Source organism: Tympanuchus pallidicinctus, unplaced genomic scaffold (assembly GCF_026119805.1).
Source record: "Tympanuchus pallidicinctus isolate F22 unplaced genomic scaffold, pur_lepc_1.0 scaffold19, whole genome shotgun sequence".
NCBI lineage: Eukaryota > Metazoa > Chordata > Aves > Galliformes > Phasianidae > Tympanuchus > Tympanuchus pallidicinctus.
Genome location: NW_026294710.1, coordinates 682,224 through 1,225,624, shown reverse-complemented (window position 1 = coordinate 1,225,624; position 543,401 = coordinate 682,224). Strand labels below are relative to the sequence as shown.

General features: G+C 52.5%; 27 protein-coding genes across 69 annotated transcripts; 10 read left to right on the top strand and 17 right to left on the bottom strand.

The window, feature by feature from the left end:
- Positions 1 to 2,913: 2,913 nt before the first annotated feature.
- On the bottom strand, positions 2,914 to 5,900 carry LOC128079797 (extracellular fatty acid-binding protein-like). 2 transcript variants are annotated; one of them, XM_052681347.1, is made up of 7 exons: positions 5,765 to 5,900; positions 5,413 to 5,552; positions 4,983 to 5,053; positions 4,331 to 4,441; positions 3,892 to 3,993; positions 3,628 to 3,653; positions 2,914 to 3,068 (listed from the first exon to the last, which is right to left on the bottom strand). In XM_052681347.1, the coding sequence occupies exons 1-6, from the start codon at positions 5,852 to 5,854 to the stop codon at positions 3,628 to 3,630; spliced, it is 540 nt and encodes a 179-aa protein (XP_052537307.1). In that variant the 5' UTR covers positions 5,855 to 5,900; the 3' UTR covers positions 2,914 to 3,068. The 2 variants fall into 2 exon arrangements, with proteins under 2 accessions (XP_052537307.1, XP_052537308.1); XM_052681348.1 differs by lacking the exon at positions 2,914 to 3,068 and adding an exon at positions 3,100 to 3,209.
- An 881-nt stretch (positions 5,901 to 6,781) lies between these two features.
- LOC128079486 (lipocalin-15-like) lies at positions 6,782 to 9,657 on the bottom strand. Its single transcript, XM_052680754.1, has 7 exons — positions 9,653 to 9,657; positions 9,016 to 9,181; positions 8,147 to 8,286; positions 7,939 to 8,009; positions 7,630 to 7,743; positions 7,128 to 7,229; positions 6,782 to 7,020 (listed from the first exon to the last, which is right to left on the bottom strand). Exons 1-7 carry the CDS (start codon positions 9,655 to 9,657, stop codon positions 6,995 to 6,997), a joined length of 624 nt encoding a protein of 207 aa, XP_052536714.1. The 3' UTR covers positions 6,782 to 6,994.
- Positions 9,658 to 9,954: 297 nt separating this feature from the next.
- LOC128079796 (lipocalin-like) lies at positions 9,955 to 11,982 on the bottom strand. The gene is made up of 7 exons (XM_052681345.1): positions 11,825 to 11,982; positions 11,167 to 11,306; positions 10,956 to 11,032; positions 10,738 to 10,851; positions 10,494 to 10,595; positions 10,316 to 10,341; positions 9,955 to 10,093 (listed from the first exon to the last, which is right to left on the bottom strand). Exons 1-6 carry the CDS (start codon positions 11,921 to 11,923, stop codon positions 10,316 to 10,318), a joined length of 558 nt encoding a protein of 185 aa, XP_052537305.1. The 5' UTR covers positions 11,924 to 11,982; the 3' UTR covers positions 9,955 to 10,093.
- A 2,026-nt stretch (positions 11,983 to 14,008) lies between these two features.
- Positions 14,009 to 16,887, bottom strand: C8G (complement C8 gamma chain). Its single transcript, XM_052681342.1, has 7 exons — positions 16,705 to 16,887; positions 16,005 to 16,144; positions 15,369 to 15,439; positions 15,004 to 15,111; positions 14,796 to 14,897; positions 14,601 to 14,639; positions 14,009 to 14,252 (listed from the first exon to the last, which is right to left on the bottom strand). Exons 1-7 carry the CDS (start codon positions 16,834 to 16,836, stop codon positions 14,239 to 14,241), a joined length of 606 nt encoding a protein of 201 aa, XP_052537302.1. The 5' UTR covers positions 16,837 to 16,887; the 3' UTR covers positions 14,009 to 14,238.
- Positions 16,888 to 17,273: 386 nt separating this feature from the next.
- Positions 17,274 to 29,478, top strand: FBXW5 (F-box and WD repeat domain containing 5). Of its 2 annotated transcripts, XR_008206315.1 has the most exons (9): positions 17,274 to 17,560; positions 19,648 to 19,805; positions 20,392 to 20,566; positions 21,453 to 21,601; positions 22,917 to 23,403; positions 25,660 to 25,807; positions 26,706 to 26,918; positions 27,553 to 28,858; positions 28,889 to 29,478. XR_008206315.1 is itself a non-coding variant. In XM_052681307.1 (8 exons), the coding sequence occupies exons 1-8, from the start codon at positions 17,371 to 17,373 to the stop codon at positions 27,797 to 27,799; spliced, it is 1,767 nt and encodes a 588-aa protein (XP_052537267.1). In that variant the 5' UTR covers positions 17,274 to 17,370; the 3' UTR covers positions 27,800 to 29,478. The 2 variants fall into 2 exon arrangements, 1 of the variants encoding a protein (XP_052537267.1); XM_052681307.1 differs by having other exon boundaries at positions 27,553 to 29,478.
- Positions 29,479 to 29,819: 341 nt separating this feature from the next.
- TRAF2 (TNF receptor associated factor 2) lies at positions 29,820 to 48,563 on the bottom strand. 3 transcript variants are annotated; one of them, XM_052681313.1, is made up of 11 exons: positions 48,439 to 48,563; positions 47,278 to 47,498; positions 46,754 to 46,832; positions 46,281 to 46,379; positions 39,712 to 39,873; positions 37,589 to 37,663; positions 36,760 to 36,834; positions 35,717 to 36,076; positions 34,775 to 34,952; positions 33,116 to 33,264; positions 29,820 to 32,574 (listed from the first exon to the last, which is right to left on the bottom strand). In XM_052681313.1, the coding sequence occupies exons 1-11, from the start codon at positions 48,454 to 48,456 to the stop codon at positions 32,356 to 32,358; spliced, it is 1,635 nt and encodes a 544-aa protein (XP_052537273.1). In that variant the 5' UTR covers positions 48,457 to 48,563; the 3' UTR covers positions 29,820 to 32,355. The 3 variants fall into 3 exon arrangements, with proteins under 3 accessions (XP_052537273.1, XP_052537274.1, XP_052537275.1); XM_052681314.1 differs by lacking the exon at positions 48,439 to 48,563 and adding an exon at positions 47,907 to 47,925; XM_052681315.1 differs by lacking the exon at positions 39,712 to 39,873 and having other exon boundaries at positions 48,439 to 48,561.
- Positions 48,564 to 49,609: 1,046 nt separating this feature from the next.
- On the top strand, positions 49,610 to 52,729 carry EDF1 (endothelial differentiation related factor 1). The gene is made up of 5 exons (XM_052681349.1): positions 49,610 to 49,746; positions 49,924 to 49,975; positions 50,724 to 50,884; positions 51,491 to 51,584; positions 52,140 to 52,729. Exons 1-5 carry the CDS (start codon positions 49,669 to 49,671, stop codon positions 52,199 to 52,201), a joined length of 447 nt encoding a protein of 148 aa, XP_052537309.1. The 5' UTR covers positions 49,610 to 49,668; the 3' UTR covers positions 52,202 to 52,729.
- Positions 52,730 to 53,845: 1,116 nt separating this feature from the next.
- MAMDC4 (MAM domain containing 4) lies at positions 53,846 to 64,687 on the bottom strand. Its single transcript, XM_052681275.1, has 29 exons — positions 63,278 to 64,687; positions 62,506 to 62,619; positions 62,245 to 62,418; positions 61,949 to 62,074; positions 61,591 to 61,736; positions 61,429 to 61,513; positions 61,082 to 61,204; positions 60,716 to 60,862; positions 60,525 to 60,610; positions 60,094 to 60,252; positions 59,430 to 59,514; positions 59,153 to 59,302; positions 58,925 to 59,038; positions 58,599 to 58,730; positions 58,370 to 58,500; positions 58,195 to 58,300; positions 57,884 to 58,000; positions 57,524 to 57,658; positions 57,296 to 57,426; positions 56,994 to 57,204; positions 56,695 to 56,832; positions 56,449 to 56,570; positions 56,234 to 56,324; positions 55,971 to 56,117; positions 55,520 to 55,654; positions 55,162 to 55,289; positions 54,978 to 55,092; positions 54,717 to 54,892; positions 53,846 to 54,135 (listed from the first exon to the last, which is right to left on the bottom strand). Exons 1-29 carry the CDS (start codon positions 63,381 to 63,383, stop codon positions 54,088 to 54,090), a joined length of 3,678 nt encoding a protein of 1,225 aa, XP_052537235.1. The 5' UTR covers positions 63,384 to 64,687; the 3' UTR covers positions 53,846 to 54,087.
- A 133-nt stretch (positions 64,688 to 64,820) lies between these two features.
- PHPT1 (phosphohistidine phosphatase 1) lies at positions 64,821 to 66,472 on the bottom strand. Its single transcript, XM_052681352.1, has 3 exons — positions 66,283 to 66,472; positions 65,951 to 66,075; positions 64,821 to 65,254 (listed from the first exon to the last, which is right to left on the bottom strand). Exons 1-3 carry the CDS (start codon positions 66,434 to 66,436, stop codon positions 65,162 to 65,164), a joined length of 372 nt encoding a protein of 123 aa, XP_052537312.1. The 5' UTR covers positions 66,437 to 66,472; the 3' UTR covers positions 64,821 to 65,161.
- A 121-nt stretch (positions 66,473 to 66,593) lies between these two features.
- AJM1 (apical junction component 1 homolog) lies at positions 66,594 to 74,623 on the bottom strand. Of its 2 annotated transcripts, XM_052681276.1 has the most exons (3): positions 74,334 to 74,623; positions 72,179 to 72,252; positions 66,594 to 70,538 (listed from the first exon to the last, which is right to left on the bottom strand). In XM_052681276.1, exon 3 carries the CDS (start codon positions 70,474 to 70,476, stop codon positions 67,219 to 67,221), a length of 3,258 nt encoding a protein of 1,085 aa, XP_052537236.1. In that variant the 5' UTR covers positions 70,477 to 70,538; positions 72,179 to 72,252; positions 74,334 to 74,623; the 3' UTR covers positions 66,594 to 67,218. The 2 variants fall into 2 exon arrangements, with proteins under 2 accessions (XP_052537236.1, XP_052537237.1); XM_052681277.1 differs by lacking the exon at positions 72,179 to 72,252.
- A 3,661-nt stretch (positions 74,624 to 78,284) lies between these two features.
- On the bottom strand, positions 78,285 to 130,226 carry RABL6 (RAB, member RAS oncogene family like 6). Of its 3 annotated transcripts, XM_052681298.1 has the most exons (15): positions 129,858 to 130,222; positions 123,936 to 124,070; positions 118,512 to 118,559; positions 110,352 to 110,404; positions 108,680 to 108,771; positions 107,681 to 107,821; positions 106,512 to 106,617; positions 102,258 to 102,361; positions 93,535 to 93,893; positions 91,212 to 91,374; positions 85,826 to 86,044; positions 84,773 to 85,121; positions 82,790 to 82,961; positions 80,907 to 80,956; positions 78,285 to 80,315 (listed from the first exon to the last, which is right to left on the bottom strand). In XM_052681298.1, the coding sequence occupies exons 1-15, from the start codon at positions 129,985 to 129,987 to the stop codon at positions 80,112 to 80,114; spliced, it is 2,325 nt and encodes a 774-aa protein (XP_052537258.1). In that variant the 5' UTR covers positions 129,988 to 130,222; the 3' UTR covers positions 78,285 to 80,111. The 3 variants fall into 3 exon arrangements, with proteins under 3 accessions (XP_052537258.1, XP_052537259.1, XP_052537260.1); XM_052681299.1 differs by lacking the exon at positions 118,512 to 118,559 and having other exon boundaries at positions 129,858 to 130,226; XM_052681300.1 differs by lacking the exons at positions 123,936 to 124,070; positions 129,858 to 130,222 and having other exon boundaries at positions 108,680 to 108,767.
- A 944-nt stretch (positions 130,227 to 131,170) lies between these two features.
- AMBP (alpha-1-microglobulin/bikunin precursor) lies at positions 131,171 to 136,543 on the bottom strand. Its single transcript, XM_052681326.1, is given in 11 exon segments — positions 131,171 to 131,300; positions 132,171 to 132,347; positions 132,489 to 132,656; positions 132,734 to 132,812; positions 133,478 to 133,515; positions 134,108 to 134,209; positions 134,466 to 134,579; positions 135,122 to 135,198; positions 135,347 to 135,489; positions 136,249 to 136,410; positions 136,412 to 136,543. Coding segments are annotated over 11 exon segments (1,209 nt in total). The 5' UTR covers positions 136,529 to 136,543; the 3' UTR covers positions 131,171 to 131,268.
- Positions 136,544 to 146,639: 10,096 nt separating this feature from the next.
- On the bottom strand, positions 146,640 to 148,997 carry NRARP (NOTCH regulated ankyrin repeat protein). Its single transcript, XM_052681353.1, has one exon. The coding sequence runs from the start codon at positions 148,878 to 148,880 to the stop codon at positions 148,536 to 148,538; it is 345 nt and encodes a 114-aa protein (XP_052537313.1). The 5' UTR covers positions 148,881 to 148,997; the 3' UTR covers positions 146,640 to 148,535.
- Positions 148,998 to 152,908: 3,911 nt separating this feature from the next.
- On the bottom strand, positions 152,909 to 396,461 carry EXD3 (exonuclease 3'-5' domain containing 3). Of its 14 annotated transcripts, XM_052681286.1 has the most exons (23): positions 396,434 to 396,461; positions 391,171 to 391,233; positions 339,942 to 340,056; positions 336,479 to 336,716; positions 317,112 to 317,176; positions 312,904 to 313,071; positions 311,488 to 311,655; positions 301,211 to 301,264; positions 300,584 to 300,723; positions 299,702 to 299,802; positions 292,469 to 292,542; positions 289,466 to 289,504; positions 271,992 to 272,158; positions 267,372 to 267,510; positions 266,790 to 267,003; positions 265,975 to 266,084; positions 264,761 to 264,971; positions 263,559 to 263,725; positions 258,770 to 258,940; positions 252,965 to 253,018; positions 251,311 to 251,442; positions 160,963 to 161,056; positions 152,909 to 155,492 (listed from the first exon to the last, which is right to left on the bottom strand). In XM_052681286.1, the coding sequence occupies exons 5-23, from the start codon at positions 317,118 to 317,120 to the stop codon at positions 155,179 to 155,181; spliced, it is 2,526 nt and encodes an 841-aa protein (XP_052537246.1). In that variant the 5' UTR covers positions 317,121 to 317,176; positions 336,479 to 336,716; positions 339,942 to 340,056; positions 391,171 to 391,233; positions 396,434 to 396,461; the 3' UTR covers positions 152,909 to 155,178. The 14 variants fall into 14 exon arrangements, with proteins under 14 accessions (XP_052537246.1, XP_052537239.1, XP_052537243.1 ...); XM_052681279.1 differs by lacking the exon at positions 336,479 to 336,716; XM_052681283.1 differs by lacking the exon at positions 336,479 to 336,716 and having other exon boundaries at positions 263,580 to 263,725.
- Positions 222,865 to 458,591, top strand: NDOR1 (NADPH dependent diflavin oxidoreductase 1). 5 transcript variants are annotated; one of them, XM_052681311.1, is made up of 15 exons: positions 222,865 to 222,874; positions 445,592 to 445,726; positions 446,191 to 446,268; positions 446,746 to 446,843; positions 447,561 to 447,659; positions 448,094 to 448,195; positions 448,576 to 448,782; positions 449,112 to 449,233; positions 450,995 to 451,215; positions 451,590 to 451,697; positions 452,306 to 452,420; positions 452,761 to 452,907; positions 453,479 to 453,597; positions 456,121 to 456,215; positions 458,401 to 458,591. In XM_052681311.1, the coding sequence occupies exons 2-15, from the start codon at positions 445,592 to 445,594 to the stop codon at positions 458,543 to 458,545; spliced, it is 1,791 nt and encodes a 596-aa protein (XP_052537271.1). In that variant the 5' UTR covers positions 222,865 to 222,874; the 3' UTR covers positions 458,546 to 458,591. The 5 variants fall into 5 exon arrangements, with proteins under 5 accessions (XP_052537271.1, XP_052537269.1, XP_052537270.1 ...); XM_052681309.1 differs by lacking the exon at positions 222,865 to 222,874 and adding an exon at positions 444,689 to 444,778; XM_052681310.1 differs by lacking the exon at positions 222,865 to 222,874 and adding an exon at positions 444,782 to 444,886.
- NOXA1 (NADPH oxidase activator 1) lies at positions 396,953 to 411,150 on the top strand. The gene is made up of 15 exons (XM_052681318.1): positions 396,953 to 397,276; positions 398,474 to 398,556; positions 399,944 to 400,052; positions 402,180 to 402,314; positions 403,327 to 403,434; positions 404,147 to 404,206; positions 404,797 to 404,834; positions 405,346 to 405,487; positions 406,779 to 406,832; positions 407,704 to 407,776; positions 407,964 to 408,022; positions 408,935 to 409,104; positions 409,697 to 409,802; positions 409,895 to 410,018; positions 410,216 to 411,150. The coding sequence occupies exons 1-15, from the start codon at positions 397,103 to 397,105 to the stop codon at positions 410,305 to 410,307; spliced, it is 1,527 nt and encodes a 508-aa protein (XP_052537278.1). The 5' UTR covers positions 396,953 to 397,102; the 3' UTR covers positions 410,308 to 411,150.
- Positions 411,146 to 421,119, bottom strand: LOC128079782 (ectonucleoside triphosphate diphosphohydrolase 8). The gene is made up of 10 exons (XM_052681324.1): positions 420,346 to 421,119; positions 417,901 to 419,173; positions 417,366 to 417,483; positions 416,418 to 416,568; positions 415,573 to 415,732; positions 414,831 to 415,061; positions 413,471 to 413,734; positions 412,805 to 412,915; positions 412,529 to 412,663; positions 411,146 to 411,919 (listed from the first exon to the last, which is right to left on the bottom strand). Exons 2-10 carry the CDS (start codon positions 418,018 to 418,020, stop codon positions 411,728 to 411,730), a joined length of 1,482 nt encoding a protein of 493 aa, XP_052537284.1. The 5' UTR covers positions 418,021 to 419,173; positions 420,346 to 421,119; the 3' UTR covers positions 411,146 to 411,727.
- Positions 421,269 to 426,576, top strand: LOC128079779 (ectonucleoside triphosphate diphosphohydrolase 8-like). Its single transcript, XM_052681320.1, has 9 exons — positions 421,269 to 421,453; positions 421,612 to 421,729; positions 422,336 to 422,486; positions 422,746 to 422,905; positions 423,214 to 423,444; positions 424,812 to 425,075; positions 425,431 to 425,541; positions 425,823 to 425,960; positions 426,134 to 426,576. Exons 1-9 carry the CDS (start codon positions 421,334 to 421,336, stop codon positions 426,341 to 426,343), a joined length of 1,503 nt encoding a protein of 500 aa, XP_052537280.1. The 5' UTR covers positions 421,269 to 421,333; the 3' UTR covers positions 426,344 to 426,576.
- On the bottom strand, positions 427,661 to 435,868 carry LOC128079781 (ectonucleoside triphosphate diphosphohydrolase 8-like). 2 transcript variants are annotated; one of them, XM_052681322.1, is made up of 11 exons: positions 435,415 to 435,867; positions 434,849 to 434,984; positions 433,913 to 434,030; positions 433,035 to 433,185; positions 432,085 to 432,244; positions 431,334 to 431,567; positions 430,098 to 430,370; positions 429,623 to 429,733; positions 428,738 to 428,875; positions 428,476 to 428,663; positions 427,661 to 427,975 (listed from the first exon to the last, which is right to left on the bottom strand). In XM_052681322.1, exons 2-10 carry the CDS (start codon positions 434,969 to 434,971, stop codon positions 428,481 to 428,483), a joined length of 1,491 nt encoding a protein of 496 aa, XP_052537282.1. In that variant the 5' UTR covers positions 434,972 to 434,984; positions 435,415 to 435,867; the 3' UTR covers positions 427,661 to 427,975; positions 428,476 to 428,480. The 2 variants fall into 2 exon arrangements, with proteins under 2 accessions (XP_052537282.1, XP_052537283.1); XM_052681323.1 differs by lacking the exon at positions 430,098 to 430,370 and having other exon boundaries at positions 435,415 to 435,868.
- Positions 443,964 to 444,704, bottom strand: TMEM203 (transmembrane protein 203). Its single transcript, XM_052681351.1, has one exon. The coding sequence runs from the start codon at positions 444,590 to 444,592 to the stop codon at positions 444,182 to 444,184; it is 411 nt and encodes a 136-aa protein (XP_052537311.1). The 5' UTR covers positions 444,593 to 444,704; the 3' UTR covers positions 443,964 to 444,181.
- Positions 458,592 to 460,250: 1,659 nt separating the features above from the next.
- Positions 460,251 to 461,849, top strand: LOC128079789 (uncharacterized). The gene has a single exon (XM_052681332.1). The coding sequence runs from the start codon at positions 460,586 to 460,588 to the stop codon at positions 461,549 to 461,551; it is 966 nt and encodes a 321-aa protein (XP_052537292.1). The 5' UTR covers positions 460,251 to 460,585; the 3' UTR covers positions 461,552 to 461,849.
- A 2,928-nt stretch (positions 461,850 to 464,777) lies between these two features.
- On the bottom strand, positions 464,778 to 468,998 carry RNF208 (ring finger protein 208). 2 transcript variants are annotated; one of them, XM_052681131.1, is made up of 2 exons: positions 468,500 to 468,998; positions 464,778 to 467,334 (listed from the first exon to the last, which is right to left on the bottom strand). In XM_052681131.1, exon 2 carries the CDS (start codon positions 466,738 to 466,740, stop codon positions 465,919 to 465,921), a length of 822 nt encoding a protein of 273 aa, XP_052537091.1. In that variant the 5' UTR covers positions 466,741 to 467,334; positions 468,500 to 468,998; the 3' UTR covers positions 464,778 to 465,918. The 2 variants fall into 2 exon arrangements, with proteins under 2 accessions (XP_052537091.1, XP_052537092.1); XM_052681132.1 differs by lacking the exon at positions 468,500 to 468,998 and adding an exon at positions 468,157 to 468,196.
- A 10,461-nt stretch (positions 468,999 to 479,459) lies between these two features.
- Positions 479,460 to 481,177, top strand: CYSRT1 (cysteine rich tail 1). 2 transcript variants are annotated; one of them, XM_052681012.1, is made up of 2 exons: positions 479,460 to 479,536; positions 479,912 to 481,173. In XM_052681012.1, exon 2 carries the CDS (start codon positions 479,953 to 479,955, stop codon positions 480,334 to 480,336), a length of 384 nt encoding a protein of 127 aa, XP_052536972.1. In that variant the 5' UTR covers positions 479,460 to 479,536; positions 479,912 to 479,952; the 3' UTR covers positions 480,337 to 481,173. The 2 variants fall into 2 exon arrangements, with proteins under 2 accessions (XP_052536972.1, XP_052536974.1); XM_052681014.1 differs by lacking the exon at positions 479,460 to 479,536 and adding an exon at positions 479,735 to 479,752 and having other exon boundaries at positions 479,912 to 481,177.
- On the top strand, positions 481,080 to 487,409 carry RNF224 (ring finger protein 224). Of its 4 annotated transcripts, none has more exons than XM_052681009.1 (3): positions 481,080 to 481,174; positions 484,861 to 485,311; positions 486,213 to 487,409. In XM_052681009.1, exons 2-3 carry the CDS (start codon positions 485,049 to 485,051, stop codon positions 486,718 to 486,720), a joined length of 771 nt encoding a protein of 256 aa, XP_052536969.1. In that variant the 5' UTR covers positions 481,080 to 481,174; positions 484,861 to 485,048; the 3' UTR covers positions 486,721 to 487,409. The 4 variants fall into 4 exon arrangements, with proteins under 4 accessions (XP_052536969.1, XP_052536970.1, XP_052536971.1 ...); XM_052681010.1 differs by having other exon boundaries at positions 481,081 to 481,174; positions 485,224 to 485,311; XM_052681011.1 differs by lacking the exon at positions 484,861 to 485,311 and having other exon boundaries at positions 481,100 to 481,174.
- A 1,867-nt stretch (positions 487,410 to 489,276) lies between these two features.
- On the top strand, positions 489,277 to 491,749 carry LRRC26 (leucine rich repeat containing 26). The gene is made up of 2 exons (XM_052681161.1): positions 489,277 to 489,998; positions 490,715 to 491,749. Exons 1-2 carry the CDS (start codon positions 489,347 to 489,349, stop codon positions 490,972 to 490,974), a joined length of 912 nt encoding a protein of 303 aa, XP_052537121.1. The 5' UTR covers positions 489,277 to 489,346; the 3' UTR covers positions 490,975 to 491,749.
- Positions 491,750 to 492,526: 777 nt separating this feature from the next.
- GRIN1 (glutamate ionotropic receptor NMDA type subunit 1) lies at positions 492,527 to 523,918 on the bottom strand. Of its 13 annotated transcripts, none has more exons than XM_052681060.1 (22): positions 523,600 to 523,918; positions 521,069 to 521,203; positions 515,979 to 516,155; positions 511,941 to 512,003; positions 511,058 to 511,158; positions 510,457 to 510,578; positions 509,825 to 509,999; positions 508,300 to 508,444; positions 508,121 to 508,204; positions 506,814 to 506,949; positions 506,393 to 506,520; positions 506,102 to 506,266; positions 505,892 to 506,010; positions 505,436 to 505,548; positions 504,838 to 504,986; positions 503,982 to 504,139; positions 503,646 to 503,807; positions 502,926 to 503,035; positions 501,825 to 501,970; positions 500,020 to 500,271; positions 499,130 to 499,240; positions 492,527 to 493,708 (listed from the first exon to the last, which is right to left on the bottom strand). In XM_052681060.1, the coding sequence occupies exons 1-22, from the start codon at positions 523,855 to 523,857 to the stop codon at positions 493,640 to 493,642; spliced, it is 3,078 nt and encodes a 1,025-aa protein (XP_052537020.1). In that variant the 5' UTR covers positions 523,858 to 523,918; the 3' UTR covers positions 492,527 to 493,639. The 13 variants fall into 13 exon arrangements, with proteins under 13 accessions (XP_052537020.1, XP_052537029.1, XP_052537021.1 ...); XM_052681058.1 differs by lacking the exon at positions 492,527 to 493,708 and adding an exon at positions 496,381 to 496,665; XM_052681069.1 differs by lacking the exons at positions 499,130 to 499,240; positions 500,020 to 500,271 and adding an exon at positions 500,433 to 500,474.
- A 13,986-nt stretch (positions 523,919 to 537,904) lies between these two features.
- Positions 537,905 to 540,806, top strand: LOC128079608 (cholesterol 7-desaturase nvd-like). The gene is made up of 3 exons (XM_052680960.1): positions 537,905 to 537,986; positions 538,127 to 538,303; positions 539,588 to 540,806. The coding sequence occupies exons 1-3, from the start codon at positions 537,912 to 537,914 to the stop codon at positions 539,747 to 539,749; spliced, it is 414 nt and encodes a 137-aa protein (XP_052536920.1). The 5' UTR covers positions 537,905 to 537,911; the 3' UTR covers positions 539,750 to 540,806.
- The last annotated feature ends 2,595 nt before the right edge of the window (positions 540,807 to 543,401 follow it).

Here is a 543,401-nt window from a genome sequence, read left to right as displayed (position 1 = left end):
CCAGGAGCTGGTCAGATTCAGGTTGAATATTCAAGGAAAAGATGGAAAAGTGAAAAAAAAACACCACTGCAACTGCCTTAGCTGAGAAGAAGCTTTGTTAGATCCCCAGCCTGGAAGATCCCTTCTACAAACACTTGAGAGGCTCTGTCCTGCCAAAACAGAGGAGCAAAACTGCAGTGAAACAGAGGAGATGGCATTTCCAGTCCAAATAAACTAAGTATGAAACTCAAACGTCTCACTGTACCAAGTCATCTGCTGCTCATCCTTGGTAGCTCTAATTTGCATCAGAAAGCTACAGGAAGCAAATGTTGTGCTGGATTTTGAAGAGGTTGTCAGCGGTAAAGAGACAACATAGAAGTCAGTGCACTTTGCAGAGCAGGCAGGTGCTTGCAAGAGATGTAACTAATGGGAGAAATGGTTGGTGCACGGATGAACTATGTCACAAGGCAGGCAAAATCCAACTTTTGCCTGGAAAGTCACACCTCAAAAACAGAATCTGTGGAGGAGTCAACAAGACAGGAATGTTGGACATTATCTCGTAATCTTGGAAGGGTTTTAAAGCTTGCAGAGGACACTTTGCCACTGATGGGGAAGAAGATCCTCACTCGAGAGAGAAAAAAACGCAATCAGTTTTCCAGGGTGTGAAGATCACTCGTATCACAGGCAAGCACTGCAGCCCTTGACTGCGAAGTCTCCAAAAGAGTTAATAAATAAGGAGTGCAGCACCTCCCAGCTGCTAAGGACCTCCCTTGCCCCATCACCACTCTGCTCTCTCCCCTGCGAGCCGTCCCTACCAGCGAGGTGCCTGGTTGTGCTCAGCTGCACCCATCTGCTCCTCTCTGCACGATGCTGCCAAGGCCCCGGGAAACCGACCTCAGCAGACTTGAAAGGTGGGCCTGGGTGAATCTAATGAGGTTCAAGACAGCAAAGTGTAGAGGGCCAGAGGAATTCCGGGCATCTGTACAGACTGGGAGGATTCCTTGCGAGCAGCCCTGCAAAGAAGGACCTGGGGGTCCTGGTGGGTGAAAAACTGGATGTGAGCCAGCAGTAGCATTGCAGCTCAGAAAGCAAATGGGATCCTGGGCTCCATCAGCAGAGGGGTGGCCAGCAGGGCAGGGAGGTGATCGTCCCCCTCTCCTCTGCTCTTGTGAGGCCCCATCTGCAGCACTGCGTCCAGGTCTGGAGCCCCCAGTACAAGAAAGACAGGGAGCTGTTGGAGAGGGTCCAGAGCAGCCCCAAAGATGAGCAGGGGGCTGCAGCACCTCCCCTATGAAGACAGGCTGAGGGAGCTGGGCTTGTTCAGCCTGGAGAAAAGAAGCTGCAGGGTGACCTCATTGCAGCCTTTCAGTGCCTAAAGGGAGCCTACAGACAGGAGGGGAGTCAGCTCTTTGAAAGGGGAGATAACAGCAGGACAAGGGGAAATGGTTTTAAGTTGAGGAAGGGAAGATTGAGGTTGGATGTCAGGGGTAAGATCTTAACAGAGAGAGTGGTGAGGAGCTGGAACAGCTGCCCAGAGAGGCTGTGATGCCTCGTCCATCCCTGGAGGTGTTCAAGGCCAGGTTGGATGGGGCCCTGGGCAGCCTGGGCTGCTGTGAAATGTTGAGGTTGGCGGCAGGGGGTTGGAGATTCATGATCCTTGAGGTCCCTTCCAACCCTGGCCATTGTGTGATTGATTCTGTGAAAACTTTTGCACAAATTCAGGGTGAAAGTCCCTTGGAAATCACTGACTATACCATGATATCTGGACAGGCTTGCTGGGAGGTTCAAGTATTGCAGATATCATCTCCTTTCTTCTTGTCCCACTTGCTCCTCTTTGCCCTCTATCTACTATCTGAAGGCACAGTCTGCAAGGAGACGTGCAGTGCAACATGGCACAGCAGCCGGGCAGGGCAGGAGCTGTGCCCTGGCACCCAGCACCCTGGCACCCAGACCCACAGCACCCTGCGCTGGACTCCCAGGATGGCACTTGGCTACCAAGAACATTGTGGTGAAAGCTCCCTTGGTTTTGGGTGAACGCCAGCTACAGCAACATGCTCAGTGTGGATGGTGAGGCCTGCAGTAAGGACCGTTCCCCTCTCTGCAGGGAGGGGTGCTGCACGCAGAAATGGGTCAGAAATGATGGCGAAGCAGAAACTGCTGTGCAGAATTGGTCTGGGCAGCCAGTTGGGCATGGGGAGAAAGCAGATGGGCAACAGGAGTGGGAAATGCAAGCGGCAGAGAGGAACGATTTCACTGCCGCCGGGCTGGGTGATGCCCACACATGGCAAAGGAAATATTTGGCTGGAACACAGTGTGGAGGCACTGGGACTGCCTGTCATAGAGAGCTCTTAGAAGAGGGCGTTACTGGCAGCAGGATGTTGTGATCCACATCAACAAGCGTACCGAAAACAAGCCTCGAGGCGAAGCCACGCATGGGCCCAGCATCCTCGGGAGCACTGCAGGTTCTGAGCTGTTCCTGAGCCGTCCAGGTTGAGCAGCAGGACAAATTCCTGCTGGAGGCACTGGGCTTCTTCCCAAGGAAGGCGGAAGAGGTGCTGGCTCTGGAAGTCCCACCGGGTTCCCCTGCCCAACCACTGTCGGGCCGTGTCCAGCTCCCACTTCTGCTCAGCGCCAAGACAGGGAGGGGAAATTTCTCAAGCGTATTTTCCCAGTGCCTGTGATGGGGAAGGAGCAGCTGGGAAAATCCCGATGAGCTCAGCGCTGGGACGGACCGTGCCAATGTCCTTGCCAGCAGAGAGCAGCAGGGAGGCAGATCCGCCGGGGTGAGCAGGACCAGCCCGGTTGTTTTCCTTCCGTCCGCAAACCCCAGGAGGACAGCAGGCGGCAGCACCTGCCCAGACCCCGCAGATTCCGCCCAGACCCCGCAGATTCCGCCCAGACCCCGCAGATTCCGCCCAGACGGTTACACCAGGCTGTTGGGAAAGTTTCTGTTTATTTGGGCAAAAAGGAGGGACCGTGTGCTGGTGAAGCGGGAGATGCCTCAGAGCCATGATAGGGGGGCAGAGCAGCAGCCTGGAGCTTTGGCACATTAGTCTTGCTCTTTTAGGAAGAAGCATTCATCAGTTGTCCTGTGGAGAACAGCCAGGAGAGGTGTGCTGAGTATTTGAGGTGGGAGGCCAGCAGAGCGGGCAGGGCCTTCCTCTGCTCTCTGGGCTTCAGCCGTCCCAAGGATGAGTTTCTGGTCTCCCCTTACAACTAAATGTGCTCTGCTGTGAGGGGGAAATGAATGCCAGGGCTGCCCAGTGGGCTGACAGCCAGCATGTTTTGCATGGTGAGACACCAACCCTGATTTACCAGCTTTACTGGTTCATTTTATTGCAGTCCCTTCGGCAAGATCCAGTCCTGGCTCTTGCCACTGGATGAACTCAGCAGCCATTTCTCCACTGAGCAGGTTTTGATTCAGGTGTTGCTGCCCACCATTGGGCAGCTGTACTTCCACTGCATCCCTGTGCTCCCCACGGCAGGGAAGAATCCATCCTACCCGGATGTGTGCTCCAGCACATCTTCAAACAACTCAGCCCCCAGAGTAATTTGAGGAACTCATGGTGGCCCCGTGTTCGGGTACCAAGGGAGAAATTTTCAGGTGAGGATACACTACAAATACTGCACTGCACTGCAGCAACTTACCTACACTTCATCAACGCTGCATTCGTCTGTGAAAATAAAGAGAAAGGCTGAGAGCAGGGCTTTGGTCTTGCCAGTCCCATTTAGCACCCGCAGCAGGGGGCAGACAATCCAGGAACACGAGCGAGACAGAAGTCACCGCGTGCCAAGCCCCTCATCACCTCCTGGCTGCCCACACCACCAACCAGTCCCTGCCAGCCCAATCAGGCTCCCCGTGAGGACTGAGCCAGCCAGGTGGCTCTGAACACAGCACTTGGCCTCACTCACCCTGGCTGGGCAGCATGGTGACCATCTCGTCCGTGTAGCCGCGCTCCCTAGCAAGCTTCCTGAAGGTCGCTGCGACTGCGGGGCTCACCTCACGGCTCCTGCCTGAAGGAAGGAGTTAGCTGCTGGCTGGTGGGACAGGCGATGGATGCCCTGGCACCAGGGTCCCTGGGCAGCCCGGTGTCTCCAGGATCCCACCCCCACCCTTTCTGACCACTCCTTGCAGCTCTTAGCTTCGTTTCACCAAATGACTTACCGAGGCCACGGATACCTGGCACAGTGCAGAAACCCGAGACCCAGCCCCAAAATGCTGCTCCTTCCACTTCCCCTTCCACTGCCTTGATCCATCAAACTAGAACGGTGGGCAGTTGCAGCACAAGGTGTCTCCATGTCCCATCCTCCCCTTGCCCCTCATGCCCACAGCCCCAGCTTGGCTACGCACTGTAGAGCCTCATCATGTGCAAAGTCCTCCCATCCTTCACTCTAGTTGCAAAGATCACTGCATAGCTCTTGTAGTCCGTGTCCAGCACTTCCACCGTTTTCTTGGCTTCCTCTGAAAAAGGACATGGAGCAAAGTGAAAAATTTGCTACATGCCCCTGAGAGCTCCCATGCTGCAAAAGGACTATAAGAGTGTGAATGCCCATCCATTGATCCACCCTGCCCGTATTTCTACTGCATCCCTTTTCCTGCCTTTCCCTCTTGATAAGGCTCCGCCAGAAGCCTGGAGAGCCCACAGATCATGGCACAGATCAGCAGAGTGACTGGGACCTCGAGTGTAGGAGTGTCTGGGGGTGGCTGCTGTGGGCAGCAGAGCATCCTGGCCAATCTGGGACTAGCACTTGGGTGGGGATGGGGGAAAGCACTGCTGTTTTGTCCTGTTGCAAAATGACTCTGCTTCACCCACAGTTAGGCTCATGTGGTACGAGGCTGTCCTCCTGCAAGCAGCTTCCCAGAAGGAGCCACTGCTGGTGGGCCATGGCCCCAGCATGGAGTGGTGTTGAGCAGGTGGTTGGGACCAGTGCTGGGGGATGTCCCTGGTCCCAGGGACAGCTGGTGTGCCTCTGACTCTGCCCATAACTCTGTCCCCACTCACCTGAGTAGTAGACTTCACCGCTGTCACTGGTCTTCTTGAAGGTAGTCTCCCATTTTCTGCACCCCGTTGGCCTGCAAGGCAAGGAACACATTCTCAAGGTGTGCCCAGAGCCACCTGGTTTTGGCCCTGCTGGGTGAGGTTCCCTCCCCAGGACACAAGCTTTGGAGTCGGGGTCACACCTCCAACACAGGAGGTGCTGATAGAGGATGGTGTGTCCAGGGGAGAGCTGCCGCTCGTGCAGCGATGGCTGCCAGAGCAGGACAGGGAGAACAGAACCTGGCACTTATACTGGGCAGCAGAGGGGACCTTCGGCTGCTGACAGCTGGTGCCCCAATTCAGTCTCCCACCAGGTTTGTGGGTGTACTGGGTAGGGGCACCTGGATGGGCACCCGCTGACCAAAGCCAAGGGAGAGAAGCACCTGGCACTTACTTGGGGACAGCATAGGAGACCTCCAGCTCGTCCTCTCTTGGGAAATTGATCCTGACCATTGCCATCTTCATGTTGCCTTTCTCACGCAGGAAGAACTCGGTGTTGGAGGCCAGAGCAACAACGTACCATTTCCCTGCAATCTGGCGGTGGGAATGGGCTGTGAGCCTGGCAGGACATCACCTGCATCCCATACAGACACCCAAACCCCTGCTGCATCACTGTGCTGAGCTGGGCATGCAGCGCTTCCAGCGTTAGCCGTGGTGTCCAGCTGACCCCAGCCACCCAAAGGTCCTCCCACCCCCATATTAGTGAGCAGAGCCCACAGTCCCTTCCCCGGCGTCCCGCAGGTCACCTCGCTCCTGTCCGGCACTGCGGCTGCAGCCCCCGCGCGCAGCAAGCAGAGCAGGGCCAGCGCCAGGCTCAGGGCCAGCGCCATCCTCATGTCGCGCAGCCTCCGGCGTCACCGCAGGACGGGGAGCGCTGGGCGCTGTCGGCTTTATAGGGCTGCGCTCAGCCCCCCCGCCCGCGTGCTGCGCCGCACGGAGAGCGCTGCTATTGTTGGCGTGGGGCGAGGTGCTGCTGTGGGAGCTGAAACCGTCCCAGGGTAAACAGAGGCTTACGGAAAGAGGAAAGTGTTGCAAGCCCCGAGGAGGGGTCTGAGCGGTGGGGTTGCAGGACTGCTATTGCACCACAGCTGAAAATGAAGAGTTTCTTGTTTTCTTGAAGCCTCTTGTGAAAGAACAAAAGTACTTCTTGTTCCCCGGCTGAGAACTGCCGGGAGAAGCGGGGAGGTCGTTCCCGGCACAGCGTCCATGGGCAGCCCCGGCACAGCTGTGACTGGCACCCGCCCCGAGGCCGCTCCCATCGGCAACCCCACGCCTGGATGGCAGCGCAGCGTCCTGCTGATACGCGTGCCTTCCTGGCCAGGGTGTGCTGTCCCTCTGCCCTGGCTCTTAGGGGCTACAGGGTTCCAAAGGCTCGTGTTGCATCCTCACAAACACACCCAGGTGTGTGCTGAGGGGCCCCCCTTTCTCGGCCACCACTTGTTGGGGAATACAGAGGGGATGGGGGCACAGCCCCACTTCCCCCACGGCTCTTTGCCAGCAGGCAGATGGGGCGGTGGGTGGCAGGTGGATGTGGGGGCCCTGATTAGACATGGGGCAGCCCTTTGCCTAGGTGTGCAGGGAGCTGGGTGTCCTAGGGGCTGCCTGCTTCCATTCTGCCCAGCTGGGCTCCCCTCGCAGGGTGGGCTCTGCAAACTGCACAGCAAAGGAGCCCCCAGACTGCCGTGTGGTTCTGGAGGGATGGGTTTGGTGCAGGGCTGCAGTCAGCATCCCCAGCTCTAACAACAAAAGCACTGAGCTCAGGGGCAGCTTCTGCATCTGTTTATTTCAAGCGGAGAGGTGTGCTCCCAGGATGGAGCAGCAGGGCTGGGAAGGGGCCGCACGGAGTGGCCACTGAGCCAGGTCCTGAGGACGCACAGCCCTGTGTCAGCCCCTCAGCTGCAGGGAGGCAGGATGGATGGACAGATGGACGTGGGGTCAGCAGGCACTTGGAGGGGCTGTGCATCCTCAGCCTGTGCTCACTTGCGAGTCTTGGTGCACCGATCTGTTCAGTGTGAGAAGAGGGATGAGCCCCTCACTGCGAGTGCTGAGTCCCAGCAGAGCGCCCCCACACAGAGGGGACATGAATGCCACCTCCCTTCTGGCACTCACCCGAGTGCGGCAGCACGACCAGCATGTCCTCAGTCAGGCCCACGGAGTGGAAGAGCTTCTTGAACTTCTGCAGGAGCTGTGGGCTCACGTCCTGATTCCTTGCTGCAAGTGGAGACCAAAGCGGGAGCTGTGAGTGAGGGGTCCTACAGCCAGCACCGCACCTGGGGGTGGTCCCACAGTGGGACCCCTGGGATGGGCAGAGCAGTAGGGGACGGGGTGTGGGACGGCCACCAGGCACCTCTGTGGCCACTCCCTGGGGGCTGTGCACCCCATACAGCCCCAGCAGCCATGGGGGTCTGCAGCTTGAGTGGCATGCTGCAGGTGGGGATTTAGTTCAAAACGGTGCAAAATGGGGTCAGTGGTAACTGGGGATATCGCCAAAGTCGTGTTTTGTTCACTCCAAAAGGGACTCTGGGCACGGGAAGGTGCTGGGTGCTGACGCAGTGGCCTTGGGTGGCAATGGGAGTCCCAGCCCTGCCCCCCCCACAGGATGGGCACCTACTATAGAGCTGCAGCATGGTGCTGGGCTCCTGGCTGTCTTTCTTCTGAGTGTACACGACGGCGTAGTGCTCGTAGTCTGTGTCCATCACGCGCAGATCCCTCTTCTCTCCTTTTTCTGAAAGACCCCAGAGAGCACCCAGTCAGGCCGTGGCTGCAATGTGCCCAGCGGGGTCTGAGAAGGGAGGTGCTGCGCAGAGCCGGCAGCTGTGTGCAGCCACGGGTGGAGGCAGAGGAGCCGACCCACCTCCTTCTGGGTGCAGCAGGACAGGCGCTGCCCACCCTGCATTTCAGGGCCCCTGCCCACACGTACCTGTGCCGATGTAGTGCCCTGCCTGCCCACCGTGCTGGAACAGCATCAGAATCTTTTTGCATTCTTCTGGCCTGGAAGGGGAAAAATGAAACAGCAAATGAGGCTTGGAGCCAGGGGGCGGCACGCCAGGCGGCAGCACATGTGGGGCCGTGCAGCCCACAGCTTGGGCAGTGCCCGGCCCAGGAGGTACCACTGCAATGGGACTCACAGCGGGAGGACCGTTTCCATGGCCATGTGTCCCTCTGGCGTGAAGCTGATGGTGGTGACAGATGATGTCATCTTGTCCTTCATGCTCAGGAACACAGGGCAGTTGGAAACAGCAGCCATGATGTGCCACATCCCTGCAAACTGCAGCGAGCCATCACTGCCAGGGTTTGGGGAAGATCTGGGGAGCTACCACCCACCAGGGGGACCTTTACCCACTGTGGGTCCTGTCAGCCAGTGATGGAAGACCTGCCACCCCAAGGTAGCGACCTGCCACCCACCACTGGGTCCTGCCACTCACCTGGGGGACCTGTAGCTACCATGGGGCCCATTCAGCTTGTGGAAGGGGACTTGTCAGCTGCTATAGGGACTTTCCACCCCCTCGCAGGGACTTGTCGTAGGGACCTGCCACCTGCCCTGGGGGACCTGCCACCCCGTGGCAGGCACCTGTCACACTGTCACCCCACAGCAGGAACCTGCCATCTCCAATGGGGACCTGCCTTTCTGCACAAGGACCTGTCACATGCCATGGGGACCTGCTGTTCTCTGTGGGGACCTGCCTCCTGCTGTAGGGACCAGCCAAACCTATCATGGGGACCTGCCACCTCCCTGCACACAGCGCTCCTGCCTTGTGCCGCAGGGGTGAGCATGGCATTCTGCCCACGTTCCCTGGGGCAGCTCTGCGTTCCCTGGGCCACCATAGCCCCAGGGTGTTGTATTCCCACAGCACAGCGGTCCAGCACTGGTCTGGTTGTGTGTTGGTACCCACAGCCTCACAGCAGAGGCTCTGGAGAAGACTCAGAGCTGAGATCAGGGGGTACCTGGGGATGCCACCCTGCCCAGCCCAGGCAGGCTGGCACCCTATGCCATTACCTTCTTGGTGTCGAAGTCCAGCTGCACAGGGACCTCAGCCCCTGCCCGCAGCAGGCAGAGCAGGGTCAGCACCAGGCTCGGCAGCACCGCTGTCATCCTCGCTTTGGGGTCTGGATGCTGTCTGGATGCTGCAGGAGAGGCTGCGTGGTGCTGCCTTTTCCTGCACCTACCTTTATAGCCCCCACTGCTGGCAGCACCCCCCACCCGCCCCACTTTATGCAACAGGTTACACAAGAGCAGTGATAAGTTGTCCCCGTGTTAGGTGACAACTTTGGCCCCTTCCCAGTCTAATTGCTCTGTCCCAAATGAATGTGGCATTGTGTCAGACCCAGCACAGAGCATGTTGGGGACTGGCACCATCTGTGCCAAAGTGGGTCCAGGGAAGGGGCTGTGGGTGTAGAGGTGTCCCCTGGCTTCCCTCCCAGGATCCGGCTGTGTCAGGATGGGGAGAGCAGTGGGATGGGGCTTAAGTCTGGGGTCAGTTTGCAGCCTGCTGCCAGTGGGTGCAGACCCAGCTCCAGGGCAGGACTGGGGCACGGCCCGGGGAGAACTGGGGCAGCTGGGACTGAGCATCAATCTGGTTTGTGTCCATCCTCTTGCTGTGGTTTTGGAGATCCCCTCTGTGATCGCTCATTACCACATGCCCACACAACCAGCCTATTCTCCAGAGGGGAAATTGAGGCAGGGAGGCTGGTGTGGCCAATGTGGCAGACGGGATCTGATCCCCATAGCTGGTCTCAGCCCTTCTCAGCCCTGGCACCCCTTTGTCCCAGATGAGGCAGGTTTCGTGACCAGGCAGCACCGTGTGTGTGCATACAGGGTACAAACCCATCACCTTCCCTGCACTGCAGTGCCTTCCAACCTCAACTGAGCAGGACCCCAAGAACGCCCACTGGGCCCCACTCCACAACAACCCAACAGACACGAGCAGGGGAACAGTGGTTTATATGGGCTTTAATAAGGACAGGGGCAGATATGCGGGGTGCAAAGCCAGGAAGCAAAGGTAGATTATGGCACTGGGGTCAGGATGGAGAGGTTGTCGGCTCATGGCACTCTTGGAGCTCCATCCAGCAGCAGCCTGCATGGGAGAGAGGAGAAGTGAGCACTGCTGAGCTGGTGGGGGTTGGCGTGGGGTGGCAGTACCTCTGCCAGCCCCACACCCCCCATGCAGGGCCACCCCAAAGGGAGATGAGTGATGCCCCAGTGAGAGCTGAGCAGCTCCAAAGGCTGACGGCACCAGGGCTCTGCAGGGTGGAGGCAATGCTGGGAAGCCCCAGCCACCATCGGGGGCGGGACTCACCTAGGCAGCGTCTGCCATGCACTTGTCTGCAGAAAGAAGAAAAGCAGAGATCATCTTCTGGTGGTTAGGGGCACTGCTGCCCCGGGATCTGGTACAACCCTCCAAGCACCTCCACCTCCTCCCTCCATCCCTATGGGCTGAGCGTGGCCAGGAGCCACTGTGAGCTGCCCACCCGTACCTGTCTTTGGCAGGATGAGGATCTCCTCGTCCTTCAGGCCCTGCTCCCTGGAGAACTGCATGAACCTTTCCAGGCGCTGGGGTGCGAGCTCCTTGGTGCGGCCTGCGGTGAGAGCAGGGTGAGGGCAGCCCCAGGGAGCCAGGGGAGGGGACCCGGCGCTGGGCTGCCGTCCCATCACCCGCCCTGCAGGACAGATCCCCTCTGAGGAAAGCCCAGGGGTCTCAGCAGCGGCGTGGGGACGTACTGTAGAGCAGCACCATGTTGGAGGAGCCGGTGCTCTTGGAGATCTGGGTGGCCACCAGGGCGTACTCGTCATAGTTGGTCTCCACCACACGAATGTCGTGGTTGCTGCCCCAGCCTGTGGGAAAGGAGAGGGCACCATTCAGCCCAGCGCTGAGCCCGGGCCCCCCACCTCCAAGGGCCACATCGCTGCAGGGTTCAGACGAGGGCCCAGAGGCTCACGTGGGCTGGTGTAGCTGAACCGCCCGGGCTGCTCCGTCCGGATATAGAGGCTGTTCCTCTTCTCGCACTGATCACCCCTGGGGAGCAGCACAGGGCCGTCAGAAGGATCACGGGGGGGAGGGGGGGGGAAGGGTGGAGCTCAGCACCCCCAGCGCCCACCCAGCAGCCCCCAGCGCTGCGCTGTGCCCCCCCAGCTCCCCGCCACCCGTACTTGGGATAGGTGGAGGTGACCTCCATGTTGCCATCTGCAGTGACAGTGATGTCTGTGGTACACATCTTCATGAGGTGCTTCTTGTCCTTGAACCAGTTGGAGTTGGAGGCCAGGCCGATGCTGTACCATCTCCCTGCGAGCTGTACACAAACTCTGCTCAGCGTGGGCAGGAGGGCTGTGCCATGCTGCAGCCCTCACGGCCGGCAGAGCCATGGCTAACTGAGCATATTGCTGCCCTCCCCATCCTCCCATCCAGGCAGGGCCACCCAGGACAGGGCCAAGCAGAGCAGAAGTGCCATTTGCGTCCATTCACAGCACAAGGAATGGGCCAGGACTCTGAGACAAACAGCGGCCAAGACCACGGACCAGCCCAGGCTGGGGTCAGCATGGATCTGCGCCCTTCCCCATCACCTCTTTGGGGCAGCTGTGCCACCCAGACTCTCCCAGGGGCTCCTTGTAGGACCCAGCAGCACAGCCCGTGCCCCCGCTTGGTGGGACTCCAGTGCTGGGCTGAGGATGCAACGGGTGCCCCCTTCTCCTTGTTCCCAGGGCAGTAGGGCCCCCAGCCCACCAGTACCCCCCTCGCTGCACATCTTTGGGGAGAGGAGCATCCCACACACCCCGGCCCCACGCAGCAAGGCTGGCTGGGCTGGATCACCTTGTCCTGCTGGAAGTCAGCTTGCACAGGAATGCTGTTCTGCGCGTGCAGAGCCCCAAGCAGGGCCAGCCCCAGGATGCTGAGCAGCGTGGCTTGCATGTCCGCAGCTGAGCAGAGCTGAGCCGAGTGGAAGCTGCAGGCAGTGCTGGACGCAGCACTGAGCCCCTATTTATGGACAGGCAGCGCAGCCGCCCCAGGGGGCTGGTGAGGCGGGCGGGCCAGCCCTGTCTCCCCCCCGTGCCGTTATGCAAGCAGGAGCAGGGGCAAGAGCTGAATCCAAAGGGCAGGCTGGGAACCTGTGAATTTTTCCTTCCTGTTGATATTACATGTTTGCCTCGGGGTGCCAAACTGCTCTGCAGCACAAACACAGCTGGCGGCCAGTTCACTGGCTATCCTTGCCCCAGGGCTGCACAGCACAGGGTGTGGGGGAAGAGGGGCTGCCGTGGGCAGAGCATGGGGACGCCAGGTTCAGGTTTTGCTGCCTGCCCCTGCCTTGCAGAAAAACATCGTTCAGACCCAGAGAGGGGACTCAGCACAGCACAAGTGCCTGCCAGGTCCTGATCTGATCCATGGGATCTGTGGGTACCTTTGGGAACCCCCTGCCTTGTGCTGACCCCAATCCCTGCACAGCTCCCGGACAACAGCATGCAGTCAGACAGACCCCATCTCACCCCGCACCCTTCTCCAGGAGCAGCTGTCCCTGTCGGATTGGGGCTGCAGCAGGGCGAGGGCTGGGGGTGATCACTGCTGTTACTGGTGGCCCTGTGGAGCTGGGCAGGACTGCACGGAACAGAGCACAGGCAGGTCGTGCTGCCCTGGGCTGTGGCTCTGGCAAGTGCCCACTGCCAGCCTGCGGCTCTCTGTGCAGCACAGCCCTTCCAAGGCTCTTTACATAAGGAGCATGTTTTCATAGCAGCTGTTTTTTTCCTCTCGGCAGCCCACCCTGCCTGGCCGCCTGAGTACATTCCCTTCTCCACATCCAGCTGCGAGCCAAGCCTGTGCAGCACAGCATGTGCCGGGGGCTGGGCTGGCCCTGCTGCTGCGGATTTATTAAAACAAAACAAAAGCTGAGCTGGGCAGGATCGAGCATCATGAGAGCACCCTGGGCCCCCGCATGCCACTTTCAGCCCTGGGCTGAGCCCACCCTTGGTTGGTGTGGGTGCACTCCGTGGGCCCCTCGGGGTGCGGGATGCTGGGGAAAGCTCTCTCCATTGGGAAATGGAGGCGTGCAGCACCCCGTGTGCCTGGCAGAGACGCTGAGGAGCGCACAGGGTCCCAGCGGGTTGATGCCAGGTGGCTGCAGGCCAGGCTGGAAGAGCCCACGGCTCCCATCGCCACACCGTGCTTCCACCAGGATACTGCCGCTTCTGGGGAGCAGCTCCATGCTGGGTGAAGCAAGCTGTACGGGGTGGCTCGGGCCCATAGCGCCCTGACTCCAAGGCAATGTGCTCAGCAGGTGGCCTGGCAGCTCTGTGAGCGTGGCCAGACATGGCTGCCCCAGACGTGGGCAGCAGGACAGCGGCTGGCTTAGGACGGGTCACGTGGCGGATCCTTACATAAGGCCCTGATAAACAACACGTGTTACCAGTTTCCGCTAAGATTGCAAAACGTCAGTGCTGGGGGCAGAGGGCTGCTCACACCCCAGGGGCTGCAGACCAGCCTGCTGTGGGGCAACTGTGGGGAAGGGGCTTTCCAGCCTGCTGCTGCCTCAGCAGAAACGGCTCGGGGCTCCTCTCAGGGTGTTGCCCATTCCTCTCCAACTCCAGCCTGCATTGGGAGGTTGGAACCAAAGCAGCCCTGCCAGGTTGGACGTGTATCAGGCTGCTGGGGGCCCTGAGCCCCTAGGGGTAACCCTGCAGTCCGTGCAGAGGACTCCAGGCATGTCCTCTGCCTGGCTGTCAGCTGGGTGCTCTCAGGGGTATGGCCCAGGTGGCAACAGCCTCTTGGAGACCATGGTCCACAGGACCCAGGCAGGGTCACAGCTGCTTTACCAGCCCTGAAGACAGAAAGCAGGAGAGCTACAAGGCTGCATTTTCCTCTCCTGAGGTCCCTGGGGGAAGAGCTGACCCAATGCAGGCTCCCAGGACCCCCAAGCCCACCAGCCCCAAGGCACCAAGTGAGCTGTGAGCTCCCCATGCCATGCTTCCGCAGGCTGCCAGGCACTCTGCCTTGCCTAGACACAGAGCTTTTCCTTGTGTTTATTGGGGTGTTGCCGGTTGCTGAAGGGCATGGGGCAAAGGGCATGAAGCCGTCAGGTGACACAGCCAGGCTGGAGGAACAGGGGAGCCCAGAGCACTGCAGAGCAGCAGCAGGCTCTGGCCAAGCCCCAGCTCATCCCTATGTGGTTGTGTCCACAGGCAGCCGCACGAGATGAGAGATCAGCGCTGGGCACATCCTGGAAACACTGCTTCCATCTACAGCTCTGTTTCTGGAAGGGAAGGAGAGGTGCTGAGGAGTTGGGGCAGAGCCCAGTGCCAGGGTTGGGACTCACCTCTTCCTCCCCAAGCACCAATGACAAACGGTGGAGTCACCTTTGAGAACAGCCATGTTGTCTCCATCCCAGACGCCCCACCCCAGACCCTCATCCCGGTACAGACACTGCCAAGCCCAGCCGGACCCACACAGGGGCCAAACAGGGCCTTCCTCTGCCAACGCGAGGCTGCGCTGGGTGATGCTCTGCCATCTCCCAGCCCCACACCAGGGCACCGAGGGACTCCTGCCCCGTGCTGTGGCAGCACTGCAAGGCAGGGTGGCGGCAGCGTGGAGCCGTGCTCACCGTCAAGGATGTGGAAATCATCCGCAGAGTCGCAGAACCCTGTGACAGAGAGAGCCTGGGACGGTCAGCTGCCCTGTGCGGGGATTCCCAAACCCACGTGGATGTTCCCCCTCCCCTCCGCCCTGCTGGTACCAGATCCAACCAGTGCTGGCCCCCTTCAGCTGTCCCCGCTCCCGGCAGCTGCGTGGCACCCACCGTACGTGGGGAAGTAGTAGCTCACATCCTCACTCAGGCCCACGGCCCTGGCGCGCTGCTCAAACCTGTCCACTATGGCGTCGCTGAGCTGGCTGCTGCGGCCTGCGGGGAAACCCACCATCACAGCCCTGCTGCCGGCCCTGCGCCCCATAGCATAGTGTGGGGCACGGCGTGTGGCACAGGCATCCACTGCCCTATGCCAACCCACCATAGAGCTTGACTGAGAGGCCTTGGCTGTCCTGGTAGTAGATGATGGCATAGCTGCGGGGGTCCGCCTCTCCCACCACCACCTCCATCTTGCTGTCGTAGCCACGGCCTGTGGGGGACACGGGGGCAGGTGTGGCACTGGGCACCGTCCCGGGGCCTCGCGTCACCACCAGAGGGCACGAGGGGTGTGATGGGCACCAAGGGCGCGCACATCTCCATGGCCTTGCCGATGGCGGCACTCGGCACAGGGACACAATGGGACGGCAGAGGTGGCACAGTGGGAAGCGCTGGGGGAAACCACTTGCGCCAAAGCCCCGTGGGAGCAGGAGGGGCCACTCCATGGCGCCCACCCAGCCCCGTGCTCACCTCTCACGGAAAAGCGCCCGTGGGCTCCTGCAGGGACGTAACGCTGCCTGATCTCCCAGCACTGCCCATCTCTGTGCAGGGAGAGAAGCACAGTGCAGGGCAGGCTGCACTTGGCCCCCAGCTTTGCCCTTCCAGCTTCTACATGGGATGTGTTTTCTCAGGAGGTTTTCTCCACTGGGCACCAATGTAAGGGAAGCCCAGTAACTGCTGAGCACCACATGTCAGCCACCCCTATCCCTCCTTGCAGCTCCTACCCCTGACACCCCACACAGCTGTGTCACCCACGGCCACCCACAGACAGCCAAACATCAGCTGTGCTGCTGCTGTGGGAGCCCTTGGGAAGCGATCCCTGAGCAAGCAGCTGTGGAGCAGCCACACACCTGCTTCGTGCCCCAGGCTCCCCAGGCTGCCTGTCCCATATCCCACCTGGGCACCCCAACTCCACCCTGTGATGGCAGCCCTGTGGATTGCAGGGTGTCGGGTTCACCACAATCAAGACTGCTAGTACAAAACATCCCAGAGATCCCTTCGCACTGCTCCAGGGCAGCTCTTCCCCCTTGCAGCCCACAGCCAGGTGCTGGCCCTGCTCCAGCCCATCTGCAGCATCCCATCCCATCAGCAGCCAGCATCACTCACAGCTTCCTGAAGGTGCTGATGGCCAGGCTCTGCCCATCCGGGACAGCCACTGTCATTGCTGTGGCCTCCAGTCGGTGGCTGTTCTCTGCCAGGTAGCTGCAGTGGGATGCCATGCCGACCAGGAACCACCTCCCCACCAGCTGCACAGCGCCAGGTGGGCACTGGTCATCGAGGCCCGGGCCCTGGGTTTACCCCTGCCCAAGGTTGCTGCCACTTCGTTGTGCTGAGCACCCACTCCCACATTTCGTGCTCTCCCCGCTTGCTCGGCACTGTTGCCTGCAGCCTGGCCCCGTGCTTGGAGTGCTGCTCACTGTGGACCCTCATTCAGGAGCAGCAGCACAATGGGGTGCCCAGGACGTCGTCCCACAACACACACCAACTGCATGCAGCACTGAGTATGTGGCAGACAAGCATCCCACAGACTGCTCCCACCCCGTAGCTCCGGTTGGGACCCTGCAGCCCAGCCCCATGCTCCCCATGAGCCCCCAGACCCCCATGGGGCAGCTCCACAAGCACCCGGAGGCCTGATGGCAGTGCCTGGAGCAGAGCTGTGTGGGCAGCACGCCGGGACATGCTGCGGAGCCAGGCGGGGGCTGGAGGTGTGCTATGGGGCCGGATCGGAAAGGGGAGCAGCAGGGGCCACACCGCAGCCCCGGCGCTGCTCCCAGTGCCCCTACCCGCGGGGGACGCCTGGCCTCACCTCACCGAGGCCGAGGTTCCCCTCGGTCACCACTTTCTCAAGAGGGCTGCGGGGAGGGGGCGGCCGCTGTCCCCGTCCCTGCAGCGCGGCGAGGAGCAGGGAAAGGAGCAGGAGGGAGCGCGGGGCGGCCATGGCGCAGCGGAGCCCCGTGCCGGGAAGCGGCGCGGCCGGGCACAGCCGGGCGGGCACGGGGTCACGGCACACGGGGTCAGGGGCACAGAGCCGGGGGCCGGGCTGGGGCTGCGCGGGCCTCCACTGAGAGCAGCCGGGGCGGGGCGGTGGCGGTGGGGGCTCTCAGGGCCCCGCGGCGCGGCAGGCAGCTATGACAGCACCACGCCCGCCGGCCGCGAGCTCACTGCCTGGGAGACCTGGAGCCACGAAGCGGCGGGCGGAGCCCGAACACTGAGGGCGCGGTCCGACCGCACGGGGCGGGGAGACCGAGAGCGATGGCGCTACTCGATGCGTCCGGAGCGGCGAGCGTCGCCGCGGGCGGAAAGGCAAAACCACCGAGAGGGCGGCCTAGAGCGGCCCGTGGAGCCGGAGCGGAAGTGCGGGGCGGGGAGGCCGGAAGTGTGGGGCAGGGAGGCGGGCGCAGGGCGAGCGCCGTCTCCGGGCCGGGCCCGAGCTGAGCGCCGCTCGCTCGCGGTGCGGCGGCAGGATGACACGATGGCCGCGGGCGGCCCCCTGCTCCCGGACAGCGTGCTCTTCGAGATCTTCCTGTACCTGGACCACGCCGACGTGCTCGCGGTGGGCCTCGTGTGCCGGCAGTGGCGCGCCGTGGCCCGCGACGAGTTCCTGTGGAAGGAGCTCTTCTACCGCTACTACCGCGTGTCCCGGGACGTGCCCCGGCACCCAGGTGCGCCGCTCGGGGCTCCGCGGGCGGGCGGGCGCGGCCGGGCCGTGATGTGCCCGAAAGGGGCTCGGGAGTCGCCCCGCGCCCTGCGGAGGGCCGTCAGAAGGCCCGGGCGCTTCGGCTCTCCCTGCCGGCCCTGCGGTGAGTCACGGCGTGCCGTGGTGATCGCTGCTGGCTTTTCCTGATCGCGGCCTTCCGGCTCCGCTCCGGGCTCCGTCCCTTTCTCATCTGCCCTAGGAAGGGCTGCGGGCGCGCGTTAGTTGCTCAGACTATTTCCATAAGGTGTGGGCAGCGGCTGCAGCCTGACTGACAGAGGAGAGCCTTGCAATGGATGAATGTGCAGCAGCCTAATTGTACAGAGGGCAAATGCTAACGCGGCGCCTGACCCACTTTGCTGGGGCATGTCAGACTTGATCTTAGGACCTGCAATAGGGAAATGACCCATTAACAGCGTTGGCTGGCTGTCCTGCACGGCCCTCCCTGAGGAGAGTTGTCAGCAGCCTCTGTGAGGGCAGCCCATGGTGCACTGCTGCTGTCTTGCTGAGGAATGGGCATGCAAAGCCTTGTCTAGAGGGGTAACCCAGTGCTGTGCCCTGAGCCGTTCTGGGAACAGGGCCCCTTGTCTCCAGGGGCCTCTCTGAGAGGCAGAAACGCGGTGGCCCAGGAGGGCTGTGCTCAGTGCTGTCCCCAGGTTGTGCGCGGTGCTCCCAGCATCGGCTGTGGCACAGAACCGAGTTCCTGCTCGCTAGCTGTGATCTGTGATGGCTACAGGAGGATGGGAAGAAGCAAGGAGAATCAAGCAGTGGGAAACCCTCTGCAGCAGGAAACATTAGCACACAAGGGCTTCGAGAAAGGAGATGTGGATGTGACAGCGCAGGCTGCTTGGTTTCACTTGCATGGTCTGTAGAGCTCCTTTAGATTAAAGATGCTATCATTGAGTTTTATTTGAGACACATTGGGCAGGCTCGGTCACTTCATGTCTCCTGAATGTAAGCTGGCATGTAAGCTGGCAGCCCTGTTCTTCAGACCATGGGGATGCCAGAGTAGCTCAGTAACAGATGAGGCTCTTCCCAGGCTGCAGGGATCGTCCCCCTTGGTGATGGCAGGTGGGCCTTCCTGGGAGCTGGGGAGTGCCCTGCCAGCCCTGAACAGCACTGTCTGAGCATTCAGGGAGCTGTAAGGGGAAGCATTGGGAGTGTTTGGCAGATGGAAACCAAGGACTTGGAGGGGGGGTGCCAAAGCAGTCTGCCCACTGAGCAGTGCTGGGATTCCCTGGCAGCAAGCTGTGCCCTGTCCCAGGGGAGGGTGCCTCCCAGGCTACAGTGAGTTCCAGGAATCTTCTGTCCTGCTCAGTGTAACTAGGAAAGTTGGCCGTTATCCATACAGATGTCTAATCCTCTTTACTTTCTTGGGACTTGCTGCCACAACTCTATAGGCACTTTGTTAGAAATCCTTTTTATTTATCTCTTTACTTGGCAGTCGGTGTAACCTTCTCGCAGTGTGCTCCAGGCTTTCCTCCTTGCAGGGCTCCTTGTTTGCCTTGATGCCTCGCATCCAGCTCCAGCTCTTCTCTTCAGTTTCCCCTCTTTCTTGACTGATGCAGGTGCTTTGTCCTGATCTCAGTGCCCCTTCTGGAACCTTCTTAGTTCTGTGTCAGACAAGACAGAGTGGAGCCCAGTACCCCGAGGAGCAGCTTCTCTTTCATTACGAGGCAGATGTGCTTGCAGTGTGCTGGAGCACGTCTGCAGTTCCGACTTCTGGTTTGTCCTGAGCAAAGTTTTTGTTAGAGAGCTAATAGCTGTTAGGTGTTTCTTATCGTGGCTGCAGTGCCTTAGAAAGTAGTGATGTGGTGAGAAGTTGTGTTCCTTGGAAGAAAAGATATTTTTTGTGTGCGTGTAGGAGTGGGAAAACTACTGAGAAAAATGTAAAGTCCCGCTAACACGGGTGAAGCTGCAGGAATTGTGGCCACAGCAGAGCTCCTGCAAGCACTGTGCGTTGCGAGAGCCTGATTCTGTGCTGCAGTGTTCACCTCAGGGCTGTCACTGCCCTCCCATGTGCATTCTTGTCATGCGGCCCTGCTTGTGTTCCAGCTGCCGTCTCCTGGTACGATGAGTTCCAGAGGCTCTACGACACCATCCCTTGCATTGAAGTGCAGGCCCTGAAGGAGCACAACGACCAGGTTTTGCACCTCAGCTTCTCTCACTCCGGCTGTTTGTTTGCATCGTGCTCCAAAGACTGTACAGTTAAGGTAAGGCGGTGGTGTTCCCTGCACAGAGCTTTGATTTTGTCGGGCTCATCTGTGAGAGCAGCGTTCAGGAAACCTGTGGAGAGGTGAGGCTTGACCGGGTGACTGGGCTTTTCATCTGTAGCTGCTGAGTTGTTCTCAGAGCCACAAAAACTGATGGCTTTTTGCCACCTTGAGAGCAGCACATTCCAGCTTCAGCCCATCTGAAGGTGGTAGAGATGCCTACCTGGCTCTGGCTGCTTCCAGGTGCAAGCCAGTCCCTCATTATGACTAACAGTGATAATGACCTGCTGCAGAAGCTGTCTTGCATGGGTGGTTGTCTTGGGAGAAATCTCTGTCAACATGCTTAAAAATCCAGCTGCATTGCTAGCTTTTACTGCCTGGCTGATGGAGAAGTTCTCCACAGTTCTCTGGAAGTTCGCTGTTCCCTGTCAGTGGGGTTGGCAGGGAATTTGGGCCTTGAAGGTGCTTAAATAAGGCTTTCAGTAACTTTTTTTTCCTTTGACTGGTGAGTGCTGACAGGACAGGTGAAGCAGGACAGCCTTCGGGCTTCTTGCAGCTTCCTAACTGTTTGTCCATCTGCCTGTAGATCTGGAGCAATGAACTGGACATCTCCCTGCAGCACAGCTCCAACATGAGGCCGTACAACTGGAGCTACACACAATTCTCCCAGTTCAACTCCGATGACTCCCTCCTTCTGGTATCAGGTGTCTTTGTGGGGCCTCACAACTCCTCATCAGGAGAGATTGCCGTAATCAGCATGGGTAAATTATGCCTCTGCCTTCACCGAGCCTTCCTGAGAGGTGTAAAGTGATGGGAAATGGGGTTCTCTTCTGCCCCTCGCCTTTTGCATGCTGTGGGCTTGACCTCTGCTTGTCCTTCTTTCCACCACCTGCACGGAGGGGTCCTGGTTGTGGTTTGTTTGGACAGGCCTTCTGGATACCCTCAGGGATAACGCATGTCGTCACCTGAAAGTGCGGTGTGCCATGGGTGTTCTCATTTCTTGTCTCTAAGTGAGAGTCTGGGCAAGGTGTGAGGTGCCCGTGTCCCCAGCTGTCCTGAAGCCACCATTTCTGCCTCAAGCAGAGTTGGTCCTGCCCTGAGGTCTCACGTGCCTTTGAGATGCAGTCACCCTGCCCAGCTCGAGCTTTTCTGCTGCAGTTCTGTGAAACCTGCTGTGAAAGCTGCGCTGTCTCTTGCCACCTCTGTGCCACGACCAAGGGGTGCTGCTAAATGCTTTCCTGCTTGGAATGGTTCCCATGGGGTGGGAGGCTGGGACTGTGTGAAGAAGATCTGTGTGTGTTTGACTTGTTCTTGTCCTTGGGGCAGCTGCTTTGGGCCATGCTTGGGGGAAGGCTGTGTAGCTAGGCTGCACTCTGGTCTGGTTCTATCTGGCCGCCCTTGTGTTTTGCTTTCCCTCTGCGTGTACTTCACACAGATCTCTGTAACAGGGAGAAATGATCTGTGTCTGCAGCCGTGCCTTGGGGCTGGTCTGTGGCTGGGCAGCGTCTGCTCAGCTTGCAGTGATGTTCAGTGCCTCCCCTGCCGTGGGCTGAGACCTGACTGCGTTTCCCATTCCTTCTGCAGTGGTTTCTCCAGATCCCCTGTCTGGAGCCATCGTCTCACATTCTTGGTTCCCTTCTCTTCCAGAGAACTTCACGTTGCTTTCCAGGGTGAGGAATAAACCTTATGATGTGTTTGGCTGTTGGCTGAATGAAACCAACTTGATATCTGGCAATCTGCATCGGATTGGGCGTATAACCTCCTGTTCTGTGCTGTGGCTGAACAACGCTTTCCAGGTGAGGTGCCTCTGTTCCAGCTCCTCAGGCAGTGCAGCTTCCTGCTGGTTCCTGTGGGAGGAAAAGCTGCGGGGGAGATGTGAGAGGGAAGCAGTGGCTCAGACCCTTGTCTGCCCTGTTTATCTCCTCTGACTCACCTTCTGGATTTTGAGCTTGAGGCAACCCTGGCATGGAGTTTCCCATCCTTGGTGTTATGGGACTCATTGCAATAGCCTTATTCTACCCTCTGCTCCCATTATTTCCTGCCTTATTAATTGGGATGAGGAGTTGGGTGCAGAGTTGTGGAGCAAGTGTTGCTGAACAGGAGGGCAGATGAACCACAGCAGGGTTACTAAGGCTTGGTGTGAGGCTGGGTGGGATGGCTGCAGCCTGGCAGGTGTTGAGCAGTGGCCACTGTCCCACTTGGCAGCTCGTTGTGATGTTCCTGGAGGTGGCTGGGAGGCTGGCTCTGTCCTGCCTGCACTGCTGAGATGTGTGGGCCAGGTGCTGTCTGCTACGCTGTGACGAGACCTACAGATGGAGTGTGTGCTGGCCTCAGCCTGTGTGCTGCTCGTTTGTTCTCTGCTGCTTGTGCTTCTCAGACACGTTGCTCTTCCATGTCTTGCCTCTGTCCTGTTGTCACAGCTGCACATCCTGGTGTTTTGTGTCTTTGACTCAAAGCTTTGATGCTGGCTCTGGATGGAATTCCCTGTGGTGGCAGGGACCTTTCCAACAATCACATCTCTGTGTTGCACCTGGCGCTGCAGCATTAACTCGTGCATCTCCAGGAGGCCTGGAAGGACCTTGACTGGTTTGTCAGAAATGTTGAAGTGTGGCTGCAGACAGCCAAAGCAGTTAGGTGGGGAGAGACTTGCAGCTTGTTTCTGGGAGCTGACAATCCAGCTGATTCTGCTGAGGGGCACATGCAAGCTCCAGGAGCACCTTTCCCTTTGCTTCACGTAGGCTGGAGGAATGGTGCTTTGCATTTCACCTGTTTATCACGGCAGCCTGTTCCTAAAATTCTCAGCAGTGCCAGCTGATGACCTCAGGCAGGGAGGTGGGAGCAAGGCTGCCTGGCCTCTGTTCCCAGCTCAGATGTTTTCCTGCAAAAGCCTGGCCCTGGCTTTTTGTCTCATCTCCCCCACCTCCAGGATGGGAAGGAGCGTTACAAAGCTGGCTGGCATCTCAGGCAAGTCCTGATGGTAATGCTTAGAGATGCCCGTAGAGCAGTGCTGGGAGGTCGGCGTGTGACCCAGCCTGCAGGGTGGGCTCAGGCTGTGGGCAGTGGCTGTGCAGAGGCTGTAGGATTCCCGCTTATTCTCTTTTCTGCTCCCAGGGCATAGAGTCTGAGAATGTGAACGTAGTGAAGAGACTGTTCAAAATCCAGAATCTGAATGCCAGCACCATCCGGACCGTGATGGTGGCTGACTGCAGCCGGTACGATTCCCCAGACCTGCTCCTGGACTACGAGGAGCAGCTGGCTGCCTCTTCCTCCTCCACCTGCCCGGTCTTTGATCTCGGCAGCGACAGCGAAGAAGAGGAGGCCAGGCCCAGGCAGACTCCAGAGCCAGCAGTACAGGAATTGCCGGATGATGGGGGCGTGCCAGCGGAGGATGAGCTGCAGCAGTTCTTTGATGATATCATGGGGGGCTGCGTGAGGCCTGCCATGACCGAGGCTGAGCTGGAGAACAAAGTGGCTGAGCTGTTCATACGCAACAGAACTAAACCGCCTGAGGTGAACCTGCTTCCCACGGACAGCAACAGCAAGACAAAATACTTAATTTTCACCACAGGGTGCCTCACCTACTCCCCGCACCAGATAGGTAAGGCTGTGGTTGAGCTCCAGGGCACATCGGCCTTCTTAGGGGTGCGGGCTGCAGCTGCAGTCTGGATGTTAATCTGGAAAAGACCTGTGTTGTTTGCTGCTTGTTTGTGGCCAGTTGCAGTTTTGCTCGGGCCGGGTTCTCTGTACAGGACCAGAGGGTTTTGAGACTCCTCCACTTTCTGGAGGTGGTTTGCCCCAGGCGCTTGCCTCGTGGTTTTATTGCTGCCAGGCTTGACGCTTGGCCACGTGTCACGGCAAGGGCTAAGAGGGAGACCAAGAGTGAGCTCCTGACTTAACATCAGCCGTGAGCCATGCACAAATGAGAGGCTAGGAGGGCAGAGGTTGCCCTGGCAAGGGCTTGTGGGAGAGCCAGTTGCACGGTGTGGAGAGGGTGTCAGGACGAGGCACGTCTAAGCTGCTTGGAGTTTGTGATTGTGTTGCTCGTGCAGCGCCCCATCCCTGTGGGACGGAGCCCTCGTGCCACCCAGCCTGGTGGGATGTGGGTGCTTAGAGCTGAACAGCTGGCCTGGTGCAGGAGGGGATTGGCTGGCAAGCTGCTGGTGACAGCTTGCTGGTTCTTAGTTGGGTACGAGGGGTTGTAACTGCAGCATAGGCCAAGCATGGGCACTGCTGGGGGTCTCTGTCTGGCTTAGAACTTCACCAGTTCATTCCGGGCACACCTGGTGAGGAGCTGGAACTAGATGAGACTGAAGGTATAGGAAATCAATGCAGTGATGAGCAGAGGTAGATAGTCTGGCTGCTTCTCCAAAAACTCCTGAAAGTAGTCTACGTGTTCAGTGGGAAGGACCAGACATAGGTAAAAATGTGAGGAGGAACGGAGAGCTGCCTCCAGGCGAGAAGACTTCTGTAAAGCCAGACAACTTCTGTTCCTTTCGGTACGTCCTCTTTCCTGCTGCAGCCTCTTCTCACTTTCCTGGCCTGCACCACTGCAGTAAGGCAGGGAAGGGCTGTTTCCAGATGTGCCTGGAGAAGAGCCACTCTGTACACCAAAGATAGGAGCGCAGCCTGGGCTGCACGGAACTGTGACACGGTGCTCTTGTTCTCAGCTGCCAACGGGAGCTGCGTGGCTGCAGTGTCTCAGCTCCTTGCCCAGCCCTGAGCTGCTGCCAAATGCTTCACTGGCCCATGGTGTGTGAACTGAGTCAGTCTCTGTGCGGTGGCTGCCTGTACCTGGGAGCTGATGCTGCTGGGTGTCTCTTGGAAGTTGCTGGGAGCCGTGCTCCTGGTGCAGCAGGGCCTGCTTATGAGCATCACAGCTTTGTTGCCGATTTGTTGCCAGAAGTGCAAGCACTTCTGCAGGAGTTCCCTTGGAGCTCCTCTTTCCCCCAGTGCTACCTGAGGGAGAAAGAATCTGCTGGGGAGCAGCAAGTTGGGTAGGAAGAGAAGGGCCTGGGTTTCTCAGCTCAGCTGCAGAGATGTGCAGGGCTTGGGCTGCAGGCACGGTGTGGGGGAGTCCTGGCCTTCCTCTGTGAGAGGTAGCTATGTCAAGGGTGGCATTACAGCTCCCTTGGGCAGGGGGCAGGATCTTCCCATTTGGACATGTGGAGGGTGCTGAGTACACGTGTGCCCAAGAACTGCTGAGGCCTACAGGTCCCTCCAGGAGGCCATCACAGGGGGCTGTGTTTGAGACCTCTGTCTGGAGCTTTTGGGGGAGAGAGCCTGACCCACAGCGTGCAGTTTGGAAACTGTAAACCACTGAGTCTGGTCCTGGCCTCAGCCCTTGTGCCTAGAGCTTCCTGGGCTGACCCACGGCTGTGCATCACAGCAGCTGGAGGAAACACCACATGGTGTGTGCCTGCTGGGCTCCCTGAGTCTGAGGGCTGCAGGAGGTGGGCCCAGCCCTGGGGCTCCACAGGAAGAGCCCTTCTGCAAGCAGAGAGCCTCTGTGGCCAGCACAGCTCCCTTGTGCTGCAGAGGCATGTAGCCAGGTGAGGCTGTAACGGGTGGGTTGGCAGCTAGGCTCTAGGCTTCTTAGCACTTGGGCTCAGTGTGCCAGTGTGTCGCTTATAGGCACTGTTCCAGCTCAAGGTACTGCTAGTGGGAGCCTGGAAGCAGCTGGCAGGGATAGGAGCTCTGTGCCAGCCCTTCCCTCAGCCCCTGGCTGGAAACAATCCAGTCATCCTTTCTTAGCAGTGCTGAGGGAAGTCCCTTCTTGAAGCCAATGTGCTTCCATCAGCCCTGCTGGTCTGTGGCAGAAGCCCAGGCTGGTATGATCCTCCTTTCTGTTCCCAAGGGATTAAAAGGATCCTGCCCCATCAGATGACGACTGCTGGGCCGGTGCTTGGGGAGGAGAGGCGTTCGGATGAGTTCTTTGACTCGCTGGATCACGTCATTGACATCCACGGGCACATCATTGGCATGGGTCTCTCCCCTGACCACCGGTGAGTGACGGGGGGGGAGGAAGCTGCTTGCTGCTCTGCTGGCCTGGGCACCAGAGGGTTTGGGTTACAGCTGTGTGGGGGCTTTAGAGTGAATGGGAGGAGAAATGACATTCTGCCCCAAGGGCAAACCTCTGTGACTCAGGCTGGGGGAGGCACTGCATTAGGGCACATGGCTGCCACTTACTGACTGCACAATGTGGTAAAAGAGAGAACATGAAGCAGTTGGGCCACCTCAGTCAAATGCCCTTTGGCTGGTTAACCACGGGGACCCATTTGCATACCTGCGTGTGGCTGTCACAACAGTGGTCACTTGTCTTTCCTTGAGTGCTAGCAGTAAACTTCACCTTCTGGAAAACGCAGTCACCCGTGGCCCTGCTGCCTTTATCCAGAGCTGGGAGCAGTTTCAGACCTGTGCTGCTGGCAGAAGAAGGGCCCTGTGTTGGCCTGGGACGGGGATCCTGTCCTGGCCACCTCAGACACTTGCATCCCATGCTGACGAAAGGTGAACATCTGAGTGTCTCTCCCAGTCCTGTCAGGAAACCTTTTGTCCCTCTGTGTCTCTGAGCCCAGTTCAGCTTGGAGTCATGGCAGAGTGAAGGAGCTTCCTGCAGCACTGCATTTCATTCCTGAGGCAGTGGGATAGGCTGCTGTCTTTAGTATTGATTTTAATGAGACAAAAGAGGCTCAGCCCGGTCTGTAGCTCTCCAACTCTAACCCCTTCCTTTAAAGGGAGGCAGGGAGCAGCTCAGCACTGTGCTGTTTCTGCCCGTGTTTCAGAGCTGCAGGCCTGCTAAGGACCAGGGTAACTGCGCGGTCCCTGCCCTGCCTGTCTGTGCGAGGGGAGAGGATTTATGGTGTGGCTGTGAGTGTGGGGTAACCCTCTGCTCCCCTCCCCAAGATACCTGTACGTGAACAGCCGTGCCTGGCCTCGGGACTGCGTCATCTCCGACCCCATGCAGCCGCCTCCCATCGCTGAGGAGATCGATCTGCACGTGTTTGACTTGAAGACAATGAAAGAAGTGAAACGAGCCCTGCGTGCGCATCGGGCCTACACCCCCAACGAGGAGTGCTTCTTCATCTTCCTGGATGTCAGCAGGGACTTTGTGGCAAGGTGTGTGGCACTGGGGGTGGGCAGGATCCGGCCCCGGGTACGGGATGGCCTGTGGTGTTGCACTGGGGGCTGGTGTGCTGCAGGCAGGGCTGGTCTGGGAGCTGGAGGCTGATGTGAGCAGAGCGGGAAGAGAGGCTTGTGAGGAGCAGTCAGAGGGCGCTGCTGGAGGATGTCTGCTTTGGTCCCGTTGTGAAATCAGCAAGGAAAGAGGAAATGTGGGGCTGTGGCGTGTTTGTCAGTGGGTGGCAGGTGCCCCTCCTGAGGGATGCACGCAGCAGGTGTAAGAGGGCAGGTTGGGATGGCTGGAGCAGCCTCACTGCAGCCCAGAACAGAGCTGGCTTGCTGCAGGTGCCACAGCGTGAGTGTGGCTGCAGGCCCAGGCGCACAGCCCGTGTGCTCGTGCTGCTCTGAAGGGCTTTAATCGCTGCTGCTGTGAGACCTCATTTCAGGCTCCACTTCTGGAAACCCACCTGTGTCTGTGGCAGGGCCTGGGTCACAAAGGGGATCTGCCCCCCTAGGGCGAGTGCCCGTGGGTGACAGCAGTGCAGACAAAGGCTGGGGCCTCTGGCTGGGCCAGGGCGCTCAGTGTGGCAGGCAGAGCGTGCCTGTCCTCACCGCTGTCTGTCTGCTGCAGCGGGGCAGAGGATCGCCACGGCTACATCTGGGACCGGCACTACAACATCTGCCTGGCCAAGCTGCAGCACGACAACGTGGTCAACTCGGTGGCCTTCAGCCCGGTGGAGCAGGAGCTGCTCCTGACAGCCAGCGATGACACAACCATCAAGGTGTGGCGATCCCCTCGCACCGTGCGAATCCAGCAGGCCAGGAAGCCCAGGCCCAGGAAGCTGCTCTTTTCCTGGCTCATGAACCAGAAAAGCTGAACCCAGGTACACTGCTCCTGCGGCTTCCTCACTGCAGCCACCTCTGGAGCTTGCAGAGCTTTGAGCCCTGCACAACGGAGACGAGCTCTGGGCGCACCAATCCCATCAGCGGAGGTAGGAGGGACCCAGCAGTGGTAATGGCTTCCTCCTCGGGGCGTCTGCTTCAAAGACAGAACTGAGGGCTGAGGACCTGTGCCTGGGTCCGGAGGGCAGCAGCCCGAGCTGGTCGCTGCAGGGTAGCCTCCCCACAGCTTATCACACGCTGCTACTTGGTCACGGCTCTCTCTGGGTGAGCTTTGGTCTCTGAGAACAGACTGAGGCACGTCTCCAGGGTTTGTACTGTGTGGGCCTGGGACGTGACTGACTTTGCTGAGAGCTACCGGCTACAGAGCACCTGCAGAAGCAGTGGTACAGTGCTGTGCTGCCCTACTGCGGGGCTCTTTTAATATAGTAGTTTTATTATTGTTTGTCCCAACCTCTGTGGGCAACTTGTCTGGATGCTGGGTGTGCCCAGTGCTGCCCCACACAGTGTTTGGGCCAGGAAGGGAGGGCAGGAAGGATCAGAGGGCTGAAAAGGTGGTGGGGGAGGCAGTGCTGGGATGGAGCTGGAGGGGCAGGGCTGCCCAGCCATTGGTTTCTCTTACAACTAAGTCCTGATACCATCAGTTTACAAATCTGAGAGTGGGGAGGGCTGGGGTAACACGAATCTAGCTTTGCCCTGGTCTTCCTCTGTTCTGTAGCACCTAAATAAAGCATGGCATTGGTAACATATTTATTCCAGGGGATCTGCTGTCCCTACCAAGGGATAAGCTGTGATGATGGGTTCCACGGTCAGCTCCCTCCTATGCTACTCAAATTGTGGCACTTTAGGTTCTCTTGGTATGTTCTCTGTGAGCAGGTGAACAGGTGGAGGTGCAGCCTTCCTGCCTGAAGGAATGAGTATGAATAAGCCTCCTTCCACGTGGGCTGACTCACCTTGGGGTTGGTGATCAGCTCCCTCTGAGGGCTCCTCTGATGGGGGAAGCTGGCTCACTTTATGAACTCAGTGTTGTTTATTCCGTATTTGTCCCTGAAGCTTTTTCTCTCCAGCCGTTAGCCAACTGTTAGTCTAAAATTAAGCTTCTAATCTTCACTTGGCCCGGACAGCAGGGGCTGAAGCTCCCAGGCCAGCATTGATCCCAGGAGCTGCACCTGCTGCTGGGCTCCCCCCCAGCTCAGGAGCACCAGGGCAGGTGTCTGTGCCACTCACAGCCTCAGGTTGCAAACGGTCTTCGTGGAGGCAGTGGCTGCTGTCATAATATGCACTGATGGCTTTAACAGCTCCTCCAGCCCTCAGCGAGAGGATTTTGCACCCTTCTTTTGCTCTGCCCCAGCAGGTGCCCATGGCTTTATCCAGAACCCCTGTACTCAGGTCTTCTGTCATCACAGGACTTCTAGAAACAAGGGAGTCCTTCGTGTGTGTGTGTATGGGTGTGCACTCAAGATCTAAACCCAGCTCTCGTCCCCTTACACAGCAAAGGAACAGTCTCCACCTTTCTACACCTTCCCTCCTGACCCAGGATAGCAAATCCTGTTTTTCTCCCTTGGCACAGCGTAGTGGTGAGCAAGGCACTGAGGGTTTATGTTTGTACCAAGTTTTGCTCTTCACCATGGCGTTGAATAAATACTCTGCTAAAGCATCTCGACGATGTAAGTTTGTTTTTCTTTGTACTATTTTTTTCTACAGAAGCAAAACTGAAGCCAGACGTACAGCACTGCTCTGTGTGCTGCAGTCCTTGCAGAAGCAGCTGCAGGACAGGATTGGGGCAGTGCTGCCTTCTTCGTGTCCTTCCTTACCCTGTCTGCAGCAAAGCAGCTGAGCTGGGGGTCAGCTCAGCCCAGGGGGCTCTGGGTGTGGGGCAGAGCGTGAGGACTGTGCTATGGCAGCAGGAGCCCACAGCACAGCCCTGCTGCTCCCCTGGCCCAGCACTGCCTCTTCAGCCCCACGCAGGGATGGAGCCTCCCACGAGTTACACAGCACTGCAGCTCCTCACACTGCTTTTATTGGAGGTTTTCACCACACACCATCCTCGAGGAAAAACTACTTCACAGTGACAGGCTGAGGCGGGTGTCCCCTCACAGCTGTGGTCAAATAGGGGGAAAACAAGAAACAAAGGAAAAAAAAGAATCAACACTCCAGCTGTGCTTTGTGCCAAACGTCCATCTTACAGCGCGGTTCAGCGCTGCATCCAGGGCAGCCCCTCACCCCCAGCCTGCAGTGTGCAGCTGCAAGGAACGCATGCTGCATTGACCCTCAACCACAGGAGATGCTAAAAGGGAAAGGAGCAGGCAGCCATGTCAGCACCAGCGCTCCGCCGCCGCGGCGCAGGGAAGCAGCAGCAGGGAACAGCACTGGGCTGCCGTGCCGCATCCTCCCCATCGCCCCGCTGCCACCCACAGCTCCCGACAGCCTCCCTGACACCCAGCTGAGCAGTGCCAGCACCACAGAGCCAGACTGCAGCCCCCTGGCAAAGGGTGCTCAGCGCACCACGTCGCTGCGCTGCAATACGTGTAATTCCCACTCATCCCCCCCACTACACCATTCCCAATCTAAACTAGCAGAGCTGACTCAGGACAGATGTTGGCTCCTTGGCAACTATTTCCACAGAATGGTCTGCAGAGCACGGCCTTTGCCAGGCTACGTCCCCTCCTAAGGCACTGAGGTGAAGTGGTTCTGCTGGGCCCGGCAGAGCCTGGAGACAGGCGGGGAGAGAGAGGGTCTGCGCAGAGCGGCAAGGCTGCAGGCAGGGTGCAAAGAGCAAGGAGCATCCCAGTCCCACTCCACAGCCACCCCCTGCACTGCCCAGCCTGGAAAAAACACACGGCCCCCAAGCGAGCTGCAGCCTTTGCCTTTGCACAAAGCAGGACTGCAGCGAGGAACTGGGCACAGGGCCCACGCAGTACCCAGCGCTGCTCCAAAGGAGAAGGGATGCTGCGGGCACAGCCCCGGCCCCTTGCTGGGCTTTAATACATGCCTGCAGAGCTGCAGAGCAGCCTGGGGTCATTTTTCACTTCCAAATCCCAGCTGCTCTCTCTCTGTTCCAGGCAGGGGGGCTGCGGAACCCAGGGCCTCCTCCACGGAGAGCACAGCAGCACAGCACTCTCAGGGCTGGTGGCAGCGACCGCTGCCCCGAACCGAGGGAGATGCACTCCCCTCACAGAGGCAGCAATCGCAGCCCGAGCACCGGGAGGGTGAGGGGGGGTCACTGCTCTCCAAGCGGCGGCAGCCGCCTCTCTGCCTGTCCTCCAGGGCAAAGGAGCAGTGCCGGGGCTGGAGAGGACCTAGGCAGGGATAAGGGCTCAGCTCTCCCACCTCACCAGTCCCACAGCTCCTGGGGCAGTGAGAAGGGGGAGGAAAAGCGCGAGGAGAAAAGGAAGAAAGCTGAGGGGGGCCAGCACGGCCAGCGGCCAGTCTGGTGTTACACGTGGCCACCACAGAACAACTCCAGAGGGACACACGGGCCGTGATGGAGGGATGTGACAGCAGGCTCTTCTCCACGAAACAGAGACCTTCTCTGGGGTACAGGTGCAGGGCACTTGCCCAGAAGGGCGCAGTGCAAGCAATCCAGAAACAGCAAGGGCGACAGCAAGCTTCCCTCAGGGCCCACTCCAGCCCCGGTACCAAAGGCTCTCCAGGAGGATGAGGGCTGGGCCTGGGGAGGGAGTGACGACCAGGTGATGCCGAAGAGCATGGGGCTGGGCATGTTGGGGTGCCCGCAGTGCTGCAGCCATCCCACGACCAGGGTTAAAGCACAGGAGCATGAGGGTGCACACCTCAGGCTTGCTGCCAGCACTGCCCCTGCTCTCCCACCACTGCCAGAGTCCGCTGCTCTGGCTACGCAGCTCCCCTACAGCACATGAGCCCAGGTTTCAGGGGACAGGCATTTCCATCTTCCACCACAGACAGCCCTGCTGTGGTCCTGTGTGTCCCAGGCAGCCAGCACTGCCAGCCCAACCTGCCCTGAGCACACCTGACCAAAACACAGTCAGGGACGCAGGGCTCCCCTGTGCCTCCTCTCTGCAGACAGTAGAGGCAGCAGTCCTGCAGCACGCAGCGCAGCCCCGCCAACAGCTGAGCACAGCAGCCTCCCAGCTGTGAGGCAGCGTGTGGCCCAGCGGTGCTCCTCAGGACAGCCCTGCTCCCAGGACACACAGCTGCCCGCAGTGCTGGGGCCAAAGCCCTGCCTCTCTCCAGAGCTCTGAGGCCACGCGCTGAAGCAGCTGGGTGAGCTGTGCTCACTGCCCCTGGGAAACTGGAGCACGGTGGTTCAGACAACCGAGTCCCTGCAGGAATCCCTGCACCACACAGCCTGCCAGCGTCCACCCGTCTTCTCCAGAAAGGTCTCTCTGATGCCAGGGAAGAGGGCCCCCCTCAGACACCTTGTTTCCATTCAGCAGTAAGAAGGTCCCTTTTGGGGAAGGGCCAGGTCCATGCTTCCGCCCCTCCTTGCTCTGAGACCTGCCTGCAGGGCAGTGCCCAGGGCTGGCTCTGCATTCCCCGCTCCGTGCTGAGAGGGTTAAAGGCCTGAGAGGTCAACGATGGCTTTAATGAAGATGGCATCATCGCGGACGTAGGAGTTCTTGGCTTCCATCACGGAGACGGGGCAGAACAGCGGGCAGCCGCTGGCAATGTTCATCTCTGTGACCGGGCGCTGGAAGGAGGAGGAGGTCACGTCGGGTCGGAACGCATCGATGATGTGCTCCCGGTTGTTCTGATCCAAGAGCATCAGGGTCACCTGTGGGAGGTGTGAGAACACACGAGAGCAGCTGAAGGAAAAGGACAGAGGAGCCCATCTTGGCGGCTCAGTCACTTGGCTGCGAAACACACACACAGAAATGTAACACTGCACATCCACAGATCAGAGAGACACCAACAGCCAGGGCAGCACAGAACGTCAGCCCAGTCACTGGAAACCCCTGGGTGGCAGAACAGCCACAGACTGAGCAATCCTACAGCAGGCACGGAGCTCCTGCCTCCCACACGGCTATCTGCGTAGGTCCCAGAAGGCTCCCATCCCACCAAGAACAGGGGCAGAACGCTCAGCCTGAGGCGTTTCGCAAAGCCCAGAAGCTGCAATCTGAACAGGTGATGCTGTGCAAGCACCAACTGCAGGCAGCACAGCACAGAGGCGGGTCGGCCCCGTGGCAGCTCTGCTCTCTCCAGCACGCCGTCCCGCAGCCCTCGCTGTTCCCCAATTCCTGCCCACGTGATGGGATGCTTTCAGCCCCACAGCAGCTGTGGCCGCAGGCCATGCAGGGGCTCCGACCCAAACCCACCTTCTGGTTGAAGGGCCAGCGCAGCAGCGCGTCGTTGGGTCCTTTCATCACCACGAAGAACAGGGACAGGTGGGTCCCACGCCCGGTGCCGTCCCCATTCAGGTAAACGCGCAGACACATCTTGTAGCCATACTTGCTTGTGTAGAAAGCTGCAAACAAACACAGCGTGCGTCAGAAAGTGCGAAGCCCGGCACCAAGCATCCTCCAAAGACCCTACAGGTGGGACTCCAGAAGAATCCAGGCTGCGGTTTTACAGGGCAGAGGGGGAGGAGGGACAGCAACACTGAACGCCCCTCATTCCCCAGGGCTGCAGGGAGGGGTGCAGCCCCACACGGCCCCAGCAGAGCAGCCCAGCGGCCGCCTCCTGACAAAGCCACGGGGCGGTAACTTCCTTCTATTTGCTCTACAATGGATTTTATCTGCTCTCTGCTCCTGCATTTTAATACAAACCCAACAATTGTACTCATTTTCCTTTCCCAGCCTAGCCCTCTCTGCTCCCAGCTGTCTCCTTCCCAATCTGAACAACACCCATCTGCCCATTTTGCTTTGCAAGAGGGAAAACCACCTCCTAACGACTTTTTTCTAAACCAAACAGCATTTGCTTCTCAGCCCAGTTCCTCAGCACGTGGAATGGAAACTTCTCATCTAAGCAGCACAATCAACTACTGCAGGAAGAAAGGTGTGCAACCCTACTCTTGCAAAAGGAAAAGACAGCCCTGCCCCTTGCACAGACATCCCGCTGTGCCAGGCAGAGGCAATCTTCCCTTCCCTGCAGCTGCCTGCTCGTGCCCCTCCAGGAGCTGACTTGGTCTTGGCTTCAGACACAAGCTGGGTCCCCCAGTGAGGGCACTGCAGTGGAGCTCCTTTATGGCAAGGGAGCAGCAGGGCCCAGGAGCCGCCACCTCGCTCTGGGCTCTAACCCAAAACTGCAGCCTGAGGAGCTGCTGAGGTCAATAAACTCCTGAGTGCTGGGCAGGAAATGGGGCACAGGGGTTACGGTCTGATCTCTGAGCCAAACAGATCTGAACCCGATTTAGTTGCTCTGAGAAGGAAGGAAGTGTCGCCTTTCTAGAATAGGACAGAGACCAGGGGTTTTCCACAGCTGTCACTGACTTTTTGAAGGAAATGCTAATTGCATGCACAGTTTCAGTGGCAGTTTAGCTCTCTTCAAGAAGGGGGAATCCTTTTTGCTTTCAGGTTTTCATTACCAAAAGGACTCCAGACAGCCTTCTCCCAGGAGACAGTTAACAGTAGTTTTAAAAGTGCCACTGCTTTTATTTCCTGGCCCAGCAACGATCTGGTTTTTCATTACACCAGGAAGCAGTGCAGCATCTGTGCCCCCGGCTCACACGCAGCTCTGGCCAGTTTCAAAAAGTGCCGTGAAGAGCAATTCCCAAGCCAAGACAGCTGCATCTTCCACTGAGAAATTAAAACGCCCTCTGCGATGCAGGAAGCACCTCCTCCAGCAGAGCACTTCCACTCAGCCCAATCCTCCTTATGAACACAAAACAAACCGGAAGATGGCTCAGATTTCCCTGGGAAAGAGAGAAGACCAGAAGCGCAGCAGGGCGGCCACGCATTCCACACGCCAAGGCCACCAGTACAAACCCCACAGCCAGATGAGGCACAAAAAGGCTTTTTCTATTTTGGGGCAGTAACCTGGAGAGAAGATGGCAGGAGAGCGGCCTGTGATCGCCTCCTGGCGCTTCCTGGCAAACTCTGTTATCTTCCAGATGAAAACGCCGTCGTAGGTGGAAGCCTCCATGTTGCGGATCTTTTCCTCCATCTCAGCCATGGCCAGGTCTTTCAGCCCAATGCTCCTTTCCAGCTGCCGGACCTGCTCAGTGCGACAGACGGCGCAGCCTGGTCAGACACAGCGCAGCGAGCAAAGGGCCAGGGCTAAAAGGGCAGGAGTGTGAGGCAATCCACCACCACCTCCTCTGGAACCCCCTCGTTCTGGAGAACACAAACACAACTCAGTGTCTGAGCCGAAACCCGCCTGCTGAGAATGGAAAACCTCCCCCCGTGAGCACTTTGTGGTGTTGCAGAACAAGGGGTGAGGCTGGGGGAAAACAACGAAAGTCACCTTTGCGACAAAAGCAGATTGAGAAACAGGAGGACCTGTACACAGCCAACCAAGTTTGTCACTGTGAGGCAGCAGGGTTACGTCTGCATTGGCAGATCCTACACTGAGAGAGCACAGAAACGACAAGCCCACAATTCCCAGGGCCCCAGTGTAAGGGCACCGTGCTGGAGCACAGAGCTGGGAGAGCTCCTGCTCTCAGGCTGAGCCCCCGCCATCACACTTCTGCCACGAGTGGCTGGGAATGCAAAGAGATTGAGTGCAACGCCAGCTCCTCCCTGTCCAGCTGGAGGACTTCACCTCACTTAATTACTAAGAGACCCTACAGCATTTGCTTCGGGTCAATTCAATTCCCATCTTTTCCGGGAAGCTCTCCAGGCTGGGCACAGTCACACATGGTATCTTAGCGCTATCTTCAGATTTAGGGAGAGACGGGATGCAGGTGGAGCTCTGCTAACAACACGGAAGGGAGCTGGCAGAAGGCTCTGCTCAGCGCAGGGAGCCCAGGCACTGCACACCTTGTTACTCAGCGTCTCGATCTGCTCCTGGTCCAGTCGGTGCTGCCGGCTGTACGCCTCTGCTGTCAGAGACACCCTTTCCACCTCTCTATTGAGCACGCAGACAATGTTCTCAAAGGTCACTGTTTTCTTCTCCAGGGCGTCGCACCTTCCCAAGAGCTCCAGGGACTTGAAGAGCTCCGACTCTGGGCACAGGGAGTTTGCTGCCAGCAGCGGGGAGCCGCTCTGCGATGAGGGAAGGGCAGGAAGGTGCTTCAGGCCTGCGGATCCACTCTTGAGGCTGAGCACAAAACTCAGCAGCATGTACAGATGCTCTGCCAGACACTTGCTTTCGTGTTCTGGTAGCTTTTCATTTTCCACCTACATGAAGAGAAATATATCCCGTTCAGCAAGCTCAAGCTGTCACCATCCACAGAAAAATGTCCTCTTCTCGAGGCCACAATGTTAGCTTCAAATTATAAAAGGAAAAAAAAATCAAAGAAAAATGGTTTAAAAAACGTGGATTTTGTTGGTATTTTTGTTTTATTACAGAAAAGCTGTGATCATAAGCAGTAACGGATGCTTAATGTTCCCTCAGCTGCACAAACTGTCCTATCCTGCCCTCCTCCAGCCCTTTGCAGAAGGGCTCTGTCAGACTGACTTAACAGCACCAAAGGACAAAGCCTCACATAATCCTCCTGAGAAGGGATTTACGCTGACATCACCAGTAGGAGCCAAGAAAACCACATCACATACAAATACTGCCCTGCCCAAGCTCCAGCAGTGGAACAAGCTGTGGGATGCCCAGGTCCATGCTGCCAGCACTGTAACCACTTGGAGCCTCAAAGCATTTGGTGCAGGTCTCAAAATGTCCTTCTGCATTGCTCATTCTCTGGTACCCCAAATCTGAGCAGTAGATAATGTGAAGTGGCATTTACAAAGGGTCTAAAACACCACTCTGCAGTAATAGCTGAGCACCAGCACCTGCAACAGGTCGGGCTGAGCCGTCTGCAGCTCATAGCTAACACTGGAACTGAACACAAGACAGACAAGAGCACCCTTACCATCTCAGCACAGCCGACAACCTCGAATCTGCAAGGCACTTTACATTTGCCACAATTCTTCACGTGGTCCTGAAACTAGAAGAGAACGAAGATAACGTTAAACAGGTCTTATGTCACACAGGTCACTCCCTCTCCAGCTCACTGCAGGTCTGGGAACCCAAAGACAAATGGAAGAACAGCCTCAAACCAATGCTGATCGCTGGCAGCCGCGCTGCACCTCAGCCTGCTCACAGCTGGCAGCTGCCCTGAAGCACGGAGGCCAAGGCTGGAGCTCTGCAAGCAGTGCCAATAACCCACCACTCTGAGATGGCTCGTCTGGATTCCCAGGCAGTGTGTGACCGGTGCCAAGCAGCACTGGCACGCTGCTATCTTGTTTCTGCCATGTCTCCCACTGTCAGCTATCTGTGGTCTGTTGTGAGCAGCCCACTGAACACCCACATCTGCTGCAACAGATGTCAAAACAGTTTTTAAACCACTTTCTGAAAAGCTTCCAGGCGCAGCCCCAGGTTGCTCAGTCCCACACTGCAGGGGAGAGATCCGAGCAGCAGCCGATGGACGGAGCAGCCACCGGAATCCCAGCAGTGTGAGCTATGAGCCCATTGCTGGGCTCCAGCAGGCCCAGAGCTCACAGCACAAAGTCCCTCCTTATGCTGGATGTTTCCCCATCCTTTTGACGAGAAAACATCCTTGTCTCTGATTTCCCACCACTGTGCTCAGCCTCATGGAAAAGCCACACGTGCACAGCGGGCTGCCACCTCCCTGCTCCCCCACTCTGCTCATGGATGGTCTCAGCTCCCCCCAGCTCTGCTGCCCCCCGGCAGCCGCATACCTTCTCTCTGGGGATCTTCTTCTTCCCGCAGCCATCACAAGTCAGTGGAAATTTTGGGCAGACCTCATCGTGAGCCTGTAAAAGAACAGACAGGAGGCTTTGGTGTGCTCAGAACTCTCTGTGCTGGCTCAGCTCTGTGATCTCCAGGCTGCCAGCGCTTAGGGTGCATACGCAGCTGAGCGAGCCTCAGCCTCCATTTAAAGAGCTGCTATAACATTTTAAAGGAAAAAAAAAGAGATAACAGCTTTGATCAATAACCAAGAGGAAGCTCCATGCATGGCTCTGCACAGAAAGGCGCACTGGGGCAGCATCTCAGCAAGGTCACAGCTGTAAGTTTTTGGGATCAGCTCAACAGAAATGCATTTTTCAGCCAGAAAGGGAAATCATTTTAAAGCACCCCATGTATCCCATGTCATGACAAGGATCACAGCAGCGCCACGCTCTGCCCACAGCACACACTGCTCCATGGGCACTGCTGGAGCACCGCTGTGCCCCGTGCCGCTTCCACACAGCTCCAACCCATCTCCTTGTGCACAGCCCACTGCAACAACCCATATTTGGCTTCTGTAATGAGGGATCCAGAAATCACCTCTCGCTTTTCTGTCCGAGCTTACGTGAGCTTCCACCAATGCAAATTCCACTAACGGGCAGATCGGAACTGAGGCTAGAAGAGCAGCGTGTTTAACAACACCCTTCTGGCAGTAACAGAAAAAAATGATGACGTATTTACAAAGCAGCTGTCTGAAACCAGATGCCTTGAAAACCTGCTCACGTTTACCTGTATTAAAACAAGTCACCGCCTCCAGGAGGGGGGACACGTGCAAGCTGTTCTCTTACCACATCACAAACTGGAAAGTGAAACCCACAATGGCTCAGGCTTGGCATGCTGGGAACTCTCTCCTTTTCATACTTGAGATGAGCAGGCAGAGCCAAAGGCTCACAGTGCTGTCCCTGAACAGTCACCCCCTGGTTCCCTTGGTGGGCAGAGGAAGGCAGAGGCAGCCTGCAGAGGGGCTGAGCCCTTTCCCCCAGCTGCTCCTGCTCTCTGGTTCTACAGCATCAGACAACAACTTCTTCACGACCCGCAGAGTGCTGGCACAGCAACAGATGCTGCACTCTGGCTGAAGCAGGAGCCACTGCAGATACAGCCACTTGAAAGAGGGCATTTTGCACTTCTGCACCAACAGTGATGTGTGAAATCACCGCCCGGTCGTTTGCAGCCTCCCACCTGGCAGCGCTCCTCTCTGTGCTGGCAGCTCCCCACAACACGCAGCCCTGCGATGGTTTGCTGAGCTCACAGCCAAAGTGCTGCAAACAGCTCTGCACGGCTCCAAAGTGCCGCTCAGCAACGTGAGCTCCGACCGGCACAGACCCAAACCTCCTGCTTCATAGGACATTTGAGTATCAACAGTGCAGGGCTCCTCCAGAACCCCTACTTCTGCCCCTGCCCACTCTGTGTGGGTGCTGCATCACGCAGGAATGCCGTCTGCCGAAACTCACCCTGCCCAGCAGCTGGGGGAGGCACATGAGCCTGAGCTGCAGCACCCAGGGATGAGGCAATCCCCCTGCCACAGCTCTCCCAAACCCACAGCTGCACACAGGCAGCTCTGATGCCCTGCACCAGCTGCAAGCAGCACTGGAAAACCACTGATGCCACTGTGCCAGGTAAGAGAGAGTCACTCCTGCTGTGAACTAGTTCAGAGTTAGATGGGGGAGGAGGGAGGAGACAGCAATAAAGGAATTAGAGCCGAGCTGGAAGAGCACAGCCCAAGTCAGACCGTCCTCTGCTACCTCAGCACCAACTGCAGTGGCTCAGCTGCTTGCAGCAGGAGAAAAACAAACGTGGGCAGAACTCAGCCTCCACACCAACACGTCCTCCTTCCTGCTCAACAGCACCAAAGCCCTCGGCTGATCTCACAGATCGACCTCCCTCCCTAAAAACAAAGCACATCGGCTGCACCCTGCAAGGACGGGCAATTCTGCAGGAGCTGAGCGGCTGGGAACGCGGCCTCCAGCAGCCTCCCAGGGCCAGGACAGCCCCACGCTCACGGACAACCACTGCAGCACAGCACTCCTCCCCTCACCTCCAGTCCCGCAGGATGCGCAGGATATGGCTCTCGTACCTTAATATCTGGGAAGTAGAAAAGTGATTTGCAGTATTTGCAGTTGAGGGTTCTCTCGGGGCACTCCCGCTCAGAGTGGCGCTCCTTCTCATTCAGAGGGATCACAGCCCTGCATGCCTGGCACTCAATCAGCAGGAACGGGCAGTTCCCCTCATGGCAGCTCTGTGACAGGGAGAGCAGCACAGTTCAGTACAGCCGGACAGAAAAGCAGACACACACAGGGCAGAGAAGCTGGGCTTAGCAACAGCAGCTGACCCCAGAGCCGGAATGATCGTCTGCTAAGGAATGCCAGGAGGAGCTGCTTTGCTGGGCCTGCGTAAATGAGACAAAAAGGAAAACTGCAGTTTAAGCCGACTGCTGCTCCAGGTATCAAAAGCTCTGCTGAACTCGACTTGAACTACTGCTGAAAGTCACCAACCCCACGTCGTGGTGGTGGAATAGGATGCGTCCTTGCCCCCAGCTGCCCTGCTCCAAACATGGCACAAATGCACCTCTATTCCAAGAAGGTTTCTCAGTTGTATTGGGAAATCCATCAGCACGACACAATGCTGGGCACGAGGCAGGCAGCTGAGAACAGCCAGCAGCACTTTGCTGCGAGCCCCTGGTTATCTGCACACAGCATAGGCCGGGCTGCACCCTGCAGTGCTCCACACAGCATCCCAGGATTGTGCAGGCTGCTCCGGGAAAGTGCTCCGAGCATGGAAACAGCAAGATGTGCACAAAGCCAAAGGCAGCAAGGAGGGAGCAGCTGAGAGGAAGGAAAACTTGTAGGAAAGCAGAGGAGAAACAGCTGGAAGGGGACTGGCATACAGAAGATGGCCAGAGCTGCGGCACTGCCAGCCCAGACAGCGCAGCAGAACTAATTCAGCCTCAAAAACTGCTGAACCTACAGCTGGTGTGCAGATCAGCCACCACTCACAGCTCAGAGCTGTGGCCAGGTGCACCCAGGGCATGGAAACCATGGCTGCCCACACGGTGCTTGCTGGATTGCAGCACCAAAGTTGGCAGAGGTGATGTTATGGCTTCCACAGGGCCTCCCCCAAATTCTGCTTGCAAAATGAGGACCTCTGCTGCAGAACTTCTGCTTCTATGGTTTTATTAATCAGCTTTTAGGACTGATGAGACAGGTGTTTGATTTGGTATCCAGAGGTAGAAAGAATTCGAGGCGGTGTTTCTGACAACGAAGCAGCTCAAGGGGCAGCAGTGGGGTCTGGGCAGGGCCAGCACCACAGAAACACTGAAAGCAGCAGCAGCACGTCTACCATTTCCTGGGATGGACTCTGCCTTTCCTACTGCTTGAGTAACACAACGCCGTGGGGCATCCAAGGATGCTTTCCCCAGTTTCTTCTTTCGCAATCCCCACCAGCCCAGAGGATGGGTTTTGCCAGGAGGACTCAGCTCTCAGTTGGAGCAGCCCGAGCTCCTGCTGGGTGGGAGCTGCTCCATCCGCACAGACAACCAAACCTGCCTGCCAAGGAGATTCAGCGTTACCATAGCGGGCTCTAATGAGTCGTGGTAAACTGCTGCTCGATAAGAAGGAGGTTCAAAGGAACTGCAAACAGAGATAACAACACAGCCTGCTCCCAGTTACCAAGCAGCCACTTGGCAAAGCCCCAAGAGGTGCTGCCAGCATCAGCCAAGGTCAGGGCCTCAGAACAAGCTGCCACTGGGCACACAGCCCTATCACGCTGTCCTGCCCGGCACTGCACGTTTCATAGCACACACCTGAACTCACCACTGCTGTGTGATCCTGACAGCCAAACCCTGCCAGGCGCCAGCAGCAGGAAAGCCTGCCCTGTTCCATGCACACCACCCAACACCCCAAGCAGCCCTCAGGGCTCCGCTGCTCTGCAGAGCTCTCCCCTCCTCTGACAGGGCGCATCCAGCCCACGGCATGGCTTTGTTGCTCTCTTTTTTATGTTTTAATGACAAATATATTAAAAATTAAAACGCTTTGTTACTCACATTACCTATATTATGCACTTTGCAGGGGCTGCTCTGAAAGTACTGCCTTCTGTTTTATGGTGTTGGCTCACAACACCAGAAACAGACATTGGTGGGATGGCAGCAGAGGCCAAACCTTCCCATCAACATCCTGTTGTGTTGTTGCTGTGTGACAGAATGGTGCATGACGTGGGAGTGTGTATGGAGCAAACATGTGGAACTGAATTCCTCCGTGCAGCAAAAATGCCAGTGAGTGCCATTCATTGATGCTTGTGAACATTGATGGAGACCAAAGAGGGGATGTGAGCACAGCGAGGGGTGGTGGTGCATTTCAGCAGTGGTGACAGCAGCAGTGGTCACCTCTGCTGGTGTGGGTTTGTTCATCACTGACAAAAATGCAGAGAGCTGATGTAGTGAATAGATTGCTGGAAAACAGCATTTCGTAGCTGAGAATTCGATCCACCAAACAGCTTTACTGTGCTCACTGTCTTTGTTGCAGCTTCCATGGAAACACAGAGGAGGCATTACTTTCAGAGCCACCTGTTTATGTGCTGCTGCTGCCTAAGACAACATCTCCTCACCCAGCACAGCCCAGCCACGCCAACAGGTCGCACACCATCGCTCCAGCAGCACACAGCTGGATCTCCTGCACCAAAATGAGCACCTGGCTGAAACCTCAGTGACACCAAGCACGCAGCAAAGGCGATGGATGCAGAGGCAGGGCAGGGCAGGCTGCGCTGTGCCCTCAGCTGAGGCTGTGCCCAGCAAAAGGGTGGCTGCAGCACGAGGCCAAGAACTGCACAGGCATGTGGAGAAGGGCAGATTTCACAAAATGGAAAAGGCAAACCAGTGGTGAGCGGCTTGATCTCAAGCCCTCTCGCTTTGCTTTGTGCAAAGAGCTGACAGAATCTCTTTATCTTTTAAAGAAGGGTGTGTGTGATTGGGGCTCTGGCAGTCGCCTGATCTCTGGAATCCAAGGAATTCTTAGCTGGCAGTGAAGTGCTGCCCCAAAACACCAACAGCCGTGCATAGAGGCTTCCAAGGGTTTTCACACAGGCGTTAATGGGACGCATCACTCCCTCCCAGCTTCAAGTCAGCCAGGTGCAGCTCTTGGTCTTCAAAGGCTCGAGCTAAGCCTCGAACAAGGTGGGCCACCGCAATGAGGCTCAGCAGCTCCCAGCAGTGTGCTGTGAGCACATGGTGGCTGGCGGGGCTTTCCAGCCCCTCCCATGTGCCTGGTGCTCCCCATGCTCACCTCCCACCACACAGCCTGGATGGAGCTGCCAGCCACTGCTGCTCCCCACAGGCAGACACTGTTTGTGGGCTTCAGCTCCTGCGAGCAAAGGCACATCTCGTCCCTTCTGCTGCAACAGGAGGCCCTTCTGGACACCCCTACGTGCTGCCATGGGGTACTGCAGCACATGAGTCCTCCTGGGAAGAAGCAGTCGGATCCTCATCAGCCACCTGCAAACAACACTGAACCCCATGTTGCAACCTGGAGCCAAAATCTTCCAATCTCTGATTCTATAAGGAACTCTGGTTGCTCTGGTACAGAGTCATCAAGTGCTCTTGCCACAGCTCTAAGAAAGCTGCATCTATGCTGGCGGTGCTGCTATAAAATATCTAACAGCACATTTCAGAGCCATTAGGAACCAGGTGAGTATTTCCAAGACCAGCAGCTCTGCTCCAAACCACAGCGTGAGGCTGAAAGCCACCACCAAGAGCTACCAGGGCACTCTCAGGGACACAGCTGATGCCACCTGGTAGTGAAGCACTGCTCAGAGTCCCAACCACATCCTGGAGAGGAGCAGCTCTTTCTACACAGAGGGCAGTGGAGATGCCTCACCACCTCCCACGCTGCTGCAGAGCCCAGGGCAGAAGGATCACGCAGAACCAAAGTGCCCTCTCTGACTTGGATTAGGACAGGTTATCAGCACGGCTGAAGCAAATCAGCTTAAATCCTGCCATCGCGATTAAGCTTAAAACAGAGCTCCCCTTCAGAACTTGTTGGGCAGACCCAGCCCATATTTGCATTGCTCCCCCAAGTTCCTGGACACCACAGGACATGCTTTCTTAGTCTTTTCTTTTGCTCTCAGGGGATTGTTTTAGTTTCTCTGCCCCTGCTCAGATTTTCCGCCTGCACCTAAAGGCCCCTGCCCACAGCTCGCCTTCCTGTACGCACATTCAGACCGATTATCAGGAAACCTAGATCTGAAAAGGGGGTGCAGATTAAAAGGAAAACCCCCGCCAGCCCCACCACAAAACACTTCAGCTGAACGCCGCTAAATATTTACAACCGCATCCAACAGTCAGAAAAATGCGTTTATAACCCAGGCGTGTTCTGAGTGCTTACACATTCTGTACGCTTTGCACAACTTCAAGCAGAACTGCAAGTCATGTCTGAGCAGATTTCACTCTTTCGGTTCTGCATGTCCCTGTGAGATGTGATCAGGGGCTTGAACAGAAAGCAAAACTGAGCTTAACTTTGTCCTTGTTTTTTTGTAGAGCTGTGCAGCTGCAGGACATTTTTTTCTCGCTCGTGCCCTGATAACTTTAGCAAACCAGAAGTGACGGTATCTCTTGATTTGTAAGTGGAGAGCAGCCAAATCAGCCTCTCAGTATCAACACTGCACAAGTCTTAAATGAACAAACAATGAATTAGCTTGGAGGGACTTTCCATGTCCTGTCGGAAATAGCACAGCAAGGGACTTTCCATCACAGGAGCACTGCTGCCGCAGGACGTTACGCACGCCGGCACACACTGCTGCCTGCAGCGCAACAGCAGAGGGCAAACTGCAGAGCTGAGCTGTGCCACCACCATCACACTGAGCTATGAGCCCGAGGGGCACTGCTGACAGCCAAACACACGCACAGAGCACTGGCTTAACACTCAGCCCGCCTCTCCTTCCCTCACGTGGGCCCTCAGCCCCACGCATTGCCTCCCAGCACCTCATCACTCCAGGAGCTCTGGAAGCCGTGCACAAGAACCCAAAGCGCCACAGCACGCACCCAAGGGAAGGGAGATCCATTGCTGGGCAGCCTGCTGCCCCGAGAGGCTTCTCAGACACACTGAGTGGATCTTTGGCACATGACAACTTGTGCCGAGCCCTGCAGGAGCCATTTATCAGCACTTCTTTAATCCAGGAGAAAGAGTTCAAAAGAGTCCTCAGCAACAGCACCCTGACATGAGCATGGTAAGCTGCTGACAAACCTCATTTGGTTCAGGCTGATGGAGATAAGCTTGCTCACTGCAATTGGCATTCAGAACACTGCAGCAGGCACGAGACCTGTGTGCCATACGGAGCAGGTCACCAGCACAACCACAGCACAGGACAAGACCTGCACACACACCAGCACAACAGCTTGGGTCACGAATCTCAGCAAAACACTGCACCCTGCAGTGAGGCTCCTCGGCGATCTGTGCTGTATTGGCATCAAGCTTTTAACTTCAGATTTGTCCAGGCACATGCATCCACCCCACGTGCTACTTAGAGATCTAAGAAGAGGTTTGAAGCAGGAGAAGCTTTTAGCATCCTATACCCACTTATCTTTCAGAATGTGCCAGTGCAAAGAAGCTGGAAGCTCCAGGCAGGAGGGCAGGGAAGCACAGCAGCAGCACAGCTGTGGGCAGGAGCTCAGAGCAACCCACAGCCACGCTGCCTCTTCATGCCATCCTGCAGTGGCATTGCCAAGGGAATCCACAGCTGAAACTCCTTCCTGATACGCATCTCAGCCTGGTGAACAACCAGGCAACAGCCTCTATCTAGGGACAGTGCTGGGGGAAAGAAGGTTTATTACTTTTATTTGGGGCCTTTGCGTAACGGTTCATCCATTCCATTATGGATGACAACACGATCCTTCAGGTGCAGCACAACTTCACAGGTGGGCAAACATGGCTCCCAACTGCCAACAGAGTTTAACGATGCTTTCTGCACAGCAGAGCTGACCTGTAGGAAGGCACAGGGAAGCAAGTGGCTCACTGCAGTCCCCAGAACACTTTGCATGAACAATAGTAGCCGTATGCATGCTAAAGTCCAAAGGCCTGGAGCAGGAAGGGCAGATGAAAACCTTTCTAAAGATGAGCAGAAAACATCCTGGTGGCACGGAACTATTTGGGGCGGCGTGTGCTGAGCCAGCAAATGACACCCAAACCTCCTGCCCTCTTTCTGCAGGAGCTACTCGGCCCTGCAGCTGGCTGGAAACAGGACTGCAGATGGCCAGGCTGCCTCACAGCTCAGTAACACACTGCAGGTTCACACAGCACAGCAAACTTAACAACAATCTCGCTGTAAGGCACAGTTCCTTGACAGTTTCCTCATCTCTTTGCGCAGAAAGCAATTAGAGGTAGAACAAGTGGTTCTCGTTGTGGAAGTGAAGGATTCAGAGCCTGAGATGATAAGCAAACTCTTCCAGTTCAACCCATGCCCTCAGCAGGACGCACAAACCCGGCTCCGTGAGGAAATCTCTGCAGCTCCCAGAGGGCTTTGCTCACAGCGAAGCAGAGGTGAAAGCTCCCACCATCACTGCCAGCTTCAGAAGAAAGCAAACCCCCCCAGACCTCTCCTGTCGGCACACAGAGGAAAGAAAGAGTGTGCAGATCCCAAAAGCCCTCCTCCGAGATTTACCTCATATTCCTTAATAGTCCCCTTCCACGTGCAGCCCTCGTTAATACAGACTGCAGGCAGACTTTCCACCTCCCGGCGAGCTGCGTTGTCTGGGAAAGCCTGCAGTGGAAAAGGTAGAAGAGCACAGAGATCACTGAGGGGTACAGACACGGTCCGGCCTCTCCATTCTTCATTAGCCATTCTTAACAAAAATGTAAAACAAATAAAGAAAGGACTCCTCCCCGCGTCAGTTGCCACATCCTCAGAGGCGTGCTAATGGCAAACAGATCTTTATTATCGTACTTAAGTAGGTCATTGCTATATTCCCATGACCTGGATTTTACCAGCTGGGGAGTTCACCTCACTAATTGTAACTCTCACTGCTCAACAGAACGCTTCCAAAGAGCACAAGGATCCCAAAAGTCTTGAGTTTTAAAGGAAAGCTACAAGCAGCATTAACAACAGGGATTTTTTTCTTTTCCACTTTTACTTACAGAGCTGGTTTCCAAAATAGAAACTCCTTCTTCATATATTCCTTCTTGAATGCAGCTTGCACACTTTTGAGGCCCAGAACTAGCAGACACAAAAACAATAATCAAACACCCAATTTATGGTATAATTGGCTTCTAATAACTTAGTACAGCAATTTCCTTATCCTTTAGACAATCCGCCGAGCCTCTGCTCAGCTGTAGTTTGGGCGCCCATTTCTGCTATTAGGGGCTTTTTATTCGCCTCGTGAGTCACTGCTCTCCTCAGCTCCACTCGAAGACAACAGTGAGAGGGAAGAGAAGCAAATCCTCTGAACCGTGCGCCTCACGTTTGGGCACAAAAGGCACCCATCAGTCCAGGAGCAAACGGAGGGAGCCCACAGAGAAATAAAGGCACATCGGACATCACACATCCCTGACGGTGAATCTCAGAGGTTACACACAGCTCCTTCCCTCGACGGTCCTTCAGCTCCTTCATCTCCTCCACTCGCTCCTAAGCCTTCACTTTAAGGCCGAAGGCACAAATTTACCTTATAATTTTCTTCAAGCAATAGGAGCAGTAGCGATGCCCGCACTGAGCCTGGAAGGGCCGCCTCAGTATGTTCCTGCAGTCCGAGCAGAGGTACTTCACCTCCAGTTTCGTTCCCAGGATCTCCTTCGCAAACCCGGGCTGGTTCAGTTCCAGAGAGCCGGGCGGAGTCGAATTTGCTGCTGCCATGGGAACAAAAAATTCCGGCTGTACACCCAGAGCCTGGAAATAAAAATACGTTCCCTGTTTGGTTATACCTGGAGGACGGCAACGCCTCGCTATCGCGGAGCACCGGCAAACCGCGCCGCGAGGCACGGGACGAAGCCGGCCCGGCTCAGCGCCCGCAGCTCCGCGCGGGGAACGCCGCGACCCGGAGCCCCGCGCCGCCGGCAGCTCCGGGGAACGACCCGAAGGCGCCGACCCGGCCCCGCGGCCCGGCCGCTCGAGGGCGGCGGCGATCTCCGAGGCGGCCGGGCCGGGCGGGGGGGCGGAGCGCGTTCCCACGGGGCAGAGCGGGGCAGAGCCCGCCTCCCGCGGCCCGCTCCGCCCCGCCGGAGCCCCACGGCCCGCCCCGAGCCCCCGCCGCGCCCCCGCCCCCCGAGGGCAGCCCGGCGGCGGCGCCGTACTCACCGGCCCCGTCCGTCCGCGCTCCGCACCGGAAACGCGCGCAGGCCCCGCCCGCCGGACACGTGGAGCGCGGCCCGCCCCGCACTGCGCAACCGCCCGGCAACGGATCCGGCGACGGCCGCGCCCGTGGCGACGGGCGGCTGGAGGCGGGGCAGCGCGGCCACGCCCGGTACGGCCGCACCCCGCCGCTCCTCCCGTGGAGATACCGTGCCCCCCTTCCCCTCTTTCCCACCCCAAGTCGCCCCCCCACGCGTCACCCCTGCAGTCACCTGCCCCCCCTCCCCGCTGTCACCCAACCCCGGCCCCACCCACACCTGCACCCCACTGCCCAGGTTCTCGGCACTGTCCCCTGGGCCCGGGCAGCACCGCGCCAGGACCGAGCTCCCTGGGGACAGCAGCGGCCGGCACCGCCCCACAGCCCCTACGCTGCACTCAGGAGCTTCCCGGCTCAGCCGCCGTCCCGCGCCCACCCCGCTACCCCCTCACCGCGGCTCCGCACCGCTCAGGCGAGTCCCGGCAGCGAGCGCAGCCCTACCTGCACGCACAGCGCCATGGCTCGCGGCCCCGCACCGAAACGGCGCGGCGGCAGCCGGAGGCCGAGCGGGTTTCCGCGTCCCAGGAGGCGACGGGGAAACACGAGCGCCCGCCGCGTGGCGGTGAGGTCACGCCGAGGTGCTTTCTGCAGGGGAACTCGGCGCTGCCGGAGCTCACGCAGCAGCCGCCTCCGCAGCGCCCAGCCCCGCGGCGGTGCCCCGCCTGCACCCCGCGGGAAGCCGCGGCCGGCCCGAAGGCCCGGAGCTGGGGGCGCTGGGGCTTCGCTGCCCCGCGGTGCGGGCAGGGCACCGGGTCTCGTTCTCACCCCGAGGGGAATTCGCTCAGGGCTGGGGAATCCCGCTGGGCCGCAGCCGGGAGGGGCAGATCGACGATGCCCGAGCCGGGCCCTCGGGTGTGAGCTGGGAGCTGCGGGGCGACGCGGGTGCTGCCGCGGACCTGATGGAGGGCCGGGTGCCACCGCCGCCCACAGACATCAGCGGGGCCGCAGCGGGAGCGGGGAGGAGATCCGGGCACGGAGGCTTCCGGAGCAACAGGAGCCGCTTTGCAGGGCCGAGGCCCAAACAGCCACGTGTGTCCCCCAGCTGGGCACAGCGTTACACGAAGGCCGTGAGACGCCGCCCAGAAGGGACCGCGGCTGTCGGGCTTTCCGCACCGAGGTCGCGGGACAAAGAGGAACGGAACGGCGCCGGCAGTGGGCAGCAGCTGCAGCGCCTCAACGCGCTGGCAGAGCGCTTCGCGCATGCGCGACCCTTACGCGGAACACCGTTCCGTCCACCTGGGTGCGGCTATTGGTCAGCGATCCTGACATCCTCCGCGGTTTAGACCAATCGCTTCTTGGCGTAGACTTATTGGCAGTTACAGTAGCCTATCAGAACGCAAAGATGTGTGCGCCCGTCTCCAGCACGCCGCGCACACTAGCCAATGAGAGCCGGAGGCAGGTTGATTGTCAGTGCGCCGTACCTATGAAGAGAAAGAGCGTCACACCTGCCAAGGAATTTCTCGTTCTGCCAAAGTCCAGCAAGGAGCCCCTAGTCCCGCCCCCCGCTCCGGAGAGGTCGCCTTCCCTGACGGGCGTGAGCACAAACCTATCGAAGAGCGAGGCTGCCGGTGGGAGGGCGGCAGGGCCCGTCCCGCGCCCAATCAGCGGGCGGCGCTGCCGGAGCGGCGGGCGCGGCACCGAGGCAGGGGCGGGGCGAGCGGCGGCGGCGTCATGGCGGAGAGCGACTGGGACACGGTGACGGTGCTGCGCAAGAAAGGCCCCAGCGCGGCCCAGGCCAAGTCCAAGCAGGTCAGCGGGGCGGCGGCGGGGCGGCCCGGCCGGGGCTGAGGCGCGGAGGGAAGCGCGGTCGAGGCCCGGGGGGCGCCGCGGCTCGGCTGATGCAAGGGCCGGGGCGGGGCCGGGCCTCGGCTGCCCGCGGGCGGCTCCCGAGCGGCGACGGCTGAGCACGGCCCTTCGCTCCCGCAGGCGGTGCTGGCGGCGCAGCGGCGGGGCGAGGACGTGGAGACCTCCAAGAAGTGTGAGTACGGCGCGGCCCGGGATCCCCGAGATGGGCGGGCGGCGGCCGTGCCTCCTGCTGATCGCGCACGCTGGAGAAGTCCCGTGGCTGCGCCGCCTTACGCCCTTAAAGAGAGGGGCAGCTCTTTAAAATGCCCCGTTTCCCGGCTGGTGCGAGTCGTGAAGCTGTGCCCCGCGCTGCTGTAAAGGCACACGCGGCAGGGACGGCCCGGCGCTGAGCGTCAGACTCTGACGTTAGGGATTCAAACTGACCACGGTGTTCTGCTTAAGTAACAAGGCAAGCAGCATACTTCTGAACCTGCTGCTTCCAGCAAAGCTGCGCAGTGTTACTGCTTGCTTCTCAATAGCATCAGAAACTTGGGTGGAAGCGGCCCTGTAAGTAAGCGAATGAGTCCTGAGTTCAAATATTAAATCCCCTGTGCCGTAGCAAAAACGTGCATGCATGGAATGAAACCAGAACATAAAATCCCCAAGTAGTAGCAAAAATTTGCATATATGGAATGAAGTTCAGATGTTGCAGTAAAGAAAAGGGAGGGCTTGGAATGACTGTGTTTAGATGTCAGCGTTTAACAGGAGTGAGATAACATTCCCTGACCTTCGGCAGGCAGGATACTGTTGAGGTCACTGCTGATGTTGGCATGAATCCTTGAAAGCTCCCTGGGCAGCTGAGTGTTTTGATTCCTCTTGGTGCAGCTCTGAGCCTTGTTTTGTTTGTTCTTGTGTTTTTTTGTTCTTGCTTTGAATGATAGGGGCAGCAGGCCAAAACAAACAACACTTCATCACAAAGAACACAGCCAAGCTCGACCGAGAGACAGAAGAGCTGCACCATGACAGAGTTCCCCTAGAGGTGGGCAAAGTAATCCAGCAGGGTCGGCAGAGCAAGGGCATGACACAGAAGGACTTGGCCACAGTAAGTATTGCCCAGCACGCTCTGGCCTCTGCTCTCACAGTCTGGAGATGAATACAGTCACCTCGAGGCAGCTGAAGTTAGACCCTGTTTCCACATGGGTGCTATGAAGTTTGGTGAACATAACATGTCTGATGTCTAATCTCCAGGAGAATTAGTTTTGTAGACTTAGGGGATCATTCCTGCAGCCTTTGAACATCTGCTTAGAGCCCAGGCAGTGTCACTGCCGATGAGCTGGAGGTTTCTCCCTGCTCCTCCTCCCATGGGCTGAGCACCAGTGAGTTTTTTGTCTACTCTCTGTGCCTGATACCGTGTTCAGAAGCTCACTGCTTTACTAATGAGCTTTAGTACTTGGTGGTTTTGCTCCTGAGATGCTCAGAGAAGTCTGTCCAGGATGTGTCACTGTCACTGTGACACCCAGTTTGTGGAGGGAGGTGATAGACTGACCGCACTGCAAGCCTAGAAGTAGGTGCTGTGTCCTCTGATCCTAATCTAATTATCCTCTGGCACAATTAGAGGCTGTTACTTATCTGTGTGAGTATTGGGAGTTTGGTTCTGAGTGTTTACTTTGTATGGAGCCAATGTTTGAGGCATTTAATCTCTTTTTAGAAAATCAATGAAAAACCACAAGTCATTGCTGACTACGAATCAGGAAGAGCAATCCCCAATAACCAGGTTATGGGCAAGATTGAAAGAGCCATTGGTAAGTTGAGAAAGTAGGCTTCACAAACAGTGCTTCCAGTGTGTAAGCAGTGCTTTTAGATTATTCATACTTCCGTGTTAGCACCTGCTCCTGACTGGAGGTTATTGAGGCTGTGGTGTCATTAAGCTGTGTGCTGATAAAAAGCTTGTATCTGCTGACTGAAACAATGCAAAGCTCTTATTCCCCTTTGCTCTCCAATATTATGTGCAGATATGAGCCCCTGGGACATACCACACATGGCATATGGCCCCTCTAAAAATTCATGATATGCTGTGGTGCTTGAAGGTCTCATGTTAACTCAGGAGAGTATCTTGCATCCTGTAGTGTTGATGTTGCTCTGCTGCTCCTGTTCAGATACCATTTTTTAGAAACACAGTCAATACATGAGCAAACCGGAGCCTTTCTGGTAACTTCTCACGCTCCTATGAGCTGAAATATGAATTTGATTTCCTTGCCTTCTTTTCTGGACACTCTCTTCCTTTGTAGCAAAGATTTTAAAGCTGTGAATGATCGAGTGCACAACAGCTGATGGTTGTCTCCTCTGTTTTACTGCAGGCCTTAAACTGCGTGGGAAGGATATTGGAAAACCCCTCGAAACTGGCCCCAAAGGGAAATGACAACAAAGCCTCGAAATCAGTTTGCTCAGACTGATCTCGTCTGGCTGGTTCTCCTTAGCCACCGGAATCTCTCTTCGTATTGCCAAGCTGAACAAGAGGGTTTCAGACTTGCTTTGGGGGGGAAATCTGCAGAATCTGTACCTGCTGTAAAAAGGCAACCTTAAAGAAGCGATTGTCCTGATTTTGTTTTTTCCTTCCTCCTTTTCAGAGATTGATGAACTAAACCTCTTCCCTCTTCCCACTCCCCCTCCAAAAAAAATACTGCATCTAATTTGCCAGAAAACATGTACGTCTTGGTGTTTAGAAGCAGCTCATGTTAAGACTCTTGGGGTTGTCTGAAATGTGATCATTTGATTGGAGCAGTTTTGGGGAAGGGTGGGATATATTATAAATAACTTGGGAGAGTTGGGGTTTGATCAGTGTCCGCATTTGAAATGATGACTAAGTCACTGCATTGCAATGACATTTTTGTTCCTTCCAGCCTGTTTTAAAGAGATCTATAATAAAGTTTGATACCCTTCAGTTGCACCCTTCAGGTGGTTGCTTCGTGTTTACCAGCTGGCTGTAAATGTCTGTGGTTGGATGTTACTGGTGCTCTTAGCACCCTGGCTCTTCTGGGAGCATTACGGATCCACCTGAAGCGTGCAGGGTAACAGCTGGTGTTGTCACAGCATCTTCACTGCTCTGCTTCTTCCCCTGCCTATTAGCACTGCAGCTTTGGCTTACAGCCCAGAGATGAAATCAATACTGTTTTTATCTTGTGCAGAGCTGAGTGGAGTCTCTGGCATTGCACAAATCAAGGCTGATGCAGAGGTAATGGGGCGTTCATGTGAAGCCAAAGCCCTCCTTATGTCCTTGTTAACCTTCCTGTTGTGCACTGCCAGAGTGGGAGCAGGAGTGGAGCTTTAATATCTGTGCTCGATGGGACTCTGTGGCATGTCCTAAGTGGAAAAGAGCTGAAGGGAGAGCTGTCTGCAGCAGGATGAGAGGAAACGCAGGCTTCTGCTGCAAACCACACCAGTGGCATGCCGTGTTCCCTTCAGCCAAGCACTGGGAGTTTTAGGAGAGCAGGCTTGCCTCCTTGCAGACGTTTGCCTCCCTAGAGGCTGAACGAGTTTGTCTGCTGTTGCAGTTACATGGCAGGCTTGCCAATGGCAAGGGGATGAAATTGCTTTTAGAGCTGTGGGGAAAAAATGAGTGATCCCGGGCTTAAGAGCGTGCCAGGGCCTGGCTGCAGCAGTGAATGATGTGGCCCTGAGCCCATCCTGTGCCTTGAGAGAGCTTTTCATTTCCCAGTGAAACTGAAATGTGAAGTCTGAAGAGTCCTTGAAACAAGGGTGGGCTGTCCTGTGCGCCTGGGCTGTTGGCTGCCAGCAGCTGTGCTGCACGGTGCTTCCTGCCCCACCACCTCCACCCTCCCCAGTCCTACCTGGCTGCCCGGGACCTCCTGTGCCCTGGGAGCTCCTAGGTTGCTTCCTGGAGCTTAATCCTGGGACTGGGAAACCCTGGAGGCTGCACGATGGCACTCTTTACCCTTCCACCTGACAGTGGGCAGCCAGGAGGACCCTGCTCATCTGGGATGGCAGTTCTGCAAGAAGCCCCCCTCCCTGACTGTCAATGCACGCACACATCACGCCATCTCCATGTGGTGTGGAAAGTTCATGTTGTAAAAAACAGCAGTGCTGTTCCCACGTGTGGGGAGGTAGTGGTGGAAACGGCAGCACTGTGCCCCCAGGGCTGCTGCTCTGCCGTGTGAGACGTGGGGCAGTGAGCGTGCTGTGGGGCTGCAGCTGTGAGCTGGATGGAGTGCGAGGTTCTGCGGGAGGGATGCTCTGCCCTGGGCACACCTCACGGGGCGAGGAGGTGGAGGGTGGTGCTGGCTTAGTTCAGTCTTCATCCCGCTCTTTTGGCACTTGTGATATGATGACCTTGTCCTGTAAAGAAAGGTCAGTGTGAATTGGTTGCAGTAAGCATAATCCGACAGGAAATGTAAGGTTCTGACCCCTGTGCCAGCATGGGGGGCCCAGCAGCCATGCTGCATTGCGAGGCCAGAAGGGCTGCATCCTTTGGGATCGGCCCCGGCACAGCTGTGGGAAGTGGTGGCTCTGCTGGGGGCTGTGGGGCACAATCTCCTCAAAGGAAACTGAATGTAGTTTCAGCTGCCTCTGCAGGTCTGGAGGTGCTGGCTCGAGGAGAAGGAACAATGTTTGCACGACCCGCTCCCAGCGGGGCTGTGGGGAGCAGGAGCGCAGCCTCAGCTGTTTCTGGAACAAATGCCTGATCACAGCAGCAAAGTATCCAGCTCAGTCCCACAGCCTTGGGGTCACTCATTTGCCAGTGCTCAGATAAGGGGCAGAGCCCTTTGCCCCTCTCTGACGTGTTGGCAGGCCGTGGGCTCACCGAATGCCTTCTGGGATTTGCTGAGCTTTTAGAAAGCATTGTTATGGCACTGCTGGGGGCAGCTGAGCCAACAGGAGAGTCCTGCACATCCCCCAGCACCAGAGCTGCTGCTTACATCTCGAAAAGTGATGTTGTCGAAGCCCTGAGGGGTGTTGCTCTCCACGGCCATCCCGCTCCCCTGCGCTCTCCTCTTCAGCCAGTACCGGCAACCAACTGCCGCCAGTGCCAGCACGATGGCAGCCAGCAGCAGGCCAAGCACCACTTCTGCCACAAAGCCACTGGAAGACTTCACTGCAGAGGAAGAAAGATGCTGCCAGGTTTGCGGGGACCACGATCACAAAGAATTTGTGTTACTGTTGTTGGGGATGACCCGCACCTTTCCCTGGCGCCTCTGTGTTGGAGTCACAGCCTCCAGTGGCACTGTACTCGATATCATCCAGTGCCACGGTCCCCTCCATTGGCCACATCCGCGAGGTGATCTCAAAGACAATCTGCATGGGAAGGTGAGATGCTGGGTGTGCAGGGAGGGCACCCAGCGTCCTGGGAGGGCACCCGCTCACCTGGAACTCACTGGAACTCTCCAAAGGCACCGTGCTGCCTTGCCAGCCTTGGCTCCTCTGCCCTGCCACGCTCCATGCTGTGTGCTGCCCCGTCACACTCTGCAGCTTCACCTGCAGCTCCCCGCCAGCTGCAGCATAGGGTCACAGTTGTCCCTGTATCAGCAGCAGCTCGGAGCCCACAGGAGCAGCCCAGGCCCTCTGCGGGACTGCAGTGCTTGGCAGAACCCCACTGCCCTGCAAGAGCTGTGCCAGGCTGCCCCCACACAGCCCCCAGCCGTCCCCTGGCTCCTGCTATAGGCTAAAGCCCCCTCCCCAGGGGCAGCACCCTCCCTTGCCCAGCCCCTGGCAATGCTCTCACAGAGGTGCTCCGGGATGTCCATGTGGTACCAGAAGTGCAGGCAGCCGGCAGTGGTGGCGGGGAGGTGCTGGCTCTCCAGCCGGGCAGCGGTGCCCCCTGCGCCCAGCACACGGGTGTCGAAGTGCACGTAGTGACCTGGAGGACAGGGCGGCATGCAGGATGGCCCCTGCCCCACAGCCCTCCTGCTTCTCACTGCCTTTGGGCACTGGCTGTGGGCCACCGTACAGCCAGCTGACACAGCGCGTGCAGGGCTGTGCTGCTGACTGGGGGGCAACAGCCCTCGTGAGGTCTGTCCCTTATGTACCAGCCCATGCCTGGAGCCAGGACAGAGCTGATGATCTGCATCCCAGCCCTTTTAGGCAGTGGAGGGAACGTTCACTGGTAATCCCATCCCTCCACAGCTCCTGTTGCTTCCCCCAAACCACACCAGGTCACCCTGAGGGTCCCCTACCATCCTCTGTGCCCAGGGTGTGGTCCTGCTCGGGGCCGGGGTACTTGGCCAGGGGGACCCCACTCTTCCAGCCCCAGGCGAAGCCATGCAGGCGCTCATCTGAAGGACTGCTCCAGCCACACGTGTCCCACTCAAAGTCACAGGATGCTGGGGGGAAACAGGGGTTAAGACACGCTCTGCTTGGTGCTGGTGGTGGATGGAAGGGCTGTCCCCATCCCTGTGCCCATGTGTGTCCATAGGGTGCCCAGCACACATGCTTCCACCTGGCTCAGGGCAGGCTCCATCTGACACGTGCAAGTCATCCAGTGCCATGTAGCTGTGCTCATTCCCAGCTCCCACTGCCTCAAACACCACCTGCAGGGAGGGCACACTGAGGCTGGCAGCCACGAATTGTAGGGGGGACACCCATTTTACTCACTGTCAGCATGGCCCCTCCTGCAGCCTCCATCCCACCGGGAGCTGCTGGGACCTTCCTCACCTTCCAATCTGTGTCTGCCTCAACAGTGACGTGCCCACGGTGCCACGTATCACCCTCCATCGCACTGATGCTGAACAGCTTCCTCTGCTCACCATTCTCCTCCACGAGGACGCGGAGAGTCCCTGCCCGGGGCAAGGAGATGCTGAATGGCACCACACTGCATGTCCATGGCACAAGGAAGCACTCAGCCCATGGCACCCAACCTGTGCTGAGTGGGGGACATGGCTCGGAGCACGCAGAGCTCACCTGGGTCTGCATCACTCAGCTGGTACCAGAAAGCCAGGCACTGGGCAGGCACAGAGCGCTGGTACAGCGCAGAGCTGAGTGTGGCCACGTGCCCCGTGGGCAGCGAGTGCTTGCTGGTGTTCACCACCATATAATGTCCTGGCGATAAAGAAGCCCGGTGCTGTGACTGCCCCATGCCTGGCTCTCCCGGGGGCACTGATCTGCGTGGGCAGCCCCCACGTGGCTGGAGCCGTGGGCTGACAGCTGCAGCCACACGGGCAGGGCAGACAGCAGTGCGCCCCGAGCCCCAGCCCCGGTACCTGTGGTATCACCAGTGGTGTGGTCAGCCACAGGGCCAATGGTGACGCCGGTGCCGCCGCTCTGCCACCACCACTGCCCACTGCCCGCCAGCCCGCAGGCACCCGCCTCAAAGGAGCAGGAGAGCTCGGCCCCGCAGGCACCCGCCGTCAGCGTCACGTCGTCCAGCGCCATGTCACCCACAAAGCCGTCCCGCAGCGCCTCGAAGGCCAGCTGCCTCCGGGAGACAGCGGCTTCAGAGCAGCCTGGTCTGTGCCCCCCGGCCCAGCACAGCCCCATGCCACCTCACACCCCTTGCCCTCACCTGGTAGTGCTGCTGCCCCGTGGCAGGGAGCGTCGCCAGCCCGCGGTGCCACACGCTGCCCCGGCTGCCCCGCTGGGTCCACAGCACCGTCTCCTCCGCTCCCTGCAGCTGCAGCTTGAGGCTCAGAGTGCCTGGAAGGAGGGCAGAGGTGGGAGCCGGTGTTGCATCCGGCCTCAATGTGGCACCACAGAGCCTGGGGCGTGCTGGTGAGGACAGAGGGCTGCATACCGATCTGCGGGCCAGCCAGGCGGTACCAGAAGGTGAGGCAGCGCGGGGCAGCAGCTGGCTCCTGGCTGTAGGTGGTGAGCTGTGCGCGCTGCCCACGGCTCCACGGTGCCGAGGGGTCCGCAGCAAGGAAGTATCCTGATCAGTGGGAACAACCGAGCTGCACTCACCGAGCTGCACTCACCCATCCTCTCACTACCACGTCCCCAGTGCATGGACTGAGTGCCCCTGTGCTGCTCAGCTGAGCTTACTCCCCTCGCTCCCGGGGCTGCCACAACACACAAGGCACATCCAACCCTGGGGACTGGAGCAGCAGGGCCACTCCAGCTGCCCAGGATGTCACGAGAGGAGCCAGGCTCTTACCCGATCCGGTGGTGTGGTCAGAGCCCTCCCCCTTTCCTGTGCTGCGGATCCACTGGAAGTCACTGCCCCGGTCCTGGTACCAGCCGCACAGGTCCACTTCAAAGTTGCAGGACAGTTCTGCCCAGAGCGAGGTGGTGAGGGCAGTGCAGATAAGGCACCCGGCGCATCTCCCTGCCACCTGCTCCAGGCAGCAGTGAGTGCTGGGGACAGGAGGTGTGCTCAGCCCGGCCCAGAGCCCAGCTGCAGGGCTGGGGACACTGAGGGCACCCGGCAGCCCCTGCAGCTCAGGACACCCATGTGCCCCCACACACCTGCAGCCCCCAGGGGCACCGTGGCAGGGTCGCACTGCACGAACGTCACGTTGTCGATGGCGATTTCCACTGTGTCCTGCAGCTCCGCCATCCCCAGCAGCTCGACCTGCGGGTGGTGGTGGTGAGCCCTGGGGGCCACGGCCCTGCACCCAGCCAGGCCATCCCTTGGCAATACCTGGAAGGGCCGGGTCCTCTCCCCCAGTGGGACATGGACGCGCTCCCAGGTTGTGCTGCTGTCCCCCCGCGTGTGCCAGGCCAGGTGCGTCATGTCCGTGGAGTGCTCCGTGACAGCAACAGCAAGGAAACCTGAGCATAAGAGACGGTGCTGGGGACAAGGGCAGCACTGCCCAGCACCACCCAGCCTGCAGCCACAGGGCTGGCAGGGCTTGGCCAGGCAGGGATACCTTGAGGGCCACTGTGCAGGATGTAGCTCATCTCCATGGCGCAGGCCAGGCCGGAGGGACCCAGCAGAGGTGTGCGGACCTTGGCGGGAGCCACCATTTGTCCTTCTCCTCTCTGAAGGGCCAAGAAAGCTCCTGGGCAAGGAAACAGCCTGAGAGGTGGGGGCAGAGCCCCGCACAGCACCCCCAGGAGAAGCACCCTGTTCCCATCACCTCTATCCCTCCCATGAGGGCATCCTTCCACCCAAGCAGGAGCAGGCTCTGCGCCTCCCGGCCTCCTGTAGTCCTGGGCACCAGGGAGCATTGTCTGTGTGGTGGAATGGCCTCACCTGTTCCCACAAGGGCAGTGGCTGTGGGCTCGGTGACCCTCTGCACAGCCCAGCGCAGCTGGCCCACGCTGGTGTCGTGCCAACCCCCGGCCCCTTCCTCGAAGGTGGTCGCTCCTGCAACACTCATAGCTCAGCACAACCACGCCACGGTGCTTCCAGGACCCCCCGGCACTGCGAGGGCTGCAGGCAGGGTGAGCTGGGTGCCCCACATGCACTGCTGGCTCTCACCACAGTTGTTCTCATCTGAGCCATCAGCACACGCCTGGGCGAAGTCACAGACCAGCTCGGCACTGACACAGCCCCCATCATCGCAGGAGAATTCCTCGGCCGTGCAGGGGCTGGCACGGGGCCGGGCCGGCAGTTCCATGGGAGCTGGCTCTGATGGCAAAAGCACCGGACTAGAGTGTGGCACTGGCAGGGTGTGAGGCTGAGCCTGGCTCCAGGCATCGCCCTAGCACTGCCCTTCCAGCCGCAGCCCCACCACGTGCTCCCCACCCCAGCTCACCCTGCTGCTGCACACAGCCTGGAGACAGGATCAGGTCATCCACAGCCACGGTGCCCCCGCTGCCTGCCTCCCCTGTGATCAGCACCTGTAGGAAGCGCAGCGGTGGTGGTCAACACACCCCTGGGGAAGGGTCTGTGTGGGGTTAGGATGATGCTGCGGCTGCAAGCAGTGGGTTTGGGGTGGTGGTTCTTCCCTTGTGCATGTCCCACATCCTGCAGCTGCCCAGCGTGCCACCGGGTGCTGCTGGGGTGCCAATATGGGTGCCCCTGCAGCTGGGAGGTGTTGGGCAGGTGAGTGGCCATAGGGGAGGGCAGATGGGCTGGGGAAAGTTGTGGGGTGACATGGTGCGTGTGAGGACTGCTCCCCACTCCAGCAGGGTGGTTTTTGGGCTCTGGGCAGATTTGTAAATAAGGGATATGGGGACGCATCAGGAGGCTCAGCCCTGGCCTCTGGTTCCCAGCCCAGCCATTATCACTGGTCCCATGAGAGCACATTGAGGGTGCACAGACCAGAGACATGGCATGGGGGAGCCCCTTGTCTTGGGGCAGTGCTGGTGGAGGCTGCTGTAGGGGCAAGGCTTTGGGGCCAGGGCAGTGCCCCTGCCAGGTCCCCAGTTTGAGAGGGGCCGTGGGTACCCCAACCACCCAGCACAGTCCCAGCCCACCTTGAAGCTCTCTGTCAAATTGAAGTCCACTCGCTCACGGACCCAAAAGCTGCCTGTGTCCCCTGTTCTCTCTCTCACCAGGTACTCGGTGGAGTTGATCACATAGGAGATGCTGAGGCTGCTGGTGGCTGAGCCGTGGAGATGGCAGTACAACACGAGCTGGGGCCGGGTGGTGGCAGTGAGGGCTGAGCAGGGGCACAAAGTCCTCACACCCCATGGGGCACTCATGGGGCTGGAGAAGCTCAGTGCTCCCACCAGGTACTGGAGATGCCACCAACCACCCTAGACCCATCGTCCTCCCCAGGCAAAGAGCCATGGCAGCCCTGACCCCATGCAGGGGTCCCTGCAAATGGGGATCCTGTCCCTCACCACCACCATTCCCGCGGGGCTGCTGTCCCCTGCCCTGCACACAAGTGCCCGTAGTGACTCACAGAGCAGGAGTTGGTGGCCTGGAAAGTGGGGCTGCTCAGCCTGGCCACGCTGCTGTCACCTCCAGTGATGGTGTGGAGGAAATAGCCTGAGGAGACACCAAGATGGCTCTGAGCAGGGCTGGGCACACGGTCAGAAAGGCAGAAGGAAGAAGGATGGTGGGAGGCATGGGGGACCCACTGCCAGCACACACCTGTAGCGCTGTTGTTGCTGTGATCCCGGGTGGGAACACCAGAGGTGGTCCCCAGGTCCATGCTTGTGTTCCTCCCCCATGCCGGCAGCCCAGCCTCTACTTCCCAGCTGCAAAGATCTTCCTCGAAGGAGCAGAAGGTGAAGAGTTCTGTGGGACAGTGAGAGCAGTGACACACGGACGAAGGCCAGCCCTCCCCAGGCAAGGGGCTGCGCAATAGGTGGTGCAAAACCTGGTGGGTGGTTTTGTCCCTGCAGCTCTGGGACAGAGCTGGAATAACTCATGCCATCTACATGCCAACCCATGGTGCCATGGGCTCAGGCCCTCTGCCCATCTGCCTCCCCCAGCCCCAGGGCTGGAGATGCTCACGGCACTGCTCTTCATCAGAGCCGTCCCCGCAGTCATCGGTGCCATCACAGAAGCGGTCCAGGGCCAGGCAGGATCCTCTGCTGCAGTTGCTCTCCTCTGCCCCGCAGGTCTGCTGCCCAGCCGCTGGGCCGTGGGACACAGCGTCAGCACCGCCCTGTGCCGGGCTCCCCGCTCTGTCCCCCAGGCTGCTCCCCACACCCAAGGGATGGACTCTCTCTGCCCACTACATGTCCTGGCCAGGACAGTTGACCCCAGGGCATCACGGGCAGTGGGAGAGCTTGCACAGAACACCAAGGCCAACCACCTCCCTGGGGTCCCAGCACCATCCCAGCAGCCACAGCACTCACCTGGCAAGCCGCAGTTCCTGAAGACGATGTCATCGAGTGCCAGCACTGCCCCACACGTGGGCGGCTGTGTCAGGGCGAAGGTGAGCTGCAGAGAGAGGTGAGGGCTGGGTGAGCCTCCCCGACAGCCTCAGCTCCTGGTGCAGCCCAGCATCCCCATCTCACCTGGAACTGCCCCTTGATCCGGCCAGGGTACGCCACCAGCTGGTGCCAGCCCTCAGCCCTGTTCTCGGGGCTCCGCCACAGCTCCACCACTGTGTTCCCAAATGCCACAGCCAGGCGCAACAGCGGGCACGCAGTCTCGCTGAGCCCTGCAGAGAACTCACAGGTGGCCACTGAAATGGGCCTGTGCTATGGGGTGACTTGGGCTGGGGACACTTAGGTCCTGCCACCTCCATGTATTGGGCACGGAAGAGGTGAGCGAGATGGCGGAGACCTATCTTGAGGTGTTCTGTCCCTCCCCATTGCCCCCATGGTCGCCTCCTTGCCCCGGTACCCTCTGCAGGATCCTGGATGCACTCACCACTTCCTGAGAGGTGGTACGAAGCCCAGATCTCGCACGTGGCAGTCGCCTCCTGCATGACTGGTGACTGGAGCCAGGCGGTGGCTGTGGCCTTTGCCGGCGGGGACATCGTCATCATGAACCACCCTGAGGAGGGCAGAGCAGAGCGGGGGCCGCACCCATGGAGCAGCACCGGCACTGTGGCCAGCACTGCTCCTGCAGGCTTTGCCCCGGCAGCCTGCCAGGACAGGAGATCCAGTGCTCCCAAAGCACCCTGGATCAGAGGAGCGAGAGCCCACGCTGCAGCCTCTGCTTACCCCGGTCCGTGCCCACAGTGTGGTCTGAGTGCGGCCCTGTGCCCCATGAGTCCAGGCTGGCCCGGCCCCGCACCCATCTGTAGGTGGAGGTGCTCACATCCCGCCAGCCACAGTCATCATCCTCGAAATCACAGGTGAAGGGGGAGCCGAGCACAGCCGAGATCCCCAGGTACCCTGGGGTAAGGGAAGGGATCAGGGCACAGCTGGGTCAGCCTGGGGAGCCGTGGTGCCCGTGCTCCATCACCCTGTCACGGCACTCACCACATTGGTTCTCGTCGGAGCAGTCACCGCAGTGGCAAACGAAGTCGCAGAGCTGCTCAGCCACACTGCCACAGCTGTTGACAGCAGCAGCCCTGCTGGAGGGGATGGACCCGGCTGCCAGAGAGAGGAAGGGACTGAAAACCCCATGGAGGTGCTGGGCAAGGGGCCACCGTGGGTAACAGAGGGTACATGCATCCATGCAGCTGTGCAACCCCATTTGGGACCCTGCGTGGGAGAGCACTGGGCTCTCAGCAGCATCATCCCTTGGATAAGACCTCCACCTCTGCCAATAGGCTGGTAGCCATGGTAGAGCCTGCAGTGAGGCCAAATCCTGCTGGCCTGGGTTCCTGCTCCCCCCTGCCCTCATGGATTGGCATCTCCCACCACCAGCACTCAGCACCAGAGACCACCAGGGCAGCAGCACCAACCCTGCTGCTGTCACCCCATTAAATCACACTCCTAGTCCAGGCCCCAGCCACCATCTAGGAGAGAGCTGGGAAAGTTTGGGCATTTCCTGCCCATGCTGAGCAAAGTCATCAATGTTGCACAGCCTGACTGGGACAGTCCCTGGTGTTTCCAGGGAATCCCCCTTGTGTCTACATGAGGAGAGACCTGGTGGGGGGGTGTTTCTGCCCCCCAAGTTGGGAAAGCTTCCACAGAGCTGCGAGGTGCAAGCCCCCAGTGGGGTTGGCATAGGTGGGCCCTGTAGAACTACAGCCCCTCTCACCCCCAGCACAACCCGAGGCACTGGCCCAGCACAGCATCAACTCACCCAGCAGCAGCAGGGCCAGGAGGAGTGTGAGCCCTGACATCACAGGCAGAAGGGATGCGAGGAGAGCAGAAGAGAGTCGGGAGAGGCAGCAGCTGGGAGAAGCCATGCCACAAGCCCCAGGCTGGAATCTGCTCCCCAGGACCTGCTCCTCTCTGGACTTCAGCCCCTCTGTTATCTGTGCTGCTGCGCAGTGCGATTGCAACAGGCGTAGTAAAAGATGGGGCCCAATTCCTGAGTGTGAAAGGGGACACGTGGAGATGAGGAACCCTGTGCCCTCCCACAGAGGAGTCACTCCATCTGGGGCACCCCATTGCCACCCAGGGGGCACTGAGCCACACTGCAGAGCATTCCCTGTGGGGCTTTTCCCACAGATCCACAACACTTCTCTCTTTCCTGAGTTTGATGCCTGATGTCTGTTTGGATTCAGGGAATGGGACTCCAGATACCAGGAAGCAGCTGCTTTACCACGGCACTAGGCTGCAATGCTCTCTCTGTTAGACGACTTCCTTGCTTGCAGACACGAGCTCTGTGCCTTGTCTCTCCTTGGGGTAGTTTGATCCCTCCCCAGTGAAGGTGACAAGATGCTGCCTCAGGGGGACATTTTATCAGGGAGTGCAAGTGAAAGGGTAAGTGCTCTGTACTGAAAGAGAGATTTAGGATGTGAGGAATTCTTCACTTCTTCAGTGGTGAGGCCCAGGCACTGAGGTCCAGAGAAACTGTGGGTGCCCCATCCCTGGAGGTGCCCAAGACAAGGGTGGATGGGGCCCTGGGCAGCCTGAGCTGCGCCCAGCCCACAGCAGGGAGTCAGAACAGTGATCTTTAACATCCCTTCCAGCCCAAACCACTCTCATCCATGTCAAATAACTTCCCTGCCCTCATAGGAGGCAGCAATGGAGCAACCTACGCAGCCAGCCTGACCTGCAGCACTCAGCTCTCCTGACACCCAAACTTCTGCAGCTTCCTCTGCTGCTTCACCCAGCCTCTCATTCCCAATATCTCCCTCACCATGGAAGTGTAAGCAGAAAGTTCCCCTGGAGAGCAAACTGGGAAATACCAAGGCAGAGAAGCAAGTACTAGCTGTCCAGAGGGTTAAATTCAAGGAGGACTGAGGTGTGATCAATCTGCCCACGCTCCCTGGAAGCTCTGTGGTTTCCCAGTGGCTGGGGGCAGAAGATGAAGACACACATTCTGCAGGCTACTGTCACTGATCTGCTCCTTCTGCCCGAGAAGACTGAGCACACTTTGCCCTCCCCTTTGTCAGGCAATGGGGACCCATCCCTCTCTTGCAGTCGTCTCCCAGCTCTGCTTGGTGCTCTCAGTGCTGCAGGACAGGCACTATTTTCAGAGCCCACACCGCTGACTGCAGCTGCTCCCAAGGGTAATCCTGACACGCACTTTGCTGTCAGTCCCAAAGCACTGCCTCCAACAGATGCCTGCAGAGCTGGAAGCCTGGGGACTCGCTCCTCACATGCTCCCACTGGTAGGAAGCACCAGACATGCAGGAAGGAGCTGTGCCATTAACACAGAACCAAGCAGGGCCAGCGGCGCTCCCCAACATGTTTAATTCTCACATATACATGGACAAATCCTTGCCACAGGGGAAGCCGAGCGCCCACCAGCTTCACCCAGGTAAGGACTTTGCCCGCAGGCTTTGCGGCTCCGTGGCAGGGAGATGGGAATAGTCCATGGCACATGGGAAGTGTGGTGACAGCAGAGATGGGCGAGTTCCCCCAGAGGATGGAAGCTCATCAGTGCAGCGAGTTCAAGAGGGAAGCCCAGCAGAGCTCAGGGCATTGCTGAGCATGGAGACCCCGCTGCCATTTTGTGAGTGCTGGAAGCGATCCCACCAGCTGCGGGCTGGTGCTGCTGCCTTGCCAGGTCACATCAGTAGCCTTCATCTGCCCAGGTGATCTCATAGTCTGGATACTTGGCTTTCAGCTTCTCTGTAGTTACAGAGTGATTTGCTCGCCCAAAGCCCTGCAAGACGAAAGGGAATTCAGGAGTAAAGCACATGCAGTTACCACCTGCAGAAGAGCTGAGAGAGCCACTGAGTCAGTCAAAGCAATCCGATGCCCTGGGAGAAAGGACAGGTCCTACGTTTGTGCAAGCTGAATAGCTGCAACTGAAGCACAGCACTGGCTCAGGCCATGCACAACTCAGCCTGGAGGAGGCTGCCAGGCAGCACAGCTCCCATCTGAGTGCAGTGCCACCCACCAGCAAAAGTAAGCCCTGGAGATGGGAACTGGGAGCAGAACTGGGGTGTCACTGCCACCTTCAGACTGCATTCTGAGCTCCCTGGGGAGCAGGTGACAGCTTCAGCAGAGAAGGGGAACAGTGACAGACAAAGGGAAGCAGGCGAGCACTGATTAATGGGGGTGGAGGGAAAGCAGTAGTGTGGAATTGCAGCTCCTGCAGGCACCCCCAGCACAGCACAGCGGTCATTCAGCTGCGGTCTGCACTCAGCCTCCCACCACCGCCCTGCGCTGGGCTGCAGGACACGCACGGGCACAGCCACAGCTACCAAAGCAGGAGCCGCACTCTGATCCAACACAGCCAGCAGGGCACGAGGCCTCAGGACTGCCAGCCACCCCGCGAAGGAGCAGCCCGAACCCAGCCCACCTCACAGCGGCGCCGCACACGGGGCCGCTTCCGCGGTACCGCAGCGCCACTCACCACCGAGTACCCGTAGACGTGGATCTTCTTCTCCTGGCTCTGGTGGGAGATGCGGCCGCCGCCCAGGCACTCGCAGTCGAAACCCTGCGGCTCCAGCTCGGCCGCCGCCTTGTCGTAGATATCGGCTGCGGGAGAGCGCACCGCGGGGTCAGGCGGCCCCGGGACGGCGCCGGGGGCGGCGGGGGGACCGCGCCCGCCGTAATCCCCGCAGCCCCGTCCCGCGGCGCCCCGAAGCCCCGGCGATACGGGAAGGAAGGGGCGCCGAGCCCGGGAGACCCGCAGCCGCTCCGCAGGAACCGCGCCCGGCCGCCGCCCCGCCGCCCGGCTCTCACCGTGGTACTCGGCCCAGCCGTGCCCGCGCACCACCTCCTTCCCAGGCTCCGAGGCGCCGGCAGCGCGGAGCCGCACACGCAGCAGGACGTACTTGAACACGCCGCCATCGTCGATATCCACGTCCGCCACCCGCTGCAGCGCCGCCGCCGCCATCGCTCCCGCCCCGACGGCGACCCCGCCCCTTCCGGGGCGTGCGGCGCAGCGCGGCCAATCAGCGCCGGGGCACGCCCCGCGGCAGGTGTGTTGGCCCCGCCCCTTCCGGCCGCGCCCAGCCCAGGGGCGGTGCGCGCGGGGCTGCGAGCTGTGGGTGCGCGGCGTGGGGCAGCGCCGGTCCCGCGGTGCGGTGCGGCAGGCCGCGCCCCGAGCCCTGAGACCCGCGGCGGTACCGGAGCTGCAACCGGCCGCGCGGAACGGGGCAGCGGTGCCGGTCGGAGGGCGGGGCCCTGCTCCAAGTAGGGCCCGGCACGGGGCCGGGCTCTGTCCCCGCTCTGTCCCCCCCCAGCCCTGTCCCTGCCCCGGCTCTGGGCCGCCCCTGCGGCTCGCACACGGTGCCACGCTCAGGACGCGGCACTGCACAGCACAGAGATCTGACGCAGCCCCGCTCCCACCCGGCCCCACGGAGCCTCGCCGTCCCCCAGGCAGCATCTGCTGTAGCCCAGCAGCGCTCTGCGGGGCCCCGCCAGGGGAGGGTGCCGGCCGGGGGATTCGCCGCGCCGGGCCCCGGGTGTGAGCGGGGTGCGGGGTGCTGCGGTGCGGCACGTGGAGACCCGCGGGATGCTGCTGGCGCCGCGCCCCGGCACCCGGCGGCTCCGGTAATCCCCCCCACCACCCTCGGCCTCCTCCCCGGGGAGCAGAGGGTGCCCATCCCACCGCCCCGCCGGGAAAACGCCTATCTACAGAGGGACCGCGCGGCTGCTGGGGTCCGAGTGCCACGTTCACATGATGTCGTCCAGGAGGTTGGGGCTGGCCACCCAGTCCAGCGTGCGGGGCTCGGAGGCGGCCATGATCATGCACATGAACTGTTTGCCTGTCCTTTTGTCGATGGGGTAAATGGTGGTGGGGGTGAAGCGCTTGTTGCTCTCCACAAAATCGCAGAGCTGCTCGTAGACGGCCGGGAACTCGTGCCGCAGGAAGACGCCGCGGATGCGCAGCTCCCGCTGGATGTTGATGAAGCAAACCTCCCGCGCCTTGCGGCCCTCCTCGCCCTCCTTGTCGATGTCCGCCGTGCCGGGTGGCGGTGTCAGGATCAACGTCTCCATATCCCTCTCCTTCTTTGGGATCTTCTTCTCGGGGCTGGAGGAGGCTAAGGCCACCTTGGCGTATTTTCTGACCGTCGGCACCTGCACCTTTGGAGACGGCCTCTCGGGCACTTTTTGAGCCACGGCCACGGTTACATTCAAGAGGAAACATTCGTCGGGGTCGTACTGGTTGCCGGTCTCCCGCAGCTCCCGGGCGTACTCCCCCAGGTTGTCCGAATAGCTCTCCAGCTCCCGCAGGGACAGGTAGGTGGGGGACATCAGCAGGCTCTCCAGCCCGAACTGCAGGAAGTTCTCAGCTGAGCCCGAGTTGGGGAAGCCCAGGAAGAGCACACCGCGGCCGCGGGACAGGTAACCCACCTTGGCGATGCGCGAGAAGGCCTTGTGCACCTCGGCGTTCTCCCGGCAGAACTGCAGCACGTGGCGGCAGACGCTGCCCACGCGGCCGTAGACGCAGCTCTCCTTGTGCGTGTCCCAGTCCTCGCGGCGGCAGTGCCGGGAACAGTAATATGTGTAGCAGCTGTGGCACGACTTGAAGTAGAGGCAGGCGTTGAACATGGTCTCCGTCCGCCGGCACTTGGCGTTGGAGCACATCATCATGTCATCCTCCTCCGCGCTCAGGTCAGGCGAGCAGTTCTCCAGAGGCTTCTCAAAAGTGCTGCTGGCTGGTGGGGAAGGCTGTGGGCGCGGGGCGCCGCCAAAAGAGCTGGGACCCGGCTGCTCCTTCGTGGGCCGGAAACTCTCAGGCACGCTGGGGGGAACCTTCCTCCCCTCACCCCGTCGAGGTGGTCCTGGCGCGCTGCTGCTCAGGAGCTTCTTGAGCTGCTCAGCCAAACTGTCTCTGTCCCCTGCACGGTGGCCCGGTGCCGGCTTGTAGTCGATGACGAGATCGGTGATGAGCTCATCCAGCTGCTCCAGGCTGCGCTGGCGCGCTGAGCCACTCTCCTTGGGGACGGGCTGCGGGGCGTAGGGCGCAGCGTAGGGCGTCTGCTCCCGTCCTGCATCCAGCACGTCCCAGCTGGCCGAGCGCCGCTCACTGCGGCCCACCCCATTGGCGCGGATGTCGTTGTCGGTGATGGTGATCTCTGGTGTGACGTACCAGGAACGGCCCAGGGGGCCGCGGCCGCTGTCGCTGTGCACCCGCTCGAGGATGGAGCTCTCCGACAGGGACAGGGCAGCGTAGCGCTTGGGCGAGCTCGACAGGTTGATCACCACTGGCTGCCGGCGCTCGTCAGGGGATAAGGCACGGTGCTGCTCCTGGACGAGCAGGTTCTCGTAGCTGCGCCCGCGCTGCAGGGCCTCCTCCCTGCGTGCCGCGGGTGCCAGGATGTTATCCCAGGACTTGGAGTAGTGCTGGCTGTCCCGGCCCAGCCGCGGTGGGTTTGTGCTGTAGCTGGCGTGCCAGGAGGAGAGCATGGCCTCGCGCCCGGCCGGCTGTGGGGCGAAGCGTGACACCTGCAAGCTCTGGTAGGGCAGCGCGCTCCGCTCGGGGCAGTACCAGTCGCTGAAGTGCAAGGGCTGGGTGCTGCGGGGAGGGGGGCACGTTCGAGAGAGCACCTCCCGCTCACGGTACTTCCCGTAGTCCTCAGCATAGAAGACCCTGGCTGAGGAGCCGAGTGCTGGGTATGTCCGGGCATCCTCCGCGTACAGGGCCTTGACGGGGGTGCTGCGCGGGGTGTAGAAGCGGGGCTCCTCTCTGTAGAAGGCGTGGGCAGGTGCCTCCTGCATGGGGAAGCCCCGTGCCTCCTCCACGTACAACGTCCGCGGTGGCACGGTCTGCACGCCCGCCCTGGCCGGGTCCTCCACGTAGAAGTGCTGCGGGGGGCCGTGGCGCACAGGGTAGGGGTAGCTGGCGTAGCCCGCGCTCCGCAGCGGCACGGCGGGGCTGGGGCACCTCATCGGCTCCTCCGCATAGAAGAACTTGGTGGGGACGCCGGCCGCCGAGAAGGTCATGCAGCCCCTCTCGGGGTACTCCCTGAATTCCCGTGAGGCCGGCACCGGCACCGTCTGGTACGCCAGCGCCCGTGGATCCGCCTCAAAGTACTCAGCGGGGTAGGGCAGGAGCGGGGGGTCCCCGCTGTAGGAGTCGCTGGGGGTGGGCGTGCGGGACACGGACACCTGCCTGCTGCCCGGTACTGCCAGGCTGCGGGCGGCCCCAGGGGCGCGGGGCCATTGCGGCGGCTCCGGCCGGCTCTGCGCGGCCCGCAGGCTGCGCGCGGTGTGCACCAACACCGCCTCATCCGGTTTGATGTCCATGCGGCACTTGACGTGGGGGCTGGCGCCCACCTTGGCGCCCGGCCCCTCCTCAAAGCAGTTGCTGCCCACGCAGAGCGGGGAGATGCGGCTGACGCTGCTGCGCTGCGGCTGCAGCTTGATGGGATGCACCTCGTTGGCCAGCGCCCGCAGCGGCACGTGGCTCTCGCGGCGCGGTGACGGCTCGGCGCGTGGCGGCCCCCGCTCCACCCGCAGCGCTTCGCGTCCGCGCCGGGCCGGGGGTGGCGACGCCGAGACGGCGATGGGCACCGGCGTGAAGGAGGGCTTCATCCGCGGCGCGCTCTTGGAGCGGGCCCGCCGCTTCGGCTCGCCCCGCGGAGCGTCCCTGGCCGGTGGCGGGGCCCTGCTGCCGTACGGGTCCGGCTTGGGGGGCACGCGCCGGCCTGGCGGCCCCGGGGTGGACTCGGGGTTGCCGGGCTGCGGGCACGGCCGCTCCATGGCTGGAGGAGCGCCCAGCGGCTCGTCCAGCGACTCGAGGAAGTCGAAGCTCCGGCAGTGGCGTTTGTTGAAGGGCTGCGGGTCGCGGGGCAGGGAGGAGGACATGGAGGCGTCACATCGCGCCAGGGGCTGGCGGACAATGGAATCCCCGGGGGCTGCGGAGGCCACCTTTATGTCTTGGTACACCGTAGACACCAGGATGTCAGGTGGGTCCGTTCGTGTCATCTTAAAAGAGACGCTTCTGTCGCCAGCTTCCTTCAGATGGCCTCAGGGGAAGGCGGCTGGCCCTGCAAGAGAACAGAAAGGTCCCTAAATCCCGGCGAGGAGCTCGGGGCCACGGCAGCGGCAGCGTGGGACCAAACCCCACACCCTCGGCTCAGGGGGGCTCGGCCACCTCTTCAGAGCAGGGAGGTTGGGGGTGTCTCTGCCCTGCCGCTGCTGTTAGCGCACTGCTCCTGCTGGGGAGAACCATCGAAACGCCGTTCAGAGAGGTTGGCTGTCCGGAGGGCACACAAATGCCATGGCACCTGCAGGTGCCTGCTCACCAAGGGCAGAAGGCCACTACCTGCCGCACCGAGCTGCTGGAGACAGGCCTGGGACACGGAGACCCTCCTGCAGCATCATCAGCTCTGAGCAGGGCTTGGGGGACTCAGCAAGGGAGTTTCTGTAGCAGGTGGGGATGTTTCTGGCAGTGCACTGCGACCATCCAAGCAGCCATGTGGGCTCCCAGGACCACGTGCGCCCTCATGCCACGTGGGCACCACTGGGAGCATCACCTGAAGATGGGTACTGTGGGCACCCACTGCAATGGGCAGGAAAGCTCCGCACACCCACAGCCCATGAGTGCCCTGAAGTGGCAGCAGTTCTGGCTGCTCGCAGCCACAGCACTCCCCGGGGCTCATGAAGACCGGCACAGGGGCAGCAGGGCTGCTGTGGCCATGCCCCCACCCAGAAGGCAGCAGCAGCTCCTCAGCTGCTCCCTCATCACCTGTGGCTCCGGTGACCCAGCTCCAGAGAGGCTGTGCTCACTCAGCGCCGTCCAGCTTTGTCCTCTCCCACATCCTGTGCTGCTCTGCACCAGGACGGGTCTCCCTGGCTGAAGGAGCGGGATGGGGGTCAGCGAGGGGACGGGCACAGAGCAGGCACAGAGCCACCACCGCACCGATCCAGTGCAGGGATCAGAGCCCCTGGCTGCATGTGGGATAGTTGTGTGGCGAAGGGACGCTGTGTGCTGCTGGCGTGCCAAGATGAGCAGGAGAGAAGGCAGGGTGGCTCAGCCAGGCGCCTGGTGGGTTCTGCAGTCATCTTCAGTGAAAGTGCATGGGGGGAACAGCTGCGGCCCGCAGGCAGCACTGAGCGCAGCCCGTCTGCTAGTGGGTACGGCCGCCCGGCCCTAACACTCAGAACGTGGACCACCTGGCTGGGGGGCCTGGGAGCATGGGGCTGTGCAGGCTGCTGCAGGAGACAAAAAGGTGCATTTCAAGGGGAGTCAGAATGCATTTTGTTTTAAACAAGAAGCAGAGGACCACAGGGAATGCATTTCAGGGAGAAACGGAACAGACTTTATTTGGCAAGGTGCAGTGTTGACTATGCGTGGATGTGGCAGGGGGTCCTGTAGCCCTCATTTCCCATCTGGATAAAGCCCTGTCTTGTCCTTAAGCTGGGGGCTGGGAGTGGACATAGGTGCTGGGGAGGGGGTGAGGCAGTGGGAGGCGGCAGGATCCTCTGCCCAAGGGAACGGGGAGCCTGGTGTCCAGGGAGTGCTTGGTGCCAGTCTGGAAAGGTCGGGAGGTGCCTTTGGAGCACCTTGGGCACAGGAGGGCAGCACCCCTGCACAGCGATGCCAGCAGCGGCACCGGGCAGCCCATCCCCACGGCGTCGGGCTGCTCGCAGGCAGGGAACCGTGGCTCATTGGCCAGGGTCCTACCTGGTCCAGCAGCAGCAGGGATGGGGCGGGTGGGCTGAGCTGGCCGAGGGCCCCGCGGCGGCTCCATCCCAGCGCTGCAAAATAAAAGAGGTGTGTGAGGGTCCTGGCCATGAGAGCAGGTGGCTGCCGGGGCCACGGGGCACAGAGAGCTCCAGGGATGTGGGCTCTGCATCACACGGACACCACGCCGCCCGCTGAGCTGTGCGAGGTCGCGCTGCCGGGGGAACCCGGGGACAGCGTGGTGCATCCCTGGGTTGCCATGGTTTCCCCAAATTATTCCTCCTCTGCGAGGATGGCGTGGGTGCGTGGGGAGGCTGCGCGGCAGGGGGCCGGGGGGGGCTCTGCAGCAGTGCACGGGGAGCAGCCACATGGGCATCCACTGCGCATCTGGGGCACGGCAGGGACGGTCCTGCTGTGGCTGTCTATGGTGGGACGGACACCGGTGTGACACAGCAGCCCCATGTGGGCGCTCAGGCAGAACTCAGCAGGGCCCCCAGGAGTGGCCTGAGCCCCGGGGGCAGCGAGGTGTGGGACTGTGTCTGTAAGCAGACAGGTGCACTGCCACGCTCCCACTGCCCACGGGTCCTGAGCGCTACTGGTCGCTGCTCCCTTCTGCATGGAGAGGATTTTGCCCCCGCCCACTCTCCTGCCTCCCGCTGGTAGGTGCCGGCAGCCCCGTTCTGCCCCCAGCCCCGCTGGGTTCCTCCTGTATCCCCCGGAGGATGCCGCCACCGGCTGGCAGCGTTTCGGGACTGCAGATGCTCTCTGCATGGGGCCTGTATGGGATCCATGGCACCCTCTGGGGCACGGCAAACCCACCACCCGCGTTCCACTGCATCCTCTCCCGGGGAGGGCCCCTGTGGTTTGTCGCAGCTCCCCACACCTCTGCTGCTGGGGGACGCCTCTGCCCTGCGTGTGCCAGCAGCGCTGCCCACAGCTGTGACCCCACAGTGCACCGGGGGACCCAGCACTGCGTTTCCAGCAGCGTGCAGGGAGCAGCACGAGGGCATTTGGGGCCAGCAGAGACCCCGGGCCGAAGGAGGCTCCGAGAATTGGGTCGCTCCCTGCACGCGGCACGGGCAGGCGGCACGAGGGCTGTGCAGTGCCGCTGCCCCCAGCCCGCTCTGCTCCCAGCCTGTCCCGAGCCCACGGCGGGCTCAGCACTGAGCACTGCCCTTCAGCCCACCCGGCTCAGCCGCACGCCGCCCCAAGCGCGCTGCCAGCCCCTGGGCATTGCTGCACCCTTGTGCCCATCGCACAGAACGCCCTGGGCGTGCTGCTCACGGTGTGCTGCCAGCTCAGCCCCCGCCTGTACCGCCAACACGCTGCCTACACGCACCGCAACGAGCAGCTGCTGCAGCAGCACCGCACTCACAGCACAATCATGCTGCCACTGCACGGCCCTGTGGCCCCGGGCACGCTGTGTGTGTGCTCCTGCGCCGTGCAAGGCATGCTGCACGCGTGACCAGTGCACTGTGCCTGCTGCACTTGCAGCCCAGGCCTGGGTGCTCCGTGCAAGGACCCCCCCGGTTGCGCTGATGCCCCCTCCCTGTGTGCCCCGGCCCGTTCTCCTCTTTAGGGCCGGGCCTGGGGCTCCCCGCCCCGAGGGGCACCCGCAGATGGACACAGATGGGGCAGCCTGGTGCAGGGGGCACAGTGCCGGGTGGCATCGCCAGGCCCACTGTCATCCCCGCATTGTCTTTCCCCATTACCTGCCCGGAATGCGGTGCCCGGCTGGGCGAGGGGACGCGGCCGGGGAAAGCAGAGCTGCCGGTCCTGGGGCGGTGGCCCCGCACTGCGCACCGGCACCGGGTGACGCTGGGCCGCGCCGGGTGCTGAGCCGGGCCCCGGGGACAGACGGCACTGCAGCGCGGTGATGGAGGCACGGGGGTGGGATGGGGATGGGAATGAGACGAGGATGAAGATGGGGATGGCCTGAGAGGGCGCAGGCGATACGATGGGATGAGGAGGGCAGGGCGCTGGGCCATGGGGGGAAGGGATGGAGATGTGCGGAATGGAGGAAGCAGAGCGGGCATGCGACGGGAAGAGATGCGATGGGATTGGTAGGAATGGCCCGGGGGGCCGCGGGGGGATGCCCTGCCGGGGTCCCGGAGGTGCAGAAGGCCCCGACCACCCGCCCCATTCCCCCCCTTACCTGCTCCACGCCCGCCGCCCCGGCGGACCCCCCGCTGCATTCCCGCCGCTGCCGCTTTAGGCTCGGCCCGCTGCCGCCCCGATGCCCATAGCGCGGCCCGGCTCCGCCCGATACGGTGCGGAACGGAACGGCGCGGCGCGGCGCGGCACGGCGCTTCTTCCGCGGCCACCCGGCTCTGCCGCCGCTTGTTTTCTCATAAATACAGCAGGCGGAGTTACCAGCCGGGGCCGGGCCGGGCCGGACCGGGCCACCACCCCCGGCACCGCCTCCCGCTCCCCACCCGGCCCCGGTTCGGCTCCGTTCGGCTCCAGCCCGGCCCCCACCGGTTCTCCCCCGCCCCCCCGCTCCGTGACGACGCGGACGCAGCGACTCCGTGTCCCCGGGCTGCCGCGCAGAGCTGCTGGCGCTGAGCCCCGGGAGCGCAGTACGGGAGGGGACCGCACAGCCCCATCTCGCCGCGGGCGGCCCCCGGAGTGCCCGGTGCTCGATCCCCACCCCGGCGCTTCCATTTTCCTCCCTGCGGGACGCAACGCTCGTTTTCGGCCGCCCCCGACCCCTCCGCGCTGCTCCATCTGCTCCCCGTCTGCTGCCGGCCCCGCGCCAGCGCCGAGTCCCGACGCGGCTCATCGCATCGCTCGGGGCAGCGCTCTCACGGACTCAGCACGGGCACGGGGCGGGGGGCAGAGCTCCGGGCAGCGCGGCTGGGAGCCGGGCACGAAGCAAAGCGAAATCCGCGGGAGCCGCCCAAACGATGCGGGACCCGGGGAAGCGCCCTGCGGCCGCCGCAGAGGGACGAAACCCGGAACGCGTCAGGCGGGTTTGGGGCCGAGACACCGCCAAGGGCTGCCCTCGCAACCCCGGGCCCAGGCGGCACGAACCGCCCCCGAGGGTTCGGGACCGCCCGTGGCAGCGAGAGCGGCACCGTACGGCCGCGGGATGGGGAGCGGCAGAGCCGTGAGCGCCGCCCGGGGCCGCAGCCGCTGTCACCGCGGTCGTGCCGCGGGGTGACGGAACGGGGACGCGGGGCGCGACGGCTCCAGCGGGGTTGGTCAGGGGGCGCCGCCGCCTCACGCTGCAGAAGCTCTCGGGTCAGCTTCGTGCCGAGCTCCCGGCGGGGTTCGCGCTGCTGCCGCGGCCCCGCACCGCTGCCTTTATTTCAGCACATCGTTCCCCGATGCCAGGGCCCGTGGCGCTGCCGGCTCAGCACCGCTGCCGGGTGCCCTGCGGAGCGGGACCGAAGAGCAAACCATCGCTCCGGGGCTGCGTTCTGCTCCGGCTGCTCCTCTGCACGTTTCATGGCCCGTGTTTCTCCGGAGGTCTCCGCGAGCCCCGGGATGCTCCGGGAGCCGCGATTCGGGCACACGTGGGCACAGATAACAGCTCCCGGCTGAACCCCGAGCGCTGTCCTGGCCTCTTCTGCGCCGCACCAACCCGGGCATCAGCCAGCGGCCCCCAGCGCTCCTTGGGCCGAGCTGCGGCTGTGGGTGCAGCGCTGGGTTGGAGCTCCGCGCTCAGCAGCCGCCCTGGGAAGGGCTGAGCGCAGCTCGGGGCGCTGGCTGTGCCCGGCACACATCTGCAGCCTGCGGTGCGGCAGGACGGCTTTGGAGGCAAAGCCGCAAGTTAAAAAGGCTCAGCCACGTGTCCCGGTGTCTTCAAGCAGCAGACGGAGCCAACTCCGGATTAATGACATTATACCGCGATGGAGGCTGTTGCTAGGTTACAGCAACCGGTCCCTAAGCCCATCCTACTGCGGGATTTCCCCCGGACCCGCATTGGTGAACGCAGAAGGTTGGGTGAGCAGCAGGGGCTGGCGAGGAACAGAGCCCCACCGCAGGCAGCACCCGAGCTTCAGTAACCATTTCACACTCACTGCTGGGGGGAAGGAAGCAAATTCCCACCCCAGGCCTTGGCAAACCAGGCGAAAATCTTACAACCTTACAAGAACAAGAGAAATAGAGTGAAACTGAGCGCCCCGAAGCACGGCAGCACCACACTCCTCACACTTGGCCCTTTTCATGTCTCTTGGGGAATGACCAAGTGCCACCTGCGAGCCTGCAGCAAGGTACGGCTGTGAACAAGGCCAGCACCACGCAGGATGCTGCAGGAGATGCATTAGATGGGAAGCAGTCAGTACGAGCCCTGGCACGACCTGATCTGGACTGACAGCCTCAGAAAGATGAACTCAAAGCAGAAGCGGTGCCAAGGCCAGCTGGAAGCACAGCAAGGATGGCACACGTAGCACTGCCACACAGGGCTGGGGCAGCAGCACCCAACAGCAGTGCTGGCAAAGGAACAAATAAGCATAAACTGGCCAAGAATAAAAGCGGACAGCAATTATCAGAGAGCTCCTCAGTTTGGAGGCAGCAGCACAGTTTCCTGCAAGGACGTTGGTAGTGGAGCTGGCCTGCAGGCATGGGAGCTGCCAGGAGCAGTCCGTCTGTCCTGTGCTATTTTTCTACCTGGTATTTTGGCAAGGAGATGGAGCAAAGCACAGGTCAGGCAAGGAGCCGGGCCTTCAGCAGCACTAAGCAGCTCGGTTCTCTCGCAGGGATGAGTTCTGTGACAGCCACCAACAGATTAACACCAGCGAGAGCTTTGGCAAGCAGGGCTGGGCACCTGCACCAAGACTCGGGCCTAAGAAGGACCATGCAGGCTTTGCCCAGGGCTGCAGGGTGGGCGCAGCCACCCATGGCCGCGCGGCTGCACTGCGGCACTGCCGGCACACGGGCAGACCGACAGACCGACAGCCGTCTGCCTGCTCTGAGCACGACTTCACCTTGGTCCCATCCCAAGAGCTGCAGCACATCACACACATGGGCTGCCAACAGTGACAGCAGCTGCTGACCGTCCTGCTGTGCCTCCCCAGGGAGGAGGTGCCCACGAATGCTCCCCCAAATAAATGCGGGGCACGCAGCCCCCCCCCACCCCAGGGCAGCAGCTGTACCAGCTGCCCGCCGGCCTTCAGCAGCAGCAGGCCACAGACAGCGATGATTTGCACTTCTCCCTCCTCTCAGTACCAACTGAGACATTGTAAGATGTCTCTTCAGCCTCAAGGTCTTTTTTTTTTTTTTTTTTTTTTTTTTCAATACAGACCCCAAAGCAAATCCACTGGCACCTCTAGAGATGCTCAGAGGAACCATATTCATCAGTGTGATCCTGCAGAAGCTTTGCAGGCACGTACACACACTCCTTATATTTAGCTTATTCCAAAGGCTGGGTATGGGTAAGACCAACTCAGACAAGGCCTATTTCTTTCTCCCTTCACTCCTGATGCCAGAACTGGATTACACCACACTGTAGCCCAAACAGTTCAGCATTTCTTGAAAAAGGGAGAAGCAGAAGTCTAAGAAGTGCCTTCTTGCTCCTGTTCCCTTCCGCTTTCCCACTTTGCCCACGTCAGGGGGAGGGATGGCTCTGGCCTTGCTCCCAAAGCCAAGACGTGCCACATCCCCTGCCTGGCTCTAATGTGAGGAGAGCTCCCGCCTCTGCTTCTCTTTTAGAAGAGGATTTTAGAACACAGTGACTCATCCCTGCTTGCTGTTGTCGCAGCTCCCTGTGCTGACACTGAGCCCGAGCTGCAGGGAGCAGAGAGGCTCCTGCTGGCAGACAAATCTGGCCCAGGTGAGAGAGAAACTCGTGCCAAGAGGAACGCGGCGCCTGCGCTGCCTTCTGCTGAGCCCCGAGCTGCACGCAGCAGGTGGAGCTGAGCAGCACTGCCGTCCCCCTAACGCTGCGTGCAACAGCAGCTCCCTCAGGACAGACCTCCACCTGGGGGCAAAAGCTCGCGGTTGTTCAGTTCAACTCTTCCTCAATGATTTTTAATTCAGCGCCCATTTCCTCCACGTCTGAGAATGCGACAGAACTGCGCCTCGCCTCCCGTGAAACAGTCCTGGAGGGGACACAGCTCACAGCCAGGCAGGCACACGAGCAGCGGAGAAGACGACGTACAGAGGCGGTTGTACAACAGAGCTTTATAGTCAAATGGATTGTACCAGATTCTTGGATGCAGAATGGAACACGACCCAAATCTTTACAGAACAGAAGCGCTTTCAGGAATGCAGGCAGCTGAAGCTCCGATGCCCGCCCGCCTTCTCCCAGGTGAGGCCACAGAATGGTTGCATCCCCGCCAACATTCCTCCCCACACGTGCAAAGGTTGAACTGCCCCATGCAATTTCCTTACAGTGTTGCAAGAAATGCAGCAATGCTCAGAGAATTAGCAAGTGCTAAAGGAAAACAGATCTGAACAGAATGCTGCTCATGCAGAAAAACCCAGCTATTTTTGTAAGGAAACAGTTACAAGAGCATTTTGGGGGCCGGGGGAAAAAAAGAGCGCCGCTAATTGCCTGCTAATCTGAAAAGCTCTGAAGTGGACAAGGAATCAAAAGAACGCCTTGCCTTATGAGGACGCAGCAGGAAATCCCCACTTGGATCTCATGGTTGACAGTTTACAACAAAAATGGGAGAGGAAGAACAAAACCAAACCTCAGATCAACCCAGGTGCAATGGGGCAATGTAATGCACCGCACGCGCAGGGAGCTGCAGAAGGGACAGCAGAACCAAAAGAGAAGGGGATGAGGAGAACTGACAAGCTCCACCAAACACAGCGGCAGCTCTGCAGCGCCCACCCAGCTGCAGCCCACGTTACTGAGCAGGCACTCATCCACGGGTCCACGTTCAAAGCAAAAAATGAAACGGCTTCCCCAGCTCACGGGGCAGGAGGAAGCTCCCTGCCTGGGGAGGGAAGGGCGGCGCTGTGGGGGGCTCTCGACACCCACTGGTCGGGCTGGGAAGGGCTCTCAGAGCCACGGCTGCTGTCCCTCTGCGCAGAGGCAGCCGGAGCTTTAAAGCGTGGTTGTAAATGGCCTGAGAAGCAAACGCCTTGCCATGCTAACGCTGCCCTGCAGACAGTCCTGAAGCTCTGGGTATCTTCATTTCATGAGTCATGTCCCTGAGAGGTACCCAAAGGAGGGGATTCTACTGTATGCAAATTCAAGGGTGGGAAATGCAGAAAAGCACTGATTTTTTTCCTCTTTCTTTTTCAGGTTTGCTTTGCACTTTGCATTGTTTTCCCAAACTGCATAGCAGCTTACATGTAGTGTCTGAGACACTGGGGCCACGGAAATCAATGGGGTTTCATGAATTCCAACAGCAGCACCAGTGAGTGCTAATTAAGCTGCTGTGCAGAAAGGTCCCTTTCGAAGGACTCCACAGTCACACGCGCTCTCTTTCACTCTGGTCCTGCAGCTGCTGTACCATCACACGATCTGCTCGATTTAAAGCATCGACTGCTGATCGGAGCAATGGCCAACACACCTCTCTCATTAAAAAATAGGAAGGATAAAAAGTTAAAGACTTGAGACAGGCGAGCACGATGCATTCATGCAGCACGGTTTGTTGTACTCCTCTTAACAAGACAGGAGCTTCAGGTGTGCAGGAGTGGCATTAGCAGGGGCGGAGCTGGGAGAGGTTCCCTTCACCTCCTACACCCTGCCAGCAACCCGAAGGGGCATCTCTGGAAGGAGAAATCACAGCCTGGAAACGGGCCTGAGAACCATGCCCTGAACCTTCCCCGTACTCACACACATCTCTGCTGGATTTTCTCTGTGTAACGAACCACCAGAACAGCAGTGCAGATGTAAAGCTTTTGTTCTGCCAGCTCCGTTTAGAGTGAATATACGGCAAAAAGCTTTCCACATCTGCACCCATCCTGGTGTGACCTGTACAGAAAGATGAAGACAGCCACGACAGAAGAGTCCGCTGCTGTAACTGTGGGCAGCCTACAGCTCCTCGTAGTCCCCACCTCCTCGTGGCTTGCTCGTGCCGGCTCCTCCTCCTCCAAGAAAAGCCTCCAGTTCATCTATCTCACTGTTCTTCTCCTTGCTCCTCTTCTTCTTTTTCTTTTTGTCTTTCTCCTCTTTGCTCTCCTCTTTCTCTTTGCCCTTCTTGTGTTTGCTCTTCTTTTTCACAGACTTCTCTTCTTCCTGCAGAATGAGAAAATGTTCATTAATAAATCCTCTGAGCATGCCAGTAACCCAGCACAAATCGCCCTGAGACCTGGCTCTGATGGGAGCCTTACAGAGGGAGAGGCATGGAGCACTGAGGCTGGCTGGGCACTAATTCCAGAAGACCCCCCTGCGAGTTTGGACAGAAGAGAGGAAAGACCATCTGGTTTCCACACAGCAAGGGTCTGTCAGGCAGTTTGTGCCCAATGACAGCACTGTACTGGACAAGAAGAAATGTCAGAGATGATGCCTCCTACAGGCTTCTCTTGCTGTCTCTGAGATTAGCTCTGTCTGAGACGTCCCTCTGCCTGGAAAAAGCCAGGTTGCTATCATCAGATTCCACTCAGAAGACATGCACTGCTCTGCTTCACTTCACAAACTCAGACATTTTCAAAATTCAGTGGTTCTTAAAGTTTGCTTTTAGACTGAGGAGTGGTTAATGGTCTGCAGACCCTGAGGAGCACAGGAAGCCAGAATGGAAGGCAGTCCACCAGGAACACTGTGGGCAGCCACCCTGTTCCCTGGCTGCCAGATAATACAGCAGATCAGCTCTGATGAATTATATAGTACCTCTTTGCTTTTCTTCTTTTTCTTCTTTTTCTCCTTAGAAGCATGTTTATCTGTTCAAACAAACAAACAGAAAAAAAAACACCATTTAAACAGCAATCCATGCAATTCTGCCCTGCCTCTATTCCTCAGAACAAAATGCTCTGTCCTGAAGCCACATGCAAAGGTATTTGTAGAATCACAGCACAGTTGGGTTGAAGGGCCCTCACAGCCCCCATCCCCACCCCTGCCATGGGCTGGCTGCCCCCCAGCTCAGGCTGCCCTGGGCCCATCCATGGCCTGGGGCACCTCCAGGGATGGGCACCCACAGCTCTGGGCACAGTGCTGGGGCCTCACCGCCCCCTGCACAACAGGCTCTCATTTAACTATATACATCCAGTTTAATTGTAAGTATTACATTGTCTGCATTATTTGTGCCATGAAAACTGACCTGGGTGCTCATTGTACAACAGCCAAAGAAATAAAGACAGACATCAGCTCTACAAACTGGTCCAAAGACTTGAACAGGGCACCAGGCTATTAATTCCAGAACTAAAGAAGAACCACAGATTTGCCTCTGACTGCTAAACATCTGAAGGCAGATGGAAATTCCACAGGCACGGCTTGTGTTTCTTTTGGTCCAGCTAGTAATGGAAGACTCAAGACACCATGCTGGAAGATAGGAGCCCTGGCAAGCCAGCACTCACTGCAGTTAAAGCTGCATGTGGAAATGATGTCACCGTGAGCCAAAGCGCCCATGCTGCAGCCCTGCTGGACAGCAGCAGCTGTTTTCACTGCACTGAATGAGGCCCGAGTCCATCGCTGTCAGTGTTTGTCCCACACGGCTGTGCTGGCAGCTCAGCTGCTGCTGCGAGTGCTGAACGTGCAATGGTTTGCACAAAGACTCCCTGAATGGGGGAGGATCTGTCTGGCTGTTACACGGGACGCTTCGTAACTGCACTGCATTTCACACTGTGGTACCTGACACCCACACGCTCAAACTGCTGTTTAAACTCCAACCAACTGATCACTGACACGCTGTTATATTTATCCCAGAAAGAGGAGACAGGAGGAACACACGTTGGATTATTAAGAGTGCCTGATGGATGTTTAGTTACCAACCTGGGCCTCTGCACATAGACTTGTATGTACTGCAAGCTGTGCTGCTCAGCAGCAGGAAGTGCCGAGGCAATGAAGCCATCACGAGCTTCCTTACTTTGATAGAATAACCATTCAAGGAAGCCATCACGAGCTTCCTTACATTGATAGAGTAACCATTCAAGGATAAATCTCACTTGTACTGCTTACAGCTTTTTCTCCCCTTAGAAAGGTTCTAATTTCCATCTTTCTGGGTGACGTTAGAGGCAGATCTATAAGGAGATGCTTTGTAGAAATGCCAAAACAGCAGGAATTACTTGCACAACTAAGATTTGTTCCCTCAGTGGGTGGTGGAGAGGGGGAAAGGAACGCTCAGGTTAGAACAAGAACCTCACCCCACGTTTCCCAAAGGTAGAACAAACTGGCAAAGTACATCCAAGCATTTTGCTCACATTGAGCTGAACTGTCAAGGGAGTGGACACTGCAGTGCTGAGCCTCAGAGCTCCCAGGCATGTAAACCTAAGCAGGAAGCCTGACAGAAGCAGCTGGTGAAAGATGTGAGCCTGCTTCCAGCTGGGACAGAAATAATATATGGCTGATGCCTCAGATGAGCCAAGTTCCCCCAGCCCCCAGGAGGAAAAACTTTAGTTCTTCATGCTGTGTTAGACCACATGAAAGACTCACGCAGGGCACTGTGTGAAATTACAGGGTGTTTCATTTAGTGCAAATGGGTTTGCTTACACCATTTTGGAAAAAAACTGGTGCCTGACAAATGACACCAGCAAGAGGGGAAACACTGTGACCTTTACCTTCTTCGCTGCTCTCCTTGGGACCAGTTTCTTCCAAACCCAAACCAAAGAGGTCCGAGTCATTTTTCATTCTAAAGGAGTGGACTGTTGATTTCACAGGCTGTGGTGGCTTTGCCAATGAGGTTTCATCATCAGATATTTCAGAGAGATCTTCCCGGACAGGGAACTCATCCTAGAGAAAGAAAGGCAAAGCGTTCAACCAAAATCTACAGACAACCAGTGCAGGGAGATGTGAGGTGGCAGCAGGTGGGGAAGAAGGAAGGAAAGGGCAGCTGAACTGAGCTGGTGTTAGCTGGAAATCAATGACTGTGATCCTACAAGCTCTCTGTATTTCTCACTGTGGTAAAGGAGCTAAAGCAGCATCGGTCCTGGAAATCACATGCGGATGACTCAACATCCATGGTACCAAAATCAAATTCCTGATGTAAAGGGATTGAATGAGACCTTCAACTGTTTTAGCTCAACAGCAACAGCCTTTAATTGCCCTGGAGATGCACCTCTGTTTTGAGGAAAATCAAATCTAACAAGCTGAAAACGCTTCCATATCTGACAGACAAAACCTCTCCTGCTCTGAGGTCCAGCACAGCAGAGGCAACGTGCAGCAGGGCCAAGAAAGCAGCCTGCGTTTGCAGAATAAATCCCTTCATCAACTCGAAAGGGAATGTGCTCCCCGTGCAAATTTTCCCCTTTAATGTGGGCTAAAAACAGGATGCTGCACAGACTGGCTATCCCCCAAAATCCCCTGTCTCTCTGCACAATGGGAATGAAAGTGAAGTTTAATAATCTTCTCTGTGTGCCAACTGATCCTCTTCAGAATTTGTTAACCTCTTTTTCTTTACACCCTCCATTCTGACCTCACTCTGCTGCTGATTTAGGCAACATCCCTCTCCTTCTTGCAAATGGTTTTACTGCTTTACCTGACCAGTAAACCTGGTACTTGAAAAGCACTCATAAGTGGCTGGGCATTTCCCTGACACGGCTGCATCAGCTGGTGCCCTCGCAAACCTCATTTCCCATCATCATTTACCTCACAGTTACCAGAAGCAAACTCTCTCCAAATACCATCGCTTTTATATTCAGGTGCCAGGAAAAGCAGGTACTGTAATGCTAAATGAATGGAAAACTACTTAATAAACAACAGCAGGACACACAGCCAAGGTCAGAGAAACTGTGACAACCATCCTCCTGCAGGTTTCTGGAATGAGGCAAACATAAAACACTCCTGAGCAATAGCTGACCCAGACACTGGGAGTACATCTGAAAAGCAACTTCACCACAAACAATGATGTGCAGTTTCTTCAGAGATTATTCTGCTGGCTACCAGTGCGGATCACCGGAGTCAGGGATACCCAGATGCAGAGCAGCAACTTCCTATGAGCCCAGAGAAGATGCCTGTGTTTTCTACATCTTTAATACACGACAGGTCCAGAAGGGACTCTGCTGCACCTCGTGTTTGGGTAGAGCCCTGCAGCCGGCACCGGGCAGCCGCCCACATCCTGAACATCACAGATACATTACAACTAGCCCAGCTACAGACAGGCTTTCTCAGACAGATTTTCCTGCTTCAGTAAGAAATTGCCACGTGAATTTGTTATGGCCTTTTGATTGCTGGATTGGCTGCAAGGAGCTCACTTGCTCTCTCTCTCATGTGTGCATGCTTCTACATATTAAACTTTGGGTGAAATGATCTACCGGCTTTGCACTTCACACCTTCCATGCTGCTGGACTGAACACTGCAAATTCACTAAGAATAAACAACACATCGAAGTCTGCAAGCACAAACCTTGCTGCCACATGGCTTCAACAATCACAGTGTTAGTGGGCTCGTGCTTAAATCAGCCTCTTCAGGTTGCTTAGCACCTGACTTGCTGTGACTCCTGCTGAGAGACCACGAAAGCAGATGAAAGCCCTGCTCACTGAGGTGCCTCAACACTTCAAGCTCAGCTCTGCAGCAGTGCGCAGCAATCCATGCATGCTATTTACCATTTTCTTCCTCTGGCTGTCAGACTCCTCACTTTCAAAGTCTGGATCATCCATAACAAATGAGAGCATTTGAGTAGCTATTGGTCCCTCTTGGTCACTGTCAGACTCCTCAGGCTTTTCATCTTTGACCACTTTCTGTTTAAGAGCATGTCCTTTGCTTTGGGAAGTGGTTTTTGGGGCCTGAACTGCCGGCGTGGTGGCAGCAGCTGGCAGACCAGCACTGAGCTTGCTGCTGCTGCTGCTGCTTCTTTCAGACCCAGAATGTGGAGGTAAACTGTCGGGAGGCTTCGAGTCAGTTGCTTTGGTCAGAACTGCTTCGCTTTGTGGTTTCACAGAATTTCTGGAAGACCTGGAAAGAAAAAAAGGAAAAAAAAAAAAAAGTTGTCAGAGCCTGTGTACATCCCCACTCTGCTTCTGTGAAACAGAGCACAGCCACCAATTAACAGCTGAACTTGCCTCAAGGGCTTCAATGTGCATCTCAACAGGAGACTCGGAGACATAGCTCATCCCGGGGAAACGTGTGTGTTCTCACAGAAACCACTCAGTATTTCTAGCAGGAAGTCAAAGGCTGAAAGTTCTTGCATCCCTAAGGATGTTGGTGCAGAGGTGCCCACATCAGTTGGCCAAATCCAATCATGTTACCCACAGGATATGATATGCAGAGAATGTGATTCAATTCACTGTTCTCCAGCACAGGGTGTGGAGAATGACTTCCATGGCAAGACCTGACTCCTCTGTCCTCCTCACACACCTTCAGCAGCTGTTAGAATCTCTTGTGCAAACATAAATGTGCCAGCAACCACAGAAGCACAGTTCTCAGAAGTAACCTACTGAGGAGTGGTGCAGCTTATCGTAAAGACTGCTAGAAGTACCTCTACCCTCAGAAAATACTGCATAAAGTAGTTCCAGCTCAAGCAAATGCAGCTCCAACTTGCAGCGGAAGGAATGGGCTCAGAGAGACACCAGGTTTTCCCTGAGCTGAGCAGAAGGGGAGGAGTGAGAAGAGACTCGAGTTTCCCAGCACAATCCCACTCCTCAGGCTGTGCCTCATACCTTTTTATTTCACGTTCCATGTCAATGCTTTCGTCAGGTATGAGTGTGACCCTGGAGTCCTTAGCCTCTTCCTCCTCCTCCTCCTCACTGGACAGGGTGATGTTCTTGCTGGGCACCCGCTCTGTTGCCAGCACAGCTCTGCTGGGGATTTTGTCATCCAGGTCAAGGTCGTCTTGGAAACCCGCCACCATGGGGTTCCCCCCAGGTGCCTCTCCATCACTGCAAAGTGGACAATGATTAGACAACAGCCTCAGGACATTCTAGGACAGACATGCCTCCCCTTGGAAGCAGAGTGCCACTCACAGGCATTCAGGGCTAAGGTCAGGCTCATCTTCCCCCTACGCGGGGCAGCCACACCGTTGGTCTCACTGCTACAGAGCAGCCTGTGACCTCAGCAGGGCCTCAACCACAACATATCTGGTCCAACACGCAAGGATGACACAATTACGGAGTGGGAACTGTCTGCCTTGATCTCCTCATCCTGTAATTAAGCTTGATCATATACTGCCACTTCTGTGGGGATTCATTTGCAACTATCAGTGTCTGAGAATTATTTCTGTTTCTCTGGTGCTCCCTGGAGCAGGCAGATACTCAGGCACCATAACTATCCTTTAGCATTCCCCAAATTGAATTAACCTAAGGACACAGCTAAGAGTCTGCCAGGATCCTTGAATGTAATACAGTTATGCCTTCCGAGTATCTTTAGATAGAGAGCTTCACAGCTGAAATCACCAGCTGAAGGATTCTTGTCTGCATTTCTGCAGGACTCAACAATTTTAATACCCTCTGATGGATTTGCTCATGCCAGGGATACAGACATTTTTCATGGTCTCATGAACCTTTGAGTTACCTTCCCTGACTCTATTTCCTTTCTCTGCAACAGACACTTGGTTGCTTCCTGGTAACCTGCCGTGTATCATCCCCACATCCTTTAACAAATCAATCCAGGCTGTACAAACAGCACTTGTTCTTAGGCAGAGACAACAGAAAAAAAAAAAACAAAAAAACACTATAGCTTGGAACAGATCAGATCTGAGAGGCACAAAAGAAACCAGCAAAATCTACAATCCTTAATCTGGAAGGAAACTGTTCCAGCAGACAGCCTGCACAGGACTGTGCAGTGGAAATGCTGAGGCACTAACCTGGTGCAGCTGACTGTACAACTCACTGGCTCTTCTTATGGCTAGTTAGTGCTTTACAAGTCAAGGACCTAATATATTTGCCAACAGACAGCAGAACATTTGTGTTACAAGGGACACTGTGCTGACAGGGGCTGCCACAGCACATTAAGAGCTACTACAATTAATGCCTGTCTGGGTTATAGCAGGAGTAACATCTGTTCCGTGCTCCTTCCATGCGGAATCCTGAAAGACTCCTCTGCTCTCAGGACTCAGAGCTCAGCTCCCAGCTCAGCAGGAGCAGGCTGCTCAAGAGCCCCTTCATCACAAACACTGCCGCTCTCAAACCGAGCCAGAAGTGCCTGGCCCACACAAAGGAGAAGAGAACTGTGGCCCAAAGCAGCTCCAAGTGCCACGCTGGCTGGAGGAATTACAAGGGAGGGATTTCTGAGTTATGTGCTTCCTCTTGAATTGTGCTGAAAAGAAAATGGAGTTGCATCCTAAAAAAAGTGGCAGCATATTATCCTGACACTGCATTTCTTCACCATCTTACTGCTCTGCTAAGCATGGGAACTCTTCAGAGTGCTGCTAATGCCACTGTCCTTCCACCACACACATTAGACTTACAGCCTCTAAGGCATTCCCAGTCTAAAGAGAACATCCACGTGTGTAACACACACAAAGTGGGTCAGCTCTCTTTGCAGTGAATGCACCACTTCCCTCTCTAACTTCCACTCAAATTGCTGAATGACAGTTTAAAAGCAAAGCAAATAAGTCAATATACAGCAGGAAAATCACTGCTGCAGTATAAACAAGCTCTGACGATGCAAAATTAGTATCAGATCGTGGTCCTGAAATTCCAGCAGGATGGAATTCAGAGCATGCAGCAACAAGCACATTGCAGCACTCTTGCCAACACCTGACACGCAGCCAAGAGTGCATCAGTGTTGAGCCAACATGACTGCAGGCACAGGTACCCACCAGAAACAAGTGTGCCCAAGGGTTACTGGCCAAAGAGCACAGCGGGGTTTCCTCAGAGTAACCCACTGTTGTGTGCAAGGAACAGCTTCTGATAGTGAAAAAATCCTGCTGCAGTCTGAGCATACGCTCTCAGACCTGGCTTGACATCATCCCAGCAGCCCTGCCAAACAGCCAGGGGAGCCAGCCACAGCAGGAGCCAGCAGAATGCTCTTGCCACATCAGTTTTTGGGACTAAGGAAAGAGGAAAATCCCGAACTCTAATAAAGCAGCTAAGCTGAAGGAATCTCATGCCACAAGATGGGCCTGCAAGGCTATATTCTAGGAGATGGGAGTCTTCTAGCATGCACCAAACGATGCCCTCAGGGTCTCTTGCTTCATCTAGCATGGCTGCAGATCACTATATAAATAACACAGGTGACAAGGCAAAGAACCAGTTAGAAGCCCGCCAGGTAGAAGGATGTGGAAATCTAACCAACGTTTATGATGGATGTCTAGAGACGTGGAGAAAACTCAACAAGAATCCCGTTAACTTTACTGTAAGCCCACCTCCAAACAGACACCTGCAGCCCATCCAGGCAGCCTGGGCCAGCAGCAGGGACCAGGGGAGTCCGGAGCCAGGCTGGCTGCTCTGGCATGGACACACACACACTGCCCCTGGGCACCAGGCTAAAGAGCAGCACAGTGAGGTCAGAAACAGCAAACTGGAATAAATGGACTGTCAACTGGTAAGGAAACTGATTTGGGGAGCTCTCTGTTGCAGGCTGGAGAACCGTAATACACCATGAAACAAAGGGTAGAACGTCATTAATCTCTTTAACTTCATTAATCTGTGCTGCAACACCAAGAGATGTCAGCAAGTGCTGAAAGTCTCAGCAGCTGTCTGATCTTTGGGGAAGAAGTGCCACCATTCCTTCCTCGTGGTTGGCTTCATGCTTCAGAAACAAACATTTTTTTTCCGACTGTACTCCTCATGTCAACTGTTGTTCCACTGCTCAATGAGATGTTATGGAAAACAGAAAGGGAGATGTTTGCAGGACATCACAGGGAAAAACAACCCAGTGTTACTAAAACACGTGATAGCAGACTTTACAGCCTCTTTCCGAAGCTCAAAACAAATTCTTTCAAATGGAAGCAAATGGTGCTGAGTCCAGGATGCAGGCTGGTTACACAGCATCCTGCTTCCAGGAAGTAACTACCTCTGCTTCACGTAGGAAACACGCTGTGCACTGATGTAAGGGGTAAGCAGCTTCCCATTTTTCTGTTTTTTAAAACAAATATAATCTCTATAATAGTCAGAGGTCAGGTCAGAGATAAATTTCTGCAGCAGTAGATTTTGTTGCCATCTACATGCAGTCATCTACATGCTACATGGAGTAGAGGCTGATTGTTAGGGATGGGGCTTACAGAACCCTTACACTGCTCCTGGGCACCACAGGGCTGTAGCAGGCATCCTTAAGGAGATCAGTGATTGCAGGTGATGGACAGAACAACACACCGCACCTCCAAATTTCAGTACGCCTGGTTCATAGCAGCTTTTTGGCAAGAAATGGAAGGTAAAACTGCCATAGAACTGAGAACATGGTGTGAGCTATACAAGAAACCAGATGAAGACAACAGATGCCAAGCTGCAGAGAGGTGAGGAGCACCTGAATTCTCAAGGATGTGCTGCAAGGTCTTCTCTCAGTGAAGCAGCATTGCTCCAGCTGTACATAATTATCGCTGTCATCAGAAGACAAAGCTGTGAACAACTGCCCTCTCTGTACCCTGGGAAAGCCCAAAGGTGTTTCTTTTCTGCCCCCATCAGTTGTGCACACTGGAAGGCCACCAAGATTGGGCACAATGCACAGAAGGGCATCACTGCAGCCAAGAATGCAGCAACTTTACAGCCAAGAAGCATGGCATCACCGTTTGGGATGCTTGGCTTTTTTTTACAGTTTAACACCAATTTGCTTCCAACAACAATTGTCTGGTAGAAGAGAAGCCTGTGCTAAAGATCCAGTGTCCTTCCTACAGCAAGAGGGGCAGCTAAAGAGCTCTAAGGGCACCCAGCAAACCCCAGGAAGGTTGGATCTCCTGACATCTCTCTGTTAAACACAGAATAATAATCCAGCTTGTCCACAGCCACAAACAAGACGCTTTGTAGGCCAGCACACCTCTAGCAACTGCTACCTTTTTCTTCCTTTCCTTCCTTTTTCTTTCTTTCTTTCTTTTTTTTTTTTTTTGTAACAAAAACCATCCACGTATTCTGCTGCCACAAGGGACGATGATTCAGGCTGACCTGCATTAGACAGGCATTGAGCCTTGCATACAACATTGATTTTAAGTTGTCGTGGTTAAACTAGAGAACACTGAATCATGACAAAGCCGTCAAAAGATGCAGAATGCATGACGTTCACAGACAAGCTGTATCAGTGTTTAATTACTCTCCTAGTTAATACAGTGGTGATGACAAGAAACAATCGGTGTGGACTATTCCAAGCAGATGGATGCAAAGCCTGTGAGTGCACTTAGGTCACCTCTCAAATGACAGCATGCTTTCAGACAGCCTTGCTGCACATCCTCTTGTGTGAGCAGCTCAATACACCACAATCTTTTGTTCTTTCTTTCTTTATTTATTTTTTGATAAAAAAGCCAAAGTCAGGAGGGAAAAAAAAGAAGAACATAAGCTCAGCTCTCCTCCATTCTGAGAACGCTGGGAAGGGACAGTAGAAATAGACAGAGGAAAAGAAAGTCTCTCCCTAAGATTTTCTGGAATCCGCAGGCAAGCATGCAAAGATATTTCCAAAGGAGTACAACCATCTCCAGCCTTCCTTCCAATAAACCATGGAGGGCTCCCAGCAGTTACGTTTCTACAATGGCTGCAGAGGCCATGCAGGAACATGCCTGGTCTTTGGGCAGTGGCACTGTATTCATAAGGCAAAATACAGTAATACTGCAAAGTGCATTGTATGCTAGAAGGAAAGTACCTCTAATGTTTCATCACACTTAGAAGAAAAATGTCTTCCTGGCACAAAGCAAACCAGTGTTAAATGTTAAACACTGAGCATGGAAGGGAGACGTCAAAACCAAGAAGGTGGTAATGAGCTTCTACTGCCATTCCTTGATTCCCAATAGCAGTGTGCATCATTAAGGAGGAGTCAGCAGAAGACAGAAAAGTAGGGGAGAACGAGTTGCTCTGCAGTCATCTTCTGAACAACTGCAATAGGTTGGCAAGGCCTGAGCAATTCTTCAGACTGTGCATCATGGTAAGCCCCCATCTCACCTTCCTTCCATCCTCCTTCCCTTACCTTTCACTATCAACATGGTGCTTTGTCTGTGGTTTCCCTTTATCCTTCTGTGGGGCTGAGTCTTCTAAAAAGCTGTGATCCAGGCTGTCCTCAGGAACAAAGTCCTCCACGCTCTGTACTTTTGCAGGGGCTGCAGGGTGGGGAGGAGCAGCAGCAGCAGCATCTGCGTCAGCAACAGCAGTTGTAAAACACAGCTCACCACAAATGAGACAGAAATTTGCTTTTTACAGATCTATCCTGCTCAGGGCACCTTCAGCACGCAGGTAACAGCCACCTCATCTACACAGCAAAGGAAGAGGAAAGCCATATAACAGGATGCCGAAGGCAGCCCAGAACCTCACAGGATGGCACTCATAGACCACACACAGTCACTGTGGTTTACAAAGCTCCAGGCAGATTCAGGCTCCCAAACCAGTCTGAAAAGCCCTCGAGCACGGTAGCTCATTCTGCTCTACAGTGAGTACTGGCACTGATTGACTAGATCACAACCAGATTTTTATACCTGTGCTGTGAGCATCACTCCAATGTGATATCCCTTCAGTATTCTTTCACCCTTTCCAGACTGTTCAGCTCGCTCATTCACTGAACTGTATCTGTGAAAAGCAGCATCGTTCACACTGCTCTCAGGTGTCTCGTGTAACCAAAAGCTCAAGTGCTGCTGCAAATAGACTCACTTTAAAATAGGTTATTTGTAGAGACATCCTTGCCCATCAAGGAATCAAGATGAATGCTGGAAGCCTGAACAGATTAACCTTCGCAGAATCTATGATGTTAAGCCTTTTTCTCCTGCCTGGATTTCACTTCACATCTAGGCTATTTTCTTTTGGGTGAGCAAGCCTTCACTATGAATACAGATTTTGCCCCACTAGCCCTACTAGCACAGCTTACAGTTACTGCATAGAATAGCACTATTGCTAACATTACACTATAACTTCAGTGTAAGAAAAAACACAGCTAAAAGAATTACTGCTGCAAGGCATCAAGAAAAATGCAGCATAGCAGCTCCCACAGAAAATGTCTGTGATAGTGATTTTCAGCTGCCTTCCAATTTGCTAGTCCTGAGGCAGGTTCCAGTAGAGATGCAAATCCTTGGCACACTGTATAAACCTCAGTGACTGATCAGCTTTCCCCTGCTGCCTTTTGCAGCCCTCTTAGAAAGCAATCTTGAAATCCCAGGGCTGCAGGCCACAAACCTGAACAGTTCTTGAGCTCAGTGACAGATTAAAAAAAAAAATCCAAAGCCAGAAAAACCCAAAGTTGTGACACTTGTGGTAATTGCTTATCTTTTTTGTACTTAACAATATGACCAAGTCTTTTGTTGATGAAGGATTTTCTCCTCTTTTATTGTTTGTTTCTGTGTGGGAAGAATCACAGATAAACCAAAATGAGAGTACTGTGTCACACCTGGTAACAGATCCAGCAACATTGTGTGCAAGCCTAAAAGTGAAAGATGTCAACATCTGAAACTACAAAGCCCTGTCCCAGAACCCCTCCTTCCTCTGTGCCCTTGTTTCAAGAACACTGCGAGCTCTGAGGCCTGACAGTTTGAGAGGGAAGGTATTTCCAAAGGCTGATTCAAACCACGTCGTGCTTATGATTTTAGGCAGTGCCAGCTCTGCAGCTCCAGCAGGCTTCATAAACAAAGTGAATACAGGCAAATTAAGGTCCAGATCAGTAAAAATGAATGCAACAAACCCCTCAGTGCCTCTGCCCTGCAACTTCATCCAGCTGAGGTTCGGACTGAACGCCGCGCTGCTCTGCTCCATTGTTCACTGGCGTTATGGAAGAAGTGAAGACATGCTGCCCTCCTCAGAGCATCTCGGAAGGAGTACATTTCCCCAGAGGGGAATCCGTTACAGAGCCTGGACTTACATGATCATTTATGGTTGAATAACCTTTAAAACTAGCACTCTGCTATTCTCTGCTAACAAACAGGAGCCCCTTTGAGCTGTAAGACTTTTGTGAAGACAGCACTTCAAATAGCTTCTCTAATGATTTTTCTTGCTTTTCCAGAGGCATGTGTGCTCCCACTAAGCAGATGACAGTTATTTTCTTAGTGTCCCCTGTGTGCCTCTGTCACAAAGCACACTACAGCTCCAGCCAGCTGGACGGACAGAGCCCCCGTCCAAGTCCTGCACAGAGACAAACCAAAACGCCAACTGGGACAACAGAAGAGGGTGAGCATGCAGCTTTACTGGACACGTGCCGCACACACACAGAACAAACATTTGTTGGCCACCTGTCTGCCTAGCCTCTCACGAGGATTAAAAAAAAAACAACAAACAAGAGAAAGGAAAATAGAGAAATATATGCCTAGACCCACCTGGCTGGGGAGGAGAGGGGTCCGGTGCAGGAGACGTCCCGAAGAGCCGTGAAATGATGCTGCGCTTCGGCGGCGGGGCTGCTGCTGGAGGGGCTGGGGAAGCAGCAGCTGGTGGAGGCGCGTGAGGTGGCTGGGCCTCAGGTGCAGGCACTGGTGAGAAGGATGAGGGGGGTTCAGGAGAGACGGTGGAGCTCGTGGAAGGCGGCTGTGGGGGCTGCGGGGTGCCAGGGCTGGAGCTGCCTGTTGATGTGGAGCTCGGAGGTACTATGGGTGACTGGGAGCCAGAGGAAGGGCTTTGCCCATTAGTTGTCAGTGGTGATGCGTGCCCTCGACTGCGGGCTTCCATCATTTCAAGGAAGCTGCAAGGAAGAGAAAATGCAAATATAATCAGTAGAGAGAATATGCCCAGAGCAGGGGGCTGTGCTGCTTTGGCTACATGCTGAGCCACGAGGGTACGGGCCTGTGACATCCCTGGGCTGTGCTCAGTATGGTTCACCCACGAGAGCTAAACTCACACCATCTACACTGAAGTGTGGAGAACCCCAACCTGCCTTGTGCTGCAGGATGAAATCAGCATTTGCAGCACTGCTGGGAACTCCCTGGGCAGACAGATTGTAACAGTGTGCCAGGGCTTGAAACTCAACGTTATGTCAGTTCTTGGACGTGTGTCTCTAGGGGAGTAAGTGCTTCAGGGCTGGCACATTTCCATATTCTGCAGAAGAGATCAAAGTATTCAGGAAAATTTGAACACTATAAAAACCTCTTATTTCAGCCAAGAATGGATTTGCGAGGAGAATCCTTGAATGTCAAAAGAAAAGAGCTATCCACAGGCTCACACAGGGCTGACTGCAATTACCCTTACAACAAGCAGACATAAGTGCAGTCTCTCCCCCTGCACACACACACACCATGTGTGGGAGCTGAGGGAGCCAAGCAGCAGAAACTCAGGAACACGCTGCGGTGCTGGCTGGATCCCTGACTCAGAGCACTAAAGCCTGCATTGTCCAAAAGGACAAAATGCTCTGTCCTTCTGAACAACACCACCAAGCCAGAGCCTGCTGGTTAGCAGCTGGTTAGCCCCTTCGGTTAGCAGCCGTTTCACAAGCTTTTTGAAATGAAAAGGCTTTTACTAGGAAGTGGCCTCAAAATAAGATCTGCTACACATCGGGCACGTGAGAGATACAAAAAGGATAGCCAAAATATATTGTGTATAAAGTCTAGCCATCATCTCATGGGGTTTCATCAAGCCCCATGAACTCACGTGCACAACAGCTGTGGGTTCAACTGCATCTGCTGTGCTGCAGGCAATGCACTGGTTGTGGTGGAGAGCACTTTTCAATACTGAGCACCACCCTGGCCTGCACGGAGTTCAGGCAACACCGTAGTGGGAATGATTTCAAAGCAGAAAGCTAAAAGTAAGGGCTAAGTGACTCTACAACCTCCTTGAGATATCATTTCCTACTGAGCAGCAACCCAATACACTTAACAAAAAAAATCAACACACTCGGTGACCACAGATGCTTGCAGTCCTGGCAAACAACACCCCCAGGATGCTGCTAGATAACCTGGAAAAATGGGAATCCTAAGTAAAGGATGGACTAAAAGGAAGACTAACTATTGCACAAAAAGCAGTATTAGATAGAAGCCCTTGACAGAATTACTCAAGGATTAGCCTTGAAATTATTTGAGTACTTAAGGACCATGAAATTGCAAGTCAAGAGACAGCATCAACACACGGGATAGGGACAGGGTACAGAAAGAACAGGATGATTATGAACAGCAGAAACGCGAAGACGTTCAACAATGCAGAGGAAACAGTCGTCTGCTTGAGGGCTGGGGAACAAATCTTGCTCCAAGTCCACCACGTCTGAGCTTGTCTCGCTCATGCCAGAAGACCAGGCTCGAGGGTTGTAAACGCAGCACTGCCTGCGAGGAGCAGAGAGGAGCCAGGCTGCCACTGCTATCCCCTGAGGCTGCTCTGCCAGCCTCACTGATGCTCCCACCAGGACCTAGAGCACGGCTGCACGTCTATTCTACCCAGGCTGACCACAACTCTACACGCTCCCAGCAGAGCTGCAATCCCAGCACTCTCCCTACCATTGGACTCACAGCTGAGGTGAGCTGTGTGACACCACGCTCCACTGAAAACGATGCATGGATTTCTCACGCACCAAAGAGAAAACATGAGAGATCTTAACTCCTGCACACACAAACACAGAGCTGTGTGGAGAGGCATCAGGCTGGTTTGGAAGGTGTGTGATGCATCACATGCACTACCACACCGCAAGGCTCTACCAGTGTATTTTCAGCGCAACGCTTTCACTGTGCTGTGGGACTGAGCAATTACACATTGTTCCTCTCCTGACAAACAGGTCACAGCACACAAAACTCAGCATCCTGCAGGGCAGGCCGTGCATCACGTCCACGGTGAAGCAAAGATAAGCCAAGGGTATCTGCAACGCAGCTCTGCTCAATAAAGTGAATGCTCTGAAACCACCAAACAGCTATGGCCTGAAAAGCCCTCTGAGACACTTGTCTCAGCTCAGGTCATGCAGCTCTGCAGCTCTACACCAAAAGCAGCCAGGGCCGAATTCTACCAGCCCACACCTCCAGGCTCTGCACCAGCAAGCTGAAGGCAGGGATGGTGGGCAGCTCCGTTTTGTAGGAGCGATTCCTCCTCCTGAGTCTTGCTCAGGGTTAAAGACTCCAGCTTTCTAACTGTGAGGGAAAATTAATCCCAGCTGATCTGTATGCATCCCTATTCCTGTTTATAGCAACAGTGCTTCTGGCTGGAAGGCCTGCAAGCTTGGTCACTGCTTCATCCAGCATTCTAATGCCAGCTCTGCTCTCTCTGGCTGGGCTTTCTGGCTGAGGGCAGCTCTGTGGGCACCCAACTCACCAGTGCTACATGAACAGAGAGCCAAACAACTCCCGAGTTGCTGACTGGGAGGCAGCTGGGTGACCCAGGTAGAAAAGACCACTGCATACTGAAGACTAAGGGAGCAGATCCTATACAAATTACATACAAAGAACATCCAGAATCAGTTGAGGACAAAGCCTAAATCTTGAAGAGTACTTAAAGCTGGTACCAAAGCAGCGCAGGACACTTTATAATATCAGGATATTAGAAGACTTACTGCCCATTTTGGAAACAACCTGCTTTGTTCTGGGCAAGTGGCCAGCTCCAGAAGGAAGGAGGGCTGTGACTACCACCTGTTTCTCCTGAAGAAAAACACGAATTTTAAGAGCTGGAGGGTAAAAATGCTACATGATTGAAGCGTAAAGAGTGTCATTCCTCCCAGCAGCTCTGCTAGTCTGGAGAGCAGCACACACGCTGGCTCCCTTCTGCACCTGCTCCTATGCCTTGCTCATCTACATTAAATGAAGGGCACAAGAATAAGACACAGCAAGTTATTTTTAGCAGAAAGGTACCAGTGGTTATCTGGGGACAGCGTGACACAGGCTCTTACTTCAGCACAGCACTGAGGAGAGCTCTGGCACGTGTGCTTCATGTGACCTTCCTCATCCCCAGCTACGCACGTGGACCAAACTGTTGTGAGCCACGATGCTGGAGAAACAGGAACGTTCTGCTGCTGGCTTTACATGGGCTGGCTGCATAGGCTGTGCTCAGCTTTCATATTCATATCTTCTTCCTTGGAAGAGGTGGGTGGAAAAACAGCATACGTGAAAATGCTGCCAGCAAGCTCTCAGTAATTTCCAGGGTGGAGGTGTCTAAGCATCCTCCACACTTGAAAAATACTACATAATGCATGAATGCTTTCTCTGGCTTTACACACTTCTGAAGCACCAGTGAGGCTGTTTTAGGAACACACTGGGTCAAACCTGCCACGTGCCTGTTTTTTTCTCATATTCAATACAATCTGGCCACTGTGTTCCTTGTTCATTTTTAAATTTTTGGCAGGCCTTCGTAAAAGGACTCACTCAAAATCTTACTGCCAAACAAGCTGTTTCACATCCACATTAGGTTTGGTAGACAGCTGATGCACAAGATGAACTCACGCCGTGACCTGGGTGCATTTGTTCTTGTTTTAGAGACAGCAAACATGCCACGTAAGCCCAGATGGGTTTCTGTCCACATCCCCATGGGCAACTTGTTTGCATTTTAATCCTTCAGTTTCAGGCTGAATAACAAGTTTGTATCCTCAAAACTCCTGGGTATCTCACCGCGTGCTGGGCAGGAGACTTTTATGCAATTTTAAAGATGAACATGCTCCATGGGAATAAAACTTTACCAGGGCCTGAGGTGGCTATTGTTCTTTGCACAGAACAAACCTAAGAAGAATGAAAGGATTCATTAGCTTCACAGCCCTAAAATTAACAGTGCTGTGTTCATTTGCTATCGAAGATGGCAGCAGCCTGAAGCTTTTGGCTGCTGGCTCTAATGCACTGTGATCAATTTTTCAAACGTATTTCTTTTGGCAAGAAATACAACAGGTTATTTTATTAATAGTGAAAAGAGGATTAACAGACCTGGTGACACCAATTTCACTGGGGTTATGGCACAGAGGGCTACATTTCCATGTTTGTTTTGGCCTCCTGAACTTGATACCCCCTCGAGCCCACGCTCCTGGATGTGAAATCAATTCACTGCCAGCAGAAGCTGGGCTGAAGCTGGCTGCCAGGCCTCAGAGGGGTTGACTCTGCCCAGCTGTTCCTCAGGTTTTCCATCTGACACAAAACCAACGCACAGGACAACAGCCCTCCACACCAGTCTGTATACATCCCATGTCTCCCACTTCTCCAGCAAGATCAATGAGAGAATCAGTCACTGATTTGTCACCTTCTCTATCTGGGCAGCAGCACCTGGCTACCCAGGATGAGCTGGCAATGCAGATGCCAGCTGTGTGGCAGCACTGAGGAAGTGCCTAGGACTTCTAACACACAGCAAACCTGGAGCAGACTCTGCTGCTGCTGAAGTTGTAGCCAGCATCATACAGCATGCTCAGATAATCTGAAGACCAACTGCTTTGAATATATTTTTGCAAAGTCTGACTAACACTTTGCTTAAGAGCTCTTCAACACACAGAGTTCATGACGTGACAATTTGTTTCTAATGAACAATTCATGTGAAAAGGTTGGACTTCACATGCTTACAAATCAAACAATGTGGTTTAAAAAAAAAAGTGGTTCATAGATGACAAGTTCCTGGCTTTCTCAAAAGTGACTGTCAAAGAAAACGAGATTTCTTATTAAAAAAAAAAAAAAGTATTGAGCAATTTTTATTACCATCGAGGTAGGGGGGAAGGTAATTGAAAAAGAATCGTCTCCTTAAAATTTAATTCCACCTTTTGATAACAAAAGGCAGAAAAATGCACCAAAACAATATGAGCGTATCAAAAACACACATTAGATTAGCTTCTTACAATATCTGCAAAGGAGCACCTCCCTCCTGGAAAAAGAGGAGAAAGAGCTGCCATCATTCCCTAAAAGCACTGCTCCAAGAGTACCACTCAGTGAGGGAGAATGCATGCTGTAACTCAACAAGCACAGTACATAAAAAGTTTTCTTTGTGACATGAGCTAAGATGGACACAGGAAAACTGAATAAATCACAAATTCAGAACAGTCAGAAAAGCAATTCTTAATAACAATTCTGCAACTGAAGAAGGGCTGAGACGTTTTTAGCAGCACTGAAAACACAAAACCTGAGACAGGACAGAGAAAGTGTCAGAGCAAGAGGTGCAGCAGGCAGAGACCAGGCACAAAGAAAGAGCTGGAAGCCTCCAAACACGTCTTACACAGGCAAAGCCTGGCCAGCAGCTGCCAAGGGACTGCTTACATAAGCCAGATGAGGCAGAGTTGTGTGCCACCTCGTGTTTTCTTTGGGATGCACAATTTAGAGCAATGACGCTTTGTCCTCAGGTACCCAGCCACAGCAGGATGAAGAGTTCTTGTGCTCCTTCTGTTCTCACTGATCCAAATTTAGCATCAGTCATTTTGCCAGCAGCCAGCAGCCAGACACAGAGGTGAATGAAATAAGAGAGCTGTCCCAGCATAGCCATCCTGCCTTGTTCCACTGCCTGACTGATGGCACTGCGAGCTGGAGAACAAGGACAGCAGGAACTCAGAGCAGGTGATGCAGCACGCAGGCCTGCAGACACCTCTCCATGCTGAGCAGTCACGGAGACCAACAGCAAGGCTCCAAGTACCACCTAAACCCAAGCAACCAACCCTAGGGTTTCCCATCTGCCAAGGGACAACAGCTTACACTGCAGCACCCATGTGTACAACACATCAGGTGTTCACTTTGGCCAGGAGCGCAGTAGCTGTTAAAAACGATATCTCAAGACAAGAGGATGGGAAGCTGTCAAGCAAGGATGCAAGGATCTTCCCAAGCTCTATTAAGGAGTATGAAATCCTGCTTCAACTGCAAGTTCTGACCCCTGCCTGGTACTGCTGGTGTGCCTCTGAAGCACTCTTCATTTCAAGCCGGGGTGCAGACAAAATCTCAGCAGCTCTAAAATAATGCTCTATTTTAGTCAGTGCGGTCAAGGTGCTCGGCCACGACAGAGCCTGGTGTTTTTCTTCTGGGATCAGTGGCTCAAGACAGGAAGCATCCACTGATATTTTAAAGACATTTCTCTAAAAAAAAAAACAAAAAAAAAACCACATTCCCTTCTGAAAGCAAAGAACACTGCCCAAGTGTGCAGACCAACTTGCTGTTGCTGAAATCAAAGCAGGATTTGGCCAGTTGCATAAAAAGGTCATTTCAGCTACTAAACCAGAACTCTAGAATTTTTTTTTTTAATATTTTAGCAACTCCTCCCAGCTATCATTGCCAGGACACTTCCTGTGCCATGTGCAGCCAGTTACACAGCCCAGCAGTGCAGTCAGTCACCCACAGTGCAAGCTCTCCCCAGCAGGTGAGCTGCAGCCCCTTGCTACAGCAGATCTCTGCAGCACAGAAGGGCAGTCCTCTGCCCAGCCTGGCCATGGCTATCTTTGTAGTACTTCAGGTGCACAGATGTCACCTTCCTGTGCTCTGTGTGTTGTTGGGAAACAACAGAGAGCTGACACAGGCTAAGTGATTGTCTGGCTTTAGAGTTTCTGCAGATGATCCTGAGGACTCTATGGAAGTGCTATTTTCCACTACACGCTGCATGAAAGGTATTCTGAGGTTGCAAAAGGCAAGCACACACCTCTTGACTTACTGTGCATACTGCCTGCACCATTGAGGCCTGCTTGGCCTTAGGATTCTGGACACTGACACACTGTAAACCATGTTCCTTAGTAACTGCAGTATTTCTGCAGGAAGGTGCTGCAGGAAGAGTACTCTCTTGCAGTGGAAGCACCCAAGGTTACAAAACGTCCAATGGTGCAGTTAGACAGGGTGGAAGGATCCAGTAAAACATCCAAGGCTGGAATTAGAAGGTCCTGCCATCCTACTAGATCAGCCCCATCCCATCCCCTGCTGCTTCCTTTGAGCAGATGCTTCTCAGAGAAGTCCCACTCACTCGTATGGAAAAAAAAAAAATAAAAAATCCAACCAAACAAAGAAGAATCCAGAAGTGGATATTGGTAGAAAATAGTTTTCAGCAGCATCTGTGAGCCGAGTTGGTTCATGAGAGGGTCCAGCAAATGCTAAAGCAAAAGACATAAGGTATAGGAGAACAATGACTAAGCAGCAAGATCTCCTGGTGTAAGTTTGGAACAGCTCTGCCAAGTCTCCATTCTTTTAACTATCTTCCTTTTACTGATGCAGAAAGAAAAAAGACTGAAAATCAAGCTGACAATACAGCTCTTGCAGTCCAGCCCTCTGAGAAGGGACACCAAGAGAAGTGCTGCAGGCAGGAGGCGATGATTCCCTAAAGCATGGAGTGAGGTGACTGCTCTGGAAACAAATGCTTTGTGTTTATATGGGCAGTTTCAGTGCTCTCGCAAAGGAAAACACACTGACCAAGGTTACAGAATTTGACACTTGGTCTAAAAGTGCCTGTCAAATGGCTGTGCATGAATATTTCATAATCCTCGATTCCAACTTCCAGCGAAAGCTGCCTGTAAAGAATCTTCTTCCAAACCATTCTGGGTTGACTCACCTTGCACGTTAGTGAAATAAAGACCTTGCAGTAGGACTTCATGGAACCCATTTGTCAACAACATACAAATCTGAAGAGCATCAGATGCACTGGCTTTGCAGGACTAACACTGGCAGATGCTCATTTCAAGCAGCAAGCAAACAGATGAGGTGCTGAACAAACAAGGCAGCAGGAAACCAGTCGCTGCTTGGAACCAGAAAGACTCAGAGGAGACTAAGTATTCAAAGAGAACAAAAGACAACCATGCTGCAGCTGCCTTTCACAAGACACACCATACTCAGGAATGCCACAGCTAGAAGAAAAGGAATCAACTTGCATGCTGAACACTACAGAGATGGAAAATATCCCCTTTCAGCATCAGAGGCTACAACATACTTATCTATAACCCCATTACCATGTACTGCTTCCAGGTGTACTGCTCAGCTCCACCTCCACTGCCCTCCCACAGGTCACATGCTTGTAGCTTGTAGGTAACAGACCCTTTGACAGGGATCCCAAAGTGCTTCATGCTTTATTTTGGGAGACATCACTTAAAGTGATGTTTTACAACTTCCAAAGAAATCCTAAATGTCACTCACTGGCTACAAGCCATAGCTGGGGCTGTACAACACCTGTATGATACCCAGGCTGCAACAAAACAGTTAGAAAAGATTGCTCAATGACATACAGTTCGTAGTTTTGATCTTCTGTCTCTTGCTGCACTGACAGCTCCTCCAAAGTCGCATCAATATCCAGCTGATTCGTCTCCAGCTGCCGTAGCAACGTCTCCCTCTAAAGAAAGGAAAACAAGCTTGGTTGAGTGGGAAGGGTCATCGTAACAGATCTCTGTGCACTCTCAGGGTGCACCAAGATCTGGTGTCATCACTCTACCCACAGCAATTAATTAAACAGGAGCTTTGGTCCACCTCATGGTGTTCAGTTTAAATACTTCTGCATGATAGGAAGCAGAAGTGGTAGAGAAAAAAGCACATCAGTCCAAACAGTCTGGTTGTATGAAAGCAATCTGTTCTGAGAACCACGCAGGATCAGGTCATCAACCAATAATGAGTGATTTCCAGAAGCAGGATCACTAGTCGCATTTGGAGAGCAGCATCCACCCCTGTGGAGAGCAGTTGTGCAACCAGTTCATTCTGATCTTTTTTTTTCTTTGCAATAAAAAAAGCCTTCCTGTGAGTAGGACTCAACTGGTGCCAAACCTCACATTTTTTCCTTCTACTGTTGGGACAGATGAGGGATCACAGCCTGCCAGCAAAGAGGAATTTTAGAAGTCACTGCCCCTCTGTCTTCAGTTGCTGCCTCACAGGTGAGAGACAGACACTGCAGTCCACGTGAAACTGAAATAAAGAGCGTTTCACTGACCTAAAATGGGGCGAGTTATTTTAATTTGGTTCTCTTTGCTCATTCCCAAGATGGCAAGCAGAAGCCTCAGCTGAGGGGAAGCGACATCTTAAAGGACTCCAGAGCAGCTGCAAAAGGCCCTGGCACAACTCTCCTGATCGCCTGAAAGGCACCACGAACAGCTCAACACCCACACGCTGTGCTGAGCCGCACTCCCAGCTTGAGGGCTGCACTGCAGCAGCTGCTCAGACAGAGCTGCAAGGCAGCAGCACCAGCAGCTGCAGCACCCCAAGGATGTGGCTGACCTCCAGCTGCAGGGCCGGCACGGGGCCCACGGCAGCAGCCAAAGCTCCAGCATCTCCTGGCCAGGTGATTCACATGGACTGAGAACTGCAAAACGTGTTAATCTGCTGGAAGACAAGGCCTTCCTCAGCACTTCCATGATCATTAATTCACTACTTAGCAGACACTGACATTCTTAATTTTTATGCTTTCTTATTGTGTTAATCCACTTTTCCTTCACTAGGTACTTCTTATTCTTCATATTCACAAGTGCTACGCAGACAGAAACGCGAACTCAATTAAAACGTATACAAAGAATTGTGAAGCCAGTTGTTAACTTGAATTCCCCTCATTGTGTTATACAAGGAAGTTTCAGCAAAACATGCTATACATTTAAACTTGCTGCACTGAACAGAAGCACTGATTTGTACTAAGTGACTTCAAATGCTTGCTCCATGGTGCCTGCATCCAACATTTCAGAAGTAACAATTTCATCCTTTTTTATTATTCTAGATTGAAAAAAAAAAAAAAAAAAAAAAAAAAAACCATACAGGAAATATCCCTGCTTCTTTGTCCTCTGTTTTCCCTAAACAAGAATGAAATGTTGATCAAATTAGCTGAATAAACAGAGACAAAGGGGACATGCTCTCCAATGCTTACTTAGGCACTTTGATAATGGCTTTCATTAAACAAGGGGAATGCCTTCAGCAATATGACATGCACCTGAGGTTTTATTTATTTCTATTTTCCCAAGTTGCAGTAAACTCAGAACTTGGATTTAATCAAGAAAAACTCATTACTAATAGCGGACTTGTAAATACATAAAAATAAATTCTATTTTACTGTGCTGGCATTAAAATATTAAAGCAGCAGCTTATTTTTAGCAGTGACCCAAAAGAAGGGCATAAAGCAGGTGCTGCAGACCAGCGCTTCGGCTGAATGCCACTTTCAAGTGCTTTCTGGGAGAAGGCAGCTTCAGAACCTGCAGGACTCTGCAGCGCTGAAGGCCCGGCTGACCCGACCCCACCATGGCTGCACCAGGGCTAAGCCACATCCTCAGAGCTGAGGCTCCTTCCCCTGCAAAGGAGCTGATAAATAATTGAAGAGGCCAGGCTGCTGGGGAGCTTGCTCTATACCGGGGGTATGGATTTCACCGCTGCTTCCTTCATGAAAGATGCATGGGGAAGCTGAACACAAAGACGTGCAACCCGAAAGCAGGGCGCTGAACAGCGGCTCCGTGAAGGACACAGCGGAGCCTCGAGTGCTGCCCAGCAGCTCCTCTGCCCCCAGGGAGCTGTGGGAGAGCAGGCAGGCAGCACACAAACCTCAGAAACAACTGAGGCCAACGAAATCCTGCCTGCATTTAGTGTGCGGCAGGACCTCTTCTTTAACCCTTTGCAACCATTGCTTCCCCCATTACTGCTTTCCAACTGCCAAGTCTCTCTGAATTAAAACCAAACCAAAACACAGGATCTGACAGTCCAATAACTGAGCTCAACCCACACACAGCACGTGCACCTGGTGCTCTGGATGGTCCCCAGTGCCACCCCACGCCCACTGCACAGGAGAGCAATGGAGGACTGGTCACCCCTTCCCCTCGCCTTATCTTGGACAGCTGCCCCTGACACCTCACCACATGCTGAAGGCCATACCAGGTTTATTTCTCCTACTTCCCTGAAGACTGAGATCTGTTCAAGAAGTTCCCTGGCTTTGCAGCCAACTACCTTGTTCAAGTGTCCTTCCAGTCTTAGGCCAATAGATAACGCCTATTTATATTCATTTAAATATACATTTAAACGAAACATCCCTAAGACTCTCACCCTAAAGCTCCTCCCATGCAAGACCTTCCTGCTTACATCCATATTTAGGAACACCACTGCATGTAGTGGCCATTAAGAACATCATACTAGCAGCTTTCAGACAAATGCGGCTGGAAGCCCATGCTGATATCTCAGCTTCTCATCAACACCTATTTGAGAAGAGGGGAGATCTACAAAAACAAAAAATGCAACCTAGAAGCAAAATATTCCACCTGATTTCCAAAAGACGTCATTTTATTACAGGAACCAAAGCTATACACAAGCAGGTATCTCACCAGCAGCATGCTGGAAGACTTCAGTCTTCTCAAGTGAGCTGCAAGTTATTTTTACAACTTTTTCCTCAAAAACGTGACTTGTTTTACTAGGTTTTCATACATTCAGTTTTCTTGATTCTTTTCAGTGCGCCTGCTGTGCTGACTTGGGATGTGGTAACATTCACTAACACATCTGAACTTACTCTGAATTAGCATTTCGGTTTGGATTATGTATAAAAATGCAAACAGACGTTTCACTTACCAGCAAATGAAATCAAGAAAAAAAAAATCTGAATTTTTTCATTAAAAAAATAAACCAAAAAAGCACCAACATAACATCATTTGCACCCCTAAAGGCATTGAGGACCCCCTAAGATGGATGACACCTTAAGGTCCTCTTCTGAAGGACCACAGCTGAGAATTTCACCCTGCCATGCCCATTCAGCCCTCACCTTTTCTCTCAGTCGAGCCAAGATGGCTCAGTTATGACAGAAATCAGAGAGTTGGGTCGGCTCCTACAGGATCCAAGCAGATCAGACACCATTCAGATTAGGACAAGGATTTTCAGAAATCAGTTGTCTTTGAACTATTCAGTCCATACTATTTTCTCATCTGAGTTTTAACTGATTGACAAAACAGAATTTAAATAGAAAGTTAAAAAATACGTGCAGTATTTCTGACTTGACACCGGTCGCTGTTATCTTGATAGCGATACTCATCACCCTGGAGCCTTCCTACACAAGCACTTTCAAACACGGCAAGGAAGAATCCTTTCACAAGCAGAGACTCGTATAATGGCTTAGGTTAGAAGGGGCCCCAAAGATCACTCAGTTCTGACCCCTGCCATGGGTTGGCTGCCCCACACCAGGTCAGGCTGCCAGAGCCCCATGCAGCCACGGCCTGGGCACCTCCAGGGATGGGCACCCACAGCTTCTTTGGGTAACCTGTTTCAACACCTCACCACTCACTGAGTAAAGAATTTCTTCCTAACATCTAACCTAAATTTCCCCTCTTTTCATTTAAAGCCATTCCCCCTTGTCCTGTCACCAGCTGCACATGTTACAAATTGGTTTCCCCTCTGCTTATAAGCTCCCTTCAACTTCTGGAAGGTCTCTTTTATGAAAACAAAAATCTGCTCAGGATCCTTGATCAACCATAACAAAAAATCCCACAAATAAAGCCAAATGCCATGAACCCTGCACACGCCACAGAAGCAGCGTCTCTTACCTGCAGCTGCAAGAAGGGGATGTTGAAGAACTTATGCAGGTACTTGAGGCCAAAGCTGTTCTTCATGGAAGACTCAGCATAGCGAAAATATGAGGACCCAGGAGGCCTGTCTCAACCAGAAAGGCAAAGAGAAAGAAAAAACGTACAAAGGACATGCATATACACAGGACACTTGTTGAATTACGCCCCATGAACCATCCTCCAGAAGCAATGTCTCCTATGTACTTCCATGGAAACTACAACATATACAAAGAACACAATAACATTATTTGATAGAGCAAATGCTCAGCTACAAAATGATATTTTTCAAAAGTTACCACCATTAGCTAACTTGCATGGATGAGCTGATTGAGACGCTCTTCATTTTGTGGTGCAACAGCTGTCTGTGGCCAAATGGAACATGGCTTCTTTTCAAGCTGCTGTCGCCACTGCTGAAATGCACCCCCTCACCTCACTGTGCTCACACCACTGTCTGATCTCCATAAACACTCAGCAAACACCAATAAATGTTTACAGGTACAGTTTTTTCCACACGGAGGAATTCAACTCCACACTTGTACTCAGACTCTGTCCCTCCTGAAGGGCAGCAGAAAAGGCTGGAATGCAGCTGTTGTGGGGCTGCAGTGTCATGGTAGACAGAGAGATACTGTGTCAGGACATTGGGTCATTGGTTTACTGATCTGGAGGGGGTTCACAGAAATGTAACCTATTTGAAATAGAACCTTAACTGAGAAATGAAAACAAGAAGCAGATCCACGTTAAGTCACCTACTTACGCATCTGCACTATGCATTAAACTCAGCTGAGTCACATATAAGGGAATATTTGTAAAGAAATGATCAAGCCCCGATACTGATACCATTGCTGTATGCATAACAGTCATAAAGACTGAGAAAATGAAAAATTGCCTTAAAAACATAAACCCGCACTGAAAGGTACTATCTATTGATCAGTAATATCTTAGGATATTACTTAGAGAGCCTCGGAGACCTCCAAGATGAAAAATCTTGCCTGGCTGGCAAAGGAAGAGTATGTTTTGGCTGTAACCAGGAAACATTCTCCAGAGATGCTGTAGATTTGAAGCACAGCAGCAACAGTTCCCCATGGATGATGACAGAGTACAGTGGAAGCCTGCTGCCCTGTCTGCTGAGCACGGTGCCACCCCTTTACCTGTTCAGATTGTCAATGAAGTCCCGCACGTCACCAGGCAGAATGACCCGGTGCTCCCCCATGTCCCGGTAGTTCCCCAGCACGCACACTGGAACGTGGGTCGGCACTTTAGGAAGCTCCCTCAGAATATAGTTGAATGTCCTTCACCAAAGGAGAGACAGACACAGGCAAATGAGAGCGAACCATCACTCTGTAAGCAGTCGCATGCACAAACCACAGAAAAAAGACACAAAGCGAGAATTTTACCCAACATCCCTTCAACGCTGCGGCCTCCCCCTTCCCCCTCACCCCCAATACATTAACTGTAAGTACATGCGTGTCGTTCTTTATTCAAAAACGACAAGTTCAATAATGCACTTTAGCAGAGACCTCACAGCTCTTGCTGCAATCTTTCCCTCAGTTCTACAAAATTCTATGAGGTAAGCAGAAGAGTTCCCCCACTCATGCAAGCTCACTGAACCATACCAAACCTGCATAACACAAGCTTAAGTATAAAGCAGGAATTCATACCATCTCCTCCTTCAATTCTTGCTCCCACATGACTCTTCCCCTCCTCCTCGTATGTGCAAAATTAACAGCTTGTTATTTCTGTGTATTAATGCAGCCCAGGGCATCTAAATAATCCTTACCAACACCTGCCTTCCTGGGACTTTCTAGCTTTCCCTTTCCCCTTGTGGTCTGTACAGCAAGGCATATTGTGCCCACCATACACTGCACCTGTGACAGTGCTAATTACCAAGCCTCAGACAGCAGTATGGCAGAAACTGCAGCCCACAAGTCCACAGGGAGACTGCTGGTTTGAAACCCAGGAGAGGAGCATATTAAAAGACATGCCAGAAGATAAAGCTATTATTTCAAGGGATACAAGCTAGCTTTGACTCATTAGGCTGCTTATCAGCATCAGAGGCCACGTGGGAATCAAGAGGTCCAGAAGCCACTTGCTTTCACCAGACAAGTGAGAATCACATGATGTAGTGCATGCTGCTGAAGATGTCTTACCACTGTTTGGTGATGTCAAACATCATCACTACACCATTGCAATTTTTATACACGTCCAGAAACTCTGCATCCAGAGCCATTTCTGACTCTGCCTGAGGAAAAAAAAAAAAAAAAAGAAGAAAAGCAAAAAGAGCAGTAAATAATTCAACTTCAGGTTCATGCAGAATACAACAGATACAGCACTGAATAGGCCAACTGCCAAAAGTGCCAGCCACTGTAAGAAGTACCTATGGAGTTCACATTATCATCATTTAGAAAAGGTGCCTGGTGGGTCACAGCTCGCAGTGCCCACAGGACCAGGACGTGCATCACCTGGCAGCCTCTGAAAAAAAAGAAACCACGACTGACAGGAAGCCCTGAAATGCACTCCTTCCTCTCTCCCTGTGCCCCCAGATCCTGCATTAGCAAGGTAAGTCTGAATAATCTACAAAGCAGAGTGCAGAGAACTTGCCTCCTATATTCTATCTCTTTGCCAACCCAAATATTGACCTTATTTCTAATGCTTCTGAGGCGTACAGCTAGAATGTAGTTTCTACTGATTTCTTCCACACAGAGTTCAAAATTATGTACTAGCAGTCAGTTTGGTTTTCATATTGCTTGGACTCTGCATAAAATACAACGCTGGTCACAACTGAACCTGCAAGGCTCCTGCTGCAGTTTGGTACCAATAGAACAACTCTGACTCATTTTCCAAGAGTAAAAAATGTAGACAGAACTGGGAAGGAAGAAGCAGCTGCTGCAACTGCTCTCATAGAGGCCTTTTCCCATAAGGAGAGAACATTTCTAAAGAAAATCTTTCAGATCTGATCACATGGATTGAGGAGGACTGCCACCCTCAATGCCAGAAAACTACTGCCTTGACTCATCCCCATAACTGAGTGCTCAGCAACGTGCCTATCAGTAACACCAGATTTTGCATCAATTTCTAGTGGTTTTCAAGAGGTTTCTGAGCAAGTACCAGAACTCTGCCCATGCACTGCACCCCAAAATGCAGCGATGTACGAGCAGGAGGGATAAAGCTCTTTAAGATCTGCAGTAGAGATCACGCAATCAAACGCCTTTAAACTGACTTTTCCTGAGGATAAGATAGTACAGCTTTTGGAAAAGATACCACAGAAATGCACTGGTAGCCCAAATGCAGTTTGGGGAATGTGAGATTACACTCTCCCATATGGCACTTCATTCTACAGCAGCAGATCCAAGGACACGCATCTGTGCAGGAGACTGGAGGAAGCCACTATTTGCGTTTACACACTAGTGGCACTTCTACTGCCGCTGCCTCCTCTACATTTCAAAGGCTGTTAAGAGGTAATTGCTAGACCAGTTTTAAGGAGCAGCAAGGTGGCATTCAGCCATTTCTTCGTTTTTCTCAGGAAGCCCATTACAAAAGGGCTTCCTGACACTCCCTGTGTACAAACAGGTACAAACCTACAGAGTAAACAGCCGGGGTCGTCCCAAAAGGCAAACAGCGAACAGCAGGAAAGCTGTGATGGGGCACAAACAGGGATAAAAAGCACAGGCAAAAGAGTGAAGAGCATCAAGGATCACACCGTCCCTTATTCACCCTCTGGGTCAGCCTTACAGTAGAAACAAATACAGAACTTACTCTCCACCAAAGGTGGACCAGAGGCCTCCTGCTGAGAGGCAGATATCGACATTCAAGGTCACTCACCTCCTGAGGGTCATTTTCCAGTTTCAAGCCATCTCCTCGTTTTTTGCATTTTCCTTAAAAAGAATTATAAAAAACAAATGCATTACACTGTGCAGAGAACTCCAAGATGGATCTGTGAATCCTTGGTCAGGACCACAGCATTTGGACCATGGCCTGAAAGCAGATCCAAATTCTATTATAAGCCCTGGGAAAAGGGGGGGTGGGGCAGGCATGCCTCGCAAAAGAAAACCAACCACCAACCAACCATCAGCTAAGCCTAATTCAAAGATGAACACGAAGGAAGTCTGCAGCAGCTTAAACCATGCTCTTCACAACATTAAATCCCAATGACTCAATGATAACAGTTTTGGCATATCCTCAGACCACAAAAGAAGATGTCCTGTCATACTTGCATTAGTGTTGAAGAAGCAGAAGACCATAAGGCTGTTAAAAATGAGCTGCACAATCACCATACACAGCCTTACAAGACATGCTGTGATGCTGCTGTACTGCTGTACTGACCTGACACTGGCCTTGTGACACGCACACAAGAATAAGCTAGAATCACAGAATAGCTTGGGTTGGAAGAGATCACCAAGTTCCAATCCCCTGCCACAAGCAGGGCCACCAACCTCCAGATCTGGGACCAGCCCAGGCTGCCCAGGGCTCCATCCAACCTGGCTCTGAACACCTCCAGGGATGGAGCATCCACAGCCCCTTTGGGCAGCTGTTCCAGCACCTCAGCACTCTCTCTGTAAAGAACTTCCCCTTCACATCTAAACCTTCCCTCCTTGAGCTTAAAACCATTGCCCCCTCTCCTATCACTATCTGCCCTTGTAGAGAGATGATTCCCCTCCTATTTATAGTCGCCTTTTAAGTACTGGAAAGCTTCAATGAAGTCTCCTTGCAGCCTTCTCTTCTCCAAGGCTAAAAAAGCCCAGCTCCCTCAGCCTGTCTTCGTAAGGGAGGAGCTCCAGCCCTCTCCAACAGCTCCACATCTTTCCTGTACTGGGGAGCCCAGACCTAGGGATAGTTAAAGTTCCCATCAACCTCATAGGAAAGTGCAAAAGGCAACAGACTACACAACTGGAGAAGACACTAGAAAAGTAGCATAAAGACTTCTGTTACCTCATGGCCATAATCCCATCTAGATAAATCTTCACATTTCTCCCCAACTCACCTGCTTCTGCTAAGGTATATGCTAAAATGCAGCCGTTATTCCTAAAGGTGAGATCCTCTATGACTTCTCCCTTTTCTTACAGCCTCAGTAAGTTCTGATTAAGCTCACAGATTGACATTTTAAAGTACCACTGGTATTTCATAGAATCACAGAGTTGGAAGGGACCTTAAAGACCACCCAACTCCTACTACCTACCACAGGCAAGGATACCAACCACCAGATCAGGATGCCCCAATCCACACCCAATTTGGCCTTAACGGCTCCAGGGATGAAGACAAGATGCACAGCTTCTCTGGGCAATTTGTCTCAGTGCTTCACCACTATTACTGTGGAGAATTTCTTCCTTATATCTACTCTAAATCTCTCCTCTTTTAGTTTAAAGCCATTACTCCTTGTCTTATCACTACTTGTCCCTGTAAGAAGTTCCTCCACAGCTTTCTTTTAGGATCTGGAAGGTTGTTTAAGGTCTTCCCAGAACCTTTGCTGCCCTAGGCTGAACAACCCCAGTTCTCTCAGCCTCATCTCCATAGCAAAGATGCTCCAGTCCTCTGAGCATCTTCACAGCATCCTCCACACTCACTCCAACAGCCCCACATCTTTCTCGTGCTGGGTGCCCAGAGCTGAAGCAGCACTGTAGGTTGAGTCTCACAAGGGCAGAACAGAGGGGGACAATCATCTCCCTTGCCCTGCTGCCCCCACTCCCAATACAGTACCAATACAGACCCTGAGGAACACCACTCATTCTTGGTCCCCGCCTGGACATGAAGCTGTTGGCCATGCCTCTTTGGACACAAGCATCCAGCCAATCCCTTACCCACTGAAGTCCATCCACTACATGCCTGTCTCTTTAGGGATGAGGACGTTGTGCAAAGCAGTGCCAAATGCTCTGCTCAAGTCAAGGAAGATGATGCCAGTCGCTCCCCCCTTATCCACCAACCCTTATCCCATTGTGGAAGCCCACCAAATTTGTTAGGCATGATCTGCCCTTAGCGAAACCACGCTTTATGTCATCAACCACTTCTCTTTTCCACGTGACTTAACATAGTTTCCAGGAGGATCTGCTCCATGATCTTACTCAGCACAGAGGTGAGACTGACTGGCCTTTACTTCCCCAGGTCTTTTTTGTTTTGTTTTGTTTTCCCTTTTTTTTTTTTTTTTTTAATATGGAGGTTGCATTTCCCATTTTATGGTCTCTGGGAACTTCATCTGACTGCCACAACTTCTCAAATACGACATTTCATCTACCAGTTTCCTTGGGACCTTTGCATGCATCTCAGCAGGTCCCATTGACTTGTGCACCTTCAGATCCCTTAGCTGGTCTTGAACCTTATCTTTTCCTACAGCATGCAGTCCTTTGTTCTCCTAGCCCCTGTCTTTGCCTTTTGTGACTTGGGCACCATGTCTACAGGACTCAGTGAAGACTGAGACAAAAAAGTTGTAGAGTGCCTCAGTCTTGAGATGCGTCGCCATAAGGGAATTGATCCTTGAACGCTAATCAAATTCTCTGGGGCCCCTGTTCCCTCCAGGACTTTATCCCATGGTGCTCTACCAAGCAGACCCTTAAGAGACCAAAGGCTGCTCTCCTGAAGTCCAGGGTACTGAGCTTGCTATGCATCCTCCTCACTCCTGACTGCATCCCTTGTGACTCAGCATCACCAGAAAACAAGTCAGGGTTTAACTCAAAGCTTCCTGTAACATCAGTAACACTGTAATCACAATTCCAAACCTTAGAGCCCAGGACCAAGGTGAGCACCATGAACCAGTAACCAGCATCAGCACAGTGGCCATCAGCAATCACCACTTCTCAGTGCAGGCACTCATCACCACCTGTTGCTACGAATCCCAGTATGCAAGAGCACACATTTTTTCACCCAGCGCTGAAGAAATGTAGTGTGGACATACCATGAACAAACCTGCCCTTGCCCCCAGGGATTGTTTAAACTCTAGCTATGTACAGTAGTTTCCAGAGCTTTATCAAATGAGCAGCACTGTGCAGTAAACAGACCTGCAAGGTCTAGAGACATGCTTTGCAGATATCGAATATCCTCCAGATGTTATGGAGAGCAATCAAGAGCTGTACTTCTAAATCAACTTTATTCCAGTCTGAACAGCGGTGAGTTAACTAAACAATAACGGCATCACAGAGACTTGGAATTCCTTCCCATAATTTCTAGAAAGTCACCCTGTTACTGACAATGCAAGATGTCTGGCAGCTCAGAGGTGCCCACAAAGCCACCCCTGCTGACTCTTCTAAGAGTCAGCAACACAGGACAAAACCAGCTGATGAACATCAAGTGATTACTTGTGAAATCTGTGGTTCTGCACATGACACTGGGGAAAACTAAGAGTTTTATTCTTCTGGCATGCAGGTCAAGGTTAGTTATGAAATACAAAGTTATTTCTGAAAGATTTCTTTCTGAGGTGCTTCCCTACTTAAGCGAAGAAAAATTGCATTAGAGAAATCACCCATCCAACGCTCTATTATAGGAAATGTGCACAGATATCACATACATCCCCTGTGAATTCAGCCGTAGGCTGCTGAAGGCTGTTTTGGCTGGTAGCCCTAATTAAGAAGTTTGCAACGCTTCTCTTGCACAACTTTGCAAGTTACATTTAGTAAATTTCTGTCAACTGTACCACCTGTTAGCTGCCAAGCAATCAGTGTCAGCTATGGAAACAAGAGTTTGGGGCACCTTCTGAATGGAAGGAGCTGTGGAATAACAGTCAGCAGGCCTTGCAAATCAGCTCTGCAAGTGCTCCTGGACACAGAAGCAGTCTCAACACCTTGACAGCACATCTGGCAATGCTTCTGTACATCACTGCAAAATGTAGGTATTTCTGAAATATTCAGAGCCCTGGTGTCATTTATTTTGTCACCTGAAAACAGTAGAAATATTAATTCTGATCCTTCTCTATTCTTGCAATCTATCTCCCTCAACGCGCCCTGATTTTACCCAATGCAACTGAAGTGGTGGGATGTCTAGGATGTGCACACCTGTCCCCACTTGAATCAATTTCAGGTCAGTGGAAACGACGTGGCTCTTCTCAATGTCAAAACAACACCATTTCTCTAATTACTGCTCGGTTTTGCTGGCCTGAATTTCTAATGGTAAAACAGAAACCCAAGTAGCTACAAACAATAATCCAAAACTCTCCACAGTTCACAAACGTCTCTTGTCCTTCTGTCTTTCTAACCTGCACATATTTACAACTACTGCATGAGACTGAATACAACGTGCACACCTCTCCCTGCCGATGGCTTTAACTGCGGACCAAGAGCAAACACCAGCACTCCGATGCGACGCTCCTCATGGCTACAGAGGAGGTCACCTACACTGCAGTAACAGCTGAAGAGCCCACGTGTGTACATACTCACGTGCAACGCCTATTTCTGGAACAAAAACTGCAAGATGAGCCAGAGAAAGACGTATGTAGTGAAAAGGTGCAGGTCAGGCTGTAAAGGCAAGTGTGCAAAGATAACTGTGTGACTGCACAAAGTCCTGTGGGTTAGGTTGCAGTGCTGTGTGATTTCGGAGCCTTGATTAAAAAACAAAGGTGAAACACAGAACCAAATAACCTCCTTGCAGCATCCCAAGGACTACAGGACAGTTCCTCCAGACACCCAAAGACAGCATTCATGGCCAGCACCTGACGGCCTCTGCACTACCGTGTGCGTTGCGGGATAGCAAGGATTCAGTAAAGCTTGCCAGCAAATGCTGTCCACAGCTTGAGAGAAACACTTCTGCACATCCTATCAAACTGCACAGTTCTCAACTGTCTCCCCTGAGTCCTCTAACTTTTGATGTTAGAAAATAACAGAAGTGTTCATTCTGATCCTTCCCTACTCTTACAACAAATCTCTGAGAGGGAGAAGAGTGACAGGAAAAGAAATTAATTTCCAATACAGTGGAAAGGGCTTACGTGATTCCAGGGGCCACAGAAAATCAATCTATGACTTGATCCGTTCAGTTTGTGTATGAAAAAGATGCAGGAACCTAACTAGCAAAAGATAGGAGATCATCTGAATTTCAAGCAGCTTCTTTGCATTCAGGATCTGTTACAGCTCCACAACCTGCAGCAGTTACACAACATGCTGCAAAGCCAGAAAGATGAGTCAGGACTATGACTTCTGCTGACAGACATCTCTTCTATGTTCTTTTAGTTCAAGGGCAGCAAAGGAGGCTGTACTTAATAAAGTATTGGATACAATTCAATACAATCCATAGCTGGGAGCAAGCTTTACTTGCTAAGCATTTAACAAATGGCATCATTACACAAAGGAGCTCCCCCAGTAGGCCCAGGGAAAACCCAGCAGGCTGCAGATAAGCCCAGTCCAGTGAGTCTATAGGTAAAAAAAAAGGTAAGAGGAGCAGCGCAGTGTAACAATTGCATTCCCTCCTGCTCCCATGCACTAACCTGCCTCACACCTCCAAGCTCACCCAACAGCCCTTTCCCCCTTACTTCCCAATTAACGTCTTTATGCCAAACAAATGGCACCGATTCACCATTCATCAGTCAGGCAGGGCCAACGGTGCTGTTTCCTGTCTTCCTAACAGTCTGGAGAGCAAAATCCAAGCACGCTGCTGAGCCAACAAGGATAGGGAGGCACAATGCTAAGAGCTAGGCAAAACACAACCAAACCACATTTAACTCCGTGCAAAAATGTACACGCAGCTTTTCAGGGTGCAGATTACTGAGGTTCCCCATACTCTCCTATGCATTTTCACACTGAGATACAAAGAATGGCAGTGCTGCATGACACAGAAACGGCTGAAGCCGCTCTACAAGACTGAAGTTGAACACTGCAGTTCAACTGTACGTCCTTCAGCAGCAACATACCCACAAGTGGGTTCATTTCCAAGATGGGTTTTCTAAATTTAAACAGGTGTCTCTTAATTTTCTCTAACAAGGAACAATTGTTCCACAATGGGGAAACACTCACTGAAGAAATTTAGCCTGGAAAACAGTGTACATCAAAGTGCACATTCAGAACACGCATTTCTGGCAGGTCCAAACCCAGCCTGATAAAAGCAGCATTCTGCACAAAACGGGCACACCAGCCAGGATCTTGTAAGGGCAGGGGAAAAAATGGGGGAGGATCAGGTCTCATCAGCACTCTGCTCTAGCAGCACTGAATACTTCACTACTTGAAGCCTACTGCCTACATTGGTGCCACTCTCACCAAAAACATCACGCAGGAGGATTTTTTGTCCTAAACATACAGAAGGAAGAACAAAAATTAAATAATGTTAACTTTAAAGATGATCCAGCTATTTGATCAACACATTTTCCTAAAGTTGCATTTATCAAGAACCTGCAATGCTATGGCAATGGGAAAGGATTTGATTTTGTTACATCGTGGCAAAGTAAATTTTTACACTACACAGATCGAATACATTCAACTATGTAAAAATACACATTCGTGGTCCATAAGTAGGGATCTCAACAGAATGAGTTCCATCTTGAATATAAAGTGGAGGTAAAGCATCCCTTCAGATTTCTAATACATGTTCCACTGCCAGAAATGAAGGCGGTGTCAGAAGTGCTGTTAGCAACATCTGCTCATATCAAATCCAATCCATTTTGCCAAAAAAATGACAAGTCTCTAGTTTAGAAGATGATTGTGCTCAGAGAAGCTGTTCACAGAAATAAATGCTGGAATCACACGATTCCCAAATTAAATGTCTATCTATACATACCAAAGTTGCAAGGAGGAGAGAAAACAGATGTTTTGCTCAGATTCTGTCCCTGTGCACATTATCCCACGGCCTGAAAGTCACACTGTGACCAGTCTGACTTCAGCAGTACCTCTGAAACCTAAAAACCTAAGCAAGGTTTTGCCTACACTGCATAAAACAGTTTAAAACAGTGAAAAGATAAAGTGCCCAGGATTGTCACCTGAAGTTACTGGTTCAAGTTTAACATCAAGGCTTCCTTGTCTGAACCACAGGTGCTATCTTTACTTAGCATTCCAATTTCATTCTTTCAGACATGTCATAGCTGATCTGAAAAATTCTCCTCCCTTTGCCCCACTCTACCTTTGCCATCTTCTTATTTGGCATTTACGCCTGTGTAAGCAGCGCACGGGGAGCACTGGAGGAGTGTGCTTCAGAGGCAACGTGTCAACAGGCAAACCATGAAAGGTTATGTTTCACTCACATTTGTGGTCAACAAACCTGAGTGAGAGAAGCACACACACCTGCAGAGCGTAACACATCCACTTGCAGAACTGCTCTCCTGGCCATACTCACACTTTGAACCAGAAGCCCGCCTGGTACAGCACACCTCTTAAAAGCCAAAGAACGCGCATGTGGGGCTATGGAATAGGTGGTTACAAGCCCTCCACCTGTTCTAGTAACCCACTGGATGGCATTCAGATCGTACCTTCAAGTATGTCTATCTTACTTATTTAACAAAATAGAACTTTACATCCTGGCAAAACCTGAAAATTACTGAAACATGTATTTACACATCTTAACGATTCTGTTGTAAGCACTTAGGAAAGATGGAAGTAATTGGCTGCTCTTTCATCCTTCCCTCCTGCATACCTTACTCACAGCAGGTAACATTTTATCATTTACCAATGTCTCTTCTTTGAAAAGCAGCTTGGCAAATATTTCATAAGCAGAACGCAGAGCGCAGTACCTGGCTAAAAGTATAAAGGAGAGAAGATGAAGTTTATTCAGCTTCTCTGAACTCTACTGTAACCCTGTAGCAGGCTCTCATCTACTGCACAGGACATCAAACATCTGCTTCCAAATACTGGGTTTGATCTGAAGTTCAGACTGCAAACAGCGGGCTCCAGCACGAGACTCTGCTCTCCCTTCTATATTTTCTGAGGAAGTAACAGCCACGTAGCCAAATAAAATAAATACATGCCTTTTTCTACAGAAAACAGAAGTAAACAGGTACATCTGATTCCAGGTAAGTTCTTAATTAAAACTACAAGAAAAACAACAACAACAATGAACGTCCAATAGGAAGGAACTTATAAAGCTTACCTTTGTCAACTACATCCCACACTTCAACTTTAACAATATCGTCAGTGGCTAAAAGCACAAAAAGAAGAGTGTCAGCAAAAGGGTGTCAGCAAAATGAACAGTGCCCGCCCCCCCATGGAGCCCAGCCTGGACCCACAGCAGCAGGTCAAAGCCAAAAGCAAAGCAGTGATGCTCAAGTTGGGGAAAACCTACACATCACTGAAGGAATGGGCGCTGCGGAGGGAACAGGCTGTACTCCAGCACTGCCTTATCTACAGAACTTCTTCAGGATTCTCAGCTATGTGGTATTTTTCTTTGCATTTATCAACAATTTGAAATGTGTTACAAATACTGCATGCAGATTCTTTTCTTAACACACAGAGGTTCTCGTTCTCTTTCAGAAAAGATATACATTTAATTTTGGAAAATAGTGCCTGGTCTAAAAGCCAGGCGTTCAGCTGAAAGCCAAGGGAACACACATCTAAGGAAAATCAATCCCACTAGTGACAAGTTCATGTAAACACGACAAACACTGCAGGCAGCCCTGCAGCCACAGAAATCCATTATGCTTACACACATTTCAAGACAAACTCTATGAAATACAAGCAATTTTGCCTCTCTATGAGCTACAAAGTCAGTAAATAACAGGCAGCAAGGTAGATTTCGGCTGCTAAAATCTGAAACAGGACAAACAAAACAATCACTGGAAGAATACTACAGCAAGGACTGGCAGCTAGCAGGTGGACTTTCAGAGGGCACGAAGATGGGCAGCTCTGCATGGGTGCCTTCACTGCACTGGAATAAGCAGTCTGATCTTCACAAGGCTGTGCTGAGACACAGCTGCTCCTCAGAGATGCTGAGGTATGAATATGATGATGGTATGAAAATGATACAGGGTATGAAGCAAAAGCTTCCACGTGGAGCAGCTCTGAACATAAAGCAGTGGAACGGAGAGAGAACGTCTGAAAGTAGAAAACAATCTCTTAGCATGACATGAGAATTTAGCTAAGTGCCATTCTCAAGCCAGGAAAATATTTTCTCTCCAGAATTCATTATTGCTCAAATGCTTCAAAATGTTGCAAAGACAGGCTCTAAATAAACAAAAAGCTTCTGATCCCCTGCTTCTGGTGAAACACCTTCTCTTAGGTTCATGCACAAGACAAAATCAGCCCGTTTTCCCTTGCAGCAGCTCCCACTGACGTCCCTCCCAGCAGCAGAGGCACGGGGTGAGGAGCCGTGCCAGGGCTGACAGCACTGCAGCACCTGCACTGCCGCGGCCTCTGCTCAGACCTGCACACCACGTCTGTCCCACAGAGCACCGCAGCCAGCAGGGCTCCGGCACCACGCTGCCCATCACCCACCCGGCTGCTGCTGGTACTGGGGTGTTGTTCCCAAGCTCCAGCAGCCGCCAGCTCCTTATCCTAACACCAAATGCACTCTCCTGGTCAGTAATTTCCCCACCACTGACTTTCTACTGAGCAGCAGCGCTGCTGGATCGCTGAGGAGCTGAACTGCTTGCCCTCTCCATGCCCTTTTCTCTGAGGGACAGCACAGAACTTTGCTAAGAAACCTATACGAGATCCTAGAAAACCACTTTGCACGTGCTGTTCTTCTTCCCTTTCAGCACCAGTGCTCCTGTTTGTCAGTAGCCAGTAAGTTCTTCCTCTTTACCACCAGCTTCATTCCTGATTGCCCTGAGCACAGGGGAGGTAAGCACAGCACTGCTGCGTTGGCTTCCATATGACTCACAGCAGCACGAGCGGAGTCTCACCCTGCCAGCTCTGAAGATGTACTGCAGCAAAGAGAGCACCACAGCATCATTTTAATTCAATAACTTGCATTCATAGATCAAACCACTCAAACCCCTCCACTGTTTGGCTCAGTACTCTGTAGCCAATGGTACTGTAAGACACTGTTCACCCAAAACATGGTGATGAGGTGAGAATCACAATCACCAAGGTTGGAAAAGACCTCCAAGACCACCCAGCCCAACCACTCACCTACATTTCCCCTCTAAACCTAAAATGCTGTGGGAAGAGATTTCCGCTGAGAACGACAGCTCTTTTCAGCAAACGTTCCATCTTCAGCAACCAAAGACTACCAATTTCTAGCAAGCATGTTACCAGAACCTTTTCCTTCCTCCCTCTGGTTACAATTACTTTGAGAAGACTCCAACTGCAAGAAACCTTATTTAAAAATAAGAGTCACTGCTTTATGGGAGGGATCATACTTGCTCTCATTGCTCTCAGGCAGTTACGTGACTCGCCTCTTACCCTTCGGATTGCAGAGCACAGAATGCCACACAGCAATCTATAAAGCACTCAAAGCGTTGGAACAAAAGCATTTGCTATTTTTTCTTTTGTTCTAAGACCACTAAAAGAAGAATAAAATTGATGACAACTGAAAACTAAAAAAGCGTACATTAAAGTCAGAAATGGTAATTCCTTACTTGGGTAGAAAAATTTCCATAATAAAGACAACTGGCACTGAAAAGCAATTTGGTTCGTTCTGAGGAGGAAGAAATAACTTCAGTGCTGCTCTCATTAATTCCTCCAGTATAAAACTTCTGAAGTTGTGACAAGGCGATGTGCTCCCTGCCTAAAAGGCAAATCTAATACCAAGCAACGTAAGAATCCTTGAATATTTGACAACAATATAATTAACATCTGTAAATATTCGCTGCCAGCTACCTCATAATGTTTATTTAAGGTGGCATGAGAGCACAATCAGAGGAAAAACAAACTTAATTCTTCCTCTACAGATTAACTCAGCGAACAGGGCAGTAATCAGCTCGGAGGCCATTTCTCACATTGCCTGTGGTAGATGGAAGGTTTACTCAGCAGGACACACACCTGGTAAGATCTGTAAAAAGGGAGTTATTTCTGCAAGCTTTTAGGTCGGTGTAGAATTTCCTACTGCAGATTATTAGTAAGGAAATAATAGGATTTGATCAAGTGAAAGAAACACCAAGGGAAACACTTCTCCCAGCAGCTTGGCAGTGAAGGGAGACGCTGTCCCTAAAACGTGCAGAAACCTGTGAGATGAGCACATCTTTCTAAAGCAGGAACAGCCTTCAAACGCCTTTTTGCTTGTAACTGTTCACGTACACAGCAACAGGCATGGACAAGCCTCTCAGAAATCAAAATCTGTATTTACAAACAGTGCCTTTATTACTGACAAAGATTAGAGAAGAAAGAAAACAGGTTTTTACCTGCGATATTGCAGAAAACCACAATTAGCAGTTCACAATTAATGCAGTCTATCCTTTCAACTTAAGACAACTGAAAAATGAATTAACCTGTGCCTTACTCTGATCTGTCTGCTTAGGCTGAGGCATTCAAGTTTGATTCTGGAGATTCAGGGGTCTCCACCCTTCAAACACCTTCTAAGCACTACATCCACGTCCCAGAACGGGACCACATTCTGAGAGAGAAGAGCAAGGGCGTGGAGGGAAGGTGCCACAGCTCCAACACAGCGGCAGCCGCTTCGCTGCAGCTGGACACCACCGCTGTGTGAACGCTGCAGACGCCAACACCTTGTGAGAGCTGAGGCAGAACTCCCATGAGATGGTGCCCAACACCAAGGCACCTAATGAAGATGTGCAGAAGGTAACCAGCACACCTTTGCAGCACTGCCACACAGAGACTCCCAGAGAAAGAATCTAAAAAGTTGTGACATCAGACTCAGCTCATCACCAGATCCAGGACGCGAGAGAAAACCACTAGCTGGACTGAGCAAAGCTGACCTGCACTCCTCCCCTAACCAAGGCAATTCACAGCTCTCCATCCTTACCAATCTCTTCAACCTCTATCAAGAGACAGATGGCTCAGGTGGAAGCCTGCCTGCAGAAGGGCACAAGAGCCCCAAAACTGTGCTTACCTGCACACTGCAAACACACAATGGCAGTATCTGCTCCCTCTCCTTGCGATGAAGCCTACGAAGCCAAGGGATGCTAAGTGCTGTACCCCTGGTGGCACACTGCCCGCCAACACACGCTGGGGTTCTGCCATCATTAACGCAAGACTTGGGCATCGTGGCATCATTTAAACACAGCTTCATCGATAAATTAGACAGAGCATTCAATTCAGTGTTTACCCCAGCTGTAAGCTTTTGTTTCAGGCATAAGGAAGCAGAGTACATGCTTCAGCAACACTTGGTAATGACAAACTAAGTGCTGACCTTTTTTCCTTTTTTAAAAGCAAAATGAGTCTCACAGAGCAAGCTCATGCTGAGTCAGTGCAGCCTGCAAGGCTGTGGCATTTTTTGTTCAGGAGCCCAAGAGCTGGACTTAATGTACTGCTTATACAACCACTGTGCCTGCAGTGTCTTCTCCAGGCTAGATTCAGGCTTTCAGAGCCACTTACTTTACAGTGCCAGAGCAGATGGGAAAAATCACACCTCATCTCTCAAATTCAAACAAGCACTTAAAAAAGCTACTTCTGTGCTTCAGTAACTCAGCCTGGAATTATCAGTGCTACAACCATTTTAAAACATCCTCACCACTAGTTTAATCTTAATCAGTGAAAGAATAGTTTGCACCAAGGCCTTCACCTGCACACAGTACTGCGACACCAACCAGGGTCAGCATCAGAGACAGACTCTCACCACAAACCTGTTGTCATTAGCAAGTCAAGCACATCACGCATATTTTTCAAAATCTTTTGGATCATGAATTAAAAACCTTCCTTGAATTGACATCAACAAAAGCTTATTTTTTAGCTCTTACAGCATATATGTAGGTCACTTGGAAAGTAACACCTCCTTTTTATTTCCAAGGAAACTACAACAGATACAAAGAGCACAATAACGCTGTTGGACAGAGCAAATTCTCAGCTACAAAACACTATTTTTCAGTCACCACTGTTAGCCCTGCGTTTTCACCAGCAATGAACAAGAGCCTGCATGTTACCTGGAAAAACCTGCACCAGTAGAGGTGACCACTGTCACTGTGGGCGCTGCTGAAACCAGCCCTCGCCGCATCCACATCCATCTTTGGTCTCCATCAACGTTACAAGTGCGGATGAACACCGGCGGGAGCCCTTTTCTCCACACGGAGGAACTCACTTCCATCCCTTTCTCCATGGCAGGTGCCATCCTACCAGAGTGCCCTCTGCTGCCGTCGGTCACAGCAACAACATAACGGGATGCTGGTGGGAAGGTTTGGCCTCTGCTGCCATCCCACCAACGCCTGCTCCTGGTGTTGCAGGCCAAAATCATCAAACAGGATGCAGTGCTTTCAGAGCAGCCCTCATCATTTCTGAGAAATACTGCTACCAAAAACACAGCTGAGGAACTGTGAATAATACATTAAAGTGACGATAGCCCACTTTATCTCCCAAGCAGACATGGAAGAAGCAAATAAGGCTGCAGTGCCAGTTCCACCTCCAGGCACAGAGATGCGCTGTCCCACGAATGTCACCCCCTCCACCCTCTCCTCCCTCTTACTTTTATAATTCCAGTGGATGCTGGTGACTTGGATCTCCTGAGTTGGAATGTATTCCTCAATAAATTTCTTTCCCTGTAGCCGGTGCCAGAGTGTGGTTTTCCCAGTGTTCCTGTCCCCTCGGATAACAATTTTCACTGCAGAAAAGAGCAAGCAGATCAACAGAACTCATTAAAAACAAACGAAAGAACGCTGTGAAAAGCATGTTAACTTTTTGCAAGCGTTATTCAGACGCAGTTTGTTCTCCCATATTACCAGGCATTATGGGTTCTGTTAGAAAACACAAGCCTCAGTCATTACAATCAGTGCTCATTCAGCAGCTCACACCAGCTCAGCAAAAAGAACCCACAAGAAGATTGGAAATTCAGAACATGTGTGAGAGCAGCCAGCTGTGCCTCTGCTTCTCTCACCCCGCTGCCTTCTGCCACGCACAGCCAGCAGCGTGCAGGGAAAGGCGCATTCAAACCCATCCCGAGGAAAGAAGTGTCCAAAACATCCTCGTGAGGGTAAAACACCACATTGGCTGTACTGCTGCCATTAGCCATACACAGCTCAGCAGAGTTCTGCAGCAAATAACAACACAAGCATCCCATTAGTCTTACTTTGTTCTTTCTGAATACGGTACGTGTTGTTTTCAAAACCTTCTGATGCATTATGGCATTTTTGTTTCTCGTGGTAACCACAAGGCTACTGGGAGCCATAAGCTGACTTGCACAGGACCAGAATGTTTACGCTTGCATTTGATCCCCACGAGCTGCAATAATGCACTAGGAAATGGGCCGCTCAGAGAATCTAATGGCAGCATCAGGTGATCAGCATTAGGCTGTGTGTCATCGGCCAGGCAGGAAATGGCAGACCGAAGGCTGCCTTCTGATGAAATGAGGAGTTATTGCAGTCAGTTCAGAGAAAAGTGTAAGAGCAGCACATCTGCAGGAACAGCCAGCAGACACCATGCCTGAGAAGGGCTCTGTGCTGCAGTTCTGCTGGGCAACCATCGTGGCTGTTCTGCTCTCGCCCACTAGGAGGTATTGCTGTTTACTCTTTTACACAGTTCCTCATTAAAAGGGTCATAAAGGCACAAATTAATTTAGTATTTATAGGCTGCCTTCATTTACAGGTACCAGAGCATCTCTGCAAAGACAGCAAACCATTTCCTATTGCCCTGCATGAGATCCTGTTTCCTGCTTACAGAAGGAAAAAAAAAAAAAAAAAAAATCAAAGGTGGATTGTCTTCATTTCTCTTAATGAACACGGCAGATCCGTGATGGAGGAAGAACAAGATCCTGATTGTCCCTTTTAGAACTTGAATCTCTTGAAATGCTCTCACAGGTCAGACTAGAGAGACATTTTAAAGTCCAGATTCCCTCACAAAACACTACATGAGATACCAAAGCAGAGAGTGCTGTGCGACCAGCAGACCCTGCAGTGGTCAGACTGCTCTTGGGGTGCAGCTTCAGGATCACTCCAGGATGACTCAGCTGCAAGCTTTTCTCCAGAAGGAACGACCTCACCTCCCCCAGGTTTCCTGCTGCCAACACCATCACTCACGCAGTCGCTGCTGAGCTGCACCAAGGAACGGAACCAGCTGGAACTCTCCCCTATGTCACTCATTCTCAGCACACTCCATTTTCTCCTCTAGCTCAAGCGCCTGCCTGCATGAGCAGTGGGAGCAGCATGTGGAGGCATTAACATGGCAAGGAGAGCCCTGGGCAGCCAGCAGCTCACACTGAGATCAGCTGAGGGTGCTGATGGCACCACGTGCTCCTGCTGGATGTGTTTACTGGCCCTCGTCAGCTGCTGCAGTCTCTGTGTCAGGATCTTTCATCCTACATAATGCATTCATTTTCACTGACTTATTCCAGCAGGTAGGAAAAGCCCTTACTAATCAAGCAGGAAGGCAGCAGATCACATAAACAATTCCCAGCGTAGCAGTTTCCGTATTTGGGACTTCAGATGGGGCAGGTCTACCCAATGACAGACATCTGCAAGAGAGGGAGAGCCGTGAGCTCAGCGCACGGGCAGCCAGGTAGCAGTGCTGGGCTGTGAGAATGAGAGCAGCCGTCGGGGCGAGGCCAGCGCTGCTCCCTGCGGGACACGCTCTGCTGCTGCCCTGCTTCAGTTCCCAGTTAAATTGGCACTTAATGCCAACAGCCACAGGTTTGTAGCAAAGACAGCAGAACTATCTGTAGGAAGAAAGGGTAGGGATAAGAAATAGATAAAAATGTGAGGAAGAGAACTAAGCAGATCACTTCTCTTTCATATTGGCATTGTGTCAGGAAAAATGCAGTCGTTTCCATTGGGGAAATGGAAGCAGAGCCCTGAGAACAGGCCTGCGACCAACTCAGAACCAGACACCCAGAATGCCCAGCACTGCTGAGGATGCTGACCAGCTGAGAAGCATAGATTCCACAGCAAAGATTTCTGAACATCTCTGCTAATAATCCCGTATCACAGCATTATCCTCATTAAAGTGTTTGAGACTGGGACTACAAGGCCATTCAAACACCAAAAGCTGGTGCTGCTGCAAGAAGCAAGATGTGATGTGCAGAAGTGCTCAAGCACAATTCCATGGGGAACAGTCCAACCACCAGCAAAGCAGTGTGCCACACAGTGCACAACACCGGGCACCTGCAGGTGGAGGTGGGAGAGGAGGTGGGATGTGGCGGGAAGGGGAAGGTGCTTCCTTGGGAAGCAGTGCAGAACGTAAATATTTAACAAAGCTACAATCAGAAGCCAGGAAGTAACACTTAAAACAACACAAAGGAAGGACTGCGATGCTCACAAAAAGAACATGCACTATTCCTTAAGTTTGTTTTTTTTCTTGAAGCACATTTTAGGAAGAAAAGCAGTAAGAATTCCTGGAACTATTCACTTCAGCAGTAGTAGCAGTTCAGCTGTGCTGCATGTTTGGAGCGGGCTGATGCACACCAAGGCATGGCAGCCTGAGCCCCAGGCACACACAGCGTGGTTCTGCTGGGTGCACACGGGACACAGCTTCCAGAGTAAAGCTCAGTGCTGAAGGCACGCTGTGTTCTGGGGAACGGGAGCACTGGATCTGAAACTTCTGCACTTCCACATCTTTTGCTCCCATCACTGAGCAGTGGTAGCTCCCAGGAAACCCTCTTATCTGTGTCACCCAGCCAGAGCCGTTCATTTCACCTTGGCCATCACTGACCTTCACATTTGAATAACCTGCTACTGGTAACTCTGCCTATAATTTGTCCTGTAAGATGCTTAAGCCACCATCTCTTCCTCTCCCCACCAAACCCACCTGCTGAACAGTGATGCAGCTGATTCAAGTTTTTACAAAAGCAGCGAGTTTTTACAAAGACACAAACACCTGAGTTACAGAGATTGGTTCAGACCCAGACAGCGTTCGTGGTTTCTCTGTACCTTCCACAGTGCTTTGGGAACTGTGGTGTTATTTGGGCCACGGTGAATAAAAGAGAAGAGCTCCATCCGAATGATAATGAGAAGGAATAAGGAGTGTGTGATCTGTGAACGAAAGCACCTACGTTTCAAAACACCACGTTTGTGAAGCGGCTGCTGCCAAAGCTGTTAGCAGCCTTTGCTCTTACCAGAAATCTAAAACCTTCTATCCTGCAACTTTCTTCCTTTTGAAAACTTGCTCGAGTGGGAGGGACACCAGCGACACAAACCTGTTGATGGGCTGTCCAGTTATGATACGTACCTGACACGCTGCCACTTTCATCAGCAAGCAACCTGAAGCATTCTCAGCACATTACATATATTTCTATATAGAGATGTTTACAAATATCTTAAGAGCGAGACAAAGGGACACGGCCAGCCTCTTTTCAGTGGTCTGTGGGGACAGCACTAGGGGAAACAGCCATAAACCAGAGCACAGGAAGCTCTGCACCAATACACGAAGGAATTTCTTCACAGTGAGGTGACAAAGCACTGGAACAGGCTGCACGGGGAGGTTGTGGAGTTTCCTTCTCTGGAGATATTCAATACCCATCTGGATGCTGAGCTGTGCAGCCTGCTGTAGGAGGCCTGCTTGCAATGGGGGTGGACTCAATGATCTCCACAGGGTCCCTTCTTACCCCTACAGTTCTGCAAAACAGGCTTCAGTTCACAATAATGGACTGTAAAAGCACAGAAACATTTCTGTAGAACCACTCATGATAGCATCCTTTGGATTAGAGTTATGGGGAAAAGGAAGAGTTATAAAGATCTGTGTTGAAGACTACAAAATGCATTCCACAACCCTCTGTTCATTTTCATGTATTTCCTAATGAAGGCACACTGATAGCACTGGGATATGCAGCTCTGCCCTTCCCTTAGCAATGGCTTGTCATGCCAACATCTGCCAGCCTAAGCTCAGCTCAGAACCCTCCCTATTTCCCAGTGCTATGGCTAGGAGGGTGCTTCAAAACTCTTTCATAACCCTGCCTGTATCTCCTACAACCGTTATATAACAGTGATACTGGGAAGAGTTACTATGGAGATTGGAAAGCTTCCCTTACGGCAGGACAGAAAGATGCAGCTTTATTCCTGATATAACAGCAATAATTAGAACACAGATCCTGACAAGGCAGTGCTCAAAACAGAAAGCTTCTCCAAAGGCTTTTGCTAATGAGACAAAAAACAACAAAGCTCAGCTGTTTGCAATTTTGGTCCTGCTCTACAAATGACAAGCAGGTAGGCATGCACACAGGTTAGGTGACGACACAGTTAGTCACCACCCAGCAAAGGGCTGTCCCCTTCTGCTGCTGTGCCAGCAGGATGCAGCTGATCTGCACGGCACGCTCACTCACTGTCTGGAACACCAGCTCCCTTCTCTTACATAATTCACAAGCGGATAGAAGCTACCCGAGCTCACCCATGTAACACTGAAGCACATGGCTGCGCTCTGCTCTGTGGGCACTGCTACAACTCTGCAGAGATGGACGGACCTCAGGCAGGAGATCTCCAGGTATGTGTCTGATGGTGCAGTGCTGTGTGTCAAGGTACAACAGTTGCAGCCTCACCACTCATCTGTCAGCAGAAACAACATGCTTCTGCTCATATTTATGACTGCTTGCTAAGTTGCTACTTTCCTAAATTAAAATACTGTCGGCATATGTAACAAACGAGCTCTGGTTAAATGCGCCAAATGCTCTCCACAGTAAAGCTGCAAGCTCCTAAAATCTCTCAGTTCAGAAAAACACTCAAGGGTGATAACACTAAAAAAAGAAGGAAAAAAAAACAAAAAAACTCAAGCCAGGCCCTGCCCTGCTAACCTCTGCCTTCACATCTGTTCCTCCAAAGTGTCTGCGGGCACAGGAATGCTCAGCACTGTGCTCAGAGTGGCCCTGTTCTGAGCTGCCAATCTCAGCTGCCTGCAGCTGCTGCTGTGTGCCTGATCCCACACAAGCGAGCCGATCCTCACAGTGTTCTTGCTCACAGCTCTATCTTCAGCTGGGATGGTGTAACTACTGACCCTGTCTCGCTACTGTTACTTGAAGATGGATTCACATATTTGCAGCGCCTTCCTGAAATGTATTAGGAATAGTTTACTTTACTTTTTTCATACTTTACTGAGCCTCAGGGAGAAAAACACAACTCTGAGCCAGCTGTATCAGGTACAGAGACAGATAACTAGAATGGCACTACCTGCCAAAGACGCATAAAGGCACACAGCACTCACCTGCTGCTAAGCCGTGGCAGGGCACAGACCCTTATCACACAACCACCGGAGCAAGGACACCGTGCTGCGGGAAGGGCACTCACCCGCCCTGGGCAGTTATTCCCCCACACCCGAAGTGACATCAATCCATTCACAAAGAACTCTGCCCGGTGCCACAGCGACGCGGCCGCACCGCAACCCCCCGCACACAGCTCGCAGCCCCCGGCCCGCCCCAGCGCGGAGCCGCACGGCAATAACGGCAGCGGAGGCGGCGCCCCGGGCCGGGACTCACTGTTGTACTGGACTCCTTTGGCGAACCTCCTCTGCAGAGCCTGGTTCATGGACTGCAGCCCCGCGGGGATGTTCTTGTCCCGGACCGCCGCCTGGTCCGAGCCCACCAGCTTCTTCAGCGCCGAGAACATCGTTCCACTCCCGCGCCTTCGCCGCCGCTACAGGAAAAGGGCCGCCGCCGCCGCGGGCTCAGGGGCAGCGCGGCCCCGCGGGGACCATAGGGCCGGGCGGCGCTCAGAGCCGGGGCAGGGCCATGAGGTGCCAACGAGGCGCGGGGCGGCGCGGCGGGGAAGGGGCTCGGCCGAGCCCCGCCGTGTACCGGGACGGGGCGCTAACCGGGCATGGCCCGTGGCGTGCGGCTTCTGCGGGCGGCGGTGGCGCGGAGGGTCGGGGAGCGGCTCAGCCTCGCCGGACGCCGCTCAGGGCCGGGCGCGGAGCTCCCGCCGCCGCCGCCATCTTGCCTCTTCCGCTTCGCCGCGAGAGACGGAGCGCGCGCGGCGCCGCTACGGAAACCGCCAGGGGCCAAAAGACGGCGGGACGCGGAGCGGCGGCGGGGGGCGGGCCTCGAGCACCACATCCCGCAGAGCCATCGCAGCCCCTTTAGCCCTCTCTTCTGACCCCAGGGCCTCGCTGTCACACCCACATGCCTCCGAAGTTCCGTTTTGTGACCCCCCCCGGCAGCCTGTGGCCCCAAGCCTTCAGTCCCGTGCCCCCCTCATCCCGCAGCTTGCTCCGACCCCCAAATCCGCTCCCATCACCCCTTTGGGATGCTCCTCCCTCCCCACACCCCTCGTTGTCTCTCCCGCCCCGCGACCCCTCAGCCCCTGTGCCCCCCACCTCCGTTTCCCAGCTGGCACCGTGGGCTCCAAATGAGGCCCGAGGTGCTGTGGGGGCTCTGAGCCCTGCATTGCTGGGCTCCCCGTCAGAGCTCCAGGGGAGCCCGTATTGTCTGGGGGAGCAGGACTGGAAGGCAGTGAGGCACTCACACCTGTGGGATGGGCCTGAGGCCGTGTGGCACTGAGCCTCGATGCAGAGCTCCACGGTCCCACTGTGCCCTGCCCAATGTGACAGTGGTGCAGCACGGATTATTCACCCTCAAAGAGAAGCGGATGCCTGTCTCCCTTCACTGCCCCTTCCCAGCTGACCCAGGACGCACATCCAGCGGGATGGTTGAGTCTGAGACATGGGCAGGAGCTCAGGACAGGAGGGACCCCCACCAGGGAGGCCAGCAGTGACTCAACAGCATCTCCTGCCTCTCCTGGAGCCCCCTGCCCAGCTCCTTGCCAGCTCTGGGATGGACAGTGGGCTCATTGGTCACTTCAGAGACATTTATTGTTGGAGATAATTCCTGTACAGGCAGGAGCTCCTGTGAGACCCCAGCTCCTGTGCTCAGTGTTCGTCCTTCACCCTTGTCAGTTTGACAGACGCAGAAACTCCTCATCCTCTGCAAGCAGAACAGTGTGCAGTGTGACAGACAGACCCACAGACACCACCCTCACCCCCACTCATACCCCATGAACAGGTGATGGCTGATGCTTCCTGCTTTGTCCTGATTGGCAGTGATAGGGAAAGTGATTCAGACCCTCTGCACATCCCCTTGCTGTCCTGAGATGTCACTTCATGTCCCACCATAGTGGCATTATTGCACTTCAAACTGGCAGCAGGATAATAGAAAACAGATTCTGCTCCATGACCCCTTACTTTGCCCCCATCTCCCACCTCTTGGGCTACCAGCTCCACTTGCCACATCAAGACCAGGTTCACCCAGGGCTGTAGCTAATCACTCTCTGCAGAAAAATCTTCCCTGCTACATTGCTGAAAATGAGATTGCTTGTCCATCCATCCTGGGGGCAGAGCAGTGCCGTTGAACCTCACAAAGAGGAAACTTCTGTGCTGACTAAAGCTGGAGGGTGATCATACAATCATGGAGAGTTCATCCCAAGCGGGTTCCCCTGTTCGGTCCCTATCCAGTGTCAGGATTCCTAATGCCTCCAAATCTTTCAGCTGCTGTTCCTGTGGACACCTCCTGTTGACACCTCCACTGCTCCCTGCTGTGCTCTGCCCTGCTTACAGCCTTCCCCCCTGTTATCGTGAGCATTTTGAAGTACAGTCCTGGCCTTGGTGCATTTGTAGCTCACACAGTCCCTATATGTAATGTTGCTGTAGATTAACCATCTTTTTTTCTCAGTCCATCAAAGTCTCTGGCCCAGGATGGACCAACCACAGCTGCAGGAATGCCCAGCACAGGGACACAGCCTCAAGCAGGATGGGATGCACAAGCAGCGCCTGCCTGGTCCCCAGCAATAAGCCATACCTGCCTGTGGAGGAGCCCCGCAGTACTCCTTGCACTCCTTCTCTGAGTAGAACTTGTTCCCATTGCCTCTGCAGCCTCCATAGCTGAACCTGATGCACTTGCCCTGAGCAGCATCAAAAGCCCAGCGTATCACTGGTTTCTGGCAGGGCCCCTGGGCAATGGGCAGCCTGCAGGCAGCTGTGGGGAGAGGAGACTGTAGAAGGCTGGCAGAACCGGGATCCTGTGCTGCACACACAGGGCTCGGGGCCAGCCGCAGTTCCTTCTGCAGTGTCCCCTCTCTGTGTCCCCTTGCCCTGGTGTGGCCCCATTCCCACTCACCTTCGGTCCGGCAGGCCTGCAGGCACTCCTTCTCTGAGTAGAAGTTGTTGCCGTTGCCCAGGCAGCCGCCATAGAGGAAAGTCTCGCAGGCCATGGAGGAGGTGTTGTAGAAGAAGCGGGAGAGCATCCCGCTGCAGGGCCCCGGGTCCCGGTTCAGCCGGCACGCGTCTGCAGGTGAGCGCAACGCAGGTTGGAGTGGGCGATGGGGGCATGGGACCCACCGCAGCCCCAACACCAGGACCCACCTTCTTTGTTGCCAACATACGTGGGCAGAGGGCCTGCAGCTGAGCCCTCCTCGGGTGGCAGCACTGCTCTCCGTGTTCTCTGCTCCAGGAGGAAACAGACAGCTGCCATCAGCCATGCCAACCCCACTTCCCTGGTACCCCCACGTGTCTCCAGACATCTGCCTGGGGTCAGCAGGCCATGGTCACTCCACGCCTCATGGCATTCCCAGCCCTGCATTGATCCCAGGCGGGGACTAGAATCAAACATTTTGGATGATGACACTCAAAGTGCAACAGCCATGCCCTGTGCTGGGCTCAGCATGCATCTCTCCTCACACTGATACATAGTGTGCATCCTCCACGTATTATATCTGCCCTGAACTGTGCTGTTTCTCTTACAAAGTTCCGTCTCCTCTTGAAAATCCTTCTAAACTCAACACAATGAGACTGGGACATGCTGGGTGATAGCAGCCAGAGCATCAGCAGGGCAATGAGCTGCCTCCCCCACCACAGGGGGGAATCCCCAGCCCAGCTGCAGCACTCATGGGCAGGCAAGGGGTAAGGAGACACCAGGCTCCCTGTACAGGAATCTACCCAGTGAAAGAATCAGAACAGGAAAGAGACATTGCCTTCCACTTGGAAGTGAGCCTTGGTGCCACCTGAAGCACTCAGGACTCTCATCCCTGCAGCCTGTGTTCCATCCTCTCTGGCAAACCCCATCCCCAGTCTTGATCCATCTCAGAAGGTTCTAGCTGGATCACTCACCTCAGGGGCAGTGACAGTCTCCTGTGGGACACATTCACCTAGCCCAGATGACAAGAGAGAAGGTCAGAAGCTGAGAGTGGTGGCTTTTCAACAAAGTCCTCTCACCATGGCCCTACACTGTGCTCTTACAGGTCCTTCAGGAAGGGGTTCCCTCCTGGCTTCACCCTAACACCCACTCTTGCAGTTCTCTACCTCCTGCTCTCAGAAGTACTACCCTAAAATCCTCATGCCTATCTGCATCAAGCATTTGCTGTCACTCCCTGTTGAGCAAGGAGTGACACATCCTAGGAGTCCACAGCCACGGGGAGAAGCTGTGGGTGTTCCTGCAGTGTCCTGCTCCAGATATATGAATGGCTCCAGAACAGCCATGTTGGGTTGCATCAACCTGACAGCCTAGAAAGAATCCCACCAACTACCCTGGATATTGCAGAAAACTGGGTGCTAGTGGAAGCCTGGCTGATTCTTAGCCTCATCCCCTTCCTACCCCGACCCAGCAAAGCCCTCGTTTGCGCTCCCTCCATCCTGGCTGTCTCTTCTCCTCATCCCTGTGTACCAAGAAGGAACAGCCTCAGCACACTGTCCCACTGAGGACACAGGCAGCAGGAGAGGTGCACACCGCACACAGGTTACCTTTGTTGGCCAGGATGAAGATGGAATCTGCAGGGATGCCCATCTCCAGAGCCAGCTGCTGGAAAGCCTCGGTGAGCTCTTCCCGCAGCTCTGGGCTTCTCCCTGGGTGACGGCAAGGAAAGGACTGTCAGCTGGTGTCTGCTGCTTCTAGATCTGAGTTTTTCCCACACAAATCGTGTTCATCTCAAACAACAGTCTGCTCTCAATGTTCATTGTATGATATGTCTCTAAGCTGAGCCGTAAAACTCCACCTCATTTGATGCCAGAGTTGACTGAAGGCACCAGCTCCAGAGCCATAGAGCAGTGTTACTGAGTCCACCCCAGAGTTTGCTTGCCCACAGTGCCACAGCAGACATACCATACAGCTTCAGTGTGGTGGTTGGGCCAAAATTACTTGTCTTCTTCATCAGAATGACCGCGTATTCTTCATAGTTGGTGCGAAGCACGTAGGACTTGATAGACACATCCCACTCTGGATGAGAAAGGGATACAAAGGACATCATTGCTACCCTTAGGGAGGAACAGGGGTGTAGAAGGCAGTCCCAGAACTGGGGAGTGAAATCAGGCAGCTAATTCAAGAAACTGTCAGATTACTGGGAGGCAGCTACTGACCTGGGCACAACCCTGACCCTGACCTCACCATCCTCTTGTTAGTCAAGGAGACTCGAATCCTAGGGTTGCAGATAATGGGATACCACCAACGCTCCTGAAACATGGCTGGGGAGTGCTTATCCCATCTTGGAACCCTGGGGATGGGAGGGATCTGCTGGAATACCTCATAATCCTGTACCTGCAAAGGCAGCTCTGAAGCAGCCCCCCGAGACCTTGCTCCCTGCTTTCTTGGTTGGAAATGACCTGAACTATGGAGAGTCTTCCTCTTCATTGAGCCCTGCTGCCCTGAACCACTCTCCCAGCCACCAGCTGTGTCATCTTCTGAGGTCCAGACCTGGTTCACACCCCCTGACTGCACAGTGGCTCTCGGGACCCAGCAGGCCAGCAGCAAGCCCAACTTACTGGGGCTGTAGTAGGTGTATTTGCCAGGGGTGCCGGTTTTCTGGTACTCTCCTGAGACGCGTTTGCAGTCACCTTGCCTGGAGGGAGGAGGAAAACAACCATCTGATTGGAATGACCTCTTTTTTGCTTATCTTATGATAAACAAAAACACGATTTGCTGGAGCACCAAAACTGGCCATGGCGTAGGATCCCTGAAACCCCTGAGCACCCACAGCAATGCCATACCGCAGCCTGGTGCTGATGGTACTGATCTGGTCAGTGCTGGGGCCAGGGCCCAGCACCAGTGTGCCCATGCTGAACTTCTCCTTGTAATTCTTCATCCACTTGCAGGTGGTGGCAACAGCTACATCATACCATTTCCCATACATCTGTGGGGAAAAAAAGAGATGACTCCACCACGGGATCCCTCCACTGAGGTAGGGCATCCCATAGCTTTCTGCAGAGCCGACATTCTCGTGGCCAGGAAGTTGGTGAGCTATGGTGCAGGGTGTGGTGGCAAGAGCTGCTGAAGGAAAGTGATCAGCACTCAGTAGGATTTCCAACTCCATGGTCACCCATCTCACATGGCTTCCCAGGCTTTTGAGCTTGGATCTAAGCAGTCTGAGGAGCAAGCTGGACACTTGTTCCCATGGATGCTCACACTAGCAGAGCTCTTTCTCCTGCTCTCTGCCTTGGTTTCTTGTATAGGGGCTAGGCAGTCCTTTGGGAACTGAGAGGGGTCTCCAAGCTCAAGACAGTGTCCCTGTGTCCTCCGCCCACCAGGCAGGGTCTCATGCCTGCTGTGTGCCCCAGGAGAGCCCAGACCCTTGCTGCTGGGTGTGCACAGCCAGGCAGGGTGCCTGCTGGAGACCCACAGGCCTGCTCCCAGGCAGAATGCATCCCGTAAACACTCTGCATCTCCCCACAGCTCAGGCTGGGCTGATGAACAGGCTGGGACTTGTTTGCCCTGTCCTTGTGTTTGCTGGGGTGAGGCCATCCCAAGGGCTGGGTCCCCATGACTGGCATCAAGGGAGGCCTGCCCCACACAGCCCATTATGGGAAATCATCTTCCTTTTGGGAGGAAAGTGAAACAAAACTTCCCCCATCCCTTCTGCCCCCAAATTCCAGGGACCGCCAAGCCACTTTACCCGCTCAGGCTCAAAATTCTCCTGCACTTGGATGTCCTCATCCTGGTCACCAATGGGCGTCCCGCTGGCCACAGCAAAGAGGAGGAGGGAAAGAAGACCCCAAAACATCATGCCTGGAAATTTCAGAGCGCTACTGAGCAGGATCGGGGACTCTGCACTGTCCCCAGTGCGCAGCAGCGTGACCTTCAGACCACGGAGAGCAGGGCTGCTGGAGCGGCCAACCTGGGGAGGGCCAGGCTGGGAGGCGTGGGCACAGCTCTTGGTCCCGCATGCCCGCCATATGGCCTGGGTTCACCATGGCCTGTGGAGCACAGGGGCGAGCATCCTTCTGAGCTCCTTTCTTCACCTGTTCCAGATCTGGGCCAGCACCTGCCAGTCTGCCTTATACAATGCTGTGATTCACACTCCTGCCCCGGGATCCTGCAGAGAGCCCTGTGCAGGTACAGCATTATCTGCAGGCAGCAGAGCATCAAGAAGCCCCCAGCATGTATTGGGGCAGGGGCTGAACAGGGCAGAGCCCACCTGCCAGCTCCCTCTTGGCGGCGGGGTGAGACCCTCACAGAGGTCCCAGGCACCTGGGCGAGCCGGTGTCACCCACCCTGAGGGGCAAGCGTGGGTAGCGAGGACACGCCATCCCTCCCCGCTGCTGTTTGCCTTCTCAAGATGATTAACTGAAACCAAACAGCCGGAGGAAATGGCAAACAGAGCAAAGGGCAGGAGCCTCTTTTCCAGCTGGCCCGTAACCCAATATTTGCAGAGCCGGCCCAGGCTCCGGGCACGCTGGCAGAAGCCGGACGGACTTTCACCTCGCAGCGCCGCTGTGCCGACGCGCTGCCCGGGGGCCGGCGGGCCCGGCGGGGCGCTCCGGGCCGTATCGGCTCCGGCCTCGGGCCCTCGGGGCGGGGCAGGGCCGGGTGCCCTCGCGGCTCTCGGAGCCCTCCAGCTCCGGCTGCTGCCCGCACCGCGCCCCGTCCCCGCCCGGCGACGCTAGGTGGCAGCCGGCGGCCAGGAATGCCCCGCTGCGGAGCGGAGCGGAGCCGGGCGGCGCCGTGCGGGCAGCGTCACCGCCGTGGAGCTGTGGAGCTCCGCTCCTCGACCGCCCGCCCCGTGCCGGGAGAGATCGGGGAGCGGTGCGGCCGCCAAACGAGCGCTGCTGAGAACGCGCCCGCCGGCCCCATCCCTGAACCCGCGGCTGCGGTCGCTCCGGGACCGCCAGGGACGGCGGTGGCAGCCCCTATCGGCTCGCCGTGCCGCGGGTTGGGGCAGCGGGACGCGGGGCGCTCCGGCAGCGCTCGGGACCGCGGGGCTCCTGCGGGAGCTGCGGGCGGCAGCCGGCCGGCAGGAGGGGCGGCCAGAGCCTCGGTTTGGACAGAAACCAAATGCGGGGAGAAGCCGCCACGAAATTCCTGCGGACCGAACCCCCGGGCGCTGCCGCTCTGCCTCCGGCCTTCCTTCCGCTCCGCTCGGCTCCGGCTGCTCTCCTGCAGGCCCTGCCGGCGTCTCGCAGTGCCGGCGGTTCCTGGCATCAGGCGGGCCCTGCAGGAGAGCGGCTGCTGGGATCCGGCGTACAACTGTGTGTCTGCAGGGACTGCGTGCGCTGCCCTCCTCTCCCGCTCCCAGCAGACCCTGTGAATCTCAGCACTGAGGAGGCCTCATCCTTTCAGTGTCCCTTTGCAAAACTGCTGTCCCTAGGCTCATCCTGTCTTTTTCTGGTCCTGCCAGCAACAAGCTGTGCAAGCTCAAAACTCTCCATGTAAAGAAGTTATATCTTTTTTTCTCTGTTTTCAGCCCATCTCCTTACTCCAAGGACTATTGGAGTATTACAGTCAGCGTTACAACCTCACGCTCCGCTTTGTCCACCACTCCTGATCACTCATGATTTTGCAGTCATATCTGCCTATGGCCTTCCCATGTCCTAATAGGATGCTCTCGGCCTCTCTAGGCTCCTCTCACCCATCAGGCTCTTCATCTCATCAGTTATCTCAGAGCAAGTCTGAAGAAAGTTGACTCCTCATCTCTTCCTTCAGCTGTGTGAACAGGAACTCAAGCCCACAGCAGCCATGGTTTCCTACATATCAAAACTCTTTCCATCTTGTTCCCTTTCTGATCACACAGCATTTTGATGATTGTTTTTGGCTGTTCTGCCCATTAACAGTCATCTGAAATCAGACCAGTGGTGGCTCCCAGTTCTCCTGAGGCTAACCACCTTCTGACTCGGTGCTTTAAAGGATATCCTTCAACCATCTTCTGTTGTACATTTGGTTTTAGCTTTTTAGTCTCCGGTTTCCAGCTGACCTGACAGTTCTCATGAGCTTCCCTGTTCTCTCCTAGGCAAGATTTCTCTTTCCAAAACATTGGTGTTTTCTGTAGCGCCTCCATTTAACTCTCCAGGAAAGGGTTGTTGAACCACTTCATTTTTCCCTTTTGAATGGTGGCATTTTACCCAAGCTCCTCACACCCCGTGTAACACCCTGTAGCCCATCTTTAGGGCCTTCAGAGTTGTGCTTTTTGGGGGTAGCGTTCCTGGATTTTACAGCCCTCCCTGTCCTCCCAAACTGTTAAACCCAGCCGTGCTGTGCTTTTTAGTACTGCGCAGTTCCCCAAGCACTCAAGATCCAGAGCAGATCTTTTGCTGTGGACTACAGACCCAGGAGACATTTCCTGCATCCACATTTCCTGCAGCCGACCCGGCCGTGCTGGAGTGCTGTCCATCCCACTTGGCGTGAGCTCTGATCTCGCTTTGTGTTTCTACACAACTTCCTCTTCTCATCATGTGCAATCTCAATTTTACGTTTTTGTTATCAGTCTGGGGTTTTCACCTACGAGGATTCCTTGATGCACTTTTCCCTGCTACCTTTCGTGGTTTCACCCTACATAACCCACCTCCCTTCTGTACCCCTCTGTCACTCCTATGCAGCTGGTAGCAGCTCTCTGCTGTTTCACTCATCCCTCAGCCTCCTTCTGCCAGGCCCCATCCCTGTGCATGATGCTGCTATGTGATACCAAGCTCTCCATTTCCCCTTGCGCATCCAGCATCAATCTGGAAGCATTTGCATTTGTGCCCTGCGTTGTGGACCAGGGAGGGAAGTGACTCATCTGACTGGGGTGGCAACGGAGCAAGGTCTCAGGATGGCGGTGGCAAGGCTGGAAGGTGTTTCAGCATCCTTGGGTCAGGGTGCCCGGATTCCAGGCTGTTTGTCTCCAGCCAGAACCATCAACCCAGGCATCTCCACGCCCAGCAACGTGAGGACATCTGTCCATCCGCCTGCATGCATCTGCAGGTCATTCTCCTGGGGCTGTCCCCTCCCCCCCCCCAGTCCCGAGGGTCTTCCACAGGCGAGCTGGCAGCGAAGCATCGCTGTCCCCATCGCTGTCCCCATCGCTGTCCCCGCCGCGCCGTGGCCCCAGCCGTGCAGATGGCTCCGGCACCGCGCCGGGTCGCAGCCTCCACCCTCACGTGCGGTGCTTTTTGTGTCCCCCTCTCTGCGTGCCGCCCTCACCCCACCCGTCCCTCCCCGCCACCGCTCGCGCCCCCCTCGCAGCCCCCACCAGAGCCAGCCACACACACAAGTGAACTTTTCTGCGTTTTCCAGCAATTAAAAAGAATAAAGCAACAGTTGTCTCCAGGCAGGGCATGGATCCTGGTGACCCTGATTTTCTGTGTGGCTGGGCAGGGTGAATGGGGCTATTGAGACCCCGATGACTGGCATCTCCACTCCAGGATTGTCTCCCCGTCCAAGTCCCCCTCCCCGCGCACTCCTCCTCCCCACCTCCTCCCCGCTTTTAATTTCCTTCCTGGAGAGAGCTGCTCATCCCCTTCCCATTGGCCAAGGGCCTGAAAGGGAATGGAGGAGACAAGGGAAGGATTAAAGACACTCTGCTTAGGAGCGGGCAGCCTGAATACGAGATGCACCAGGCTGGGAAAGAATGGGGGCTTAGTGGGGCACCAGATCAGACCCGCCCCGCCGCATTCAGCCCGCTGCATTCCTGCATCTCTAAGCAGGGTCCTTTCTCCCTAGCCAGCCCGAGGAGACCACCGGCCCCCGCCCTACCTGCCCTGCAGGTGAGCCCTGTCCCACCCGACTACCTGGGCCCATCCCACTGGACCACCCTCAAGCAAAGGTGCCCAAGACCAAGCTGAATGGGGCGCTGGGCAGCCTGAGCTGGTGGGGGGCATCCAGCCCATGGCAGGGGGTGGTGCTGAGGGGGGCTTTCAGGACCCTTCCAAACCAACCGTGCTGTGATTCTGTCATTCTCCTGCGCTGTGCCACCCGTGTGCGGGTGATGAAGGGCTTGTGTCAGGCAAGGAGCAGAGAGCAGCAGCTCCATGCAAGTCACCTGGTCAGAGAGTTGCGGACTGGTGCACGCTGCCTATGCCCAAGGCTGATGCCCTGATCGCAAAGCTGCAGCAGTACGTCCTGCTCTGTGTTGCCACTGGGTTGGATTGCTGCTTCGTGCTTGCACACAGAGATTTCCAACAGAAGGGGTGGAAACATCCCTCTCCTCTGTTAATTGGAGTTTGAGGCTGACACTTTCTGTTTGGAACTGTTTCCTTTGCAGGATGGGGGAGGCTGTTCTTGGAATCCTCTCGAGGTCCCTGCTGGCGTTCATCCCAGAGAACTCTGTTTCTTGGGGGAACACATCCCCGGTGGAGCCCAGCAAGGGTTTTCCAGGCCAAGAATCTGGAGGCCTGCAGTGCAGGGCAGGGACACGGTGGGTCAGCAAAGCTCAACAGCCCGAAAGCATCAGCTCTGAAAGCATGCAGGGATCCGGTGCTGTTAGGAGCACCCTGGGAGCCCAGGTTCCCATGCAAGGACACAGTTTGCTATGCTACACACACAGATTTGTGGCCTTTCACTGTGAGGACAGAGTTCTGAGCTCTCTTGTCCCATGTCCCTTACAGAAGCTGGTGCCATTCTCTGTTCTGTTTTCCAAGGCCTGTCCCACCTGTCACCACCTCCCACCCTAGATCTCTTGCTGACCTATGCTATCTGACAGCTCCATCTCAGTGCCCTGTGCAGCCCGGAGCCACGCAGTGCTGTGATGGGCAGCATGGAGCCCTGGTGACCACACAACCACAGCTGCAGGACCCGTGCTGGGGCACGGCCCAGTCCATGGAGAAGGCGCATCACTGTGATCTCAGTCGCCTTCCAGACTCTTGACTGTATTGATTCAAGCACTGAACTTGTGTCCTCTTGAGGTGTCCTAGTGTGCACATGACATCCATGGAAGGAAATGAGATGTCCTCTAGAGCCTGGGCAAAGACCAGCTGGGACGTGACGGGATACCTCAGGCAGCAGAAGGAGCTTGGGTGTGAGCACCTCCATCACTTCCTGTCCTCACGGCCATGAGGAAGACCAGCACCACCTCAGAGGCTTCCCCAGGGTTTGGGTTGGAGATTCTTGAGGTCCTTTGACCTCAGTGATCCTTGAGGTCCTTTCCAACCCTGGCCATTCTGTGATTCTGTGAGCTGAATCCCACGCCTTTGATCAAGCTGCATAGGCTGTGCTTGGTTATTGCTGCCACCCATAACCACACTTTTCAGTATTACCAATAGCCCCAGCTGCTGGAGCCTTAGGACTCCATCAAAAACTTGTTACCGTGTAAGAACATGACATATTTCTAGAGCTGCATCTCATTTCCATCGTGGAAGGTACAAGAAGAAAATGTCCATGCTCATCCATTCTCCTTCCCAGAGAACAGCCTCATGCCCATAGGTGTCTCACCACCTGCCACAGTGGGACCTGCAACCCCCAGTGAGGGGTTCCTCACCCCTGCTGCATGCTGTGGGACTGCCCCATCTGATCACTCTGGGTGCTACGTACAGGCCATGCCATATGGAGAGCAGTGGGGTCCCGTCCTGCACTGTGATGGGAGCACCAGGAATGGCCTCCCCTTCCTCATCCATCCTCCAAGACCGGCTGCCCTGCCCGTTGGGATCAGACACAGGGTGTCCCCAGCCCCATCCCTGCTGTCACACCACAGACACTGGGGGTCCTCACCTCCTTATGCCCCAAAGCTCCCAGTTCCACCACCCAGGGTGAGCACAGCCCTGACAGAGGAGCCCAGCAGACCCAGGGACAAAAGACATGGCCCAGGTGGAAGGACAGCCTCTCCTTGTGCGGTACTGGGGCCCTTTTGTCCCACGGCACCTCCCTGGTGCCCAGGCAGCACAACGGGTGCAGCCCTTCCCTCCATGGCTGCATGGAGAGGGACCACGGGGCTTTCTCTTTAATGCAATGCTATGAATACTCGGGGTCTTTCTGCTCGCTGTTTAATAGATTTGAATGTGAAAAGGTGGTGGAATTGGGAAGAGGGAAGGGGGGGGAGGCCAGGCCTCTTTGTTCGGGGATGCTGCTCCAGCCCGGGATTTATTTGGCATTTGGAGGGCTCGGGGTCTTTCTCTCCTCCCCAGCCACTGCAAAGGCTCTCTCCCTTTTCTGCCTCATGCTTATTAGCATAGCAGCTGCTCCCTGAGAGGGGCTAGTCAAGAGAAAAGGATAGAGGCGTCCGGGAAATGAATAGGAGGGAAAAAAATAGCTTAAAAGGACGGAGCTTTGAATGGGGGGGGAGTTGTGAGTGGACGGGGGGAGGCTCGGCGTTGTCACCATCACTGTGAATGTGAGCAGGGTGAAATGCAGGGAGCTGCTGGGGACGGCAGCACGGCTGGGTGCTGTGCTGGGGATGAGGACACGCTCCTGGTGCCACATGCAGGGTGCTGGGTGCTGCTCACTGCTCCTCCTGTGGACACTGGGGACTCCGAGCCCTGACCCTACTGATGCTGCACAGAGCAGACAGGGCTGTTGGATCCTCTGGCCTGGGGGGTTTCCCAGCGCATGCTCCAAAGTGCTGAGGTTGCTGCAAGATCCCACTGCTCACCATGGGGCACTCAGCACGCCTGCAGCGTCAGCCCCTCTGCCAGCTCCCCAGCTTTAGATGTCACTACGAGAAATCAGGGAGCTGCCACTCCGTTCTCGTGGCTTTGCTGTAGGAGAGCCTGACACGCTGCAGCATCCAGTGAGAGCTCCTGTGCATGTGGGGGTGAACTGCCAGGGGTCTGGTCTTGTGCAGAGAACCTGGGAGGATTCTGGGCACGTTTGGAGCCCATCTTTGCAATTGCATCATATGTGATAACATTACTTTTGGCTGGGGATAGGTGAGACGTGTTTTGCTAGCTGGAGAAAACAAGAAATGAGGTTGCAGTGCACTCCCAGAGGTGAATGGTGCTGTTTCCAGGCACTCTCCTCCTCTGCACCTCTCATTTCCAGCCAGAGCTGCATAGTTCCTTTAGGCCTTGTGCAAAGGCTCAGCACACCATCCAGCTCCCAGCAATGCTCTGCAGATCTGCCAGCTGCTGCAGCATTCCCCAGAGCAGGGCACTCATTCAGCAGAGCTGGGTGCACCTACAGTGGGGCTGGTGAGTGTTGGGTTGGGCAGAGGCAAGAATGGACTTGGCGGATCTGCAGCAAACAGCCAACGCTGTGTCTGGGTGTCTGTGACTCTGTGAGCTACTGTGTGCTGCCAGAGCTGCTGCCCAGGTCAGGTGTGGTGCAGAAAGGAGAGCGCCTTCCTTGAAAGCAGCAGCCCCCTGAGCAGCACCAAGCATGTGTTGGATTCAGGCTCAGCAAAGAGTTTCCAGCCCATGCAGTTGTCCCAGCACCCCTTCCTGTCACCCACACCGCTGCCCAGCGTCCCCTCTGTCCGCCCATCCCTCTCTGCCTCCCTGGCCACACTCCCATTCCCCTTTCTTCCAACCCCTTCCATCCTCATTCTCTCCTTCCATTCCCATCAATCCTTTCATCCATCCCCATCTCACCTGCTGGCCTCAGATCCCCTCTGTAACCCCATCCCTCCATCCACGCAGCCTCCCCCACCTCCGCTGCCCTCCCCAGAGAAAACCAAACCAGGACAGTGCTGTGGTCGGCAAGAGCAAGCTGATAACAGAAGAACTGCCTTACATCCCTATCTCTGCCTCCCACTCTTTGTGAGCTCCACTGGGGGACAGCGATCGTGGGAGCACTGCAGGAATGGGACGGCAGCCTCCAACCCCAGCAGAGGAGGGATCTGAACCTTCACAACCAGGTGCGGCTCAGTCCCACATCCTACATCACAGTGGGTTTGGGCCACGGCAAAATGGGATGATATCAGAGGGCCCTGTGGGATGTGTCTGCAGGGCCTCATGTGCTCCGGCCCTGAGGTGCTGCTACAGGCAGTGCGCTGCGGCCACCCCACCAGCCCCGCTGTGCTCACATCAAGGGTTGTCACCCCAGCAGCGGGCGACTGGTGACTGAGAAGTGGCAAAGTGCTGATGCTGGGAAGGAGGAGAGCTGGGCCAGGCAGATTGAGCTGCTGCCTCCTCCCCAGCACCCAATTGTGGTTTTCAAAAAGGTAACTCCCATTCGGATCTCCGCGCTGTGGCATTATCATAGTCATACAAATGCCCAACAAAGCATCTATTTAAAATGTACTGAATTTTGATTACGGCCCGTCCCCTCTCGCTCACTCGCTGTCTTTCTTTCTCATTCATTACTTACTGTGTTAAGCTCCCCAAAATTCAAATAAAATCCCACCTCCTCCCCCCCCAACCCATATGCGCTGTTTGATTCAGCTCTGATGTCTGGGCTTGACAAATGAAGGCGAATATAAGAGAAGACAAAGCTGTCAAACTTCTCGGGGCTCTGTTGACTTCCCATCACCCCTGCGGACGGACAGGAGACCGATCCATCTGTTTTGGAGTCAGTAGCACAAACAAAAGCAAAAGACAATGGCAGGAAGCACTTGAAAGTTCAAATTCTTTCTTTGGTTTCTCTTGGAACAACAGAACCTACGTAATGTGGCCAGCGGACAATAACACGCAGCCAGGGACACACAAAAATGCCAGAAGAATGTGCTTACGACACAAAACGTTCCAATATTTTTGTTTTGTTGGAACAGAAATAGAAAGGGAAAAAAAAAAAAGAAAAGAAAAGCAAAGAGTGAGCCTTTGGAGTTCCTAGATTTCTTGGACTGGGTTTCTTTAGAGACGAGCGCTGCAAAGCGGGGCGGTGCAGGCAGTGCAGTGGGGCCGGGGGAGCTGAGGGCTGAGCACCACACCATCCCCACGCACAACCCCCAGCCTCACTGCTGGAGATGTGAGATTGGCACCCGAAATGCCTGCAAAGGGGCTCCTGGGCACCCAGACCTGCTTCTCCTTGGGAAACCTGTCCTCGAGCTCGTGCCCCGCGCAGCCCCAGCAGGGCGAGGCGTGTGATGGAAAGCCGTAGGGTGAGCTGAGCTCAGCCCCGGGTTTCTCCCTGCAGCAACAAGGGCAGCTGGGTGTGCAGTGCTTTGAGCAGAGCTGGGTGCTGCTGTGAGATGAGCGCCGTGCCTCGCATGGGGGCCCACTGCAGCCCGGCACCGGGACCGGGGCAGCTGGGTTGTGCTGCTCCCCTGCCCTCCAGGGCCCTGAACCCCAGACGCCGTGGGGCTGCGCCCTCAGCCACACACCAAGGGACAGGGACACCCACAGACCAACCCCGGCACCCTTAGGGACACGCGCAGCCCAGAGGAGCTCTGGGGACTCCAAGCAGAGCGCGGTGACCCAGATGGGGACACGGGAAGCCGTGGGCCGTCGCCCTGGCAAAGAACAACGCAGCAGCCATTTGTTGTTATTTTTTTTTTTTATAAAAAGATCAATGAAAAATTTATTTATAAATTTCGCACTCTGGGGCTACACGTCTATATCATACACTCAGGAATATGCTGTACTGTACAGACTTTATCCAGTTAGAAATGATCATATAGTGACCCACATACAGCTTCAATATAAGCCTAAAAATTCTTAACATTAATTAACATAATTAAAAAAGGTATTCGCATCTAAAGAAAAACCTACAGAAAAACTCCTTTCTGGAGCAATCTGTGCATCAGCTTCAATGTCTGCTTATTCCACTGACATTATCAATATATTCTTCTTACAAAAATAATAATAATAATTAAGAAGACGACCGCCATCAGGTGAGCAGCCACGCACGGAGGGCCCCCCCGCCTGCCTGTCGTGTGCCCCCCATTTTGGCACGAGGGTCAGCAGCACTATGAGCCAACGCGGGGGGTGGGGAGCGGGGGGGCCCTCGTTTCTATCTCTGAATCGATCTGCATCCCTTTCACTTCTCAGGATGGAGAGAGGTGGGGGGCGCGGGGTTGCATAGAACATTGGAACTGGAGGGACGAGGGAGGGCAGCAGCTTTTCATTAAAATACACAGGGATGTAAAAATACATCAACTCACAATTTCAGAGCAACCCCCCCCCCCCCCCGGCGTACAGTTTCCAAAATCTCAGCGCGTCCACAGCTCCAGGAAGCTGGAAAGGAACAATACTTTTCTTCACCTCACTCAGCGATTCACACAGGAGATTCACAGTCTCAATAGGTATTTTATAAAAATATAAATATGGGTTACATCACGTTGTCTTTACAACACTGGACAGAGCTCCCTTTAGACCGGGTTTATAACCAAGATTTCTTTTTAAAAATCCATCTAGAACTTGGCTTTAAAGTACACTTTTCTTTCTTTTTTTTTTTTTTAATATCATGTCATAAATGTTATGACATTTCCATCGTGGCAAATCCGTTTAGGAAAAAAAAAAAAAAAAAAGAAAACAATTAAAAAATAAAATAAGATGTGCAACCATCCGGTAACGACAACACAGCCTCACTGGGAAAGGTTTTGTTCCCACCCCGGGAGCGGAGCCGGCGCTGCGCGGACCCGGAGCTCCTCCGCTTCCCCGGGTCTGCAGCGCTGCGCCTCCAACAGCACGGACTGCAGGTGGAACCGCGAGCCAAAGCAGAACGCTCAGTGCAACGGGAAATCACGGCAGAGTCGAGTTGTAGATACGGTAAAACTGGGGGGGGGAAGGAAGGGGGGAAAAGGCGTGCTTCCCCTACATTTGAAACACTCACCGCCAGCATCCGACAAGAGCAGGCTCACAAGCGTCACCCACCAATATACAGACATGATAAATAGTTTCAAGACGGCCCCAAAAACCAGCAGGTAAATATTTTCTTTCTTTTTTTTTTTTTTCCTTTTTCCTTTTTAATCGTAACGGTTCGGGGGAGGGGAGCGAGGGCGGGGCGGCAGTGGTTGCTTTAGTGCAGACGGGCAGAAGAGGGATGAGGGGGTTCTGAAACGTTCCGCATTTTCCAAATGGACGCTTCTGTGCCACAGCAATAAAAGCAGCATTGCCATTAGACGTGCAGTCACTTCGAAATGCGATCGGGGCGGCTCGCTCCTCCCCCTCCCTTTCCTTTATAAATATATATATCTCGGTTCGGGCACATATATATATATATATGTATACATATATATATATATATACACACACACACCATATAAAAGGCGGGCGGGCTCTACGCACAAAGGGGCCGTTCTGCATTGAGAAGCGTTATCCAAGTTTCACCAAAAGAACAACCAAAGTTCCCAAACTATTTCTCAGTAGTTTTCAGGCACCTCTCGAGGCAGCAGAGAGCGCTCGCGCCCCTCTTCTGTGCAAAGCAAATCCTCTGCCTCTTACAGTTTATTTCACCTATTTTTTTTTTCCTTTTTAATTTTTTTTTTTAATTAAAAAATAAGTTCAGGATTTGCTGATCTCTCCCCCCCTCCCCTCTCACACACACACGCACGCACGACGCCGGGAGGAAGGATTCAATGTCTTTTCCTGTGGTCTCACGTGTGCTAAATGGATTCAAGGACCAGCTGAGGATGCAGCCTTTCTTCGGACACCCCCAAAAGAAAAAAAAAAAGAAAAAAGAAAAAACCAACTTAAAAAGGGGAAAAAAAAAAAAAAAAAAAAAAAAGAACCAGGCAGGGCATGTCTGTCATATCCAATGGAGTTGCCTCCGAAAAAAAATAAAAACCAAAAAACCTCGCAGGAGGAGATCAGCCCGGAGCCGCCGGGCCGGGGCACCTGCAGTGCTACAGCGCCGGGGGGACGGGAGGGGCGGAGTGTTGAAATGAACTCGTTCTGCGGCAGAGTGCTTTAAAACCGAGGGACGGGTGAGGGGTCGGGGGGGAGGATTAAATATCACCGGGGGGCGGGAGAGTTTTAAAGCATCTGAGCAGACGTCAAACTGAAACCGTGAATACTGTGAGTGCAGCCGAGGTAGACGGAAAAAAAAATTACAGTAGGAAAACAACCCTCGGAAGGAAAACCAAACCGAACCAAACAACGAACTCGGAAGCGGCTGAGCGGCGGGGCGGAAGCACGGAGCGCGCGGTCCGAGCGGCTTCGACGCGTCGGGGGCGGCCCGGCATCACCGCGCGCCGGCGGAGTATTTGGCCTTGGTGATCAGGTAGAGCACGATGTCCTGGTGGCCCCCGAAGGCGGCGATGTGCAGCGCGCTCCAGCCGTCGCGGTTGGCCAGGCGGATGTCGGCGCCGAACTTGACGAGCAGCTTGACGAGCTCCAGGTTGCCGTCGATGACGGACTGGTGCAGCGCCGTCTGCCCCTCGGGCCCGAAGGAGTTCACGTTGAACTCGCAGTTCGTCATGTTCTGCAGCAGCGACTGCAGCTCCTTGGTGTTGCCGCGCCGCACGGCCTCCTGGAAGACGCGCTGGCTGGGCGGCGCCGCGCACGGCGACACGTCGCTCTGGCTCATGCTGCCGCGGCCCCGCCGAGCCTCTCGCCCCGCATCGACGGCGCTCCCGCCGCCGCTACCCCGCGCGGCCGGGCATGCGCTGCGGGCTGCGGGCGCACAGCGGCTCCGCGCCGCCCCCTCCGCCGCGCTCCGCCGCCGCGCCGCGCCCGGGCCTCTCTGGAGCGGAGCCGGCCCCGCGGCGCGCCTTTTAGCCCGCTTTTATTTGCATAACAATGGCACGGCGTGACGGACGCCGCGGGGCGGGGCGAGACGCCGCGCGCCCATTGGAAAGCCCTCCCCTCTGTGGGCGGGGCAGAGAGAAGTCCCGCCCCGTTCGCGCGCCCTGGCTCCGCCCCCGGCTGAGGGGGGAGGGGCGGCCCGGCGCAGAACGGTGCGAGACGGCTCTGCCGGGGGCGGCCGGGCTTCGCCGGCTCGGCTCGGCTCGGCTCGGCTCGGCTCGGCACGGCGTAGCCCTGCACGGCGCCACCGGCTTTCTCCCGGCTCGGCCGGGCCCCGCACCACGGTGTTTCACCCGGCTCGCCTCGGCGCAGTCTGGTGCCACCGAGCTGCCCCTCGGCACTGCCCAGGGTTCGGTGACCGAGCGCTGGGAGCGCTGCCCCGGGGCGGATGCGGTGCGCCGGCTCTGCGGGGCGGAGGGGGCCGTAACAGCGCAGCCAAGGGCGCGCGGCGACCGAACGTGCTGGGAAAGCCGAGGTGCCGCGGCACGCAGTGCCCGTTTGGTCGGGGGCAGAGCGAATGGCAGAGGGCGGCGGAAAGCGGGGACCCCCGGCCCGAGCGGGGAGGGGTGCAGGGAGGGGAAGGAGAGGCCCGTAAAACTGGGGGGTGCTGCCAGGACCCCGCAACTGTCACCTCGGACAACCGCCTCCGGCCGTGTGCCCCGTCGGTCTGGGGATGGAACGGCACCGATCAGCCAAGAGCTGAGTTCTGCTGACATAGAGCAACCGGCCTTGGGTGCGAGCTCGGGGCGTGGGCTTCCCCGAGCTCGCACCCAAGGGTTCCCGCAGGGTTTTCCCGTGGCTTTTCCCCATGGTGAGGGAAGGCTGAGCCCCACCGCTATCCTCATCCATTCCCCACCCATCCCATCCCGGTCTCCATCACCCATCTCCATCCACATCCCCGTGCACACCATCCCTATCCCTATCCCTATCCCTATCCCTATCCCTATCCCTATCCCTATCCCTATCCCTATCCCTATCCCTATCCCTATCCCTATCCCTATCCCTATCCCTATCCCTATCCCTATCCCATTCCCATCTCAACCAAATCCTCATTCCCAATCTCATCCCATCTCTTCCTATGCCATCCATCTCCCAATCCACATCGTGTCCCCACATCATCCCCAACCCAGTCCCTATTCCATTTCCATTTCCATCCTCATCTCATTCCCATCTTCATTCCATTCCCATGCCCATGCCCATCCCAGTCCCCATCTCGCCTCCATCTCCATCCCATCCTCATTCTCATTCCCACCCAGTTTGGTTTCCCCAAACGGGAGCTCTCCCCTGCCAACACGACTGTACCAAAGTTCTAACGGAGATGATGCGATGTGATGTGATGTGATGTGATGTGATGTGATGTGATGTGATGTGATGTGATGGTGGTGCAGCACGGTGGCTGCGGGCACTGCGCTCCCGTTGGGACACCGGGTTGGAGTGCCCTGGGATGTCCCCGTGACATCCCCCGTAACGCTGACACACGGCGCGCAGCGCACTTTGCTCACACTTCCAGACCGTCCTCACCCCACGGGGTCCCTCCTCACCACGAGCAGGAGCAGCTCACTGCGGGACCGCGCTCGGCCCGTCTGCTCCCGAACGACCCCCCAGGGCACCGCTTTGGGGCAGGAAGGCAGAACCCTGCGGGGTGTCAGCAGCGAGTGGGAGAGCAGCAGAGCGGGAGCTGCCCGCACCCCCGGCTGGGGCCGGACTGGGGCAGCATGATCCCAGCCATGCAAGTGTCACTCGCTGGCAGGTGGGGGCGGGACCCCTCCCGGGAACGGGGCCGGAGGGGCAGGAAAAATAGAGAAGAAAAACAGAACAGTTTTGAAAGCGCGCATTTCAGCTCCGATTCGCGTTTCTGTTTTGTAAACAGAGGCGCTCCGACGACGGACGGGCGAACCGCAGACGGGCAGGGCCAGCTCCGCTCCGGTGTTAGCGGGGCTCGGGGCCGGGCCGTGCCGGAGCTCCGCCCGGGAGCAGAGCGGGCAGCGGTCGGTCCGGGCACCGCAGCGCTCGGGCGGCAGCGCCGGGGGCTCCGCGCAGGGAGCGGGAGCGGCGGGGGACGGAGCGGAGCGGGCGGCGAGGGGGCGTGCCCCCATTTAATTCATTAAAATGTGTCGGAGAGCGTGGGAAAGGCGGCGGCTTTTCTTCCCAGCGCACGGACCCGGCCGAGGGCGCGCACGCGCGCTCCCGCAGGGAACGGCCGCAGATCGAGGCGGGCCGGGGGGCGTCTTCGTCCCGGGGGGCCGCAGGGGGGCGATCACAGTGGGGGGGCCGCGGGGCGGCGGGCGCACCTCAGGGCACGGTGCCCGCGGGCGGAGCGGGTCCCGCCGTCCTGCCGCAGCCCACCCCGCGCGTTCACCCCGCTCGGTCCCGGCCCCGTCCAGCCGGCGATGCTGCGGCGCTGCCGCCGTCCTGTCCCGAGCGCACGGCCCGTGCGTGACAGCGGGAAAACGCCGTCCAGGCGGACAGCCGCCGGATTTGACGCGCTCGGAGATGGAGAGCTGCTCGCTGCTTCAGCCCTCGGCTGCGTGCGGGGCTCTCCGGCTGCGGCCCCGTGGGGCGGCTCTCTGCCGTTCCCGAGCTGGGTTTGAGGCCGCGTGTGTCGGGTGGGCTCGGGAGTGACGCAGCCGTGATTCTGCAGGACGTGCAGTGAGGAGTGATGCGAGAGGATGGGAGCGCGCTGGCCTGGAAGTCGTGCCCAGGTGTTGGCAGGCTGATGGAAAAGGAGCGGTCCCAGCGTGCAGATCCTCTGGGCCAAATGTCCCCTCGTGTGGCACTGACACCTCTCTGCTGCCCCTGGCCCACGGAGCACTGCACGGGGCCTGCAGCTCACAGCCAACCTCGGGCTCTCCAGGACTGGGCCCGTACCCAGAAACGTGCCGGATTGTTTGGAAATGGTGACCGAGAAACAGGGAGCTCACGTGGAGCATCCGTAGTTTGCGGGGAGCCTCGGCCCCCGGTCTGCTCTGCGCCCGCCGGCCCCATGTGAGCCACAAAGGCACGGGGAGCCGAGCCGCTTTCCTTGAGCCGGTCAAGTATGCGGCACGGCTTCCGATCCAGATTGCACAAGGAAGGAAGTTTGCTCGGAAGGGGATGGGGATAAGGTGGGGGAGAAGGGAGGGAAGCGCATTCCTGCCTGATGAGGAACAGTGTTGATAGATTCATTTGTAAACTAAAGCTGGCCCCGGTGCCAAACACCTTGTCCCCATCAAACTGCGAAGGATATGCAAGAAATACACAAGGCGAGGAGAGGAACTGCCCGATATCCGATGCGGTGTGTGAGTTCTCAGGGCTCCGCAGGGCAAACCGGAGCCACCCCAGAGCTGCACAGCAAAGCACGCAGTGCGTGGGGAGCCGGAGGTGCTGCGCTCCTGCTGCAGCAGGTGCAGAGTGAGCAGGACGTCCCCGGGAACAGCTGCACGCCACCCAGGAAACAGCTTTTTTTGCACCGTTTTCATCCAGCCCAGACTCTGCTCCCCCACCTTACCCCCATCCCTTCCCGAGCTCTCAGCTCAGGGTCCAAAGGTGAAGCCACGTCGTGAGACTGAAGGGACCGGATCCATTCCCTTCCCCTCCCTGCAGCCCCCGCCGGCTGCTTTCCTTCTCCTCCGGCGCTGTCCTACGGCAGCGTCCCCCAGCAGCAGGCGGAGGCAGAGCGGCGCACTCATGTGGCATCGCGGGGACCGGGCGGCTCTGCAGGAGCTGCCCCCGCTGCCCTGTGAACGCACCATCAAACAGCCCCATAAAAGCACAAAAGGCCCCTTACTGCCCCGATAAACGTTAAATATTACTACAGCACAGGCAGCGAGGTAGGTTTGCTTATTTATTTGTTTTTTCAAAAGAAGCCAGATAGGGAAACAATATTGCAGGCTGATTAAAAAGCCGGCTTAATTCTCTTTGATCCGTCTCCACCATTGAAAACCGGACGATTTATTGCTTCCTGGATGCTGCTCAAGGCCGGCCCGGCTCGGCAGTTTGATGCTGACTGTGGCCCGGCCTGGGGACGACCTCTCTGCACCTCCACGTCCTCTGCTCCGGGGCACAGCGGCACCACTCCACACCCACCCACATCGCGCCGTGCCCCCACGCTGCCCATGGGCAAACGCAGTGCTGCAGAGCTGCCTGTGCTCAGCCCGTGGTGCCCGGCCTGGTGGAGCGGCTGCTGCACCACAACTGCTGCAAAAGTGACCCTGGGGTAAAAGAGGAGAGGAAATTCCGATTCCAGCTGAAGAGAGAATTAAGAAAAATGAGTTAGCACCTAGAAAGAGTGCAGGTCTGGAAAACCAGGAAATGAAACACAATTCCTTAAGGTTATGCTCAAAAAAAAATTAAAAAAAAAAAAAATGCGGACAACAGAGTGGGAAGCTGTAAGGATCAATAGAAAAATGATGATGGCTAAGGGCAAGATCAGAAGAAGGCATTTTAATCCTATTAGGAGAGATAATCCCCAGCACACCACACAACTTGAGGTGGCACTGCCTGTGTGTGGACGGTCCTTTGTGGCAGTGTCCAGCAGCCAGCCTGCCTGGCACAGCACAGGGGAAGCCACCAAACCTCACGCAGGGCTGTGCAGGTGCCTGGGAGAACTGCTGCTAAAACAGAGCAGTTTCAGTCGGTGAGCTCCAGGTGAGAGCGGCCAGCAGCTCCCAGGTGGCCATGGGGCACGGCAGGGCTACAGGACCGTAGGGACACCTGGGGACACCTGGGGACAGGGAATTAAAGGAAACCAATGTGGCTGTGCAGGATGTGACCCCGTGGGGAGCACAGCATTGTCCTCCTTCGCAGCTGGGAGAAGAGGCAAAGTGGTGATGGCAGCCAGGCATGGGCAGCTCTGGCTGTGCATCAGCAGTGCGGCTTTGCTTTGCGACCCCCCAGAGACAGACTGGGAGGTGAGTAGAAGTGCGCTTAGATCTTAGAGCCGGCGTGTATGCAGCCAGCACCAAAACCCAACTGCTGCACCAGCTCACATGGTAGCGAGCGGTGAGCGAGGCTGGCTGGTCCATGGGCACAGTCCTGCAGGTGCTGCACTGCTGGTGGTGGGGTCAGAGGGGAGGCACAGGCTGCGGTGGGGGTATCCCAAATCCTCTCTGCTGTCATTTGCTTGAAAATGATGTGAAACATTTGCACTGCAACAGTGCAAAGTAGGGACAGCCAGGTAGGGCTGATGGACATTAACAGCATGGAGGAGAGGAAGGGAGCACAGTGTCTGAGAGACTGCGGGGAGCTGCCTCGATGCCCTTCTGACTCGGGAGGTGAGAAGCGTTGGGTGCAACATCCCCAGGGGAAGGAGCCCTCAGCATTGCATCGCCAGGAGCGTTTGGAGAGGGAGAGCACATCGGCTCTGCTGTGTAAGCTGCCCGGGCAGGCTTTTTGCTGGCCCGTAAATGTCGCACTTAAGCCAAGAGCCCCTCGGGCCCTGTTAGCAATAACATCAGTGCCTGGCAGTTAACCGGGATTAGGGGAGGAATTTTGCAAATGCTCCTCTCTTACAGGGTGGAGTGCTTTCAGCCCATCCGCGGGCTGGGATGCAGCAGCCGGCAGTGCCCAGAGCTGTGGGACCAGGGTGGCACGCAGACACGTGTCCCATAGTCACAGAGCACACTGGGCACTGGAGGCGCTTTCTTGATCTTGGGGGCAGCAGCTGGAAGGGGGCACAGAGCAGAGACCTCCCTCAGTGATCCTCCCATGGAGAGCAGAGGGGCTTTGCTGGACAGGGACCTCTCCGGGGTGACATGCTGGGCACCGACGGGTGCCATGGGGGCGGCAGCACCTGGTGACATTTGGGAGAGCTCTGCAATCCTCTTGCCGTGCCCAGCCTGGAGAGAGGCAGAAATAAAGCAACAGATCCATTCCCCAGGTGCCTCTGATTTAATGCTCCCACGGAGGCCGTGTTGCCAACCGTCACCACATCAGTGCAAACATGAGAGCCCCCTACCTCGCAGACCCCAAAACACGAGCCTGCTGTCCAGCCTTACACCGCAAACCCAAGCCCACTCCCCGCAGACCTGCCCAGTTCACAGGGGAGCGCGTCCCTGCAGTCCCCATCCCGCCGCTGAGCCATCCCACGCCCCCTGCTGCCCTCAGCTCAGCTCATAGACACGCTGCTCATCCCCCGTGGTGACCAGAATGTCCTGAAACTGTGAGACGACGCGTCCAAAATGAGAGCCTTCCCAGAACACCTTCCCGCAGCGCGTGCAGCAGTAGAAGTCAGTGAGCTCGGCTTTGTCCAGCACCCCGGGGGGGATGGCAGCCACCTGCAGGGCTGTGCCCCCCACCAGCCCCACATCTGCTCCACACGACCCCGTGCTCTCCAGTCGCTCTCCCGCTGTGGTGCCGGTGGGCTGAGCAGCGCTGCGGGTCCGGCCGGGCTTCTCCTCGCACGACGTCGGGCAGCCTGCAGGGATGGGAAACAACAGAGAAACAGTCAGCCGCCAGTGTGATGAGCGAGGTCTGTGCTCAGCCATGGGAACGGCCCACCTTGCCGGGCTGCACCTCCTTGAGGAGCACCGCACGCGTTTGGGAGGCGACTGCGGGGCACTGCGGGGGGGACGCGTCCCAAGCGCTGTCCCTGCACGACCCGGCTGTGTCCCCGCCGCGCCGGCGGATCGCTGCCATCGCAACCAAAGCACCGCAAAACCCACGGCATTTTTGGCAGCTCGGTGCGGGCTCTCGCTGCTCGCGTCCCCGCGGCGCGGGCACAGCGGGTTGTTGGATCCGGGCAGCGGAAGCGAGGGCTGAGCTGACTCTCATCCATCAGGATGCCTGGCAGCCGGGGACACGGGGCGGGCTGCGCTGGCTGCTACGGGATGACTCATTTCGGCAGGGGGGACTCATCCTGCCCAGCGTCAATTAAGGCGACAAAAGGCATCTTGCGGCTCTCCAGCGGCATCTCTGGGGCTTCCAACCGGCCCCTTGCGAGGATCGGTGGGAGCTTTGTGGGGAGCCAACCGTGCCGGAGGGGGCACCAGCGCTCCTGGCTGGCTCGTCCCTGCATCGGCACACCGGGAATTTCAGTGGGGAAAGCAAGACTGAGGGCTGCTCTGCGTTCTGCATCTGTCTGGGACACCAACATTCATTCCTTCAGGGAACAAAAAAAGTTCGGTTTCCCTTTATCTCCAATTTTTGGTATCTGGTGCAGAATTGGGGTTCTCCTCAGATCCCCTGGGCTGCCTGGAGTGGAACAGCAGAGGGGAAGCTCTGATTCTGGGGGTTTGTCCAGGACAGAGCCCACCAGTGGGAGGACCCTAACCCCAACCCCAGCCCCAGCCCTAGCCTTAACCCAACACGGCATCAGACACCCGCAGCCTGGTGCACAGGGACGGGCTCTGTGCTGCAGCTCCAAGCACACTGACTGGGCTGCCTGCCTCTCCCCAGGCCAGGCACTTGCTTTCCTTCAGTCTCAGTTCATAACACGCAGACAAAAATATGGCTTTGCCCCCCTTTTCTATTCATGGTGCCTGCTCTCAGGACCCCATTGTGATGGATTCAATCATCACCACAATGACAGCAAAGACGTTTCCTCACCATGAAACCCCCTAAAAGCTCCTCAGCATCCCATCCCTGTAGCATCCCAGTCCTGCAGTATCACAGCCCCACAGCAGGGCACTCACAGCCCCATACCCCCAGCAATCTGCTCTCCCTTTAGGCAAGCTCCATCCATCCCCCCAGCGCCAACCTGGCTCTTGCCAAACAGGACCCCCCCCCTTCTTCCCTGCCACACTTCTGACTCCCAAACACCCCGATCCCATCCCCCTGGTCGGTGTCTCGTGAGAAAGAGGCAGGCAGGGAGGAAAAGTTCATCCCTTAAAAGCCTGGGGAGAGAAAGGCAGTGATAGTCACCCAGTGTTATGCCTTTGGCCTGCACCAGCCCCCTCCCTAATTGTGGCGCTTCAAAGGGTTGAAAATGCTACATCACTTCAAAGTAACCATTTTTGAATGGGAGATTGTAAAACCCCCTCTCCCCCTCCCACCAAATTCTTTGCGGGGCTTTTGAAGATGGGCACAGGGTGCTGGCTGGGAGCTTCTGCGGGGAAAACCAGGCTGGGAAAAGGTCAGAGCCCCGGAACAGCAATGGCTTTCCTGGGGGAAAAAACTTTGGGAAGGAGGGAATTTTTCCTCCTCTTGTCAATTTGCTCCAGTTGGGGGGGGAGGGGGGTGGTACCCTGTGACAGCCCCACGGGTGCTGGGCACACTGGGATGCAGCACTCAGTGTGTTGGGGCTGGGGGTGAGGCTTTCTGGCACACCGTGGTTCTGAGATCTACAGTTTCAAGAGGTCTGTGACGCTTTGCACCAAAGGCTGCATTCCCACCGCAGCTCTGCAGAGGAGAAATGAAAGCAATTCCTTACCGAATCAATTCGAAACACCTCTTGGGAACTAATAATCCCATTATAAAACATCATGAAAATAAAAAGCCCTTTGGCCTCTCGCTCACCTCTCCCACTCTTGCCTGGGTCACCCAGGGACGATGGAAGCAGGCAGGCTGTGCAGGGCTTACAGAGCGATGGGGTCAGGGCTGGGCACGGCTCTGCTCCCAGGGCAGTGGGCACGGCCCCGAGCTGCTGGAGCTCAGGGAGCATTGGGACACTGCTCTCAGCTTTAGGGTTAGGGTTCGGGTGGTGCTGCATGGGGCTGGGTTGGGCTCGTGATCCCAACGAGGGTCTGTTCCAGCTCGGGATGATGTGTGGGTCTATGATTCTGATGACACTATCACCACGGGGGATGCATAGCCAGCAGCTCTGAGGAGGGGACACCATGCAGGGACCCTGCTCAGGTGCTGCAGGGTGGGGTGGCAGCAGTCTTGTCCCAGAGACCCCAGGAGAAGCGTGGGCCAGGAGCTGCAGCCGTGAGGTTCTGTCTGCAGTGGGCAGGGATGATGTTCACCCTGCAGCCCCGGCACTGCAGGGCCACTCAAAGCACGTCGTGAAGGTGAGCGGCGCTGGTGAACTGCAGCCCCCACCCCCTGTTTATTCTGCAGAGCATTGGGTCGGCTGAACAGCTCTGGGAGCCCTCACTGCAGGACAGGGGCATGGGACGGCCTGGGGAGCAGGGACAGACATGTTCCTATTCCTTTTCTCAGAACAAACAACACCTCCCCCACCCTGGGCACCCTGGAGGTTCAGCGCCAGGACATCGGTGAGAACCCCAACGTCCCCGAGCTGCCCTTTGTTCCCACACCACATCCTGCCCCACTTCCAGCCCGGGTCTCCCTGTGCTCCCCAAGTCGATCCTGTGCCGCACTCTCCTGCCTGGCCCCAGAGGCTTTGGCAGCCCTTGTGCAAGCTGAGCCCTTCCCACAGCCCCGCAGCCGCACCCAGCTGTCATCGCAAACACACGGGAGACTCGTCCGTAATTAGGCAATTAAGGATTGGGTGTTTTGGAGAAAGCGCGCATCGTAAAGACTTTGCACAAGTCTGAAAGCAGACCTGGGAGCATTCTTGGAGTACAAAGGTGCATGGGAAACCTCACCGTGGTGAAAGATTGAACTTGATAAGAGGAGTTACAAGCCTGAGAAACACACTGGATTGCAGGGCGCTGAAGATGCCTGGTTATCTTTTCCTCCTCTCTAAGTCAGATAAGCCGAGGACAAAGGACTTGTGATTGTGCAACCCGGGCTGCAGCGGCCAGGCCACGTTCTTGAGACGTTCCCAGGGTGGTGCTGGGCGGAGGAGCTCAAGGCAAAGGGGCACCTTCAGCAGCTCCAATCGCTGTGCAGCTGTGGGAACAAAGCTCACCGGTTCTTGCACCCAAAGTTGGCAGCCGGGCAGGAGCAAAGCTTGTGTAGCCCCTGTGTTTGCTCCTGCCATAATGCCTGCTCCCAGTCCTGCACAGTAGGTCCTCAGTCCCATCCCTGACCCATGTGGAAGCCCCCAGTACCCCGCTGCACCCCATGGGGTAGGAGACTTGTTGCTTGGTTTGGGCCTGAAGGAGTTGCACCCCAGCTCTTTGGGTGCAGCCTCCTGGGGACTGATGCAGGTCCAGTCCCCTTCCCTGCTTGCAGAGCAGCCCGACGTGTGCAGGGCTGTTGGCTGCTCCTGCATACTGGGGCTGTGCTCCAGCTGAGGTGGGGAGGAGGCCCAGGATGCTCCACGGGTGTGAGAGCAGTTGTGGGATGGCACAGGGACCATGCACCCTTCCCATGTGCCAGTCAGACTGGTCTGACGCTCAGAGCAAAGCCACTTGCTGCAGATCCTGGAAGCAGGGTAAGAAAATACGCATCCATCCTCAAGGTTTTGGACATGAGGGAGCAGAGCCCCTGGCTGAGGAAAAGGCTCTGGACCCCAATGCCCTGCCTGGGAACTGCTGTGCCCCCTGCCTACTCGCTGCCGTCCTGCAGTTTTTCCTTTGCCTGCCTGCATTTGCAGAGCATCTCCAAGCACCAGGGCGCCGTGCCAGGTGGTTTTACCACACTGACTAAGCAAGAAGCTTCCCTTGGCCAGACAAGAGCCTGTGACACAACCCATCCACCTGGGTCATCCAGGAGCATGCATGCTGCCAACGGCCTCCAGCCACATCACACCTTGCCTGTGCCACGTGGGGACCCACAGCAGCGTCACCTCTCACTGCTCTGTCCCCAGCCTGCTTCGGGCAAACAGCCCACCAGGAAAGCTGCTCTGAGCACCACAATGGGACAAAGGCATCATGAGGCAAAGCCGTCTGGGCTTGAAGTGACTTTCAGCACTTCCATCAAAGCCTCATGCAAGGAAAATGCAGCTGTGTCAGGGAAAACAACAACCTAGGTGTGAGGCTTCTTGCCAAGGTTGTGTGCTGGATGAGTGTCTGCCCACGGTCCCGGAGATAAATCTGAGCTGATGAATTGCCCATGTGGGTGAGCAGCGGGGTGCCAAACCCCCATGCTGTGTGTGGGGCAGAACTGCTCCCCTCTGCCCATCCTACTTCAGCTCACACGGATGCTCTGAATCCCAGCAACACCCAGAGAACTCTAAATAGGGTCAGAAATCCAAGCGTGGCTGAGCACAGGGTCACAAGGGACTGCCTGGCAGCTCCCTGGCATCCGCAGCTCAGGCAGAGCCCAGCTGGCACAAGTCAGCATTAATTTCATGTTTCTGTGGCAGCAGAACACCAACACCATGAGGATGCTGAGATGTTTGCTGCTGCTGGCTGCCCTGAGGGATGCTCCCTCACATGGCCATGGCCTGTGTGGGGCTCCAGCAGCCCTGGATCCTTCCTCACTGACCCCATCCCTCTGCAACAGGGGGAGAAGGGATGTGGGTGATGTTTGCCATTGCACAAGAGGGTGTGGAGGGTGCAGCAGCTGAGGGTCCTCAGAGAGGCCACGTAGAGAAATAATGGTGCCATGTTAGCCCCCCCAGCTCCATCACCCCTCCTGATGGGGGAAGGGGAAACTGCTCACAGGGCTTAATGCAAACCACAGCATTGCTATTTCCCATACTCCAGAACTGGAGGAACAGGCCGGGCTGGTCCCTGGGTACACACAAACAGTGAGTGCCCTCACCAGAGAAACCACCAGGAGGATGCCCCAGCCTTTCTGGAAGCGCAGTGCTCCCAGGCTGCTGGCACCATGGGAAAAGTCACCACGTTCACTGTCCCTGAGCCACACGTGTGGCTCCCAGCAAAGCCACAGCTGGCCAGGAGCACACAGCAGCCCGTGCCTTGCACTGCAAGCTCAGGCAGACGGGCAAACTGAGGCTGTGCTGGGATGTGTATGAGTGTAACGGAATGGAGCGGGTGGGGGGGGCTCTGCAAGGCTCAGCAGGTCCACACCCCGCTGCAGCCTGGTGCTGAGGGTCTCCATCCTTCATCGGGGAGAGATCTGGTGCACACAGCCCCGGGGCGGCAGTGGGACACAAATCTCTGCCTGCACTCCCCCCACTGCCCTCTCACCTGTGCTGTTGTCCCCCAGCGAGTTCTTGCTGCCCTCTACCAGCTGCCTCATCCTCTCCTTTGGGACTTTCAGGTATTTGTCACAGTTGCACACCTGGGAAAAGAGCGGGGGGAGATGGTGAGGTGGTGGCTGGGATGTCTGTAACCTCGAGCACTGGCTTCATCCCTGGGCTTCCCAACTGCACACGTGGGGACATTGAGGCACGTCCCACCGAGCTCAGGGCGCTGCCAGCAGCCTGGCATGCTCAGCCTCCCTTTGCCCTCCCTGAGAGCACTGTAAGGTACTGGAAAGCAGCAGGTTGATTGCCAGGATGTTCCACGATGCCTTTTGTTCGCTATTTGTTTTGAGGGGCTGTTTTTTGCTTGCAGAGCAATTTGGGCATGCTGCATCGAAGGAAAGCAGTGAGACAGGTGCATAACTTCACCAACCAGAACAAGTTTCCTGCCTGGGGGTTTGCTCCAAAGCCTGTTGAAACCAGAAAGGTTTCCACTGCCCAAGCGGGCACCATGTGGGCCCTCAGCATGTTTGCAGCGTGCCGGTTGGAACGGCACCAGGGTCACAGCGAGGTGCAAAGATGCCCCTTCTTCCCACACAGCTGCCTCAGCAAGGATCATCTGTTTGAAAGCAAGCTCTGCCCCACAGCAGGAAGACTGATTTCCATCTGCAGCCTCACAACATCTGCAAGAGCATTGCTTGATCCCAGAAGACACCAGGCTCCAGTCCCTGAAGGCAGAGACTGAGGCAGGCAGAGCCGTGCCACCACAGCCAGGTGTCCCAGCCACATCCTTGGCACTTCCACAGCAGCGTCACCTCCATGCCCTTCAGGATGGAGAGCAGCACACAGCCCCAGCTCAGCCCCCAGGCTTTCCCATTCAAACCCAAAGCCAGGAGCACAGAGGAGATGAAACTACAAAACCCCAGGACAGCAGAAGAAAGATCTCTCTCCTGTGAGAACCTCAATTTTCTGAGGGGCCACATCAGCACTTTGAGTTATCAGATCATGAAGGAGATGTCACTTTCTAATTTCACTGCCGACATGACAATAACTGGCGGAGGCTGCCTGATCCCATCTGATCTGATCTCAGGCTTTGAGTGCTCAGAGGAGGCAGAGCTGGAGATCTCACAGCCCGTGTTCCCTCTGCCTCTCACCTTCCCTCTCCCTTCTTCAGCTCTGCCCCAGCTCAGCTGTGCCTGTGAGCAGCTCCTGGGAAGGCGGGGGGCCGGATCTATGCTGGAAGATGGCAGAGAAGAAAAAAGGAGCATGAAGGGATTCAGAGGTGGGCATAGAAGACGGGCAGACCTGGTCCTGTGTATAGGGCAGGTGTCACCTGCTGCTCTGGGACTGCACAATCCTGGAGCTGCTGTGCAGCGGAGCCGGATTCTGCAGCTCAAGGATGTCCCAGCCCCCACAGCCCAGCCCCACGGCTGCCCTGACACCACAGCTGTCCTGCAGCCCTCACATTGGGGTGTTCTGGCCACAGCTCCCCCCTGCTCAATGCCCTGCTCTTCCCTACCTCAGGAAAATTCCTCTGCTTTGCTGAAATCCAGCATTGCTGTGACCCAGGGACAGTGCAGCCCCTGGGGCCACATACACGGCGGCCATGCGTTTCCTATTGCCTGGGGCTCCCAAACACAGCTGGGAGGTTCTGTGCCCCCACCACCTCCACAGCCCCTGGGCCTTCCCCATCCTCAGCTCCAAGCACAGGGCACACTCCAGAGCCAGACAAGCCACTTAGCAGCAGCGCCAATTAGCTGTAATAAAAATTGCAATTCATTTTTTCTTGTAACGCCCTGCCAAAAGGAGACAGAAGAAACGAGGTGAGCAGGGCAGCCTGCCACCTCAGTAAGGCACGGGGGCCAGCGGTGGCCTTGGGCCGGATGCTCCACTCCTGCATCCCGGGGGCTGGGAGCAGTTTTGGTACGACCGTTTGCGAGTGAGGGCAGGGGAGAGCCTCACCGACGGGAGCGGGACGGGGCAGCTCCCCGCGGGCTCCGGCAGCCCCGCGCTGCGCGGCACGGATGCTGCCTGTCCCCGCAGGTGCCCGGGGCCGTGCGTCCCGGCGCAGCCCGCAGCACACCTCCGAGGAGGAGCAGCTCGTTCTTTCTCACGCTAGGGCAGCCCTTTGCCAGCACACGCTTAGTCACTGGTAAATCCCAGCCGAGATCTGCTCTGCCCGCTGTGAAACGGATCTTGGCTGCACCCCCGCTGAAGCAATCCCAGCGCTCGGGAGCCATGGCGGGTGCGCTTTCCCACGGCAGCCCGGCTTCCAGCGCCCCGTGTGAATCAGCCCCGGCGCGGGCAGCGGGAGCGGGGCCGGCGCTGAGCGCCCGGCGTGGCACACGTGCAGGCGCACGGGCACCGGTGCTGCTGGCAGCCGGCCGGGCACAGCCAGGTGAGTGCACCCCGGCTCCCATCACCGTGCCGGGTGTGCTGGGCGCTGAGATCTGTGTGTTCTCTTGGTCTCTGCTCACCACGTCTGCGTCAAGGGTAAGGAATGAATCTGGTCCGTGCCGGCCCGACCTGCTGTCCCTGCTATGGCCTTTTTCTGTTGTTTTCTGCTCCCTTCTGCCCTCCAGTTCTGTACCGCAGTGCAGGAACCGGCAGCTCTGCAGCTGCTGTCCCACTGCCCAGCACCCACCACACACACAGAAACTTGCAGGTGTTCTGCAATGCCACCACTGAGACTTATTCGAAGGGGATTAGAAGGGATGACACCGTCAGCCCCAGACCATGACACCACAGCGAGTCAGCACAGCCAGCACCCCATGCTGGGACATCCCCAGCCCGAGCAGCCCGAGCAGTCCCAGCTCTGCCTGCACAGCACAAGGAGTGCAAGGCCCCCAGATGCCTTTTGCAATGCTGGGCTGTCCAGTGGCTTTTTTGTTTCGGACAGTGATCCTTGCCTCTCCCAGCCCCCCAGGGGGAACTGCACCGCAGTGACGCATGAACCTCCCAGGACTCGAGGGACTGGATGTACCGGCCTGGAGCTCCTGGGCCATCTCAGCATCCTCATCCTGTCCCAGGTTCAACAGATCACAGAAGCCAAAGGTTCTGGGTCTTTAGAAGGGCCCTGGGAGCTGCCCTGAGCCCAGGTGGAGGCTCAGAGGTTGATGCCTGGCACCTGGTGCCGGCTGGAGAGGGGCCAGTCCTGTCCTTCCTCTGCTCCAACAAAGTGCTCTGGAGTCACTTTGGTGGTAGAAGAGTTGGCCCCATAATGGTGTCCAGAAGCGTGGGTTTCTCCCATTCGCTCTGCATACACACGACATCAGGCCAGCATCACTCACCAGCGCCGAGGCTCTTCTTGGCACTGGTTTTGCTGGTGATGCGCAACTCTCTGCCTGGAGAGATTCTGGCTTAGGAAATCCTCAGTGTACCAACACTGGCTGTAAAGGGCAACATCAGTAGTGCCCGGAGTGAACTCTCCGGGGCAATTCAGGGCAGCTCATGTCAGGACAATTCCCTGCGCGTCTTCTGCTCGCCATATCACAGGGCCATCCAACCGCCACCTGCAGTGATATCTCTTTTCCTACTCACCGCCTACCCTCTTCCCTTCCTTTCTTTCCCTCTCTCCAAGATGGATATCATGTGGTGAAAGGGCCACTCCTCCGGATAGAGCTTGCAACTCTCATCCTGGTTGTGAAACCACAGCCCTTGAGCATCCAGGAGTTTCTTTCGGGGACATTCTGAGATGGAACGCTCAGCACACTGGGCATGGAGGATGCTCTGGCCCAGCAAAGGTTGCCCACGTTGCTGTCCCATTGCACAGACAGGCCTGCCTTTGTGAACCCCAGAGCAGGGGCTGCCCAGGAGGGAGGGGGATTGTGAGAATGTCATTGACAAGAAAATCAGGTAACCGTCACTGGCAAATTCCAATCACAAGTCAGGGTTTGATGCCTCATGCTCATCTTCCTCCATGTGTGTATTTTCTCATGCTTTTTCCCAACTCTCTAGCTCCTTCTTGCTGCAGTTACAGCTTTCATCTTCAAATGCTCTTTTCCTTCTCTAACAAATGTGGGGCTGAATTCCCCTCAGCATCTCTGAGCCCCATGCACAAAGTGTAGACACTGTGGGTACAAAGGCCACCTCCAAGCACAGCCCCTGGGACAGCCACACGTCTAAGGGGGGGTCAGAAAGCAGAGGGCTTACTGCTCCCCTTCCCTGGAGAGCCAAGGGCTTGACTCATGCAGCGTCATGTCATCAGTATGCTGCTGCTGCACGTGGCACTCCTGCCTTGGGTGCCAGCAGAAGCCATGCTGGGACATGGGTCGCCATACGGGATGGCAACCTGGGTACCGTCTGCTGTGCAAGGAGCACCGGTGTGAGTATGGCCACGAGAGGCAGGTAACGTGGAAACACGGGGCTGCTGGTGGGTTCCTGGGATCACGCAGGGGCATTCTGGTTCACAAAGAGGGAAGGGCTCTGTTTATTGACTCATTAACATCACTTCCCTCATCACCAGCCAGGTACTCTGAGAGGTCTCTTAGGCAAGTGCTGACCTAGCCCAACCCTGCTAAGCTGGTAAGATGACATGGGATCCCATGCCAGCCCGGTATGGCGTTCCCACTGCTTTCTCTGCTCCCGCTTTGCTGTTAGTCATCTGTTTCTGGAAGGTTTCTCATGCATAATAAAGTGTTTCAACACTTGCATAAGCCAGCTCTTCTCATGAGTGACCTGCTGCATTTCCCAACGCTTTCCCTAGGCAGTCCTTCCGATTGCCACGAAATACGGAGTTAAAACATGAAGTTTTCTATCCCCCTCGGAGGCAAAAGGTGTGGGAAATTGAACAGATAAGAATGCCTTTAATTAGTATCATTTGCATAAGCTCTGGGAAAGGCTCACCTGACAGCTAGAAGGGCCTCATTTGTCTGGGAGCATGAAACAAGAACCACGGGCACTGAAACAGGCAGATTAGTGGAGCTGACAAGATTGGGGAGATAGAGCCAGCGGAGGTCAGCCCCGGGGAGCAGAAAAGTGGCCAGGGCTGCTGCAACCCGCGGCGGGCAGCGCTCTGGCTCCAGGCCTCCCTTCTTTGCGACAACCAACTCTCAGCTGCCACGTGCCAGCACACGGCCGCTCTGGGGAAGGAGAGGGGAAGGGAAACACACACAAGTCCTCAGGTGGCTTGGGAAGGCTGCCAGAGTGGGCTCAGCATCCAGCAGGGCTGGGGTTTGCCTTCCACCTCTGCCCTGAGCTCCCAGGCATCCCGGCCTTCACTTCTCCCCGCGCACGCTCACTCATTCCTCCACATCAGCACGTGCTCCTCTTGGGACCCCGGCAGGTGGGTGCCCACTGGGGAGCACCCGTGGGGCTGCCCTCCTGGTGGTGGCAGCTGTGCCACGCAGTGCCGTGTAGCGCCGCACCACGTGTGCTGTGTGATGCCACGCCATTCGGTGCCATGCCAGCTGCAGCAGCTGACTACTGAAGGCGCTCACCCCTCTCCACACACACGTGCTCACAGCAGCAGGTCCCTGACCACAAACCCCATCCCGCTGCCGCCTCGCCATCGCTCTGCCTGGGGTAGTCGGCTGCACTGAGGGCGACTTAATTGCCAGTGACACCAAAAACTCTTTTCCGTACCTCAAGGCCTTTGCAGTGATGAGAATCTCACCCGACATTGCACCTAAACCCACATGCAAAACTGAATTTCCCAGGGGAAAAAAAGTAAGATGCTCAACCCCCCGCTCCCGCTGCGTACGCTCACATGCACCCCCCACATCCCTCCATTTCCCACAGCTGTGTCTCAGCCATCTCAAGCCTCACTTGCTTGGTTTCTCCTACAGACTAGCAGAGCTGGGCTGCAAGCTGCAGATGTGGGGGCTGAGCCCCTCTGGAAGACTCGGTCTGCTGCAGCACCCTTGACCCAACCTTAACCGTAGCCTCAAGCCCTGTTTGTACAGCACCCAGCACAACAGGGTGCTGCTCCGGGACAGGATCCTAGGGGTCACAACAAGTTTAATAACAAAGCCAGAACAATAATAACCACCTTATAATGAGCCATCCCCAATGCCTTTATTTCAGGGTGAGTTCCATGCCAGGAGCTCCAGGGCTGGCCCCTTCCCTTCCCCTGCCTGACCACCTCTGCCTCGGCTCCTCCAGCCCTATGCTGACACTTTGCTTTTTGCCTGCATAAATCAACCTCCCTGCTTTATATCCACCCTCTAAGCAAGGGTGAAACCCTCCCAGGTGTGCATATGGGCATCCTGCAGCCATCGGCTCCAAGGAACACACCTCCTGTGGGGCTGGTCCTGAGCCATGCCATAAGAGTCTGCACCACGGCAGGAGCAGGAATATCTTGTCCAGCTCTTCTTTCTACAAGGAAATCCACCCCTCAGATTGCTAGCAGTTCCACACAGCACTGCTGGGCATCACCACAATGCACACCGGCCCTACTGAAAGTTGTTTTCTGCCTGATTCAGGTGCCACACGCTGCTGCAGGCAGAGCGAGGACTCTCCCTCTGCACCAGCTCATGCAGTTTCAAGTGAAACTACTCTCGGGGCTCTGCTCTCTGCTGCAGGTGCTAGGAAAGCATTAGGAAATTACGTTTACAGTGTACTAAGCCAAATGCTACCCTTATTCTGGCTTCCCCTGGCTTCCTCTGGCAGCTGTCCCTCAGGACAGTTGGGGTCAAGGGCCATCTGTATAACATATGCCGGAGGGTTTCTCCCCTTGCCCCGCACTGAGCCCTCCAAGTTTTCCCAGCTACCATCCTTGCCCAGGAAGGGCTCTGATTTTCCCCAGAGCAGCCTGCAGCCTTGTGCAAAGGGCCCAGGACACCGTGTGCCAGCTGCTCCATACGCCCTCCAGCCAGCTCATGTCTTCGGCACCCCAACCCGCTCCCTGCTGCCTCCTGCAGAGCCCTGGGCAGGGGCACGTGAGCGGGGGCTGAGCTGGGTGGCGATGGCGGTGGCCGGGGAAGCCGGGCTCACGTTTCAGCTTCTATTTTTATCTGGGAACCAAAGCCTGCCCATGGTGCAATCCAGAGGCCCCCAGAGGCCCCCGGGGGATGCGCTGCCTCCCCAGCTGGAGCCAGATAGCATCAGCTCGCTACCTGCCTTCCTTGTCAGCGTGCCAGACCTCCTGCGAGAGGGCAGCATCTTCCGAGGCACCCAGGCATCCCTGCCTGAGGTGTGCAGGGCAGGGGAGTGTGGATTTCCTACTCCTCATCACGCCCAACTGTCTGGCACCCAGCCCGCCACCAACAGTGCTGGCAGTCCCTGTTCAAGCCCGGTCCCAAACCCATGCCATGTACAACCCCAGGATGGCCAGGATTCACCTCTGGCCCCTGCGGTTGGAAGGCAGCAGGGTGAGTTTGGGCTGGTAAGGGAAGAGGGCATGCGAGTGGTGGCAGCATCACGGTGAGGAGCCAGGCAGGCTGCGACAGCAGCACCCGAGCAGCCCGGCTGGTCACTGGCTCGGCGCCCATGGGTGGCTCCTGCCATCCCCCTGCACAGCTCGGAATATTGGTATGGAGCCAGGACCTGTGACGGTGGCACTGTGTTGGATCTGTGGGATTTTGTTTAGAAAGTGACAAAATAGATTTAGTTGATAGGGTTACAATAAAATGGAAGCATCTAAAGCCCAAGGTGCTTGCTTGGCTTGCAGGCTGCGCTGGGCAGGGACTCAAACCAGGACCTGGTCACCCTAACCTGGCAGTGCTCTCCCAGACCCAGGAACACCATTTTGGAACAGCAACATCATGGGCAGCATCAGAGCACAGCCCAGAGCCTCTGTGATGGGCACCAGGGCAGCTGAGCCCCCTTGGTCCCCCGGCCGGCAGCAGGCCTGCTCCTTTAATTGGGGCGAGACCAGAAGCTGCAGCAGAAAACGGGAATTTAAAAAAAAAAAAAAAAAAAAAAAAAAAAAAGCGTGAGAAAGGAAATCTGAGCAAGGCCTGGAGCGATCTAACCAATCCAGCGGAAACAATAGCCCAGGAAGAAAAACCAGTTCCTACACATAAGGTAGAATAGGCTGGGAACGGCTGAAGGAGGGGACGGGAAGGCCAACCCTGAGCTCACAGCCTGCAAAACAACCCTGCAGCAGGGCCGGGCTGCCGCCCCGCCGTGCCCTTCCCGCAGTGCCTGGGCAGCGCAGCAGCCCCACAGGGCAACGCGCAGCTCGGCTCCACCGGCTGGAGCTCGGCTCCCATCAGTAACTTGGCTGAGGTTAGCGTCCAGGCTGCAGTTAGCCCTGAGGATGGGATTAGCCCCGAGGAAGGTTGCTCCAAAGGCGGGTCTGGGGTACCTCCAGGAGGGGGGAAGTGTTGGTGATGGCACAGACCTGCCTGGGCACCAATGCAGCCCTGTGCGTCAGGAGCACAGACGCAGCTCCACAGCTCCTTCCCTTCACCCCGCATCCCACAGTGGAGAGTGCCTTAAAACCTGCAGGGGTGCAGAGGAGTGATGCAGGCACATCAGTGCGAGGGCAGCCCGCCAGTCTGTCCCTCCCAGACACATCCTTGCTACCAGCCTGGTGCACGCAGCAGGGCAGGTAAAGCAACTCCAGCACTGTGCAGCCCCACACTTTGCACCTCCATGTGCCAAGCTGTCCCCGGCCCCCTGGCATCCCCCACCTCGCTCTGGCGGCGCGCTCCCCGCCTGCCCCAGGACTTGGCCTCGCCTGGCGTGTGCAGGAGGAGCCAAAGAGAGCAAGGGCAAAGCCGTTCCCAGCACATTTTTCTGCTTTGACACACTCGCCAGCCCTCTCAGGCTGCAGCTGGGTTCCCAGCACGCCGCCTGGCCTTCCCAGCCCGCTCCACTCAGCGAGCAGCGCGTGGGGCCCCGGATTCCCCAGTTATCTGGCAGGGAGCAGCACAGGACAACTGTGGCAGGCGGGCGGGGGCTCTGGGTTCAGGCCCCAGGCATTGTCTGCGTGGCCTGAAGCCGCTTTGGGTCCCCGAGCTGAACCTGAGCCCACAGCTGGTTCAGGACCGCGGGTCAGGAACCTGCACGGATCAGCTGTGGTGTTCCCTGAGTGCCTGGGACACGCATCGAGACGAGCCCCGGACAGCCGACAGGCAAAGCCAGCCTGCAGTTCAATAATGAAATAAAGATCCTAAGGCAGAGATACCGCATTTGCAACACTGTGGGGCCCCTTGGGCAGCTCGCCAGCAGCCCGGTGGAGGCACGCACTTGGCTTCTCTTTGGCATGTTCTCACTCACAATGTCCGGGCGAGGAACAACCCCTGCCCAGCTCTCTGCTCAGGCAGCCCGGAGCCGTGTGGGGCTGTGCGACCCACGGGCAGTGATGCTGGGGCTCCTCTCCCACACACAGCTCTGCCACACAAGTGGCACCATGGGCGGAAGCGGCACCCCTCAACGCGGCCTTTGCTTCCCATCACAGCACCTCCCAGCTGAGTTCCACAGCCCGGACCCCCCCCCGCCCCCCAGCACCCCTGCAGCGCTCACCTCCTGTCTCACTTCACTCCGGTGCTTCCATGCTGGCTGCCCCCATCCTATCACCTCTGTGCCAATTTCCCCCCGTGCCAACCAAATTTATTTAATGCTAAGCTCTTCCTTGCTCTTTTTCCCATCCCTGTAATCTCCGAGGCCTTTCTAACCAGATGCACTTCAGCTCCTTCTTGTCTTGCTGACATGCCCGCTCCAGGTTGTGGCACCTGGCACCCAGCCCACGTGTGCAGCTGGGGCAGCCCCAGCTATGAGCCCCTCTATGGGGGTGACACCAGGGTCCTACTGCTAGAAATCCCAGCAGCTTTCTTGTCTTAGGTTTAGCAAAGCCCATCCAGTCCTTTTGTGTTTTTCTCTTTCTTTTTCTTTCTTTTTTTTTTAAGAACAAAATAGAACGGAATAGAACAGAACAGCTCAGTTCAGTTGGAAGGGACCTTCCGGTCCAACCATCTGACCCCCTCAGTTCTAACCAGAACTTAAAGCACCTTATTCAAGGCATCATCCAAATGCCTCTTGAACACTGACCAGCCTAAGGAACCGACCACCTCTCTCAGAACCCTGCTCCAGCATTTGACCACCATCACAGAAAAGAAATTATTACCAATGCCCAGTTTGAACCACAGTCCCCACAGCCCAGGGCTCTGCATGAGGTGCCCTCACAGCCAGCTCCAGCCCTGCAGAGCACAGCAGGTCCTGGCAGCACAGCAGAAAGGATACCCACATATGGGTGGAAAATGGTTAGAAGAGAAGCAAACAGATGAAAGCAGATTTGACATTTTGCAGAACAGAAGGGGAAGGAGTGATGCTGGGGAATGAAGAGGAAATAACCTCACACAGGCCTCCTACTGAAGGTTTCTATTCCAACTGTCAGCTCTGTGAGACATCTGACAGCTCAGCCTGGGGGTGTTTGCCACCACCATGCACCCCTGGTCCCACCGCAGCAGGGGTGCAGCTCTGTGGGGAGGTGGTGGCACACACTGCTGAGGGCTGGCGGATGTGTGCAGCCACCAACACGGCCAGATGTCCCCCCAGCTGTCACCCATGGGTGAGGGTGGTGGCACCCTGGGGAGCTGGAGCTGCTCGGTACCTCTGGAAGATTAAACCGTGACCCCATCCTGTACACAGCCTGCCACAATGGCTGGCTTTCCTGGGTCAGCAGGTGGGAAGAAGGAGCAAATATTTGCCTTTGCAAATGCGATTGTTGCCATTACAGATATTGTGAAGCAGGAACGTGCTATCTCTCACGTAATCTTTCAGAGCCCAAGCAGGGACATGGGCTGGCCAAGCGGATCCACTTCTCCCAAGGTTGCCATTTGTCACCACATTGTCCTTTGGGTCTCTCCTGATGACTTCTCTGTTTCCTGAGCCAGAATCTTCCACCAGCCAGGAGCTCAGGGCAAAGAAATGGATTCCCCAAGACAGGTTTTACATCCTGTTTTATCCTGGCTGCCCTTTTCTCTCTGATGGCTGCACGTCCCTATCCCAGCCCCAGTGACCCTGCAGCACCAGTCTGACCACATGGACTCAGCAGTGCCCACCCCATTCTGCCCACCAGCATCCCAGCCTGACCCTCATGGCGTCAGGGCTGCTCTCTGCCCAGGCCTCCTTTCTGTGGTCCCAGCCCAGATACGGCCCTGGCAATGCAGCAGCTGTCCAGGTGTTCCAGATGGGGAGGGCCACTGTGTCACCAGAGGCTCTCAGTGAGGACCAGAACTACCCCTCTGCCTCCATCATGTCTAACAACCTCTGCTGATGGAGATGCCCAACGTCTGTAGGCTTTGCTCTCCTTACAGCTAAAGAACTAGCATGAATCTTCCCTGCTGTGAGTCAGGATTTGTCCCCATCTCCATGGAGGGTACAGGAATCCCACACTCTGGACTGTATTTGCTCTGATAGATCAAAATCAGCCACGCTTGTAGGGGAGAAAGTCATTCTCAGTACAATCCTCTTGCAAGGCAGTGGCTCTGGGTCAGATTCCTGACAAATACCTTGCTGTGGGATGGGGCTTCAGGCACGTGGATGGGGTGGGAGCTCCAGAAGCTGTTCCAGGGCAGGGGAAGCTGCCAGCACTCTGAGTGGCTCTGGGGAGTAATTGCAGCATCCAGACCAACGTTCCTGATCCATCTAGGCAGCTCTGGGGGAAGGCAGCCAGCCCCACACCATGGCCCCCGGCATGGTCCCATGGTCCTTTTGGTTTCCTGCAGCTGCACCCAGTTAGGAAAGTCAGAAGCTGTGTGAGGATATTTTGGTTTGGTTCACCAAACCTGATACTACTGATAGGACAGCCAGAGCATCCCCAGGGATGGTAATTTATTCCCTGGCAGGGACGTATTTTACTGGGACAGGCCTTCTGCCTTTGTAACACATCTTCATTGGCTGAGTGCCGATGGGCCTCCAGGTCTAAACCTGGATTGACATGGCTGCAGGACAGGAATAAACCTGTATAGGACGTGCTGCCTAAGGAAAAGCCTTTGGCAGAACAAGAGTGGAAGAAGGGGGTCCAGTGAGAAGCAGGCTGGTGCCAGAAACCTTTGGAAGGTTTGAGTGATGTGATGCAATGGCTGCAGATGGGCTCTGGCAACACTTTCAACACAGAGGATCTGAGGGGCAGCACCACCTTTGTAGGGAATGAGCACGTGCATCTTAGCTACAGGGGCACCGGCAGCTCTTGTGGGTCTTCTCCAAGAGGATGTCCCAGAAACAGTTTCAGAAAGAAGCCCACGCAAGGTGGGAACTGGGACCTACAGGGGGAAAATGCATGCGAGACATGAGGGGTGAGCAGCTACAGCACTGAGTCCGTGCCAGAAGACCCCAGGAAATCTCTGCAAGGAGATGCCACACTGATTCCCACCATCTCCAGCCTTCAGATGTGGTGCCGTGATCCCATCAGATGCACATCAGTGCTGTGAGAGCACACCCAGCACACAGACGGGCTCCCAGGAGCTCACACACACAGAAGGGTAAAAGAAAGGCAATAACACATCAACTAGTGGCAGAGTTTAGGCTTTTTCTGGTCCCAGGGGTTTTGCTGTCTATGCTTTCAGATGCAAACTGGAGAAGAGAGAGTCTGGAGAGGGAGACAGACGGAGAGAGGAGTGAAGCAGCCCCACTGCAGCGCCTGTTTCTGCTCTTTCACGGAGCAGCGTGGCATCAGCCAGCATGTGCAAAACCTGAATCTCAAAAAACCCCAACACCTGTGAATGGAAAGTGCTGCTGGGCTCTTGGAGGTTGTGCTGGGTGGTGTGCACCCATTCCTTGCATTCCTCCCCACTCCTGTGGGATGGTGGCAGGGTCACTGTGGCCAGGATGGCGGCTGGGCTGGGAGGTGGGAGCCTTGCTGGCTCCAGGCAGGGCTGGGGCTCTGCTCCTCGCCGTGGGGCTGTGTCCCCACTGGGGGCTGTGCTAACACACGAAACCTCACATCTATTTGAGCTGCTCTCAGCATTGTTCAGATGTAGATCTCTCACCAACCAGCACTGCATCCCTGGGTGCCATCGCTCTGTCTGCAGTGCCCCACGTCCTCCATCATGCACGGCTACAGCCTTGTGTCCCCACGGCGACCAACTTGCCCACACACTGGGAATCCTCGGGCTCACCTGCCCACCCAAGCACAGCTGGAGGCACACTCCTCCAGCACCAAAAGACCCGAATGGAAATTGGGGTGCAGGGTGAGGCTGTAGGAGCTCCGGCCGCTCCGTGCTCCCATCCCCGTGCCGGCTCCCTCCCGGGCACATGAGCGAGGGCACAGTGCCAGCAGCTGATGGGAAAGTTCAGGGTCGGGGCGAGCTGCAGGGAGAGGCACATAAAGGACTTATTGTGCCGCGGGTCTCCCTCGGCTGTGCGTGTAGAAGGCAAGCAGTTAAAAAACAAAACGCAGCCCAGAAATATGACAAGACACCTTTTTCCCAGGCTGCTGTTAAACTCTAATTAAACATTTCAGCACACTCAACCAAGGGAATGTCTGCTTCTCAGGCCCAGGCGATCTCAGCTGGAAAACATCTCCTCTGGTGTGAACAGCCTCGCACAGTGTGACCCAGAAAGACTCCCCTCAGCCTGCAGCGATGCGAACGCACACGGCAGGGTGGGAGACCTGCCTTCACTGCCTGGAGCTGAGGGCCGGGGCTGCGTCCTGGGGACGTGGGGCATTGCAAACTGAACGTCCTGAGTGTGCGGCTGCCCCGGGTGCAATGCGGAGCCAGGCTCGGGGCCACCCTGAGCACGGCCTCTAAGACCCTCAGATTGCCCACTGCTGAAAGGCTGTGAATCTGCCTCACTGCCATCAGCTGTGTGTGAGCTCTGAGCTGAGACATGGGAACCCTTCAAGCAGCGCTGCCGTAAAACCAGGCAAGGCCAGAGCTGGCATGGTGCTGTTTCAAAGAGCGAAGAACAAACAAAACAGCATAAAAGAGCAGAGAAACAAAGCCAAGCACTGCAGGGAGTGCCGGGACTCCTCAACCACAGCAAATGAACAGAGGGGCACAGGGTTCGATCTGCCCCTCTGCAGGTCCCCTCAATACCCAGCACTGCGATGCCTGATGCCATGTGAGCACCACCACAGGGGCCCTTCTTGGCAGCACCCAGCCACCAGCCCTCTGCACTTTATCAGACACACAGTCTCAAAAATCCCTCAGCACCTCGTTTCCATGCACAGACCACATAAAGTGCATGGGATGTGCTGTCTCAGGGGCTGCAAACCTACAGAGAAGCCTTCGGTGGAACAAGAGTGGAAAAAGAAGGGAATCTGGTGAGAAACAGGCTGGTGCCAGAAACCTTTGGAAGGTTTGAGTGATGTGATGCAATGGCTGCAGATGGGCTCTGGCAACACTTTCAACACAGAGGATCTGAGGGGGAGCACCACCTTTGTAGGGAATGAGCACGTGCATCTTAGCTACAGGGGCACCAGCAGCTCTTCTGGCTCTTCTCCAAGAGGATGTCCCAGAAACAGTTTCAGAAAGAAGCCCACGCAAGGTGGGAACTGGGACCTACTCACCCCACCTGACATGAGGCCAGAGGAGCAAACCACGCTTGGTTTTGCTGGAGCCTCAGGAGCTGGTTGCTTCCACATGAGAAATTTCCTCAGCACGAGAAATTAGCCAAACCAAGGAAACCCTCCTGAGCTGCTGCATGATACAGCAAAGTGGCTGTTGTTCACCGGGCCTGCAGTCGGGTCAGCATCACAGAACAGTGCTGGGCATGAGCTGCAGTTCCACCCCTGCCACAAATTGTGCCTCTTGCTGACGCTCTTGACACCCAAGAAAGGGTTACCATGAAAATCTGCAATTTCTGAAATTGCTGGGTAGTGGGAAAGTGCTGTGCCCTTCAAGGCTGGGATCGCAGGGACAGCCCGTGTGAGGACACTGTAATTTGGCATCCCGTGGGGGTGGAATTTGGCAGAACTGGTCTCTCCTGCTCCGAGGACATTCCAACGCCCTGTGCGGGCAGTCTGAATTAAACTAACTGGATAAACACAGCAGCTGGGGGTTATCCATCTCGAGCCCCTTCACTTGGAAAGCACCAAGGCTGTTCTGTGCCCTGCAGGGAAAGGCCAGCCTGGCACAGCAGGATGCTGAGCAGCACCCGCAGTGTGCTGGGATGGCACATGAGTGCCTAGGGCTCGCAGCCCCACAGCAGGAGCCATCCTGGGATGGGGACATCTACAGGGCTCATCCCCTGCCTGACCATGCTGCTGCAGCAGGACAGTTGGATTTTAGGCAGAAATCTTGATTTTTCAAGAGCTACCAAGCTCTGGTAGCGACGACCTTGCATGCTCTTAGCCAGACAAGCAGGCTGTACTGTGGTGGGCTGTGCAAGACACATCCATCCCCAGCTCCAGGTCTCCCCTGAGCTGTTCTGAGAGCCCCAGCTCTGCTTTGCGTCCCGAGACACAGCAGGAGGTGACGGCTATGGGGACCGCAGTGCCACGGGGCGCATCCAGCAGCCTTCCTGCTCTCCCCGGGGTGCTCATGACTGGGCAGCGCAGAGCACTGGGACACCAGCAGCCGGTGGTGCGGCTCGGACCCTGACCTGTCGGCCACTTGTTTCCCAGGCTTCTCCCTCCGGAAGGAAGCGCGTGCCGCCGGGATGGAGCGCGGCGGGGATAAAGGCACCGCGATGCGCTCCTCCTCCCCTCTCTGGGCAAGGCAGGGGGACGCCAGCTGCAGAGGGAAAAGGTTCCCAGGATGAAGGTGTTAAATGCCCTTCTCCCGTGCTGCTGTCACCTCGCAGTCCCCGGGGTGTGAGAATCAGACTCTATTATCCCCTCATTAGGAACTAACATACTGTACTAACCTTTTCACATGAAAGCTACAGTCTGTTCGCCAACAAAAGCTGACAGTTTGTTCCCAGGAGTGGAAAAAAAAAACAACCCAACAAGCACTTAGCAGGGGCTTCGGGGCCAGCCGTCCTCTTGGTACTGTGGGGACATGGTGAGCCCCCACCAGTGCTACGAGGGGGATGGGGCTTTCGAGCAAGGGCAGCTCCTGGACTCCCTTTGCTTGTTCCCCCATTGTGGGACCGATGGAGCTGTGGGATGGGTGCACTGCAGAGAGCAGCCTGGGCACACTGCCTGGCCGTCCCCAAGGGAGGGGATGCCCAGCTGGCAGAGCCCTTCTCACCACCAGTGCCACCATGGCTGCTCCAGGCTTCCCCTGAGCACCCTGCAGGGTCCGGTGCTGCTGAGCAAAGCACAATGCAGCCTGCGTGGCCCGGAATCCCCACTCCCCTTCAGGTTCCTTTCTGGGAGCTGCCATGCTGCTCTCCCCACCCACTCCCAGCAGCTGCTCAGCGGGGCTGGGAGAGCATCACAGGTCTGTGAGACCTATGGGAAAATCATCAGCAGGGTGAGTGAGACTGCAGGCCAGCAGGATGAGCACAGGGGACGGCTCCTATGCCTTCCTTGGATGCCAGCAGGCACTGCTTGAGAATATGAACAGTTGGAGTAATGTCCTCCTTTCCCAGGCTGTTAATTAAAGGAGACCTGCCAAAGGCAGAAACCTGAGCTTCTGCCCATTGCAGCTTCTTGAAGCTGAGATAACACAGACTGTAGAGCAGAGATCTGGAATGGAAAGGAGTTTCCCTGGTTTCTTTACCTGATCATCTGTCCCATTTTGGGCTGGAGACCTTTGTTAGCTGGAGAAATTGGTCTTGGGAGGTGCCCACAACAAGTGCTGAATCCTTGACCAGCTTTCAGAAGCACAACCCACGAGGGTTTCACACCCCTGGACACACATCTGTTTTCCTGCATTGCTGGGAAACCCCCTGAGGCTCCTGGTTCATTCGTAGCCCTGCAGCCTCAACCAGATCATTGTGTCTGATGAGGAGAGCAGGAGGAAGGAGGGACACAGGCCTATTTTTACACCATATTTCCCCCCCTTATTGCTTCCTTCCCTGCTTGCTTCCCCCTGCACCCACTCTGCAGCCAGCTGTGAAGGCAGCTCCCCCCCGGATGTGCACCACTGCAGACAGGCAGGTGGGTTTGGCATCACACATTTATTAGATCCTGGCCAAGACCACAAAATCATTTCTCACAGGCTGTGGGCAAAACTCTTCCAGAGGCTTCGCTGCCTCCTTGTGATGCAGTGAAGGAGCTGCTGGTGTATGCTACTTGGCACAGGAGTTGAACTAAACCCAGTGGGATGTCTCCATGTGGCCTGGCTGCTCTCCCTGCACTGAGCCACCTGTAGCTGCTCTCCTGCATTGGTTGAGCTGCGCTTTTAAGGAAGTCTCTTTTCTTTTCGATTGCTGCAAGTCTGACTTGGGTCATCGGGTTTGGCCTGAAGGTGCCAGAGGATTGAAATTCAGAGGGAAGCAAAAGCATGATAAACACAGGCTGTCCCCCACTGCATTTCTGCACTGGTTTCAAGGAGCCCTTGGTTCACTCCGGAGCAAAGTGTGTGCGTTGCAGGCAGGCAGAGCTGTGCTGTGGGATGTTGGCTTACACGTTCCCATGGCAGGGAACTTGTACAAAGCATACTTGTACAGAACATGGCAGCGTCATGTCCAGGGAGCAGAGGTCAGCACGCAGGCCACCCCGTGGATGCAGTTCAGGAACACTTTTGAGCCATAACTCGAAGCCAGTTCATAGGAGGGAAGTTTTGTGTGAGATGAAATGCAATCCTTAACCAGCAGCTGGCACGGATGTGGCAGGAACTGGTGCAGAGGGGAGGTGCAGAGCTGAGCCGGGGGCATGGCCAGGAGCCCAGTCCTCCCAGCCCTCGTCCCTGGCCTTCCCACCGCTGGCCAAACTGCAAAGGCCCTGAAACCACTGGTGCTCTCCAGGGAGGCAGAGCAGAGGTGATCACACTGCTGCGACGAGTGAGGATGGGCCAGGAGGGCTCACACAGTGCCTTCGCCTCAGCTGGGCTCCCTGCTGCTCGTCCCCAGCACTGTGCTTGGGGCCTGCATGGGTCCAGCGTGGAAAATGCATGGTGGCATCCATGAAAGCACACTTGTTCCTGGGCAATGCAGTGGCCCCAAACCTGCTGGGAGACCTGGACTCCAGCCAGGAGACACAAATGGGAAATCATTTTAGAGGTTGGCCCCAAATCGTCTGCCTGAGGTCTGCCTGAATGTGGTTTCAAACAGGCTAAGAAACAACCAAGCAATGAAAATTAACTCCATATGCAACATTTTAAGTTTAAAAAACTCAAGTGAAAACTTAGTGAATGCCTCCCTGCCCCCCCCCAACTTTTTCAGTTCAGTCCATGCAACAACGAGCACATTACAGCTGTGGGCTTGCAAATCCCAATTCAGAGACTTCTTTGGCTCCATCGTTATCACTACCAAGCACTCTCTGCTGGTCCCCAACGCCTTGCTGACCCCCACCTGCAATGCCAGAGGGCTCAGATGCCTTCCTTGGATGCTGGCAGCCATCCCCAGAGCATCAGCCCAAAAGCACTTACATGTAGAGATGATGCACAAAAATGAAAAACGCAATGTAATCAGGTACCTAGGTGGAGTCTTAGGGGAAAGCAATACGCAGTTTGGTCTTCAAGGCTAAACCTCAGAGTGCAAAGCAAGTCAAAATCCAGTCCTGAAGGTCCCAGTCCTTCTGGGACTGTGAACACCTGCCAGCGCAGTGGCCTCTGGTCCCAGTGCTCTGTATGAGGCACTGGGGAAAACCTCACAAAAGCAGGAGGTTACCAGGACCTTTGAAGTGTCCCCAACAGCCTCGGAGACACCCACTAGGTTTGTGTTGAGCCTGATTGCTGCTCCCCCCCCAAAAGCTGATTGCAGCTTTTGTCCAGGCCCAAGGATTGCACAAAGAGGACCCACATTGGTCCTTTCTGTGCCCTGCCAGAACACAGAGTCAGAGTCAGATGGCAGAAGAGGCATTGAAAAATCAATCTGAAAAGCTGGACTGATGCAAGTAGCCCCTATGGCCAATACAGGGACAGCACAGCCCTGACACTATGTGCTGCACAGTGTTGCCTGACTCCTGCTTTGGGCTGGGAATGACAGGGGGCAACAAGACACACTCATCCCAGGAGCATATGTATGTGGCACACGGGGTTTGACTGTGCGGCTCCCGGGCAATGCAGGCAGAGATGGATCATGCTGTCCTGTCCTCCACAGCACCAAGCAGTCCCAGAAGAATCAGAGATTTCCTGATCTCCTCTAGGGATCTGCTGCCAGGACTTCAGCACAGAGTGTGACTCTGGTGCTCCCAAACTCAGCACATACTGCTGCAAACGGGCAGTCTCACCCCATAATGCTGGCTCCACATCTCCGGCCAGTTCTGAATGCTGCAGAGGCACGTGTGAAATTTTGGGGAGTCTTGGAGGGGATGGGGGAGTGTCAGGGCTGCTGGGCCCCCCATGGCTCAAATCCCACGTTTCCTGCTGGCATCCCATCCAAAGTAGCACTCAGCCCCCCTGCCAAGTGTTGCCTGCTCTTTGGGAAAAGCAGCAAGATTTTCTCACCGTCAGCACAGAACCATAAATCACTACAAATTGCCCAGAAAACTCCACCCCACCAAGGCTGGCTCGATGCATGGGGTGGCACACACTGCTTGGAGCCTGGGGGCTGTCACCCTCTCCCACAGGTGGGTAGGAATCAAAGGACCCAAGACCAAGCTGATGCCTTCCCCTTCCCACTTCCAGCCTAATTTCAGCCTTCGGAAACAGACTTCCTAGAGCCACTGGCAGTGCTGTAGATATTCAGGATTCACACACTCTCACTTTCCTGGGCTTCACCGTGAAGGCAAACAGAATTATGGAAAAAAATACTCCAGCAGAAGGCTCGAGCCTTTGTTTGGCAGCTGCCAGTCGATCTTGGAGCTGCAGGAGCCACAGCTGCATCCCAAAGCCCGGAGTGGAGCTGATGGGAGCACAGCTCGGCATAGCACTGCATGGCACGGCACGGCACGGCACAGCTATGAGCGCTGCTTGGTGCCGCTCTTCCCTTTGCTCTGCTGCCCGCAGGCATGCCAGCAGAGCAGCAGCTCTTCCTGCTCCACGCACATGCGGGTTAGCAAGAGCTGGGTGCAAACTGGGGAGAACAAGAGGGACTAAGTAGAAAAATCAAGTTTTTCTGCTGAAGGCAAAACGCAGGGCTGAGTTGTGCGCACTCCCGAGGGCAGCAGCCCTGTTCTGGCCGCTGCCCAGGGACAGAGCTGTGCCCATCACATCAGCGGGGCGGTGGATGGTGTGGATGAAATGGGAGGGGAGCAGCACGGGGTGCCACGACGCAGGGCCTCTGCACAACGATGGGAGCCACAGGGGCTGGGAGCAGCAGTGCCAATGTGCCACCGCGCTCCTCCCAGGCTGACGCCAAGCCCCAGCGCTCGGGCCTCACCGCAGCTAAAGCCCCAACATGGCCACGCGGCTCTGCCTGGGAAAGCTCAGCAGCGGAGATGACAGGGAAGCCAACTGCTGGGCTGCCCTCCCCTCCCGGCCCCTCCCTGCCGGCTCTTTCATCTCCAGACGTGCGGCTCTTTCATCTCGGCCAGCCTGTGGAGGTGTGAACAGCGTGGGGTCCACCAGCACTGCGCCCAAATGGCCGCGGCCTGCGGGGCCTGGCTGCAGCCTGCCTGCCATCGCTGCCTGCCGACACGGTGATGGCAGACCCAGGAGGTGGCTGTTAAACCTACATGTCCCCATCATGGTGCCCACTGGGGCGTCTGGGGACGGGGGCATGGCTGGAGGACTGTGAATCCTTACAGGCGGCGTTAAATAGTGTGCTGACGGGTACCAGGTGCAAGGAGAATGCAGCTGGGTAATGGGAGAAACTGGAAGAGAATGAGACCAAGAAAGAGGAAGAGAAGGAGAAGGAAAAAAATGGAAAAAAAGAGGAGAAAAAGAGAGAGAAGGGAGAAAAGGAGGAGGAGGAAGAGAGAAGAAGGGGAAGGAAAAGGGAGAGGAAAAGGGAGAGGAAAAGAAAAAGGGGAAGAAAAGGAAAAGATTCACCCAAGCACCCAGAACCAGAACTCCTGTGTGACACCAGCAGCATCTCTGAGCTACATATGGTGCCTCCAGCAGCCCAGGGCTGGGAGCTGCCCTGCGGGCACCACGCACCAGCAGTGACAAGGAGCAGGGCCAGCGCTGGCAGCGAGCACAAGAAATGCTTTTGCTTCACGCTTGCTTCAGCCACAGAAGCAAGCAGGAGCAGCGGAGCATTGTCACTCAGCCCCTGCTCAGTCATGCTTATCCCTGCAAGGTCCAGGCCCAAGGACATGTGGGCTCTTGGTGGCTCCCACCCTACAGAGGTGAGAGAGCAGAAAAGCAAATGAAGAAACTGCTGTTGGTGTAGCTGTCTGCCCGGGGTCAGTGGTGCTGCATGCAGTGGGGTTTGCACAGTGCCAGGATGGGCACAGCACTGGCACTCGGTGTTGAGAAGCTCCACATCACCTTTGCTATGTCACATAACTGCACCCAAAAAGGCTGTAACTAACACTCGAGAGTTCACACTCCACCAAATGTTTCTTCTGCTAAGAGCAAAAGTGATGAGTTGTGTGAATGGTTGATGTCTGTGGGGGGTGGGGGGGGAAGATGCTCTAAAGCAGAACAGGAATGGTCTAAAGAGCAACTACAGCTCCCAGCTGCATCCTGAGTCACAGAAAGAGGGACAGAGAAGCAGTGGTGAAACAGCAGGGAAAGCCAGCACCCACCTTGCCCTTCCCATCCAACACCCCTTACACCCAGCCACAGTGTGAGGATTTGGGGAAGTTTGCACTGCACATCACAAATCCTTTTGGGGCACCACAGATCCCATCCTCAAGCCTGTTTTCTGCCTGATCAAATGCTGAACAGCAGTGAAAAGGAAGCAATTAATATCAGTTGCCTATTGAATTGTTTTATAGCCTTGCTGAACCCAGAAGTTTGAAGTCCACACAAATTTAAATTCACCTTGTAGAAAGGGTCCCTGGACTCAAAGAAATGCAGTCTGTTGGGACATGGGGACATTTGCCCTCGGTGCATGTGTGCTTTAATCCAGCAGAAGAGCTCAGGCAGGTGCATGCAGCACTTCCTGCTCTGTCCTGGTGACAGAGGAGATCTTGCAGAGGTGGCAGAGGCAGCGCTGGGCAGGGGGGCTGCAGGGCTGTGCCACCCTGCGCTGTTTGTTTCTCTCTGGAAATCTGGATCTCACCTATTTAAATAAACCCTCCGGGAGGTGCAGCAACAGGCCTGTTGTTGAGTGCACAGGAAACAGCTGCATTCGATTAGGCAGAGCTAATTTGGTGGCTCCGATAGCCTGGGAATAACAATAAAAAAATCCCCTCCTGTTGCAGCACTATTTATTTTCTACAGGAAAATCAAACAGAAAGTAAACAGCCTATCAGACAGCGGGAGGAGGCAGGCAGGGTCCTTTCAGCAGATCTGCAGGGGTGGGAGAGCCAACGATAACACACGTGGATGGCCTATCCCAGCTCCGCAGAGGTACCACACGGGCTGCGGTGTGTGGTGCTGAGCGCATGGTGCAGGTCAGCGTGTGCAGAAAATGCTTCTGCAGCAGATGGGGTCCCCGAGAGGCAGCGGCTGGAGGGAGCTGCTGGTATCCTCACCCAGAGCACCATCCCCAGGCGTAGCGGGGACTGCCTCTCCATGCCTGTGCACCGGTGGGGCAGGATGCGGTTCCCTCTGGCCCTATGTGCCAGGGAATGCGAGGAGGTGGGGTCCACAGCATCAGCAGCAGCCCAGGGAGCACAGCTGCTTTGGCTTGGGGCAAGTATGAGCTGACCCCGGGGGGCGTTGTGTCTGAAAGCATCCGCCTGCTCCAAGCAGTAGAGAAGTACCACTGTCCCCATGCCGTCCCCGTCCTCATCCTCGCCCCGCAGCCACACGCGCTCCCCAGCGCACTGGGAACACCCCGCGCTCACCAGGTGCTGACTTGGCACCTGGGCACAAACCAACAGTGCTGTGGCACGTGCTGGGACTCGGCCTCGGGCACACACAGGGCTGCGGTGGCATTTTGGGAAAGGGCACACAGATGCAGACAGGTGGCGACTCACTTCTTCGCCCCCAAGAGAACCAAAGCAGCGTGCACTGCAATCCAGCTTCTCAGAAGCTGTTTTCCATTTTTTTCACGTCTCTTTGAAAAAAATTGGCCGTTGCCCAGCCCTAACTGAGCTAAGCTGCCCCTCCAGCTCCTAGACTCCCAAGCGGCCGCCAGGACTATTTATGCTGCTGCCCACACAGATTTCCCAGGGAGGGCAACGTGCAGTCCTGGAGAGGAGCTGCAGCCGAGCAGCTCGGGCTTTCGGTAACGGCCCCGCTCTCCTCTGTCCCACTCGTGCTGCCTCATTTCTCCAGGGTAATTCCAGTTCACAGAGCAGGCTTTTGTTTTTCATTCCTGAGATCTCCAACGTGGCAGAGTGCGGCTGGAGCACGGGCAAGCAGCAAGCGCGGTCATTGCTCCCCCCTTCTGCCTCCCTGCTGGAAGCCTCGGCACAAAGCCTCAGGGTTGTGCTGGGACGTGGCTATTCAGCCTGTTTGGCTGCAGCACTGTGGAGATTTGGGGTGGCTTTGGAGCCACATGTCCCCAATGGGGACCCTAAAGGACGAGAGGACAAAAGCCACAGCCGACCACGCTGGTACAGCACAAGTCCCAGGCACCCTGGGGGGACTCTTGGAGCTCAGCTTATTTTTGGACATGAGAGATGTGCAAAACCCTGACAGAAAAAGGCAACTTGCAGGGTTTGAGGTCATCTGTAGGCCCTCACTGCCAGGTCACAGGGGAAAGCTGGAGGAGGGATGGAGGGATTTTCCCAGCAGGCTCCCACCCTGGCATGCTGCGTAGCTCCAGATGCTCCGCGATGCTGTAGCAAGCCTGGGCACCAGATGCAAAGCAGCTGAGCTTCATTAAGCCTCTCAGGGCAGCTTTACTGTACACTACACAGTGTTTCATCAGGGAAATTCCCCACCCGTTCTTTTCCCAAAAAGAGGCCGGAGCAGGAGGCTCTGTGGGGTGGGCTGGACCCAGCTCTGTGCTGCCCCAGGCCCTTCTCCCATCTCTGCTGGGGTGCTTGCATGGCGACTGGAACTGGCTGGAGATCAATGGAAATGCTCAGACACCCAGAGAGCAGCGCAGGGCCACTGCTGGATCTACAGGGGGACATGGCTGGTGGTGGGCAGCGCACTCACCTCCAGCACCAGTTTCCTGGCGTGACTTTTGGCACGGCCCTGCCTCGTCTGCTCCAGCTGGGAAATATACCGATAACACTGAGGCTGAGATAAAGCAAAACACCTCCAAGCTCCCTCCCCACACCCAGTGAGCCCTGTGTAAGGCAAACCCAGTAAGTGTGGGGAAAAGCACGCCGCCAGCCCCTCCACCAGCTCCAGGGCTACAAACGCAGGGCACCCCGGTGTGCCCCGAGCACCGGGCCGGCACCACAGCACTGCAATTCCCACATAACCCGAGAGCATGGCAGTGAGCGGGGGGCCCTCGCACGCCTGACAATAGCGCTTTCCTTCCCCATCAATAGCGGCGAGATGCACGCTGGGCTGACACGGAACTGTGCACAACAAAAGCCAGTGTCCGAACAAATCTTCTCAGGCGCTGGGTCCCCCCGGTGACCCGGGGTTAGCCCGGACTTTTGCTCCTGCCCGGCCCTCCGGAGCAGGAATGTCCCTCTGCGCTGCGCCATGGCTGGTTCCCACGCTTCCAACCTGCTTTGCTATTTATCAGCACCGAGCCTCTAATCCCCTTTGTGAAGGTCTGATTCAAGCTCAGCACAATGTGGCAAAAAGGGGGGGTGGGGGGGAGGGAGGGGAGAGTGGGAGAGAGGGAGGGGAAACAGTCCCAAAGAATGAAAATCAAACCTTCTACCTTTCCCCCGCTGATTCCCCAGGGACTCCCCAGCCCCTGACTGCAGCACAGGCAGCACGCACGCAGCGAGCACTGCTGTCCTCTGGGAAGATGGGCTCCAGGGTTTGCTGCTCTGCTCCCATGCTTCCACTGCAGCTGCATCTGATGTGGGATGGAGGCATGTGGGAGTGCTGCTGTGGGCACGCGTGGGAGCAGGCGATGTGAGTCCCCATCCCTCACCCTGCAGCACCCCCTGCCAGACAGCCCTCCTGGGCACGTCCTGTCAGGGCGCTGAGTGACACAGCTCCCTGCCGCCACGGCCACAGCAGAAGACCCGTGTGGTCCCTGTTCCATCCTCGCGTGGCCTGTCCCCCTGCTTGCTCTGCTGGAGGATTCGTGAGCCCCTTCCAAGATAACTCAGGAACAAAACAGTTTCCAAAGGCTTCCCTACTTACAAATGAGGGTTTTCAAGCTTTTGTCCCAAATCCAATGCTGTTTTCTTTGCGAACGGCAGGGAAAAAAAGTAAAAGAAGAAGAGACGACCTCCAATGCTAATCTTGTTAGGTTAAACTGTTCTCTAAACAGATGGAGGTGCAAGGCAATGGGATTTTTGTCTTTTCAAGGAAGGGGTTAGATCTGTAGGGCACCGGGGGTCACTCCGGGCAAACTGGCAGCTTTGGTCTTTGTGTCCCAGAAGCGAGCAGAAAGTGAAGCAGTAACAACTGTTCAGGGCTGAGCGGCCGAGGTGGGAGCAGGGAGCTGGGGGCTTTCCCCTCGCAGGGCACAGCCTTGCTCCACGCACTGGTATCACTGAGGGCTGGCGTGAGTCCTGGCACCGCGAGCAGGGCATGCAGAGTGGGCAGGGACCTGAAGGCTGCTCCCTGCTGCAGCCCATTGTGTCCCCAGGGAAGAACTCGCAAAGCTGCCCTGTGGCTCTGCTAGGACTCGTCTCATCTGGGAAGGACGCAGACCCGGGCTGGACATGCAGCATCCAATGGGCCCCGCTCCAAGCCTGACTTCATACAAGCACTGCATGGCCTTGGTCTGCCAGGAGGTGCTGAGCGTGCAGCTGTGAAGGGGAGCAGTGGAGAAGGGGAGAAGGGGAGCAGTGCCCCACACCCTCTGGGGATGTGATCCTCAGCACTCAGCTGGAGGCCCCCAGGCTGAAGGATCAGCAGCGGAGAGCAGCACTTCTGCCTGGGGTTGGAGATGGGAATGAGCTGCACGAGCCTTGCTGAGCTCAGGGGACATGTTTAGGATTAACCCAAGTTGTGTCCACATTGGCATCATCTCAGCTGTGGGCAAGGCCTGGCAGAGCCCAGGGAGCCACTATCATGGCTGCTGTCCCCTTGCAGCCCTGTCTCCTCCTAACACACTGTGTGCCAGAAAATGCCCCAGGTCACAGGCAGCCTCAGATTTAAAGCCATGGCTGCATGGTTTGGGAATTTCTGACCCTTCCCACTACAGCATTATATTTTTCTGTAGCAAAAAAGGACTTTCCCTTCCACTCCTCTGGTTCCCTAAAATCAGGGCTGCTCCTGCAGGGCTATGTGCTGTAGGGCTGCCATTGCACCGCTCAGTCAGGAGGGATTGTGATGGGAGAACCTTCCCCAGGATCCCTTTCCCAGGCTGGGGGACAACAGGGCCAAGCTGGGGATACTGGGATACAGCAGGTGCATGTGCAGCCATGGGACAGCAGTGGGAATTCCAGTCCTGTGCCAGTTCCAGTCGTTGGGAACCATCAGCTCTGAGTAAAAACACCCTAGAGAGCAGTGAGACTTACGGACTTAAATAAAGAAGGTAGATTTGAAGCCCACACTGAAATGCTAATGTTAGCATGTCGAGTGTTTTGCTTAATTCGGGTGCAGATCTTCCAGGCCAGTGGTGTTCTGGTTTCCCAGGGCAGCTCTGGTGCTGTGCAGGCAGGAGGATGGGGGAATCCCTCAGAGCTGCAGCAGAGCCGGGCTCCTGGACATCCCCAGTAGCAGAAGAGCTGCATCACACAGCCTTGGATGTGCCGTGCTGCTCATCCACGCACATCTTTGTCAGCAGGAACTTCAGCAACACCCCAGGAAACACTGGTGCTCACAGTGGGACAGCACTGGCACGGCCCAGCCTCATCTAAGGGGAGCTGGTGGAACTGGGAAGAAACCTCAGCCCAACCCACATGGCCTCAGTGTTTGTGTCGTCCTGGTAAGCACAGCCTGCTCTCACCTTCCTCTTCCTCATCCCCTGTGGAGCAGAGCAGACCAAATGCCTGATTCCTCCTTCTGGCTGCAGACACATCCTTCCCAAAGGGCACAGCGCTGCCCTTCACCCTCCCACTGCAGCTGCACGAGGAGCTCGGGGCTGCAAACATGCGGTCACTGCACGACAGTGCTCAGAGCGGGTGCCTTCACACCCCCATGTCTGAAGGCGGCCAGCACAGCGTGCTCCAGGCTGGGAACTCACCATCATCGCTCCTTCCCTCCCCCAACCCCAGCACTTAAAACAAACAGGAGACATGAAAACACAGCGTCCAGAAAAATGTGTGAACAAGGAAACGAAAAGGCGCAGCGGCCGCAGTGCTCAGGAGTTCAGCTGGGAGCCCATGGGGCTGCAGCAAGGCATAAGCAGCAGCCAGTGCGTGCATGGGTTTGCTGCCCTGCTGCCAGGCTCAGGGCTGTGCAGGATGAGGTGCTGAGCAGGATGGTTCCCGTGGTGCTCAGCACACAGGACCCCTTCTTCACCCTGGGCAGGAGCAGCCACAGGCATGAGGGCACCGGTCCTGATGGGCCTGGATCACTGCGCACAGCTCTCCCACCCGATGGCCCCGGTGTTCTTCCAACTCACACCCATACCCACCGCCAACCCATATCCATACCCACACCTATATCCAATGCATACCCGTACCTACGCCCACCCCACACCCATACCTTTACCAAATACATACCCATACCCCAATGCAATTCATGCACAGACCCACACCCATAGCTATACCCAATGCACACCCATACTCACAGCCATATCTCTACCAGCACATACCCATACCCACACCCATACCCATATCCTACCCATACCCACACCCACACCTGTACCTCATGCCTGCCCATACCCATACCCCAGTGCACACGTTTCCTGTACTCTGCTGCCTTTATTCCTGAGCATATTTTCCCAGCCACAGGCATTCTATAGCCACTCTGAAGATGGAACACATGTTCAGGTGGCAGAGGGGACAGCTCTGCAGCCTTCAAAGCTCCCTGCGTTTAGAGATGGTCCAGCCGAAGGACCGGGGTTTGACCACGGCAAGTGGCAGCCAGGCAGACGTTGAGAGGCACTGCAGCCCATGTCTGCCCTGAAGGCAGCGCCGGGAGTTCCAAACTCCATCTGTGTGAGCTGTCAGAGGCTGTGCAGGTGACAGACTGGTGAGCAAATCAGGTGTGGCTGCTTCCATGCATTAAACATCCATCCAATCCATTATCTTTAACAAACACAGCACCGACTTCTTTGCTGACTCAAAAAAAAAAAAAGAAAATATTGTGTCCTTTAAAATTTATTAGTTTCTGGTTTATGAACACTTTCCCAGAGGAGAAAGCAGAAGTGACAAACCTCCCATGCCAGCCCACACCATAAACACCTTCTGCTCCTTTGCACCTCCAAAGAGGAAAATGCCATCACACGAACCATTGGGAACACAGTTCCTTGGCACCAGTGCCAGCCCAGCTCCTCAGCCTGTCTTTGCAGCAGAGGTGCTGCACCCTCTGAGTGTCCTCGTGGCCTCCTCTGGACCCGCTCCAGCAGCCCCACGTCTTTCCTGCGCCGGGGGCCCCAGGCCTGGACGCAGTACTGCAGATGGGGCCTCACGAGGGCAGAGCAGAGGGGGACAATCCCCTCCCTGCCCGCTGCCAGCCCTCTGTTGGTGCAGCCCAGGGTGCTGCTGGCCTCCCGGGCTGCGGGCGCACACTGCTGCTCGTGTGCAGCTCTGTGCCCTCCAGGACCCACATGGGATGCCCTGCCTGCCAGCCGTGCTTGCTTCCACACACACCTATCAGCCCTCAGTTACAGCTGTCAGGTAGGAGGAAGCTGTATGGGTGGGAAAGTGTTCCACTGTCAGAAGAGGAGAGACACAGTGGCCAGAGCCTCCTGAAACCAGAAATCAACTGCTGACAACCACAAACGTCTCAGCTGGGTTAACAAACAGAACAGCCACGCTCTCTGCTCAGTCCGCACAAAAAGAAGCCCCAGATGCACAGCGTCCTTCTGAGCAGGAGGAAGGTCCCTTCTCCCGTGTCTGTGCTGGATGCCACCAGTCCCCATGCTCCCCAGTCCCAGCAAAGGTCCCCGAACTCTGTAATTCTCAGCCTCCACAGGGGAGGCCCAATGCAAAACAGAACAAACAAGAGCCCCAATCAGCCATACGTGCGCTACGCTTCTGCCGCTGTCATCGGGCGCAGCTGAGCTGTTGGGGTGGCAGCCCCGTGCTGGGATCAGGGCACCGCGGAGCCAAAAACAAACAAACAGTTCGAGTTAATGGGGCGGCAGTTATTTTTGGCCTGGAGGGAGTTCACACAGTGCGTGTTGTTGTAGTAAATAACTGCGAACGGAGCCGGCGGCGCGGGGAGCGGGATGGGACGGACCGCGCCTCACCGCCTCGGTGCCAGCAGGAAGCAGCGCCGCGGGGACATCGCCGTTGTCACCTCCTCCTCCAGCACCCACAGCGGAGGGATGCGGGAGGCCGTGGGAGGTGCCGCAGCCGGCAGCGCGGGCACTGTGGCCGTACCTGGCGCAGGACGGACGCACCGCACTGCAGCTGCACCCAGCACGGATCCGTGCTTGCTGCTCCGCTGCACCCCCAGTGCCACCGCAGCTCCGCACGGCGCCCAGCTGACACTGCAGCGAGGCGGGACAGCGGTGCGAACGCAGCCACAGGAGCCTACCTACGTGTGCTGAGATGAACACGTCCTTCACTTTTCCTTTTTTTTTGGAAGGAATGATGACGCTATTGCGTATCTGGGACACGGAGCCCCGCTGCCTGCAGAGGATTTCAGCAGCCTGGCCTGGCTCTGTGAAAGATTGAAGGCTTGGCACAGGCAGTGACACACCATCTCAGCACAAGGAGGATGGTTACCAGCAGCCCCCTGCACTGTCTGTAATCTTTAGAGCCATAAAACCAAGGAACAGAATGAAGCCTGCAGCCGCCCTCGCTGTGCCACACAGCTGGGAAAAACACACAGCCAGAGGCTGCTGGGGGGCACTGGGATTGGACGAGAAATAAAAGCAGGTGCTGAACCCATGGCCATCTGAAGAAGGAGAGGGGAAAAGCAACCAGGATGTGCAGACCTGTTGTGTCCCACAGCCCCACAGTGCCCACCAGTTCGTGGGGGTGAGCACCGCCGGGGGGTGCAGCGCCCTGTGATCGCTGCTGGGGGATGGGGCTCCCTGCTGGGACGGTCCCACCAGCCTCGGGTTGCGTTTGTGATAGATATCTCACAAGCACTGTGTTTGTAGACCCATAAAAGGCTTCCCCAGGGGGAGATAAGAATTGAAGACAACTGGCCTTAATGATGTTGGAGAGATTTATGGGATCACCTTAAAAGGATTTATTGGAAGGCTTTTATAATGAGCAAATAATTAGCGGATTTATCTGCTTTTAGCTGCCTTGCTGTTTTACAGCCTTCGTGAAACCCTTTTCCAGCGTTTTCAATAAAGAATGATTCTGCATTACTGAGCTCTGAAGTAAAACATTCCACTTTCCAGCAATCACCAGTGGGGCTCCAAGGCAGCGTGGGGTCTTCAACCTCCAGCAGCCTGCAGCAGGGCAGTGAGGCAGTGTGTCCTCCCTGGCCCTGCCCAGGGCCTGTGGGAACCACCCCGATACTGAGGGCATAGAAACACAGAATCCTTCGAGTTGGAAGGGATCCCTACAGGCCATCTGGCCCAACTTCTCTGCAAGGAAGAGGGACACCCATGAATCCATCAGGTGCTCAGAGCCCCGTCCTGCTAGGGTTACCGTGCTACAGGGCAAGAAAGCTCCTGGCTGTTCAGAAAGCACCCTGGGATGTCTGCCCGTGCCATGGGATGGATGGCAACAGTGCAGGGATGTGCATCTAAGAACAGGGGTGTGGATCACAGCAGAAATGTGGGGCTACTCTTGGTTTTAGGGTCAAATCATTCAGTAAAGAAGCACAAAAGGAGGAGTGAGCCAGGGGGAGCAGGCAGCAAATGGCACCACCACGCACAGCTCACAGCCCTGCAGGGACCCAGAACAACAGGGGGATGTGGCTGTTAGTGAGGAGGGTGCTGGTGATTCATCGTCCCTGAAAAGGGCTAAAGAAGTACAGAGCTATGGGAAGAGCCAAATCCTGAGCAGCCGGTGCTGAAAGGAAACAGGCCCAGTTTCCCCTTGCACAGTGGCGCCTGATGTGCACAACCAACCTGGATGAGAAGCCCGTTCTGGGGCCCAGCATCCTCCTGCAGACTCAGGAGCTGCTGGGAAAGCAGGCATTGATGGGTCCTCCCTGCACAGTGGGAATCAGCCGGGCTGGCTCTGCGTTGGCTATGTGCAGGGCTGCAGATAAGAGGCCCGGGGCGCTGTGGGAAACAGGAAGAGCTTATCTCCCATCCCGAGCTGCTCCTCCCACCTCAGCTTTGCTTTCTTCTCTCTGCTTTCCCAATCCTAGGCAATGTGGGGATGCAGAATGGACTTCGTGCTCTGCTCTGTGCATGAGCCCAGAGCCTGGATCTCATCAGGAGATGAAGTTTAGCACCAGGACAAACCCATGGACATGTCCATCAGGGTGTCAGGGCCATGCCACGTGCATACGTATCAGGGCAGGAAACCCTGAGAAAGGCTGATCTGTAGGTGACTTCCACAGAACAGCTTCTGCCCTGGAATGCAACTCGAGGTGCAGACACATCGCTTATCCCCCAGTCTTCGGGTCCCTGGCACAACCCTGGACATGAGGCTGGGAGCTTTCCACTACCAATGTAACTACTGTAAATGAAAACTGCTTCAGTTCCTCTGCTGCTGAGTACTGACTAGCTGCAGTGCTGACTGGAAATCAACTGCATGGGACAGATTAATAAAGAACACTTGGGAGTGTTGGTGTTGGAGCCCAAGATTCCCCAAACAGGACCAAAAGTCAGAGTGAGGCTGAGCGCAGCTCCCAGGCACCCCATGGTCCTCCAACTGCAATTGACCCATAGCATTCGTTATTCACCTCATGGCTGCACCTAGCAGCGCTGAGGGCTGTGTGAGGAGTACACATGGGACAAAGCTTTGCCTTGGGGCCGAGGGTCAGCTTGTCCTCCCGCTGCCCCACAGCTCTTTGGGATGCTCCACACGGGCTCTGATAACCGATGGCAGCACCAAGCGGCAGCTCTGAGATGCCAGAAAGCAGCAGGACATCATGGTGTGGTGTGTGGGGTGGATCCAGCACCAACTCCAGGATGGAGCTGCTGGGGGACACGAGAAAATGCCCCGATCCTGGCAAGGAGAGGTGAAGGGGATTAAAGGGAGGGATTAGCAGAGAAAACTGAAGGTCGTCCGCAGTGAGAAAGAAAGGCGGCAGCGGCAGCAGGGCCGGCTCTGCCCCACAGCCCGGCTCCCAGCAGCTCCTTTGTGCCTCCGCTGACCCAGGGATTATGAGTGTGGGAACGGGGTCTGCCAGGGTACCCAGTGTGCTCACAAAGGCGAGAGCAGGACTGGGGTGGGGGAGAGGATTGGGGAGACGTGCTGCTGCTGTGGCTCCGCCAGCGGTGCTATGGGGAGGGCAGGAGCACAGGGCGACACTCCCAGCCCTGTGTCTGCATTGAAGCACGCAGGAGAGGCTCCAGCCCCAAAAGCAGAGCCTGTGAGCCTTCAGTGGGAAAACTTGGGAGATTAGACATCAATGGGTCTGCCAACCAGTGGGAGCTTTGATATCGGTCAGGTGGGTGTATTTAGGTTCCTGTCCACTGGAAACCTCAAAGACACTCAGTGTCCTCCCCGACATCCTCCTTTCCTCCTCTTATCCTCACATCTGACCGAGGAGCACCGCCAGCCGTTGCTGTCCATGAGGATGCGCCCAACTGGAATTCCCACCGCCCTCAGCTCTCCAGCCCAACAAAAAACCACCAGAAACCTCCCAACTAAAAAAGCACAATCCAAAATGCAGCCACTTGACAGGACTCGACCCTTCTGTGAGGTGATTTTAACGCTTCTTGGACATTAATTTATTGTGAAATGGGAATCAGAGATGAGACCAGCACTGGAATCAATGCCCAAGTGGATATTTGTTGGGTATAATTTTACAAATGGGATCAAAGCTTATCAGTTATGAGCACATCGGAGAAACGTGGAGCAGATACCATGCTTAAGAAACAAAATTTCAAATGCATCAGAATTTGCCTAAAAAAAGATTCCCAGGAAGCACAGTGCCACTGTGACAAACGGGCATTACTACCATCCAGCTCCAAAGCCCACTTTGCACACTTCAGCTTTCAAATAACTCCCATTAACTCCAGGAGATCAGTCTGCAGGATTAGCAAATAGATTAGCTGATGTTGGGCTGCGTTCTGCAAGATGGAAAGCACTCTTAACGGCTCTGCATTGTTACAGGATAATTGCAGCATGTCCTCTCCAGTTACGCTGCCAAGCACCTCCCAGCTGTGATATCAACCAGAGCACCTTCTCTTTTTTATTTTTTCTTCAGGAAATTGGTGCACACAGACACAGCCTTGCAAGTGAAAATGGAAGAAGTTGGTATTGCCCTTTGCTGTGTGTACAGGGAGATGGAACAGGCAGAAAGAACGCGCGCGGTGCAGCTGGCACAGGCAGAGGCTGCCATTAGTGTGCGACAGCCCCTGCAGCCCCCACAGCCCGTGGGTCCAGGACCTGGTGCCCAGGGAAAACCCAGTTTTGCATTTGCTGGCACTGGCCTCGGTGCTCAGCTCCTCTTCCTCCCCTCGCCCGCCCACAGGAGCACATCAAGCCCATAGGGGGTGATGCTCTCAGCTGGGTGGGTGATGGCATTGAGCTCCTCGGGTTCACTGAAACCAAAGCAGATCAGCGCAGCGAGCGAGGAGCACCGGCCTGCCTTCCCTCTTCCTGACCCCACGGATGATGCTGTACCCGGTGACCACGGGGCGCCCCGCCGTCCCACCGTCGGCCCTTCCCAGCGCGGGGCTCCGCGGCCCCGCCGGCGCTGTCCCTGGTGCCGCCAGCCCCGCAGCGCGGCTCCCACCTCCGCCGGGCTCCCTGGGAAACCTGGTGCTCCGCTGACTTCATCTGGCGCACGGTGACGAATTCCAGCATCCAGCGCCTTGCCGACGACGAAAACAAGCGGAACGATCAGGAAGTAAATTAAAAATAGCCCTCGTGTGGCACTGTGTCAAACGCTCATGTTTAGATTTTAATTTTATTTTTTGATTCCCAGTTTCTTTGATAAAATATTTTCCCATGCTGACTCCGCGATGAACGTCCCCTCCGTTCCTAATGGATGAGCCGGGCTGCATTGCTCCCATGTCGGGAGCTCTGCGGTTCTCCCACATCCCCACCTATGGGACCAAGAGGTCGCTCAGCATCACACACCAGCCTGGAGGTCAGCGCTTCACCTTTTGTCACCAATCCCAAAGCAACCCTGTCCAACAGCAGCACTTGGGCAGGGGCAGCACCCAGGCTGCCAAAGTCCCCTGGTCACCAGGCAGGAATGCCCCCAACAAACTTTCCTGCTTTTCCAAGTTCTGTATTTCTTGTTTGAAACAAGATGAAAGTCTCAATTTTCAAAATCTGTGGACCAATGTATTTTATGTATTTTTTCCTTCTCCTCTCCTCTCCTCTCCTCTCCTCTCCTCTCCTCTCCTCTCCTCTCCTCTCCTCTCCTCTCCTCTCCTCTCCTCTCCTCTCCTCTCCTCTCCTCTCCTCTCCTCTCCTCTCCTCTCCTCTCCTCTCCTCTCCTCTCCTCCCCTCCTCTCCCCTCCTCTCCCCTCCTCTCCTCTCCTCCTTCCATTTTCACTCCACTCCTCTCTCCACTTCTCTCCTATTTTTTCAAACCTCAAATCTAAATTAAAGATACACTTTGCCTTTCCCATCAGGAGCAGCTACTTGCATTTGGGTTTTAATTCAATTGTTATTCTGTATTTTTTCCTTTTCACCACCTTACCACAGGAGCAGGCACTAAGCATGAACTGCCCACGTTTCATTATGAAGAATCACTGAGTTGCAAAAATAGGAAATGACACTCCTTCCCTGGGCTCCCACCATTCATTCACCAGCAAGGAAACACAAACAGGTACAGCCTCTCCGTTTAGGAGGATGTACTGAAATGCAGAGTGTTGAACATGTGGTGACCGTGCTGGGGGTTGGGGTCGGGTGGGCACACTGCATGGAGTAGAGATGTTTTGTTCCCAGTGGAATGAGGGCTCTGGTGGCCACATACACCAAAGGCAGCTTAAATGTTCTCGTAGAATCATAGGATATGTACAAATGGAAGGAACTCACAAGGATCATAGAATCCAACTTGTGCTTCCACACAGGAGCCCCCACAGCCCAAACCGTAACAGAATATCTTGAGTTGGAAGGGAATGTCCTGAGTCACAAGGGAAGTGGTACACTGAGTGCTGACAGCAGTACTGGGAGAAAGCCCATGCTGGAAGCACTGCCAGTGGGGTAAGGCCTTGGATTTGGGTACAGCTGATGTTCAGGCTCCATCTTGGACGCGGGAAGCTTTGGCTGCTGTACTCCAGATCTGGGGCACCAGGGATGGGCTCATGCATGGTGAGAGGGGTTCCCTTGGACGCTTCCACGGACACTTCTTGTAACCAAACTTGGCCAGTTGCTTGGGCTGATCAGGTCTGTCCTTACACATGGGCCTACCATGTCTTCATTTTAGTTTGGAATTAAAAATAACTCTCCTATCACTACTCCTACATACCGCAGAAGCGTGCATTCTGAGTCCCCAGTTGAGTGTGGATGTTGACATTGGAGTGCCAGGAGGGGACTCTATTCTCTCTTTGGGTTACAGAGGAGCACAAGCAACCCATTCTCATGGAGACTTCTCCACCAAGAATAGCTGAAGTGAAGCCAGAAGACCTCCAGCCCAGCTATTTGGGCCATACCATTGATCCCCCTTCAAAACCATCTCCATACTCATAGCCAATTCTCATATCCGTACCCAGCTGCAGGCTGCCCAGAGCTGTGGGTGTCCCAGTGCAGGAGGTGCTCAAGGCCCTGGGCATCCTGAGCTAGAGGGGTGCAGCAGCCCATGGCAGGGGTGGGGCTGGGGGACTGTAAGGTCCCTTCCAACTCAGTGACGCTGCAATTCTATGACACTGCCCACCTACAAGACCTATTTCCTCCCACCAGACATCGTGTCTTGGCCTGGGCTGCTTCCTGCACAAATTAAGTCAGCTTTGCCCTTCCTTCCATCTGAAGGGTACCTCTGAATGATGGCAGCTTGGCCCCAGGCACCAGCCCTGGAGAAGGACTCTCCCTTTAAGGAGAAAGGCAAAGCATTTTGTGCATGGATTTGTGCTTGTTTTGTCATGGGACGCATTACCATGAACCCAAAAGAGGAAGGAAAAAGGGGGGGGGGGAGCTTTTGCCTTTCTGGTGGGAACAGCATTTGAGCTAACTTTGTTTCCCTAGGGGAAAGGCACCAAAATAACAGAGGAAGGGGGGTGTGTTGGGGGGGAATGAAGCTAAAACGGCGACGTAATCTGCCTGGGAAAAAAAGCACTCCCAGCATTGCTGGTGAGCCCAGCCGCCAGCCTGCCGCTGCACAGGGACACATGGGAGGAGGCAGGGCATTGCCACTGCATGGTGCTGGTGGCACCCAGCCTGCACGTGGGGACAGCCACCTGCTCCAGCACTGTGCCTCACATCTCTCCTGCACAGCTCGAAGTCGGCTCCGTGCAGCAGCCCCCCCAGTGACCTCACCATTTATTCTCGCTGTGCTCTGACTTTCCTTGAGCAACGCGGGCCACGAGCCCACAGGAAGCGTGCCAAACAGGGCCGTGTCTGATATGCCCATGTAGGATGGAGGTTCCCACCTCTTGATACTGATCCCAGCATCCTGAAGCCCACAGGCAGCAGCTGAATGCTGCTGAGTGTTCCCAACAGAAACCTGCAGCCTGCGGGCACACAGCAAAACCCAGCTGGAAAATGCACTACCTGCCCCTGAGATGAGCATAGCAAAGATGAGCCGACAGCACAACAAGGCCAGGGAGCAGAGCAGCCATCACCTTGGGGCACGCAACCTCCTCCACGTGTGGATGAAGTCTCCTTGTCAGAATGGACTGCATTTTTGCCATGTGCTCCATTGGCTGCGGGGGTCGGATCCCATTTGTTTTTGAGCAATGTCCCTATCTTCCTATTCTACCTCTCCACGGGGGCTGCTTTTTCAGGCTGTCTGCTCAGGTGCCAGCACTCTGATCAGGAGCTCCTGTCTTCCAAAGCCTCAACGTACATTATGTTTGCTCAACTTATCTGCACTGGCTTTCCTAAGGCTGCAGCTCTATTTCCCAAAGAACCACACTTGACTTAAACCATCTGTGTGGATCTGTGTGTTCTGCCTGCAGAGTGCTGTGCTGGATAAGTGCAGAGGGGCAGCAGGGGACTTGCAAAGGCACTCTCGTTGTCTCTGAGCGTAACCAGACCAATTTTATTATTAACATGAAATTTAATAACAATTACAGCAATGAAAGTAAACACAAAACCAAACAGCTTCAGGACGCAACGCTCTCTGCCTCTGCCCTGTAGGGAGCTCAGGAGCCTCTCTGTGAATTCAGGTGAGGAGCAGTCCTGGCCTGCAGATCAGCTCCTCTTCAGAACTGAAATGAGACACACAAACCAAGGGGTCACTGCAGAACCCAGAGCGCTGGTGCTTCTGCCTTCCTTCCTCCCCTTACCCAGCAGGGCTCTTCGGACACTGGGAAACAGGCGTTTGCTTTTGGCCAGCCTCTAGTGCCTGGTTTCTATCAGTGTTGATTTTCTTACTTACAAATGAATTTTTTACTGACCAAACCAATCTCATTCTGGGTACCAAATTAGGACTCCATGTTTCGCCACAAAGCTTTGCATGAATTGACTGCTGAGATTTGACTTCTGCCCTTGATGGAGTCCTCAAGTGGATGCTTCAAAATGGTTAAAAAGCAAATAAAATATCTGCCCAATTGCCTCTTTGTGCACGTGCTCATGCAAGCTGGCTGACTTTTGTTCCTGCTCACATCCTGTAGCCCAACCCACAATCACAGGGCCATGCAGGTGTGTGGTTATGGCTGGAGAACAACGCAGCTGGACGTTGGCACCTAAATGGCAATAGGGAGGAAGCACCCTCCGGCTTTAGGAGGTGCTGGGAGGCAGCAGGAGAGACGGAGCCTGACTGTGCAATGGGGAGAGCCCTCAGCCCTGCAGGACTGCAGCAGCACAGCCCAGCGCTGCTCTCCCTCTGCTTCCAGCAGTGAGCACAGCACAGCTCAGAAGCGACAGGCTGGGGATGGACGGGGAACGGCTGCACACATCCCTGCCCTGTGCTCTGCACTGCCCACTGCCACGTGTCAAAGGAACTCGAGCAGAGCCGGATGCACCCTGCACACCCCTCTGCCCGCAGGAGCCCCCCCAGCACAGCCCCACGCTGGGCTATGGAGTTCAGGCGCTCTCGGAGGCGGTTCTGTGAGAACATTTCTCAGAGGGCAGTGCACTTTTATCCGAAATAATTTTCCATTCCATTTATATCTATATAATAGGAGGTGGCGCTGGGGTCCGAGTTTTCCATGGCCCCAGCCCTCATTTCCCTGGCCGGGCTGACCCCAGGAACAACAGAGAAAAGTTCAATGGGACAGAAGGAGCTGCAGCTCTGCGCTCCCACTGCTGCTGTGGGCACACGGACAGGGCGGCTCATGGACTGGAATCCATAGACTGCCACACCTAAGGGAAGAGCTGCACCTGGGAAGGGGGTGCAGAGTGAACAGAGCTGAGGAACTCCAGGGGCTGCTGCAGCTCCAGAGCAGCCCTGCAGCACCGCGCTGCTCAGTGCTTGGATGCTGGGGAAACTGTGGTCTGACTCCTTATGAAAGGAGAAGTTATTCTTCCTGTTCAAAATAGTTTGATTAAAAAATACATACTTTTCCTTGAACAAACGTGTCATTGGAAAGCATTTTGTCACCTGGCTTGCTATTCAGAGAACACCATTTTGGACAAAAAGTGCATTTCACAGAGCAAGGAGCAGTGGCTGCATTGGAAGCGTCTTCTGCACAACAAAGCACTGCCTGGCCCTCCATGAGGGCTGCCAGGGACCGCCCCTGCCCTGCGGGCTGTCACTCTGCAAGTAAGGAAACCTGCAGCAGGGACACAGAGAGACAAAGAAACCACGTGGAAAGAGTACAAGGAACACAGCAGAAATGAGGAAAGAGAAAGAGCTAATGGCTGCTGCAGCAATGCCTATAGCCCTGTGTGATGGGGAGGACTCCACTGTCCTCATCCTTAGAAAGAAAACATTAACACTGATAAGGAAAATATAAAGACTGGAGTTTCACAAAGCTGCTGGCTCCACAAGCGTTTCCATCACTCACTGGAATATGCTGAAAGGGAAGGACCTGCAGGAGACAGACATGGGATTCTGGTTGACCAGTGGTTGACCAGTGGTTGGCCACGAGGCAGCAGCATGTCCAGGTGGCAAAGAATGCAAATGGAACCCCTGGATGCATTACAAAAAGCCTGGCCAGCAGCGTGGGACAGGTGATCCCCCCACCCTGCTCTGCACTGGGGAGGGCACTGCTGGAGCACTGTGTGCAGTGCTGGGCTCCCCAGCTCCAGGCAGAGCAAACTGCTGCACAGAGCCCAGCACAGGGTGCAGAGATGGTGGGGGCCTGGAGCACCTGGGCAGCCTGGTCTGGTGGTTGGTGACCCTGCACTTGGCAGGGAGTAGAAACTTGATGATCATTGTGGTCCTTTTCAACCCAGGCCATTCTGTGATTCTAAGACCAACGCTTATGAATATCTAAAGGGAGTGAGGAGCGCCCCGAGCCCACCTCTGAGCCCTCTGAAGCAAACCAGTGATCCCTGAGCCCAGAGCTGCACTGTTCTGAGGCCGCCTGCACGCCTCCTGCGCTCCCCATGCCACGATCCTCAAATTGGCAGCAACATAATAAGCACTCCTCCTAACTTCCTAAATGTCAAGAAAATATTTACAGGGCCCACTTCTGCGAAGCGTGTACGCCAGCCCAAAGGGCACGCATGCACACTTTGCTGGGTGCTGCCTGGCATGCTTTTCACAGCGATATTTATTAAACATTTGCGGTTTTCCTGCTGAAAAACCCAGTAAGAGATGAATGCCAAAAAGTGGCTCCTCTGGGGCCGGAGCTGTCTGGGAGCCAGGACACAGAGCGGCTGCTCCGTCCACAGCACGGGAGCATTGCTGGGGAACCCGTGCCCTGCTGAGCCAGAGCAGGCTCTAACCCTAACCCCAGCCCTAACTCTAACCCCAGTGTTAACCATGATAGGGGTACTGATGGAGATTCTAACCATAACCCCGACCCTAATCCTACACCTAGCCTTAACCCCAACCCCAACTCTAACCCAAACCATAACCCTAACCCAAAACCAAAGAGGGGTTTTGATGGAGAACCTCACACTAACCCTAACCCCAATCCTCACCCCGATCCTAAATCTAACCCTAACCCCACCCCTCACCCCAAGCACAGACCCTCGCCGCCAAATCCATTCACATCCCGTGCTTCTCAGCCCACAGCTCCGGGCCCAGCACACAGCCCTGCTCTGGGGGCGCACGGCCGGGCAGAGGCGCTGGGCTCAGTGCCCCCGGTGTGCCCTGAGGGCAGTGCTGCACCGCAGTGTGACCCCACACTGATCTGCAGCTTCCACCACAGCACTTAATTGAAAGGTTTCTAATGAGCTGTTTAAATAGTAATTAGAGGCCAGTGCTGAACGGGGAGATAAGTCTTGTGGGTATCTCACCCTGCAAGAAAGGACCTGATAAGAAAGAACTGAATGATTTTCTTCTGGGATCAATTCCAAAGAGCAATTATCCCCTTGATACCACGCTGCTTAAACAGGAATGGATTGAAAAAACACTTTGCCAGAGCTGGTGGTGAATGGGCCGCGTTCCCAGCGCCGCACAGGGGAGGGCTGGAGGCTCCTTGCCAGCACCTGAGATAGGAGATGATCCCAGCCGTGCCGGTGCCGCCTCGTGTTTACATCAATAATCACCAAATGTTTTAAAAGCTTCCTGCAGATGGGAGCACGAGCAGCAGGACGAGCTCTGTTCCCGGATGGGTTCCCAACTCAGTCGTTCACTTCTAGGCTCAGGTGCTGCACCCTGGCAACGTGCCGCCGTGCGACTGCAGGCCTGGTGGAACACTCAGCAGTCGTCCCCCAGTGCTGTCTGAGTATTAAGCGAGCTCAGACTTTGTAACAGGTTTATTTTCTTCCCCTTTACCGCCTCTGGTGTTTCAGTGCACAGCACTGTTCCATGGGGCTATTGGAAAAAGACAGGGCTGCACTCAGATCGTTTTTTGGCACGCTCCAGCAGCACCAACATCTGGAAGGGACTCTGCAGTCAATGGCACAAGAAGTAACAGGCCTGTGGAAGTGGTGGAAAGCAAATCCAGGAGGGACATTTTAGACTGCAGTACTTCTCTTATCCTGAAGGGCATCTGGCTCTTTATGCACAATTTCCCCCAACTCCTTTGTTTTGATGATGATTCCCAATTATGGTAATTACTGAATTTCATTAGCGATTTCTATGGCTTGTGCCAAAGCCATTAAGAAAAATATGAAACATCATTTCCACAGCTGATTTTGAGAAACCCACCCAGCAGAGCCCTCACAGCCCAGCACCTTCTTGCTCTTGTGCTGAAGCCCAGACCTGGGCAGCTCCCATCTGCTTTGTCGAGAAGATCAGGTTTTTTATCTACCCTGGCATCACTTACTTTCAGAAAATCCGTATCTCATCTTATCCATTTTCCATGTTCTTAATTATTCTCTATTTTAATGTTCATTCTAAAGCTTTGCATACTACAAGATTCAGACTAATAGACTCCTACGTGCCGAGCACACATTCTCCCTGCCCCAATAAATGGACCTATTTGCTGTTCTCCATCCAAACCACCAGCCCCTGTGCTTTGACAGATTTGCTGCAAACTCTTCTTCCGTGACTCCAGCTTGCTGCTGGTACTTTCCTATTTCTGGAGAAGCTGGCCGGTCCTACCTGCCTGCAAGGAGGACTCAAATGCTGCTTCCCTTTTGGTTCTGGTGTTTCCCCTTCCCAAGTACATGAGTCACCTCCTCCCAGCCTACATCTCCATCGCTACCGAAAACCAGGGCAAAGTGTTCGTTTTGTTTCAGGACTATACTTAGCTTACCTTTCATCTCCATCCCATCCTCGGCACACACCAGCCCCACTTCTTCTTCCCGGCTTCCCTTCTCATTTATATGGCTGGACGCCTTCCAGGAGTTTCACAACCCACCATTTGCCATTTCCTTTAATAACCCTGACAAGGTTGTGCTCAGCCTTGCTTTCAGCCCCGCAGCCCCCAGCCCTGCCCAGCACCACGGGAAGCTGGCAGGGCTTTCTATCAGCAGGAGGGAGCTGCTGTTGACTCACAGCCTTCCTGGCTGCAAGGCCAGGGGCCATCCTGTTCGCATTCGGCCAGGGGACGGGGCAGTTAACCCTGCCATGGGCCTGCTGGGTGGGGATGTCCAGAAGCAACACCTGAATTGCGTTGCTTACCTCCAGCCTTGTGCCCTGCTGGCCCACACCAGGCACGAGAGGAGCGATGTGGACAGGTGCTTGCACTCATTGCAGCCCAAGGGGCCAGGGGAAATTCTTGGAATCATGCAGAGCTTGCTCACAACAGCTTTTCTTTTTAAATCTCTCCTTTCAGAACTCTCCAAAACCATTAAAGGCTTTGCTGAGCCATGCAGCACAGAGTGCCTTTAGTGCAAACCCACAAAATATCCACAAAATTGGAGGAGAGAGGTAGGTGGGAGGAGGGAAGCACTAGGAACTTGCCTTGGGAAACAGCTCTGCATGAGCACACCTTGCTGTGGGAAGGAGGACCACGCACTGCAGTCCTGCCAGAGGGTCCTGATACACACCCAGCTCACAGATGCACAAACCCCAGGAGCAGGACTCCAACCCTGCAGCCCCGCATGGAGCCCTGCTGCCAGGTGCTCTGCCCCAGCCAGGTCTGCCCTGTGGCAGGAGGAGACGTGGGAGCCTGACTGTCAGCTGCATGCCCTGCCTGCGGGCTGCTCCTGCACCAGCCCTGGGGCACTGCCACCTTGCAGCGTTTGTACCGAGAGGAGCAAAGCTCTTCAAAAGAGAACGAGAAACACTGCAGCTCTTGGAAGGGCTCCAGCCTTGGCTGGGACGTTGAGACATGCCTTGTGCCTTGGAGGGGATGGGAGTCCCCTTGGAAGATAATCAGAGATTTCAAGTTTCTCCTACTTCCTTCTATTTACAAAGTCAGTGAAGACAGAAAGCTGGTTCTCCACCCCTCATGCAACAACCTTTGCTCACAGCAGCATGGGGACACCTCCAAGCCAGATGACCATGAAGTCCTGGCAGCCTCAGTGATCAACAGCCACAGGGAAGGTGGTGTTGGGCTGTGGGATGGGTACCAAGCCCCAGGAGCAGGGCAATGAGATGAATGCTGGAGGGACTGCACTTCCTGCAGGCTTGTCCCCAGAGGCAAGCACACGTCCCAGCAGCCCGAGGTCCTGGGGCACTGCCAGCCCTTGCAGCATGAGCAAGTACTGCTCTGCCCACCTCTGTTCAAACAGGAACGTGAACAGAGCCAGTCCAACACAGACCTCTGCACCCAGACACAGAAGAGCTGAGTGATGTGCATGGCCTTGCACCATCTGTGCTGACGCGCAGACAGAGCAACGTCCTCTGCAACATGCACAGGGATGCCAGGAAGGGCTGCTGGATGGAGAACCTGTGGCAAAACCTCCAAAGCATCTGGGGGACCCGTGGCGTTCGGATGGAGGCTGCTCCTGGGTTAACCTCATGCCTTAACCTGAAGCTCACCCTACTGCTGCAGGAAGCTGAATTCCTCTGCTCAGAAAGTCCTGTGGCCCCTGGGCTATCCTGGCGCTGGGAAGAAAAGCAGAACCAGATTCCTCAGCTGTTCCACAGCACTGAGGAGATGTCGGACACGTGTTGAGGGAATAACGGAGCCTGGTGATACATTATAATCACGGTGATGTTTATACAAAGCAGGAAAGGTCACGCACTGACTAAACAGCTTGGCTTTAATGGTTAGGGGCAGCCAAGAGACACAGATTGTATTCTTGGCTCCTCAGGAGACACTTCCATGTGCCGTGGGTTCCCCTGCTCTACCAGCAGATAGACTTGGCCTCGGGGCAGGGCTGGGGAACCTGAGGTCAACTGTGCCATGCATGGGGAACCCGAAGGGAAGAACTGCTCACCAACATGCAGAGCTGGGCTGAGAGATAATCCTCAATACACAAACGGGAGGAGCTGAAAGGGCTGACTGTGACTGTGGAATGAGGACGGAGTGTCGGGCATGGGAAGGGAACACAGTGCTCAGGTTAGGGTTAGGGTCAGGGTTAGGCGGACACCACCGCTCCCTTCAGGAGCATCAATCTGGAGGGGGACTCTCAGATACATGGCTACTCCTGAAGGACAAGGAGATACTGATAGGGCAGCTGTCAGCACACACCAATGGCAAAGCCCAAATCTTTAGTCCTGCTAGAGTGAGCAAAGAGCTCAGCAGGACAATCAGACAAGCCCAGCCCCACCATGATGGCAATGGAGATGCAGCACCCAGCAGCAGCACATTGCAGCACTGGGCAGGATGGGGGTTTCTAGAGAGCCAGGGGCACCGTGTGACAACCACAGCCAATGCCATTGGGATGGTCCCGCAGCCGCTCAGATCAGGGCAGCCCCTTCACTTCCAGGCTGCCAGGATGCTCTCACAAGAATGTGACGCGGATCTTCCTGCACCTTGCAGATGGCTGAAAGAGCAGCGACACGAAAGAAATGGGAAAACGGCAGGTTGAGCTCTCCTTCCAGGGAAAATCCAGGAAAGCTCACAGATACAAGCAGAGAAGAGCAGAGACAGTGGAACATGGAATCAGCCAACTGCCCTTCTGCACTGAGACATCACATTCAAATGAGGCCCCAGCGGGAATCGCAGGCAGACTCAACGCCAGGATGAAGGCTGTCGTTCCCAAGGCCGCCAGCGACCGCATTGCAGACCAATGAAGTCACGATGGATTCCCATTCACAGCTACAGAACAAACGTGAGACGTGGAAAATGCTGTGAGTGGGATCCCCCTGCCCTCCGGTCTGGTGCACATTGTGATTGCTGAACTTGTGGCAGACGGTTCAGGTTGAGGAAAGAGCCTTTTTCTTCTGCGTCTTCATGAGAAAGGAAGGGTATTTGTGTTGGATTGCCCAGGTGGGTGCCGTCCTCTGCACGGATCAGAGCAGAGTCGAGATGCTGAACCTCAGCCACAGCTCCATGGGATGGAGCCAAACACAAGGTACAGCACTCAAAACAGAGCCATAAAGAAAATCCTAAAACCTTCCCTTTTTTTTTGCACAGGATAAAGAACAGCAGAAACAGGCGAATGTTTTCATTATTTGGGAAATCCTCCTGGCAGACGTGCTCAGCGCAGTGGACTCAAACAACCTCTCATTCTTTTGTCTGTGTTGGCCATTCCTGTAGCCGTCTCATTTATGGAAGAAAATCTGTGACCTCCTGTCAACCCTGGACTTTGTATGCTTCTATATGCCCAAACCAGGGAGAAGTCATGAGAAAAATTGCTTTTCATTAGCAATCAGAAAAGAGGAAAACCTGGAAGAGGTGAAGGGACTGCAGGGAAGTGCAGAGCACTGTGACCACCGTCTGTCAAAGTCAAATGTGAACACCTCTGCATGGGCAGCTGAGCTGCTGCTGTCCTGAACCAAGCACTCGAGGGACGGAGCCCTGCTCTCACTGCTGAACAGCCATGGGAGAGTCACGTCCTACTATGACTCAGCCTTATGCTGTTCAGAAAGATGATGTCTTCCTATCCGACCCCAGGGATCTAGAAATGCATTTCTTCCTTTCACTCTAGGAAACCTCAGGCCTGGTTCAAAGGAGAAAAGTGAAAGCCCAGAAATTAGGAATTTAGCAGCCCCAAATGGCACTGCCATCCTGCCACAAGGCAACTGTACGTCCAGGGTGAACAGCTCGAGCACGAGGACAGGCTGTGAGGACAGGCTGAGGCAGCAGGTCCCCCCGCCCCAGCTCTGCAGGATGGTGAGAACAACAGACCCAAGGCAGACCCATCTTTATTATTAAGTTAATACAGCCTGGGATTTTCCATGTGGCCACTTAGAGTTGGCACACAAAGCCCACTGACGCCTCCAGCCCCTGATGCATTCGCCTCACTGGAAGCCCCATGAGAGGCAGAGCTGGGGATGGGTTGGTGGCTGCGGAGCCGAGCGCCGTGCCCTGCAGGAAGCCATTTGTCTGCAAGGCGAGGAAGCAAGGAGGTTCTGGAGACGGCAATCCCATGCAGCTTCTCGCTGGTTTTCCCAGCTACTGATCCAAAAGTGCCTGTGTTTACTTCCAGCCTTCCTCTCTGCTCGGCTGCCAAGCAGCCCTAACGACCGGACGCAAAGCGCTCCACCAGGAAACGCTCTGGATCGCAGCAGACAAAAAGCCCACTGCAGAGGGACGCTCCCCACGTTAACCCTGCCCTACCTGGGTCGCAGCAAGGTGGCCAAGGTTACTGGTGGGCAAGTGAGCCCCAGCATCCCAGCCCCGCAGAGCCCTGCTCCACTGGCTCTGCTGCCGGATCTGAGTTTTGCACCATGGGCTGCTCTGCGATGCCACGCAGTGTCACACCCAGGCGATGCTGAGGAGCCGGCAGGAGGAGGGACATGCTGAGCAACCCAGATACAGCTCTACGTTCAAACCCACATGCAGCGAAGGCAGAGCAGCAAGCTGCTGAGCACCAGGAGTTGTACCAGGCACAGTCCTGGCTTCCCACTAAATGCTGCCAGGACAAGAGGCAGAGCCCTCAGCCAAACCATGAGACTCGGATTCTGCATCGGGGCTCAGAAGACCAGGCCTGGCGCTGCCCCAGCTTCTCCTGTCACCCTGGACATGTCACATACTGTTTCATCGCCCCACTTCCAGCCTGTGAAGTTACCGCACTGCCAGGTTTTGCTGCGGCACAACCCTGTCATCACTGTGTGCCAGGGCATGGCCACTCTGTGGGTACCCAGCTCACTTGGCAGAGGAGGAGAGGCAGGAAAGCAGGCAACAATGAAAACAAAAATCCATCCAAGCACTTGACGTGCTTGTCCCCAGCTCCACTCCAAATCCACCTCCATTCAAAGGACAGACGCTCATCTTTTACCACTGCAGGAAGAGAGAAGTCTTGCCGTGCCTCAGCCCTTGGCAGTGATGTTTGCAGCATGTGGCCACAGAGCAGGGTGAGCCTGACAAGCAGCCACTGATAAATAACTCTGCACACAGTAAGATCTGCTCCATCTCCCCTGTATTCAAAGATGCGTTAAAGCAGTTACCAACTGATCCTAAATAAGACATGGCACTGTTATTACGCTGCCTTGCCAGTGCAGCAGCTGATGTGATTTTGCTCCAATTTCTTACCAAGGATCAAACATTGCTTCAAGCAATGCATCCAACAGGCAAACACTGACTGGGCTCAAGGACACGGACAGAACAGGTCCTCACCATTTGGCTGCCCGTAACACAGGCTGAGCAGAGGCCCCAGCCTCCCTTTTGCCTCCTTGGTTAAATCAAGCTGCTTCTCCCCCTACCCTCCCCACACCCCACGAGCAGCTGGACTCCTGGCAGGGCAGAACCCAGCACCCGGTGTGACAGGGATGGGGCTGGCATGGTGCTGGGCTGCAGTGCTGCGTGACACAGTGCTGGGCTGCGTCCGGCGGCTCTCACGCACGCTGGCCTGGGGCCAGGCGGCAGAAAGACGCAACCTTGGGCCAGCTGAGCCCTGCCTTTCCCAGCCATTGAAACGGGACAGGGGCCGAGGCAGGAAGAGCAAGGAGGCAGCTTTTCCCTTTCTTCCTGCAGCAGCTCCCCGCCCTGCCAGGCCTGCCTGGTGCACGCATTCCTCACCCAGTGCCAGGATGGATGTGGAACCTTACCTTACTCATTACCTTACTGAAATAAGAATGATAAGGGTGTCTAAACTAGAATGTATACAAAGAAGCAGTATTTCATTTTTGCAGCAATGCTTTTCCTACCAAGCGGTCCAGCTGCTGAATCCTGAACTGAACATTAGCTGTTATCTCTCAACACCTAGCTGGAAATTAGTGCAATTTCACAAACAATGGTCAGGGGATGCTTGGGGGGCAGACAGCCGGCCCCAAAGGAGTTACCTGAGAATGAGAGAGCAATGCCAAGACATTGAATGAAGTGCCTTGCAGAGGCCTGCTGGTTTGTGATCAGCCTTTGCTGGCAGCTCCTCAGCACCCCAGCCCCCTGAGCACGACCCCAGGATGGGAGATACCACCTGCACCGCTGCTCCAGGGCAGGGGCTGTGCCCACCTGCCAGACTGGAGACAGACCTGCAAGAAAATGCCAAAGGTTTCACTGGGATTTCAGCTCTCCTAGCCCCGTGCTGCTCAGGAACAGATGTGCAGGGGGACCTGACCCGGGCCCCCCAGAGCCACTCATGTCCCTGTGGCACGTGGCATGGGGCTATTGGGACCTTATAACGCTCATTCTCCAGGCCGTGGTTTAGGATTTCACCTGTTAATAAGAACCTCAGGCGCTGTGTGCAGGGGTGGTGGGGGCTGAGAAGGGGCTGGAGACAGTGACACAGTCCCTTCCAGCCATCTGTGGACGTGGGCCCCTGCATCAGCAGCGCACACAACTTGCTGCTCATTCCATATCAGAGTAGTGGAAAAGCAGCAGGCAGGACTCCACCAGGCTGGCTTTGTCCCTGGCCAGGGCAGTCCCTGGGAAATCCGGTGCTGCCCCCCAGGGCGGCTGCTGTGTTCGCTCAGGGGAGCGGAAGCGGGTGGGAACGGGGGTCCCGGGAGCGGCAATGGGGGAAGGAAGCAGCAGGGCCGGGATGCTCGCAGATGAGACAGGAAGGGATTACACACATCCCACCGCTCCGAGCCTGCGGCCCCTTCAACAAAGCCATTCCTGCCTCTGTGCGCATGGGCTCTGGGAACTCCACGGATCACTTTCCTTTCCCACTGTCAGCACCTGCTTAGAGGTTACTGCCTATGACCTCCAGGGTAACCCCGTACCGAGGTTTTACTGCCCTGAGAAAGAGATGGGGATGATAAACCAGGGCGAAGATGCCGACCCCTCACCCCCCCGTGATCCTCCGGCCCCAGCGGAGGCGCAGCTCAGCGCCGGGTATTTGCAGCGGAGCCGGGTCCCCTGAGGGCAGCCTGCGTGCACTCTCTCCCATCGAGCTGGAGACCAAGGCAGGAATAATATGAACATATATTTTTAGCAGCAGCAAATTATTTCTCTTACAGAAGGAATATTTCCATGCTGGGCTCTTTCCCTTCCCTTATCACAGATTGTATATTTAGAGCGTGAGAACTCTACCTCTCACAAACAAACGCTGCCAGGCCACCACGCTCAGCAACCGAGCTGCTCCGGCCTCCCCAGCAGGCCCCTTTTTCGGACAAACCCCAGTCTTTGCTCCACAAGTGGGAAATGTGAAAGGGAGAGCCAAGCTTGGGACAAACGTGGACAGGAAAGGGAAAACGCACTCCAGAGAGTTATCAATCAGTGAGTTAGTGAAACTGACTGCACAGAGAGGAGCTGTACGGAACCCAGGGCAGACCCTGAGCCCTGCTGCAGTGACAAGCAGCTCCTCTGGCACGGCACAGCAGACTTCACTGCTTCCCCCTTAGCTGCAGGTGCAAGTAGGAATCCCATGGGGTGCACGGAACGAGCGGGGACATCCCTGAGGCTGTCTGGCTGCTAAACCACTGCATACTTGCCAGCGGAGACTCTCATCCAGAGAGTACTGCTCATGTCAGAACCGCTAGAACTCCTTTCCACCAAGCATGCAATGCCAGGTTAACAGAGAAGTGGTCAGACTGCTGAAGCCTCTTAGTTTCACTCTGCTTTTCTATCTCTCTTGCATGGTAGAAACTGCAGTACTGTGTGCAGTGCTGGGCTCCCCAGCTCCAGGCAGAGCAAACTGCTGCACGGAGCCCAGCACAGGGTGCAGAGATGGTGGGGGCCTGGAGCACCTCCTGATGGGGAAAGACTGAGAGCCCCAGGGCTGTTCAGCTGCAGGAGGGGAGAGGGGATCTGATCAGTGACTGTACGTATTTAATGGGCAGGAGTCAAGTGGATGGGGCCAGGCTCTGCTGAGTGCAGCAACAGGACGGGGGTCAGTGGGCACAAATTGGAGCACAGGAAGCTCCATACGAACATGAAAAAAAGCCTTTGTACTTTAATGGTGGCAGAGCCCTGGGAAGAAGTTATCCAGAGAGCTGGTGGAATCTCCTCCTGTGGACGTACTCAGAACACACCTGAACACTTTCCTGAGTAACCCGAGCCTAGAGCAGGAGGACAGATGACCTCCAGAGGTCCTTTCCAACCCTTACAATTCTGTTATTCTGCACACAAGCAAACCCTGACACATTGCTCCATCACCCAGCTCACACTAACCGTCCCACTCCCCATCCAATCTCCTAGCTCCATCACTCTGTCCCATCCCACCACCTTGCTCCAGCACCCACCTCCATCATCCTTGTTCCATCACCCATCTCTGCTGTGCTGCCCCATCCCTCAGCTCCTAGGTGCTGCTCTCCAGCAGGGAATCCACAGCAGGCAGAGCAGCCCAGGCTCACAACTACAGAGGCCTCTCATTCCTAGAGAGGAGGCTGATTTCACAGGCTGGCCGTGGCAAACATCCCTACAATTTTAACAGTTTTGTCATGGATGAGCTGGGGAGAAAACATTACACATGGTGGTGAATACAGGGGGAGAAGTGAGAGGCTTGCTGCTGGCTGACGGGGCCCAGAGCACTCCCCATGCCATCTCTAACTCAGATTTTACGCATTTCAAACAAAAATGCATCAAATGCTGTATTTCAACATCGAACGTGGGGATTTCATGGCCTGTGTGACTTTCATGACATTGAGATTGATACGGACTCTTAATCATAGGTAACAGTTGTGAGATGAAGCTGTGGGGAGAGGCTTCAGTGTGTCAGAGGCCAGCCCGCATTTTCTGCTCTCAGATTTGCTCTGTTTATTTTCCCCACACCTCTGATGGGCTATCAGCCCTCCCAACAAGAACAGCACGCCAAGCCACTGGGCTCTGCACATCACGGCACTGTGCCTTTTGACCTGCACCAAGCTATCTACAACAGCAGCATGGGAACGGAAACGAATTTGACTGCCTAAATACTTGCAATTTGTGGTCAGAGGCAGTGTCTCATAGCAGCAAGCTGCTTACACACGCGTGAGATCCCACACTGCTAAGTGCACAGACTCTTCAGAGGAGAAGCAGGGGTGCACTGAGGAAGGGTCCTGCAGTCAGCACTCAGTATCCGGGCTCTGGCTGCTGCCACTGCTGCTTTCTGCCCTGCTGGGCCCAGGGTGAGGCGCATCTCAGGGGCACCACGGGCAGCAGGAGGTGGAAACAGGCACGTTGTCTCACACGCAAAGTTGGAAGGCTTTATGGTTCCTCACCTGTCAACTGCTCTCAACTGCTTCCCATACTGAGTGCTTCTTAGCTCAATGCATACTTTAAGTTCAGGAGAGGAATGACGTGCCTTGGCCCATTACCATTCCCTTTCTTAATCCTCTTGACCCAACTTCCCACCAATTAGCAGGGATTTTCCCACCCGTGAGTTACAAAATTGCAATCAGGAGCAGCTGCAGATGTGTCACATCCAAACTCAGACCCTGACCCTGCATGTCCTCCACTGCCCATCTGGCCGCCGAGCATCCCACCCTCCTGCAGGTCCAGTGGAGCAGCACAGGGCTCCGGACTGTCCCCCGCATTGCAGTTCTCAAACTTGCTCTCCTACCAGCTGTTTTGTTACTGTTAATGGCACACAGGTGCAGCTGAGAGGTTGTTTAGAGCAGTTTCCAGGCTTGGCAGATGGGCTTGAGCTATGGAAAGGCTCAGATTCCCAATAAAGACCTGGAGCAGGGGAAAAGAAAGCAGAGGCAGCAGAGCTGGGCTGTGCCCTACAAAGAGGAGACTCAGACCATGCTCAGTCATCTCCAAGGGGTTAAAACAGGGTCATCCAGAGACCATATGGACTCCTCTCTTGGTTTTCTCTCAGTAATGCCATTGTTTCAAATCGTGGCAGAGGCACAGGAGCACAAGCAAGCAAAGGTGGGCTGGAGCCATTCCCCTGATTGGACTTCATCCTGTGTCCCGACCTCCACTACCATGCAGGACTAGGGCCAGCTATGTGCTCCCCTCACCATGCCCAACACCTGGAGGCATCTCTGCTCTCCTGGTGTGGAAGAGTTCTGATGAGGAAAACCTCCCTGAAGAGCGTGGTGTTACCTCACCCACCCAGTGCCTTTCCAGAGCCGTGGCACTGGGCTGGAGGAGACCAGCAGATCTGCTCTGAAGCTCTCAGTGCATACTGACAGCTGATGAAGACAGGAAGGAAGCTGCCACCTCTGAGCTGGGATCAGCCTTCCCCAGTTACCTCTTCCTCCTCTCCTGGCTGCAGGCAGAGGTTTGCACTGCACCTCCCAGTAGCATCCTCCTGCACTGCCCCAGAGCCTGGGCCAAATTTTGGAAGCCAGTCCCCATCCTTCCCCAAAAAGGCCTCCCCTTGCTTGTGCATGGGCACTGTTGGTGAGCTCTGGGTGCTCACATGAGGCCTACATTAACTTATCAGTTAAAGGGCTGCAGTGGGGACCAGGGACAGATGTGGGGGTGCTCCGGAATCAACATGGAGTGGGAGTGGGTCCCTGGTGCCGCCCCGCAGGAGCACATTGCAGGCGGGAGTGAAACAGCAGAGCAGAGCACAGCACTCTGCCAAGGCTCATTTCTCCCATGCATGGGGCCAAGATTGGTTGCAATGATATCAGCCCCACATGCAGCTCACAGTTGGCTGGTTTCTCCAGGACACAACTTCCCTGGCAGGGAATGAGGCTGAACCCAGAAGCTACACCATGCGAACTGCTACTGATACAAACGAAATCCCATTGAATATTGGAGAGCACTCAACACAGTGTGAAGAGCACAGACCCCCCGGACCAAGCTGGCAGCTAGAGAACAAGCACTGGTGTCTCCCACCCACTCACCAAGAAAAGAAGGAAGGCCATGAGGGGCTCTTCCATGGGAAATCCCACTGCCAAGGAGCCCACGGCATGCGGGGCGGGCAGATGGAGGCTGCTGAGAGTCTGAGGTCAATGAGGGAAATAAAAGCCAGGAAAATTGGAAAGGATTCGCACACATTTCTCACGACCTAGATTTCTGAGAAAAGTGCTGTGGAAAGGAGTAACCAGCTAAAATCCTGCGCTCATCCTGGCAGAGAGGTGATATGGTTTGGGAACTGTGGGCCAGTTGGGAGTGGGGCCTGGTGGAGCAGAGCATGCAAACAGCAACCGTGGGACCTCGGCTACTCCTTCCTGCCCACCTTAATCCTGAAAAATGCTTCAAATAGGGGGAAAAAGCACAAAATAAAAGCCAAAAAAAAAAAGAAACGAAAGGAGATGCGTGTTTGGGGCAGAATCTGAATTGAAAACACAGACAGTGGGAGTGTGAAAATGAGATTTCCAGACAGACGCCTTCTCTTCTGTGTGACCTGATGACTGGCTGCAGGAACAAGCCATCTGATACTGGGAGATGCATGGCCACGCACATCTCTCACTGGGTATTTCCAAAACTGCTTTCTGCTCAGTCCCTGCATGAGGGGACAGTCCATTTCACAGCTCTTCCCTTACTGCCTTCTTATCATGCTGCTGCCAACCCAAATACAACCTAGGCCTGGTGGAAGGCAATCTCTGGACATGTGCTCTAAGACCCAGCAGGAACAAAGAGTTCACCATAGGGGTCATGCAGAGGTGCAGCAGCAGTCACTGCAAAGAGGCATGCAAGGAAGTGACCTGAAACACAGCAAAACCACTGAGAGGTTAAACCTGAGGGTTGGAGTGAAGACTTCACTCACTCAGCAACAAAGGGACTTCTTAAGCATGCCCATGAGCTGCTGACTCACTTGAGCAGGTTCTAAAATTGTCAAAGAATGGTCAAAAAAAACTGCAAAAGGGAGAAGTGTGATCCAGCCTATCGCTGCTGTCTGTGAGCTGCCCAGAGCCCATCACTGTGCATGAGCATGCTGGGGATGGGGCAGGAGTGGGCTGGGTGCAGCACAGAGTGAGCAGGCTGCGGGGAGCTGCAGTTGGGCTTCCTGAGTGCAGCAGCACAGCTGCGGTGCGACAGCTGCCACAGGAACCATCTGCCTGCACTGCACAGGACAGCAGGAGGAGAGCAGAAAGGATTTCCACAATGAGAGGAGCCAAAGGAGAGCCAGGGACTCCCGTGAGACAGAGCTGAGCCTCATGAGGACCTTCTTGGCACAACCACTGCAGGGCTGGGCGCCCCACAGAGCATGGGGAGATGGGAAGGAAGGGTTGAGTCCTCTGTGCTGTGAGTACTCTGTGCTGTGAGTCCTCTGTGCTGTGAGTCCTCTGTGCTGGAGGCTCAGAAGGGATTGAGACAGAGAAGTGCAGGCAGAAGTGTTAGGAGATAAGTGCTCCAGCCTCCCATGATGTCAGCCTCTGCCACCCAGTCTGCAGGGGGCTGTTCAAGCTTAATTCAACCCGAAGCAAACAGCTGCATTCAGAAGCACCTCTGGATTTGCATGGAACTGGGGATCATTCATACACTGAGCAATAGCTCTGCATGCAGATGATCTTTCCATGCTTGGTGTCTGTTGTTTCACCTGTCCCATGATGGCAGCAGTTTGACAGATGAATTTAAGGGCCATATCCAGTAGATTCACTGCGGGGTCTCCCTGCTGCACTGCTCGATCCTCCACTTTCATGCAAGTTAGCAAAATCCCATGCAGCCCTCAGCACGGGGAAGGCCACCAAGGGACTATTCTCTTTCTTAAAGGATGAGAAACTCATTACCACCACAGATGGCCTGGCTCTTCCAGGCTTCTTGCCTAAAATGCGAGTCCAGCAAAGGCCGCAGACTTTACAAGCTTACTGCTACGTAGTTTATGAGGTCACACACAACATTCACGGTGGAGGCATTATTAACACAGAGGACTACATTTACGGCCGGTGCCTGCCCGCTGCAAAGCAGGGGTTGCCCCACGGCTGAGCTTCAGCCCATGTGCTGGTATTTGGATCCCGTCCACCAGTGTTAGCAGCTGGGCTCCAAGGAGGGGCTGAGGGCAGCTCAGATGTCACCTCCCTGCTCCAACACCCACCCACGGGCTGTGGCAGTGTGCCAAAGGGCCTCTGCACCCCAGCTCCTGGCCAGCACGGCCACCACGTCTGTGCTTCCCCACAGGAGCTGAGACCAAGCTGTTAAGGGCAGCCCATGGCAGAGCAAAGCGCTCCCTTCTAACCACAGAGCCCAGCACTGTGCTTCTCTCCTCCATCACCTCACATTCACATGGCACTCATTTAAGCAGAAGCAAAACTGAAGATTAAGGAGAGCCAACTGAGAAGGCGAGGACTGGCTGACACAACTGGGAGAGGGAGCAGAGCCTGCGCTGGCTGGAGAGTCCCCTGCACACAGAGGGGGACGGGTGTCTGCGGGGCTCCCCCCGATGCTCAGGAAGAAGGAACAACAACAGGAAGAGAACTCGCTCAGACCAAAGATAAACAAAACAGCTAGACAGTGAAGCCAGAAGTTGCTAATTAACCTCGAATTGCTTTGTAAAGGACTGTGAGCGGAGTATTCCCTTCTGAAGAGTGAGCAGACGGAGCGGTCCCAAGACAGCTGCTGCTGCTGCAGCTCCACTGCACGGCCCCAGCCGGGTTCCTGCTGCGGTCTGGCTGTCCTAGGTGTGAAAGCAGAAGCAAACAACCTGGAAAGGAATCACACTTTGCTCTTCACTCTAAGCCTAAATCTTGCTTTGGTTCAACAGCAGTGGGCTCCTGCAGAAACTGTGCAGAGCAAGGAGGGTGCATGCAAGCAAAGCCTGGAACTGCAAAGTACCCAGAGCAAACCTGTGCTGCAGCATCGTGGAACCTAGCAGCAATACAGCTCGTAAATAAAGCTCCTGCCCTTGCTGAGTGCATTTGGCATGCTGTATGATAAGGAGATTTACAGGAGGGGGCTGAGGCACAGCTCCCTTAGGCAAATAAATAAATGAGAGAGAAAAATTAAACTGATTGCTCAAACCCAAGGGCCAGTCAGGAACAATCTGGGCTCCTCAGAGCAGGAAATGACACTCAACTGAGCATCTGTGTGCATGTCAGGACGGATTAGGAGCCTGTCAGGAACTCGACATCAGCTTTACAAGATGATTATGTGAGAGAGGGCTGCGGGGGCTCTGGACACCAGAAGCACGAGTAGCAGCACTGCAGCCCCACAGCATCTCAGAGCAGCCACTCTCTTGCAATGTACTACTTTGTCTCCCTCTCCTTTGAACAGCCTCAAAAAATGACACCTGTCTGAGATGCAGAACTGAGAAATGGAGTTGTTAGCAAGGGCAGGATGCAGTGGCATTCAACACCCCACTCTGCCCATGCGGTGCTTGAGGGGTGCAGGGCAATTCCAGGCCTGCATTAGTCAAAGAGAGGTTTTCACATCAGTTTGAAAGGACGTAAGCCTGGTTCTGTCTAACACATCCAGGTGGCCAAGATGTGCAAAAGTCAATATTCTGCATTGTCTCAACATTTTTGCTTAGAAAAGGCTGTGAATAAAGCCTTCATGCACAGATAGGTAGCTCAGCCCTCAGATTTCACCTTGCACACACGGTGGGCTGATAACACTTTCACATCCATAAACACTGCCATGAGACACCCTGTGCTGCAACCACGTGGGCTCCTGCATGGAATCTCCTGCAGGGAACAGGCAGGAGCAATGGTAGGAGGCAGCTCAGCTCAGGCCACACGTTTGGTCACAAAGCTCACCAGCACATCACTGCCACGGAGAGCCTGCACCTTTCTGCTCTACATTTGCTTCACAGTTCCCAGCATTTGTGGTGGGGGCTGAATTCCACCTGCAAAATGACTGCAGCTTTTTTAACTGCTGATTTTCTTTGAAGGAAGAAGGAGCCCTAGAAAGTTAAATCCAGCTGCTTTCCACTGCTGCAGTCTCATGGCACGGTGTGTCACAGATGCTGCTCTTCTGTTGTGGGCTTTTTTTGGGTGGATTTCCTGGAAACTCCCAAGTTCTTGTCTCTTAACATATTTTGAGGGCAAGTAAGCCCACATAATGGTAGCAGCCTAATGCTTTCAGCTTCTGGGCTTAAGTCCTGCTGGCCGAGCCCTCCTCTGCTCACAGTCGAGCCGTGCAGCAGAAGCATCAGAACCCTCCATAAAACAGCACTCGGGCTCTGAGCTGCAGCAAACCCTGAAGAGATGTGATGAACTCACAGGTCGTTTGTTTTATCACAGACTGAAATCTCCCTCAACAAACGCTTTTTTTTCTGAAACGAGGAAGAAAACAAGAACTCGTTTCAGTTTGTATTTCATCTCAGGCACCTTAAGCTCCTTGCCGAGTTGAAGGCTCCTCACAGCACCGGGCAGATCACAGAGGGGATCACAAAGGCTGGTAGACTGAGATGGGATCTGCAGCTCGCTTACATCCTCAGGTGCCCCTCAGGACTGGTGAAAGAGGCCCTGGAGGGGGCCGTGTCCCTACCAGGAGCTTACAGCAGCTGCCCAGTTGTCAGGAGTTCAAGGTTAGGAACGTCCACTGGGACCCCAGATCTGCCACTCAGTGTTTAAAGCAGTTTCTGTGCTGATTTCAGAAGGACCTGACACGGGTCCCGAGAAACAGTTCCTGTCAGCACTCACAGTCCTTTTCTGCACTAAAATCAATCTACCTGTCAGTCCCAGAGGGACCACAGGGATCCCCAGAGGCCCCTTCCAATCTCAGTTATTGTAGGAATCCACGCCATGTTTCTCTTTTTTTGTGGCAATACGCTTTGGGGGACAAACCCACCAACTTCGGCGGCAGCAAAACAGTTCTCCATCTCGATGGGGCTGAAGTGCTGTAGGGGTGGGATGCTCTGCTGGGATGGCTGGCAGGCTACGAAGTCTGCAGAGGAGATGTGCAACTGGCTGTCCCACCCGTGGAACAAGACTTGGGCACTTTTGGTGGCCACTGAGCTGTCAGCACAACTTGCATACAAACATGACTGAACGCCAGAACCATTCTCATTTATATAATAGAAACAGATTTTAAGCCCATCAGATTCTAAATGCTCTAAAGACATTGTGGAAGCTTTCTGCAATAAACATTCACCACAAAACACCCACATCCTATGCCAACTTCCCCTTCCCACTGAGGAGATGGCACCCATAAACCATTCTCAGTGACTGAGTCGCAGGCACATGATTTTAAGGATTTATTGTGATAGGTTTCTAAAAATTCCCCATCCCTTTCTCATGGGACGCACCACAGCACTGCTGAAACATGATCCAACATTTTATAATCTCGCAATTAAAAAAAAAGTGCTAACTGACTGATAAGAAAGGATCGCAGCATCTGTCATGCAGCAGTAATTGGTTGTGCAATCCATGGATGAAGGCTGGGCACGAGGATTTGGGTATTTGACAGCTACAGAAGAGAGCAATCTGGATGGGAACAGTCCCACGTGCTGAGAGAATTCTCACGACTAAGCAAGGATGGGAAATAGACCCAGTGCAACACACAACTGTGATTGCTGCTTTTATTGCTAAATTCTACTAAGAAAAAGAACTCAGAAATTACAGCAAACAAACAAAGCAAGCAAACAACCGTTGTCTAAGAAAAATCAAAACCTCGTGATAAACTGAGATAAGAAATGGTGGAAAAGTTGTTTTGTTGCTGTTGATGAGGGCCCACATGTGCTAAACTGCAAGAAAAACAAGTGCCTCCCCCTCAGATTGAAGAAAATGTTTCTTTTCAGTTGGAGAAAGGAAAACACGAAGCGGCTGAACTGCATCCCTGAGATTGTGCAATTTACTTTGCATATTTGGCAGCAAAAGTAGAAGAAGCAGTTTATAATCCAGGGTTTTCACGCAAATGACAGGTTCTCAGTTCTCCTAGCAGCAGTTCATTTTGGTATGCTTTTTTAATTAACACTCTAATTGTGTGTTAGAATTAAAGGAACACCAGCAACTTAAAAATCATACAGCTGCTTGAGCACTCGTAGTGATCAGTGCCACGGCCATGACTGCAATTGAAGCAGCGAGCCTGTTCCTCCCTATCCATCTTGAGATGTATGTGTACAATCAAAGCATTTTCTAGCAGTGATTTTCTCTGCATGTTTGCTGTGCCCTTCATGCAGCAGAGGAGCAAAGACTCACAGAGAGATGCAAGAGCTGTGGCTGTGTAAGCAGTGCGTGCAGGGGTTTGCCCTTCTGTAAGCATCTCACTATAAAGATACAAACTGCTGTACGTTTCACTGCTTTTACACGTTGACCTGAACAGGTGGGCGCTCACCGAGGCGAGAGCTGCGCACACAACGATCTGCAAGCTCTTTTTTTTCACTCCAAAAGTTGGTTCTGTATCTTAAGACACTGATCAGCTGATGTGAAACACACCTGGAGGGAGCGAGAAGGGCACCATGTGCCTGCAGGAACTGCCCCAAACCGCAGAGAATCCTCTGATGACAGTCCTGTCTCGGAAGGGAGCCCAACCGCGCAGATCCCCAGGCAGCTATCACAGCAGCAGAGAGAACCAACAGCGCTGCTGCCTCCAAAAAGGAAGGAAAAGAACACCAGGGAAGTGAAACTGTGACAATTCATTGGGTTCTACTGACTGAGTCCTATGACTGGGCACAGTCCCGTCACATGAAAGGTGTGGGAAAATGCTGATGACTTGGTTACACTTGTATTTCTAGCTTCAGAAATAGCCTGAGAACCACATCACAACCACAGCTGTGGCAGCTCGCAGCACGGCTGCCCATTCCAGCCCAGCTGAGCGGGCACTGGCCCTCCCTGCACCCGGGCAGGGCAAGAAAACTAGAATCTCTTTGATAGATGGATGTCCTCCAGATTGTGGTGTGCACAGCTCCTCCTGCTTGTGCTAAGCAGCCCGGGCCTCAAAGGGCTGCAGGCCTGGGGCACCACTGGGACTGCTCCTTCTCAACTGCCTCTGCACGCGACAACAGCTTGTTGCTCTCCTTGGCTGCTCTCCACTGCGTCTGACAGCAGAAGCCCAGGTCCTGCAGCTGTGCAGGGCACGCAGTGCTGGTGGCACAGGCAATCAGATGCAGGGCAGCAAGGTTCTCGCTGTGCATCCTCCTTGAAGGCTCAGCCCCATCTGTGAGCTCTGAGAGCTCCACACTCCTGCAGCCACGCAGACAGCTTTGCTCAGATGCTCATGTGCTCACAGCAGGCCCTGGGCACAGCCCCGCTCAGCTGCCTGCCCCACACTCCAACTTCCCACTCCCCTCCTTGCCCCTCACAAGTTAATTTAAAGCAGAGCAAGGAGCAGCAGGCAGCACCATCACCGCCATGGGGGGAAGCCAGCTGTGCAGGGGGCCGAGGCAGGCAGGGCCACGTCCTGCTGCCCCAGGAGCAGCTGGTCGGCAGGGGCTGTGCAGGGCAGGGGAGGACAGCACGGCTCCTGAAGGCCATGTGGGTGCCTTCCTCTGCCCAGCCAAACCCCGAGGGATGGAGTGCAGCTTGGAGGCAGAGCGTGTGGGGGGACTTCAACACCTCTGTTTTGTCACGGTGCCCCACTTGGCACTGACACCTACAGGGAACCGAAAGTGGATGGGGACTTAAGGCAGCAGAAGCATCCATAAATGGGTGAAAAGATTCAAGACAAAATATAAAAGTGAGAAATAATGCACAGCTGTACCATCACATTCATTGTGCCCAGGCACCTGCAGCACAGCCTACTTTCTCAGGGTTATGGGTCACACTCAGCATCCCCAACATTCTTCTATGACAGCAAAGTAACAAGGAAAAAGGGGATGCTGGGGAAGTAACAGCTGTGCCCCAAGGTTACGCTGCTCTCTGCAGGCACACGTCCATGTCAGCCCTCGTCCCTTTTCTTCTCAGCTCGGGGTGTTGCACCCAGCCCTGCACGCACTGTGCCCAAGTATATGCTGACACAGTTATTTGTTGGCTGATGCGGTAAACCAAGCCTGTGAACTCCTTTGTGCTGCATGTAACCCTGCAAGAAGACAAATCGTTTGCGTTCCATGTCTTTTTTTTAATTATTATTTTAAATTTTTTCCCCAGAATGTTTTGCACGCATTACGTCACTAAACATAGTTTGCCCTCGTTCCATTGCTTCAGTTGTCCGGTGGCAGTGAGCATATGCTAATCAAACACCATTTTCCAAACTGCATTTCTAAAAGACACTTTGAAAAAAAAGAGTCTTTAAAAGCTCCAAAAAAGGAAACAGCATTTCCTCTTCAGCACAGCACAGTAATAACAGAAACGACTGCTGCTACAGTGGAGCTGAGGAGCACGGGCAGCACTGATGCTACCCAGGAGCCCAAACAACAGCTGAGCTGGAAATGCTCAGCAAGCAGCAGGCTCTCATCTGGTCTCAGACTGCACATGCTTGTGGCCAAGTCCAGGTATTTGTAAACCACATTTAGAAGTGGCAGAGCAGACAGCATTAAGCACAGTAAGCACGGTAATGGACAGGTTTGCAGCTCCAGGCTGGCTGCAGGTCGGGGCGCCCCAGGGGTCAGAGTCCTTTCTTGCCCTCTGTCTGAGGAAAGTGCACGAGGAAGGGCGCACGTACGATACAGCAAAAAATGCAACAGCCCTGAAAGAAGAATCTCTGGCACAGACCCCCAGGGATGGAGCAGCCAGGGGTCGGCAAGCAGAGATCCCTGCAGCGTTGTGCTGCTTTAGGCTCCATCCTGCTGCTGTTCATGGCAGTGACAAAGGATGGGTGGCTTGGAGAGGGCACCGAGGTCCTTCCCAGACTGGCTGCCTCTCCCCCCCCCCAAAAGCTGTGGGCTCCTGGAGCTCAGGAGCTGGATTCTGTATGTTTTCCATCTCTTTGCAGTGCACATGCAGGGAACCATCCTCCTGCTCCCAATGCAGCTCTGCAGTTTAGGGGTCCCCTCATCCTTCCTTCTTCATTTCTGGATCTTGTTTTCCCTAGACAGCCAAGCTCTGATCTAATCACTGCATGATGTTTAACACAGACAAAATGAGGAAGGATGATGAGCAGTGGGTAACTCTTTTTCCAGTGATCTCATCACTGTGGTTAAAAAGGGGAACTCAGATAAGCTTTGTGGTCTAATACATAGAAATACCTACATTCCTCAGAAACAGTTTCAAAATCTGTGTGCAGTGGTGCACATAATTTACACAAACAGATGCCACGACGTGTTGCTCAAATCAGGTCTCTGCATTCAGTTCTCTGCTCATCTAGATGTCTGTTCATTCGTGTATTCAAATTCCTACCGCATGTTTGCACTTGTTACGGTAACTACATGCAGGAATCAGGCACACCTTGTTTGCACATTTTTACCCAGACAGTTGCATACTTGGCACGGCAGGGCAGCCCAGACAGTGCATTTATGAATGAATACAGTCACAGACTCCTGGGGAGAGCACAGAGAAGCAGCAGCTCTGCTTTCTATTACTTCGCACTGAAAATGGGAAGGACTGACATCTGCCCACTTTGCCTCAGCACACACTGCTCAGCCTTTGCCCTTAAAGAAGCCAAAGGTGCTCCCAGCACCTGGCAGCTGCCAGAACACAGCGCTGCAGTGCAGGAATCAACTGGGGAACCATCTGCATGCACTGATTGAACTGGCCCCGTTTATACTGTCTTCACAAGCCTTGAAACTAATCGCTGCCATAATTGTTTCTGTGCCTTTACCTCCTTCCAATAGGCTGCTACTTTCCTTTACCCAATGATGCTGCTCAGAGTCACTCACTGATACTCCAGATCATTTAATTTCAAAACCAATTGTATGTAGTTAGAGGAAGTTCTATAACCATTGCCCTTGTTGGGTGCAGAGGAATGGTCTGCAATTCATCTCTATTGATGGTGCCTCTGAAGAGGCTTTGAAGGACTTCCTAAGGGGAAGAATGCTTCATCACAGACAACTTTGCCTCTTTTTCTCCCTCTTCTAATCCAGAGAAGATGCTGTCATGGTTTTATGAACACATGACCTTCAGTTGTGAGCGTAGGCGAATTCAGAGTTTATTTCCAGCTTCACATCAGATTGGAGGCTTGCGACATTTCAGTTAACTGCTGGTGAAACTTCCCGTGGTGATGCAGCAACCGTGGCTGAAGAGCTGCAGGTGAAAGAGGATGAGTGCAGGCTGTGTTTCAGCTCAGTGGAAACCAGGGACCCATTCACTGTCCCACTAAGGGCAGCAGCAAATCTGATGTGACCTCAGAGAGAGCAGGACTCTCCACAAAATACTTCTATCAACCCAGCCCCGGCTCGCCCTATTTCCTAAACACTCCCACTGAGTTCACCTCAACTCCCCCAAGTCTCAGTGCCAGTAGGAATGCTGGGCCAAACCCTGCGGAATCCAAACCCAATGAATTCAGCGCATGGACCTTCTGTAAAGGTGAGCATCCACATGAGCCGGGTTTTCAGAAGCACCCAGGAAAGCTTTATGATCCAGGGAGAGCTGGGCTGAACCTGCCGTCCTGCAGCTCGTTGCCCTGCCACATCTCTTCCAAATGAGTGGATTGATTTGGGCAAGTGCAAGGGCAGAGCTGAGGTGCGTTGCTGCAGTGGCAGTGGCTTCCATCTCCTCACCTGCAGAAGAGCAGCACTGTCAGAGCAGCTTTGCTGGAAGGTGCAAAGCTGCAGGCAGCAGGTTTCTGGGCAGCAGCTTCTTCCTCAGCACCAGCATCCCTGTCTGAAAGCTCTGCGTAATGCAGCCGAGTCTCAATTCTGAATTCTCTGGGTGTGCCGGCAATTTTACCACTTGGGATGGTGTCTGAGGATGTCTGAGGATTATTTAACTCAGATGATCAAATACATCTCACAGAGTATTTTCCTTCATTCCCCATGTGAATCCTCTTGCTTTGCAATTTGGCAATCGCCAGCAGACAACTTCTGGGAAAAAGATTTTAAGTCTGAAGTTAAAAAACAAGGTAATTTGGATTAGCACTGAAATCAGAGCTTTGCAATCTAGCAGGTCAGATATTTATTTCACCCTGTTTTCATATTAGCACAGCAGCAAGCTCTGCTGCAGAGCCGTCCCTGAGTTGTGCTGTAAGAGCGTAAGCCCAACACTTGCACATGTAGGCCATGGAATCTGATTCTGCTACGTACAACAGCACTGCTGTCACATGCCTTAGCCTGCATGCTGATTTTTTTCTGAATGATTTGCAGTCCTCTCTCCTATTTCGATAAAAGAAAGTTACATTCAAAAAGTAAAGGCTTATCATTTCTGGTGATCTAAACAGATGTGACTCCACAAAGGGGGCCATTGTAGGGCCATGTTAGTGCTTTATTTTTAACGATGAAGGCTTTGGTTGTTTGTTATGGTGAGAAATAGTTTCCCCTCCAGATAGCCCCTTGAGAAATTCATGAGAGAAAATCCAGACTGTGAAAAGTATGGCTTGTCAGGAATTTGAAACAACATGACAGGGGAGGCAAACCATCATGAAAATCCTATTACAGCAGCGCCCACAAGCACCTCCAGTCCCGGTGCGTCGCCCCAGCCCCAGGTGAGCTGTGTGCACACGAACGCCCGCTGCCATCCGAAGCCGCCCTCAGTCCCTGCGCGGGCTGCAGCTGGGGCACAGCGTCCTGCCATGCAGCACACCTGGGAACGGCAGTTTCCAGCCAAAGACAAAGCGCACGAGGGAGCGAAGCCATGGGTCAAGGTGAGGAGGAAAGAACTGGCAAGGAGAAAGCTTGCAGTTTCACAATTCTAGCTAATCAGGCACAGACACAGATGCGAGCCTCCCGTGAACACTTAAGAGAAGTTTACATTTCAGCTGGGTTTCACAGCTGCGCTGCGATCGCCTCGCATGCAAAGCTGATTTCTCCAGGGTGCAGCTCCAGAGAGGGGTAAGCGATGCAGTGCTTCAGTTTCGGAGCAGAGCTCCAGTTTCAGAGATGTTTTCAGTTTTTTTCCCCTTCCTCCCAGGCATGTTTCCATGCACATGTTAAAGTGCTCTGCTATACTGTCATTGAAATATAGTTCAATAAGTTTCAGTTCTCATTTAAGACTTCATTTTTTAAGGTAGCAGCGTAGCTCGGGTTCATGTCAGAACAGTTTTACGGCCTCCAGCCGTAAATCTAAAAATACCAGCTTTTCAGAAAGGAGATGTGAGATGCCAAGAGATTTCACACACGCACAATTGGGAGATTGGGCTTCAAGTTCAGCTTGCATTTTTTCCATGGTTACCTAATGCTGGATGCGGCCGTTTAATCCGAATCACTTCTAGGTTCTCCTCCAGTGCTCTCTACAGAGCGTGGTCTCAGCATCACTCAGCAGAGCACACGTTTCCTTTCCTGCTGAAGGAAGCGATTACAACTGCACGCTGCCAGCACACTGCATTCCAAGCTCTGGCTTTTGCACAGCTCTTTCCAAGAGCTGACCCGTGGGCACAGCTACTGCTCTTCTCCAGTAGAGACGACCTCGACGCACAGCAATGGAGATGAGTGTCAGCACAAGGAGTGCACAAAACAGCATGCAGGAAATGGGTCAATTATCCAGCCCTGACTTTTAGCAGGAACTGTACAAAGGGATCTTTATAAAGGAGATGATAGCTGGAAAGGAAGGAGAGAGGCGAAGATCAGGGGAAACGAACGGCACTGTGAAGCGTGATCGAATATTTATGGCCATCCTTGGAGAGGTTGTTCCTAGTCCAGCTTAGGACTGGTGATTATTCTAGTAATAATTATTCAGAAAAGCTTGCTAAAATAAGCAGAAGGTAGCTGATGCAAAAAAAGCTATGCTAAATCACAGCAAGCAGTATTGTCAGAAGATTCCCTTAGGGGAAGAACGTCCAGGGACACCTCATTGCATCCGTCCAGTACTTGTAAGGAATGGGTAAACAGGAGGGAGAGTGACTTGTTATGCAGTCTGATAATCACAGGTCAAAGAGGAATGACTTTAAACTAAAGGAGAGGAGATTCAGGTTGGATGTTGGGAAGAAACTCTTTCCTCAGAGGGCGGTGAGGCCCCAGCACTGCTGCCCAGAGCTGTGGGTGCCCATCCCTGGAGGTGCCCAAAGCCAAGGAGGGGCCCTGGGCAAACTGAGCTGGGGGGCAGCCAGTCTATGGCAGGGGGGGGCTGGGGGCTGTAAGGGCCCCTCAACCCAACCATACCGTGAGTCTGTGGTACCGTGTGATCAGAACCTGCATCCTTCCCAGCTGTCCCTCGTACTCAGCCCTGTACCACAGGATAAGGAGCAGCAGCGGTGTGCTCATCACCTGAGCAACAGCTTGTCCTGCGGGCCAATGGCAACCAAAGAATGGGATGCTCAGAGTCCACCAAACTTCAGCGGAATAATTTAAACTGGAGCAAAATGTGTCAAAACAGTAAGAAATGGATGGAGAGGAGGCTGCCAAACCTCCACAGCCAGCAAAGACAGCCTGGCCTCACGCAGAGAGGCCCGAATTACACTGCTGCTTGGCTAAAAAGTTATCAGACAATATCCACTGAAAAATTCCTTTTTCTGTCCGATATTGTAAACAAAAGTTCAGCATAGGAGACTCCATGGGATAAGATGGTTTTGATGACTTCCAGCAACTTACACAGTACGCAGAGCTGCTTTCCAAGCAGGCTATTATCACCGCGCAGGCAGCTCATTTATTTGCCGAGAATTCTAATTTAAAAAACTAATCAGTCAAGATTTATTGCCCTCTGATAAGGCACAGGAGGGCACCGCTAAGGTTCTGGCTCCTGCCACTTGTCAGGCCTCTTGGCTAGTGGTTAACATCAAGCCAACACCACGGCACGGCTCTGACGCATCCCCTCTGGCCCCGGTGTGTCCTGGGCTGTCTCTGGGAAGTGGGGCTTTGCCACGATGCTCCCACAGGCCACTTAATTGTCTCACCGCCTCAGTTCACCCAGGAGCAAAACTGGGAGCTGTCAGCCACTGTTCATAAGCTTGCAAAGGCGGCTGCCTGCAGAAGTGCTGAGAACTGCCTGAGCCCTTACGGAATGCAGCACCAGGTGTGCCCTGAGCACCTGAAGCTGCTGGACAAAGGGGAGGTGAGGACAGACGTGCATCCAGCCCAAAGCTGCTCTTTTCCCATCCAGGTGCCACTGTGGGCCCAGGCTCAGCCCCGATCCCTGCTGGGTGAGCAGACACAGAGGCCCCCCCGCCACCCCCCCATTGCTCCCGGCTTCCCAAAGCGCTGAGATTATCATTGGCAGATGTACCTTCCCTAGGGCTCCAAAAGCTCTGTCAGCAAGCAGAAAGCAACTGGAAGGGGGAAAAAAGAAGAAAAGAATGCCTGTATTTGAAATATGCTTTGTTTTCTTTTAAAAAATCCAGGATCCCGTCCAGTTTGAAAATGGAGGCAAGCACTGAAACAAGCTCTTTGTTTTTTGCATTAGTTCGAGAAGAAAACACATTTTTTCCCCCCTCAAATATTCCTCTGAGGTTTGAATATGCCTCTGGCCCCCACGTTGGGCATGCGGGGAGCACAATCACAGGTAGTGCTCCCAGACCTCTGGCATCATCAGAGCAGCCTCCAACCCCACAGCCCCCTTGACCCACAGGCAGGGCACTGGGCACCACATGCAGGGGCACTTCGCCTCACACAGCAACACTGCCATCTGCACACCACCCAGGGCTGCTCTGCCCAGAGCAGAAAGATGCTGTCGGAGCCCCGTCTGCTCTCCAGACCTGCATTCAGCACAGGGGCTGCACCCAGCACCCAACAGGCAGTGCTGGCGCTGGCTGGAGGCACGGCTGTGCTCCCTGTTTTCTCTTGGCAGCACCAAACACATAAGCTGCACCATTGGCCACTGAGTGCCAAGTGCTTCGGGTGTGGAGATGTTTGTCGTGGAGAGCTCTAGTTTTTTTTTTTTTGCTTAGAAGCTAACAGCCACCTTCCCCGTGTCCTTTGGGTTGAGATTTGTCATGCCCGTTCTTAACCCAGTGGAGAATTTCTTCTGGAAAGTTCAATAGTATAAGTAGCAGCAATTATTCATCTGGCTTTCATCGTGGAAGATAACAAATGTTTGCACGATGCTGCAGTCTCTGTGAAGGAAAGAGCTCCTGCCCCACAGCACTGGGGATCCTCCAGTACGACCCACACTCAGAGTTGGAGGCTCAGTTCTTCAGGAGTGAACTGGGCAACAATTCCCACAGCTAGACACTGACAAACACCCCGCTGAGCAAAAGCATTTCATGCAGTCCCATACGGCTGGTTTTCAGAGAGCTGAGCATGAAAACGTGATGTTTATCACTGGTTAATTAAGACATTTTCCAGATGCATCCCGTGTGCATCTATAAAGTCTGAAACCTGCTTATAAAAACAATGTGACCTAAACCTTCAGACTTGAGGACAGTGCTCAGTGAGACACTCATCTCTGCGACTGCACAAGGAAACACAACGTGCAGACAGGGATGGAACAAGGCGGAATGCTTCTAAACTCCAAGATGGGAGACTGGAGTTAGATGTGAGAAGGAGACCTTTTACTAAGAGGGCTCTGCAGGGGCATCACTGTCCCTTCCAACCACACCACGCTGTGGTTCTATGACCACATCACCTCCCGTCTCCACACTGAATGCTGCCAGGAGCACCCGCTCCCCGGCACTTACCGATGCCCATCCTCAAACTGGTTGAGTGAAAAAGAAATGAAAACTTTGCTCCTAATTAAAAAAAAAAAAGTTAGGAATCCAAACCCATGCAATCCAGTGAGACTTTATGACAACATTTCAGTGCCCAGTGTGCCAAGGCAGTGTCTCACTCTGTCCCATCCACGTCCCACACACGATATGCCACGAGCCCACTGCACAGACCACCTTGAGCTGAAGCAGAAGGGGGTTTCATCAGCTGCTATGGAAAACACAGCTTAAACACCCTAATTTTGTTTAGTTTAAATCTTAACCATAATATTTGTATTAATGCTATTTATTATAATTTATTTTCACTTAAAAGTGCACATCACAGAAAACATCTTTCATGCAGAGAGATGGCAGTGGGTTGGTACACTGACACCAGGAACAGCGATTTGCTCCTATACCAAGGGAATAAAAAATGCACTTAAACACATAGAGGAGGAACGGTCCTCCACATGAGTACAACAAAACAATGGAAATGAGCAATTTGGGGCAGAGGTCCTTCCCAGGTGCTGGCTGTGCTCAGCCACACAGCTGCTCCCTGCGCCGTGCTGTAGTGGCTGCACGTTTCCTGCCACAAACACATTCCTGCCTTGAAATAAAATGGCTCTTGTCTCACAAAGCAGAAAAAATAGAGAGAAATGCCAGTATCTCTTAATAGTGAATGCTTACTGCTTGCAAGGGTTCTGTCATCCCTACTTGTAGCTCACAGGGAGGAAAGCAGGAGATCCTTCCAGCAGCAGGAAAAACACGGCACAGTTAGGGGAAATGCTCTTACACAGCTCAGGTAAAGAATGGGAAATGGCCAATGTGGGGTAGGGTGGTCCTTTTCAAAAGCAAATATAAACTCATTGTAAGGAGGCAAATTCCACTTTGTGTCCTCTTATGCCAAGCTCCCACCACCTCGATGCTCCTCCCTACAGCCAGCACCTGGCCTCCAGCTGCCACGGACACAGCTCCATGCACTGAGCAATGCCAGACATGCAGTGGGGAAAAGAATGTGGCCGGAAGGGATGGAGTGTGCAGGCTGGGCTGAGCTGCAGCATCAGGGCAGAGCACTGCTGTGACAGCTTCACCACGGCTTCTCCAGCTTTGTATGCTGAAGAAAGTCTCCAGGTTACCAAAGCTAAGTGAGGAATGCTTTTAAAACATTGTTACGCTTGTTCCACAGCAGCATCCTAAGAAAAGAAAGAGCACGGAGTAAACGGGACTGGAAAATCGTGTTGGCAAAGGAAAACGTGAGCATTTAACAACTAAAAATGCATGTCCACATGCTGCAGGGGAGCAGTTCAGCCTGGTGGTCAGCAGCACAGCCGTGTGCAGGAGGCTGAGGGCAAGCAGCCCAGGCCTGCAGGGATGGTCCCCATACCCAGACACGGCCCGGAGTTTGAACTCTGAGCTCCGGGTGGTTCTTTGTATGCCGCACACGGCAGCGTCCTGCACGACATCACCAGGAGAGACGCCAGCACTGCAGCAGCGCAGTGATCAGGCACGGGCAGAGCCAGCTTGGGAACACCTGCCTTGTGCTATCTCTGCAGAGATAACATCTCTCAGCTCACTCTCAGTACCGTCCTGGAAATCTTCACGCAGTGCCGTTCTCAGCACACACACACACACTCCATCACCATGTTTAAGGCACTACGAGGGGCTGAGGGATCCCATCCCTGCCACCCCCAGCACGCCCTCCCTCTCTGCCCTTGGGCCCTACTTTCCCCATCCCCTTCCCGTGGGCTCCTCCCACCCGCCTGCTGCCTGCCCTGGGAAGCAGAAGCTGCCCCACAGACCGGACGAGCCCTGCAGCACGGCACCCTGCCCGGTCCCCTTGCACTCTCCCTTCTGTCCCCATATTTCTGTATCTACAAAATGAATTCTGTGGGGTAGGGTGGGTTCTCTTTTTGCCCCGTGTTTGTACTGCACTTACTGTATCACTACCACAATGCTAGCAGCGTTACTCAAGAAAGCAGTACCAACCCATCACATTTGACACCAGAAGACACAGCAGGCTGATTAAGTTGGTTTCTCATGGCCTCTCTAAGGACAACATCAGAAAGAAAGCAAACGGGACTCAGAGATACACCTGAGCCCCACTGGCCTAAAAGAAGATCAGCAATACGCAATGGCCACTGAGCCACAACGTTCCCAGCCTGGCTGCAGGCAAACCAAAGATTTCATAGCACTTAGAAGAAGCCAAAGCTGCTCTCTCTCCTCAATGGAGGTCACCACATTTTTCACTTTTCCTCTCTGTTTTTCACTGCTTAGCGTTAACTGCTGGGACAGCTTTTCAGAGATAACTCTCACAAGCAGAGCAGAATGAAGTGCACCGTGTGTGAGAGGAAACAAAACGGACAGTTAACTCTCTAGATAAAAAAGGGATGCTTTGATTGGAGTGGCCTTTCTATAGATCACGTCCAAACCACATCAAATACGAACAAATACCGCGTGCAGGAAATTAAAGTTGGAGAGTTAAAAATACGAATAAATCAAGGAATTCTCATGCTTAAATTTGTCCTCTGACTCCCAAGGTCTCCTTTCCTGAGCCACTTTCCTAACACAAACACAAAGTCAGTCTGTCTGCCACAGCTGGCTCTGTTCTCACCTCCGCATGCCCGCATGGCTCTGCCTTCTACCTCCCTGCCCGCTGGGATGTGTGGGTGCTTTTTCCCCAGCCACAACAGACCCAACCAGTGCTATTCCACAGGGTTTGGCTCACTGGTTGCTTTGCTTCATCTTGCAGGGGTTTGGGGTGAACGACTCCTCTCCCATCTCTGTGGGCATCTCAGCATCCTCCTGTGCAGCAGCTGCAGGGATGCCCTGAACATGGTCTGCTGAGCTGGGGCAAGAGCAGTGCTTCCTCCCTGCAGGAGCTGTATAAAATATCCAGGGATAAAGAACAGCTCAGAACAAACCAAACAATGTGAGCAAACCAAATAGTTCTGGCTTGGGCAAATAATCCATCTATACCCGTGCTAGAAAAGCAGCACTTCAGCTGGAGCATCAGTCACTGATATGGTCAGATGGCATTTCCAGGTAGAAGAGGCAAAGGGTGAAAATGGGAAGGATGTCAAGTGAAAGCCAGGCAGGATCACACGGCTTGGGGCAATAACTGCGTGTTTCATAAGCCAGATACCAACAGCCTGCCTTCTTATCTCTGTGCCACAAAGGAGAGGTGCTGGCCTAGCTGATGATCATAGACTTGCTTCCACACAATAGAACAGGCACTGCTGGCTCTTCCAAGGGTGAGATAAACTGTCAAGTGAATTGGAGATTAACTATCCAGATGTAAATGAATTCATTGCTATGCAACTGATAGGGCTCAGGCCCGGTTTAGTGCAGGATGGAGTCAGGTTTGGAGAGCTCTCTCAATGGCCAAAGAATTTATAACCTGTATTCATGGCACTCTGTAAAAGGCCGCCTAACAATGCAGAAGCCTGCAAGCATTGTTCCTTTTGAAGGGCTCACCACTCCACCCCCACTCCTCTGCCCCCAATTTATTCCCCTCCTCCCTGGATTCCCCAATAGACCCACTCAGCACCCTTCCACCCTGCCCGTCCTCTGATCACACAGGAAGAAAGCCGGGGGGAGGTGACCTCCGCAGCAGAATTTGCTATTCATGTTCCGTTCCCCCTCACAAATCCTTAACTTCTTGTCTCTTTTTAATCTTTTTTCTCTTGAGAAAGAAAAGATCAAAGGGCTCGGGGCTGATGCTTTCTGAACTAGGCACTTCTTGCCATGGGAAAACAGCGACAGAGAAGGGCTACACAAAGATGCTTGTGACTGGGGGTAGGGGAGGAGATGATGGGACAGGACTTTCTTCCATGGAAATGCTTTACCAAGCATCCCTGCGAGCAGGATGCATCCACCCGGCACCCACCCCGGCCTGCTGGGATGCCACAGCAGTAGCAATGAGAGCACGCTGTGTTCCACGGGCCACACATGAATGGCGCTGACATCTTCCAGCGCCGGAGGGAAACCCAGAGTCCAGGTGCGTGCTGGACCACAGGGCGAATGGCCACCACCAGCAGGTCTGCCTGCAGCACGGCCCAGAGGCTTGGGGATGCATTTTAAGAGAAGGAACAGATGCACTCACACGGCTGCTCCCAACACATCATCGTTTCTTTTTACACGCTCACTGCTGCAGAGGACAGACAACCAAAGCAGAGCAGTCCCGCACGCCCTGAGCTTGCCATGTGCACACAGCAGAGCTTTTTCCCTTCACAACCACAACTGCATCCTGATTCGGAGCTCCCAAGCCTGTGCAGGGCTAAACTAGAGGGCTGCAGTTCAAAGCTTTATTTAAAATACTCCCTAATTGCAAAAGGACAAAGGATTTCTGACACATGTTACTATGTTATCTGTCTCCGAATGACCCATATTTCACATGAAGGAGAGTTAAAAGTTTCTACATTTTTCTACATTCAAACAGAAGAAAAGGGAAGAATCGTAGATGTGCACCAAAGCACTGATATCAAACATTTCAGGGGGAAAAAAACAGCTCTTGGCCCAAAGGTTTGTGCAAGTTTCCAGCTGGAGACGGAACTTCAAAGCGGCGGCTCAAATCTCTAACGAGGGAGCAGGCCTGCTGAGAAACGTTTCATCATTGTCACTTGGACAAGCAACACACAAATAATCCCCCTGCCAGAGGTCTTCTGCTCCTGGGAAGTGGCTGTTTTGCACTTTTATGTATTGGGAAAGATGTTACCTAGTCTTGAAGGACTTATCTGAATCACATTTTTTACCTTAAACCCGAAATCAAAGCTTGCTGGTACAGACGGGAGGTCTGTGAAGCTGAAGAAGCTGGTCTATGTTCAGTCCCACCATCTCCTTTCCTCCCCAACAAACCGCTCCCCGGAGCCCTCCAGCCCATCAGCATCAAGCAGCTCAGTGACAACTGTCTCGCTGTTTTTCCAGCACCGGGACGCACAGGAGAGGGGAGGAGCTGTGCTTTACTTCACACATTTCATGCTCAAATACCTTAGGAACAATCTCATTTGTATTGCCTTGGAAAAAGCCCCACTTTGCCAGGCAGCGCAAGCTCGGAGCCACGGGCTGTGCTCAGGTCAGGCCAGCTCTGTGCACCAGCAGCCACCCGGCACTGCAGTGCCTCCTCATGCAGCAGCTTCTGATTCAGCCCCGTCACAGCAGAGTAAAATCTGCTCCAAGTGTTGCGGCGTAAATCCCACGGGGCCTCACTAACGAACACCGCAAACGAACTGCAGCACCCGCAGTGCTGTAACAAATTATAGGTCGCACAGGAACACTGAAAATTCACACGACTTTTCTGCCTTAGGAGCTGGTTTCCTGACACAGACTTTAAGAATGTGTTTCCTCTGTAGGCTCAACAAATGCCTGAGACGTGCTGGAGAGCCAAGGAGAACAGCTGCCTCCCTTCAGATTTGAACTACTTTCACCACCACCCCCAAACCCAAGCACAGGAGCGTTCTCATTTCTGGGCAGGGTAAGTGTTTCTGCTGAAAGAAAAATGTAAATTGCTCTAAAAGAGATGCCAAATTAGCACAAGTGACCCACGACCAGAAACACAAGTTCTCTAGAGGAGATCTCAAGGCAGCTGAATGCCTCAGCAAATTTGCTCCAAGGCTGCCACGATGACAAACCTCCTCCTGCACTCCTGCTATGATAACCATAACACAGTTGGCCTTCCACTGCATTTCTGATTAATTTTTGCTCTACCACTGGGGGAAAAAAATGCAAAATGTCACCACCATAAAACTGACAGATGGTAAATCACACTGAACCTTCGGGTGACAAATTTCTCCCCTGTCCCCCCAGCTTTGCCAAATGCATTTCAAAACTTTGCATTTACTTCTGTCAAGTCCTCTGTTTCTTTGGAGCCAGAATAATCCTGCTGAACTCAGGTGTGGGTGTTTTTTCAAGATGCACTGTTGCCCACGGGAAGTGAGTGAGCACCGGGCTGCAGTGTGACAATACAGCAAATCCAGCCTCAATGCTTCTGGTATGGGATCAAAGGCACATGAGACAGCACTAACAACACAAAAATTAGGGAGCCTGTTCATATTCCCACAAAGAACTAAAAAAAAACACAAAACAAACAAAAAACCCAAACTACCTTGTGCTGGCTGGCCTTCTGTGGAGGGGCACTGCTGCATGTCACAGTAGTCACCTCTGTCCCCTCCTGGCTGGCACAGGGGTAAGTGGCCCTGGGCACAACTCAGGGCAATGAACCGCTCCTTTTTCACAATCACCTGGACGAGGTTTGCTCTCATACCTTCTGTGGAGAAGATGTCATTTTCATACTGGTCTGTATGCCATCATAAGAACCCATTCAGGCACCAGGTCCTCCCATCTCTGCTCAGTGAAGACTTGCTGTTGCTTTTTTTCCCAGGAAAGAAAGCCAGCAGGTCAGAAGCGCTTCTGAAAGAATACCACAGACCTAAAGCACTTGAACAGTCGTTTGTCTTGGGAGTTGAGCACAAAAAGCATGCTGTAAGCACATTAAGAAACACTGTGCCTATGAGATGCAGAAAGCTATATAACATAGAATCACAGAACCACAGAATGGTTTGGGTTGGAAGGAACCTTTCAGATCACCCGTTCCAACCCCCTGCTATAGGATGGACACCTCCCACCACACCAGGCTGCTCACAGCCCCATCCAGCCTGGCCTTCCATGGAGGGGGCATTCACAGCCTCGCTGGGCAACCTGCTGCAGTACCTCACAGCCCTCACAACAAAGAATTTCTTCCTAATATCTAACTCTGCCCTCTTCCAGTTTAGAGCCATTCCCCTTGTCACATCACTATACACCATACAACAACACAGGATGCACAAAGACAATGTTGCTCTACGTCTCTTTCAGCTTATGGAGCTGAAGAACCACAGTGTTGCCATTATTAAATAGTCCCTATAAGGAGAAAAGCAGGGCCAGTGCTCCAAGGAGACATGCACAGAGGCTTGTTCCCTTTCTAAAAATGAATCCTGATGAATACACGACCTTTTCGTGACTCCTTCCCCACTAACAAACCAGGCTAACAGAGAGAATGCGAATATACATTTTAAGCACATTCTAGTAAAATCTGAATTGTGAAGATATCCTCACCAGAACAGAAGACTGAGATAAAACAAATGATGAATTCAACCTTTCAGACTCCCAAAGTCTCCACTGAACATCCTGAGTAAACCCGAATGGACACGGAGATAAAGATTTGTCAGCAGAGCTGAGCTCTTGTCAGCAGCCCAGAGGAGGAGGATCCACCAATGCCATTAAACATGGTGGGAGCTGGGCTCCTCGGGTCCACAGCCAACTATTAAGCATTCATGTCTGGGGTTCCTCAGCAAGCACTCTTAAAAACAACATAATAAACAAGTGTAACAAAGCTGCAAGCCATCTTCAGATAACTTGCAGGCTGAAATGAAGTCTGCATCCGAACAAGGTTTCTAGCTCCCAGCTCTCAGGGGCAAACTCCTGGGGCCGTGCAGGTCTGCACGCCTTGAGGCTGCCCCACACAGCCTGCAAATGGGAAGGGTGCTGTGGCCCTCGGAGGAAAGCCAGTCCCCATTTGGCTTACCCAGCGCCCGGAGCCCCAGCCTGCAGCAAAGGACATCATTTCCTCCAGGTTTTTCTCCCTATCTCATCTTCACTTTCTCACTACCTGTTGAGAGATGCTTTTATAGCAGCATCCATCAGCACCGCATCTCAGCATGCTGCAAGAAGACAGAAAGCCCCCAAAGGCCTGATTTGCTCCCCAGCTTTGTCATTTTGCTTTTGAATTTCAATTATTTGTATAAAAACAAGGCTGCAGAGTCACCGAGATTGTTGCAGCCGGCAATGAGCAAGGAAAAGAGCTGCTGCTACAAGCACATGCTTTTCTCTAATGGCAACTTGGAAAAGTACTGAACCACATTTCTTGTCCAAATGTGCTCTGCTCTGCAGTCTTCCATTAAGTGGTGAGTAAATAGTTTCCCATAAAGGCCCAAGGGCCCGTGAAAGAGTCTAACAGAATCTGATTCCACCTTTAACTTTCAAAACCCATTCATTTCTCCTTCTTTACAGCTGCCCTGGCTGGTAGGGGGCTCTGGAAGCGCCCCTTGGCAGCAGAGCTGCTCGTGCTGGTGCTGCACAGTGCGGCGTGGGGACCCAAAGCAGGTGGGAGCAGGGCTGACCTGCTGAGCTGGATGTGCTGCACTGCAGGACTCCCACCCCTTGGCTGCAATTCCTCCATCTCACAGCACCTCCAGAAAATAACGTCATGAAAACAGTCCTTTTCCACCCCCTCCCCCTCTTTTTTTTTTTTTTTCTTTTCTTTCCTTTTTTTTTTTTTCCACTGCTCATTTTATTTTACTGAGCTACTGCATACGGAGCCGAATCTTTATTTTGGCTCATGTCCTCTTGCAATATCATTACCCTCGCGCAAAGGAAAAGCCCTCTGGAGATTTCCAATCCAAACAGGCCCTTGTTTTATCTACAACTATTTGAGTACATGACCTCAGATAACCCCACGGCCAACTGTGTGCCAAATTCAAACTGCAGCCATGGGAACTTTAAACACAAGGATGATTTTCCAGCTTCCCTCCGAAGGGAAGACACCGGGCTCCTGGCTGCTCCGGGCTCTGCCATGGCAGCACGGCCCCAGCCGGGACGGCACTGCTGCCACCAAGGCAGCTCTGCAGCTCCACCGAGGGCACCGCCGGCCTCCTGGCCGTCCCTGCTGTCACCTCCCCTCTGCTGCTCAGGGCACCGCTCCGGCTTCGGATTACTGAAAAGACAAACAGCTGCACTTGGGCCAACAGACTAATATGTAAGGCTGTGTTTGGATTACTCCGGACAGGGGAGGTTTTTCATCTTCATTAGCCTGCTGTTCAGAGCCACATCCGCAGTTTCTCACTGGGTCAGAGCCTCCCGCTCTCCACTGCTGTTTATGAATCTAAGTAAATCAATTAATCTGGTATTTCGAATGAAGCTCAGGAGACTTCAGCAGCCGGCGTTTCACAGATGTTCAGTGCATCTGGGCACCTCACTGTGCAAACGCTGCAAAATAGCAGCGCGGAGAAGCCGAGAGCTTAGGGATCAGACTGGTGATAAGCAGCTGACAGTACACGACCACGCTGTCACAAATCCATCAGTACAACAGGAGAACGCATCCAGGAGCTGAACGCAAGCACAGAGGACAAAATCTCAAGCTCTCGAAATAGCACAGGAATTTGGTCTTGACAGTCTCTGCATCAGTTTCTGACACTGTCACACTGAACATATGCCCACACGGCCTCGCGTCGGGAACCAGCCTCAGTGAGAAGGGCACAGCTTGGTGACCCCTCCTGCTGCTCTGCTTCTGCTCATGGTATTGCTGTCCCCGTGCAGCAGGACAGCTGCCTCAAGGAGCCAGGCAGTGCTCCTTACACGTGGCCGTGTGCGGGTCTGCGCGCTGCCAGCATCTGAGGGCACCCCGAGCAGAAACACATTGGCTTCTACTTAAACGTAGGGGCAGCTCTGGCACAGGGATGGAGGCGGGGGCCCTGGGCACTGGGCACGAGGAGGAGCAGCACCTGTGTGCTGGGCCGGTCATGCAGGGCTGGGGTGGCTTTCAGCCCTGTGTAACATTACACTCATCTGCATTATCTAGAGGCCTTTGCATTTCTAGGCTGGTGTTATTTTGATCTTCACCCCTCCTGACAGAATGAGTCAAGTCTCGTTGTTAGGAATTTCCACGAGGTCACCCCAAGGCTTCGTGCATTTCCTCTGGTTCAGGTCTCAGAACTCTCAGTGTTCCCCCGCTTCATTTAATACCCTCCTTGCTGCAGGGCATGCCAAGTAAATAATCCACTACCAGTTTCCTCTCTTCAGCAACACACATTACGTTTTTCATTCAGGCTAAATGAAGCTTCAGCCATTCTGTGTAACAGCAGCCCAGTTAAAGGCACAGAATCACTGAGAGATGGGAGCTGCCCCTCAAGTGAAAAAACCCAAAGATTGTTTTAATGCAAAACAGAAAGTATTGATTTTGATTACTTTAGAAAGAGAAAAGGTTTCATTGCACTTGGTAGCACAAGTGCAAGGAAAGAACCAATTCTAGCAAACTCTCCAGGGAATTCATTTGCTAATCTCTGAGAAGAGCCTTTTGCACTATGGATAAATGGGGAAGCTTGGTGTTGTCTGCTCTGTGCCAGCCTGCACCCACCCGAAACTCCTGAGATCAAGGGCAGAGGGGTCTGTGATGTGTTTCCAACAGGCCCTCACTGCTCCTCAAGTGTTCTCCTGTCCCTTCAGAAAACAGCATGCAGGAGCCCAGCACATTTAGACACCATTCCCATTCCCACTTTTCTCCCATCAAGACCCCCGTCTCACACACCGGGGAAGAACGGGGCCTCTGACAGAAACTGGGACAAACTTCTCAGCCTTTTGGCCCAGGCTGCGAGCACTGATGGAGCTGAGGATGTCCCCGTTCACTGCATCCACAGACTGGATGGCCTTTAAGGTCCCTTCCAACTCAAATGACTCATTCTATAATTCCAGATTTTTCTGTTACTTTCAAGCAAAGATATTTCCAATGCTAAAATGCAGTAACACCTCTACCAGCGGGCTCTTTTTCCTTGGAGGTTTGGCCTTTTTGTTCCACGTCCTCTACTGACACAGCCATCTCTCCTCTGCTAAGCAACCGGCTCTGTACGCATGGATGAGTCTTTGCAACTGCAAAAAATAAGCAGGCTGATGCAGCTTAGGTAGGAGAATCTGACGGCGTGCATTCCTCCTGCGCCGGCCCCAGGGAAAGGACACCCTGCCACTGCCAAACCTGGGAGGTCTTTGAGAGTCTGGCAGAACTCCCCCGGGAGGTCCGTCATTAGCCATTTAAAACTGTCTATAGCGGAGGGCTGAATTGCAGGGTTTGACAAAGCCCCCGCGGAGATATCTGTCAGGAAAGGCTCCCGGTACTGGCAGGGGCTGTTAACAGTAACAATGATGACAATATAGTGGGGATTTTCAGGGGTGGGGACTTCAAAGAAACCCTAAAGAGGTACTTTTCATTAAGAAATAAGAAAGCAGCCGAGTATTGCTTTTGGCACTACGGCTGAATATGAATGACACCGCGCTAAGCCACAGAGCAGCAGCAGCATAAATTGATGCCGATTTCAATATGCATGTGCTGCTGGCCCGCATGGCAGGGTTACACAGCATCTGCAGCACCTGGGCAAGGCAGCAGCCCACAGACCGTCCCTCGTGCTTACAGCGTGCTCGGGGACATCACCCCATCACCCACCAGCCCAAATCTGGGGCCACTGCATTCCTCTGGGCAGCACTGCCTGCAGTTGGGATGCACGGGGAGGGGCTGTTCATGGGGACTTTCCTGCTTCTGTTCTCGCATTGCAACCCCAAATACGTGGAGTGCTGGGCAGACAAGGAATGTGATGATGCAAAGAGTCGGACATCACAAAACATTCCTGCTGCAGGAAGGCCTCCTCCTAGTGATGAGAACTCCCTAAGCACGCTGCCGATTAACGCACTGACGATGGGTCAGTGAAGCAGAGCACCCAGCATGCTGCGGACCGCCAGGCTGCACACCTCCACCCCTCATGGATACAGCCCACCACCTGCAGGCCCCACGGCCCCACGGCTCGTGCCATCCCCACAGCTCAGCCCCAACCACCTGCACTCCTTCGAACGGAACTCGGGGCTGGCGTTTCTCTTACGACAGCTGAACCCAGAGGGATCCTACAGAATCAGCGCACAGAAAGTGCCCTCAGGGTTTGCAGAATAGATTGACTTTCACACCTCGCTGGCCACACAGAAGAAACCCAATCTAAACAGCGTAACTTTGCATAACCGATTATTTTCACTGGGGTAATCTGAGCCCTCCAGTAAATGCCACGAAATGTTGCTGATCCCAGACAGCCCTGCTCCAGAGAAGGCAGCCGGGGTGAGCAGAGCCCAGGGATGGGTTCACCCCTGAGAGCAGGGGCTCAGCCCCGTGTCAGCTCAGAGGGACCCACGATCACCATCAAGTGCCCAACTCACATATCCACATGCTGGAGTGTGCAAAGTAAGCCAAGAGAAGTGAGCTAACTAGAACTGCAAGCCAGGCTGGTGTACAAGAAGTGCTTTGGCTTTACTTGATGTCTTTTTAACTTTCTTCTCTACTGTGTCCTATACATTCCGTGAGGCTTCAGCTTTCATGCTGACTCCCCAGTGACCTATTATCCTTGCACATCGATCACTCTGTCCTGTCACCAAGCAGCCATTCACATGACCCTGTTAGTAGGGAACCATGTTCCTCATCTGACTCCTCTGTCACCAGCTTCCTCTTTCCAACCACCAGCTCATTTCCTCCTGCATGACCCAGCCCCACGATCTCCCCTTCTTCAAACTCCATGAATTTAGACAGCTAAATTAAAAATCTAATAGCTGCAGAGATTATGGTCTGTCCATGTCACTTCATTGCCATGCCCCAGGCTATACCAGGGGCACAGCACCAGGAAATGGCTACCAGAGACGGAGGGATCCATGCTGGTGGTACACCAGAGCCAGAACTTGCTCCTTGTGCCTAACCTAGCTTCAGATGGATCCTCAGTCCCATTTCAGCTGGACTGCTTTCAGCACCTGGCTCCCCACATGCTTCCTTCCCAAGCAGGAGCTGCAAACACAAAAGAAGAAGTGCACAAGGACCACGAGATGCTGGGCCACTCTCCTGGCAGCAAGACAGCCTGGGGCTGGGCTCACCTGGTTATCACCACATCGCTGTAAGGGGAATAAACCCATCTGTGCTCACCATCAGACATTCCCCTACATCACTAAGGAGTCCACTGGGTCTCCTGGAGACATAGGTCCACGGGGACCCGCAAAGGGGAAAGCCAGGGGAGAGAGGGCTGGGAACACAGAGGATGCTGAGGATGAGTGAAAAACAAGTTTTCACTTGCATCTCACCCCAGCCCTTCCTGGATCAAATGGATGACCAACTCAGACTGCATATCTCGAATTAAGAGAGGTAAATCATCTAAATCCACTTCTCCAGAAGAAGCACAATGACTCACAAGAATCGTGCCCTGAATGTTCTATGTTCCACCTTTGCCAAAACTCCTATGCTGTCATTCTCCCCCTGAGCTACCACTCCCATTGCCAGGAAGTCAGAGGGTACTGGGGCTCTATTTGTGCTGTAAGGAGGCCTTTTTCCAGATCAGCACCCACTCAGGTACGCTCACTACAAAGCCCTTGGTGCTATCAGATGTCTTCTATTGCTTTCCTGGGGGAAGATTAAGATAAATGTACCCTGAGCTTCTTATAAATGACTGAATGAAAAACAGCATCTGCTAAGCAAAATCCTAGGCTGGCTTTGGCACACAATATGGTTGTGTTTCCTTAATGTAACTGCAAAATATCATCCTCTTCAAGTCTGACACAAGGTAAGAATTGCAAAAATCATGTGAAAGCTTTCTGTTTCTCTTTCTACATTTCACCAGCATCTGCTGTACCTGCCTGTTTCTGAAACGGTGTATTAACATGGATGAAGGAGTTCATATGAACACAAAGTGGTCTCCATTTACATTATGTAAGTCATTTAGACCATGTGCAGCTTTGGGGACAAGGTCCTGAAGAGCCCCAACCCCACTTTCATCGCTTCCCATCCTCATAATTAGCTGCTTCTGGCTGAAAATAGCTTCAGAGCAGCAGATGAAACAGGAAATCATGAAGCATATCCCACAGGGCTCCACAGCCATAAGATTTTCTTTGCTGTGGGGTGTCTTCTCACATCAGTAATACCACGAAGGAGCGATATGTTTCAATTGATGCCAATAGGAAGTTACAGCGTTTAACGCCTAAAGGTCTTCAGATAAACGCCGTCAAGTAATTACAGATCTGGCAAATTTTGCAGTGAGGTCAAGTATGTGCACCTCAGTGTGCAGTGCTGACTCAAATGAAAGCTCTGAAAATGCCTCGAGATCACACATTCTTCCGGAGAAAAGAAAGGTCTGCAGCCAGTGTCAGCGGCTGCCCAGGCAAAATAAAACTGTGACGACTGCAAAGCCATTCACTCCCCCTGAAGGGCACAGGAGTTCTTCTATTGCATTTGAAACTGTGGGGCAAGAGTTTGTGCAGCATCCTCAGCGGGCACTGGAAACCATTAGTGTGATACTGCACACGCTGTAAGATGGTCCACATCAAAACACTTCCAAGAAAGGCTCCCGTCCACCTCCATTCGATCATCTTGATCGACAAGGTGAAAATAAAGCCCTGGAGGCCTTCTGGCTGAGTTCAAACCAATCCGCTTCACCCAAACGACTAACGAAGCTGGATACTCCACCATAAAAACAAGAACTTTGACATTATTTCCCTTTTAAGGTATGAGATATCTCAAATCACGAGGCCCATTAACTGTACTGCTGGTCTATGTGTAGGATCATTATCCTGAGAACCCAGCAGTATAAATATACAGCCATCCAAACACCAAGAGCTGGACACCCAATCCTTACCACGACACACAAACAACGAGCATGATAAGGGCACCCATGTCAGAAAGGAGGAGAAACTCCACAGTGTATAAAACATGGGAATTTTGACTTCTTGACACAGTCAATACACTGAACTCTGACCTCAGGAGGCACAGGGGACTGGAAACCAACAGAACTTAAATCTCTTGTTTTCTCATGACATTTGAGAGAAAACATGGGGACGGTTTCTTTGGGACGCCTGGGAGTTATGGCTGTGTCAGTGCCTTCTCCAGAGACTGCTCTCCCTGCAGTCACTCCATCACTGTCACCCGCTGACCTCCCATTACTTTCTCCCAGTGACACCAGCAGCACTGCTGACCGATGCACTTCCTGATCCATCCAAATCCACGCGAGGAAGAAAAAGCCCTGCACAGAACTGCAGAAAGGGACGTTTACTCTGCACTGCATTGTTCCTTCTTTTCTATGCTAGTCTAAATACCAGTGCTGTTTTCACTGCCAATCGTTGTTTGCTTGTTCTGTTTCTGCTGGCTAAAACCAGCATTTTTCCTGCTAGTGTTGCCCTCCAGGAAAAAACACACACTCATACCTTTCTTGCATTTAGCACAGGAGAACAAAGCCAGGTTCCCAGGAATAAGGCTGATTTCCTCAAAAGAAAACATTCACTGTCAGCTGAGGTTTGACCTCTAATAGCTCGCCTGCCATCATCGCTCTGAGCAGTGTAATACATAACAGCGTGAAAAATTAACAGCTCTCTTCCCCCTGAAGTTCAGTATTTGCCTGCAGCTTTACAAGCAAAAGGAGAGAAAGGAAATAAACACACAAACCAAAACCTTGGTACAGTCTCACACGCGTCCACAAAAAGCCTACAGACAAAGATCTGTAAAGGAAATTTCACTGGAAATCAAGCCTTTGCAGACACTGAGAAAGCAAGTCTGCAACATGAGACCGTCTTCCTTGAAGAAACACAGCTGATCTGCTGCATTCCCATATCTGACTTCCACTGGTCTGTGTAAAACATAAACTTTCACGCTAACCCTATGAAAACAGTCAACATGCGAGAGAGACAACAGTCTGCTCCTAGCTGCTGAAAGGGGAAAAAAGTCTCAGGCTGTCATTCTTCCCTCGCTGTGACCTTCATGCTCCGCTGAATTTCTGAAGATACTGAAATCTTGGCAGGGAAGTGTACAGTCTGTGGGAACCAGGCACTACTGTCCAGGCTCGCTGCTGAGAATTAGGCCCAGCCGAGCCTTGCTTTCAGGGAGCTCTGAGCTTTACACATGACAAGGCAGAGCTAGGCAAGTTACAGGCTGGGAGCTGTGCACGACTTGTGCTGCTGCTGTGTGCTGTGCTGTGCTCCTTGCTGTCTCAGGGGAGTGCTGGCTCATCACCCTGCCTTGCACATAGGGGTCATCCCCAGCAGCTTGCTCTGCACAACCCTTCCATCGTCAGCACAGCACAGCTACACCCATCCTTCCCACTGAAGATACATAAATCCTGGCAGTGAAGGCTGGGAGGGCTGCTGGCTATCTGCAGCTTGGGGGCACGCAGGGTGAGCAGCTGGCCCTGTTGAGCCCACCTTGCCCTGCCTGCAATGTGCTTGCTGCACCTCTCACTATCAGTTATAAAGCCCCACAGGTCAGCAAATAAAAATCTCAAGGCTCGGAAGGAGCGCAGTTTGTTATGACAAATTATCACCAGCCCCAGTGTGATTGAACAACCGTCACGTAGAGCCTCTCCAAACAGAAAGAGCCACATCCTCTGAATGCAGCACTGCTGTCGCAGGGCAAGGTGCTTTCACCACTGAATGCTCACACTCAGACAGGCCCACGGACAAGCACCTTTTGAGATCAATTCACTCCTTCAACAATGTCTGTAGAGGCAGAATAATACCAGCTGTGCTTCCCGGACAGAATGTAAGCAGCACAAGTTGCAGATTACATCTAAATTGCCAAGTCCAGGATAAACAAAAAGATTAAGAGGGCCTTACTCTTTGTGCTGAACAATCACACTCTGAACCAAGAAATCACAGCCCATGTTGTGGGTAGCACAGGGCTGAGCTTTCGTTTCAGCCTAAGGGCTGGTGAGCAGCTCTCACATCTGGGGAACCCACAGGTGCTGTAAATCACGAGTTCTCCTGACCTGTAGGCGCTGACAAATTGTGTCTCAGGGATGAAGCTTTTATTAAACCACAGAGGGTTTAGGAACGATATTCTCTTTCTCAGCGTTCCCAAGTCTACAGAATCCAGTGCATGGAGTTCTTCATTCCAGTGGCAACACGTCCCTCTCTAAGGAGATGCTGGGGTGGACAGGAAGCCAAGAGGGACACCATGTTCTGTCAGCAAAGGACATCTCAAAGCTGAAAGGTGGGATCTGAGCACAGGCATCTTCAAAATTCTTTGATGATCTCTCAGTCTCATTTCAGCTGCAGACACTCTTTGTCCTGAGCAACTCCTGAGACAAATCTCCTGCTGTCTTTTAGGGCAGAAGCAGCTCATGAAATACGTAGCCTTTACATTCTATTCCCCTGGAGCATGGGGAAGCACAACTGCTACATTTAGAAGAATGAAATGACTGTTGTCCGGGCCAAGAAAGGTGACCACAAAACAAAATTGCCCTGGTCCCACTTCCACGACATGACAGAGCAGGGAGATGGCTGCGTGGCTCACAAGTAAGTGAGAAAGATGATGTCTGGGAGTTCTCATCATCATCTGGACAGACAGAACAACCCACATAAAAGGAACGAAAAAGCCTGCTGATCAGATTGGTGTGACAGAGGCTCATGAGAGACACGCACATTTTCAACCTAAACAACAGCTTGGGGATCTATATTACTAATTATCAACTAATATTGCCAGAGTTCCCAGGCCGGCTTCAAAGGTTCTCGCAAAGTGCCCCAAGCACTGAGTTTTTCATCTCATCATAAGGACTTTCTCTTTGTCCCTGCTAAATGGATTGCTCTGTACGAGGCTTGCTGCGTAAATCAGTTTGCACATGATGAGCTTTGCAGCACTGAAATTCGTTACCTTAACCACAAAAACCAGCAACCTTTGCTGTAACTGTTATAACACTTTTGCACCTCATTTGAAAAAAATAAATGGTGGTTTCCTCTCCTCCCACCCCCTCCAGCCCCCCACCTACTCCTGATCCCATGCAAACACCTCTCCAAAGGGATGGGGAGAGCGGAACTGAAAGAGCAGGGAAGGGGGGAGAGAGAAAACGTATCAGATCTCCAGACAATGAAATAAAGCAGTTATCTCTCACATCCTGCGGGGCTCGGGCTGAGGTCATAAGTTAAACAGGACATCAGAATAGGTGATGTCATTTGCTTATTTAGGATCAGAGTGTTCAGTGAAGTGAAAGAGACGACCTATTTGAATTTGCAGATAATCCCGTAACAAATGCAGGGCTGCCCAGTTGCAGAAACTGCACTTGGAGCCTGAGGTGTTTTGCTCCCTGCACGCTTGTTTTCACAGGGGATGTAATGGCAGTCGTTTTTGTTCACAGGAAAGCTTCAAAACTTTGTAGAAGGTGCAGACCCCACTGCACTGTAGGTGCAGATCCCATTGGGTATCACTGCTCAGAGGGGTCCCTGCTCTGCAGCAGGAGCAGCCATAGGATCAGCCCAAAGACAACCCTGCTGTTCTCATGCCCAGCGCAAGGGATGAGCTCAGCAGAATCCCCCTAAACCTCAGTGCTCAGCTGGGTAGCTTTTACACCCTCAGGTCAATGGGAAGACAGATGCGCCCTCCTGACTCAGAATCTCCCTTTGGCACAGCAAACCAGCAAGGTCTGCAGCAGTTACAAACCTTTCATGATGGGTTCTTCTGTACCAGGAAGGATTTACCAGCCTTTCTACCACCACACACACTGTTTTCCCTTTGAACCTCTGTGATAAACACTGGTTTAAAAGCAACAACTCACACTGTTCATCTCCTCCTGAGATAAACAGTTCCAATCTGATTTCAGTCTGCACCAAGCCCTGCTCACTGCCAGGGGCTCCCAGCCCCTCCAGATCTGTGCTGTTCTTGCAGAAGTAGAGTCTCAGTGGCACCGGCAGCCAGTCCTGTGCCAAACCTCAGCCTGAGGAAAGAAATCCTTTGGTGGCTGAGGCTCACTTGAGATGAGGCAGCAAACAGAGGCACTGCCCACACTCGGGGTCATCAGATGCAGCCTGCCCCACTCAGTGAGACAGCACAGAAAGCAAGATGGGAGAAGGCGAGTCAGTCATCCAGGCCATGTCTGCCAGCAGCACATTTGTTTCCAAGAGTCCGTGCACAGACAGACCGGTGAGAGTGCCAAATGTCAAACGCCAGGTAAAACAACCCAGCTGTCCCCCATCTGCACCCAGAACACAGCTGTCCTGGTGGACACCTTCATTAGCAGACACTGATTTTTCTCAAAGGCAGGGTGCCTGAAAGCCTCCTCTGTGCCGCAGGGGCTGAGCCTCCACTCGAGGCCATTTGGCAGATGCCCTAATGCTGCTTACAGCCTCCGACGGCTCCATGCAGCCCTGCTGGGCACCAAAGGCACCGCAGTGCTGAGCTCCGCTTCACATCGTCGCTCCCAAAAGGGTGACCTCTGACTATTGGGAAAGAAGAAAAGGTGGATATGAGATAATCAAATGAGCACATCTGCATTTCTGATAGATGGAGGAAAGAGGTTTATTTCACAGATTTTGGAGCTAAAGAAGCACATAATGTCTTGAGGCCTTTTGGCATCAAAAGACAAATTTCATTTTATTTCTGCTCAAGTAATCTAGTGTGTTCCTCACTGAGGATAACAGGAGCCCTGGCTCAGGCTGCTGGGCACAGGCGGCTCTCCAATAGCACCACCAAGCCCCAGGATGCAGCACACAAGGGATGTGTGTGATGGGCACACCAGGAAGGATGTGTCCAGCCCTGCTGGTGGCTCCTCTGTTCCTGGGGCTTTTGAGCAGAGCAATCGTGCTGCAGAAGGCAGAGATGGTGAGAAGCATGTAGGTAAAGTTCTCCTTGCACTTGCTGAGAGAGGTCAGACAGAGGTAACTGGTGTTTGCCATTGTTCTAGCTGAAAGTGGTGGTGCTCTGGCAGAGTTACAAAGCTCTCTATATCTGCAAAATGGACACTGTCCATCCCCACTGAGGGACCCGACGTAGGAAATATATTTTACCGCAATCCTGGCTACAGCATTGAATTGAGCCCCATTTTTACCATCTGCTCCACACTACACGCATTGTTACTGCAACAACATTTGCTGATGCATTCACTCCAATCATTTGCAAGAGAAGCTCAAGAGACAAAACAAACCCTTGCTCCATGAGACAGTGCGAGGCAGGCAGGATGCCACGCTGCTTCCTGTGACATGCAGCAAACCCTTATCTATGTGAGGCGACTGCAGCTGATAAGGGACTTCCAGTGCTGGTGAGCAGAGCTGTGCTGTGCCTTGGCCGTGAGCTGCTGTGGCCTGGGCACCTCCTGCTCTTGGTGTTCCTGCAAGGCAGGCCTGCCTGCTGCCCTCCCCTGCTCCAGGGACAGTCCCAGGTCCCAGCCAGCCATCAGCAATGCACATTTCTGGGAGGAGGTGGCAAAACTCAAGCCCTGAGATCTGTAACCTGGTTAGAGACCAGAACAGGGACCGTGGGGGGGAACAGGAGCCTCCATCCCAATTAAGTGCTAGGTTTGCAGAGAATTAGGATGCTTTAGAGAGAATCTGAAGATGAAGCACTGAGGCCTCTGTTGGCCACAGCCAGCCTTGAGGACCCTTTAAAATGCAGAAATCTGCCATTTCTTCGGGAAGCAATTAGGCAGCACCACCCTGATCCCACTCAACCCTCTGACCCCAGCTCTCCCCACACGCTGCACAGGGCCGTGTCTGCATGGAGACAGCTGTGCACTGCAGGATTCACCCCCAGGGCAACAGCATCACAGCAATGAAACTTGCATAGGCTGCAGAGGACAGCTGAACAAAATCAGCTCCGAAATGCCTTAAATGCAGGCAAATACATGATTCAGAACACAGAGCAGTTTGACAAATAATAGCATCTTCCCATGCCTAGCAGTATAAAACATGCAGCTGTTCTACCACCACAATTTACAAGGAAGGCATTTCTCCTAGAAGTGAGAGAACACTCCATATATATTCCTAGCCAGATTGATTACCCCTATTTATACTGTAAATTAAGACAGCACATACTAAAAATGCTGCACAGCTAAGCAGTTTCAGACCCCAGACCGTGAGCAAGGGGCTGGATTCAGACTGAATGCTTCACAGCCTTCTGCATTTATGACAGACGCTGCAGTTTCCTGCAGGGCTTTTTTGTGTGTGCTCCTTCAGGTGGCATTTCAGCAACCACCAGGAAGAGCACTCACACGTTATGGGAACTCAGAGAATCACTGAATCCGTACGTTGTCTTTTCTAAACAGCAAAAAAGCCAGCAGGTCACTACGTAACAACTGAGATCCGTTCTTGGAGCAATAAAAACACGAGACTGAACACACTATCTGACAGCTGAGCACACACGTTTATCTTGCAGTAGGATCAGCCCATCAGCCCACGTTGCACTGATCCCATCTACGTGCTGTTACATCATTCTCATCTTACAGACAACCTGCACAGATGGACAACTCTCACTTTTGCTACAGGGTACAGACATGGTTTCGGCAACCAGCATCAGGTACACGCAGAGTTCTAGATATTGCTCTCTGCCCAGGAGTCACTGCTGCTTCTACAGAACATGTGCATTGCACTGGGCCAGCAGACTCTGCTAAGATTGACTGAAAGGCACAGAGTCAGCATTTACTGGCTTATTTACTCTTAGCAGAGAGCTTTACAGTTTCTTCTTTTTCTCTCTGTGTGAACGCTGATAAGGTGAGAGATGGTGAAGCTGCCATTTGGTTTATATAACAGGTTTTGAAGGGATGGGCTGTGGCGTGTCACTGTAACAAATACAAGAGAGAAATTGGAAAGGATGGAGATTTGAACTAACGCAATTAAAATTTCTTCTTAAAAACAACCTGCAGACATTTGGTGCCAAACGCAATCTGGAGTCATCAACTAGCATGGACATGAATTATCCTAATCGCTACTGAAATGAAACGGTCCTAAAAAAAAGTCCTTCTATTAAAGTAATTAAGTGTTATCAGAGTCACAGAGCCATAATTAAACACGGTTTATAATTAAAACAGCATGTGTCCTAGACAGAGAACGCAGGAACAAAGAGAATGTAACTGAAACAGCCAATGCCAAAACACGTGCCAAGTACCGAACACTGGAACCCCGCAGTTTGGAGCGAGGCGCAGGAGCAGTGCCTCCGCAATTCTGACCTCATCAGCACCTCTGCTGGATGTCAGCAGGCCCCAAACTCACGGCTTCGCACAGAGTTCGAGCAGAAACCTTGGAAACCAAGCAGAGTGCAAAACCCCAAGAGCAGCGGCTGCTGGGGCGTCAGGACAGCGAGAAGGCGTGCGATGGCCAGCACTCGTCCTACCTGGCAGCGGCTGAAGATGTCCGCCAGCGTCACGCGAACGTTGAAGTGCTTCAGCACCTGCAGCGCCTGCTCCTTGGCCTTTTCCGAGCAGTTCACAGAGAAGCACCTTCCTTCCCCCACCTGGGACTGCAGCTGGAAGAGACAAGGCACAAAAAGAAATGAGGCACTCCGTGCATCCCGATTTGTTTTTTCTTTCCCCTTCTTTTTCCCCTGCTTAGTTTGGTTTTAATTACAAATAACACTGGAAGCTGAGTTTGATCACACGTGAAACGCGGCTGGATCTCACGCTGCAGGTAAAGGCACCGCCGAGGTGGTGTCTGATGACAGCTTTGTCACTTCACCCCTTATCCACCTTTACCTGGAGCTCACTGATGGCCAAAGAGTTGGAAGAGATTGATGTGGACACTCCCTTGATGTTTGGTTCACACTTGGCAGAAAAGTGTGAAGAAAAAAAAGGACTGGGAAGGGTTCCGACACATCTTTATCAACATGATGAGCACTGACAGCAAGCTGGGCCCAGCCACGTCTTATGCTTGTGAGAAGGAGCCCAGCACAGCCATCCTGTCTGAGCGCAGCACACACAGAGGCAAGGAGCAAAGGGACCAGATACTTCCCAGGGCAGTCCTGTACACTGCAAAGCAGTTATTTCCCTTTTGCACTTTCTACATGGTGCTTTGAAACTGAAGTTTGGCCAAATAAGATCATGCTGTCCTCTGAATTACCTGCTGCATCAGCTGTAGGCTCTGGGAACTGCCTACATCAGGAACCTGCAGCAGAGCACAGCTGCAGTCACCTCACAGCATCATGTCGTGGGGAGAGCTTTCCTCGGTGCCCAGCTGCTATCTAGGAAATTAACCACCTAAGCTCAGCAAATACTCTAAGAAACTATTTGAGTTATTGGGAAGTATTGTATCAGTATTTTGTAGCAAAAAAAGCCCTGCACTCTGGCTCATGTGTGTAATACAGAGAAATTTCCTAATGAATGTTTGAGTAATAACAAACTGCAACAGACTTGCAGCAGGCATTACAGCATTGCAACCAGTGATACAACAGGTTCAATATATTCCCATCAACGCTGTTTTGAAGTATGTCTCACAAAGGGCTCTGAACATCTGGTGCTGAGGGCAAGGTTTGGTTTCACTCTGCTGGCTTTTTTTTGTGTGTGTGTTTAGAAACAGTAAGCCTTCACAGCTTCCACCTGGACTCACGCTTGGTGGCTTCCAGTCTCTCCCTTCCAAACCCAAAGAAAAGTTTCTAAGTGTTGAAACTGTGTCAGTGAGGAGCCAGTCAGCAAACAAGGATCTCTGCGATAAAAGGCATGGGAACCGAGCTGCTTCTCACCTGCCTGTGAGGCCAAACAGAAACACTTCATTCTGAGATTGCTGAGCTTGATTTTGTATTTTTTTAGTTCCCTTAATGGAAGTCAATTGCACTCCCCTCTGATGAAGTGCTGTGTGTAGAAGACTTTTCACCCCAACCTTCGGCCATTCAGAAACAACAGCCAGCCTCTCAGGACCCTACATAGTTCTTAGTGCAGGAAACATCCAAAAGCCAAAACAGCAGCTGCCTTCTCATCAGATTGGTCCTCTTCTCTACTCTGCTCATTCCACATAATGCAATGGTACAACACCAGGAAAATGCCCTGAATACTTACAGTCTGATATGGGAGTCCAGAGGTTAAAATGACCCTTCCCTCCTGTCTGGCAATCTGGAAAAAAAGCCAACAAAACAACAGTACAAATCGTAAGGAATGTGGACTGAAGCTGACACTGGACTCAGTCAAAACAGAGAGAACATGAACTGGTGACATGGGCTTTTTCTCTGCATGTGGATGTGCACTTGCCAAGAGGATCTGGGTCCGGTTCAGCAAGATGTTTCTGACAGCAACAGCAGCTTAAGGTATGGCTCGCTCAGCACACATCGCCTCCCTGCCAACCCCCGCCTGTCTCACATGTGCTGGAACAGCTACTTGTGCATCTGCACTGCAGATGGTGCAGGGAACGATCCACCTTGAAATAATCCTATCAGAAAGTGTTCTTTCTTCTTTTTTTCTTTCTTTCTTTTTCTTGTTTACTGCCGTAACCCAGACCACCTCTGTTTCCCCAGTGTGGTTCACAATGAAGCAAGCAGTTCTGCTCCCATAGAAATACACAGGTGAGAAAGGAAAAACACTCTCTGCATGCAATCCCAGCAAAAACACCAAAGTACCATTGTATGCCACTGTGATCTTCACAGACAGTCACAGAACTACGCTCACTCCACCCCTCAGAGATAAGATGGTGCTATTTTCCCAGCAGCCCACAGGCAGACACACAGCAATTCTGCATCCTTTTGAGGCTATGAAGAACACCTCCGTGAGAGCCTGTCCCTTCCTGGTTGCGACCCTGTGCTTTTATCAGAGGCCTGGTCCTCAGGGGAAAGCTCTGCACTGCACGAGCAGGGGTCTCATCATCCACACTCGCAACCTTTGCAATGGAGTAAGAGAAACGTTCAGAAGGTTTGGTGCCAAAAGAACATACTAAATCTGGAACTGCAGTTCTTCACAGAGATGAAAGTGTGGCTGATCCTCGTATGATGAAATGACGTTGCTCCCTCCCACCCCTTCGTCCTCTCCTCTAACAGAGGAACCTCTTCGCCTCCATAGGAATGGAAGGGTTCCCATGTGAACCAGCACTTCTGCTCTGCTGGTGCTGACAAGAGATTGGCACTTGGAGTAGGCATCACGTTTTCTCTTTTCTGGCTTCCATTCTGCTGGAAGCCCTCGTGTTTTTCACTGTTTCCAGATGTGTGTCACAGGGGTCTCTCGTCTGGATCTGCCTCAGAAGCTCTCTCTGGATCACTGTGTAACCCTGGCAGTGGGATACATTGGGGATCTGAGCCTTGATGCACTTCCCAGGCAGTCTGACAGCACCAAGTACAGCCAGGGAACACCGACGAATTACAGACTGAGATGTTACAAACTTTGCCTTGGACTGCTCTTCTCTTAAGACCCACCTGACTCACAGCAACATGAAACAAGGCTGAGAATGCTCCCAAGGCACCAACTGCCCTTGCAGTAAAAGCAGTGATCATTTTGTTCCTATCGTGACCTTTCAGGTAGCCTCTTTCCTCCTTCTTTATATGAAGTCACTGCTTTGGCTGCCAATTCAGCATTGAGAAAGCAATTGGCAACAACTTCTAAAGCATCATCCTGCAGGCAAAATCAACCCTCTCTCACAAGTAAAGGAAAAAAAACTCTAGGCACAGGAACCTTGGAGCAGAGACAGCCCTTGCTGCACATGATGCCACTACAAGCAGCCTGGCTTACAGAATGGACCTGCCAACAAATCACCCTCAAGGCACATCAGCAAGAGAAGTCCATTAAGGCAAAGGCAAAACTCCACCACAGTGATTCGCCGACATGGGAAGGGAGATAGGAAATTCCTTCAGACCCATGTGTGCTTCAGGATAAGCCTGAGGATTTCACAGCTGAACGCTCCATTCTGACTTCCTGCATTCAGGGTTAATTAGTTCAAGCTTGATAAATCCCCTTATCTAAATGTCTCTGCAGAGTACCAGCAAAGAACATCAAATAAAAAGGAGAAAAGCAGTGACTCTTCCAGCATGTTTTTCTGCTTCTGGAACAATCACTGGGAGAAGCAGGCAGAGCCAGAAAATGCATGTGATAGCACACATCTGACTGCAACCCGCAGAAGATACATGATGGAGGAAAGAGAACAGCTCCTTCTCTTCCCTTGAGAGAAGTCATAAAGTTCAGCACTGGCACCATCTGGGAGATGTATGATTGGTGCTCACATCCACTGCTTGCTTTCCATCACTGCTCACAAGCTTGGATGAATGTCAACGGGTGCCATTTTTTCCACATGGAGGAACTCAATTCCACACCTTTGCTCCATACATGCCTCTATATTAGACAGCAATTTTTCAGACTACCCCTCCGCTGTCAGCTATCACACGGCAACAGAATTTAATGGAACATCAGTGGGAAGGTTCAACCTCTGCTGTCATCCCACCCACATGCGCCTCCGACATCATGGGCCAGCACAGTAAAAGAGGAGGCATTACTTTCAGAGCAGCTGTTGTATGAAGAAAGACAGCATCAGCTCAGACGGTGGGGATGAAGAGCACTCCCTAATAACTTGGAATTATTACCTAGTTCTGTCTGTTCAGCTCACTTTCACCTGGCAGGGGTGAATGAGCACAGTGAATTACTACAAGACAGATCTGGAAGGGCAACAACAAACAGAAGAGGGCAGAGACAGATCCCACGTTTCGAAGCCAGCACCAGCAACAAAAAGATTCGTGATAACCTGAAGGATCCTGAACTAAGGCCAAAGAAGGTTTCAAAAACCAGCAGAGCAAAGCCATAGATTTGTAATTTAAAGGTAAGAGAAACTGCTTGAAATTGCTGCCAAGCCTTTGCATGACACGTATTGGACAAAGTGATGCGTCCTAGAAGAGGCAAACTGCAAGCACTCCCACTGCAAGGTAGCAGTGCAGGAAAAGCTGTGACCCCCTGCAGTGGCAGAGGCCCAGCAGTGCCAAGGATCTACTGGAAAGTGGCTCACAAACCTCAACCCAACCCTGACATCCCTGACCTGCAGTGTGAGGCTCTCAAAATACCCCAGTTAACTTAATAATTATGAATGCTCAGCCCAGTGCTGCAGGACACTTGCTGTACTGCTGGTGTTCTAAGCCTAGACTTCTCCTCAGCATTCCTGAAAGTCACAAATTGCAAAGAGCAAGCTATGATTTTGTAACATGGCCTTAAGCAGGAGATTAAACCATAAAGCTAGCTTTGTTTCTTACTGCAGACAACATTTGTATCTACGTCTCCAAAGAAATTCTCTTTCTGCTGACCCAACATCAAAAGCTAAGTCTTGATCTCCAAAGCAGAACAGAAGTCTGAAAGCTTTGTTGGTTCCCCATCTGCCCTCAGTGAATTCAATTTGCATGCTGGTGGGGATGCAGAAGACCAGCACAGCACACCCCAACAACGTGATTACATCAAAACCATGGAGAAAGATGTTCAAAATGAGACAGGATGAGAGATTAGATTCCATCATCACACGAAGCTCTGCTAATGGCAGTGTTAGAGGTCCCTTTGTGTCTCCAAACCAGACCAGGCACATGTTGCTCTCCCTGCTCCACGTAGGAGTCTCCTCTTTGACTTGTCGTCTCACCACGAGTTTTGGGGACTACACATAATGTTGTAAAGGAACTTTCTGCCCCTGGCAATTCTACCAGCCTTTGGAAAACTATTGCATCTCAAAAGATACCAAGTTTGCCTCAGTGTGTGGGTTATACTTAGAGATGAAGATGGTTTTAAGGACGTCAATTAAAAAAAACGAACAAAACTCACAACTCAGATGAAGGGGCTTTGAGATTCCATCAAGCCTCCTGTTGCTATTGGGTGCATTAATCTAAAAAAATAAAAATCTAAAAAATAAAAATAAAAAATAAAAATTAGCTGCCTAAGCACACATTGACAAGCCCCAGCACAATCTACAAAGCTATTGGGCTTTCAAGTTTGATCTCAGATAATAGAAGGTGAAGGACAAGACGCATCTGTCTACCAATACTGGAAGTCACTTTGATGCTCATAATGCCTCACTTATGAGAACAACATGGAGCAAACGTCAGGCTGCTCAGGAGTGTTTGGAGCAAGATGTGTAACATGGCTGACAAATCATTTTCATGAAATGACTTTAATGAAGAACAAAAACCAACTCTATGCACACCTGTGTTCCCTATGGCACAGTTTGAGACTGCGTGGAACAATACCCAAACTGCATATCTTGTGTTTGGTGACCAGGAACCAAGCCTTTATCCCAGTCTTTGCAAAAACATTTGCTGCCTTTTGAGTGTACAGTGGTCAACATGCACCATTTATTAAACCAAGACTGCTAGATATAAAGCAGGATGGGAGGAGCCTATTTTTATCTTTGATTATCCAAGCACAGATCAAAGGCTCTGCAAGACGGTAACACTCCAAGGGCTTTTGATAGTGACAGGATGTTTGTGTGGTCACCATAGAGAAAGCAATGTAAAACATCCTGTCCATAGCACGATAAGGTATCAGGATGAGAAGTGGAGACGGGGCTCTGGGGGGAGGCAGTGAGAACCAGTTTGTTTAAACTTTTGCAATTTTGGCAGAGACGAGATATTAATTATTTCTGCAGAAGTTGAGCTTGCCCAGTATTCAGGCCAAAAAGACATCTGAAGAGGAAACATCCTGTGCACCAGGCCGGGTGATCAGCGTGCATTTGATAGCAGCACACTGTGTGGGCTGGATATCTCCATTTCTGGCATAGTAGAAATATGCCTGAAATGAAGAAGCGTGAGTCTCTCCTCTGAAAGGCAGAGGGTCAAAGTAGTTATGGGAGTCCAGATCAATGTTTGTTGTCCCCACGCATGTTAGAGACTTCTTCCTTACCCAAACACGTCAGTGCAATTTGTGGCTGATCACCTCTAAGACATTTCACAACTGGCAGCCAGCTAGAAGTCACACTGCACTTTATTATGGAAATGTTTCCGTTCATAATGAACACTCATCTTTTGATTATGTTTCTCCTTGATTGACCCAGGCACAAGGCAGGCAAATACCTTCCCTGTAAGTCCAATCTGGAGTCCATTAGAAACCGAAGTGAATTTTGGCTTCTGTTCTCTGATCGCTGACAAGTTGCTAAAGAACCACCCCTGTCAAAGTCACTTGAGACTGAGGTCACACCTCTGTACTGTTCATATTCCTCCAATGACTTGAAGCATCCCAGCTGTCAACAACTTGGATGCCCAGAGGAGGGCAAGAAAGCTGGCAAGGTGTGTGCTGAGACACCTCAATCTTCTGGTCTGAGAAAGAGGCCAAGAGATGAGCTCACTGCTCTCTACAATGTCCCAAGGAGAGGAAGTGCAAAAGGAGGCTCCGGTCTCTTCTCTGAATAACCACTGACAAGATGCACAGGAACAGCACAAATCTGTACCAGGAAGGTTCAGACTGGAGATCAGAAAAATTTCTTTACTGTGAACACTGGGACAGGCTTCCTAGACAGGTGGTTGGTGCCCCAGGCCTGTCAGTGTTCAAGAAGCATTTGGATGATGTCCTCGTTGATATGCTTTACCTCTTGGTCAGCCCCAAAGTTGTTGGATAGTTGGGCTTAATGATCTCTGAACTTCCAACTGAACTGTTCCATTCCATTCCATCAAACACACAGACTTGTAAGAGATTTGAGTTCACAGCACACTCTGCTCACTTCCTTCCTCCTGGAAATGGGGCACCAAGCCCACACACTGTTGCAGGGACTACCAAATTCCAGTTGCCACACAGCACAGCTTCTTGGGCTGAACCAGAGAGCTGGGACTCAGCCATGTGCTTGCAGCTCCTGAGAGTGACTTATTGGTAATTCAGTCAGCTGCTCCAAGGAGTGCAGATGGGAGTTATAAACACACACACACCACTGACCTCAGCTGCTTTCCTATGGTCATCCTCATTCTCCAGCATCCGGACGTCCACACCAAGGCAGCGGAGATAGCGCCCAAGGCCCTGCAGCATGTTATCACAGACCACGCTGAACTCTTTTGGGGAGATGGGAGCAGGGGGACGTGAGATCTCTTTATCAGATCCTCTGCATTGCTACGGAAAAGCAAGAGATCTGTAAGCAGCAGAGAAGAAGGTTGACCGTCACCATGCCTGTTCTGCCTCCCTGCATCTTCCCACCGTGACAAACCCAGCTGTCCCCTATCATGTGTTACAGCTGCCCCCACATCCTGCAGCACCCCCAGCTCCTCCTTCACGTCCTTTCTTCAACTCTTCAACAACCACCTACAGCCTGAGCAGAAGGCAGCACACGGTGGGGCTAATCTGGAACTGCCATCTACCTGCGGACACCCGGTCACCCAAAGCAAGGATCTGCAGCCTTTCCCTTGAGAAATGCCACCTTGGCCTCTATGCTTTACACAGACAGAAATATATCTTACACACTGCTATCCCCCTATGAAATTAGACTGCAATCAATATAGATATTCCAAGGTTATTCTGTGGGAAGGGGATCTGACAGACAGGGAGAAACAGGTAGACAAAGCAGTCATGTTGGCCTTGTTATCTTCGGAAGTTTAAAAATAGGCAGTGCCTGAATTGTGTTTATTTTATTTCAAATTGCTGCTGGGGGAGTTCCTGCAGTTGGAGACTTTGTCTCTGGGAGGCTCCCACTACAACGCATGGAGAAGGGAAGTTAATAAGGAGCCTCCAGGGCTCAGCACTGCCTTCAGGAACTTGAATCTGCTGGGATGACAGAAGGGAACAGCCACCATCTATGCAGGGCTATGATTCTGTGATTCTATGCTATCCTTGCAGCACTTCATTTTATGCAGGAGCTGATTCAGCCTTGGAAACACAGCAGAGCACCATTCAGACACACCTGGGCTGACTCTTAAAACCAGCTCAGACTCCAGGGCTCAATTTGTGAGATGCTGCACTCCCAGAAGCTGCTACATGCAATGAAGGCTCTGCAGCACTGCGTGGAGAGGCTGGGCTGTCCCCAGCTCCTGGAAGGACCCTGGTGAACAACAGACATGTCCTGAAGCGTCAGGGTGCTGTGATAACAGATCAAGTTGGCCCTTCAGCGTTGAGGTAGTCGGAAAATACTTAAGCATGTGGTGCTGCCTCCCTTCCAACAGATGTAGAGGAGCAGCAGCTGGCTCTTAGTTGTGTTTATTCAGTGGCTAACTGTGCCATATGTAGCTTTTTTCTCATGTTTCATCCTAGCAGAATGCAAAAGGCTTCTAAAGGAGAACAGTGTCATTAGCCCCACTTTGGATAGTGGATAAAGAAACACTGAGAGCTTGGAGTCAGGCAGGATGCAGGCAGGCAAAGTCTGCTTTTCTGAGTCCCAGTCCGGGTTTTACCAACTACCTCGTGGTTAATGAATCTGACTGTACAGAATACAAAGATGACCCAGGAGTTCACAAGGTAATTCAAGCCTGAAGTACTCACTTTTCCCATCCCTGCAGCAGCCAGTCAGGTATGTTGCAATGCACAATACTCCCATGAACACAGAGCCCAAGGAATTAGGAAACTACTGAGCGGCTTTGCACATCACCATCTGAATAATGGGATACTGCAGATGTACATGTTTGATAAGGAGGATACTGGGAAGATAGCTGTGATCAAGAGTATCTCTGTCCAACCATGGACAGCAAGCCTCTCTAGAGTCTGCTGACTGCCATGAGCCAACATTTGTGACATCAGGAAGAGGACACCATGTATGATAAAGCTGGAGGACTACTGTCCACTCCTGATATTTCAAGCTGAGTCACATGAGGCTCTGACTGGGAAATCAAAAAACATCAAAAAAGACTTTAAGTCCCTTGGGAATACATTGAAGGGATCGGGAGCACAGGTAGCATTCTGCTCAGTCCTCCTAGATGGAGACTGGGATCTGGGCAGAAGGAGGAGAACAGACCAGCTGAAAGAATGGCTGTGTGGATGGCGTTATGTCCAGGGCTTTGGGTTCCATGACCTAGGATGTACCTTCAAATGACTGTGAATGCTGACATTGGATGAGATGCAGCTCACCAGGAGGGGCAAGAACACGCTGGGCAGCAAGCTGGCTGGACTTATCACCAGAGCTTGAAGCTAGATTTGACAAGGGAAGGGGATGAACTGCTGAGTGACAAAGAAAAGCCAGGGAATACAGTCACCTTAGGAAGAAACTGGGGAAAACCTCAGATTTGTCCCAGAGGATTCTGGGGGGGGTTTCTTCAGATATGGAGAAGGCTGAGGTACTTAATGAGTTCTTTGCCTCAGTCTTAACTGGCAGCCAGGCTTCCCATGCCTCTCATGCCCCTGAATCTCTAGGCAGGGGTCAGGGAAGCAAAATCCCAAAGAACAGAGGAAGTCTGAGATCACCTCATGAGGCAGAACAAGTCTATGGGGCTGGATAACATGCATCCCAGGATCCTGAAGGAACTGGCTGAAGTGGCTGCTGAGCCACTCTGTCATATCTGAAAAGTCATGGCTGTCAGGTGAAGTTCCCAGGGACTGGAAGAGAAAAAGGGAAACATCACTCCCATTTATAAGAAACGAAGAAAGGAAGACCTGGGGAACTACAGGCTGGAGCGCCTTGCCTCCGTGCCTGAAAAGATGATGGATCAGATCCTCCTGGAAGAGATGTTAAGGCACATGAATGGTGGGGAGGTGATCTGAGACAGTCAGCATGGCTTCACCGACAGCACACTGTGCCCGACCCATCTGGTGGCCTTCTATGATGGAGAGATGGCATCAGTGGACAAAGGGAGGACAACTGATGCCAACCACCTGGATTCACAAAGCCTTCGCTATGGTCTCACACCACATCCGTATCTCTAAACTGGAGAGAGATGGATTTGAATGGTGGAATAAGGAACTGGTTGGATGGTCACAGACAGAGGGTTGTGGCCAGCAGCTCTAGGTCCAGGTGGAGGTTGGTGACAAGTGATGTCCCCTGGGGGTCCACCTTTGGACCAGGGCTCTTGTACATTTTTATCAGTGACACAGACACTGGGATTGAGTGCACTCTCAGCAAGTTTGCAGATGACACAAAGCTGAGTGATGCAGCTGATGTAACAGATGGAAGGGATGCCATCCAGATAGACCTGGATAAGCTTGACAAGTGGCCCCATGTAAACTGAGTGAGGTTCAACAAGGCCAAGCGCGAGGTATTGCACTTGAGTTGGGGCAATGCCAGATATGAGTACAGATGGAAGAACTTAAGAGCAGCCGTGCAGAGAAGGACGTGGGGGTCCTGGAGGGCACAGAGCTGCACACGAGCAGCAGTGTGCGCCCGCAGCCCGGGAGGCCAGCAGCACCCTGGGCTGCACCAACAGAGGGCTGGCAGCGGGCAGGGAGGGGATTGTCCCCCTCTGCTCTGCCCTCGTGAGGCCCCATCTGCAGTACTGCGTCCAGGCCTGGGGCCCCCGGCGCAGGAAAGACGTGGGGCTGCTGGAGCGGGTCCAGAGGAGGCCACGAGGACACTCAGAAGGTGCAGCACCTCTGCTGCAAAGACAGGCTGAGGAGCTGGGGGTGCTCAGCCTGGAGGAGAGCAGGCTGCAGGGAGACTGCATTGTGATCTTCGCGTGTTGAAGGGGGATTATAATCAGGAAGGAGAACTTTTTACACAGTCTGACACTGACAGGACAGGGGGAGAATGGCTTTAAATGAGGAGGGAAAATCTAGATGAGATGTTAGGAAGAAATTGTTATCCAGAGGGCAATGAGGCCCTGGCAGTGCTGCCCACAGAAGCTGTGGATGCCCATCCCTGGACACATTCAATGCCAGGCTGGACGGGGCCCTGGACAGCCTGATACAGTGTTTGACAACCAGACCATGGCAGAGGTGTTCGAACTGTATAGGCTTTAAGGTTCCTTCCAAAATAAGCCATTCAATGATTCTATGAGTCTACAGAAGGTAGCACTGCATTCACATTTGAGAATATTTGGAAAATATTGGTCTGGACTCACAGACCAGTGAGTCTTGTCTGCTAATAAACAAATCTTGCTTCCTGCAAATGTTCTCATAGGTGCATAAACAATCAGATGTCCGCATTTTGAAAGTAAAACTTTGTTACCAAGAGAGAAGGACAAGTCATGTTCCAAAATAGCTCAGCATTCACACAGCTACAAGTTGCCAACTGAGTTTTGAAGTTCGGCCCCAAGGTACGATGCAGGGGGGAGGACAGATCCAGAGTGTGCAATGGTGGGCTGGGGGCCAGACACAAACCATCAGCAGAAAGACTTTTTGATGAATTGTTTTTAATTTAGCAGACTTTTACTGCAGATGCAATAAAAGGGGCATTCCCATTATGAAACCAAAGTGTAGAAGTTCAGTTAAAAGCAAAAGGAAGCCAGAGTTTTGAAACCTGATTAATGCAACACCTAGGCTACAGAATTCAAGCCCACACCAATGAGGAAACAGAGAAGAAGCATTTCTACCAGCAAAGTCAGCTGAATTATGCCACACAGATCTGCACCAAGGACAAATTTGCAAGGACAAATAAAGCTAAAACTGCAGGGAAAGCTAAACTGAGGTATGCAAAGGAGGAAATACATCTTAGTCGTGAAGGGGAGGAGCAAGGAAGATATTTGCTGCAATAGTCCTGAGAACAGACTACAACCAGGCATGCCAGGCATAGCTAATATTATGACTGAGAGACAAAGCAACATATGATTTACAGGGGTCTTGAGCAACATGCAGCTCTTTGAAGCTGTTTACAAACCTGTCCAGAAGGTGACGGTACCTCTTGTTTATTCAGCTGCTTCTTTGCCCTGGGTTTTACACTTGCTTTTCCCACCAGACTTTCAGTCAGGTCTGAACTCAGACCAAAGCTTTCTGGATCCTTACACAGTTTCTCGTAGACCTCCAACAAGCAGTATGCATCTGAAGCTGAAAAAAAGCAAAACATGAGCATGAGCTGGATTCACTCAAAAGTCAAAACAGACTTCCCAGTGCAAGGAAGAATCTTCATCTTTGTAAATTCCACTTACTAACATTATACCCTGTACTCTTTTACTGCACAATCACAAAATAGATGCAGAGCAACTGGAAAAGTGACAGCCCTCTGTTACCTCTGCTCTAACGTAATGCAAATTGCAGCGTGCCTGCTTCAGCACCAGGTAGGACAGCTTCAGCCAAATCATTTTACTCTCCATTGTTCCTGAGAAGTGGTTTGCCCATGGTTTATTACGGCATCTCAGCTATGGGAAGGCAGCTTCCCCATTAGATGCAATATCTTAAAAAGCAATAAGTAAGTGAGCTGTTTGCAATCACCTGCCCACACGCACTGCCATGCGGCCTCTGCTCCGCGCAATGGGAGCCAAGTCTCCAAGCCAGTTTTACAAGTCTTAGTGATTAACTTTTGTGGGAACTGTGTCAACTTCAAGGATAACCGAGCGAACAAAGGGCTGGTTCGCTTCAGCAGGCTGTCCTCTGATGCCTCAGGAAAAGATTTAGACTCAGACTTCTGACTCTGGGGTAATCGGCACTAAATGCCACCGTTGCCTCCACAGCACAGATCCTGTGCTACAGTCTCTGACACCACGTCTACCCACTTTTAACTCTAACAAGCGCTTCACTGTGACAAATGAACACAGCATTTGTTTCCCAGAAAGGCTGTGAAATGAGGCAGAAGGAAGTGGACTTTCTTCCTTTCATTTACTGAGAGGAGTTTCCACTGGGATGTTTCATCAGACAGAATCTGCAAAGCACAGGAATTCCTTCATAAGGGAAATAATGAATCACTGGGCAGTTTAAACTTCAACCATTAAAACCACGTCCACAAAAGGACAAACAGAACATGTGCTGGCTGCTCCACACAGGAGTGAATCGCCATTTGCCGCTTAATGATTTTACTGGTGACAGACATCACACAAACACGGCCTCCAAGGGAGAAATGCACCTTGAGGCAGTCAGTGAGCAGACCTGCATAGAGGATCTGTTCCTCCCGCAGTGGTCGTTTCTCCCAGTTAGACATCTGCTCTGTTTTATCTAGTGGTTTTCCCAGGACGTGTTGCACCAGGAGGCTGAGCCCTTTTTCTGGCTGCCTGAGTCCTTCATCCTCACAGCTCTGCTCTGGGGGCAGCGCATCGACCTTCAGGCTGCCCTTCTTCCAGTCAATGGAGCTCTTTTGCAGCTGATGGAAGGAGAAGGATACAAAACATGTGGTTATAAAACAAATCCTACAACACCTCCTGTTTCGGTGGGTGGGGACTCACAGCAACCCTATCATGTTTAGATCTTGCCTGGCACACTGAATCCCATTGTCACAGACAAGGGCTGGGGTGGCATTAGATACATAAAGCTTCTGATTATTTGCTTAACAAATGCTTTTGCTGGAAAGAAATCCTTCCTTCCTGAGAAGGAAAAGATGTTCACTGTCTGACAACATCGCATCCCAGCAGCAGGGTTGTGACTGAGGCTCTCTGGAGGTTTGCAGGGGTACTCAGCCAAACTAAAGGCTGCTGAACACCACCTCAATAAAAGCACAGCAGAGGTTCGGCACCTTTCTCCTCTTGGATCCAGAGGAAAGATCTTCCTGCAACACAGTGGGCAACAGCCCTTCTGAAGTTGTCACTACTCAGATAAAAATGAGCCAATGCTTTTGCAGGTACTTCACACACCACTGCACTTCCCAGGTTAAGCTCTCCATCCCAAATATCTGGGTCCTCCCAGCCTGAAGCCTGAAATGTCCTCTGCAAATTTGACCCATTAAAGCGGCTGTCCTCAAGAACTCTGCAGATCGCTGAGCTGCTGTGTGCTAACTGCAGACATCTGCATCTCAGCTGAACAGACACTGCTGTGCTGAACTCACCTGCAGCGCTGTGTTCAAAACCTTCCCCTAGTTGAACAGAGCTATGTCTCCACTTGGTTCCATTTTTCCACAGCTCACACAAAGCCTGTGAAAGGTTATTAGTATACCAAGCACTAACTTTTTAGTTGATGAAAACTGAATGCTTCTGTTTTGCTACAAAATCAGATTTCCCTTGAAGGTCAGAAACAGAAAAGGTCTGTTCACTCACTCAGCCATCTCCCTGCCAGTGCAGGATACAAGAACACAAAGCTGTGAAATCATGCCAGTTATCTACCAGCGCAGGCAGAAGACACAATTTGCCATGTTTTCAAGTGTTAATCCTTACTAGTTTGTCTATTGTGAGTAGGTCCACTACGCTTTGTGACTGCTTATCCATGCCTTTCAAAGTGGAGCATGTGGCTGCAAGACTGCTAAGGTCTCCAGACATCCCATAACCTGGAAAGGAAAAAATAATCACATGATTAGCAAAACCCAAATTATGGCTAACATGCTGCAGCTTTTTCTAGTTTGAAGACAAAATGTTAATGATATATATATAAACTTTGGTAGAAAGTCTGTTTGGATAGAGAACATTGCAGACTTCCAATCTTTCCTGATCCTGAGACAGAACAAGTGGATGAAAAGCGCTGAGTTTAAGCTCAGTTTTGTTAAAATCTGCTAGATCAGGGAAAGGTGAACAGAATAAACTCCACAAGCCTTTAGCCTCTGTGAACTTCAGAGGATGGATAATGAAATAGCCCTTGAACTCCTCTGCAAAGGCTTCCAAACAGGGCCTAAAACCAGTGTGGTAAGCTGCAGAATGTTGGTGTCCAGCAAGTCTGCTTTGGGACAGGCTCAAACAATCCAGAAAACACAGCTTCCCCACACATCTGAAGGACAGGGTTTGGTATGGAACTAACCAAGACAATCCCAAGCCTGAGTGGGGAGGCTAACTTGGAAATCTAGCTCAAAAAAGGGAGATATCTACCATTACCAGCCATCCTGTTCACCCTGCTTATTCATATAGGCAGTCTTTGAATACTCAGGATACAAAAGTCATCCCATGCTAACTGGACTGAGAATGACAACCCCAGCAGGACCCAGGCACTTCACACAAGCTGAGCTGCCTTCAACACCTGAGGCAGGGGAGAAGCACGTTACCTAGTTTAGTGATGGCTGCATCTGAGTAGAGCCTCTGGATGATATGGGGAACCTTCTCTTTCTCACCCTTGACTTCAGCTTGCTCAAGGAGCCGTGGCAAATCGAGCAGGAACACCTCATCCCTCACAGCGAGTTGAAGGAGGGAGACGCGGGGCTTCCCGACCATGCCGAACGAAGGCCTCCACTCCATGTCAATGCCAACAATCTGCCCAGGCTGCAACACAGACAAAAGCTTTCTGCACTTGCAGACTGTCCACGCTTAAAAATTGCCTGAACCAGCTTGAAAAACAGTTACTACCCAGGATACACGTATTGCTTTTTCAACAACTGTGCCTCTTTGCACGGGTGCAAAGGACACCAATCTCAAGTGACATTCACAGTTCACTCAAAGTACACCTGTGGGGTCTCCCTGCCACAGCAATTCCCAGCATGCTACCCAGGCTGACAAGCCTACAGGCCTCACTGCAGTCCTTGACTTGAGGAGGGAGGTGTTAATGGCACCCATAAGCACTCCCATGTACCAGCCTGTGGTGCATTTTCTGCTCCCTTATCTTCCGGCTTAAACACCACAGTAATGCTCACCTGCAGCACCTTTTCACAGCATTGCATCATATCTTCCCAATTCTGCAGTAAGTGAATATTCGCACGTCGAATAGGAAGCTGGTAATAATCCTTCTTCTTAACCTCTTTGTAATTCTCTTCTTTGGTTGTCTCTTCTACCCTGCACAGAAGCAGATACAACAGCTTTAAAGTATTCAATGAGGGGAAATGCTGGTTTGGAGGAACCTTGGAGAGCTTTAAGCCCCTTATTTCGCCCTGGCCCTGCATTTCCCCCCTGACACTCCACTCTTTCTCTTACCTCTTCTTTCCTCCACTTCCCTATAACTTCAGTCTCCTTCATCCTGACTCACCTCCTCGTTTTATTTCCATAAACCATCACTGAAATGGCACTGTCTGAGATCTCGCCGTGCTCATGTACTGTATCCACAGCAGAGAACAATTAAATCAAAGCACCTGTGACAGTCTCAGTCCCTGTCCCCAGTGCTCTGCTCTCTCCCAGAACTGATGAAGTGTGGATGACAACATTGGGCAGTCGTTTCCAAGTTGACAGAGATAACACATTTTAGAGATACAGCCACTGGCCCCTGAGGTTAACACAGAAGTCCATTAGCTCCTGTGGTGTGATGCATAACAAAGTCAGCACAGACCAGCAATGCGTTCGGACAGGAGCTTCTCGCTTCCCCACAGCATAAACTGGCTCAGAACAAGAACCTCAGGCTGCTCCACGCTAGGATCGCTCCCAGAGGGAACGGGTGAGTCTGTCTCACTGTTTTTGTAGCAAAGGATTCACGCGTTGCCGGCTGCCATCCAGCTTCTTCCTTCTCCATTCCCTTCCTTGTAAAATGACCACATGAGCAGAACAAGAACACGCTGCCAGCGGACCCACAGAACACGTGCCTTGGTGTTCAGATGTGCCACACAGAGATTTGGTGTCTGCATCAACACTGTGGGCCTGTTGGGAAGATGCCTGCAAGAACGAGCTTACTGACTGCCCACAGCAGATCTCAGACAGCATTCTGTCCTTACAAAACACAGCAAAGACTCCTGGAATGGCCTCATAGCTGAAAGTCAGTGTATTGCTGCATCTCAGCCAGATGATGCAATCAGAGGAAAGAAGCTAATAAAAATATCCAGCTATTTTGGACATGTCACAAATTTCTGGATAGTCTCTTTCCCATAGAGACTTGAAATGGGTTATTATTTGAGAAAATATTGACTAAGCTTATGTTTAGGGGACTGTGTGACTAATTTTGCATCAGTGCAGCTTTCACTGTACAAACACTCCTTTCCATGCATTTGTGTGCACGGGGAAGTCAATATTTGTGTAAAATATTTGATGAAGGTGTGCAGTCTCAGGTCTCCAGGAATATTCTCATCTGCAGAGCTCAGGAGGGACATGAGCTGCGGCCAGTGGAGAGATAATATTATTTATGTGCAGGTATCACCTTGTCCTCTACAGTGTGAACATCCTCTCTGGCAACCTGCTGCACTGTTAGCTCAACAAATAATAAGGCAGACAGACTGTTTTATTAGGTTCCATGGCTCCACTAATCTTACAGTAGCTATCGCAACCGGATGAGCAAAATTGCAGCAACAAAGGATTTTGCTTGTCTGCTACAGCTCCACATGGATGGCAGAGCACCTGCTGATCAGTGTGCCTTCACTCCACCCGCACAATACTGAGGCTTCCTGGAGCAGAGGTTCCCAACCTCTTTGGTTTTTATCTCCTGAGATGCACAGTTTGTGGATAGGTCACACTCCTGTTAACCACCCCTCTGTGTTCTGAGGGATTACACCTCATCAAAAACCTCCTGGCTCCCAGCAGGCAGTCGTTCAGCTTCAGTAAGGGGGAGAAAGCAGCTCCACAATGCATCAGATCTAAGCAGAACATGTCCTTGACAGACAAGTTTCCTGTGCTCCAAGAAAGCCAGTGAAAGACAGTGCTTTCAGTGTGAGTACATCTGGGTCACACCGGGCCTGAACACCAACCCGTGCAGCTCCGCACTGGGAGAAAGATCAGATCCATGAACTTCAGCACGTGAATTGTTAAAGGCCATCAGTGATCTCCTCCCCAGTTCATTACCATTAAAAATAGTGATACATTATGTACTCATTCATCTTCTAATTAAAGCAAGTTAATCCAAACTATACTCCTAAACTATGACTTTTTAGCCAAGAAAAGCTATGGCTTTTTGGCTTCTTTTTTTTCAGAATCACCTCTTCCGAGGATGGAAATCTGCCCCAGTGCTCTAGTGCTGAAAACAAGACACCTGACACTGAACTTGTTAGAGCAGGTAACCTTGCCCAGTCTCAGGCTTGCTCTGTTTAATACGGTCCCCTTGGCGAGGGGTCAGCATTAACCAGGCACCCCAGAACAGATCCTAACTGTTGGAGGGAGTTCATACATCTGACATACAACATCAGTAGGAGAGTTCAATGCTAAGAATGTAAGGTAAGAGGAAGAACCCAAATCGTGTGGATGGAACTGCACATTCTGCAGCAGCATGTGAGAGCCTCAGACAATGTGGAGGAGCAGAGGAGGAAGGGAATGCAGCCCCTGCCTCTGATTGTTGCACCAAGCAGCTTGTGCTGAATTGGGGCTGAAAGCTTCCAATTTGCTACCAAAAGAGCAGTGATGGTTGATCTTCTGCTGGCTTTAATCCTTCCCAAACGGGCAATGTGTGATGCCAACTTCTCCAAAAGGCCCCACAACCCATTTCCAATCTCAGATTTCCATCACGTGCACTGCAAAGTTCAGCCCCATACATGAACTTATTCCCTCATGTTACTGGTTCCAAGGGTTATGTTTGAAGGATGCTAAAGATATGAGCTATCAGCTTGTACAAAAATGTAAATAGTTACCTCTTGGGAGTGGTCAAGATTTTCTCACAAACTCTCCTCTAATCTCACCATGTTTTTGAACTAGAAACACCAATCTCCACGTTAAAAAATAACAATCTCAAACCTAACGCCACATTTCACAATTGAGGACAGAAAGGTAAAACAGAGGCACCAAGTAAGAGGGGCTGAGTCCCAGCACCCTGCAGTAAGGTGACTGCCTATAAGAGTGGAGTCCTAAGGGACATAATGCACTGTGGTTCTGCTGCTTCTTTTGTTTTCTGACAAAAGCCCTGACTCTACCTGGAAATATGCGACTGCTCCTCGAACGTCAGCAAGGCTTTGAGCTATGCTCCACCAAAACCACACAGCCACAGCTGTCCTGCATTTGCATTGAGTGTTCAGGGATTGGTGCTCTTCTGCGCACAGAATCCAATTAGATAAATTCCTGCCCTTCAACAAGTAGAGAAAATGCTGCTTGCAACAGCCAGCAAAGCGACAGTAAATTACTCTGACCCCAAGGGCTGTGGTAGCCTGCAGCCTTGCAGGAGTTTGGTGGTGAACACGCATGGGCACAGAGGCTGCCAGCCTGGGTTCACAGGACCAGACCTCACCCAGCCCGAGGTTCCAGATTCCCTTGGTGAGATCCTGAGAAGAGCCCACATGCACCACCTGCAGTCTTTGCAGTTCCTCAGGACTTGCAGGAGCCAGCAGCAGTGTGCAGATCCTTCTGCAGGAAAAAAATGCTTTAAGAAATAGTGCCGAACACGACACTACCTTAGAGATCTGCTTTAAAATGCTTGTGGGCAGAGCCATTGAAGTGTGGCAGAAACACCCTCACTCATGAGCAGAAAGCAAGCAACTGAGACTCAGCACATTATACCCTTCTTCCTCCACACAGCACAACTAAGCGACTGGAGGACGCTGCTGCACAAGGAGGATGACGTGGGGCTGTTAACTCCAAAGTACACAGCACAGAACATCCAGAAGACACAGAACCAGGACTGCAAAGCTTTGGTACACCTTCACGTGGAGCGCACTGTGGAGATCAGACAGCCTCCGTTGGCTCACCTGCTGCATGGAACATGGGGTTCCAAAGCAGGAGGGGAACTGTGGCACTGCACTGTGGGGACTGCATTTGAGGAAGGAAGGGGGACAGAAACTAACCAAAGGGCTGAGGGCATCTGAACATCACTGGGTAGATTTGTGCCTGAGAGTCTGGTTTCATCAAATTCTATTAACACGACTCCTCTAGGATCATCAAAAATCCCCATTACTTCTCACAGTGTTGGATAAAGCAAAACCTCCAGACTGGGTTAACAGCTGTCAAAGGAGGAAGCAAACAAATATAATTAGGAAATTTTGAGGAATTTTAAAACTACTTTGTTGTCCACAAGTCTCCCAAAAGACATTAAACCAGGTTAGAGTGCAATGGGGGATGCAGAGTATATGGAAAACATGCAATCAACTCAATAAGGTAAATGCATGTTCAGATCCTGCACACACCATTTCATTTGTGCTGGTGATCCGGCAGAGAGTCTGAAGACCCCTCCACAGCAGAAACAACCTCATACAGCTTCTAAATTCTCACGAGTGAGCTTTAAGTGCACCTTTCCAGACAATTCCAGGCATATGAAAAGCAAATGTGCCATGTTTATCACCAAGATGTGATCTCACTAAATGGAGGAAGTTTTTGCAAAACTATCTCACCAAGGAAGCACTACAGCAGATTATTTTAAGCAAATACACAGTCCTTGAGTGATAAGTAATCTACACTGAAGAGGCACAAAACAGCGTGTTTACCTCTCTTGGATCTCAAGCTTTTGAAGCTCATCAGCCACTTCAGAAGGCAGCATCTCCTCAGGCAAATTGCAGTGTTGTGCCCATCTTGCTGCTGCGTTCAGATCACAGTACCTGAGCAGCAACTGTATCAGGTGCCCCTGAAGCCATCGATTCTCTCCAACTGTGCTCTGGAAGGAATCAGAGGTGAAGAGATGTCACTGCAACATCCATTGTGGTGTATCTCACCCCTCTAAGGAGAAACTATCCTACCAGGGGCCCTGAATTAGTGCAGAGAGGAGCAGGAATGCCTGCAATGCAGGACTCGCACTATTCAAGCCCAGCAAGTGCTGCACCTCTTTCTGCCAGGAGATAGAGCACCTCTGGATGCCAAGAGCTTAACAGGCTCTTCGGATTCTTCAATAGCAAGGCAGCTCTGAACTGTATTTGTATATTGTATTCAGGAAATATCTGTCTGAAAGCCATGGGTGCAGCAGAGATAAGTGAGGGTAAAGCAACGCCATGTAGCCAGGCCAGTGGCTAGCATATTGTTTGGTTGATCTCAGACACTAATTAGATTCAGCACCATCAGAGGCAGTGACTGAGCAGTGAGTACAGCTCTATGGGCTCATCAGCCAGCTAACTGCATGGCTTCTGGGTTGATTTACATGCTGTGTGCACACATGGGTCTAAAGGGATGCTGATGTGCTGGCAAAGGCCATAGGATGGCTGCAGATAAGACAGCAGCATTGGGCTTCTCCCAGCTTTGGGATTACCTGCGTGGATAAACAGGACTCTACAATTTGTCAGTCACATGTGGGTTCAAAGCAGGACACAGCAAAGCTTTCTTGAGCAGCACACTCTGACGTTCACTGTGAGGATAATGCTCATTGCTCAGTTTGCACACCACTGCTGTGAAAACAGGGCCACCAGGTCCCTTCTGCAGCAAAATGCAGCAGATGTTAAGCAGACATCCTGCAACACCAGCACAGACCCAGCCAGCACAGCCAGTGGGTCCAGGCAGGCAGTGGTCCCCTCCTGGACTGGAAATCGTTTGCTCTGGAAATCCGACTTTAACCCCACTGATAACAAGAGGTATCCAGAGCAGATATTTCTCCTTTAGTATCTATTCCAGGTCTCTGTGGACATGATGACTGGCTTATTGCTTACACAGACAAACACAATCTCAAGTGTCACTGCAGGAGCCTGAGTTATGCACACCTGCAAATGGGGAAGGCTGCTTGAGATGTTCCCTGTCCCCAGATGTTTTCTGGTGGGAGTGAACACAGTGTGCATGTGCCTGAGCGCATTTCAGAGCTCAGAAGAGCACAAGCACAAACTCACTGCTGCCTATGGCTTAATCCAGTGGGGAAGCACAGCTCGTTGCTCACGCTGGCACCACGGAGCTGCCATGAGCAGATGAATAGGGCCCACAATAGTCTCCACTTTGACACTCAGATCCACCAAAGCTCTGTTCTCTTGTTCACCACCCTGCTGGATGCTCTTCAGGGTGCCGCGACGCAGCAGCTGTAATAGGAAGTTAGGGTATGGTGATCCGACAGCCAGGAGAGCTGCAGGGGGTGGCAGCAACCCCTCCTGCCCAGCCAGCCCACCTGTGCTCACACATGGCTCAGAGCCACCGCAGCCAGACCCACATTCCTCCAGACAGCCCTGCTGACTGATTTACTCACCCATCTCCCTTAGAAGTTAATATTGTCAAGGAAACTTAATTGCTACAACAAGTTGAAACTCTACACGGCGGATCAGGTTCTGCAGATACACAGCTACACTGCTGCTAGCACTACCAACAGGTATTTTTTAGGGTAGCAAAAGGCCACAGGAATGAAGTACCCAGGTGTGCACATTACTGCTATCCCTCCTTTGCTGCCCCACCAAGCTCCCGCAGGTCAGAGGCTGTTCCCAGGTGTGGGCACCTTGCTTTTCCTCCCCTGCATGTGCCAGCAGTGCTGGGTGGTAACGCAGGGGCCACGGGGCCTCATTCCTCACATTCCTTCAGTAACTAAAAGGTGAGAAGTTTTCTTCAAAGCAGACAGCCCTGAGCAGAGATCAGGAAACAAACCTGGCGACGACGGCCTCGAGGTAAAGGAAGGAAGGAAAATAAAGAAACAAACAAACAAACAAACAAAAACGCCCCAAACCAAAAACCCCAGAGAGGTGTTGGAGGGGGCACAGGCCTGGAAGAAGAGCCACGGCCATCTGGCATCCCAGGTAGTGCTCACAGGAAGCCAACCTGCCCCTAAAAACGGCCACCTCAGCACCGTGTCTGTGCCCTGCCACTTCACCAGCTGCCACAACGCAGCTCTTCCCATGGGTACAAGGAGGACTTTCACTGCTGCTCCTCGGAGGCACAGCAGGAGCAGTGCCAGCAGGATGGGGGGAGCACAGGGAGCCCAGAGCTCAGCTGCAGGGGGGAAGCAGGAAAGGGAGACACAGCGATGGGCAGTGCAGGAAAGGATCAGCTGCCACACTGCAGCTTTTGCACTCCACGTTTCCTCCCCCCTGAGCCCTCCCTCGGCCATGCCAGCCCACACTGCATCTCACATCTCTGCTCCATGCAGCTGAGCTCAGCCAAGCACCTTGGACAAGAAGGGCGCTGGGAGAACTCCTGCCTGCTCTGCCAAGCCGCTTCTCACAGTCCTCCCCAAAAGAACATATTTTCTTATTAACATTACAGAGCAATTCCCTCTTCTAGGTTCCCCTGTGTCCATCCCATTGTCTTTCTGTCTTTTTTCCTACAACACAAAGTCTTTGGGGGTGGATCTCTCTTCAGTTCAATTGTTAATAAATCTCCTCGTGTCAGCTTTATTTCTGGAAATAATGAGGTGCAGATCTTTCTCTTTTTTTAATGATAACAGATTTATTCTTTCAACCACAAAAACAACTCTGGAAAGAAGGTTAACGTCTCCAGAGATATTACATCTTGCACTCTGAAATGGAAAATAGCTGTGTTTGTTATTTGTTGTTTCTTTGAATGAAAAGAAATAACATTGCTCTAAAGAGGAAAGGCTTCCACCGCAACAGCTCAGCAAGGAGCAAGAATGTGGAAAGCGGTCCCACAAGACGTGGGTCCGGATGGAGGGACAAACACTGCACTTGGGGTGACATTTCATGCCTTTTGTTTTTAGGACACATGGAGAGGAAAGCGGCGCAGTGGTTTGATGAGCATCAGCCACACATCCTAGTGAGAGAAGACGACTGTACCAGGAGGCTTGGTTACTTCTGTGGGTTCTAGATGTATCATACATTCTTTAATCCACACAAAATGCCTGACACCACCAACAACCCATGATTAAAGCTTTCCAAAATGACTGCTGCAGATTGCCTACTTGTAAATCCAGTTCTTCCCCAGCCAAACGCCTCATACAGATCCTAGCAGTCAGTACAGAGCAAGGCCAGCAATGCCACAGAATCATGGAATGCCCTGATCTTAATCCATGGCACAGCAATTCCTCTACTGCTATTGGTAATGTGGAATTCAAATACACAATATCTATTCTGGAAGTCACCCTCAGCAGCCCTGGGTTACTTTTATCTGTGTGAGTTGAGCTGCATTTCTGCCTGATACGATTCTCCACTTTCCCCCAGTATCTTTAACCAGTGAAGTTATTCATGCTGCAGTGACACCAATATTTGCAGCTAGATTTTAATTTAACTTTTGAATGTGTTGGCCAATTTCCTCTGCTATTCAGTGCTGCTAGAAACAGCAGAAAAACGTCCTGCTAACACAGAGAAAATGTCACGTAGGATATTTTAGAGCCCGACACTGTAAGGGAGGGGAAAGTGAAACCTGAGCTCGGAAGGACAGAACTGCTGTAAGCCACGGAGGAGGTGAGGAGCACTCCTGGGGTCACTGCGATGCTGCAGGTGCCTCCAGGTTCCCCACAGCATCCTACCGTGCTGTCACTGTTGCTTCATTTGTGATGGAGGTTTCTGCATTGCAGTGGCACCGTTAGTAACTCATTTACGGAAAGGATTTACAGCTGGGAGCGGAGCGGGGACCCCGAGCGGCACCGCGGCCTGTTCCCCGGGCGAAGAGCATCCTGACCTGCAGGCGCCCCGCACCGACGGCTTTCGGCTGGGAGGTGCCAGCATCGCTCGCACTGCAGTGCAAGGCTCCGTGCGAGAGCAGCCGGCCGCTCACCCGCGGGCAGCGCACAAAGGCGGCAGCATGAGAAAGACGGACTTTCTCACCACTTGAGCTGCGCTCTCTCTCCCAGCGCTGGCTGCTCAGATGCACTAATTTAGGAACCGAAGAAGAACAAAATAGCCTCCATTCATATCCCCGAAGACTGACTTTCAGATAGCGATCAGTGCGTCATTGACAGAGCCACACTTCAGTGTTCTGGAGGCCATTACCACATCAATGGCGGGGAAGTGGTCTTTCTTCTCTCTTTCAACACAGCTTTGGCAATGGGCTCCCTGGGGCATGTTCACACTACCTTTGTGTATCGGGAGCCCCGGCTTCCCAGCCTCCCCGCCATCAGCTGGGGGAGACGGCTCTTTGAGAGGCCATTCAGAGGAGCCTAACTCACCATATCGCTCGGATCAAGGCGAAAGCAACGACGGAAGACAACGTGCCGGGCTCCCCTGGGGGAGCTGCGTGCTCCTGGGACACCTGGGAGGAGCGCTCGGTTGTGAGCCCTGGCCGGGGCTGCGCTCGGACTGCTTCCCCTCTGCAGCCCTTACGATCTCACCCGTGCAGCTTGTTGCTCCGAAGTCCAGACGCCGCATCAGACGGTGGCCAGAAGAAATGCGAACGTCTAGCTTGTCTGTTAAAATCCACCGGGAGACCTGCAAGCCCATCCGTGGCACAGCCAGGGGCTGAGGGAAAGGCTCCTGCCCTCTGCTCTGTGCGTGGAGACCACATCGGGACACTGGGCGTTGTAATGGGACACGGAGCCCGGTTTTGGGATTCAGGGCATGGCTTTGGGACTTGGGGTTTGGCTCTGGGACCCGGGGCTTGGTTTTGGCACCCAGTGCAAACAAGAAGCAGATAAATAGGAGAGAGGTCAGCAGGGAGCCCTGAGCTGCTGCTGGGCTGCAGCACTGCACGAGGAGCTCGGCTCGGTCAGCCCAAGGAAGGCTGAGCTGGCGCTATGCAGGAATATAACTGTGCTTTTCTGCTGTACCACGGGCTGCCAGGGAGAAAAACAGAGGCGGAGCCTTTCAGAAATGACAAGTAGGCACTTAAGGGAGCTTGCAAGAAGGAAGGGGTCCAACTTTTTACACTGTGTGGTAGTGATAGGGGGAATGGCGTTAAGCTATAAGAGGAGACTTAGTTGAGATGTGAAGGGAAAATCCTTTCCTCAGAGGGCGGTGAGGCCCTGGCACTGCTGCCCAGAGCTGTGGGCCCCCATCCCTGGAGGCACTCGAGGCTGGGTTGGATGGGATCCTGAGCAGCTGAGCTGGTGGGAGGTTGGAACTGGATGATCTTTAAGGTCCCTTCCAATTTAAGCCATTCTATGATTTTATACAGGAAAAAAAAAGTGAGCGTGCCAAAGCGCTGAAACAAATCCAGGGGGGCTGTGGAGCCAGGCAGGGCCCCCACCTTCAAGCTGAAACTACTCTGTTTCTGTGATCAGTGCTGCCCTGCCCTGCATCGCAGCTGTTCTCTTCACAAAGACACGCAGCTTCTTGCAGCAACGGCTGCTTTCAAGTCCCCAGCACCTCCCCAGCTGAGAACACCCAAGATCTCGTCTAACCAGAGTACAGGATGGCCCTGATCGCGCTCAACAATATGACATGGAGATCCAAAATACATTTCCTGCATTGGGATTCTTTCCAAACTCGTAGCAGGCAGCCCCTGAGGGAAGTTCTTCATCCTCGCCAAATGAAATCATCATGTCTCCAAAATCTGTTCGTCCTGCCACGGGCGAGAGAAGGTACAGAGGTAAAAAAATGAACTGTGCTTTCAAAGTTGGAACTGAAGAGTGAGCATTTTCAACAAATGTTACGCAAGAACTTGAGACTTAAACAAACCAACAAAAAACACAACTCTGAGCAACTGAGCAGCTCTTCACAGCAACCATCAGCAAGCTCAGAGCTGTGACAGATGAGCCGACTGCTGCTCACAGCTCCACGTTGTAGGGCACATGAAACTTCCCACTTCAGAGAGAAAAAAGTTCTCCATACAAAATTTCACTTCCCTGAATCTGACCCAAACATCGCAGCTCTAGTAGCCAACCAGAACACAGGTATACAGCAAAAGGGCAATACTCTACAAAGTGCTCCCAGTATGCCCAAGGAAAGGTCTGCCCCACAATCCCCCGGCTGTTTCAGGATGCCAGGAGATTTGGGAAAGAGAGCATCATGATACATGCGTAAGACTAACACACAGCACTGGGGCAGAATCCTCACTGATGCCCTCCAGCATATGGACACAGCCTCTTCAGTGCTGCTCTGAAAAATCTGCTCTTACTGTCTGACCAGCCGCCACTGCTGGGCCTGCAGAATGACATTAGCAAACGATTCCACTCCTCCATGCTTATGCATCTGTCCGTCCATTCATGTCACTGTCTGTGTCAGCCAGACCCCGCAGGAGGGAAGGCAGCCCAAGCCAGGTGGATGTGTTGGCCAGTGACTCCTGGGCTGGGCCAGGGATCACTTCATGGTCCTCTTCTGTTCAGTAGCGTAGGTACAGCCTGACACTTTGAGGGACTTTCATAGAGGGAACATCAGAACTTCTGTCTTTTTAACCCATAATTAACTCACATTCCTTATCGACATCCCACAACAGTTCCAGGTATATGGATGCACAGAGTCTGGATGCGTTCACCTGCAGTACTTATCCTCCCCTCCACTACTTGCTCAGGGAATGCTGCAGACATATGTCCTTATGCGCTGTAGAGCCAAACTAACCCTATTCAGACAGGGTCAGTTATTTGAAGAAAGAAATAATTACATGGCATCCTTAAAAATCCAAAATGAATACAATTTCTTAACAAATGGACTGAAAATTCTTTTTCACTACTGCTGCAGAGGCATATTCTGAATTCTAATCTAACCCTGGCCCCCAGATTGCTGAATATTATTCATCACAGGGATCAGCAAAGGACCATGGACTTGCTCCGAATAAATAAGCTGCTCAGTTTTTATATGCTTCCAGATTTCTCACACCTCTTGGTCCCACGATGGCAGGCTGGAGATATTTTCTGGGAAGATTCCAGCACTTGGCAAGACTGAAGATGAATGAGGATGGGGAAATGGGCCAAGCTCTTTCAGAGTGCAAAGTAATATGTTACTTATCACAGTAGATGCTTTGTCTGAGACCAATAACAGCGCATTGAAGACAAACTGGCATCCCTTATCTTCCCAGTGTATTCTGAAGTAGCGTTTATCTATCAGACTTTTGTCATCCTGTCACACACACACGAACAAAGTGTCACGGTGGCAAACAGCCAATTGCTCCCCAGTTTAAGAAAGCGAGGGCTCCCACCATACATTGCACACTGTGACCTACGCTGCTACTGGAGTTCACCCAGCCTGATCTTCTTACGATCCAACAACACTCCCCTGTTCCCTCAAGCCTAACAGGGTTCATATACTTGCCAAGCGCTTTCATAAACTTTCTACAAATGTCACCATAACATAACTCTATTTTATTTTGTGTCTTGAAGCATGAAATCCTGCGCAAGGAAAATATGGCGCTTCCTGTTAAACTATGACCTAGCAGAAGTCTGAGGCCGCCTGAAGGATCGCTATCAGAACGTGATTATTTCAAAATGCAACTTAGCAGAAGTGTCTGACATCCACTCACACCACAGGATCTGTCTGCAGGAGCTCCACTCCAGCTACAAAAGCACAGCAAGGACTGCAGCGACAGCCACACACTGCCAGAGAACAACGGTGTTGTGGGGATGAGAACAGAGAGTAAAGCACTGCTTCACTGCGGGACTGCGAGAGCTGCAGATGTGCCAAGAGGAAGAGCCTGCAGGAACAAAACCACTGTCGCTGTGTCTCCTCTGCTGTGAGGCTCAGCATTACACTTAATCAGTTTATCAGGATGCAGAGCAACTGAAGCCACCACGACGCCTTCCCATTTGTCTTGGAAAACCATAATATTAACCCTAACAAGCTAAACCAGTATACCAATTAACCTAACCAATCGCTCAATTAAGTGTTCCCATGCACAGTCACATGCGTAATGAGAATTCATAAACTCCTTTGTAAGGAGAGGTGGAATTCTGTTGGTTCCCAGCAGGGCAGGAGGATTCATTGCTGGTGCCCAGGTCAGCTCCACACAGCCAACGCGGACTCAGCAGAACCTGTTGGTAAGGGAAGAGCCTTGCAAACCTCTTTCTCCTTCTCTTGCTACTCCACTCTCTCTGCTCAGGTCCAAATGCTGTTACGAAGGCAAACAACAAAACAGGAATCCCCCAATACTTTGTCCTGCCTCAGCCTCCCATAGGGCTCCTTCCATACTACGCTGTCTGGATGCAGCCCTAATGCCTGGCAATGCCCCTCTGAGCTGCACTTCTCGTGTGGAAACAGCTCCATGAAAGACAGGTCATCAAAGAGCTGCATGGTCTCAGCTGCATCACTGCCTCAGTGAGAAGGCCTGTAACAGGGGGCATTTTCTATTGAGGAAATCCAGGCGAATAAGGGAAAAGTTGGCGATGGAAATATTTGTTTGGGAGCCCTCACTCCTGCCATCCTTGGCCGATGATAAATAGACACCCGCAAGAAAAACGTGGGTTACCACTTATTTTACCCATCGCAAACCCCACCTGGCTCAGAGCCAACGCAATAAAGGTATCTCTGTGGGATCTTCACCAAAAGGAAAGCTTGGCAGAGGCTTTTCCTCTCCTTTAATCTCTTTTGGTGCATTTGCACTCCCAGTGATTTTTTGTTCTGAAGGAGAAATACTTGAGAGGGTTGACTGAATGAACTCTGAAATTCACACCCCGGCAAATTGGACTGATTTCCTAAATCCATAATTACAACATTCCTCAGAGATACACATTCTTTCAGAGAGAACAAGGGAAGATTAGTTTCCTGTTTCTTCCTATTTACATGACTTCTCCATCCAGAGGAGCCTTTTTCCTTCTCAAACAATCCTCTGTTTATGTGGTTCCCCTCTTGGCAGGGAACTGGTGAACTAATCTTGCCTAGAAGTGCAAGACAGCCACACTATCAATTGCAAATGGCCCAGCCATCTTTGTGAGAGGCAGCTGATTTGCACAGGCCTTTACAGCCTGGTATCTACCTGTGGGAGCACTCAGGCAGGCACAGATTGATTACAGGGTTTTCTAAATAAGCTGGGATGATTATTGAATGACCAGGTAGCTTTACTGTTGGCCGGATAAGGACATGGGAGTGGACCTGTGCTGTGTATGAATATGTGCAAAGCTTTGGCAAATGGGCGGTCTGTCTTCCTGTGCTACCATAGGAAGCAGAAAGCTCAATGTCTCGTCCTCTTCTTTGCCTGTTTCTGCTGGAGGAGCCACTGTTAGCACTCCTCATAAAATTCCCTTTGCATTAGAGCAGCAAGAACAAGGATATTTGTTTGCTTGAAGCTCTACACAGTGACACTGTCCTTACTTTTTCTTTGTGGCACAAATCCCTACATCTGATGCAGTTTGGAGTCAGTAAAAGGCATCCAGGAAACTACCACCACAGACTCCTGACGTAGCTTTCAAGCACCTCGATGTCCCACACGTTCCTATAAAGTTCTGAATGACAGTACTTCCTGCATTACCCACAAAAGCAATGTTTTTCCAATTTGGTTGAATTAAGCATCCCACCAGGGCCTATCGGTTGAGTCTAACAGCTTGCTGAAGGTCTCACTCTTTAATGTAGCGCTGACCTTTCAACCTACAGCCATAAGCCAATTACCCTCTTTTTTATACCATACCAAATCTCTTTCTGATGAAGCTGTGCTTTTGAATGAATGCATGCCAGTGACAGAAATGTTATTATGCTGCTTAGCAGCAAGCTAGTGCTGTCTGGCTGCAGGAGTTTTAAGGTCAGAAAGCATCTCTAACATACTGAACCAGTTCTAAGAGTAATTTTTTTCCCCAGGGTTCTCTCCAGTTCCCTTCTCTTCAGTCTCTGGTGCTGTGTGTGTACATAAAGGCTATTTGGACACACTTTTTACAACGGAGGTGCTGGGCTCTCAGAATAATTCCTTACCAACAGCTCACTGAAGCAGGAGATGGACACTCAGATCCCACAAGCCTCTGCTGAATTCCCAGAGCTTGGCCCTTGTAGACTCTTATTTAAGCAAATGTGAGCTGATTTTCCAAGGTTATTGAACAAACACATCTCCCACCCCTCCAGAAAAACTTGCAGCGGACTGTCTTATCTTTTTGACACTTTCATGGACACCATGGAAAAAAAACTGTATTAATCCACGGCTCATTTGCACCTAACATAAAATTCCACATAAAATTCACATAAAATACATCTGTATGATTGTGCTTGACCACAATTTATCTAGAAATAGCTGGATTATAAATAAAACGATGATAAGGGTTATTAGGCACAGCTGCCCTCCAGGTCTGACACATAGCAATCCTCTCTGAGATGTGCAGGAGGTAACACACAGGTCTTTATTTTCAAGCATATATATATCGAACTTTGCTAACTTTCCTCTAGATAGGAAGGCACGGAAGGCACAGCATCTTTGGCCTTTCCCATGTATTTCCCCCATAACAGCTGTAGTTTGTTAAATGAGAAGTTCCCATTTCTTTTAGATCAACAGTGCTAACTTCATTAGTAGAGACACATATTTTACTGCTCTCCATGCAGAAAGCAGAATGTAACTGAAGAATCACGCTGTGCTTTTCCAGACACATCCACGGATGTCCCTGTTTTCTGCATCAGCCCTGCTGGTGTTTCAGCTGTCAATAAGTGCACAGCACCACTTACAAACTGAACTGAAAAATAGAAGGAAATCCTTACATTGCCTGCTACTTGCACTGCCCAATTTCTCCATGCTTTACTATCCCCCCAGGTACAATATTCTCTTACATCATGTTGTGGCTCTATGGTCTCTCCACAGACCTCTGATAAGAGCAGTAAACGTACAGAAAAAGGGCTGGGGCAGAAGCAGAGGAGTTGGTTGCCAGGATCAAGAATGGAAACATTCCCACCATCACTGAGCTGGTGACTGTCCTCTGTGCAGGGGACAAATTGCAGGAAGAGGAATGGGAACAGCAATGAGAGCAGCATGTGGGAAGGTTTCAACAGATAGAAAGCTTCACTCCAGGGACCCCAGGGACAGCACCTGAGCCCAGCACAGGGCAGAGCTCTGAGCAGTTCCTGAGCACTGATTCCCCCCACGCTGTAGGGCCAGGAGCCAAACCAATCACCCACCAGCTCTGTGCCCGCAGGCAAAGAGGCCATACGCACTACTGAGGGCCGCCACAGCGCCTGGCTCAACTCCTTCTGGTTTCTACCTTCCAGGAAAACAGCCAGTGTAGATTCAACGTCTGAGTGATGAAATCCATTACATCCCTGAATAAACAGTCCGCTCAAAGAGAGTGAAAGGTAATTTGACAGGCAGACTTACACTGCAAAACACATCGTTTATTAATCACCTCCTGAATATAATTCCCGTTTGCACTGCAGAGATTGCCGAATTCCCTACAGATATTAAGTTACTTACACTACGGGGACACTGCAGTACTCAAAACAATCTCCAGCCAATTTAAAAGTTTGCCTCAGCTCAGGGCTCCTAGGGAAAGACACCAGATATGGCTATTTGCAAAGAGGCCTTTCTGACCTCTTGTTCTTATTAAAGATTCCCCAGAGAAGGATTATTGGCCAGGTGTTCTGGCCACAAGAACTTAAAAAAAAAAAGAGTAATTGCATTCTGCTATTTAAATACCCCTCAAAATCACTTTCCTGAGCATAATAGCTCTTACATTTTATTCCATAGGTGGTTACATTTTAATCAGGGTCAAAATGGTCCTGTCGAGAGACACTGCATTAGATCTTGGTGTCACTGAGGATGTTTGCCATTTAGATTTTTCTCTTTATTTAACTTCCAAAATAAGTAAGACTCCATCAATTCCTTGCTGTAGTGTAAGATAACTTATACCTACTAAGGACCAGGAATTGCAAAAGCTTTTCAAATGTATCATGCATAAAGGAAGGCGCTTTACTTTTACGTCTGCTGCTTGGCAGATCTCTACATACTGGCTGTAATGTAGAATAACATCCCTAGAATGTTAGTGGAACTCAGGTTATACATTTGCTCTGAATTACCAGCATCTCACCCCCAGCCACCCAGACAACGAGACTTATGAGCTCACAGGGTTTGATTTGCATGGTCAGAAATTTGAAAATAAATAAGTTATCTCATTGTCACAGCTGGAGAAGGAGATTTGCTGCAGCCTCTCCCAGCGCCGCACACGGGGAACAGCTGCACAGCTCATCTGCTCTGATCTCATGCAAGACCAGAGCACGATGGAGACTGCACTACAGGGGCTGCTTTTCCAGGTGCCCTTCTCCCAATTCACACGTGCCACGTGAAGGACAGATTGGTGCCAACAACTTGCTGGCAAAAGGGTTGGAAAGACGGATGGACGGGCAGATGGATGAACGGATGAACGCTGAGCCACGCTCACAATGAATGCCTGAAGAACATGGAGCGTTGTTTCAAACACCAGCATTTTTTCTGAGTGCTCCTTTTGGAACGGGTTAGGATTTAAAATATGAGGAATAAATGGACAGTTTCCCCTGTGCAAACAGTAGCACAGAAACGACCGTGGGAAGCTTTTTGATTTAGCCACCAAAAGACCTTTGGCTCAACATCACCATATCTACCACTTCACTGTCCCAGAGATCTTGCAAAATAAGTAATTATACTCTCACAGTCCTAAATAAACAAACTGGTTTTAACTTTGTTCAACACCATATTCTAGTTATTGCCCCAAATTAAGAGTCATTTTGCTGTTCTCTGTCACCCCGCTCTGCTCCATGGGAAAAGGAATTTCACAGCAGAAGTCCACGCAAACATACATATAGTTCCCAGATTAAAGTACCTTGAAATAACATTTCAAACTGTTCTAACTGGTTAGTTCTGCTGCAGTTGAATGATTTCCTGCAAAAATACTCCAGATGTTAGAACTGCCAAGCGTGCATGTGCTTTCTGGGATCTAATTGTTCAGAAAACACCCACAGTATTCCATCATTCCCCTGCACCCAACTCGGATATCCCAGCCTTTCCTTGCCAATACAAGAGTGTCACCTGTGGGTGTATCAGGACCTGAGCTTCCCTGGCAGCTCTCAGTTCCTGCTCCACAGACCAGACTGGATCTGAAGGGTCGTGGGTGACTTTACACGAAAGGAGCACAGTGGCACTGGATGGGCACAACTGCAAGATCACCCCAGAAGCATCCCTGGGAACACTGCATCCTGAGAGGTGCAGCAAAGTACCCAACCCTCCCGCTCCTGCTTTAACCAGAGATCTTCAGAGCACCAAAGCCAGGTGATGGGTGCAGTGTGAGATGACCTCGGCCCCCAGCAGCCACTCAGAACGGACAGAGTGCTCTCCAGTAGGTGCCCTGCTGTGTCACCAGCATTGCATTAGTCAGATTCTGTCTGACAGCTAAACTAGTGAGATGTGCCATTAGCAAGCTGAGTTGCTTCCCTACGTCCCTCACCCACGTTACTGGTCTATGTGTGCTCACTTTTTAAAAGCTTGGCAGATGATAAAAAAAGCAAGACTTAGTGTCCAGATGGAGCTCAGAGATAAGTGGTGTCCCGCAGGGGTCAGTGGTGGGACCGGTGCTCCTTAACATCTTCATCAGTGGGTTGATGCACCATCAGCAGTTTGCAGATGACACCAAGCTGTGAGGTGCGTTCTACACCCCCGAGGGATGGGATGCCATCCAGAGGGACCCATTCAGGCTGAGCCGTGGGCCCAGGAGAACCTCATGGGGTTCTAAGTACAAGGGCTGGCACCTCAGCTACCAGTGCAAGCGCAAGTGCAAGTGTAAGGACACAGCACAGTCCTGCCAAAAAAGACCTGGTGATACTGCTGGACAGCAGCTGGACATGAGCCAGCAATGTGCCCTCACAGCCCACAGAGCCAGCCGTAGCCTGGGCTGCATCCAAAGCCACGTGCCAGCAGGGCAGGGAGGGGATCTGCCCCTCTGCTCTGTGCTGTGACACCTCACCTGGAGCACTGCGTCCCGGTGGGGAGTGCTCAGTGCAGGAGAGACACAGAGCTGTTGGAGAGCCACAAAAATGATGGCAGGGATGGAACACCTCCCTGTGAGGACAAGCTGAGAGTTGGGGCTGCGCAGCCTGGAGAAGAGAAAGCTGTGGGGAGAGCTGAGGGCAGCCTATCAGTACCTACAGGGCTGTGAGAAGGGAGGGGACAGACACTTCAGCAGGGGCTGTTATGATAGGAAAAGGGGAAATGGCTTCAAACTAAAGGAGGGGAGATTGCGACTGAACATAAGGGAGAAGCTTTTTTTACGCTCAGGGCAGTGAGGCACTGCACAGGTTGCACAGAGAGGCGGTGGTGCCCCGTCCCTGCAGACAGCCACGGTCAGGCTGTTGGGGCTCTGAGCACTGCTGGAGCTGTGGGTGTCCCTGTGCACTGCAGGGAGTGGGACCTGATGGCTGTAAGGGTCCCTTCCAACTCAGTAATTCCACAAAAAATGCCTACCACCCTTTTTAGTCTCCAAGTGGTTCTTTCTGGCAGGATTTCCCTGGCAGGCAGACTGCTCCTCAACATCAGCATCGCACCGGTTGGTCTGCAGTTTTTGTACCCAATTCTATTAACCTTATGCAGCTGGCTAAGGCTATGAAAAACATTAAACATGCAAAAATGGGAGCAGAAGGGCACGCAGCAAAGCAGACAGCTGGCTCATGCCCTGCCTGTTTTTCTCCTGCATATCTACCATCAGTACCCTACACACCTTCCTCTGTGCTTGTGAGGACAGGCACTCTCCCTGCGTGTTTCCACGCAGCTCACAGGCTCAGTTAGGCAGCTAATGCAGAGCAGCACAGCTGGCACTGTGCAAGAAGAGTGCTCTTCTCCTCCCTGTGCCCCGAGGTATCTGTGCTTGGAGAAGACACACAAAGCGTAGCTCTCCTCCTGGGCTGGCAGGGCTTGCCAACAGGCGGTTGATGAGGGCACTTTCCCTACGGGACGAAGACGTTTTGATTCCTTTGCTTTCCCTCCAGCCCCTGCCTGCCCACGGCTGCCATCCCTGCCTGCTCAGCCGCAGCCTGGCCAGCACGGCAGGCAGGAGAGGGCAAAACCAGTTTCCTACAGGGCTGAGAACAGGTTCTGTTGGCCCCATGATTAACTACAGGGCTTCTGCCTTTTGTAGGAACAGTCAGCTTTACACCTTTGTTCATCCTACAGGGTAGGAACAGGAAAATTCTGCACTTGTACTGCTTTGGGTGAACAGAAAGAAACACCACACTCACCATACCGAATGTGGTCAGCCCCAGTGAATAAGGGGGGCTGCACCAGGGCTCCTGATATCTGTATAATGTAAGACTTTTGTTATGGATGCAGCACAGAATTTAACCAAAAAAAGGGGGATTTAAACCCATAGAAACTTTCAGAGTCTTTTGACTTAAAACAGAAAAAATATACTATACAAAGGTTCTGGCTGTTGTCAGTCATGGAGTTTTCTGGGAGTTTTGGTTCCCACTGCCCCAGAGGACCCAGAAGTCACTCTGCATCCCTCCCCCTGCTTCCCACTCAGCGCTGCATCACCAGGCAGGGCTCCAAACACCAAAACTTGCAGTGAGCCTGAACTACATGCACAGATGGAACACACAACACCAACCGCAGCTATTTCCAGCCCTACAAGGCACTGCCTAACAGACTTTTGTTGTTGTTGTTGTTTGGTCAAAACATGCCAAGTCATTAGTGAAATTCCGAGTGAGAAGTACACTTTTTCCCTCAGGTAAAGCCCAATTTTGCAAAAAAACCAGTTACAGTCAGCCTTGAGTTTTGCACTGGTAAACAAAGCATGTCCAGAGATTTTCCTTTTCTTCTCCTTGAAGCAGCCATGCTGCTAGCAGCGTGGAGCAGCAGCTTAGCTGCACATGCAGTTATTTCAGTTTCCTCCAGATGCACAGGTACAGGTTCTGATTGCTTTAATGTGATGCCAAAGACAGTAATCTCTGATAGCAAGAAGAGCTAGGACTGATAACAGGCAAGTTTAAGCACTACCCATGTGATAATTACACAGCTATCAAAACTGGGTAAGCTGTAGCAGTCAGGAAACACAGTGTTTGCATTGGTTGGAGAAAGCAAAGATGATCTCCTGCCATAGTCCATCATCCAGCTGAGCTCCCACCAGCCACCAAACTTTCCTGAGCATCTATTGCCATGCGTCCCATCGCTACAGATGACTGACATGGCCTGTAACTGTGTATGTTAATTAGAGGTTTTTCCCACTATCCACACCATGGCACTGGCAGAAACTCCTTCGCTGCATGCACCAAAGCTGTGACACGAAGTCTGCTACACCCTCATGTCCAATCCCATCTCAGGTCCTGATCCAGCAAGAAGCCAGCACTTGTGTTGGCCTTCAAGCCTTTGGGAATCAAAGGAAAACCACAAATATGCTGAAAAGATCACTGAGATCAAGAACCAAGACCAAATCTTCCCTCACAAAGTCTGGCCTCTTGCAAGGGTACAATATGCTACACGTGGAAGTTAAATATCTTGCTCAGAAAGACACAGAGTAGGTTTCACAATTACCACGAAGGGATGCTGGCCATCTTATCAACCATCTGTCTGAAGAAACCCTTCCTCATGAATTGGCACTGTCCCTTTTCCTTCTACCTCACAGAAGGGAGAAGAAACATCTCATACTGAAAGTGCACCCAAATCTGGTGTGTACAGATACTGCACAACATCTCACATGCCTGGGTGTATACACTGTCACTAATGGTGTATCACCATAGAATTTCCCAGTATCTCATTGTCCTATTATGCATTTATTGCAGTTTCAGGCCAAAACGCAGTTGCCTGAGCTCTCCCGTTGTACACTAAGAAAAAACAAAATACTTTTTCCTGCGTTATTAAAACTGCTCATGTCCGAGAGCACAAGATGTAGAAGTCACAGTGCCTAACAGCCACGCGTGAACCTGCTGGGAGTTATTCCAAGTGGGCTGTTCAGGGGCCAGTCTGACATTTGTTTGGTTTTACTCACACAGTTTTCCAGCTGCCTGAAGAAAATTTCTTCTCTTCCTCCTCATAATTAAGCATCCTCATTATTTGTACAAATAAGCACCAGGAAGCAAAAGAATGCATTTGATAACATCATCCAAAAGCTAAAGTTAAACCAGGATTGTTTAAAGTCTCACAGGAATTCAAATATAGTTTTTCTTCCTTGCTCTTCCCTGCACCCTCTATTTTGCTGTCTGAGGTTTTACACAAAGTGTAAAACTCTAATAGTTGGGCTCCAATATTTGGTTGTCTATTCTGAACCCCTTAAAATAGCCCCCAACCAAATAGCCTGAGAAAATGGGAGAGAGAAATCCATACTCACCTGGACGTGATCTGTCCAATTCTCCTGAGTCATGGTTTTCTGAAAAGACAAAATGATTCCTGAGCTATCGTACAAAGAGGAGAATGCTACATACAACAAGATGAAATTTAACACACCATCCTAAACACTGCCATCAATTGAGGAATGCGTACAGGAATGCATGGGAAACCTGTGCTTCTCATATGTCACCAGCCGGAGAATGGCAGAAAAACACAGCCCAGACCGTGTAATTTGGGCAGCTACATCACAAAAGACAAAAGCCCCAATCTGATCAAAGCACATGGGCAACACAGCTCCTCACCCAGCAGTGCCTCAAGCACTCCTCACTACCCAGAGCTGGGACTCACTTATAAAAGCAATCACTTTACTCGAGTGGTGCTCCTGCAACGACCAAAGCATCACTGAGCAAAGCTGAAACGGGCCATAGTGTGGTGGAAACGTGGATTGTTGCTGCTGCCTTCTCCTCAGGAGGTGTGCAGTGTGTCCATAGAATGTTCCCCTCTGTGGCACAGCCTGACAGAAAGCGTCCCCATGGGCTGCAGTACGGAAATGATCTCAGGGATTATCTGCAATGCTGAGCCTCCAGAATACGAAAGGACAAACTCTTCTCCACAGCCAAGTCATGAAAAATCCTCTGAAATCATGAGGCCTGGGAAAGGAAACCGATAAGCTAAAATTCCCATTCAAGTGTAATTCAGAGCCAACTTTGGGAGAAACTTGGGACAGGAGCTGTTCTCCACTCTGCCAAGAAAGCAGGCTGCAAGAGACTGATCTGCCATGGATGCCAGAGCCTCACCCCCAGCTTCTGGCAGAGTAACAGTGACTACTAGTGCCACTTCTATGGAAAGGTAGAGAGCAAACAGGGAGTAAGAGCCTCACAGAAAACATCTTGGAGATATACAAGCATGTAATCTAAATACTAGTGAGATGAAGGAGCCATTTGACCAGACCTCGTACACAGCTGAGAATGGTAAACAGAACACCGAAGAGCTCTCAGAAGGGATGGTGTCCAGAAACAGCTGCCAAATGTACCTTAATTGAAGTCACTGGCCAGCTTGGATACTTTAAATCAAGCACATACTGCAAAACAAAGGAAATGGAAGGCCAGGGAGAGCAGAACACCAGATAAAGAATCCATTTCACTCTGCTAAATAAATACACCTGGACAAATGCTTTCGTCTCTTTCACAGTGAATGCTCCCTAGAATGACATTGTCCAACACCACAGCCTTGTGATGAAGGATGCAGAATGGCCCACGCCTCCCCAGGTCTGTGTCAGTTCTTCTGCTAGGCAGGAATCACAGCCTTACTTCTGGATCAGGAGGGCCTGAAGCAGAACTGCCTGTGCCAGAGCAGTGTCATCAGACGACCACCACTTGACTACACCTTCCCTTTCAAAGCAAACTTCAAACGAATCCTCTTTTGAAAAAAAGACAAAGCACTTCTGGAGAAGGTGTCTCATTTCCTGCAAAGTGGATCTGTGAAGACTGGATCAATTGGGAACAACATGCAGGGCCGCTAAAATCGCTGCTGAAGAGCTTCCTGCAACCACAGGGAAGAAGTCCTCTATGAACTGCAACTGGTGAAATACCACGCCATGAAAGAAGAAGAAGCAAACAAAACTGATTCTCAGCTGAGACAATCTGCCAGGCCCAGGGTGATGGGGAATGCCAGAAAATCGAGAAAAGCACCAAAACAGTTAACAAGAAGGGAAATGAGCTTCCCTCTGCAGTGTGCTCAAGAGCATCCAAAGAAAGACAGGGAGCTGTCGGAGAGGGTGCAGAGGAGGGCCACAAAGATGATCAGACAGGATGAGGGAGCTGGGCTTGTTCAGCCTGGAGAAAAGAAGTCTGTGGGATGACCTCACTGCAGCCTTCCAGTGCCTAAAGGGAGCCTATAAACTCTTGGAAAGGGTGGATAACAGCAGGACAAGGGGAAATGGTTTTAAGTTGAGGGAGGGAAGATTGAGGTTGGATGTCAGGGGGAAGTTCTTGACAGAGAGAGTGGTGAGGTGCTGGAACAGCTGCCCAGAGAGGCTGTGATGCCCCGTCCATCCCTGGAGGTGTGCAAGGCCAGGTTGGATGGGGCCCTGGGCAGCCTGGGCTGGTGTGAAATGTGGAGGTTGGTGGCCCTGCGTGTGGCAGGGGGTTGGAGATTCATTATGGTCCCTTCCAACCCGGGCCATTCTGTGTGTGATTCTGTGATTCAAAGGGCAGTGACTTGGCTCAGCACACTCATGAGAGGGGAGAAGAAAGCACTGTCAAGCAATTCTGCAATTAACTGCAAGTCAAACTCCAGGCTGTCTCCTGGAAAATGCTCCTCAGAAAGAATTAATGGCATCTTCCTGTTTTTAGGAGCCCTCAGTGCCAGGACATGTTAACAGTGTGCTTGCAAAGAGGACTCGGAAGTTGGGCAATAGTACAGTTAGTTCAGACAGTCGTTCAGGAGCTGAAAGCACTCCCATTTGGCTCAGTAGTAACAGGGCTGCTAGCACAAAAACTGTCTGTGGCAGGCTTGGGACTGAACCTATCACAGGCGGGCCACCAGTAACAAAGAAGTGACTACAAGGAACAGAGCAATGCAGAGTGCTTACACAGCGGTGCTCTTAAATTCAGAAAATAAAAGATGAAGTCTTCTCTATGCAGTATTTCTCCAGTCTGTTTGTGATGGTTGAGAGAAACCAGACCAGTGGAGAGTCCCCCCTTACCAGCTATGTGCTGATGTACACGTGTCCCAGGGCACCGCTGAGGACACAGGTGAACAAGGACCCAGATCTGTGTAATTACCACTACTGCTCATTGGAATATGAATGGACACAGCAGCTTTTCTCTAACAGAACGCACAGGTCCAGCAGCACACCCAGCACACCTACATGGTAACTACCACAGGAGCTTGTTCACATACAGTATGTATATGTATATACACGTATTTCTGTGATACCAGTCATTCAGAATGCGGAAACAAAGACTCATCCACAGCCATGCCACACAATACAGAAACATACCTCCACAAACCTCTTGTAAAAGAGATAATTCAGAGTTCTCAAGTGCCGCTGATTTATGACATTAGGACAGAGAGCTAAAAGGAAAAAAAGGCATGTGAGTATGCAACATAACTGAACTTCCAATAAGCTTTACTGTCTTGCCATCAGATTTTTTCTTCCCCAGCTTCAAACTAAGTAAGAGAAAGGCAGGATGCCATCAAACTCAGAACAATGAGGGACAGACACACACAGTCAGCTTATCTCAACTATAAACTGTTATTTACACTTTCAACCATGATTACCAATGCTAATCCTTGGCTACTGATATCTCTGGTTGCACCACCCCTGACTGATAAGATCACCTGCTGGTTCAATATCCTTCACAGTCAATGACTTCACACCTTTAATTACATTGCATCCTCTCAGAAGTACCACCTCCAGTGTCTAAAGGTTGTATTAATTTTGATTTGAATGGAAGCTGTGCTGTTGGATCATTTGAGCAGTTTTGAACACATTGCTCAGGATTTACACTTGTGGCTAAAGTTCATCCAATAAAATACATACACAGGAAAGAGACTCCGTATCCATACAAAAGAGGGAAGTGACTACCATGTCGCTGAGCTAGCAAGCAACGGTTGTTTTTGTTTTTATTACTGTCATCTTCATTAGATACGCTGCATTACAACTGCAAAAAATCAGATCTTCACACAGCACGTTGTTTTGAAATCCAGTGCAGTGAGAGATAAATGCAGAAGATAAAACAGATTGAATAGGATTGGCATACATATCTGTCAGTTCTCGCAGGATGCTGGGATGTGTGTGCATGGAAAGGTGGAACCAAACCCTCCGTTGGTTTCAGTGGCTAAAGCCATCCTGGGAGCCGGAAGGAGAAGGACCAGCAATCGGAAATGCTATCAGGCAGCAGTACAGAGAAAACGCTCCGCAGCCTCCCTGCAATGAGCTGACAGCAGGAGGAAGCAGTGCTGCTGTCCAGAGGGTGCTCTGCACAGGATGCTCCGTGTCACACGCGGTGTGCCCAGAGGACTGAAAGCAGAGTGAACAGAGATCTCTGACCACCAGTCCCTGCAAGCAGAAGGATGCGGAACAGTGCAGCTTTCAGAGCCCGGTGAATCACTGATAGCCTGAGCACTGCCATCTCAAACACCAATGTTTAAAGCTGTTATGTTTAAGTTCGTCTTCGAGTGTGACCACATAACCTCAAAGCAAGGTTGTACCTCCTACCCTAAAGATTTCAAAGCACTTCAGAGAAAAATATAGCGGGACTGCTTCAGATCACCAAAGAGAATCTGTTAAAGGCTTTTTTTTTTCTTTTTTCTTTTTTCTGAGAGACCCCAGAGGAAATTTCCAAAGGATGGGACTTGGTTGAACCAAGGGATTTCACCTGTCAGGATAGAGGGACACAGACACTCTGTACAATTTTAAAGACACCAGTGATGTTTTCCACTCTGATATGGAAGAACTGAACTTGAATCCATTTTCAGTATCTTATTACAAACAACAGAAAATGGAAAACGTGAGGATGAAAAGTAACTTGGTGGAACAAAGATGGGTTTAATGGAAAAACAGCAAAATAAAACCAAAATGGACCTCAGTGAACTGGCAGGTAAGATTTCATATCGCTGGGAAGGGAAAAAGAGGTTCAGAAGAGCTGGAAATGGAAAACTGGAAGTGAAGTAAGAGAATAACTGCTATATCAGAAGATCTATGACACTGAGGCAGAGAGCTAGAAATGGGCTGAGTCTCACTGAAAGGCCTCAGATACAACAAGGAAGTGCACAGAAAGTGGAACTGAATTAGACGCAGGCCAAGGAAGAATGCAAACACGTAAAGTCAGAAAGCTTAAAGTTAAACATGAGATGCATCCACCAAGAACCATAAAGGCAGAAAAAATCTTGCTAAAAATAAATTTGTAAAAAGAGGAAGACCAGGGAAAGTGCCAGCAAGTCCCTGCACAGAGGAGGAAAGCTGTGTATGGGCCAGGTATTGCTCATCTTTGTTACAGTAAGGTTCTCTGTACTATTAAATGCAGCATTTTGTGAGTTTTCAAGACTCCCACATTTACAGGGGACAAAGCTGCTGGTAATGGACTTGTTTTGCAGCAAGAGAAACTTCAGTTAGCATTTTGGAAGAAAAAAAAAACACTTAATGGAATGGCTAGAGAAGAACACCATAGGTTGCATGGGATGCTGCAAGCTTTCCACCTTGGAGGTCAGTAAGAATAGGTTACAGACTTTATACAGAAGCAGCAGAAGGGGAGCCCTGTGGCTGTGGGCACTGAGCGTGATGAGGGCAGCACTGCAGAATCTTTGCTGAGCCTTTTCACTGCAGTTTCATGACTGCAGAAACCAATTCACTTCAGGGAAGAGCAACTTCTCCAAGGCCACGTACTGATTAGGACCAAGCACGAATCTGAACTCGGATCTGAGTCAAAACAGGTGTTTTGTTTGCAGAATAATAACCATCTACCTATTCTGCAGCTGTACTTGGGGAGCTTGGGGATCATCGCTGGGCTGTGAAGCACGAGTGGAACACAAACAGTATAACACAGAAACACAGAATCACAGAATGGCCAGGGTTGGAAGGGACCTCAAGGATCACGAAGCTCCAACCCCCTGCCACACGCAGGGCCACCAACCTCCACATTTCAGAGCAGCCCAGGCTGCCCAGGGCCCCATCCAGCCTGGCCTTGAACACCTCCAGGGATGGACGGGGCATCACAGCCTCTCTGGGCAGCTGTTCCAGCTCCTCACCACTCTCTCTGTCAAGAACTTCCCCCTGACATCCAACCTCAATCTTCCCTCCCTCAACTTCAAACCATTTCCTACCCTTTCAACATAACAACAGGGCTGCACCTCCACAACAGCTCCACAACAGTGCTGCACAGAGGTACACATCTGGGACTGACTCAGAAGCAAAAATTCCACTCTGCTCTCAGCCATTAGCAGGGAGTTAATGACTATTAGCAACGGAGAGGAAGTAAAAATGAAATCTGTTTGTCACATCGGATGTGAAACCACTAATACACACCTGTTTCATTCATGTAACACCGGTACATGGTGCAATGCATTTCTGGGTGTGTGACTGTTGCTTTCAGGTCACAGATGACTCCTCCTGAGCTGGGATGAGGACGGGGCCCTCTCGTTACACGGAGTGCCTGACTCCATTCACAATGGGACTCCTTTACTCTGCCCTGGCAGAACAGGAGGGCCCACACAAAGCAGACTTTGTTGTGGGACAAAGTAAAGCAGCCTTGGTTTAATAAAATCAGAGAACCTGAAATCCTAGAGGCTTTTACCCCGGTACTGCTAAGGACTGCTGGGGAACCTGATGAGGAGCGAGCTGTGCATTAATCGCAGTATATTATGATGAGAGTATTCCCTGAGTGCAAATCAGTGGAGGGTAAGGCAAGACTCAAGAAAACTTCTTTTTGTTGTAAACTCAAAGATGCATTGTCTCTCACAGTGCTCTGAGCCACTGCAGGTTGGGCTGAGCAGTCCTCGGAAGGGAAGGGGAGCAGAAGCCCAAGTCTGGCCCCAAACCCTCGAGCTCCCTGCTGGTTTTGCTGCCAGGAGTGCTGGCTGACCCTGTGCAGGGAGAGCGTAGCACGTGGCTTTCAATTAGTGCCTACAGGAAAAATTGCTCTGGTGTGGTCTCTCCACAAGTATAGATAGGATGTATTCACAGCCAGAACACCAGGACTGGTGTGACGTTTGCAATGGACAGCGTGGAGCTGCTGGGCGCCTTGGCTTGCCTACAGCAGGTCATGCACCCTTTGTGTTTCAGCACAGGCAAACACGTTGGAGAAGGTAAGGACCAAGGATGGAGCTGACACGTTCCCTTCTCCAGCAGCCCAAGTGCAGCCCAGGTCAGGATGCTCGGACCCAGTGTGGAAGCCTACAGTGCCATACAGGAACGAGCTGGCATGCACCACGAGGGCTAACAAACCTGGAGGAACGCCAGGGCGCACAGCCACTGCAAAGCAACTGCAAAGGAAAAGAACCACCTCCTGCTCTTAACAAGCAAAAGGTGAAAACGTTTGAAATCTCCCCCAGCCAGGAGCCGGCCCAGCCCCTCCTTCCTCCAGCGCATCTCCTCCGGGCTGTGCCCGCTGCCGGGCGGCCCTCGTCCGCCCCCTGCTGCCCCGGGACACCGCGCCGGGCACGGCGGCACTGCGGGCAGCGCTCCTTGCTGAGACCCGTAAGGCAGCAAAGCTTCAGCTTTCAGGGAACAACCAACCTGCTGATCAAACCAGGAGCGTTTCGCTCGGTTTATGCCAAAAAACCACTTTCCAAAGACATTCAGAGTGCCCGGGCATCGAGGTGCTCAGGCGGCTCACGGTGCTGCTGCAGGACTTTTTCGCCATGCCTTCAATTCCCATCCCTTCTATCACTGCTTTACTGTCACATGAAAGCTGAGCCCGAGAGGTGACGGCTCTGATTCCCTTCCTATCTCACAAATGATGAACTGTCACATCTAAAGCCAACGCTGAGCTGCTGGGGGTAAATTGGCTGTGTAAATATACAGGCAAATAAACAAAACCATTCCAAACTCAGGGTCTGCTCCCCCATCTCAGAGATCTGCTTTGGACTAACAATTGTTTTGCAAATCTAAGTCGACCTCTGAGAGTCTCCAAAGAGCATTAAGCAATTAGGCAGCAATAGCTACAAGGCTCGTTAAAACAGAGCACACTGACCCAGGTGTGAGAAAAGACTCTGTAAAACGCCATTTCCTCAATCACACGCCATTTCTGCCAGACTTCTTCCTTCCCCAATAAAGATAATTATATGGAATCCACACACAGTTTCTGAGGACGCCCCTGGGACTCAGCAGAAAATCTCCCACTTACCATGCCCTGCTTTGTGTTTAGCAGGGATGCTGGGATGCAGTTCAGAAAAAGATGAGGTGGACTAACCTAAGCCGATGGTTTATTTGCTCTGAGGCTCCAGGCCTATTATTTTTATTGGGCCACCTCCTGTCAGGCTCTGAAAGGTAAAACTGGCAGTTCCAAGAGGTGTTTCAAGTCTTAGAGGCTGAACACACCAAAGTTCTGCTTAGGTTCACTGACATTTTCTGAGAGGATAGCGGAGAGCTCTTGGGTAGAGGAAGAATGAAAGTGGATTTGGAACTACAGTAACTGAGTCACGTACAAGCTTGCCTTCTCATACCAAGAAACCCTGTCCTCCAGCCTTTCTCACCAAAAGCCACTTCCCTCTGCTGCTGCTGCTCTCAGCCTCTCTCAGCAAGTGGGAGTCATGAAAGGAGACAGCAAGCAGCCGAAGGCTGCGGCATCGAGCAAGCCCACAATCAGGTTAGGTAACACCAAGTGTGAGTTTCACCTCACTGCTTGCTTTTGATGGAGCTGTTCAGGACAAGAGGAGATCTCAGAAGAAGGTTTTTAGAATCTGTCCATTCTACCAAGTCTGTTTCCTTCTTGCACTCTTTTCTCACAGTTAAGATCTACGTGCACTAAACAAGGGAAAGAGGAGCAGAGAAGAGGAAAGTCACGTTATTCCAGCTGCCACCACTTTCAGTTCAGTTCCAGAAGATCGAAAACAAAATTTCACATGCTTGAAAAATTTCCAAAGTATTTCAAAAGAGACTACGAGGCCCCTGGTTTAGCAAAGTGTCAAGTGCTGCTCTGAATTACATGTGATATTGGACTTGATGATCTCTGGAGGTCCCTTCCAACCCCTACAATTCTGTGATTCTGTGATATGAGGTAAAAAAATGAATATCCACTTTCACATCCACATCTATGAGTGAGAGTCAGCCAACCTTGGCTGTAGCTGGGCCAAGTATGACGTTGTTTCAAAATCAGAAGGACCACAGGCCATCTCACTCAGTAGGTGAGTCAGTTCCCTCTAGCCTGTGGCTCACCCTGCATTGTAGTGTGGGACAAGTCACCCTCTGGAACTGCTGGCAGGAATAATGTCTGTAGGATAGACTCTTGTTCTGCATCTCAGGGAAACTCCTCACCTGTGGATCCACTGTGGAGGTCCAGTTAGAGACTGCCATTACTCATGGCAGTGCAATTCCTGGGACGCTCTCACCAGGCTGACACACTACCAGCCAATAGAGAGCAACGGAGATCAACAGCTCCATATTCTTCTTTCTCCTAATTTTTATTATTATCGTCCTACTACCTCAGGACTTTGCAGGGATTATGGCATTTCACATTTATAGCTGAAGGTATATCTGTGGTGCATCTTTCATAACGAAAGGGCAACAGCTCAATGCCCTTTACAGATCATGAAGGACAATACAGCCTAGTGAATGATTAACCTCACAAAGAAGGAAAAATTACTGAAGACTAGTAAACTCCAAGGAATGTTTTAAATGTTAAATAAATCACCCCCTTGTGCCTCAGATTCCACACCAGAGTGCTAAGCTTAATTGTATTTACTTATCCTCCAGTGAGGGTCTGCAAGGATTATCTTATTAACTTCTAAGCTGCAGGTTGAAAACGTGAAGATTAATATGCAATACAGCGTTGCTGCCAGGCATAATAAGCCCACAGTTTGTGGTTAGAAACCACTTTTCAGTCCAAGAAAAGAGAACTTGTGTAACACGTATCTTGTGGAGATGATGGAAAGCTTTGTAGGGTGAAACCTAACAGTGCACCTAAAGGTTTCCAACGTATGGTCCCAAAGGGTGGCAAAAATCAACAGCGCTCACTAACAACAAAAAGCAGGATGAAGCAGATTTGATTAGACAACTGGTAGTGTAGCAGATCTATTCAGTGATGCAAAGTGCTTTACTTCTCTCAGGAAACTGCAAGTCTTCAAGTTCCCTGCTGCCAACCCTATTTTACAAAAAGAATACAAAGGACTGCAAGGCTTCTGCTTCCAAAGGGTTATCTCTTCACAACTGGTGGACTCATAACTCAAGAAAACAGATCCCGAGATGAGTAATGACTTGCTTCTTACGAGAGCGGAATGGAGTCGTAACTCAAAGCTGGCCATCATGTGTTTATGTAGAGCCATTCTGAGGTCAAGATTTATTTCATATCATGGAAGAAGCAGCCTATTAGTCACAAGCACTTCATTCTCCGACAGCACAAAGTGGTAATTCCCATAACTTACCAGCCTTGTTTTGGAATACCATTAATTAAACTCTGAAACTACCCATGATAAATTACAGCAGAGATTCCTTGCTAAACACGGAAGAAGACAACTGACTTCATCTGTTCTGTGTTACTGAGGTGGCTCCAGAGTATGCTGCAGCATCGCATACCTGGATCTACGTTAAATCGCTCCAGGAGTCTGAAGATCAGCTTGCTCAGCATTTTGCGGTTCAGTTTGTCTGGCTTGTACCTGGACAGACCTTGATATTGTCTGTAAGCAAACAAACAAACAAATTCCGTACTTGTGGAATTGCTTACGGTTTTGCAAACAGCAGATACTTAGCAGTAGAGGTACCAGGGTTTGGTAGGTGTTGGCAAGAACAGACCCCTACCTTTCCTGAGTTATAGGAAAAAGCCAGCAATACAGCCACACAAATTTCCCAGTCAGTGACCGGGAAAGAGAAAGACAGCAATTCCCTCTCATCTTCTCTCAAAACTATGACTGCAACCATTGCATCTGCATTGTGACTTTTATTGTACTGCTGGCTTTGTGACTGACAGGAGCTATTCTAGTGAGAGGCAATTTATAAATTAAAACACACACAACTATTTCACAACAACACGAAGATTAACCACTAGTATCTCTAGTTTTTCTGCCCCTTCATCACAGTGTTATCTTCCTGCCAAACCTGTACAACCGATACTGAAACTCAGCTTTGTCTCCAGCAAAGCACAGCAGTGCGATTAGCACAACCTCCTGGAGGGAGCTTTCATATTTTCATATTGCTGAGATCTGCTGCACACTTCTCATTTTGCACTCCTCTCTCCTGACAGGATGAAGCACCTGTCAATAGGAAAGATATCTCTGCCTTAACAGCAAAGGGTTTGAAACGACTCTGGCACAGATACCAGAATGTCCCCATCCTCAGCTGAAAAGCAGATACATTGCAGTCCGTTATGCTGAGAAAATGATCTCAGGTAGGCAAGCAGAGAACACGCTGTCCTCTGACAGGCAGTCAGCCCAGCTGTTTATAAGTTTCAAATATTTCTACCTTGCCATATCTCTGATATTAAAATCAGGTTCACACCAGGTGTCCAGGATCTGTAAAAGCCTGCACTGGAGCTCAGGATGTTCTCCCACATAATCTTCAACCAGGTTAATTTTGTCTTGAAACAGTAGCGGTGCACACATCTAGGAAAAGAAATTCGAGGTTATTTGTGCTGGATGTTAAGAATTATGCCCTGCCTTTGATCAGAATGGTCAGTGCTGCAGCAAACAGGAGGCGTGGAATAGCTCTAAATCGCCAAACCCTTACTTAACCAACTTGTGCTGTCTAAAAGACAGATGTTGCATTTTCAACACAACTATTAGAGAAAGTGGCAAAGCTTCAAAGCAGTAAAACCAATAAACTTTACCAAAATGATTATTTGCCAAGAACACAGCTAGAATTTTTGATTGTAGTGGCTCTAAGTAGGAAAACAGTCTAGTAAAGGGCCTAACAAAATATACTCTGTCACTCCTCTAGAGGTAAAGGTACTTTAGCCATGGAGCAGTGACTTCTTGCAAACGAGATAAAGCCTCAAGTGAAACACATCACAACTTAGAGGGCTTTGATGGAATTCCTGCTTAGCAAAAGGTGGATCTGAAGACAGAGAAATTTGCAGAGGAAATGACTCACCTTCTCCACATCTTGATCTGACTGTAGTTTTAGCTTAATACTCAGGATGGCTGCCTAGAAAATAATTAAAAAAACGTGTATTTAGGAAAAGAATAACACAGTGGGTAAACAGGCACTATTTCACACTGAAGTATATATGCTATTACAGAAAGTGTCTGTCAGATAATTACTTCTGTTAGGTTTTCAAGTACAAACATCTGTCCACGTACAGTCCACTTCAAAATGTACCAAAGCACCCGTGGCAACAATGCATGCTGTGAGCAGTGTAAAACCAAAGATCAGGCTGTCTGGCAGAAAGAGGGAGAAAGCAAAGTGCTTGGAGAAGCCTAGCCAAGGAGGATATTTTGTAACAATATCCAATATCAAACAATTATTCTATAATATCAAAAAACTTGATCCGCCATAACTTCCTAAGTCCAATCTTAGAGGCACAGAATCACAGAATGCCTTGGGTTGGAGGGGACCCCAAGGATCATCAAGTTCCAGCCCTTCTGCCATGCAGGGCTACCAGCCTCTAGATCTAGGCTGCATCCAACCTGGCCTTGAACGCTTCCAGGGATGGAGCATCCACAGCCTCTCTGGGCAGCTGTTCCAGCACCGCACCGCTCTCTCTGTGAAGAAATTCCCTATTTTCCAAGCTGGTTGTAAATGTACATGTTTGATGGTGCTGCACCTCTGAGCCTCCTGCAGCATGCTTTACACTAAGCAGCAGCCACAGGAAAAGAGTCTTTTATCAGCAGAGGTCACAAATGCCAATTTATTCAGATGAGGATAAAAACAGTAAGGTGGGACTTACAGACCAAGCTATGCTCTTAGACGGGTTTCTATTCTGTCATTCATTTTGCTTTGAGAGAAAGAGATAATGAATATTATGGATTCCTTTTTTCATGGATGGCCTTCTTGATCTGCTACTTGTTAGAATACATAAACAAAGGTATAACAGTAGAAGTGCAAATGCAAACCTCACATTTACACCTCACTTTCACAAAACATGTACAGAAAAATTTAACAAGAAAAACTACCGGAGTGGAGTAGGAACACACCTTTATACCTTTTTCTGGGACCTCTCCTACCATTCAAGTGACACCTCGTGTAATCGCTGGATTCACAAGTCCTGCAGACTCAGCCCAGCACTGCAGAGCCAGCACTGCTCACAACAAAGCTGTGGGTTGCATTTCCTCCAGGGAAATCCACGTGTTCCACATCCCCTGCACTGAGGACTGTGTACAAAAGCAAATAAACAACACATACCACCTGAGTTGGTCTGTCTGACTGGCCAGAACCACAGAGATGCCCCACTGTCAGTGGGAAAACATTTTTCTATTTTTTTTAAGCAAACAAACACTGCATCACTGACTGCCCAGGATTGATATCCAAAAAAGAAATCAACCAAAGAACTTTAGGAATTAACATTAATACAGTGACTGTATGCTACAAATCAGGTACTGAACAGAAAGTCACATTACAGCATCCCAGCCCACATAACTGCAACAAATTCTCAACTCTTTGAAAGGGTTGATAACTGCAGGACAAGGGGAAATGGTTCGAAGTTGTGGGAGGGAAGATTGAGGTTGATGTCAGGGGGAAGTTCTTTGCTATGAGAGTGGTGAGGAGCTGGAACAGCTGCCCAGAGAGGCTGTGATGCCCCGTCCATCCCTGGAGGTGTTCAAGGCCAGGTTGGATGGGGCCCTGGGCAGCCTGGGCTGCTGTGAAATGTGGAGGTTGGTGGCCCTGTGTGTGGCAGGGGGTTGGAAATTCATGATGGTTGAGGTCCCTTCCAACCCCGGCCATTCTGTGAAATTCTCACTCCAGATCTGATAACTAAAATCCCACCCCAGTTTAGGGCCTAAACTGCTCTGCTTCATCATGTGCATAAGTCTCTTTTCTTTGAAATTACCAGACTGATATCACAAAGTGCAAGCACAGAGATCGTTCTCAGGTTGTATACAGGCTGAGCATTGCTACGTCTGCTTTGGATGCACAGAAGAGCTTTGTGTCTCCAAAACCCCTTCCCCTCCCTTCCCCTCCCTTCCCCTCCCTTCCCCTCCCTTCCCTTCCCCTCCCTTCCCTTCCCTTCCCTTCCCTTCCCTTCCCCTCCCTTCCCTTCCCTTCCCTTCCCTTCCCTTCCCTTCCCTTCCCTTCCCTTCCCTTCCCTTCCCTTCCCTTCCCTTCCCTTCCCTTCCCTTCCCTTCCCTTCCCTTCCCTTCCCTTCCCTTCCCTTCCCTTCCCTTCCCTTCCCTTCCCTTCCCTTCCCTTCCCTTCCCTTCCCTTCCCTTCCCTTCCCTTCCCTTCTATCTCCACTAGCTGAATAACAAAAAAAGGAGACCTGAACCTCTAAAAGTCTCCTTTCACCATTTGTTATGAAACAAGTAATCTGTGAGCCTCAGCATGCAAGCGTGCAGTGGTTTCCACAATAGCTTTTTAATGCTGACACGCACGTTCACATTAACCTAATTGCAGAACCGTTATCTAACTGGAGTGGTGTTACCTGCACCTCCACTATGAGTACAGGTGCCCTAATGAGGTCAGCACGCACTGTGTTAGCATGGCTTCACCTCTTTCATGCAGGGCACAGTGATGACACTCAGCCAACATGGGAGACGCCAATCTTCAAACGCTGCTGCAGCACAGCCTGCTCCTGGCACTCAGAGGACACTCACCCACCTGGGGCAGTTCCACGCCTCAGCCCTGCACACTGCTGTGCTGGATGGGGACGTGCAGCCCAGGCCTTAGGAACAAGCAGCTGGGCTGCGGGGTGCACTGACATGGGCTGGCTGGCTGAATAGGGAGGAAAACTTAGATAAAATCAGTGTGTTTACAATGGGAATAATAAGAGAAGAGATATGAGTAGCTGTAATAAAGATGAAAGTGCTTGGCAGCTGTGCCTGTGGTCTCAACTTTAGGCTATTTTAAGATTCTGTTTTGTTATTATCGTGTTTTGAATCGTTTCACTCCACAAACAAGTTTTGTGTAAAACGACCCTATTTTTAACAGTCTGTTTAGAGATGATAAGATCTCCAGAAAAGCTCACACCTCACTCGCAGATTCATTTTGTAGTTAGAAAACAAACACATTAATGAGGCAGACAGCATGCTGCAACTGAAATGGTGAGAATCCCCCTCCCCATCCAAGAACCAAGTGTTTCCCCATATGTGGCACCCGGCAAGCTGTGTGAGCAGACCAGCCGCAGGGCTGGAAGCTAACAGTCATGTCTGTCTGCCTACAGATCCCCAGAGTCGGGTTGGATCTGCAAGGCAACGGAAATCCTAAGCAGCAGATGTCTTCCCCAAATCACCAGCTGAGTAACAAGAGCAAAAAGACAACTTCTGCATGGGAACACCAGAAAGCTCTGCTGAATTCTAGTATGCTACAACTTATCATAGACTCACAGAATCCTAGAATGGCCTGTGTTGCAAAGGAGCACAGCGCTCATCCAGTCCCAACCCCCTGCTGTGTGCAGGTCACCAACCAGCAGCCCAGGCTGCCCAGAGCCACATCCAGCCTGGCCTTGAATGCCTGCAGGGATGGGGCATCCACAGCCTCCTTGGGCAACCTGTGCCAGTGCCTCACCACCCTCTGGGGGAAAAACTTCCTCCTAACATCCAACCTAAACCTCCCCTGTCTCAGTGTAAGACCATTCCCCTTGTCCTATCACCATCCACCTCGTAAACAGTTGTAAAGCGTCTGACCTGCACTAAAACCCCAACTGCCCCAGCACTGCATCCCACTCTTGCCATTTGTTCCCAAGCATACAGGAAATGAGATGAAGCCACTGCTTAGTACAGGACAAAAAGGTGATGAAGCATAATCTGACTCAGATCTCATCTGAGTTTTTGAGACTTCTGATTGTTTTCAAGGAGCTTTGGGTCATTCTTTAAATAAGGATGGAGAAAGCAAAAATCCTGTTTTGAAAATTAGTTGCTGTTTTGCTTACTGAAGGTGAGCACTTCAAAATACAGCGGAGAAGGGCTGGATGAAGATGGAGAAGAATTTGAAGAATTTGAATACTGCTTTAATTTTTATCTAGAAAGTGTGGAGGTGCAATAGACCACAGCATGGGGGGAAGGGACACTGATTTGATGCATTCAGGCCAAGCACGAGGCGCTGCTGCTGCACAACCTCCACTCTTCGAGTCATGCGACTGCAAGAACAAGATCATGAGAAAATGGTGACAGTTTCTAAGTGAACACACACACATCAATACCTGATCCTCTCCGCTTGTTTTGAATGCGTTTGGCTCTGTCTCATCTAAAAATGACTGTTCTTTCCACATACAGTACGAAGCGCAGGAAGCCACACAAGATCTTATCTGCAAGGCTATGCGCACTTGGGTGGTGTCTATGCTGACAATTTAGGCAATTTTCCCACGGTGGGGTTAGCATCAGAGGAATAACCTCTTGCTAGTAACACTGCTTGGAGTGATGATGAAGGACAGACACAAACAGTTTGTGATGACTGCTGCATTACTTGGTCCTGTTGTAAGCAAGTTGAGACAACACAAAGGTAAATATGCCTGTGCTTCACTTACTGAAGTGTTTCTGAACAAATAGTGAAGGAATTTCTGACAAGCCATCGAACAAACCAAAGAACAGACTGAGATTTGCAGAGGAGGACTCAGCGCCAGCTCTAGGAAGAATCACGGTGATCAAAGCAGAGATACATACAACGGTAGAAATAACTGAGTAAAAGGCACACACTTATTAATCATTGGGAACATCTGTTTTGTGTTTTCACAATCGCTCTTTTCAAACTTGTGGCTAATCAGCTCTGCACAAACTCTCAGAAAGCATTGCTGCACAGTGCATGACATCAAGTTATATGTTTAATTACTTCCTGCTAAAAGAGTATACGATATACACAGCTGTCCATACGAAGATCTTCAGAAACACGAAAAGCATGAGATTTACCAGGTCCACTCTCAAGAGAGCATGGCCACGTTTTATAAAGGGTGAGACAGTCAAAAGCAAGCAGTGATGGGTTAGTCATAGACAAAGAATTTGAGGTAGAGAGGCAGAAGTCGAGGTTGGAATACAGGTGTATACAGGTAAAGGGAGGAGGGAACTGAAACAAACACTGATTTCCTCAGGTCACTCAAAGCATTTTTAACCTTGGTTTAACTGCTCAGTGCACACTTACAACTCAGTGAACCTCTCCCACTGCTCAGGTTTCCTGTGCTCACAGGCCGCTCACCTTCACCAGGTTCTCCAGACCCAGACTCTCTGCGTTTAGATCTTCTGCACTTTCACACCTTTTCTCAGAAGCCCTCTCTTTGCTTGCCAAGATCCCAGTGTCACAGCAAAGGCAGCACAGTGTCATCTGAATTATTACTTCTCACCAACATACAAGCTCCTTCCCAAGCACCTCAGCAGAAGATGCTGCAGTGTTTGGAACAGGCCTGGAGCAGAGCGTGGCTCTGCATCTTGCAGGTAATGTGCCACAACAGTAGGTTGACAGGAAGAAAAGATTGAGACCAGCTCTATCATCTTTACAGGAGAAATACCTCCTGTTACATTTTCCTTGGTTTCCTCACCATACTGTTTAATTTAAAAGAAACAAGAAGATCAAGTGTGTACATTTTATATCCTAAAGTGCACAGAAATACCACATGAAATGAACAATTAAGGTGGGGAACTGGAGAACAAAGCAATATCAGAGACATTTTCACAGACCTGAGAATAGCTCAAAAAGTTCAGAGTGAAGAAATCCAAAATCTGAACATCCATTAAGGTGTCCAATGAATTTTAACACTGACTTATACTGCTAGATTTACACACATACACAGTGTATACTCCAGCACCACTACGACGAGGACTACAAGGACACCATCTCTGAAACAGTGTTCAAAACATCCCTGCAGACAAGCACTTAAGGACACGCTGCTGATTGAATTATGCTTGTCCAGACTTAGCATATTTGTATTCCTTCAAGTTCAGCTGATCTTTGGTCAAATTCTCTTCCTGCTGAACTATCAAACAACTTGTGTATTACAGTGTGCTGCTGACAGAAACTTTGTATTTTGCGCCTGTGAAGCCTTTTCAGCAGCTATTCTAACTTCTTTTACAACACATTGTAATGACTGAATTTCAATAGGGTAACCCACACTATTCTAACTGAAATAGCAAATATTAAAGGATCTTAATGTATAGAATCAACCTCCCCTTTCTGTATAAACTAACAGACAAAGCATCCGTAGAAAAATACACTCAGCTTTAGAAAACAGAGAAATCCGAACAGACAACAGCAATTTGCTGAAAAGCAAATAGTGCCCACTGCACTGACAGCTCCGACCTGCGTTCCTGTTTAAGAGACCAACGGACGGCGGGGCGAAGAAGCACGGCCAGGCACGGCGGGGCAGTCGGACTGGGAGCTCTCGGGCCCAGGAATATTTCTGCTTGTCAGAGGCTAAAAAGATTATTTATTGTTTCCTTCCTAAACCCAGCTCCGCTGCCACCTGTTCAGAATTTACTATAAAGCTGTTAAACAAGATGAGAACTTTGATGCTGACTGTGAAAACAAGTTTCACTGTATCTGACCCGAGCAGCACTTACTACTGATCCAGAAGCAAAGGAATTTGATTTTTTTTTTTAAGCACAGCTATCTTTTTACCTTTATAAGCTGTTTAAAAAAATGTAAATAAAATAACTCTGCGGACAATAGAGGGCATTCATTCCACAGAAAGACAGCCGCCACCCTTAGACATGAAATATCGCAGCACATTAAGTCATGAGACCCCGCTAATCAAAGCTGACAGGGCCCTGAATGTGATTTCTGCTGAGACTTAGCGATATCATGGGGCACTGAAGCATGCACAGCCTGCCAGACTGCCCCTGTTCATGTGACAATGGCTTTTATTCCCGAAAGGGGCCTGCGAGTGACAAGAGTCTCCTTTGTCTTTAGCCTCCCGCATTCGCAGTGCAAGAGAGGTTCATTCAACCAGCCCCAGACACTCTTTGAAAGGCTGAAGTGTAACATAAGATGATCATGAAACACTAGCTTGCCTTCTGCCTACCCCTCATTCTTCTCAAGCACAGCCTGGCCTATTCAGGGCCTCTTACAGACTCGCTCGCACTGCATTACCCCCGGTCTGCTGAATCCCCGCATTGTCCCGGCCCCACCAGCAGCCATCGGCCTTCCCACAAAGCCGTCCACCGGCACCGGGGCCACGCGCCCGAGGAGCTGCCGATGAAAGGCTGCGGTGCCGCCAGCCGCCCGGTCCTGCCTGATGTGCAGTGCCTCCTGGGCATCCCATCCCATGGGCACACGGTGCCTCCTGGGCATCCCATCCCATGGGCACACGGTGCCTCCTGGGCATCCCATCCCATGGGCACACGGTGCCTCCTGGGCATCCCATCCCATGGGCACACGGTGCCTCCTGGGCATCCCATCCCATGGACACACAGCGCCTCATGGGCGCCCCATCCCATGGACACACGGTGCCTCCTGGGCGCCCCATCCCATGGGCACACGGTGCCTCCTGGGCGCCCCATCCCATGGGCACACGGTGCCTCATGGCCGTCCAGGTCCCAGGGACACAGGGTGCCTCAAAGCAGGCCCAGGAGGGTTTGCAGCTGGAGACATCTCAGCCGGAGCCACCAGGGAGGGATGTCACAACCCATCCATCCAGATCTTCCTCTAAAAGAGGAGTTTCAATCTTCTACAGGCCATGAGGAGCGAGCTTGGAAACCCTCTTCCCTGCTCTTCCCCACAGGTAGCCATGCAAGGCCTCAGACTGTCTTCCTCCAGCAGCTGCAAACCTCATTCACAAAAGAATGGATAAAAACCCCAAATGTGCCAGACGACTCCAAAGCACACTTTTATGTCCGTTTTTTTACTTCAGCTATCACTTATCAGCTGGCTCTTGGAGTCACGGGAGCAATAGTGCCATCCACTGGCGGCTCACCTGATCCTGCATTTCCATCAGGTGCCTCCCAACTACAGCTGCTGTTCTGCACTGCTACACTGGAATAAATGTTTCCTCACCTGCACCACCTCCCAACAAATGTACCGTCTCTTCTCATGGCTGATGATTTTTCTTCCTGTTATGAACCACACAATAGCTGCACCTTGAAAGGTCAGGGCCTACTGCTACAGCAGGCTGCTCCAAGGAGCTGCTCATCTCAACTGCAAAACTTCAGGCTGGTGTATTCAACAAATTGGTTCAGCTTCTGACCCGATCTGCTACTAATAGGAAACAGTGCAGGGAGGTTCGGATGTGCTTCAGATCCAAATAACTGCCGTGTCATCCCCAGCAGTCTCTGGGGTCTCATTTTCTAAAGAGGTTCTTCACCTTAAATCTCTGTGAAGGAAAGGAACCTCAACCAGCAGAGCAAAGCTGCGGACCTCTAAGAGTGCACACAGAGAACAAAATGCATCAGAACAGGTAAACGGAATTATGTGATCTAGAATAAAAGTCTGGTGCCTTATTGTAGAACAGCAAGTGGGCCTGAAAATAAATAATGAAAGTAAGGATTTATAAGAACATCTGTCCTTTCAGGTGAGACACACAATTGCCAGAAAACTTGCATTTGAATCTGCTTTACTATCCCATGTGAAAGATGGGGAAGCACAGGATGAAAACACAAGACACAGCCTGCCATAGGTGTTCAGAGCTAGGTTCTTTCAGCACAGCTGCTGTGAAAGCTGCTTACTGAGAGGGGACCTGATCCAGGTCTACAAATATCTGAGGTGTGGGGGGCAGAATGGCGAGGCCGGACTCTTTTCAGTGGTGAGTGGAGACAGGACGAGGGGAAACGGCCGGAAACTGCAGCATAGGAAGTTCTGCACCAATGTGCGAAGGAACTTCTGTGCAGTGAGGTGACAGAGCACTGGAACAGGCTGCAAGGAGGTGGTGGAGTCTCCTTCTCTGGAGATGTTCAAGACCTGCCTGGATGCCGACCTGTGCGACCTGCTGTAGGGAACCTGCTTTGGCAGGGGGTTGGACTCCATGAGCTCTGGAGGTCCCTTCCAACCCCTACAATTCTGTGATTCTGTGAAATTAGGTACAATCAATCTCCAAGGAGAACAAAAGATTTCCTGTTATTCTTGAAGATAATTCTATTCATCCTTCTGGCAGTAAAACAGAACTAGAAGAAAGTTATGGCTGAGAATAATCACCAGTTGAGGTTTCCTGTTCTTCACACTTGGAATAACTAGCAAGTAAGCTTCTCTGAGGAAGAAAGAACAGAACAAATAATTCCACCAAAAAAAACAGAGCTTTCCAAAAAACTGATCTAAAAAGATTTGCAATTCTAAAAGAAAACAATAGCTATCTTTGAAGTCACAAGTTTAAAAATCACACTCAAATATACTCAAATAATACGCTCTTGTTAAGATTTTCAAACACTCGTGTTCAAAGAGTTACTGAACAAAAGAGTAAGCTTCAAGTAACTACCTGCAGACCTGTAATCAAATATGAAATAGCCTTCTTTCTGTATTCACAAAACCAGCAAGGATGGAATTCCATGATCACAAGGGAGTTAGGCTTTACTGAAGAACAGGGCATAAAAATGCTCTTTCACTTTTCTATTCTATGCAAGATCAGGATGCTTTACACAGTCAAAGCAAACAACTTCCCTGTGAAAAGAAACGAACTTATACTTTTTTGTCAAAAAAAAAGAAAAAGAAATCATGAACAGTACTGCATTTTGCCCCTGAAAACACTCCAAGGATATCAAGACATCACTGTGATACCAGAGATGCAGCAAGAACTCAAAAATACAAGGTAAAACACATCAAATTCTGGTTTTTCTGAACTCCTGCCAGTCACTCAAATGAAAATACAGGAGCAATAACACACACTTAGAAGATATTATTAACACTCGGAATCTCCTCAAGCTCAGAGCCCTTTGGCTCGGGCAGTCAGGGAGCACAGGCTGTCCACCCCCTTGTAGCTGCAAGCAGACAGGAGATAGCATAGCAGATCTATGACCAGCTACTAAAATCCCTTCTTCTCCTGCCAAGGACAAGAAAAACAAAAAAGAATACAATCATCCTCTTAAATTCTCCAAATTAGACCCTATTAACCCCTTGCTTTCAAAGGTCAGAAAAGCTCCAGGAGAAAGACTCCCGGTCATTCTGTACTCAGCTATTATAAAAACTAAGGTTGAGCACAGTCTGCTCATGTACACGAGAAGACCATGCTAAGCTGCACCATTCACAGCGTGCAGCTGCTGTGATGAAATGGAATTCACATTGAAATGCATCCAAAAAAAAGACACAGACCTTAACAGAGCACCAGAGAGCTGGGAAGGTGAATTTATTTGAAAGACATGACCCACCTCTTTGTAATCGCCCCTGTGATAAAGATGACTGACGTGTCCAAGCAAATAGTTCCGGTCTGCTGTATGGAGCTGGTAAATGCTAATCAGAGGGTCAAGAAGATTAGCTGGGCACTGGTCTAGTATTCTGAATACACGGGCCTGCAGCTTCTTCAGCTTCATGCCAGACTGTTAAAAAAAAAATCAGACACAGATTTAGTAAAGATGGCTACAGTTCAATGGCACTTAAAAATTCAGCTTGTTTAAACAGGGGAAGAAGCCAATTCCTTGGGAAGGGATTCTCCAATTTCCCCATGGAGTCTGCAAACAGAAATCAGAACAAGATGATATGCAGTTTTTTTCACAGCATCCAATTTAAAAACATTAAATGTTTGCAGGGTAATTCTGCAAGAATTGCAAAAGCAAAGCATGAAACTGGAAAAATGCTCTCTTTTTCTAACACAGCTATTTTTTTCTAACACAGCTATTCTAACACTCCATTCCCAGCAGAAAATCTTTCACACAGCAATGCCTCTCAAGGGAAATCTCACCTATCAGGCATAGGAATTCAATCTGGGTGCAAGAAGGGCAGGAAAAGCAGAAGCACTGCAGCAAGACGCACAGACACAAGCATTAACCCTTGTGGTCTTATACGACCATTCTCTTATGACACAGGATTTTCAGTGCCAGTAGCACTTCTCTGCATTTTGCAATACTGGAATGGCAATTCTCTCAGAGAATCTAAACAGAGATGAAAGTCTAAAAAGAGCCATTCGGAAAAATAAGGAGTCAAACAAAACAGATATGAAAGCATTTCACAGTTCAAAGGTAAAAGCACAGAAAACAGGGAAAATCTTGGGAGGTCAGAATACACGATGGCATAAGGAATGGTAAACATTAGGACGTATAATCTGACGACCCAACATTACAAAGTTAATCATTCATCTGAAAAGCCATACTGTTACCATTTTCTGCATTCCTAATGATAAAAGCTCCCCACCAGATGGTAGGAGTTAAGCAATCGTACAGTAACTGGCTTCTATTTGCAGAACTGGAAGAATATGCAGAGTAGATTGCTGCAATTGGGTTTATCCTGACAGCAGAGATGTGAGCTCCAGTGGGAATGCCTCCAGCCAGCAAAGGCTATCAGATCCATGCTTGATCAGAACAGTTTGATCTGGAAAGATGGGAATCCCAACTTGGAAGGGGAAAACAGGGCTCTCACATCATAGCTTCTGCTGTTACTCCATTTGCAGAGCAGCATCACCAGATCACAACATCTCAGTAGGAGTTTTACACCTTGTCACACCGTGTGCTTATGCGGCCACAGAGAAGACACAAGACTATGGAATGAGGTGAAACTGGGGCCATTTGAGGGACATTAACATCAGCTGCCTTGTCCTCTGCCCGAGGTCTCTCGCTCTCTCCTTTTCTAACCTGTTGAACAGCAGGATGCTCTTTCATCCAAAGCTGCAGCTCACTGCTGATGCAATACCCGAGGGAATGCCCTTTCCCCTTCCAATCACCGCTGCTCTCCAGCATGTCCAGCAGCCCTGCCAGTGGGTCCTCCAGTCCCGCAAAGCCCCGCCTGATTTCTTCCTTGAGCTGCAGAGATACAAAACCACATTGTCATGTACAAAAAGATTAGTGAATCCTCCCTTCCCCCAGCTCAACACAAAGCTTTATTTTTTTTTTTTATTTAATCTATTCAGAGAGGTAACTGTTGCTATTCAGCCACCATCCGCGCCTCCAGTGACTTTTCATGTCATTACAGATTCCTTCATGGCTCACTGCACCTCAAACCCAATGGGAAAAGCAGCAATTGTCCACACTAATTATCCCATAAAGACAGAGAAGTTGTTCTGTGGGGCAGACAAAGGGGCTTGGGATTTGGGGGAGGGGGAGAAGTGAGCAGGAGAAAGGGGCGTTATTAGGAAATGGCAGTAGGGAAGGTAGATAATTGGGCTCACCAACCTACTCATCTTCTGATAGACCTACAGGTAACGAAGCACATGAGCTCCTCCTCCCGTGCCACAAATTTTGTGTTTGACTTTATACTGACTTGAGCCACGATGGCATAACTCAGCTCCTCAACATGTGGGAGCATTGAAATGGTTTGGATTTTACATATAGGAATGAAAAGAAAGATCCAAGTTCACATCCTGTCATACTCTGCCACCCAAGAAACGAAATCTGTCCTCCTGTGCTCCAAGGCCACCCGAGCAAGGTAACTGCTGCAGGCACTCACGCTGCAGCACAGCTAAAGGCTGTAGGAAGGGGCCTGGAACATGGGAAAATGCTGCACCATAAATCTTAGGGATCCCAGGGTGATGTGCTTAGAAATGTGAAGGAATTGGACACTCACTTTGTGAATGTTAATAGGCTACTTACTACCCATCTGGTAGAAGTGATAAATTAGCAGTACCGAGCAATATCTTTATAATGTTTACATTAGAAGTAGTTTCCAAGGAGCTCGGAGGGTTGGCAGGGTGCAGAAGTGGCATCCTTCAGTACCCACACAGGACCTTTCACCGCGTGGTACTGGCGTGGAGCGAGGCAAAAGCAGAGACAGAAAACAAGAAGTCACTACGAGCAGCTGCTCTTTCTTTTCTGGCTAAAAAGCAAAACCCAAAAGATGCTCATTCCCGCCTGCAGTCACCAATTGTAATTTACTGTATATGATGGCCCCAGTCATAGCTTCCAACGGAAACAACATAAAGTCTGAAGAATGGTATGAAAAGCAACAGCAAATCTACAGAAAATTTGCCAGTGAATTTGTTCTTTTTTGTTCATCAACAATATTTACTGGAAGGCAGTTATTTTCCATAGCGTCTTTCATGTTGGGAAAAGCCACAAAACCTATCGTTTACGACAGAAACTGTTTCCTTCTCACTAGATTATTAGATGCAGCAAGAAAAAGCCGATGACTAACAAAGATGTGACTTGAGATAACAGCTTTCTCCCTGTGGTAAGAATTTGCAATGTTAAACACAGGGCTTCGCTGCAAGATTCAGCAGAAGGAGCAGGCAAACTCTTATCCGACCACAAATATCCAGCACAACAGCCAAAGGAAAACAAAGCGACCGGCCAACTCAACTGCGCTGTTTATAGATGGCCTCTTTTTTCCCCCAAAGCTCCACTTCAGCACATTTAGACCGAACTAGAGCTTTCAGCACACCACTCAGCTCCTCCTTCAGCTGCATCCTGAGCCTGGCCTTTGGCAGGACCGTCGCCAGCAGACACCACGTCCTGCGAGAGCACAAGCCTGCTTTCACACGCAGCGCATCTCCAGACACCTACACAGCTGGCAAGAGTGCTAACAGCACGGCCAGACTGAGCCTCACACTCCTATTGGCTCCACTTTTAAAAAGGGGCAAAGCCTACCCCCAAACCTCTTGGCAGTCTGAAGACTTCAACTATGGTATGTGTGGTTTGGGATGAAAAGATAAAAAACAAAAAACCAAAAAGCACCTAAATCAGAGAGGAAAGAGTGCTGTGCTGCCTGGCTCCTCTCTGTGCCAGAGAAGGATTCCTCTCAAACATGTAATTGCCATTTCCATTTCAATGGATTCCCATGGCAGGGAATGCTCCTTGGGGGATTTCTACAGCCTGACAGATCATGGGAATTGGAAAACTTTGCTGGTGCTCCAAGCGCACAGTCCTTCGTTCAGTTTTGGTCCCTTATTTCTCAGCTCAGGGCACTCTGCTGATGTATCCTTGTTACTGCAAAACTGTCTTTATGTAGGAAATGGTCATGTTCTTTAACCATGTCCCAGGATTGACGTCACTCCAAGGACAGGTACACTCCTTCTGTTGATCTTCACTGCTTTGAGACTGATGGGCATCGTCTCATAGAGAGGTCATTCACACATAGAGCTCATTCACACATCAGCTAATTGCCAGTATTGACTTACACCCACACAGAGCATAAGGCAAAGAAGCTCCCTGCCATTTAAATGTCAGCGCAGCAAGCTGTGTTCTACTTAAGCCAACTTCCCTCATTTATTTTAACTGGAATGTTGGATAGTGGTGTGCTTAGGACACGAGCAGCGCTGTGTGCTGAGCTGCACGCAGAGGCAGGGCAGCAGGTGCCCCTGGAAAAACTGCCTTGCTGTGGGCGCCTTGCTGAGGCTGGTAATGTTATGAGAACCTACTGGGGCATCCCGGTAGCACTGTGATGGGCACGTGTTGGATACCGCTGAGGCCATCCATTCTGCACTTCCCCCCTTTGAGGCATCTCCTGAGCCTGTCTCCAGCAACCACGCTCCACACCTTCCCAGAACGACCTTGTCCTGGCTCAGAAATGCAGTGCCCAAGCTTAGAGCTGTGGTTGTGCAGCCAGTACTGCACTGCAGGGTGGGCGCTGGGAGGCCAGACCTGCCCCGCCGTGAAGCTGCAGCGCGGACGCTCTGCACCACCGTGCACCTTATTGGAGAGACTGGTCCAGAAGCAAGCAAACGGAGCTGCCAGCACGGCTCATGGGGATCCTCGTGCTTTTCCATCCTCAGCAGAAAAGCTGTGGTGCTCTGTGCCCAAGGACACGCCGGTGGGAGGCTTTGTCTTTTTCAGAGTATTTTTCTTCACAGTCCACACGTATCCCAGGGTACACAGAACAGAGACTTTGATGATTATTCTTTCTTACTGTTGTTCTGTGGGATTAGCTGCCCTCAAAACCTAACAAACAATATTTTTTTTCCTGCAACTCTAACAAAACTTGACAGAAAGCTCAAAGCTTCACAGTTGCTGAGCTCAAGTCTACAGCGGTGACGGGCCGTTTGGAAAGGCACATCTCATGCCGGGTTTCCAGTGGTTTAATTACTCAGGCTGGAAACCACAGGAAGGGAACAGGCAAGAAGAGTGACCCAACACTGGTTCCTAGGATGCAGTGTGTACCCCAGTGTGCTGAGCCACAGCTGCCACTTCACACAACCCACATTCCACAGCTCTGCGGTGAGCTGCTGGCTTTGGAGTTCTTTAGAAAAGAACATTTCAGCTCTGGACCTGTCTGAGCAGCACAGAGTTTGATATGGGAAACTAACCATGAAGGGCATACATCTACTGTTTTTGTTAGCTTTTAAGCTCCCAAATTTAGATGAAGTATATTTTACTCCTTCTGAGAAATCTCCACGTAGAGCCCATAGGGTGCTGTATAAAAATATAGCACTAATTTTAGAGAAGCAGTGTAAATTGCATTCACCACTCTAAAAGGCAAAACCAAATCAAACAAAACAAAAGGGTAAAAATATCTCGAACACAAAGGATTTGATATCATTCCACTTGGCAAAAAGCACTTTTCTATTGACTTCAACTCTCATTTTTTCGGCTTCTCAAAACATTCTTCACACTCTTCCTAAGACACTCAGTGTAATGGACAAAAAAGAAAACAAAAGCAACTTTGAGGGTTTTTTTTTTCTGCTTGCAACTCAGCCCTGCACACTTCAGCTCTTTCACAGGAGCCCCTTTGCTGCACACAGAGCTACCTTTTCTTTGCGCTCCTCGCTGCAGACGCGCAGGCTTCACTCCCTGTGTGCTGGGACTGAAAGCAGGCATGAAGAATTGCAGGCTGACCCACGTTCTGTGCCTGGACATGCTCTGCATGCAGCCACCATCGGCAGCGAGGAGGGGAGGCCGCTACACAGCCTTACCTTCTTCATCTCTTTCTTTGTCCAGAGAAGCTGGAGGGTTTTCAGCAGTAGCAGCGGGTCTTGGCCTGGATTGGGGGGAAGAAAGGGCGAGAGGGAGAGAGAGAGAAGGGGGGGAAAAACAAAACAAAACAGATTTATTGGCTCTGTGAGGCAGCCTAGACACACTGGTGCATTGTTTCAGCGAGGCGAAATCAGCCACTCCGTGCCACTGTGTTTGAAACCACCAACCTTCCAACTGCCAGTCAGGATTAAAGTGCTAAAACCCCTCGCTCTGAGACCCTAACAAAATAACAGGCATCATCCATGCATGGCTTTAACTCAACACCCACGCGGGCTCACAGGCTGAAAGGCCCCATCGCTGCATTTACAACCAAATCACACAACCACAGCGGTGCTCCCCCGCTCCCCCTTCTCAGTATTAATTCAAAACTCTCCTGGAAGAGTTGGGCAGCCTGGAAAGGAGTTCTCAACACAGACTTCAAGGAAACGGCTCTGAAGCTCTCATCTCACCCACTCCAGGCTGCCACGGGATGGGGGTGAGAGGTGTGGGAGGATGGAGAGCTGGAACGCTCCCATGGGTGCTGCTGAGCCCATGGAGAGAAGGTGATCTATCATCTCAAAAGGAGGATATTTGCAGTGATTCTTTTACTGTTCACTCAGTTACTTGCAAACTCGCGTCCAGCTGTAATGCAGTACCTCGCATTGCTAATCACACCATTCATCACACCGTTATTTCTGAATGATATGTTCAGGAGCATTCAGTTTTAAAAGCAGCAACATTTTTAATATCTGGTTCTATTTAATCTGTAGACATTCCCTTACAAAACTTGGATTCAGAATGCTCTGAATGGAAATCTGCGGGGAGCAACATGAAAAAATCTGAGCTAGCTGTCGCAAAATGTTCCTCGTCCATTCACTGCATCTCTTCTGCTTCCAGAAACGGCAAAGAAAAATGTTCAGAAAAAAGCTGAAAAGGAAACATCCTTTTAAATCACCTTCTGCCTTCCACAGCCCCATGCAAGCAGTCTCAGGGCGCTCAGCTCGGTGTGCTGGCTCACTTCATATTTCAGGTTGCAAGAGTCAGTCCAGCTGTGAGGAGCTCAGCCTCATCCAGCTCAGCTCCCAGGCACTGCACTCACAAAGCCTGCGAAGCTGTGAGCTGATGGCTGCTTGGGCTCTGATGGCTTTCCCATTATCTGCCAACCTCGGGGGCACAGCAGTCAAATTTAAAACGCCACATTTACAGTTCATAACGTAACATTTTCTCTCATCTCTACTCTGAAATCTTGAGCTCTCCAAACAGTTCCAAGCTACTGCTTCTCATCTGGAAAAAGAGAAGTCTCTTCTTATAACAAAATGGGAAAAGACCTGGATCCCCATTCATTCCCCACAGCATTAGCAGCTAACAGTCAAACTCAGCCCATGTGTGCGTGCTGCTGCTCCTGCCCAGCTCCCAAAGAAACCATCTCTGGTCAATTTTAAACAACTCAGTGTGGTGCCAGCACGCTGCTGTGTGAGCACAGGTGAGGAGGAAACAGCATTCCCCCCCCTCTGAGCACTGGAGTGAAAACACCCAGTGGGGTGACTTCCACGCAATGCAGCAGGATGCAGTGGGACACACTGGGATGCAGCGGGGTGCAGTGGGATGCAGTAGGGCCAACCCCTGGTAGAAGGAGGGCTCAAGGTGCAGTGCAGCCACTCATCTTCAGGCACGGCCTGGCAGAAGGTCATGCTCTCCCTGTTCAGTGTGGAAGGAGATGGCTCTCCAGAACAGGGACGAAGGAGCAGAGGAAGTACAGCTGGTAACTGTGGCATGCTGATGTGGGAGCAGTTAGTGTCTTACCTCACTGGGCAAAACCTTGGGACTACCTAAGGGTGAAACACAGCCAGCGAAACACAGCCAAACACCCATCAAACAGATACTCCTAGAGCCAAACACAAATGGGAAATGGAGCAGCACTCTTCTTTTGCCTGGTCTCAGAAGGTGGTGCAGCTCATGCTGGGCCTTGGGATGCTGCCCATAGCTACGCAGTGGCTAGAAAAGATGTAGATGGGAAAGTCCAAAGAGACAATGGAGCAGAAACAGCACTACTAAGTCCCCATCAGAATAGCAGACATGATCCTGATCACCCGCATTTAGGAGGAACCAGCATAGCAGCAGGAAATTAATGGCAGGATACCCAAGGAGAAAGAACAAGGACCTTGCAAGGGGCTTTATAAGGCTTCCAGAGCAAATCTGGAGGGAGATGTTGCTCAGTGCAAAAAGGAGAGGGGCAGAAACAGAAGGTAAGAAAGAACAAAGCGCCTGAGAACCAAATGGCCACAGCTGAACCACAGGCACATCTGGGCTCGACTCAGAGGAGCAAGCAGCAGCAATTACTAGGATAAAGTTTGATAAACATTTTTAAACAATTACAGAGCAGCGTCAGCAAAAGCAAGGATAGATCCTGGAGGCCAGAAAAACACCTTTACATGGTATGAGTCACGACCATGCAGAATCTTCCCTTTTAAAGAAAAGCCACATTCTGCAGACTCTCGCATATCGGAAAGATACCCAACTATCAGCAAGAGAGTCACTTAATGAGCAGACAAGAAAATAGCATTAAAAACCCCACAGTGTGGTGAGTCGGGGGGACCAGCTCTCTGCTCCTAGCCATGAGCTGCCAGCTCTGGCCGGGTCCCACCCGGCTCCCGGGCTGGAGAGGCTGGAGAGGCTGGGATGTGCCCCGCACAGCCGATCCCATTCAGATCCTAAATCAAGCTCAAAGCCAAAGCCCGTGTTCTGACAGTGATCCTTTCTGCTCCAAGAAAGGGAGCTGCAGACCACCATGTGCCAGCAAAGCTTCCCCACAGCAAGCTGACAGCACCTCGCTGCAGGCAGCAGAGGACACATCTGCACCCGCCCCTCCAAGGCACAGGTGACCCAGGTTCCTTTGTTGCAGAGTTTCTCCAAATATGACCCTATTAGAAAAACTTAGACAGGAATGCATTTCCTGTCAGTATTTTTCTTTACAAAAAAAAATTCCCGTGCCCTGAATCTGGTACCAAAACTGGAGAAGATGGTAAATGAAATCTTTTCCAGTTCTCAATAGCTGCGGTTACATTTCAAAACCATATAAACCACAAGGCTTGTATTTTTGAGTTAGAAAAGTGTCTTTGAGGAAAGCCATAAACTACTTTCTGTTCATTCTCTCCTTTTCCCTTGTGCACTCAGACCTGCTGTGATCACAACACCAGTGGTGCCCGCGGGCTGCTGAGGTAAGAGTGCTGGTTTTGCCATTGCGTCCTTGCACAGTTCTGCTGCATTATTCACCGATTCTGCTGAAATGCCCTGGCAGGAGAAACCCTCCTTTGTGACTGAGGCTGCTTGTGCGTCTCCAATAGGGAAAGTGAGACATCAAACCCCAGAGGAGGAATTTACCAATGAAAAATCTCTCAACACTTTTTCTTTGTGTCAAAAGCCATTGAACGCCCCGCGGCCGGAGACCTGGGAGAATTACAGTCAACTCATTAAAAGACACAGAATGCAATAAGAAGAAAAAAGAAAAACAAAAAGGAAAAGAAAAAATGAAAAAGGAAAAGGAAAAGGGGATAATGTGACTGAAATGCAAGAGCACGCCAAGCAGCCAAGGGCAGCCAGCACTCCTGGACAGAAAGGGTCAGATGGTGAGAGAGCTTAAAACTTCTTTAGGCAGCCAGCTTACATCTCTGCCTCCCAAATTAACTTATTACATTTAATGCAATATACAACAAAACGTTCAAAATACTCCCCACACTAAAGAATCAGTAAATTTTTACTATACAGAATGTGCTGTTCTTGAGTCCTTCCAATCAGTGCCTGAAATCTGCCCTCTGAAAAACCTCCTGCCAACCTGAACAAGCATTTGAGATACTCTTGAGAAGGGAAAACAAAGCTCCTAAGCCGTTCCATGCCAGCAAAGTGTCCTTTTGCACTGGAGAATCAAAACCTGGAGGCAATGCAGGCGATCTGTGATGGGGATGGTGGGGAGCAGCTCCATTCTGCAGCCAGCAGCCCCAGCCCGGCAGCAGCACGGCTGCACCAGCACTGTGTAATTTAAATGCCATGATTACATCTGAAAACGAACAAACACTACGTTATGTGGACTAAGAATCAATCAAGGTCTCTCACAAAAACCTACTTTGCTGGATTTCTGCTCTGAATGGTGTGTGCAGCTCACAGCGAGCGCGGCACGTTTGTAGAAGAGAAGGCCGACACGGGATGGGAACATCCTTGGATGGAGCACAGAATGAAAAGATACATTCTCTGAGACACATTTTCAATCTCTAAGAACCAGCTGACTTAGCTGAAAAGAAACCAAATCATTGTTCTCCATAGGAAATCACAGATTTTTACACCTATGTGTTTTTGTCCCTGCTTCTAATCAATGCACACAACACAAACCTTCCAATCCGGTTCACATATTTTTGAGCTTGAGGAAATTATTCCAGATATAATTTCCCTTTCCACTGCAAAACGGCATTTAAAATACACCAAAACAGTTTTAGGATATACAAGTACAATGGCAGATATTAGCTGGTGGGGCGTGGGAGCGCTCTGCTCCTCCTGCAGGAGACTTTTTCAGTGATTTGTTCTCACTTGGACTTATCACAGGATATGGGATGGGGAAAGATACTTAACGTGCTGTGTAACCAGCAGCAAGCGTAAAGATATACAGCTGGAACTTACATTCACCAGTCAGAGCTGCTGTGGTCACTTACAGAAGAGAGAAGAGGTGAAAGGGGAAAATGAAAAGGGGAATGGAGAAAAGCAGAAAGAGAAAGGAAGAAAGAGGAAGGAGGAAAGGGGAGAGAGGAAAGCAGAGAGGAAGGAGGGGAAAGGGGAAGAGGGAAAAGGAGAAGGAGAAATAGAAGGGAAAAAGAGAAAGGAAGCGTGCTCCCAAGGGTTGGGAACCTGGGGCAGCTTCCTGCTTTTTACTGCTCCTTTTGGGGGAACTGCTGTACTCCAGCCCCTGGAGCACCCAGCTTGGGCACAGCCTGGTGCTGGGGGAGGCAGCCCAGCTCTGTGCTCAGCCATGGCAGCACCTGGCCCTGTATGGACAGACCTGAGCTCAGCAGGTGCCCCATCCCAGCAGTGGGTTTGTCAGTGCTGCCCAGCCATCCGCCTTGCACCAAACTATTTTCCATCTCTTATTGAGAACACGTGTTCCAAATGACTTCTAATGGCACAGCTGTAATTTGCCTGTATTCTTCCAAGCCGTGCCAAGGACTGTATCTCCTTCTTCATGCACAGTGAAAGGAAACCTTTGCTTCCATCGCAGAGAGCACAGGTGAGACAAGCTCCATTTTCTACACACCCAAGGCCTATCAGTGACAGATGGACTGTTGGACTGGATCATCTTGGAGGTCTTTTCCAGCTTTGGTGATTCTGTGATTCTATGATTTTGTCTTTCCAACCTCACTGATTCTATGATTCTATGTGCAAACAGCCATGTGTTGGGATCAAGCACGAGATGAGGAATAGGGCAGGGTCCAGGGAGTGTATGAGCTCTGAAATAATGAGCAATGATGCTCATTAATGCAATGAGCATCAACCTATGCAATGTTGACGTGTTACAGTGAGTTTGTTCCTAGGAGCTGGCTATGGGGTTTGATGGCCCTATGGTGTTTGTGGGAGGGCTGTGGCATGGTGTTGGCGTGGTGGTGGCAGATATTTAGGGTAAGCAGACAGTGTGCATTGAGTCTGAGCCTATTGCAGGCAGCTTAAATGCTTGGGGACATAGTTCAGTGGGAATGGTGCTAATAGGCTGATGGTTGGACTTGATATTAGAGGTCTTTTCCAACCTTCGTGGTTCTGTGGCTTTTCACTGTTCTCATTCAGTTCAGTTTTTGGTTATAAAAGTCACAATTTGCTCAATAGACACCATATTGTATGAAGGAAGGTCTAAGTGCAGATGGGGGGAGGGAAATAGAGCTGTTGTTTTCCCCAGTACGAACTCTCCTCACAAAGAATGATAAACCAAACAACCGGCACGCAATCAAAACTGGCAGAGCTCCGAAGCCATGCTAGCAGAGCTGGTTCCAAAGCAGGCAGTGCCACTGCACAAGGGTTGCATCTGCCCTCTTCCTGAAGCAGACGATCTGCAGTGAGGCTGGCGATTGCTCCCCAGCTGAAGCTGCCCTGCCTGGAACCGCAGCCTCCATCACCAAGGCAGCACAGAATCCCCAGCAGCACTGCCCACACCGTCTCCAGCAAAATGACCTGCAAAATGTAACTACGCATTATCTTGTGGGCAAGGGAGGTTTTGCAGAAGATCACCCACTCCTGTTCCAGATGCACCTGCACCAAAGGGTTCAAAGGCTTTTCAAATCTTCCTCAGGGCAGAGGCTCCAGCTTAGCAGAAACAGCTACTTCCAGGAACGAGAGCAGATCCAAGAGCACTGTGACTGAGGGATAATCATGCGGTGATTCCTCAGGATCCCACCGGCTGCCACCTCTGGATTCCCATCAGAATGGAAGTGCCTCAGACTCCCTGCTTGCAGGGAAAGGCTGCACTGTGCCTGCAGACGGGCGGAGCGGCACTGCCGGCATCCCGACCCATTTCAATGCTAATTATGCCCCACCACCGAATTCTCCAGTGCAAAATTTACAAGAGGATCAGATGTCACAAAACTATTTCATTTCAGAAGCAATAAATTGCGCTGCTTTAGCACAATTTCCAGAGCTCCCAAACTCACTCAGCACGCCCAGCCACCATTCCTTAAATGCTTCTCCCGCAAAAGACAAATATGCTTTTAAAATGTCTGACTGTGTTGGTTTAGCTGAATTCGAACAATAAGGCAATGAGGCCCTTCCCAACAAGGTACGTTTGGCTCGCTCCGGTCTCAGGCTCGGTTTCCAGCTCTAGCTATGGCTTTCTGACCAACAGGGCTTTGAACGCACCACACAGAAGGCTTCAGATCTTGGAAGGGAAGCAACCACACGCAGCTCCCACAGTCCTAAAAACTGCACACCCCACACAGCTCCCCTGTAATTTTAGCATTGAAGATTGAAACGCTTGGGAGGTCTCTGAAGCTCAACATAGGAGAATTTTCCCCAGTATCTCTGCAAACGCTCATCACAAACCAGCGAAGCATTCAAAGCAACGTCACGTTTCCCATATGGTTCTCCTAGAGGAAAGCTGGAATTCCCCAGGTGCCATTAGTGAGTCCCCCTCTTCTTAGGGTTGCTGGGATAAACCCCACCTCGGTCTTTGCTGCTGACTGCATCGTTGTGGAAAAGTCAACATTAAGAGATGAAACAGAAATGCGGTCGCCGGAGGAGCTGCCCTGGCAGAACACCCTCAGAGAGAGAAACTTGCATGCTGGAGAGAAGAAAAAGGGAAATGAAGAATAATGAGTTGAGTAGAAGTTATTAAATGCAATACAAGTTTTTTCTAGAAGAAGAATCCGTTCTTTCTCAATGGCAGTAAAAGTCATTCTTTCACTAAAGGCAGAAAAGATTGCTTCCATTCTGAGAAATGTGAGTTATGAAAACATCATAGGAAACCTCACGATTTTGCTAATACAGGCTCTATTTCTCAGTGAGTCAGAAGTTCACATTCTTCTAATGCAACCTCCCAACTGAAAACAATCCCCACACTTCAAGCAGAAGAATAATAAAGCACACATATGCTTCTTATAAAGCAATTCTTACAAATAACCATGGCTTTTGTTTTCATAATGGCTAAAATTCATCATACCCCCCAAAAAACACAGATCAAACAAAATGCACTCTCATTAAAATAAAAGGCTTGCTTGCCCAAGCTGAACAGCCAGCTATGTTTGCCTCTTATTTCATTTGTGCCTTCTGTCAATGAGAAGAGCAGCCTGCTCACCAGCAGTGCCCCCCATCCCCATCCCCATTCCCAACCCCATCCCAAACCAGGCCACAGCTGGGCACCGTCCTCCACACTGCTGCACAGCCACCTGAACAGCAGCAACATGCAGGCACTGCAGGCATGCAGCACACGAGCAGAAGGTGCCCAGCACAGCATCTCAGCCATCAGCTCCCAGCACACAGCTTCACACTGCCTCATTTTGCACAGGACAGTGCATCACCTTTCAGTGAATGGCACTGCTAAGAGGAATGCTTTCTAGGCAGGTAATGAAATCCAAATTAATGAAAGCCTAAAAATACAGCAAGTGTTAATCTTGTGCAGTCGGCAATGCTTTCCTCATCTGTTACATGGGCTATGACCTCAATACCAAGGGTTATTAGGCACAAAGATAGCAAAACGGACCCTGGCCCGGGAGAATGCAGAGCTGCTGAGCGGTGGGAGCTGGGGCACACGCAGGATGGAGGCACTCCCTCATCCCATTCGGATTCTTTCCCCCCTTATTGGAAGAAGAAAACAAATACTGCCCAGGATAACAGGGAGGGATTCTTCCATCTCCTCACTTCTTGGCTAGTCGGTGTCTGCTGGAGCAGCAGCAGACTGAACGACAATTTAGGAAGGAAGCACTGGAGGCAAAGCGCTATCATCAAGCTAAAAAAATAACATTTTTTCACTTCCAGACATATCTGGAAATCCCCAAGTTCTAAAGCTAATCAGCCCAAAAGCCTTTAACCATCTCTTCCAAATCCGTTTCCATGAAAAAAAAACAACTGTTAGTATCAGGAAACACCAGGACAAGTTTTGAAGCCCTCCGGTTTTCTTTATAAAGCAGCAACCTCCACTCTGCCACAGGGGAGGAACGGGCTGCCATTTTCAGTTGTGAAGGCTAACACTAAGGAAGATGTTAATTGTGTTAATTACTGACAGATACCACTTTTATGGTCCAGGAGAACTGAGAAACACCTGTGCCCGCTGCTGAGCTCAGCCTGCCCTTAGAGAAGGGATGGGTGAGTTACACACCGACCCAGCTGATGAAAGACTCAACATGAGCAGCTGCGTGTGTGTGCAGCCCAGAAGGCCAACCAGGTCTGTGGGAAGTGTCCCTGCCTACAGCAGGGGGTGGAAACTGATGATTTTAGAGCTTCCTTCCAACCCAACCCATTCTATGGTTCTGTGATTCCATGACTCGTGCAGCCAAGACAAGCAAGCAAGCCGATGAACCACGTCTTCTAACCAAAACGCTCACCTGCAGCATATCAGGCCATCTCTGAGATTAAACGCGAGGATGCTGCCATAATGATACTCTTCAGCTTCCAGAGGTTTAGGTGAAGGCAAATGAGCCTGGAAGAGACACGTCCCATGGACACGGGATGATGAGTCACGACCCCACAGCCTGCATGTTCCCAGTCCTCCGTACGGAGGCTTTTCCTGGGAAACCCAGCACAGCTCGATGACTCGCTGATGAGCTGCTGGTTCAGTCTGAAGTGAAAATCAATGACCCACAGCCGGTATTTAAGATCCATCACAAAATCTGTTTTCATCTCTGGCTGGACAATGCGATCACCCCAAACAATCTAGCAGTTACACCTGAGAGACCCAACCCGAGCACGAAGAACACATCAGCTTTTACACTGGCATTTCAGAAGCATATGGAAACAGAGAGGCACTTTGTTGATGCCTGTTACTAGCTGAAACCATTTAGATCACCGAAAAAGAAGTAACTGGTTTTAAGGAAGCTTTGCTCTAAAAGCATCCCAAGGAGATTTAATTGTTTTTAAAACTAGAAATAGGCAGTTTGGCGTGTTGAGAGCTGATGTTAGCACAGTACTTAGGTTGTGTGGTTAGTGCATAGGTAGGAATACGCAGTACATTTGGTGCCCAAACACAAAGGCTCAGCTCTTAACTGAAAAAGTCAGAGTGTCTGAATCTGTCCCAGCCAAATGGCACCGACGTATTTCAGCTACAGCCTGAAACCTAAACATCTTGAGGCTTAGGAATTTAAGAACACATCACATTTTGCCAGTTATTGCTTCTATTGAATGTGAATCTCAGAGATTTCCAATATCAGTACAGCAGCTCCTCTTCAATGCTCCATCCAGCAAGCATTACAACACAAACCTTCCCCATGAGTTGAGAAATGAAACAAAGTGAAGAGAAGCTTAAATCTGCAACAGATCCTAATGTCTTCTCCCCAAACGCATGTGTTCTGCTACCTTTGACAAACCTGCTGAGAGGAAAAGATACGGAAAAGTGAAACAAATGTCTCTCCAGCTTTTACCTTCAATCACTTTTTGTAGATGCATGAGAATTTCAGCCTGCGCTGCCTCCCACATCTGCAAGCTGAACAGCACCTTCTGGGAGCTTCACCTTGCTCCATGCTGCTCTCAGACCTCACAACTGCCCCTGATCCGGAGCCAGTGCCTGGAGGGAGGCTGGAAAGCAGCAGCACAGGGACAGGGACCTGAGGGCTCTGAGGACGGCAAGGTGAGTGCGAGCAGCTGTGTGCCCTGGAGCCCTAAGGGCCAAATGAGCCCTGGGTTGCCTCACCTTGGGCACTGTGTGCAGCTCTGAGTGCTGGATATCAGAAGGACATGAAGCCATCGCAGGGACTCCGAAGGAGAGCTGCAGACATGGGGAAGAGTCTGGAGGGCAATTGCATGAGCAGCAGCAGAGGTCCCTTGGCTTGTTTGAGCCTGGGTTTGGGTGGTCCTGTGTGGAAACGGGTTGGACTCGATGATCCCCGCGGGTCCCAACTCAAGATACGATTCTGTTGTTCTGTGATTCCAGCCCAGCAGGTCCTAGCTCTGCCCTCCCCTCACGCTGTGTTTCTCCAGGCAAAAGCCCAGGCACCAGCACTGTGCTCCTCCAGCCCTGCCTGGCTGTGGGGATGGGCTGTGATCAGCAGTTGGATGGGTCAGGAGTGGGCATCTCTGATCCAGGCTCCAGATTTGCTTTAGATACTAATCTGAAATAGCTTTTTAACTTTCCTTCACATTAAATATCATGTAATTAAATTGGAGGAGGAGAAGACGTGTTTGTCCAGGCTGAATCAGGCTCTCTGTATGCAGAATGCAATTAATCTTTCACTTATTCTGAAGAAAATAATGGTAAAAGTACTTCCTCTTTTTCTAGCTAATTAGATCTCAGGGTGTTACATTAGAACACCTCCAGCACTAACAGTTACTGCCAGAAAAGCAAAGACATTCAGATGATGTGTTCTTCAAGTGCATATTTGTTCCCTTTGCTGCTTTCAGAAACGTCACCCTAAGGTGCCAGGCGCTCTTCCCATTCCTCTGCAAGGTCCCCTTGCTGTGGGATCTGTTCCCTACATGCACCAAGCTCTCCTCCATGAGACTGCCATACGCATTTCAGTAACCCACAGCTAGTCTTGGGTTTGCAGTGTTTCTAACAATAGGTACAAGGCAGAACAAAAGACATCATGGCTACTTCAGATAAAAGCAGGGATGGGCATTCATCTGCAAAATTTCTAAGTGTTCCCTCTTCAGTTAAAATAAAATCATTGAGAGGTCCCAATATACACAGCTTGCAAAGCTGCAGCTCTTGGGAGGTTAAGCAGAAAAGAAAGGATACCTGACAGCCACCACCAGCATGTTTGAAGAGATCTGCTGGTTTCCATGGTAAACGGGGAGGGCAGCGTGACTGCCTGGTTACAATGATGACTGACGCACATCTCAAACAATCGTTCTCTTCCTGTTCGTATGACATAAGAAAAACAGGATGCTGAGAGGTGTTTATCTGAATGCACAAGATAAGCTCGCTCACAGACATTTCTAAAAGTATCAGATTTAACTAACTAGATGCTAAAGATTTTCTATGGGAAAAAGAATAAATCCAAACGCTGAACTGCTGAATGGGATTAAATTATGCATGGAAAGATCCTCTCCCTCCTTACCCGCAGGAAACAGTGCAGGAGCTGTTATATGAGCCCTGCATACCAATGGAAAGTCCTTTTAGAGCGAGATACTGAGTTACACTGCTGAATCAAAACTGAGAAAAACAGCTTAGTCTGCAATGTCCTGCAGCTTCCAAAGGTCTGTGCTCACTGCAGGCACTGCTGACGGTGGGGCACTGTCAAGTGGGGCACTGTGAGGTGCTGCTGCTACCCAGGGAAGCCAGGCTGGATTGTACAGCAATCTGTGGCTCTGGGCACTATTTTGAAGGATTTCTCAGGCCCGTGGGCTTTCAGTCCACCTGCATAACCATCACAGGCACTACGGAGCACTTCAGAAGTCCATCAGTGCCTCCGCATGTCTTATTGCCATTCCAAGAGTTGAGGAACTCACACGTCAGAATGGCAGAGCAGAGCACGGGGCTGCAGGCACTGCTGCCCACTGATCAGGACAAGCTGCGGCCCATGGCATAAAACAAGAGCATGTCCAAAACACACAGTGATGTCCTACAGGCTCTGGAGCAGTAGGCAGGTTCTGGTCGTCACATCCACGCTCCAGTCACCTGCATGCATGGGCAACATGCTGGGCTAGAAGCCTGCAGCTCCAGGGCAAATGAATAATACCGAAAGCAAGAACTGATTGAGCAATTCTGCTGGGTTACCAAGTGTCAGCCCACAGTTTGTTTAACACACCGTTCCTCTTCAGCTGGGAAAAGAGGAAAACTCCCAGTGGGCAGTGAGAGAGGATGAGGTACACACAGACACCGGTATGTGAGAAACACCCACAAGAATTCCAGCCCAGAATGTTATTTGTCAGCTGCCATCTTGCTGTGGTATCACAAAGAATGGGGTGCTCAGCAAGGAAGATGGAGGAGTTAAGTGAGCAGCTGGGAGTGGGACATCCCTCTGTTTTAGGAGGCATTTGGCATATGTAAACCACTCAGAATGGTTTACATGGAGCCAAACAGAAACTTAAAGAGATGCACAGCTTGATCCAGCCTGACTTCCTGAGGGTTCATTCCTCTTCAGGAATGACTAGAGTTCAAGTCTCCTCAGTCTTTAGCCTCACTCATTTATACTGCCAAGTTTTCGGGTTAGGGGTGTCCAAAAATTAGCTAAAGCAGGGAAGTTCGACAGTCCTTCCCACATTCATTTATTCATAGCTTTGTCTATTTAGGATGCACATTTAATGTAAAACATAATATTCATTAAGGCCTTTTGCATATTCCATGGCAGAACCAAACTGTACACTGCACTTCTGCATCCCTTCAAAAGCAGTTATGTCATTGTACACTGTTAGAGGCTGACACTAAAGATCTGCTTTTAACAACAGTTTGCCTTGCCCTGCATCAGCCACCACAGACATTTTGGAGCATAAGAAAAATGATGATGCGATAAAGTATAAAAAATCTTAAAATAAAAATGAGTTCAATCACATTCTGAAGGATGAGAAATATATAGGCTGTAACAGTGAGCAGTGGAGAGGAGGAGGTAGACTGGGACAGCTCTCCAAGGAGACCACAGTGCAGTTGGCCAGGGATTAACACAACCAAGTGCCTGCACTACAACTTGATCTTGAAAAGGGTGAACACAGTGTGAGATGTGGCTGAACGTAACGCTTAGCTGCAGTAGTTCTTTGCATTCTCTAGAGCATCTTCCATCCAGGAGTTGCAGCAGAACTTATGAACCACGATGGCTTGTGGCTCGGCCAGGAGGGAAGGCGATGGCTCTGAGCCCCTGGGAGCACCAAAGCCAATGCATCAGGATGTCTGCACTGGCTTCCTTGGCAATGCAGAAACAACACCAAGCCCTATTTGAGCAACCTACCACACTGTGCGTGAGTTTGTGGGCTGCAGTCACCTAAAATATTTTCCATCTGGTCGACCTCTTCCACTGCTATTTCTTTAAAAGACATTTGAAATAAAGAGATTTGAAACCTCCCTGTAAGATTTGCAGGCAGCCAAGAATTTATGTCCCTACTAATATCCTTTGCAGTGCTTTCTGCGATCGCTTGATCACTCTCTTGCAAGGCCTGCAACAGGCAGGCTGGAACTGGATGCCCTCCGAGGTCCTCTCCAACTGAAGCTGTTCTCTGACGCTACCAAGACACACCGCACAGCAGCAGTGCTCAGTGAAGCAGCATCGCAATGACTGCCCAGAGATGTGTATTGCTTGGGAGATGCTGAGCCCTCAATGTTTGTATTTTTCCTTTTCTACCTCGAGCAAGTGTCAGCCTCCTTAACCAGCTGCCCTCCAGGCCATACATTGCTGTTTACAGTGCTGGTAGATGCTGGGTGTCCTGCACACACTCCTGGCTGCCCAGCTCCAGTCCCCCACGGAAGGCTCAGACCCGGGCAGGGGCCACAGGGGCTCCACGTCCCCCAGCAGCCATGCCTGGAGCCGCCACACCGCTGTGTCTCCTCCTGCCCACTGGGATTCCAGCTGCAGCAGCACCATCTCCTCACAGCTACCAAAAAAACAAAACCAGAAAGCAACACCACCATCAGGAATTCAATTCCAGGACAAATCAGTTCTCTCTGAGCAGGGGAAGTCCTTCAGGAAAAAGCAGATGAGTTTTACTACCTGTGAGAAGACGCAGTGCAGAACACTTCTGTGAGAAAGCAGACTCCTACTTACTTTTATGTAAATGCTGTTTGCCCATTTGGTGCGCATATTTAAGTCAGTATCAAAGGAACAGAATGGGAACCCAATCATTGTCTCCGGCTTGGCTGGCTTACAGATCAGCTCCCAGCCTTTAATTCTAGGAAGTGAGTGACCACGAAGACTGCTGACAACCAAAGGCCCCCTCCTGCACTCCGATGTGCTGTTTGTCTTGGAAGTAGCCAGGTTAACGCTGCCCCATTCAGCCTGCAAGGGAATGTGGGGCAGACAGAAAGACGGACAAAGACACACAGAGAGACACTGCACAGCGCTGAGGGACAAAGACGGGCGGCGGGATGAAAGCGTGGAACGAAGGCAGGACCCAGCCAAGCCAAACAACGTTTTCCTTGAGTGATTACATCTGCCGGAGAGTCCCCAGCTTGCACTCTCCTTGCTGAGAAATTCCTTTAATTGTGTCTAAGGACATTTTAAAAATCCCAAGAAAAGGTCTGCTGCAATCGTGAAAGCCCTGAACTGCATGAACTTTTGTTATGCTGAATGCTGAGAGCTTGCTGCATACTTGTTGCAGTAAAAGCTGAAATTTGCTTTGCAGAAGATTTTTCTGAGGTAGAACTCTGGAGAGTGAAAATGGATAATAAATCTTCATTTCTTTTTCACAAGAAAAAAAAACAAAACAAACAAGCTTTGAAAAATTCTTCCCCCTCCCAGTGTCAGGGTAGCCAAGTAGAAAGAGCATCTGGAAGAAAATGAAAAAAGACACCTCCCCAAATTAGGCAAAATTAAGCGAGCCTACACAATCGGGCTAAAGGGATGCTGTGCAGAGGCAAAGGCTCTGTTCCGATCTCCAGCATTGCTCCTGAAGGCAGCAGTGCCAGCAGCTCCTCACTGCATGCTGTGGGCTGGAAGTGCCCAGCAGCACACCGACCTCAATGCCCGACAGCCACAGCTGGTCGGCTTTATGCATGGAAATCAATACCTGCAAGCCCAAAAGTCAGCTTAGTACCAAGTCTATCAAAAGAACCACAGTTCTGTCCTGATGGGAGCACTTGTGGGCTTACCTGCATCTCACCCGCACCACGGGTCCAGCAGCAAACTTCCCTCAACTTCAAGACAATTCTCTCACCATTAATTTGTCTTTTACCACTCACCGTGATAACTAGAAACACCACAGGGTTGACAGACTCAAGTACCACTTATTTCACCTCTAAATATATAAATACCTGCCTGCATCCAAAAATACAAGCATCTACATCTCAGGCGACAATGATTCTGTGATTCTAACAAGATAGTTGCATTTACCAGATTTGACGGCCAGGAAAAGAAAGGAGTCATTGCAAGATGCTGCGAAGAACAAGGCTCGATGTTAAAGGACAACGGAAATCCCAGGGGTGGTGCAGCTGGCCCCGCAATCTCATGTTCCACCCTGCCATGGTGTGAGACCACAAAGGTGAAAGTGTGTCCTGGGGCAACATCTAACAGCCACACAAAGGTGTGCTTTGGCATACACGCATATCCCAAGTGTGTGCAATGTGTGTTTGCTCGTACCTCAGCCAGCACACCCTGCGTGAGCTGGTCCCAGGCTGCTGGCAGAAAGACACAGCAGACAGTGGTACGTGCTCCCCACTGAGCTGCAGGGCAGGCAGATCACGCTGAGCTTTGTGCCTTCCACCATGCACAAGGTGTGGTGCAAAGCTCAGATAACCCAGACCCTGGACCCAGCAGCTCTAAACGCACAGTAGCACGTGGCCAGGCTGACACGCTGCCGCAGGAGCTGCAAGTGCTGTTGAAAGGATGCAAATGTGCAGAGGTCAGGATCATTCAGGTTTATTTTCTAAACAGTATGTGCTAAGCAACTTTAAAGCACTTGTAAATAGCACCTGCATCCTTGAAGTAGGCAGCCTTCCCAGGCAGAAGCACCTCCAGCCCCAGGCTCTGCTCCTCTCCAAAGTCAGGATTGTGCCCTTCAGAAACTCCAGCTCAATATCCACTGGACAACATTTCAGCAGTGAGGCTGAAGGGAGGTTCAACAGATAGAAGTGCTAGAAGCTGTAAGGGAATGGGCAGCATTCATCCTACCGTGCTGCTAGCCAAAAACGTGGGAGGCAGGGAGCCTGACCTGAACCCGTGAGCCCAGGGACCCAGAGCTCTCTGGCCCATAACCTCTAGCAGAGGGCAAGGGGAGCACACAGTTCGATGGGCAAGACTGTATGAGAACATCAACTCAATCATCTCAATCCTCAGAACTGGAAAGAGTTTCCTAAAAACAAGCGGTCTGTCAGGGATGAGGTTGGGTTTTTTGTTTAATGCTTAGTTACCCACTAAGGCAAAAACAAGAGGCTACGTTCACTTCCAGTAACTGTTGACCAAAGTGGAAAAGGAGTATTTAACAATAAAGTGCAAGAGTCCATCATGAGCAATAGCGACCATGTGCTTTTATGAAACAATAACACACCAACATGAAATAAATCAGTGCTTTTTAATTTAACAATGTAAATTACCCTCCCACCTGCTGTGAATCTTGCAAGGAGAAAGAGCAGGCTGCATATTTACCAAGCTGTCTATCCCCGTCTCAGTCTGTGCTGGCCTAATGCCCTGGGGTTAGACTGTAGGACTCTGTCATCTCTTGCACTCGTATGACCTAAGAAAGGGAATGTGGCCTTTTTCCCACAAGCCCAGAGTGAGAACATCATAAAAGCTGAACTTTAGCCCCCTTTTTGGGCAGGCAGCACAATAGCAAGGAGGATGCTGTTACTCCCTGGAGGCTCTGCTGCTGAAAAACATCACCAAGCTCAAGTAAAAGGTCAGTAGTTAGGATTGCATCGCTTGTTTTCTTCAGTTTTCCTCCTCCGTCAAAGGCAGTTAAACATTCTTTGCACACCCCCCTCCCTCCTTCTGAGAAATGCAGGAAGGAAGTGCTTGCAAAATAGTTTAATTTAAAAGAATGCACAATCACACACAGCAAACACGGCTTTAGTCTCAGAGCAGAACACTTCCATCGCCCCGTGGTTCCCACTAAAACACAAACGAGTCCCCGCAGCGGCACGGCCATCCCTCCCTCCCTCCCTCCCCACATGAAGGGAGGCCGCATTTTACTCCCAACCCCTTTTGTTAAGGGGCAGACACCTTGGGTGTGAAGATGTGCAGCTAAGTGCCACAGGCCCCTCTGCTCCTGCAGGCTCCTTACGACTTCCATCCAGTGACCCAGGGCTGTGGAGAAGGACAAAGCGGGCGCAGAAAGCCCCGGCAGCTCTCATCATGCTGCAGCGGCAGCAGGTGGCAGAGCAGGGGTACGGCACACGTCCCTACAACTAATCACCTCTGCTGCACCAGCACTGAGAAGCTCCCCTTTGATTTCACAGCACAATTTTCTGCCCATGTTTGTTACTCGCACCAGGCTGTGTGGGCTGCTGGCTTTAACTGCATCCTTTGCCTCTCCTGAATGTATCTGAAAGGGGCAGAGTGGGAAGATGCAGCTCTCATACTTCACCCCTTCCCGCAAAGGGGAACGCAGCCACCAGCAGACAACCCAGGGAAACCTTCTTTGATACCAAACACTTTATGCCCCACGACTCCATGTCAATCTCAACATAATTCTCTCAGTCACAATGGTACCTCTGGGCAATTTGCCTCTTTCTTTGACTTCTCAGAGGCATTCTGCAGCGAGGGTTTACTTCTCTTGAGCCATGCTGGCCACCAGCACCCAATGGGCTGACGACCCTCTCCCTGCTCTCCTCCACCCTCCACGGCCACGATCTCTGGAAACAAGCACCCCGTCCCTCACAGCCCCTCTGAGCACAGCACCACTTTGGCTCGGTGGTTTGAGCAGATCCGATCGTGTTACTGCCGCCCCGCGTTCCTCGCATTGCTGAGTTAGCATGCGGTGGATTGATTTCAAGTTGGCTCTCCTGTACTTAAGAGGGACGCTGTCAGCCCCGTCTCATTTTCTTTTAACCCATTGCTGTTACAGGACACGGCTAGATGAGAAAGGTAAGAGACTGGTGAGTGGAGGAACTGAGCAGCGCTGCACCCGCTGCTGCTGGAGGGTTCTTCCTCGGGAGCGGACAGCAGAGTCAATAAATGATTGACAGCAGATGTCAATAAATTGCCTGCTACAAGGATGCTAGGAAATGTTGCATGCTGTCAGTGTGAACTCTTTCCCACGTCCAGTCAAACAGCTTCCTTAAGGGGAGGAATAACACTTTTATTAAACAGTGTGTGGATTTGACAGCCTCATTTCTCTATCTGGAGACTTCACGTCTAAGACAGGATCTTGAAGCTTTGGGTGCCCGGTTTTGCTATTTTGCCTTTAAATGATGGTACAGCTTCAAACTGACAGCACCTTCTCTCAGCCTTCACTGGGGAGAAATCAGACTTTTCTTAGTTCCAGCCCTTTGCCCTGATGGGGAAGGGTTTTGTTTGCTTACTTCTGCTATTGTTTTTACAAACACACAGCTATTACTGATCCTTACCACCTCCTCTGCTCAGCCCATTTTACCTCCTTTTTCATTTGGTGTTATCCATGCCCATTTTTAGTAGACTTAAAAATAAATGTTAGCATTTCAGAGATGCCTTCAGATTTCAAACAAGGGCTGCAGAGTGCTGCGGTCTCCAAAGACCTTACACAAGAAATAATTCCCATCCCACAGAGCATCTGAAGGCATGTGAGAGCTTACTCCCCACCCACCTTCTACAAGCCCAGACAAAGGACAACAAAAGGAAGAGTCAGAAGAAAGAGAACAGCACAGTCCCAGCAAGCACATCTGGCTGCACAGCACGGTGCTCCTGCAGGTAGCCAGCATGGAGCTGGGCTGGTTTCAGACTCATAAAGCTGTTAAGAATTACCCACAGCTTTTTACATAACAGAACCAACTGCACTGAAAGGTGTTGCCACACAGCTATCATGTAAGTCAGTACAGAGAGAAAATCTCAAGGTGAGTTGCAGATTTACCATTAAGCTGGACTCTTGAGATGAATGTTACCTCAGCTCTCCAATGACACGGGGACACAGACAGGGAAAACTGGAGGTGTACTAACACACCATCATGCCCCAGCTGCTGTGCTTAGCTGATGCAGAGGGGTGAGCTCAGGCATGGAGTGCAATCCAACAGGCAGCGTCCATGTGGAGCAAGGAGGGCAGACACGCTTGCTTTGATGGCTGATAGCCTTCCTTTCCTTCAATCTCAAGCTCAAACCAGCTCCCTTGCTGTTGGATACCAGCTGTGGGAGGGAATTTTGGAGCAGTTTACATCAAAGAGCAATCGATGGCTTCAACAACATCTACAGGACGATGCAGGGTACATGGTAACACAGCCAGAGCTCTGACCATGTGCCTGCCCACCTTCAGAAGACTAACCTAGGTGCTCAGCCTTACACATACATCGTTCAGACTAGATGTACAGGGAAAACTGAACCTCAAACATTGGAACTTTGCTTCCCAATCAAATACTCTGGGACATCCAGTCATTCTGCAGGATTATACAGCTGCCTTGAGAGATGTTCCAGTGAGTGCATCACCTCTTAACAGCTGATCTTTGCAGGCGTGGCTGCCGCTATCAGAAACAAAATGAAATTCCCAGCTCAAACTTGGTAACAATTCTGAACCCATACTGAAGAAAGAAAACCAAACAGTTGGCTTAGGGAATGGTTAAAAAAGGTCACAGGACAGACAGGTCTAAAAATAATACTTAAATATTGTAATGCAGCTTTTAAACAAAGCCAGTAATATGAGAAAAAGGCCAAGATTCAGTTCAGAGCCCTTTTCTGGAGAGAGGCAAGGAACTGTATTCAGCAGAGGTGATTCATTTAAAGGTGAGGCTTCCGCCTTATTTATTTCCTCCTGCAAAGCATCACAGACTAACTTTGCCTCATCACTGCCCTACCCTGCAGACCTGACAGAAATCTCTGCCTCCATAATGCAGACAATGCTCACTTCCTTCCCCTGCAGCCAGACACATCACCCAGGGCTGTTGTGGAACAGAGTGCATCCCTGCTCACCTCCTCGGCTTAAGGCTCCACAGTCTGCCAGCCCAGCAGCTTCCTTATCAAACATCAGCCGTTTTTTTTTTTTTATGTTTTTTTCCTTTGTTAATCTTATTCTAAAGAAGAATGTTGATTATTGTGATACTTCACTAGGAAAGGAAGGGAAGCTCCTCAGCAGCCTGCTGTCAGACAAAGCTCTACAGATCAAACAGGGCTGCGCACAAATTCCAGCGGTTTGCACTCAGGTTGCCTCCAAAGTGTTTATGTGAGATGTGTGTTTTTCACCCTGCACTGCTGTGATTGTTTGCCTGGGCTGGGTGATGGATGGCGGAGAAGGTTGTGTCTGGAAATGTGCTCCGAAGTCGACAGGAAGCTGGGGAGGCCCTTGCCAGCACTTCCTTCCTCTGTACAAGGGCTGGACAGAATGGGAAAAGCCTTGGCTGTCTCCTATCCTGAGAAAAGTGCTGCCCTTCCAGCTGGATTACAGTAAAAATATTTTAATCTTTCACAAGATTATAATATCCTTCCTCTCTAACTATAGCTACATTGCTAGCAAGGCTTAGATAATGAAATGAATTGACAATGGAAAACTTAGGAGGCTACAGAAGCCTGGTGCTGGAAGCTGAGCACACAGACCCAAATGTCAAGATCCCTATCTCCAGCCAAAATGTAAATCATCAGTTGATCAGACCTGTGTAACCCAGAACTTTGACTGCAAGAGTAACAGGTAGTAAGCACTCCAGTAGAAGGCTTAAAATACACTGACGTAGGCTGGCAGTGTGTCCCTGCTGACAGCTTCGTTCTAGTGCCTGTTCTTAGAGAGCAGATCTAAACTCACAACATCTTTTATTTCTCCCAAAATAATGTTGCAATAAGCAATCTGTGAATGTTTTGACTGGATGACCCACACCTCTCTCGTGAGCTCCCAGGAAGGCTTGTGTTATGGCGTCTTCCCTCAAAGGCCTTTTTCCAAAGACCCTGCCTGAAGTCCTTCTGTGCGTGACTCACGAATGTGCACGACATCCTGATGTGCAATCGAGACACATTCACAGCAGTAAAAGCACGTCAGAGTTCTAAAGAAGAGAGATTCTCTCTTCTCATCCCCACGGCCAGCTGGGCAGTGCAGAAATGAACAACAAAAGATCCCCTTTTCTTCCAAGCTACCAAAAGAATTGCTTAAAATATTTCCACCCTTGAATTTTCAGATTCAATTCCACAGACAAGATCTTCAGTGTTCAGAATCCCAAACTCAACAATTTGCTCTGCCTACACACATATGGACAGTGACAGCAAAACAGTATGGCAGAAAGGTGGCAACCATGAGGACAGCTCTCTCTGCTGTACCAGTAAGGGGATATTCTAACAATCCCTCCAGGTAGACACAGTCTGGATGGGTTTGCTTGAGCAAGTCTAAACAGGGAGGAAGAAACCATCTTGACCAGAGAAAAAGGAAAAGGAAAAGGAAAAGGAAAAGGAAAAGAAAAAGAAAAAGAAAAAGAAAAAGAAAAAGAAAAAGAAAAAGAAAAAGAAAAAGAAAAAGAAAAAGAAAAAGAAAAAGAAAAAGAAAAAGAAAAAGAAAAAGAAAAAGAAAAAGAAAAAGAAAAAGAAAAAGAAAAAGAAAAAGAAAGAACAAAAGCAAAAGCAAGCAAGCAAGCAAGCAAGAAATCCCCCAAACTTGTTGGGAGACAAGTTATGGGAGACAAGCAGACAGCTCCCATAACAGTCTCTATTCTGAAAAAGGAATCAGACTAAAAACCTCCTCCATTAACAAAGAGTGGGGAACAATGGAAACTGTCAAAAAATAGCCCTCACGTCAGAAACAAGAATGCCCCTTTACACATCCAAAAAAGCACACAGCTGAGCCTGGGAGGCTGTCAGGCACAGCTTCTGGCTTACGTGTCTCCCAGGCAGTTATCTGCAGAAACTGCCAGAAGAACCAGATGATACTGAATTCCAGTAACCAAAGATGGGGATGGAAGAAGAAAGGAAATTTTTGGCAGGACTGAGCCAAAATAATGAATTCCTGTCCATTCAGTCTCTGCACCAAGGATCCAGACACCAAAACTTTGTAGGACATGACAACAGTATGTGTGTGCATCTTCCCTTGGTCTTACTTTATAAAGCAATTACAGAAGAAATTCAAGAGAAAACTGAATTACAGATAAAATGTGAATGAGCCGTGTAATACAGTAATAAAAATGGTACACACTTCTGAATTTGTGGGAAGTTACTGAGCAATTGTTGTAAACATTTTCAACCTGGGATACAAATAAACACTGGTATCTCGCTGTGCACCCACCAAAACTCCGAGATCCGACCACCTGCGTGGCGTGCAGTGTGGCACTGAATTCAACGCTTTTGCTCTGCTTGTGACCCAGCATTCTCCTCCAATAGCAAATGGAAAAGAAACGATGCCAAATGCCCAAAAGGACAGGTAAATGTCGAGAGGAGCAGAAAACTCACCAGCAGGCCGATCACTTGAGTTGCCCTCTTGACTCATCCTCCCACAGTTGGCACCGAATCAGGATGCTGAGGTTAATGGCCTACAGCTCGGAGCTGGTGGGCCAAGCTCTTGCTTCTGAAAAAGAGGAAGGCAGTGTTATGATCAAACTGTAGGAACTGAACCCTGCGTGGCAAAGGAAATATGGTGTGTATGGTGCACAGCCTTTCTGCGTAACCAAGGTAGTGGACAAACTATGTGAGTTCATGGCTTCTCACAGAAATCACAGTACATTGCCTGGAGATCAAAGAAGTGAGCAGGGAATTGGTAAAGTCAACTAAAAAGTCACCAAACACCGGCATGAAACCTCATGAAAGTCACTGCATACAGTTAAAACTACATCTGGTTCCTGGAATAGCACAAGATTAGATTTCAGTTTTCAATTGCACCAACAGGAGTCTTTATCACTGTTTACTTGATTGAGAAAACCAAAAAACAGACCTAACTAACCTCCAAAGTGGACAGTGAACATGAAAGCATGTTTTTGCCACAGTCAAGCAGCTCCTCCTCTTTGTTTGCTTGCCCTTCTACTCATCACATCTTGATTGTGGTAGAGTTGGGAACAGAACCCATGTCTCCCAAATCCCAATCCAGTGCCTTAACCACAACATCCTTCCTGCTGAATCACACTGCAGAATTGTTTATCAGGAAGGAAATTCCCCCTTGAGAGTACTCACTCTGAGTGTGCTGGTGGAACACAAGTGCTTAGAAAAATACACATGTAGCAGGAATAACAACAAGTGATTTAAGTCACTGTACAACAGGCTAAAGGTACATCAGCATTTCAGCTTTTGTTTGCAGCAGTATGAAGAAGGCAGCATCTAGCAGGACATTACACAGAGTAAGCATCCAGATGTGCTCAGAGTAACAGCCCCCTGGTCTTCAAAAGATGATACGTAACTTCAGAAACATCCATCCCACGTTGAGCATTAGGCACACATCACTCTGAGGGGGGAGATCCAAAGGTTTATACTCTTACCAGGCACTGCAAAGATCACTTTTTGTAGCATTACACACTAAGCTGCTAAGTGCAAGCAGCTGTAGAGTGTGATCTTAGGGTCAGAATTAACCTCAGCATCTTGTAACAGCAAAGGGCCTTCACTCTCTTTAAGGTTTTCAGCCAAAATTAAATGTACAGTGGAAGGAGATAGCAGAAGTGGAGCAAATATTTTTAACCTAAGCATAGCTTTCCCCATCAGCCTCCCAGAAAACAAAAGGATTGTATTCGTCTGCAGTGTGTCGCAGTACACAACCCTCTGATACAGCAAGTTCACGCTCCAGGATTCTGAAGAATTTGGCTCTGTTCAGCAGTTGGGCAAAGAAGAAGCATTTCCCTACCTGCAAGCCATGGCTTCTCCTGAGAGAGCACCTACAGCAACCGACATGAAGGTGCCTGGGCAGATTCCCGGAGCTCCGACAAGACTTCTGTTACACTCCCTCTTAAATGTCACTGTATGGGATTCCAGAAGGACTGTCTTTTGGGGGGCAGGGAACCCAAATGAAGCCACGGTGTTGTGTGGTCACGTTCATAGATCTAGAGCAGCTTTTAAACAGCACACAACATGCCTGGCCGGCTGCCCCAAGAACAGGCCCACGCCAGATGCTCTCATGCTCTGGTGCACAGGGCTGCCATGGGCTGCAGGACAGCTATGGGCCAGGTCTACCCCACAGACACAGCCTGAGTGCCAAAGGTGCTCTGCTGGAGCACCAGCCACACTGCAAGGAAGAGCCTTCTCCCTAAAGGAGCCCGGCCCGAGGGCAGCCATCCCGCCACGTAGCCACATACCCTACAAGCTTCTGTTCCCCACAGCCATCTGCTGCATTTGATCGTTAAACTCCAGGACTGCAGTGACTGCAGTGAAGCACCTCTCAAACCAACTGCAGGGGGTACTGGTGCAGCTCTGGAGACACACGGCCCCTATGTGGGCGCTTCAGCTGGGATCCATCCATCACATGCAGCTCACACGACCTGGGCCTTTCCACTGACCAGTGGAGATGGGGCACCCCCAGGAGCTCCCCTGGATGCTGCTGACCATAAAGAAATGCCTATGGAAAACCAGTATCTCTGCTGACCCTCCAGAGAGTCTGGACTAGTCTAACTGAATGTCTAACCAATTGATTTCCCTCCATACCATTAATTCTCCCCAGAGTTGAATATATGCATGTGCTGGCCCATACACAGCACATACAGAAACACACCAGATATTGCCAGGCAAAGCACCAGCATGAAACAAACAAATGTAACTCTTCTGAAATTTGGTGTTTTCAATCTACTGCCTACTCTTTCTTAAAGGTTACTTTAATTGCCTGTGCTTTTTGTATTAATATACCTACATGGAGGTCAACAGTGCCAGACTCTTTTTGATGCTGTGATAAGAGGCAATGGGCATAAAGTGAAATAGAGCAAATTCTGTTTAAATATCAAAATTACTCATCCCAGCTCAACTTTGGCCTAAGTCAGCAGTGACCTGAGGGAGGGCATAGCTTTATGTCTTCCATCTCACAGTGCGTTCCCATCAGTTTCCAGTGGGGAATAACACCATATTAGTAGGTAATGGCTGTGATGGATGTCTTCTGCTTGGTTCAGTGCTTTCCTCATACAGCAACAGAACAGTTGAAGAAAAACGCTTCTGCAAATTGCTGCCAAACTGCTCCACCAGAGACACTGTCAGAGTCACTGAATGGCTTTGGTTGGAAGGGACCTCAAAGATCACCCACTTCCCACCCCCTCCCACAGGCAGGGTTGCCCACACCAGCTCAGTTTGGCCCTGGCCCATCCAACCCAGCCTTCAATGCCTCCAGGGATGGGCACCCACAGCTCTGGATACGTGCCGGGGCCTCACTGCTCTCTGCAGAAAGCATTTCCCCCTCACATCTAACCTAAATCTCCCCTCCGTAAGTTTAAAGCCATTCGCCCTAGTCCTGTCACCAGGTATAAAGTTGGTGTCCCTCCTGCTTGTAAGCTCCCTTCAGATGCTGGAAGGCCACAGGTCTCCCTGCAGCCCTCTCCTCTCCAGCTGAACGCCCCCAGCTCCTTGCCTGTCTTCACAGGAAAAGCGCTGCAGCCCTCTGAGCATTTTCCTGGCTCTTTCTATTTTATGTTAAGCCCTTGGTTTGGAGACTAGTGCCAGGCAGGAGTGCTTTAGCTCACACATAACACGTGCGTTGAACAACACGTGCGCTGTGAAGCAGAGCACCTAGCAAATGTCCCGTGGCCGTGATGGCGCAGGTGGGGAGGCACAGCCAGCACTGCTCACGGCTCTGCTTCCTCACACTACAAAACACCACACCAGGAGCTGCAGATTGCTCAGACAGGGCAGGCCGTTGCTGCAGAACGGGAGCAGGGCGCTGGGCCCAGCACCAGCAGGGATGAGCAGCAGCCTCCCTCGCAGCGTGCCATCCCACCCCGCGGCACCCAGCTCCTCAGGGCCCGAGCAGCATGTTCACAAACCTCTCCCCCCAGAAAGCAGCCTCACCAAAGCAAGCAGGAGGTTTCAATTCCGCTCAGCTATGGAAAACAATGTGAAAGTGTGAAGTGAGAGTAACTGAAAGTGTCAGAAACAAAGAGGACAGCGACCAGGAAGTGATGTTTATTTGTATTCTCCATGCTGGGATTGCTAAGCCTACCTCGCATTCTTGCAACCTGGCTTTTATTGCTTTATTGTTACGGAATGTACAAGCACACACAGCCAAAGAGACCAGCATCAAGGATTCCTTTCTCAAAAGCAAATGAATCAGAAGTGCGAGTAAGGCTTGCCCCAGAAGCCCTACTGAAAGCCTTATCCAAAGTCCACGAGTGTCTCTTAACCGACTTTTACAGACTTTGGATCCTGGACTAAATCCATTTCAGCAGACATGGAGCCAGATTTGGGTTTCCAGCTTCTATCAGTCACAAAATCAACCTCTTCCCAGGACTGAGCTCCAGACTGGGAACACACAGCACCCAAATATCTGTTGCATTCCTGGATTATGTCACCTCAGACTTCAGTCTGTCACACTTTGTCACTGCCTACTGCTGAGTGTGTTCACAAGCAATCCCAGCAGACTGTGATTTCAAAGTGGAAAAACGTTTCATCCATCCACCTTTGTAGCTCACACTGAAACGCAGTTTCATCTGTCTTTATAATAAATTGTTTATCACATCAGTCTTTTAACTAATGAGAAACTTCAATTCTCTGTGCTAAGGATATGGGGTGGTGGGAAGCTAACTGCCTCCTGTTGTGCCTTTGGATTGCCACTGGGTCCCAATGAGCTCTCTCTTTGCTTCACGTAAATGGAATTCTTTCAAAATGCTCATTGGCTTTGGAACAGTTAAGGAAATTATTTTACACCATTATTATCATAATAAGATTCACTGGAATAGCTGATGGCTTGAAACAGAAATGAGTAGAGTCATGACATTCTAGAGTACCTCCTCTGCCTCATTAGGAGGAATTAGAAAGCAGCTGACAAAATATCAACAGATATCCAACACTGCTATGGATTGCCACGGCTTTCAACTTCAGCATGGTGAAACTGCCACTTCATTTTGTACATGCTGTACTCCTGACAGTAGAGCTCACCTTCCCTTATTCAAACAGCAGCCTCACCTCTTCCCTTCCTGCATGGGAAGCAGTTTACCACCAGTGTCTGACTGAAGGTAATGCAGTGACTACACTACATCTGCAAGGCCTCTGGTAAGGTCCAACACTGCATCCTTATCTCTAAACTGGAGAGCTACGGATGTGAATGGTGGACTATTTGGTGGATAAGAAATTGGTTGGATGGTCAGAACCAGAGGGCTGTAGTCAGCAGCTCTATGTCCAGGTAGAGGCCAGCGACGAGCAGTGACCCCTGGGGGTCCATCCTGGGATCAGTGCTCCTCAATGAGGCTCAACAAGGCCAAGTGTGAGGTGCTGAAAATGGGTCGGGGCAATGCCAGATATGAGTACAGATGGAAGAACTTAAGAGCAGCCGTGCAGAGAAGGACGTGGGGGTCCTGGAGGGCACAGAGCTGCACACGAGCAGCAGTGTGCGCCCGCAGCCCGGGAGGCCAGCAGCACCCTGGGCTGCACCAACAGAGGGCTGGCAGCGGGCAGGGAGGGGATTGTCCCCCTCTGCTCTGCCCTCGTGAGGCCCCATCTGCAGTACTGCGTCCAGGCCTGGGGCCCCCGGCGCAGGAAAGACGTGGGGCTGCTGGAGCGGGTCCAGAGGAGGCCACGAGGACACTCAGAGGGTGCAGCACCTCTGCTGCAAAGACAGGCTGAGGAGCTGGGGGTGCTCAGCCTGGAGGAGAGCAGGCTGCAGGGAGACCGCATTGCAGCCTTCCAGTTCTTAGGGGGAGCTTATGAACAGCAGGGAGAATGACTTCTTACACTGTGTGATAGTGGCAGGACAGGGGAGAATGATTTTAAACCAAAAGAAGGGAAATTTAGGTTAGATGTTAGAGGGAAATTCTTTACCCAAAGGGCAGTGAGGCCACAGCACCGTGCCCAGAGCTGTGCTGCCTCATCCATGGAGGTGCCCAAGGCCATGGATGGGCCCTGGGCATCCTGAGCCGAGGGGCAGCCAGCCCATGGCAGGGATGGGACTGGGAGCTGGGAGAGCCCTTCTAACCTAAGCCAGTCTGTGATTCTGAGATTACATCCAGGAGATACTGGGGCTGGGCAGAGATAAACCTAACAGAACTTCCTGCAATGAGATGAAGCCTCCTTTTCAAAGGAAAGGAATAAATACTTAAAAAAAAAAAAAATAAAAAATCACAGCTGAAACTTGAATCCCTGAAAGCATAGAAGACCTTTAAATGTGATGCTTCAGTGCCTTCTGCCTCCAAACTCTCCCACTTGAGGTACACGGTGACTCCCAAGGCACGTGTGAGTCAGAGGAAGGAGCTCAGGCACACACTCACCCACACAGGGCTTCTGTTGCTGCTTGTCCCACACAGATCAGTGCCCAGGCATTTGCCTATCAGAGCATTTGGTGAGAATACTGCTTGTCCTTTCTTCCCGTAAATCTGAACACTCATGACTATGGATAACAAAGTAAATACATGATTCTTAAGAATTCCTGCAGCCTCCCGAATTTCCTGGGGGACAGTTTGCTACCTGACTTCCTAGAAGCTAATTGCACCAAGAGGAAGAAGCCTGCTCACAGCCTGCCCTGCCACTGTATGCCGGCTTGGAGCATCAGAAGGGCTCCAGCCTGACATTCTTCATCACCTGCAAACCTCCACTCCCACCAAGAGGCTCCCACAGGCCAACAGCACACACAAGCACAAACCTCTGTAAGTTCACGTGCAGCACTACGGCTGCTGGTCTCTGCCCTTTCTTATTTCCCTCCATCTCTTCAAAGTACTTATGAAGCCTTCCTGCTCCATCAGCAGCTCCACAGAGCAATTTCCCCCTGCCCATCTCGCTGCCCTTACGCATCCATCACATTCGGTCTTTTGGAAATTTCACGCTGCAAACAAGAGGCCCAACCCGAGGCACTGCTGAAACCCAGGGCAGGGCTGCGGGTCCCTCCCCGGTGCCCACGGCTCATTCCGCAGCACGGTGCCACGAAGGATGCCGGCTCTGGCCAGCGAGGTGCTGCAGCGCACACCCACGGCTCCCTTCAGAGGCCGCAGCAGCGCAGCCCTGTTTGCTGGACTCGGGCACCCTCTGCTGACAAACCACCGCCGAGCCGCTCAGCCCAGCGGCAAGCCCGCAAGTTGCAGGCTGGAAGGGCCGCATGGTGCTGATGTAATCCTCAGCTCCTTTTCTAGAAGGGCATCGTGAGACTTAAAATGCCTTATCTCCTATTTGTTTATTCAGATATTTCTGCAGGATAATACTGATCACAGGTGCACCTCCTTCATCTTGGTTTGCTGATTTGCTCTGGTAAGTGAGCCCACAGCATAACAAAAGCCACCCTACTCTCGTATCTTTGTTTCCTAAAACCTTCTGTATTTCTCATCCTCTCCACCTACCACTGCCCTCCAGCACCTTGTGTGCAAACCCTTCCTCTCCCTTCATCCCAAAAAGGCACATATCAGCCTAAATCCAACACCAGTTTGGAAGATGACAAGGGCAAAACCCAAAGCGCATGGGTCAAAGTCTGGCATCAGTGAACAGTGCAGACCCAGTTCCATACTTCTGCAGGAGCAGAGGAGGTGGAAGCAGGAGCTGGGCCTGGCAGGGCTCTGTGCCACCCTGCAGCAGGGGAGGGAAGATGTGGTCACACACACCTCTGCCACACACCCAGCACTGACCCCACAACGTGTCCTGCACACAGGTCTCATGCAGGTGAGACCTGCAGTAACCTTTGAGTAACCTGCCAAGTGATGCAGGTACACCAAGATGTATGAGTGGGACTTGCAGCACCCAAACTCTCTGGCAGTGGAATGAAAGGTTAGCTTAGCTAGGCTGTTGGCTTGATGCACCCTGACCACTTCAGGATTCCAGCTGAACAATGAACAGAGAACATTCTGTGTAAAGGCAGCAGTGAAATAGAAACTCAACCTTCTGAGAGGTGTTGACACGAGAGGATGATTTTCAGCCTCAGTCTTATCTGCATTTTTCTGCTGCTTGCTTTTTCTGTATTCACATGAAGAAAAGGCCCAAAGAATAAGCTCTGCTTGCCAGTTTGCTTATGCTGGTAAACCAGAGGAAAGCTTTCCAGGCTTTCCATTTGTGCTGGTATTTTCTAAATGCTCTTTCAAGAACCTGAAGGTGGTACCAGACCAAGGCTCTCCCAGCACAGCACTGTGCTTCCTAGTGAACCTTTAAAACTTACACAAACTTTGGAAATACACAATGCGGAATTTTTAACCAGAATCAAAATTTAAATAAAAATTTCACAGAAAATAGAAAAGCAGGTGAAGGTGGCACACAATTTACCAATTTCATTCCAAGTTGCTGACCACAATTGAAAATAACTGCAACAGACACGAAGCCTTGCAAAGCTATAGGACCCAGCAATGGTGGTGGCTGCAATGGAACATGTAGCTCCTTCTTACTAGAAGACACAGTGTAAACGTGCTGTAAATGTTGACAGTTCAGTAAGTTGAGTGCTCCCTCCCATTCCTCCCCCCCACTTTAATCTTAGTGCACTGTTTTATTTCCAATCATAGAAGAAACTCATGCTAACAGCATAACCAGAATAGCTTTGCAGACTTCACTGCTTCCCAAAACAGAGCTGGAGCAGTTTCGTTTTGACTTCTTCAGGCTCTTTGCTTCCCAGCAGTTTGATTTCAAGTTTAGGCACCACGATTAAGCAATGAAGCCAGCACTGTTAACATCTGTCCAGCAATGTGTGACAGAGAGCATGCGAATGCTTTCTCCTGGATTGCAGAGGAAGCTTCACTACTCTGCACAAACCTGTTTGTTATCTTTTTGAACACATGAGCCATCCTCCAGAGTCCAACACTTCCAAAAGGCTCTGACTGAGGGGCTCTGGGAGCGTGGCCATGACAGCTGAGGTTGCCACTCGTGCCAGCTGCTAGCCCACCTTCCCCTGCCAGCAGTCTGCCCAGGAGCACAGCTGGCCCAAACCTGCGCAGCACACGGCTCTGCTTTCCATTTTGGCACATTAACGTGAGCAGTGGGTGAAAGTATTTGTGCGAAACTGCTGTGCTCTGAGCTAGAGGAACGGAGATACAAGGACACATTCCTTCTGCAGCACTAATAAACAGTGGGGGACAGTCATGTCCTAAATTGTTGCAGCTGTCTGGCCAGCAGACGTGAGTCAGAACTCTAACATGGATCATCAATGCAGGCAGGAGCATGATCTGAACTTTTACCTTCTGCTGAATGCTTCACTTCAGGGTCGCTCCATAGGGATCACCAGGAGAGGGACTTCAGCCCTATCTGCACTGCAGAGCTTTGGAAGCACAAACGAGTTGGTAAACTTGCAGTAGAAATCATCGCTTCCTGACTCACAGATGCTCAAGCAAACTTCCAGACAAAACGGATGCAATTTTAAGAATCGTGTCCTTTAGGGCAGGAGGGAGGGAGGAAGGTTTGTTTTTGACAAAACAAAGTTGAAGCTTTCCTGCTCCTGGGGGCTCTGCCCTAACAGCTGTAGCTATAGACACAACACTGAACACATAAGCTTTTACTGGATGAATGAGTAATCTCACCAATCCAGTAAATTTTCTCCATCTTGATGTGCTTCCTTTGCTAATCTCCCTTTCTGTTCACTCAGAGGAGCTTAAACTATGCCATGCTGATTTATATTTGATAATATTCACTCCAGACCAGGTCTAAACACTACAATAATCCAAGGATTTCCTCTCAAATTGACATTCCTCTGTTATTGCTGTCATGAGCAAATCCCTCAGATCCCAACCGTCTGCAGCTTTGCATCTTCCATCCCAGATCGGAGTTACAGCAGTGCTCTGCAGCTCACACAGGATTCAGGCTACATTCAAATTGCTGGCACCACCTTCATTTTCTGCAGGCACTGTCACAGTATGCCTTGTACAAACTGCCAGAATTCAGGAGGAATTCCACAAGCTATTGGCATTTTCATTTCTAGGTTATCTTGTCAGGCTTGACCCAGATTTTCTTCAGGTTTTTCTCACTTGAGATCTGATATGCCTTGTCAACAACATGAAGCCTGTTGTTCTAATAAGTTTTACCTCTTATTTATGTTTGGCTTTGATGTGAGCATCTCTGTGTGTAGGTCCCTGATCCCCTTCAGGGAACATCTTCATTAAAGGCCAGAAATGCAAGAAACAAAAAGGCCTGCCATTTCGCTATTACTTCATGAACCCCTTACCTTATAAAAGCCTGAATTCTCTGAAGAGCAATCTCAGTTTCAGAGAGACCTGACATCCTGAGAAAGAGGGCAGCAAGGAGGCAGAACATCAGATGGCACTGGTGGCCTTGTTTGAGCACTGAGAAGACCACTGTCTCACACAGCTCAGCTATTCCATCCAAGGGACTAAAAGCCCCACGAGGACTCACTCTTATCCTCGCTCTTATCCTTAGTGAAAGGCTCCTTGCTGTTTCTGTCCGAGCAAGTTTTGGTTTTACTGTCATTTCCGAATGACATCAAGGTCAATCAAGATTGCTTCTCAAGGTCAACCAAGTCTCAGTCAAGCTCCCAGAACTGGAAGCCAATGACTTCACCACGCTTACCCTGCACAGCTCCTCACCTTCCACTCACAGCAAGATACACAACCTTCCCATGGTGCAAGGCTCATGTGAAAGCCCGGAAAGCCAAATAAAATCTGATCACGTTTTTTATAATATACAATGTGGCACACAGTGCGTGCCAAATTTTGGTCCCTTCCCAAGCCGTTTCAGTGCTATCCATACCATGTGTGATAGTAAGCTGATGTGAGAGTTCTTTCTCACCTTTTGTCTCCTGAAAAAGCTTAGAGAAGGTCTTCAGTAAGTAGGCTTTGAATGCAGTGTTTATGCCATGAGTTGGATTAATGAAGTCACAGTTGGTGGTGGAAACATCTTTCACATGGGAGACAGGTTTGTAATCGCGTTCAGGGGTGTTGGTACTGTTCAGAACAAGGAAGATTTTGAAGCTGAAACTTTGCTTTTCTCACAGCATTCCTTCCTGCACCACATAATAACAAACCCTACCTCAACCACCTGGGGTGGGAGCCAGGGCTCTGCACTGAAGATGGGTCTGCAGTGACTCTCTCACTGCCCTTTGCTTACCTGCTATGGGAGCCAGCCAGGGCTTTCCTTTCCATCCTCCTCACCACCACTCAGCAAATGGATCTCACAATTTCAGGAGAAACAGAGTACTCAAAGGCTCAGATTAGTTCCCAGAAGTGGTGTGCACAGGGCTGCACATGGTTGCTGAGACTGGCTGCTCAGACCAAGAGATGCCAGCGTGATAGAAAAACCTCCACCACTGCCTACAGAACTTGAGCAAAATGTTGTATTAGCCAGCTTTGGGATTGTTAGATATCCATAAACAATATTATTAACCTGAAAGGCATGTGTTTTTCTCAGTATGATTTATTAGCTGTAGTTACAGTTGCAATAATGATGGTCTAATTTTTCACCAAGTACTTCAGCTTATGCATAGTTTTAACCACCTTTTGAAAGACCTTCAATAATGACGAATCAACTCATAAAACAATAAGAAAGTTGAACCAACATATTATTCTCCCTTAAGCATGGGCAGGAATATCTGATTTATGTCTGCCAAATGATTTGGCGTCTGAACAACTGGCAGCAAACTCAAAGTTAAATAGCAAAGCTGTGGGCAACCGCTGAAAAGATCAGGATTCTTTCCCTTTTCATTTCTACACGAAATGTCTGCTCAGGGGTGATACAATCTAATTCACTTGTTCACAGGGCACCAAGTTAGCTACTTCAAGCAAGCGTGACTACACTGCTTTGCCACAAGGCCATGAGGTGTCTCTTGTGAAGCTTTACATATGCACAAGTACACACTTGATCAAAGTAACCGCCGCAGAGATCCCACCCTGCACAGCTCTCCTGCAAAGCTCTCCAGTCTGCAAGTCTGCTTGTGCAGCTGCCTTCTACAAACTGCAGGGACTGAAAAGCAAACAAAAAGGGAACCCTGATTTCTCCTCTGGTTTCACTAATTCAGCTGGCAGGCACTGCGGAGGCGATGCTTAGGTGGTTGGTAAATGAACAGGATGCTACACGCTCTTCCCAAAATCCCCAGAACTGCTGTGTGTTTCAGCTGAAGAGAAAGCAGCACCTCTAGCTCCTTCCTAACCCCAGAGAGGCACCTGGCTGAATGGGACTGGCACTGCGCATCGCCCAAGGGATGTATGACAACAGGAGTGGTGGGTGCTTTGGCCAGCATTTGCCATACGTATGCTGCGTACCGCTCTCGCTCTCCGACTCAGTGGAAGATGCCTCAGACTCCCTGCAGGTAAATGCAGCCCAGCTGCTTAAAGCTGTGCATAACTGCAGGCTGTTCCAGGCCCTCTTCAGGGAATTAATCAGACTAGTGATTGAATTAAGGTGCAGGAAAGTTGTTATTTAAACTACTTATTGGAGAGGAAATTTCTCACAGCCTGACGGTGTTTACAGACAGCAATATTTTGTTAATAAAGAAGAAGCTCCATGACAGAGAGGAGCAGCGCAGCAAAAGGCAGAAGCAGAGGGACTGCCTGTGTTGTAATGCTTCAAAACACATCTGTGTGAATCAAAGTGGGATTTTCCTGCCACAGCGAGGATGAGATGCTGCAACCGAGGAAACCTCTGCCTTTGTTATCAAACAGGGCTGGGTGGACACAGTGCGTATTCAGAAGATCTGCAGTGATCACACAAATGCTTCTCCCTGTGCCTCTCACCTGCTACAGAAACTTCTGGGACACAAGCAGGAAATCAGAGGAGACATGCTGAAATAGAAAACTGCAAACTCCTAACAGTTATTAATCACTTCAAATGCTGAAGCAGTACCATTTGTCCGAGCTGTCGTTGGTAAGGTTGGCACAGCTCAAACCGAAGGGAAACTGGATAGTGATGATCAAGCAGAAAGCACAAAGCAGCCACCAGTGCTGGTGAGATGCTCAGGCTGGGCTTTCTCCAGAGGTCCTTCCCCCACCTCTGTCACCCAAGAGCTGATGGAAGACAGAGGCACACACAGCTGGGTCAGCAGTGGCCTGAGCTAGGGGTGCTACAGGAGGAGGGCAGCTGCTCATCAATGGCAACACGGCACTGCTTGATACCTGCTGGGAGGAATAACATCTTTTAAGAGAACTGCATCTTCCTGCAGAGCTCTAACAGAAAAGTAGCAAGCGAGGCACTGGCTCTGGGCTGCAAAAGTTCTGTAAGTGCTCTGCTGTGTGTGCTGCTGTGCTCAGCATCAAGCACTGAAAGGTCCCTGGAAGCATGGCAGTGCTTGCCTCCAGAAAGGCTCTTCTAAGGATCAGGCTGCATTCACATCCACACATATTAATTAAGCCTCAGAAAGGCTGTAAGAGTTCATGCACTGAGGGCTGGGGCACACTCGCAGCCCAGCCATTTTGAGACAGGAGCACTGAGAAAACAACCATGGTGTGAGACTGCAGCCTATCTGACCTATGCTTCCATCCGCACCTGCAGCTTTGTTGTGGCTCTGCCCCTCCGCAACACGGACACATTGTCACTCCCAGCCCAGAGGAGGAAGGACGCTGACACTCAGCACAGCCTCCCCAGTTGTCACCCTGAGCAGACAAAGGGGAGCAGTAACTGCACACATAGCAATCAGTAACTGCACACACAGTGGCGTTTTGTCCCAGTGCAGCACGGTCAGTGCTGATGCACAATCCCTGGTGGACTTGGAAGGCTGGATACCAACCATCTCTGGCCATGACCTGACGACTCAAGCTAATAGATCAAAAGTATTTGCTCTGTTGTTTCTGTATTTCAAATTAGATTTTATGGTCAAGTTCAGGAGCATGGCAGAGATGGTGTAACACTGCACTTACGACCACAGTAACATTTACTCTAGGTGCCACTGACTCACACCCTCTTTCCTATGCAAAATAAATGGTCATCTGTTTACACAGATTCCCATTGTGCTGCAGTTCAGAGTCTGTGGGAGGGAATCTAAACTGGTGATGCCTGCAACAAATTGAAAATAAGGACAAAGCATACATGGAAAAGCTGGAAAGATAAGAGGCGTGAGGATACCAGAACACATGATACATTAAAAGCATGCCTTCCGAGTACAACTCTCCTCGCTCTGAATGGTCAGAACTAGTTTACCAGCAGCTGAATTATAATTTGTTTCTCAGATAACAGAAACTCAATTTATTATGCTCACAGTAAGCAGCTCTGAGATTTGTAACAGAGCTGCTGGAGACCCCCAGAGGTCCCCCAGGAGGAAAGGCACTGAGCTCGGAGGACATGCCTGCTGTACTAAACAGGCAGATGCCTTCAGAGTGCTGCGTGCTCAGTCATCTCTTTATCAAACCCTTAACTAATTAAACAATCCTCTTGTCAAAGAGGATGGTCGCTGTCTGTGCGACCGATGCCCTGCAAACACAATGGGATAATCTGCCTTTCTCCTCTTTTTCTCCCCCGGCTGCCTGGGAAGCTCCGCTCATCTGTCACCCTGCCCCGCTCACAGCGCTGCACACAGCATCCGAAGCCACGCCGCGCACAGGGACGCCTCACACGCAGTCACAGCCAATCTGACGAGTCCCTGGGCCTCCGAAGGGCCGAGCAAACAATTAGCAGGGAGGCAGAAGCCATTCCTGGATAGAATTGACAATTACAACTGTATCGATCTACAATCTGCGAAAGATGCTAAACTGAAAGCATTTCCAGCAGCCCCTTTTGACTTCAGCACCAAGGCAGAAAGAGCTTGCAAACGATGCAGCTTTTATCAGATGGCATCGGACCTCGCGTACATCTGCGCAGTGACGGCCGCAGCGCTGCTGGCTGTCCGTTACAGACCTGAAGCTGTGCTTCTGGGGATAAGCAGCGGCGATGGCAGGGACAGCCTGTCCAGCGTCACCCTGCGCGCACACGCGGATCGTGAGCAAGAGGCCAAATGTTTTGTCATGCGGAACGAGGACAGCCTTGGTCTCATTGGCAGCACCCCAGAGGTGTGCCAGCACCTCCCTCTCACGGCACACCTGGCGCCTCCTCCTGCAAACTCCTGCAAAAGGCCCCAACACCTCCAGCATCCCCACGGACCGTCATGACAAAAGCTACAGGAATTGCTGAACCATCCTTGGCAGCCACGCAGGGCCGTGGCACACAGCCCTGGGACATCGGTGCTCATGGCACTGCAGCCCGTGGTCCGTGCTAGCCATGGGCCCACCTGGTGCCAGGGTGCCACCGTGAGACAAGGAAATGGATGTTTTTGTAGGAGAGCTGAGGAGTAGAAGGGAACGGTGTGGTGGTATGGAAAAGCTAGATTCTACCCAGACATGAAAACCTTTCAGTGCCCATCAAAGGAAAGCTCAAAGTCCCTTGCAGACCACTCATTTTTAGCATCATTGATAACCTATTACCAAACCCTCTGCTAGCAAAGGAACACAAGAGGAATGATGCTCTTCCTGTCCCGAGCAGCCTGGCTCTGGGGCAGCCTGGATGGGAGAAATCTGCTCTGCAGAACATGCAGCAGGAACGCAGGCAGTGCCCCGGTGACTTCTGCGCAGCAGAGCAAAGTCCAGGAGAGCAGCACAGCAGAAGGGCTGCTTCTCTTTGCGCTCATCTAGACCAGAACAGGAAAAAAAAAGTGAAATTGCTCTATTTTTATTTCTAATCTAAGACCAAGGGAGATATTACAGACCCACGCTCAGTTCCTCATCTCAATCCAAGTTAAACTCAGCAAGTGTAAAGGAGACATCCCAAATGAAGTATATAAAACAAAAGCCAAAATGATGTTATCCTAGTAAAATTGCAAACATTTATGTATCTGTAACAAACAACCAAAGCTCTATGTCTCTTTTTTTTCTACCCTTCCCTTTTTTGTCTTTTTCTTTCCTCCTTCCCTCACGTTCCCTCACCACCTCCTTGCTGCAGCCAAGTTTTAAACCATACCCATGGCAATAGTGGCCTAGAGGCCACATGGCATCGCAGGGAATGTGGCAGGGAAAGGCTCGGAATGCTTCTCAGTGTAGCCTGTGCTGCTCCCATAAACACCAGGCATTTTACCCTGGTGAGCACTCTGCTTTCTTTTCCTCTGCTTTCCAAGTAGCAGAGCGTTCAGATTTCCACACACATATTGTGGAAAGAATGAAGCCCTTCTGGAAAAAAAAAATAAAAACAAAACAACAAAATACCAATTTCCTTCTCTAAGTGCAAAGATTTATGTACCCATGCAAATCTTTTTTAAAAAAGGAGAGTCTTCTGCAAGCTGCACCACAGCAATCACACAGTTGTAGAAACAAGTACCTGTTTTTCCTGACCTACATTTTCGGGCTGGCAGGAAATCAAAGCACATGTCAAATTACAACAGATTTTGAACAGACTTGCATGCGCCCTCCAATCTCAGCTATTAAATCTGTTCAGATGAGTTTGTTTCTGTAAGACAGTACCTCTGTTAGAAATTGCACATCTCAGCGTTACGCAGTGCAAAGCAATAGTCTTTGTTCTAATGCTGAAAAGAAGAATTGGTTTTCCATACAATTCGGTTCAGCTAGAGACATTTTCCTCCCCTTGAACTGCCGTATGCTATCTGCTCTATTTATAATAAAAGCTGCATGCTTAAGCAGCCACAACCACAAACACAAAACCAGCCTAGCTTTGTCCTGAAGGCCTCAGGAATGAAAACCCTCCCCAGTTCACTGCAGCCTGCGTGGGTCCTGTGTGTGTGCATAAAGGAGCAGCCAACAAAAGGTATTTTCTCAGCTGGATCCAGCTGACAAGCAGAACACAGCACAGCATCGGTGCAAGGGGAGCATTTCCTGACAGCCCCGAGCCCCCCTGGCCAGGGAAAGGGATCTTCTGATCCCCTGAAACAGAGGGGTGGGAAGGAGCAGAGCATCACGTCAGCTTCGGGGAGAAATCTCATCTATCACTGCAGATCTTCCCCACACTGCTGGAGATACTGCACAGAAAGAAGCACATTCCCCATCTTTGCTTCCCCCAGTTCTGTTTGAGCCCTAAGCCATGAACCGTTCCGCCACTGTCTGGTTTACCATAAGTTTGCACAAGCCGTGTGTGAAGGGAATGCATTGTAAGTTTCCTTTCTTTTCGTGCCCACTTTCAGATCTCTGCAGTTTCACAATGTCCATATTTCTCTAAAATTAAAATTGCTGCATTGCAAAACACATCCGAGAGCAGAAGTTTCAATTAAGCTCTCTTTTTAAAAATGTTTTTCACAATCACAGCAGAAGTTCTTGAAAAATGCATCTTCTTCGGGCCAAGTGAAGCGTGCTCAAATACCCTGTGAGCGCAGCCTCTGAGAAAGCTCTGCTGAGCACATTTCCCATCCCTTCAAATCCATGCAAATCAGAAACCACTTTCAAACAGGTATGCTCACAGGAGGATTTTCCTGCTGCTATCTATACTAACCACACAAGGCTGAAAAGCTCACCATGCCCTGCTGAATTCCAGCCTCTGACCGACATAAGGCATAAGGAGCCAGACGGCCATTAGCAGGAGCCTGCACAGCCCTCTGCTTTGGGAACTGCTGCTTTTGCTTACCTTTTTTTGATTTATAGCTCATAACTGCAAAACTAATTAGAGTCTAATGAAAAGTGGGACATTATTCACTTGTTTTCCCCTCAGGAGGTTCAGCGTGTTTTCAACAGGAGTGTTACTGATTAAAACAAGAGGTGATGGTTTTAAGAAACTGGAACACAAACCTGTTCCCAAATGTGCATGTTCTGAAATGATACACTGGTTTCTGTAGCTTCCAACTTCAAAAGTCTTCATCGCCATTAGGAAACTTTTTTTTTTTTCCTAATATATATTCATCTATTTTACTTGACACTGCTACACACACATCTAACCCGTATATCTGGTAATTGCACTGAGATCTTGGGCCAACCCTTTGGTGATTTCACTTCTTTCCTGCTCCAAACAAATCACTGAAATACACTGCACGGATGTAAAACATAAGACTGTAGCTCGGTTTAAAGACTGATAGGTTCTTAGAATTGACAAACTAAATGCAAACTCAGGTGCACAGAACATATAAATACCCATCTGTGTAGCTCCTCTTATAGAACATGCTGCAAATCCAACCCAGTATGTTAGACAAATTTAAGAATGCACCCAGTAGATATTGGCATTAGACTGACTGCTCAGTCAGACTTAACGAGTTCTAACCTCCAGTGTATTCCGCATAATCTGTGTGCAACAGGAGCGTTCAAATCGCCTTCCTTCACGTTTAGAAAGTTCAGAGAGCAAAGGACTGTGTAGCAAGATGTAGGAAGGCTCTGATCTGAAACTCAATCCCTCAATACAACATGGTCACTGAGAGAAGAAACATTAAACCAGAGCTCTTAAATTGGCACTTAGATTAGGAAATTAGCTCTACAAACATAAAGCATCTGAGCCGTCCGTTTGTTACGGATAACGCAGTAGGGCCGCCAATTGCAAAAGCCAGGGAATCCAATTTGGCAGCGCCTGCTTTCCAACATTGCTTCAAAACCCTGACTCCATCACACGGGAATTTAACTCCTCAAGACACAAAACAGAAATACACCAGCTACAAATTACACGAGGACAGTTTTCATACTCCATTCATTGAAGGGCGTTCAGTTACTGCCTCGTGGCTACATTGCACAATCCAAACATTGAAGATGTGGATTGCACAGGGCAGCTTCTCTGCACAGCGTGGGTTTGCCCAGTTCCTCACCTCCAAGCTCTCCCTCCTTTCCCTGTACGCGGAAGGAGAGGGTACTGACAGTGCCTTTTTCCTGCCAGCATTTCCCCCCCAGCCAAAGAATCCCCTGGTGCTTTTAGGGGAACGTAGGATCCAGTCTCCCAAATACAAATTACTCTTTTGGATAAACAATTCAGTAAGAGATCCTGCAGCATTCAACTGCAGAGGATCGTCCACAAGAAGCACAAGAAAGATAAGTCGTTCCACCCAACTGGAAAAACTTCCTCACAGTCACACCCTCCTCACATGAAAGCAGGAATCCTTCTAAACTCACACTGAACAGTCCTAGTGGAAGGTCACAAACAGTAACAATGGATAATTAAAACAACAACTGGCCTTAGTAAGATGAAAGTTAAAAGTAAATTCTCATCTTTTTCTTTTTCTTTTTTTTCCCAAGCTGCCCAAGCCTCAGTTTTGAACATGTTTTGGACAGAAGAGAATTTGAAATTAAAAGATTACAACAATCTGCTATTCATCCAAGAGGTCCTCCCCCCTTCCAGTCCTGTGGGATTCACTACAGAGCACAGGGATCTCCTGGAAAACAGAATGCAACAGACATGCTGTAAAGGTATTCGGGAATCATCCATGTCCTCACCCTGCAAAGTGATTAACCATCCCAAATCCAACAGTACGTAAAAATACCAATAAGAAATCAGTTTTTGCAGCAGCTAGTGGAGTTTTTGCAACAATTGTAGGAGCCTTAAAATCAACACCCAATTGCATTTTCTCTGTTAGAAGTACATTATTCTCTCATTTTTATTTGTTAGATGTACAGAGTTTTTTAAATTCTGCATAGCAGCCTCAGCATGCCGTGAGCCCAACACCCTGCACTGTGCTGGCACGAGGGGATGAAGGCAATTTAAAACCTATCAAAGTATATCTGCTGCCAAAGATTCTGAAAACAGACAGTTCTCCTCAAAGCCTGCCTCTGTTCATTCTTTTGTTCTTACATTTAATTTTAAGCAATAGAGAAGCACAGCATAAATACAGTATAACAAAACCCAAATTAGCTGTGGTACAGTAGTTAACAACGCTACGCTAACTCCAATTCTAGTGGGAATATCAAAAGTAGAAGAATTCCAAGGAGCTTCCAGCCCATGAGACAACCAGCATCTCCTACCTCAGAGACCAGCGCTGGATTCTCCGGGGAGAGCTGAACCCCCACAGAACAGAGGGTGATGAACAAAAGCAGACAGAGGTACTGAGGTTGGAAGCCATGAGGTGAGGAGCAAAGTGTACCAGGCAGTGCTACCTTTATTTTTCAGGTGGTGAACTGAAATGTAGGAAACAAAGCAGCACCATGGTGAGGAACACACCATGAGATCTCAGGAACTTGTGTGCTCAAGCTAAATGCTTTAAAAAGTAAAAAAATATATATATATAGACTAAGTGGTACCATTTTACCTACGTTACTCTAGGTTTCATAGAATCATAGAATTATAGAATGGCTTGGGTTGGGTTGGAAGGGACCTCAAGGATCACGAAGCTCCAACCCCCTGCCACACACAGGGCCACCAACCTCCACATTTCATAGCAGCCCAGGCTGCCCAGGGCCCCATCCAACCTGGCCTTGCACACCTCCAGGGATGGACGGGGCATCACAGCCTCTCTGGGCAGCCGTTCCAGCAACAGGTTTGTCAATAAGTCTCATTTTATTAAACTACCCAACCAGTACTGTAGAAAAAAATATGAGATTTTAGACAGAAAGCAACATTTTGTGTCACTAAAATGTATTCCTCTCTCAGATGACCATATCCTGCAGGTTATAAACTACAGACCTGGCTCTTTCCTTCTAAAAGGGGATTCTACCATCACCTCTCTTCCCACTCCCCCACAGCATCCTGCTCCTACAGCTGCTACTTCCACATATCCCATCCCTTTTTGTGTCGGAGATCGCAGCACAGTTGGGTTGAAGGGCTCTCACAGCCCCCAGCCCCCCCCTGCCATAGACTGGCTGCCCTCCAGCTCAGGATGCCCAGGGCCCATCCGTGGGGCACCTCCAGGGATGGGCACCCACAGCTCTGGGCAACAGTGCTGGGGCCTCACCGCCTCTGAGGAAAGGATTTCCTCTTAATATACAACCTCACCCTTCTCTCTTTTAGTTTAAAGCCAGCCATTCCTTCTGACCATGCAAAAAGTCATTCTCCCTCCTGTTTATAAGCTCCCCTCCATTACTGAAATTTTAATGATAGTCTGAACAACTGTTCTCAATTGTCCTTAGCTTGAGTATATCTGCCTCTGTGCAAGACCTCTATGGAAGAAATAAAAATAGCAACTGGGGCTCTGTAGGAATGCAGTGCTTCCTGCAGCGCTGCATGGCTGCCCGTCCAGCTGCGGGCGCCTGGCAGACAAGCGCTTGCTTAGCTGTGTGCTCCGGAGCACATCCCTCCAGTGCTGTGAAGAGCAACAGTTCTCTGGAAAGAAAATAAGAAAAGTCAGTATGTGGTCATGTAATTAAAGACTGCCATAATTCACACCCACATTGCGGTAGGTTGGTGTTGTGCAGGCATCCTTAACTCTGGCATTTCCTCATTTTAGGCTACTTGTATTTGAAATCTAAGTAATGTTTTTACCATACCGCACCATAAATTAAGTGCGCAGAAAAAGCAATGTCTGTAGAAAATAATTCTTCAGCAGACAAACCCGGCCAGTTCCCCTGCAGCTGCAAGCCCTGGCTCCTCGCACACACTGCCGGCCCACGGCAGACCTGCATCGGCGCGAGCTGAGCGCACAAGCACTCTCACCGCACCGAAAACTGCAGCCACGACAAAGCACGGCACGCTCTGACATCTCAGCGCTGCAGGGAGGGCAGAGGGCTGAGATGAAAGAGCAGAACTGGAACGTCAGCTGCTCGGAGGGGACGCGGGCTGACACGGCCAAGGCCACGAGCAAGGCCAAGGCCACACACGTTATGCTCAAGCACAACCTTTTTCTTCTTCGTTCTTACGCCAAACAAACAAAAGAATACCAACGCCGTGAGCAGCATGAGGCCACGCTGCTCCTCCACGTGGGTCTGCAATGGGGCAGATCAAAGCGGCTGCTGGGAGAACAGGCAGGAAAGGTGGAAAACGGCCGAGATGAGGAGCACTGCCACCGGCGTGCGGCCAACCTGCGGGCCTGGAGCTGCGAGGAGAGAGCCGGCCATACCCGAGGGCAGGGCAGCAGGGCGGGATGGAGCTGTGGGATGGAGCCGGCTTCCCCGCCACAGCAGCCATGCAGTGACCTTCGCCCGGAGCTCCTTCTTTCTAGGAATGCAGGGCGAGCTGCTCGCCTCCCGGTTCCCACAGGCCGCCCCGGGCCGCGGTGCACTCAGCAGCGAATCATCTGCTCCTGCGAGTCATGAGCTACAAATTGAAGAAACACACCAGGAGCTAAAACGAGTTTCCGAGAATGAAAACAGCTGGTACAGAAAGAAAAGCCAAATATTCTCCTGGCTGCTGGATGCTTTTTTTTTTTTTTTTTTTTTTTTTAATTTAGCTTAAAACGAAATGAAAAAAATCTGCTTGGAACCCAAATAGTCTCTAGCTGAAAATGTGGTGTCTAGCCTGAAAAACAGAGGCTTCTGGACACCATGCCAACAAGCGCAGGATTCCCATGGACCTGGTGTTTCTCAAGTCCTTAATGTGGTTCAACTTAGGCAAGTGGTTTTAGGATTCCCAGTTTAAAATCTACAACACACATCTGCAATTCATTTTAGTTTCTTATTTTATTTCTTACTTCTTCAACCAACTCCAAATCATTTTACGAGTTCTTGCAATCCGGCACTAATCAGTTACTCATGCTGCAGGAGTTCCCGCTCCCTCAGAAGGGCTCCCTTTGCACAAGAAGCCAAGCTGTGCATTTCATCAGCTGCATTTCACCAAAACAACAGTAACTACCTGATAAAATGAGAACACTTGGCAGCGCTCAGCGCATGATTCCCAGACGTGAAAAACTTCTACCCTAACCTACAGAACAAACGATTTTCTGCTCCTCTCTTCCTCTATCAGAATTACTGAATTAAATGAAATGTCACTTCTCAACTAACAATATCATGGTCTATTTCTGAGACAGGGATTTGATCGAGTGGCTTCAGGTTTAAGAATAAGACTTGGAAAAAATTTTCATCCTGCGGTAAGGAGGGAATTCCTGCATAAGAAACACCACGGGGTTAAAACTTCAAATAGAAGTGTGCCAAAAATTCGACTTGCAGTATCTGCCCTCTGAACAGCTAATCTGTTAGAAGAAATGCTGAGGAGACATGCCAAGTAGGGCAGTGATTCTCAGAAGCAATTTTGAGTTGGTAAGAAATGTAACACGTGACAGAGCCTGCCTCCTCGCTGCTCCTCTTGCTTAAAACACAGCTCTGAAGTCTGAAGAAGAGACTCCATCTTCCTCAGCAGCAGCAGTGAGGCACCCTGTAGGCAGAAGCACGACTACACCGCATTCAGGATGCAGCTAATTAGAAACAGGTGGCTGAAGCAGACACGTCCTCTTCTTCTCTGCAGTGCAAATGAAAGCTGTAGGTACAGGGTAATTCCTGCTCTTGGCTTCCTCAATGAGGTTCACTACAGTAGCAATACAGAGACGCAGTCAGTGGAGAATAACACACTTTCCAGGAGTCCAGTTAGCCTGTCAGCAGCCTCCCTGTAACAAGCCTCCAGTTCTCTGTAATTTCCATAAACTGTGTTGGTGACTGAATGAAATAACAGCACTACATCGGCACATTGCTCAAGCTCTCCAGCTGCTGGTGGATGCAAATGAAACTCTGCTGGCTTCACTGTGTATTTTGGTCCCATGGATTTGAGGGTCCAAGCGTAGAAGGGAACAAACAGCTGTGCTTCTGTAGTTTTCAGTTTTTCCACCAGAAAATATCACAACTGCTTCTCTTCCCAGGGTATCCTCAAGGTGAGGCTTGTGAAGAGCTCAAAGATGGAGAGCAACAGACTCAAGTTCAACCACAGAGTGCTAATTAGATATTAAGGTTGGGAGGACTTCACAGGAGTAATAAAAAACAGACATGCAGAGAGGTTATGGTATCTCCATCCTTATAGACAGAGCAAGGAATAGGCCCCAAGAAGCCTGATGTAACAGAAGCTGGTACTGTGCTAAGAAAATGAGGCATGAGTAACCTCCAAAGGTCCTTTCCTCTCTAAACCACATCGTTATCGTGTGGCCTTCATTTATGACCCCTCAGATTTAACATGTGGGGCCGCTGGATGGGCAGGATGCAGGATTACCAGCACAGAGACAACGCCTGATAGCTCATCTCCATTGCGTCCAGCTCAGATAACAAAAGCATCAGCTGAGCTGGGAGGTGGCAAAACTCTCGCCATGCAAGGGAAGGAGAATAGCTGCATCCCTTGTGGCATCTCAAAAAAACCTCCCAGTTGGATTCTCATTATGAAGCATCCTGGGAGGTCACTCGCAAAGGGCATGAATGCTGTGCACGTGCATGCTTCCACACACACACACACAGTCCTTGGGGAAGCAACCCCACATCTGTGACTTCTCAGGTGCCATGCTGCATTTAACAGGACTCAGGATTGGGTGACAATATTTAATTTTGGTAAGTGGGAGCTACAAAAGATTGTGGTTTTGATTCATTTGATTGCTGAGTCTTAAGAACAACGTAGGATTATTTAATGTGATAAGCAAATAAGCAATTGCAAAATAATGCACTTGTTACTCTAGCTACTCTTGAAGCACTCCTGTTGGTAAACCCAGTTGGTTTCAGGCTCGCTCAGTGTGTTCTACACGTCCCTCACTGGTGAAGCAGCAGGAGCTGTATCCTTCACCATGAAGCCTGCTTCAGGTGTACCCTTCCAGAAGCTCTCCCTGTGTCTCCAGATGCTCATTCCTACATTCATGACAAGTAGTCAACTCTGACATCTCTGCCAAGAAGTTTTCCCCTGTTTAATCAAATATCAGGTGCCACTGAGGCCTGAAGGCACTGAGGGAACGCTGTCATCATCCTGGAGGTTCGGCCAAAGGGAGAAACAATGCCATTGGCAGCATGGCATTGAAGGATTCTGTAAGGTCCCTGGGGTACAAAATAATGACAACAGCAATCGCTGTGGTGTTGAATTTAAATACTTCAGTGATGGAGTTATGCTCATTCCCAAGAGGAAGAAAAGAGAAACTTTAAGACAGAGCAAATGTTAGTCAAAGCAGTAAAAGCAAGTCATTAGGAGGAAAGATCATTTATTATTTATATTCACATCTCTAAAAGCAAAACTAGCTGCAAGTAATAAAGCCTTTTTGAAAACAGACATTTCTCAGTGTGAACTTCTAGGCAGACAGAAAAAGACAGTATTTGCCATCTAATGCATTGGGCTTTTCATGTATTTGAAGTTATTAGTAGATCATTATAATAATTTGCTGCAACTGGGTTTGAACACATCTTCTGAATCTTCTAAATTAATTCGTATTTTTAAAAAATCTTTCTGACTGTGGGTTATGGTTATGGCTCAGGCCAGGGGGAGGTCAGTCACGAGTGGTGTCCCCCAGGGGTCCATCCTGGGACTGGTTCTCTTCAACATCTTTATCAATGACACAGACAGCAGGACTGAGTGCAGCCTCAGCAGTTTGCAGACAGCACCAAGCTGAGTGGTGCAGCTGATACAACAGAAAGAAGAGATGTTGATGCCATCCAGAGGGACCTGGACAGGCATGAAAGGTGGGCTCCTTAAATATTCATCACATTCTCATCACATCAGTCCCTATGTGGGGACTCCACGGCCAGCAGTGGGTAAAGCAGACCTCCTGACTCCTTGCTCCTTCTGAACCGTGGATCCTCCACCGCCATGCAGATCTCACCCATTGCCACAGTGAGGGCTTGTGGAGATCAGAGCTCTCACCCACCACCTCTCCTCTGTCGGTGGGAGGAAGCAAAAGGGGCTGGCAGCATTCCATCTGAACATGGCAGCATGGCCCAGGCTTGGAGAAATGGGGCAGAGCAGGGAAAAGGTGGACACAGGCAGCAGTAGTGGGAATATAACATATCTCTGGGGTGTATCCAGCATACATCAATGTGTAGTGATGTTGATACAGTATTTTAGAACTACAGCACAAATGAGCAGTCCATCACCAAGACACAGAAACCACACAGTTCAGACAAGGAACCATAGCAGATCCCTTACCCCACGAGGAACACCACTGTTAGACCTTCCTTGGCCACAAAGAAACCAAAGACTAACAGTGATGCTGGTTTTGCCTTGCTGAGTTTTTCTTCAACAGAACGCTATTAAGAATCTTCAAAAAGCATCAGTTGGAAGCTGCTGTTTCCCTTGCACAGCTCACATGACAAGTACAGCTTTGTTAGGGCGTCTATTATTGCTGTATCTGTTTACTTCCTAATCACAGATCTGGCTTTGATGAGGAGATTCATCAGCCCAGCTGGTAGATAAAGCTCCTTTCCTCAGGGCTGAACCACTGATTGCCTCTTTCAAGCTTCCAAAGAGAGCAGACCGATGGTTCAGCCATGGTCCTGTTGCACAGAGGAGAGCAGGCAGAGCACTGGTGAAGGATCTCTGAGGGAATGCACTCTGCAGCTCTTCCTATGGGAACGGCAACACAGCAGCTAGGGGACAGATTTCTCCTTATTATCCCCCCAGCTCCAGCACAGCGTAACAATTAGTTGATAGCACTTCTCAGCTTCCAGGCTTTGAAGGGGAAACGTTCCTCTGATTTCCTGTTTGAACAACGCAGCCCTCGCTGTCTGGATCTCGCAGTCAGCTCACGCCGTGCCTGGGCCAGCTTTACTACATCTTTCCTGCTCAGTGTTTATGTTTTGCCTTTCACCCTCCACATGTTTTCTGTCTAGAGCTCTTGAAGGTAAGGTATGAGCATCAGCTATTGCACAAAGCAACATCTCCAGGGAGCTTCAGTATTCTCCTCCAGATGGCTGGGTGCACAGGACCCTCCTCTACCACCCCTGACAATCTCAAATACTGATTAATCCATGTCTAAATATGCAGATATCGTTATTTACTCTAACTTCTTTAACTTCGCATGCTGGAAAAGAACTCCTGGCAGTGTGTTCATACTAAGTACACAAACTGTCACTCAATTTGCCTGACAGCACTGCTGCAATGATCCGTTCTCGGTCAGCTGCATTTGTGATGACAATAATGAACACTATGAAAATGTTTTGCTGTAGAAGGGAATCAGAGCACAGAGCTGGAACGGCCCTTAAGAGCTCATCCAGTCCAGCCCTTAGGCTTTACGGCAGAATCAACTGTAGTTCCTCCACTTTAAACAATACTTGTCTAATCCACTCTTAAAACCTTTCCAGATTGGAGACTTGACAATTCACAAGGGACTAAATTCCAGCCTTTCATTATTTCTGTTCAAAACATACAGGAAAGACAGCTTACTGCTTTTGGATTGCTAACAAGTGTTGCATCCTCCTTGTCCAGAGCGAATAACTCACCTCCCACCTTGTCTCAAATCTCATTTTCTGGCCCTACTCACTCAGCTCTTCTCTCTTAGCAGCCCCCCGTTTTCCTCTCATGCACCATCCCAGCTGCGTCCCTGCACTCGGCGGCCTCACTGTGGCTCAGTGCTACAGCCGTGCTGTTGCCCCTCTTACAGATAAGGGCTGCTCCCTCCATGCCGCACGCTGAGAGCTGCAGCAGGGCTGTGTGGGCCCGAGTCCCAGCAGTTCACACAACTGCTGCACCGCCTCTTGCCTCCCACTCTGAACCCGTGGTAATTCTCACCTTCACATCGAGCCTTCTACTTACCATCCGTGAACCACAGCTTTTTTTTAGGGCTTTTCTCCAATCTCCCCAAGATCATTTAACATAGCACACCTCCACACTTGCAATAATTCCTCCCCAATTCAGCTTATCAACTGCCTCTCTACAACAGATTTCTACTTCGAGCCTACTTGTTCCTGTCTTACATGTCACCCGTTCACCTTCACTTTCTAACCCCAAAACAATCACATACACATTTAATCAGTGCAATGTGACAAAGTACAGCCATTCTGCATACAGTCTGAACAGTGAGACGCACAGTCGATGATTACATTCAACACAAAAATACACACATTTTCTAGCAGTTTCTTTTAATTTGGATGATCTGTGGTCTTTTCGCAGAATCGCAGAATGGCCAGGGTTAGAAGGGGTCATGAATCTCCAACCCCCTGCCACATGCAGGGCCGCCAACCTCCACAATTCATAATAGAGTACTAACATGAATAAAATGAATACTAGTACTTTTCTTTTCGCCCAGTGTATTTTTAGGGTGCTAAGGAAGGAAGCACAAGAGTTAAGACAATTTTCAGAAACAATTCAGGAGCCCTTGTGGGCAGTTTGGACTATTTTTGTCATCCTACGTGTTTTGCAAGCAATGGTGCGTTAAATTAATTTCTAGTGTAATTCAGAGCAAATGTGACTGCAATTATTCTGCCTAATAAGAGGTTCTCATGGCTCATGCCAAATTCTGCCATGGTATTTTATCACATGATAGCATTTAGCAAGCTGCACATGATTAAATTCAGTTACGTCAGTGAAAGCACAGAACAGCTCCATACAGCTGGCATGGCATCGCTGGTTGGGCGAAATGCCTTCCATCTGCCCCGAAAGGAAGTAAAATAACTGAGATTCTTCAAGGTAATGTCTGAGCTAAAAAGCCATTCTCTCCAACAAAATAGTAGCAGAATTCTATGCTAAATAAAGCACGACTAAGAACCCACTTAATGTCATGTTAATAAGCGGATAACGAATAGAAAGGAAAGAATAAGATTAAAGAAAAGTCAGGAAAAGCAGAAACTGCAAGCCAGCAGCAAACCTGCTCCCAAGGGACTGCTGTGTGTAAAAGCATCACTGCTACAGCAGCTCTCTTTCCTTGCTATCTGGAATTAACAACAGCAAATAATTGTTAATAAAGGTGAAATGCCTGCGCCCTGCAAGGATTGTACCAACAACCTCCAGAGCAAAAGAAAAAGCTTTACCAGGGGGATCATTTTAATGAAACACACTGCATTTAAGCAACCTGGATTCCATGTAACGCAAGGAAGTTTTAAGTCGAGTTTTGGCAAGCTGTGCTTCGTAAAAGCTTGGGTCCCAATGAACCATGGGATCGTGCCTCAAGAAGCCCATCTGTGAGTAAGGGGATGCAGAGCCCCTCTGCTTCCAGGCTGACCATCCATCAGGCAGAGGAAGAGGCCTCTTCTGCTGCCTGTGCTTCTACTGGACCCTGGGACAAGGACAGGGCAGCACAACCAGGCAGCTTACTGAAAATCCAGCAGAGAATGAAAGGATGTGCTCACCAGTCCTTCCATCAGTCCTTTGGTAGGAAGGACCCATAGCACAAATGTAAAACATGAAATTTAGCTTTTTTGTTAACAGTTCAATAGTACGTGGTTATTTTCTGTTGCATGTAACAAAGTTAACAGTTCTCTGCCAGAATGTGCAAACGATCCTAGGAGGCTGTTTTCAAATATAATCTGGGAAGAGAGCAGTTTCTGCAGTAGTGAGATGGTGCTGTGTCATTGCTTTGATCAGCCCTGAAACCAACATGGAAATCAACTATCATTTTTTACATTTATAAATGAATAGAAAAGTAAGACAACAGTTTCCTATTGGCCTAGACTAATATATTACTTCCAGGTTTATAATGAAAAAGAAAAGAATCTCCAGAAAACAGGGATGTGATATAAGCAAAATGTTGGTGCACCCTTTGTGTTGGCTTGTTACAGATCTGTTTATTGTTTTCTGATGATTCAGTCCCACTCATGCTTGTATCACAGAATCATGAAACCATTTCAGTTGGATGGGACCCTTGAACGCCATGGAGTCCAAGTCCTCTCAACAAGCAGGTCTCTGTCTCTGTGCAGCCTTTGAGATCCAAAGAAGAAGCCTACCATTGGATTCATTCTCCTCAGCAAAACGGTTGCAATTCTTAGTATTCAGTGATGCATGGATTAAACTGAGACATGTGGCAGTATGTGAAGGTGTCAAGGCGATCTGAATGCAGGAAGAATTGCTAATTGGTAATTAAGAAGAGGAAACAGTCCATTTTCAACTGGCAAGCTAAAAAAATCGCTGAATTAAACCAGCCAACTTTGCTTTCAGAGATAAAAGGCAAATTTAGCAGTTGAAAGTTTGAAAGCTTTTTAAAGGTATATTACAGAAAAAAAATGTTCTCTGATACATTTTGAGCTGCCAGATTGCCGCCCTCTTCCACAAGAACACAGGAGAGGGCTGAACACATGCTCACAGTTCCATAACAGGTTTACACATGACTCGAGCTCAGCGGACAACTAAGAGCTTCAATGAGCACAGTGCTCACCAGCAGCAGCAGCTATTGCCATGCGCAGGATGAGATGGCACTCCCAGCACATCTCTCATAGCAGGGCTGAGCGACAGTGCTCACCAGTAACCCTCATCCCATCCAGTGTTCAAACCAAACACTCATTATTCCAACAGGAAGGAGGTTGTGAAAGGAAAACGTGTGACGCCTGGCGTGGGGAGCCTGCTTTGCAGAGGGGCTGGACTAGATGAGTTCTGGAGGTCCTACCAGACCTACCATTCCGTGTCTGACATTAGAATCATAGAATCATAGACATTGCTCTTCCAGTGTTGTTTTTGTGCAGTCTTTTAACCCCGACTGTAAGTACACAGCGGCACACACTGAGGTGAATGCATTCAGACCACAGCTCAACGTTCAAGAAACAACTGTGTCTCTTCCCAGAGGCACAGCAGCACGCTCACCAAGCACTGCAGCACTGTGAAGCAGCTGTTCTCCAAGTAGCCTTCCTCTAAAGAGAACATTATGTTCTATTCTGCATGAGCTCAGGGAAGCCAGGATTTTTGCCCTTGCTAAAACCACATACATGGAGACCCTTTCCAGGCTGTGATGCTTTACGTATCCTGAAATGACTTCCCAGAGCGTTCTTTGGAAACCCTTCGGTTAACGCAGACGTCTCAGCCAGGAACAGACTCTTCTGGATCTCATTCACAGACTGTTACTAAAATCTGTACCCACTCATTTTTCTGGCCTCTAAGAATACTGCGTGCAACTGGCTTTTGTTCTTTAAGGATTTCACCCCCAGATCACTCCTAAAAACAATTTCCAGACTCAGAAATAATTGCACATATGATGTCTTTACAAAAATACCATTATTAGATTATCACTGTGCCCAGTGAGTAAAAAAAATGGATATTTGTAGCAAAGTACTCACAAGAACATGCTTATGAGCACTGCAGAAACTTTGCAGCGCTACTGAAATGCGATCAGAGCTTCAGCTGTTACTCCTACATCACACTGTTTAATCTTACCAACTTTCACAACCTGCGTGTAAATTTGGGGATATTAACTCAAGCTTCAGCTCAGAACGTTACTGCTGTGCACGTCTCAACTTTCACTTGTTTGACAGAAGAATCATATAACAAATGGGTTGCATCCTACATGTGTAAGGCATCGTCCCAGCCGTGTAGGAAACAGGTAAACAGTATTATATTGCAGCCAAAGAAAAGGTTTCAATGTACGGACAGTGCTTACAAAGTTTCACCACAAAGTTTCTTCCTTGCAGTAGGAATTAACAGAAGGCGGTACTGCTGTTTTAAGAAAGAGAGGGTGTGAAAGGCAAAAGAAAAGCAGTTCCCGTTTTAAAGGAGTATTTAGTGATGACGCTATTGAAACCTGCAGTTACATTCATAGCTGGCTCGGTTCAGGAATGCGGCAGAGATCTTCCAGTCCCTCTGCCAGGTGGGAGCAGCCGCTTCCCCTCCACGCCGGCCCCGCGGCACAGAGCGGCGCTCACTGCTGCGCCCCATCTGCTGCAGCAGGGTGCCAGCAGCACGCCGAGAACAATGGGCCGCGCCGGCTGCTGAGGGCTCTGACAGTCTGGCACAGAAACAGTAAGGGCTCTTGCATCACTCTTTTCAAACTGGGAACTTCAAAGTCACTTACATGACACAGGCTTTGTATTTCCTTCCAAAGAAGAAGCATTTTCAGCAAGCAAACACGCGTTAGCTCTCCTGTGAGTGCAAACCCAGTCAGAACAAGCTGGGGGCAGCTTCCCTGTGCATCAGCCCAGGCTCGGAGGTTCCCAGAAGAGAATAAGGACAAACCTTGTTCCCCCACGAGCGCAGGAACCCACACCCCCCTCACAGAGTGCAGCTGCTAAGCAAGAGCCCTCAGGTGCTGAGCATCCTCACCACACACCACCTCTTTCACGACCTTTTACAACAGCTCCATTCTCACTTCGCAAAGTAGCAACATTTAGTTCCTATGTGCCACACAGCTTATGCAGATGATGATCTCAGCTGTTAGTGCTCATTAAGAAAGGTGCATCTTATGCAGCAGAAATAAAACATACTAGTAAAACAAACAAAAGGGAAAGTACAGATGATTTAGCTATGTAATCTTAAATACGACAGCAGTATATCAATAGCTTGATTCTGTAGTTTGCCACTGAGTTAAATACTTTTAAGATTGGTTGTCTAAAGTGATGACAGACCCACAGACAGATCCATGGAAAACAAACCTTGCCAGACTAACCAGAATGATTAAATTTCTTTTTTCATGAACATACAAAATTCAGGTAGAATGTCCAACAACACTACAGAAAAGCTTACAGCCATCATTTATTTAGATGCCTTTGGGAAGATGCTGTAGTTTGGCTCCACCTTTCTTACCTAATTCCAAACAACTGGTAAGTATGTTAAAAAACTGTGGATTATCCTTATTCAAATGTTTTGGCAGAAGTTAATAAAACTGAAGAACTCTGCGTAACCTCAGGCTTATGAAAGAAAAATAAAAGAAGCTGGAGGGGAAAGAAAGAAAAGTAAACTAAATGTACATTGGAAAAATGCACAAAACTAAATGGAGAAGAGTAAGCAAGAATGGCTGAGTGCGTAAAGGCGTGCATGGCACTTTCCAGAAGACAGCAATGCAGACACAGAAATGTCTGCTCTGCTCTGCACATGAGGAACTGCTTGGGAAGATCTTAACTGCCTGCTGGGGTGAGCGGTGCTACGTAATGATGCATCTTCTGAGATGCTGGCATCTCCTCCTCAGGAAGCACTGTGCACAGGGTACCTGCGGCAGACCTCCAGGGATCAGGAAGCCCTTGGGCGCAGGCTGGGAGCTGAGGCTGCAGGGCTGTGGATCAGCCCCAGTGCTGGGATGTCTGAGTGAGCAGCACAAGGCTCGGCAGTGGAAGAACTGATGCACAGCACCGAGGAGTGCTGCAAGAGGTGGGCAAGGCCGCAGCGAAATGAAGCAAGAGCAAAAGGTAGGCTCAGTGGCTGGGAAAAACATCTTCAAGAGTGAGAATCAATATAGGGAATTACTCCTAAGGGAATCGGTGGAAGCGCTTTTGCGTGGGTATTTTATGAGAGACTGGGCATACCACCAACAAATGTACTGCAGGAAAGAATCAGACAATGGCAAGGAAATGGATTAAACGTGTTACTAAGACAATTTCCAGATCCGATTTCTGTGAAGAGAAGACCATGACCTCACCACTGGATCTGTGGTGTTGCCATTAAGCACTGCCCCATACAGGCCCCAAGTCCCTCACTAGCAGGGATATGGTCTTGAGACAGACCACACCAAAGACCAGAAGGGATCTGGGAGTGTCCCTTCATTGTTATTTTATTTTTGTATTAATGATGGGTCAATTTATGTCCACGGATTTTGTAAGGCAGAATTCACTGGGGATACTGAGGAGCAGAAAACTGACACAGAATAAAGCTTTTGGGGAAACAAGAGGTCTGAACTTGATTAAAAGGAAAAAAAGAAAAAAGAAAAAAATGTCAGAGAGGAACAGAACATTTGAAGACACACATGGAGGAGAAGCGACTCTCTTCCAAGGGCAGATGGTAGCAATGGAAACACTGAAAATGGCTGGTTGGCCAAAGTGCTTTTCTGTCTTTGCCTCCTCCTCTCCAGTTCACTCCAGTTTCCTGAAGCACAGCAGAAGCGCCAGCAGCTTTTTCCTATGGAAGATTCCCAAACTGTAAGGAACACAGGAACAACGTGAGCATCTCCTGGCACCCAAGGTCACAGATGGGCCTGCCATGTACTTACCTCTCACGCTTCCACATTGGAGCAGATGTTTCAGATGCTACTGCAGGTTAAAACAAACGCCAAAGCTTCCCTTTCACCGGCTGACTGGCAGGAGTCGGCCACAACACCCAAACAAACAGGAGCTTAGCAAGCAGATAAACAGTTTATTCAGGAGACTATCCTACTGCAAGCAATCACACTGCCCAATTTAAACATTCTTCCCCTCTCATAAGTGCTGAATTTGTCAGCCTCCCATGCAGCCTCCTAAGAAGATGAGAGCCAATTACTTGGCAGCCAGGCCAGAGATGCAGAAGAGGACGCAGAGAGGTGGCCCTGGCCTCACTGTGCCAAGCTGCCATCAGCCTTCCAGGGCAGCTGGATGGGCACCGCTCACAGCAGGGTTCTTCAGCCCTAGGCTACCCACAAGCTTAACACCAAATAGGCAGTGCTTTGGGTAACAGCAGCTCCTCACACCCACGGATAACTTCTGAGCATCTCTGATCTGTGTTCTGCCATCTCCTTATTTGAGTGCTCCCCAGAGTCACCCATCCCTTGGGCTGCTGCTGGCCACTGAAGGCACTCATGGGACAGAAGAGCAGGCGCTGCCCTCGGAGATTGGAGCATGTGCAGAGCAAAGGATCCCCTAGCCAGCATCCTGCTCCCAGAGGTGGACAGCAGCAGAAACAGAGGGAGTTAAAATGGAAAAGGTGTAAAGAGACACTTGGTTGACATAGACTTCCACTGCAGGAATTTGAGCTTGAGATGGAGGCTGCGTTGTAGAAGTCTTTGATGCAACTTTCTCCTACTAACTTCTTCAGTTGTTTTAGATTCACAAAGCCTCCAGCACACACTACTACGCATCAATTGTCCATAACTCGTCTATGATACATTAAAAAGTAACTTGCATTTGATCTAAGCCAGGTGTGTCCAACCTGAGGCCACAGGCCACACGCAGCCCATGCCAGCTGGGGCTTGAATCTCCAAGGTGGAAATCAGCTTATCTGTGCTGTGTTTCAAACCATAACTACTGCAGCTAAACTCAGTCCTGTGAGCAGCGAAAACACGCGGCCTGCTTTCCATTTTGATAAAGGAATTTGAGAATAAGTTTGAAGATTTCCCAAAAAGTCATCAATTTCTATGTATACTTGGGACTCCATCTTCAGTTGACATAAATACATGACCTGCAAATTGTGTTGGATGTGTAGTGTTTGTTGCAATCAGACATTCCACTCCAAGAAAAATGTGATCTCATCTCTTTACCAGGCTTTCATAAGCCTTCCCCTACCAGACAGAAATACCCCTCACTTCACAGACAGCCTTCATGTCATCGCTTTTTGGCAGTATGTACCTTTGTGAACAACTGTTCTCGTGGATGAAGCACAGGAAGAGTACAAATAGATCAAAAATCTCTGATGAGCACCTTGAAAACTCATTAAGAATTGCAACCTCTGCCTTCAAACCAGACAGTGATGCTTCGTTCCATAAAAACAAGATCATATATTCCAATGGTTTTATGTTTTTGTTGCCCTCATTTCTTTACGTTTCAATTAAAAATATATATAAAAAAGAACTTTTGTTACTTACAGACATGAACTATATTGTGTATTTTATGTATACGTGCCCAAGGCAATTCCTCTTCACTCACCACAGTCAGGCAAGTCAGAAGGTCAGACACCATGACCTAAACCTTTCCACTGTTAATGTCAAGTCCCGTAAGTCTGGTATTAGAAGAGATCGTCCACAGTCTCTCCCTACTCCTGCTCTTTCTTTCACTAACAAACATCTACATAGGGTGGTCAGCAGCTGGGACCCTCGATATCAAAAACCAGCTCCATCTCAGGAAGCTGTCACAACAGCTGGAAAGCAGCCGAGAACAAATTTAAAAAATGGAGTTAAATGTTGAGAAATACAGATTTCTGCATGTGATCCTTTTTCAGAGGAACAAAGTTTTGCTCTCAGGAATGCTGAGAGATTACAGTTTAAAATATAAGACCACAGGGAAGCGCCATTTATTTTCTTTTGGCCATTACATCAGCAGAAAAATTATATAAATTTAGTTTTGCTCTTTTTCTTCTAGAAATATAACCGGACGGAAGCACGCAATTCAGTAAATTAAACACGCACAGTTTGGATTTGGTAAATCAATCCACTTCTGATGAAGAACACGAACATGGATCATTCTCATAAGCACCAGCAAGACCCGCCTTTGCAGTGTCACAAAGTCTGGGCTCGCTACCTTCAGCTACACCTCCAAAGAACTCAGACATGAATGCCAGCAGCTCTGGTGAAGGCTTTAAGAGCTAACAGACTCGCTTTACATTTACTTCTGCAGCAGTTAAAGAGACAGCAGATAAATTCTGCTATCAGTAAGAAAGCACAGCAGCGAGTTGTTTATTCTAACATCTAACACTGAACACCTCCAGGTCATCTGCTCAAGCAAATACAGAAGATAAATAGAGCAGGGCTTCAGTTAAATGAAGCTGCTGAGCCCTGTATCCTTTTTACCATTATTATTAACCTACTGCCCGAAACAATGGAAAAGGACCTTCCAGTCTCTTGTACAGAGGAAAATAATGATGCACATTCCTCTTAATTTAATGCTGCTGTTCCTAAAGGAGGTAATAAATACAAAATGAATAGGAGAGCTGTGACTATGCCACCAGCATTGATTTTCATTTAAATCCTTTCCAATTATACAAACAATGAGAATATATGACTGGAAAGGACTTTGGGGAGCGATATACTTTTAACCTCCCACAGCTGTTTGGTCGAGGGCTCTCCGTGGAGCTGGGCAGCAGGGCATGCACTGTGATAAGCTGCTTCCTTCCAACTCACCCCGCAGTTCAAGAGCAGACAAAGCTGTGCTAACAACTGCATACTGCAGCCAGCAATACTGAGCAGCTAGACAAACGTTTCCAAGCCTGTGTGAATCAGGAATTCCAGATAACCCTTATTTCCAAAAATGTACTGACCTTCAGCAATGCACAGCTAAGAGAGGAAGATTCTGGTCTCCATTTCAGCCAACTGGTAAAACTGAACCGTAGTAAACAGAGTAGCTTTGAAGTTCTGCTTGCAAAGCTGCCACTGAGCGAGAAAAGGAAAGTCAAATAGGCATTTCACACGATCTTCATGCTTTTGATATAATTGTAAAATTAAGTAACAGAAGAATTAAAGAGATTGTTTTTTCTGCCCTAGTACAGCTGGATGTGTCTCTAGAAGGCACAGTGCAGCGAGAAAGGCTTAGGAAAACATGCAACAACACTGACATCATCCAGGAACCAAGGAAGGAGGAACTGTCACAATGTTTGTTGTTTTTATTCCTAAAATTCCTTTACATTTTTAAATATTTATGAATTTTCCACAAGACTGCATGTTATGAATCCTGCACAACACCAACATTTCCTGATAACAAGAAAAATCAGGACAGGATCTTAGGGAATAGAACTAATCTATCTGCCACAAGGCTGAAACATGGTTTCCTTCTACAGGTGGCTCAGTGGCACGTGGACACCTACCAAGCAATGAGAGGAGCAGTGAGTACAAATTGTGTTCTGTGAGCACCAATGCACACCTCCATATTCCACAACTCCTGGCAATGATGGGTCTAAAATCCTCTCACAGATCTCAGCTCCACTAATACCACTGTCTTCACAATGGAATATTCAGTTCTTTCCAGCCATACTGATGTGTTCATGGCGTCTGGGAAAGGATGCCTTCTTCAGCTGAACAAACACACTGAGCCCAATCAGGGATCTGGTATATCTGTGTACTGAGCAGTTTTAGCAAAACTTTGGCTAAAAGATGATGTATATTTAGTTAGCTGAAACAGATTGTAACCATGGCATTTTCAGCCTCCTGTTGTATTCCCCACAGACTTACACCCCTTCCTCAGGGCATCAGTCAGCAGGGATCTGGCTCAGCTCCTCCTGCGCAGGATTTTACAACTGTATCCCTGTGGGGTTTTTGTAAGCACAGATAGGAGGCAGCAGAAGAAAACTGCTTTGCACACCATGTTGCTTTGGGGGTTGCTTTGGGCAAATGTCTTCATACATATGGCAGACAGAGTTCAGCATGTCCATAGTGAAATGCAGACAGCTCATGGTGAAGGACCATAACAGTGACACAGGAAATGGGAACCGAGACAAAAACAAATAAGAAAAGGGTGAAGCAGGCTCAAGAACTTTGTTCCTGAAAGCAGTTTCACAACTGAGTATTCCATAGCGACATCTGAACAGGAACATCTCTATCTGGTTGTAGACAGGCTCCCATTTTGGAGCACGTTGCCTTGTTTCCTCCCCTACTTCCCTAGCATTTCTGTGAGGTACAGGCTGTGCGTTCTGTCTCACCCAGCTGAACACAGCCTGCCAGGTCTCCTAAGGCTGCTCCTGTGGTCAAAAGTCAGATGCACTTCTAACATGATTACTTAGCTGAAGCACTTTGGGATAATCTGAATCTTGCCCTTCTCTCCTCTGACTCTGTGAATCCTGGGTTCCAGCCCTGCGGGGCACAGCAGGTGTCTGCACTCAGTGCCCTTTCAGAGACAGGCAGGGCTCTTCTCTCACTTCAGCCAAACACAGTGGCTGACCTTAACTCTGGGCAATGGGAAGAGAAGCAGGTTTCACAGCACTGCTGCACGGCAGCTCTGCTGGGCTGCTCACTGCAAAGCTCTTTTGGGCCCTATTTAAATAAACAACAAACCACACAAAACCAAAATACATCAACACGCAGCTGAAGGCAAATACTGACAAGTGTGAATGCAGTCAAAGCACAAAGCTGGTTGATTTCAAGGTACTGTCACTTCTAGAAAAGTCCAACAGGATTACATACCAGACTTACGCAGCTCCAACAATATGAATGCAAAGTGCTTCTGACTTGAACATGCTTGTAATTTCATGAAACTTTATCTAGCAGTGCATTTCCTTGATGGAAATTGCTCAACTGATTGCATTGGAGAATTCCTTCATAAGCATTTCCTCCATTTCTGAAAGGTGTGTTTTCCATACCCGGATGTGTTTTTGCTGTTCTCATTAACATCTCCTCACTTAGACAGAGTCTACGGCACAGAAAAACCCTCATTTGCAATTGCTTAGTAAAGAATGGCTAGAAGGGGAAACTTAGATTTCTTTAAGTGTCCCAACCATAGCATGCTCTGAGCCTGGGGAGGGCTGTGAGCAAATTCCCTTTTGATTACAGTTCTGGGAAATTGCAAATAAGGCAATTTCAGGGAAGACAAAGAAGTAGGTGGTAACAATGCAACAAGCTGCAAGGAAACCAAGCTGAAATTGCTCACCTCTCCCAGCTACTACTTCAGTCCAAGCAAAAAAATAAAAATAAAAATAAATTTAAAAGCAAAATATGATTATTAAAAAAAGATAGTGCAAAGAGATTTTAAATTAGTATCAGGATTCCCTACAAAGCACATAAATGGACAAAGAGGTGGTAAGGGCATTTTTAGAGGGCTATTGTGTTTCTGCAGGAGTTCTGCCTTTCAGAGATGATGCCTCTGTGCACAGACTTTTTAAAGAAGTTAAAATGCAAACAGAGGTGGACAGTGTTATGCAGGAGAGGAAACTATCATTTCAATCATCATTTCTAGTCTTTAAACTCCTGTGTCTGGTAAAGGACGATACTTTTTAAGTTCACCAAAGGAATAAGTTCTTCTGAGATGGCTTCCAAGATTAGTTTTCAATTTTTGCTATTTTTTGGAGGCATATCAAAGAGATCGGGCCGCAGAGTTACATGGTAAACACTGTAGACAAGACAAAAGGATTCCTGTGATAGTATTTCTAAAAGATTTATACCTTTGAGCAGAGAGGAGTCTGAGAAAAATCATTCAGTTGGTAAACTCAAGAAAAACCCTGGACCCTCTTTTGCAGCCTCAGCTATGGCTGTCACAAGAGAGGAACTATGCAGAAGAGATTTCCCGCAGCCAAGCTGTACGGCATGTGCCAAAATGCCTGAATTCCTGATTAGACGCTGACCGCGGAACAGAGCTGGGAGCTCTCGGAGAACTCGGAGTACACTGACTGCTTTTTTATGCAGACTCAACAGAGGCCAGGCCTATAAACCTAAATCCATGCTCCTTCTGCCCCCTCCTGCTCCCTCTGGCTATGGAGTTCTGTTTCCAGCTGTAAGTCACTGGGATGGAAAAGCACATTATCCAGCTTCCTCCCCCCTTCTCTCAAGCAGCACCTGTACCAGCAGCTCCTCTGTGGTACCTGAGCTTGCTTCCTGCAGCCCTGGAACAACAGCCATCCTTCCCATCCTACTGTAATAAACTGTGCTCTCTGCACTATTTCCTTTGAGGAGGCTCTTCCAAGCCACCCAGGCACCTTTCCTTCTAAGTCTGTCAAATCCTAACAAACGCTCTGCGCAGCCTCCCTTAATTAAGTCACAAAAATAGGAAGTTACAAAAGGAACCTGAATTCTGATCCGAATTTTTATTTTGATGATTGCATTCTCTTCGATTTCAAGCTAGGCAGTGTTACACACACTCCTGACACACACTCACAGGGTCACCATGCATCAGCAAAGAATACGTGCTTCTAGAGTATCCCCAGTGCCTTCAGTGTTACGAGGACTTGCCTCAATTCTTCTTCCTATACTTTTTACAGAGACACTAAGGAGACATTGGCAGTTTTGGCCAGGAATAACCAACAGGCTCCCCAAGCATCACAAATTAGCTCACGCATCCTGCAGGAGTCCAGAACTGATTTCTTCTTGTACACAAAGGCTACGGTCTTTGCCCTGATCCCGGCTATTCAAACCTCGCCCAACTGTTCCTATTTCATTCATTTCCAGTGATGACAGAAGAGCTGGGAACTAGAAAACAGACAAAATCAGAGCAACTGCCAAGATGTTCATTTATGTGCAAGTATTTTTTCAAGCAGAAGACAGGGAGATAATGCTCTTCATGTCAGGGCTCCCACTTCCTTCAGTGATAAATGGTTCAATTCCACAAATGGAACCTGAGTTTTATGTGCTGAATGGGAACTGCTGGGAAGATTGAGGGAGTGATTCCAATGACAGAGGTGACCATTCTATCCTGCTGCTCACCCCTTCACCAACAAACTTATGTCAAGTTTCCAAGTGACAAAATCAGTACAGAACATCTCCTCTAACCTGGCTTCTTCAGCTTCAAGTGTGAAATAAAAAAGCCCGATAAAATCATACCATCTGTGCAACACAGCAGATAGGAAAACCAAATTTACACAGATGGGAAATATCACACACTCCCTTATGTCTCTATCAACACACCAGCTTTGCAAATCTGCCCTAAATAAAAACAAAATTGACAACACATTATGTCTGAGGCCAGCAGGGCTGCGTACGCCTAGCATGTACTTGGCAGAGTCAGGATTGTTCTCTCCACTTTTAACAAACAACTCACTTATACATGAAAAAAACTTGCTAATGTTCAAGTATTCTGCTGTGTTCTAATGTCAGGAGGATTGTATTCAACTAATTTGCCATCAAATCCATAGAGACAAAGTAGTAGGTTGCTTGAAACCCCACAGGACTTGACACAGCCTTCTTTTGAACCACAGTAGGGACAAATACAGATCTGGCACATTTTCTCGTTCTTTTAACTCCTTACCAAATATGTGAAAGCATCATTTTGAACACATTTATTTTCAGCAGTTACATTAGGTGAAGAATATAGCTGAGCACATATGGAAATGCTTAAGCAGCAGCTCCATTTTCTGTCCAAGAAGTCTGTCGGCAAACACAATAAACTCACTCACACTCATGGCAACTCAACATATTTCACAAAAAAAACCAACAAACAAAAAGTGTGTTTTTTTAAAGACAGTGCTTCATTTATTTTGTAGGAGTATCTGAGAGGAGAGGGATTAGTTGGAACAGACAGGTACAGACAGAGCCAAACATGATTAAAACAAGGCACCAAAGTCAAGCCATGCCAACTCAGCTCGCATCTTCACACTTCCAGTACGACTTCTTGCACAGTGGTTAGCAGTCAACAGCTTTCCAGTCCTTTGATTTGTTAAACTCATTCTAAAAAGAACACGTAGATTGTTTCATGCTCACAGAAGGTTAATCATATGCTCAATAATTCTGATCTGTTTTGATGGAACTGCCCACTTTAAGCTAGATTTCTCAGCATGCAGTTCCACAGTCTCTCTGAAAGTCTTTTCCAAGCTGGCATCATACCACCCTATCTTTGGTTTGCTGGGGTTGAGGATGTTTTCAGTGAAAGGTAAATACCTCAGCAGTTTCTCCCTTGAATCTCTCCTGTGCTCTAACAACATCTGGTCCCCCCACTTCATTATTTTTCACTGCCTTCTTGCTGTGGTGGATCAGCTTGAGACCGGTTCTGGTGCAGAAGCCATGCGGAACATAGGTGCCACAGAACTGATTTCTCTGTCAATTCCACCTTCTCCAAGTGCTTCCTTCACACATTAGAACATAAAGGTCTGGGCAAACTTTTAGACAACCATCTTATTTCCCACACATTTGGAAAAGAACTGGTATTTTTATACTTACTGAAAGCTGTTCCTCTAAGTTTTTGGCCTTTCAAAGTGTTTGTTCTTTTCTATCATCCTCACTTGGTCATGACTTCAGCTTTTGGATGGATGCCTCAAACTAAAGCCTTTCTTCCCTGCTGTTTCACATCACAGTTTTTCTCCCTCTCTCAGCTTTTGATAGGGCTGGGGCATTTCTCTGCAGGAAAATATTTTTAAATAATCTTCACACCACCTACAAACATCTCATCCTTTCCTGTGCTCCTTTCAGTCTCTTTTTAACAAACTTCCATACCCTTGGCTTGGATTTCTTCCTAAGGATGTGAAGTACGCCTGCGCTCACACCTACAGGGGGCTGCCAGCACGAAAACTGCGCCCCAAGTTCTGCACAACTCTCAGAAGAAAGTCGAAGCATTCTCCTCTTGCCTGCTGCCTACGTGTTTCTCAGAGGTGCCATTCGTGGGGCTTAAGAGGACTGCGATGTCAATCTTCTCCAATTCTGTTTTCTACTCAAAAAGCTGCATAGTTTGTATTATTCTTTACTTCTCTGATCTACAAGTTTGCGAAATTTTGAATCCTAAGGATTCTAAGAGTTATTTTCTCCGTTTGATCTTCAGCTTTAAGACACCACATAATTTCCTTATGAGTTTGAGCCTCTCCTTCTTATTTATATCACCTGTGACTTGATAGAAGGGTGCTCAAATGAAGTTTTTCTGCCATCAGTCTCCTTACAGCCCTATTCAACTTCACACAAAAGCCAAACTTCTGTGGTAATCCACCTTATTTCTTAAGATTTCACAATCTGCCTAGAAATACATACACATCTGGCCTAATTTTCTACTTTCTCATGTTAAGTCAATAATCATCTAAGGGAAGAAAAGCTGTGCATCAAATAATGAAAAATTTCAATGACAAAGCAAACATGGTAAATGCAAATTTCAGTCATAGAATAAAAGAGTTGTAGAAAAGTTGGGAGGTGTTGCTTGAATAATTATCTACTGAATTCTTGCAAGCAGCATTCTAGTTTCTCCTGGACATCTGAAGTTTTTCTGCTACTGTTTGCTACCCACAAATGCTACATATTTGTATGATAAGAAAAAACAAACAAGTAAGTATATTTTCTAGTCATTACTGTCAATAGACAAGCCTACATTAATTAAGCCAGCGACCCCAGGGGAGGGGTGGAATCTCACATCTTGTTTCTCAGATTAAGTTGTGTTTCTGAAGTACATACATTAGCATGACAATGCACTTCATTTTTTTTCAATATTTATTATCATTTCAGTGTCTCCCTGAAGCTAAACACTAAAACCCATAAGAGAACAGAGACGATTTTTAAATCTCTTGAAAAAAAGAACAGGAAAGAAAGAGAGTAATTTATTATGCAGGGTTTCATAGAAGTCTGGAGGCAGAGAAAGACAACAAAATAGCTGGAGAAAGGCTGCATCTTATGGACTTTGATGCTGAAAGAGAAGAGCGTATGTAGTTACAGACTGCTGTCGGATTTTGTCTCCTGACAGCCAGAACTGTATGGCTCCCACTTGTGAAAAGGGCACAGTGCACCTCGGACTTGAGCTTGTCATGCTGAGTTTCCTCCGTTCACTCTAAGGAAAATGTGAAAGCTTTTAATTACTCATGAAAGATAATTAGTGTTCAGATATTATTGATCATCTAAGTAAATAACTTCTTTCTATTACTTCTGTTACATTATTCTCAGTACAAAAATATCCACAGGACAGAAAGAGTTTCTTCATACCAAGAAATTATAAATAATTGCCCTCTTTGGAAGTTGAGGATCAAATGCATCACCAACTGCTTTAATCCCAGAATCACAGCATGGCCTGTGTTGCAAAGGAGCACAGTGCTCACCCAGTTCCAACCTCTGCTGTGTGCAGGTCGCCAACCAGCAGCCCAGGCTGCCCAGAGCCACATCCAGCCTGGCCTTGAATGCCTGCAGGGATGGGGCATCCACAGCCTCCTTGGGCAACCTGTGCCAGTGCCTCACCACCCTCTGGGGGAAAAAATTCCTCTTCATATCCAACCTAAACCTCCCCTGTCTCACTTTAAAACCATTCCCCTTGTCCCATCACCATCCACCCTCACACACAGCCGTTCCCCCTCCTGTTCATATACTCCCTTAACTGCTGGAAGGCCACCATGAGGTCTCCCTGCAGCCTCCTCCTCTCCAAGCTCAACAAGCCCAGTTCCCTCAACCTTTCCTCGTAGGAGAGGAGCTCCAGCCCTCTGACCATCTTAGTAAGGCAAGGTTTAGAACCTTGAAAAAAAATCAAAAGCCAGCAGGACCTTGGTTTATTTGCAGTGCTTGCTGGAACTTAACTACAACAATCATTTAATCCTAATCCAGCTCTTCCTGTTGATCTTCATGTTGACTCTGATCATGTTGGGTATCCTGCAAATGGTACATCACTGAAAAACAAAATCATATTTAGAGAGAAATTTCTAAATACCTGCTTTGCTAATAGCACTTTTTGCTGAAGAGTGAGTGACTTCAAGCAGTGCTGAAAAACTGGGTGCTCTACATTATAAACAACATTTTTAGATCAAGGGCTGCATGCTCACAGAAGCAAAGACAAGAAAGTTACCAGAGAGAGAACAAAAACCATCACCCCTAACATGACACACACCAGTTAAGCAGGACAGATGATTGCAGCAAGTTATGTAAGGAGTTTAAACATTACCAAACATTTAAGTGCTCATCTTCATCCAGCTGGCCCTTTTATTATCCTGCCTCTCCTCTTCCTGAAGTTAATAAGGTTCTGTGGACAAATATCTCCTTATCACACTCATCACTTGAAAGAGCTCAGAAAAGAAAATGAAAGTGCTTGAAGCTCTCGGCGAACACACTGCATTTCACACCATATTTTAAACCCTCCTGAGTAACAAATACTGACTCTTGCTTGAAATCACACTGAAGAAGCTGCAGAATCTGTTAGTTTCAATTCAGCATTGACTCAATCCTAGAATTAAGTCTATGGGCCTTGCGGTTCTGGATGCTTTGCAAGGTTTCAGAATATAATGCCCAGCAATAAGAAAGGAAAAAAAGCAAGATCCCAGGTAAGGGAGGCTAGCACTCTCTGTGGCTCTTGCTATACAATGCCAGTCCTAAAACAGACATTTTGTCAGTCCATGAGGTGTAGCAGCATGTAAAGGACACGAACCACCACTGAACCCAGCACAGCCTGCTCTTATTAAGAACTTCAGTTTTATGTTTTGTTTACATTTTTCATTCTCACACACACACACACGCACACAGATTACCAGTATAATTCCAAAAAGACAACTTAAAATAAAAAACACTCAAGGAACCGTGAGAACAGGTTTAAGGGGGAGGGGAACATTTACATCATCTTCTCGAGTTAAGTTGGAGGAATTTTCAACGCTAGGGACAATATGGCCCAAGGGAAATGGTAATGGGAGAGAAATAAATTCTTTCACCTCTGGCTTGAAATCCAAGTCAGGCTGGTAGTAGCCAAAAACCATTAGCTTAACATCTGCTAGCTGTTTGGTAACCCATGTGAAGTGAGTTATATTCCTCAGTGTCCACATCACAGTCCCACTAATTGGCACCATGTTGGCAATCTAAACAGAGAGGTTAAAGACTGAACGCGCAGCGAGCATGAGCTCCAGGATTAGTCAAATTCAGATCTGGGTACATATGTGAGAAACAACACATTTGGTGTACGCAACTCCATCTAATTGTCCCGCCATCCTGTTCTGCCCTCAGAACAAAACAGTGAATCGAGGTGAGCCAACAAGCTGTCAGCATTCCTGCGTCAAGCGTTCAGTCTCTGAATTACCAGGACACATCATGAAGTTACTACCCCAAGCAGTCAAGCAACTGCTTAAATTTTAAGCAAAATATGGTACGGCAAAAAGTTAATTACGACCTGAAGTGTCTGAACAATAGGTACCAATACCTAATTTAAAAATATTTTTCTTAACATCATTTTTTAACTAAAAAATGCAACAATCTCTCTCAAAAAAGCAGCAACAATGTAGTTTCATAAATCCCAAGTTGCAAGACACATTTCTCTTTGTCTTCCCTTAAAGAAATAGAGCAAAGGCACAAAGCTGACCTTAGAACAAGATCCAGTAGCTTTAAGAAAATCTTCCCTTGCTACGCCCCATGGTAACACATTTGTGTCTGAGGAAAAAAATTAAGGGGATCATTGTAATAAAAAACAATGAAAAAAATGAATTTTTCATATCTGAATATGGCACAGTCTGAAAACAGTCTAAGCTATGAAGGAAGGAAACTCATGTTACACTTTGGAAACCATCCCTGATGTTTACGCATCACTTCAGTTTAAAGAACTGCTTATGATGAGAACATGATGAAAGCTGTCGAGCATGAAAGGAGATATAAGCAAAGCCAAAAGAAGCATCCTTGCCAGAACTCTACCAGAGCACACAATTACTGAATAAATTCATCAGAGAGGGACCTCTAGAGGCTTCCAGGCCAATCCTCTGCTCAAAGAAGGCCAACTTCAAAGATGGATGAGGTTACCCAAGGATATTCTAGATGAAAGCACAACACAGTACAATGCCATGCAAAATCCACATATAAAGAAATTGTTCCTGCTAACTGAATACCCCTTTCATTTACTACTGCTCTGGAAAGATTCAAGTTCTGAGTTGTTTAGAGAGAAGTAATAATGGCTAGCTGCTGTTAAGAACAGTGGTCAGCTTCTTTAGCTTTTAGATGTAGAATAGGACCGTGTCACATTTCTCAGATGCCAGAGAAATTGCTTCCCATTGTAGTCGTTACTACTAGCTTCTTTTCACATCACGTCACAGCAAATAATTATACAGACACTGAGGTGGGATTTGCTGTGCTGACATCTGAAAGAGAATTCAGGGAGATGGTGAAGACTGCCAAGAACCCAGCCAAGCTGGAAGGAACGAGGCCAGCACCAGAGAGACAGAAGTTGCAACTGTTCTGCCTTTGGCTGCATTCAGCCCACCGAGCTGCCAGGATGGACTGAAGTAAATCTTCCGAAGCAATTCATGATGCTGCATGATGTTAACTGCACGATAAGGTCCAAGCAAATGTAGATGTAGAGAAGTGCTTTATCAAACAGCTCCAGCATTCACTTCTGAACTCACATGCAGGTACCAGGTGAGCTTTGGTGCTCCAATAAATGTTTTCTCATGAAACCCAGTATAGAAGTCATACCAAACTCATGAGTTTCCTGAGAGTAATTCTCCCCTACCTGAAAAACAGGAGGGGTCCAAGAAAGAAATTCTTCTCTGCAGGGAGGGCGTCAGGAAGGAAGGAAATCCGAATTACACACACCTCTGGGTAAGTCCCCCTTTACAAAAAGGGAGGAAATTGGAGTTAACTAAAGAGAGTATGTTTAGCATCACTGCACAAGCTGGGAAAAAACTAGGAAATCCTGGGTACAGATAATGCTGCCTCCTCCTGTCACTGTTGGGCTTTCTACGGGGAGAGGTGAAAGGTTTGATTCTCACTCTTTCATTTGCAGCAACACTTTGAAGTTACCTACACATCACTGCCACCATTTGATGGTCACCTCTCCCATATGTCATCTTATGCTCTTTTGTAATAGATGTAACAGTGCTATTAAAAACCATGTGTTTTCACTTTTTTTTTTTTAATAAAAAAGGCTAACTCATAACTAAGCAGAGACAAAGGCTCTGTTGATACAACAACATGTGGATTAAATCTGAAAGGAGAAAGAAAGCTGTTCTGTTGAACTGACAATCGTGCATAGAGGGCTTATATCTAAATTGGGGCAATAAATCAATAGGAAAGATTTATTTGGCTGAAACAACCATTTACTTAGACATGGAGCAAGAGCATTTTTAAATCACTCTGGACACTGCACACAAAACAGCTTCTTTGGTTTGTTCTTTTTTTGGCCTTTTTTTTTTTATTATTTTAAAAAGTATATCCCCAAAGTTTCTCATTTGTTTTGCTTAAAAATATTTACTTTTTGGCACTTAGAGCCACGACAGGTCAGCCAGCCGGCACCTCTGGGCTCTCAGCTGCACTGCTCCTACTGGAAAAAAAATTGGTTGCTTCATTTACTTTACTACATTAAACAGAGGAGTGGCCTGAATTTATGCTTTCTCCCCACTATGCTCTTCTCCTGTGTTTTAACAAGTGAATGTTTTACTTCTTCAATTCTATTAGCAGAAGCTAACATTCGCTCATATTCAAGCAAGGAACTCGTTGGTTGTTGCTGCCTACCGGTGTCAGACAGCAATTTCTCCTGCAGCACCTTCTGAGACCTGCACAATTACTTGCTGTATCAGAACCTCACTCCTTAGATGGGCACTAACCTGAGCGAGGTGCTCGAGAAGCTGCAGGCACCATCCTCAAAACACCGCCGGAAACACGCGCTCAGTCTCCGGATCCCAAAAGACAAGCTGATGCTGAGGCACACTGACAACAAGGAGGATTTGGCCGAACATTTTAAGTGTGACATTGGTTGTAACTGTAGATGGGACCATGAACTGCAGCCATCTCTTTAACTGAAATCAGATGGTACCTGGAACCGACTGCACAGCTAGGACAGAGATGACACCAGCATCTACTAATGACTGGATGCCTCACGCCACAAAGATGGCAGTGGCTAACCCATGCAAATGTCACCACACAACACCAGCCAGTCTCTAAAGAATGACAAAGACCAAAACATAAATCAGTATAAAGATAATTTGTCAGTTTGATGGGAATGTTCTGTGAGGAAGTATTCGCAGGAGATGCTACTCAACACTAGAGAAAAGCGTTTTGTTCCAGAACGCTGCAGCTCTTCTTCAGCACATTCTGTAATGTCATCAGCTACAAGATTAGTATTATTTTTTAGAATTCCTATACTGTATGTGCAATAAAACATGAGAGGGCATCTGCATATGGCACAGAGTAGTGACACTGAGAAGGCGAAGATTTTGGCTGAAACTCTTCTTTCAAAACATCCTTCCTAATATTGCTTACAGGAATCACAAGAAATGGGCTTCTTCAAAGCCATTATAAATACAGCCTCCAGCCCCACAGATGAAAATACTTCAGGATCCCTAACTTTTGTATTCTGCCAGAAAGTCCCAATTTATTCTATTTCATCTTAAGTTCCTTTTGCTACGGAGGCAGAAATCTCTCTCTTCTTCCTATCTCCTTCCCATCTGCAGCCATGCATACAGCCCACGTCTCAGCTCGGCCCCTGCTGCCTCCTCACTGACCATCTGGCTGGGACAGACTCCAAAACACTAGATTCATACATCTAGAACATCTCAGTCTTCCCTCCTTCCTTAAATCACTCTTTGCCAACAAGGAGCCACACCAGTGGGACAGAAAAGGAAAAAACAAAAAGAGATAAAGACTAGGAGAAGAAAGACAGCCCAAGAAGAAGGCCTGCTTTTTATTATTATTATTATTCTCCTTTAATTTTTATTTTGGAGAATTGAGCCCTCGTGACATTAGAGTTCATGGAAGAAGTACACGGTTATTCAGGATGCCAAGCAAAGTACAGTCTTCTAGTTTTGATAAGCTCTCAGGTCGTCTTTCCCATCTATAAAGCACAGCTGGCACTCTGGGATGTAAAGCTCCTGGCCAGATAGAGCCACAGTTCCCAGCTGGGAGGAAGATGTCGCAGTAAGGAGATGGGCAGCCAGCCAGAGAACTGTCCCTGCCCACAGCAGGCACTACCTGCTCCACGACCTTCAGCACGCTGCACCCCGTGCGCTGCCCCTTTAGAGGCACACAGGCACCACCTGCAAGCACTTACACAGAACCCAGCTGGTAGCACTGATGCTAAAACAGAAGAGGGAATTTAAAGGATAAGTAAAGCAATATATAAAAGCTGCTGAGGTTTCTGCACTGCAGGCGTCATTCCTGCATAGGAAACGTGTGCTTCAGTTAGCCAAGCCTCATGAGTGCAGGGCTGATTCAGAGCTGATTGCTCAGAAGAATGTTTTGAGTTACACCAGTTTGGTGTGCTTTTATAAAAGCAAAACAAGGTATGTTTTGAGCAAAGCAAAGATTGTGTTTATGTTTACGTACAATCTGACTCCCACATACAAAGAATGCTTCTTCCTGCACAAAAACTAAAAGCATCAAGAAAAGTCAAAACTAATGCAAATGATCTGGCTCTGTAATCTTGCCAGAGCAGAAGAAGCCCCAGAGCAGTTTAGCAATCACTGTCTTAAGTTCAACTTTCCTGACTCCTGCTTTGTTCAACATCTTAATTATATTTTTAAAAGTCTACAGCACTTGAGATTTCAGGGCACATTTATATACGTTGACTAATTCTCCCAAGGTAAAAACTATTATCCTCTTTATTAGAGAAGGAAAGTGAAAGAAGACAATAAGCAATTTGTCAAAGGCACAGAAGGAACTCACGTAAGGGTTGGGATCAAAATCCAAGAGATTCTGAAGAGTTTCTTATTGCTTCTAAAGGATTTTTTTGTTTTTTGAAGACAATAGCAGAATACAAAAAAGTTCACATAAGAACATACATTTAAGATCGAGGCAGTTTATGGGGTATTATTTAAATAAATGAATCCACTATTGGAAAACTATAGTGAATTATCTAATAGATTGCTTCCAAGTACAGTGCTAGCTTTAAGTTAGCCCACAGTACAGTCAACCTTGCCTTGCATAAGATAGGGAAGTGCATGGGGCAATCCATCCCAGGCTTCAGGCTCTGTGCTCCGGAGCAGCACGTCACATCTCCCCCAGGACTCCTTTTTCCCAGCAGAGGATGTGCTGAATGCTGTCCGACAGCAGCCTCACCGTGTGCTATTCAAGAGTGCCCTCTAACGAAGCTGCAGCCGCGTTTCACAACACGCACAGGAGACCAGAAAAATCCCAAATGAGACTTTCCAGAAATTTCTCATTAAACTCTAAGCTTTGTTTTCCATTGAACAAAAGGGACAAACACACTGACTGCTGACTGTTCCTGCACAGACGTTTTATATTCCCTTCTATTATTCAAGCCTCCACTGGTAAACATGTAAGCAGGAAACAGTAGGAAAGAGAAAAATGGAAAAATTCAGAATTCTCACTTTCTGAGAAAGGAATCCGGATGAGATGTGATACCAGGGCACCTGACCATGTACAACTTAAAGATAAACTGAGTTCTACAGGATCTGCTTTATCCGTAAGGAACTGCTGGGGAGCTTTTCAACACGGGGTTCAGTCAAGCTAACCTCTACAAAAATAGCAATGTCATGAAGTTCACAACACAAAATTGAATCCTCATAAACCCACTCCCTAATACACTGCAGTATCAAGAAGTACTGCTTTTCTGAAGGGATGTCTTCATTTTAAGAGCAGTTATGTAAATACAGAGATGAAACAACTCCCTACAAGTTTGTATGAGTGGAACTTGGTTTACTGTCCAGTTCACTGCCCCCTACCTACATAAGCACACATGCTTTGAAAAACATCCTGCAAACAAATGAATAAAATCAAACTCACCCAGAGGAGGATGGTGACCCTGCTAGCTCCGACAGACGGCTGGGGGACCCAAGGCTCACAGACCTGCAATGAACCAAAGGCTGTGGTTAGCACACACAGCTTTCTGCACGCTCACTGACAGGACACAGTGAAGTGTTACCTTGGGGGGACAGCGATTCAAGCACACGTGAAGCATTTTCTTAGAATCACAGAGTCACCAAGGCTGGAAAAGACCTTCGAGCTCACAGCCCAGCCGCCCTCCTGCCAGGTGTATTCCCCACTAAACCACGTCCATCAAATACAACATCTGCTTGTTCCTTGAACACCTCCAGGGATGGTGACTCCACCACCTCCCTGGGTGCCATTCCAGTGCCTGACCATTGTTTAGCAGAATAAATGTTTCCTCACGTCCAACCTGAACCTCTGGTGACACAACTTGAGGCCATTCCCTCTCCTTCTATCACTAGTTACACAGTGTTTCTTCAAACACGGCCTTCCATACTTGCCAATCTTTTTGCTTCTTGCCAAACACCTTTGCTGTAAGGTTATGACCACGTGTCTGAGAGTCACAAGGACAGTAAGAACTCCACGCAGATGTTACACAACCTTAATGGCACCACTGTCCTCTTCCAGGCAGACCTTAACAACAGAACACCGCCACAACTCCACTCTCATTCATCTGAATGACCTACGGGCAACAATCAATTCCAAAACAAAACCAAAAACACAAAATCCAAACTATAAAGCATTCAAATATGGCTACTAAAAACCAGCCTGACACAGTCTGGTGCTTACACACAGCTTTGCTTTGTAAAGCAAGATGGCATTCTCTATCTCAAAAAACCACACCAATTTCCCTTTAGTTTCTAACAGTGGGAGACTTCAGTCCCCAAGGAATACTTCCCAAAAACTTACAAGCAGTTGTTCAATGTAAAAAAACCCACGTGAAGCAGTGTAATGCAGCAAGCACTTCCCAAGCAGTGCAAAGGTCCTCCTCCCACATCTTCACACATTCCTCACAGCACTGTTATGTTCCAGGCAACTCTTTTTCTGACATAACAGCTTATTCCTCGAGGAGGTTCAGGCAGAGTTTGACATTAAAAAGATCAGCAGCGGGCAGGCAGTGTCCTGCATGTTTTGAAAAAGGGATTTTTCTTCCACGAACATGTAATCCAAACAAGGCTCAGTGAGTCCGCATGAAAATCAGCAGTGGCCGCAGTACCTTTAGAACCACACAGCGGAAAGTTTTGGTGCAGAATGGGAAACGTGAGCACAAAAAAATAACACAGACTGAGAGTTACAGTACTTTGCAGCCTGAGCTGTAACTGCTGCTCTGAGCCGTGGCAATTCATTGCAGAACATGAGCATTGGTACCTGAGCCACACGGCTGCGAGCAGACCTGTAGGGGAAGCCCCAGTACTGTAAAATGTTCTGCTTCTGAAGGTAAGAGCAACGTCAGCCAAGAATAAACTCCTCTGCACAGTCCTAGCTGACTATAACATAGGAACAGCACTATTTTAACCAGAAAAGAAGTCTCTGAAATGACAGCAGCCGTACACTTGCGCTTAACACAAAGTCAGATGATAACCTTGGCACAGCTGGAGGGGCGACCAAGAGAGAAGGAACACGTTGCAATGTGTGCAGTCCATGCAGAGCTGCAGCCTCTCCTGCTCTGGGTGCAACAGGAGGAGAATTAACGTGCAGCTCTGCTCAGCAGATGCGCTTCACAAGCTGCACAGGAGCAGATCCCACAGGTAGTGGGACAAACATAATTCTAAGAACACAGCCATGCTTTCAGACCTGGGCATGCAGTGGGGAACCTGGTTTCCATACCACAAGAAAATGCATTGACTCCACTGCTTTTATTTTCTTGGTAGCTACCATCACTAGCAACAGCAGGTAGGCACAGCAGCTCCAGTTTAACCATGTCTTGGTTTCAAAACTGTTTCAGGCGCTGTTGCTGTTTAAATGTTTACATAACGTAAATTAGAACCAACTTTCTTTTACTCTGTTCTTCCATTATCTATATCTGCATTCTGTTTATTAGCAATTCCTTTCTCCTTCTGGATCTGCAGTGTTGCAGCTGGAAGTGCAGGTAACACACAGAGAGCGCCAGCAGGACGTACTGCTCAGAGGAGGAACAGGAGCCCATGTTCCACGTGGGACTGGGCAGGAGCTGAAGGACTTTTAGCTGTTGCTGGTATGATCAGATTCCAAGTTATTTGATCTTTCTTTAACTTCTTCGGTCTATCTGTGCATTGCAGAACACACTGCAGAGGGTTATTCTAAAAAACATCATTCTTTCTTATATAGAAATTTGTTTGAAAACAGCAATTGTTGTAACTCTCCAACAGGTCTACTGCTGCTTGGAGCCAACACCAAGCACCCAAAGTGTCATCTCAAGTGAGTGGCTGCCAAAGAGAGGAAATTAATTATGTTTGATCATTATCTGCAGACCATAAAGCATTCTTTGCCCCAATTCACCTAGCAAGGAATTCACACAGCTGGGAGGAAGCACACTGCTCCCAGTCCCAAGCAGTTCGACAGCACTCCCGTCTTGCAGGCCCAACTTAATGCCATTTGCTGATGTTGCAACACTAAACCTGCATTGTGTATTCACAGAAGAAACAAGACTTTCATCCCCTGGGAAAGGAGCTTTCCAGCCTCCTCTTCTGATACAAATCTAACTGCAGTGTCTCTTCAGCCTTCCCTTATCCCAGGCGTTCACACTCTCCTCTTTCATTGTTTCTCACAATAATTTTTCAGGCTTTTATCACTCACGTCTACCACAGTTCTTCCCACACTGTATTAATTTACTAGACATTAATTCAATTAAAAGATGAGAATGGGAAATGGAAGGATGTTCAGCATTCAGCATAACTCATTTCTGTTCATGTAATTCCACTCCTCTCACACGCCTCTCAGTTCCTTTATGGCCATCCCTCGCTCCAGCACACACCATTACAGCACAGAGCTGCTTGAGTGGGCTGCTGCTATTTGCCTGCATAGCACCAAGGATTCTCAGAGAGATTAAAAAAAAATTATGTTGAAGTCATAGGCGTTCTGCTCAGCTCAGTAATTACCTTTGCATCAAAACAGAACTTAGTTCAGGGGAAAAGCACTCACTGCTTCTCAGCACAAGGTGACCTGCGTCCCCTCACCCCACTCCTCCCAGGACTCATCACACACCAACAAGGACTCAGCGCAACTCAGGAGAACACTGTTTTACTTCAGGAGCAATTTTGCTGGCTGCCAAAGGGCAAAAAGGCGCAGGCGCGCTCCTGGTGCAGCTGTGAGCCGACCTACCTGCCTCTGCACTGAGCTCCCAGCCGCAGCCTAACGGAGCCAAGAGCTCACAGTGCTGAGCCTCCGCACAGAGAACACCCACTCCTCCCTTTCCCTCTCTCCAAGCTGCCTTTGGAGCACACGGAAGTTACATTTGTCTCAAGCTTTGCCAGCTCACACTACTTTATGCCAGTGGAAAAGGAACCAGTTCAAATGCTGCAGTTTAGTCCTCCCAAACCTCTGCGAGCAGCAATGTCTGTTCTGATGCAGTTTCACTGCGGTTTCACAAGAGCAGCTTCTTCAGCTCTCAACAAAGCTGAGAAAAGTTTGCTGTAACTGCTACGCTGTAAGCAACAAAACTGTGCACGTGAGCATCACGCTTACTTGAAATAGACAGCATTACTGCCTAAAAAATTCCAAATCAAAGTTTCTTGGCAGATTAATTTACATTGCGGGGTACGTGTTTTACTGGTTCTGCTCCCCATGCTAAAATTTCTGATTATTCCTGCTCTATTGTTTGCAATAAACAGTGAGAAAAAAACATGGAAACCAAAGTTACGGCTATTAGTGACACTTGTGCCAAAAAGCTGTCACAGCCATGAGCCTGTTTCCATAGAAAACCACAGGGAACACCAAAACACCCGATGCTGCCTAAGAGACTTCCAGTATTCATGGAAGCACGGGAAGCTTTTTACTTTTTTAAACAAAACTTCATAATTTCAGAGTGAGTCAACAGATCCTCTAGTTGAGTCCATCACTCAGTATATTTTTATAACCTTGGAAGCACTCTTATCCTATCAAAACAATAAATGGGCACAAACGGATCCAAAAGCCCTTCAGAAGAACCTAATGAGATAAAAAGTGTGTTAGCAGGAAGTCCCAGCATGAAAACTGCTCATCTGGAGGTGAAAAGCCTGTCTCATGCCTTTCAGACTTGACTTGGCTGGAAATCCCTCTCAGCATGGGGCAGACTGCAGGCTGTGTCACCTCTATGTGGAGCATATACTGAATGAGGGATGCTGTGAACTCACACAGCTCCCCAGCTGCCCAGCTCTGACTCTGCTCTCTGTGACTCAATTCTGATGACTGAGAACAGTGGAGGAAGAAATCCACTAACTTAAGCTAAACTTCCCCTGGAAGAAAATCATGCTTCCTCCTTAAAGTGGAGGTCCATTACAAAAGCATGACACGTTAAAGCAACCTTAATTTACAATGAAAACTTTCAGAAACACACAAAATCCTGCTATTTCTGCAGCTTCTTCCTCTTCTGAAGGGGAAGAACAAGCAGTGTAAGTGCAGTCCCAGCAGCTGACTCGCAGATTTCTCCCCAGCCACCTGGGCATCCTGAGCTCCCACACTGAAGCCTTCCTTCCACGGCATTATCTGACTCCAGCCAAAAAGCCCCAGCAAATGGCAACCTTTAACCTCTCTTGGAAACGACTCCTGTAATTAACATCCACCACTGCTAGCAAATTGTGTCGTATTTTAAAGAATCCGCATAGCTTTGACTTTCAGTTACCAGGGCTCATTATACTTTTGGTAGAAAGACCACAAACGTTCAACTGCCAAACAACTCTGCCATAGGCACGGCTTTACACAAAGGGACTGAAAGCTCTTCTCTGGGATGTTCCTGAGCACACTGAGCTCAGCAGATCTGCTGCAGGCCTCGTTTTCCAGAAACAGAACACTGCTGTGGCCTCCAGGATTTTCAAACCCCGCTGAAGGGCTGCTAGAACTGGAGCTCGTGCTCTAGGAGCCATATGGAGGAGCACACAATCACTCCAACTTGGTTCTCTTTTAGAAGGAAAAAAAAACAAACAACCAAACCAAACAATTCTTCCCATAACATCAAAGTTCAGACTGTGTCACTGGCGCAGCTGAACCCTGCAAGCCACTGTCTGCCAGCTTCCTACTGCACGAACAGAGACACGGCCCTGCTCTGCAGTGAAAACGAACACACACGACGATCCTCCCCCGCTCTGCGCGCAGCTCCACTCACCTGGCGCCTACCCGGAAGCGGCAACGCCAGCCCCCCTCCCGCGTCCGATGCTCAAACCCTTCCCCGCAGCTGCCGCTCCCGGAACTCCCCGCTCCGGTCCCGCGCGCCGCCGGACCTCATTCCTGTGGACACCGCACGCTGCGCCGGCAGGGGGCGCTACAATCCGCAGCAGCGCTGCGAGCCCCGAGGGGCGGGGCGGGAGGGATGTACCGTAGTGACCGGAACGCGGGGCTGCCGTCCGCCTACCGTATTTACTGTACTTAACGGGAATGACTGTGCAGCAGCGAGAGTGCATCTTTATTTAAACGTTTCAAAAAGCAGCGCTATGGGCTGTGCTACTCCTGCAGCTGCCCCATCAGGGGCTGCTCTCCGCGCTGATTTATTGGTGGCTTTTTGACCTTCCATTGGTCAGAGCCCGCATCCCCCTGTTCCTGTCGCGTTTATGACTTCTTATCTCAGCTTTTCCCCCAGAATGTCGCCCGCACAGTGCCTGAGTGCCCGCACACCCCCACCCAGCAGGGCTCGCACCCGCAGGGCCGTGGCGTGGTCCCGCATCCCGCCTCCCTTCAGCCGCCCCGGGCAAGAGGGAGCCGGGCGCAGCACTTCCTCGTTGTCCGCCTCCGCCCGCCCCGCACACAGGTGAGGCCGTGCGGGAGCCGGCTGTGCGCGATGGCGTACCGGGAGCTGCTGAAGCGCTGGCACCGAGCCGTGCTGGCAGCGGACGACGGGGATTGGGACGCGGCCTTGGACGCGTTCTGCGGCATCGAGGAGCCGCCGGCCAGGATCTGCTTCAACGTGGGCTGCGTGCATCTGCGAGCCGGGCGGCTGCGGGACGCCCTGCGGGTGAGGGGGGCGCGGCGGGGGGCTCGGGCTGCTCTGCTCGACCCAGTGTGTGAGGGAAAAACGCCCCAGGCGCTCCTCCACGACGCCTTTCTCGAACTGGTGAAATCTACCGGTCTTGATGCCTGTCAGAGAGAACCAGTGGGCGTAAAACAGGGAGCTCTGCAGCTCTGCGCGTCCCCTGGCGATGCTGTACGAGCTGAGTTTGCCGAGAAGGAGCCGCTATCGCGGAATATCGCGTCTGGTGCGATGTGGGGCGGGCGTGCAAGTGCTGGGAAAAAGTCTCATCGCAGCTTCCAGCAGCCAGGCATCTGCACAGCTCGCTGTCAGCAGCCCGCCGAGGTGTATATGGTACTCTCGAACAGCAGAAGGCAGAATTCAGGCTGTGCTGGAAGGGGCAGAGCTGTGTCTCATACCTGTGAGAGACGGTGCCTGAGAGCCTCTGAACAGCCCCAGGGAGCGGGGACATGGCTCGGCTGTGCTTCTGTGTAGACCAACAGTTGGTTGTTTTGTCCTCTTACAGAACAGCAGAGCAGAGCAAGGAGTGCTGGCTGAGCCGCAGGAGGAGCCAGACACCCTGCCAAAGGGACACCCTGAGTCCTGCAGTGCCTTTTCCTCACTGCGGTGCTGGGCAACATGAGGACGCCCAGAGGGCCGGGCTCGATTCACTGTCTTCATGCTGCCACGCTGCAGTAGTTGTGCGAAGAGGCCTCCCAGCATTCTCAGGCAGATTCTCGGGAAGGCTGTTTTGTAGCAGAGTGGGAAACTTTGAACCGTTGGCCACAAGCTGTTACCGGCTTTGCTGATATTCAGCTGGAAACTAGAAGCAGAAATATTGCATTTAAGTGCACTTTGTGAAGCCCTTCGGTTTCTCTCTTTATGCACAGGTCACTGTAGGCAGATTCAAACAGCCTGCTGTTAGATCAAGCTCTGCTCCAGGCAACAGGGCTCGCAGGTTGCAAGACATTGGATGGCAGACAGATCTCATTTGTTGCATTCAGTCTTTTTTTCCCAAGGAAGGGTAAAATCTTGAAGCTCAGCTCATGGAGAAGCAAAACCTGAGAGAGGACTTGGAGCCATTTCCTGCCCCTCAGCTGGGATCACAGCTCCACATTTCTCAGAGCAGACAAGCTGTTCACAAGCCTAGGGACTGATGGAGGAGTCCTCACTCATCCCCAAGATGTCTGTTTTTCTCCATAGGCATTTGATAAAACAGTTACAAAGGACAACTCCCTCGCTGTCGGCTACTTTCAGAGAGGGTTTGTTTGCCTGCAGTTGGAAATGTAAGTAATATTCTTTCCTGCTCATTCTTTTGTTTTCTGCTTTTAGTACAGCTTTATCCCTAAAACTTGATCCTCCACTAATTTTAAGCATTTTATATGGTCTGGTTTGGCCTTATAAACCGTGTTACAGGTCAGCAAGTCTCATCTTCCATTTACAGAGGAGAACTGAGCAGATGCAAGCTGTGCAGCTTCAGAACCCCAGCAGTGGCTGATATGTACCATTATTGACCTGTACACGCAGGGAAAGAAGCCAAAGCCACTCCTGTATGCTGGGCTGATGGAGGGTTACGTTGCCATTCAGTTTGTCACAAGAAGTGAAAAACTTATAGTTGCACTGTCTCATGTGTCTTCATACGTTACATGCAAGTCTGGCCTTCCCAAGCCCACAGTCTGCCCTGCTGTCCGACCCTCTGCTGACTGGTTGCTGTCAGCCTTATCTTGCTCACTGATTTAACAGTAGAATTGCTCCACAGTCATCGTGGGATTGTTCCCTGTTTCTGGGGTTAAACCTCAGTGACATCCTGCTCACAGAGGTGCATGGAAGACTTCACAGGTCTCCTCTGACCTTCAGTTACTGTTTCCTGTTATTTTCCCCATTTTTTCCCAGTTAAGTTCTCAGAACTACTATCTTTACCTTTGGAAATGAGATGAGTGAGCAGTTACATGCTGTGTGCCACCACCAGCAGAGCCATCCATGCTCCTGGATGGTTGTGCCTTGGCCGGGGCTGCAGCTGTTCCCCTCTGCCTCTTGATGGGGTGACCATTGCACAGCCCTTCCTGAACCCTTCATTTCTCAGCCTGCGATCTCAGTGGGACCTGTTTTGATTTCAGTTGACAGTGGTGTAAATTCAGACTAACCCTCTGCTCTAGGAGTTTCTCCAAATTTCTACTAGTAGTTGCGGTTGGACCTGGAGGTCTTTTCCAACCTGAGCAATGCTATGATTCTATGAACAGTGCTCTGTCTGTATATGCTCACCATCAGCAGGGGTTTCATAACCCTTGCTTCTTCTCTGAGATGTTGCCAGGGCAGAACTGCCAGCAAAAAGCTGGGTAGGGAGCTGACAGCATTTGTAAAGCTTTGTTCTTTGCATTTTACATTAATTGCAGAAATGCAATTGTATCAAATTGTATCAAAGCCTGTCTTTTATCCCAAATAGTAAAGTGGTGCAGATAGTCCTAGAGGAGAGACTTGCCAGATTCATCTTGTAATAACTACAAGGATAGGACAGAGAATTTTCTGTGGTCTGAAGATGACACACATCCCTGCTGCTGCTCTCCTCATGCAGGCTGTTAGGCAGAGTGCGTATTTTTGCTGGTTTACTCTTGAACTCTGTAATTAGAGTTTAGCTTTTTAGTCTCAGTTTCACCTGTCATTTCTGCATTGCAGGTATGAAGAAGCTCTCTCTGACTATCATCTGGCCTTCAGTCATCTAAGAAAAAATCCCTTCATTGATTACAAGCAGCTGGGCCTGAGGCACATTCTCTATGCATGGGAGGTAAGGGTACTTCTGACTCCGCTGTCTTTCCCCCCTGTTGAGTCGTTCATCAGGTTTTCAGCAGCAGGCATGAGTAACCCAAAAGCTTTTTAAGGCCCTATGTTAGGACAGTAGAAAAAATGCTTTCACTTCCGTGATTCAGTTCCTTTAAAAGCACTCATAAAGCAATATCATCTCTGAAGAGTTTTAACAAGTGACTCTAAGATGTGAAATCGTTTGAAGCAGATTCCCATGAATTTTTTTTTAAGCTTGCTTGTAGTAATACATACACAAATTTTATCAACTCTTCAGCTTTAAAAGTTGAAATAGATTGAATTATAGACAGACAGGAACAAAATTTGTATAGAATAAAGATCTTTTGAAAGTTTTGTTCACAAAAGCCATTTTTCCAACTGTAGCAACTGGTCTCAATGTTATCTCTGTGTCTAACCTCACTGGGCTGCAAGCAGCACATTGCTACTGCAACCCTCTGTGTGCAGCTCGTAGGCTGTCCCACAGAATCGACCTGCAAGTCTGAGTCAGAACTGGCTGTAAGCACCTCCATGTTTAGTTTGTAAAGGACTCATAAAAGCTGTGCATGCCTTACTGGGAAGGTTCATTTTGCATTCCCAACTCCATGTACACAGACCGAGAAGCAGATACAGGAACAAATATTTAAACCTTACTTCCGCGAGAGCAAGGAGTCATTGTGCAACGCAAATCAAGCGTGCCTTGGAACTTGTCATTCAGCCTTCTTTAATTCACATCACGTTGTACCTGGCAGAAAGGAGTTACCCTTGGCATCTGTGATGCTTCCCAAACCTTACTGTTTTTAACAGTTTCAGTGCCACGGTACTGCTGTATTAGAGCTCAAATGCACTTGGAAACAAAGGCTTCCTTTAAAATGCACAGGGCTACAGGAGTGCCCAGTCCACCTGGAGGAAGATGGCACTGGTTGTGTGATGAATATCCAGTCCCTCTCTCCATGTGCTCCAGGTGCTGCCAGGCTGTGTGCTCTCACTATTCTGACACTGGATTCAGGATCTCATCCTGATTCATTTCTATCTCACTGCTACAGCTACCTGCAGCTTGTTTTTTCAAATTGCACAAACAAACCCTCCTACAGAGCTGCACCATCAGCTTTCCACATGAGAGACCTCTTGTGGGCTGCATCTGATCCTCTCAAGAGAGAGATTTTGGTGTATGGTCTGGAAATCCAGGCATTTTTTGCCTCTGGTGGAGCTGATACTTCTGAGCTGAATTGAGGATGCTGTCTTTCCAAGGAGGAGTATCTCTGCAGTTCCAGTAGATGTTCAGCATGATCATTCCACCTTGAAAGACTGATATTCAGTTATGGTGTAGGTTGCTTTTCCTTTATTCCTACTGGCTGCACTTCAGTTCCAAGTACTGCTTTTTGTCCAAATACCAGAAAGCAATTTGCAAACTGATACCTTACTATCTTACATGATGTGGTTATCTGAATGAGTCTGTTAGACCGCGCTTCTGCCTTGTTGGACAGCAGTGTTTCCATACTCTGATGCCCAATGGAAAGTGGAAAAGAACTCTCTTCCTCTCACTTAAGCATACAGACTGAGGCTTCCTGATGCCCAGACTGTAGTACTCTCACACCACCTCTTCAAAGAGCGTATTTACATGCTGGGTAGCAAGCTACAGCTGCAACCTGCACCTTCAGAGCCCACGCAAAGGGCAGAAATTTCAGTTAGGTTATCCCAAAGTGAAAGAGAAGATTACAATTCTGTGCAGCAAAAAAGATTACCTAGTTTCATATAGAAAGATACCCATACAGTTTGCCTTACTAGCCTTTTGGACACAGGAAGAATAAGATGAAAACCTGTTTGGTAACACAGTCTTCATCTGTTCTTCCCCATGCCTGTCCGTGCTTTGAACAGAACTGGCAGTGCCAGCTGAAAGCACGGCTTTGATCTCTTTCCACTCTGATTATGAAGTTTTCTCAGCTGTGCTCCTCACGGTGCCTTTCCTGCGAGCAGTTGGGAGCAGGCTCTTTTCGTGGTGGTTCAGTGCCAGGTCTCTTGCCTGGCTGAGCCCAGTTGGTAGCACTGGGTGCCGTTCAGCTGCTGCCCTTGGAGCAGCAGGAGGACAGCTGTGCTCCCTGCTTCCTGGCCTCAGGTGCTGTACAGCACTGCTGCCACGCAGTGCCGGCTGCAGCAGTGGCAGGAGGCCAGAGAGACCCTAGAGAAGGCCGTCGTGTGGAGACCTGAAGGAAGATCAGCAACGCTGGCCCTGGCCCTTGAGCGAGTGCAGGTAAGACTGGGGAAGTACTTTGGGCTCGAGCTGAGGAACCCGAGAGAAGAATTGCAGTGTTTTATGTCTTTGGGTTTTCCTGTCTGCCCCAGCGGTTTGGTCACCTGATGACACTCCAAGCAATTGCTGTGTGATGCTCTACCGAGCCTCAGCTAACCTCTGTCACTTCCAGGAGCTTTATGGCATAGAAGCACCAGAGCTGGGAATTATGGGCTTACCTTCACGTTGAAGTCAGTACTTCCTAGACCCTGCTGTTCAGGAGCTTGGCCCTATTCATACTTGCACTGTGAAACAAGTTGCCTCGTGGAGTATTTGAATGCAGATTTGGAGAGTCTCACTTTTCACAAAGCTGGCAGACTTCTTTGAATCCCTTTGGCTCTGGTGACAATTGGTAGCAGCTCAGACATTAATGACAATCACCTTTAGAGCTTAAATACAGTGCAAGCATGTTTATGGAGATGATTCTACATAATAGTTTCCTGTTAAGACTTTTACGATCAGGAACGACTTACAGGTATCTGATTTACTTTCCCTGGAGGGTTCATTATTTTGTTGCTTCCATACTTCCTTGTTTTGTTTGTCTCCTTTCTAAAGAGTTATCACTTTAGTAATCTAATCTTCCCATCTAGCATCATGTTTGTGCTTTACATTAGCATATGATTTACATTCACTATTTACCTGCTCCTCAGCTGCTGCACAGACAGACCAAACAAAATATCTGAAATCAACTAGAGACATTTAGAGACTTGTTTAACAGACTTTATTCCACTGCCCTCCCTTCCCACCCTTCCTATGCTGACAGTCAGCCTTTGACTCCATACTAGGCAGTGGCTGCTGGGCTTCTATTTTTCACGTGCTGGTTAAAACTTAGTGACCTTTATCAAGTTCACAGCTTTATTTTTTGCCCCGATGTCTTCCTGGAGCCGATCTCTCTATATTTGCTTTTCACTGCTGCTGTGATTCATTTGATATTAACTGATGGCTTTTCCTTTATCTTCTTCCCACGCCCCAGAACCATCTATTTTTAGAGCCTATGCAGGTTCCCCTGGGGGAATTTTTCAGACCACGAAAGAAGGAAGTTGAACAGCTGGATTCAAAAGATTTCCTGGGGAAACCCAAGGTAACAGCCATGTGATGATTGAGGTAAACAGCAAACGGATTAACACCTCACCTTCTGACATCTGCAGTGTCATTGCTGCCCACTCCACCCATCGCTGTGCTGGTGGAGACCCAGTGGCAGGGCTCTCAGTCAGGGCATCTGGGACACACAAGCCAAAATCTGTTAGAAGTGACACCTTTTCTATCAAAAATGCACATTGCTGCTAAAATCCTTCCCAATCTTGGCCACTTTAAACTGGAAAAAAACCACCAACCACAGCTGAGCAGGTGCTTACGAATTCCTGCGGCTGTCATTTTGCTGACAACAACATTTTCAAAGGAGCACATTCCTCCTATTTGTTACTGCATTCCCAATGGGACAAACATGCACTTTGCAGAAAAATGCTTTGCTATGTGCTTTAATGCAAACCAGCAGAGAATTCTTCCAATCCTTTCCATGACCAGCGCAGTCAGCAGAAGTGCCACAGGCCGGATCGCTCCGGTATGAACAAAGGAAAGGGAAAATAATCCACTCATACTTTGAAGGGCTTTGTAAAGATGGAAAATACATGGACAAAAATTGTTGAAGCTGCATTTTCCACTAAATGCATTGCTCTGCTTTAAGCCTGACCACTCAAGATGTCAGAAGGAAGTGGTCCGAGTGGAAGTCTCACAGGAAGTCTGAGCATCTCTTCATCCAGCCTAGATTAAGTCGTTATTTTCTCCTTGCACAGGTGATCTCATCCATCATTCCCAATGATGAGTACATTGGCTTTGAACCTCTCAGGCCACAGGTGAGCAGGACGTTGCTGTGAAAAATGGAATGGGGAAGTCATGGAGCTCCATGTAGGGCCTCAGATCCTAACACCATCAGTGTTAATGGATATTAATATGAAATATTAATGGAAAAGCAGCGCTGTTTCTGTCTCTGAAGACCAGATCCAGAGGGCTTTCAGAGCCAGCTGGAGTGCTTTGATGTTGACTGGGAAGGACTTGGCAGAACGAGTCTCCAACCCTTGGATGATGCGCTTTTGTCTCTTCGCTGTGTCCAAAGAGCAGTGGAGATTTCACTGCACTCAATGCACGTTTGTGAATTTACTTTCTTAAGTCTGTCAGCACAGGCATAGCTGGTTTGCAGTTATGTGAGTGTCTTGGAGTCAATGGTTTGCTACTCTGATTGCGATGGATAAAGAAGGAAAACGAGAAGAGGCAGGTTCATCCTGGCAAGGTGTGGAACAGCAGACTTCTCTCTGGATGTTGTGGTGTGACAAACAGGGATTACAGAAAGTACCATATGTGAAGCTCCCTCCTATTCATAGGGACAGTAAATAAGGTCGTAATGTTGCTGTGTAACATACTGTTATATGCTGTTGTCTTCCTACAGAAACAGGGCTTTTATGAACCCAGTGCTGATGCTGTGAGGTATGTGTTCAGTTCTACCCTGGTCTAACTCTTCTCTCACTCTTTCTGTTCAAAAAATCATGTTTTGTTTTCCCATGTCTCTGTCTGAGGACTTTGTGATTCACCCCCACCTGCCCCAATGGTGGAATAAATGTTGAATACAAAAAGGCTTGTGTGGCTGCAAGAAACACTGCACCTGGCAAGAGTGTGGCAGTTCAGTAGCAGCTCTTGTACAGAGATATTGGGACAGTTTGCAGGAACCGATTCAGTGATCTTGGGATATAGGCAAAGATCATATTCTGGCTGGGAAATGGGGGCAGAGAGAGGCTGTAGGATCTGCCCAGGTCAGTGGCAGAGGATGCTCAGCAGTCCAGATCTAGTTCTCAGTATAAAATTCCCAAGTATTCACTAAGTGGTTCAAAAAAACATGAAAATTGTTCTGGTGATAATGTAACAACAGAAATTCAAAGCTGAATTCAGTCATTGCTTTGATCTGGAAGATTTTATCGTTATTCTCATTCTTTCTTTCCAGAGACCGTGAATCAGGCTACTATCGAGTTTTGTCCCATTATTACCCTGAGGGTGTGGAGAAGTTGGCAGTGAAAGCCAGCAGCCTGGTCTTTGTGCTGGCAAGAGGAGCAGACGGCTGGGCTACAGCCATACATGATGGGCAGGTAAGAAAAAAAATAGATGGGATTTCCAGCAAAGACCACAGTCCTGTCTGCAAACAGGAGCTCAATGCAGTGTGTCCTCTGAGGACCCACCTGTAGCACCGAAGAGCTGAGTTCAGGAGCTCATTTCTGCAGAGCAGTTGCTAACTGCAGACGTGATGTCTCTGACTCTTGGCTCTCCCCAGCTTCTCCTGTTCACGTCTGTAGCTCCACAGAAGTGTCCTTTTGGGCACTTGTGCTCTCCACTTTGGGGGATCCTATGGTGGAATCTGGTAGGATCGTAGACCTCACAAAGGGTTACAGTGTGGAGCAGGATTTGTCAGCTGAGAGCTCTAAGAGAGCGAAAGAGAGAGCTTGGTCCTTAACTAGATAGAATTGGCAAGCGGGTGGAATACAGAGATACAACATGGAAAAGTCTTTTGATGACTTCTCATGTGTAATTAAGTTATTTGAAGGAGCCAACGCACAGTTATTTACCTGCTTTTAAATTAATAAAAAATTCTACACAGAACCACAAAAGATAGCTTGAGCTCATTAAGCAAGAGAGACTATGCTTTGAGGACTGATAACAGATTAGAAGAGGAATAAAAGGTGAATGTAAATTAATTGTTTGCTTGTTTTTAAGAAAGGGTGTCCTAACAGGATCTGTCCTTTAGCAGATCCCTGAGTGGCACAGTGACAGCAGTACAGTGTGTTTCTTAAGGCAGTAATGTTTCATGGCAGTCAAACCATTCAACATGGCCTGAAGCACAGACCTGGAGCCGCAGGAGGATCTGAATGTGCTGGTTTAGTCAATAAAGTGTCAGATGAATATCAAAGAAAAGAGGAATTAAACCTTGCACACACTGGAAAAAAAACCAAAAAGCGTAATTATTCACAATGATCAGTTGGAATGAATAGCTCTGTAGGAGAGACTGTTGGAAGACAAAGAACACTGCTGGGCTGGTACTTCTCAGCATTGCTGCTTCTCTCCTTGAGCATGTGTTTGAGGAGCAGGGTGTTGGGCCTGGGGGGTATTTGGTCTGTCACTTCACAGCCACTCGATTATTGAAACTGCTTTTGGCAGGAAACGATGCAAAAGGACTGCTGGATGTTTTTCAGCAATTTCTGGGAACGAACCTTTTTTTAATGCTGCCCGTAGCTGGACCTGCCATGGGCACATTTGTATGGCAATCAAGTGATGCTTTGTAAGGGCACAAGCAGTGTAACTGGGGTTAACAGAAGATGGAGCTGGGTGGGCTGGAGCTCCCACAGCAGCAGCTCCTGTCTCAATGATTTGCTCTTTGTCCCACAGAAGCTGCAGATACCGACCTCTATCCTGGAGCCTGCCTCAAAGATGGATAAATGGGTGAGCGAACAGCCTCAGAACCCAGGGGAAGAAGAAATGACTGAGAAATATATGTTCAGAACTTTTGTTTGTAAGACTATCACAGGATAGAATGGTAGCATAAGGCAAGCACTGCATTTGAGCTTAGACATCGTGAGCAAAGACTGAGTGCTCTTGAACAACAGAAGGGTTAAGAGCAGGAAAATGCTTATTAGTTTCTGTACATCTGATCTCTGTATGGCAAAGTGTAGATGCATGTCCAGGCCTCGGTGTTGCACATCACGGGCTGATCTAGGTGTTGTTATCTCTTATTTACTGGGGCTGACAAGAGAAGCTGCCACAGCTCTCATGACCAACTGTCACATTGTTGTCACAATAATCGTGAGGGCAGCCAGCGTGTAATTGGCCAACCTGCTCCCTACAGCTATCAGACAGTACAGAAATGGGTGAGGAGTGCTCATATGTTCTGGTTCACCAGCACAGAGCAGGGGAATCTGCAATGGGACAGAAATTCCAGACAGACACAGCTTTTTGCCCGGAGGCCATGTGCTTAAGCCCTCAATCCTCACCTTTGACTCAGGGAAATATTTCTTCATCTCCCATCTCCTCCATAGGCATTTCCACACGTGATCCCAGTCCTTCTCCAGTCTGAATCCAATGCTGCAACGTGTTATACAGGCTCTAGTTCCCCACAAGAGATTTTTGTTTTAATTCTGCTATGATTCTTTTCCTCCATATGAACCCCTGGCCATAACACTCACTTGGGCATTTGCTTCGTGAACTGGTCTCCCTGGGAGAATTTGTAATCTGTTGCAGCCTCTGACCTGAACACTGGCCTTGCCCACCCTCCAGTGTCTTCTGCTCACTCCTTTCTTACACTGTTCTGTTGCAGAAGATCAATGATGGGATTCCTCTCCCTCCTGCCCAGGTCCCTCCCAGCCGGCTCCACGTGAAGCAGACACCAGGTAGTCTTGTGGGCCAAGGACCTCTGTGGGTGTTTTGTGAAGCTGCTGTGCCCAAAGGGGCTTTAGGGTGCATGGGGAGGTTGCTGCCCTCTGAAGCAGTGGCTGCCTGTGTGCTGGCGGGTTGCAGAAGTGCTGTGTGTGGCCTCTGCTGACTGCAGGTGCTGTTTTTTGTGTTCTCATTCTGCAGAATCTCCTGGGGAAGAAACTGTTTCTGCAAATGATTCCGGATCCCAAGTGGATTTTGAAGTAAGGTGTTTAACAAACTGAAGCTGCCACTCACTGCCCTAGGAAATGAAGGATATAAAAAGCGCAGGGGGTCAGATTATGGCCAGGTGCTTCAGAGTTCCTGAGCTGCCCCAAAATCACTGGGAAAAAAACCTCTTCCTTTGCCCATTTTTCATTTCCACAGAGAGCCCGTGGGGCCTTTCCTCCATCGCTCCTGATTTCATGTCCCTACAGCTTTGTGAGGCAGCCCTGAAGTTGAGGTTTCCCAGGTCGGAACTCTTTTGCCATCCTCCCGGAGCCAAAAGCCCCAGGCACAACAGTGCCCAGTTTGCAGCCATTTTGCCTTTGAACTACCTGCTATCCCTGGTCCCCTCCTCCCGCGTAACATTTTCTGTCCTTGTCAGTCTGCTTATGATGGTAATTCAAACATCCATAGCAGCTCTCTTCTGGGATAATGCCATCTAATGCAGCTCCATGTCGTTGCCAGCCGGTGTGTGGTGGAGCTGGAACTGATTTTGTGTCCACTTGGGGTCAGCACCTCTCTAGCAGTGCCAGGGCAGATCAGCTCTTATCCCCTTTGTCTTTGCTGCCCGCGTTTGCAGGGATTTGGGGGTCTTGTTTTGGAGCTGTACTTCTGACAGAAGGCAGCAGGACCTGGCTGCACCTCTCCAGATATGTGGAGGACTTGGGGCTCGGCTCATACAGGTTTACATTCAGAGGTTGTTTTTATCTGAGCCAGAAACAGGCTTCCTGGGTCATGGCAGGAGCATTTGGTCCTAGGCTTTGACCCTACATTTTCCCTCTCTAAAACTCAAATCTTCATTTTGATCTTTCACGGTCTCTGCGGCAGCACCGAAGCCAGATCCTGCTTCTGCCAGCTCTGGTGATAAGAGCTCCCTGAATAACCAGGCTGTGTTGCCACATCTCTCACAGGTCCCACTGACCCACAGAGACACTTCCTCCAGCTCGGACAGACCAGCTGTGCTGCGGGTGCTTTGCGAGTGCACGGTGGTGCTGAGGGCAGGCGAGGTGCCCTCCGTGCCGGCGCTGCGGGCGCTGCTCCGGCAGCGTTTTGGCCAGCAGGCAGAGTGTGGGAGGCTGAGGTATGGCGTCCTCCAGCACTCACTGTGCACCCTGTCCTTGCAGTGTTTGGCAGCAGTGATTTCCCTGAGGACGCGGGCGTCTGACTGCGTCTGGTCTCTGGTCGATGGGGAACAGCTGTGATCCACAGGCTCTGGAGACCTGGAGGATCTTTCCAAGGAAACTGTGTCATTGTCAAGAAAAGAGGGAACAGAAGGAAAAACTCTGTGCAAATGCAACTGCTGTGTATTGAATTTTCTTATGCATGGCCTTAAAGACACACTGGAATCAATGCAGAGCAATCTGGGAGTCCAGTGTTAGCTAGTCCTGGGGCGAGTATCCCTGACCGTGACATCCCTGGGGACTCACAGTTGGTGCAGACATAAGAGATTCAGACCTACCCCTCAAGTGCCTGAGGAGGCAAGACCCTCCCCAACAAATGTGTGCCCATTTGTGCCCATTGAGCATGCAAGGTGGCCCCTTGTCATTGCACAAGGTGACAAACTTGGAGCTGGTTTACAAAGAGAGTTTTGCAGACTGAAGGTTGTAGAAGGCTAGATTTGCCTAAATGTCTTTAGATCATATGATTTGAGTCGTGTTAATGAACCCTTACAGCTACAAGCATTTGGATGGCAAAGAACTAGGTGCAGTTTCAGGAGAGGAAGATCTAGGGAAGATGTGGCAGCAGCTGACAGATGGCAGGATCACACTCTGCTGCCAGGTACGTGGGCTGTGACAAGCATCTCTGCTATGCTGGGCTGTAATCTTGTCTCTGCTTTTCCTTGCAACCTTCATGCTGATTTTCTGCTGTAGGACTTGGACTCCCACTCAGGCAGACCCATCCTCTACCGGATGCTGGCTCAGCACTCGTACCCTGCACAGGGACCAGGAGACCTGGAGTTCAACAAGGGGGATGTGCTGGATATTCTCTCTGAAGGTAGCTCTCCAGTCCTATCTACAGGCTCTCTGAAAGAGTCTGATGTAAATGTGACAGAGGAGTGGATGACTTTTCCAGTGCTGTTTCAAGTTTGTGACAGCAGGAGGTGCAGACCAGAGTTTAACTTTGAGCCATGAAAGCTCTCTAACCTTGCTCCCGTGAGCCAGAGCTTATCTTGATTCTTTTTGTTTTCTCAGTGAACAAGGACTGGCTTGAAGGGCACTGCAACGGCAAGACTGGCATCTTCCCTAAATGCTTTGCAACCCAGACCAGTTGTGCCTTCCCATAGGGAACAGGAGCCTTCTGCCTGACCACATGAGGAGCCCGCTGCCATCGGTCCCATCTGCCAGGGGTAGGAGACACCAGAACCAGCTCATCTGGACACAGCTGGCCCAGACAGGAGCTCTGCTCAACCTGAACAGATGTCCTGCACTGACAGATCCCATGAGGTCTGTTCCAGCACTCACTTGGCAGCATTTCCTGCAGCCTGTTCCCAGACCTGACACTTTTACCTCTGTGGTTCCACTGCCAAAGATGTTCCTGTATAGGGCAGAGAGAAAGGAGGGGACTGTGTTTGGCTACAGGAAATGTCCACGTGCCATGTGTCACACTGCAGGGTGGGAAAAGGTTCCTTTTGGGCAGGGGAGTTTACTCCCTCTCCATGATGGTTAGGACCATCATATATCATCTTCACACAGTGAATACTCTGTGGATCTGAAAGAGCCAAAGAGCTCTGATTCTTTCTCAGCCCAGATGCCTTTGGTTGTTTTCTCAAGCCCCTAAGCAGTCCTGCCTGGATTTTCCTGCTTCTTGCTGTGCGGACAGGGGTCCTGCAGCAAAGAGAGGCAGCTGTGGAGACACCCTTGCTCACACCAGCCTGGGGCTCTGGCAGAGGCTTGGAAGGTCTGTGCAGAAGGCAGGCTGGGCACTGCAGTGCTGACCTGGTGGCTGGAGCTGGAAGGACTGAGAGGACTGTCTGATTCCTGCAGCTGAGCTGTGCTGGGCTCTGCTGATATAGATAAAACACTCAAGTGCCTGGAGCTGGAGACTGCTATGGATTTAGTGTCTGACAAAGCTGGAGTATATAACTTGAACGTGAAATAAACACTGAGCAGAGTTGGCAGCTCTTAAATCAAGTTCCAATTGTATTTTTTTTGCTGAGATATGATTGTAAATAACTTACAGACAGCTGACAGTCTGTCCTTGGAAAGATGTTCTACCACATACTACAGAAATCTTGCACATCTTATACAAGACAGGATACAGAAAATGCCAGTCCTCTCCCAGAGCCTAGGTGACCACCACTGCTCTCCAGCACCCATTGCCTTCCACAGCTGCAGCTGGGAGAGCCAACCCAGCAGGTGTGGAAGTGCCGAGGGATGGAAGCTCTGCTAGACTTGTTAGCGACCTTTGTATTTGAAAAACAAAAAGGGCTTTATTTCTAGCTTGAATTCATATGGCCGTCACATCTCAGTTTGGCCTTTGTCAGCCAGATTGAAGAGGTTTCTGGCATCATTTCCTCGTTGAGGTTTGTAGGGAGCTCAAGATGCCTTTGATGTCTTTACAGATGTGGTTCAAGAAGACTTCATGAGCAGTGGAGGTGGGGCTTAATGCCTTCTTCCCTCTCTTGCTTCCACCTTTTCTTGCACCACCCTCCCTGCCTGGTTTAGAAGGCAGGGTGCCCGTAGGCTTCTTGGAGCTACTTGGAGCTACTTGGATTTCCAGAAACACTGGAGGAGAATTGCCACCAGGCCTGTAGCTATAGCCAGCACAATGAAGGAGATGGCTCCTGCCCACAGACTGGGCTGCTGCCCCTTGATGTGTTCCAGAGCCTCCGTGGGGATCATGTTGGTGAGATTCAGCATGAAGCCCAGCGTCCAGCCAATATCTGTGTTTCCTGCCTGAGGTGACAGAACACAGGAGATCATCAGAAAGTGCCTCCCTGGGCAGTGGTGGCTTTAGTGTGAGGGACGGTGGCAGACCTGGTCCCACCAGTGCCAGTTACACAGCAGCTTTGCTCTCCCCTTTCCCAAGGGCTTAAAGGGCAGCTGCTGTTGTGCAGATGTGCCTCTGTGACCTGTGTTTTCCTCCCCTCAAAATCCTTCAAATTTGATTTCATTCTGGTTCATGTGGCTCATGGGGCCACAATCGCTTCCCTGCTGTTTATGTGAATTCTGCACAGCATTAGTGATCAAAGTGGCTGAATCTTACTCTGCACTTCTCTCACCCCCTTAAAATTAGCTTATGTTTCCACCAGAGTACATAAGAGCGGGGGTCAGTGGTTTGAGGGCAGGCAGGACTGAAGCTGTGCTGGGATCCCCAGACACGAGGTAAGGAGACATTTCTGGTGCAGGAGATTGCAGGGATGGTGCTCCGGAATCACAGAATTGTAGGGATTGTAGAGATCATCGAGTCCAGCCCCCCTGCAAAACACTGTGTCCCTGGGCCAGGGCAAGGACGTGGCCACAGCTGCCTGCCTGTTCCCTCTGCCCCACGAGGCTTTTTTTTACCTTCTGGCTGAAGTGGATGTTGCTCCACGTGCGCTCATCAAACTTATAGCCATCGACCAGCAGTGTCAAGATGTAAAGTCCCACCACGCAGTACGTGTGTAGGTGCTCCTTATTGTCTGGGAAAGTCTCCACCAGCTTCAGAGTCATCGAGGGACACAATATAATGAGGAATGAAACCTTCCCTGGCCCAGAGAACAGCAGAGCACGTGCTTTCTGGGCAGGGATTCGGGAGAGGACAGGCAGAGGACTCCCTGGTGCCCTTTACAAGGCTCTCACCTTGGACCAGTTCTTGTTACAGAAGTCCCAGACTGTGGCATTGACATGGCTTAGAGACTGCTGGCTGGTCAGGTTCAGGAAGGAGAAGGTGTAGTAGAACCCAGCAAAGGCCTGGAGAAGAAGGGGTGATGGTAAAAACTGCATCTCCCTCCTCACCCAAAGGAAAGCCTCTTCTCACAGCACCTCTGGGCTTGGGGTCAGCACTGCCATCCCTGCCTCAGACAAGTGGGGTATCCAATTAAGAGGGCTGGCTGAGCCTGTGGCAGAGCATCTCACTGCAACCTCTTGGATCAGATCTTAGAGTAAAGCCTGACCCAACAGACCCTCTGCTGGGGGGAAGATTTCCATGTGATCTCTGTGGTTCTGCATCCACCTGATAGTCTACCACACTTGGAGGCCATGGACAAGCCTTTGGTTTCTGTTTGCGCTCAGGAGCCTGGCCAGCTCAGGCTTGTTCCTCGTGGACAAAATCTTCCAATTTCCCTCAGGGGGAGCTGGGACATTGCAGAAGGCAGAATTCACCTTCCAGCTTAGGGGCAGAGGTTTGCAGATGGGGCCAGCTTTGAAGTCCCCTCTTTTGCTTCCCCTTCTCACAACCAACAGTAGGGAAGACTTCCACCCTCCATTCCCGCACCCACACCAGCACCAACAGCCGAGGCTCCTTACAAAGAACTGTCCCCTCACAGGTGGCTGATAGACCCCGTCGAACCCACACGTCCTGTTGGCCCCACAGGTGAAGTTGAAGAGCTTCAGGATGGCGGTGCGGCACGCCGCCGGGTTCCCCATCCCTGTTACTGTGAGGATCTGTGCAGGGCTGAGCGTGCTTGGAATGGGGACGCAGGGACTGTCGTAGAGCTCTGCTACGGTGATGTTCTCCTGGTATCCCTTGGGGTAGCAGGGGTGTGATATCTGCTGGGCGTACCGGCTGTCCTGTTGAGAGAGAAGCAGCCATTACCTCTTGTGCTTGATGTGGGATGCCGGTGATAACTTACCCCGCAGCTCAGCCTGTGCTTACACCCCCCCTGAAAGCAGGATCTAGATCCCAGGAGGACTTGAGCAGAAGCAGAATCCAACCTTTGGATGCCTTTAACATGCCGATGCATTCTGTTAGTCCTGCCACTGCTGCTGAGCAGGACTGCGGTGGTGGTGCCACTGTGAAGCCTGTAAGGTGCCTGTAAGGCTGGAATCTCGCTCCCATGGCCACTGCCTCTCTGCTGTGTGGAGAAGTTGTCGTTTTTGGTACCTGGTTTGTCCCCACCACATCTTGCAGGTTCTAACCCAGAAAGGACTGAAGGTGCGTTCCATCTGCACGCTCCTCAACTATCTCCATCTCCCACGGCATTGGGCATCTCACCTCCCCATCTAAGCTGAGATGGGAAAATTTCTGGCTGTTGGTGGAGCAGTGTGCAGGAGAGAGTGTCTGGAATCCTCACTTTGAGAAAAAGTCAAAGGGGCAGGTGAATATAACTCCCATTAACAGCTATAATCTCTGCACTGAGCTGTGTGCAGTCTCAGCTCCCCACCCAATCTGCTCTCTTATGGAGGGGCTCACAGTTTGGACATTTGATCATCCTGGCCAGGAGGTGCCAGACCATGTCTTTGGCTGACTGCACTTCTAACTGAATGCTGCACCTGCTGTCCAAGGAAGGACCTGGTTGGCTTTTAAATCACTTCACATACAATGAAGCTGATCCCTGGAAACCATCCAGGCAAGGAAACACTTTATGTGGGTATCTGTGAGAACAGGGAAGAATATAAAGCTGCGTCTAGACTTGGGAAATGATGGAAAATGCTGTTATATGACAAAATCTGGGGAGGTGAGAGCCCTGCACGGGACCACCACTACTTCCACTCAAATGATAAATTTTTTTAGTCTAGTACATAAAATAAAAGCCTTTCTCGGGTTCTTGAATCTGTGAAAGTTCCCTACCACTTTTTCTACATATGCGTACAAATTTTCTGGAAGGCATTTTTCATGGCGATGGGAAATGGTTGAGCAGCTTCTGCTGCCCCGTGGCTGCGATACCTGATGGAGAGCTGCCATCAGCCTCTTCAAGGCCTGCATCTGCCCATAGCACAGGTAGCTGTGGGTGTAGAGTGAGTAGTTGGTGCCGTACAGCCTGAAGAGGACAGACGTGTTTTTGTCTTCAACGGTGACTCCAGGCTGGAAGGTTATTTGTGTTGAGGCTCCTCCAAGATCCAGAGCTCCCAGGACCTCAGTGTTTTGTGGATGTTCCCATTTTCCTGTGAAGGAAAACTGGCCCCATAAGGCAGTCAGTGTTAGTCTGTCCCTTCCCTAAAGGTTCTGTGATCTCAAAAGCCTCTGGGAGACCTTCCACATCCTATGTCCCTGTTTAACCCCTTGCTGCCCACATCCTCCTCAACCCACATAGATCTCTGTATAATGCTAAGGTTTGAGCCCTTGGCTGCTGCACATCAGCTTGGATCCACGGAATTTGAGGAGGAAAAGTGTAATGTTCTGGACTCTGATACTGCTGTGACACCAAAATCAACCCATATATCAATGGAAGGCACAGGACCAGGATGAGCTGGACACAAAGATCCTCCTGCTCTCGACTCTCCTAATCACACCTGTAGAGTAAAAGGTGCAGTTCACAACAACATGCTACATTTGTTTGGATGACCATCACTCTAAAAAGACATTTCACTCCCCTGTGGGAATAAAGAAACCTGGTCTTTACGCAGACAGGAAGACACACACACGATGCATCCCCCCAACCCCCCGAGCCCCCTCCTCTGGCCCGGACCTTGATAAGTGTGTCCAGCAGGTAGTTGACAGTGATCCAGCCAAAGGAGCCCTCCTCGTTCCCGGTGAGGATCTGAGCTCCACGGAAGTCCACAGGGTACTCACGAATGGCCTTGGTGACCTCAGCGAAGACCTGCTCAGCCTTTGTGCTGTTCTGCTCCCTGCAGAAGCAGACAAATCCCATGTGGTGGAAGATGCAATTGCAGGGGAGCTTTCAGAGTAGGCTAACAGTAAAAGGCTGTGACCTGCAAAGGAGTGGGACTATACAGAGACAGCATATACCCCATTCATCCATTGCTTTTAATCATATAAAGAGATTATAAAAAAAGATGGAAAAAGATGTTTTACTAGAACCTGTAATGACAGGATAAGGGACAATGGTTTTAAACTGAAAGAGGAGAGATTTAGATTGGATAAAAGGAAATTTTTCACAATTAGGGTGGGGAGGCACTGTCAGGATGCCCAGAACTGTGGATGCCCCATCCCTGGAAGTGTTCATGATCAGGCTGGATGAGTCCCTGGGCAGCCTGATCCAGTGAGAGGTATCTGTGCCTATGGCAGGGGGTTGCAAATGGATAGGCTTTAAGGTTTCCTTCCAACCCAAGACATTCTATGAATTCAAGTCTAGCAAAGGAGGTTGTTCCTCCTCCAGGGTACTGCCAGGCAGGCACCAGTGTAGGCTGTGGGGTATCCCATGGAGCAGTGAGCTGGCTATGTTGGCCAACCCCCAGCGGGCTGCAGAAATAGATGCTCAGCCATCTGATGATGATCTGATGATCTGCCCCCAATCCCAACCCCACACCCCTTCTAAGATGCTGAAATGTGGGGGGGCAGCAGTGCCCGTACCTCAGCAGCCTCATCCCCGCTGTGGCCCCCAGGTAGGTGGGTGTCTGCCACTGCTGCTCTGCAGGGATGACTGCCATGGCCTTGTCCAGGCAGGGCTTCAGACTGGCACCAGCTCCAGTGGGATCATCTGCATAGCTGGAGATGCCAGATCCTGTAACAGAGCACCTTGTGATGCCCAGGAGGAGCAGAACAGGATAACAGGAGACACGTCCACCCTGAAAGCCAGGAAGACCCCACAGGTTTTCCCCATGTACCAAGACCAATCATGCCCTTCCAAGGGCATCCCCAGAAGGGCACTGCTCAGAGCTGGCTTGCCTGGAGGTGGCACATGCATGCTGCAGGAGCAGACAGAGACTCCTGCTCTCCAAGGAGTGGGGAGCTGCTGTGATGCTGTGTGTGGTTAATCCCAGTTTCCCAGCAGTCAGTTGACAAATAGCATGGTTAGCACAGTTCCTTACTTCCCTGGCAAAGAGGGATTCTCTCATTTGTCCTTTGGAGAGTACTTGTGGAGCTGATACAAGCACAGAGGTGCTCTCCATGCAGCTCAGCACAAACACGCTCTTATTTTTATAGGCTGGTGCTAGATCTGAGCTCCCAGCGTGGTCCTGCACTGGGTGGAGGCAGCCAATATCACTATTTACCTTTCCTCCAAGCTCTGCACTCCAGGTCCTCCACCAGCCCCAGTGCCCTTTCATTTACCCTTCGCCCTTCACCAGACCTTTGCATTGGAGCACAGTTAACCAGTAACTGACACACTGTGGCTGCAAGAGCCTTGATTTGCCATCAGGGCAGGCTCTACAATCTCCCACCCCTTGCCCAGGCACTCTGCCCTAGGTCAGTGGCCTTTGTCAGTCCCTTTTAACCGACTGCCCAGAACAGCCTCCAGCCTGGTGTCCCTAGGCTGAGCAGAGGGCAGGGAGAGGGACAGACAGGTCCCAGCACTCTCACCATTCACAGTGCAGGACTCCACCTGGGAGACGATGCCCGTGCCGTTCTCCTTGTCTGCAGGCCACTGGTAGACGTAGAGAGCCGTGTGCGTGGAGCCGGCGTCGAACACCAGGCCGTACTGCAGAGAGAGGCCGACGGGATGCAGGGTTTCAGGAGGTGCAAAGCAGATTTAGCTGGCTGCAGAGCTCCAGGTGAGCAGGCAAAGCTGCCAGTGGGCAGGGAGTGGCCCCGTGACCAAGCCAAGAGTGTCACCGGAGCAGGGAAAGCGTGACATCGCAGTCGCCAGCTGTACTGAGGCCAAGGCTCTTTGTGAGCTAGTGGGGAAGTTCCCTTGGTTCTCTGCAGTGAAAAGGCTGTATGTGCCGTAAGCAAGAAAACTGTGACAAACCCATTTGACGTGCCACCCTGCACGGCAGTTTGTCCCCATCTTGGTGAATAACAGCACAGCCTGCCTAAAGCTGGGGAAAATCTCAGAATAGAGGTTAGACAACACCTGAGTGAGAGAAGGTAGACGGGCTTCTGCCAAAGGCTTTACCTTAGTGCCAGGAGGCAGCAACACATCCTTCACATTTACAGCACTCAGTATGAGGGCAACGATGCTGAAGACACAGGTGGCTGCCAGGAGACCTGCAACGACCTTGGCTTTGTACTCCATTCCTCTTCCAACCTGCAAAAACACCCCAAGCCCAGCTTAGCGCTCCTGTATTTGCAAGGCCAGATTTGAAATGCAAATCTCGTGGATGAGGTGGGACCTGTCAAGATGGACCTTCTCCCATGTCTGAAAAAAGGGCTTTAAACCATTCTTGGAATCACAGTCACAGAATTCCAGTATGGCTGAGGTTGGAAGAGACCCTTGGGTCCACCTGGTCCAACCCCTGCTAAAGCAGGGACACCCAGAGCAGGGCCATGTCCTGGCAGGTTCCCACTGGGTTGATATCTTTGGAGTGCAGAGCTGCATCCCCCTGGCACCCACATTCTGCCATTATACCTTGCACTACCTCACACAATCCATCCCACAGACTTGTGACCAGCAGGTCATATAGAATCACAGAATCATGGGACAGTACAGGTTGAAAGGACCTCAAGAGACAATCAAGTCCAGCTTCTCACGGCAAGCCTAAATGAGACTATCTAACCAATCCTATCTTGAAAACCTCCAGTAATAGGGAATTAAAACATCTGTTGCCCAACAGTATCAGACTATCCTCAGTCTTTCTCCAGGCAGGGGAACAGCATCTCCATCCATGTGTCTCCTGCCTGGTCCAGCTCTGCTCACCTGGTCAGAGCTCAGCTGCCAGCATCATCATCCCTGAGGCATCAGCAATAAATTGCAATGGAGAAGTGAAACCCAAGGGCCTGGTTCTCTACAGCCCCACAGCACAGAGCAGCTGACACGTCCTCATGCTCAGCACCCCATGTCTGCTCCAGATGTGCTTTTCTACACAAAGTTCTCCCTTCTGTTCCTGCATCACCCTGCTCTGTACTACCATTGTGTGACTGCAGGCAGTAAGCCTGACCTCGTACAGCCCAGCCTGCACAGCACTGGGCTGCAGCTGAGCAGCAGATGCCCTGAAAGCCCTGGAAACAGCCTAAAGAAATGATTCTAACCCAGCCACTGCCATGGGGTGCACCGTGGGGAGCTCACTGGGCTGTGCAGTTCTCCCAGGAACGCATAGAAAATACCCTTACCTTGTAGCCAGTCCAGGTCAGCAATTTAATAGGAAAGGAAGACCTTTGGCAAAGTCACAAAAGACGGCGATTCCTGTTTCAGTCGATATCTCCAGTGATAAATGAGGGTGACCAGTGCCCTATAGGACATGCTATGTATAATGGATAACGTTCTTTTCTGTTCCACGTCATGGGACAAGGGACGTGGGATAGGAAACCTTTATCAGACCTTATCCTATGGCCAAGAGCCCTGCCCCGTACGGTAATGAAGGGCAGAAGATATCATATGCAAGGTGATGAACTCTATTGTGCCATCTCCAGACCTATTAGCCCTGCTGGTTTGCACAGATGTAACCATGCAGCTGAGAAGTGCTTCCCTTGCTCCTGGTTTAACAGCAAAGGAAAAGGTCCCAATAGCAGCACACATCTTGGAAAATTCTGCCCCAGGCAGTGTGCGACGGTGATAAATTGCACCATGTCAAACCACCTTCACCTGCCCTCGGTAAGGCCAAATTTCTATCTTATCTCAGCAGCAGGCAACAAGTGCAGGCAGCACTGAGTCTGCAGGAACAGGGGAGGAGAGTGGAGCATGGGGAAGGAGCAAGCAAGCAGAAAACAAAGAGGGAGGGGTGTGAGAAGCTGATGGGTCTGCCCAGAATTTCTGTGGCACTTCAGGCTGTTTTGTGCTACTGTGTCTGGCACAGCGCCCTTGTACAGCAGGTTTGGGGCACAAGCGGAAGGGATAGAAGGGTGGTGATGCCTTCAGAGCTGCAGTCAAGCCATGCTGCTGTATGGCTCCACAAGGAGCAATGCCCAGATGTTTCAGTGTGCAGAAAGCTTGCAGCTGTGCATGCTGCTTGAGCTGCACCTGCACCGGTTGGTATGTGACCAGACACAGCAAAGTGCTGACAGCTGCTGACAGCCCCTTGCAGAATCTCTTGAGAGGAAGGAGGGGAGCCTCAAAGTTCAGACTCATGGGCACTGCTGGCCATAAACTGTGTGCTGCTTGGGAAGATGTGTTGCTGTGCACATGTGGGATTTGAGGTCAAAAGGGCTCTTAATGTTACAAGGAAGGGGGGATATGCAAGCTAGGAGTCCCCTTGCCAGGCAGAGCAGCGCCCAACCTCCCACCCTGCCACCAACACGAGGTCCAGCAGTGCCCTCCACATCCCCTGCATGCACTGAATCCTGAAGGCACCTGAGCCACGAACCACAGCACCCTCTCACCTGCCTCCCACCTCACCCCTGCATCAATCTCCCCACAGCCAAGCCTCGCCGAGGTCGCCCATTGCCATCCCCTGTCCATGCTCACCTGTGCTGCTGCCAGTGGGGCCAGCTGCTGCTCACCTCGGTGTGAGCGTGTACCTGGAGTGCGGGCGCTGAGCCTGGGACAAAGGCTGCCCAGGAGTCCCCTGCATGGCCCTCCCCTTGGCCTCAAACCAGCAACCTCCCCTGCAAGCAGCAGGGCCAGGGCTGGAATAGAGCCCGTTTAACCACCTCGGTGCTGGTGGACAGACTGGGATCCTCGCCCTTGGGGGCTGTTTGGAGGTGCCTGGCAGCGCTCTCCTTGATGCTGACGGTATCCACGCCTCGAGGGAGCTGGTGAGTGTGTTGGCATCGGGACAAAGCCTGAGATCTGGGAGAGGAGCTGTAGTCCACAGATCTCCCAGTCCCACAGCTGCTGCAGGGCAAGGCATGGCCGAGCCTGTCACCTGCACCCCAGCTGCCATCCTCTGCTCTGCTATTCTGCTGCTGCAAGCAGGGCCAGGCTGGCAGAGCTGCCCAAGGCAGGAATAGGAGAGACCTGGCAGGTGGGGACCCGTCCTCACGGAAACACATCCCCAGTGCCAGGGAGCTGCCACCACAGCCAGGACCCCATCTGTCCCCAGGGGGCTCCATCCCACGGTTAGGGCTCCATCCCACGGTTGGGGTCCCTCCCAGCCACACGGCTGTCCCCACAGATTTGGGCTGGCTCCCACAGCCAGCGTCCCTCTCTCCTCTCGGTGAGGTCCCCGTCCGTCCCCACAGCCACAGTTCCGTTCCCGGACTGGAGGGTCCCTCTATCCCACGACGGGGGCTCTGCACCCACCCGCCCGGTCCCGCTGTCCCCACTGCCGATCCGCGGCTCGCAGCGCCGCTCCGTCCCGCATGTTCGTCCCCTCTCAGAGCCGCGCTGAGCGCCCGCCCCGGGCCGGGCTGGGCGGTACCCGGACGTGGTAGCCGGGCCGGCTTTCTTTTTCGCTTTGCCCCGCGGGTTCCGCCCGAGGCGCCGCGCCGTGCCGGCCGTGCGGAGCTCCGACATGCGGCCCGAGCGCCCGGTGCTCGCGCTGCCGGTGTTGGCCGGGCTGTCCATGCTGGCGGCCGCCGCCCTCCTCTTATTGCTGAGCGCGTCCCGGGACCGTCCCGTAGACGGGAAAAAAGTAGGTGTCCGGGGCCGGGGAAGACCGCCCGCCCTTCCCGGTGCGCGGCCGGGCAGCCCGCAGCCCGCGGTCCCGGTGCCGGGCAGACCTGCTCGGGCTCGGAAGGCGCTGCGGGACGGCCGGGCTCCGCGCCCGCAACCATCGGCCTCTCTCTGCAGTACGGCCTGGTGTTCGACGCCGGCTCCACGCACACGGCTCTCTACATCTACCAGTGGCCCGCAGACAAGGAGAACGGCACGGGCATCGTCTCCCAGGTGGAGTCCTGCATTGTGAATGGTGAGAGCGGAGCGCTGGGAAGCGTCCCTCCTCCCCACGTCGTTCCCCCCGGCTCCTGCAGCGCAGGATCTGAGCCCCTCAGCCTGGGCTGGGCCAAACGGAGGCGGCCCGGAAAAGCCCGATGGAGCTGGTGCAGAGGAGCGGCTGCGGTTTAAAGGTCCCTGTAATGGTGGGGGCTGTGCTGCCCAGAGGTCGGTCAGAAGCTCAGCCCGCAGTTAGCATCACGGCTCATGGACCCAGCCCTGTTGTGCAGCCCACTGCTGTGCATCGCCTTGCACCTTGGCTGTTAGATGTGCAATGCTTGTAACCTCTCCTCTGCAGCCGCTTCCTGGAACATCTCTTTACACTTCTTCCCACAGGGCTTGCTAGAAGCTTTGCAGAACTCACTAGATCTAAATGTGTCTCTACTGGCTATTTTTGCTTTCAGTTCCTATCTCCACTTTGAGTTAACAATTATCTTTTTCCATTTTTTGCATAGCCCCAAGCACAGCATTTTGGGTATTGCTTAAGAGGATGAGAAACAACCCTTGACGTGAGAGTGGGAGGAAGTGTCCCCACTCTTCTGTTCCTCCTGGGCTGGCTCCATCACAAGGTGCTCTGTTGCAGGATCTGGCATTTCCAGCTATGCAGATAACCCCGCTGAGGCTGGAGCCAGCCTGAAGCCCTGCCTGGACAAGGCCATGACGATCATCCCTGCAGAGCAGCAGCAGGAGACACCCACCTACCTTGGAGCCACAGCGGGGATGCGGCTGCTGAGGTACTGGCACTGCCTGCATCCCTGCACCCCCACGGCCCTGAGCCCTCAGAGACTGCTCTCCAATCACAGCTGCAGTGGGTCTGGGATGCTGGTGAGATTACATTGTGAGGTGAAGTGGCACTTTGCCATCCTGGCTGGTGTCTCTGATGCCTGATGTCGAGCCTTCTGGGATGGGGAACCACTGACTTTGTGGTTCCATATCACATCAGCTGCCAGCACCGTGCTCCCTCCACCAGCATCTCCCTCCTTCTCTTGGCAGGGAGCAGAACATCACAAAAGCTAAGCAGGTCTTTGAGGAGGTCGCCAAGGCCATTCGTGAGTATCCTGTGGACTTCCGTGGAGCTCAGATCCTCTCTGGGAATGAAGAGGGTGCCTTTGGCTGGATCACTGTCAACTACCTGCTGGAGACACTCATCAAGGTGCGGGGTGGTGAGAGGGCAGACGAGCAGGAGGATCTCGCTGCACTGGGAGATCTTGCTGCATTAGAGCCTCTGCAGGCTACTGGGCATTGAGGCTGGGACCCCTTGCGACTCAGTCACTGCTTCATGGTGAAACAGGGAAACCTGGAGGCCTATCAGCCCCTACAGTGTCTGGAGGAGTTCCAGAGGCTGTGGACTGTGGGTCCCTCCTCCCTGCTGCACCACAGTTCAGTCAGGGAAGCCAGTATCCCTGTGCTCACTCTGAATCAGGTCCATGCACCCTGTGAGTAATTCTCTGTGTGGGGCAGTACTCCTTCACAGGCAAATGGACCCACCCACCAGTGGAGAATGTTGTCGGAGCTCTGGACCTTGGTGGGGCTTCAACCCAGATCACGTTTCTCCCTGGGACCACAACAGATGACAAGAACACAAGTGCCCTCCTCAGGCTGTATGGGACCAACTATTCAGTTTACACCCACAGCTACCTCTGCTACGGACAAAAGGAAGTCCTGAAGAGGCTCTTGGCATCTTTACACCAGGTAATTGCCTCCAGCCTTGTGCTCCTCTGCTGCAGCCAAAGCCGTGTTCTCACTGAGCTGGCCAGGCAACACACACTGGGTATCAACCATGGGGCTTGGTGCTGTTGTGCAAGCACCTCTGAGGGTGGATACCTCAACAGGGACCCACACAGGCATGTCCCAGTACTAGGGCAGAGACATCCCTGTCCCAGCAGAGGGTCTGTGTCAGCACAGACTCACTCACAGAGGCTGGAAGGACCTGAGTTTCCTGGAGGAGAGAACATCCTGGGTGCTGGGAAGCTGGGAATAATGTAGGTTTAAGGGGAGGATAGGCTGAATAGGCTGGTCTTCAGAGGCAGGTGCTGGGGAGTGGAGGAAGGTTCATTGCTGCTTGGGGGAGCCTTAATATCTGTAACACGGCTGTGGGTTGAGGGCTCAGTGCCTCGTGGTGGTTGGAGCAAGAATAGGCAAAAGGTGATGTCCATTGCATGTTAGCAGATGACTAAGCATGATAAGCAGATAACTAAGATGATCAGGGGGCTGGAGCACCTCCGCTATGAGGACAGGCTGAGGGAGTTGGGCTTGTTCAGCCTGGAGAAGAGAAGCTGCGGGGTGACCTCATTGCAGCCTATCAATACCTGAAGGGAACCTACAGCCAGGAGGGGAGTAAACTCTTCAAAAGGGCTTACAACAGCAGGACTAGGGGAAATGGATCCAAGTTGAAGGAGGGAAGATTTAGGTTGGATGTTAGGGGGAAGTTCTTCACAAGGAGAGTGGTTAGGCCCTGGAACGGGCTGCCCAGGGAGGTTGTGGATGCCCCATCCTTGGACGTGTTCAAGGCCAGGTTGGACGGGGTCCTGGGCAACCTGATCTAAATGTGTACGTTTGGTGGCCCTGCTAGGCAGGGGGGTTGGAACTACATGATCCTTGAGGTCCCTTCCAACCCGGGTGCTTCTGTGATTCTGTGTGATTCTGTGATTAGCAGAAAGAAATCAGCCTCCACTTCATTTTTGATAAAGTGGTTTCTCAGTTTTGGCTGCGCCCCTGGCTCTGATGACACTATGATGAAAGAGTGGGGACAAAATGTATGCATGCCCACCACAGAGGACTAACGCCCAGTGCCCTGGGCACACAGATATTGCTGTAGCTGATTGCTTACTGCAGCATGGCACGGCCTGGCTGTCCCTACAACGCTGTGCCTGCACCCCATAGCGTGGTGTTGTGCCGGTGCAGATGTCACCCCATGAGCAGTGGAGCCAGGGTGACGGCAGGGTGTCTGCATCCTGTGCCTGGTTATTTGAACAGGCAGTGTCTGTGGGCTGCTTCTCACCTTTCCATCCTCAGCCCCAATGCCAGTGTGATGCCAACAGCTCCCTCTCTCTCAACAGGACAGCCGGTACGCCCAGCAGATATCACACCCCTGCTACCCCAAGGGATACCAGGAGAACATCACCGTAGCAGAGCTCTACGACAGTCCCTGCGTCCCCATTCCAAGCACGCTCAGCCCTGCACAGATCCTCACAGTAACAGGGATGGGGAACCCGGCGGCGTGCCGCACCGCCATCCTGAAGCTCTTCAACTTCACCTGTGGGGCCAACAGGACGTGTGGGTTCGACGGGGTCTATCAGCCACCTGTGAGGGGACAGTTCTTTGTAAGGAGCCTTGGCTGTTGGTGCTGGTGTGGGTGTGGGGCTGTGGGACACCAGTTTGGTCAATGCTCCAGAAAACCTGCTGTAGGAAAGAGTGACAATGGATGCCTTGAAAGCTGGGATGCACCTGATGCATGGAGACATGCAGGGTGCTCAGCTGTGTGCCAGACTCCGACTGCCATGTTCTGTATTTCAGCACAGGGTGCAGTCCCCAGTGCTCTCCTGAAATTGGTCAGCAGGCAGCACCCTATGTGGCCTGCCCTGGGGATCCCTGCAGAGCACCCCAAGTGAGGGGCAGAAGGCTGCCAGGAGCTTGGGTGCATGACTAACCTCTGCCTTTGGTCATAAATACCCACAGGCTTTTTCAGCATTTTATTACAACCTTCACTTCCTGAACCTGACTGAAGACCAGTCCCTGAGTTCCGTCAATGACACTCTATGGAAATTCTGCTCCAGAAATTGGATGACGGTGAGATCCTGCCCAGGAGCTTCTGATCCCTGCTGTTATCTTGCTCAGTCTGAGCACCGCCTGGCTTGGGGTCCACAGCGTGTCCTCTGCTGTGTGAAAGGGCCACTGGGGGAGCTGGAGGGAACACAAAGGTCTCTGGGCTGGGTGGGAGAGCAGCCAGCATCCTCCCATGTGCTCCTTGCTCCCCAGGTCTTTGCTTCTGACTGCACTTTCCCTACAGTCTGGGTGCACCGAGCATTGCTCTGTACATGCATCCCCACCTTGCTCTTCCTCATCTACAGTTGCAGAAGGACTTTCCCACCAGGAGCAGGATCCACCTCCGTGACTCCTGTGCAGCCAGCTCCTACGTCCTCACCCTCCTGTTGCAAGGCTACAAATTCAACAACAAGACGTGGCTCAACATCCACTTCCGAAAGCAGGTGAGAAGGCCCCCTTAGCTTCACAGCTGCTTCACAAAGCTTGCACACTTGTGCCTGCCCTGCCCCTGTGCCTCGGGTGCAGGACGATGGGTTGGTACAGTCCACCACCCGTGTCTGGGATTGCCTGGTACTTTGCAGCCCTTTACATCTCTCTTCCTTCTCTGTCTGCACAGGTCTCAAATGTGGACGTTGGCTGGACTCTGGGCTATATGCTCAATCTCACCAACATGATTCCCTCGGAGATGCCCCAGAGAGTTGTGTGGCTCCCAAAAAGCAAATGGACAGCAGCCACAGTCATACTGGCCGTCCTATTCGTTCTCATCTTCTGCCTGATGGCGGCCATATGCTGCTGGAAGGACTCCTCTGGCTATGAGAGCCTCTAGCAGTGCTGGCTTCAGAGCCTGCTGCAGCCTCCTGGTGCTGCTGGTGCAAAACTAATTGTGAGGAGCTACCGCTGGGGGAATCAACGCCATGTCCTGGAGCTGCAAACTTGTAATGTTGGGAACCTGGCCTGGTGAGCTAGGAGCAGCACAAGTCTTGTAAAAATCTCCCTGTAACTGTGTGCTATGTTGCAGTAAGCACCCGTTCCGCTCCCCCGGGAGACCGGGAGACAACAGTGCTGTGTGGTTTTCTTTTGCCCTCACTGCTGATTGGAGAGGAGGCATGGCTGTGTGGGGCAGGGCTTGGCGTTGGTGACATGGGGACACCAGCGACATGGGGCAGCTAGAGATGGGGGGTCCCAAAGGGCAGGAAAGAGAGAAGATGTGTTTGGCAGCAACTGTATCATTGCAGGGCTGGTTACTGCCTATGGGAGACAACCACATGGGGCAGAGATAACCCTGATAACCCTGCCTCACTGCAGGGCAGGGGCCCACACAGCCCACTGCCGGTGCTGGGCAGAGGGACAGTAGCTGGGCTGCTTTCTGCTGTGTGATCCCAGCATGTCCTGATGCTGGGGCTGTTCCTCCCCAGGGACAGGACTTGGTTCTGCTCCATGTTGAGCTCCATGAGGCTGCTGTCATCCTTGGGGTTGCTCCCACTGTCACAGTCCCTCTGGAAGGCTGCATGACCCTCTGGTGCATCAGCCCCCGCTACACAGTTTTGTATCCTCTGCAAACTTGCTGAGGGAACACTCTTCCCCATCATTCACATCATTAATGGAGATGTTAAAAAGAACTAGGCTGGGTGCTGACCCCTGGGATAGATGTCTGGTTCCACTCAGCTTTAGTGCCACTGCCACTGTTTCTGGGTTTGGCCCATCAATCCATTTCACTGCCCATCCAGCCCTTATGTCAGCAGCTTCTCTATGAGGATATTCTAGAGGATGGTGTCGAGGCCCCACTGAAGTCAGGGTAGAAAATAGATGTCAGCAGCCCCCCTGCTTTCCTGCACAAGGTCAATCTCCTGTTGGCTGTGCCCCATGTCTGTGCCACGCACACGTCTCACCATTCCTTTCAGCACACAGGAGTTTGGCAGACCCCTCTTGGAAGCAAAGGGCCTTGTCCTCATTCCCCACCAAAGTTTGGTGGGTGCTGTGATCTCCAGCACTGAACAATGCTGAGGAGGAGCCTCGTATTGCTTCCAGTGGCTGAGGCAGAAGTCCTGTCCCCTTTCTCCTGTGTCCCCATTGCCATTACCAGCCCTTACCTCTGAGGCGGAAGCAATAAAATCTTATCGGCTCAGGAGCAAAATAACAAGCATTTCCATCTTCACTGCCTTTTCCAGTGTTTACTTCTGGATAACAAGAGTGGCTGGGTGCCTGCCTTTCTGCAACAACTGCAAAGGTCAGTTCCGTGCTGCTGGGAGGCAGACTTGCTCCCAGCAAATGACAAAGTGAATCATGCGTGGGGCAGATAAGGAGTGAGCAGAACCAAAGGCAAAGGTAAGGGCACAGCCATGGGGAAGATCCAGCTCAGCACTATGCACAGGTCAGGCCAAGATCTGCATTTGCAGCCTGGCATCCACAGTACACTCTGGTGTCCAGGAAGGCACTGCAGAATAATGATCCCTCTATCCTGTAAGAAAAGAGATGTTGAGATGAGATGATGCGATGTGCTCTGCAGGGACATGGACTACCTTTCTGGCTGTGGATATTCAATTTGCATTTCAACTCCTAGGCCAACAGCTGAGCCCAGGCAGTAGGTTCATAAGGAAAGCCAGCTGGGGCATCACAGAACCATCTGTGCACTCAGACTGGCACAGCTGGCAGGAACCTTCCTTGCTGACCGTGGTCAGACCCAGCACTGGAGGAAGCACCTCGCGCCCATCTGCCAGCACCCATGATGGTCTGCCACTCAGGCCCTGCACAGCCAGGTGGGCTCTCCAAGCTCCAGCCAGTGGGGTGGAGGACAAACCTCTTACAGGATTAATGGTGTGAGGAGGTGGATTGGCCTGGCTGTGGTGTGTAGGCTGATCCCTCGAGGGGATCCTCAGGAAACCTCCTGAGATGCCTGTCTGCATGTCTGGGGACAGTTCTATGAGCCAACCCTTGGTTCTTCAGTGTGGTAGAGGTTACCATTCCTACGTCCACAAAAGCACAAGCAGCGCAACGAGCCCCAAGGCCAAGGCGAGGGTGATGAAGGCGACAGCTGCAGCCCACAAGGAGGGTGTGTGCCCCTTCACCCACACTGGAGCCTCTGCTGGGATCATGTTGGTGAGGTTCAGCATGTAGCCCAGTGTCCAGCCCACGCTGGTGCTTCCCACCTGCCCGAGGAGAAGAGATGCTGAGTTAGCCCAGTGCTGCACGTTCCCACCTGCTGGCCAAGTTCCCTGCTGACCTTTATCTGGAAGAAGATGTTGTTCCAGCTGACCTCGTCGAACTTGTAGGCATCAAGGAGGAGTGTGAGGATGTAATTGGCGTTGGCGCAGTATTTAGGCAGTCGCTCAGGATTCTCTTCAGGGTAATTAGAAGACAGCTGGGAGGAGCACGTTAGAGGAAGAAACGAAGTTATTTGTAGGCAATTTCCAGGTTGGTAAGCAGACACTAGTAGGGGTCCACAGGGCTCCATTTTAGGACCAGTTGTCTTTAATGTTATGATTAATGACCTGGATGCAGGGCATGGCACAGCTCCCAGGGCAGCAGACACGGCCCTAGGTGCTCAGGGGGCACTGGGACACTGCTCTCAGCGGTAGGGCTGGGGTTTGAGTGGTGCTCTGTGGGGCCGGGTTGGGCTCAGTGGATCCTTGTCCAGCTCTAGTTTCTATAAATTGTGGTGTTTTGGACCAGTCCACATAGGACACCTCCTCTCAGGAAAATCTAATTCCCATGTGAAATAGACATTGGATGGAGGTCCTCTCACTCCACATTCTCCTATCTCAGCATTATTGTGCAAGGGGCTCCTGCTCTCTGTCCCACGGTGGTGCTACCACATCTCTTGGCCTTATTTGCCCCTTTGGACTCTTCCTCAAAGCGGTGTCAGCCACAACCCTCTCCCAGGGCTCCATCCTCACCTCCGTCGCAGCTCCTGTGATGATTTGACCAACCCCTTTCCCCATGTTGTATGAGCCCCTGAGGGTGACTGCAGGATTGTCCTGGCTCCTTCCTTGAGCTCTGGGATGGCTACGTAGGACACAGCTTAGCAACCTGGCAGAGTCACTGCTCCTCTTCCCCCACCCATTTGCTTTTGAAACTTCCCCATAGCTTCCCACAACAAGAAACATACGTCCTCCCAGGTTCTTGCACAGAAATGCTCAATGGTCTCCCTGACGGTGGCCAGTGACTGCCCCTCAGTCAGGTTGAGAAACTTGAAGTTGTAGTAAAAAGCAGAAAAGGCCTGAAAAGCAAGAGGTAGAAAAACCAGTGAGTTACAATGAGGGATGCTGTTCTCCCTCCAAGCAACAGAGCCTGCTTGCATAAATGGCTTTCACTGGGACTGTCCCAGCCTTGCCCAACCCCAAGCATCAGTATCCCTGTCCCAGAAGAGATGATGGCTGGGGGTCTCACTAAGCACCTGTTTTATTGGAAGGGTCCCATTTTGAGAGCTGCCTGGAACCCCTGGTGCGCCATGGGGCACTGGCAGTGTGGGTGCTGCTTGCCCCGCTCTGTTGCAGGGAGGTGACATTGGCACGGGGCTCAGTGGGACACTGCAGCACTGGGGGGACACACAGCTGGGGGGAGGAGGACGGGGTTTGCCTTACAATGAACTGCCCGCTGACAGGGGGCTGGTAGATGCCATCGAAAGAGCAGTCCTGGCTCTGCCCACATGCCGAGAAGTTGAAGAGCTTCTTGACAGCAGCCAAACACCCGCTGGCATTGCTCCTGCCTTCCAGGGTCACGTTTCTGTCATCAAGAGGCAGGTGTGGGTCACTCTGGTTGGTGCAGGGGCTGGTGCGGAAGGAAGACAGCGAGATGACTTCCTCGTAGTCTTTGGGGTAGCAAGGGTGTTCAACTAGCGTGCTGGAGGGCGACTCCTGAGAACAGCAAAATCCAATGATTTGCAGGCTGCAGCTTCCTCCAGATCTCTTGCTGGGTATGCTGGGTGGCTTCCTCCCAGGACATAGGTGTGCAGGCATCTCCCACCTCTTCAGCAGGGAATGACCTTCACACTTCAATTCTGACCTTGTCTGTCCACAGTTCCACCCAGAGCTTAGCTCTGGTTCTCCCCACATCTTGTCTGGTCCCAAGTGCTACTCCTTTCCACTGAAGCAGTCAAATGCTGCAGCCCCAGCAGGGTCTTCTGGGACGTACAGAACCCTTTCCATCCCAGCTCTTACCTGTCTCCAGTTCCAGCCCCAGCCAGGGACACCAGGAGACCTTCCTGGATGTGCAGCAAGAGCAAATGCTTCTGCTCTCAGGCTGCTCCTCCATGAAGACCTTCTTTCCCTCTGACCTTCCAGAAATGCCCTGAGAAATGTATCTGTTCTCTTTCCTCATGTTCATACAGACATAAGGCAATTGGGGAGCAGCTATCAGAGACCGTACCAATCCCCTCCTTAAAGCATCACTGACAAGGTTGGGTTGCTCAGAGCCTTGTCCCATCAAGTTTAGGATGGGGACTACATAGCATTTCTGGGCCTAATCCAATATTTGTCCACCTTTATTGGGAAGGAAGTTTTCCCTGCACCTGGTCCCATGCTCCTGCTTGTGGAAATGTCACTGCTTCTCCAAGAAGAGTCGATCCTGACATTTCTGCACCCTTCTGTGAGACAGATGCACAAATCCAGACAAACCCTCCCAAGTCTTCCCTTCTGATGCCATGCTCTTCCCCACACCTGCCTACCCAAACCCAAGGAGCCTTTGCCAGTTCTCAGTCTCTCCTGATGCCTCTCTGAATGAGCATTATCTGTTCATGTTTTTACTATTTAACAAGAGGGTGCGTGGTATCACAAGAATAGAATCTAATTCTCCCGCACCCACCCCAGTTCTCCTCTCACCACAATTAACTCTTTTGCCAGGCGCTTCCACATCTCGTTCTGCCCATAGCAGGTGTAGCTGTGAGTGTAGATGTTGTAGTTGTAACCATACAGCGTGAACCTGGAGGTTTCGTTCCAGTTTATAAATGAACCTTTGGGGACAAAGCTGATCTGAGTTGATGCTCCTCCAAGATCCAGCGCCCCAAAACTGTCATCTGCCTCTGGATGGACCCACATGTGTGCTTTTGGGGAGTACTGTCAAGACAAAGCAGGAGAGGAAGAGGAGTATGGGACTACTGGAATTACTTGCCCTCAGCAAAATTTCACCCCATGTAAGTCAATGGAGGGTTGTTATTAAATTAGGTGGATTAAGGATCTTAGGCTGGCTCTTCATGTACATGAGGTCCTGTTGTCCCACTGGGAGCAAGGGAACAGGGTGTTTGGCTCCAGCTTCCTTCAGTGTGACAAATGGAACCCAAACTGAGGCCTCCCAGCACCACGTAGATGTGGACATGGACTTTCCCTAGGCAGTGAGGCAAAGCCAGCAGGAGCAAACAGACTGTCCTCATTGGGCTGCATGGTTCCTAAAGGATTCCCATGTCCATGTGGTGCAAAGATGTGCCCCCATTTTTCTGCAGGAACACCCCCATTCCTGATTTTTCCCATCTTTCACTGTGAACAAGTCAGAGGAACACTGGCTGCTTCCCTCAGATCACTGCTAGTGACCCTTCCTTCTGTGCTGGCAAAGAAACAAGTGCTTCTCCCCTCCCACCTTGGTGAAGGACTCCAGCAGGTAGTTGATGGTGATCCAACCATAAGCTCCCTCCTCTTCTCCTGTAATGATCTGAGCCCCACAGAAAGCCACAGGATACTCTTGTATGGTTTTAGCAACTTCGGCCAGGACTTGGTCTGCAGCTGAGCTGTTCTGTTCCCTAAGGATTCAAAGAATGGGACCCAGAATGAGACATCACAGTTTCTCTGGGCATCCTCCAGTGCCTCACAGCCCTCATACTGAAGAATTTGTGCCTTATATCTAACTTAAACCGACCTATTTAAAGCCATCACTTTATGACAGAGTCCCTCGCCATCTTTTCTGCACCCTGACCAGCTTCCTCTCGGTGGCAGCCCTTCTCTCCGGAATGTGACTGCACCACTCAGCTTGGTGTCATCCTCAAATGTGCTGAGGGTCACAGGTGACCACTCACATATGACTGGCTGCTGAGCTCAGGAGGTTCTGCCAGGACAGGGCCAGAGGCTTCAGACCTCTGAGTGGGGCAGAGTGTGTGGGTCTGTGGGCTGTGCTCAGTCTCTGAAGCAAGTAACCCTCAGGGTATGACCCAGCTCCTCCACAGAGAAGGGATCACATTAACAAGGCACTGAAATAATGTTAGAAATGTGTAACCATAAAACCAAGAGCCATGAAATGAAAGCTGACATTTGAAGAGAATTAATACTAGATGGGGAAAGACCAGGTCCTGCAGCACCTCTTTGCCTCCTGCCTCTGCCCTGCCCTCCCACCATCACATCTTGGCAGACACAGGACCCTTCTGGGCTGTAGGGTCCCAGGCAGCCTCCCTGACCCCAGAGCAGCTCAGCCACCTGGGGGCCAGCTTTGTCTCCTGCCTAGGGTTGGCTCAGGGCAGCAGGAGAGCTGAGAGCACTTGGCAGCCCAGCCCCATACAGGATGCAGCGCCCTGCCAGCCCCACACCCCACAGCAGTACCTCAGTAGTCTCATGCCTGCTGTTGCTCCAAAGTAAACTGAGACATCCCTCTGCTTTGCAGCAGGAACAACTTTCAGGGCTTCTTCCAGGCACTCTCTTAGGGAATCACCAGCTTTTGGGGGATCATTGGCATAGCTTGTTATGCCTGGCCCTGGAAGAGAATCAGGCTGGGACAGGCTAATGAGGAACAGACAAAGGATGCGAAGACACGGGGCAGTGAGATCTGTCACCTCTTAGCAAGAATGGGCTCTTTATCAGGGTCCCCCTGTCCTGCAGGATCTGGCTCACAGATCTCCCCCTCTGCAGGCTGGCCCACTGTACCTACAGTCCTAGCCGAGCCCTGTGCAGGTGTGTAACTCTCATCCACGTTTCATCACTGTGATTAGACAGGTTTGGGCTCTCTGCACCCACCCATCAAGAGGCAGGCTATTCTTCCTAATCCCTTTCCTCCCCATTAAGAAGTCCCTTGTGCAGTGTCAGTGGCATACCATGATGGTGAGGCTTTGCCCATGCTTGCATCCTCTTTAGATGCCAGAACAGGAGCACAGAGAGCACAGAGGCAAAGCAGAACCCAAGAAGTTGAAAGCAGAAGCAATGGGACCTGCCACCTCCAAACACTGAGTGAACCAAAGCATCAGCCAGAAAGGGCAAGAGCTATCTGAGGGTCCCCACCACAACCCCCTAGATGCACTGTTTCAGGATGAGACCTTCCCCCTCAGAACAACTTGTGCAGTACAAAGTAGAGGATGAAATTCAGAGGAAGGCCAAGACACTTCAGTCCCACTAAATGTTTGGTCTTGTGCAGCATGGGCAGGCCAAGGACAGGGAGGCCAGGTCAACCCACCCACCACGCAAGCCCTTGCCCAGGGAATACTGACCCTGGACGTCACAGGAAAAGGTCTGGCTGACCACACCGGTGTTGTTCTGCTTGTCCGAGTCCCACTCGTAGACAAACAGAGAGGTGTGGGATGAGCCTGCATCAAACACCATCCCGTACTGGAAGGAACAACCAAGACATCATGCTGGCGGGAGGAGCAGCCTGGCCACGGCCTTGCCAGGTTCATCAGCCCAGGGCGTGCCTCAAAAGCAGCTCTGTGGGGTAGGGCTGTGTGCACCGGGCAGAGCGCAGCGGTAATAGGACACATCCCATCCACACACAGCCTCAGCACAGGCACTTATCACAGCAGCTGAGAGACTTTTAGCTCCTGCTGCTCAGGGCCGTTCAATAATGCCAGCTCACTCAAGCATTTGCTTAGTGGTTTCCTCATGCTTTCTTGTTTTCTTTATTGGTTGAATACCTCTCGTGTCTGCTCCAGCCCCACCCCTGGGCCAGCAGCTCCCCATCTCAGCACTCCCTGCTCCCCAGCCTGGCAGAGCCCCACGCAGCCCGTGAGCAGCCAGCTGCACCACCAGCCCCCTAAAACCCTCCACCTCCACTCAATATGGGAACCCAGCCCCTGCTGCACCTGGCAACCAGGTGGGGTGCCAGGCTGCACAGGAGGAGCTGCAGGGTGGTGCTGCTGTGAGAGCAGCCGGGATGGAGCCCGGGGAGCTGCAGGGACAAAGGCCACGTGGAGGTGCGTCGTGCTGCAGCGCAGAGGGAGCGGGCAGAACTCTGCCCTACCTACATGTGAGTGTGCAGTGGGTTTCAGAAAAGGCTTTTCTCTGCTGCTCAGGCTGTATTAACCAGGAATGGAAGTGAAACACCCACCTGCAACACGGCAGGTCCCAGCAACTCTGTCGGCCCCAACCCCAAAGACAAGCCATTGGTTCTCACCTGCCCAGTGCTGCGCTGGGACCCTTTTTTGGCTCACCTGGACTGTGGGTGGCAGAGTGACATCTTCAACCCTCACCAGGCTGAGGACGAGGGCGATGATGGACAGTGTGACCAGCAGCCCGAGGAGGGCAGTGGTGAAGAGCTTCTTGTTAATGAACATCACAGGAAGGAACCTGCAAACCCAAACAGAGGTACAAGGGGGGTGGGTGGGCACGGCTGGCTGGGAGAAGCGCTGGTCAGCAGGAGCTGCAAAGAGAGCATCCTCAAAAGCTCTCCCCAGACTGATGCTATCACAGGCACAAAGGTCCTCAGTGGATAATGAAATTTTTCCTGAGAGCAGCAGTATCAGGATAAAAGTGTGGGGCTGTGGATAGAGGGACAGGTCCCCAGCAGCCTGGCACAACCGTGATAGGGACAAGTGGTCCTCTATTCCCCACAGCCCCTCATGCTCAGCTCATGGCTATGGGAAGGGATCAGGTGTGGCAGAAGCACAAAAACACTGTGCCAAACAGAGGGGGACATGGGAAATCACAACAAAACTCACTGAGAGGTATTGCAGAAAGGGGCAGTGATGCCATTGCACAATCTGTGTGTTCAGCTCACCTGTGGCTCCGGAGCTGCTGTGTGTCCTCACCACGGCTCAGGGCTCCTCCGCTGCCCAGCTGGGGCTCTTTTTATGTCCTTTGGAAGTGGACACTGCTTGAAGGTCGTCTCCCCATTATTTTACCTCAAACTTCATCAGAAAGTTAGAGAAAACTCTTGATTGATTAACGTGTATTTATGACTCGGCTCCTGCATTTTTCTGACACCTTACCCTTGCCCAGTAGGTTCCTCCTCCTCATTTGAATGGAATCATGCATGAGAGTCCTGCAGCAGCTGGGTCACACCTTGGCTTTGATCATGGTTAACTCTTACTCCTCCGCTCTCCTCTCATGCATACACTTCTGTTCTCTTTTCCCTCTCACAAGTCCTAACACTTCCATTTTGAGCTTCAGCAGGGCAAAGAGGTGAGAGAGATGTTTCCAGTCTGCCCTGGATCACACACAGAGTGGAGGCAACTCGACCGGAGGTTTTACTGTGATGGAACAGGAGGGTGGTCCTGATGGGGGGCTCAGCATTGTTCCCTGATCTTTGCCGGGGGGTGCAGGGTAGGACATCAGCATGGCCCAGCTGGGGCAGCCAGCCATTCCCTGCATATGACCCAGCTGTCACGGGGCTGGTTGCGGTGGAAAGATGTACTTTCTGGCTGCCTTATCTCAGCTGAGTCAAACACAGAGGTGCTGGCAGGGAGGAGCTCTTGTTGCACTGTCTGACCTTCCTGGAGCACTCTGCCCTATGGTTGTGTGCTCCAGCTTACCCCCCTGTGAAATCAGGGGCTCAGCCACCCCTGAACTCTCTGTCTGCAGCACAGACTGCCCAGCCTGTCACCATGGTGTTCCTCACATTGCCACGTGCTGCTGAGGGAGACCTGGAGCCCAGACTGTGGCACCACTCCACTCTCATCTCCACCCATCACACAACCTTCGGACCCAAGTTGGTTGCTTCACTGGATGAGAATGGATGAGTGTCCTCTCCCTCCCTGGGTCTGAAGATTTCCTGCTGTCTGTGCAGCAGCCAGGACGGGGCTTTCTGAGAAGCGGGGCCCCATCTCCAGGCAGGATCGGGGGCAATGACCAGCCGAGATCCCTCACACATCCACCTTTCCCCTAGGAGGAAATATGGATGAGTCTTGCGAGGAACTGTGGAGGAGTGAAGGCAGGAGAACCAGTTCCCCTGCACTGTCCCTGAGCAAACAGCCTGCCAGGTGCCGGGGGCTGGCAGGGCTGGGGCAGGGCTGCAGTGGGCACACGGCTCTGGGCAGGTACAGGGCAGGGCAGAGGCTTTGCTGGGAGTGGGAACGCTGTCTTTAAACAGCTCAGATAGAAAATCTTGAGGCAAGTCACAGGGAAGGGCTTAGTGATCTTGTTGACACAACTCTCCTCGCAGATACATCTGGAACAGGAGAGAGTGGGGTGCGGGGGTGAACTGGAGGCCACGTGCAGTAGATCCCTTCCCAAACCTGCATCATGTCCTTAGCATGCAGTTTTGCTTCCTTTCTTAGTGCCTCCTTTCTTAGTAGGCTTGCTTCCACCCTGGATAATCAAATCAGATAATTACCTCTAGGTTGAGCACCAGCCCCATCTCTTCTCAGGAGGCACAAGGCTGGTTCCCCCAACATCTGCCCATGTGCACTTTCTCATGGGTGTCACTGTCCCAGCTGGGCTCTGGGAGGTGATAGCAGCCCTGACTCCATGCCAGAGAGTGATGCCACTTGAGGGAGTGGTCTATAAAAGCATGGGCAGGGGCTGCACACTTAGCTGTGGGTGCTGAGTCCTGATTCTGTGAGCCCCAGCCCTGTTTGCCATCAGGGATGTGCTGTGATGGAGCGGAAAGTGGTGTTTGCTCATAACTTCAAAAGTGACCCAACAGCCCCATTCTTCCAACTGTAGACTGACAAATCTGCTTTTAGCAGGAGGCACGGCCAGAGTACATGCACACACCTATTTGATCTGCTCTTGAGGGCCATGTCTTTGTCCCCAGGCCTTCACGTGACTCTGAGACCCAGAAGGAAGTCACGGATCAGCAGGAGGCTCTGCGCAGCCCAGCACCTGCCCACAGCTGCTACGCGTGTGCAGGCAGTGCCAGTGCCGGGTGCCCTTATTTCAGCAGGACTGCTGGAGCTGGAGACATTCAGAGCTGCCCAAGGGATGTGCGCCCCCATACTCCTACAGTTCTTGGAGGGTAAACAGCACGTCAGACCTTTCCTCCCTGTGCTCTTTCCACACGTGCCCTGATGGCTCTGACTGCACAGCCCCACGCACAGCCCACAGACCGGCTCACAACTGAGGTCCTGTTCTCTGGGCTTCCCTCCCACTGGCCACTACTTTTTCCACAACCCAAGCCCTGAATTAGCCAAAGCCGAACAAGAGCATCCTAACATCGAGATCTCCTTGCAGAGCTGCTCTGTGCAATCAGCAGAGCCATAGGGAAGAGGTAGAAGGTGGAACAGTGACATGGTGGAGGTTTCCCTCTGCAAGGCTGGAGGCTGCAGGAGATCAGGAAGCCCCTGTGCTCTGGGAGGTGCCTGTAAGTACTGCTGTAAGGCTGTGTGCTCCAACTCCTGGCAGCCAAGCTTATTCTCACACAAACTACTGAAGACCATCGCGCAGGCTCCTTGGGACCACTTCTCTGATACAAAATGCAGTTGCAAAATCCAACAAAAATGAGGCTGCAGGACTCTCTTATCTCTAAAGGGACTGTCACCCATAAGAAAAGGATGCCAGCTTGTGTTCACATGGTTTCTTGACAAACTGAGACGAAACACTGCTTATTTCTTCATTTTCTAGGTGTTCTCTAATCACTTTGTGCCAGTGCTCCCAGCAGTTTGGAGCTGAGCCACCAGGGCTGCAATTTGCTGTCATCTACACAGAGGTATGACACATCCTCTGCACAGGAGCTTATTGAACACAAAGCAAATCTTAATTATGGGAATACAGGATGAGCTGGGAAGCCCATCAGCACATCATAGAATTCCCACTCCTGACACCCATGTGTCGTCTCTACCTCCTGCACACACAGTAAACCAGTGAGCTCCTTTCTGATCTTGGTGTCTCACTCTCCGTAGCCCTCTGAAAGAGTGTCCACATCCCTGGTTTCCTTCCATGCATGTCTTGCCCACAGTCCCCCACCACTTTGCAGCAAAGAGGCCGGCACAGTGAGTGGGATGAAAGGGGTGTGGGTGCTGTGGAGGTGGGGAGCACCAAGGAGTGACATTGCCCTCTATGCTGGTGATAAGCATCCAAGGACCGGATGGGTCTGCCCTACAGACAGCATCTGGGATGCGCAGCGAGTCTGGCAGGGGCAGTGAGAGGGGGAAGCACACCAGTGAAGGGCTTCTTTTTGAGCAACGGATGGTTCTTACTTAAGCTGTATTTCCCTTGCACGTGAATGGCTGAAAGAAAGAAATCATCCAGGCTTGCTGCCAGGGTTACTAATCCTCTGCACTGAACATTGCAAAAAGCTGGTGAGTTTCAAGCACAGAGAGCAGCTGATGGAGATGAGTCAGTAAAGGCTCTGCCCCACTCACAAACCTCAGTCTCTAGGGTTTGAAGAGATGAGGCAGCCCAGCCACGAGCCCCGGGTGGCAGTGCACACCGCAATGTGCCGCATGGCTTGGCACCACAGCTGCAGCCCAGCTGGGAGGCAGAAGTCAGAAGTGTGCTTAGTGGAGATGAAGTGGAGATATTTGAGATGATTGTGCCCAGCCTCAAAGTCCAACTAAAATTTGGCCTTTTCTTACCTTTCCCTCAGCAAACCCAGCAGTCAGTGGCTGCTCCCAGTTAGGGCTCGCAAGACTTGGGTTTACTTGAGGGCAGCTCCAGACATCTACACATGACAGAATGGCTCTGGAAAACACAGCCCATATCCAGGGGCTGGGGCTCCCACCATGGCAATAGCACCAATGGTGCCACCTGGTCCAGGTTCTCTACATCTCCCACATCATTTTCCTCAGACAGCCCATGTGTGCTTGCTCACATGGCACATCTGCTTCCACCAACTTGGGGCAAAGCAGGATGCTGTCCAAACCAGAGCCCAAGCATCCTTCCAGAGGCGCAGCTCCCAGCTCCTGACTCCCAGCACACTGCCATGTGAAAGCCACAGCCCTGTTGAGAAGGCTCCCAGGTGTTCCCATATCAAAATACAGTTGGATGCTGCTGGGACCAAGTCATCACAGCTGTCTGCTTTGGGATCCTTCATGTCCCTGTGGTATCTCAGGTCATACTGGACACTTGTTCCTCCCATATATGAAGCCTGGTCAGGGTGTCCTGGCCTGGGCTATGCTCTGAAGGAATGATACAGACAGGGCAAAACCAGACTGGTCTCCCTCCAGCATGGTCACCCCCACACAAAGCTATCTATCCAAGGGCTGCTCCTGTTGCAGAGGGAGTGCTGGGACACAGAGAGGGGTGACAGCCAGTTGTGGGGCCATCCCTGCCACAGGCTCAACCCCAGCACGGGGGGATGCTCCCAGGAGCATTCACAGCTCACATCACCCCACCCACATTGGTTCAGTGAGAAGTTTTGCTGCAGGACTTGCGTCCCTGAGCATGAAGCGATTCCCAGGAAGCAGCCTGGCTGCTCCAGGTGCCAGAACACCACAACCTCCCCACCGTGTATGCAGTCCTCATGCCCTCCCTGAGGGCAGCACCCACATTTCCATGCCACCCCTGTGTCCCCAAACGCACCTGAGAGCTTGCCTGGACTTGGAGAACAGAGCTGGGGGTGCACGAAATGCAGGACGAGCCGCATGCAGGTGGATGTGGCATCATCCCGTGTCACACCCCACAGCCTGGTGACATAGTCAGGTTGGGTCTGATGGGGCTGGGCAAGCCCCACCACTGCTCAGTGCCAGGAGCTGCCCCATGTCACAGCGAGGCTGTGGGATACCATCATCTCTCTGATCTTCTCGTGGTGTGCCCCTTTCCTGTGTTAATTAGCTGGGTGGGTGGGGAGCGCCGGCAGCCCAAAGGCATCCATCCATCCCCAAAGGACTCAGTGAGCGTCCTCTCCTGACTCAGAGATTCCTCCTGCTTCCCACTCTTCTCCATGCCCATGTCCCACCATGTCCTTCCTCCTCTGTGTCCTTCACACACTTCAGCAGACCCTGGCAGTGCCACCACCCACGCCAGCCCTGTCCCACCCTCCCCACACCACCCCCAGTCCTCACCCCAGCCCCATGTGAAGAAGTCAGTGAGGTGACACAGTGCCTGTGGACCATGACTTGTGGCTTTGTGGTGCAACCGCAGCATGGGGACTCCAAGAGTGGGGATGAACTTGTCGTGCAAGCAGGGAGAGGACAAGAAACAGCTCCTGCTTCTTCCCAGGTGCTGTGACCTTGGGGCACCATAACGTGACGCAAGTGAGCAACAGTTGGCTCCAAGTGGACTGACTCAAGGTAAGCTTGGGAACAGCATGGCCTCACCTGGTTGGCACCAAGCCCTGGAAAACCACTTCAAAGGAGATGCAGAAGCAGAGGAGCCAGCTCCCCACATCCGAGTGCCGGCGCCACCTAAAGGTTCAAAAGGACCAAGCTAAATGGGCGCTCCTGTCCTCTACTTGCAGTGATCCAAGGCTAGCACAAGCCACTTAGAGTCACTGGGGACACCCAGTCCAGAAGCAGGTCACACCACACGGCCCAGCCTGAGGTGCCAGCTGAGGGATCCTGCTCGACTGACACTGGTTCTGCCACTGCCTCTCTGTGACAGCCTGGATGAGCAAGCACCAGCATGCAGGGACAACCTTCATCACCGGTGGAAATTCCCTCCTTGTGCACAAGGGAGAAAAGCAGCTCACTAGGGAGAAAAGCAGCAGCTCATCTGTCTCATTGCCATCAGAGCATCTCCCAGGGCTGGGAGAGGTCTGCCCTGTACTCACAGGGCACTGCCAATGTCCCGACAGGCAGCAGTTGCCTTTGACCATGCCCCAAATACCAACCCCTGCCTGGAACCACTCAGTCTCACCTGGCTGCTGGGGAAGAAAAGGTTTAAGCCACCACGGTGCTCCTCTCTATCTGCCCACTGATGCCTTGCTAGCGATGGCCAGACCTGTTGGACAGCCTGAACTGAGCTTGGTGAGAGCCAGAAGGGCAAGGGCTCAGCAGCAGCATGGGGGCCTCTCCTTTGGCTACAGGCAAAGGAGAGAAGGGGAGCCCAGGGTCCAGAAGATGTGGCTGGGATGGAGAAGCAGCACATCCCCTCTTCCACTAGTCAGCCCATGAGCACTTTGCTGGCACCTCAGGTATGTATCTCCTTGGTGGGATTCACTTCCCACCCTCCCAGATAGGAAGTGGCACTGGCATTGCTGCCCAGAGAAACTGTGGGTGCCCTATTCTTGGAAGTGCCCAGGCAGTGAATGGGGCCCTGGGCAGCCTGAGCTGGTGGGGACAACAAACCCACGGCAGGAGTGGGGCTGGGGGGCTGTAAGGTCATTTCTACCCAAGCCATTCTATGATTCCCCAGCATCCCAGCTCCCTCTGCTCAGTCTGACCACACAGCTCGCTCACCACAAGCACACTCACCAGCAGCACAACAGAGTGAGAGAAATATGCCAGGAGCAGTCGAAACCAACACTAATCACTCCCTTGTACACATTCAGTCAGTTCCTTCTTCTACCTGGCTCTGCAACACCGCACTTAGCTCAGCAGCAACCCCTTCTCTCACTGCGTGGGTACTGGTGACCGCAGGCAGGCACAGCTCCCCCGTGCCCTTTAACTGCTCATTACACTGCAGATGCAGACACCTGTCTGTAGCCCAGCCATGTGTTTGGTTGGTGCCGTCTGTCCTCATCGCTGCGTGTGGATGCCGCCACGTCTGCACGTCCTCAGCAGCCCCAGGCAGCCCAGGAGGGTTTGTACCACCAACATGGCCCAGGACCTGAATCCTCATCACACGTATGGGGACGTTGGCAGCAGTAACGCCACAAGGTGGCTCTCACATCTGGCTTGGTGTCACATTAACTCAGAAGACACAAAGAACATCATCCTTCATCGTGACTGAGAGCACTGTGGGAGCAGCAAATGGCTTTTCACACCTCCAGTATACTTACTAGCCTTTGTCTAAACTTGACATATATTCAACACATATTATCAACCTATTATCTGAGTTATCTGTTATCTCCAGCGATTGCAGCTAAAAAGCAAAAGAATCAATGGGAGCTTCAGCGTTTCACTGAAATACTAGATTATTAAGATTAATTACTTAGATTTATGCTCTTGGCCAACACTTGTTTACCTGGGCCACGCTTCCTAGCCTATGTGCCCACATCTGCTCACAAGGACAGCACACAGGTCCTCATATCCCAGCTTCCAGGCACGAGCAGCCCTTGGGAAGGGTGATTTATCACTGCCCTTTCCTCCAAGTTCTCCTCTGTGCAAATTCTCTCCTTGAAGCCTGCAGTTTCTGCCATTAATCACCATGGTAATGTCCTGTGTGCTCCTTATGCAGGCCTCAGAGGCAATCTGTAACAAAGCTGTTGTTCCCTGAATGAAGCACCAGGCACTTTGCTGTAGAGAGCTTTTTCAAAAGGGAAGGTGATAAGGAATATCCCATGAGATCTGCTCTGAACTCACACCACGAGTTTATATAACCAGCACACCAAAGAAGAAATTGGGACATTGGTCCTTTCCTTCCTGCATGCTTCCAAAATGCTAAAAGCAAACACAAGTTATGCAAGAGGCCAGACAATTACAGGTTTTCTAGAACTCAGGTACAAAGCTGGAAAAGTCTCCTTCATGAAACTTCAGAAGCAACTGAATTCCTCAGATCACATCACAGCAAATCTCAGCTTCTTTTAATGCATGCTCTGCCCGCTACACCCATTGCTGTCCCCCAGGTTCACGAGCCCTGCACTGTAGCACTTCTCAACAGCTTATCTCCATGAAACAGATCCTGAGAGTGCAGAGAGCCCAGGGTGGTGCCAGCAGCTGTGTACATGGGGCAGGCAGGATGGGTGAAGGAGCAGCTGAAGCTGGAGGTCCCCACTACCAGGAGACGAGTTTTTTGCTGCTCTCATTACAAAAAAGAGAAGTTGTCAGGGCCTCGACATCAAAGCAAAACTTGACGTCTCACAGACAGGTCAAGGGGCAGACCCAGGTTCTTAACATGCTTGTGGTGGCTGTGACACTGTGACACAGAGTTCCCTCAGGCACTGGCATCTAACACACTGATCCACACACTCCCCTGAAGGGCTGAGCTACCCCTGCCAGCACCCCAATGCCTACCTGTAGGGAACGGATCCACAATAGAAAATAGAAATACACATTTCTGTCCAAAAATATGCACAGCAGCTCTCTCTGGCTCAGAGGTCAGCCCCATAAAACGCTGCCAGCACAGTGAAGGCATGCAGCACTGATCAGGAGCAAGATAGAGATAAATAAGCAATTCTACTGAAGATAATGGATCATTATGACCACGGTCTCAGGCAGTGCATGAGATGGTGGCTGCAGAGCTCCTGGCCCTACAGAACCAATTAACTTCACCTCCATGTTCTCTTCAGGCAGCAGTTTTAAGTACAGATACTTTCTGGGGAAGAAAGGAATAGAGGAATAAACCAAATTATTCCATGCACTTTTTATTTTAAAATAATACACCTGGCATACCATAAAGTGCCTGCACTTGGGATATTTTAAGACTCACACCACGGACTGAGTGAGCCTGAAATGCAAAAGCAGTTTCTGAAGAAACAAAATGCTCCGCAGCAGAACGGCGAGCTCCTCCCAAACCCTGCGCCCAGCCTCGCTGCACAGCGCCGGGCCGGGGACGGCCCCAAAGGCTCAGTTCACACGGCAGGCCCTAATCATGAGGAGCTGCAGAAGGATGAAGATGGGCGACATGATGAGTCCGTACCACAGCTCCCGCGTGCGCTCCACCAGCTTCTGGCACAGCAGCATCTCGAAGACGAACTTGAGGCTGAGGATGGTGAGGATCCAGAAGAGCCGCAGCACTGCCAGCCGCTTCTCGCCGTCCTGGAAGAGCCGCACCGACACGATGGCGGTGAAGTAGGTACTGAGGCCGTCTGCGACGAAGAAGGGGACGAAAACGACCCACCAGGAGAGCGGCGAGGCCTCGCTGTCCACCTTCAGCACCAGCAGCACGGAGAACACCAGCAGGGCGAGGCCGTGCAAGAAGATCTCGAAAGTGGCGAAGCCCAGCCACTGCACCAGCTCCCGCAGGGAGAACAGCATCGTCCCTCCGTCCCTCCGCTCCCGCCGCTCACGAGGCCCCGGGCCACCGGGCCACCGGGCCAGGCCCGGCCGCACCGCCCCCTCCCTGCGCCCAGCGGGACGCGGCGCCGCGCGATGACGTCACCGGAAATGGCTGAGCCGGAAGTGGCTGAGCCGGAAGTGGCGGCGGGGTGGGAGTGATGTGCGGTGAGTGCGGTGCGGTTGTGTTGCTGTCGCTCTCGCTCCTCGTTTCCTTTTCAGCTGACCTCCTTCCCCGGGTGCCTCCGTTCCCCCGAGCATCCCCTCTTACCCGGTGTCCGTGTTCTCGGGTATTTCTCTCCACCGGGTCTCCCGTTCCCCGATGCGCTCCGCTCTGGGCCCGCTGGTGCTGCAGGAGCTGCTCTGTGACGGGGGCGCTGCTTTCTTTCGGCTTTTTTTTTGGCTGTTCTGGAGCAGCACAGACTGCCCGTGGGGACGCCGCGTTTCCTGGGGATGGGAGTTCAGGGCCCTTGCTGAGGGAGGCGGCTGTTGTAGCCGTGCATTGTAAGCATCACGACCCAGCACACGTGGCTGCGTTACTGGGCTTTGGGTGCTGCCCCAGGCCGCTTGGGTTTGGGTGCTCATGGCACCGGGGTAGACGTGCTGAAATCAGAAGCGCAGGGTGAGCCATGCACTGAGCACAGGTGGTGAGGAAAGCTAAAATGAGCCAGAATGTGAATTTCTGTCCCTGGATTCTCCCTTTGTTGTCAGTGTTGACAGCTGGGCAACAGCAGTGTCCCTGCTGCTCCTGCAAACCTGGGTGCTGAAGTGAAGAGGGTGTCATGCGTCAGTGCTGTTTGGGGATGGGCACCTTGAATTGTGCAACTCTCACCATACTGTTTGGCTACCCCCATGCTTGCTGTTTGCTGCATTCTAATTTCACTCAAACCCACAGCTGCCAGCACTCCTCTGAAGCTAGGGTAGTTGTTGGTCTAGCAACACCTAATCTCCTGCTTTTTTCTTTGGGTTTGTTTCTTGCAGATGACAGAACGAAGACTCCTTATTCTTTTTGGCAGCCAAACTGGGACTGCTCAAGATACAGCTGAAAGAATTGGCAGAGAAGCCAAACGTCGGCACTTTCAGTGCAGAGTAGAGGCTCTGGACAGCTATGATGTGGTGAGTGGCCAGCCAGGGAGCTGCGTAGGCAGTTCTGGTCTTGCTTCATCCCCACCAACATCATTTCTGGAGCTCAAACAGCTTCCACCCTTGCTGTGACATGTACTTCACCAGACCCCAGTTCTGGGCCCCTCCTGAGGGTGGTTTGTGCTTAATCCAGCTGAAAATATGAAAACTGCACAATGACTTGGGAGTCCGTGTTGGGTGGCAGTTGCTCAGCCATGCTTTGTGTTCCTGCAAGGTAGAGCACCAGGGAACTGATGCTGCAGTCAGCACATGGGCAGCAGATGCTGCTGCAGTGCCTGTAGAGGAGGCTATACTGGGTAGGACTGTGGGTGTTATACTGACCGTGGTCTGTCTGTGAGCCCAGTGCCATGAGAGCAGCTGGATCTGGACAGTGAGGCACATCTGTAAGCTGCTGTATGCAGCTGGATGCACCTTCGCAAGCTTGTTTCTGCCTGCAGGCTAACCTCATCAATGAGCTGTTGGTGGTATTTGTGTGTGCAACCACTGGCCAGGGTGACCCACCCGACAACATGAAGGTAGGATATGTATATGTATGTCCATGTTGCTTTTGTGTCTCTGATCCACTGATCTGATTTATTCCTTCAAGTATCTTGAGTGCTATTTTTTGGGGGGAGAGGACTCTTTTGGGGCAGTGTGAAGTGTGAAGCAGATGTTGGCTTAGTCAGAATGGCTGTAGTCCCCTAGTGCCAACCTTTGTAGGGCTAAGGAGCATCTTGTGTTACTGCTGTACTGCAGGCTGGTGAGATTTCAGCAGCTTTGGCAGCTGAAAGGGACCCTGCCACAGTAACATTCTCAGGTCTGCAGAGGGCTCACAAAGCACTGTCCCCCTCCCATCGCCAGCATAGCTGCTTTCAGGAGTCACTTCTGCAGAAGGCTGTGCTCCCCTCTCTGTCAGGACTCAGCAGAGGGCTGAGGGAGCCCTGTGGTGTGTGCCAGCAGGGCGAGAAGGCATCTGTGCACAGCAGTGTGACTCCTGGCCCTGTCCTTTGCAGATGTTCTGGCGGTTTCTGTTCCGGAAGAACCTGCCTCCTGCTTCCCTTTGCCAGATGGACTACGCCGTGCTGGGCCTCGGTGATTCCTCCTATCCCAAGTAAGCAGCTCCTGCACTCCTTGCCTGCCCCAACAGCTAATCCTGGCAGCTTGGGTGAGAGGGTGGGGAATGGAGTGGACAAGCAGAATCAAAGCCTGACTCTAGAGCAGCAGTTCAGGCAAAACCTAATTCCCACCTGCCTTCAAAATTCTTGCCCTACGAGTCTATGTCCCTTCTAACCCCCAGGAGCTAGGCTTTTGCCACGTCCTTCCTGCTAGCCTCTTCAAGCAGATACTTTGCTGTATTGTTGCAGACATTGTTTTCTGGTCAGCTGTTACACACAGCTCTCTGAATTGCGGGAAAGCCTGTGTCACAGAAATTTCTGGACCAAGCCAGAAGAAGGCATCGAACATAGTTAGAGGTGACAGCCAGCCCCACTGGTCTCAGTTCTCTCCCAGTTGTTATCCCCATGTTCCCAACAGAGCTATAGTGGTAGCGTGGGACTGTGAGGGACAGGGACAGGGAGGGAAGCATTTCTCCCTCTGGGAGGTGACCTGAAGGGAAACTGGACCCCTTGAAGAGTCCCTCCAAAGTTGGGTACAGCCTGTGTGGCCTAGCAAGCAGTAACAGCTGCTGCATCTCTGAGTTGTCCCACAATGGAGGGCTGGGCAAGGCTGTGTGTGCTGCACATGCTGGCCTGTGTAGCCAATTGGCTACAATGTCTGCTGTCCTGCTGGAGGAGCCTGCCCTCTACAGCTGTGATTATTCTCTGCCTAGGTTTAATTTTATTGCCAAGAAGCTGCACAAAAGGCTGCTACAGCTTGGGGGCAACCCACTGCTGCCTGCTGCATTGGGAGATGACCAGCACGACTTGGGGTAAGAGCCTCATGGAGAGGTGATGAGGTGGGGGGGCTGTGTTGCACTACTGCTCCCACGCTCCAGACAGGCAGTGGCCTCCTGCTCTGTGTGAGCATGCTGGTCTCTGCTCAGGGCTCTTCTGTGCCGAGGCTGGGGTCACTTGTTTCACTGGGGTATCCCATGACTCCCAGCATATTGCCTAGGTCTTGTGGAACTGCAAGGGGTGAATGCGTGTGCTGCGAAAGGGCATCAGAGATTGTGTCCCAGGGCAGGTCCAGCACTGTCCAAGAAGATGTCAGACCCACCAAGGGATGCAAAGCCACAGTTGTCTGTGGCACTGCAGCCTCCCTGAGCTCTGACAGTAGTGCAGACGGCAGGAGTAGCATTGCTGGTTCGTGGAAGGATGGTGAGGGAGGCACAACTCTGTTGCAATCTCAGTGTCTCACTTGCAGGCCAGATGCAGTGGTTGATCCGTGGCTCCTGGCCTTATGGGACAAGATCCTTGCCCTGTATCCTCTCCCTCCTGGCCTTGAGGTCATCAGTCCTGATGTATGGTGAGTGTTGAGGTTTGCTGGAAATGGCTGGTGTGAAATGTCTTCTGTGACTGTTCTCTGGAGTGGAGAGATGCTTCTAGGGTGGAGGCCAAGACACCTCCTCACAAAGCTACTGATATCCCAAGCATCCCTAAGACCTAACTGCTTCCACTACACAGGCTTACTTTGCTGTATTCCAGCATCTTTGAGATCTCCTCCTGACAGTATTGTTGCATTGTGATCTCTTACCATGAGTCAGCTCCAAGGAACAGGGATAGTGGGTGGTGGATGCTGTGGGAGACTTCAGAGTGTCCCTGTCTCCCTGTATAAGGCCATAGCTATGTAAAGCTAAGTGGATGAGCTGTGGCATAGAATTGACTGCGTTGCTGTAATTCCTGCAGCCTGCCCCCTAGATACACCCTGCACTACTTGTCTGAGGACTCCCTGCACTCTGACAGCAGCCTGCTCCAGCCAACACCACCCAGGGCTCTTCCTTCTGAGCTTCATCCCTTTGCTGCCCGTATGGTGTCCAACCAGCGCATCACGGCTGAATCCCATTTCCAGGATGTCCGGCTCATCGAGTTCGATGTCACAGGATCAGGGATCACGTGAGTGTTTTTCTGACTCCCCCAAGCTTTTTTTAGTGCGAGATCAGATGTCCTATAATCTTCCTTATTTCCTCTGTCCTTCTTCGGAGACTGCAGCCTCTGTGCTGTCCCACTCCATGACAAAGTCAGGACATAGGAGATGTGCAGTAGCGTGGGTCCTGTTTTGTGGGCCAGCTCTGCCTTGTCAGGTTAGGGAGCTTAGTGTTAGTGGCAATGGGAATTTGGCTGAGCTGTGGCCTCTCCTCTGTTGTGGGTGCTGGTTGGGGTCACGGTGCTCTGCCTGTAGGATTGCCAGTGGCCATGCTCAGCAGTTCCTGTTGCATCTGCAGGTTCAGTGCTGGAGACGTGGTGATGATCCAGCCCCAGAACTGCCCTGAAGATGTGCAGCAGTTCTGCCAGCTCCTTCGCTTGGATCCAGACCAATGCTTTTTGCTGAAGCCCACAGAGCCTGGTAAGTGCTGCTGGCCACTCCTTTACCTCTCTGCCAAGCCTGGAGATCTGCTTTTCCTTTGCTTTAGATCCAGTAGTTAAGGAAATAAGGATTTGTGGCTGGCTGATACAAGACATCTGCCTGCCCTGCAGTGCTGGGGCTCTCCTCTCCCAACTCTCTATGCATATAGGTCTTTCATTAGGCTTATGGAAGGGACCCGGTGGTACCAGGGCTGCCTTATATCTTCACCAGCTCAGAGTGTGAAAGATCCTGCATGCTCACCAGCCCAAGACCCAAATCAGGTTGCTCTCACTTCTGCCCCCATCCATGCCTATGATTCTTTGCTAGGGCATGCAGGTCCCCTGGCTCTGCCTACATCTCAGAGTCCAGATGGAGGTGCTTTTGCAGCCACGCACTGGCACCAACAACCAGAAAATCCTCCTGGAGGCACCCACTCACCAGGCTTTGCTATGGCTCTGCAGCCTGCATGATGCCAGGAGTGGTTGGTTTCTCTTCTTTCCTCCCCACTGAGTGCTCATCACCTCCCTGGTCTGGGGAACTGAAGACCACAGGAAGTCAATATGAGATCTACTGGAAAACATCACCCCAAGACTTTCCTTTGTACTTCAAACTGTGCTTTGGTTTGCTCCTTTTTTTCCTGATTGCCTCCAGAAGTGAAAGAACCCAGCAGACATCTTCAGCATCACAGTCTTTTTGCCCATACATGGAGAGCACATGAATCCCTTGATATCCTCCTCTGCAGCGTGATTGGTGTGGTTAGCACCAGGAAGGGAGAAGTCCTGGACCTTACAAAGGATGCATGGCAATTGCCAGCCCGTCTGCTTGATGCCACCTGAGGCTAGACAGTGCTGTGAGGACCTTCTAACAGGTTTCTATGGAAGTGTCTAAGCTACATAGCAGGGAACAGGTGCTCTGTCTCCAAGATGCCAGAGCTCCATCCCTGCCATCTCTGAGCACTCTTGATCCTGATATGTCCCAGCATTGGTCCCTGGCATTTCAGTTCACCTGCAGGGATCTGCGTCTCATGAAGAATCACAGATCCTGGTTGGTGCACCTGCAGATCAGCATGTGAGCATCCCTGTCCTCTCAGTAGTCTGTCATGCTTTGAAACACTTCAGTACCGGTTTGGTTTGATTGGTCAGATGCCAGATTTTGCAGAGCGATTCTGTGGTCTTTTTTTAGGTAGCAGTGGCTGGAACTCTTTTCATCTTTCCTTTCACCCCACCTGCTGTTGCACTGAGATGTTCTGAGTACCCCTAGAGGTTGCAGTAGACCCCTTCTTTTTAGCCAGTAATTGCTACTTCAAGACTATATGTCCTGCCTTCCCCCACCGTCTCTTGACTGACTGTCAGTGCTGGGATTTGGGCCTGGGAAGCAAACCCCAGAGAAATTCTAGCTACTTGTTGCACCCCTGTAAGAGAAGGAGGAGATAAGGACAGGCCTAGCACATAGGACGCTGCTGGTTATTTCCATTGCGGTGTGTGGGCATGGTGGGAACCATATGGATAAGGCATTGTCCAGAAGTACTTAGAAAAAGTAAGGGAGTGCTCAGCACCGCTGATGTTCTCTGTTGCAAGCATGTGAGCTTGCAAAGCAAGCTGGGAAGAACAGGATGGAGTGGGGGTATATGGTGGGAAGCAGCAGTGGTGGTGGCTAACGTCAGCTCCATTAGACCTTCCTGTAGCATGTGGATGCCCTCGTGCAGCAGGGCTGGAGAGTGCCAGAGCTGGCCCTGAGCTCTCTCTGGTGCCTCTCTTGCAGGCACAGCCCTCCCTGCTCACTTGCTGCAGCCCTGCACCATCCGACACCTGGTCACCCACTACCTGGACATCTCCTGTGTGCCACGGCGCTCCTTCTTTGAGCTCTTGTCCCACTTCTCTACGAACGAGCTGGAGCGGGAGAAGCTGCAGGAGTTCAGCTCTGCACAGGGCCAGGAAGAGTTGTACAGCTACTGCAACCGACCTCGCAGGACCACCCTTGAGGTTGGCCTGGGGGAGCACAGCAGACCCATCCTTGAGGACTGTGCTATAGAAATAAAGCAGCCAAGGCACAGGAGACAGATGATGAGCAGCAATTTATTGACTGAGGAATTTAATTTACTTCGCTCATTTTCTCAGTTGTCCTTGGAATAAGCAGGCTAAGGCTTGCTCCAAATTCTTAGGCTCTATTGTGGTTTTTGTGTTGCAGCCTGGGGACAGGGGTAGGGCAGTGGGACAGGCAGATTGGTGCTCAGAGAACCCCTGCTGTTGGGCCTTTGGGTGAGGGCGGCAGTGCTACAGGGCAACCTCTGCTGCCCCAGAAAAGCAGGCAGGTTGCTTTCTGAGTTGCACGAGCTCTGCTCTCCGTGGCTTTGCAGGCCCTCTGGGATTTCCCTCACACCACATCTGCAATTCCACCCGAGTACCTGCTGGACCTCATCCCTCGCATCAGACCCCGCGCCTTCTCCATCGCTTCCTCCTTGCTGGTAAGAGCTTGGCCCTTCTCAGCCTCATGTCAGGCGCTGAACTTAGTGCCAGGACACTGCCTGGTGCTGCACCAGCACAGTGCACCATGGGTGTTCAGGCTGCACTGCCTGACCCTGTGAATATCCACAGCCCACCTGAACCCCTAACTGCAGGTTAAGGTGCTCGCAAGTGCTGGGGCTGGCGCAGTGCAGACTCTGCACTGTCACAGGGAGCAGTGAGACCTGGTACTGTAGAGGCTGGCAGGTCCTGGCTGCAGGAAGAGGGTTGTGCTGCTTCCTGCTGCTGCCGGGAGGTGGCGGTGGGACCCAGCCCCGGTGCCTTGGCAGATGTCAGCCTGAGCACTGGTGGCAGTTGCTTTCCATGGAGGGCTGTTGGCTTGAAGTGTCTCTGTCACCATTGCCAGCTGCACAGAGCATTCCTATCGCTGTGCTGCACTAGGAAAACCCTTTTAGCCTGCTCTGTCTGTATCTGAGCACCTGTTTCAGGCTGGGATGAGTGTTGCCTGGTATGAGTTGGGCAATGGAGTCTGTCCCTGTTAGAGGTATTGGGTGCTCCTCACTGAGCTGTACTGGGTGTCTTGGTTCTCATGGCTGCTGTCTGCACACAGGCTCATCCCGGCCGGATCCAGATCCTCGTGGCAGTAGTGCGGTACAAGACACGGCTCAGCAGGCCCCGCCGTGGTCTCTGCTCTACATGGTTGGCGTCTCTCAACCCAGAGCAAGGTAACATTAATTGGACTATGTGAGGACCTGTGTGCTTGCTTCGAAGCACAGCATGGATTGCACAGAGCTGATGGAGCTGGCAGCAACTTGTGTGCGGGCTGCATGCTGGAGTTGTCTCAACCGCCTTCCTCACTGCTCTCATCTTTGGAGCATGATGTGCTCCCCTAGCTTGCCCTGAGCACTGTGAGCTCCTGACTTACTCCCACTCGTTTGACTCTCCTACTCCCACCACAGGTGTGCTCTGCAGTCCTTACAGAGGGCTGCTCCTCGCTTCCTGCAGCTGATATTGCTCTTCGTGCTGGACATCTCCAGCAGTGTTGAATGCTGAGTCTGTTTGCAGGTGATGTCCGGGTACCTCTTTGGGTGAAGAAAGGAGGAATGAAATTCCCAGCTGACCCTGACACTCCTGTAATCATGGTTGGCCCTGGCACAGGCGTAGCACCTTTCCGAGCAGCTATACAGGAGCGAGTGGCACAAGGACAGAAAGGTGAGGGGTGGGCATGAGGTGCCCCTTGCTGCTGGCAAGTCTATGTTCAGCATATAGGAGGAACGAGGAACTGGGTGCTCCTGTGGGTTTGGACGGGCTCGAGCTTTACTGTAGTTGGAAGCAGGCTGGGCTCTGAGGGAGGTCAGCACCAGAGAGAGCCTGATATGTGCAGACTATGTGGTTATTCACAGGCTGGGCTGCCAGGCTGCTTGTTGGGGCAGGGCAGGGCTCTGAAATGCCTCTTTCTTGGTTCCCTGGAAGTGGAGTTGGGTTGCTGAGATTGCTGCTGCACAAGCAGTTTTCCCTCTGCCCTTGTCCCATCATCACTGCCTTGGCCCACTTGTGTATCTCTGCAGAAGGCTGCTAATAGGCTGGTGGAGGGGAGCTGGCAGCCCTGCAAGGGCTCACCCTGCCCTGCCCTACTTGCCCACCACACCCCACATTTCCAGCCTCTGGTTGTCGCAGGTCACATGCATTCATGCTTACACAGTTCTTGAGTTGCATGGGTACTGATGGCCCTCATGGGGCATTTCGTCCACCCAGCACAGCCCTTCTGATCTGCTCTCCACAGGGAACTGCTTGTTCTTTGGCTGCCGCCAGAAATCCAAAGACTTCTACTGCCAGGCAGAGTGGGAAGAACTGGTGACAAAGGGCTTCCTGATGCTTTTCACGGCCTTCTCCAGGGACCAGGTTAGTTCTTGGAGGAGCAGGTTGTACGCAGAAGCACCTTGGCTGCGCTGATGGGAACCTGCTGGGGTTTTTGCCCCTGTGCCTGTGACGGACCTGGTGGTATGGCACAGTGATCACCTCGCTCCCCTGCACCACCTGGGTGCTGGCCAAGATTACCAGCAGCAGCACAGGGGCCAATCTGTGACACAGCTGGCTGTGCTGAGTTGGAAAGGTCACTGAGACGGAGCTGGTAAGTGCCAGAGCAGATAAGGTGTTAGCCAGCTTTGTTTGTCTGAGCCACGTGAGCAGCTCTCAGGCCTCTTTGGGATGGGGGGGGAGGGTCAACAGGCAATAACTTTTCTTGGTTGAATGCTGCCATCCCCACTGTGTCCCTCTGATCACCAGCTGAAGCTGAAGAGCTTGGCTTCCTGCCCCATTTCATGGTGCTGTTGTGCCAGCTCCCCAGAGTCTCAGTGGTGTAGGCAGAAGCTCCCAGGAGGGAAGAGCACCCCACACCTCCCTTACTTCCCAGCCAGTGCTTTTGGTGGGCATCTCTCCCTCAGCCCCTCTCTGGGCTGCAAGGTTTTTATGTTGTGGGAGTGGCTCAGTGAGTCCCTGTTTGACTGCCTTGCCCGATCCTTTGATGGTATGAAAAGCTCAGCCTGCCTTTGAAACAGAGATGTCTGATAAAAAGGGTCATTGAGAATGGTATTCCTAGGTAGCTCAGCTGTGCCAGTCCTTTTCTCCTGGCTGTGTGTATGCACTGACATTAAGCCAGCATCTTTTATCTGGTTACTTGTAAGGCGTGAGTTAGATGCCTCTGTGAAGGCTTTCTGAGTCTTTGATTAACAGGAGTGGTAGAGCAGAGGCTTTTTGGATGAGTATTCTGCCTTTTTTCCATTGGCTCACACAGTGGATGGGAGACATGCAGCTCCTCAAATCTGGAGGGCAGCCCTAGAGACTTCCTGCCCTCGCAGACTGTGGGGCCAGGGCTTACAGCAGTGTGTTCCTCTTGGCTCCTCCAGCTTTGCAGATTTTGTGGCACAAAACGGATTGGGTTCTGCTGCCACTGTGTCTCTGCAGTTCTGCACAGGGAGCTGCTCAGCAGCATGGCTAGGTGGGATGTGGAGCTGCTGTGCCTGCAGCTCCAGCAGATGCCACAGATGTTAACTCATCAAAAATTTCTTTTTAAAGAGCCTGACAGGAACTGGGATGCTCCATAGCCAAGCAGGATTTCCCTCTTCTTCTGCAAGGTTCCCATGTAGCGACCTTCTGTCACATCGCTTCTGCCCTGCAGAGCAGATTGATCCCTTCCTAATGCGGCTGTCACTAATTCTCAGCAGGATGCCCTGGGCTTTAGCTGAGACATTATGACCTGAGTTTGTCTCTTGGGTGCTCTGGTTTCTAGGTAGCTAGGTCCATAAACGACCTGCTCAGAGCCCTGGCCTCATTGATAGAGCCTCTATCAGCACTTAGCTGATTAACGTTAATTATGCTGAGGTCGGGCAGCTGGCTGGCTGTGTTGGTGCTTGCAATGGGCTTACTTACCTCCTGTGGTGGGTCAGGGCTGCGTAGCTGTGCCCAGGGGTGACTTGACTCTCCTGTGTGCTGCTGCTGCTGGCGCTATGTGGGACCTGAGTGCACTGTGACACTTGCTGGGACAAATGGGGCCAAGGCTGCTTGGGGTGCTCCCACACACACCTCCAGAGCCTGAAATGTGTCAGGAGCCTTATTGCCTCAGGGTGGATGGGAGGTGTGACAGTGCAGGGAGGAGGCTGTGCCTGCGGCTCACCTCGCCCCTTTGCAGGGCCCAGCATGGTGGGACACGCAGCACAGGGCCTGGTCTGCATCACAGTGTCACCTTTGTGGTGGGGGAGCTGTCTGGGCCGGCAGTGAATTCAAGCACGTTGGCAATGGAGTTCCTTTTGGGCAGGCGCCAGGGCTGCAGGCAGGATGCCTGAAGTGTTGAGGATTAACCCTTTGGGAACTCTGCTCTGCTGATCTGTGCTTTGCTGAGAGCCAGTTGTACCCAGTCTCTAAGCACTGGAGAGGAAGGGGGTGGGACTCCCTCCGGGTTTCCTGCACTTTTGAGCTGTTCCAGGCCTCCAGTGGGTGACTGCGACCAGCAGCCAAAGGTGCAGGAGAGGCTGTACTTCACAGCAGCCCTGGTATGAGGGGCTGTGAGGCCTCTGTCCACTCAGGGAGAGGAGGAGCCTTCATGGGGCTCACAGCCCTGCACCCTGGGCTGTTCAATGGAACTGGCAGCAGGCAGGAAGCAGCCAAAGGATTTAGGGGCTTTCCCCTCTGAAGCTCCTGCTGCTTGCACCTATCTCCCACTGATCTGTCAGAGTGCACTGACGTGCACATGGAGTTCTGCCCTGTGCAAGAATTGATCTGCTTTGATGAGCACCTGATGCCCTCCATTCTCCAAAGGGGCTGCACAGCCTTGAGCTCTTGCAAGCAGACCCTGAGAGCAATCTGTTTGTGCACTGAGGGCCAGGTGGGTATTGGTACTGCTGGTGGGCTCAGCATTGTTTCTTGCAGGAGGAGAAAGTGTATGTTCAGCACCGCATCCGGGAGAATGGACGACTGCTGTGGGAGCTGCTGAATGGCCAAAGCGCTCACATCTACCTGGCTGGGTGAGTGAGGTTTCTCCACAGGGACCAGGGGGAGCAGGGCCTTGCACTGATGCTTCTCCAGCTCCCTGGAGGCTTTCCTGTGGCTCAGCCACCAAAGCAAGCACACCCTGCACCCAGCAGGTGTTGGGGAGCTGCAATGGCTGCTGCAGAGGGACCAGCTGGTTCCTGCCCTCCTTTCAGTCTGCTTGGAAAGCCCTGGGTTGAGGGGCCTTTTCTTACCTAGCCTGCACTCCAGTTAGGAGGGGCAGAGCTGCAACCGTGGTAGCACTGTCCAGGGCTGCCTCAGCTCTGACCCACAGCAAGTCCATCCTGTGGCAGAACCCTTTATCTTTTCGCACTGCTCTCCTCCAGTCAAAGTGGGCCAAAGAACTGCAGTTCTGCTGGTTGGATGGGTGGGAGGCTCCTGAAGCAGTATGTAACAGGGCTGCAGCTGTGCTGTAGCTCTTGAGCGGCTGCTTTTGGGACTGACTCAGCTGCTCACCTGAGCTTCATGGAAATCCTCAACCAGTGGCCAAAAGCTGGTGTCCAGAAGCTGGGAGCATTCAGAGGCAGTGTTTGCAGCTCCTTTCTCGGATAAATCCTTTCACCTGCCTGCCCTGGTGCTGCTTGAGCAGGGGGGAGGCTGCCCAGGTGAGAGCATCGTGAAAGACTTCGGGCTCCACAAGTTGATAAGAGAGAAGCAATGGTGTTTGCCCTGCATCTACGTGACCTGGAAGGCAGGACACAAGCCCAACAAATGCACCTTTTGCTGTTGATATAAGCAGTGATTGCAGGAGTCTCTTTCCTGCACATCTCACACTTCCTGGTGCCTTGCAGGGAGAGACTGGCCTCACTGCATTCCTGGGAGAATGAGATTTGTGTTTACTACCCAGGAAGGGCCAGTGGCTGCCTCATTGTTTCTACGCTGGTTGTGCTGCCTGCTCAACTGTGCACTGTATTGCAGTGCTGTCTGGGACCTGTAACCCACAGGTGTGGGGCTTGGTTTGGTTTCTTTCCCAAAGTTGAATGTCTTGGATAGATTGGAGCTTGCATGGCTCCCTGGTCTGGGATTTTGGAAGGGCCGTGAGGATGGATGGATGTCAGGTCACTCTGGGACTTACTAGCATAGGTGGGCTTTGACCTGTAGTTCACCCTAAGTGAGCAGCCGGGGACTCAGGGCTGTCCCTCCTTGCTGGCTGTGCCCAGCTTATCCAGCCCAGGGCCAATGAGCTGAGGGTGTCTCCTACAGAAAACAGATTTGGCGTGTTCTCCATCACAGCCACGGTTCCACTATCTTGCACTCACATATCAGTGCCTGACTCAGAAGCAGTACGACTCTTCTAAAAACAGAAGGCCTCCTTTCTGTGTATTTTGAGACATTAATCAGCTTCAATGCAAGCCAGAATTCTCCCTGGTTCTTGGGAAACAGCAAGGATGTGCTCACTCCAGTTAGGACTGCCTGGGAATTTTTCTTTATTGAATGTTTTTTTGTCACACAGTTCTTCAAATGAAACTCACAGAAAAAGTCTGAATTCCTTATTTCCCATTAGAAATAATTGCACTTGAAAGTGTTGTGAATCCTATTTGGGTATTTTTACACAGGAGCTTGTGTTTACTTCACCATTTCTCTTACTTTGAGGTTTGAACTAAATTCCATTGTAACTGCCACCATCAAAACAAACGTTTTGGCTTTATTGGCAGGAGGCTGAGGCAGTGGTGCCTTCATCCTGCTCCCTTGCAGCCGTTGTCCTGCCCAGCTCAGGATCAGGCACCTCTGCCATTGAATGCCTCCCTGAGATGAAAGGGTCATTTCCTGCCCTCCTGCAGTGAAATTATGACTAGGAACTGTTCCCTGTGTTTCTCTAATGATGCTGATGGGAAGTACGGGAGCCAGAACTGAGGACACTGAGCTGTGGTGCTCTCAGCTCCGCAATGGGTACTGAGGGCACATCTTTGCCTGCAGATGCCAGTGCTTAGAAGCCCTGCGTGGGGTAACAGCTCTGCTTTCTAGGGAGTGGTGCAGCTGTGTCCTGAAGCTGCCATTTACTGGTGGCAGGGAGCCTGCATTGTGGGTGAGGCGTGTTACCACCGCAGCCAGGCAGTGTGCTGGGGCACTGGGTCTGGCTGCCTCACTGGAGCAGGGGGGAGGTGGATGAGCCTTGGTTTTCCTGCTCCCCCTCTGTCACACCACTGCTCTCTTTTCCAGAAATGCCAAGCAGATGCCAGCGGCGGTGGCTGAAGCCCTGCAGTCAGTGCTGCAGCTGGAAGGTGGCCTGTCGCCCTCTGAAGCAGAAGAGTATTTATCAGCCCTGGAACGGTCCCAGCGCTTCCAGTCCGAAACCTGGTCATAAGTCTCTGCTCTGCCTGAGCTGTGCCTGAATAAAGGAGCCAGCAGAATGATCTGCCTTTGGCATCGTCCTTGGGCTGAGGTTATTCCAGCCAGGGCAGGGGCCTGGCAGAGGGTGTTCGTTAATCCAATCCCATTCCCAGGCAATGGTGGGGGAACCTGCTGGGGCTGTGGGTGAGGCCTGGCTCCCTGTGTGCACTCCCCCTCGGTTTGGGGACAGGGGTCTCTGTAGTGGGAGGCTACTGGCTGTCTCCTGCATGACACTGAGCTGCCTTCCTGGGTCCTCAGCTTACAGTGCCCCCACGCTGGGCCAGCAGCACCCGCAGGCATTGCTGTAGCTATGGCCTTGGCTGCAGCCGTTGTTTGTGGTAGGACCTAAAGGAAGTGAGCTGTTGCATGGCAGCCTCCCCACCCGGCGTTAGTCAGCAGCAGCAGTGCCTGCAGTGGGAGGCTGCCCCGACAGACCTGTTCCTCCTGTCTCTGGTGGCTGAGGCCAGGAGGGACAGGCACAGGAGGTTTGGTGCTGAGCTCCTGGAGTGCTACTGATAGTTTCCCATTCCATGAGCTGCTGGACCCATCCTCTGCCCCAGCTGGTGACCTGCCTCAATCCAGGCTTAAGCAAGTCTGTGGTCCCCAGCCCTTTCCCTTGGCATCCCTCATACTGCCAGCCCTCCTTGTGCCCCACTGGGACCAGTGCCACCATCTTCCTAACCCAGTTCCTTGAACTCCATGCCACAGTGTAAATAACAATTAGGGACCAGGCTGTGATGACTCAGAGCCAGGGACAATCCCTGGGACAGGAAGGGGCAGGGGTGCCACTGTGCCTGTGACCCAGCCGCACTCCCACGCGTGGGATCATGGGGTCCAGAGTGGGTGTGTGGTGCTCCAGGGCATTGCTGGAGCTGTGATGAGAGGAAGCAGGGAAGTTTTTGGTTTCCCCACCCTGCTGCATTTCCTCTGTGCCCTGGGGATGGCTGGAGAGCTGCACAGAGCTGCTGCGTGACAGCCGTCATGATGGTGACAGTGTCCTGCACAGGCACTGTCCAGGCTATTCTCTGTCTTCCAATGCCTGCAAGTCACTGTGGGCACCACAGAACTGAGTTGGAAGGACCATCAGGTCCCACTCCCTGCAGTGCACAGGGACACCCACAGCTCCAGCAGTGCTCAGAGCCCCAGCAGCCTGACCATGGCTGTCTGCAGGGACGGGGCATCGCCACCTCTCTGTGCAATCCATGCAGTGCCTCACTGCCCTGAATGTAAAAAACTGCCTTATGTCCCAGTCTCAATCTCCCCTCCTTTAATTTGAAGCCATTTCCCCTTGTTCTATCATAACAACCTGAAGGGTCATGGCAGGGAGAGGATCCCAGCGCAGGGGACAGGGGTGAACTGGTCTCTCCCAATGGCAAGACCTTCCAGACCGTATGCAGGCAGCAAGGGTCGATGGGGACATGGAGCCATGATGCGGGTTGTGCACCAGTGCTGTGCTGGGGCAGTGCGGTCTGCGCTGCAGGCCGTACCGGGGTGGTGTTGAGCTGGGCGCAGCTCCATGCCGTGTCCCCAAGAGCGTTGGCCACAGGGCTCCACGTTGCTCCCTGGGGCGTGGATCCCGGGTGAGGGGAAAGAGGCGGCAGCGGTCCCAGCTCCTCCCCGGCTCCCACGGAGCTGATTGGTGTGGCCGCGGCCGCCTGCCCCGGGCCGCCTGCATTTGAGCGGCTTCCAGAAGCCGACAAACCAGACCGGTGAGAGCTGGGCCGGTGGCGGCCCTGCGCCGTGCGGGGAGCGCCTGGCATCGCGTGCCGCGTTGGATTTCTCCGGACGGCGGTGGGTCGGTGCTGCGGCAGCGCTGGGGAGGAGGAGGCGGTGGTCGGACGCTGCCGCTGATGCCCCTGTTGGGGTGCTCCGCCCCCGGGGCTGATGGGACACACCGGGCTGCGAGGGCTTCTAGCGCTTGACCTGGCACGCGGCCCCAGGCCGTGCCGGAGGGATGAGGGGATCCTGTGCTGCTGCCCTGACGCCCTCCTGGCAGTGGGGCTGAAGCTCGTCCATGGAGCTGCTGGCAGGCGAGGAGCCGGGGCCCGGCCTCCGATGCACACAGACAGCTGCAGAAAGCGGCCCAGCAGGGCATCGGGATGAACGCGGGGGGCGGGGGTGCCCCGAGGAGCCATCCCCGCTCTGCAGTGAGGCACGCGGCGCGGCCTGGGGCGGCTGGAGCCCGGCGGTGGCTGAGGATGTGACAGAATCGCTGCTGCGTGGCTGCCACGAGCCGCCTGGCCGCAGCTCCGCCCTGGCAGACGGTCAGGGTCCCCCCACCGCCCCCGACCCTGCGCTGCCCCATGAAGAGAGCCCGCTGCCCGCGGAGGGGTCACCCGGCCTGGAGAGCTCCTCCAGCTCCACCCTGAGCCTCTCAGGCGAGGACAGCGAGACGGCGAGCAGTGAGAGCACAGCACCAGGGTTGTGCTGCGCGCCGGCAGGCAGCGAGGACGAGTGCCCCATCTGCACGGAGCCCTACGACAACGAGCGGCACAAAGCAGCCCTGCTCAACTGCAACCACGGGCTGTGCCACGCCTGCCTGCGCGCCATCATGGACACGGCCGATGGCGCCGAGTTTGGCCGCGTGCGCTGCCCCATCTGCCGCCAGAAGACCCCGATGCTGGAGTGGGAGATCTGCAAGCTGCAGGAGGAGCTGCTGCTGCTGCATGCCGAGCCTGGGCCCCCCACTGCCCTGACCGACCCCCGGCCTCCCGTGCTCCCGCCTCGCCGCCCGGGCCTCGCCGGCGCCCTGGAGCATCACTTCCAGGTGCGCTTCCACACCAGCCGCATGTTCGGGTGCCTGCCCTGCGTGCGTTACCCGGCCGGCCTCATCCGCGCGCTGGGGCGGCTGCAGGGCCGCTGCCGCTGCTGCTACCTCCTGCTGCTGGCCCTGCTGCTGGTGGCCGAGCTGCTCAGCCTGCTGCTCATCTTCCTCCCCATCGTCCTGATGGTGCTGCTCTTCCTCATCCTCGATAAATAGCGCTGCGGTTGTGCCCCTGGGAGCTGCAGTGCTGCAGTGCTGCCGGTGAGCCCTGAGCAGGTGAGGCGGCCCCAAAGCCAGGCATTGCCTGCGTCCTGTGGGGCACAGCATGGTGCAATGCCACGGCCGCAAAGGGATGGTGAATACGGGCAGGAGCTGGGCTCTGCCTGCCCACACTGAGGGCATGTCCTCGGAGGGGCTCTGCTGGCAGGGCAGAACTGAGCTGTGTGTGGTTGCAAGAGATGGATTGGTATTCTCCAAGTACAGACTGAAAATACAAATTGTGTTTGCACCGCGATGAGGTCCAGCTGAGTTTGGTGCCTGGTGGGTGGCATGGTGCTGGGTGCCGGATGGGGATGGGAATGGTGGGAGGTGCTGGGTGCTGAGTGCTGGTCCTACTGTATTCTGAGAGGGAACATCAAGGCAGGGTCTGCATCCACCACACTGCTCCTGGGGGCTCAACAGAGCCTTGAGGAGAGGACGGGGACACACGGTGGTCTCCAGCCCCCTGGCAGAGGGCACCTGTATTCCCAGCACCCCACAGCATGGTGCCAGCCAGCGCTGGTACCTTTCTCACACCTCTCACCTCCCCCCGCTTGGAGATAAGAGAGCAAACACCACTGTGCTCCCAACAGCTGCACGTGGGCAGCACTGGGCAGGACACAGGGGACGGGGAGAGGAGCCCATAGTGCTGCTGGGCACCACTGGGCACCTCCTGCATGGCTGGGAAGAACCTCAGCACCAGCGTTCCTCCTTTCTTCCCCATGCTGTCCCCCCTCCGTCCGCACCCTGCTACCTCCACAAGGCCTGACTGGCACCGCTGTGCCCTGTGGAGTTTTGCAAGCAGCCACGTGCCTCCACTTTGCCCTCCTTCCCTAGAAATGCACTGCAGGTCCCTGCACAGGGCTGTGACCGTGGGGACTGCAGGGCGCTGTCACTGTGTCAGTGCTTCATGACAGACAGGACGGAGAAGGGCACCCTAAAATGATTCAGGCAGAAGAGCAGACCCCCCTGCCCCACACCCCCATCACACTGAGGGACAATTATTTATACAAAGTGGAGCAGTTCCATTAGGAGAATGACAAGCTTAGCCTGGCTGGGGGCATTTTTTGGCTCTGTTAGGCCTGCAGGGAGAGGAGGGCTCGCTGGGGGGGCTCTGTCACCACATGGGACACTTGACACATGTCCCTGCTCTACATTACATTGTGGAGGGGACAGGTTTTTTGGGGCAAACCAGAACACAGCAGCTCTGTGGGGACCAGCACGGCAGCACCACACTCAGTGCTATCCTCCAGCGATTCGCTCTCCCCTCTCCAGACTAGGGGCTGGAAGAGGCTGAATGCCCCCCAGACCCCCAGGGATGGGGTCCGAGCTGTGGGGTGGAGGCACTGGAGAGTGCAGGCAGGGCTGTCCTGCAGGAATGTGGCAGCCGTGTCTGTTCACAAGGACTCTGTTATATTTAGCACTGATAGCAGTCTGCTAAGGGCTGGGGAGGCTGCAGAGGGGCGCATAGCTCAACCCCCCAGAGCTGCTCCCACATGCACGGTGCCATGCTATGTCCCACAGCCCTATCTCCCCATGCACACCCCCTGTGGCCCCCAGGACCCTTCCATACACATCTCCCTGCAGCCCTCCCCCCACATTAAACCTGCCCCATCATCCCCTTGTATCCCATAGTTCCTCTCCCCCTCCATCCCAGCCCCCACCCCACTGCCCCCACCCTAAGCCCTACCAGCTCCTCTCACACAATTGTGCCCCAAATGCTTCACAGCCCCCTGCAGCTGATGGCAAGAGGGGGGTGCGTGGTGTCCCCAGTGCAGTGATGTGGCCGTCCCCATCCCTGCACACCCAGCAACATCTCTCCCCTGGCAACTCTCTCTGAAGCTCTCCTGGGTTTCTGGCAGGTGGCAATGGGGACACTGGGGCTGTGAGAAGGGTCGTGCTGGGCAGCACCCATGTTGCATGCCACCAGAGGCATGCACTGAGCATGTCAGTTCTCAGAGCTGGGGTTTTTGGGCCCCACAGTGTGGGGCCAGTGCTGCCCTGGGATCTGTCCCAGCTGCTTAGGCTCTGTGCCACATCCCGTTATCTTTGCATCTTGGGGTTGCACTCTGTTGTGCAAGGCTCCTGGAAGGAGCTGTTGCAAGCAGCTTCCTCCCTGCTCCCATGCCTGCCCTGTGCCCAGGTTCCCCATGCAGGCTGCACAGCAGCATTGTGCAACTCGGGCAGGACGGGGCAGAGCTCTCTGTTGTTTTTGCAGCCAATGGAAATCAGCGTGCTTGGAAAATACAACCTGGAGGCCCATAGCTCTGCCTGGTCACAGCTCTGGGAGCCTGATGGGGTTTTTAGGGTGCTGGGGGGCCTCTGGCAGGCTCTGAGTTCCCCCTACAGCTGGGACTTAGGTCTTGTCCCCTAGTAGTGTGCTTGGGTCTCTGCCCTAGTGAGCACTTGTTCGAGGTTAATAGGTCTGCAGAAATGCTGGCACCCAGCACTCAGCCCTGAAAGGCCCCATTTTTTCCTTAATTGCAACTCAAAATCAAATTAGTGGCATTAAATTTGCTCTGTGCCCAAGAGGTGCCGCAGAGAGGGGAGGACGCGCTGTACCCTTCATCCTTACGTAACAAATAGGGCAAATCCCTGCTTGGAGGGCAGAGCTGCCCCAGGGCTGCACATGTGGGGCTTCGCTCCCTTTGGGGCACGGAGGACAGCCAGAGGAGTTCTCCAGGGCTGGAGAACCAAGCATTGCTCAGGGCAATGCGGTGTTTCTGCTGGAGAGGGGGTTGAGGCCATCCCACTGCTGAGGCTGGATATGCACCAGTGTGTGCTAGGCTGCATGGCCCAGCCGCACATCTCTCCAGCAGCAAGCCCACTGCTCGCTTGGGATAGGCACCAGGGGCTCCCTGCAGGTGCTGTTTGCTCAGGGTGCAGCCATGTGGTGTCACGCAGAACATCCTCCCTTGTGCCAACCCCCTGGTCTGGCCCTGCTCTTGCAGCAGTGCTGCTCCAGGTGCCCCCGTGTCCTGCCATGAGTGTGCGTGGGGTTGGCATTGGTGGAGAGGGGATGAACCAGAGGGGGATGCGGCACCTCCTGCTCCTGGGAAGCTCATTCTTGGGGTCCGCCCACATCACCAGTGCCCCACAGAGCACATGGGGACATGGTGAGGTGTCCCAGTGCTACGCAGTCCCACGGCCCCACAGCATCACAGCCCGATACGCCAGCTCGCCCTTCGTTCCAATATAATCTTTATTGGGGAGACTGGTGGGGTTGAACAAGGCCGGGTATAAAACATGGTCATTGTCACAACCAGCGGCGGGAGGCGTTGGCAGAGCAGAACAGAATCGGGATCGGCCCCCGTTCCCCTCGCCCTCAGCTCCGGGCAGCAGGGCAGTGCCAAGGCATCGCCTGCCCCACCGCTCCGCAGCCCCATCCCCAGTGGGTGCTGTGCTCTGGGGGCTGCTCCCGGCTCCAGACATGTAGGGTGGGAGGGGGCAGCTCAATGGGGCCCCCGGCTCCCCCAGCCCCGGTGTCCTGGGGGCCGTGCTGGGGCTCAGCCTCCTGCCCCAGTGCTGCGGTGCTCGGCCCTGAGGGAGCACTTGCAAATTATGGCTTTTTCTTTTTCTTTTTTCTTCTTTTTTTTTTTTTTTTTTAGGTTTTTTTGTTTTTTTGTTTTTGTTTTTTGCTCTTTTGGCAGCAAACTTCCCCATCCAGATGCTCTGGGGAAAGCAAGACCGTGCACAGGATGTGCTGGACACAGGGTCTGTCGCAGCCCCGGGTGGGTGGGCCACAGAGAACGGGTGCAGCTCAATGCCTTTGTGAACACGTAGCGGCCTGGGACGGATGGGGAAAAATCCTCCAAAATGAGGATGAACAGGAGCTTTCCTCAAGGGCTGGCGGAGGGCACGGCCACGTGTCTGCTTGGTGTGGCTGCGACTCGGGCGCACGGTGCGTGGCCTCTGAGACGAAAGCTTTGGCAAATAAATTACAGAGAGGGGGGCGGTGGGGCTGTCCTGGTGCCCATCGCTGGGCACCACATCTCCTTGGGGACTCCACGGCCACGGGGTGACGAGATCAGTGCCACCATCAGGACAGCGTCCGCTCTGGAGAGAAGGAGCCCGGGGGAGGGTGCTCAGCGCTGGGGACGCACAGGGACGGGCCGTGCCGCCACATCCCCCTCCCCAGTACCACGGGTGCTCGGGGGGCTGCCACCGGCTCTGCGCCACGTCCCAAGGCGCAGCATCCCACTGCCAGCCCATGTCCGTGGTCGTGCTGAGGGCCGGCGCATCCCCACGCGCACGGAGCATCCCACGCCAGGCGCTGCTGACACACGCGCTGCCGTCCTCTCCCTCCTGGGGCCGGGGCGCAGGGTTCACATGATGGTGCAGGAAGACAGCGGATTTCGGATGTGGCAGGTGCAGGCGGCCCCGCAGTACTGGCGGAAGGTCTGGTAGCAGCTGCGGTCGGTGTCGCTGCTCCACTGCACGGGGTTGGCGGCCAGGGCCTCGGCCGGCAGTCTGTTCAGGATACTGGTGTTGACGGCCAGCGCCGCCAGCCCGTAGTCGGTGAAGAGCACGGTCTCCCGCTTGCAGGTGGGGCAGGAGATGAACTTGTACTTGGGGCACGACTCGTAGAGGATCTGCAGACACTCCTCGCACACCGAGTGCAGGCAGGAGAGGATGCGCGGCCGCTTGTTGGTGAAGTTGTACATGTGGCCGCAGGTGGGGCACTCGAGGGGCTCGCAGGGCGTCGAGGGGTGCAGCACGTACTGGTTGACGATCACCTCATCTGACGGCGGCTGCCGGTGGAAGCACACCTCCGAGCTGCCCTTCCGCTGGCTCTGGTACCCGCGCTCGCGCCGCGGCAGAGGGGGAGTCCGGGGCAGCGGCAGCGGCGCGGGGGCCGCATCCAATGCCGGGATGTCCCCGCACGCCTGGTTGACGATGATCTCGGACTCAGAGGGCCACGCTCGTTTGGCCACCAGGGGCGGCTCCCGGCGCGGCGCGGGTGCGTAGCGTGGAGGTGCCGCCTGCAGCTCCGAGAACTTTTCCGGGTGGATGATCTTCATCGCCTCCATTTTAATGATGACCTGTTGCCCTTTCAGACACGACATGAGGATCGTTTTCACATTACCGTCCACCGCTCTGGGGTCTCCGAGGGACGCCTGCATGAGGCTACAACATGCCAGCAGCATGCAGTGCTTTCAGTCTTGTTCTGGAGTAGGAGCACGGTGGGCAGCCGGCGGTGTGGGAGCGCATCCTGGGGACAGGGGGATGTGCGGGCGCTGTGTACCCTGTTCTGAGCGCCCCAGGGTGCAGGCGGGAAGGCGCTGCTCACGGCCGCATCCTGCCCAAACTGCCTTTGAGGATGCGCTTGGGCAGGCGATCAAAGCATCTGCTCCCCGCGGGATGTCAGCGTGACATCGCTGTCAGCGGCGGTGTCACCAGCAGCTCCCCTTTGCCTCGGTGGCAGCCCCGCACCGGGAGGGGTGAGCGGATGCCCACGGTGCGGGGCAATGCGGGACGATTTGGGGCAGGGAAGCGCGGCTGGAGTGTGGGCAGCACCGCGGGGAGGGCGCCCGCCTCCTCCCAGCCTCGGTTCCTGTGTACGCCGTGCGGATCCTCGTGGCGTTGATGCAGATTCCTCAGCGCTGACTTCCCGGCTCTCCCGCTCGCTGTCACCGCGGGCTCTCACGGGCCTTGGGGCTCATCCCGCCAGGGGCCGGGGCTGCCACGTTCCTCCTCGTTGCGGTGTCGGTGCCTCCGTTTCCAGCTCAGCTCTGTACTCACTGCAAATGAAAAGCAGGAGGATGTTGGCTGCTGTGCTCCCCGGGGCTCTGCCCGCACAGTGCTGGCGGTGGCTGCGTGCCTCCATCCCGAGGTTCGCTCTCTCAGCACCGGTCCTACCGGTCCCTCCGTCTGCCCCACACATTTCCCCCGAGGCCCCTCTTGGGAAGGGCCCCGCAGAGCCCTTTGCCCCGGGGGATGCGCCCCGCAGCGCGGGGTCCCCGGCACCCCGACCGGCACACACAGCACCTTCCCGGGGGGGCTCCCGCCGGCTCTCCTCTGCTCAGGGCTCTCGCTCACGTTTAGCCCCTCCTCTGCTCTGTGGATCTATTTTTACCTCTATCGCGCGCTCCTGATCTGTCCCTGCTACCATCGTTCCCTCCTCCTCCTCCTCTCCTCCTCCGCCGCTCCCTGCCCTCGGCCCGGGGTTCGGGGACAGAGGGGGAGGCGGGCAGCGCCGTGGGGACATTTTCTGCCTGGGACAGCGCGGTGACAGCCCCCCCAATCCGGGAAGTGCGAAGGCGCTCTGCTGTGCTCTCCTCCATCATGCCGCAAATCCTGTTAGCAGGACGCCTGCTCCCTGCCAGGCCTGACGGAGGGGGCCGGGGGGGAGGGCATCTGCTTGGGGAGGGGTCAGCGACGTGTTCAGCCTTGGATACCCGAGAGCTGCTGGGGATGGAGCCCGGCTGACCTCGAGGGGTGACACGAGGAGGGGGGGCGGGGGAGGGGGGGGAGCTGCTGTGGGGTCCTGTGAGCATCCCGTCCAGCACCCCGCACCCCACGGGCATCCCGGGAGCCCCGCACCCCGAAGCCCCCGCACTCACCCGCAGCAGCGCACAGACACGGCCATCCGGGCAGCGTCCGCCGTCACACCCCTCCGCGCAGGCCCCGCAGCGACACCGAACCCCCGGGGCGACGCAGCCCCCCCCCCCAGTCCTCCCCGGCTCTCCGCACACCCGGCTCCTGCGCTCCGCTCCCAGCGCAAAGCCCCGCAAAGCCGCAGCCACAGCCGCAGCCCAGCTGTGCACGCACACATGTGCACATACACGCGTACACACGTGCACATACATACATGTACACGTACATACATGCACATACATGTGCCCCGGCATACACGCGCGCCTGCGCGCCCGCAGGGTGATGCTCCCGGCCCGCGACCGTCCTTACCTGCGGGGCTGCGGCTCTGCGGACGGTGCTCCGGACGCAGGGTCCCGGTGCGGCCCTGCGCCTCGTTCCGGCCCCGCTCGGTGCGGCTAAAGGTTATCTGAAAGGCGCGGGGATGCGGCTCCGGCTTCGGTTCCGCGGGGATGCTGCCGGTTCCGCGCCGCCTCCCTCCCGCTTCCCACGGCCCGGCGGCAGCCTCCGGCCGCTTCCCCTCTCCCGACGTTGGTGGGAGAGACGATCCTTCGGACAAAGGCCCTGGGGGCACCGCAGAGCCCCGCAGCCGGGCAGCCCCCGTCCTCGATCCCGCCGCCCCCCCGGCCGCCGCGCCGTGCCCCGCCGAGGGCTGATGCAAGCGGCCGCCGGGCTGAGGGGGGGCTCGGCTGGGTTCGGCAGGTGCAGGCGAGCGGCTCCGCGCGGTGCCGGTTCCCTCCCCGCCGTCCCGCGGGGCTCAGCGCTGCCGGCGGCGCGGCCGCGCTCCCTGCGCGCTCCCGGCGCCCGCAGTGCCGCTGCAGTGATGCAGCCGGCTCACATTTCTCTCGCTCAGCAGCGGCAGCGCGGGGCCCGCGGCCGCATCGCCCTCCGCCCCGCGCCCGCCCCCTCCGCACGCCGCCGCCCCCCCCGGGGCTCGGCCCCGCTTCCTTCCTGCCCTCCCTCTCCCCGACACGCTGCCCCCCGGGGGGTCCGCCCGCTCCGTGTCGCCCACAGCTACGGCGTGGGGAGGGGGGGAGGGGGGGCGCGGTGACTCAGCATTGCGCTGCTGGTGGGGGCAGTTCTGCTGGGGCGGTTAGGGAGGCAGCCCACGGGGATGTCGCTGCGTGCCACGCGGGATTCGGGCTGAGCAATGTCCTGAGCCGATGGCACGCTGCCCCCTGGCCCTGCTGCTGGGCCAGCCCCACGCAGCCCACCTGCAGCCCACGGCTCCGTTGCCAGACCTGCTGCCCAGCTCTGCAGATGAACCACCACACGCACCTGAGGTCCAAGCCCCGCTGAGTATCATCCCGCTTCCTGGGAGCTCTTGCTGTGCCATGGCTTTAAAGGTGGGCATTGCTGGGCTCGGCACGGTATGTGGCTCTGGGCACCCAACGCAGCATCAGGAGTGCAGCGTGCAGGGCTGCTCCCTCAGTTTGGAGCAGGGTGCTCACTGTGCTCCTTTGGGTACTGCTGGGCAGACCTTTGGCACCCTCTTGCTCTCTGCCTTTTCCTTCTGGCCAGCTGGCCTCAGGATTTTGTCTGGTTCTGAGCTCCTTCTCCTCCCTAGTTGCAGTGCCCATTTCCAGCCAGGGATCTCCGTACCAGGACCCCGCTGAGCACTCACCACAATGAAATCCCTGAGCTGTGGAGTCTGGGGCTGCGCTGGCACCAGAAATGGGCACCATGCTTCACACTGCTGCTTTCACATGTACAGAGCCTATGCATTTTCAGCTTTGTCCTCCTGCTGCTGCTGTCCCTTCAAGTGCCACTCTTTGATCACCACCCCCATGTGGCATGGGGCTGCTGTTGTCCCACATCTTCATGGTGCAAAACAGGGATTCCCTTTGATCTTCCCTGTCCTCCGTGTCATTTTTTGCCTGGTTTCCCACTGGCACTTTTGGATGCAGATAGCAAGAACCGATGTGTTCTGCCTGAACTCACAGAGCAAAGGAAATTGCAGGAAGTGAGTGAGTGTGAGCCATTTTCTGTTATTAATTCCTGTGGCATCCCTGTGCTGACCCAGCCACGCGGCGTTATTACACTGCTATTTGGCAAGTTAAGCAACAGCTCTATTTAAAAACAATCACAAATGCTATCAGGGATCCTTCCTGCTGAATAAAAGTGTGTTGGTGCCAAGGTGCCCGTTGCTTCCCAGTGTCATACATCCATCATTTCCAAACCTTGATGCTACAGATGTAGTGCAAGTTGTAGCACCAATGGTGCAACCACACAGATACACACGGTTATGCCATAAGATAACCTGACCTTACATTTCTTCCCTGTCAGCCCCATCACCCCACAACTGCTCGATCCAGTCACGCACTCAGCACTTTATTGCACATCTGGATTAACAGTGTGTTCAGCGATCTGCTCCAACAGGGTTGTTGCTCATCCAACAGGACAAGTGCCAACAGCCCCGGTGCTGCACACTGCCCCAGCACTGAGCTCCTGGCACACGCTGTGCTCCATCGTGTCCCCACAGCCACCTGCATACCTGCCCTGCTGATGATTCATGTCCTGTCTATTTGTTGCCTGCCACTCTTCTTACCGAGTTTGTTTGTCTGGGCCTTGTACACATCAACAGCTCATTCCAAAATGCAGCCAGCTCCTTGCAATGACCAGGTTGTGTACAGGTGAATCACTCAGCACGCTGATAATGCACCCAAAAATGAGCTCACTTCCAGCTTTGCAGAGAGCAGCTGTGCTCAGCTGGGCCCTATCAGGTACCTGGTTGTCTCTTTCCTTCTGCGCAGTCTTGAGCAGCAGTGGGGTCAGGATAGGACCCCAACTGCACCCAGCTGAAGTGGCGCTGCTGCAATGGCACAGGGTGAGCCCCATGCAGTGCAGGGTCAGGGCTGGGCTCCCACAGACGGGTGCTTGCCCAGGGTGAGCCAACACAGCTCTGAAGAAGGAATGCTGTTGGAACATTGGCCAAGGAGGCGGTGGAATTCTTGCTGTGAGCTGCTATTTCTGCCCTGGTTGCTCTTTGCAGCAGCAGCAGTGCGTGGGCTGGGGGCCATCAGGCCCTGACCATTTGTGCACTGTTTGAATGCATCTGCAGGGGGCTTGGAAATGGTTCTTTGTGGGCTTCCAACCCTGTACACAACCCCCAACATGAGAAATGAGGTGCTCAGAATATCTGCAAAGTTCCCATAATGTCCGTGGCTCATCCCTGTGTTGCCATGCACCCGGGGGCTGCAGGGACGCTGAACTCTGTACACACAGTCTCTGTGGGTTCCAAAAGCCCCACCAAGATTCCAGGAGTGATGAGCATTATCTTTATGCTTGAATCACATCGTTGGTGCTGCACATCCACCACGCCTCCCAGTGCCCTCATGCCCCCAGTGCTCCATGGCAGGATGGGACAGATGGACATGGTGAAGGGAAACTGAGGCAGGGGGGTCTGACTGCCATCACCTCCCTCCTGGCCATGGTGACATTGACCCCCCAACTCCCTGCTTGCAGACTGGGTGTGCTCAGCCATCTGGGGCTCAGGAGCGGTGCTATGGTTTTTCCAGCTCTTCTGCTGGGAGTCAGTGTAGCAGCCCTGGTGCCTGGACTGCTGTATGGGAGGGATGCACTGTGTCATCGCAGCTGTGACTCTGCTGTCCCCAGCTTTGCTTTGCTTGGGTCCCCAGCAGGGTGTGGGCACAGCCCCAGATCTCCTGCTATTGTGCCAGCCCAGCTTGGGCAGCTGGCACCTGCGCACACAGCACTGCATTGCATTTCCAGCTCACTTGGGGGTGAAGCTGAACCCGAGGCTTTTGCTTTACCTGTGGGAGCAGTGTGGGTGTGCAGCAGCCCGCCTGGCTCTGCGGCTATAGGGGAGCATGGGGCCCCAGGTGCCTGTGCCTTTGCTGTGGTTTGAGCAGGGCTGAGCACAGCGTGCAGCACACAGAGCTGCAGCACAGGGCTCAGCACAGGAAAAGTGCAGTGATGTGCAGAGCTGGGACAGGCTGGGGCCTGGGGAGCAGGGAATTCTCCGGCAGCACAATGGGCAGTACCCGACTCCCACAGGAGGGGGCTTCCTCCTGCATGGCAGTGATGGCTGTGGGGTGCTCCAGTAACAAGGTGGTTTCCAGGGCTGATGGGCATCACCTGGCCTTGGTTTCCACTGCCTCCTTCCTCTTATTGATTTCTTCCATCCTCTAGGTTCTTCCACAGGGTGCAGGGAACAGAGCTGTTATCCCAGGGCCAGCTCCAAGTGAAAGCTGGAAGAGAGAGCTGCAGTCTGGAAGGGGACTTGGCTGCTGGGGGAGCCACCAAGGGCAGCGCTGTGCACAGACTTGCACCATTGTGAGTTGACACTACGTGTCAGAGGCATGCGTGGATCTGGGGGGTGCAGGAAGCTGTGCAGAGCTCCAGGCACCACACAGCCTGCAGGATGCTCTGCAGCATTCCTGGACGAGGATGAGGAGTCCTATGAGGATGAGTCCTGTCGACAAGGATGAAAGTGCTGCTCTGGATGCACACCCGAGGGCAAGTGCAGAACAGGGCTTTGCCGATGTGTAATGGGGTCATGGGAGGACCCTGAGTGGTGCAGGAGGCTGCAGCAACACGGGGCAGCTAGGCTGCGTGAGCCCAGTGCTCACAAACACAGCAGACACAAATGGGAGCAGACAAGCTGACTCGAGATGCCAAGCTCCAACCCTGGGAGCTCAGGGCTGCTGTCAGCACGAGATGGGGTGCTCTGAGCCATCCCAGCAGCACTGCACTGCCTCCTGATGCCTGCACTGCAATGCTGTGTCCTGGCATGACCGCTGTGTGGTTCTGCTGGGGGGGTCTCGCCCCCACGCTGCCACCGTGCAGTGGGTACTCTCTCTCTCTGCTCACCCTAGAGCTCATGGGCAGAGAATGTGAGGTCTGTCTGCGCAGATGCATAGGGGATGCACATTGCCAGGGTGCAGAAATAAATGCTCTGCAGTGCCCTGCCCTGTCTGGAGGTGCTCCTGCTTAAGGACCCCCAGCACCACACCAGGGCTAAGGAGGGGAAGATGGCCTTGATGCATGGGAATGGCTGGGGGAAGCCACAGCCCCAGCCTGCGTCGGCGAGTGGAAATTTCATGCGCCTGCCCTGGGTGTTGTGAGGCCAGCAGCTATGGGAGGAAGGTGCCGGCTGTGGTGTGTGGTGCAGAGGAAGGCATCGGGCTGCGCCCACACTGCCTGACCCTGAGGTTGGGACAGGATGGAAACCAGTGCGATGTGGGGCAGCCAACACTGCAGGGCTGGCAGCTGCAGGACCAGGCAGTGCCATGCTCATCCTCAGACTAGGGCATACAGGGAGCCACAGCCTCCAGACACCAGAATTTGGCAATAGCCCACTCCAAGCAAGCAGCTCCATCCCAGGTGCCCACGTCCCCATGGCGGTGGCCCATCGGGTGCCCCCACGCATGGAGCAGTGCTGATGCCACCACCACGGAGAGGGAAGGATGGGGGTCTGTGGTGCAGCCCGCAGCAGGGAGGGGCATGGCTAATTGGGATAATTGCTACAGCAGGCGAGGGGTGAGCGAGGAGGGGGAAGGCCGGTGAGCGGCAGCAAACAAGGGGCCCTTGTGCATAGGCGGCCCCGGCACGCGGCCCCAGCTCCAGCCGGCAGTGAGAGCCAAACAAACGGGGACTGTTTGAGCCGAGCAAGGACAAGCGGGTGGCAGGACAGAAAGCAGAGCTCTGCTGAGAGCGAGCCGGAGCCAAGGGCTTGGCTGGGAGCTGGGTGCTGAGCGGGCCTAAAGCTTCCCGTGGGTACAGTGGCCCTGCTCCAGCCCAGCTCTTTGCTGGGGACGTGGTGCCCATGCTGTCCCCAGCATGGGGACTGGTGGGGCAATGGCAAAGTTCTAAGAGGCACCGGGTCAGCGCAGAGGTGACAACCATTCCCACTGAGGCCATCCCCTGTACATGGAATTCCCCATCATGGAAAAAATAACAGGAAACAGCCTAAAAACGTCCCTCATTGCAGCTGATGTGACATCTCTGTGTGGCTGTGGCACAGCTGAACCACGAGGTCACGGCGTCGCTGCACACAGCTGCTCACAGTGAAACCAAAAGTGGTTGAGCATGGCTGTGCGTCAGCGCCGCTGCCAGCAGCACGCCCGGCCCCTCCGTCTGCAGGAAGCGATTTCTCAGCTCAAAGGAGCACTGATATTTGAAGCAGGAGGCCCGTGCCTGTGCACGTGAGCTGCTGGGCCAGGTGTCCCCAGCTGGGGCTCTTGGGGCCATTTTCCAGTGCACAAATGCTTCCCCTTGGCTGCGCTCCGGGCTGCCCCCAGCTCAGAGCGAGGGATGGCAGCAGCAGCCCAGGGACACAAATCCCACCCTGGGTCACTTCCCCAAGAGGGCTCTTCCCAACAGTGCAATGCTGTGAGGCCACCCCGCAGCAGCCCCATCCCCACGGTCCCCCAGTTAGGCATTTTGTGCCTGGAATGAGCTGCTGGGGGGCCGTGTGGGTGCTGGAGTGCGATGCCGATCAAAGCACCTCAGCTCCACTTGCTGCCTCCTGGGCAGGTTCCCAGCCCCAGCACTGGACTGCAGGGAGGAGACGGGAAGGACTTGCTCCAGGCCAGGAAATCCTTGCTTTCTCCCACAGCCCGGCCACAGTGGGCAGCCACAATGCAAGCTTCCCTGTGCTGCTGCCAAGCCCCCACGTGAGCTGGGCTGCAAGCCGCAGGGGAGAGGGACAGCACACGGGTGCAGGCGGCGATAAGAAAAGCAGCTGCTGGCCTGGTTCCTGCGTGGGGACACCCGGCAGCCGGCCGGGGGGGGGCTGACCCATGCGATGCCGGTCCAAAGTGTGGTGCAGGTCTGGTGGCTGTGAGAGCCCTGGGACAGAAGTGCGGCCCCCGGTGGAAGGATACCCTGTGGTGAGACTGTCTGTGGTGTTCTGGGGTTAACAGAGGGATTGTGAGGGTCCTCAGAGCTCGAGTGGGGTGAGGTGTCCTGTGAGATCATTGTAGGTTCTGGTGTTTGTCAAAAAAAAACACCAAAAAGCTCTGAGTTGGTCATGATGGGCCGTGCGGTGGGTGCCATGGCCCTGCCATGAAGGCTGGAGTATATTTTGGAAGCTGTTGAGCCCAGCACTTTCCTCCTGTCCTGGACATCATAAAATGACATACGCAGAGTAGCAGAGTGAGGGCTGGCAGGCAATAAGCAGCATCCTGCGACCAGTGGGGCTGCCTCAGGGTGGGCAGCTGTCCCCAGGGTCATGTACTGCTTGTCTCACTGCTGTGCTCAGATCTGTCCCTGCAGCATTCACTGCACCAAAGACCTGCGGAGGGCTGCCTGCTCTGGGGACATTGGGACCTGCTGGGAGCACAGTGCCAGTGCCTTCCAGGGGTCTGCCCCTTCGAGCTTCCCATTTTGTGCAGTCCCACGTTTCTGCATGCTGCCTCCGCCAGTGGGGCTTCTTCTCCCTCTTGTCCATTGGAGAATGGATGCACAGAGACAGCACTCGTGCTGTGACCACGGAAGCCTCCCCTCCTGCACCTCGCCCAGAATGCCACACACCTCGGGTGGCTCCTGCCTTTCAGTTGCATTTTTTTTCTGCCGACAACTGCAGAAAACGAGGCAGTTCTGCAGTGATCACACGCCTTATTTCTCGGCCGTTTGCTTGCTGTGAGTGTGCAGTTCCTAAGCAACCATCGGCTGCAGCCCGGCTGGTCCCAAATCACAGCAGTCCCAAACCACTGCTGGGTCCGCTGCTCGGCGCTCAGGCCGGAGCCATATCCTGCCCGTAATTTCCATATGTGCAAAGCAAGCACCAGGTGCGTGGCTGCAGCTCTCAGCTGGCACTGTCTGTCCCTTGCACAGTGCTGGACAGACAGGCACTGAAGGATTTTGTCATGTGGCTGCCACAGGATGGGCCGGTTCTGGGGACAGGAGGAGGGGCGACGCTTTTGGATGCTGCCAAGGGCAGATCCAGGCTTTCTGCCGCTCTGAATTGCCCTCCTGGGGAATGACGTGGTGGCCAAAGGAGTGATGTGCTTCCCACAGGGTCAGGGCAGGATGCCCACGCTGGTGCCCATCTGCTGAACCCCTCCTGTGCTTGTGCCCTCTGCCATTGAGATGTTTGGGATGAGGGCTCTCACCATTGTCCCCAGGATGGAGAGGGTCATCACAGCCACGCTGCTCTGTTCCCAGCAGCATGTTCCTGTGCTTCTCAGCGTGCCACAACCTCCACCTCCTCCTCTGCCAGGTTCTCAGCATCTGCCAGAAGAAAGCAAAATCATTCTAATTCCTCCCATTTACCCCCCAGCCTGCCCAGGCAGGGTGAAGTACAAACGTCCCATGGGCAAACACCAGCAAAACACCAGGCTGCTATGGTGGCAGAGACAAACCCATGGCTCCATAATGTTCCCTGTGCTGAAAACAAGGAGGAGCTGGCATAGGCACCAGCAGCAGCTGCCTCACCAGTGACTGGAACTCAGTGCTGAATGCCTGAAGAGCACCCTGTGGGTCATTGTAGCTCTTCAAGAGAGCTTTTCACCCTACAAGCATCTCAGATAAAATGCATCAGTATGGAGCATTGGCTCTGCCAGCCACCCTGTCCAGCCCAGCCCTCCCTGCTGAACCCAGCCCTGTGCCCTCCAGCCTTGGTTCTCAGAACGTGGGAGAATCTGGGTCGAAGCTCCCTGGGAATGGCACAGGGCTGGTGAGCTCTGGAGAGGAAGGGCATGCTGCTGTGAGCCCGAATTCACCAAGTGCTGGGGACATTTTGGCTTCAGGCACCAGCCCAACTACTCTCAAGCAGGAAAGCTGACTTGGTAAAGACTCTGTAGAGACTAAAGAGACTGTAGCTGCTCCTGTTCCTTTCCCTGCAGGGCACCCAAATTTCAGCTTGGAGCTAACCTGGACGTGTCTATGCATAGGAGCATGCATGGATTTTGGAGATGGTGTGACATAGGCAAAGCACAGGATGTTTTGGGGAAGCTCTTGGTGCTGGGAAGCAGCTGCTGCTGAACCTCAATCCCTCCTGGGGACAGCAGCCCCAGCCTCACACCCTGCTTGCTGCAGGAACCTGAAGCCCTCATCTTGTCGGGCACCCTTGCAGGGATTAAAGACAGAGCTGGCACAAGACCAGATCACCCGTTGGTAAATGGAGGCTGGGAAGCAGCAGGCCACCAGCTCTGGAGCAGGAGAGCAGCAGCCAGAGCTGAGAGGGCTTCCGGAGGCTGCAAAGAGCCGAGCCGGCGCCGGAGGCTGCGCGCAACGAGATTATCCAGGAGAGCGTGGGCTGGGCCAGAGCATCCCCCAGCACTGCCAGCTGCCACGGGGGGGCAGCGGGGATGGGGGGGAATTCGGATGAAGGCTGTCCGCTGACCACAGAGGCTGCAGTGCTCTCGAAGGCGGTAGCGATGGGATCTTCGCTTTTGAGACCTCCCCGGGAGGGGACGGGCAATGGGGATCCCCGCAGGTGTCGGTAAGCGGAGCCCACTCGTGAGCGGGGCCGTGCGTGAGGCGCGGGGGCAGAGCGCAGGGCAGCTGCTGCCGGGTCCCGCAGCGACACCGCCCGTGCGAGCAGCGACACGGCGGGGCAGAGAGACGGCAGGCAGGACGCTGCGTCGTGGATTTTTAAGCCTACATTCAATAAATGCAGGAGTCTTTCCTTGGAGAGACAGCTCCGCGTTGCCATCAGGAGCTGCGGGTTCTTCCCACCCAACGCTGGGTGCCGTGGTGCCGCAGCGCTCCTCCCGGTCCCCGCGCTGGGGGGAAACTGAGGCACGGAGCCGGGCGGCCCTGGGGAGGTCCGATCTCGCAGTTATCCCAAAGCCCACCCCGAGCTCTGCACCCGGTCCCACCTCTCCCGGCTCTCCCCAGCCCCACTTACCCGGCGCTGCGAATCTCGGCGCACTACGCGCGGCGCTCCCGGCGTGGCCGGCTGGGAAACGCAGTCCTGTCCCGCAGAACCCGGAGGAGGGGGCAGTTCGTTTTGCAAAGTGCTGTGGGAAACGTAGTTCGAGTCTCGGAGGGGTCAGCAGCGATTCGGAGCCACGCTGCTCCCCAGCTCCACGTGCACGGCCCCATTCCCGCATCTCGACAGCTCCCCCTTGGGATGGGATCCTGCACTCAGCCGCTTGTGGGAAGGCGCTGGGGCTCTGCACTTTGGAGGTGTCTGTGCTGACCACAGCATCATCCTATGACAGAGACACGGCTGGAGCTGGGGATCCGCAGCAGCCCTGTGCTGCCCGGCAGCGTTTGGCCACTGACACAGGAGAGACCATGTGGCTGCAGGCAGCGTGGGACAGGAGCTGTGCCCATGCCTGGGGATCTGTCCCCAAGCACCTGACATGTGGATGTGGTGCACAGGAACACAGCCCGAAGTCCTACAGCCTGAAGCAAAATGCCCACTTTGGACCCACGGGTGACACACAGGGGACACACGGGTGTCCTGTGAGGTCAGAGAGTAGCAGTGAGGCTGTGGTGGTGCCACTTCCATGCGACTTGTCCTCATGCAGGTGCTGGCCCAGATCCATCTAGGGAGCTTCCATCCTTGCTTCCAAATGGGAAGGCTGCCCCTGCCGGCAGCCCACAGCTCCACAGGGGCAGAGGCGGGGAGCTGGGGAAGGCCTGGCAGCTGATGATAGTGGAGACGCTGGCTTTGTGGCTCTGGGAATGTGGCAGGATCCACGGCAATGGGGCTTGGCCTGGGGGCTGGGTTTTCAGCTGGCATCTTCTGAGAAGCCTCACCTTGGTGCAGGACTGGGAGTTGGGTCTCACATGGAGTGTCCCTGTGTGACATCCCTGCCCGCTCTCAGGTACAGGGTGCTGGAAATCAGCATCTCCTTTTGCAGCACTGCTGGTCCAGAGCCTGTGACCCAAGCTTCATGCCAGCTGCGCCCCTCATCCACCCTCCCTGTGTGCTTCACTCCCTAAAGATGCCCTGAGGGCAGGCACAGGGTTAAGCCTCTCAAATCCATTGTGGAAAAGGCTCTGTTCAGTGGGTTCCAGCTCGTATGAAGCCAAGGTCCCACAGCAGAACTGCCTGTACCCTTCCCACTGCCCATCTCCACAGCGGGCAGCTCTGGTCCAGCCCCTTTGGTTTGTGCCACTCACCGGCACAGTGTTGTGGAGCTCAGTGGGGATCCAGCACTGAGGAGGGACGCAGCCAGGAGGAGCTCGAGACCTCCGGGCTGCGGGAGACGGTGCGCAGGGGACTGGGGGCAGGAGGAGCGTGGCAGGGAGGGTTGCGGGGTGCGGAGGGTGCGGTGCGCGGTGCCGCCGCCCGCTGCCCGTGCCAGTGCCCAGCGCGGCTGCCGGGGCCGGGCGGGGCGGGCCGGGGCGGGCCGAGCTGTGCCGCCGCAGGAGGAAGCGCAGCCCGGGGCAGAGCCGCCGTGCAGCCGGCCGGAGCCGCGCGGCTCGGTGAGTACCGGCAGCCCTCTGCCCCGAGCCCCGCCTTCCCCGCCCCGGCCCCCTGCCCCGTTCCCTTTCTTCCCACCCGTCCTGTCTCCTCTCTTCCTCCGTCTGTCCTCTCTCCCTCCTAACTCCCCCCTTTCTCCCAGGCTCGCCCTCCCGAAGCTCCCGCCTCACCTGCTCCTTCCTGGCCCCAGCACTCCGCCTGCCCCCATGGCCTCTCAGGTGTCACCTTCACTGTCGCCCACTCTGAGGGCCACACGAACGTGTCACTTGTTGGGCTCCTGTGCGGCTGCCAGGGACATGGGAGCGCTCTACTCCCCACTGTCCCCACAGGTAGCCACCCGCCCCGTGCCCTGGCTTCATGAGGTCGCTGTCTTGCAGGAGGTGGGGACTGAGCGCTGCCATCAGGCACAGACGGGGACATGGATCGCGGTGTTACCCTGGAGAACCCCTACGCCAGCGTGAACATCCCACGGTCCCAGTTCCAGCAGAGCTTCATCACTCGCTACCTGGAGGATGAACCTGCATCACCCACCATCATTGCCAACCCCACCGTCGTGCCTGTGCACAGCACAGAGGAGCAGGCAGGCAGCTGGGACAAGCAGCCCGTTTCCACAGAGAAGTCCTGGTCCCGGCCTCTCAATCCCTATGCCAGCATGAAGATGCCCAACGGGGAATCACCCAACTCCTTCTACACTGTCACCCTGGACAAGCCACCCAAGGGCCAAGGGCATGAAGATGGCAGGAGGAGCGGCTGCCGCAGGTGCTTCCCCTGCTGCAGAAAGTGCTGTTGCGTCATCTCCTAAGGGGACAGGTGGGATGTGCAGGGATGTGGCCACCTGGTCTGGACACCCCGGTTCGCTGCCCCATCTCCTGCTCTGGCTGCTGGGAGGTGATTTCACCCGTGAGCTGTGCAGCCAGATGCACCAGTGATGGACACCTGCAGCATCCTGAGAGCTCAGAATGGAGCATGGGGGAGAAGGATGGATCTGCTGACCCAACGGAGGCTAAGGAACCCTGGGGACAATGTGTGCCAATGTAGATGCCACTGAGAAAGTGCTCACACTGGGGATGGTGCTGAGCTGAGCTTCCCACTGTGCACTGTCTGGGGAACCAGTGCGGAGTGGTCAGGAAGGCATCCCTGCCTGGGCTGGGGACGCCCTGCCCTCTCCCAGCAGTGTCCCCATGCAATGTCCCGCAGTGCTGCAGTGATGAGCTCAGGGGATACCACCACTCCTTGCCACGCCACTCGCCTGACAGAGGGAATGAGGCAGGAGAGACAGACAGACAAAGCAGAGCCGAGTGCTGGCAGCACTTTGGAGCAGTGTTGGCACAGTGCAGGTATTGGGGTGCCAGGACCCTTTGCTGTGCCATACGAAGCTGCCAGTGCACCATCCCTAGCCCTCTGCCACTGCTGAGCACTGTGAGCAGTGGGAACGGGGCCCACTGCCCTCCTTACAGCACGCCAGGGCAGCTCAGCATTCAGGTCTGGACTGGGGAACAAACCAGCCCTTGTCCTGGGGCAGCTGCGTAAGCACTTGTGGCGGCTGCGGGGATGGGGCAGGGGCCTGGAAAGAGCGCGGGTGTGAGCGGATGACTTCAGTGCGCCACAAATAAATGACAGCCACCTCCTGCCCTGCCAAGGTACGCCTCTTCCCTCTGCCCTTGCTTTTCCGGGATCCTCAAGTTACTTCTTGCTTCTCCAGCTGGGCTCTGTAGTGCAGTGTGGGGGGCACGCAGTCCTCGCCCTTCCCCAAAGCTTAACTCCTTCACCGCTAGCTGAGCTCCTCACCTCACTGCTGCCAGCCCCCCTCCTGCCTCCCCCTACCTGGGTGCTTCCAGCACAACCCACTGTGGCCAGCCTGGGGATGCTGCCCAAGTGCTTGACCTAGCCCTGTGTGTCGTCCCAGCCCTTAGAAAGAGAGAACTCAGCTTTGGGTGGGTTGGGGAAGAGCTGGGGTCCTGGCTGGGGCAGCTGGGGCATGAGGGCCTTCATGGCACTGCCTGGGCTGGCTGCGACTCCTGGGAGGCCACCAGCACTGGAAGCCTACCGCTGTGGGCGACCACCCCTATAGAAGCCCACCAGCACTGGCAGCCCAACACCCCTCAGGTTCCCACCACCCCTCGTTTCCCACTACTCCTCTGTTCCCATCACCCCAAGACCTCTGGGGCCAGAGAGGCTGAGGCTTGGGATGGGGCCCTGCCAGCTTGGCTCTTCCACCTGGCCCACATCCCACGCTGATGGGTGCCAGAGGGTGTTGCCTCTCACAGGACGATGCTGGCAGGGATGTGGCTCCACGCACGTCCTGCACAAGGAGCTCTTGTCTGGACACTGGCAGTGCTGACATGGAGACAAGCAGTGCTGACAGAGAAACAAACTGACCCACCCACCAGTGTTTGCTTTGTGGGCTCCCTGTCCTGGCTGTCAGCCCTTCCCCACCCCAGAGCCCACCCGCAGCGTGGAGGTGGTGGCATGATGGTGACACACGTGTGGGGATGTGCCGTGGGGCAGAGCCCATCTCCCTGCAGCAGCACTGTGTGTCAGCTCTGCCCTTCGCTCTGTGTAACCTTGGGCAGATGACAAACACGGCTGCAGGGCGCCGCCTGCCAGCCCCTGGGCAATGATTAAGCTGAAGGCAGAGGTGGGCAGAGGAGGGCTTGGGGATGGGTGCTGGGATGGCCACGTGGGGCTTTGGGTGATGCTGGCGGGGGGGGGCAATGGGTGCTGCTCTGTTCATGGGATCATTAATTCTGTAAGAATCATAGAACCATGGAATGGCTTGGGTTGGAAGGGACCACAAGGATCATCAGGTACAGTTTGGCAGGAAGGGTTTCTAACTGCTAGATCAAGCCCAGCTCAGGCTGCTTGGAGCCCCTTCCACATCCAAGAATGGACACCCACAACCCCTCGGTTGTGGGTCCAACCCAGTCCAAAATCTCCATGTCTTTTCTGTGCTGGGCCCCAGAACTGGATGCAGTCGTTCAGATGCCCCCTCATGAGGGCAGAGCAGAGGGGGGACAATCCCTTCACCTGACAGCCATGACTTTTCTAACATGATGGAGAGCGGCTCAGCAGCCACATCAGCCCTGGGATGCATGTCATGCAGCCCCATAGACTTGTATGCATTCATTCTCATGAGTCAGCCTCGGACTTGCTCTGCCCTTACAGTGCGGGGGAATTTGCTCCTCCAGATCCCACCTAGAGGTTCTGGGATGTGATGTTCAGGGATGAGAGAAATACAAGAATCCTGGCTGCCAGTGAAGACTGAGGCAAAGAACCCATTGGATGCCTCAGCCTTCTCCATGTCTGTTGTAGCCAGTCTACTTTCCCATCTAGTAGAGGAGGTCTTTGGTCTGTCCCTTGTGAGCTCTTTACCTGAAGAATCCCTTCTTGTTGCAAGTCCATCTGCACCTTGGCATTCCTGATCCCATCTTTGCATGTCTGGACAGCATCCCTGTATTCTGTCCTGGTGACACATCCTTGCTTCCACTGCCTGTACGTGCCCTTATCCCTCAGCCTGACCAGCACATCCTGGCCAGGCCATGCCATGCCTCCTCTGCCTGCTTTCTTATTCTGAGGGATGGAGAGCTATCGTGCTCTCAGACAGGCGTCCTTGAAAAGTATCCAGCTTTGCTCCACTCCTTTGTCTCCCCAGGAGATCTCATCCAACAACTCCTTACACAGCCTGAAGTTGGCCCTCCTGAATTTCAGGGTCCTGACGCCACTTTTTGCCAGGCCCACATTCCTCAAGACTATGAATTCAACCAGGGCATGCTCACTGCAGCCCAGGCTGCCTCCCATCTTCATATCTTTAAAGTTCTCCTCCATGTTGGTGAGCCCCAGGTTCAGCAATGCTTCGCCTCTGATCTATCTGTCCAAGTTATCATCAATGGATTCCAGGAGTCTCCTGGATTGCTTTCAGCTTGCTGTGTTGTTTTCCCATCAGAGATCCATGTGGTTGAAATCCCCCACCAGGATGAGAGCCTGTGAGTATGACGCTTCTTGCAGCTGAAGCAAGAAGGTTTAGGCAATCAGTTCCCTGTGATCAGGCAGCCTGCAGCAGGCCCTGGCCACCAGCTGTCCGCTACTCATCTGATCTCAAATCTTAACCCACAGGCTCTCCACCTGTTCCCAACTGTTTCTCAGAGGCAGCTCCTCATGGTCTATCCATTTTTTAACACAGAGGGCAACTCCCCCACCTCTCCTACCTTGCCTATCCCTTTACAAAAGCTTATAGCTCTCAACGGTGGCATTCCAGTGATGTGAACCATCCCACCATGTTTCCACGACAGCAATAAGGTCACAGTTTTCCAACTGTACCACGGTTCCCAACTCCTCCTACTTCTTTCTTGCGCTGTGTGTGTTGGTACAGGGGCAATTCTCTATAGAGGTGGGGTGTTGGTATAGGGGCAATTCTCTATAGAGGTGGGGTGTTGGCAGAGTGCTGGGTGTGGGGAGGGCGCTGCTGTCCCATGTGGGTGCGGTGTGGGTGGTGATGCGCAGCCCCGGCTCATCTGTAGCAGACCTTTGTACTCTGCAATTGGGGCCTCTCCCTGTTCTGCAGTGCCAAAGGTCCCCACGGCTCCTGGGATGGTTTGCAGCTGAGTGCTGGGAACAGATTAACACTTTTCCCACCCACTGGCTGCTGCTGATTGCCCCGCGCCCAGGTTTAGGTGTCTCCGCAGGCCTCGCAGAGCTGAGCTGGTTTCAGGCAGCGTGTCCCTCAGTGTACCCATGCCACCCAGGGGTCTCCCTGCCCCATCCCAGCCCTGACCACAGGTCCCATGTGTCCCAGTCTGCAGGAATCACAGCAGGGCTGAGGCTGGAGGCAGCTCAGTGTCCATCTGGTCCTATCCCTGCTCCAGCACAGTGTGACCAGGACCACGTGGCTTCAGAGACCCCACAGCCCCTCTGTGCAGGCACTTATTGATGGGATCCCCCTAAGCCTGCTCTCCTTGCCAGCTTTGGGACATGCAGGACATCCCCAGGCTGCCGGGTGCCCAGCCATCCCCGAGCAGATGGTTACTGAATGGAGCACCCAGTGCCCATCGGTATGCCCAGCGCTGCCCTGGCTGCCAGCATGGGGATGCTACCCCCAACGCGGTCCCGGCAGTGGGATCCCACCCGGTCTGTGTTGCCGAGGACACGTCAGGATACAGCTGCTTCGACCCCAAAGCTGCGGTGCTGTTCTGCTCCCGAGCACGGGGGTCTCGGTCTCCAGCTCACTCCCCCCTCACCCCCTCCGGCTCTTCCAGTTCTGGCTTCGTGGGAACAGATTGGGAACCCGCTCCTGCCTGCATTGCTGCCTGCTGCCCTCTCCTGTCCGCAGGCAGAAGTGCTGAGGGCTCCTGGCTGTGCTCTTCCGGGATCCTGGATTTGTCTTTCCAAGTCCTCTGCTCTCCCTGCACGGTTGTGACGCTGCTACTCGCCCCAGGCTGCCACTACCCCCGGGCCAGGCACCAGCACGGACCTGACAGGGGCTCCCGAGGGTCCAGGCTCTGCCCCCCAAGTCTGGCAATGAGCATCGTTTCCAGAAGAGCACTGTGCAGGGACTCTGTCTCCCTGTATTTCCCTGCACATGGAACCCACGTGCCAGGCAGAAGCTGTGGTGTCTCTGTAGCAGCCCAAGCTCCCCAAGCCCAGCCCTTGTTGTCCTCACCTTTTGGTGACATCTGTCCCATGCATGTCTCAGAGCATCCACAGGGCGATGGGACTTCTGCTGGCCGACATCTGCCCAGAGGTGCCTGGATGAAGATGGAGAAGACTTTGCTGCTGCCCAGGTACAGCCTGTGTCCTCCAGTGTTTCAGCCTGGTCTCACAGGGGCAGTTTCTCCTGCCAAGGAGGCAGAACAGGTGGCTAACGAATGCTCCCAGGAGCAGAGAGAGGGCTTCGATTTCAGAGGGCTTTGTTATCTGGGTGCTCGTAATCCAATCTCCCAGGCTTGGCTTCCAGCAGCAGATCTGATACTCATCTGCCCCTGAAAGGCGAGCCCCTTCGCATTACGCAGCCAGGCAGTCTCCAGACCCAATGCTGCTCCCAGGACTGACACAGCCCCCCAGGGTGGTGCAGCCCCTCTGCCGCCTCCCCTGAGGACTTGGGGAGGAGAGCATTCAGGTAGGGATGGGGGACAGGAAAGGGGGAAGAAGGGGTACCCACATGGACCAAAATGCCTTTTGGAGAGGAAGTGGGGTCCTGGTGGTCTCTGGGAGAGGGTTGCAAATGTGTTGAGATGATGCTGAATCCACCCCAGTTCCCCCCCACCAACCTGCATGTTCCCTGCTGCTGGCATCCACAGCACAGTGCTCCAGGGCTGGCATGGAGCAGGGCTGTGGCATGGCCTGGCCCTCTGTGCACAGCTCCCAGCTCCTCCCCACCCCGTGGTGCCCACTGACCCATCGCCCCATGAAGGCAACTGGGATCTGGCCACCCCCAAATCTTTTGGGAGAAAAGGGGCATTCAGCACAGCTCACGGTGGGGACACACGGATAGCACAGCCCCATGGATGAGGGCACCCCAGAGCCCACCATAGGGCAGGGTCCCCAGTAGCCCCAGGAACCCACAGCCACTCCAGCTGCATGGAGCTGCTTCCTGCACTTCGGCTACAAGCTGATGTCCTTTCCCCAGCTTTAGCACTGACACATTTTCTTCCCTCCTCCCTCCCACCCTCCTCCACCCCCCAGCATGTCCCAGGCTGGTAGCAGCCCCTGTGCAGAGGACGGGGGGCCACGTGCCGAGGCACACACGCGCACCCCAAGCCGGGGCAGCCAGAAGCTTGAGTGCATCATCTGCTACTCCTCATATGACCTGTGTGGCCGGCTGCCTCGCCGGCTCTACTGCGGCCATACCTTCTGCCAGACCTGCCTCAAGCGCCTGGACGCCGTCGCCAACGAGCAGCGCTGGATCCCCTGCCCACAGTGCCGCCAAAATACGCCCACACCGCGCGGCGGTGTCACCATGCTCGACCTCGACCTGGCCACTTTTCTCCTCGTCAAGGCTGACAAGGAGCATCCCCGGGTGGCCGCACGCTCCCTGCAGGATGTGGCCACCAAGGACTTGTGCAAGGAGCCGCCGGTCACGCAGCAGCCGCTGGGGCTGTGCCAGGACGCCGTGCCCCGGGCACCGTTCCCGAACCGTGGCTGCTGCCGGCCGTGCATCTGCTGTGGGGTGACGGCAGCTTTTGAGATCTGAATGTGGGGACATGAGGACAGCAGGGTTTGGTGGACTGAAGCATTCTGTGCCTCCAAGCTGAGCTCTTGGGGTACTGCCTGGGTCACATTTTGGGAATCTCCACGCCACGCCCCAGAGTCATTGTGGATAGCAGTGGTGGGGTTGTTCTGGTAGTCTAGGAAAGGCTCCAGCTTGTCCATGGGCTTTTTCCCATTCTGTTGGGATTTGGGCTGCAACAAGGGCGATGAGAGAGCTCCCATCCTTCACCCTGCCGACTGACCCCTCCAGCAGCTCCAAACCTGCTCCAGCCATCACAGATGCTCCCAGGACCTAACAGCACAGCTTCTTCATGAATGCAGCTCTGCAGTGGGGGCACCTTCACCAGGACAGGTGGCATGGGAGCCTGGCACAGCACACTGACTCAGGGATGCTTCAGGGAGTGTGCCACAGCCTGGAGGTCCCACATCCATTAAACATCTCCTAAGCTGCACATGTGGCATTTGTTGTTCATCCTCATGCTAACTCGGGGCAAGTCTTGCACCCAGAGCAGGAAGCAGGGACCTGCTTTGCCCAATTGCTTTTCTTTGCTTGCTTTGTCATTTGCGTGAGAAATATGGGGCACTGGGGCAGCTGGACAGTGCAAATTGAGGATGACATTGTCACTGGGGCTCTTTGGATTGATCTTGCCTCCAATTGCTGTGCTCTAGCACAATGTGGGCTTAGCAGATGCCAAATGTGGAGGTCTGGAGTGCACCAGGGTGATGTTAATGCAGCTCCTGGGGAGGGCTGGGTGGACTCTGAGTCCATTTCCATGTGGCTGATGAGTTCTTGCAGCATCCCATTGCAGGGCACCACGGTGCCACCTCAGCTCTGCCCTGCTCCAGGTGCCAGGACTGCAGCTGCAAGATCCCAGTGCCCTCACTTGGCGCGGCAGCCACGGTGTGCGCAGCACATCCACAGTTCTGCCACTTGGTGTCACCTATCATAGAAGAGTCGGAGCCCCGAGCTGTGTATAGCAGAGTCCAGGCACCTGCATCTCCATCGCTTCATTTTGGGAATGGTTTTGGCCTGTTGTCTGGGCACCCCATTTCAGTCCCCTTGTGCAGTGCCTTCAGGACCACTGTCAACCAGCACAGCCCTAGTGCTACTGCTGTAGAACAGGGATGCTCAGAGCCACACCTGGTGCTGGCCATGGGACTGGGCTTAGAAGCCCAAAATCTCCAAAGGAGGCATTGCTGTGGTGTGCAGCCCTAGCTGAGGATGGGGACTTGCAGATGCTGTGCTCCCTGTCCAGAGAAGGGATGAGTGAAAGGGACCCAAAGGGCCATACTGCTGTTGGTGTTGGGAACAGGGTGCCCAGCAGAGGACTTACAGGGATAGTGAGGGGATGGTGGTGACGCTGCTGGGGTGCCAGGCCCACTGGTGGAGATGCATCTTGCCACTTGTCACTGAGGTGTGCTGCAGAGTGGCAGTGAGTGAGAGCTCTGAGATGCTTCACATCTTCAATGGGCTCCCTGAGCTTTTGCTGGAAATGACCTTGTAATCTTTTTCTTGATCATTTTTACACCTTGGTGCATTGGGCAATGAACCTCTGAGTGCACTGGGTCCCTGAAAACTCAAATCCTCATCCATCCCAGGGTGCTGCACATTAGTGGGTGCTGCAGGGCCCTGTGGAGCGTGGCTGTGCCCTACCAGGGCTGGGCTGGGCTGGGTAGGAAGATTCCTCTGAATTATTTCCAGATGGGGATTAATGCAGCATACTGAGTTTGCTGCAGGGTAGATAAACAAATCAAAGCTCCTCTAGAGGCTATTAATAAACCGGTCTGCCTGCCGCTCCTGCCCCGGATCTGAGAACATCCCAGTTCTGGCTGGGGGTGCAGGTTCTGCACGGGTGGCAGGAGGTCTCCTGGGTCCCAAATGGCAAAGGAGCCATGAGGACACCTCCAATCCATTGCTGAGATGGGTGGTATGAGGTCCCCTGGTTCCCAAGGGCTTCTCAGGGAACTGAGGCATGGGGAGCTAGAACCTCCCTCCTTCAGCACCCGCTGTGGGGCTTGGAAACTAGAGTACATGTAAACAGGGTGGGGGCAGACTTTGAGCCCGCTGGTGCTGGCACTGCCATGCCAAGGCCAGGATGAACATGTTCCAAGTGGCAGCAGCCTGGCACAGCCACCTTCCTTGTGTCGAGTGGAGGTCACATCCCAGCTCCCCTCACCCTGCCCCGGCTGCCGGTCCCCAGCCAAGGGAAACAGATCCCAGCCAAGGGCTGCCCACAGGGGACACCTGGCAGGACCTCTGCTGATGACATGATTGATGCTTTGTCCCATCCTTGCTGGGTACTTCGCTCTGGGTCCTCTGTGCATCCTGTGAGCAGGACACAGGCCAGAAGATCATTTTTTCCCCCTCCCCAGCCTGCAGTGCACACAAGCAGTTAAATAAGGACAGCACAGATCTGGCTGCTTACCTGGCTGGAGCAGTGCCTGGCAAGGGGAGGGGTGAGGGCACGGCCGCACCTTGCCAGGGCAAGCATCACTGCAAAAATATTTGCTAAGAAAAGTGCGGCTCCACCCCGAGCACAACACAGCATGCAGTGGGGAATGCGTGCAGCTACCGGGAGCCAGGCACATCCAGCTGCTCACTGCACCCAATGGTGCCAGTCAGGGACGCGGGGCTAGGCAAGGCCATCAGGCATCCCGCCATGGGGGCAACGCCGATGCCAGGGACTGGGGAGCCTCCACTGCGCGGGTGGGCAGCCACGGGTGGATGGAGGGGTCCCAGCGTCCTGCTGGCCCTACTGCTCCTCCTGTGCCCACTGCCTGCTCCAGCGTGTCCCCACACCTGCCACTGCCAGGCAGGGGAGGTGGACTGCCACCAACGTGACCTGCACGAGGTGCCGCGGCTCCTGCCCACCAATGCCAGCACCCTCTGGCTCGACTACAACCTCATCGCCGTGCTCAGGGCCCATGCTTTCCCCTCCCTGCCGGTGCTGCTGCGGCTCAGCCTGACCCATAACCGCTTGGAGAAGATCCACAGGCAGGCGCTGCTGGGACTCGGGACGCTGCAGGAGCTGGACCTCAGTGACAACTACCTGTCTGTGCTGAGCCCCGAGACCTTCCTGCCCCTCACCAGCCTGTCTATCCTCAATTTAGGCTACAACAGGCTGGAGCAGCTGGAGGCAGGTGTGCTACCTGCCCTGCCTCAGCTCCAAGTGATCTTCCTGAATGGGAACCCCTGGATGTGCTCCTGCAGCATCCTGCCCCTCTGGCGCTGGCTGGAACACAACAGGGAGAAAGTGCCAGGTGAGTGCCCAAGGGAATGTGTCCCCACACCCCCACCTGCTCCGCCTTCTCTGGGCTCCCCCATCAGCTGCCAGGCTTTGCGTGCAGGGGCTGGGGTTCCTGCAAGGTTCCCAAAAGCCAGCCCCATTTGGGTGGATTTGTCCTCAGATCTGGTTCCTCGTGGCCGCTCCTTGGTCACCAACAGGGACTGCCCAGAGTGGTGGGGTCGGCACCCTGTACTGTCCCACTGTCTCCCTGCCACAGGGAGGGTAAGGATGGGCAATGTGCACCTGTGGGGTGGGCGTCACACTTGACTTGATCAAGGCCCGATGCCTTCAGCCTCTTCCCTATGGGGAAGACCCTATGAGTGTGGGTCTGATCCACTGGTGAGGTCTTTCCTTCCACTCCTTCCCATCCATTTCCACTGGTGGGGCTTTCTGTGCCATTTCCAGACTGCCTGCTCACTGCTGCCCCCAGGGAGCCATTCCCCTCTCTGCCTGACCCATCCTGCCCTGGTCTGTGCCCACCTCCCCATCCATCCCACTCCCCAGGGTATAGGACATGGATGAGTGTGGGACCCTCCCTGCTTCCTTTCTTTGAGCCCTACTCTGTGCCACTTTGACCAGCCTGGCCTTGCAGTCCATCCTCCTGCCCTGGTCCCCTGTGTCCCACACAGCCCTACTGTCCCACCTGCCTTGTCCCCTCATATGCCCACCACCACCACTTCTCTCTTCCAGAGAGGAGTTCTCTCCGGTGCATGTTCCCAAAGTCACTGAACACATACCCGATCATGGCCTTTGGGAATGATTCCTTCCAGCAGTGTCAGAAGATCCCGCTGTCAGCCCAGAACTACGCTGCCTTTCTGCTCATCGGTCCCTTCTCCTTCCTGGCCAGCATCTTCTGCTGTACCTTGATAGGCTCCATCGTGGTCATTTACCAGCATCTACGCAAGGAACCCCAAAGCTGGAGGAGAACCCTCAGCACTGGGTGTCACTGAGTCAGGGCCACCAAGGGCAGAGGGGACTTTTTGCTGATCCTTTTCCTCTGGCTCACCCCCTCTTGCCTCATTCCATGCATTTGAGTGTGTCCCATTTACCTCCTTGTGTCTTTCAGTGCTCTCATCACCCTCCACCCTGCATTCAGTGACTCTCAGCAATCCTTCACACATCCCTCCTGTCCTATGGTTTGGTTTTTGGTGCATCCACATGCCATCTGTTTGGCTTTATGTGTGCCCCAGATATCTATGGGCCTACCAGTGCATTTGAGGACCTTTTGGGGCAACCCAGAGCCTCCATCCATGTGGCAGATGGAAGTAGAATTGTAGAATCATGGAACCATTTGAGTTAGAAGGGTTCTTTAAGAGCATTTGGTCCAAATCCCCTGCAATGAACAGGGACAGCTATAGCTCCATCAGGTGCTCCGAGCCCCATCCAGCCTGATCCTGAATGTCTGTAGGAATGGGGCATCCACCACCTTTGGTGGTGCTTCTTTTTGTAAAAAAAAACCTTTTTCTTATATGCAAAAGTACAACTGGGGTGAAGGGGGTAACTCTCACAGAGGAGAAACAGTCCCTGTGCACTGCAAGGCAATGGGAGCCACAGTGAGATGCCTGTGAACATCAACCTTTCTCCACTAGCTCCAATGGCATAGAAATGATTTCCTGCCTGTGCAAGAGCTGTAGGACAAGCCAGGGATGTGGCCAATGCATCCTTTGGCAAGCTTTTGGCAGAAGTTAAATAAGTCATACAGAGAATAAACTAAATGTAACCTCAGCTGTGGCCTGCTCTCATTTTTATTGGCAAGACACAGACCAGCCCTGTGTGCATATGTGGCTCTCTGGGAAGGTCTGGGCTTCCCATGAGGAGCTAGGACCTTGTCTGACATCCCCCACAGCCACCTGGCTGCCTGCTCCTCCCAGGCGCACAGCCATCCTCCCTGGGGACTCAAACCATTGTGGCCACTGGCTGGGAACATGGGGACAAACGTCAAGCCATGAAGAAGAAAGGGAGGCAAAGCTGGAAGGGAATGATGTCATGGATGATGTCACAAGCTTATTGGGGGTTGTATGGCATAGCAAAGAAAAACACTAGGAGGCAAAGGGAGCGTGGGGTTGCTGCTGGGCCCTTCTCTCCACTTGCCTCCATGTTGGGCATGAGCATAAGGTCCTGCAGTGGCTGGTGAGATGGCTGCTGTCACCAGCCCAAGGGGGGAAATATGTCCCAGCAGCCTCAACCCAGATTGCATCAGGATGGAGGTGGGCAAAGCCAGCTTGCATGGTGCTGGTGTTTGGCTTCAGCCTGGGTCTGTCCACACAATCTCCATCCGTCCTGCCATCCTAGAATAGGAATGCCTCACTCCTCCCCACCCTCCCTGCAGCTCCTGGCCCTCTCCCTGCTCCATCCCTCCCTGTCCCCCCACCTTTTTGCCATGAGCCCTGCAGAAGTGCTGGGTGAGGCTCTGATTTAGCACAGGGCTTCCTGCCAGCTCTGCTGAGAGGGAGAAACAGATGGAGGCACACGGCGCAGCAATAAACCACTCCACAATCCAGTCTAGACTTTACTGAGCTCTTGCAAAAACTTGGTATCAATGTTACACTGACGTATAAAGTTGAATGGTCCTGATTTCTCAGCTGGAGTGAGATGAACTTGATGGAGCCACTGCAGTCAGTGGGACAATGCTCATAGACCCCAGCTGCCACCCGAAAATCTTGCCGGCCCTGTCTGCCACACCTGCTTGGCTGGGGCAAGGAGGAGGTGGTGCTCTCCACAGGGGCTTGGTACCACATTGCAGGTGGGTTTTCTGCCCTTGTTGCTCATACACACTCTGCAGGCACTCATCCCCAACCTGGATGGTGTTTCCTGGGTGTTGGAGTGCTCATGGCTGCTTGAAACACCTGCTTGTAGAAGCTCGGTGCATGGGGAGGAGTAGCTCTGAGCGGTCTTGCTTAGTCGCCTTCTGCTGAGCTGGCACTCGGTTTGCCTTGTTTGTCTCCTGGTCATGTCAGCTACAGTGTGAAAGTTACGTGCTGGCCATGGCCAGGCCTTGGGGATGCCTTGTGTGCAGATATGGGAAGCCAGGATCTTGGCTGGGAGCTCCAGAGCACCACATTTGGTCATGGGCACTGAGCAGGGGCTGATGGAGGGGAACGGGCGCTCATCCCCTGGCCACGAGAAGCGTGCACATCTCCCAGCCCTGCTGTGCTGGTGGCAGATCTCTGCATGGCAGCAGTCCCTGGCCGCTCCACGAGAACATCTCTGGGATCTGTGGGAACCCAGAGCCTGCAAAGCCAAACACGTGGCTGCAGCCTGACACCGGCTCTTCCCTACCACTGCAGGACAGCAGGCACCACGTGCCTTCCAAGTCCTTTCCCCTCACACGCAGCCGGTCAGTGGCAATACTGATCAACAACAGCACTGGTTGGGAGCGGTTTTCTCTGTACAGTGAAGTCCAAACCCTGTCCTGGTTCTGCCGTGCATTTTGGGGCGTGAGTATGGCAGCAGGCCTAGGGAGGGAGGGAGATATACAATGAAGTCACCGTGTATGGATGAAGGATGCTTTACTCCCATCTCACCCTGAAGAACCCATCAGTGTCCCTTGAGAGGCAGTCCTGGCTGTGCCTTCCTACTGTGCCGGGCAAGGACTGATGGCCCTTGGGGAGAAGGTCAAACCACAGTGCTGACGGAGGGGTCGGAGAGGTTGAGCTGGCCGGTGATGTCAGTGGGATGGTATTGCTGCAACACACAAATACACAGACAGAGAGAGAGGAGCGTTAGGCAGTCCTGGCACTCTCCCCCGCATCTCCTCACACCTCCTGTGTCCCTACGGGATATCTCTGGGGGTGATGCAAAGGCCCCATACCTGCTCGTGGCTGAGGTCCCCTGTGCTCCAGCCTCGTGCAGAGGTCCTTGCAGACGCTCTCCATGCACTCTATGGCCGGATGGGGAGGAGACTGGGGCATGGCGTGGTGCTTGGCACCTGTGGAGCCAGCCCTCGCCTTCTTAGGGAATGCCACAAGAAGAAGCTGTGACTTGCCAGCCCAGCCCACGGCTGAGCATGTGGCTGCAGGGCATGGCCGGTGGCAGCTCCAGCTGTGCTCTGAGGCCATGGCAGTGCATCTCCCTGCCTGAGTGCCTCTGCTCTTCCTACCCTTGTGCGCAGGTGAGGAGCTGTGCTGTGCGGCTGATTGGCGACAAGCTGTAGTGTCACTTGCTAATGTGAAAGTGCAGCCTGTGCAGATGTGGCCTGGATTCGGGGTTCTGAACTCCTTGCAGTGGGGTGCTCAGCCAACACCCCTGGGAAAAACCTCCCCAGCTGCATCCCCACCAGCAGGGAGAGCAGAAACACCTCTGTAACAGCAAAAAAAAAAAAAAAAAGAAAAAAAGCCTTTCTCCCCAGCTAGGGGCTAGCAAATGGGCAGCTGATTCCTCCCTGCCTCCTTCCTCTCATTCTCCTAGCTCCAAGCCCTGAGTGGTTGGGTGGCACCAGTGCCAACAGTGACACTGAGCCCTCTGTCATGCTGCTTTGGGGACCTAACGTGGTGCCAGGAAAAGATCTTGGTGTGCTGCTGTGTGAGCCCTCTCCATGGACATTTACCACACTACCTAGGAGGGCTGGTGGGCTACATGTGTGGTGGGCTTCCATGGGCTCCTTGGTCTTTAGAAGGATTTCACAGGATTTAATGCATCCTGTGTTTGTCAGCAGCAACTGTGACCCCTGTGCCTCTGCTGGTGGCTCTGGCACTGTGGCTACCCTGTGTGGGGAGGTCTGGTGGCCCCTTGAGCACGGCATGGGCTGTTTGGGGTTCGCCTGCTTGGTTTGAGGCTTCACAAGGACCCCAGTGGGAAACTGCTGGGGTGGGGACCGGAGCTAGCACGATCCCATCCATGTGGCGCATGTGGTGAGGAACATCTCTTGGGATGGCTCATCCATGTGGGGCACCAACAGCTATCAAAATGGAGCCTCTAAGAAATCCCAAGTGGCAACACCGTGGCCATCCCCTGGAGGTGCTGCTCTGCCAATCTGCTCTGTCACCCTGAGGAGCTTTCTGTGGCATTCTACTGGCCCACCAAAACCACACCTTTTCTAAAGGGGTGCAACCAAAACCTCAGCTGCGGTAGCAAAGCTGAAGGGATGGGGCTGGAGCCCCTCCAGGAGGAAAAGGCTTGCAGAGGGGAGAGGCAGGGCGGGCACCCATAGGAGATGATGCCAGCCTCTGCCGGAGGAAGAGCTCCAGATAAAAAAACTATAGGGGCAGAAGAAAAGATCCTTTGTTAAACACCCTGACGCAACCAGGAAAAAAGCAGTGTGGGTGCGAATGCGTGTGCCTCTGTGCACGTGGACGTGGGGCAGGAAGGGGGGGCCCGGCGGGGCGGGATGGAACAGAGTGCTCTGCCCTCTCTGCACAGCTCTGGGGGACCCTGACGTCACCACACGACCTGGGGAGCCTGGCAGGAGAACTGCGATACAGAGTGGGGCTTTGGGTTGAAAGCATATCTCCTCCAATCACAGAGTTATCACAGGGTAACATTCGCGTTTACTGGTTTTTTTTTTTGTTTTTTTTTTTTTGTGTAGAGTTCATGCATGCAGTTTTTAATATTAAAAAAAAAAAAAAAGAAAAAGAAAAAGGAAAAGGCAAAAAAAAAAAAAGCAAGAAAATTGTCATATCAAAACTATGTTAAAGTAGAACTAATTCTAGAAGCACATATCAGTAATTTAGGGTAAATGATGTTACAGGGATGGTGCAATTATCCCCAAACCAAACATTATAAAGCCAAGAAATTAATTAATATTAACTGCAGAAGAGACTCAAACATGTTAAGGTATGGAAGTGAAGTGAAGGCACCAAAAACTTTAAATGACATCAGGAAGAAAATATAGACAAGAAATCAATATGTCTTTAAAAATGACTTCAACCTAATCTGGGTTCACATGGCAGACCCTGGCTGGTGGGAGATTTTCTGGAAGAATTTGGGGTTTCTCTTTTTTTTTTTTTTTGATTAAAAATTAGGATTCCAGCTAAACACAATCTTGCTGTAGAAAATGTCAACTTTCCTTTAAAAAAAAAAAAATAGTTGTATTTGGCCTAGAGATGGTTGTTCGGGGCCAAAAACTAGGTTCTTTTTCAGCCAAAAAGCACTTGGTTTTGGGATGGCTGATCTCTCACTGAAAAGGTGACCTTTTCCATGTACCCCCTCCATTCTCGACCAGTTCTGGCATCGTCCCCACGCTCGAGGGGCCCTCGCTTGGCGGTGGCGTGGGACGTGTGCTGTGCTGTGCCTGCGGGGCCCGCGGGCTGGCAGTGGGGCTGTGGGGGCTGATGACGTCTGCAGTGTGGGCTAAGGGATCTGTGCGTCTCGGAACGTGTCTGTACGAAATGTGCCGGCTCGGAAGGTGTCTGTGTGGTTTATGCGTCTCACATGGCTTCTGTGGGGTTGCGGTAGCGTGGGTGGCTGCGATGGATGGCAGTACATCAGCTCTGCGAGTGCTATTCGAGTTGCAGGAGCTGCCTATGGGGAACACATGCATCTCCTCCTGGGGCGGTGGGGATGATGTGCCGCGGAGAGGCTGTGCAGCTCGGGTGATGGTGGGCGCTAGGACGTTCAGAGTGGGGTGGCAGCTTCCCGGGGCTGTCTTGGCTCCATGGTGCCAGCCTGTCTCTCTGGCACTCCTGAGGGACCATTCTGCAGGGCTGCAGAGCAGAATCCATTTTTAAAACTCCCGGCAACGAAAAGGGAAGAAACAAGGCCACCAGGTTTGCTAGCAAGGAGAGCCCATGGGGCTGGGGTCAGCCTGGCCTTCCAGCCCCATGGGCTCTCCAGCTTTGCCCAGCTGAGACCTGGTGTGGACCCGTGGCTCTGCCAAGCATCATCGTAGAGCACCTCACTGTTTTCTCATCTTTACAAGGACCCCAGGCAATGTGACCCCGCATGCTACTACCTCATGGGGCCTTCCACAGCAGGAGGGCTTTGGGGTCTCTGAGCCAGGACTGCTGAGTGGAAGCTGGGGGCACCAGATGGCAGGCTGTGACAAAAGCTGATGACAGCACCCTCCCGCTGGTCGCTCTCCCAGTGGAGTGCACCAGCAGGCCTGCCCGACATCACCACAAAGCTTGCTCTGCTGCTTCCTGCCTTGAGGCTCCTTGTTCAGATCTTGGTCCTGTTGACCTCTTGGTAGCCCAACTAGCTAACTGACCCCTTGGGAAGATGTCTTGGGGCCCTTGCCATGGCACATCATGGTATGCAGATGGCTTTAATAGGCTTGCAGACAGCAGGGCCTCTTTGCCTATAGCTGCAGCTGTCACCAGAGTGGCAGCCATCATCTGAAGCTTCCGGTGTAAAGACCCCAGGCCCTGGGCAGCTCAGAGTGCTCCTACCACAGGGTATTGGGGTGACAATGGGGTTGTGAATGCTGCACCATGAGCAGGATCAGGCCCAGGGTCACTGGAAAGGAAGTGGGGCGATGGAGGAGGTACTGAGGTGCACCATTGATCCTGGTGGAACAGGCAGGCACCAGCCCCTTTCACTTGGGGAAGGGCTCAACCACAGCCAGGACAAGGGATCACCTCTCCTGGCACTGGCCACATGCCTGCAGTGGACACGGGTCTCCCCAGCTCCCCACTTTGCTGTGATGTTTGCTGGCCTGGTCTGTCCCGGGCCAGGACCTCTTGGCTTTCTAAACCTGGGAGAGAACATGGCGTTTGCTCCAGGCACCCTGAGGGCTTCCCTGCAGGTTTTTTTCCACAACTGTTCCTTCTTCTCCTGGCTCTTCTCACTCCCCACCTTCTCCTCACTGCATCTCCCACCCCATCTCTGCCTCCTGCCCCTGGTCAAAGGTCCAGCCACCCAGAGCCTCCTCCAACCATCCTCTGCCTGAGGATATGCATGGGTCTGGTTCTGGGACACTGAGATGTTGGGGCACCACCAAGACAAGGATCCACACCAGGAGCGTGGTGAGTGAAGGAGGTGACAGGGATGCTCATCTTCCCCGTTGGGTATGGGTACAAGCAAGGAGAGCAAGGAGAGCATGAGTTCCCCAAGGAGTGCTTTGTGCGAGACGGTGGCAGCCGAGCCTGGCAGGGGGCTCAGCTGTCCCTGAGGCCATTTCCCAGGGTGCTGGGGACGAAGCCTGCCTGGTGCCAAACGCAGCCGCTTCCATGCAGCGCCGTGGCTGGAGACCCCTGCGACATCGCATGCCGCTCCCCCCCGCCAGCCTGCTGCCGTCCCCCCATCCCCACCGTGCACCGCAGGGACCCCGCTGGCAGCAGCCGAGTGGCCCGGAGAGCGGATCTGGGGCAGCGCCCGCGTCCACACAAGACAACAGAGTAGCCACAGTGCAGAGTGTTGTACGACAGACGGCAACATGCAGAGGGACACCGGCTCAGTCCGACAGACCAACAGCCCAACCTGACGCTGGCGTGCCTGAAGCTCCAGCACGAGCAGACACGTTTGCACAGTGGGGAATGGCTGGCTTTAGAGGCAGCTATTTGGAAACGTTCTCTGGTTACGTGCGAGCAGCGGCACTGCGAGGTGGAAAGCCCAAGTTTGAAGCAGGCTGGGTCAGTAATGACCTCCTGTGCCTCCTCTTTGCAAGAGCAGCTCGGATGCTGCTGCTGATAACCAGAGAGCTGTCGCTGCGCCAAGTGCTACGTCCCAAATGCTAATAGTCACAAACAAAAATCACATGTAGAGAATGTGACACGCATGGCTCTCGGTGAGGTGACACGGTGCCCAAATTAAATCGGGGTGATTGTTTTAGGCATACAATGACAAACAGGAACACTCAGGAACGGAAAAATAAATAAATAAATAAAATGTCATTGGTTTCAAGAGGTCAGCACCGGTACGGTGAGCAAAGCACAGAGAGGAACATCAGAAATCATCCAGGCAAAAAGAAAACGGAAACGAAACGAAAACTCGGTTGCATCTCCCAACTCATCACAGGACTCCAAAGCACCTCCTGCCTGCCCTCCAGGATCCCAGCATCCTCAAGGAACACGGGATGACTGACTGACTGACTGACTGACTGACTGGTGACGAACATGAGCTATGCATGTACACTGGCAGCTTCGGGATGGGTGTGTGGCAGTCGATGGGATGGCAGAAGAGAGAAAGAGAGAGAAAGAGAGAGGGCAGAATTGTTCTTCTTCCTCTTACCGTATCCTTGGAGGACCTACGTCTCTTGAAGCTGGAGGCCAGGGTGGAGGTGATGGACCTAAAAGTGGCTTTCTTTTTAGGGTCAGGTTCTGCTCTACCACTTTTTCTATCCTAAAATGAATATGTATAAGCGATTAGATCTCTAGTGTGCTGTTGGAAACGCTAAATCTACTTGAATACTGCCCCATGTCATGTCCTTCATTTGGGTGAGCACGCTACCAGAGATGTCACTCCCAGTCCTCCAAGGGCCTCTGTGACCCGCAGGCACAGCGTGGCGCCTCGCTGCTACAGCTACGGGGCCGGCCTCGCGTCCACAGCGCTGGAAACCCCTCTGGGAGCAGCCCTGCGTCTCCTGGGCTTCTGCTGGCAGCCTGCGGTGCTGACCTCGCTTCCTTGGGAGAGAACCTGGGGATGTGCTGCCTGGCCCTTCCCCTGGCCTCCACCGCCAGCCTGCCTACAGCGGGAGGTGGGATGCTGCTCCTGCACTACCAGCGCCTGCTCTGAATCCTAGCGCCACAAGAGAGAGAGAGGACTGCATCGAAAGAGAAGTCATTGTATGGGCATTCTGCAAAAAAAGGTATTCCAAAATTTAAATGACGCGTTTGTGCAAAGCCGAACGTGGTTGTTGGTGGTGTTTGTGGTGGTGGTGGTTTTGTTCGTTTGTTTGGTTGTTTTCCAAAGTAAAATCGGCTAAAAAAAAAGTAGAAACAAATAAAAGGAAACTGGAAAAGAAAAAAAGAAAGAAAAAAAAAAAAAAAAAAAAAAAAAAAAGAAAAGGAAAAGAAAGGGAGGAAGCAAAGCATATTAGCGCTATGATGTCGTCAGGGTCGGGATGAACTCAAAGAGAAACAGAACTGAAAAATGTAGCCATTGGAGTTAGCGAGTCGGACCTGGTTGGCGCAGGCTGGGAGCACCAGCCGCCACGGTGCGGGGGCAGCGAGCCGTGGGGACCGGCCGCGCTCGGCGGCGGGCGCTGACAACGATTCCTCCCCAATTGCTTTCGTGCCAATGAGTGTGACCTTGCCGACGGGGGACGGAGTGACCAGGTCTGGCTCTGCTACCGCACGGGGGTAACCAAAATGTATCCCGCTGGTGCGTAGAGCATGCTCGGGGATACATTTGCTCCTCCTTCTCAGTTCTCTCTTTTGCGGACATGCACAAACGGAAAGGAAAGCAAGATGAATGGAATGAAATGTCTTTTTCTTCCATGGCATCTCAGGAAATAGCCATGGCAAAACTGTGATCCCAAAAACCATTATTTTTGTTTGTTTGTTTTAACAAATAAATCTTTCCACTTGCCTACCTTCTAGCAATGTACCAGATACTAGTGCTCTGACGTTTCCTCCTGTGGAAAAGTCTTACAATGTCAAACGGCTCTTTACCATGAGGCTGTTTATCCCCACAGGGCAGCATGCTTTGCTCACAGTCCCACAGACTCTGCCCAAGGACCCAGTGCAGTATTTTCTAGAAGGTTGGCAAGTGAAAAATGGCAGTGCAACTAGTGTGCTCTGTCCCAGCAGCCTTAACCCCGTCGCTGCTGCTGCTTTTTGGAAGCAAAGGAAAAAAAAAAAAAGGAAGAAGAATAAATAATAATAAAAAAAGAAACGGCTCTTCCGAAACTCGTATCTGTGAACTGAACCCGGCGAGCTCTCAGGATGTAGCAGCCCGGCCTCGTGCTCCCCTCGCTGCCTTTGGGAAGATGACGTTCCTGAGCATCCCCCTCTGCTCCGTGGGGCACCCATCGTTGGGGGCTGTGTGCCTTTCACCACCCAAAGGATGCCTGGCACTCCGAATGCAGACTTGTTTCCCCAAAGCGGGACACAGCCTGGAGGGTTCACGGAGAGCAGCCAGGTGGTCCTGGTGGTGAGGGCAGGGGAGGCTCGGGGACGTGCGCAGAGCTCGGTGCCAGCAGCAGGCACGTGGCTGCCCCTGGGCTCCTCTCACCTGGGGTGCTACAGGGATGGGAGATTCTGGGGGCAGATGTCCTTGTCCCCAAGTGATAAGAGCATGCACCGCCTCTCTTTTGGAACCGCTTCGGATGCGGCAGGGGTACCACAGCCCCAAGGGTGGGGAGGGAGGAGGAGGCGATGGAACTCTCCATTCCTGGAGCATTTCTGCACATGGGCAGCATGAGACTGCAGGGATGGGTAGCATGGGACTGCAGGGATGGGCAGCATGGGACCACGGGGATGAGATGCTCAGGGACCCAGGGCAGGGATGCTAGAAGGCTTCGGGGCAGGGATGTTTGGGGCCATGGGGAAGGGATGCTCAGGACTGCAGGGAAGGGATGCTTGGTAGCTGCAGGTGAACCCTCCCTTCCTCTGCTGGTGAGCGTGGTGGAGCATATCAGAGATCCTGCATGAGGAGCTGCCAGAAACGCAGCTCGGACGCATGGTCCCCAGCAGAGCAAGGTCACTGTCCCCAGCACTGCCAAGGGCAAACCATGGCATTTGGACCAGGTCTCTGTCCTGGACAGAGATGGGTACGATACCTCCCAGGGAGGTGGCATTGGCCGTGTGTGGCCCTGGGGACAAGCAGGGCCCCACAGCTCACCAGCAGCCCAGTAACGCCCAGGGGAGTTACTGGGGATGGGACATGGGACCCCATGTTAATCCACAGCTCTGCGTTCACTGATTTGGTGAAGGAATGGAAAACGCACCTGTTGGAGATTTGCTCTAAAAACGGTTTGTCCTACCTGCAGGTTTTTCCTCCACACATTAACGGCCGCAAACGCCAGCTGCATCTGCTTCCTCCGCGCGTCCTTATGCCTTTTGTAAGCTATTTCTATGAATATTAAAAATATCCCGGCAACAATACCTCCAGCCACCAGCATAAACACACCTGAAATAAGTAGGAAAGTTACAGGGAGCAGTGGGAATCACATCACGACACTTCATTTCCTCTGCATCGCGCTCAGCACGAGTGGCATCTGCCAGCCCCAGCCTCCCCACCTCCCCACTCCCAGAGGGGCACCCACGGGGATGGGCATGGGGTGGTGGGTGTGGGGTGTCTGCATGGGCTCCTTGCAGTCAGGCACCGGAGCTGCTGCAGTGATGCTATGGGTGAGCATGTGTTGCTGGGGACTGTACTGTGCACTGGGGCAGATCTTGTTCCCAGGGCTGTCTGCAGCAGAAAATCCCAGCTTTGGTGCTGCTGCTTGGTGTGCTGGGAAGCATAGCATGCTCTGAGCTGCACTCAGCTTGCTGTGACCCTCAGAGGCAGGGATAGTTGGGGATGGCAAGGTGGCACAGCACTATGAGTCCCAAGGAATAGAATAAAGCGCTCCATCCCATGCTCAGTGGTGCCCTCAGCAGGTGGACACTCCTAACCTTGCACTGTGCTGGCCGGGGGAAGAGAGCCCACGTGGGGTAAACAAGCAGGCCCAAGGAGAGGAAAACATGGCATCAGCTATCACACCAGCCCTCAGCCCCAGCACACTCCCTGGGGCAGCCCCGCTGCAGCCGGCTCCCTTCTCTCCCCATCCCAAGTGCTGCTCCTCTCCCTCTGCACCCATTGCACCCCATCAGCTGCAGCTCAGCCAGACTGCGGGGAGGGGAAAGACAGTCACAGAGGCCACTGGGTTGAGGAGGCTGCCCAGGGAAGGTGGAGAAAGCTTCGCAGAGCTGTTTTGGATGAGGTGGGATGGGAGCCCACCACAGCAGCCTCCCAGCACTAGGAAAGCACAAACCCAGAAGAAGCAGAGCTTTGGCCTGGGAGGAGAGCTCAGGAGAGGAGAATGTCTTGAGTGAAAGCAGGCTATCAAGCGAAGAGGAAGAAAGAGGTTTGCAGAACAAACCTGCCATATTTTCAAAGGTGAGTGTTGCTGGGGCATTGCTACGGGAATCACACTCCTGATACCTCACCCAAGTCTTGTCCAAATCCTCCATGAAGCCGTTCTCGTGGGACCTGAAAGCACAAGGAGATGGGACAGTCACAGGAGACCTGGTGCAGGTGGCTGGGATGCAGGCCAGGATGCCTCTGCCCTAGGACCCTGTGCATAACTGCAGCCTGCTGGTAAGCCTATGGATGATATGCGTGCACAGGGTGTGTGTGTTTGCCCATATGGCTTTTGTGCAAGGAGACAGGTCCCTTCTGTGAGGCTGCATCCCAGCAAGATCCCCACTGTGAGGTCTAGAACAGCCCATGGCACAGCACTGGGATGAAGGCAGGATGGATCGCACATCCTACCATGATGCTCCTGCCTCCTGTTCCTGACACATCTCCATGCCCCACCACTGTCCCAGGATGCCTAAAGCTCTATTTTTATCCGTGAGACCAGGTGCCTTGTGGCACAGCATGCTGCAGACTGATGCTGATAGTAGAGCCTAAGTTGAGCTCTGGAGGGGACCTGAAGCATCTCTGCCTAGCAGGACCAGGGCAGAAAGGACAGCCCTGGGGAGTTGAAGCCAGGGGATATGGGGAGAAGTATGCCCCATGGGAGGGTTTCAGTGCCTGACACAGGGCTGCTTGTGTGCTAGCACACATGCAGCATAAGGGCTGAGAGCTGTGTACGGACTTGAGGATGGCCAGTGAGACATTCTGCTTCCACGGGCTGTCCTTGCGCATCCCGATCCCAAAGCCGGAGCGGAAGAAAAGTTCCCCTGTTGTCACCAGGTCACACTTCTGCGAGGCTTCAAACTCCAGCACTGCCGAGTCCCAGATGAAGGCGTGGAGCTTGCTGAACACCAAAGAGGACACTCATTAGGGTGGGCAGCCTGGCTTGTCTGCAGCCACTGCAGGAGCAGCGAGGGGGCTACCAGCTCTAAGTTAATCTTAGGTCCGCTATGCACGAGGATCACAATCCCGCTAGCTCCCCCCAGCCCCTGCCCAGCAAGGTGCAGGTGCCACTCACTTGTCTCGCACAGCCTGGATGGCTTCGGCTGCGCTCTCATAGTTGTGTTTCTCCATGTGCCGGTACATGGTGCTCAGCTCCACCTGCCGTCGGAAGTAGATGTCCACCGAGCTCTGCTTCACCGTGGCGTAAATGAACTTATCGGAGGGGTTGCGCAGCTGAAAGGCAACGGCAGAGCTCTTATTTCTTCTGCTCTACATCAACCAAACTGGCTCACCCCAAAATTGTGTTTCCTGATTTCCCATCCCATTCAGCGAACTGCTTCCAAGGGAAGATCTCGATCACCTCAGTGGAGCTGCAGATGCCATGGGGGAGTGGATGCTGCAGTGCTCAGGATGGGACAGGGGATGCTCTGTAACAGCACTGAGGATGCAGAAACCCCCCCAGTGAGATGGGGCTGATGGTGCTGAGGGCGGAGGGTGCTGTGAGATGTGGGATGCAGTGGGCTGGGACTGCTGTGGAGTGCATTCCTGGCTGCTTGGATTGATAGGCTGTGGCTGTGTCCTTGCCAGAGCAGGAAATGGGTGTGAGTCATGATAGTATCTGCTGAGAGTATTGACTGCACCGCAGGGACAATTTCATTAGCTATAACTCATCCATAATGAATCGTTTCCTCGTTGGTTAGTGCAGGCTCTCCAGGAACTGGCAGGAGTTTGGCCGGCCTCGTGCTGTTTCTGGACAGGCTTTTTCTCTGCTGTTCCCTGCCTGTGTATTCCCATCCCCACCCAGGCACAGACCCACATTACATAGGGCTCTAAGTACTACCAGCCACCAAACCAGGAGGTACACACTGAAGACATCTGCATCTCTGCCTAGAGAAGGGCAGAGAAAGGGAATTGAGGCAAGAGATCATTACCCGGGGGTCATTGATGCCTGTAATTCTCTCCTCAGGACGGTCCAACACCAGGAAGGCAGCCAGGTTGGCAGTATAGGAAGCCACAATGATCATAGCAAAGCCAGCCCACACCATGCCCAGAATACGAGCAGAAAAACTCCGAGGAGCACCTGGAAAGAGAGAGGAGAGCTCAGACTGGCACAACAAGAGCTTGACTTGATCACCAAAGCTGTAACCACCTCACACAAGATGAATGGCATCTACAAATGTGCCCTATCCAACAGATGTGTGAAGAGCTTTTGTGTTACCCAAAGAAAAACATGCATTGAACCCTACTGGATGAGTAACACCAGGAAAGGGAGCCCAGGAAAGACTTTTCCCATCACTGATGGTGAAGGCTGGCAGGAGAGTCTGCAGCAGCTGCGCCATGAGTGTGCCACCCCCCAGCACCCCAAGAACCCCTCCAAGGAAGTCACGGGGGACAAGAACTGTACAATTTTTCACTGGTCTCCCAGGGCACCGATAAGAGCATGTGGAAAGGAAGACAGGTCCCTCTTGGGTCCCTGTGGGTACATGACAGTGTTCAGGGCAGAGCAGCACCAGTGCCCGTGCAACGCACCTTCTCCGATGCCGGAGTTCAGCAGGACTCCCCAGGAGAACCACATGGCTGAGGAGAGTGTCAGGGCATCTTCCTCCTCCTCCTCGCTGTTCACTTTGAACCGTCCAAATGGGCTGGAAAACAAGAGCAAGATCTCTTCTGATGTCCCTTATCCCATTTCTCCAGGCTTTCTTTCATGCCCTAAGCACTCTGATGCAGCCTTACAGCACTGATCCTTGCAGTGTGGATCTTGTACACTTGTACCCCATGCTGCTCTTCACTCCTGGCTGGTTCCACAGCCCTGGCTCCAAAGCCCTATGCCTTTCACATAGCTTTTCACGTCCCCTATGCTGGCCTGCAACCATGTCTACCTCACGCTGGTGCTGCTCCCATTACATTTGTCTCCAGGATACAGAGACTATCTGTGTGACACCTCCCCTTCACCTGCAGCCCCTGAGTGACCCACGGAGCACTCACCTGAATCGATCTAGAAGGTACAGCATCACTGCCACCACATGCACAGACAGCCCCACCAGCAACCACAGTGTACTCTGGAAGGGCTGCATGAACGAATCCAAGGTGCTGCGGGGGATTTCCTAGCACAAACGAGAGAGGCAGGCAGTGCTGACACCCAGCGAGGCTGCACCCTGCCCACCCCACCCCTCCCACAAGCAGCCCAGTCCATACCTTCTTCACAAGGATGGTGAGACCCTGGTATTTGAAGGGCTTGGAGAACTCGATGTACTGTGCCCGCTCATTGTTGATGGTGAGGGGAGCTACAATCATATCCGCCTGGCCACTCAGCAACTCCCCCATCATCCCATTCCACTCCTTCTTGTTGCTGTTGTTCACCTGCCAGAGATCCCGTGCAGGATCAGACCCTGCCCCATCACTGGCCAGCTCTGCTCCGGAGAACGGCTTGGCCGTGTTTGGACACATGATGTGAAAGAAGTGATACCCCAAGCTGCCTACACTCACCCGCTCTTGGGTACCAAATTTACCATCAGCCACCAGATGAACCTCGTAGGTGAAGTTCATCACACCAGCCAGGCGGATGAGCAGGTCGATGCAGAAGCCATAGCAACACAGTGCCACTGTGGGACGGCCTGTGGGCAAGAGAAAATGGGAGGGGATAGGTGGATGCAGCCCTCTGCCAGGGCTCCCATGCAAGACCCATGGCTCTCCCCAGGGAAAGCAACCACCCGTGTGGCTTTAGTTTCAAACCATATTGAGGCAGAGGGAATGGGAGCATGTCAGGAGACAGCAACATGGGGTGCAATCCCTCAAAGTAGCCTTGGAGACCACACAGAAGTGAGGCAGCAGGAAAGTCATCTGCTAGGGTCACAAATGTGCCAGGTGGGCTGGGGATGCTGCTATGCTCACTGCCAGATGGATTTACCTGGGATGGTCTCGTTGGGCCCTGTACAAAAGACCTTTTTGACAGGGTCACCATTGATGGTGAATTCCTCCCTGCACGTCCCATCTGCTTGTGTGGGCTTCACATATACAAAGGGTTCTTGATGAATCGTTACAATCTGTGGGGAAAGCACAAGTATTCAGTTGCCGCCATCCCCTTCCAGAGCTGTCCCCACCTGGATGGGGAGTGGGGCTGCCTTCTCCAGGCAAACATGGCCACAATGCCACAGTGCCGTCCCCATGGACCACGCAGTCCTGCAGCAGGACCTGACTTTGGCACAGGGAGACATTCGCCTGTCTCCTCTCCACGACGAGGATCAGACGAGCCAGCCTTCCTCATGTGGAAATTTTTCCCTGTCCTCAAAGTCCTTCTCACCCATTGCCATAAGAGCAGGCAGATGAGAGTCACTGCACTGCTGGGATTCATGCCCTGGCCTGTGCTCTAGTCGCTACCACATTGCCATGAGCAAATGTGAGTCTTCCAGTCCTACCCAGGACATTCTTAGTAAAGCAGCATCCCAATGCCTCTGCATCACCTCTGCAGGAGTACAGGCTCACAGTCAGTAGGAGTGTGTGATCCACACCGCCTGGACTGAAGGACCAGTGGAGAGGAGCTTGCCCAGTTACCAAAGAGGCTTCAGAGAAAGGCATGACAAGCAGAGCAAGCATGGAGGGACATTCCCCCACTGTCATCTCCAGCTTTTGGCTATCAGCTGTTCACAGATTTCCTGAGCCCAGCTCTGCAGCTATCAGCCCACCTACTCCTTGTTAGCTTGTTTAGTCACCTTCTGAACCTATTTCCTTCTGATCTTCTGGCCTCAGCTGCAAAAGGCTCCAGATTGAAGTCTTGCATAGGCTGTACATGCTGCAAACCTGTGCCAAGTGCCCTCTGCCTCCCATGCCATAAGGAATAGCAAATACCTTCTCCCTCCACTCTGTCGCTCTCTCTCATTTCCCATTTCCAACTGTCTCCTTCTCAACCGGAGGGCACCACGCTTACAGTTGGGCTCTGGGAGGAAGCTATGCTCTGCTCTGAACACTCTCTAGCACCTTTGCTAAGTGTCTCTGCTATGGCCTCTCTGGAACGGAAGATTCTGGCAGCTGCAGGGCAGCAGTACAGAATCACAGAATCGCAGAATGGCCAGGGTTGGAAGGGACCTCAAGGACCACGAATCTCCAACCCCCCTGCCACATGCAGGGCCACCAAATTCCCCATTTAATACCAGACCAGGCTGCCCAGGGCAGCAGGATGTGGATGAACTCACAACACCTATGGCCATTTGTTGTTACCTTCAATTTGGTCGACATCTGATAGCCTTGAGGTTTCTCAGTTTCTCCCCCTGGCCAGATTATCTTCCTATCGTTGGTCAAGACCTGTGATCAGTGCCAGAGGGAGGAGATAAACATGAGGCCATGGGTAGATACACCAGCACACCTCAACCCACCTTCCTGTCCAGGCCTGTACGTACATTGCTACCGTTGTAAATCCCAACCTGGACCAGTTTGCGGTTCTGCAGGTTCATGATGCTGTAATTGGCAAACTTCCTGTCCCCGTCCTCATTGAATTCTACCCGTCCGGTGACACCCTCCGAATACTTGGAGGACATCAACACCCTACAAAGAGAAACACAGTGGGCTGACCTAGAAAACCTGCTGTGGCTATTGGGAGATCTAAGAAGGGACCAGAAGTCTTTCTCTCAATTGCCTGACATTTTCATGTGCTCGTTGCCTTACATTAGCTTTGAGACCTACGATCCATTCATAGCTTGGTGGTCGAGGTTTCCTGATGGACAAGGTTAGTCTGAGTCATGTTTCCAAGATGCTGCACTACTACATCTGTTGTCACTGTCCTCTCTTTTCTACCAGATCACTTCCATTTTCCTATGGAATGATTTAGCCCAGTCTTTTATACTGGAGCACCCAAAGAGATCTTTGGGGCACTCTGGGAGCTGCATCCATACCACAGTTCCTACAGCTTCTGTCTGCCATCAGCCCATCACAACCTTACTAATGCCCCATGCATGCATATATACTACGAAGGGGAGAACCAGCCCCCAAAACTCGAAAGATGGTAGAGAAAACACAGAATGGATGGGGCCACTTGCAATGTGCCATAGAGAACAACATCTAATGCCTCATGCCAAAGTTTGTATCACTGCGGGAGATGCTGGAAACCTTTCCAAAATAAGTTTCAGACCCTGCAGGTCCCAAGCTTAACAGAACCGAGAGATACAGAAAGAGCATGCTACCTAACACCATGACTGCAGAGAGCAACCCTCAGCATGGGACCCCACTGTTGGCACAAGGTGCCAGGCTGCATGCTGCAGAGAGCAGTCCTGCACAGGGAACACAGGGAACCACATGCAGAGGGAATTGCTGTTTTGTTCAGATTCAGCCTGCAGAAAAGGCCCTTGTCTCCATCATCTGCAGAGGTGCAGTAGAAAATACCATGTAACATAAAGATCAGGTTCTGGGCACCACATACAGCCCATCTCATTGCCCATGGCAGTGAGATCCAACATGTGTGCTCCAATCCTGCGCTACATGAGCTGACCTGCTGCCAAAAAATATGGCTCCAGGATTTGCTACAGCAGAGACCAGCCTGCCTCCTGGTCTTGTGCCCCCACACTCTGCCAGTACTGTTGAATTAGCCAGTGCTTGCAGCACTGAGATCTGATCTGACAGACAATCCCCCTGTCCTGATTTGTCAGAAAACCTGTTTCTCCTCTTTCCCAAACACTTCATTAAGATCCAGAAATGAGGAAAGCATCCTTCAAGGGCCCTATGTCTCTTTTTGTGGGCATCACCCCCAGCTTATCCCAGTTGTCCAAGCATTGCCCACAAGATACCCATGGGACGGCATGGACTGAACTGGTGCCAGGCACCAATGTGGTGGTGCTCTTGGGGAAGCCAAAGGCCTGTGTGTGAGCCTGTGGTCCCATCTTTTCAAGCTCCTTCCTCTTGAAAAAATGGCATTCAGCCTTCCCCAGTTACCTCTTGAAAAGGGGCCCCGTCTTCCAGATGTTGGTGTTGCCCACACAGCCCCGTGGTGGGTCAGTGATGTTCTCCTTCTCAAACAAGTCGTGCACAGCCTGGGCCACCACTGCCACTGCGTCGCTTATGTGGGCTGACTCGTTTTTCCCATTGATGAGCTGCAAGCCGATGACTCCTGCAATGAGTGGAGGAACGGATCATCCCCACTAGGCTGTGGTGTTGCTCCCACATGTAGGGTTTGAGGCAAGCAAGCACACAGCTGTGGGACTTGGGACCTTTCAGAAGCAGTGGGGGAGCTGCATGAGCTTCAGTGCCGGGCTGGCATCGCTGTGCCTGCCACAGGGCAATGGGGCAGCACTGTGAGCCATTGACATCAGTGCTCCATCCCCATTCCACTGCCCAAGCATTTCCTCAGGTGACAGTCTGCCTCAAAGCACAGGACAGCTGGGTTTGGGGCACGGCAGTACGGTAGGGCTCTCAGGCTGCTGCCACCCCATTCAGACCCAGAAGAGCACAGTGAGATTCAACACGTGCTTGGGACAACCATGGCATGGTGTGCCCCGGACCACTCGCCCCAGCCCCAGACAATCTTCTGGCCAGCAGCAGGGTGGATGCCTCTGGTGAGTGCCTACCATCAGGGGCGTAGCGCAGGGCATTGCCCGAAATCTCCCGTTCCCCCACCAGCCACACGTAGCCGGAGCCCGTCATATTGAGCATGGCTGCTGATCTGTACACTGTTGCCGCATCATCCTCACTGCAATGAGAAGAAGGGAATGGCAATGTGGCTCCAGGTGCCAGATGGACCCCTTCATCCTGTCTTCTACCCCTGGACAGCTCGCTCTGATCCCCTCTGACAGATGGTTCTCCTGGGCAATGGCTAACTCCACGATGCAATGGGAGGCTTTCTCTCAGCTTCATCTAACCCCACAGCACCCAGCAAATCTGGCCCATTCCTTATCACTCACCATCTATAAGAACGGGGCAATGAGACACCTTCCTTTGCAGGGAGCTCAGGATACATCACTGCTAACACCTCACTGACATCCAGGCGCCTCTACCACGACCATGACTGCAATGTATAGTACCTCCCTGGGATATGGGCCTTTATGTGGATTTTCTCCCATGCTCCCTAAAAATGACAACGTGCCCCAAATCTGCATGGACTCCAGTGCTGGGCAGAGTTGCAGGGGGGAAGTGAGGAAACTGGAGGAGTGAGGGCCCCACTGGCCTTACCTGGCGGAGAGGATGATGACACGAGCCTCCAGCTCTTTAGCCTCCAGCAGCAGCGATGTCACGTTTTTGGTCCCGGGGTCAAACTGCAGCACTTTCTCTGCCTGCGATTAGTGTGAGCAAAGCTGGTTAGCATGGGAGACTGAGGACTGCTTGTGAGAGCCATGCTATCTAGAAAAGGGTCAAGAAAATTCATTAAACTGCACGAAAGTCTGCTAAATAAGATTGGTTACAGCTAGGTTTTTTTCTTATTTTCTTTGCTTTTCTTTTGTTTCTTTTGTTTCTTTCCTTCCTTCCTTTCTCTTTTAACGTTTTGTTTTCTGGTCTTTATTTTATTTATTTATTTTTTTTGCACTGTGCATGCAAACTGAAGTCAATCAAGACCCAAGAAGAGGCGTGCATTGTACAGGAAAGAGAAAAAGGCTTTGAAATGCAATTGAAAACTCAAACGAGTGTTGTTTTTCAAAAACATGGGAAATGAAAAAAAAACATTGCACAGGGTTAACCTTTGGGAGTAAAAGTGAACGACTTACACCAAGGAACTGTTTCCTTTAGGGAGGAAAGGGGGTTGGTTCAACTTTCCAAAAAAAAACAAAAACAAAAAACTTGCAAGTTAATTACTGGTTCACATGCATGTCTCAAAAAGAAATCCTTCCAGGGTCAGCTGGCTAGGTTTCCATTCTCAAGTCCAAACCAAACTATCTCAACATAAAAACGTGCTACCAAGAAACATAGTCATGGATCTTTTTCTTTCTTTCTCTTTTCTTTTTTCTCTTTCTCTTTTTTCTTTTTATTTTATTTTATTTTTTATTTTTTCTGGTGGCTGTGGCTATTTTTCATTTGCTAGTTAGGTTGGTGGGCGGCGTGCATTTCCATGCATATATACCTTGGGTCCTCGCTTGTTGTCATAGGAAAGTTGGTCGAGGTTTTCATAGTTCCTTTTTTTACTCTGATGAATAATGTGCACAGAGAAAATATGTAGACACAGAAGAATATTATAAACAGTTGAAAATGACGTGTAGTAAAGCAATCCAACATCCACCTCCTCCTCCACTGTTTGCTAAAGGGTCTCTATAACGCTGGAGCTCGCAAAAACCACTATCAGGAGAGAGTGCCTCAGCTCTCGCGGGAGCGTCACGGTGCAAAGCAAGCCTGAGTGTCTCAGCTGTCGCGATGCAGTTGCATTTCCCTTTGGGACTGGGGAATTCTTCAGCAAGAAATTTTTATCTTAAGCTCAGAAACAATCTATGCATCTCTAAGGGCCTAAGTGGTGGGAATTCCATGGAATTACTGTGGAAGTAAAGGACAAAATGTTGTGTACGGAAAGTGCTGGATAAACACAAGCTGTTACAATCAATAGCATTAGCATTGCTACCGTTACTATTACCATTACAATCCTGTTCGCCCTAAGAGAGTTCACAGCAAGTGAGGAGCTGAGCTTCACCTCCTGCAAGGAGGGAGCAGCGTTTTGGAGCTCAGTTGCCATCCAAAAGAGAGAGGAAAAAAAGCTCGCTAGGTCCTGTGTTGGCTCAAAGCATGGCAGTATGAAGCAATGGTGACCATGGGATGACACTGTGGCTGTTATTTGGTGCTCTGGGGGCACCGGGTGGCTTTGCAGCACATGAGTGGCCTCAGGAGGTGCTGGGGACTGGGGACCTGTCCCATGCATCATCTTGTGGTCCTGTCCGTGACAACCTGAGAGCACCTGCAGAACAGCTCTTGGCAGTTTTTGGTGGGACAGTCTGACCCCTTCTTCTCAGCCCCTTCCCACCCATCTGGGCATCCCTAACCTGCATGTACGGGACACAGTTCTACTCCAATCTCCACTTTGCAGCATCTTATGCCAACTGATTTCTGCCAGGAACCCGACCCTTTGCGCCCCTGTAACACCACGGTTCCATTTCCCAGGTCGATCCTGAGGCAGTCAGCGTCTGCTTCTGCATCTTGCTTTCCACACTAAACACCTTGCTTCTTCCTGAGCTCTCTGGCCAGTCTTCAGCTTTGCCAGCTCTCCTGCCTGTGCAGTTTTGTGAGTTTTCCGTTCCTCTCCTCAGATACTTTTCACCATTCAAAGAAGTCAGGATCTTGCAAGGAAAAGAATCTGAGAAGGAAAATTGTGTTCCAAGCCCAGCTCCTCCTTCATTCTGGGTGCCGTTCATGGTGGGAATTTCTGCAAGTGCTTCTTTGAGTCTTCTCAGATCGCAGTGAGACTTGGAGGAACATTGCCTTTGGGGAGAGCAGGGCTGCAGCAGGACAGCATGAACACTCTCCGGAGGAGAGACATCGGCTGTTTTCCTTCGGGTGCCATCAGTTTGACTGGAAACCTGGTCATCCATTCTTCAGCCTCCAGATGTGATTGAGTTCATGTGTCTGGGGTGTGCTGGCATCTCAACTGGAGCCGGTCAGCAAAGTGAAGCAGAGTCTTGGGCCCAACACAATTGGACCTAATGGCATCTGATCACTTCTACCTCCCGCTGTCCCCATCTCATTGCAATGGCAATGTCTCTTCTCTTTCCAATTTTTGATGTTGTTCCGCGGCACTTCCCTACTCCTCAGCCCATGTTTCACACAGGGACCTGCAATATCAAAATTCACTCTCCACATTCTCCAACATTAACTTAAAAATTACTGTTACACGAACATCACAGTCTCAGAGGAAGAGAGCTGCCACATCAGGGACTTGCCATATCTGACCTGGACAGACTCTGATGTTCACAGCATCTTGTACCCAAACTGAACCCAAGCAGCAGTGGAGGTCAGTGAGTTCTGAGCTGTACAACTCAGGATGAAGCAGCAAACCCTGGGGAAGTTTCTGCAGACATCTCAGGCAAGTTTAGCATATGTGGAGTACCAGGGCTGGCCAATGCTGGGCTCCAAGCACCTGTTTGAAGCATTTATCCATGTCTGAGGAACACCACGTCCTGACGCTGACTCCAGGATACAAGTCATGGTAGGATCCAGCTGAGGCACAGCAGATCTCTCAGGTCCTTGGGAGCTGTGATTCATGCTTTGAAGAAGTCAGAGCTGCTCTCCTGCCTGCTCCTCCCAGGGTCCAGCCTGCTCCAGAAGAGGTTAGAGAGGGATTTATGACATCACCTCACAGCATAAACTGAGCACACCAGTGATTAGGAGAGAAATGGGGCAGCAAAAGAGACTGAGAAAGAAGGGAACGCTCTGATGGGAATAGCTACCACCTTTGAGAGCAGCCAGGCCAGCCAGTTGGTCACAGCGAGTTCTCTAAGGGAAAGAGAAATGAGAGTTTGTGGCAGACCCCAAAGGGAAGGTGTGGTGGCCTACCACCACGGAACACAAGTCCCAGTCTGGTGATGGCCAGGACATCTGGAGCAGCTCCATGGCTTCCACGAGACACCAACACGTCATAGATTCAGATGCAGGGCAGGTCTGCCCTGCCTTTCAAACCAAGATCTCGAAGGCTTTCCTGTTTGATGGGCAAGCAAAGAAGAAATTCACCTCATGCCTGGAAGCATGGAACTTGGTGAGAAGAGTGCAGGCATCAGAGGGAACAGAAAACAACACATGGGAGCTGCAGGGAAATAGCAGGTGGAAAGCAAAAGAAGCAAGATAAGGGAGAGCAGACTTACAATAGGTACAGCGCTTCTACAGATATCTCTTGGACACTGAAAGAGGTGTTGGGGAGGAACATGGTCCTGCTGTGACCCAAAAGAAAGGTGCCTTTGGAGGCAGGAGGATGCCGTGCTCAGTGGCACACCAGTGGCTCATGATTCCTCGGACTGCAGCAAGGGTGAAACTTCTTGGAGTCAAGCACCGAAACCAAAAGCCTGTTGGTCAGCATGGATCTCTGCACCAGTGGTTCATTCAGTGTTTTGACAAGAGGTGACTGCTCTCAACTCGGATGCCAGCTCCAAGCACAAGATGTACATGTACAACCACATCTCCTTAGCATCTGGCTGCCAAACATCCAGCAGTCACTGGTGGGACTGGCAGAGAGCGGACTGGGTCCCTGCCTGTGAGCCAGGAGGGAGATGGAAGGAATGGTGCCAACCCTGAGGATACTGGAGGTGGCCCAAAGAGGACCTAGCACTGCTTCAAGCCAGATGACGTGCTGAAATTCACCCATCGGGGCAGGCTGCTCCTTGCTTTCCAGGTAGGTGGCTGCTTTTAAACAACTGCAGCCAACCAGCTCTCTGCGTTGTCCTTTCCTGCTAGTCTTGAATGCTTGCTTGGTCCCATCACTCAGGTCGGTGGTCGTCCCTGCCAGATTTCTAGCAGGCTTGGGGTCTCCCCTGCCTTCCTCCCTGCTCCCTGCATGCCTTGGGTGCAGGTGCCACACACCTCCTCGATAAAGCTGCACCCGTGAGCCTCAACCACACCCTGGTGACAGTATGGGGTGTCAGGAAAGCAGCGTTTAGCGTGTGCTTCAATGGAGATGGGAACGGGCACCAGCCTAATGCCTGGGAGCCGACAGATTTATAGAGAGGGTGCGTGACACCTCCGCGCGTCAATGCGCCGGCCGCCCTCACCCCTCCTACCACTAAGGTGAGCACCAGTTTGCCAATTCAGAAGCTGCTTTCTGGGCTGGTTTGGCACTGCTGGATGGGCTGTAAGTGGGGCAGGTGCTTCCCTAAGCTGAGCGACTGGTCCTCTCCTTAGGTGGGACTCTTGGGCGAGGCATTTGCAGAGCTCCAGGTTATCCTTCCCTTCATTTTGTAGTCGATTTACATGTAGGAGATTTTGACCATGGCAAAGCAAGTGAAATGAATAAAGTACAAAGTTCTGTCAGGTACTAGTCAGACACTGTTGATGCTTTAAGCATGTTAGCCATGTTACAATGGAAAGAAAAGGTGTTTTACATACAGAAATCTACATACATACAACAGCCCGAGACTTCTAGTTTTGTTGTTGTTGCTTAAACAAAGCTACAAGACAATGTTCAGGAACTGACCTTGGACTCTCTCTCCTCCAAGAGGGTCTCCAGCTTCTTTTGTGCAGCACGACCTTCGTGGTCGTCGCTGACTATCAGAATGACGTGATTCCAGTTGAAGACTCTCATCATCTCAAACCAGACGTTGGCCTGGTGAGAGTATGGTGGGACCGTGCGCAAAAAGGACAGGTGGATGCTCTGCAAGGAAGAACAAGAGCTCAACATAGACTGGTGTGGGTCAGCTGCTGGTGTGCACTCGGGTTTGCACGGACAGAGCTGTGAACACAGGGGCAAGGAGACGAAGTTCTGTGTAATCCTCTGGGTTGCACACCTTCAGATAGAATCACGGAACCACAGAATCATTAAGGTTGGAAAAGTCTCTAAGATCATCTGGCCCAACCGTCCACCTATCACCAGCTTTGCTCAGTAAACCATGTCCCTTAGCACTGCATCTCCACAATTCTTGAACACTTCCAGGGACAGTGACTGCCCTGCCTCCTGTGCAGCCTGTTCCAGTGCCCAACCACGCTCTCAGAGAAGAATCGTTTCCTAAAAAAAAGATGTGGTTCCTACATTCCTTTCTTTCAGCTGAGAAGCAAACCTTGGCTATGATTTCATGCTTTTCTGTGGTCAATTCATTGCATGAGAGAGAGGGTTTTTTGCTTTGTCGCCCACAAATGCGTGGTGAAGAACAATCTACCCATGAACAAACTGTCAGAAACATTCAGTGCAAATACAGCCTCTCCTTTTGCTTATCCAAAAATATTACAAAGCTGTGGGCACTGAAGGGAAAACTTTGCCTTCAGAGCATTGTAAGGAGCAGCTGCAGGTACATGCAGGTATACAGCGGCCATTTGTCAGGAGGAAAGCTCAGAAAAGCAGTTTTATAATGTGCTGTTGGGCTGTTTCTAGGTCAGCTTGTTCTGCAGCAGCATGCAGGAGGAGGCAGTGCTGGACTCCTGCCCCAGCGAGCCAATCTGATTTGGTTAAAGACATCATTATGGTTGGCTGATTGAGCAATAGCGATTCCAGCTTAATTAAGTTCAGAGCTCTTCGGGGAGCAATTGGACCAAAAGCTGTAGCTAGCAGAGAGGTTTCAAAAAATGCAGCTTCTCCAAAAGGCCGTGCAGTCAGCTATTAGAAAATGGCAGTGCTTATACTCAGCATGGATGCTGCTCAACAAAGCAGCCCTGCGCAGGAGGGAGGCAGAGGACAGAAAGAATAGCACAGTAATGTTTGCTTTTAAGGGCTGAAAAATCCCCAGGGCCAACCAGATCTTGTCCAGAACTGCTCACCCAGCATGGGTCACAAGTATCCAGCTCAGGCTGGAAGGAGAAAGGTGTTGTACTGCCATAGATCTCCATAGGAGGAGCAGCCAGAGCAGCCACTGTCTCTTCCACATGCGCAGCACAGAGACAAAGCCCAGTCAAACCAAGCAGCACACAGGTAACAGGCACAGCTTTCATGCTGGCCATGTCTCCATGCACAGGGACACGTGAAGGACAGTGGGCAGCTGACCCACTGCAAAGAAATGCAGTGGCAAGCAGCAAAATGCCAGAGCACTGTAAACATCCCCTGATTATGGGAAGCAGGGAAGATCCGTGGCTCTTTTCTAGTGCCTCAACCATCTTGCAGCCCAGGAGCTGCAAAAATGCTGTTTGAACTGATCCTGTCTTTCTTAAGTGCTGTAAATACATACATCAAGGTTTGGATGAACAAATTTTACCACTGAGATTTTAACCAGAAACCAGTAACAGTTCCACAAATGTTCTGAGGTGGTGTCAGAAGGGTATTGGGCTCATTATGACAGTATCTCAGCTCTTGGGTTAGAAAGTTATAACTTTTCTGTGGGGTACTGAAAAAAAACAAATTGTAAACTCTGAGTTGGGATTTCAGGATGAGCAATCCCATTCTGTGTTTGGAAGCATGTAGGACTTCTGAGCTTCCCTGCAGAGCCCAGAGCTCATCAGAGAAATGGTAGTAAATGCCCTTAAAGGTTAATAAGTCCAGCTGATGATGTGCAGGAGATGTTGAGGATCAGGTTTTGTTTGATTTGATAACAAATATCACAGCAGACACCCTGGCTTTCCACAGTTCTCTTGCAAAGCCCTCTCAAACTCAGCATAGTTTTCCTGACCCTTGGAATGGAGCATGTGGGGCTGTCCTGCAAGGTATGGGATGCATTAATCACTGCATTTATTTAGCCCTTTTTTTTTTTTAATGACTATTATTACGTACTTCAGCTCTTCAGCTTCCTGCAGCACCTTCCTTTCTCCAATCAAAACCTGGGTGCACAGCCCTGTGCTTCTTCACTGAGCTCTGCTTCTGGGGTAAAATATGATGGTTGGGCCTGGATCCAGCCTCCAAAGTGTGTTCAATCCAGCTGAATCCCAAGTGCACTGGGAGCAGTGATGGTCACAAAGCTGGGGATATGCTGGGAGCTGCGCAGTGCTAATGCTGGTGGCTTTGTTGGCGTGAGAATGTGCAAAGAGAGCTGAGGTTGAGAAGACACGTGGATTTGTCTGTAGATGAGGCTGTGGGACCACTAGGTACTACAAGTGTGCTCACAAAGGGACCGTGTGCAGGTCCATGAGTAGGAGTGGTGTCCTCTATATCTTTCTGCCTAAGGGCTCACCACAGCTCCCTGTCCATGGCTGGTACTGTGATTCTTCCTACAGGATTCATGCAACAATATTATACTGTAGTGGGAATCATCACCAGTGCCCCTCTCAGAAACATGCCCCAAAGTTGAGCTGTGTGGGAAATCTCAAGGAGACTTGATAGAAATCCCAACACAGGAAGTTCCTAATAATTACTCAAAACCCATCAGCTGGGTGCTAAAAAAACTCTGTGAAAGGACCCTGTGTTGCTGTGCTGCCTGCTCTGCTCAGCCTGCCCACCCCTCAGAGGCACTGCAGGTATGGGAGGAAGCTGAAAGAGCTGCAGTAGCTCAGTCGTGTGCTGGGAGGTGGTTCAGTGGGGGCTGATGCACGAGGAGTTCAGCTGGGCTCCATTCACAGCTCTCAGCCCATATGGAGCATTGATGAAGGAACAGGGAATGGTTTCATAAGATGCACCGAGGAGACCAAACAAAGGCTGCTGAGCTGGCTGCAAGCCCATTTCTGAAACAAACACTTCTTTGAATATTGGGAGCAAGAACACTTGCTCCCCTCAGGTATCTCCACAGGAAGACTGAGTGCCATGCTTGACTGCAGATGCTGGGAGAGCATCAGAAGGCTCTGGGAAACCTGTTTTGCGAGGTCCACGCCTCCCCTCTCAATCAGTTTAACCTTGGGAGGACCATAATTAACTCTGAGTCTTCAAACCCCTGTGAAATTTAGCTAAAATTGGCTGATGCCTTCAAAACCAATCAGGGGCATGCACACAAAGTGATCGTACAAGTGTGTTTCCATAGAAACGAAGCTGAAAGCTATAATTTCCTGAATTAAAAAAAAATAAAATATCAGCATGCTGATGACTGCAAAGCCAAAAGGGAAGCAGCTGAGTGTCCCAGCGCTGCATCAGCCCATCCTGCAGAGCTGCACACCACTTCATCCCACGCCCTTTTGCTCTCCTGTTCCCTCTTCCACTTTGGTGTTCCCTCCAGTCCGTTATTCAACCTCCTCGCTCCTCTCTCCACCCAGCCCTTCCCTGTGCCCACATTCCTACTGGCACCACAGCTCTCTGCAGGAAGTGCACTGAGGCTCAAGGGGTGAGATGTTCCCTCTGCAGCCCTTCAGCTGCCCCACTGCCTGGTGGGGAGCATCTCCATACCGCTGCCATGGGTTCCCCTCCAGCTCTGAGTCAGAAAACACCTTTTAAATAGGAAAACGTGGATGAGGCTCTCATCCGCTCAGCTCAAGGTCATCATCTGGAAAGGGCAATCAGGGTTCTGCTGAGAACAAACGGGACCAGCAGCATGTGGGTCCCAGCTCCCTGCACATCTCTCCTGCTGGCATTGCTGATCAAACCCAGCTCCATCCTGCAGCAGCACCAACTCCATCTCTGCTGCCCTGGCCCCCTGCTCCCCTGGTCTGCCACTCAGCCCTCCCACAGTGTCTGTCCCCCTCCCACAGTGCTGTGACCCCATGGGATGTGCACATCCCCAGCTCCTGTCGTTGTCGTGGTAAGGGATTGCTGGCTGTCCTGCCATGGTTTCACCAAGCCCTGCAGCTGCTCCTGCACAGCAGCCTTACTGGTTTGGCTTTCTGTGTGCCTCTGCTCCTCCCCTCCTGAAATTTGACTTCACTTAGCATGTGGGTGGAGTGACTATTTTTGCACTGAACATTTGCATTTGTGAATATTCACATTTCCCAAGTAAAGGCCAATGACTCGTGCTCTGACTCGTGCTCTGCAGCAGGCCTGATGTCACGCACTGAGCTCGTGCACCTGAACAAAACCGCTCAGCAGGGCTGTGACAGCACACTGGGCAACCCGGCCCTGCTGCTTTTGCTCTCAGTGATCTTGCTCTCAGTGATGTGGGGCTGGGAGCTGAGGGCATGCAGCCAGAGAGCATCTCAGCTGAGGAGGATGGTTAGAGACACTGGAATCTCAATCCTTCTTGAGTGCTCATGGAATGGATGAGTAGGAAGTGACCATAAAGCCCATCCAGTTCCAACCCCTCCCACAGGCAGAGATACACGCAGTAGCCCAGGGTGCCTAATACCCCACCCAACCCAGACTTTAGCAGCCCCAGGGATGGGGCATCAGCCATAGGGCAACAGATTAGCCGATTCTATTTGCTCCCCTAGTAACATCATGTGAACCTCTTCCCCTACACAGGTGCCCCACACCTGGGCAGCACCCAGGACCTCCCCCAGCCATGGGGGCAGGAGTTAGTGAGAGCTCTTGGCTTGGCTGGAGAGCAGCGAGCCCAACAGCCTGGCAGGGAAATGCTGCAGAAATCATCCTGCAATATGTAGGTCAACACTGGCAGCTGCGAAAAAAGGATGTTCCGGGAATGTGAGAGAGGGAGGGAGATGCAGTTTGAACTGGAAAGGGTGTGCGGACAGACAGACACATAGACAGCGTTTATCATCAACCCTCCTGATGGGCACTCTCGCTTTACATCACATGTATGAGGTACTAGACTAGAAACATGCATCAGTTACCTTATCAGAATATATAGACATGCGTGTTGTCAGACCAATGACAGGGATCCTGTAGAAGCCAGCTGTGTATGATACAGGTGTTGGTGTTAGGTGATCGTTGGGAGCAGGTGGGTGACTAACTAATATTGCATAGACCTGCAGGACAGGATACATGACACAAACATTATTTCACAGGAGCACATCAGCCATCGAGTGTGATTTTCCTTTTCTGCAACGTTAAAGAGCCCCACGTTAGCACAATAACAGCAATCAAATCATCAGCAGCAAAACAACGAATGCATTGGGGGAGGGTGGTGTGAGCCCAGTGCTTGGAGGGGATGGGGCTGCACAGTTTTGGACCTTCACAGAGGTGCCACACCAAGCTGCTCAGCTAAACTAATAACTTCCATGGATTACAGATTGAAGGGAAGCATCTCCCTTACAGTTGCACTGTGTAATGCGATTTCTTTAACCACGCACTTAATACTGGGTTGTAATTCCCCTCTGAGGACGATTACATACAAAGTGGTCAGCTGGGAATCGGAGTGGGAGGAAGAGCACCAAGCCACAGTGCACATCGGCCATCTGGCTCTGGGCACATGGGAAAGCCGGGGGGGCAGGGAGAGCGGTGCTAAGGCAGGAACAGCATGCTGGGTGCTGGGTGCTGGACTGTACCAAACTGGGGAAAGATGATGGCAGCGAGATCCTGCTGTGATGAGAGGGCTGGGATCCAGGAGGATCCTGGTTTCTGTCAAATGGGGTGGGAAGGAGCTGGGTAAACCCCGCGGGACCCTTTGTTTGAGGAATGTCCTCTGCTGGCATCAGGTCTCCTGCTAGGGGTGAATCTGTACAAGGACTTCAATGCCTAGGAGGAGACAGCACTTCTTCCCTCCTCCAAGCATCTCCCCCAGCACTGGGATGTGCTGTGCACCCTGCTGCAGGGCAGGATGGATGAGGAGGAGGAGGGATGGCTGGGGACAGGGTCTGGGAAGCCCCTACCGTGGGAGAAGGGGGACATTACTGAGGGCAGCACATGGGGGTGTGGGGAAGCAGGAAGGGGTGCCTGGTGCCCAGCTGACACAAGGAGTGTGTGAGGGGCTGTGTCAGCAGGGCTGGGACGTGACTTGGGGACAGATCGTTGGGTAGCAATGGGCAGAGAGAGAGGCGGGAGGCGAGGGCTGCACAGGCGGCACAGCAGCTGACCGAGAGGAGCCATTTTGTGGGGCCGGCACAGTGCCAGTGAGCTGGAGTAGGAACAGCTGAGCCCCGCAGCTCCAAGGAGCCAGGATTTTGGCCGTTGGGATGGCACAGCAACCCCAGCACCCTGAGCCCCAGCACAGAAGCCCTCTCTGCATTGCAACGGAGCAGCAGCCCCAGCATCCACTCAGCCCATGGGGTTTGCTCTGGGGACGAGGCTTAGAGGTAGCCTGGACATGGGCATCCATCAGCTGGGTTACAAAATGAATCTCAGCCCTGCAAGGGATCCAACCGAGCTGCAAGGATCCCGAGCAGCCGATGGTGTCCCTGGGGACGCCTCCAGCCACCCCCACCTCCGGCTAAGGAAGCCGTGTCCCAGTCAGCTGCCACCTCCAGCTCCCTGCCCCCTCACTGGCTGGCTGCGTGCTGGGCGTGCATGCACCCATCATGACTGTGGGCATGTGTCCCCATGGTGCAGGTTTGCATGCTTTGTGTGCATCCCTGTGTACCCATGCACAGCTCTGCGGGCACCTTCTGCATGTGTGCAAGGTGGATCGGGTGTCCATGCGTCCACCCGCACACTCAGAGCCTAAGTGGGGTCAAAGCACATGCATGGCAGTGTGTGCACGTGTGTGTATGTATGCTTGTGTGTGTGTGCTCCAGGTTTGTGCCCATGTGTCCCGTGCATTTGTGGCACTGGGGGAGCAGTGATGCTGTGTGGATGATGGGGGTGTGTGAGCTGTGGTGCAGCTGTTCAGATGTGTGCCCTGCACTGGGTGTGTGTATGCAGTGTTTTGTGTGTGCCCGTGCTTGCAGTGCACAGTAGGACATGCTTGTGTGGCAGCGTGCGTATCTGTGCACTGGTGCAGTGTGTGCACACGGATGTGGCATATGTAGCGTGTGCAAAGCAGTGCTGCATGCTGTCTTCATATGCAGCATTCTGAATGTGTGCCCGTGTTTGAATGATGCACGCATGCACATGACATGTGTGCACACAGCACATCCCGTGGGTGCTCCTGCAGCGCTCCACGAGAGCACAGTGGGTGTGCATGCACGGTGCTCCCGTGTCCACATGCAGCATGTTCATGCCCACGCGTGCACCCACCTCTCACACCCACGCGTGTCGCCGTGCCTGTGCCTGCGTGCAGTGGGTGCGTGCCCGCACCGCCGCTCGCTTACATAAAGGCTGCAATGCGGGCAGCGGTGCCCCGAGGCGGCGGGGCAGGACCCCAATCCGCGGCTCTGCCTTCCCCGAGCCCCGGGGGGGTGGGGGGGCACCGCGAGGTGGGGGAGGCTCGGAGCCCTCAGGGGACGGGGCGCAGGGCTCCGACGATGGGGTCGCCGGCCCGGGGTACCTGGCTGGAGATGAGGTCCTCGCAGACGGAGAGAGCCATCTGAATGGCGTTGGGTTTGTGCGTGACCGAGGTGGCGTTGAGCTGCAGCTTCCAGGTACCGTGCCTCTTGTTGGCCTGGTTCACCGCCTCGCGGAAGATCTGCTCGTGCTTCTTGGTGCTCAGCACCGCGCCGATATTGACGATCTTGGGGTCACAGCCGGCGCGTGCGAAAGAGGAGGAGAAGAGCAGGGCGAGCAGCAGCAGCCGCATGGCGCTCATCCACGGGCGGCCCGGAGCCCGCCGGGTCCGCGCCCGCCGCCCGCCGCCCGCCGCTCAGCTCGGCCCCATGCGGCCCGGCGCGGCGCGGGGAGCTCTCCTTGGTGCTGAACCGCTCCGCTCCGCGCCGCACCGCCCGCCGGCGGCTCCTCCCGCTCCGCGGCCCCGCGCTGCCGCAGCGCCCTCCCCCGGCCCGCCCCCGGCCCCCGCGGCAGCGGGAGGGACCCGGGTCGGCCCCGGGCTCTGCGGCAGCGCCGCTCCGGGCGGAGTCGGTGTGAGACCCCTGCCGCTGCTCTCCGACCCGCCTCGACTCCCGCTCCCTCAGTATGGGTTCAATAGGAGCAGCCCCGAGTGCCGCTCCCTCCTGTGCCGGCCGCCCGGGAGCCCGAGGAAGGACGGAGGGAGGGACTGAGCCGACCCTGAGGAGGCTGCGGGAGCCCCGAGGAGCGCAGGGCTGGGGTCTGGCTCCTGCACCACATGGGAGCACCGCTGGTGCAGGGGGCGGTCCAGGTGGGGCTGAGCATCCAGCTGCCAGGAAAGCGTCTCCAGGGGTCCGACTCCTTTCTCGTCTTTTCTCTTGCACTGTCCATTCGGGGTGTGAGCGTTCCCATTACTCTGAGAAGCACGATCACACCCCATGTGGGGTAAAACGAGGTCTCCTGGGTTTGTTTTCCCCCGCGAAGATTCCTAACTACACAACACCTCCGACACACATCCCCAGCCCCAACTGGGGTGAACTGCCCATGACATGAATGTCACCATGAATTTTCACCCCAGAGCTGGGGGATCTTGGCCAGCACATCTCTGGGGAACAGTGGTTAAGCAGCACACACCTGATTCCTGTCTTTATTTCATCCCTCCACCATTCTTGCAGGAGTACCTCATGGAGCAACTGGGGCAGGTTTCACCATTCAGTTCTGTCCATTAATTCTGGGCTATGACCTAGAGATTCTTCTTGTGGTTCTCTCAATCTTTCTGACCCTCAGCTACCACTTGCCTTCTCCAGAGGGCATGGGATCATAGCAGCTGGTGGCCAACATCTGGAGCTCCATGGTGAAAGCTGCTGGGTTTCCCTCTTGCACCACCTCTCTCCAGTTGCATGAACACTGCACACCAGAGCTGTTGCTTTGGCCCTTTTGGAAACAAAAAACGAAGGGGCTGTGGGTAGCCACAGTGTGTTGCTTTGTAGCTGCATGGGACAAATGCCATCGGCTGTATGCCAGCCAGGAAAGCAGGCTGAGCACTGCAGAAGAAAAATCACCAGAGATATTTTTGTATCAGCCATTTTGAGAGTATTGCTGCAGCCCACCTCTGTGCTTGTTTTGCAACGTGAGTGGAAGCAGAATTTTCTCCCCCAACGCAAATTTTCTCACTGGCATCTCTGAAGTGCAAGTTGCCATGGAAACCATTTTGCCTGGGTCCCACGTTGCCCACACGCGCTCGCATGAAGATGCAGAAGCAAAATGGCCGTTGTGCAATGCCTCAGTGTTGCAGTCTTGAGGGGCTGCCGTGTTTCACAGCTCTGTGCCAGCAAGGAGACCCAGCAGAGAGCCTACGACTGCTGGGAGAGCAATGGAGCCCATTGCAGTCTGATGCACTGGGTGAGAGAAGGATCACGGCCCCACCTCGCCTTAACTCTTGCAGTGCTCTGCATGCAGCTCCACAGCGATCCAGCTGTGCTCTCCGCACAGACATCCATGCACGTGTCACCCTGTTCAGTGCCACTGCACTGTTTTCTCTCCTCCATGCATGGAGCTGACGGTCTTGTATTGCTCACATGTGGCTTTGCTCACCCTGCAGGCTCTCTTGGAGGGGTGAAGTGTATGGATAACTAGAGATGCATCCATACTGATGGACTGCATACATTTGACTTTATTTCCTCCTCCTCACTAGCTGAAATCACAGAACCACAGAACATCCTGAGCTGGAAAGGACCCATGGGGATCATGGAGCCCAACCCGACCCCACACAGCACCACCCAAACCCCAGTCCTACAGCTGAGAGCAATGTCTCTGCACTCCCTGAGCTCTGTCAGCTCAGAGCTGTTCCCACTGCCCTCAGTGGCAGATCTTTATCCTCACGCCCAGGCTGACCCTTCCCTAACAGCTCCATGCCATTAGGAAACCAGGTCTAAGCACTGTGTCACCTCCGTTCATTTTTCCCTCCAGAGGCAGTTGTTCCTGGCACCAGGAACAGCCCAGATCACAAACTCCTGCAGCAAGGCTCAGCCCGCACAGACACTCTCACTGCATGGCTTCCACTCATGCTGTGTCCTCAGGCTCTTTGATCATCTGAAGGCAATGGGTGCACGCAGAGTTTTCGCAGGGTAAGAGCTGTGTAAATGGCGGGTACAACTGCATCCACCAGCTGATCTGTGTGAAGACTCTGCAGCAAGCAATGGTCTTTGCTTTTTCTGTGGCTTCCCCCTGGCATGTTATGGCAACCTTCTTAATCATGGTTTGCTGCAAGCAATTAACAGTTGCCTGTTAGCAATTAGCACATGCATAATATGATGCTGCTTTTTACGTCTGGCACCTTCTGGATGCAGGAGAGTCGAGCTGCAAGATGGGGTCAATGCTTGTGTGGTGTCCCATTGCTTGGGAATGCTGTGAGCCTTTCCTGGGCAGAGAAAAGCCACACAGAACTGAGAGGCTTCAGGGGATCAGCACTGAATCCAGATAAGTGTTTCATCTGCCTTGGGGCAAGGCGTCAGCCCCGGTGGGGAAAAGACGATATGAGATTTCATAAATGAGGAAATCAAGTGTTAGGAATAGATGAGCCTTGCTAGTCGTCATGGAGCTACTAAACAAGCTGAATTCCTCTTCTGAGAAAGTTAAAATTTAATTGAAATCAGAAAATGTGTGGCTCTAATATAGGCTTCAGTAATGCCTTTTGTGTACATCTACAAGACAGAGGAGTGATAAAGTTAATGCATGAAACCAAGCAGAGCACCTACTGAGTGCTGCCTATGGCAGAGCTCTGCGAGCTGCTGTCAGTGAAGAGATGTAAGTGGAAAAACTGTTGCCACTGTGTAGATTGTATTCTTTCCTAGGGGCTGGAAAACTGGTTAAAAGTCCACAGAAGTTATTTGGAGAAAAACTGTGTGTGCTATAGAGTATGAAGTGGATGGAATGGAAGCATGTTGCCTGTGGATGCTGCACAGTGGGAGCAAGGCCAGGGCTCTCAGCACCGGAGCGGCCATTTCCAGAGCCACTCCTCGACACTTCAACACACCTGGAGCAGGTGAGATGGTGAGTCAGAAATAAGACTTTCTGATGTCCAACCTTCCCCTTCAAGATTCCGTGGCTGGAGCCTTCATCACAACCAGGAAATGTTGGTTGTACGTCACATACAGGAGATGCTGGATGCTGCTGCTCAGTGGTGAATCCGAAGCCCTACGTACCCTGTAAGCAGAGGAACCCTGTTGGTCTCTCCCACGTAATTCTGTTTGCCTTCAGATGGGGAGCCCAGAACTGGACACAATAATAAATAATCCAGATGTGCCCTCCCCAGAGCAGAGTAGAGGATGAGGAGAACCCCCCTCACCCTGCTGGCCACAGGGTGCTCTTTGTAATGCACCCCAGTGCACTATTGGCCTTCTTGGCCATGAGGGCACATTGGTGTCTCATGGTCAACTTGATGGCCATCAGGACACCCAGGTCCTTCTCAGATGTGGCCAGTGGAGCCACCAGGCAGCACAGCTCTTGGCACAGCTCACCTCCTTGTTGGCTCTTCTCAACTCTCCCTGCAGGAGATTCATAGACTTTTGCCACCCTTGTGAGCACAGTGTGGCTGGGGGAGAGTGGGACACAAAACACCAGTGGCCAGAGGAAAAGATGGTGTGAAAAATAACAACAGTTTGGAATAAGAAGGGACTTACATGCACAGGTATGCATGGCTTAATATTAATATGAAAGTTCCCATAGCAAGTGGGAACTTTCACTGGAATAATTTTCTAAAGGAAAACAACATAGATACGTTTGAAATATTCTGTAGGGAAATATTATTTTTGACAAAATACTGATTTCCTTCTTCAAAATGAAAAAAGAGATGACTGCACACCAAGTCCCAGGAGACACAACAAGCATGCTTGGTGACTTCCAGCCCCCCAAGGCTGCTGTATAACAGAGGCCTGGAAGGAGTTAAGCCAAATGGTCAGTGCTGGGGACTTCCTGCACATCTTCATGCCACTCCCTGAAGAGAAAGCAACACCCATCTCCTCAGAGCCTCTTTAGCTGCACTCCTGAGCCTTCAGACCCACTCCAAGTAGCTTGTGCCAGTGCTCAGAGCTCTCCTCACATCATGGGGCCCAGCTCTGCAGTTGACTTTCCAGTCCCACCAGTTGACTTTCCTTCCATTGACCTCCGGTTGGCTCCCAACATCCTCCTAGTTCCTTTCAATGACCTGTTGACATTTGTTGACCTCTCAGTGATCCCTAGTTGACCTCCAGTGCCATCAGTTGACTTCCCAATCCCTCCCAGTGTTCTCTAGTTGGCCTCCAAGACCCTCCCAGTCTGACCAGTTGACTTCCTGCTCCCTCTGTTCTGCAGTGCCCCTACAGCTCTGCTATGGAGAAAGGCTGGGCTCATTTGGCCTGGGGAATGGAAGACTCTGAGAGGGCATCACTGCAATATTTAAGGCATAAAGACAGCTTGTAAGAAAGGTGGAGAGACTTTTTACCAGGGTCTGTAGTGACAGGACAAGGGCAATTGTTATAAACTGAAAGAAGGGAGGCTTAGATAGACACGAAGAAGAAACAGTTTAATGAGAGCAGTGAAACTGGAACAGTTTGCTCAGAGACGGTGGAAGCCGTGCCATTGGAAGTGTTCAAAGTCAGGACAGACAGGGCTTTGAGCATTCAATTTAGAGAAAGATGTCCCTGGCTGTGGCAGGGATCTTGGGCCAGGTCACGTTCAAAGGTCCCAAACCTTTCTATGATTCTGTGATCATATGACATGGATCTGCCTAGCACATCTCATCACTCCTGGCTTCATACTACTGCTGGGATATTTTCACGTCTGTGTGAAGTAGTTCCAGGGACTTCCCCACTCGTGCAATTCCCATGTGCTCCTTACCTAGGGGGAACAGAAAGATTAGGGGGTTGCTTTCCAATCTGCTATATATGACATTTAATACATCAGACATCATAAATGTGAGGCACCCAGCCTCAGGAATAGCTTTGGAAAATGCTGAGCAAACCAGACAAAGCCAGAGTTGGCCCAGTTGTGTCAATATGGCATGTGGGGGCAGAAGCTGATGGCACCAGGCTTGATGCTGCACTGGATGCACCTCACCCCAGAGCCAGCTGGCAGGCTGGAGCATGGAGCCTGGGTGTACTCCTCTTCAGGCCAGAACAGATAGTAAGTGTGTAGGGCTCAGAGCACAAGAACGTGACAGCAGACATGCCCCTCTTGGGAGCTGTGCCCTCCTGTCATCTGTGATTGATATATGCAAGGAGATCAAAACCTTGTTGTTGAGAACAGAAAGATTGATTGCACATTTTGTTTGGTTATGAAACCAGCCTAAAAATAAAAACATGATGAGACAAGGATGAAGAACACTGGCTTTGAAGAAAATTCTTTTTTCCTCATCTTTTCCCACTGAGGTGCACTCACACAGAGCAGGCACACGTGGTCGGGGGGCTTCCTGGAAAGATGGACACGCAGGTAGGATTATCTGGTGGAAAATGTCATTGAGAGACTTTGTGGCCAACAGCCCAGCCCTCCAAGGCTTTATCCTCCTCCTGCAGTTCTACTGATTTTCAAAACTTCAGGTCTGCAGCTTCTCCCCATGCCTCCCTTGGCTGCCATTCCCTGCTTCTGCTCACATTCTCTGTATTTCCTCTGGGTTCCCCCCACACCAGGTGAGGTGCCCACCATTACACAGTTCACCAGACGTGCAGATATTTTTTGCTCTGCTTCCAGTTACATTCCTAACAGTTCTGGAAGGAGGGCTATTATGCCTGGAAGCTTGTCAACTATTTTTCCATCTCTATCAGCTCATCTAATAGAAAATATTATTGTCCTCTACGGACCTTGTCTCTCTTATATGCTTAGATCACCCTGTCTACAAAAGCATTAATACTCATTATTCCTAACATCACATTTGTCTTTTTGAGAGGTTTGGAGCAGTGAACAGATACAGAGACCACGTCAAGCAATGCTAAGCACTCTTGCTAAGTGCCAATTAGCAGCTAACCCCTTCTGTGGGCCTCGGCCATGTGCATTGCATTTCACTAGCAGGCACTGCTGCTTACCTGTCAGTCACTGAGAAATTTGCAAGGCTTCTTCTGCAGTACTTCACAGTCAACTTTACTGTAGTGAATAATTTAGAACCATTTTCATCAGGAGATTTAGATCTCTGTTTATCCCCTTCCCAGTTTCATCGTGAACAGGCAGATACAACCGCCAGTCCTCATTCTCCAGATGAGCATTTACTCCCTTTCCTGGCTTCCTATCTTCTCACCAATTACATAAGCAAAGAGGATTCCCCTGCTGTTATTTCAGGCTTATTTAGGAGCTTTTTGTATTTGGCCTTAGAGGAAGTGCCTTGAAAGTCCAAGAGAACAAAGCATGAACTTATTCAGCTGTTTGTTGAGTTCCCATTTCTAGTGGTGAGGCATAAATTCTCACAAACATGCTGCTGACTCTTCCTCACTGAGTCACACTCAGTCCTGTGTCGGAGAAGCCTTTGCTGCAGTGTCTGATGGATTTGCTCAGCGCAGTGCAAAGACTCATTGATCTTCCACTCCCCAAACCACCCAGGTCTGTTTCAGCGCAGTCTGTATATTTGCTATGTGCTTTTCTGCCCTTGGAAAGCTGCTACTGAGAATCTCTTTTTGATCAGCCCTCCTTCAGCTTGGTTTTTCACCCAGAAATCATCATTATTCCTCTTCCTCACCCAGGCAGGGCTCACACTGCCCCTCTCTTTAGGACTGCCTGTTTACTTCCAGCTGCTGTGTTCAATCTCCTGCAGAGCAACAGAGGCACTGACTTCTAGAAAACATTTCCAATAGGTCATCCATCTTTGCCTGAGCCTCTAATACGAGTTCCTTAAGATATTCAGCCTTTCTGAATCCACCTTTCTGCCGATTTTCCTTCAGCCAGAGGATCCATCTCTGTGTGCTTCTCCCATTTCTGTTATTCAGTACCATGGCGGGTACTTTGGGTCTTTCTGACACTTGCAAATCTCTGAGTCTATCTATATTATGGGCAACAAGTGGACTTTTGACAGTTACCTCTTGAGCTGTGCAATTCTTAGGACCAAATCTAACTTTACTTCTCGGCCCCACTCTACAACAACCTCAAGCTGCCCAGCCTTTCCTTGGCGCCCATTTGTCCTCCCTGCACAGAGAGCATCTCTGTTTTCTGCTCCTGAACACCTCAGAGTGCTGTCACACAGCCAGTGACCCGCCGGCCCCAACACTGCTTTCTAAGACTGAGACAGTGGCTCAGGAGGCGGTGTGGTACGCGATGATCTAATTAACGCATCGACCTGGTGCAGGGGCCACAGCCTGGAGACACGTTATTCCTTACATTCAAGCGGTCGCAGCTTGCGCTCACTGCTCCTCGGTCGGGCGTTTCCACCGTCTCCCGGCTCCTCGCTCGTCCCGGGGATGCCGATTGGGCGCGGGGGGTGTGAGCTGGACCCAGCCCTGCCCGCCCAGCATCACCCCGCCCGGGGCCGCCCGCTCTATAACAAGAGGCGGCTGCGCTGGGGCCGTGCGCGCTATGGGGTGGTGCGGCACGGAGCTGCTGGCCGCGGGGCTGGGAGACGGGACGCCATTCTTCCTCCTCCTCATCCTCTTCCTCCTCTTCGTCCTGCTGCCCGGCAGCTGGCGGCCGCTGGAGCTGCGGCGCGGCCCGGGCCGTGTGGGCTACCTGCCGGTTGTGGGTCCGAGCCGTGGGATCTCAGCCCGCCGCTCCCGTCGGTCCGGAGCGCTGCCGCCGCCCTACCCCAACGGCTGGTACCGCGTCCTCGACTCCGAGCAGCTGCCCCGCGGTGCCGTCCGCAGCGTCGCTCTGCTCGGTGAGTGCGGGATCCCCGCCGAGACTCGAGGGAGGAGAGGTCCGGGCTGCCGGGTGGGGTGCGGAGCGGCCCCGACGGATCCCTGGGGTGTTGCTGCGAGGGCATCCCCGCCCGGGAATAGGGAGCCCTGCCGGCCATCCGGGTCACCCCTTCCCAGGGCACCTCCCCTGGAACAGCCCCATCACGCTGGTTCCACTGCCTGGGCATCCTCACCGGGACGTGGGAGATCCCAGATGGGAACTCCATTGGGGGAATGAGGACATTCCTGCCCAGGCACAGCGTTATCCCTGCCCCAGTATCTCCGTGTGGGACATCCTCACTATGGCACTGGGCATCCTGCACCCATGCCGGGTGTCTGCCTGGGCTCCTTATCAGTGTGCAGGACATCCCTCCCTGAGCATCCCTGCTGGGGCACCCCAAGCCCCTGCATGAGGTCTCTGCTGTGACACTGGGACATCTCTGCATGCCCCTCTCCTGGGGCAGCCCAGCCAACGTGTGCATGTGGGCAGGAGGGGTGGCACAACTCAGATATCAGGTATCCCAGCTGGGGTACTGGAGACGTTATGGCACAGTGTCTCTGTGAGCATGCAGGGCACCCCTGGGCTTCTTCCTGGGACTCCAGGTCGCTTTGCTGCCCTCCCAGCACTGCTGCCCACAGCTCTGCCTTTCCCAGGGCAGATCAGATCTCACAGCCACATCCAGAGGGGTGCTGGGTTGTCCATGGTCCTTCTATCTTGAAGTTGATTTGGGACATGTCCAGGTGCCTTCCTCATCAGAAGGGAAGTTTCTGCATTGAAATCCCTCAGATTCAGTGGTGAAGGTGCATTTTTTTTTTTCTTTCCCAGATCTGTTTTAGAGAGCCATCTTCTCCTGTCATGTTTTGCTGTTTTGTTTTTTTTTTTTCCGTTTGTTTCTTTGTTTTATGATGGGAATTATTCAATTCATATACACACCCTGGTGATCCCCTACCAACTTGCTGTTACACTGAGGCTCCTTGCATTGCCCAACCAAATCCCTGCCCCTGGCACCCTTTCCACCTGGTCTGGATAAATTACATGTATCATCACGTTGCAGCATGATGGCAGGATAGCGCTGCCAAGAGGACTACCAGTAATTAAGGGAATTAAACAGCCCATAGCTCCCAGGTTTGTGAATGTTTAATTGCTTTGGAGAGCGTCTCTGAGCACAGCCTGGAAATGTGGCCCTACTCCAAAACAAGTGAGCAAGAGAGTAGGAAGAAAGAGAATCTTTTGACTTGGTCCTTTTAAGAGCCAGCCTTGGGGACCGAGCACGTCCCAAAACACGGCTGCATGGGCTGAAACCTCTCCCTGCTTGCCCCATTTCCTCTGAGACTCAGACAGGCAAAGAGGAGAGCTGGTGCTAGGAAAAGGGCTGCCTGTGACCCGGGGCAGGGGAAGGACCCGCACCCTGAGCACCTCCCCTCCTTGTGCCTGCTGCCAGCACAGCCACCATTGCTTTCCAGTGCCCAGCAATGCTGGGATGGGAGGCACCACATTGTTCTGCCAGATAGCAGAGAATCCTTCCCAGCTTTGAAGGTTGGGAGTTTTCTTTGCCCAGACCACGAGACAAAGAGAAGCAGCTTTGTGATAATAGCTCACTGCCTGTCACCTGTCATCAAACACAGCTTTCTGGGTAAACACAGACAGAACTTGGATCCTGCAGCTCAGTTGGGTTTTGATCTCCAGTTTTGTCTCATTTCCTTCTGTGTGAGCTCCAAGTCACAGCATCTGTAACAAGGCTTTCACAAGTGATGGGTTAACACGCGTAACACGACAGGGACCGCGGAGCTCCCTGGGCTTCAGCTCGCTGTCTGCACCTGGATGAGCAACACCCGATAACCAGGGTACGGCCGAGGGATGCTGGGGAGCGGCGCGGGGCCGTGCGGACGGAGCGGGGGATGCGGGAGCCGGGTGCGGGCTGCCACCTGGCGGTGAGATGTGGGCAGGCGGATCCACGGGCTGAGCTTCGAGAGCGAGTGCCGGGTGCTGCGCTTTGGGCACCACAACCCCGTGCAGCGCTACAGGACTGGGGCAGAGTGGTTGGAAGACTGAATAGAGGAAACGGACCTGGAGGTGTTGTAATTAATCTGTTAATGAACACGAGCCAGCAGTGTGCCCAGGTGGCCAAGAAGGCCCACGGCAGCCTGCCTTGTGTCAGCTGCAGTGCAGCCAGCAGGAGCAGGAGGGCATCGTCCCTCTGCACGGCAGTGGTGGGGCCGCAGCTCAGTGCTGTGCTCGGTGCTGGGCCCTCACTGCACTGCAGACACGGAGGCCCTGCAGCGTGTCCAGAGATGGGATGGAGCTGTGAGGGGTCTGGAGCACAGGTGTGATGGGTCAGTGTGGGGAAGGGGAGCTCAGGGGAGATGGCAGTGCTCTGCAACTGCTGAAAGGTTGTGGTAAGGTGGAGTTGGTGTCTGCTCCCAGGTAACAGCGATGGGACGAGATGATGACCTCATGTTGTGCCATGGGAGGTTCAGCTTGAGTATTAGGAAACATTCTCATAAAGAGTGGTAATGCATTGGCACAGGCTGCCCGGAGAGCGGTGGAGTCACCACCTCTGGAGGTGTTCAAGGACCATGGAAATGTGGCACTTGTGGACACGGTCAGTGGCATGGAGGGGGCGTGCTGGCAGTTGGACTTCATCATCTTAGTGGCCCTTTCCAACCTTAATGATCCCGTGATTCTTCCTGCTGCCCACTCAGATGGGGCTGAGCCACCCCTCCATCCCCACCCCTCACTCCGTTTTTGCAGATGCTCTCATGACCTCCTGTTCCCACAGGAGAACGGCTGGCCGCGTTCCGCACGCAGGATGGCCAGGCGCACGTGGTGGATTCGTACTGCCCACACCTGGGGGCTGACCTGGCTGCTGGCGGGCGCGTCGTGGGCAGCTGCATCGAGTGCCCCTTCCACGGCTGGCGTTTCAGAGGAGAAGATGGGAAATGCACCCACATCCCATATTCTGGAAAAGGTGAACCTCCCCCAGAGAGCAGCCGGAGCGATGGCAGTGCCTAAAAATCCGATTAGCAAAGGAAAAGCAGTCAGAGCTCACCCCCACGCTGCTCCCTCATTTCCTGCAGCACACCGACTCACCAACTTCCCTGGGACACAGCATTCTGATGGATGGCCTGTCACGTGCTAAATCACACCCGGGACTTTCACCCACTGGGTTTCAGAAATTAATCTGCACTCCACAGTGATGGTTGATACCAATTCAACGCTTAAATAACAGATAAAATAATCTCTATGTGACCCTTTTTTTTTTCCTAAGGCTTTCACTCCCATCCTTCGATACGGTTTGTGGCAACCATGCAGAGAGAAATCCTTAACTTCCCCTGTAATAATTACTTGTGGGCTTGCACTGATTCTAAACATGGCTGAAAACATGGAGAGAATTTACCTTGAGCTCTCCTCTGGATTGTTCTTCCTAATTATTTTCCAGAGAAGCTCAATTTGGAGATGATTCAGATAGTGATGATAACATTAATTAACAGCAAAACTCTACTAAACAGACTTTTTTTTTTTTCCCAAAGTGGAGAAATCGTTCCATCCATATGAGATGAGATGAGCAGTTTATGGATTGCACCACGCAGGTTAATACGGCATTCATTTTTGCATATGCACACACTCAGGAGCTGCATTTGAATGAAAATTTGATTCCAAGTAATGAAGAAAGATGTGCCTCGTTGCAAAATGAGAACGAGTATTCTGGCCATGGACAAACTCTTGCCAAAATGCATTGTTCCTGTGCGATTGCTCTGTTCACAGCCATGGTTACTGGTGGAACAGAACTGCACACAGCTGCGCTGCTCCCAAGTGGGTCAGGTTGATATAAAGAGATTAAGGAGCCATCTGTGTGCATGGAGGGCATGGTGGGGGATTTTGGTGCACAGCCCCTTTGGCACTGGGCTCACAGTGCACCCAGTATGTGCATGGGGTGAGGAATCTCCTCCAATGCAATGGATCCCACCAAAAAGATGGGTTTTGCAACCCTACGTTGCACCTGTCATCTTGTCCAGCCCCCTCTGTCAGTCATTGGTTTGGAACATGATCTTTTTAGGTCCCTTCCAACCAAAACCATTCTATGGTTCTAGGAAATCAAAACCTAATTTCTTGCATCCTTCAGCCTCCCGGGTGGATGTGCAAACCTAAGTAATAAGGAAAGTATGTCCTCTGGGCTTGTTTGCCAGCTAGAAAAAAATATGTAATGAAAGTGAAAGCTGCCCATTGAGTAGAAGAAAAGTTTTCTGACAGTCAGTTACACATAAACACCCAAATCAATTTCACTGGGAAGGCTGGAAAGAGTGGAGGCCTATTCCAAATGTAACCCATGGCACTGCTGTACCAAAGCAGGATGACTCGAGCTCAGGAGTGACAGCTGGCTTTGCTTCCTGCCCATCTACAGCTGAAGCCATTGCTTGTAGCCCAATGGAACTGGAAGTGGGTTCATTGGACGTGTGCATTGTGCATGGTTCTGAGCAGTGAGAGCAGGCTGCAGGGCTTGCCACTCCTGGAGGGACTCATGCACACTGAAATGACATTAAAGCAAACAAAGCAAACTTCAGGAGCTGCTTTTCTCCTTCAGCAGCTGGAGGGGTGGCAAATGGCAGCAGGGAGAGCTTGTGCCAAGCTAATGCTGCCCAAGCTCTGAGCTGTCGCCCGGGGTGAAGTGACACTGAGCATGCTGGAAACGCCACTTTTATCCAATCCTTTTCTTTTCCTCAGTGCCGGATTTTGCCAAGGTGCGGAGCTGGCCGTGCTGTGAGGTGAATGGGATGCTGCTGCTCTGGTACCACTGCGATGGGACCGGCCCCACTTGGGATGTGCCTGAGCAGCCTGAGATCATCACAGGGGACTGGGTGTTCCGGGGGCAGACAGAGCATTTCGTGGACGCACACATCCAGGTGGGAGCATGGCAGGGCTGGGGCCCCTTCCTTCAGTGCTCACCCATCCCCAGACACCTCCTCCACTGAACCCAGTGGGGCCACACGGCGCGTGGCCCTGGAAATGCATCCCTGTGCCATGTGCCAAGCGTAGCAGATGTTCCCCAGACGTGAACCACAGGCTGCTTGAGAGGGAGCAGATGTGCTGGGTGCTTAAAGGGAATCTGTTCATTTGCTTTGACTTATAACCGATGTAATTTAAAAAAAGATTATCCAAGAATTGCAGCACTCAGTGTCAGCGGGCTCCCCAACTCATTGATCACAGAATGGGAAAATGTGTGGTTATTTTGCTGTTAATCTTCATAACCATGTTCATTTGCTGGCAAGCGGAACGAAATGCTGCTTCTGTCATCTCTTGGTGGAGCTGTGGAGGCTGGAGGAGGGAGTGGCATGAGCAGAGCTGTGCTGGGGTCAGTCCACGCTGTGTGCCATCTGGGTGGGACGCTGGTGGACTTAAGCAGTAAAGCAGTTAAACCTCAAAACGTTTGGGATGGGCATTAGAAAACATTTCTTGTCAGAAAGAGTGGCAGTGTATTGGCATGGGCTGCCAGGGAGTGGTGGGTTCACCATCCCTGGGGGTGCTCCAGGGTATGGTGCTTGGGGGACACGGTCAGTGGGAGGTGCTGGTGGAGGTGGGAAGATGGTTGGACTTGGTGAGCTCTGATTCTATGATCCTAAGAATTCAGCCCTTGACATGAATTGTCCCCCATGCAGGAAATCCCTGAGAACGCAGCTGACACAGCTCACCTGGCCTTCCTGCATGGCCCAGCCATTCTGAGCGGATCCGACCTGAGATACACCAAGTCCAGGCTGTGGGACTTCATGAAGCACGTCTGGAAGGTAGCGCCCCGGCTCCCCTTGTGGCACTGTTCAAAGCCCCCCAGGCCAGATCCGTTTTCTGCCTCTCTTCCTGATTCCTGCCACGTCCCCTCTCTTCAGGTCGCGTCTCTTCTGTATCTCTGAGCCTTCCCTCTCCTCGTGCTCTGCCCTTCTCAGACCCATCTCACTGCTACCTCTCCTTCAGGCTGAGTGGCAGCCAGAGCCGGAGCCCCACCAGCACTGCTCCCGCATGCAGCTCCAGCACACAGCCACCATCTTTGGGAAGAGCTTCCCCTTGCTGGACCTGTCGGTGTCAGCCAGGCAGGTGCGTCCTGTGCCCCACAGAGCCTCGTGTGGGGAGGGCCATCACCCCCTGAGCTGACAGACGCCTTTGTTTGGCCCAGAGGATGAGGTTCCAGGCAGGACCAAGGGGCTCCATCCCTCAGGGTGCTCTGTTCTCTGCAGGTTGGGCCAGGGCTGGTCTTCCTCATCTTCAAACATGCGTTCCTGGGCCATGGGATCATCCTGCAGACAGTGACGCCCCTGGAGCCTCTCCTGCAGAATGTGGTCCACAAAATCTATTACCAGAAGAACGTGCCAGCCATCATCCCCAAGTTCATCCTGAGGGCAGAATGCATTCAGGTGGGGCTCTGAGGAGGTGGTGTCCTGCAGTGTGGGATGCTGTGTGGAGCAGCTGCCCCTGAGGGCTCATATATTTGGGAGCTGAGCATTCTTGGACACAATCTTTCAGATCTAGGAGCCCAAAGAAGGAAGCCCAAGGTTTAGTCATGAGGATTCCCTCATCTGCTGAGGGTGGCAGTGAGATGCTGTCCCTGTCCTGCAGATGGGAAACTGGGGCATAAGGGTTAGGTGACCTCTCCCAGATTGCAAGGAGTTTTTAGGAGGACTAATGGCTGCATCCAGATCTCCAGCATCCCAGGATGGTGCTTTAGGACCTTGCCACAAAATACTCCCACTGTTAAACTACCATGAGGTTTGGCTCCTCCTGATAGAGAAGTCCCTTCAGACGGGACTCACAGCAGTGGAGGAAAGACCCTTCTAGAGGTCTCTGCTCCAGCTGGGGCCAGACTACGGCCCAGTTCATGACTTGTCTGGGTGAGCCTTGGAAGCTCCTTGGAAGGCTGCTCCCATCCAGCTCTGTAGGTGACCCCTTCCATTATTGCTCCACTCACACTGTTGATTTTTGTTTTTAATGTCCATTTTGACCTTCTCAATGTCAAAAGATGGCTTTACAATGCCAAGACCCTATCCCAAACCAAACTTAGCTGTGCTAGCTCATATTGTTTAAATGTTGGCTTAATATATCTTACAAATACAGATGAGCAGCACTTATTTCTGCAGACTCCTTTGCAAAAAATATAAACAACACCAAACTCCATAAATCTCACTGCACGTGTGCCTGAGTGGAATTTAAGACAGGGGTGCTTAATGTACGATGATTCCAAGCAGTGGAATAGGCTCCCTAGGGAGGTGGTTGAGTCACCATCCCTGGATGCATTTAAAAACTGTTTAGATGTGGTGCTCAGGGACACGATTTAGTGCAGGGTTGTTAGGGCAGTATGGTTAGGTCGTGCTTGGATTTGATGATCTTTAAGGTCTTTTCCAACCTGAGCAACTCTATGATTCTATGACGCCTGATTGCTGGAGGCATCCCACGAATCAACAGCCTCAGGTGGATCAGCTCCTGCCTTCACAATGTCCACTTCTGTTCCAGTGGCAGAGGCACTCTGAGCTGGAAGTGATTTCCTGCTTGGGAGCTGCAATGCGCTGAACAACTGTGATTTCTTAATTCTTGCCATTTAAAAAAGTCAGAGCACTCCCACAGCCATTCAGGAGGAACACAACCACTAATCCTGCTGTGTGGGCAGCATGCATGAGGCTGCAGGTTCTGCTTTCTCCTTGCAGTTTGAGCGAGATGTGACCATCTGGAACAACAAGCAGTACCTGTCCAAGCCACTGCTGGTCTGCGAGGATGCTGGCATCCAGAAGCACCGGCGCTGGTTTGCACAGTTCTACAGCGAGAGGAGCACGCGGCCGTCAGTGCCCAAAGGGGACCTGGACTGGTGAGGGCTGCGGTGCCCTGCAGAGCACTGAGCAGAACAAGGAGTGTCGTGTGGGCACAAGGAGCCCCGGCACTCCTCTGTGCACCCACTGTGCTCAAGGCACCGAAGCCCTGATGGCATTCCATGCTTGCTGTTGTACCTCTGCTGTCATCTGTGAGCGGAGCACAAAATTAAGACTGACAAAACTGCCTCTTCGTGCCTCTCTCTGGGTAGGGAAAATGCTTTCCGTGTGACCCCCTTCTTGCACCACGTTTCCCAGCTGTGCTTGCTGCTGCTTCTGTACCCATCTCCTCACCTTGGGCGGGTTCCAGCACCCTGGGGAAGCCTTGGCCAACGTTTGTGTGGCCCCAGAGGTGTGACTGCAAAGCCGGCAGGCGTCTGCCATCCTCCCTTCCTCTGACAGAGGCAGAGCAGAGCAGCAGGGTTTCAGCAGCCCACCATGCTCCTTGGGTGGGCTTCCTTGGTCCCACTGAGCTCTGCAGGAGGGATCTCCCCATTCAGGCAGCAGGGGGACTGTCCCAATGAGTGATTCACGTTGTGAACACCTCTGCAGGTCAAGGACGTGCTTTGGAAACCCCTGCATGCCAGCAATGCCATGGATGCACAGTTGGCTGTAAAAATCTGTTATTCATGGCAAGATCACAGATGTCACTGTCACAGTGATCAGAAATGAAGCCTATTGGCTTCATGGAAACCAGGCTGCAAATCTGGCTGAAACTGATCTACACTCCCTTTTGCTTTATGCCTATGTGTTTTATATAAAGGGTTAAATTCTGCCTTGCTGCACAGCATAGAGATAGATGTATTCTCTATAGAAAGAGCCTGCCGGATTCTGGCAGCTACTCAGTGCCACAATCCAGCAAGAGCCCTCGCCCAGTGTGAGCGCCTTTCCAAGTTGGTGGCTGTTTTGCTCATATGCTGTGCAATTCTTTGTGCCTTCAGAACTCTGCACTGTGCTGAGGTTTCTGGTTCCTCCTTTACCAGTAGCCCACAGACCAGGAGCAGCCCACTGCCCACTTGGCTAGCAGCTAACACTGTGCAGGCGGTGCCTTTGCCCTTCGTACCACGCTCTTGCACTGACTGATTTTGCTATTAAATTCTTTAAAAATCTGACCCCGTGTTCACTGTGTGTCATTTCTCACCCACGGCACACACCAAGGACACGCTGGTTCTCAGCTGGGGCTCACACATGCAGCCACTTCCCTGTTTGTGTGTCCTTGCATGGGGGCTGTGGGAACCCCTTGGCCTCTGGCATGGATGGGGGGGTGGGAGATGGGGACGCTGAGAGGCCTAAGGGACATTACAGGGCTGGAGGGTCTCTGCTCACCTTCATGTGGACACGTGCACAGCACATGGCTGGGTTGCTTGTGCCACACACCCGGGCTGTTGGTCTCCATTCCTCACGTTGCTCCCACACAGAGGATCTCAGGATGAGCAAAACTCCAAAAAAAGCAAGGTGTTGAAGATGGGAGTGGAGAGGGTGAGTTCAATCAGCTTTGTTGGGTTTGTCAGCTCTGACATTAAAGAAAATGATGGGATCCCACCAACAGAACCTGAACTCTGAGTTCTTTCTTTACAGTGACTAAAATAGTTCTTTCCTGGTACAGCAGAAACTAGAGAATAGGGAAATAAGGCAGAACAGCTAAAGCCTCTTACGTTTCCATTTGCACTTTTATTTATCCTTTCCAAAGGGTCCAACGAAAAAGGACAACTCAGTGCTGGAAGCCACCAGCAAGCCGAGGAGCACAGCTCTCCAGCCTGCTCTGCCTTCTGGCTTTACATTTACCTCTTCAAAAATCACAGAACTGCAGGGATTGGAAGGGACCTCCAGAGACTATCAACCAACCCCCTGCCCAACCCCCTGCCAGCAGGTCACACAGGTGGACATCAGGCAGATCTTGAGAATCTCCATGGAAGGAGACTCCACACCTCTCTGGGCAGCCAGTTCCAGCGCTCTGTCATGCCGATTTCCAAACAAATCCAAACTCACAAGATGCAAGAGCATCTAAGCTTATTGTTTCCTAAAATTGTTCATTTATACCTAATGTACTGCAAAGCTACAGCCGTTCTTACTGTTACACTCAGGGTCATGCTGGAGGGGCTCTGAGCACCCAGTGGAGCTGTGGGTGCCCCTGTTTGTTGCAGGGAGTTGGATCAGATGGCCTTAAGTGGTCCCTTCCAACTGAAACGACTCTATGAGTCTCCATTCTGATTGCTGCTATTATCTTCACATTCAAATGCTAACTGGAACAATCCTGCTGTTAGGCCTGTTGCCATACCGCAACTTTGGGTTCTGAATTAACAGATTAATTACAACCTTTCTATCAAGCAGCTCTTTAATTTTTGTAGGTTGGGCTCTTCCTCCTCTGACCCCGGCCCATGCACTACTTCCATACGGGACAATTCCCTGCATTCTGTGCTGTTTGTGCTGCGCCTTGGGGCTCCATCCAGAACTGCCTGACCCCCATTTTCCTCATCTGAGAACCCTGAATCACATCACAACTGACCGCCTCCACGCAGACTTCTGTGCCCTGCAGCATTCTGACCCTCCATACACACAGCACTGCGCACCCTGTCCAGCAGCAAGGAGCCCCAGAGAGGAGCATCAAAGAGACGCTGCTGAGACGTTGGTCTCCTCAGTGCAGGTTTTCCTTTTCCTCTTCGCAGAGGCGCTCAGCACGGAATGAGGTCCCACACGTGCTTGAAGAAATAGAAAATCCCAGACACTTCTTTTTTTTCCTAAAGGTTGTTTTATTGTAAAACCATAAATACAACACTGACATGAAAATCCTCAAGCAACGGATGCTTTCTTACAGTTACAGTTTGTCTTCTGCCTTGGCATCAACTCTGAAAAGAATGTTGCAGAACATGTCTCTAAGAGGTCTCCAAATAACCGAGCTCTGCCCGGAGCGCTCAGCTCCTTTGGAAGCGAAGTGGAACTACTCCTCTCTTGGGGAATATTTCCATTCAGACAGCAACAGACTTGTAAAAACAGCAACATTTAAACACCTTGATTTTTTTTTCTTTAATAATCCTTTTCATTTGACGTCAGTCTAAGTTTCAAACAGCACTGATTAATTCAGCTGTAAAAAAAAAAAAGAAAAAAAAACAAACCAAAACGAAAGAAAACAAAATCCTAAAAAAAAAAACAAAAAACAAAATCAGAAGAACTTGAGTTGGCCTCAAGCGTTCATATTTCACAATGAAAATCAGCAACTCAACCCCGTGCAATATTGCTCTCTATTGAGTCATTCGATCCACACCAACAATACATGAGACTTCAAACAGGTTTTGTTTTGTTTATTAACACAGCAAGTGTGACATTAGATAACCTTTTAAATACAGTACATGGTTCAGTGCAGGGCCGGCTGCCCGCACGTTTCCCCGTTATGAAGACAAAGCCAGCGGTGGCGGTTTATAAAAATATTGTGTTGCTACAAAAGTATAAATTAATGCTACCGGTATTAAGAAATATTAAACACATAAAACTTATAAGGATTAAGAAAAATATTCATTAATACCTGTAGAAAACTCTGGCCTAAAAAAGATATTTTTTTTTTTGTATATTTTTTGTATTTTTTTTTTTTTTGTATTTTTTTTTTAAGATGACATGAGATTCTTGCACTCGCAGGTAGAGACACACGCAGGTGCATCTG

Excerpts from the sequence above, each read along its gene's own strand:
- TMEM203 (XM_052681351.1), bottom strand. The coding sequence starts at position 444,592 with ATGCTGTTCTCCCTGCGGGAGCTGGTGCAGTGGCTGGGCTTCGCCACT.
- NOXA1 (XM_052681318.1), top strand. The coding sequence starts at position 397,103 with ATGGCGTACCGGGAGCTGCTGAAGCGCTGGCACCGAGCCGTGCTGGCA. Across the intron at positions 402,315-403,326 it reads TGGCCCTTGAGCGAGTGCAG|AACCATCTATTTTTAGAGCC; the intron begins GTAAGACTGGGG and ends CCCACGCCCCAG. Across the intron at positions 403,435-404,146 it reads ATTTCCTGGGGAAACCCAAG|GTGATCTCATCCATCATTCC; the intron begins GTAACAGCCATG and ends CTCCTTGCACAG.
- LOC128079796 (XM_052681345.1), bottom strand. The coding sequence starts at position 11,923 with ATGCAAGCCACGCTGCTCAGCATCCTGGGGCTGGCCCTGCTTGGGGCT. Across the intron at positions 10,852-10,955 it reads GTTCAGCTACACCAGCCCAC|GCTGGGGCAGCAACCACGAC; the intron begins GTGAGCCTCTGG and ends CCTTTCCCACAG. Across the intron at positions 10,342-10,493 it reads CCTCATCCTGCCAAAGACAG|ACAAGTGCATGGCAGACGCT; the intron begins GTACGGGTGGGC and ends TTCTTTCTGCAG.
- FBXW5 (XM_052681307.1), top strand. The coding sequence starts at position 17,371 with ATGGCCGCGGGCGGCCCCCTGCTCCCGGACAGCGTGCTCTTCGAGATC. Across the intron at positions 17,561-19,647 it reads GGACGTGCCCCGGCACCCAG|CTGCCGTCTCCTGGTACGAT; the intron begins GTGCGCCGCTCG and ends CTTGTGTTCCAG. Across the intron at positions 25,808-26,705 it reads GGTCTCTCCCCTGACCACCG|ATACCTGTACGTGAACAGCC; the intron begins GTGAGTGACGGG and ends CCCCTCCCCAAG.
- NRARP (XM_052681353.1), bottom strand. The coding sequence starts at position 148,880 with ATGAGCCAGAGCGACGTGTCGCCGTGCGCGGCGCCGCCCAGCCAGCGC.
- RABL6 (XM_052681298.1), bottom strand. The coding sequence starts at position 129,987 with ATGTTCTCGGCGCTGAAGAAGCTGGTGGGCTCGGACCAGGCGGCGGTC. Across the intron at positions 102,362-106,511 it reads TCCCCTTCTTGCAGCTGCAG|AGGGAGACGTTGCTACGGCA; the intron begins GTAAGAGACGCT and ends TCCTTTCTTTAG. Across the intron at positions 85,122-85,825 it reads ATGGAACGTGAAATAAAAAG|GTCTTCCAGAAATTCTGTGA; the intron begins GTATGAGGCACA and ends TTTTCTTTCCAG.
- EXD3 (XM_052681279.1), bottom strand. The coding sequence starts at position 339,978 with ATGAGTCAAGAGGGCAACTCAAGTGATCGGCCTGCTG. Across the intron at positions 251,443-252,964 it reads CTGGACTCCCATATCAGACT|CTGCAGTCCCAGGTGGGGGA; the intron begins GTAAGTATTCAG and ends TGTCTCTTCCAG. Across the intron at positions 155,493-160,962 it reads GCTGGGGGACAACAGCACAG|GCTGCCCGACGTCGTGCGAG; the intron begins GTGAGAGGGCAG and ends CCATCCCTGCAG.
- LOC128079789 (XM_052681332.1), top strand. The coding sequence starts at position 460,586 with ATGGAGCTGCTGGCAGGCGAGGAGCCGGGGCCCGGCCTCCGATGCACA.
- AJM1 (XM_052681276.1), bottom strand. The coding sequence starts at position 70,476 with ATGACACGAACGGACCCACCTGACATCCTGGTGTCTACGGTGTACCAA.
- MAMDC4 (XM_052681275.1), bottom strand. The coding sequence starts at position 63,383 with ATGGCTTCTCCCAGCTGCTGCCTCTCCCGACTCTCTTCTGCTCTCCTC. Across the intron at positions 58,001-58,194 it reads GGTGCCCCTGGGGGCTGCAG|AACTGTCCTGCAACTTTGAA; the intron begins GTGTGTGGGGGC and ends CGCTCTGGGCAG. Across the intron at positions 57,427-57,523 it reads CCTGGCTGGCCCGCAGATCG|GCACTCTGAGCCTCAAGCTG; the intron begins GTATGCAGCCCT and ends CCCTCCTTCCAG.
- LOC128079608 (XM_052680960.1), top strand. The coding sequence starts at position 537,912 with ATGCAGCTCCAGCACACAGCCACCATCTTTGGGAAGAGCTTCCCCTTG. Across the intron at positions 537,987-538,126 it reads TGTCGGTGTCAGCCAGGCAG|GTTGGGCCAGGGCTGGTCTT; the intron begins GTGCGTCCTGTG and ends TGTTCTCTGCAG. Across the intron at positions 538,304-539,587 it reads TGAGGGCAGAATGCATTCAG|TTTGAGCGAGATGTGACCAT; the intron begins GTGGGGCTCTGA and ends TTCTCCTTGCAG.
- TRAF2 (XM_052681313.1), bottom strand. Across the intron at positions 37,664-39,711 it reads TCTACTTCCCAGATATTAAG|GCTCACGATGAGGTCTGCCC; the intron begins GTACGAGAGCCA and ends GTTCTTTTACAG. Across the intron at positions 34,953-35,716 it reads TCGAGACGCTGAGTAACAAG|GTCCGGCAGCTGGAAAGGAG; the intron begins GTGTGCAGTGCC and ends CGCACTGAGCAG.
- GRIN1 (XM_052681058.1), bottom strand. The coding sequence starts at position 523,857 with ATGAGCGCCATGCGGCTGCTGCTGCTCGCCCTGCTCTTCTCCTCCTCT. Across the intron at positions 516,156-521,068 it reads TGTCTATATATTCTGATAAG|AGCATCCACCTGTCCTTTTT; the intron begins GTAACTGATGCA and ends TCTTCCTTGCAG. Across the intron at positions 510,000-510,456 it reads CCTGCGCTACGCCCCTGATG|GAGTCATCGGCTTGCAGCTC; the intron begins GTAGGCACTCAC and ends CACTCATTGCAG.
- LRRC26 (XM_052681161.1), top strand. The coding sequence starts at position 489,347 with ATGGTGCCAGTCAGGGACGCGGGGCTAGGCAAGGCCATCAGGCATCCC. Across the intron at positions 489,999-490,714 it reads CAACAGGGAGAAAGTGCCAG|AGAGGAGTTCTCTCCGGTGC; the intron begins GTGAGTGCCCAA and ends TCTCTCTTCCAG.
- PHPT1 (XM_052681352.1), bottom strand. The coding sequence starts at position 66,436 with ATGGCGGCGGCGGCGCTGCAGCGGGTGGCGGACGTGGATATCGACGAT. Across the intron at positions 66,076-66,282 it reads CGGCTGGGCCGAGTACCACG|CCGATATCTACGACAAGGCG; the intron begins GTGAGAGCCGGG and ends GCTCTCCCGCAG. Across the intron at positions 65,255-65,950 it reads ACGTCTACGGGTACTCGGTG|GGCTTTGGGCGAGCAAATCA; the intron begins GTGAGTGGCGCT and ends TTCGTCTTGCAG.
- LOC128079782 (XM_052681324.1), bottom strand. The coding sequence starts at position 418,020 with ATGGAGTACAAAGCCAAGGTCGTTGCAGGTCTCCTGGCAGCCACCTGT. Across the intron at positions 415,733-416,417 it reads GCGGGGATGAGGCTGCTGAG|GGAGCAGAACAGCACAAAGG; the intron begins GTACGGGCACTG and ends CTGCTTCTGCAG. Across the intron at positions 412,664-412,804 it reads GTAACAAGAACTGGTCCAAG|CTGGTGGAGACTTTCCCAGA; the intron begins GTGAGAGCCTTG and ends ATGACTCTGAAG.
- NDOR1 (XM_052681311.1), top strand. The coding sequence starts at position 445,592 with ATGACAGAACGAAGACTCCTTATTCTTTTTGGCAGCCAAACTGGGACT. Across the intron at positions 446,844-447,560 it reads GGTGATTCCTCCTATCCCAA|GTTTAATTTTATTGCCAAGA; the intron begins GTAAGCAGCTCC and ends TTCTCTGCCTAG. Across the intron at positions 448,196-448,575 it reads GTCATCAGTCCTGATGTATG|CCTGCCCCCTAGATACACCC; the intron begins GTGAGTGTTGAG and ends TAATTCCTGCAG.
- C8G (XM_052681342.1), bottom strand. The coding sequence starts at position 16,836 with ATGGCCGCCCCGCGCTCCCTCCTGCTCCTTTCCCTGCTCCTCGCCGCG. Across the intron at positions 15,440-16,004 it reads ATCAGCACCTTCAGGAAGCT|AGATGGGCAGTGCTGGGAGA; the intron begins GTGAGTGATGCT and ends CTCCCTGCACAG. Across the intron at positions 15,112-15,368 it reads CGGGCGCTTTTCCGTGAGAG|GCCGTGGCTACGACAGCAAG; the intron begins GTGAGCACGGGG and ends TGTCCCCCACAG.
- RNF224 (XM_052681008.1), top strand. The coding sequence starts at position 484,503 with ATGCAGGACATCCCCAGGCTGCCGGGTGCCCAGCCATCCCCGAGCAGA. Across the intron at positions 485,312-486,212 it reads AAGACTTTGCTGCTGCCCAG|CATGTCCCAGGCTGGTAGCA; the intron begins GTACAGCCTGTG and ends TCCACCCCCCAG.
- LOC128079797 (XM_052681347.1), bottom strand. The coding sequence starts at position 5,854 with ATGAGGATGGCGCTGGCCCTGAGCCTGGCGCTGGCCCTGCTCTGCTTG. Across the intron at positions 5,553-5,764 it reads CAGTGCCGGACAGGAGCGAG|ATTGCAGGGAAATGGTACGT; the intron begins GTGACCTGCGGG and ends TCCCACCGCCAG. Across the intron at positions 3,654-3,891 it reads CACCATGCTGCCCAGCCAGG|ACGAATGCAGCGTTGATGAA; the intron begins GTGAGTGAGGCC and ends TTATTTTCACAG.
- CYSRT1 (XM_052681014.1), top strand. The coding sequence starts at position 479,953 with ATGGATCGCGGTGTTACCCTGGAGAACCCCTACGCCAGCGTGAACATC.
- EDF1 (XM_052681349.1), top strand. The coding sequence starts at position 49,669 with ATGGCGGAGAGCGACTGGGACACGGTGACGGTGCTGCGCAAGAAAGGC. Across the intron at positions 49,747-49,923 it reads CCCAGGCCAAGTCCAAGCAG|GCGGTGCTGGCGGCGCAGCG; the intron begins GTCAGCGGGGCG and ends TCGCTCCCGCAG. Across the intron at positions 49,976-50,723 it reads CGTGGAGACCTCCAAGAAGT|GGGCAGCAGGCCAAAACAAA; the intron begins GTGAGTACGGCG and ends TTTGAATGATAG.
- LOC128079486 (XM_052680754.1), bottom strand. Across the intron at positions 8,287-9,015 it reads TGGACTTCGACACCAAGAAG|TTTGCAGGGATGTGGCACAT; the intron begins GTAATGGCATAG and ends GGCTCGCTGCAG. Across the intron at positions 7,021-7,127 it reads GGTCGTGCTGCCGCACTCGG|ATCGGTGCACCAAGACTCGC; the intron begins GTGAGTGCCAGA and ends CACACTGAACAG.
- LOC128079779 (XM_052681320.1), top strand. The coding sequence starts at position 421,334 with ATGCGGCCCGAGCGCCCGGTGCTCGCGCTGCCGGTGTTGGCCGGGCTG. Across the intron at positions 422,487-422,745 it reads GCGGGGATGCGGCTGCTGAG|GGAGCAGAACATCACAAAAG; the intron begins GTACTGGCACTG and ends TTCTCTTGGCAG. Across the intron at positions 422,906-423,213 it reads TGCTGGAGACACTCATCAAG|TACTCCTTCACAGGCAAATG; the intron begins GTGCGGGGTGGT and ends TGTGTGGGGCAG.
- LOC128079781 (XM_052681322.1), bottom strand. The coding sequence starts at position 434,971 with ATGTTCATTAACAAGAAGCTCTTCACCACTGCCCTCCTCGGGCTGCTG. Across the intron at positions 429,734-430,097 it reads CTGTCAGCGGGCAGTTCATT|GCCTTTTCTGCTTTTTACTA; the intron begins GTAAGGCAAACC and ends CTTGCTTTTCAG. Across the intron at positions 428,876-429,622 it reads GTGCAAGAACCTGGGAGGAC|CTGTCTTCTAATTACCCTGA; the intron begins GTATGTTTCTTG and ends TGCTCCTCCCAG.
- RNF208 (XM_052681131.1), bottom strand. The coding sequence starts at position 466,740 with ATGCTGCTGGCATGTTGTAGCCTCATGCAGGCGTCCCTCGGAGACCCC.